The 576,716-nt window shown below is 43.7% G+C and overlaps 9 protein-coding genes across 12 annotated transcripts; 3 read left to right on the top strand and 6 right to left on the bottom strand.

Moving 5' to 3' along the window:
- Positions 1-2,082: 2,082 nt before the first annotated feature.
- LOC141466915 (gamma-aminobutyric acid receptor subunit rho-2) lies at positions 2,083-28,528 on the bottom strand. Its single transcript, XM_074151055.1, has 9 exons — positions 28,197-28,528; positions 21,431-21,537; positions 14,495-14,562; positions 12,054-12,277; positions 7,411-7,493; positions 5,751-5,891; positions 5,359-5,511; positions 4,838-5,034; positions 2,083-2,391 (listed from the first exon to the last, which is right to left on the bottom strand). The coding sequence occupies exons 1-9, from the start codon at positions 28,382-28,384 to the stop codon at positions 2,083-2,085; spliced, it is 1,470 nt and encodes a 489-aa protein (XP_074007156.1). The 5' UTR covers positions 28,385-28,528.
- Positions 28,529-29,008: 480 nt separating this feature from the next.
- UBE2J1 (ubiquitin conjugating enzyme E2 J1) lies at positions 29,009-60,317 on the bottom strand. The gene is made up of 8 exons (XM_074151056.1): positions 60,127-60,317; positions 48,585-48,658; positions 44,916-45,047; positions 44,210-44,294; positions 42,674-42,779; positions 40,583-40,712; positions 36,625-36,756; positions 29,009-31,526 (listed from the first exon to the last, which is right to left on the bottom strand). Exons 1-8 carry the CDS (start codon positions 60,155-60,157, stop codon positions 31,257-31,259), a joined length of 960 nt encoding a protein of 319 aa, XP_074007157.1. The 5' UTR covers positions 60,158-60,317; the 3' UTR covers positions 29,009-31,256.
- A 10,541-nt stretch (positions 60,318-70,858) lies between these two features.
- On the bottom strand, positions 70,859-92,576 carry RRAGD (Ras related GTP binding D). The gene is made up of 7 exons (XM_074150342.1): positions 92,285-92,576; positions 85,291-85,586; positions 84,715-84,914; positions 83,606-83,720; positions 77,560-77,702; positions 75,613-75,761; positions 70,859-73,623 (listed from the first exon to the last, which is right to left on the bottom strand). The coding sequence occupies exons 1-7, from the start codon at positions 92,430-92,432 to the stop codon at positions 73,472-73,474; spliced, it is 1,203 nt and encodes a 400-aa protein (XP_074006443.1). The 5' UTR covers positions 92,433-92,576; the 3' UTR covers positions 70,859-73,471.
- Positions 92,577-154,818: 62,242 nt separating this feature from the next.
- On the top strand, positions 154,819-191,505 carry ANKRD6 (ankyrin repeat domain 6). 4 transcript variants are annotated; one of them, XM_074150329.1, is made up of 15 exons: positions 154,819-154,938; positions 164,576-164,674; positions 172,717-172,815; positions 173,462-173,560; positions 177,774-177,872; positions 178,931-179,029; positions 180,753-180,851; positions 181,484-181,561; positions 182,364-182,468; positions 182,720-182,857; positions 183,222-183,398; positions 185,978-186,130; positions 186,742-186,855; positions 189,370-189,488; positions 190,923-191,505. In XM_074150329.1, exons 1-15 carry the CDS (start codon positions 154,819-154,821, stop codon positions 191,503-191,505), a joined length of 2,181 nt encoding a protein of 726 aa, XP_074006430.1. The 4 variants fall into 4 exon arrangements, with proteins under 4 accessions (XP_074006430.1, XP_074006431.1, XP_074006432.1 ...); XM_074150330.1 differs by having other exon boundaries at positions 189,370-189,481; positions 190,931-191,505; XM_074150331.1 differs by lacking the exon at positions 182,364-182,468.
- Positions 191,506-193,703: 2,198 nt separating this feature from the next.
- Positions 193,704-196,346, bottom strand: LYRM2 (LYR motif containing 2). Its single transcript, XM_074150333.1, has 3 exons — positions 196,227-196,346; positions 195,568-195,708; positions 193,704-194,256 (listed from the first exon to the last, which is right to left on the bottom strand). Exons 1-3 carry the CDS (start codon positions 196,344-196,346, stop codon positions 194,176-194,178), a joined length of 342 nt encoding a protein of 113 aa, XP_074006434.1. The 3' UTR covers positions 193,704-194,175.
- A 1,549-nt stretch (positions 196,347-197,895) lies between these two features.
- MDN1 (midasin AAA ATPase 1) lies at positions 197,896-295,559 on the bottom strand. The gene is made up of 102 exons (XM_074150300.1): positions 295,458-295,559; positions 289,457-289,683; positions 288,601-288,825; positions 286,943-287,050; positions 286,671-286,863; positions 284,029-284,241; positions 282,609-282,740; positions 281,018-281,121; positions 279,686-279,800; positions 277,795-277,988; positions 276,652-276,733; positions 275,844-275,939; positions 274,642-274,754; positions 273,951-274,099; positions 273,784-273,844; positions 273,027-273,238; positions 271,549-271,652; positions 270,374-270,518; positions 269,491-269,587; positions 267,607-267,720; positions 266,809-266,956; positions 266,530-266,640; positions 265,530-265,681; positions 264,881-265,059; positions 264,305-264,513; positions 263,110-263,256; positions 262,198-262,339; positions 261,934-262,068; positions 261,715-261,853; positions 260,594-260,732; positions 260,376-260,506; positions 259,655-259,799; positions 258,396-258,525; positions 257,602-257,832; positions 256,665-256,862; positions 255,068-255,276; positions 254,414-254,536; positions 253,229-253,426; positions 253,030-253,137; positions 251,731-251,919; positions 250,472-250,561; positions 250,098-250,358; positions 249,678-249,948; positions 248,829-248,979; positions 247,933-248,049; positions 246,531-246,739; positions 245,960-246,105; positions 244,884-245,086; positions 244,293-244,513; positions 243,168-243,281; positions 242,238-242,370; positions 241,468-241,577; positions 240,677-240,810; positions 239,826-239,986; positions 239,333-239,453; positions 238,023-238,233; positions 237,647-237,878; positions 236,386-236,512; positions 235,134-235,304; positions 234,773-234,987; positions 234,293-234,674; positions 233,901-234,010; positions 232,112-232,808; positions 230,942-231,103; positions 229,852-230,125; positions 229,416-229,651; positions 228,197-228,292; positions 227,873-227,967; positions 227,034-227,158; positions 225,739-225,885; positions 225,358-225,467; positions 224,842-224,915; positions 224,457-224,652; positions 222,778-222,937; positions 222,465-222,611; positions 220,954-221,080; positions 219,908-220,013; positions 218,707-218,822; positions 216,993-217,472; positions 216,203-216,429; positions 215,712-215,858; positions 215,312-215,484; positions 214,778-214,939; positions 214,508-214,645; positions 214,139-214,280; positions 213,270-213,439; positions 212,893-213,036; positions 212,050-212,185; positions 211,090-211,409; positions 210,723-210,884; positions 210,256-210,357; positions 209,897-210,098; positions 209,091-209,264; positions 207,431-207,588; positions 205,504-205,593; positions 204,459-204,574; positions 203,656-203,830; positions 202,938-203,011; positions 202,713-202,827; positions 201,678-201,741; positions 200,257-200,399; positions 197,896-198,891 (listed from the first exon to the last, which is right to left on the bottom strand). The coding sequence occupies exons 1-102, from the start codon at positions 295,557-295,559 to the stop codon at positions 198,703-198,705; spliced, it is 16,710 nt and encodes a 5,569-aa protein (XP_074006401.1). The 3' UTR covers positions 197,896-198,702.
- Positions 295,560-295,873: 314 nt separating this feature from the next.
- On the top strand, positions 295,874-314,586 carry CASP8AP2 (caspase 8 associated protein 2). Its single transcript, XM_074151041.1, has 10 exons — positions 295,874-296,331; positions 297,855-297,930; positions 299,059-299,139; positions 299,957-300,057; positions 301,250-301,324; positions 302,537-302,652; positions 304,332-306,874; positions 309,365-312,317; positions 313,098-313,197; positions 314,530-314,586. The coding sequence occupies exons 2-10, from the start codon at positions 297,882-297,884 to the stop codon at positions 314,584-314,586; spliced, it is 6,075 nt and encodes a 2,024-aa protein (XP_074007142.1). The 5' UTR covers positions 295,874-296,331; positions 297,855-297,881.
- Positions 314,587-322,763: 8,177 nt separating this feature from the next.
- Positions 322,764-330,201, top strand: GJA10 (gap junction protein alpha 10). The gene is made up of 2 exons (XM_074150354.1): positions 322,764-324,122; positions 330,163-330,201. The coding sequence occupies exons 1-2, from the start codon at positions 322,764-322,766 to the stop codon at positions 330,199-330,201; spliced, it is 1,398 nt and encodes a 465-aa protein (XP_074006455.1).
- A 9,162-nt stretch (positions 330,202-339,363) lies between these two features.
- On the bottom strand, positions 339,364-383,438 carry BACH2 (BTB domain and CNC homolog 2). Its single transcript, XM_074150900.1, has 4 exons — positions 383,196-383,438; positions 352,626-354,170; positions 344,373-344,579; positions 339,364-339,843 (listed from the first exon to the last, which is right to left on the bottom strand). Exons 1-4 carry the CDS (start codon positions 383,436-383,438, stop codon positions 339,364-339,366), a joined length of 2,475 nt encoding a protein of 824 aa, XP_074007001.1.
- Positions 383,439-576,716: the final 193,278 nt, after the last annotated feature.

Consider the following 576,716-nt stretch of genomic DNA (forward strand, 5'->3'; position numbering starts at 1 on the left):
ATTTTTTGCCTCTGTATTGTAGTGATCTCTACCTGTCGATGTGAGAAGCGTACAGGTTTCGGCTCCAGGAAGAGCTATGTGGGGTAAATGCACTGACCTGGTGGCTCAGGAGAGAAGTGCCAGGCTGGGATACAGACATCTGGGATATCTCCCTCTCAGATACTGCCCTTCCACAGCTCCCCTTCTCACCAGCGATTTCAGGGCTGCATTTTCATAGCTGTATGACTGCTCAGAACTCCTGTTAATGATGTCAGTTATTAACATGGCTGATGAAAGCAGAACGGAGTTGTTATCTTTAGTTCCTCTTATCAATTTTCTTTCCAGTAAATCAGTGTCACAGCAATATTTGAGGCACAAGAAAAACTCTGGGTATTGTTGACAGCCTGGAGTTGACACTTCTCTGTCATCTTCTACATGCCTTGAGACTTAAGACAAGAATTACTGCTATGGTAAGCAGAAAATTTTACACACCAACAAATAGGTACAGTTTTATTAGTATTTTTGTTTGCTTTTTCTTTATTCATGTGATTTATCTGAACCTTCATGGCCCAACCCCAGTCAGATGTGTAACTGAATCTTATCATTGAGTCAGCTTCTAACCTCAGTCCTGGGTCTTCACGCTTCAGGCTCTGCTCACCCTGCTGAGTTTCAGCTTGGTAACCAAAAGTTTTGTTGAATGTAATCTCCACCGAAGCCAAAAAGTCATGGTGTTCTCTAAAAATAAGGAGCACATAAACCCGGACACTATTGCCTTGCTGCTATCATGTTTCTACATTTGGGTTTTGCTGTCAGCATTTTTAGCAAAGGAAAGGGAGATATCACAGGATGAAAAATGAAATGCCAAGCACAGAAGCTCGTTACAATGCTCTCCAGCAGCTTCAAAGGACTTACACTGCCCTTGGAGCCAGAGGCCAGATGGGATCCCATTGAATCCCACAGTATTATTCTTGGCCATTCAATCTCTGACATGCCTGTGTTTCTGCAGAGGGAGGTTCTGGCAGACATCTGTCCCTCTTGATCCAAAAACACCTGAAGAGAAGAACAATGTCTGGATTGGGAGAGGCACATTGGGATATACAGTTTCTCTGTGGGCTGCACTTTCCTCACAAGGGTGAGGAAAATCCTCGAAAACCATCAGTGCTGTGCTCAATGTTGTTTTCTGCTTCTGGAGAGAAAAAGTGACAGTCCCAGAGATGCTGCCCATCCACCATGTGCTGACTGTACTTACTACACCCCATTCTTCCCCTCTCATTTTAGAGGGCAGGTGCTACGTATCACGTGTTGGGCTCAAGTTCTATGGAGAACACATGCCTAACACCCCTGTTTTCATTACTTATTTACCCTGGGAGCCATCTTCTGTGAGTCTGTGGGCTTCTTTGCTTTGCTTCATCATCACTCCTTACCTCTAATCTAGAAAAAAAAAAATACCACCAATTCAAATTTACCACTTGTACTCTGTAACCAACGCTGTTGATCCCGACCAGTCAGCTGTCCTACAGGTATCGATGAAGGTCCTGTCCAGAGAAAGCAGAATTTGGATCCTAAAAGGGGATTTTGTTCATAAACCAATGGAAAGAAACATGATGTTCATACACCAAAGAAAAAAATAAAAGGATTTGCTCGAAACCAGAGATTTTGAAAGGCCTCCTTCAGTTCCCTTACAGGAGATGCACTGTCCAGACCCCTCCTTGTTGTATTTGTCTAGTCCCTCAAGAATGCCTATGTGAGCGTTGTGTCTGGCTGTCCGTTGCACAGCAGGCACCACCAGCATGGCCGGCCCCAGATGAACATACAGCACCTTTGGGTGAATGGTGAGCACGTATTTTCAAGTATGAGAAACGACATGTTTCATAAAGCAAACAGCAGGTGGGATGTGAGTTGGCAACCAACCAGCACAGAAGGTTTCTCCATGATGCCTGTGCATGGAGTTGCCCGCTGGAGGATGTGTCCTCCCCTTTACCCTCCAAAGAAGCAATAAAATAATCAGTTTTCTGGCTTTGCATCCAGATTAGGTTGAAAAAGAACCAACAAAAGAGAGTTTTGTAAATGTCTTCTGCTTCAGTCACTGCTGTGCCAGCATGCCTAGCTAAAGACAGACCAATATATCAAATTAAAAAATATATAGGTGCCTGGAAATATTAATCTTGAGTATTTATCAATTGCATGAGTGTTCTGGATGATGCGCAAGCCCATGTGGCCCCTGAGGCCTCTCTTCCTTGATGAATTAGATTCATTGCTCATAGCTAAGTGCACAACCATCTTTTCTTGTTTTTCTTCCTCTGGGACCATCTGGTTTCGTGTATATCCTGCCAGGCTGTTGGCATCAGATTCACTGTAGTTTCCATCCAGCATCATAGTTTTTGAATGAGATATTCCACACGTACATGGAAACTAGGAACATAAACAAGAAACATAGCTGAACACTGGAAGAACAGAAATGATGCCTTTCTATTAGCAGACAGCTTTTAAACAGTTGAGCTTGAAATTTTAGTTGAGATACTATACGTTTCTCTTTGACCAAAAAAGTCACTTTTTTTTCTTGTATTCCAAAAGGAAAAGGTACAGTTTAGCTACACTGCTATATAAATAAAAACTAATCAAAAGGTTTCATTAGCTAGCTCTGTTCAGCCTTGCTGTCTTGAGATTCTTTATTTTGCAGTCTTTGTGTTTATAATTACTCAAGGACAAGAAGCAGTTTCATCTGTGGAAATGGCTTATTCAGTACAATATGGAAAAAAAAAGGGGCTAAGTTCTGGTTTCACAGATACAGATTTCCTTTGTAAATCTGATTTTAAACTGAGAGGATCAGTTAAAAGCCTAGTGTAAAATTCCAGCTCTGTTGACCTTGATGTCAAAACTTGCATTGACTTCAGCAGCACCAGCATGAATCCCAAAAGTCTAAGAAAACCAATGAATACAGGTAGGATTTTGAATAGTAAATACTGTCTTCTACTGTTTAAAATCTGCAGGTTTTCTGTCTCAGAATTACGGATTATATATTTGTATGTGATGAAAATGGACTCAAAAACCTCCTTTCTGCTAGGAGTTCGTGCTTCTGATTCCCCACAGACTTTTTTCCTTACCCAATATCACTTGGCCCCAAATTCCCTTCTTCACCAACTGTGATGTGTGCATTTTCCAAGGACTTGTTTTCAAGGATAAGTTCAGCTAAAATAATTATGCATACATACACAGTAGCATATATATCCTGAATATATGCATATATAAAATATATATATAAGAGGTGCATATACCTGAATATGTAATATTCGGGATGCCACTGGAAAACTCTGCACTCAAGACTTTTTCTTCAAATTATTTAACCAACAGATCACATTGTTTACTGAAAACCTGAAAATCAATTTAGGAATTGTTTTCTGTGTTCTAGTCATAACCAAATGATTCGGTATCAGCAGATTGTGTGCAGAAAAACATGACAAGTTTGTAGCCCATTGGCTCTACTTGATAGACCCATCACTCCAGGAATTTTTTGGAGCACTCCATGGATGCAGCTGAACATCAGTTGGGTTTTAAGGCGTATTTTATACTAAACAGGTGTACCTAAAAAAACAAGCCCACCACCGAAACAACATAGGGAAGAATTACATCAAGCTCTTTGTTATCAACTGACGATGGGTCTGGGAGATGGTGGGTGGGCGGGTGGAAAGGAAAGCAGTTAATGGCAATAAGCTAATTGCTGTAGAACCCAGCAGAGAAAGAAATTCTGCAGATTTACTCTTAGTTCCCAGATCAAAATACAGTTCCCTTGGCTTTGCGTACCTGTGACAACAGTCACCCCTATGGACAAGGGAGCCTAATGTGCTAGAAATCCACCTCCGCAGAGTCTTAAATTTCACCCGTCTTCACAGAGGCACACACATGCAGGAGTATGCTACGTAATTTCACCCTGCAGTGATTTTAATCTGTGTCTACACTAATAAATTAAACATGGCCAAAGAGCCTCCCTGGGCACGGGAACTCAGCTGACAATACCATTAGAGTGTCACAAATGTCTCTGGCTTGAATTTTGTCCAAGCCAACAAGCACCAAAAGTTCCCATGTACAGTTCAAGAATTAGCATGGGCCACGGACTGTTTGCCACAGGCTGTTCACAGAAACTACGCCAATTTTGAGGAAAAGAAGGTTTAGTCTTAGACAGTCTGTGTCCATCAGCCTCAGTCCTGGGCATATTTAATTTCTTAACGTAGACATAACATAGAGCTCTTTTCTAGGAAGCCTGACATTCTTACTCAGATTCTTTGGGTCTTTCACAGGGGACCAGCATTGGCTGGCAAGATCTACATTTACAGTGAGAAATGTCTCTTCTGCTTCTTCAAGAGCACGCACTTCACTATTACATCCATTGAATCCAGTTTTCAGAGTAAAGCTGACTGTAGAGGGGGGAAATGAATTTGCTCCGAATAACATCTTCAGCTTAAAACTATAGCAATTGTGGCAGCTGCAGTGAAGTATCAGATTTGACACCTTTCTCCCCACTATGATCTCCACACAGTCCCGGGTTGCAGACTTCCCCAGTTCAGGTCACACTCTCCTCTTCTCTGATGTTTCTACAAAGACCCATGAGACCAACTCCTGGTTTTCTGGTGTTAACAATTCATAGAATCATAGAATCATAGAATCGTCTAGGTTGGAAGAGACCCTTGGGATCATCGAGTCCAGCCTGAGGTGGAGCCGTCTAAACAGACTCAATTATACGTACCTGGATGTCAGTGTTTTCCCATTTATAGACACAAACCAGTCAATATAAAGACCAGATCAGATGTAAGGGAAAAAAAAAAAAGAGTAAATGGATGAACAAAACAAAAGTTTTCCTCACCCTTTCCCGCAGTTTCCTCTCTTTCCGCTCTTGCACTGTCGTCAGGTAATTCACTGCCGCGTATTCCAGCACCGAGAGGAAGACAAACACAAAACTGACCCACAGGTAAATGTCCACTGCTTTGATGTAAGAGACACGAGGCATGGAGGCGTTCACCCCAGTGATGATCGTGGACATGGTCAGCACGGTGGTTATCCCTGGAAAGAACCAAGAGAAATAGATATTATTGACTGATACAGTCCACAAGGCTTTTGCCTCAAGAAAAACAGAAATGCTCTACGTGATACTCTAAAAGATGTTAGATGTGAAATAAATTTGTGATAAGTATCTCTCCTGCCAATGCAGAACTGTTCCCCTGTCTGCACTTTTGTGCATGTTTTACATTATATTAATCATCGGATAAAACAAACATTTGCTTGCCCAGTAGCTTTAACCATCAAAATGAACCCTTTCCCTTTCCTGCCAAAACTTTCACGTTCAAAGATTTTCACGCAGTCGTGGCTTGTTGCAGCTCCTCTCACCCAAAGAGACCCTGGCAGGAACTGCTCGGCGGTCGATCCAGAAGGACACCCAGGACAACATCACCATGAGGGTGGCAGGAAAGTAGGTTTGGAGCAGGAAGAAGAAGATGTGTCGGCGTAAAGTGAAGTTTATGTAGAGGCGATTGTACCACCCTTTGGGAGAGGAGGAAAGCCAGAATCAGCGAGAACAGCCTGGATGGTAGGCACAGAGAGACAACATCTTTCTCTTGATTTTTTTATTTCTAAAGGGTAATGAAAAGAGAAACTCATCTTTCAAAACATGTACTGTCCAGAACGTGGAGACTACATTTCAGTGACATAAAACCCCAAGAGCTCTCTCACAAGTAGTTAATGCAGCAGTAGCTTTAGTGATAAATCAGAAAAGGCCATACCCGTGCTACTGTAGAAAGCCAGTCTTGATGTAGTGTGGAATTTTTGTATCAAAAACTGAGACAAAGAAATCTTTTCATCGGTTTTCAGAGATTCATTCCCATTTTTCCAGTACAGCATCAGATCTTCATCAGTGTAAGCATCTTAGGGAAAGAGGAAACATGATGTGACTTTATCTTGGAGGAGAAGCAAAAGTTAATACATCCACACAAAATTAACAAACACAAAGGCATCTTTGGCATGGAGTAATGCCACAAATAAGTTTGCTAACAACGCTGAGTTAAAAAAGATCTTGCCATATTCTATACCATGACAATAACAACAACAAAAATCAGACCATCCTCATTCAGGGAGATAAACATACTGATGAAATGACAGCTAGACCGGTCCTTTCCTGAGCATCACATATCAAAAATCATAGGCAAGTAATTGCTAACTGGTAAGAATAACTCAGGAAATAGTCATGGGTAAAATACACAGGTACCTCAAATGATAAAAGCAAAAGTGACAGGTATGATTTGAAGCAAAAGTCTAGAAATATTTGAGGAGGGTAAATGAAAAACTTTAGGAATTAGTTAGCGCAGTAGGTAGCTGGAACGGGGAATGAAAAAAAGGGTTATCATGATGGCCAGGGGGCTGGAGCATGTGCATAGGCTGAGAGGCTGGTGAAGCTGGGTTTGTTCAGCTGGAAGAAGAGTCATCTGTGGTGGGGTCTAGCTGCTGCCCTGCTGGGGGTCATACAGAAGATGGAGACAGGCTTTTCTCAGAGGTGCAGAGTGAAAGGACAAGAGGAAAGAGATGCAAGCTGCAGCAAGGGATTTTTTTTTTTTCCCAGCAGGTAAAAGGAAAGTTTTCAGGATGAGGGCTGGAAAACATTTCAACAGGTTGCACAGAAAAGTTGTGGAGCTATCATTACCTTGGAGATGTTCAAAACCCAACTGGACACAGCCCTGAGCAACCCACTCTAAAGGTCCCTGCTCTGAGAAGGGAGGAGTAGCTGACCCCAAGACCAACTTAAAACTCTCCTCTAAATTACCCTATAATTCTGTGATTCTGCTGTTTATAGAGGAAAATTTCAGTTAAATAGCTGGGAGGACCTCAAAACAATTAGATGTTAGTCTTGGCACACCCTGGGGAAAGTTTACAGAACAGCCGTGAAAATCTTACTCTTCAATCAATTTCTCTGCAGAATAACTCCTTCCCAAAGAAGCTGAGCCCAAGTCACAGTGTTTGCAGGACCAGAATTATATCATACCTAAACCCCTTTGGTGACGAAGTTTAGAGAAAATTAATGATGATTATACTCAACTTTTCACTGGGACACTTGAAAGCACCACCTCCCTGTCAGAAGCAATGAACAGAGAAAAACTTCTCCCCCAGATTTCTCATCAGCGAGCTGCTGAGGCCCAGTATATGTTGAACATTTCTGTTGGTGGGTTTTTTTGAAAGTGCCGTCTATTGAAATGCTTTCCTTGCAAATTCCCCTGTCTTGCAGCATGAGGGCTAGATATACAACACGGTAAGTCAATAGAAAGACTTCCTGTAACTCTGGTGAACTTTGTTTTCGGGCTCTAAAATAGACTGCAATCTGAAATGTGTCCCGCCTATGTGTGTGCAGCCAGGCGTGGAGCATGTCTAGCTAGAAGCACAGATACAACATACAGCTCTCCAGCTCCAGAGAACACGTCTGAGAGTCCAGGGGGAAGCGGCTGAAGTCCATGTTGCACATCGCTGTCACTGTGATCCTACAAGTCAAAAGATGAGAAAGTTTGGTTGCTATGAGGAGCCAAGAAGGGAGAATGTTAACACAGATAAATCATTCTGCAACTTTAAAGCCAGCAAATATGCAGAATGTTAGCATAAAATCCCCGGGAAAATGCCTACCGATTCTCCAAGTCCAAGTGAGATGGACACACAGACACTCCAAAGGAAGCTGTAACTTCCATACCTATCAGGGAATTAAAGTTCTGTTTTGGACATTACAGTAATACTAATGTCAGTATGGATACTTCCACCATGTTTTATATCCAACTATTTCTCTACAAGACAACAACATAAAATGACTCCACCATTTACACGTGAAGGTTGCCTTATGTCCAGTTTGTTTAAGGTTTCCTCATTTTCCCCATTGCTCATTTCCCTCCGTAGTCATCCCAACAACAACCCAAGCCTGAGGAACACAACCAACCTTCTTTCAAGCCACAAAATTCCTCCAGTATATACATTACTAAGGCAAAAGTAGTTCCTCACAGTCCTCAATCAAATTCTTTTCATCTGGGGAGCGTATTTCTGGGGCGGGGGTTGTAAAGCGGGTGCAGCTATTTCTCAACAAGTGAGATTTGCCTCTCTCGAGTCCGTGTCTGAGCTAAAGAGCTGCAGCAATCACCGCTCCCGGTTTTAAACGAGTCCAGTTGTTCTCATTACGTAAATAGTCTTCCAGTGGGTCACTGAACTTTTCTCCTGTGGACAGATTTGCCGTGGAGCTCCCGATTTAGTCGGGGCAAATCAGCTGTGAGTCATCATTTCAGAGGCCGACTTAGGCCGTCCGTGACCATTTTCTAGATTCGTTGCAGATGTTGATAAAGAACTTTTCTTCTGTTCAAGGGATTGGTTTCCAAATCCTGCTCTGACCTACACACTCATCGCCCCTGAAAAGCACATGCTGTTCATTTTGACTATAAAATTAGAGTAGAATTTTGCCGTATGAGCTAAACTTAAAGAAGCTTTCTGGGGATATGCTCCAGAAGGGGTATTGTAGCAGTGACCTCCCATAGTTGCACTCAGCATTTAAACATTGCATGACTCAGTCTTATTACAATTTGCTATTTTCTTTCCTTAAACTGTGGCACAACCTGTGGTCATTAACAGTTTGTTAGTCAGGGGCAGCACAGAAACTCAGCTGGTCAATAAGAAATTCCTCACCTAAAGCCCAGTTCAACCCCATGCAGATCTCTCAGGACATCAAGAGGACATTTCTAATGCCACTGGACACCCATGCTTGGGCAGCCAGATCACATTCTGAGTGTCCTAAACACCACTAGACCCCAATATCATGCAGATTCTTCTTCTCCTTGGATTTTATGAATCAAATTAGCCATTTAACTTTTGTGCAGTCAGCTGTGGTTACTCATACCATTCTCTCTTGTGGGGTAACATTAGAAAGTCACATCACCTCCTCGACAGCTCACAGAAAATTTTAAAAGCAAAAACTTTGCATGTGGGCAAATTAACAGACCTGAGTAGAGATAATGTTTTCCATTAAAAATACTTATTCCTTCATTTTGGCTATTGAGCGCTGCTAACTAGTGGTGTGATGCTGGCTTCAGCGCACAAGAACTGTGGGATGTGAGCAACGGAAACTGATATTCAGTTACAATCTGTTAGAGAAGGTTTGTGCCCTTCTCCTGCTCTTGTCCCCTTGGTGCTGACCCAAGCTTACAGCTGTGTGCCCAGGTGGCCAAGAAGGCCAATGGCATCCTGGCCTGTATCAGGAATAGTGTGGCGAGCGAGCGCTGGTGAGGCCCCACCTCAAGTGCTGTGTCCAGTTTTGGGTCCCTCACTACAAGAAAGACATTGAGATGCTAGAGCGTGTCCAGGGAGGCTGGTGAGGGGTCTAGAGAACAAGTCTTATAATGAGCGGCTGAGGGAGCTGGGGTTGTTCAGCCTGGAGAAAAGGAGGCTGAGGGGAGACCTTCTCACTCTCTACAACTCCCTGAAAGGAGGGTGTAGCGAGGTGGGGGTCGGTCTCTTCTCCCAAGTCACAGGTGATAGGACAAGAGGAAATGGCCTCAAGTTGCACTAGGGAAGGTTTAAATTGAATATTAGGAAAACTTTCTTCACTGAAAGGGTTATCAAGCATTGGAACAGGCTGCCCAGGGAAATGGTGGAATCACCATCCCCGAGGGACATGGTTTAGTCGTAGACTTGGCAGTACTAGGTTAACAGTTGGACTTGATGATCTTAAAGATCTCTTCCAACCAAAGAGATTCTATGATTCTAACCTCCTTCTTCATATTTCTTTCTCCTTCTTGTCTCTCCTGCTGCACGGCACCGTCATGCTCATCCAATTCTAATAAAATAGACAGTGTCTTTACGTGCTTAGTTAAAGTGTGAGTAATCAGACCTTTCATGCAATAAACGGATTTATTAAATGGGCTCAGAACAGGAAAAGTGTTTCTAAATGTTTGGTCAAGATGGGATTTTCATCATCAAGACCACACAAAACAAAGTGGCCATATGGTGCATAGTCTCTTTCTTACACACACACCCCTTTCTTTGTGATTTTAATAATTTGTCCAGGGTTTATAAAATAAATTTGGTAGAATTATACCTGGACTATGAAACCAGTAAACTTTAGAGCCCTCTGGTTTGGTGGGATATTGTCCTACTTGGGACAATATCCCACCAAACCAGAGGGCTCTAAAGTTTGTCATACTTGGGACAATATCACCCACTATGCTCATTCTTCAAAAAGAAATAGCCTCCTGAATCAAACTTTATAAAAAACTTTTCCTTGTTTCTGAAAATTATTTTACCATAGCTTAAGTGAATAAGTTCCAGAAAGATCCTAAACCAGAAATCCTTGTGTTTGTTACAAAAATTTCAAAGGTCACTGTGCACTGAGAGCATGTTTTCTGTCCTGGGGAAACGGTCTTTTGTCTGAGCTCTCAAGTTTTTCTCCTCTGGCGGTGTATTTTTCTCTGGACCTCTTTTCTCATTCTTCTGAAAGAAATGAAATCTGCTGGGATGCTGATAAAAGCGGCCTGGTTAGAAGGGGAAAATCACTGAGCAAAAGAAAACATCCACTGAAAAATACTGACAGAGAGAGGCCTGCCAGACAGGGAAGATGCAGCATCCTTGAGAAGCACAGCCACCCTCTTTGAAGTGCAGCCGGGTACACAGAAACCTGAGACATCCCAAGATACCATCAGTAAGCACAAAAACAAGGGACTGTAACAGCAACTTATTGTCCAAAAAGGTGGAAAATGGTCTGGAAAATACAAATTGGTCTGAAAGAACAAAAAACATTATCTATTGGCCATTTCAGGTGAAAAACAGAAATGAACAGCACCTATTGGCTGCTCGAAGTGGTGGTGTCCAATGCCCTTTTATGTCTCTGTGATATAAGGAGGAATTAATTTTTAGCCAAAATGGAACCTGAACTTCCCGAGTTACACTTTTCCATTTCTAAACAGGTTGAACTTGCTGCATGAACTTTCTGCCAGCTCTTGGACTCTCACTGGGGACACCCGGCTGACTCCAAACCCCAATGACACGGAGCATCTCTGAAGTGAGACTGTCTGTTGTCTCATCGGTTCCCCTCCAGGCCCGCTTTTGGGGTTGTCCTCCCACTGGTGGGATGATTTGGTTCACTTGATGAAGGTATCACTTGGTACCAGTATGGTACATCCATATAAGCCTATCTATCATAAGTATATCTTCTGTTATATTGTTGATGAGTTGCCTCACTAATGATAAATTTGTAGTAACCTGTAATAGTATATTCCCACTTTGCTATTGGCTGTTGCTGTATGATTTATTGATGCTAAGTTATTGATCACTGATAGCAATTTGTAATAGCATGATACATATATATTCACTTTATTAATCATAGGTATACTTGCTAGTGGTGATTTTGTGGTAGTTAACTTGCTAGTGGTGATTTTTGTGGTATTTTTGGAATCTGTAATAAGGTAGAGAAGTTTAGAGGATAAAGCCTCCATGTCCTTGTGTATTACAGAATCCTGCAAACCCACAGTCATGATCTCTGTACCCCTGCAGGCCGGATAACCCCTAAGGTCATGACAGACATGCCTCGGGGTTCTTCCAGCCAACAAACCTGTTGGAAAATCAGGGACTACAGGGGATATTTAATGGTGCCATTTCTGCTTCAATAAACTAAATGTAAACCTTTACATCAACATGAAAATGCAAAAAAAAAAAAAGTTTTTTCTAGACAAACAGGAAGCAAAATAGGATAATTATAGAGGTCACCATCTGGTATATCAGCAGCTTCCAGTTTAATCACACACTGACCCCGGGATGAACATTCCCGCTCGACTAAGCTCTCCTCTGACTGCAAAGAATTAGGGGAATGTTTCCCCCCAGGAGATTATCCTGTTACTGCCCACAGCATGGTTTCTCGCAGCTTCCTGCAAAGCATCTTGTACTGGACATGCTGGGAACAGGGCTCTACATCAGCGGTGGGAGTAGGAGGGTTGGCAGTAGCAGTCCTGGTGGTCACCAAAGCCACGATGGGAGTAAAATTGGCAGCTCTGGGGGGTGTCCAGGAGTATCACCGGTACCTCATGCTGTAGAGGACATGACCATCAGGGAACACTCGCAGCATGATGTTGTCGGTGGTGGTGTCGTGAATGAAGGACCTTTTGGAGTGCACAAAGAAGACGTCAGGGACCCAGATCTTCTTCACCAGCCTGCCGTCGAAGGTCATGCTCTTGTTGGTGGTACTGGGAAATGAGAGACGCTCATCCCTCCAGTAGTGTCTTAAGTACAGAGTCATAGTGAAATCCTTCATGAAAAAGGAAAAGACCCAGAGAGAGAGCTCTGTCAGTGTTGCTTTCTACATCTAGGAGACACCAAAAAGAAAACTCACTCCTACTAGGTAGATGAAACCCCTCCCCTCTCAACTCCTGTTTCTTCCCTGGACCAGTGCTCTTTGTGAATAGATTCTTCCTGATGAAATAATTTCAGCCAAAATAAAACATAAACCCCCAATCAATGTATCACAGTATTCAATAATGTTCGGTCCTAAAAAGGACATAAATATACCCCAAGAGAAGCACTGCCCTGCAGAAATGATTCTTCAATACTGGCAAAATTATCTTGAAGGACTATGTTATCAATAATGTGTTCAAGAAGGAAAAACTTAATGAGAATAATAATTCTAATAAGAATTATCTTAATGGTCAGGCTAAACACTAAGCAATTTATCCCCAAAATAACTAAATTGTTGCAAACAGCAACCAAGTGAGGGAACTGGTTTTCCTACTGTACAAGCGTATAAATAAAGCTCTTTTTTTAAGCTTGTTGAGGGGGCAGGAGCTTCAGTCACACAAAGGAAAACATCTGTTTGTCGATCCCAACCTGGCAGCTGCTGCTTTCAGAGCTGAATCTACTCTCTCATGCTGAGAGATCAAATACACTCCTTTTCTTCATATTCCCAATTAAGCCAGTGGTTACGGGAGCCGCAGCTGCCAAGCCTGGGCAGGCAGCAGGACAGGCTGGGATCTCTTCCCAAACACTCGGCAACTGCTTCCAAAAACCTCCACCAACTCCTCATTTTGCTTTGCCGATGATAAACCACCGGTTAACCCGACTCTCTCCATTTCAAAGGGCTGCCCTGGCAACAGCCTTACATTGCCAGTGGGTTTTTCATGCATTTGTTCTTCCACCCCAAATACAAACCAGCAACTGCTGTGGAAAGTACTTGTCCCGTGCTGGGAAAATAGAACTGCGGAGCCATCTACAGCAAAGGGAGAGAGAGCTGCCCTCAAATCTTTCTGATGGGCAAGACTTTCGTTGGAATCAGATGCTCCTGACAGAAGGCATTGCAAGTTATTTACTTGCACTAATTAGGCCTTTTTGCTGCTACGACATTATCTTGATATATCGGAGCCACAAGGCTCCTTGTGACAGCCATTTCCTGGGCTGAAAGCTCCCTCCCGCCCACTTCATCGCAGGCATCCCCCCAAACCCCCTCTTTTGATACCCAGGCAGGCAAGCTCCCTTCTTTTAATGAAGATGGAATTGCACCACAATAAAAGCTGATCAGCCTAAAGCTCTTCCTTTAAAGCCTTTATGTTGTGCCTAGGCAAGAGAAGGTGCCCAAAAAACAGGGAGAAAAAGGCAGAAGGACGAAGGAATCAAGAAGCTTCCCCTTCTCCTCTATGTTCCCCTTTCCACTTATCTTTCCAGTGTTCTTATTCCATTTCCAATAGTTAAAAAAAAAAACACAAACAAACAAAAAACCCACCAAAACCCAACAAAACCAAAACCAACAAATAAACCAACCCAAACAGGAAAATGCTTGTGAACACTGTTTTCTCTGGGAACACATTGAAATCTGTTGAGGGTTAACAGCAGCATGTATTTCTTCCTGTTTTTTAATTAATTAAAAAAAAAAAAAAAAGATAGTAAATCACAAGTGAACTTGGTGCAAATTTCCTGAACAGCATCACCAGTGACCGAAAGGCTATTCTCCCACACCAAATTCCACTTTGGCAGAGGCAGCTCAGGCTCCCCCTGGCAGCTCCCACTCACGGGCCCCAGTGAGGTTACTCCCAGTGATGAAGAAGCAGAAGCGGCTCCTTCTCATTTACGTTGCCAACTTAATTTTCTAATGTGCCTCCCAGAATCATGCATTTAAAACAAATGGACTCAACAGTTCCCTAAGGAAGAAAACTCTTGCAGTAGGTGCAGCTTATGTGAACTTCACCATATACCTTCAAATCTTCCTAAGCACCTGCTTGTATTTTTGGTTGTGATAGATCCTTCACAGCACTGATTATTCTCTGATTTAAGGTCCCTTTTTCCTTCATACTTTACCTGAAGATACAGAAATAAGCCTTTAATCACCTGGTTTTATCAAGTCTTTGGTTCTGAGAATCAGCCTCTTTGAATTTGCCAAATTACTTTCATCTGACCAATAACTTGAAAACCAGAGGTTTCCAGTGGGAAGGACTTTTTGTGACTAGGAATAATTGGGGCTTAAAAGAGGATTACGTACCATGTCAACCTCAGAGATACTGTCCAAGCTTTCAACCTGCACATCCACCCCAACAGGGATTGCAGGGCCTGTAGGAGAATGAGATTTAGATATGTAAATAACTGTTCTTTTATGTCATTTGCATTTAATTAGCACTATAAGGTAGCATGCAAAACATTTCTGAGCTTATGCTATACTTTTCTGTCCATGATTCTTCACGAGGGGGCTCGTGGAAGAGTCAGTGAATAACCATGTAAGGCCCCATTTGAAACACTGAATTATCTTCTGCAATGCTGACACCACACAGCTAATCCACAGCCTGGATGAAATATTTGCATGTCTTTAGAAGCTGAGCCATCCCATAGATTTTAGGCCTTTATGAACAAATTTCGCCCCAAGAACAGGAGACTGATAAGAAGAAACTGCAAGCAATGAAGTCTTCTTTGTGGATTTCTCATTTCTTATCAATAAGACAAGCTACATTAAACTCTCAACAGCCCATCACCATTTTCATTCATATGACTCATTGATGATGTTAATAGTTTTCCACAGCAGTTTTAAATTTAGCAACCAGAAAATTCGCAAAGAGTAAATAAGCAGAAGACATCCCATAATAAAGCCATAATCCCCTATAACTAGAAACCCTGTATCAGAATTTCACTGTAAACTGCTGCTCATTAATGATCATCCAGTGGATTCCTTCCCAGACCATTGTAACTCATCGAAGAGAGGCAAATCCATGGCAAAGCCACAGATATCTTTTCCTTGTCACCCTTGCCATTAGTCCTTTCTTTTGACTGGCTCCTTGCCCCAGGAGGAGGAGGAGACACTGCTGATGTCCAAGGCAGATGTGTCCTTCCTAACGTGCAATCCAGCATCCAGCAGACAATGACTAGCACATTGTCCTTCTGTCACCCCAGAAATCCATCATCTTCTGATTTGACCAGAGGAAATGGTGGCTTCATTAAGTGGAAATACTGTGGCAATGGCTTTGCAGTATTCTGCTCCCCTTCATCCTCATCAGTTGAGTAGTTGTGGAATATGACAAAATCTAACAAGCTAATTAGCTAATAGAGTGCAGTTTTTGAGGAGGTGGTTTCTTACTTCTGGTTCTTTCAGTTGACTTAATAAGTGATGCTGCACCTCACTACATACCCTGCCTGTCTTATATACAGTATTTAAATGCAGTCCTTTTCAATCTGAAATCACTCTATGAGTTTGCACCTTGGTTGCAGCCACACTTCCTTCTGCTCTCTATAATTATTTAGGACATTGAGTAAAGAAAAGTTAAGAACACCACCACGAGAAAGGATGTCTATATGACATCCTCCTCAGTGCTCTGCTTTTTTTAAACAAGGCAGCAGAAAGCACTGTATCTGTGGTGATAACAAGCATTTTGATGTGCAGTATAATCAACAGGGAAACAGCACAAGCCTGCTGATAGGCAGTGCCCTGCTGGTAGCCAATTAGCCTTTCTTTGCTCTGATACCTCATGAAGCCATATATGGTGGTCAAGAAGAGCCTGGGCAATGATTCAAATATTTATCTATTCCCTTAATGTCTTTAAATATCTAATAGGTCTCCAGGGCAGTCATGTTTGTGATGTTTAACTTGGGCCTCTGCTACAGCAAGGCTCAATGCTCAGAGTAAGCCACTTCAGAAAGGCTCCACGGTCCAACACAGCCCACGTCAGGACAGGCACAAGGCTGCCCTCGGCCCTTGCCAGAGAAAGCATTTATAATTAATATTATTTGTTGGCACACACAGCTGTTGACATTGCAGTCGTGCCCAGAGTGCTTCCGGACAGCCACGTCGCGGTGGGCACCGCGCTAACAGAGAAGACGCGCTCTCTGCCAGGAGGGCTTCCCAGCGCAACCGGGTTGTGCCAGCAGAGGAAGGCAGCGCTCGGCCGTGGTGCTCCCCACTGGGTCTCCCTGGTGCCCAGGGGCTGCGTGCCCAGCACATGCTGGGCAGCACCCCCCCCTCAGCTTCCCGACCGCGAGAGACACTCTCTGTGCACCAATGCTTAATTTAGCCTTGATACAGGAAATCAACACCCACCCGAAGTCTATTTACTGCTGCAATTTCCACGCTTGTCTGAACACTAATCACAGATTTAAAAAAACAACCAAACAAACAAAAAAACGACCCAAACCAAAACATGAAAACTTAAACTACAAACAGAAGATCACTGCCAAGTTAGTATTTGTCCCTCCTATTCCTTCCCTATCTGTTCTTGAAGATAAAAAGCTATGTCCGTATTCTTTTTTTCATGTTCCTGCATCAAACGCTCATTTGGGCTCCCAGCTATCCAGTAGTGCAAGGACAAAGTCTAAGGTTCAGTCTGGAGCTGCCATGAAGCTTTATTAAACGCAAAATAAGGGGTGTTCAGTGTAAAGCTGGGTGGTCTGGAAAGCCCTGGAGAGAAGAGGCCTGAGGCTGGGTTAGGTGTCTTGTACGTCAGTGAAACTGCTGTCACTTTTTTTTTTCTTTTCCGTAGTTAATCATAAATTAATCATAAAAGTTAATCAATAAATTTGAGGGATGATAAAACAGTCAGTATAATAGAGAGAGGGAGAAATAATTTGAACTCTGGACTCAAACATGAAGTTCTTCATACAGAAAGTATGAAGATGAGACTGTAAAACTTACTTATCAGTGGAAATATTTACCCTGCCTTTCTCGGGCAAAATCCTACTACAATCATCAGGAGCAATCACCGCTTTTCCCTTCTCCCGGCTCCTCACTCAGCACCCAGGGCCGAGGCAGTGAGAAAGCACATAAATGGGGATGAGGGAACGTTGAGACACCGAGCCCCTTTGGAGGAGGCTTGGACAAGAGGTTGGGCCGATCAGGGAAGAGCGGGCGAAGGGCCAGCGGGGCCAGCCCAAATGTTGCTGCCTGGGAGCAACAGCAGCTAGCGGCAGGAAATCAAACAAACACCAAGTCCTGCTTTAGGCAATGAGCATAACTGATAACAGTAATTGCATATTCACTTGGCACATCACTCTTTGAAACGTCTACTAAGACGCCATTTGGCAGAGGCACCTGATGCGAACACCGCCGTAAATGCGTGCAGTGTCTGAAGCAAAACAGAAGCCCTGTAAAGAAATGCCCTCAGAAACAAACTCTGGGTTTCCTTAAAGGTCACTTTGGCTACAGCACACGCGATTGAGCTAAACGGCTGTTGATCAGTCACAGAAAGTTGTCAAGAGGTCTTTGGTCTCACTAATCCTTGGAGCCAGTAGGGAACTGCTAGATTTTTAATCCTGTTCCTCTGGAAACTAAACTGTTCAGCCACTGGGACTGCAGACGCTTTGTCAAATTTCCCATCAAATGCCACTACAGAGGAACAAACAGAAAAAAAAAATCTCTCTTTATTGAGAGGGAGCAGAGGATGAGGAAGGTGTGAATGGGAAGGGAAAAGAGCAGTTGAGATGGTATCTGACACACTGAGCAGGTAGAGAGAGGACAAGTAACTGAGATTATAGCATAAAATGTAAATAAGCCCTCATCAACTAGCTTTTCCTTGTCATAAACAATATTGTTTTCAATACTCATTTTTTCTTCAGGGAGAGGAAATAGAGAAGGATGAACTTGGAGAATTACAAGCAGGAAAAGACCTGAATACTGTAACACTGGAGAAACCTCGAAGCTCAGGCTCCTCTCTGGGATGTTCACTGCCGGACGGGAAGCTAAACGGATCCCTGCGAAAGCTGTGGATTTGGCTGAGATGAGGAAGCAGTGTTGCCTTGCTCAAAGGCTGCAGGCCAGAAAAGCTTTTCAGCTCATCCTTCGGGGTCTCTCTGAAAAGCGTCAGCCAAATTCATGGAATTATTCAAATTAAACATGAGCTCAAGTATTTATAGATCAAGGTCTGGAGAGAAACTGTATAACCGTCAACTGAAGCATTTCTTCCAGAAACAGCCAACATGTCAACATCCATTATCTCCATCACTGTTCGCAGCAATATCTTGCAGAACACAAATCCTAATTCAGCAGGACTGGTACAACCAGAAAGCAAAACCTGGACCCTTATAAAACTTCATAAAAGTCACAGACTTCCGCTTCCAACACAGAAACGAACCCATCAATAAACTATTCCCCTTGCATCTCAGACACAGCACAGTGGCAGCTTCCAAGCCAAGCTCAAGACACTCACAGTCATTAGCAAATTTGACGATATAAAAATTGGAAATGGAAAATAGGAATTTTTCATTTTGGGGGAGATATTTATATTTGCGTGTTGAGAGAGAATTTAAGTGACCAGAAGCACAATCCGAGGCTGATGGGAGCACTCCTACTTTCTCTCTTATATCGGGCAGTGGCCATTAGCCCCACAATTTCTGTATGAGATTTACAAGTGATGTGACAGAGCACCCTCGCATCTTCTCACTGTAAAGGAACCACCTTCTGAAACTGCATCAGCAACACCTTATTTCTGTAAATTCCTGCATGTCAGTGTCCTTGCCTCAAATCGAAGTTGAATATTAAAAAGATACTCAGGGACCAGCCTGTCAAGGTGTTTGTGGCTTTATAGGTCTTTACTCCTTTGCCAAGTTCCCAACCCGGTGTCCTGAGAATCAGTGATAAGAGTGCGCCCTCTTTTCTCTTTCCTCTGCAGTGAGCTGCTCTGTTTTGTGACCTACTCCTCAGTGAAAGATATTACACACTCGACTTAGGCGCTGCATACAGAAAAGATGCTGTACAGGTTACCTTTAGAGAAGACTCACTTTGCTTCCGTGTTCAGTGGTTGTGCAAGTAGAACAGACGGACCCAACAAGTCTCCATTTCGGGTGGGTTCTGACACCGGGAAGACTTTGTGGCTTGTTTCACCTCACAAAATCTCCAGTTTAAACACTAAACTCTGTCCCAGGTTGTATGGGACGTCTGATCTGGGGCTAAACCCTCTAGGGAACCCAGGAGGTTTCCACAAGTCCCATCCAGGAATGACTTCAGAAGGTGCCCAACATTAAAGCCTGTCACATCCCAGTGTGTCTCCCAAAACCACCCACTGAGGAGCAGCCAGGAAAGCTGCAAAGGGTGAGTCAGTTCCCAGTCAGAAGCAGGTACTGAACACAAACATGGGTTTTATATATTTATGGGGAGGGCGTACTACTGTGAAAATGCCTGGAGTCAGTTCTCCAGCTCTGAGACTAAAGGTTTGCGACATCTCTTTCGTTTTTCTCTTTGGCAGTGGTTTCAGAGGCTCATTGTTTTTCTCTGAGACAGCCTCCCTGTCCCCTCATCTGTCTTTGAAGGAGTGAGGCGGATGAGATAAAAACATCTATATAGGAAACAAGCAGGTTTGAGACTTCTTTGCTGCCAAATGTTTTGTGCACACCCAGAGAGCCTTGCAAACGTCCAGGAGAGAGCCCATGTCTGCAAGCTACAGAGGAGTCTTCAGTGTTTCTGCATGTGTGTGTGTGTACATATATATATTTTATATATGTTTGGGATCTCTTAGGTGTGGGCAGCTTCCAGGTAGCCACCACCAGGATACACTCATCAGCTGCCCCATGCCTGCAAAGAGCTTCGTTCCTCGGCATCTCCCTGATGGCTGGTCACCGAGGGAGAACCGATTTTTATTCCAGCCCTTGATACTAACCCTAAATGAACTACCTATGCTTCATTCACCCCACCATTCATCCATCCATCCATCCCGACAAAACCACTGCCCGGAAAGGGCAGCGAGGACCAGCTGACATTAGGCTATTAGGCTATGAAGAAATATAATAAAAGTACAGCATTAGGTTGTTCCTCAGCAAAGAAGATACAGCTATTTTAAGTATCAACTAAAGCTGCTTATTCACAGGCTCCCTGTAAAATACGAGATGTCATAGAGGAAATGCTTAAAGTGGATGTTTAAGGAAGGCAGCAAAACAAACATTTACATAATCTTTAAATATTAATATTTGTAAATAATACCTGAACATCTGCTAGCTAGAACAAGGTCGCCGACATGGAGATAACTCCCTAAGGGTCAAAACAAACAGAGCCTATTTTCGCTTACGCAGGCTACTTTGAACATCAGCAAAGCAAAAATCTTTGTCATTACCACCGTACCCAACAGCCTGTCTCTAATGGGCTGAGAGCAGGGAAGACAGCCATGTTTATTGGGCTGTTAATAACACAACTTACACAACATTCGCTTGCTCACTTGCTCTTTACAAAGATACTTTTTCTTGGAAAAAAAACCCTTCACCTTTCTCTAATGATTTTCTTCCACTTCACCTCGCATAACCCCAGCCTGCTCTGGCCAGTGGCCACAGCTCTGTTGGGCTGGCAACCTGCTGGCTCTCCTCTGCGGACCAGCAAGAGTCACTGTGGCCGCAGTAGAGCAGCTGCAGACCCCATCCCCTTTCTAGCTTAAAGTTGTAGACTGGTCCACCAAAAACATTGAAGGTTAGGAAAAATTTCTTCGCTGAAAGGGTCGTCAAACACTGGAACAGGCTGCACCCATTTAGTGGTGACTGGTGTCTCGTGAGCTGGAGAAAGGCAGTCCTCCTTCCCACTACTGTAATGTCCACTCAGTGCCTGCAACTGCATGTGATGCACACGGTATCTCTTCTAGGGGCTACCAGCCTGGGGTCCTGCATGCTTTCAGATCTAAGCCTGTCTCTACACTTTGCTTTCCCCCTCTTGTTTGCTCCAGGAGAGCCACTGGAATGACCAAACTCCCCTCCTGACGTGATCGGGGCGAGCAGGGATGGTCTTCAGCACCAGAAAGGCCATCTTTTCTTCTCTGAGAGAAAAGGAATGATTCCAGCGCAGGCACCCACCTCGCAGTAAGGAGTGGAAATGGTCAGAGGAAAATTTATTTGCAGGCAGATTTATTATATGATAGTGGTTCCTTCACACTGGTGCAGCTGGCCAGAGGCTTCTTTTGTCTATTTTTTATAATTACATGGTTAATTAGATGAGCATGAAATCAAAAGTGAACTCTTTTATTCTCACCTCCGAAAGCTGGCCGCATGGTGAAGTCATGGTCATCAACCCTGAGAAGCTGCTCCGTCTTTCCTCTCCGAGTTTTGGTCACGTCATGATTCTTCTTGTAGATGTGACTGCAAAAGACAGCACAAGCGTTGGTCTGATGTTTCTGGGGGCCCAGTGGCACTCTGTGGCCAACTTCTGCCTGCCCCATTTCAGAGCCGCAGCTTTGCGGGCACAGCCCCACGGAGGGAAGCAGGGTTGCTGCCAGCACCACTTGGCTGGGTACCAAGGTGACATTATCATGAGAAAGCTCTTTCTGACAGGGGTCACACAATGTCATAAGCTGTTCTGAGACTATCTGCCCCACGAACATCAGCTGAGTACCAGCAGTTTGTGTGGACTCGCTTTGCCTTTTGACTTTTAACAATGACAAAAATCACCCGTTTCCCTCCACAGCAGCAGGAAAAGAAGGGGTTTATCTAAAGAAGTCAGCAAGATCTGCAGTCCTTCACTCTTCTGAATATTAGTCCCAACTTTTTACTTGAGAGATCATATCACAGTAGAACAAGGGTGACAACAAACCCCTAAGAAAAGCGTAAGAAAGTCGCTAAAATGGCATAAGTGGGTAACTAAACAGCAGACAGACAGACAGACACTGCATGGGCTTGGAACTTGTTGACACTGGAGGTGTTCAAGACCAGGCTGGATGGGGCTTTGAGCAACCTGGTCTAGTGGGAGGTGTCCCTGGCCACGGCGGGGGGGTTGGAACCAGATGATCTTTAAGATTCCTTCCAACTCTTACCATTCTGTGATGATAATACAAGCCTTTATGCTTCAGGGCACGTGCTACGTAGGAAAATTTGGATGCCCCCTCATCATCAACCATCAGGGAAAGGCCTAAGTACCAATGAATGTTCAATCAAACCTCTCTAATCAAAGAATGGGGTCGGAGGTGGGGAGGAGGGGAATCAAATTAAAAATCCAATAAAACTTTGGATTGCGCGCTGTACGAGGAAATAGTATGGAAAACCCTGACGGTATTACAATGCCATCTTGTCAATCGATGGCACAGCCTCACTGAAACGCCAGGCTCTGATCAATTAGCTTAAAAATCATCAAACAGCAAATAACACACAAGAGAGTTGCTAAGAACAAGTTTGTGGCTGCAGAGGCTTCAGAGGGCTGGTGGGGGACACCAACCTCGCCTTAGGGAAAAAACAGGTTTTCAGGAATTTCCTGAGCCAGCGGTTACATTCGATAGGCAGCATTTAATCACCAATTCATGCTGAATCCTCCAGGTACATGACAGATAATTCTGAATTTACAGAGGTCTGCCATTTAATTTTTAATCGATTTAATCCATTTCCAAAGATTTTTGCACAGAGCTGTTTTTAGTGACAGGCAGCCTACACAGCCTTTGAAGCGTGTAACTGGTTTTTGCCAATTTAATCCAAAAGCAAGACCAAGTTTGTTCATAAAAACCACATTCTTTATAACAGTGCTTGGCAACAGCTATCCTCGTATCTTCTGACGCTCTCCGGCGGGTTTCCCATGCCACCCCCACCACTCCTTGGCAGAGGAAATATCTCATTCTCTGCAGCAGAGGTGAATACAGCCTCCAGCGCCTCTGCAGAGCTGAGGGATGCCCTGAGCACTCCCGCCCATCGGGCGCCTTTACCGACAATCACCGGTATCTCGTAAATCCTCCCTGAGGTACTTATTCATAGATTCATAGATTCATAGATTGGTCCAGGCCGGAAGGGACCTCCAAAGGTCATCTAGTCCGACCTCCCCGCAGTCAGCAGGGACACCTCCTACTAGACCAGGTTGCCCAGGGCCTCGTCGAACTTCACCTTGAATATCTCAAGGGAAGGGGCCTCAACCACCTCCCTGGGCAACCTGTTCCAGTGTTCCACCACCCTCACGGTAAAGAATTTTTTCCTAATATCCAATCTAAATCTCCCCTTCTCCAGCTTAAAACCATTGCCCCTCGTCCTGTCGCTGCAGGCCTTTGTAAACAGACCCTCCCCAGCCTTCCTGTAGGCCCCCCTCAGGTACTGGAAGGCCGCTATGAGGTCTCCCCGGAGCCTCCTCTTCTCCAAGCTGAACAACCCCAGCTCCCTCAGCCTGTCCTCATAGCAGAGGTGCTCCAGCCCCCTGATCATTTTGGTGGCCCTCCTCTGGACCCGCTCCATCAGGTCCATGCCCTTTCTATATTGAGGGCTCCAGACCTGCACACAGTACTCCAGGTGAGGTCTCACCAGAGCAGCGTAAAGTGGCAGAATCACCTCTCTGGATCTGCTGGCAACACTTCTTTTGATGCAGCCCAGGATGTGATTGGCCTTTTGAGCTGCGAGAGCACATTGCCTGCTCATGTCCAGCTTCTCGTCCATCAGCACCCCCAAGTCCCTTTCCTCAGGGCTGCTTTCTAACACCTCATCCCCCAGTCTGTATTTATACTGAGGATTGTTTCTTCCCAGGTGCAGAATCCTGCACTTGCTTTTGTTGAACCTCATGAGGTTCAACTGGGCCCACCTCTCCAGCCTGTCCAGGTCCCTCTGAATGACATCCCGTCCCTCCGATGTATCGACAACACCACACAGCTTGGTGTCATCTGCAGACTTGCTGATGGTGCTTTCAATCCCTCTGTCTATGTCTTTGATAAAAATGTTAAACAGTACTGGTCCCAGGACGGACCCTTGAGGGACACCACTCACTTATGGCCTTTAGCGCTTCTGATCATAGATTTGTCGAGGTTTCTTTCAGCTTTATGTACTTTCTGCAACTCGCCACTATTCATTTATAAGCCACACATCTCTTTTTTTTGCCATATTTATATATAATACATATATAATTTTATTGCTGTTTATGCTTTGCTCACGTGAGATGATTTTGATAAAGTTGTCTTTTGTGACGACTTGTTCCTGTTCACAGAGGAGAGAAGGGGACAGGTTTCACATTAAGTTTCTGCAAAGGATTTTCCATTATTGCCCTAAATTTTTTTTATATTCTTCTCTCCATCCATTTTTAGTCAGAATTGTTCTGAATTGCATAAGATAGATCTTTTTTTATACTGCCAAATATATCAAAGAAAACTAAATTTTGATGGCGTGAGAAATCACGGATAACAGCTGAGCAGGACTCAAACCAGCAGTGGATACCTACGCAGGCAGTCAGACCTTTCCAGAGCAAGATAAAGAACTTATAAAATTGTTAAGAGTGTTCAAGCTGTAGGGAATAAGGCAGTGGGTAAGTGGTGAGCCTGAAAGGAAACGTGATTCCCAGCCGGAGCGCGGTGCAGCTGCCGACAGCCACAGTCCGGAAGGTTTCTGCACCTCCCTCTGGAGAATTCAGCGTTGACTTTGGTCATGAGAAGATGGTATCTCATAGTCATGGGACATTGGCTCCTATTATCCCATTTCCTATTGGGATTTGGAAAATATTTCTACAGTTTCAATGAAAATCTTACCGCACTTCAGTATATTCTCTGGGGAAAAAGCCCAGAACGCATTTGTTGAAGGTGTCATTTACTTTGTGTAGCAGCCACAGCAAGCTGGAGGAGATGCACACTGTGTAAACCGAGCACCAAGAAAGGTACAAAACCTGTTTTTCTAACCAGCAAAGTATATGACTGCTGCAAAGATGCCCAAGAAGATAAATGAAAAAGGTGCAATAACAGTTTCTGACTGTCCTAACAATTAACTCACCCCTAGATGAACATTCCAAACTTATTGTCTCTGCTACTCTATGAGTGTACCCCACATAGAAGCGTATCTTTAATATTAATGTTCACAGATAACATGGGATCAGATACGACGGAGAACTTTCTGATAGGCTGGGAATGCCAAGGTCCTCGATTTTGGGGAGGTCTCCTTCCATTGCCTGGTAGGGCCACCAATTCAAGGGCTTGACGAGTCCCAGTTGCCTCTCTGGAAACTTATTCCCTGGTGCGCAGGTAAGGCCGGGGCTGACATCCGCTGCCCAGCAGCCACCCAGGTGATTCCGACAAAAGGTTTCACTTCACAGTTCACTTATCACTTGATTTCTCCAAACAGAATGAAATGTATCATTTTTTAACCGACAATTCTGCTAGTTATGAGCCCTTGGTGTCCTGCCCCCTGGCTTGTACCTCAGCAAGAACGCTCACAACGTCAAGAGGTGTCACCAATGTCCTTCTCCTGGTTCTGCAATATAAGTGATGGAGACTGCATCCCTGGGAAATGTAAAAACCCTGCCATTAAAGCACCAATTCCCGAGGAGTACACACCAGCTTCCCCGGCAAAGCCCGGGCTCTCCAGCCTGCGCCAGCCCCCGGAGACGGCAACGCTGCGCAGGGGCAGCCACTTCTTGAAGTCACACCTCGACTTCTAGAAGAAGCGTGGCATTATCAGTGAGGTGGGGGGATGCAGGAGTAAGGGAGAGATAAGGAAGCTTAAGGAAGCATTATCCATTGAGCGAGCTGAGTGAGGTACCACTCATGGAAAAAATAACGTGTTACAGCTCAATATTAACGTAAAACAAGGGGTGTAATTAAGGATGCACAGGCAACCCTTAACCTGGAATTTCTTAATTTGGGTTCCGAACCCCACAGCCCTAACCTGGCTTTTTCCTTGTCCATGAAGGCACAGGCTCAGCTTCTCCGTGTAGCCGTGGCCGAGAGCTGCCCGGGCGCCCGCGGGACCAGCGGCCCCTCGCCCTCAGAGCCCCTGGAGAACCTCCCAGTGAAGACATTCCGCGCTCGCACAACCCAGGGTACCTTCTGAAAATCAGTAGAAAGACCCTTACATCCGGTTGATGTATCGCCTTAAAGGACACAAAATACCAAACTTTCCAAATGCAGATTCCCAAACACAGGAATAAATTTTCTTGTCTAATACATTTACTGTGAAATTTACTATATTTCTTGTAAGTCAGCAAAAGAAACACTAAACAGAAAATGTGATGAAATTATTAAAAAGGACACTGTCTTCATTTCTCTTGCATGGTTAGAAAACCAGTACAGGAACTGGTTTTAATTTTCTTTTACTAGAAGTGTCCACTATTAGATGCTGGTTTAGAGACAACTATATTTTTTCTACGTAACTGGAAATTTAAAATATCGATGCCACTGCTCCAGACACTCTTTTTTATTTTTTTTTCAATACTGCAGAATTCTCTGTTTTTAAAATGCCATTCACATTTGATAGTCTCCTAAACTTGATTTTCTACTCCTATACTTGATTTTTTTAAGTAAGTGCATTGTATAGCAAATGTGTGTGTGTGTATGTATATACATTTGTGTATATACATATATATATAAAAGGCAGATAGTTTCTCAGTTTCTACCTGGTTGGAAAACTGCTCATTAAAATCACTATTCCACAGGAAACCAAACAGTATCACTTATTCTTTGCAGTAAACTTCTTTATATAAATAATTTTAGCAGTGCTTTGACTTCCACTCTACCACAGCTTCACAGAAGTAACAGCGCTGTAGAAACTGCAAATTACTTTCACAATGTTTAAACGAAGTACGAAATATTCAACTTTTAACCCAGAGAACAGCACTACTTTGGGGCAAAATCATGTTTTAAAGAAGGATTTATACTATTTTGTTACTTCAAAGTAGATGATCTCCGCTACACGCGAACGGTTTTTGTAAGATAAAGCTACTGTTGAACACCCCGTATTTCCCAGAAAAAGACTTGGAAAAAACGTCAGTGTTAAGTGAAATAACGGAGATGCAGAGGCAAAACTTTAGTTGGCTTTAGGATTTCAGAATCAGGCCCTTGCTGTTGCAGCTTTATAACATTTCTGTCACTAAAAGCATATGCTACTGCATTTTCCAGTAAGTAAGATAAACCCGGGAGCGTATCAGGTGTTCTTTGCTTTCAATTCCTCCACAACATTTCTTTGTAAAACGCTCAAGTCACAGCACTCCCCATAAAAGTGTTGAGAGCTAAACCAAAAACCCAACAAAATAAATGAAAAGAGGAAGGTTTACAGCCCACAGCGAAGCCCTTTAATAAGATGGATTAACCCGATTTTATTTTTGAGCCCTTCAAACAATGAACAGTCTTGTAAGATATAATTGCCACGGGATGACATAACTACAAAACAGGATAACATACTTTGGACCGTCTGACAGGTTTGGAAGATTATCTTTTCCAACGTAAACCTCTGGTCAAATCTCAGCAACAGTAAATCTAATAAACTTTGCTAAGACCTTTAACTCTTTCTTGTGCCTTTACTTAACTTTAAAATGCACAGCCTTGTAAAGTTTCCACGGACTTCTTCAAAATACATTTTTAATTTTACAGTCCCCGAGTAACTTCCAGGGATTTTTATGTTATTAATTAATACCACGCATGCTAACCAACACCCCCGCCACCCCAAACTGTTAGAAAATAACGTGCCATTTCACGTCAATGTAAGTGGCACAGACACTTCAGCAAACGGGGTAACTAACCTGCTCTCGGAACTCTGCTGGAGCAACACGCAGGTTTGAGCATCTCTATTAATCGCAGCTTCTCTGAATTCTCCCTGTAATTCACACACAGGGCTAAAAAATATTTTTACGGAGCAGAAGTAGACAACCCATCTGCGAAACCTGCCTCGTTTAAGAGTTAATTATCGTTAAACCGGTCCATTTACAGTTAAAACCGAATACGGTGTCAGACACGATTCAAAAGACGTGCCGTTCGCACATATAATCCCCACAAAGACACTGCCAAGGCAGATGTTTATGTCTGAGTAGTAACGGATTTATAACACTCCAGGGAAAGAAACCTGCGTGTTTTAACGACCCTTACCTTGCCCTCTGCACCTCCAGCTGGCTCGTCCACCTCCTCCTCCGGTGCTTTCTGCCTTCCACCAGAAGAACTAAGCAAAAGATTAATAAAAGGAGTTTTGCAAAATCAGGCATCTTGCTGGAAGCAGGAGCAGGGAGCTCTGCGCTCCGGAAACCTCCCGCAGCACAAGTCCCCCCGGGTTTAAACATCGAATCCACTCTTAATTCCGGCAGCGGCGGCGCATGTTGGTCGGCGATGGGTGGTGGGGACGCTGCTCTCCCGAGGTGATGTTTCCCACAGGCTTCCAGGGGCTTCTCGCTCAAAGCTTCTCCCTCATCACCGCTTAACGATTGGCCATTACTCACCGAACGTTTCCACTGGGTCCTAAAGGATATTTACTAAAGCCAGCACATAAAAACCCGCAATTCTGCACGCCGGCTTTTTGCTCAATCCCCTAATCTCAGGACAGCGCTATCCTTCTGCCAGACGACGGAAAACCCGGCCGTCCCCTTTCATCAGGCTTTCCAGATTTTCTGTCCCTTCGCAGGGCAGCTTTTTCCACTGGAACGCGCCTGTGCCAGGTTTCAGGCCCCTAAAAATGTACATATTTCGATGGTTTTATAGTTATAGGTTTTATAGGTTTTATTTTCCAGTTCAGTCGGGCTCTTTATGCTGTTGAAGATAAAAGATGAGCTATTTCCTCTGAAAATGATGATTTTTATTTACTGTTAACCTTTAAAGGAAAATTAAAACACAGTCACGCCCCCAAAGCAGCTATACATGCAATAGACTTTTTACATAAATCAAGTCACCGTGAATATTTATTTTTTTTTCAAATAGCTATTTGCACAATGAGGCATTTTAACTTTTTTTTTTTTTTCTTTTTTAAATAGAAGTCTGAAATAAAAACGGAAAGCTACAAAGCAGCTATTTCTTTAAGCACAAGGAAGAGGCTGTTTTCAGAAACCGTTCAAAGCTTATTTTTCCCACAGCCCACTCAAAGGGCAACGGGGATCGCGTCTTTGCAAAAGACTTCACCGCTCTGAGAGCCAGCGTGTGGTACCGCGGGAGAGCGGCCGGGCTCTAGGCAAAAAAAAAAAAAAAGCACATGGGGAACAGAGCAGTCAAAAATCCAGCAAAGTCTTCTTTTGGGTCAGATCCCTCCCAGGACTCTCCTCTGCGGGCCCAGGTTGGTGCGATACCTTGAACAGAGCAGGTACTCAGGCAACACAGCAACTAGGAAACACCCTACTTTGATTTTTTTAGAGGCTACAGGATCTGGAAAGAGGTTTTGAGGGGTTTTGGCGAGGGGTTTTCTGGTTGTTGTGTTTTGATTTTTTAAAATTTCTAATGAAATAAACATACCAATTAGGTTAAAACACATCAATTAATCTATTGGCATCAAATTGTTCTGCAGCGGAATGTGGAAGAAGTAACTGCTGAACAAAATATAAACTTTTGTCTGAACTTAAGAAAGCTACTTTTTAATTTTTGTTCCATTCTACGAGATCATCAACATTCCAGAAGTGCTAAAAAAGAACTCAGTTTTTGTGTGTTGTGGTGTGTTTATTTTTAAAATTTCCACATTCCCCTTAGACACACAAGGGGCTTGCTTTATTTTAGAAGTTGTTATACCCGCTTCAACGTTTCAAAACATACATACGTTGTATATGTAACAAATTTTAGGAAAGCTGTAGGTAGCCTGAAAAATACTTGCTGAGAAATGAGATGAGAACCTCGCTTAAGTCAGAGCAATCACAAAATGCAATTTACCTAAATTTCATTTGTCTTTGAAATAAACGTACTAGAACACATTTAAATCTGAACAATAATACAAGAGGAAAATTATCCCACTGATTGCTTTCTTCTACTTCACTGCAACACTTAAACATTCACAGACAAAACTTCTCCAAACCCGAACAACTGTAGCTCTATTGCTTGTAAATGTGATTTCACAGCATTCATTAATATTACCAACTGCTTATTTTTTTAGTAAACTAATAATGCAGAAAGTCTCTGGGTCCAATATTTATTTTAGGTTTAAAAAAAAAAATCCTGAAATGACAAAAAAGCCCTGAAACAACAACACAAAAAAACCCCAACCAACCAAAAGGCCATGTGGTACTTGAAACATAATTGAAGACTGGCTTGAAGCTCTTTATTACTACCAAGTTTTTAATAAATATTTCTCTTAAGCATGTTCATATAGATGAGGGTTTAAGTATAATAAGGTTTAAATTTTCTTTAGTAAATAAAACCACATATGAAACATTCAGTTCAACACATTATGTATATTTCTGGTATAATTAAAAGACAATAGCTCTGGGTAAATAATTATATTACATATTTATAACTATTGCAAGAATAGACATGTTTTATATAACCTTCAACTTTAAAAAAACAAGATATACAATTGAGAGTATTAGAAGAGGATATTCAAATCTTGCAAAAGATTATCCAATCTTTCTTCCAAAAAAATAAAAATCAGAATAATGCAAGTAGTTTACTGGCCCCTTCTTTCCTCCCCTGCTCCTTTCCCCCTTTCACACACACAAAGCAGCATCGCAACCAACTCGTATGTGTTCTCCCTCTAGAAATGTGTCATGGTCAATAAAAGTGGTTACAGAACCGTATCCCCTCTAAATTAAGAGGTCACTGGACACAAACACACAGTTGTGTTTCCTTTTACAATTCCTTCTCCAATGTCAAATGTTACACTAACTTAGAGGGGGTGATTAATTGCATTTATGTTCCATTAAAAAAAAAAAAAAAAGTGAATCAACCACTTAATTTTCAAACTGTCTTTTTCTAGTTGATAAATTACTCCACTCCCACATGCCTTAACATCACTATTCCACTGCACTGTTTCTCCAAGTGTCTAGTGGGCATCAATTAACACTTGTTGTAGTTAAACGTCCAACTTCACTTTTCTGACAAGTAATGTATCTGCAGGTACATTAACATTCATAAGGATTTAAGCGTAAATACAAAAAGTAGCCTTTGTAAACAGGTCTCATGTCATACCCAACACAGAATGTTCAACGAAGCATTCGAGTCACCGCTGTTACGACAGAAACAAATTTATAACTCAAATATATACTCGTTAGCCAAACATATCCTACGGAATATAAGAGCTGCCAATGCGAAAGTCAGCAGGACGATGAGAACAGTCGAGCCGGTGTGGTTCATGTTGACCCTGGGCTGCTGTACCCGGTTGAAGTCAGCTGAAGAGGGCGGCCGCCGCTGACTCTGCTGCTGGGCACGGCGCTGCCGAGGGCTCACAGACGTGTTGGTGACCACCGGCGGAGGGTGCTCTTGACCGGCCGCTGCGCTGCTGTTCTGAGTTTCAGACTGAAAAAAGGAAACACAAAGAGTTGTGAGGCAAGACGGCGCATACGATTAGCAAGGAATAAAATCATTAGGACTAAAACGTACTCCGCAGCCAATTGTTAACACTTGAAAGCCTGATAATACATGTCACTAGTGGTTACTAGATCATTATAGCCATCAGGCCTTTTTACCCTGGAGAAGACAAGACTGAGGGGGGATATGATCAACGCCTATAAATACTTAAAGGGTGGGTGTCAAGAGGATGGGGCCAGTCTTTTTTCAGTGGTGCCCAGTGACAGGACAAGAGGAAATGGGCACAAACTTGAACATAAGAAGTTCCATCTAAACACGAGGAGGAACTTCTTTCCTTTGAGGGTGGCAGAGCCCTGGAACAGGCTGCCCAGAGAGGTGGTGGAGTCTCTGTCCCTGGAGACATTCCAAACCCACCTGGACACATTCCTGTGCAACCTGCTCTGGGTGACCTGCTTTGGCAGGGGGGTTGGACTAGATGATCTCCAGAGGTCCCTTCCAACCCCATATCATTCTGCGATTCTGTGATCATTTTTGTCCATGGGCTCTCTTGAGAAGTCTATTTCAAGTTGCAAATTAGCAGTTCTAAGGACAAGAAAAGTCTGAAGAAAGTCTGTCAAACAGTATTTGAATTCCAGATGTGTTCCAAATCAAGATGTTTCAAATATCTTTGTCTAGGATTTGCTTAACGCTTTTCAGTTCAAGAAATCTTCAGTAATCCTCCAGACAGTTAAGTCTCTTGAGGATTTGTGATGTCACCTACACTGAAGGGGAAAAAAAGTTGGGAAGGGCAACAAAGGAAGGACAGAACTCCAAAGAACTCCAGTTAAGCAACGCTGCCCCTGCTTCCTGTGGACAGCTGGGTCCAAAATTCAGCTCTCACCACCACCAATGGAAAAAACAAAACCAAACGCCTGAACACGAAACATCCAAGTGATTCCAGCACAAGTTATTGAGCATTGTACCTATGCAGGCACATACCCATTGCCCTCTACTGGTCAAACATTGGTCTACCATTATATGCAGTAAAAAAAAAATGTTAGCAACTGATGTTCAGCTGAGAAGACTATTCTAACGAAAATAATTTTTCAGTTTGTAAGATTGAAGCAATGGGTTCCGAGATTTCACTGGCCTAATTCTGCCTGCAATGCTAAATGACCAAACTGTCAACATTTCAATATTAAAGATAGTGACACAGCATAGTTGATGGAAATACACATTTTGACGAGGTTCAATTTTAAAGTGTTTTTAAAAAAAGTAGCTCTGGCAAAAAGTTATTTTCTTTAAGTCTTCTTTTTACTTCTCAGAACAATTTGCAGGTGTTCCCACTGCAACCTGCAGCTGTTTGTTCCAGAGTACATTCTCCCCGCTCCTCCTTTCTTCTAAAAGACTGATCATGGTTACAGCTGGTAAAACTATTCTGGACATTTTGTATTTGCTTCCAAGCTTTGGCCACATGTTCTGCTCTATGTGGGAGAGGAATCTCCAAACCTTCATGCCGTCAGTGATTTTAATAGCCCAGGGAAGAGACCTTTCTTTCCCACCTCCTCATCACTGCTATTTCCCACTGTTTACTATCAGCAAGGAATTAATGATGTAATTACTCACCACATTTGACAACTTGCCTGTTTACATGGGTTTCTTGCCTAAGCAAGCAAGCAGCTTGGGTAGCTTCAAATAAAAAAGTTTTTAAAAGATTTATTTTATCAGCAGAGACAGCCAAGAACACCACAAGCAGCTTGTCATGGTTTCCACTACACCGCAGAAGAAAGTCATTCTGCTTCATACTGAAGCCACTTGAAAGCTCCTCATGCCAAGCAAAATAAAGACTTGAGAAGCTGAGCCTTTAAAAATAAAGTTCCTAGATTCATCAACACTCCCATCTTTCAAAAGAGGAGAGGAAGAGAAGTGAATTCAGGAAGCAAAAACTGCAAATTCAGCAGCCAAAGTGCTGTTATTCTTAAAGTATTCTTAAAGCTTTTTAAAAAAGGAATTTAAAAAAAAAAAAATCTAGAAATATTCCTGATCCTTCATGCTTCCTAACTAAAGTAACTATCACTAGTTGTCACATACCTGGGCTTCTACCCAACGCTGCAAATTTTTAATTTAAAAATAAAACAAAAAGCCCCTGTTCTGAATGCGACAAGGTGCCATACACTGACATGAACAGAGCTGTAACTCAAGAGAAACCTCACCCACAACTTCAAGGCTTTAAATTACTTTTTTTGGAGGAAATTATCCAGCTGCATCAGGGCAGCAGAAGGCTGAGTGCTTCACCCAAACCCACTGCCTTGGGATTCCCAACACAATCAATGACCAAATATCAGCAGACGTGCAGAAGCAAGTTAGAAAAAAAAAAAAAGGAGTGTATCTTAAATAATATATATATATCTAGAGAAAGGTATTTTTGTTTGAAGACTTAACAATTAAGAATCCCAAAAATGGCAGATGGGCTGTATTATAAATAAATAAACAAAATAAAATAAAATCTTCTTGTCCTCACTTAACAGCAAGTTTTTTAATTCTTCTTAAGATTTTTAGACTAATGCAACACTTCACGTGACACAATTTCCATCCAATTTTAAGTCATTTTCTGCCAATCTATACTGTCAATGTTGGGGATTAGGGCTTAATAAACTAAAATTAGAAATATTTAATAGGAGCCACACTGTAGCCACCTTTAGCAGTGAATGAATGCACACTTTATGTGTCATGTTATTACTGAAGCTTCTGAACCTGTTGGGACTTGTAGAAAACTTTGCTCCAAGGACATCTGAGTTTGATAAATAAGGCTAGTTTAGTAAAACGTACATGTGTGTATATATATATATATAAGTATAACAAAATGCAAGTAAGGAATTCTACACTATGTTCAGTCTACTGCAGAACACTAGCATTCACTGCATCACTTATGTCTCCAGGCCACTATTCTATGGAACAGACAATTCTTGCTGGAAAGAACAAACTTGCCCATGAAGCAGACTGTAGACTGGTTTTTCCATAGTAAAACAGTCTACAGATTCCCTCTTCACCTACAGGCACTTTCCTTAGCACCTATTTACCTATGAAGACTGGTTACAACTTCCATGAGCAGAAGCAAGCTAACACTGCATTATTCCTGCGTGATTACTGCTATATTTTTTTTCCTCTGTACTGTATAGCAGCATATATGGCACCATGACTTCAGAATCAGGCACATTAGATCTACTGTACAGAAGGAATTATGCAAGCTAATACGAGGATTCAGCATTGGGTCTACCTCTGCCCTTTTTATTCTCAAAGGGCATAAAATTTCAAGTTCACAACAGCAGATTTTCTACAATAGCTTTTAATTAAATTAAACATGCGTTTGTAGAGTAAGTGGTAAACATTTTACCCAAGAAGAGAAAAAAAAATAGTTTTGTCGGGCATTGGAATAGGCTGCCCAGGGAGGTGGTTGAGTCACCATCCCTGGGTGTGTTTAAGAGACATTTAGATGTGGTGTTGGGGGATATGATATAGGGGAGAACTTTGTAGTGTAGGGTAGATGGTTGGACTCGATGATCCCAAGGGTCTCTTCCAACCTGGATGCTGCCTATGATGTTGCCCACATCCAATGCAACTTAGTAAGGTAGAATTACACAAGGAGAACTAACCCAAGAAACTGATTTTACACATGCAAGAAGCCCAGCTGAGTAGAAAGGGTCTGAGCTCTGCATGGATACTCTTTCACACCTGTTGGCAGTTCAAGGCCTGCGGTCCCTTACTTCGGGAATATTTCTATTAACTTTCGCATGAGTAAGAACACAAAAATAGCAAGCTCAGATTCTTTACAATAGTCTTTCCTGTTACCCACTTCTTTCTTTCCACTGCGTGGCTGTGTGCTTTCAATCCCCAACGGCTCCAGAAAATGCCTAACACTCAAAATGTGGCAGCTCAGAAACACAGGTATTGCTTCAAACTCTAACAACTGTGAGCATGATGGTCTGATCCCTTAAAACATTAATGCACTTTTCAGTTTATCACATATAAATATTTGTACATACATTTATATGTCTCATTTCACATGGGACTTTTCTGCTGAAAACTAACTTAATCATTATTCATTAAATGAGAATAATTTATTAAAACAAATTTCTTAGAAATGGGATTAATAAAAAAAAAAAAAAATCAGATTCTTTTTCTTCAAGGAAATGCTGGCAATGCCTTGGTATTTTGGCTAGTTCTACTTTATTAGCCAGGATTTGTAATAAGAATAAAATAAAATCGTTTATTAAATCCTGAGCAATCTGGAAAAACCCTTATTGTGGGGAACAAAGTATGCTATTAGCATGTTTATATTTCTACATAGCTTGAAAATATGTTGCAAACACGCAACAGATGGTCTGACGTTATTTGATGTGTTTTAGTTTTTTTAACCGATCTGCCGCCTCATCCTCTCTAAAAAAGACAGCTTAGCTGGGATTTGCCTGCAATTTATCAGTGAATTGAGATTGCATTTGCCACAGTCACACCAGCAGCTGCCCTGGCCCACCACCAGCCCTCGGGCACGTCTGAAACCATTACGTAAGGTCTACACTGAGAAGTATTAACACATAAGTGTCATACTTCACATGGTAAGAATATTTTATTCAGATTTACTTAAGAGGTTATAAAAAAAACACACCCCAGAAAGATACCCTTAATTAATATTTAAAAGTTGCAAATTATCACCGAAACATTTTTTGCCTCTAGCTAAGTTTTCTACTGCAAAAAACTATGACATATTACGCAGATGGTAAACTGTAGTGCTTCAGACACCATAATATTTTAACGAACTGTTAACCCACATGTTAAAAGAGCTACTGGGTACAAGAATTGCTAAAAGAACATTATTTATTCTTTTTAAGAGAAGGAAGCGAAAGCCAAGAGAACGCTGTTTCTAAAAGCGATTTCAGCACACTGTTTGCTAAAGTTTACACACATATTTTATATAAACATATGCAGAAGTTCTAGAAGAAAAGTATGAACTACAGATTTGTAATGAAGCCTCCAATCAGCTTAATAGTATTGATTTCATGTTCAGACTATGCTTGTACTGGCACTGATAAAGCTCAAAGACAGACCGTACCGTTGTGCCTGTTGGATCCTGAACTGCTCTGGCTGCACCGTCCTGCTGGGGCTCCTGTGAAGCGGCAGAGTAGTTCAATCCCGACACGTTTGAGGGTCCAGCATCAGACTTCCTGGATGAATTGACTTCTGCCTACAAGGAGCACAAATCGTACGCTTCAGAGACAAGATCAAAATTGCTACGGAGAGATTTGGCTTATTCTGGAACGTGTATTTTAATGTACGGAGAATATGAGGCTTACTGAAATGTAATAATCAAGTACGCCAACTGCATTTCGATTACACACCAACTGGTTTAAAAATTCTCATTCTTTAGAAATAAGAGTATAGATGTGCAAATATCAGTCTAAAAAACAATTTTAAGTTTGTTTGCACATAACAAGAGGTCTAACGTTCCAAAAAACCACACAGATATATAGAGTAAAAAAGAAAATTCTTTAGAAGATCCAGGGCAACATTATGCCAGAAATAACACCATTTTTTAAAACTTCTGTTTCTCGTGTCCTTAAGTGAGTGCTGACCACTGTTGTTACAAATGAACTTATATAGCCTGTTTCTCAGCAGGGCTAACGAGCCTCCGGTAAGTGCTAATTTAATGTGGCTATATTGGTCCTAGTCCCAAAGCTGCCTCACAGCCAGAGTGGGCGTATATGCATGGCACTACTCTGTGCCATGTATATATGCACATATATATGCACATATACCTCAGTTTCCACTGCACAAGCAGAGCAAAAGTAAAAATACAAGTCTTATAATACTGCTTTTGTATGCATTTATAAAATGTCTAATAAGCATCAATTCCCAGAATTCAGGTTTCATGCTTTTAGAAATTTTAGACAAGCCATCAGTAGTGACACATAGAAGATGATGAACAAATCTCTTGTTAAAACAGTACATATGCCTACAATAATCCCTTGGGAATGGAAAAGGACATAGCACCATAGTCCTGAAGTAAAACACTTCAAAATTTATACATATTTGAAAAAAAAAAAAAATTCATGACCAGATCAATTTTTTATCAGCAAGCAAGTCACCTCCCAAGTTATGTATTTATATCTCAATTTATTATATATTTATTATTTTTATTATAAAGATGAAAATTCCAAATCTAATACCTGTCTTCAAAGCAGACAGAAGCAGTGGTAGTAGTAACAAGAAATAAAGTGTATTAGAAAACAAGCTGATAACATCATAAGATAACAATATTCTTTTTCATGATGCAATTTTGTGTGAGGAAATTAAATTCCCTCTTTCTTGATGTATATTATCTCAAGAGAATCCAAAAAAAATATACAATTGAAACAACCTGAAGATGAATTTAAGATTTACAAACGCTTATGCTCTGACAACACTGCTTTCCTTTTGCACTTGACTATTATGAACTCTAATGTTAGACAGGACACGTTAGACTCAGATATAGAACAACAACAAAACACAGAATTACAAATAATTTAGGCTGGAATGGACCTCTAGATGTCACCTGGGCCAACTCCTTCCTCAAAGTAGAGTCGCATTCAGTGAAGTTTAGAGCATCTCCAAAGCTGGAGGCTCCACAGCCTCTTGGACAGTCTGCTCCAGCATTTGACAAACCACAGGGGAAATCTGCCTTTCCTGCATCCAGTTGCAAGTTCCTTCCCCGGAATCCATGACCACCACTTTTCATACTTCTGCTTTTATTGAGAAAAGCTCATTTCATCATTCCTGGTAATCTCTATAAAGCACATACTCTACAAAATGTGCATTTGACTTATTTTAGTTCATGAAAGGACTAAGTCTAGGATGCTAGAATGAAGTCAGACTAACATTCAAAAAAATAAAGCACTTGAAAGTTCCCAAAACTGAAATATTCTTTTTTTGTCACCTAGTCTCTCTTCTCTCCAGCCCCTACCTCTGCTTCAGAAAAGCTGGAGTGAACACAGAAGATCAACATATTTAAAAATAATAATAAGGACAACTGTAGAATTAATTTTACTGCAAAATATGCCTTGTGATGGCAACATGTAGATAAACCATATTGTTTTACAGTACTGCATATGCTATTAGTCATCTTTTATTTTTTTAAGTGGACTAGAATTTATTGTATTTATAGCACCTTAAAAAAACCAAAAGTAATTTTCTACTAAAACAGGAACAAAAAGTGGAGGTTCACAGACGCAGAAAAACTGCAATGTGAAAATGTGGTTTGGGATTTTTTTTCCTCCTGAATTTCATATTCCTTTTTCAACACTACACATGGATGTTTTTTTTAAAGTTACCATTTTGCTTAAGACTGGTATTAAATAATTTCTCATAATCCCAGGATCACCTAGAAAAAGATCAGAAATCTCTTCTTGAAAGATCAAGATAACGTAGAGATCGCTAGTATATTTGCTAGTAGAGAGGCTCTCTCAAATTACGCACTCAATCAGCAATCTGATGTTAAATCTTACTCCATAAATTGACATGGAATATATCCAAATGATTAAACACTGCTGTATTACATAAACTGTTAGTTTACTACAAACACATCAATCAAATGCCTCAGCCTAACATCAAACAAATAATAACAAAGCAAAGCAGAGACACATGAAGCTTAAAAAACCTAATCCCTAAAATTTGATTCGAGAAAGGGAGGGAAGTGTGCACCAGAGGACAGAACTGATTTACCTTGTAAAAAACCCACAATGGATTGTAAAAGACTGTAGAAACCTGAGGCTTTTGTTCATTTTGCCCTTGCTTAGTGTTTGTTCTTAGGAGGTGGGATTACGTGGAACGTACCAATATTCTTTAGAGATTGATGTCCCTAAGTCATTCCTTTTAAAACTGAAAAAAGTGTGAAACGTAAGTTAAGAGTTTTCTAAAAAAAAAAAAAACAAAAAAAAACACCACAAAAAAACCCACCCCTTATACTCCCTTATATATTGTATAAAAGCCAGGAGCAGGCAGTCCATTGCTTCTCTGAGTAGCTCAGCTTTAAACTCCATCCCTGTACCTTCTCATCTTTGTAAAATATTTTGAGATATTTTTGTCATAAGTGCTGTTACACACAGACCCAACTCTGTCAACATGTCTGGATGTGAGACCACGCAGGAATACACAGGTCCTGCAAAACTGACAGTAATGGTCCATAGGAAGCAATCTTTACTCTTATGGCACACACACACACACACAGAGTAGTGTTTAGGACAAGAAGGAGAACAATGGTGATAAAAGAGGACATCCCAGCATCCCTGACCTTAGCAAGGATGCATTCTGCACCAATGTCACACTGTCATATTTCACTGTAGCTCCCTGCCTCATGCACAGCAGTCTTCCTTAGTGGCCGATTTAAGAGTTTAGTGGAAAACCCAGTGAAAAACGACACTGTGCATGCAAGACATGCAATTTCCTATGGCACATGTTTGGCTAAACAAACCTTACTTTCACTGAAACACAAGCTAGAGAACACATTTTTGGGTAACAGCAACTTCCATACCAGAGTTCAACTTTCAGTATCTTCAGCTGCAGAGTAGTTCAAAAGAATTTGCAACCATTTTTCAGTAGGAATATGTTTTATTCCTTCCATAAGCCAAAAAGAGAAAAAAAAAATAATCACAAAGGAAAAAAAAAAATCAGGTTAGCTTTGCCCAAACTTTCCTAACACTTTAATGATAAGACTAATTCTGGAGAATTTAATCAAGTTATTTGTGACTGAAAACATAGAAGTAAAACCAACACAGATAGGCAGTTCTTACCACAGTGCTCACCACTGAAATTAAAGCTAATCAATTCGTGCTTGAGATGCACAATTTAATAACTGGCACATTGCAAAAGATCCACTCCTATTTTTCTCTTTCAGACTGTCCTAAAAAAAAACAGGTTTCCACGTAGTGATTGATGAGGATTTATGAAATGATGAATGTTTCTGCAATCCGCAAGTTTTGCCTCAATAGTTTTTTAATTCTATACAACAGAGATAAAAGTTTAAACGGTGACTTCACCTTGAAGCTAATTTGTCTGGCAAGTTCCTTAGCCTCCTTGTCCGCCTGGCTTGACACGCTTCCGGATGTTAGTGGTAAGAGGGCTGTCTTCATAGATGTGCCACACATTTCACAACAGAAGTCCTGTGACCTGGCCAGAAACGACACAGCTCAGAATAGCATGTTCTCATCATGTTCCCCTGTGCGCTTGTTTAAACAAACTATTTGCAAAACAATCTACAGAAAAACAAGTGGTCTCAAGACCAATAGCTCAGAAGTACTTCTTCTCACCTCAAATCACACTATCTTGAAAAAATATGTTGAGAATTATTTATACTACAAATACATGTTCTCTCATGACATTTAGGAATATATTAACAACTGACTTGCTTTACTAATTGTTATTTTACCATTTCAAAACTTACTTTAGATCTGCAGCAAATTTACAATTGCAAATTATAAAGATCTAACTATTATTACAAATATTAAATTGTACCCAGGAGCTTGCATCTCAAATCCAGGAATTTCAGCTTCTACGAGAGTGTTGCCTTTCCTCTCTAGCACACAGAATTTGTCTATAGGGCACACCGCAGGCAGCTTTCCAAGCCAGCGAGGAACCACACCACCTTGGTAGTACAGCATCAAGATCAACCCAGTAAGGAGGTGCGGGAAAGCTGCAGCTTCCGACTGGCTCAGAGTACAGGCAGAATAAGCTCACAGCTGCCTTTAAAATAAGGTACTAGTTACAACTCGGAATACCGTAACTTTGCTTAGAAGATAGGGATATGGTCTTTCAAATACCTTCTCCTCCCCAGATGGGGAAAGGAGAAAGACCCAAAAAAAACCTCCACAGGTATAAGAGTTCATTTAAGGATAATCACACAAGAGTTGAGGTTGGGAGGGACTTCTGGAGACCATTTAGTCCACTCTCCTTGCTCAAAGCAGGGTCAAACAGAGCACATTGCTCAGGTCTGTTTCTAGTCGCATTTTTAATACCTCCAAGGATAGCGACTCCACCACCTCTCTGGACAACCTGTGCTAGTACTTTGACCATCTTCACAGTAAAAAAGTGTTTTCTTGCATTCAGATTTAATTTTGTAGGTTCCAGTTTGTGCCCATTGCCTCTTGTCCTGCCAATGGATGCGACCGAGGAGAGCCTGGCTCTGCCTTCTTTACATCTTCCTTGCAGATATTTGTACACACGGATAAGATCCCCTGAGCCTTCTCTTCTCCAGGCTGAACACTCCCAGCTCTCTTAGCCTCTCCTGGTATGAAACACGTCCCAGCCCCTCCATCACCTTCATGGCACTGCATTGGATTTGCTCCAGTAAGTCTGTATCCTTTTTGTACCCTGATCTGGACACAGCCCCAGACTGGACCCAGTGTTCCAGATGTCTCACCAGTACAGAGGAATGATCATTTCCCTTGACCATTTGGCAATGCTCTTCTTGATGCAGCCCATAATACCATTAGCCTCCTTTGCTGCAAGGGCACATTGCTGCCTCATGATCAGCTGGGTGTCCACCAGGACCCCCAGGTCCTCCCTTTCCAAGCCCCTTTCCAGCTGGTCAGCTGGTGCTACTCCTCCCCAGGGGCAGGACTTTTGCTTTTCTCTTTGTTGAACAACAAAAGAAAAATCATTCAGAAGCTTTTGCTTCAGTTTTTTGTTGTTGTTGTTTCATTATTATTATTATTTACTTAAGGGAAATGACACATCATTGTTTTGGTTGTTTTCTCCAAACACTTACACTTACTATCAATTCCATCACGCTCATTTTCCCTCCCCGCTGCAATTACCACTGCATCACAATGTTAATCGTATCTCTAAGCCTGAATTTCAGCCAAACCTCTAATTTGACCACACAATGCTGGAAGGAACACAGCCCTCCCAAAGTATTTTATTTGACCGTAAGTTCTGAGTTTGCATAATGTTCAGGAAACAAAATATATATATATATATATATAAGGCATAGAACTTTTTTTATATTTGGAATAAATGCAAGAGAACAGACTGAAGTGACTTACTTTCTATTCAATGCTTTACCCTAAAAGAGAGTGTATGTGTATATATATGTATCTATATGTACCTACGGTAACAAACTTAGTGCTTACTTCTTTGCAAGAGCTCTTCTTTCTTCTGGTGTATAATCTAGAGATCCTATTGCTCCTTCACCTTTGGTTGGCATAAATCCAATAATGGCTAGTAAAGCTGTTCTTACTAAAACAGGAAAACAGAGATACAAACAAGGTTGCAGAAAGAACTGTTATTTCATCTCACTCCACACTCAGTACAGAAAAGTTGCAGTTCTGCTCACAAGACTTTATTTTTTTCCAAAGTAGTAGTCTGAATTCCATACAATAAGCACTCTTTTTTGGTACACATCAAGGCTTTCTTCATTTTTTTAAAATTTCACATTATAAATGAAAGGCAAGGCCTTATTCTACCATGAGCCAACACAGAGAAGAAAAGACAAGCTGTCACAAAAATGCTGCATAAATACAGAGTTCCAGACTTTAAAAATGGATTCTGAAGAAATAAAGGTAAGGCAGAATTAACATATAAGTGGGGAGGAAAAGAAAAGGAAGATTTGTAAGGCATTCTTCTTTTTGCGCGTGTTTTCTATTAGACACGAATTCTGCAATTTAGCACACATAAGCTCAGTGGTTTACGTTTAATGCAACAAACCACAGAATTCGTTCCTTTGTTGCTGGGGAAGGAGCTTACTTAAATGCTAATAACAACTCATAACGGAATTGTCATCTAAAACACCTCTTTTGACAATATTTATCCTTCAATTTTACACAGTCATGAAATTTAAGAATTCAAGACTCTTTGCTAGTAGATTTGGTAAATAAATATCATATGAAAATAAGTACCACAAAACAGAGATAGGATATTTACACCTCCTACTTAGAAGAAAGTATTTTTTACTCTTTAAAAAAACCTAAGAGACTTCACAAAACCTGAAGAGGTCTGCTAGAAAACTCCTAAGATCTTATCAACATATATTAAGAGTGAAACTGATATCCAAAGAAATACTTGATGTACTGTACTCAGCAAAACTAAAATTATATAATCACAGAAATATTGCCTTGGATTAATTGTGTTAACTCTCAATTTCTGTGATAATGTAACTTTAAAAAAAAAAAAAAGGTAGAAAACATTCAGTTATTCTGAACTTAGACCACACTGTCTTTCCTCTTGAGTGTTCAGAAGTACAGCATCAGAATTAAAAGCTGACTACATTCCTCTCTATCAATATTCAAGCTGGTTTTAGTGATTATACAAAAACAGGGGAAAGTAACAGGATTTAAAGTATTTTCATAAGAACAATTGAAAAAAAAAAAAACAAAACCAAATAATATTCTAAGTAGTCTGAGAATTCTTGATGCTTGTGCATCCAAATAAATAAGAGCTTACCATCATTTCTCAGTTTCTCAACCCTTTCACCCCACATTTATTTAATACCATTCCCAAATCCTCCCAGTTGCTCTTTCATGACTTTACATTTCTCAAATTCTCCCACATTTTTACTCCCTCAAAATCTAATTCCTTTTCCACTATAAACATTCTTTATGAGATTTTTTTTCAGTTTAAAGATCTAGTTGCTTGATGGGGGTAACATTTTCCAAATAATTGCTACTTACTACTCCATGAAGGCTGCCACGTTTCAGGATGATGCCCTGAGATGCTTAAACAAATTTTCTTCCCCACTTCAAACCTGCCGTTGGCCTTCAAAGGAAGAAGGAGGATATAATAAAACACGCTGAAGTAAACTACTGGATTTTGGTACAAGTTGTAAAAAAAAAAAAAAAACCACACCCAAAGAAATCTATATGCAAACAATACTTGATAATTATATTACTGCCAACCCCATAAAATTAGCATTTAGATTTCTCAACACAGAAGTCTGCCCTCTGCCTCTATTCATGCATGAAGAAACCCTTAATTGATACCTCGCTGATACCCAGTGTGACGTGGTGGCTTGCCTGTTGTTCCTGTAAATAACCACACAGGCAGAGTCTGAAAAGCTGTAGCTCTGTGAAAATATGCCCAAATGTGGGCTTCTGCCTCAAACCATAGGTCTTGCCTTCCTACGTGTGACCAGTGTCTCCAACAGAGACCAAGAGGGCCCATGGACAGAACAGAAGGTTAAACAACCACATCAGCAATATGGCTACTCCCAGACAAAACTTCCCTTTATTAGGAGCAAAGCTTTGTCAATTGGCAGCATTAACAGTACTATGCCACCTCTCTTACAAAAATAAAATTACCTTAAATGCCAAGAATGTCTCTCTGACACCTACAGTTAAATTGATCGCGTAAAATGGAAAAACGAGTAAACATGCTTACCGTCAGCAAAATAATGCTGGGTGGTTTCATGGGATATTCCGGTGGTAATACTATCCGCCCGTGATAAATCCCTCCGTCGAAATCTGAATCTGGAGGGCCTCTAACAGTAAAGTGCCATTCAAAAAGATTATCCTAAAATGTCCCCATCAAAGGGAGAGGAAAAATAAAAAACAAACAAAATGAGGGTGTCAAAGTAGTAAACAATTAAACACCATTCTCTTGAACAAGGACAGGGTAAAGAAACAGTACACAGCTGTCCCGGTTTGAAGTAAAACCGAACCAATTTTCTGTTCTGTAACTTTCCATCCTAGCTAGGCCTCCTCTAACTCTCTGAAATTAACGGCATATTGTGGAGAAAACTGCTCGTTCTCAGAATGATAAGCCCAATGTCTGTGCTCCATGCCAAGGGATGGTGTGCAGGGAGGCCCTTGCTCATACTTATTGCTGTAACAACCAAGGGCAGCCAATCTCGTTATTTCCCCCCTTAGGGGGTCGGAAACGGAAAAAACGTAGAGGGGTCACATCGGTGGGAAGGAGGGGACAGGAGAGGTGACCCAAACCTGACCAATTGGGGTATTCCATCCCATCTGCCCCATGCTCAGTATAAAAGCTGAGGGATCAAAGGGTCAGCCCCTTCCTGCGATGGCCGACGTCCAGAGAGGACTCTGTCTGTTCATCTGCCTTTGATCCCGATCCGTGTGTTCCTGACTCCAGAGCTGGAATCCAGTTCCCATTCGTCGCTGAGTCCAGTCTGGGACTTCCCCAGTGCCTGCCGGTGACGTGACTGTCATCCTGGGAGCTGGATACGGTTTTGTATATATTGTATCTATTTCATTATTTTCTTCTTTTATTTTAATATTAATTCTTCATTAAAGTAGTTTAGTTCATTCTAAACTTCTGAATCTCCTTATCTCTTTCTCCTCCTCTGTCCTCTTTCGGGGGGGTGGGGGGGGAGAAGGGGGAGGAAGGGCCATCTGTCAGTCTGGTTTTGGTAAATTCGGCCGAAACCACGACAACAGCAAAAGTTTTAACAAGTCAAAATGACATAGAGAGTAAGACAACCAACACAGTACGAAGACTCTGGTTAAAAGGATAAAATATTGTAGCTGTCTGGTAATTTTCTTACACAATGGTTTTGCTGCAACCCTCAAATTCATTATTCAAGCTCTCCATTCTAGTTGTATCAATTATGACAAGAGTTTTATTACCCGACAGATGGAAAACTGAGTCAAGTTAAGGGAACATTGGGTCTTTGCCCCAGTGATTAATCATTTCTTGAGAACAGAGGGGAGACTCACCCCAAGAAAAAAAAAAACAAATGAGTAACAGCCTTCCCAAAACCCCTCCCATGCCCAAGCCAACACAGCAACTTGACTCACACCCCAGAGAATTCCCATCCTTTTGCTTCTCCATAAATATATTGGGTTTGCATGGCAAGGTTTTGGTAGCAGGGGCTACAGGGGTGGCTTCTGTGAGAAGCTGCTAGAAGCTTCCCCCATATCCGATACAGCAAATGTCAGCCGGCTCCAAGATGGACCCACTCGCTGTCTAAGGCCAAGTCCATCAGCAATGGTGGTAGCGCCTCTGGGATAACATATTTAATAAGGGGAAAAAAACCAACCTGCACACAGCAGCCAGAAGGGAGGAGTGAGAATATGTGAGAGAAACAACTCTGCAGACACCAAGGTCAGTGAAGAAGGGGGATGAGGAGGTGCTCCAGGCACTGGAGCAAAGATTCCCCTGCAGCCTGTTGTGAAGACCACGGTGAGGCAGGCTGTCTGTCCCCTTGCAGCCCATGAAGGTCCACGGTGGAGCAGATACCACCTGCAGCCCATGGAGGACCCCACACCAGAGCAGGTGGATGCCTGAAGGAGGCTGTGACCCTGTGGTGGATCCATGCTGGAGCCATCTGTCCCTGAAGGACCGCACCCCCTGGAAGAGACCTACACTGGAGCAGCTCGTGAAGAACCGCAGTCTGTTGGAAGGACTCATGTTGGAGAAGTCTGTGGAAAATTGTCTCCCATGGGAGGGACCCCACGCTGGAGCAGGGGAAGAATGTGAGGAGACCTCCCCCTGAAGAGGAAGGAGTGACAGAGACAATGTGTGATGAACTGACTGCAACCCCCGTTTCCCATCCCCCTGCACCGCTGGTTGGGCAGGAGGCAGAGAATTCCGGAGTAAAGTTAAGCCTGGGAAGGAGAGAGGGGTGGGAGAGAGATGTTTTAAGATTTAGGTTTTACTTCTCATTATCCTACTCTGATTGTGATTGGTAATAAAATTAAACTAATTTCTGCAAGTCGAATCTGCTTTGCCCGTGATGGGTAACTGCTGAGTGATCTCCCTGTCTCTATCTCGACCCACGAGCCTTTCATTCTATTTTCTGTCTCCTGTCCAGCAGAGGAGGGCAGTCATAGAGTGGCTTCGGTGGGCACCTGGCATCCAGCCAGGGCCAACCCACCACGCTAAACAATTTTGAAATAGCTACTGTTCCTTAATGCACAACAGGTGCAATTTCAAATTTGGAATATTATTTTCATTGGACAGCTATAAATAACTTCTCTTTAAGTATTACTTCTGTGGGGTTCTGTGCTTGGCTTTGTGTACCAGATCTTGCGATGCCCACAGCTTCCTGGATATTTACAAACCAAACAGCTCCTACTGTTAGGACAGAAGTCCAAACGAGGTTTGCTGTCAGTGAGCAACACCTCTCAGCTAATGCTGAACATTGGTGTCGTGGGGTTGTGACTGTCCACCTAGTTACAATTTTTTCAAGGATGGAGGTAACTGTCAACATTTCCAGCATTTCCTTTCATCTGCCACTGTCCCAGCGAGCTGCTGTTCTAGCCCAGAAATAATACCTTCACATAAGTTACAAGTAATAGCACGAATTAAACTCTACATTTCACCACAAGAAGGTGAAACACAAGGTACAGACAAAAACTAGTCGATAATAAGGTGTATTTTATAGCACCTGGGAACATGCTATTTTCTCTAAACATGCTAAGCGTGCTCCGCGTTTCTGTGAACAGCTAAATCAAACCCCTGAACTGAATGACACAGAACACTGACTTTTGTATTATTCCACTGAAATCAGATGGGGTTTCTGTTTCAGCTTATAACCAGCAGAACTTCACTGTTCTCTCAGCCCAAAAACTTAACTGGGTGTGCAGAAGACTTCACAAAGCTACTATTTAAGTGGAATCTAAGCATTCTCTCTTAAATGGGTGCAATTCCAGATGCATTGTAAGTTTTTCACAGTTTTTTTAATGCAAAATAGTGGATTCTCATAGATCACCTAGGCTGAAGCGTTTTGTTGAGCAACTCAGCAACTGAGGCAGACGTCAGGTTTGGGTGTAAAAAGCTTAACTTAAACATAATGTACTTATGTAGTCTCAGGGAGGAAGAGGAGGAATAAACACATTGTAGCCGTGCAATAAAATTACTCAGGTGCAATGTAAAACCACTATTATGTACTTTCCCTCACAACCTGGAACTATGATACCATTGAAGTGGAATTCTGCTGTTGATTCCCAGCACAGGAAAAAAAGAACTGAATCAGTTCTAAAAGGTCTGCTAGTATCTAAATACATACATTTTAAATACATATGCATACAGAGAACTTTGAGTATATATTAGTAACACAGCCTTTGCAAACATAGAGAAACAAACCTCCAAAGGCTGTGCATGGTAATGATCTGTAGGATCCTTCAGCTCTGCAGCCTCTTTCATCAAACGTTTGACAGCTGAAAAAGCATAAGACATGAAAATGAAGAAAAAAAATTAATACACATTGCATACAAAAATACACAAACATTTCTTGAAGAGCTCCCTTCAGCTAACTGATCTGTCAGCACATCCCAGCTTCTTCACTGGAGTTAACAATCCAAGTCACAATATAAATTACTCATGTTGAACACATCTTAAATGAGTTATACAAGCACAAAGTTATGAAAAATACATTGCATGGTCAGAGTTTCTCAACACTAAACACTGGGACTAAATTAGTTTTACATTATTAATTGCACCAAAGACACGAGGAAAAACATGGGTGTCATTAACGGAGTTTCAGACTTTAAATACAAGGTGTACAAGACTAATAACCTCAATATTTTATTATTAAGGACATCACGTGCATCTTTGAACAACTGTTGAAAAGCTTTATCCTGACACCTCCCATGACTACTACACAACTACTCCCTTAATTATTCCAAAGGAGGTCACAACGCAATTTGAGAGAAACCAACGCAGCGGTAGTACGGGGAGATGAAGTTTTATACTAGATTTGAAAATGCATATGCCATAGGCAGAAAAATTTACCCAGGGCCTTTGTAATTTGAACCTTCTGCTAAGTGTGGACACGCAGGTATTTTTCTATCTTAAATTCAGGACAGTCATTAGTTACCCTCTCCAATCTTCTACTTCAGAACCACCAGCATCAGCTCTATTTTCTGCATCCCCTTTTTCCTTCCCCTTTAGTGAGTTCTGTTACATCACTTGTCCTGCCAGGTGCCCTCATGTGCATCATGCATTAACGCCTGACAAAGAACTCAACCTAACTGAAGAGCTGACTACACATAAGAATTACAGAAAGGAAACTCAAGGATGCCGCCTCATGAATAAGGTTAGGTAGAAAGGTCTCACTCCCTCCTACTTACTGGAAAAAGTGCAAATACCAGTTACCTCTTTAAGCAACTACATAGGAACAGGATTCCTTAACCCATCCTCCACACTCAGTTCAAACCATGGATGTCCCTCCCACTACGTAGTTACCTAACTACGAAAAACAAAGCCTGCCCAATTTTCCTTCTACTGTAAGCGTAAAGATATGGTCAAAGCGTGAATCGTAGTTCCTTGATTTACAAGGCCTGGCATCACCAGCTGTCTGAGTGTGCTACACAGCCCACAGTCTCCAGGGCTTTACTCACTTTCATGATGCTGTGAGGGAAGCTACTCTAACCTTCCCACAGAGGAACCTACTGTGAAAAGTTCTTTTCCTCCTTCGCACTTCTTGACAGCTATAAACAACAGCTCAAAGTTTGAGAATTTCACTTCTTACAATCCAAAAAGCAGACAGATTATGTGGAGATTTGCTGCTGCCAGTTGTCCCAATTCTGCTGCTGCCAGGGGGAGGCGTCAATTAAACACCCTGCAGAGCCCACAACGTCACATCACCGGCAGCAGCGCCCAGGCTCCACTGAAAAACACTTTGCCTCTTTCATCTGCATTAAGGTTTACGAGTTCATTAGCGAGGAATAGTAAGAAAACCAGCCTGGATCAGAAAGGTCTTCAGACCCAGCATTGCTTCACAGCCAACAGGCCTGGGCACTTGCCTTCAGAAGAAGAGTGGCACGTACCCAGATGAGCTCATTCAGGAGTGAACACCTCATGAAGCAAAAAGGTTACCATGAGAAAACTAAGAACGTATAGAAGGAAGCCTAACGAAGACAGAATAGTTGTGGACAAGGCAGACAACTCTGTTACTGAGATTTCCCAGACAAGGGACCAAGATAGAAAATAAATACAGTTCCCCCTCTATCAGCATCACATGCCGTTACCAATGTTAACTGAAGGAAAGCTATTAAAGCAAAAAAAAAAAAAAAAATTTAAGACTGTTCTACAGAAGTCTACCAACACTCAGTCTACCAGCCTAAAACTGGGCACAGGATCTTTGGCAGTGCCCATCAGCACTTCGGATTCGTCCCAAAAGAAATAACCTTTTGACCGCTTTAGCTCCAAGGCTGTTCCCTGGGTGCCGAGTGCCAGCAGCTGGGAGGCAGAAACAGGGAAACCAAGGGTTTGCGCTGAGAAGTAACCGAGACAGCAGCCACATGGGGACAACAAGCAGGTGGGCTCCTGTTTGGTAGAATTTAAAACTGAAGCAGTTTAAAGCATGTTTTTTTTAACATATTTATGTATTTATTTAACAGTGACGGTGACACTGCATGTATTTTTCCATAGCATTACCTTATTCTCAAGAAGACAGTCTACAGGTATTTTAAGAATCACAGAATGGTTAGAGTTGGAAGGGACCTTAAAGATCATCAAGTTCCAACCCCCTGCCATGGGCAGGGACACCTCCCACCAGACCAGGTTGCTCAAAGCCCCATCCAGCCTGGCCTTGAGCACTTCCAGGGATGGGGCAGCCACAGCTTCTCTGGGCAACCTGGGCCAGGGTCTCACCACCCTCACAGGAAAGAGTTTCTTTCTAATATCTAATCTGAATCTCCCCTTTTTCAATTTAAAACCATTACCCCTCATCCTATCACTACATTCCCTCATAAAGAGTCCTTCCTGTCTCTCCTGTAGCCCCCTTCAGGTACTGGAAGGCCATTATAAGGTCTTCCTGGAGCCTTCTCCAGGCTGAAGTGAGCATAAAATACGCTGAAAGAATATGAAATATTATTCCATGCTTGGAGCATGAAATACACCAAAATATACAATTTAGGTTTTGTATACCATAAAGATAATTTGCTGCTAAGAAATTTTTCAGTATTAAGCAACCTAGGATATCTTAAGAAAAAGAAGCACATGCATATGAAAACAGGCTGAGAGAGCTGGGGTTGTTCAGCCTGGAGAAAAGGCTCTGGGAAGACCTTATTGTGGTCTTCCAGTACTTTAAGGGGGCTTGTAAGAAAGATGGAGAAAGACTTTACCAAGGCTGTTAGTGACAGGACATAGGGCAATGGTTTTAAACTGAAAAAGGGCAGGTTTAGATTTGACATTAAAATGAATCTTTTAATAATGAGGGTGGTGAGACACTGGCACAGGTTCTCCAAGGGAAGTTATGGAGGCCTCATCCCTGGAGGTGTTCAAGGCCAGGCTGGATGGGTCTTTGAGCAACCTGGTCTGGTGGGAAGTGTCCCTGCCCATGGAAGGGGGTTGGAACTAGATGATCTTTGAAGGTCCCTCCCAACCAAAACCATTCTGTCGTTCTATTTCCACACTGCTGAAAAATGCCAACTGTCAGGCTCCGAGTAACAGCCTGGGATGTTAAAAGTTCATTCTGAGAACGTGTGATCCAGAGAAGAAAGCATTAAATGGTTTCTTCTTTAAGCATAGCTGCAGCATTCATGAACACAGTCCCTCCTCTGGCTACTGAAAACTGCAATGAAAGAAACAAACGTAATTCACAAAGTGCCTGCAACAAGTACAGGACGTTCTTATCCAGACTTCATTAAAAAGAGTTTTGATGCAAAATATGGTATTTCAACCCACTTAAAAATCACACTGAGTCATCTGAGCAAATGTTTGGCAATGGCAATTCTGAAAAAAGAGAACGGTTTGTGCCCATTCAAAATAAAGAATTGTAAACTGTCAATAAAGTCAAGAAGTATCACTAGTTCAGCCAAAAAAAAAAAAAATTCAAATCAAGACACTCAATTTGTCAAAGTCAGGTTTTAGAGACAAAATAAAAAAGGTATTTTTTAACGCAGCATGACTGTCAGCCTGAAAAATAATCATGCTTTCACTGGTACACTTGGCAACAATTTATTGTAATGTTCACTGACATTAAATACTGAGGAAATTAAGTTTCTGGGCTAGTTTCTATGCTCTAGAGAGCACAGGAGAGCTCCTGCCCTGGCAGGCAGAAGGCAGGCAGGGGGGGAAAGGAAAGAGCAGGTGCTACGGGGCCAGAGGCTCTGCCTGACAAGTTGCGACTCCCTCCAACACTCAAAAACCAGGACACCGTTACAAGTTTCCTGAAGATCTGCCACAACTTGTCTACAAAAGGCAACGGTACTCAGATACAGGAGCTCAAGAGGAGAAACAGGCCTGGCGAGGGGAACGGTAAAGTCGGGGTTGGTGACACTGTCACCAACCCCAAGTCAGGAAGCAGGAGGAGGGTGGTCTCAGTTCAGCAAGGCACAGCCCCTAGCGCTTCATCACATGAAGAGACAGCATCTCGTGCACACCAAGATGATTGCAGGATCACCAGTGAAATAAATACCTATTTAAGTGATATGGGTTGTGTGTGACTGTATCTTCCTCAAATGGATAGCAACCATTTCATTCCACCAATTTTCAGTTCTCTTGTTTGAAAAAGAAAGTACATAATAAACAAATAAATAAAGGAACCTGAACCAGCTGGCATAAAGCTAGAGATCTCCTCATCTTTCAAGTTGACTTATTTGATATGGAAAAAAAAGGAACAAAACAACCTGACAGCTTTTATTGCTTCAGCAAATGCTTTCTACTTTTTTTTTTTTTTAATGGCTGCTTGTTGTTTTGTTGTTTGGTTTTTTTTTCCTTCATTTTAAGGAAGATTTAGAGGTCTACTCAGGAGAAATACAGAAAAAGTAGTAATTTTTTCCCATGGTTCTGCTGACCGAGACAGCATAAATAAGGATGCAATTTACTTACCAAATCCAGGTTTTCCAATGAATTAGTAAAACTCTTATAAAAAGTTTCTCTGGAATGAAGGGGCTTATAACTACTCAGCCCACTTAAGCTATTAATAAAATATTAAGTAATCATCTTTATGTGTTTGCCTATTAATGATGCTACTATCTACATTTAGGAAAAATATTAGACAATAACATTAGAAAAATAGGAAAATTGAAACCATGCAATCAATTTGAGACAAGCATCAAGGCCCTTCAATTAGATGGTGTGTATGTTGGGGATGACATTTTGGGGAAGTTTTTTTTAAATCCAGCTGGCTTTGGTTTTTCCCCCCTCTGCTCAATACCCGACTACTGAGCCAAGAGTGCCTGAGCCATGGCTGGTATAACCACCGAGTGACTTCGGAGCTCACAGTGCCCCGTATCACCTGCCAAACCACCACCACCAGTCCCCTCAGCAGCCCAAAGCACCCAGGAACCCATTCACCCAAACTGCCTGTATTTACATTCAAAAGAAAATCCCGTTTACTAAAGGTCAGTTTAAATTTCACACAAGGGCAAAAATAACAGGAAACCACAGTCAGTCAGTAGCTCAGCTGCACAAAGACTGGAACACACCATAAAATTAAAAAAAAAAAAAGTCAGGATTAAATTTGTATGTAAAGTACATAGGTTTTCTCATAAGATGACAACACTCAATGAGCTTTGACAAAAAAAAAAATCCTTTTAAGTGATGTGGTCACTAAAGTATGCAAGAAAATGGAGAATTATCAAATACTCTTTGATATGCAGGATGGCACTTTCTTAATTAGTGTTGCACTCTCTAGAGAATAATTTATCAAATCTATGCATACAGAGACTTGAACAGGTTCACAGCGACCTGCACAGCATCACTAGCTGTGTGCCACCTACTCCACTGTGGATCTGATTTTCCTCGACAATTTAGAACCTATGAATGATATGCGATCATTGGTGAATTAAAAACAATAAAAGGGGGAAAAGGAGACCTTGAGACAAAAGTACCCGGAAATATAAATTACTATCCTTTTGAAGAATAGTCTAAACCAGTATCTGTTTTAGAAATAAACCCATACTACCATACTTCCAAGTGAGCTCCACATTACTAATGCTATTCTCCTATATCTCTGCATTTCTTGTCTTCATTCACTTTGCCCCCAACTTTCTTAACCCTTCTGAGTTCACATCTATCTTTAAATACATTTTTGATTTCCTGTATATATTTTTGTATGTCATTTCACACAAATGTGACTATATTTTCACAAAAATCTGCATAGCAGTTTATAGTAATTTATTTTGAATCAAGACCACATTTACAGTTCCATTAGGACCAAGATACCCAATCTTTCTTCATTTAAAGAAAAACAAACACCAAACAAACCACACATCCCAGTCACATCCATCCAAATTAAAATCCCTGGAAGACACACGAAACTTCCAGTTGGGCAAGTCCTTAAACCAGTGATGAAGAGAACATGCTACATAGCCTGTTTCTTTAAAGCTCTTTTCCAAAGCTTTCCCTACTGCTTCTGTCTCCAATGGGACAGCGGACTACACAAATCTTTGCTCTGACAACTCAGCAACAGAAGTGTGTAGAAACAGACATACTTGCAACAGACCGTGCAAAGATTTCCAGATTTTTCAGTCTTCTGGAACTAGAAAGCCAGCAGTAAAAGCAACTCCTAACGCTAACCATCCTCCCCATACTGCCAGCGACCACCTTATCAAACCTACACCCTCCAGTACTAAAAGAATGAGTAAAATTAAGAAGAGTTAAAACTTCAGTCTCAGGTGAACAGCATCACCATTTTAAAGTCATATCGACTGAAATCTACTTTAGTTTCAACATTATTTTAAACACCACAATCTGTGGAACACTATTTTTCCACACTAGAGAAGCGACACTTCTCCGTCTAAATAAAAGCAGAGACAACGAAGCTGCTCATCATTCACTGCTTCTCTGATGGTCTCCACTAGTCAAGTTCCCTTTTTATGCTGACCTCATGGAACAAGACAAACAAATTATTTTTACAAAAGGGAAATGTGCAATTGCAGAACACTAACAACTGTCTGGGGCAGCCATAAATTGCTTTTATTTTAAAAGGTTCCTTTGACTTCTGCTACAATAACAAATGGAAATACTACTTCCCAAGAGACAGGCCAGCTGCTCTACATCTTCAGGGTCTCAGATACTTCGTTTCCCAACACCCACAAGCCTCTCGAATAGCAGCTTTATGCCTCCACAGCCTCACGTACATACGTATATCCTTTAGCAAGACCCACAAGCCTCCTGCACTCATATAAAGTATTGAAAACAAACAAACAACAACATAAAAAGAGAGAGAATAGTTTTAATAGTCTATTCTCTCTTTCCTCTCACCCTTAGAAATGACAGACCTTCCCTCAGAGCAGCAGGAAGTACAGGGCTCTTTCTGTAGTTACAATTGTGTTTTCACACCTGTTCAGTCAACACAAAGGGAGATAAAACTTATCAAACCTGAGGTGCTTGTGAACACACTAAGATCAAACAACGTCTTCAGCTTTAATTTTTAACATCCACTCAACTTTTTATTTTTATTTCATACCCGGAAGATACTAAGCAGCACAGCACCTACTGGCTATTTTCCATTAACTGGTTTTTATTAACAAAGAACTGATGCATGGTTGTTGACAAGGAATACTTCTTACTTGTTAAAAGTATAGCGTGGAAAGAGGAGTGTAGTTTGTAGGAAAAGCAGTAAGTGTATTGAAGATGACAGCTAAGAGGATCACAATCTCGCCACGTTATGTTCCCTGTGTATCTAAGATCCAAAAGCACCATCCCTGGGCAGCAGAGGCAGGACACGCTCCACGCCTGCCTCCATCTGTGTGCTCTCCCTCCAGTGCCCTCACTAGCCAAATTCGAGATGAGGAGGCCCGCTGAAAACAAACAAGAAAACCCTCCCAAAACAAAATAAAAAAGCATTGTTGTTCGCGGACTCCGTGTGAGTGACTGTAAATAGCTGTTCGTAATTCTTCAAGTGTGCCTGTGTTAATACCCTCTCAGAAGACTGGTAACAACATCCTACGTGAAAGAGGGAGACTGTCACTACAAAAAACAGTGACTACGAGATTTGGTGTCTGATCCTGCAGCAGGCTATGGGTCACAGCTCTTGAGGAAAAAAAGTAAAGAGGTTATTCCAAGTAGCTGTCTTATAAATTTCAGAAAATGGGGATGTTCCTGAAGCATGAAGAGGATGAAGCCTGTGCTTTAGTCAGATGAGCTTTAATATTGATGGGAGAAGTTTATCAGCCATATGGTAGCAGGCTGATATACATTGACTAATCCATTTTGAAATCCTAAGACAGAAAATAGCTTGCCCTTTTACAAGTGCCAAAACAAGACATAAAAATATGAAGCAACAGCTTAAAAAGCTTTGCCTCATTGAGGCAATCCAAAGCAGCTTGAAGCGTGGAATGTGAAATTTCTTCCCTTCCAAAATTAATGGTTTTTGGGGAAAAAAAAAAAAAATAAATAAACACGCAAACATGTTCGTAGATGGTGTGAGGAGCCAGCTTCAGGTGAATGCCCCCACACCTCCTTGCCCTTATAGAGGGTGACAGGAGCCAGCAGCAGCTTAGCACAGCACCCTCACCAAGCCCAGACCTGCAGGACATGTACCTATGGAAAACCAAGAGCTGCCAGAGCACCAGCTGCGCTGCCTCTCATCAGCAGAGACACGGCGTGCAGGGGAACAATTTGTTCCATGCTGTGGAGAGTTACTGTCTTTTAGATATATTGTGATGAACCAACATTACCTGGAGAAACTGGGATAAGGAAGAAGGTGAATATATTGACTAGCAGCAATTAGCAGCAGGACAAAGCTCCGTAGCAATATTGCTCTTGATGTGGTCTACGTGAAAGCACACAAAGAAAGGCACTCTAGAGCCTGACTGATCCTCATTGATCAATCTGATCTAGCACACCTACTCACAAAAAGAGGGATCCGGGTAGCAATGTATCACCACAGAAGGGCTGCAGCTCCTCTACAGCAGAATTTGGCTTAAAAGGAAGATCAATAAAAGCACAGGTTTCTTTTAATGAAATCTAAACCATGTTTTCCTCTACGATATCTAAGTATCTAAAGGGTGGGTTGAAGGAGGAGGGAGCCAGACTCTTTTCAGTGGTTGCCAGTGACAGGACGAGGGGCAACGGGCACAAGCTGGAACATAAGAGGTTCCACTCAAATATGAGAAAAAACTTCTTCACAGTGAGGGTGACAGAGCCCTGGAACAGGCTGCCCAGGGAGCTTGTGGAGTCCCCTTCTCTGGAGATTTTCAAGACCCGCCTGGATGCAGCCCTGAGTAACGTGCTCTAACATGCTCTGGGCAATCCTGCTTCAGCAGGGGAGTTGGACTAGATGATCTTTATGGTCCTTTCCAACTCTAAAAATTCAGTGAAATTCAGTGAAATTCAGATATTTCTGATATAGCCTACGATAAGCATTAAAATAACTTATACTAAAACTGTAAGGAGTATTTGCTCTCTTTAAAACTACTGAGCAGACAGAAGTCACCATCTCTACCCAGAGTTTGCTCAAGTCCAAAAGCAGATTTCAACAGGAGAAGTCTCTTGTGCAGGTACAAACCGATTATTTTCTTCACTCTGTCTCCAGACAGCACATTCCAAATCCCTAAAGCTGACCAGGACCTTAAGGTTAGCAGCTGGATTTTTGCTCTATTCAAGTCAGAACAAGAAGAGCAACAGGCACGAGGACAGCTACTAGTTCTAAAGCCTTAGAGGGCTCAGTTACCAAAATAAACCCTTCAGTCCACAGATGACACAACTATTTGAAATAGGAATTTGTTTTTAACGTATTTCAGTGCATTTACATTAATTGAAACCACGTTAATATTAGAACACTCTACACTTCCATTTTAAGCCTTCAGTTGAGTGGCAAGTGTAAGATACCATCATTAAACTGCACGTGTAACTGTAACAACATAGGAATTTGTAAAACAATTTAATAACTGTTGGAGAAACAGTATTTCTTTTCAATCTGTTTTGGTATTTATTCAATACCTTTTTGCTCATCTTTTTTAATGAAAGATTTCATCATGCATATTAAGTTACTATAGAAATAAGTGTTTTAAATCATATTGTGAAGATTTAAAAAGGGATTTAAATAACTTATAGAATTTCAGCATCCATGTGGAAAGAAATAATTTAATACATTAATAAGCTATAGAGCATGTTTAATTTAGGGAAGAAATATCGACCCACTGTATCAATCATTCACCTTTGCCAAGTAAGGTTCATTTTGCTACGGAACAGCACAGGTACTGAAAATCAATTCCCGTGAAGATAATTTTCTCTTGAAAAGAAGGGGAACTAGTAACAACACAGGGGAAGGATGTTTCTAAATTAAACCACAAATATTTGCCCTCTCCACCCAGGTCCCAGAAGCACATCATACAGCACACCACTACTATTTCCAGTGACGTGGCAAACCATAACTAGCGAGCGCGTTCAAGTGGCCTTGTAAATTCACATATACAACATTGCCAGCGCATCTCCTTAAAAAAAAAAATAAACAAAAATCTTCTTTCCCGGTATTTTAAACTATAGCGAGCACATCATTTGCATTGTGATCTTTCTTATCTTTCAGTTATGCAACTTGGGTGTGAGGGCAAGGGACATAATTTAGCAATAGACACATCATCCAGGAGGCATGTTTTGTAAATAAGCTTGTCATTCACCTTTGAAAGGCACAAGTCATCAAAACGTTAAGTTTCTCCCCACCTCCCACGCTGGTTATAGGACAGTATGATGGAAGAATAAAGCCACTACTCATCATAATAACATGAAGCTGATAATACCTACTTCCCAAAACCGGATTTAGGGGAAAGCAGGGGCAGGACAGCGACCGACACACAAACTCAAGTAGCCCTTACAAGCTGTGGAAGAAGTTTAGCTTCAGCAGTGACGAGCCTCTGGCTGTGTCTGCAGCTCCCAGGAGGGGAAGCCTCCAGGGCGATGAGGTCCCTGAGGGACCCCACCTGTCCTCAGTTTCCCTTCCTAGGAAACAAAACCTTCCCTTCCAGCGCTGTTCCTCAAGACATCTCCCACACCTCTTGAGGCATCCCTCTCATTTCCAGGGTTCAAAAGAAAGCCTAGGAGTTACGAGGCATGAATTTTAACACAGAACCCCAGGAAAACCACACACACGTGCCTGTAAACACAGCATGTGCAGTGACACTTGTGTAGAACAAACTTACGCCACATGAACCAAGCTATCCTTGGCAATCTGTCCCCTCACTCGCACCTACTCGGAAAGGAGGCGATTCCCAGGGGAACAGGGCACGGCCACCAGACCAGAAGTTCAAAGGTAACGCTTCCACGAACCAGCAAAACCGCGTGGGCGCTGACACACACACACCCTCCCCAGGCACCCAGAGTGTTTTGAACCGAATTACAGCTCGGAGGGCGTTTTCAACACTGGGAAGCTGAAGGGACCCAGCCGGCCTCCGCCTGAACGCCGACACCTCCCCGCGGCCCAGCTCACCCGCGCCCGCGGGCACCGCCGCGGCCCAGGGCCCCCATCCCTCCCTCCTCCCCACCGCGGCCTGGCCCCGGCCGCCGCACCTGTCCCGCCGCCCCCCCGGCAGGCGGCTACCGGCCCCGGTAGCGGCCCCCGAGCCCTCCGCGAACGGCGGCAGCCCCGGGGCGGGCACACCGCGCCAGAGGCAGCGGCCCGGGCAGCCCGCAAGGCACGGCCGCGTACCCCGGCCCGGCCCCGCCGACCCCCGCCCGCCCGCGGCCTGCGGGAGAGGCCGGCGGCCGCCTCCCCGGGGCCTGCCGGGCCGCCTACCCGGGCTCTTCAGGTTGTAGCGGGCCTCCATGGCAGCGGGCACCGCTCGCTCCTTCCGCGGCGATTCCGGCAGCGGCGGCCGGGACAGGGGGCGGAGGAGGAGGAGGAGGAGGAAGGCCGGGCCCGGCCCGGCCCAGCCCAACCCGCCTCGCCTCGGGAAACTCCCCTGACGTGGCAGCGACGGCCCCGCCGTGACCGCGGAGGGAGGTACCTGCCGCGCCGTCTCCCCGCCCCGCGGCCTGGCCCCTCAGCGGGGCCCGCCCAGGCCGGGGCCCGGAGTAGGCAGCGGAGGCGGGGGCGGGCGGGTGAGCCGCCGGGGGTAGGGCAGGCCATGGCGAGGGGTGGAAATGCGTTAAAATTCACCATCCTTCTCTGCCGCAGCGGGGAAGAAGGAGACAGTTTCCAGCAGCCGTGGTGTGACGCTGGGGGCCCCGCGGCAGAGCCGGGCCGGGCCGCCATGCTGCAAGCACCAGGCCTCAGTTCTGCTCGGTGCCTGCGACAGTGAAAATGCCTCCCCATCTCCCCTTTGCATTGAACCGCAGAGGTCATGGGATGAGGTGCCCCAAGGCCTCACAGCACAAGGAGGTTGGTTTGAAAGCTGGGGAGATTAGAAAAGGGGCTTCCAGGAGCCTGCAGACCCACTGCCCAAAAGACTTAACCGTGCTGTCAGGCTTAGTAGCATCTTGTTTGGTGGTTTTCAGGGTCATGAGAGGCTGAAATAGTGTCACACACCAAGGACTATTATTACTTAAGGCAAGAATTAATCAGCAAGAGCTTGACTTGATGGGCAGATCCCCTCGTCCACCCCCCAGTGCCAGAGGAATTGTTTACATGTACGACTTCGGTTTCTCTGCCACCTAGTCACAGCTGCAGTACACTTGAGACAGCATTTTTAACAGTTTATAGCTACAGAAATACGTAACAAATTAAAATGGTCATGTTCTCAGCAGTCTCAGTTTCCCTTTAATTCACTACAAGATGTAAATAAACATGTCTGAGCTTTTACGCGCTTGTCTTCAACATCATGAGCTTGAAACTCTTGTCTCTAGCTCATGAATTATCCTTAATTTCATCTATGTTACTTTTATATTCTTGCTAATCATCTTTAAAAAAATATTTTTTTCATGTTTTGATAACTTAGTTTTCTTTTTCATTCTTTGAACAGCAATGGAAAACAGTGGTAAACAAAAACATCTGAGTAGGTTTATTTTTTTCACCTCCTCATGTTCTCAGAATTGCAAAACCAAGCGTTACTCTTCCCTTTCTCGTTGTGTTGCACAGTGATGTGGTAACGGCAATAAGTAAATAAAGCAACTTCACCTTAACAAGTAGCTGAATTTTCGGAGGGGCAAAGTGATCTTCCTTTTTACCGGACAAAGCACTACGAATAATGTAAAGCATAAATAACTTATATAGCAGAAGAGAAGGGATGGCGTCAGACCTTGGGGTTGCTTCTTACACCAAAAGCACCCCAGGGTACATTTAACAGCCAAAACCTCTTGGTGGCATCTCAGCGTTTCTGGCTGACAGCGGCTGATCTGATGGCTCGAGATGATGAGCTGCAGGTGCTGGGTGTCATGTTTACAAACTGTTTTGGTCCTTCTTAGCAGGTATGTCCCCTTTTTCCTCATTTGCTGGGGGCCATCTTGCTGTGCAAGTGGGAGAAGGTCTCTGGGACCATCTTGTGACTCAGTCTTGGCTTTACCCAAAGTGGGAGAGCACTATTTTGCATTTGGAAATCTGGATTTGCATGTAAAAAGTTCTGGGATCTATTCTGACAGAAGATAATTTTTAAAATGGTATTATAATGTGAATAATGGCATGAATCAAGCAGTGAATTATGAACCAGTTAAGAGTAATGTGGAGTTCAGCTTTCCCTTCTGGTCTCTGGCTTTTGACCCCGGCTGCATTTACAATCTCATTTTGTATAGTTCAAGGGGGAATTTCACTGAATTTCACTGAATTTTTAGAGTTGGAAGGGACCATAAAGACCATCCAGTCCAACTCCCCTGCCGAAGCAGGATTGCCCAGAGCATGTCAGAGCATGTTACTCAGGACTGCATCCAGGAGGGTCTTGAAAATCTCCAAAGAAGGGGACTCCACACCCTCCCTGGGCAGCCTGTTCCAGGGCTCTGTCACCCTCACTGTGAAGAAATTTTTTCTCATATTTGAGTGGAACCTCCTATGTTCCAGCTTGTGCCCGTTGCCGCTTGTCCTGTCACTGGGAACCACTGAAAAGAGTCTGGCTCCCTCCTCCTTCAACCCATCCTTTAGATACTTATAAGCATTGATAAGGTCTCCCCTCAGCCTTCTCTTCTCCAGGCTAAAGAGTCCCAGCTCTCTCAGCCTGCAGGAAGCACCTGCAGTTCACATGAAACTCAGGCTTTTAGCTAAAAAAAGAAATACACAGCCACTGTAACTTCATGACAGCCAAGCACTATTGAAAATAAGCTGAATAGACTTAAATCGTAAGTAACAGAAATTCCCTGATAGGACGTATACGTTCTCCCTGTTTAAGGAAGCTACATCGTGGCCTGGCTGGCTGCTGGGGTCGTCACCACATGGAGTTGTGCAGAGCTGGCAAGTACGAAACTGCCTTGATTTTCAGCCCTGTTATTAGTTAAAAGTCAGAGCTGCAGGAGGTAAATGCTGCCTGCTGAAACCCCTGATTCCTGGGAAGTAGTCAGCGTAGGGGTAGAAATCTGGGGATTAATTCCCAGCCCCGTGTGTCAGCAGCTGCTCGGGGCAGACGAGGAGCACAGTGTTGCCAGTCCCGAGCAGCAGCATCCCTCCTCTTCCCAACTCCCCATCAAAAATGCCCTTTGGATCAGTGTTTTCATCTGCCTTTTGTTTCCACTTTTGACCGGAGAAGCCATTTTGTGCTACAACTTGTGCTTTTTTAAAACCAAACGCCAAATATAGTAGCAAAATTGCAGTCAAATCCTGCATGCTGGCAGCGCTTGATGTAGCTTGTGTATCCTGTCATATGATCTAACTTGGGGAAAAAATAAACGTGGTCAGCTGAAGCAGATAGAAACTGAAAGTTTGCCTGGACGCTGCTGCAACAAAGATTTCGTTATTCGATACCACGTTGAATCCTTGCAGCAAGATTTTGTACAACTTCACCAAGTTGGTTGCAGGACAGCAAGAATCAGCAGTTTTGACAACTCAAAATATTAAAAATTGTGTGGCTTTAGTAAATGTTTTACATTGAAGTAAGGATTCCATTTGACCAAAAAAAAAAAAAAATCACTAATAATTTCTAATATATTTTTTTTTTAATTTCTAGTTTCCGAGAAGATGGTTTTGTCCATGTTTCTATGTACTTTGCAGTTGTGGTATACTGATTTTTCTGATTTTTTTTTCTTTTGGCTGGAAATGGAGACTCTCATACAGCCACTTAGCTTCAGAGCAAAGGAGCACACATAGGCTCTTGCAAAAAATATTAAAAAATTAATGACAATCGTAAGGTCTGGTAAAATGCATATTACAAAATTAATGACAATCATAATGTCTGATAAAATGCATAATTCTTCAATTGCAGCCATTTCTACCGTGAAAGAAAGGCCAAATCAGAGTAAACACAGGGGCAGAATTCCGCTGGACAACTGCAGATCATGGGTGTACATTTCTGAGCTGATTACCAGAGTCTCATTTTACGGCTAACGGAGCTTTTACAGCAGGATTCATCTTGCCTGGAATAAATGTTAGCTGTAGATCCAACAAATCATGCTTTAAAAGTTCCTGGATTTCTCCATTAGCTGCAAAGGGTGATTAGGCTGTCATCTGTGTTCTAGACCATCCTCGTTAGGTATTTTCATATGTCCGTAGAGCTGCATCTGATTTATAGAGCTCTCTGTAGCTGGTACAGATTTGTCATGTTTCCCCTCAGTTTAAAAGAATTACAAACATTTCAGTCGATAGAGCCTCTTTATTTTTAACAGTTAAAACTCACGATGAACTGACTTTAAAGGTCCAAGAGGGGAGCTCAGCAGGTAGGAACGGGAACGACAGAGTCCAGCGTGTGGAGTCGGGGGGATGGACACCAAGAGGCCTCCAGCAGGAGCCTCCAAAGAGGTAGTTCCTCACGAAACCTCCCCTTTCTCTTGGAGGCAGGACACCTGTGTGACACAGGGGTTTGGTTTCTGCACTTGGTCCTGAGGCGTCAGTGTATGTTCTTGCAGATCTCGGGGAATGAAGCTGGGTAACGTGACATTGAACTGTTATTTATTTCTCTGTGCAGGTGATGTAATTGGGTGAGGTAAGGTACGTTTCAACACTGTCTGCTATGCATTAAGTGATTACCTAAAGTCAGTTCAGTGTGGGGTTTGTGTGCTTTGTTGGCCGCCTCATAAACTCAGCTACAAATCATTCCTTCGGGAGAAGGTTTGAGATCACAAAGGCTTATGACAATACAATAGTTCTTTGTACAAAGCATTCACACCCTGCTTTCACCAATTCACAAAATGTAGAGCGGTTTTGCTTCATTTATAACGCTGCCCTTTCAATACAGACAATTAGCTGCAGAATTAAACTCTAAGGGAATTAAGGAATCTAATATTAATATGCCTATATTACCAGTGGGAACAGATATGACTCACTTGGAAGAGAAGTCATTATTGTGCTCTTTGGTGACTAATACAGTCTCAGCTTTTAAAATCCTTTATGTGAATTGAGACCTGGTAAATCTGGATTCAACAAGTGCACCTCCTCCTCCTCCTCCTCCTCCTCACCAACGAAAACAAGCGCGGCGTTGTGTAACCAATGCCCCTGTAGCAATGGCACAGATGCACGGTGCTTCTCAGGAAAGCGATTACTGTCTTTTCTTCAAGCTTAGTTCTAAAGCAACCCGTCTCACAAAATGGGCGGCTTTGCCAGCTGACTTTTAATTAGCCTTGTTTCAGAAATGGAAGAAAGAGAACGAGGGAAGAAGTTACCTAATGGCTTTAACTGCCCAAGCCAGCAAGTGCCTGATATGGACCATCAGCCCAGAGCTTGTGGAAGATCTTGCAGTAGCCCATGCTATGTGAAGCCAAAATAAAGGTACGTGGTTTTCACCTTTTTTTTTTGCCCCCCTGAAGAACGGGAAGAGTCAGGCCAGTCACTTGACTCACCCCCCTCTGGCATCATGGTTTTAGTAGTTCAGGTGGTTTTCTGGTTCAGAAGAACCGTGCAAAGGCACAAGCCAAAGCTGACGCTGCTGTCTGAGCGACAGCTGTTGGTGTCTCTGGACTGCCCTGATGTAGTGACTCTATCTTTAGCAACTACAGGTAATGGCAGAAATTTTCTCTGGTGCATGTTCTTTACCATCCAAACTGCAGAGAGAGCTAGGTAGTTGGAGAGTAGTTGTGAACTATTCCAATTAGAAATTATTTTGCTCCCATGCTATATTTGGGCTGAAAATGCCAGGCACAGCCTTTGACTCGCGCAGACGGTTCTTCATGATCCTCCCTCTTCAGGCCTTCGGCCCCCAGGTTTTCTTTTTGTCGCTTTTTCCCCCTATGTGAGTTGCTCCCCATGGCCCTTCACTTAAACTTACTCCCATAAGCTTCCTTCTGGGAAGGGAGACTCTGTCTTCACAATTACAAGGCAGCCAGAGGGAGAGCAGTCAGGGTTACGTCTGTTGGAGTGCCATCAAGCAGTGTTTCCACCCCATCCATTCCGAAAGCGTTACTCATGACTCTCATGTGAACTTGCGTGTACCTGCTTGCGTACAGCTGCTTGAATACAGCTCCTCCTGACTCAGCAATGGCAATAAAGGATTTATGAGCAGGTTCTTAATTTAAAGCTCCTCAAAATAGTGTTTTACAATCGGCGTAAGGATGATTAAAGCTTACCGTGTCATTAACCAAGATATATTGAGTTATCAGTCGTCTCTGCGAGCTCCCTGTAGGTATCTGGGACACCCAGGAGTTTCTCAGATGGTTAGTGGAAATCTAGGGCTTGATTCAATTGCACACCCGTGAGCATTTGATGCCGTATGAGGTATCCTGAGGTACAGCAGACAGCAAAATGGAGCAGAATGGTATGGTATGGGATACTGCAGCCTTTCTGAATGAAGCAGTAGCTGAAGGCCAGGTGGAGTGCTTAGAGCACCTCCAGTGATGTGAGGGACCAATGCGGGCAACTGGACTAAACCCCTAATGATGACAATCAAGAGAGCCCAAAGCGTGGCTCTGCTGACTTAACAGGTCTACCCTCTGGCAAGTTGCATCGCTCTCTGCCGACCGCATTAACCCGCTCTCCAGCACTAGCAAGTCACCTCCCTCTGCAGTTCCAGCTGCTTGGGCTCCAGAGCCCAGCCCCATCGCCTTGGTCGAGCACCCCCAGGGGATCGCTGCACCCCAAGAAAGGGCTGCACAGCAGAGCCAGGCAAGGTAAGGCGGCACCGGAGATGGAGGTAGGGTTGTTGAGATGAAGCCCAGAAGAAAAACACTGATGTGAAAAGGTATAAAATGCTGAAAGGCAGAAGTGGAGAGTCGGAAAAAGGCAGTTTGGTGACACTGGCCAGTGAAGACTCACCTGGTGTCTTGCAAGGGGAGGTGAGTGTGTTAATGCTCAGTCTAGTAGCTTGCTAGTCATAGCCACCTGTAATAAATCAATACATTATTACTTTACACTTCTAAATTGTGTGTATCTGCTTTCACGGGTTTTTTGCAGGTGGTGGAAGGTGTCTAGCAAAGTGACCCGCGAGGGGTGCAGACTGGCCCGGGATGAAAGCTGCAGAGGAATTTTGTTATTCTGAAAGAGGAGTAACAGAAGCTGAAAACAATTGTGCGGTCTGGTGTTGTCATAACTATTCAAATTAGAGATTTATAGGCTGGATTTTATGGAGAGTATTAACGGTAGCAATATAAAGAAGGGAGAGAAGAAGGGAACGAACTTCTCCCATCCTGAGGAATTTATAATCTGTCAAGAGAATGTTAAATTTAAAAACAATGCTCAAGTTTCTGCATAACAGGCTTTACGAAGAATTGCAGAATTTGGAATGACGACTGCTGCTTGATAGGTAAAAAACCGTGGAATTGAAATAACGAAATGAAATTGCTGAAGGAACAGGAGTGGAAACAGTGCTGAGCCAGGGGACCAGGACTGGTGGGAGGGAGCCGATTCGCCTGCCTCTGCTCCGGAGCTCGCGTTCAGCACTTAGGGTGTGAGACCAGACACGCGTGATGAATGGCATATTGGCAGTCAACAGAAGTTCCAGCAGCTGGGAAGGGAGTCCTGAAAGAGAAGCAATTTGTGGATCAGACCATTTGGCTCGCCAGAGGATGATTCAGTTGTTCAAAAGAGCACTGTGGGAAAGCAGAATATGGTTCCACCTCTCAGTGCGAGGTTTAGAGACAATGATGTTGGCCCCTGGGACCTTCTGATTTCGCTGAATCCTTTTGATTTGGCTCTGCTGGATTTCCCAGAAGGCACACCCCTGTTCTCTCCGTATGCTGCTTTGCAAAAGGAGTTGAAGCAGATTACATTTCCCACAGCTCAGATGGCTTTCGTTATCAAAATAGTCCCCCAAACCGATGTGGATGTGCATGAACAACAGGGGAAAATTCAATCAGTAGTTGATTTAACCTCAGAACAAGTAGGAATTCTATCACAGGTGTCAGGTCCCTTGAATGATACTACTGCAAAGTGGATGGTGGGACTTCTAGAAACCCCTGGAGAGCTGGTTAAAGATTTTAACTTTATTGCTAGGACATCCACCACTCCCTCCGGCCAGGCAGTTTTATCAGCAGCATTAGAGGAAATCCAGCTGCAGAAGAGAACTCACAGCACTGGGTGTGAAGGACTCCAAAAGCATTACTGGCTCCCAAACTGTTGGATGGTGGTTGTTTTATCTGGAGTAACAGAAAGCCGAGGAAGGACTACAGCAGTATTTATCAAGGAAGCGGGCACTAGGTACGAGACTCAGGTTTTGTGTGGGAAGGAGCAAGGCGGCAGCCGAATTAGGAGGACCAAGAACATAAAGTTGCAGTGATGAATGGATTGGTACGGGCTGAACGGCCACCTACCTGACATGTAAACACCTACATGCAAACATGAGTTCTTCTGGGTCAGAAACTCACAGTTCTGATGAGAAAGTGTATTAGGACTACAGCATTCCTTGATGCTAGCACTCTCGGGCAACTGGCATGCTCACAACTCATACCCCTTTGCATTGACAAGCTGAGGTTCCTCTTGGACATCGTCAGGCTGTTTGATCTCCCTGTGCTGAGCAGAGGCTCCAGAACATCGCTGCTCTTTTGCTTTAGAAATCCATTTCTGATTTCCAATGTGAATGTGTTCATAGAATTGTCTATGTTGGAAGGGACCTTTAAGATCATCTAGTCCAACCATCAACCTCACTGATAAAAAAAGCCATCACTAAACCATGTCACTAAGCTCTATGTCAACCCGTCTTTTGAATACCTCCAGGGATGGTGCCTCAACCACTTCCCTGGGCAGCCCATTCCAAGGCCTAATAACCCTTTCTGTGTAAACGTTTTCCCCAATATCCAATCTGAACCTCCCCTGGCGCAACTTGAGGCCATTTCCTCTTGTCCTGTCGCCTGTGACTTGGGAGAAGAGACCGACCTCCCCTGGCTACACCCTCCTTTCAGGGAGTTGTGGAGAGCGAGAAGGTCTCCCCTCATCCTCCTTTTCTCCAGGCTGAACACCCCCAGCTCATGCCTGGTTTATACTACTTGTACCTACCCTGTCCTTTCGTTCAGCAGAGTCCAGAGTGGCTTTTAGTTCCCACTGAGCGGGGATTAAAACCTATATAAAGGGTAAATCCTACTATAATAGCAAAAGCAGCTCTGATACTGTCCTGTAAATCACCGCCGGGGCACTCCCGCGTGGGCCTTTGAGGACCATATGGTGCAGCTGAGCTCGCCCAGACCACCTCACCGTGGGTCAACGTGCACATCTTGCTGGGATAAGCCCATTGTGTCTCTTGGCTTGCATGTTGTGGAAGAAGGCAGCTTGGAAACACACTATGAAACATTCTGGCCTACACACTAGGCCACTCTGTGTTATTTTTTTCTCTCTCACGTTTGCACTCATCTGTGAGGTGTTTAATCCCAACCCTTCTCAATTTAGGCAGTGTTTAGTTGTTGGTTTGTTGTTTTGTGGTTTTTTTTTTTTTTTAAAAAGGACATCCGTGGTTTTTTTCCTCTACCTTCTGGATCTCAGCAATTCTGAAATAAATAAACCTTCCTTCTTGTAGCAGCTCCTGGTATTACTAAGAAAAACATTCAGTAGAGTATCTCCTCCAACGAGGCTCCTGAAAATCTCTTACCTTATCAAAAATATGCCAGTTTAGTTCAAGAGGCATTGTGACAGACTGCTGCATTACACCCATTTTATTTTTTTTTCCCCCTGGATGTATTTATCTATATGAGTATTTTCTTCTAAAATATGTCCTGGAGATGATTAAGAAATGTTGAAAATCTGACTGCCAGCATAAACTGCAACTTGAACAACTATTTTATGATGTACATACATACCAAGATTACATAAATACATCGTATCTTTTTAAGGATGGTAGTAGCGTGTAATGGATTTAACACAATTTAGATATTTTTTGCACTGAATATTTTTTCAGTAGCTTTTTGCTCAAGACCTAGCCTGTAGCTCATAATGCTTATAAGCCAAAGAGGCTGGCAGGAACCAAGGAGACTGGGTACCTGACCTGTTTTACGACGAAACGTATACAGAGATAGCCAAACGAGAAAGGTGACGCAGAAGATGCCAGGGAGAAAACAAATGAAAAGGAACAGCTTGTTAAGAGTCTTTTTTTAAATGCAGCCATTTGAAGGCGCGTACGTGAGCTAATGTGCGAATATTAATACGGTGGGAAATCAAGCGGGATGTCAACCATATGCCACCATATCGGAGGAGCCCAGAAGAATTTCCCAACCAAACTTATTTCTCGTTTTCCACGCAGCTGACGTGGGTGAAGCTGATGTGTTTGTCTGTAACTGAGTAAATTCAGTTTCAGCTACCGATAAATATTTAGAATCTGAATAAGAAAATTTGGTGTTACTGACCCAATTTCCCCATCGAACAGGCCAGAGATTCAGCCTCAGCAACAAAAATCGCTATGGAATAACGTCATGCACATCATGAGGAAAAAAACCCAACAGTTCCATCACAAAACATGAGATCTCAAACGATCAATGTGAATTATGCTTTATCAGCGCCGTTTGCTCCTGTCGATTATAGTTCCATGCTAATGCACTGCACGTCTGTAACCACAGAATTTTAGAAAGACATTCCAGCGCTGTAACACTTCAAATAACCACGTTCCAGTGCGTGCTCACGGATGCATTTTAACTCTTCAAAGAATCCATTACGTACTCTGGGCTGCTGCCTATTGAATCACTTACAGAGATTTCCTCAACTACAAGTTGTTGGAACCAACGTTTTATACTTAGTCAGCTCCTGACTTCAAAGTGTCTACGGGATACTAAATTTTTTGGGGGCTTACTCTAAACCAGTGTTTTCAAGAGACATGGCTAGTTCAGTAATGGTCCCTACTACATCTAGGCAACTTCGATGATACATAAAAATGGAGACTCACAGATGAGGTATTTTGGAAATACTGCACCATTTGGGAAGTGATTACTTCTTGCACAATTTCCAACTTACAAAAGGGTATCTCAACTCTGCCTTGTCAGATCTGTCTCCTGTAGCACATGGGGAATTTAATCTCTTTAAAAGAAAAATGAGAATTTCAATAAAATTTAAAAGAAAGAGATTTAAAATAATATGTTCTTTAAAAAAAAAAAAACCCACCAGCCTTGCATGCCTCACTCGGTACTCAATCACTTCAGCTAGAACATGAAAACCTCACAAGGTACTAATTAGAAAATTACTCAAAAATATAAAACACGCAAGTCATCGCCTAACCTGAAAATACCAAAGTTAAATAGTAAAACTAAAGCATTTTTAACATTCTTTCAATTTTATAATTAAACACATTTGAAACGTAAGTAATCTGATAGAAATTGTGCTTACTCTGGTAATATCCAATTTTATAATTTTATAAGGTAGCTAAAGTCATCTTCACTAAATTATGCAACATAATTTATGCCAAATTCTGGAGGGGACTACAAAAGCCAACTTCATTGTCTTAAATCAGTTGATAGTCTCCAAATACAAGAGTCTGCATGACTACATAGAACTCAGGCCAAATATATGGAAACTACATTCTTTAGTTATGATTCATACCATAGCCAGTACAACGAGGTACTTTATTTTAAAAAAAAAGCCACAAACCTCCCTGAAACAACAGTGTCCGGCCCAGCGTAGTAAGGTGTTCTTTGTCCCCCAGAGCCACCTATGCCTGAAGGGAGTGAAGGGAGAAGGACAGAGATTGTGACCCAATGGTGGGTCTCAATAAAACAAAAGACAAACTTGTGGCCAAAAATTAGAGCAGCCCTTCAGTGAAAGTCCTGTGGACTGGAGAGCTGTCAAAAGGTGGTGTTAATGGTGGGTAACTCTGAAGACAGCTTGGCGTTGCTTTAATTGAGGGGTTGGTCTGAAGAGCTGCCCTCATCCAAGATGACAGGTGGTGACAGTACCGAAAGGAATCTGAACTTTCTGCGTTTTTCAAGTGTTCTGCTTTGATTACAGCTACTGTCGTTGTCCTTCACGCTGGCACCAGGACCGGTACTTTTGGTTATGCTCAATGTTTCTCACCTTCCTGAGCGCCTGGAACTGCATTACTTCCCAAGTGAGCCTTGATGGAGAAACGCGATGATGAAATGATGAACGTACAGAAACTCCGCATTTGCATTCAAACCACAACTGAACGGAGACCTCCCTACCACAGGTTAACCCCCTCCTTGTTCAACAGAACCCAGCAAACACTGGGGGCTCTCAACCCACCGACAGACATGCAGCATTACGCCTTGCCGTGGCTAAGAGAAAACTTTCCAACTCCATCTTCCCTGCTCTCTCCAGAGCTCTCTCAGCCAGGGGCAGATCAGTTACTGAGTGAGGTGTAGCTCCCCTTACCTGTTTCTGGGGTACAGAAAGCTGCCTCCCGTTCAGGTCAAGCTCTTCCCACTCCCAAGAGCTGCCGACACCACCCCTGGACCGCGCATGCCACGGTTTGCGGCGGGACTGGGAAAAAAAGGAGTTGATCTTCCGACTAGAAACTATAATTTTTGTTAATTAAATTAAACAAAAACAGTGAATACAGAACTCAGAAAGTAAGTTTTACTTCTTTTTAAGTTTGAGAGTGCTCTGCTGTCCTGGCTGATCCTTATAGCAAGTCTGCCCATGTTCAATATTAAAAGTAGTGATGTATGCCGATTACTGCAGTAGGTAGATTGTCCAGTCCTCATTTTAAGGGTCTCCTCTTGGTTTCAATCACAGACGTACTGCTGTCAGAGGGAATCGGAACCCAGCGCTCACATCCTCAGGACTTCCTATCCGTACATCAGGACGTCAGGGTGGAAGTACATGCAGATTCCTCGCTGTGCCAACTGCGGACGTGCAGGCTCTCAGAACAATCTTAGCAACGTAAATTCAACGTTTCAGATACAACACCCTCTCCTGAAGCCTTATAAAAATACCAGTGCAACATAGAGCCATTTTACAAAACAATTATCTTTATAGAAAGGTATTTTAGTGGCATACGCTGAGGTAAATAACAAAAACAGACCCAACGGAGGGCATGACCAGTGTTATGGAGAACTCCGGATGAAATTTGGCCAAAAGCCTGTTTTATAAAAGCTAATATTAACCTACCAGTTATGATCCCTGGTAAGGTGCTTATTGCTGCAATACTTCAAAATTAGTCTTCAGTTTACAAATTGAAAAATATACGAAATTAGATCTGTACGAATGTTAGGTATTAGCTGTCACAAATTTTAAAAGGCATTGTACCAAGTTTTCTTAATTGTTTACTAACCAATTTGATTGTAGCAGGTAAATAAACTACAGCATACATTTTACCTGACACCATGCATCAAAATCACCATAAAAACTAAGTTTATCAAAGTCCAACTCCACAAGGAAAACATGAAAAAGTGCAAATTATGTACCCAGTATTTCTGTCACAGCTGTTTTTTCTTAATATGGCATGAAAAAGGTTTACAGCATATATTAAGAAAATTCTTACAAGTGTTCACCTCAATGCTTATATATACAACATTTTGCTCAAAGTGCTCACTATATGAAAAAAAAACTGATTGGATAAAAATATTTAAACAGTGCTTTCTGAACGTTCAGGGAAAATTCATATAATACATCAGTCCCATTTGTTTTCCTCTTCACTCAGTGCAACGAGATGCAGAAGTCACATCCACTTCACAAAAACTCTGCTTGCCACAGCGCCAGAAAACCCCAGTTACAGTGGCATTCTTGGTGTCCCATTGGGAGTGGGTCTTTTATTTTTTTGCATGTGGCTTTGATGTTTTCGAGATCTTACTACTTTCATTCTGACTTCAAATACTTCTTGTATGGCTTTTCGAAAACAATGGAAATTGTAGTCTATTAATCCTACGGAGACAAAAATGTTTTCCGTATTAATAAAGACATTTATACAAATGAGGTAATGAAAAAATTGCTTGTATTCTACGTTTAGTGAAATACCACACTGTCTGTCTGGAGGTTATAAGAAGTGAATTTTCCAGGCATTTTTTTCTATGCTAAGCAAAAGCATGTTTGATAAATGCAAGTAATTCAGTGAGTTTGATAAATACAAATAATTCACATTCATACTATGTCTGATATTAAATATACTTATTAGTCTTAAGAGAAAACAAATAGAAGTACCATGGCAGATAATAAAGCCTTAACTTAAAAAAGAGCTTTGGAGAAGTGCTCAGCATACAACAAGAAAAAAATAGGATCTTTCATAAAATATGGTGTCATTTTGTAAATTTGCTTTACAGAATAACTGTGATAAAAATAAGCAGCATCTAGTAATCAAAGAATTTTCATTTTTTTGACAATGCATAAGCTTTGAAATGGATACTTGATAGAAATATTACCAAATAACAGCCAGATATATTTCATCTTGCATTGTAATTGAAAAATAACACACTAGACGTTCTGTTAGTTTACATACATACATACCTAACAGGCAGATAATATTACCAAGTGAGTGGACTGAATGTGATCCCACAGAAAAGCTGTAAAGCCATACTGGTAGTCAATCGGAAGACTTACTGGGTGCTACAATTGTGTAATACTGCAACATGATTTTAGAATTTTGGTACTGAGCTTATGACCTCATTCAAAGTTAATGCCATAAGCTTTCTTAACTGAAATACTGCAGCGTTTTCCACTTCAGTTTCCCTAACAGGAGATGATACATATTTTAAGTGGTTTAAATCCATCATGTTAACGTTGCGATATTTTTTTTCAGGAATTATTTTCCCTCTCCCTAGTGTTCAGACAAAATATTACGTGGAAGTCACCAGGCACCAAAAGCTAATCTGCATTATCATACCAACACTGTACAGTTAGAGAGTACAGGCTATAGCACTAAGTGTCCCAAACTGCGTAGACACAACAACCTGACACAGTTGTGGACAAACCTTAATGGATGTTTATTCAACACTGTCTTTTCTGAAACAGTGTTCTTAGTAGGTATGCCAAAGTAATACTTTTTATGCTTACAAGAAAAAAAAAGAAAAAAGGAAAAAAGTGACCACTTCTAACGTTCATAGATAATAAAAGCGTTTTGGGTATTAAAGAAAATTCAACCAGTTGAAATTGTATAAAATAAAAGCTAAACAGCCTGTCAAACAGCCCAGCAGACGTGGTATGAGCGCTGCACTCACAAACACACCAACACTGACTGGTGAATTATGTATCGCAAGATGGGGACACAAGCCCAGATGATGGCTCATTCTTCTGGTCCCAGAGCATTTCACTAAGACCAGTAACCCGGTGAACATCATGCCAGCAAGCACAGCAATCGTGATCTAAGGTTTCAGTACTGACCTTGACCAGGGTCAGAGAGATAACCAAGAAATTTTATGCGCTTTAACTGCAAAATATGAAAGCCACCTAGTTCCCAAACATGCAGCTTTTCAACAGCCCCCTTTTAGAGATGAGAAAAGCAAGAACGTATTTCTTTCTATCAGCTGGTTTCAATAATTTTCCCTTAGTTAAGGCACGCAAGCTGTTCCAAACGCGTATGCCGGTGCCAACAGGTACAAATTAGCGTTAGCCAAGATAAACTGACACATTCTACTGTTGCAGATGGAAGCTTTGCTTCCATCCATTTGTACTGGATGTAAACTTTCATATGCTTTCACATCAGAAAGTTGTCAAATACGTTTGTGATTTCATCTTATTTTAATGCCAGTACAAATACCTCATGCCTTTAAACATGTTATGTGAGCTCTATCAAGCTGTACTTACCTTTAATATTTGTTATACAGCTAGAGACTGTTATCAGCTAACGACAATCACAGGTACTCATTAACTCGCTAATACAGGGGAAAAGTAATGCAATAGTAGAAAAGGGAAAAATACCTTTTCTCTCGAAGCTTTCTTCTCTGACAAAACAAACAAGAGCAAGGAATTTTGTCACCTCTTTTAAATAAAGGACAGTCGTATTGTTCAATTTTATGATTGCCATTGATTCTTTGTCATAAGGAGTTCCAGTGCCATCATCTTTAAGCCTAAGGGGCAATAATCAAACAAACAAACAAACAAGAAAAGAGAAACCATCAGATGAGCAAACAAAAGTACTCCCACGTTGGTTCTTTCACCAGCTAATCTCAAACTTTATTAAACTTTCTTTATAACCTTTCAGGAGATTCTTCTTCAAACTACACACTACGTAAGCTACGAAGACATAGAGATTACATCATTTATCCACTGTGGCTAGTAATCAGATTGTCTGATTGCCAAGTACCTGAACTGGAGCCTTATTTTTTCCTCTGTTAGGTGCCAACCAATTACCACAAAGTTGTCTGTTTTCTTTTAATCAACGCACTATATGACTTTATCTGAAGTGTGTGAACCAGTAAGTCTGTACCGATAATTCCAAATCTAGTAAACTTGCTCGAGCAGTGGCAGCTGACTGATAGTTTAAGCCACCATGAGACTTTCCTCATGAGATACTGGCTTTTGCAACATCAAATCATGAAAAGAGATTTCTCCTTTGCAGATGATGTGCCATGATGATCACTGTATTAGTTTTATACCTTGTAATTTTACCCTTACTCCTGGATGCACACACACATCTTACCAAATGGGTAGTTATCACCAACATCCCAGAACAATTAGTATCAGTAATATATTAAGATAGCGAGTTCCACAGATGCTTCAGGAACAGAGCACAAGAAATGAACTGTAGTATCATGTCTTTATATCTAAAAACCATGGCAAGCAGATTTCTGGTGGTAAGTGTTAAATGGTAATACAAAGACGGTGATAGAGTGACATTTTGTGAATAGAGCGCCCCACAAGTGGTGTTGTACCAATAATAATTAAACGTGTAGTCTTTTGAACTACACAGCAGCGTCCTTCTCTGTACAAAAAAAAAAAAAAAGCCACAGAATTGGCATCCTTTATGGTATACCTCTGTAAAATCCAACTTCTTCTACAGTTACTGAAGTGGCCAACTCAAAAATCTGAAACATACAGTAGAATATGCAAACTTAAGAAATTTTAGAAAGGTATTCCACAATTTGTTGTTCTTTTGAAGTTCTAATGCTTCGTGCACATCTGCACTAGGATTCTCCCTCCTACCTTCTCCAAGAGAGCAACAAGTCTACCAACGGGTAAGAACACAAGGCTACCAAAGACTACCACACTTTAAGTGTGCTGCGGTTTAGCCTCCCAAGTCTGTGCATCTTAATGCACTAATTCTTAACGTGCCCCTGCCTTGCCCAGGAACAGCTGGGCATTACATTTGGCCAAGGGCCAAGCCATTTAAAACAAAACTTGCAAGGAGATGTACATGCTACCCCAGGAGATCTCCAGTTGCTAGTGTATAAGGAGGGGAAACTGGGAAAAAACCCACCAAAAGAGGAACCCAGAGAAAAGAGGATTAACAGAGAACTGAAGCAAGAGTGAAGCAGCTCTTTAAGGCCAGTAGAGGCCACTAACTACTAAACTAAATATGACACCACTTTTTTTTTTTTTTTTTTTTTCTTCAAATGGGAGGCATCCTTCAGTTGTATTCCTCCCCAGGGAACAAAAAATGTTAATGTTTCCTTTTATTTTAGGATGGTTACTTCCCACTCCTTCCTCCACGTAGAATTATTGTATAGAAAGAGGAAGGTGTTCACAAAAGAGGCTGGGCAGGGAACAGGGCTTGTTGCTGGCAGGGGATCTGCACCTCAGAGGCCTTCTCTCTCCTCCTGAGAAATTACACATTCTCATTATTATTTATATCCACATCATTCTAATGTTGAGGCCATTCAAATTCTAGGCACGCAGTTTTATGAGAAACGTTAACAACGTACTTACCCATATATACAAGAAATGTCAATCACGACATCTATCATATCGCAGCAGAGCTCATAAGTTTGCATATCCACTGGAGTACTGTCCGTTGCAATATAGATCTTACTGACTACATCAAATAAAAATGCTTTTTCAATCCCGGAATTCTATTTAAGAAAAAAAAAAAAAAAAAAAAAAAAAAAAAGGAAAGAAAAAGAAAATGGAAGCAAATTAATACTGAGCTTTTTTGTTCCCCTATTTGCCTGTTATACAAAAAGCTAGGCTGAAGAAGTGGAAGTTAAACTGCAATCAAGCTCATTTTAAAAGATCTGTACGCACAGCACTGTCGTGTTTGTAGCAAACCGTGATGCTCACAGACTTTCCAACAGTTTCTGCCTCTGGGCAGCCATAATGCGAAGTTACGCTCCCGAACCTCCCCTCTCTGCAAAACATCTGGAGAGATTACACTTATTTTCAGTGGAAAATGGGGGGCGGGGGGAAACGTCCTCCAAGATCAAACAAAAACAGACATAAAGAGAGAGCTGTAATTTGAAGTTATTCTAGCTGGACATGTAAGAAGGTAGAAACAAGGAAAAGAAAAAGCTTATGGACAAAGAAGGCAGTAGAGTTCAGGAACTAACTTGTCAAGGAATTGAGAAATTGCCTCATTGGGGTCTGTAGCTGCTTTCCCGTCTGGTTCCTTAGAACATCTTTTAGGATCACAGGAGAAAGACCAGTATTTTAATGGAGGTCTTTCAGTTTTCACGTAGCATTGATGGTTAAAGCCATGTTTATAATGCTAAGGCTTGCTAACGTGATGACAGCTATGTTCCTCTTGTCCTGCCAAGCTGATTAAGACTCTCTGCACACTGGAGACGTATCATATTCGCAGCTCTCAGGGGCCAGCCAGGAATGCTAGCTCATACTCTTTGTGTAGATAACTAAACTGCCATAAGCCTCTACTTCCTGGAAAAAAAAAAAAAAGAGGAAAAAAATGTGTACTGTTTAACTGAAAACAGTAGCTTTGCTTGCTGGTATCAAGGAATTACACCTGGGCAGCTGTCCCAGCATCGAACACAAAGGGCAATTTCCCAGCCTTGCTAAAGCACAGGCGATGAAATATGCTTCAGAATCCATCTATACAAAGAAGAGAAGCAACTTTCTCCCACCAAACCGAATTTTCTCCATATATGGGCTTCCCTTTTTAATATGGTTTGGGACTGCTGCCACAGCAGTTTTGTAACTACCAAAAAACATGCTGAAACCCCTAACAAGTTTTAGTAGCTTCAGCTTCCTTTTTAGTTACAGAACTTTTCCTTTTTCTTCTTCTTCTTTCCTAAGTCAACTATTTAGCACATAGTTAAGAGACTAAAGTAACCCTCCAACCTTCCAAATTTCCTGAAATAGGTAGAAAAATTTCAACCCTAGGTATGCTATTGAACAATGGCCAGCAATATTTTGGGCATTTTCTTCTTAAAGGGGCTTGGAACCAGATGATCTTTAAGGTCCCTTCCAACTCTAACCATTCTATGATTCTGTCGATTCTGCCACCGTTGCACGCACAACTAAGGCTGGAAACACCATTAATAATAATAAAGAGTATAGAGGTGAATTTCTTGCATTTCATTATGGAAAAGACTCTAAGAGTGGCACATTTCAGTAATTCATTAATAAAAGAAATATTTTAAAAAAGTATACCCTGTGGATACCATAGGTACATGGGCTGAAGTACAAGGAGAGTCTCAGAGAACTGGGTTTATTCAGCCTGAAGAAGAGAAGTCTCGTTGCTATCTACAAACACTTAATGCAAGGGCGCACAGAAGACACAGCCAAACTCTTCTCAGAGCCACAGGGTTGAAGGACAAGATGCAAAAGGCACAAGCAGGAATTCTGACTTCATACAAGAAAAAAAAAAATAATTTAGCATGAGAGTGGCAAAGCACTGGGAGCATGCTGACCTGAGAGGTTGCAGAGTATCCATCCCTGGATCTATACAAAGCTGGACTGGACCCAGCCATGAGCACCCTGCTCTAACCAGCCTAACCTCTAAAGGTCCCTTTCAGCCTACATGGCTCTATGAGCCTACGTTCTTTGAGAACTAAGAACAAAAATGTATGCATGTTTATTTTGGTTATTCTGGGCCCATGGGATAGTTCTGTAATTTTAATTTTTAAATAATAATTCTGACAGCACCTCACATACTTCAACAGGTGCTGCCAAATAACATTAATCACAAGATTCACCTGTAAATATCATGTAAGTATATAGCCATAATGAACTGCCAAAGTACATGTTTGAAAATAGAAGTCATTTTAGATAAAAGAAGTTGGACCTTGAGCCCTGTAGTGTCACTCAGGAGAAGTCGATTATACAATTTTTTATTATATAGAGAGAGACATAGCGATAATTTCAGCTGTACAGGTAAGATGTATCTTAAATTATTAAGATGCCAGTGACAATATAATAACATTTAACAATGAAAAGTGATTTTTTCCATCTCAGAACTCTGGCTGCTGCAGCCTGCCTGTACCTGCAGTGACAGTTTAAAAGGTTTTCATCTTGAGATGTTTGCCTTGTCAGCAGTTATGCCTGCTGGTAGGGGCAGAACTTGGTGTCTTAACTTAAAGCACGTTCGTTTTCAGTTGAAACTAATACATCGTGGTAGGACCTGCTGAGAAACTGGCACGTATTTGCTTCTGTCAAACCTTGTATGGTGACAGAAACCTCGGTGAAAGGGTAGGATGGTGTGCCAGGAGTAATAACCACTAAACTGTACCCACATGACTTCACAGATTTCCTTTGCCAGGGTTTTTAGTACAACTTTAAGTGAAAAAGGAAAGGATCTGCCAGAATGTTTGTGAGAAAATTCCTCAAGGAAAAAAGATACCAGTACAAACAATAATTACAAGTCATAAAAAAAAAAATCAGGAAACAGCAGATAAAAAATACTATTCAAAGAGACATTGTATCATTATCACTCAGTCAGGGAAAACGACAATAAAAAATCAACTGTTTCTGTTATTAGAGCAGGAGGGTTCCTCATTAGAGAAACAAAGGCCAACAGCTGCCTTATGCAATGGAATGAAATGCTGCCATTGATGTCACTGACAACAGGGCCAGAATAAGCGATAGTCATCTCTGACACAACCCTACAGTCTGGAAAGAAGATGCAACATGTGCTAGAAGCTCTATCAAGCACTCTGAATCAACATAAGAGTATTCCATGGCTAATCTGAACTAAGAGAGTCAGTGTGAAAAATCTTCCGCAATGAATATATGAGATTTTATTTTGGATAGGTAAAAATCTCAGGGTAGCTGAAAGTCAGATCACGTTTCTCAGCTATACTGGGTTTCATAAAATAGAAGGCAGTTTCTAGTCTTTAAATAGAATGGGATCAGTAAAAGAAGCAGTATTACTCCAATTCCTAGGTTAGGTAAATGGGCCTATCTTTTTCCTTCTTGGAAGTATGAAAAGTAAGCTAAAATTTGGTCCTAAGATAATAAAAAAACTTACCAGTCCCTTACAGTTAGAAATGAATTTTGGACAGTTATTTAAACAGGTCTTGCAGCAAACAGCAGATTTAGCGAATGAATTTTAAATACGACATTTGAGTTTACAGATTATGAAATTTAAATCGTTAAATAAACAAAACTGCACTTAATTTTATTTTTACCATGATAACTCATTGTTTGTTTTTAACATATACTTTTTAACATCCCTCAAAAAAACCCCCAACAGCTCTAAAATGAAAATTCCTTTGTCACACAATTACGATTGCTTAGTAAGGCCATGGTAATTAAAAAACAGATATCCTGATAGTGAGTTAGGTAACATTTACATGGGTTTTGAATGCCAAACCAACTGTTATTTTATGCTTCACAAGCAGTTACATTAAAGAACGTAGAAGCAGTATTATCACACTGATGGTTCCTCAAACATACAAGCTAACACAGTGGGGCACTATAAAGTTGGGCAAAAAGCGTGCTGTGAACTTAAGGAGCGATCACAGATCTATTTTTGTAACCATCAGCTTTTCATGTTGGAAGCCTTCATGGCATAAATGAAAGCAAATCCTTATGAATATTGCTGCAAAACCCAAACTAGAACACCAGTACACCCACACTTTGATATCCAGCACACTGACTTCCCAGGGTAAGGCATGACCAAAATCCGTGTCAAGATTTGTTGTCGCTAAGTTGCTAAAGTGAAGAGGCACCCGCTGACTAATTCTGTGCTGGAGAATGACGTTTAGTCTTCCTGTGGTTGCAAACAGAGTCATTCTGAGCCTTCTGTCTAGAAGATACTCATAAAAACAGACAGCAAGCAGGCTGAGGACATAGTGATGTAGCTACGCCTTGCTCTACGTCATTAACAAACTGGATTTTGCTCTACTTGGAGCTAAGAAACAGTTTGAGGCTGTTTCCCCTACTGAATAATGTAAATAGCATACATCTCTCACTTTTTTGGACTTCCCATTCATTTGAAAGACTTGGTCTTCCTTAAAAATTACATTCGATATTCTAGATATTACTGGAGCTGCCTTCTGGGTGTTCCAGACACACAAGCGACTACCATCAGTCATTCAGGAAGCAGCTCGTGCTCCAATCATCCCGTGGTTTGGCAGAAATTCTTCACCAACTCCAAACAGTGAGGAGACCTCAAACAGAGATGTGACTCACAACACAAGTGACTGGGGTGACTCTGGCACAAGGACTATCACTGAGACAGCTTTCTCTCTGAGACCACGTAGCATATTCAATATCCAATTGCTCCAGAGCTGTTGTCATCGCTCCTCCGTTACCTTCCTGTCCTAAGGGGATGATAACTGCTATATTTTGGTAGAAACAGCCATTTTGGTAGAAACAGATCTTTGTAACAAACCGTTCATTACAAAACAGCATCATTTGTTGTCTAATAGTAAGAGAATATTGTGGAATATTGGAAAAGTGGAAAGACCTTCCTCTAATCCTAGCTCTCCCTTTCAACAACACATCCAACTTTTCTCTCTCTCTCTCTCCATTTTCACACCCTACACTGAGAAACTGTGAAGTCTAATTTTATCTTACAGGCTGTTGAATGACACTAAGTAATTTCATTACTTCAAAAATCACAAAAAGGCACAACAGAATACCTTGCTTAGAAACTGAAGCTTGACAAATTAACGCTAGATGCAAGGGGCAAAATTAGGGTACTGTGAGAAAGGGTGCAGTTGCAGGAGCCACTATGACCTGACTTCACCACCACCAAAACAGGGAGTTCCTCCTTTTCACAACGTACTCACTGCATTCCCCTCTACTCACAGCCCCACGTTCCCACCTTTTATCTTGTGTCAAAACAAAAGCGTGTTGGGCTCCTCCATGACCTGCTTTTAACTAAATTAAACAGTCTAATTTTTTTTTTTCCACGTTAGTTGTGTCACAGTGACTCCTCCACAGTGAGGGAACAGGTGACTGTCAGAACCAGTACAAAGGAGAGGAAGGGACCACACATACAGGGACAGTGGAGCAAGCAATCACCTCCACAGTGATAACAACCCACTAGATACACAAAGCTTTCTAATTGGCCTTAGGAGTAACTATGCAAGATGGGAAAGTTGTGATGGACTCTACCTCTAAAAATTTCAAGACGAGAAGATCTTCTTAAGCGGGTTAAATTTTGATACAAAGTAGAATTAATTCTAGGAAGCACTATAGACAGCTCTACTTAAGAGGTCAGACTAGACGACGTTCCTTTAAGGATTTATTTACACAAATTTTAAGTACCACTTAAACAAATGCATGCAGCACAGACCTTTGCAATATTCCGATTAACATACGAGCAAAAAAGTGATGGCTCCTAGCACGCTTTATGTGATTCAGGGAATACTGTATCTCAGCAGCTCAACAACACCATTTAATAGACAGGGAGGTGAGGCCAAGCAATGCGTGTGGGCGCATTTCAACTAAGTTTTGGTCATTTCTCCGAAAGTTCCCATTGCTCATAATCTCTCAGAAGGCAGAGAGCAGACTATCTGAACATGCATGTTGGACATAGCTGGATCTACAGACAAAGTATATAACAAGTACTTACTGAAATAAAGATGTTAAGCAGGTTTTCCAGTGTTGGGAGCTGTGGAATCAGTTTCTGTACCACTTTGCTAAATGCTTCAAATATAGAATGATCATATATGCTTGTCAGATAAAAGCTGGAAAAAAACGTCACCACATTTTCCTTTTAGCCACATACTGTGAACATGATGTACCTTTCATAATACGAGTGAAATGAAATATTGTCAAACAGCAACTGCCTACACTTATGCAATTAACCCCTTGTGATCAGAAGTCACACATTAATGATTGAAGCATAGGCTTCATCTCCATACAAAAAACCTCTAAACACTCCAAACTGGACCTTGATGTAGAACTTCAGGATGCAACTCCCACCTTGGTATACTTACTAAAATATTTTTCAAATTGCAGGAGAGGAATAATACTAAGTATGTCTGTTGTAATCTACTTTTTGAAAACTACTGTGGACCTATTTATCAATGCAATGATGCACTCAAGCTGTTAAGAGCTCTAAAGAGCTGGCATGTTCATGGAGCGGGCGTCTCTTTTTAATATATTTGTACTTGGCTTTGGAGTGCTAAAAAAGACATGACAACTTGATGTCTTCTAGTTTCCAGTCTGTAGAAGTCCACTGTTTTTCAATATTTGCTACAATAACCCACTTTATCAGCAGACATAAGGCAAAGAGACAGCACCTGCCTTCCCAAGTGGCTCTAAGCAGGCTGCAGCAGCGAGGACTAGTGACTGGGAAGGGACTGTGAGGCAGAGAGGTTTCAAAGAAGGCAAAAGTGCTGTAGGTGGCATATATACTCTACTTGCAAGAGCTCTCCTGCTTGCTGCCACTGTCCAAACAACTTATTTCAATACAGCAGCTGCAGCAAAAAGTGGTAGGACTCAGGAGTATTTTTTTTCTGTTTTTAAGCACATCTCCTCTCCATCTTTCCCTCCAAGACAGCAGTCAGAAATAAAATACTTTCTCTGGCTCAGGTCAAACGCAAAGCCTCTGATTATCCTTTTCCTTCATATATCAAAAGCTTGTTGTCTGCTACTCAAGAGAACAGAAAATGGTAACTTGTCAAATAAGCTGCTCTCCTCTTTAGGATTCACTGCACAGCAAGCAGCTTTTCTCACCTGAGGTGAATCTTCTCCAATCCAGCATCTGCAAGGTCATCGTTTGCCCTCTGGTGAATATCTCTCTGTGTTTCAATCTTGTGATCATCAGATAAACCATCCACTTTATGGATAAAGATTTCAAAGTTGATATCCGGATTCACTTTATAGGCTCTGGTCACAGTAAGATGCAGCCGAGCTAATGCTTCCATATAATCATCCTAATGAAAGAAAAAGAAAAGCTACAGCTATAGGAAAGTTCTTAAAAATATATATAAAATTTTAGGTTACTTACTTCTAGATAATGCTAAAGTTCAAGAGCTTAATTTTTTTTTTATTTCTTATAAGTAGAAGCCTGAGACTACATCCAGCATGTGCACCAACTTCATGCACTTAGGAATCCGAGATGTTAAAGCAAATTAGTTAACTTTTGAATCTATGGCAGAGAGAGATTAAAAAATAACCAAAATAACCGTGTTTTAATGTGTGTTTGTGATGTAAGTAAAGTCATTTACTTGCTTTGAAAAAAACCTATACTTTCCAATCCACTTCTCTATTGATGAAGAAAAGAAAAAGGTAGCTTAAACGCCTTTTTACCTGAGAATCAATAACAAATATCAGTGCTCCAGTGCCTCTGAAAATCATCTCATAGTCAAAGGTAGGGTCAAAGAAGTCAATTTGCCCAGGAAAATCCCATATCTGAAAGTTGACAAAGGAGCTGTTGGAAACATCCTCTCTGCAGATCTTGTTTGTGCTCTCCAGGAAAAGGGTCTCATTCGGCGACATTTTGTGAAAGACAACTTTCTGAATGGAAGACTTCCCACTTCTTCTCAATCCCATGAGCAGGATTCTTGGCTTAACTTCAGTACTGAAGGGATCATTGAAATCCAAAACTGAATAAAATCACACAAGAAGAAAAGTAATAAACTATGTCAATATAATTAGTAACTGCCAGATAAAATGTGTTTGACATTTATTTTTGTGACATTTTTACTTGGATATATGCAAATGGTACCAATTTTTAATCTTAGGGAGCAGTGCTACAGGCATTTTAACTTGAATTATTTGCCCCGTAGGCTATACTATCATAAAACCTACTTCACATCTGAAGGACAGAGACTGCAAAAGGCTTGATCGCTCAGTCTACATGTAAAAAATGTGTTATCACATACAGACATCCTAAAATACCTAATTTTATTCTAATTAACACTAGGCCACATACGTTCTAACCCAACTTCAAAAGAATATCATCCAGTAACAAGTACCCTTGTCAACTGATAGCTACATCACGATGCTGGAAGAAAGGAGTAGGTTTGTCTTAGTTACATCTATTTAATCCTCCTAAGGCAACAAGAGGGCTTCCTTCCTCTTAAATAAATAAAATCACACATCCCAGGTGCTTTAGGAAGAGGACAACTCATCAGGCACACAATTCCTCTGTGGTGGGACTTACAACAAAGTACTGAGCTCGCGAGGAATCCTTTTCTAAGGCGGTTAGGATTTCACCCGCTATTGAATAATTTGTGTTACGATCTGTAAAAGTTTGTTATCCAATAAATAAGATTACAGCATACCCCCTGCCTATTTGCAAAACAAAGGCGTGGGAACACGGTTATTTCACTGTGTTACCTACCCCAACTTGAAACTGGTACCACTAAACGGGACATTTTCTAGTGCTGATGCATTTATATTAACATAAAAGTAGTTAGAGGAGTAAACTGTACTGTTATATCTGTAAACACACAAATGTGTAGCTATCCACACCTGGAAGCACATTGACTTAAGTTTCAAGATCTCTAATCAAAACAGCTACAACAGTCTCAATTGCTTCATTTAGTTGGCCTGTAACTTTGAAATGTCCAAGGTGAAGATGGTACTGCACGTAGATGTAAAAAGCTTTCGAACACCTCTGTGATATCCTGTCTGCAGCATCAAACACAAGCAGTGCAAAAAGAAAATGAGTTATCAATGCTAAATCCACAGAGTAAGGCTCACAGCACACAGCCGTCAGGTTTAAAATACTGGTCAGACAACAGGCTAAACGCACTACCTGTCAGGCAGACCTTCTCCCACTTGCTGCAGCACAGGCTACTCAACATTATTCAGAGCACAACATAATTCCCTTTCTTTGTCTTTTTCTGATGGGATAAATTTTGAATTGCAGGAAATTAGCACACGTTTGTTCATACGCATCTTTCCTGCATACTTTAAGTGATCAACTTTACTCCAAAAGTATGAAAATCCAAACCAAGAAACCTCAGCAACAACAACTCAAACCTGTCAATTTATTACATAGCTTTATGGACTGAAAAATTGAAAGCTTGAAGGAATCCTTCGCCTTGGAGCGTGTTTGGCACCCGGGGGTGGTGATCACATCTGTCCTCTTGAGCTCCTCAAGCCTCACTCACAACTTTCAGAAACACAAGAGCGGGATGTGCCTGCCAGGAGGGCGCAGAACCTTGTTCACGTCTGTTTGTACCTCCTGAGCTTCAGTTACCCAGAATTAGGGCTTCTCAACTGAAGGTCTCGCGGTGTTAGCATAAAACATCCCTTGGCACCATCTGCTGGCTTGCGAGTGGTTATGCCACTCACTCAGTGTGGGCCCATGTCACCACAGTGACTGACAGGCATTCGAAACTCATTCCTGGTGGGATCCTATCCATTTTAAATACATTTGAAAGGCCCTGACAGGTTAAGACCACTTACTGTGCTCTTGTGAATTATCACACACAAAACACTGCCGGGCTGGAGCAGTGCACAGATGAAAACTCCTTCAAGCAGAATAGAGACAGGTAACTCCATAAGAATCTCATCCTCCTAACGTAGCAATGGCCAACTTCTGCTGATCCACAGACAACAAATTTAGGAATTAATTAACTGCAGTCAACACGCTGCTTTACCTTTCCTGTCAACCCTCTTCCTGGGGCTGCAAGAAACATTTACTTAAAATACTTCACAGCTACAGACAGATAACAAACATCTGCTCTGGGATGATGTAACAATATTTTATTGGGTACAATCTTGTCAATAAAGCAAAGCAAAGGTACAGGGTTTAATGGTGTTTCCTCCACCCCATTCTCTTCTTTAACACACAAATTTTCCACAGCTGCCAAATGTATAGTCACAATTTCATTAATGTGCATATATCCATACATCATGCAATTAGCATTTTGGCCACCAAAAGTGAACATAATTTATTCAAAGCTTTACAAGAACTAGTTTCAATAAAATACTTTATAAAGGCATATAAAGAACAGTCTTCTGGTTGAGCCTTTATTGCATGTTTCAAAAAAATTTTTAAAAATCCCCCTTGCTCTGTACGCAACAGAACTTAGGAAGTCTAATTTGCTACGGATGTGTACTTTGTGTCCCCTTCCTCTCCCCGCCACAATAACATCAACTTCCCCCTGTATGTCTTGTGACATATCCTCCAAATAACAGATACGACATGCTGTGGCCGATCTGGAGCTCAACACGTGCCTGTTGGGTAGACCTGACACACGTGTACCCCGGTTTGCCGGCTGCTGCCACAGAGAACCCACATGTCTCCTCACCTGTCCCTCTGAGGACACTTTCACTTGGGTCTCTCTGCTCTTCTGAATGCCAGTTTTCATCAAACTTGTAGGAACTTAATCATCTTTGAGGCATCTTTCATTCTAATGTGGTTGAAGGTAGACAGCAGTTTCCAAAGTTCTGACTGGTGATGAGACAACCAGAAGACAGGCTACCTACCTCCCCTTTCTTTAAGAAATAGGCTAAAAACTTACACGTATCTAAAAAAATACTTTAAATAACTTGGGGTTTTACATTGTTGTTGTATTAAATTATTCCAGGCTGTTAGATTTTTATGGACTGTAATACTTACTAGAAGGAAATTGCTTTATATTAAAGTCATACTTAAAAAAAAAATAAAAATACAGTTGCAAGTGCAAACAGAGTTATCGATGAGAAGAATGAACACCAGCTCTTCTGCTAGTAAGACTGTTACTTCACTTTTGAAATCCTGCCAGCTCAAAGACAGGGAAATGTAAATGGGTATCATCCGAAGCTGACCCGATAGCAAGGCTGCTATAGCACTTTCCTCTGAGAGAGAGTTAAGAGATTACCTTATATGTAAAGGAATTGGATGATGCGCTGCCTGCCCACATTCCTTTGCAGAGTACATGACAACTCCTTCTTTAATTTGCCACAGAAATGCCAGTAGATGTATCACTGCAACTTCCCAGACTGGGTTACTGAGTGAGATCATAATATGCCTACGAGAAACACTAAACTTTTCCCTGTTCTGTAATGGGAAAGATAATTTTCCCTATTGTGAACACGGAAATTCAATTTTTGCAAAGAAAGAATGTTATAAAATGCCTATCAACAGTCCTTCACATTTCAACTTTTCCAAGCAGCCATAAAGAGCAGAAGTCACACTGGTTAGAGGCCACATCCTTTGAAACAGTCACAAATCAAACTTAAACCCAAAAGCATTTTCCCCACAGAGAAGCACTCAACCCCTTACAAAATTTCCTTAATTGCAGTTGCGTCTTTGCTCATGGAGCGCAATTTGTGCGCGTTGCAACACGTAGAAGAGCCCAGCTCTGAGGAGCTAAATGAGAACTGCACGTAGTAGTCCTGAGCTGTCTCACCAGGATGCACAGTAAGTACACAATGGATATCCTAACTTCTCCATCACGCTGTTAGAGACACCCATTGATAGCTAAAACAGTTTTTGAAGCCCATCCTGAATTCCACATCAATTGCAATTACTTGTCAAAGCAAGTGACTATCAGTGCTTCAGAGGCGTATGTGACGGGGATGCCACACTGAAAGGGGTATTTGTAGACCTCACCAGTTTTCAATGTTTCAAACATCACCAATGTTTGAAAACACTGGAATTCATCTGCTCAAGTGACACCAAGCAGAAAGAAATTACTTTGCTCATGTTACCATCTGTAAGGCAACAAGCCTCTGAGTCTAGTTTTAAACTAATAACAGCTAATATTTTTTTTTTCCCCACTAATGCAATTGTGTTATTTTAAAGTTCAAACCCTTTTTGTGTAAAGGAGAAATGGCAGTCCCAACCTTTCCACTCATGTACCTTCAAGCCCAGTGACCTCACAGCATTTCCAGCACTACGGTGACTGGGGTATTTGCAGCACTTTGGAGTGCTGTCAAGACAACACTTTACAAAACACATACAATGAACTTCTTCAATGCTAACAGATGGCCTTACACTAAAGAGTTAACAGAAAAAGCTTATATGCAATCAAGAAAGCTGTTGTGCTACTGTGGGTTCATAAACATTGCAGAAATGCCTGGTGGAAGGAAATTCTTGTGGCTAAAGAAAAGACTCAACCAGAAGACCTGGTTCCACTCTGCAATCGTATGTCTTAGAGCTACTTCCCTGGACACTCTGCCGACTGCTTCCTCGCTTTTAAATACTTTTTAATTGCATATATCAAAAATATGACTAGGCTTTATGTAAACTACGTGCTTTAAGGTCTTTGAATACGACCTTATGTGTAGAGTAAAAAGATTAAGAAAAGGAGGACAAGAGCCATGGTTTCAGCATTCAGGCTGGAGACAAGAAACTAGTACGGGGTGAGAGATGACCAATACAGAGTTTTGAAATCTCCCATACGCCTACAAGCAGAAATTACGCTTTTACTTTTAAGGTTGGCTTCTTCCTTCACTTTCAACAGCCATGCATTGAAGCTGTTCTCCTTATACTGCCCTTTCCATTCTTTTTTTGTGGAAGAGTGGAGGCTGTGACACTGGATTTTGGAGTACTTGCTGTACAGGTCCAGGAAGAGTGAGAACAAAAACTGGGAAGAGCAAAGCCCCTTGCCCTGCAGCCCAGTGTTAAGTGCCCAAAACACAGACCCAGATCCCAAGTCCCTCCCTGACAGATGCCCTATGCCTCTTTCTGCAGAGACTTCAGAGTGAAACAGAAAGCCAGGGGATCTGGACTGTTAAAATGGACTTTTGTTTTAATCCTGTGTAAAAAAGGTCCCTGCATGGACTGTCTTCTCCTGCTATTCAGGACACAAAGGTTTGTCTCTGTTAAGTACAATATTCTGGTGTCACTATGAAGAAGCAATTGAAATTAGCAGTCTAACAAAGCTCCAACTGAAAAATATCCAAATAAATTCCTCTGAGGACAGAAAGTGGACTACTTCTCTACAGGAAATGCTGCTGGTTTAGCGCTAAAGAAATATGCTAATATACATTCTCTTTGCATCGAAATAAAGGCAATTCTTTAGCAGCTTCAACTAAGACTTTAATTAGTCTCAGCTACAGCTCTTACAAACTGGCATTCCCACAGCCTTTAACCATGAAGGCTTATACTCAAAGCACTGACCTTCTCCCCCTCCCCAAAATTGCTTTAGCGATACCTCCCACGGCAGCCTGTTGGCCTGAGCCTTTAAGGAGAAGGGCTCTGCACGCTAATAATCAAAGCAGCCTTAAAACATGTGGCCTTTTATTACGCTCTTATTAAAAAAAAAAAAACAAAAAAAACACCAATTCTTTTTTCGCCCTGAGATACCGAGAGTTTTCCAAGCTCCTTTGTGAAATATGTCTCAGAAGAATGAATTCAGGCTCTGAATGAAAGCAACAGGCTCTGAGCTGGCATCGCCTCTTTTTACTGAATGAGGCTGCTTTTTTTCCCCCCGGTAAAGCCTGTCCCTCCGAGCATCAACCATCCACGGCGAGACGGACCCGCAGCCAGTAACGCGGGTCCTCGTAGGCACAGACAGACGGACAACAGACATTTAGCGGGGACTGCCACCGTGGGGACTGACACCCACAGCTGCAGAGCAGCCCTGGACAGGGAGCTGCGTGTTGCCGCTGCCTTTTATAGCCTGACACCCAACCTCCCCCCCTTCCCCGTCCTCGACACACTCACTCCAGTCACATTACCAGGCTGCGGCCACTAATAACTAATAACTCTCACCCCAGACATGGAAAATACGGAAAGGAGGTTACCCCCCCTTCCCACCACCACCACGCTGAACTCCCTTCGCCTCCTCTCTCCCTCCCAACCCTCCCTCGCTACCTGTCAGCCCTTGCCACCGGTGCTCCCCCTTCTCTCTCAGAGAGCGCCCAACCAGCACCCACACTGTCACTGTCCCCCCCCCCCCGGTCACCCCCGCAGCATCCCCGCCTCCCACCCACCCACCCCCGTCCCCGGCGAGGCCTGTCTGTCGTGTCGTCTCCCCCGCACCGCTATCCCCGGCTCCCTTCGTGCCCTGCCCCATTCCCCGGGGAGCCTTGCCTCCTCCCTGACCCACATCCGCAGGCAGCCATGCCCGACACCCCCCCGCACCACCACCACCGCCGCCGCCGCCTTCTTCCCCCGGGCAGCCAAACCTCACCTCCCCGGCGGCGGCCCCGTCCCGCCCGCCTCTGTCCCTGCCTCCCCTCGGCCCCTGCCCCGCCTCACCCACGGCTCCCCGCACACGGGGCCGGCCCTGCCCCGCACCTCGCACCCCCGCCCCGCCTCGCCCGCACTCGTCGCCCCGCAGCCCCCCCTCCGAAGCCGGCGCCTGCCCGCACCCACCCCCCGGCCCTCCGGCAGCAGCCCCACGGCGGCACTCACACGCCTCGTCGCCGCCGCTCTCCGCGTCCCCGTCCGAGAAGGACTCGGCCCCGTCGGCGTAGCCCGCCAAGCCCACCATCTCCTCCTCCTCTTCCTCCTCCTCGTCCCCCTCCTCCTCCTCCGGCAGCTTCCTCGGCACCTGGCTCATTCCGGCGGGGCTCCAAAGGGCCCTCTCTGCTTCCCGGCGGCCTCGGGCCGCGCCTGGCCGCGGGGGCGGGGGGGGGCCCAGGTGCCGCCCTGCCGCCGCCGCCGCCGCTCCCCTCCCCCGCACGGCGCTCGGCGGAGCGCGCGGCGCAGCCTGCCGGCGGGGCACGCACCGAGCGGGGAGGGGGGGGGAGGCGGCGGCGGCGTGACCCGCGTCACCTGACGCGGCCGGTCAGGGGCCGACGGGGCCTCCGTCGCTCGCCCGGGCCCGGCCCCCGCCGCTGGCAAGGGCTCACCGGCGGGCTGCGGGGCCTGCCGAGCGCCGCCGCCGTCTCCCAGCCCGGGCCCTGCGGTCCCGCGGGCCTAGAGAGACCCGTGTGGCGCCGGCGCTCACGCCGCCTCTGGGGCAGCCGGGGTGGGCGAGCGGAGTGGCGGCGGAGGCGGTATCTGGAGGACTGTGTGCCGTTCTGTCCCCCTCCCAGTTCAAGAAGGACAGGGAGGTACTGGAGAGAGTCCAGCGGAGGCTACAAAGATGGTCAAGGGACTGGAGCACCTCTGCTGTGAGGAAAGGCTGAGGGACCGGGGGCTGTTCAGCCTGGAGAAGAGAAGACTGAGAGGGGATCTCATCGATGCTTATCAATGTCTAAAGGGCAGGTGGCAAGAGGAGATGGGGTCAGGCTCTTCTCAGTGGTGCCCAGTGATAGGACAACGGGCACAAGCTGGAACACGGGAAATTCCATCTCAATGTGAGGAAGAACTTTCCTTTGAGTGTGACGGAGCCCTGGAAGAGGCTGCCCAGAGAGTGGGAGGCTGTGGAGTCTCCTTCTCAAGATACTCAAAACCCACCTGGTTGTGTTCCTGTCCAGCCTGCTGTAGGAGACCCTGCTTTGGCAGGGGGGTTGGACTTACATGATCTCCAAAGGTCCCTTCCAACCCCTACCATTCTGTGATTCCATGTGCCAGTCTGCAGCACCACAATTAACCGCTGGCGTGTTTATTACAGGGAAGCCTCCCAGAAGGCCTTAAAGTCAGTCAAATCCTGCAGCTTCACCCTCCCTGGAGCCCAAAACCGGGCTCTTGGGGACCTCCCGCATCACCCCCACGCACACCTCAGCCTTCAGCATGTGGGAGACCATGGGACTCCCGTGTCTGCCCCATGCCGCTCAGCTGGTGGATCCATCACTGGGCACGGATGGTGCCAGTGGTGCTGCCGTAGTGATGAAAGCCATAGTAGTGAAAGGTCCTTGGAAAAGGATGGGATTTGGAAGCCTCTGACAGACTGAGGTGCACTCATCTGCCTGCCATTGCTTCCTCCAGACCTGCACAGTGAAGAAAGACCTTCTGCGCCTCAGCCAGGCATCTTTCCAGGAGTTCCCAATGCTGCTCTTGTTGTCCTCTACCAGTCTAAGCACCGGAGCATGTGTGTTAGACCCTGGCTGTCCTCCCACGCTGCCCACTGTGGTGACTGGCAGCTGAGTTCTCGATTCTCCAGCAGCACATTTTCCTCTGTTTCTGTTTCTCTCATATTGCTGCTTCCTGTCCCGTTGTCCCTCCTTGCACTCAGTGTGATGGTTGGGCTTAATGTTTGGAGTCTGGACATGTTTCCTGCAGCTGATTATTTTCCCACCTTTCTGCTTCATGGCAGCCTTCTCATCGCCGGGCCTTCCAGCCTGCACTAACCCACTTCAGATAATGGAGGCACACTTTCATCCAGGGGAGGAAGAAATCCCCCTCTCATGTTCCACATCATGACAAATCTACCAATACATGAATTTATTGAAATGCCTTTTTTTATTCTCAGTTTATCAACCTGCGTGGAAGTTTTGCTTGAACAGATTAACAATGTACTAAAAGATTGTGGGAAACATTTCAAAATTAAATCCCTCACAAGGAATTAGGACTTAAGTTTGGAGAAGGAACTTTCACCGGTCATGTTTGCAGCATTGTGTCTTGGGACAGCCCTGGGAGGCATTAATCTGCTGAAAACTCCTGGTGAAAAGAGGAGGAGAGTTTCCATTTGTCTCCCTCACCGGCTGACCACATCTGTGCAGAAAGGGCCACGAGGTGTCAAGGCCAGCTATGGGAAGTGGGTCTTGCCCAGAAATCTGACTGCGTTAGGTATCTTTTATACAAAGAGCTGTGAAACACCACCAGTTGGAGAGAGAGAATGATTTGGAGATACTAAAATACTAAATCAGGGTGTAGAAGCTCAAGAATGACAGGACTGGTTACAATGCAGCTCTTACCACTGATGTCAGCAACCTCCTGCTTGACCACAGCTTCAGGTTCAAAGGCACGTAGACTCCAGGCCCATCACCAGGTAGGTTTTTAGAGTAGGGCTGAAGCATTTCTGCCAAACCCTTGGCAATATAATCTGTCACGGACTCTATGTAAGCTCCAGGACTCATTCCTCCTCTGTCCCTTTGCCACCAAGTTGTTCTCTGACCCCTCAGCGCCTGGCCTTTTTCTTTCCCTCTTTTTCTTTTGTTAGGTCATTTAACTTTGAAGCCTGTTACACATAATGACACAGCGCCCAGTCTTCGGTGACAGGACTTGTAGTAAGGGCAGGTAGACGAGGGGCTAAGTCTTTGAATATATGACATGTACAATATTAGATGTGACTGAACTCTGTCCATGGGGAGCTGCAGTTCATTGACGTGATGTACTTTCTGTTTCAGGGTCCTTCATGAATTTCTCTTCCCAACAGAAAAAAAAAAAAAATACTCAGAATAATACAAAATTGGCTGGCTGGATTAAAAAAGGTAAATGATAATTAAGCATAAGGAATGGTGCCGCTGGCATCCACACAATCAAAGGGGCCCGGCTGCATCTAGGTTTGCAGGATCGTGACAGTGTCTCATCCTGCTTCTCTTAAAGGGGGAAAACTCCCACTAAAGAAATTGGTGGCAGATCAGTGCCAAGAAAGCCTTTTTCTGCAAATATGTTAACATCTTGTTTCTCCATCATAATGATCAAACATAGCCAAAGTAGTCCTGCAAACATTTACGTATATGGAACTTATTTAACATATAGCTTAGCTGGTACTCACACGAATACTTCCATTCCTACATCAGAATTTTACACAGTAACAAGTAAAATAAAATTCCCATGAAGGAGGCCTATCCTGAACATGGGAAAGAGCAAACAAAATTGTAGTGTGAGGAATCACGACATGTTTTTATGCATTTTATGTATTTATGCATTTTAGCAATTACATTCTAACTTCAGTAATGACACCAGACTTCAGACTAGTGCCATAGTTTTGGCAAAGGTACAAAGCTTTGCCGAGATCAGAGGGCCACTGGAACACAATCTTTCCTGCCGAGCACCTAGGGTTTTGATGTGAACCGATGGTGTGACTGCTGCCACAGCATGATGAATACCATAGTAATTAGGTAGTGAAAAATGCTTAAATAGAATCATCTGCAAAAATATTCAAAAGAACATATTCGTCACGTAACTAGATGGTGCCTGTGATACTTTGATGTTTAGTTCATTGATGGCATCATCCTGAGAATGCCCGAAAGCCAGAGGAACGGCCTTTGAAAGCGATATGCCTGCGGGATCAGGCATTGGATGAGGAACAGCTGCTTCCTTTTTGTTTTCTTCTTCTTCTTCAGATCCCACTGTTATGGTTTAAGAAACCCACAACAATTTGTTGTCGTTTAGACAATTACTTTCTCACCCGATGACCACTCCCCACTCGGGAAGGGGAATTGGGATAAACAAGGAGACCTGAGGGTTGGAATAGAAGCAGATTTAATAGAATAAGGCTACATAATTAACATTAATAACACTAAAGAACCAGTGTTGATCCTGATACCAACATAAAATATAAAAGGATTGTTCTCAGCTAATTATATGAATAGGAAGCTGTGCACTCCCAGCAGGGGACAGCAAATGTGGGACACTGTGAGCGTAATGGCTTCGGGAGGAAGGAACGGGCTCAGGGGTCTCCAAGTTCTCTAGACTGCCACCATCAAGGGAGAGAGAACTTTGCAGCAAAGTTTCTAATTTCTATTGAATGTGGCGTTCATGATATGAAACGATCTTGTTGGCCAGCTTGGGTCAAGTGCCCGGGTCTCGCTCCTCCTCATCCCCTCACCTGGCAAGGCTCAAAAACACTGAAACCTTGAATCCCACGTAGCCTAGGTGGCTATAAAGTAAATATTTTCACGAATTCAGACACCAGGGTCTTGTAAAAGTGCAGTTTTCCCAAGCATTAGAAGAGAAGTCGGTCCTGTGTCGCTCAAACCGGGACAGCAGCTTTTACCATTTTACTCACCCAAACCCCTTTCTCCTGTGCTGGTGTCTGCAGATGGTCCCGTCTAACTTGCCGCCCCACCAGTTTGGGAATGACTGATGTACAGCCGTAATTGCCCACGCATACCCATGGCTTGGGTGAACCGCAGGTCCCCAGGACGTTGTACCAGCCGGAGGGGTAGGTGAGGAAGGCGAGAAGGCACGGTGAGCGCTCCAGGCAGCCTTCCCTGACCTCCAGCCCTGACAGCGCTACTGTTTTGACAAAGGAAAGGTGTCCTGTCATCAGAACGTGGGCTCTGCTTCCCCTGAGACGGGGGAGGAGGACACAGTGAAGTCCTTCTTCAGGTTACCGTTGAGGGGCAGGTTATCATTAGCTTCCTTGCCTCCAAGGGACAGGTGCCACAGGTGCTGCTGCTTCATGCGGATGAGAGAGGTACTTCCAGATTGACACGGTTTACACTTGTAACGTTTACCCTCCAGGAAAACTATAGGGGGAAAAAAAAAAAGTATCTGTGAAATACGCAGAGATCAAACTTTGTTCTGTCGAAGTCAAAAGACTGTCTCGGTGAACGCGAGGAGCTTCAGCTGGCTCCCTGCTGGAGGGAAGGGCACCTTGGCCTCCCCGAAATCGGTTTTCCTCCTACGCAAATTATTACGAGCGTCTGCAATTAAGCTGCGAAGCAGCTGCCAAGGTTCAGGAGAGCACCCAGCTCTGCAAGGGCCAAGGCTGGGGGATCGAGACCTGGCTCCCCGCCCGCCGTTGGCTCCGGTGCCGGGCAGGGGTGGGGGTCCGTGGCCCCACGCCTCCGCTCGAGACTTTCCCCGTTTCCTCGGGTGTGGAACGGCAGCGGGAGGAGGCGGGTCGGGTCGTCGGGGGCTCTGCCCGCCCGCCGCGGCCGCTGGGTGTCGCCCTCGCAGCGGGCACGGCGGCGGCGGCGCCACCTCCGGGGCAGCCCGGCCCGGTGGCGGAGGCGCCGTTGGAGGCGGCGGGGGCTGTGGAGCGTCTGCCGCGGGGTTTAGGGGGGAAGCGCAGGTAAGCAGGGCGCCGCCGGCACCCCGTGGGGCTCCTCCGGGCACCGACCCCCGCCCCGCCGCTGGGATTGCGTGGGGCTGTGGTGAGGGGCGGGCGGGGGCCGGGGGGGTGATCGCGGAGGTGGCAGCGCTGGGTAGGGGCCGCGCAAAATCAGTGCTCGGTGCCCGAGTAATTAAAGTATTTCCTCATTAGGGTCCCGGAATAGGGACACCCCCCCCGGACCCTCCTTCCCCTCCTTCCCGCACCCGCGAACTCCCCGCGCTGCCGCATAGATACGGGAGCTTGTATCCGCGTAAGGGTTTAATTGCAGGTTTTGGGGAGGGGGGTATAAACGAGGAGCCTTTAACGTCCTTGTTCCAACTTTTAAGGCCGCGTCCTGATGAGAAATGGAAATCTGGCTCCAGGTCATCCTTCCTGTTGTTGACATCACCTGAAAACTCCGCGGAAAAGATTTCCACTAGTTTTCTGCAAACAGCAGCTGCCCCTGAGGACCCAACACCTCGTGAGTATACGCTCTCCTGATGTTAGAAATCCATGGCTACGGCGTGTAATTGTTCTGCAGGCTTCATTTTATTGCAAGCATTAGTAAAGGGCTTATCATGCCCGGGGGTGTTGTGTGTGTTACAGCATAGGCTGTAGGCAGCACTCTGTTTTTTTTAAAAGGCATAACCAATACCTTTGTATTTTTATAGTTATGTGCGAAGTGATTCTTTGGTTATGTTTGGTATTTCTTCCATACGTCTAATCAGGAGGTTGTCTGCCTTACATTCACAGGGAAAAAACAGAGTGGTAGGAGGTGTCTTACTGGCAGGGGGATATTCCCTCCTTTAGTTGTTTAAACGAACTTCAAAATCAGGGTCAGGTTGGATGGGGCTCTGAGCAACCTGATCTAGTTGAAGATGTCCCTGCTTATTGCAGGGGGGTTGGACTAGATGACCTTTAAAGGTCCCTTCCAACCCAAACTATTCCATGATTCTATGTCCTACCAGTGTTAAAGGAACAATCCACTGGGCAGATCAGTAAATCTGTCTCTGTTCAAAGATGGGAAAATGTAGTAGACTAAATCCTTCATTAGTTAGGCAGGATCCTCTGGTAGGACTGTTTGAGTGCATGGCTTATTCCGAGAAGAATGTTGTTTACTCAACTTGCTTGCTTTCAACGTGAGGTGTCCGGGTGTGCAGGTAGTTTTTTAACAACTTATTTTGGCAGGCTCAAGTTCCAAGTATTATGTAATCTTCATTCTTTAGATACTTGGGAAACAAAGTGTTTCTGGAGATTATGATTACATGTAAGATCCTCAGTTACGTTGCAGACCGCAAGGCATAGCCTAATGACACTAATTCAGAACTTAACTAGTACTTTCTGTTCAGAAATTACTATTATATCCACTGCATGTACCAAAACTACAGTTGGCTGGGTACATAAAGTATTAGGCACCTGCCTTTAGATTTCAGTGAGTGCATAAGGTCTGTAGAAATCTATTTAGGTGCCTGGTATGTGGATGGTGTATGCCTGTTTGTGTCAGTGAGGACTCATTAGTCTGGGAGAGTGGTTGGGGATGCTGTAACAGTAGTAATCTTATTGCTTCTCTCCTTGTTGTTTGTTTGAAAAGGAAATGTAATAAAAGTAAGAAGTGGTTTTGTGATAGTACTTAGTTGGGAAAGTTTTCACTTTCCCTTGCTTCTTGATATTTACCCAGACAGCGCTTTCAATCTCATGTAGGAGACTGGCTTTGAACACTAGAAATGAAATGATCAGTAAATGATGGGTAAAAATAGAAGTGATCAACCTCCTGATCATCCAGGTGCTTTTCTTCAAGCTTTTTTGCAGAGTTGTTTTCTTTTTCGGGGAACAGAAACCGTGGGAAGCAGGGTCCACAAACGGGGCTCCAATGTTTGCCAATATAATGTAGTTGCAGCACCAGGCTGAGCATCATGCGCTGTCACAGGTGGCACGTTCTGGAGTTTGCACTGTCATGCTCTTGGACTTGATTAGATCTTAATAAATCAGGTGCTTGCAGGGCATGGTAATGAGCGACTGAGCCTTGAGCTGTATTTCTCCATTTACCTTCTGCTTCACCTCTGCTTGACTTTGCCAGTGAGTCATTTTGTGAGGTAAGAAAAAAACCTTACTGCCCCTCTTTAGATCTCTATAATAGGACTAACAACATTTATCTGTTTGGATGGGTGGCGTAACAATGAATGTTTGTAAAACGCTTTTAGGTTCTTAAATTAATTTTACCATCTGACAAGTATGTTTTATTTATTTATTCTCATTAGTTTCAGATTTGCAATTCTTCTTTTTCCCTCAAGAATTAGGACTTTGGATGAACTTCCAGAGAACTCATAGTCCTGTCTTTTCTTAGACATACATCAGTGCAACATGTCACTAGCGGAAGTATTTTATTTAAAACCACAAATGAAGTACCATATTTCAGTGGCAAGATTGGCCTAGGGAGATACGTGTCAAAGACATAAATTAATTGTAATTGCTTCGGGCAAGTAAAAAAATGAAAAAAGTCATTTTAGCTCCTTTTCATGGGCAGGGACACCTCCCACTAGACCAGGTTGCTCAAAGCCCCATCCAGCCTGGCCTTAAACACTGGAAGGGATGGGGCATCCACAGCTTCTCTGGGCAACCTGTTCCGGTGTCTCACTACCCTCGGAGAAAATAATTTCTTCCTAATATCTAGTCTAAATTTCCCCTCTTTCAGTTTAAAACTGTTACCCCTTGTCCTATTGCTACACTCCCTGATAAAGAATCCCTCCCCATCTCTCCTGTAGCCTGTTTAGGTACTGGAAGGGGCTCTAAGGGCTCCCCGGAGCCTTCTCTTCTCCAGGCTGAACGACCTCTGCTCCCTGCAACTACCTGAAAGGAGGTTGTAGCGTGGTGAGGGCCAGTTTCTTCTCCCAAGTGACAGGTGATAGGACAGGAGGAGACCGCCTCAAGTTGTACCAGGGGAGGTTTAGATTGGATATCGGGAAAAATTTCTTCACGGAAAGGGTTACCAAGCATTGGAAGAGGCTGCCCAGGGAAGTGGTGGAATCACCATCCCTGGAGGTATTTAAAAGATATGTAGATGTGGTGCTGAGAGACATGATTTAGTGGTGGACTTGGCAGTGATAGGTTAATGGTTGGGCTTGATGATCTTAAAGGTCTTTTCCAACCTAAATGGTTCTATGATTCTATCTTAGGTATTAGTGAAACCAGACAAAAGAAGTATTTGCTGAAGTTGTTGTTTTTACAGCTTTGGTGCTCAAAGGCTTAATATTTCTAAGGATTGGCAGAGGCAAAAATTATTAATAGTGAAAAACCTTTGTCAGCACATTATAGAGCATTAGATTCTGATTACCTTCACGGTTTACCTTCCAGAAGTATAACACTTTAGGGGAAAAAAAAATATTTTTTCAGCCATCAGTTAAATGAGAAATACATATTTTTTAAAGCAACTATGATTTTAGCATCTTGCTGAGAACTTTAATCTCGATATTTGGCTGAAATTGAACCAAAGGCTTTTTTCATCCTGACACTTCAAGCAGAAAAATACCTTAATTTCTGACTATTCAAGTTCAAACAAATAATTATGTGTGGGCCAGTTGCCATAGGCCTTAGAGTAATGAAAGAACTTCTTAAATATTCCTGTTCAAGTTCAAATGTATTTATTACAGGAGTTAAAATTTTATGTATTATACAGAGATAAGTGGTGGGAATTAAAATAAGGATGAACTTCAAATCTAGGGTTTTTTTCTACATATTGTTGGATAGATAATAATGTGTTTCTTGGCACACGTGATTACTTAGGAAGAATACAAGAAGAGATGATTTTTGTTTCAAATTGCAGTCCGTAAGATTTAATTGATTCTAAAGCTTTTTTTTTTTTTTGGTCTGTTTGCTTCCAGCTCTGGTAGTTCCACGGGACGGCTTCTGTTTCTGACTCTGGGTTCTTGCACTTAAATTATTTGTGTGTTTTGTATGTTTTGAGCCGGATTGATGAAAAAGAGCTATTTAAATGATGGCATTATTGTTGTCATCTCTGCTTACCCAACCGTGAATTCTATTATGAGTATAGCTTGTTAATATTTCCATTTAGACATTGATTCTTTAGCTGGTATTAAAATTAAAAATCAAGTTCTCCAGATAATTTTCATGTTAGCAATAGTGTCAGCGGGGAAGCCTCCCCTGCGTATTGCTGCGGCCTTTTACTGAATTATGTGTAAAGGCTTCTTTCTAAAGTACTTCTTCTCCTCTTGTCTGTATCATGCTGCCTTGTGAAGGCAGGTGTTCAAAAGTTAGGCAGAACTGGAATAAAGATGTGTGAACACCTGTGTTATTTGTTGCGTAGCTTTCAAATGCACGTGTGTCAGGATGTTCTCCGTGTATTGCTTCCCTGGAGGATGGGGTACATGACACAGTGATGCTCTGTATCCAAGGAGGTGCCAGGCTGGCCATACAAGCATTTTTCTTGTTTTCTGGAAGTCTAACACAAGCCTTTGAGGTCCAGTTGCAGGTGTGCAGGTCCTGACAGCGGAGCAGGGAAGGATATTGTTGGTAGGCAGTAGTTCGATACCAGGGTGAAAAATGCTATCAAAAAACAAGTGATGGAATGAATAAATGTCAATTTAGGACTGTATTTGAGAAGTGAGTGGTAAATGAGGCATTAAGGCTGCACGGGACTTTGCGGTCAAACGAAATCTAGCGCATTACTCCCAATAGTTAATCTTGAGTGTTGAAAGAGGACAGTGTCCTATGGAAACAGACCTGCTGTGGCCAATGAATACGCTTTGGGTGGCATAACTAATACGGCACAACAACTCAAATTCTTGTGTTACCCAGTTGTGGAGTGGTTCTCTTGGTAGCCTCAGTGATGCACTTCTGATGCAATATTGAGTCCATAGCTAGCTCACGATATGGCACAAGGCTGTAGATTGCTGCGGTGGTCTTGTGCCATGTTACTTTGTTCCTGTAGGTCTTTGTGAGTGATCCTGCCCTTTGTGGCATGGAATTCAAGGTCCTTGCAATCAACATGAAGACTCTGTCTTACAGCCAGCACTCATGTCTTCCTGTCTGCTACACTCTGCCTTCTGCTGGTCCTCCAAACCCTAGGTGCATCTAGCTTTCCATGGGGGAAGGTGGCTGTTATTGGGGATGGGATTTGGGCGCATCTGTGGGAAGTGGTGGATGGAAGCATCTGGTGTGGATGCCAGGCAGAGGGTACTGGGGCTATGGGGTAGCTGGGTGTGAAGTGCTGAGTGTGAGCACACTAGTGGGTCTGTTCTAATCCTGAAGAAAAATTTATTTGGCCCTATGCCAAAAAAAGCCTAACTTCTTTTATCTTATGTTGTGATCAGAAGCATATTTGGAGTTGTCATGGTTTGGGCCGAGTTGGCCAATGACAAGACGACAGATGCTCTCCCCCACCTCTCACTCCAAGGAGAGGAAGAAGAGAGATAAAGAGAGTTATGAGTTCAGGGGGAAAAACTACCTTTAAGCCCCACGTTGGGCTCCAGTAAATCTGTTGTGGTTTGGGCCGAGTACTCTTCCAATTGTGAAATCTTACCTCCTTCAAATCCTGGTTTAAAGCAAGCTTCTTAGAACACTCTGTCCCTTACTTTCCCTTTCTCTCTCACAACTTGCTTTTTTCCCCACCTAAACACCGTTTGTCTTTGTGAAGCGAGCCACTGAAGATAAAGTTTTTGAGTGCATGACCTGGCGTGGTGTTGGATGAAAGCATTTTCATCTGCAGTATGGAACATGCGTTTGGATTTGATGGGAATTTATTTTGTAAGGGTTTACATCGTTGTGTCCGCATTACAGTGGGATCGTTTTCTTTTTCCAGTTTGAGATGCTGATTGCTTTTAGCCAGTCAAGAATACTTTTTCTGTTTTTATCAGCATCTGCAATGTGACATCTTGGCAAGACCTGTTGTTAGTCTGCGTGGGCTACAGTTGCAGAAACTGCAGCTGGTTCAGTCCTGAGCAGGATGTGATCTCTTCACCATATCACTGCTGTCTCAAATAACTGCACTAATATTGGCAAGGCATACCCATTGCTTAAGTCAGTTCATTAGTATATTGTAAAGCTTACATATGAGTAATTTTTCTTCATTTTCTTTCTGACCGCTTTTGTGATTAGACTGCGTCTGGCTGAAGTCTTTTGAGAGGATTTAAGGATGGGAGGCTGGGGCTGGTCTTTCTTCTGGCTGTGGAATTATCTGCCTGCCATCTGCAGTCTTTCATTGACATTATTGTTCTGGTTTAAATCCAGATTTTGAAAGTACAGAGCTTTCTTATCATTTTGTGTTTTCCAGACTGTACAGCAGCTTCTGAATTCATGCAAGTATGGTTTTTTTCATAGCTTTTCACAGCTTCTGTATAAAATCAGACGGTTCTCTTTTATGTGCCCCTTTTTTTTTTTTTCTCCAAGTATAGGTGGTGTTAGTCTCAAATCTTTAATCTTCCTCTTTTGTTATACTGTGATCTAAGTTCAGCATTTAACTAGCCCCCAAGAACTATTATTTGCAGGCGTGGAAGAACAAGAAGTTCGAATAGATTTCTGTTGGCAGAGTCTGATGTTATAAATGTTACGCTTTAACTCGTATCATGTTGTCATTTTTGTGTGCTGTCATATGGTGCCCTCCAGGTAAATATGAGCCTTTGCCCAAAAAGCTTAGTAGCATGGAAAAAGCTCAGAGGCAAGATGTAGTTGGAAATCGTTTTTCCTCCTGCCCCTGCGTTACGCTGCCTGCAATATTCACTTCTTTCATGGGTTTAGGTTCTCTTAGACACGCTGATACCCAGTCTCTGGACTCATCAGGGTTGTGTCAGATGCCTCCCCAGAAAAGAGATTGTGGAGGATAAGATGTTCCAGCCCTTGAACAGATACGAATTCGCACAGGAGATAGTAGCCCAGTTTTAATGTGTAGTGATTTCTTCCAGAGGTGTGCTAGTTTCCTCCAGGAATGGTTTTCGGTATGCTTGAATGCCCTGCATTAGTGCAGCTGTGGTTTAACTCTATCGGTATGAGTGGGAGACTCCAGTGTGGGGTAACCAGAAGCGTGAATTTGAAGTACAGTGTTTTGTTAATGAATAATCAGCTACCAAGTTGGATCCTCCTGTTCCACCATAACATCAGTTTGGAGAAGACCGGGTTTAAGATTGGGGATTGGACACAAGATACTGTGGCCTGAGGAATAACTTTACTTCAGCGAAGCTGTGGTAACAGGCTATGTGCAAACTCACCGCAAAGTAGCTTAATTTAAACATCTTTCTTGTGTCCAAACAATCAGCATTTAACTCTAACATTACAGCCACATCCCAGCTTGCATCATAAAAATTTAATCTTCAGTATTCTCTTTGGGATTTAATTTTGGTCAAGGAGTGCACTGGGTGAATTTGTTTGACAGGTCTCAAATAAAAACTGTTGAGAGTAACTCGCTTCTGCTTTCTTCCTGCTTGTCAGACCAGGTTGACTGTCTCTACATTTAGGCCTCCTTTGCTTATTCAGTATCCAGTATCCAGTAGAAAGTATCCAGTGCTTTCTCAATGAGAATTTTACACTTTGTTTATCTGGAAGCAAGGTGGCACCCAACGTTAAAAGTGAACAGCAGAATTAAAAGATTGGTATGAATACTTGCACCAAGTAGCATTCAGCTGAAGCTGAAGTTGTAGGTATAAGCTCTGGTCCTTGGCAGAGTTTCTTAATTTAAAAAAACCCTAATTTAAAAAATTATTCTCCAATTCATTGTGTGCCCACAGAAGTAACTTAAGTCGAAAAAAACAAACCCCAACTTTTTTCTGCCTGCTCTCAGTTTCCCCTTATCCCTGCCCACCAACACATGTGCTTGAGATGTTTAAATTTAAACTTCTGGCTTCCACACTCCATTACTCTTTCGGAGAATCTAGCCTTTCATGTCTATAACCATGCAGACATCCAAATGAGGATGTTGCTGCTTCAGTTATTAGAATCCTGTCAGGTTTTTCTTCTTCTTTTTGTTTTTAATCCTCAAAGTGGAATACCCAGCACGGAAGCTAGGAGCACATTCTATGCAAAATCTAGCATCCAGAATTTGGATGCGCATATTTCCAGCTTTTAAGAGTAATTATTTTTTAAATACTATATTAATATGAATTTGCTTATATATCATATGTAGGTTTGTACCTCCAGCAAGTGTCTGAATATAATGACATGGGATGAGCTGGTTTTGGTAGCTCACATGCAAACCAAGAAAACAGATAGTGGTGCATTCAGTAGAACCGAGCAGAGCAGTTAAAAAAAAAAATAACAAACCCAAACCATCATTTTAAAGGTTTATTTGTTCTCCTTCTCATAACTTAAAATGAAGAATCTCTCCCTGTCTAAGCTGAAGCAAGTGTTGAGCAAATCATTAGGCTGCGGTGCAGAGCCCGTATTATCTGGGACCTGGTCTCTGTGTTTCCCAGAGATGCAACAGAAGGTGTCCGTGAAATGGAGATCTTGCTCTGTCTTTCAGTCCTCTGGAGCCCTCGTGAAACATGTGGTTACTCTGCCTTGGTGGAAAAAACACTAAATGCACTTTTAAAGTAAGCTAAGCCAGGGAGGGTTAGCAGAGTAGAGTGAAACTATGATGCAATTTCTCAACACACAATTAAAAATGTGGGCTACAGTGTTTTACATTAAGATGATGGATTTTCCTGTCGCTGTAGGGAGCTGTATACTATTATCCTCCCCAAAATACTAAGATTTTGAAATGCATTAACCATACAGGCAGTTTCTCAGTCTGATTGTTATTAATAAATTCACATTTTACATGTTAATATAGCAGGCAAGTGTCTGTTGCATGTCTGTGCTATTTACTTGTAAAAAAACCCAAACAAACCCTCACTTGATTAGTTCTCACGCTTCAGATTTTGACTATGAGTGTTTTCTCTTCTGCCAACAGAGGAGTTTCTGTATGGTGGCTTGTGTATCTTAAACTTACTAGTTGTCCAAATATACATGGTCTTTCAAGTCAAAAAGGATATGGTAAAAGTGTCTGTAATGCAAGAGTTAGCAGATTTTACCAAGTATCATTAAAAAATCTCTTATGCTCTGTATTTGGGATTTTCAGGCCTAATTAAAGATCAAGAATAAAATTATACTAAAATAATTACTCTTCTTTTAACAAAATTCGCCTGGTTTGTACTTGAGCAATATTGCCCACAGGTAATTATCAACAACTTGCATGTAGTGAAAATATAATTAGTTTACTGTATTAAATCTCAGAAGGTTTAACTTGAAAAACAAAACCTTCAACTAGTCTTTGCATTATGAGATAAAGATGGATGCTTATTATCCTGGGCTTTTTAAAAATGAAATTTTATGCCATATTTTGTAACAGTAATGCTGGATCAAAACCTGATTTCCCTGCTTGTGTGACTGATCTCATTTAATTCAGTGAATCTGTTTACATGAATAAGACTCGAAGAATTTGGCTTTGGATGAAGAACATCCTCCAAGAGGGAGTTGTAGTAGGCTTACACTTAGTATCTAAAAATAAAAAAAAAAAAAAAAAACAACATTTGTGTTTCCTTGTCTATTTGTATAATGATTTGCAGTGAAGTTTCATACTGCGTGGAATTAAATCTGTAGTCAAGATGGTAAGATATTGGACAATTTTTATAATTCAGCCTGCAGGTCTGTGCTGTTGAAACAATAGGCTGAGCGTTTCAAGGTGCGGATAGCCTGACTAAAATAACGTGTCTTGCCAAAGCAGTTGCAATGTATTCTCAGTGGAGAATGTTCAGCTGAGAGATAGTCAGCTCTGTGTGGTATGTTACAATCGCGGGAGCAGTAAACAAGATAAAGAAAATCTCAGCTTGCTTTCTGTTTACAAAGCTGGCCTTGTGGAGGAATGGGAAAACAAGAATGCAAATATGTAATATGCTTGTCTTACATTTTTTTCCTCTCCGTTCTGCTTCCCTATATTGAGCCAAAGATAATGGGCAGACTCACTGTATGAGAAAGAAAATGGCACCAGAGTAAGTCCTCCTTTTCCTTAGTTTTCTCTCTGTGTTTTATACGTTATTAAGAGCTCTTGGTTGTGTGGCAGCATGGCTCCAGTGATAAGGTATGATTCAGTCCCATAGTGCCGACAGAGCAAAACTCTGCTGTAACTCTTCCTTAATCACGTTGCAGTAGCCCCAAGTCGAAGGATGGATCGGCATAGATTAGGAGTGAAGTTTGATCTTGTCTGCATTTGCCCATATTAGGCCACTGTTGTGGTTTTAAGGTAATGAAGATGTCCTTCACCTTTTCTCTGGTGCTGTTTCATTTTCCCAAGCAAAATTCCTCTTTGTTTTGTGCCACTTCCAAAAGTTTCTCTTATGTTGTTCCTCACCTTTGTCTTCTCCCCTCTTTTGTCCTAGATGTAATCTCTCATCTGTGATCTGTGAATCCTCTGGTTGTCTTTGATCTCTTCCTCCTCCCTTACAAATCTCCTGTTTTGGTAGTTGTTTTCCCGATGTTAATTAATGAGTGCTGACTCACCACTTTGAACCCAGTCAAACCATGAATAGAGCAAAAAGTAGTATAACAAACCTTTAAAAAAGAATTTGTGAGACAGCGAAAAAGGATCCCTGTCCCTCTTCCAGGTGCTCTTCACCAGGTTGGTTGTTGTAACGTGTCTTCTGAGGCATTTTAAAAGCTTTATGTTCAGGATTTTCTTCCTCATCTGCTCTTCTAGGCTTTACTTGTCTTAGTTTGCAATCTCTTTTTTTTCTGCTTTCGCTTCAACCTTAGTAATGTTTGGGTCTTGGGGCGTATTTTTGCATTTCTGACTTCTTTTGACTCTGTCTGCTCCAACATCAGCAGCTCATGGACTTTTCTAGTTGTTCTCCCGGCTTTCTTAGGCTTCCAGTCCTTGGCAGTGCAGTGGGGGTTTTTGGTAACATTGGTCTACTGCATTCCTTGGTAGGAGTGATGGGTGAAGGAATATCGGTTTCTACCTTACTGGACAGGAACTGCTGCCTCCTTGAGATTTTGGGGTTTTTTTTCTGTATATTGAAAAATTGGAAATGGGATCTGTCTGGAAAGAGTGTCCTGGAACATAGGAGGCACAAGGGTCCTGAGCTTCATGAGCATTGGGAAACAGAAGACCAGGAGGAAAATCCTACCTACTTCTGGGAACATGGTCCAGGAACATGATGCCTCTGTAACATGGACCTGCCCTTTTCTATTATTCCATTGTTGGGTTGGGTTTTTTTTGCTTCATATTTCCATTCAGGACCTGGGTAGCCTTTGTGGACAGATAATGTGGATATTCTCCATGTGGTAACGTTATCTTGCACAAGCTCATTGCTTGTGAAGTATGAAGGAGACTCAGATAAGCTGAAATTTCAAAATATTTATTAACTATAAAGCAGGTACGCTGAACTGCCTGATCCTTTTCAGTACTCAAAATAAGGCCAAAACATCTTTTTTTGGTTGTAGACAAACTAGAACCATAAGGAGACTGAAATGTGTGCAGCAAATAGCATTATCCTCAACGGTTCCTACCAGTGCCTGACCAAGGAGGTGCTTGCACTAACGGATCCTGATGTTACAAAGGGGCAATAGCCTGGCCTGTGTAGTAAGGCTTTTCCAGATCTTTCTTCCTTCCAAGCTGTGGGAAGTCTCCACAAGCGTTAAGAGGCTGAGTCTCTTTAAACCCAGCTTCATCTCCCAGTGAGATGGCTTCCAGTGCAGGGTTGCTCCTTTGGGTTCCTGCGGAGCCGGTGAGCTCACGGGAAGAGGCAGGGGAACAGGGAGTGATAAGGGAGAGTTGGGGGCATTTGTGTTCCCTTTGCACTTTCAGCTCCTTGTACCTGACACAAGTACAAATATTTCTGGGTGGTGAACCTGTGACTTCTTGTCCATTAGGACAGAGTCTTCACCGTGAGCTGAGATTCTGTCCTGCTAGAGGAGCAGCCTTCAAGGACAGCAGTCTTTGTAGCAAAGGCTCTCTTTAATCGCCTAAAATTATGTTAGTGGTGTTCCTCTTTGTCTGTATGAAGAGCCTGCTGGTACAGGAGATTTTTATTTTACCGGACTGGGTATCGCGTTTCGATGCAGCAGATGGCATGTGTCTGACCAGCGTCCTTTGGTAAGAGAGTAAATGGGGCAAGAATACACCTTAACCCATCGATATTTTCTGAGGTCTTTTGTAACATCAAAGCACCCTTGTGCAATGTTCATTAGAGTCACCTGATGCAAGATCCGAGGTTTTGTGATACCTACTTCCTTCTGTTGTTCCTGGGCTTGTACAGCTGGCAAGATTCTCCAGAGATAGGTGGAAGAGCAATGTGATACTCAAGGTGAGTTGTGTTTAATCGAGCTGCAGCCTGTACTGAGAGAGGTTATGGATGAATAACTTCAGGTACTTGGCCTGAAAGTACTTTGTTTCGACACATAGCTTTTTAAAATTGATTAATTGAGATCCTAGTTTGCACTGTAAGTAGAATAGGACAGGAACATTCGATTTTGTTCATTTTGAGCTTGGTGTGGAGGCATTCCTCGTGCTCGGATGAAGGTAGCAGACTGTTGCTCTGCATGGCCTTACCCTGCCAGAACAAATGAGAAGGGGTGTTTGGAAGGGGTGTTTGGGGAACTAGGCTAGTTGATGGGTGGGAACAAAAGAGCCCTGGGGTGAGGAACCGTAAGTTAGACTTTTGATTGATTCCCTGACTGAAATTCCCACCACTGGACTACTACATGGTGTGGGGAAGAGTCTTCTGCAGAACTTCCAGACGATTTTGCAAGTATTAAAGAAAGCATAGAGGGTGCTCATGACCCACTGAGAGCTCCTTCAGCTCCATGTCTGCCGTGGGATCAGGCAGGGGGATCAGGATTTCCAAAGTATTGTCTGTCATGACCTGTTTGGAGATTACTCACAAACCTCACCTATGGGGATACTGCTGTGAAGGGCAGTTTGACCATCCATCAGCCAGAAAAGATCAAAAAAAAAGAGCTTTACTGCTAAGCATCAGCTGTTGTACAGCATTACAGTTTCATAGGGGGATTAACAGTACTTTCTGTAGATACTGTTTCTTACAATAGTCTTCCTTCTGGAAGAACTTGGAGCATGTCTGTATCTGCGTGGCATCTCACTCTTCCTGTCCCTGACCACTTGTTGGGAATGGGGAGTGTATTAAGCACCAAAGTCTTGTTTCTCTTTGGACTCAAGTCCCCAGTTCAGGCCCCCAAGACCAAAACTTGTTGAACTTGTCGACCTTTTCCCATTTTTTAATTACTTTAGACATCTGCCTTCCGCCAATACTCTGTAATTAACTAGGGGTACAGTTAAGCTGTTCCTTTCTGTTGCTCGAAGCATCCAATGGGAAAGGCTTCAGAAAACCATCAGACTGGTGTAGGACATAAAGCACAGGTATGTTCCCTCTGTAATTTGCAAGTCTCATCCATGTACTTTGTCAGACTTTTTGAAAGGATGTGTTTCTCCTGGTTCTTGACAACCACCCCGATGGGTGATTTGCTGCACCAAAGCAGGTTATTCCCTGACTTAAAAAAATAAGAGTGAACTGATTTTTCAGGTAGTAAGTTTATCTCTCTGTATAGGACAATTCCCAGGGTAGTATTCGGTCTTTGCAGTTTTAGCGATAAATACTGTTTCAGTTTTAATTCTTCTTCTTTGCATTAACTGTATTATTATCTTTAGGAACTGTATTATCTTTAGGAACCTTTAGGAATTACAAATCCAAATGTAACCCTATTGTACTTATCATGGTCATGGCACTCACTTTTAGGTCCTTTAGGCTGATACATCAAAAACCTCACTGACAAAATGAGTGTGTAAGAGGAGCAGAATCACGGAGACTAGTGCCCCTGTTCTTTACTACCTGTATTTATTTTACATCTTGTAAAGTACCAACAAGAATGTTGTGCAAGACAGATCTGAGCATCACAGCATTGCATCCTTGGATATGAACAGATGATGAAGGAAATGAACTTTGATGTGCCTACTAGAATTATTGACTTAGTTCTGTGTTTGCTGCAGCGAAATTGCCTGACTTCAGGTTGGGTCAAATATCCTCAGATGTGCGTGGGGGAGAACATTCATGCTGTACTGTTTCTCCTTCAATAGTTAAACAGCTCAGGGTGAATTGAGGGGGTGGAGCGGTTCAGGCTACCTGTGTGGAACACTCCGGTCTGGTCCTTGTTAATCTTTGCTTTGCTATGAGAGATGCTTGAATGCAACTTTACAAATTTCTGATTTCTATACATAGCTACTCAGTTTATTCGTCTTGATATATTTAACTGAAAATCTTAAATCTGTATTGTGTTAAGTCACTGGATAAATTTTAGATGGATCACAGGATCACGGAGTGTTGGGGTTAGAAGTGATCTCTGGAGGTCATCTGGTCCAACCTTCTGCTCAGGCAGGGCCACCTACAGCTGGTTGCCTGGGTTACTTAGTTTCTTTGTGCTTTGTATTGGTGTTATTTATCTAATGTCTGAGTGTTCTGTATCTTAAAAGGAATTCACGCACCTGTACCTTAAGGTTTTGTGGTGCTTAAGAGGGATATTTTAACCTCTTTTTGGTTGAAAAATTATTGCAAGTTTTGCAATAAACAGTGGCCCATTGGGCAAGATCCCATGTCACTTTGGCACACAAATGGCTTGATTTAACAGGCTGCTTCATGAACATGACTGAGAAGGATGGAGCTGGAGCAGGGCAGGGGTGAGATTTGTCTCGAGAAGTAATTCTACAGGCAATGTATGTTTCTTGTGGTTTAGGATGTAATACTTGGTATCTGAAATATTTGAATGTGAAGGAGCTGGAAAGGACTGAGACCTTGGTGATCCCATGCAGAAGGTGTAACAGGAGCAGACGTGGCATGAGATGGTCACTGCAGCCGAAAACCTTTTGCAGATAATTCTTCAAACCTCTGTCAGCAACGTTATTCACCTGATGCTGGGACTGTCTTCACAAATAAGTGTGTTTTACATAAACTAAACTTATTCCTGGACTCTTGGGCTGTAACGTCTGAGTCAGCAAATGTGTCCTACTAATATATTCAGCCCAGTATGTTTTGATGAAGCAAAGATCTTGTACCAAACCCCTGCCGCTGTCATTATTGTGCAGTCTGTCCCAGCACACGCCTTTTCTCAAGCATAACCCCCTTTCTCCCCCTAAAATCTGCAATTGTAAAGATTCTACTGGCATGTCAGCACATGTCTTCAAAGAACCCGAGAGGCATTTTTAATGAGAATAGCTTTAGAATTCCTGGCTTGATTTATGAAGAAAAGAAAAAAAAAAATAAAATCACAGAGACAGTATCCTCTTACCTATTAAAATATTTGCCTTCTACGTAATGGTGTTATCAGCTTAACTTTTGCAGATGCAAATTGAATAACCAAATTTTTACCTATTTTCCACTTAGAAGTATAGACTCTTTCTCTGCTTAAATGCCATGCAATTCCAGAGAGAGAGAAGTGGAATGGTAAAGGACCAGAGCTCGCTCTTCTAAATCATGGAAGAAATAAACATTCAGGACTTCAGCATTGGATGTTTCCTGAAAAATTTTCCTGTAACTTGTCGGTGAGAAATAAAGCTGAAAATATTTTTCGCTGTACTGTTCTAAGGAGGTTTTTGTAACTTGTACAAAATGAGATGAATGAGGCAAAAGGTCTTTGCTTTTAGTTCCAGCTGTGTTAATGCATGCATTTCGATTTTTTTTTTTTGTTTGTTTTTGAGCAAGGCTTTACGTCGCAGCCACAGAAATAAGGCAAGTACAATCATTCTGCATTATTTATATTCATACGTTCATAATCATAATTCATAATCATGTGTAGAAAACCACTCCAACCCCTGCTGAGGACACCGATTACAACAGGTGCCCCAAGCCCTATCTCCATCTACGTTGCCTTTCAGAAAGTGCCAAACCTGTTCTCGTTTATGCTGAACCCAGCCAGCAGACATCATTTCTCACTGTTCGGTAACACCTCCCTCTCCTTCTCCCCCTCCAAAAAAAAAAGCTTGACTCCCAACATTCCTCTCATGTCTTACAAATATTTGTGTAAGTCCTTGGCAAGAAGCTTGCTCTGTTCCTCACCACTAGCCAGTCCGCTCCTGCTGCCTTGTGTGCCTGTTTCTTCCAGCACTTATTCCCATAGTTCAAGCGCTGGAGGAGGTGCATCCTGTGGTTTTAAACACCCTGAATACAAGTCCTGTGGATCGTTAGCATAGGCAAGTAGTATGAGAGAACGCAGAGGCATGGGATGCTGCTGGATGTTTGGTTTTCTGTGGCTTTTTAAATATGAGAAACTATAAGAAAAGAATGCTGTGGTGTAAACCTTAAAGATGTCATCACGTATGTGTTACTCTGTGGGCGACGTGCCTCGTGTGGTGCACGGGACCAGCAGTGACCGGGCAGGGCTCGGGAGAGGTAAGAGTGTGCTTTTGTGTGGGAGCTGTGACCTGGAACCCAAGAGCAGGCTTACACCATCGGGAGCAACGGTTGACTAATTCTGCCAGTTCCTGCCCTCTCTATGATTTGCTTTTCAGCTTTAGTGTTATATTAACTCCTTCGGGGCAAACATGTTCCTTAGGTTTCTTGTTGCACTCCAAAACCGGCACATACTTCAAAACCAGGATCATTTTCTGTACGTCCTTTTCTTTTGCTGTGTTCTGTTGCATGAATTTACACTGCACATAAATCTGGAAAAAACTGTTTTTCAGGTTTTTTCTTTCCTCATTTTAATCCCTATCACTGTAGTACTATACCCAGGGGTTAGATCTCTGGGAAATTTCTTTGTGCTTTACTAACGATGGTGAATTCACATCAGTTTAAATCCAGGGAAAGAAATAATAACGAGATTTTGTCCCTCCTATGATCCTGAACAGAACTGCTTCTGGAAGTGCAGAGGAGGTATTTTTTGAGAGGAGACTGGCACTCTCTTGCAAAGGTTGCACAAATGCCAGGTCCAGTATTTGGTTAAGAACTTTCTTGCTTCTGTTGGTTCTGCAGACTTTGTTTCAGTCTCTTAATTGGGTTTTGTAAGCTTTGAATCAGAGTAGGCAAGAGCAATATTCTTCTTGTGGTAATGATGGTAAAACCTCCTGAAACTTCAGAAGCAAATTCCTGTGTATCCTCATCCTAGCGGGTCCGTTAGTAAATCATCATCTAGTCTAGCAAGGAGGAAACTTTTCCCAGTAGAATTTTTCCTAAGCAGATGACAATACAGATCTGTAGGTCTCAGTCGCCAAATCTGGTTAATATAAAATATCAAATGCCTTATAAGAGAACACCTACAAGCCTGTTGATGTAAAATTGCAAATATTGTTCTCTTGTGTAAATAATTTGTCAGTTATTACTGGAGGTACCAAAGTGGAAAAACTAGAAAGAAAACTGTACTCACCAAGGGGATGGTCCTGCTCTGCTTAATGGTTCTGGCAGAAATTGTGTTTCGTAGAAGAGGAGCAGGATCGATTTCAGATTCTTCATTTCTTTACCCCTTTTGGCTTCCTGCTGAACTACCCTCTTTTTTTTTTCTTTTTTTTTTTTTTTTTTTTTTTTTTTTTCCAGTAGCCTGAAACACATTCCAGAAATGTCTGTGTGAGGGAGTAAGAGTGCCAAGGCTGCTGATGAATAAGAGACTTTGTGATGAATCTTGTAAAATTGGACCTTTTCATTCAGACAATAGCTCTCCATTACTGGGGCTTTTGTTGCCTTCTTTTGAATTGGAGGGGAGAGGAGGAGACGTTAAGTGTTATCCTGCCACACTTCCCTCTAGCCTACCTGAATTACCAGAGGGATGAATTGCTTTGACTGGGGGCAGGGTGGGGAAAAATGCAGAGGAAGTTAATTCACTCTGTTAAATCTGAAGATGCAGCAACGGTATTACTTCACTTCTAAAACTACCCGGTTTGGGGAAATTTAAATTTACATTGATTGATTGTTTTTTGAACTACATTGACCTGGGCTGAGAGATGATAATGAAAACTTTCAGTTTTAAAATTACTATTTTTTAAATAGACATTCAGATCTTGTTGACTCCCAGTCCCTTGGAATAAATCTCTCTCGAAATTGAGTGGTTTATTTAAGTTCTAAACTATTTCACAAGTGTTGTTAGAATATGTCAACTTGGAGCTTCCTACAGGGTGAATTTGGATTGTGTGTATATTTTATCCAGACTATGTCGGATATACATAATACAATTTTTCCCTGCTGAACATACCACATTTCTTACAGTTTTTCTGGTAATAACAGCTGGAGAACAACTGTGGCAGTGTCTAATTCAACTAGGTGACATCTAGTGTGTGGTCAGGGCTGCAGCAGCTGTGTCCCAGGCATATACTTCGGTAACAGTATCCATCACACCTCAGATGATAGTATCTGCTTATTAATAGGTAATAATTGATATGTAAACATACAGGCATGAGCTGTCACTTGGAGAAGGGGCACTTGATGCAGTGGAAGAATGGTATGAAGGAACTGCCTGGAGTTTGCCAGGTTTAGGAGTCCTTGCTTGGGAAAGCATGCAATTAGCAGAATTGAGTCTCATAAACTTGTCTTTAAACCATAGTTCTTCATTAGGTATGACAGGGTGTCATGCAAACGTCTTCAGAATGAACGCATTCACCTCGAGAGAGAGGTGCCTTGTAACAGTTCAGTACTTTTGCCCCTTCAGTTATTGCAGGAGCTCGTATTGTGTCCATGGAGCGATGTTTCCTTCTCTCCAAGTTGAAGCGGGCGGCTCCATTGCAGCAAACGCTGCAGCATCCTCTCAGCGTTGCCGCTGGTCTCTAGCTTCCAGGGAGCTGCCCTGTCTCCACCGATTGCATCCAGCTTTTTGTGTTGGCTGCTGGCGCGTTGGCTTGGCAGTCGCTCCTGTCTGGGAGAGCTTTTTAGAAGACTCCTAATGCTCTACTCTGCACTGGTGAGGCCACAACTGGAATACTGTGTCCAGTTCTGGGCTCCCCAGTTCAAGAGAGACAGGGAACTACTGGAGAGAGTCCAGCGTAGGGCAACTAAGATGATTAAGGGATTGGAGCATCTCCCTTACGAGGAAAGGCTCAAAGAGCTGGGGCTCTTTAGCCTGGAGAAGAGAAGGCTGAGGGGAGACCTTATCTATGTTTACAAGTGCCTAAAGGGTGGGTTGAAGGATGATAGAGCTGGACTCTTTTCAGTGGTACCAGCAACAGGACGAGGGGCAACGGGCACAAGCTGGAACATGGGAAGTTCCATTCAAATATGAGGAGAAACTTCTTTAGGGTGAGGGTGACAGAGCCCTGGAACAGGCTGCCCAGGGAGGTCGTGGAGTCCCCTTCTCTGGAGATCTTCAAGACCCGCCTGGATGCAGTCCTGAGTGATGTGCTCTGGGCAATCCTGCTTCAGCAGGGGAGTTGGACTAGATGAGCTCTAGAGGTCCCTTCCAACTCTGACAATTCCGTGATTCCATGATTCCGTATTTTGTATAAAAATTTTCTGGAGAAAATGTCTAACTCGGGAATTAGGCTGCTACTTTCCAGGCTGTGTCCAAGTTCTGTGTTTGACTTCTTTGTAACGTAGGAGGGGTTTGGCTGGGAAGGCTGTGCTGCCCGGCCATGCTGCTTGTCCTTCTGAACAGTTGGAGCAGCCGGCATCCCTTCAGGTCTCAGGGGAGACCTCGTAGCGCAGTGCCAATCATTTAAATCTTCCCAGTGCTTGGGGGAACCTGCCCTGGCAGGGGGCTTGTTGGGGAGCGTAGCAAGGTCTGTAGCTGCATGGGACCTCCTTCCTTTTTCCTCCTTCCCCCCAGCAAGACAGAAACTAGAAATGGGTGCAAAAGGATTCAAATGCAAGGCAGCCTCTTCTACCCGCCCCCCCCCATCCTTGAGACAAGACCAGGCTGGATGGGACTTTGAGCAACCTGCTCTAGTGGAGGTGTCCCTGCCCATGACAGGGGGTCGGAACTCAATGATCTTTAAGGTCCCTTCCAACTCAAACCATTCTATGATTTTATGAGGGTAGCACCCTGGTAGCCCGTGCCACCAGCTGCACCTGATGCAGAGGTCCACTGACACCCTCTTCCCTTCTCCCTGCAGACCAAAAGTGTCAGATATGCTCTCTGCCCTTCCTGATGGTTTTGTTGTGACAGGGCATCCCAGGAATGTAGTCTCTTTGAAGAGCCCTCCTCCTGTCCTGTGCACGTTTACTGGGTGGTGCGGGTCTGCCAGGCTCACACCATGGATGAGTGAGTAGCAGATAACGGTGATAAGCTCCTGATTTCTACCCTGATGGTTTGCTGTGTGAAACCTTGCAGACTGTTATGGGGGGGAGAAGACAAGCATGTTCCTCTTTTCGGAATGGCTTTTCATGACTAGTTTTGTCCTCTGCCCTGCAAAAGCTGATATTACAGGGATAAAACATTTTTGAAGGGAATGAATAACCTGTCATAATCCAGCATTGCTTCTTTTGCTCACTTGAGAGAATTCATGACTACGTCTGTTTTTCTATCTGGGGAGCGCAGCATTGGCCTCTTAGGAGGCAGATAGCGGATCGTTGCCGAAAACAGACCTGTAGACACGTGCAGGTGTGCTGAGATACCCTTTTCTCTTCTGCCAGGAGATGACAATCTCCCCCTCCCAGCAAAGGGTCTCCTTCAGTTTTAATCAAATAACTAATGTTACTGTAAAAGTGAATCTCTGTTCTTAAGGAAAGATGGAGGAGCTGGTATCTTCGGTTCTCTTCAGACCTTGCCCTGTTTTGTTATGGGATCATGGAAAGTAAAGCTTCAAGTCAGAAAATACTGAATATTGTGAAAATTGTGGTGTACACCTGCCCAAGAAAAGTTAAAGCTGTGTGTTGCCCTTCCTGCAGAATAGTACGGAGGGGAGGAATTTTCTGCCCATTTTTTTCTACCCAACTTAAAGGTTAGGGGTTTGTTTTTGTTTTGGTTTCTTTTTTCTTTGTTTTGTTTTGTTTTTTTTTGTTTGTTTTGGTTTTTTTCTTTAAGGATTGGGCTGCTGCCTGGTGTCATTACTGCAGATCTGTAGGACTGATGTCCAGGCCTGAACACGTTTTTCAGGCTTTTCTGCTCTCTCATCGCTGCCCTCCTCTCCCTAACCCCAGCTTGCCACTTCCTCATCCATTTAATGAAGACAGAGGGCTCTTTATTGTATGATACTCAAAATGTAATACGATAGTGTTGCGGAAGAGCTGGTGGAGCAGTCATGACAAGGTGTTTGGCATTTTCTGTTTCAGGGAGATCTGTAGCTGTAAGAATGGCTTCTGTCTTGCTCAGTCCCCCCTCTGCCCCCGGGAAGGGAAGGCGGGTTGGGGATGCCTTGTTGTGTGGCACCCTCTGTGCAGCCACAAGCCTTCCCAGGGGCTGCGAGTGGATGTGGATGGTGGTGTGAGGTAGGTCTCTCTTAACCTCCCGAGAAGGAATGATGTGAATGTGGAGGTGGGTCTCACAACACGTGGAAACCTCTCAGCTGGAAAACCAAATGGATGTGAAATCCTGTGCAGAATCTCCCAAAAGATCCAATTTCAGACCACATTTTTTCATGAGGGGAGTACGGGCAGATCTGTTGTCATAAAAAAGCATTGGGGTTGTGTCATCTCTGTCCCCTCAGGAAGGAAGAAGCTAAGGTTTTACTACAGAACGTGCTTTTAGATTGCTGGTCACGTCATCTGATGTAGGTGTTCCTGCTGCTTCTCTTTCACCTGTTTTACTCCAAGTGAGCCTGCACTGATCAGTGTTGTCTTTTCTGGTGGGCAGACAAATAAGGCAGGACTGATCAAATTGTTGTTTCCTAAATGCTTCTTGGAAGACATATTCATCATTTCCTGGACAAGTTCAATAACCGGAACGTGTTTTCTTCATTTTTGAAAATGTGGCTCATGAAACACGTGTTGTTCTTGGGAAGTAAAGTGCATTCTAATGCACATTAAAAGCCTGTGACAAAGAGAACACACATAGCCTACAGGGAAAAGTAGCTTAATTCTCCTGTCTTTAAAGATTAGTTTCATTTTGGAGCTCCTCTCCCAACAATATGATTAAAATAAGACACTGGCAGTGGTTGTCTTGGACAGTTGAGCCATTAAGGCACTCAGGATTTGGAAAGCTTTTTCAAAATGAGTTAACATCAGTAGCAGCCTGCCACTCTCTCAGAGAAATACATTTGTGGGGTTTTTTTCTTCTATCAAATTGTATATAGATATTTTAAAAAGGTTTATTGCAAATATTCCCTTGCTGAAGGAGAATTCAGCCATATGAATGTAATTGTATTCCCATATGAAACCATCCTTTGGGCCATTATTATCTTGTGTTTCTTCTGGCAAGTAGATTACATGCAACAAAAGCCTTGGAACTGAAGTCTTGCTACAGTCATTGTACAAATTAATTTATTTTAAAAGTGACAGTGTTTTTTTCCCTATTCTACCAGTATATATGCTTCTTAATATTCCCCAGCTTCATTCATATCACAGATTAGTTGAGTTTGGAAGGGACCTCTGGAGATCTGTGGAAGCTGCACACTTTGGACATTAGAACAGTGCTTTAAATAACCTGACAAGAACTAAATCCTCGTACACTGCAGCATAAATGTCATGAGCTATTTAAACAAAGATACCTCTTGAAAACAAACTGCTGAATATCCATATTTAGTCGGTGGGTCGGAAAGGCATTACTCTCTTCCACAGCTTTTGCTCCAGCATCCTGCGTAGTGCTTTATCCTGCATAGTCACTCTGCTGGGCAGCGGAAGGCGTGTGAGGAAGGAAGGTCACTGCCTGCAATGAAACCCCTCGTCCAGCTCCGCGTTAACAGGCTCCTTTTTTTTCTGGCCCGTGTAATACCTGCCAGCTACCCCTCCTGGTGTCTTTGCACAAGGATCTTAGCAGCAGGTTTGGCCCCAGTTTGTGCTGCAGCTGAATTAGATCAACCCAAACCTCTATGTAACATTTTTTTCTCCTGCTTTCCTTGGGAGTAAACCTGTTCCTTAGGGCTGTGTCTGTTTCTATGTATGTGCTCGGTCAAAGTATTTACTGCTAGTCAAAGTTGCTAGTTAGTTCACAATTTATTAAAAGTAAAGCAGACAAGCTAACACTGAACATACTGTCTAAAGCTCTCCTAATGTTCTGCTTCCCACCACACACAGGACCTGACCTCTTTCCTCTTACCAGTGGTTTTGTATACAAGGAGCCTAACTTGTCTTTATAATCTCACTTGTCAATAAAAACAGCTGATATGAAATACGAAAGCCCATCTTGCTTGGTAAAGAAAAATACTCTGTTACCCTATTATAGAGAAGATAACCAGAGAAGAAGTACCCCTCCTATGAAGACATGCTGAGAGAGTTGGGGTTGTTCAGCCTGGAGAAGAGAAGGCTCCAGGGAGACCTTATAGCAGCCTTCCAGTACCTAAAGGGGGCTACAGGAGAGATGGGGAGGGACTCTTGGTCAGGGAGTGGAGTGATAGGATGAGGAGTAATAGTTTTAAACTGAAAGAGGGGAGATTTAGATTAGATATCAGGAAGACATTCTTTCTCGTGAGGGTGGTGAGACACTGGAACAGGTTGCCCAAAGAAGCTGTGGATGCCCCATCCCTGGAGGTGTTCAAGACCAAACTGGATGGGGCTTTGAGCAACCTGGTCTAGTGGGAGGTGTCCCTGCCCATGGCAGGGCATTGGAACCAGATGATCTTTAAGGTCCCTTCCAACTCTAACCATTCTGTGATTCTATGAACTCGTCTGCCTAACAGAAATGAGTAGGTCAACTCTGAAACTCAAGTAGATGTTGAGATGTTAACTGGCTGTTAATGAATTTTCTCATGTCCTGGCCATGTCCCCTAGATGGTTTGGGAACTGCCCCATACTTTAAAGGACAGCATCAGACCTGAGATGCTGTGTGGTCCCAGGCAGTGCAGGTGCTTTTGTGGATGCAGTGGGAGCTGTGCTCCGGTTTTAGGACTCCTCTTATCCACACCGTTGGGGAACAGCAGCTTCTGGTGCTGGATCCTGAGCAGCTACAGCTATGAGTTACTTCCAGCCTTGACTCTTGCTTCTTGTTTGGAAGTGGTGGTACCATCTTCTCTAAGGAGAGATTGTGTCTTGGGAAGATTCCTTATGGAGGTTGCATTGGCTCCGTAACTCCTTCTCTACCTAGAGTGGCACAATTTCTTGTGACTGCTGTGCTCTGCTTTTATCACAGTAGTCCTTCCTACACCAGAAAATACCCAAATGAGGCCTTTGACCCTTTTCTGGCTTCTTCAAGGTCAATGAATTGCTCCTTTGCAAGTAGTAGTAAATACAAGTTTGAAGCACTGGTTTTGTATTGGTTAAATTTTATATTCCTTCTTCAATGTTTCAATTAAAAATTAATTGCGTAACAGGGCATATGATAAGGTCAAGCAATATAAATTCATTGTGTTTGATGGGAGGATAAAAACAAAATGAGAGGTTTCTGGGGGTCTTACAATACCATTTCATTAGCAGTGAGCAAAATAATGGACTGAGATTTGCGAGGCTCAGCAGGGTCCTGGGATGATCAAAGTATCCGCAGATCCCAGGTAAACATCCAGACCTGCGAACGGTTAGATCATCTGTATTACATAGCCATTTCTTTGCCAGTGCAAAAAAAAAAAATAACCTCTCAAATGGGGACAAAATGTCATGGACACTTCCATGTGTATGATCATATCTGCAGTAAGTATATAGTTGAAGTGGTGGGTTTGCTGGCTGGAGATTTGTGGCTGGTTTCAGCCTCTGGAGGCTGGGCTGTTGGCACTGCTGAGTATCTCTTTGGACAGATAAACTGAATGTTACCTTTTTTTTTTAAAATTTGAGGCAGTCAGTCATCTTCTTAATAATAATGATAATGTATTTTTGTAAAGTATCTGATGTCATTTTCTAAAATCAAAGCACTGGGGCCTAAATAGCTGAGCTTCATTAAGGAGATGAAGTGAACGAAGGGAGGCATCTGGCAGAAGAACGGAGGACAGTGTAAAAATAGAGGCGTATGTTGGTTTGAGTAGTATTACTCATTTCTGATATTGCGTTGCCTATGAACCTCTGCTCCATTCTAAGCGGAAAACTGAGCCAACGAATCCAATTTTCAGGACATTCACACAGTGTTCCTTTCTTCCTGAAAATAAGCAGCTGAAGCTTGGGGAAATTGGAGGTGCCTTTTGGCCGGCAGAAATCTTTGCCACAAGGACAATTTGATAATGTATCCTTAATAAAACTTCAAAAAGCAAATTGGCAGCTTTTGTACTGCCCTTAGTTTATGAAATTATTTTTTCAATATGCTATTTTCCTAGAACACGTGTCCTGATTCATGGTGATCGCTCAATGTGAGGATCCTGGAGAATATAACTGGAGTTTTCTCATGTAAAGATGGTCAAAATTTCTCTCCAAAATGCAGCAGCTGTTTAGCTCCGTAGAAGATGGCGATACCTGTGCTGGTTTGGAGTTGACACAGGAGAGGTCCTAGGCACACACCGAACTGTTTCTCTTCACTCCCCTGCAGAAGCTCAGCTTTTCCTGCACATTTTTAAAGTAATTTGTTTAGCAAAAATGGGACGATGTGGAAGTTACTTCTCACAGAGAGAAAATTCACTGATGAGGTTTATCATAATGTAATACTGTCGAGTGGTCACATGCAAAGTGATTTAAATGAAAAATATGCCTGTCGGTGTGTCATGGTTTCGGCTGAATTTACCGAAACCAGACTGACAGATGGCCCTTCCCCCTCAAAAAAAGAGAGAGAGAGGAGAGAAAGAGATAAGGAGATTCAGAAGTTTAGAATGAACTAAACTACTTTAATGAAGAATTAATATTAAAATAAAAATAAAGAAGAAAATAATGAAATAAATACAATATATACAAAACTGTATCAAGCTCCCAGGATGACAGTCACGTCACCGGCAGGCACTGGGGAAGTCCCAGACTGGACTCAGCGACGAATGGGAACTGGATTCCAGCTCTGGAGTCAGGAACACATGGCTCGGGATCAAAGGCAGATGAACAGACAAAGTCCTCTCTGGACGTCGGCCATCGCAGGAAGGGGCTGACCCTTTGATCCCTCAGCCTTTATACTGAGCATGGGGCAGATGGGATGGAATACCCCAGTTGGTCAGGTTTGGGTCACCTCTCCTGTCCCCTCCTTCCCACCGATGTGACCCCTCTACGTTTTTTCCGTTTCCGACCCCCTAAGGGGGGAAATAACGAGATTGGCTGCCCTTGGTTGTTACGGCAATAAGTATAAGCAAGGGCCTCCCTGCACACCACCCCTTGGCATGGAGCACAAACATTGGGCTTATCATTCTGAGAACGAGCAGTTTTCTCCACAATATGCCGTTAATTTCAGAGAGTTAGAGGAGGCCTAGCTAGGATGGAAAGTTACAGAACAGAAAATTGGTTCGGTTTTACTTCAAACCGGGACACGGTGTTCATACTTCACTTCGTGCCTTGTTGAGGTGGAGAGACCTAGGGGAACATTAGTAACTTGGGTAAGAAGCCGAACATTTCTGTATCAAACTATGCTAGATGAATTAAATGTGGGTTACTTACAACAGCATCACTTTATTGTTTTGCATTAGTTCAAGTTGGTTTTAAATCCCAGTCTAAGTGACACTGGCATTATCTCATTCACGCAAATGAGGCTCTGCATTTTTTTCCCTTTGCCTATAAAAATCCACAGTTCTCTAGCCACTGCTAACGTATCCCAGCCTGAGAGGTGTTTTTTGTCCTTCAGCATGATATATTTGCATTTAGTTTTTGATTCACTGTATCTAACGGGCGCTTTCCTCCAGTACTGCTGCTTAATCAGTTTGTTCCTATTTTTGCATTTGTAGAGTTGATTATTCCTATCTAAATGTGGAACTTTGTGCTTTATTGATTTATCAGTCATGACTGATAAAAGTTTTATCTGAAATGGCTAAGAAGCATTGTTTGTATTTTAAATGAAGACAGTAGGCTGCATTTAGGGAAGGGTGATGAATGAAGGATGACAGATTCCAGTGGAACAGTGGAAGGAGAGAAATACAAGATGCGGGATACAGGTTCAGGACAGCTGGGTGAACACACTGACGTCACGGTGCTTTGAGCTGAGGAGAGAGCTGTAAATTTGTATAGGTCTTAGAGATTAGCTCTTGAGAAGTAAGTGTCAGTGCAGGTGAAACTGATGATTGGGGAGGTTAGGCTCTGCAAAGTGCTCACCAGATCTAGGAATCACACCACTTTATTTGCTTAGAGCTCATCTGTCAAGGAGAGAAGGAAGGAAAAAAACTTGTATTTGTTTATTTTAGTGATGCATCCAGGGAGCCTGAAAAGCTCTACTGTTTCTCCTGACTGCTTTGCTTTTCACCATAGCAGTGTTTCAAACACTGAAGTCTTCTCTGACTGCCTTGGAGGTCTCCGTGGAGGACCAGCGTGGTTAGGATGGGAGTTTACCCAGCTTGAGGCTGCAACTGGGATGATGCAGGAGGTACTTTGGCAATGGTACCAAAGTGATGTGTCTTTCTGAGCATTATCCAAAACCAAACAAAATAACAGGAAGGATTTTTCCTTTCCTTTGGCACTTCTGCAGTGATGCTTATTACTCTGACATGGCCTTTCCAGTCATTCATGAGACATGTCAAGAGAGTGCCAAAAGCAAGACCCAAATTTCTAATATAAGTAATAAACAGGAGCTTTCCCTTTCCTCATCTAAATATGTATTTTAATATTACAGAGATACAGAGTAGCTTTTCTGCAGCAGGTCATTTTTAAGAGCCTTCCACACGATTTTTATGTCAAAACACTTCACTGACTACAGTAATACTGTTACAGAGATAACTGATAGTACAGAGGGAGGTTCAGAAGCCCAGGCAAGAAAGGAAAGACACATTTTTCTCTTGGGCTTTGAAACAAGTTGGAAAGTTGATGGGGCAGGGAGATGCACGGAGGCTCTTCCAGACAACACGAGCAGCACGGAGAAGAGTTTTGCACCTGCAGTGCTGATGTGATTTTGGATGGGCAAAGAAGAGATCTGCGGCACTTGAGCCAAGAGACAGGAATGTCCAGTAAGGAAGAGAATGGGAGCAGGATCCCAGCACCAGGGACACGAAGGCTGAGCTGCACCGTGGAGCCGGGCAGGCTTGTCTTTTACATGCCCCGTCTCCGTCCTGCGTGGGTGCTGCTGGTCACGCAGGGAGCAGCGCCAAAACGAAACCTGGCCTCTTCTGAGTTGCTTACAGATGAGGAATCAAGTGCGTTGGCCCATCGTGTTGTTTAGTCTCTTTAAATTCGTTAATGCATAATAATGTGAGAATTTAGCAAGAAATCCCATTTCTTCTCACTTCCCTCTGCGTTGTGGCTGCTGTTGGCATTGTTTCCTTTCTTCTTTTCCCTCCTCTTCTAATACTCACCAGATGTCTGGGATAATGGAGTTTTTCACTTCTACAGCAAGTGCAGCACCTGCCATGTGAAATCATTCTCTCTCGAGTGAAAGCTTTAACTGACACTTCTCCCAGACAGAGATTAAGGCCTTGCTATTGCTGTCTGGGCTGGACGTTTGATTAATGCAGGGTCCCTTTATTGTCACCCTGCCTTTCTGCTCTTCCTCATTAGGAATCAGTGACTCTTCCCCGATTCATTCATGACACGGGGAAAAGAATGCCTAATGATACACAGAGATAAAGAAAAATATACAGCACGCATTCAGCTAGTAAAATGAGCTATTTTCCCAGGAGAGGAGATTGAGCAGGGGGTGCATTTGCCTCCTGCAGGTGCTCGTAGAAGCCTCTGACATACGGCAGTGCAAGGTATATGCACACGTGCGTGTGTGTACACACTCACACACACGTAGAACTGAGCACAGTTCCCGTTCCTATATAATTTTGTTTTGTGTTTGCACTTCGGTGAAGTGATGTCGTGGTTTGGAAATGGTTTTGTTCTTGCGAGCTACCGAGTGTTTCCGTTAGCCCTGTGTCAGCAGGGAGAATATTTATGTGCTGAGGTTTGTCCAGGGAGGAACTGCACGGAGGGGTGTGTGAGTGTGTTTTGGGCAGAGCGCAGTGCCCTGGGGATGTAATCCTTCCCGTAATGAATTGCACAATTTACTGAGTTAGGAATAGGTGTGTTGATAGTTTGCTGTAACCCTTTTAGCACGTATACCCAGGGTTTTCTCCGCTGTTTGACGATGTAGTCCTTCCAGGCACAGATGGCGTGAAAATGTGCAGCGGTTCACCTGGGGTTAGGGTTTGATGAGTGTAGTTCTGCTCTCCTTTCTCAGCTGAGCTGCTGGTGGCCACGCCAGGGCTGGCGTTTGGGGCTTGTTCGCAGTTCCCTTCAGTCAGGATGGGAGCACAAGCCCGAGAGGTGCGATGCAAAGTCCAAGCCAAGAAGCTCTCTCAGTCACTTGCTGATCCCGTGCAGGGGCAGCGTGGATGGATTTGCTGATGCAAAGAGAGGTGGGAGTAGCTCAGAGGAGAGACATCTCAGGTCCGGCTGTTGCTGTTCCTGGGCATGTTTAGTTTGGAGAAGAGGAGGCTGAGGGGGGACCTCATTGAAAGATGAGGTCCTCTACATCTTTCCATCTACATCAGAAAGACCTCTACAACTACCTGAAAGGAGGATGTAGAGAGGTGGGTGTTGGCCTCTTCTACCAAGGGAATAATGACAGGACCAGAGGAAATGGTCTGAAGTTGCGGCAGGGGAGGATTAGATTAGATATTAGGAAGAATGACTTTACTGAGAGAGTGGTCAGGCCCTGGAACAGCCTGCCCAGGGAGGTGGTGGAGTCACCATCCCTGAAGGTATTTAAGGAATGTGTAGACGTGGCACTTCAGGGCATGCTCTAGTGCCCGAGATTGTTGGGTTGTGTCTGTTTGTGTCTGGGGTTTTTTTTTGTTGTTTGTTTGTTTTTTGTTTTTGTTTTTTTTTTGTCGTTGGACTTGATCTCAAAGGTCCCCTTCCAACCATGAAGATTCTGTGATTCTGTGAAGGGGATTTGATGGGGAGCAGAAGCTTCCTTCTGCGATGGGGAGATGGTTATGTGCTGTGTTGGTGGTGAGACCAGTGTAGCCAGGGCTTGCCTTACCCCAGGGCAGAGGGGGCAGAGCTGCTGGGGCTTGGGGCTGCAGGGTTTGGAACTGGGTAGAACTTGGTCATAGGGTTACGTGCCAAAGGTACAGGGAGCAGGGTTAGCAGGTCCAGCGTGGTAGGTGGTGTGACAGAACAGAAGAGGGGAAAACTCACCTTAGGATCATAAAATTGTCTAGGTTGAAAAGGACCTTTAAGATCATAGAGTCCAACCATCAACCTGACGCTGACAAAACCCTCACTAAACCGTGTCACTAAGCACCACGTCTACCCGTCTTTTGAATAGTTTCAGGGATGACAATTCCACCACTTCCCTGGGCAGCCTGTTCCAAAGTTTGATAACCCTTTCGGTGTAGAAATTTTTCCTAATACCCAATTTAAACCTCCGTAGAGGCTTATAAACCATAATGTAGAGTGTAGAAAGGAATGTGAATAAAAACATATAAATATATATATCCTTCTTTCAGAGCAAATTCAATTTTAGGAAAGAGTTGAATGTTACACTGAGGTGCCAGTGAATTGGGAAAAACTTCCTAGCTCTAGGCAGCAGAAAGGAGGGAGCTGTCAGCAAAGGAATAAGGCTGGCAGGAAAGGGACAGAGTTTTCCTTCCGTAAGCACTAAATAAATGTCCATGGGCAGAAAAGAAAACTAGTTGAGAGAAATGTACACGAAAGTATTCTTAGGAAACATAGAAATACAGGTTTACATGTACCTCATGTACCTGTATAGATGTCAGGGACTTAACTATTGAGACTCCTATGTAATGTGGTTGGGAGACTGCTGCTATTTAATTTATTATTTTGAATGTAAGCAAAGCACTCTGCTCGCTGCTGGTCTGTATTTCCTTCCTGCTCAACCTTGATGGTCTTGCGCTTTTATGAATCGAGTCTCTGACAGAAGTAAGGATCAAAAAAAGATCAGTTCAGGTGAAATGAAGAACATGAATGGGGGCAAATGTATTTAAAGAACAGGTGCTGTGAGTGCTTTCTTAATAAAAAGTGCTTGTCTGTCCACTGCCTTGGCAGTGTACTGCCTCCAAAATGTACTGGATTCACCCCAGATCATAAGGTGACAGTGGCCTTAAGTGCCTTCCTTTATCTTTCAGTTGGTTTTACTTCTGTTTTTAATGTTCTAGTGTAGTAAAGTTTATATCATCCCAGCACCTCCCTGCGAAATTTATTCTACTGCTGTATGAACTGAGCTGGTTAATAAATCCACTTCAATATTAATTTTTTTTTAATGCATTAAGTTCTGTGGGTACCTGAAACTGGCAGCTCTCTTTAGCAGTGGTGCTATGGATCAAGAAACCAAAAGTCAGGCCTCAAAGAGGGTATTTCCAGAAGCACCTCTTCACTTTGTTCATGGAGGTACGTCTCCAGCACAGGATGAGCTTCCTTCTTGCAGCTCCGGCAAATGAGCTGTGACACGCACATCATTACTGATGCTGCTGCAAGTGATCAGCCAGAGGTTATTTTCCTGGATGAAATACATTTAAATAGCAGTGAAGGAGAGGACTGTGATTTATTTTGATTGTTTTTCCCCATGATATTTGCATACTGCAGTATGTAATATAAGCAGCTATATATAATGATTTTTTTTTTTCTCCGTATGACAACGTAAATCAAGAGGGAGATTAAAAAAAATTGCTTTTAGTGACATTGTCTTTTCCTTTGAAGAATGCAGGAGGAGCATTTGTGTTAAATATAACAATACATTTTTGTGTTGGATAATGTATTTGGGAAGCAAATATCATCACCTGAATATAATAAACGTTTAGAATCAGCCGCCTTTGTTTTCGTTCTCATTCCCAGCTCAGTGTTAAAGAAATAGTTATCAAACTATTCATCAGAGGTTTTGATAAATATTAAATGTTTATATGTTTTTAAATGTTTGATAAACATTTTTCTGTAGTTGTCAGAGTGATTAAGATGTAATAGCTTGTTTGAGACAGGCTTGAGAAAAAAGCAGTTAATAACATATTGCTATTACAGAACAGCTGTATCTTTTTTCTCCTTACCAAAGAGGTTATAAATTAGGGTGTTCTACTGTGCAAACTCACTCCACTCCTTTTTCTTTACATTCGGTTCCATTTAGATTGACAAGCACGTAAAAATAAATATGACAAAGATAGGTATAGTCACTCAAAATTCTGCATTAAGAGTGCACGAGTGTGAATCGGGGGCACAGAGGTCCCCAGAGGAGAAAGAGGACATAAGCTTCGTCTGTGGTCTGTGTGTAACAGCCTCAAATGATACCAGTTTAGAAAAAAGCGCGAGAGCCTTGGGAGGCACTTCGGCGGCAATTGAGGAACTTGACTTGCTCGCCCGTGCACACACACGTGCCTGCGTGCACGCCTGCTTGTTTTTCAGATGATTGTGCCAGGGCGATAACGGTTCTTGTTTGGCACAACGCTTCGGTGTGCTGAGACTGCGATGCTTGCTTCGTCCCAGCATCTGGTGAGATTAAGTGTTAGCGCTGCTGTTTAATTAACAGTTTGCGGATGCGAATGAATATTTGGGGTTGTTTTTGTTTCCTTTGGTTTGTAGCCAGCAAAGCTGTCGGGATGAACAAAGCCTTCCGGAGTGCCTACTATATAGATTAATTTACAGCTGCCAGTTTATATTAGTTGCTCTATTTATTCTGCTTGGGTGCTTTTTTGAGGAAAGGAGTATTTCTTAGTCAATTGTCTTGCGAAGAGAAAGGAATTCAAGAAATGTGAAGCAAACAAATTCCCGCTAATTAGGCGAGCTTTTGGCAGCTGAGTTGTTTGCTCCCTTTCCTTATGATTTTATGTTACATGAAAGGACTGAAGTTTGAAAACAGAATTTAAGTTGGGGTCTGAACTTTTGTCTTTGTGCTCCTGCACTCTGTCTTGGTGATGCTGGGGCTTGGTGAATATAACGAAATTTCTTGTCTGCCTTCTTAAAAGCCTGGCCCTACTGAAGGCTTTGACGAGCAGAGCAGTGTATGTCTCTTGCCTCTGCAGCTCCTAAGATGCCATAGGTTTATCAGGAGCCTCTTAACACTCCTTATTTTTGTGATGCTTCCCTATAATTCTCCTTCTCTCTGTCACTGTTTGTGTTGAGTCCTGGCTCCATGTGCTGACTGCCTGACGCAGCCAGGGACCGCTGCCTCTTGCCACTGGGGATGTCCAAACTCACGTGCAACTCTGCTGATTTTGGGGGTCTGCACCCCCTGAGGGGTGACCCTGTGCATTAGGTGGTTATCAGTGAGGCCGTGACAGCAATATCTGAGGGTTTATCCAAGAGGCTTATGGATATGTCTGGATAAGGATAATACAGACTGGCTGATGTCTTTGCCCGTCTTCTGAAATAATTGCTTTGGAGGACTCAAGTAGCTCAGAAGGGGATTAGCTGGTTTACTTATGGCAGGATCAGGCACACCGGGAGATGCGCCCTTCTTCCCTGCCCCCAGTGGAGCCAGAGCTCTTTGTTCCCCAAATTAGTGAGAACGGGATCAAAGTGGGCTAAATATAATCTTCTCTGATCCTGCACAGAGGGTGCCTTCTCCCACTCCCCTCTCCTGTTTGCAGAGTGGGGAATAAGGCATCGTGGGCCTGTTTGGAAACCAAGTGGAAGGCAGTAAGACATGAAACATCCCAGGTGTTAAAAAGAGACCTTGCTCCATAGGAGGTGATTAGTAGAGGACGTGATACCTCCACTGTGGTCTCTGCTTTCTTCTGCCTTCGTTGGACTTTGGCTTTGGAGTTTGCAGGTGTCCAACTGTGGTGATGGTGCAGGTGTTTGCCATGCAATGTGCGGCTTCATTTGACAAGTACTTTCTGCTCCTGTTTTCAGTCTTTATTCTTTTGAAGGTCTTTTAATTTATTTGGAAATATCCATTTAATGAATGTTGTTCCTTTAACTGCTTCATATCAGATGTTAGAAGTATGGGTGTGCTCCATGTAATAAAAATTTTATTTGTTGAGTGTGTCAAAAGTTACTCCGTAGGTCTTACGTGAAAGGTTTCAAACCTTATCAGTTAGTCCTGTGTTTCTAAGACCGTGCGACAAGATGGAGCTGGCACTGGGTTTCTTCAAAGTGTACTGTGACATACAGTGGGGTACCTACAGTTAAAAACAAAAAAATCAACTCTCCCAAACGCACCAAAACCCAAAACAAATAGTCTGTGAACTATCAGAGAGAAAAAAGCCATTTATGCTTTTTTTATTCCTGGGGCTAAGTGCCAAAACTCCAGTCCAGCCACTACTAGAGAGTAAGTCTTATGAAGACTCACTTACTGGATAATAAGTCTTGTGAGGAGAGGCTGAGGGAGCTGGGGGTGTTCAGCCTGGAGAAAAGGAGGCTGAGGGGAGACCTTCTCACTGTCTACAACTACCTGAACGGAGGGTGTAGAGAGGTGGGGGTCGGTCTCTTCTCCCAAGTAACAAGCCATAGGACAAGAGGAAACGGCCTCAAGTTGCGCCAGAGGAGGTTCAGATTGGATATTAGGAAAAACGTTTACACAGAAAGGGTTATTAAGCCTTGGAATGGGCTGCCCAGGGAAGTGGTTGAGGCACCATCCCTGGAGGTATTCAAAAGATGTGTTGATGTAGTGCTTAGTGACATGGTTTAGTGATGTTTTTTATCAGAGTTAGGTTCTATGATTCTACTACATGACCATGCAGCAATCGGAAAACCTTAAGAGCTGAGTAGATGGGAGAGAATTAAAGTGCTTCCCAGTTCTTGGCTTCTTTAATCCATGTAGTTTTTTTCTGTGCTCTATTTTTGGTATGCATCTAAAGTCATTGCCCTTATTTTGATTGTTATCAGTAAATTGAAAAATTTTACAAAGAACTGCAGAGCTACTTAATTTCCCCCTTTCATTCTGCGAAAACATGTATTTATCACTATCTGTTACACCATCTAAGTCAATAGCGGCTTGATCATTGTCAGTATGCGAAGGGGAAAGTGCCCTGAGGTGCACATGAACAGAGTCCGGGAATCAGTCAATATCTCCTTTAAGCTTCCTTAAACATGTTTTTAAGAGTAAAACCTTTGACAAATTTTGTGGTTGGAGACCTTTGTGTCAAATGGTGGTATAGGTTTCCTTGTTTTCTTTCATGTGTACAAATGACTTAACGAAAATAGTGACTGTTGACTATACCAGAGAAATACATGTTCAGAGCGTACACAATTAATAAGACCTTGTAATCAGTGTGTATAAAAACTCACAAAAGGACTTGGAATTACATATATTTTTTTTCTTTCAAGTGTTTTCTTTTCAGCTCCTGACTATTTTTTTTTTCTTTCATGCTTCTGGTGGTTTTTATTGGAGCTGAGGACAATATTGTTTTAAAAAGCAAACCTTTTTACTCACTATCTTCACCATCACATGTATTCTTTTTAGCGAGATCTGATGGGCTCACCTCAAAATAGTGTGCTCCCCAGTTACTCTCAAGAGAACAAATAAAGCAGAAAATCCTTGGGATATTTTTGGGTTTGTTTTGCAGATATCCCAGTTGTAGCTGTCCACTTTTGTTACCTGGTTTTGAACTTTCTTTCCTTTTTATTCCCGGCACAGACAGGAAGCAGGCAGTGCACGGAGCAGGTTTGGACTCACACGGACGTGGCAGTACAGCGGGAACCACCACCGAGGCCGAGTCCCCTGTTTGGGTGTCAATGTCCAAAACAGAAACGGGACTAATCTAAGTGCCCTCACATGCATATATGAAAAGTAGGCATTTTAGTTTATATTTGGTGAAGAAAAATAGTTCCTGTATTTGCTCATATATTTCAAATGTCATGATTTAGAATGAATGTGAGAGAGAAAAGCAGGTTGTTTTGTGAAGTCTTTCAGGTGTTACTGAAACATCAGGCTATTCAAATTTGGACCCTTGATGCTTAAGCCAGCCTGTCTCTCTTGGACTCCTTGGAAAGAGAGGTATTTCCTCCAGAGGGACATTCAAAATCTCCAAATAAATTACCTAGTCTGAATTGCCTTCTGTCTCCATAAGCGTGTTCTGCAGTCAGCGAAGAGGATTGGGCTGGGATACCTGTGGATATGCTTCCCCTGTCCCGCGGGGTAATCGTTTGGGTTCCAGTATGGTGCTGAGGGAGACGGTGGACATCAAATTCTTCAGTTGCAGAACATAGTCTAGGAAGGAGATTTGACAACTTGTTCATTTGTTTGAATTAATTCCTATACATGGTGCTCCTAAAACTCCCCATATTTTAGAGGAAGCTGAATAAGTGACATTTCGAATGCTAGCCATTCTGTTGTTATCTAAAGAGCTCTTCTGTTTTCACGTGGAGGGCACCTCATTCCCACGGTCATACTGCTCCACAGCCTTTTGTTCATCTTTGCCTCTCCTTTTGCCCCTTTTGGATGGAGGGGCATAAATCTCTTTGAAATATCTAGCTAAAATGTCAAGGTACTTAATGAAGCAGTGACGCAGCTAGTTACATTCATCATGAAGAATTTAAACGGAGAAGAATAGACTAAACCAGCAAGTTCATAAATATAAAGGTATGTTTTCCTTCAAGAACTGTAACAGTTCTCTGGTGTCTGTGCATTGCAGACCGTTACAGTATTTGGTTTTAATGCGTGCCTCACAGTGACTGTGCAGTTCTCTGAATTAACGTTCCTTTGGCAGCCGTAACTTTGAATTGACTAACTTTTATGTGCTTAAACTTGCCCTCTTGTATTTCTCCCTTTACTCATTTGATTTCCTTCTGAAAAGTAGTAAAGAAACTAGCAAAAGGAAGGGAAGGAAAACAGAATGGAGAAATGCCTTAATTCAGTTGAACACACATTTGAATGGAGAAGAACTCCCCTTTTTAAAATTAATCTTTTGGAGTTGTATCGCAGGCTGGCAATCCTGTTCACTTCAAAGAACATGCGTGGATTTTAAACAGCAGACATTACACCCAACAGAAAGAATTCCTCAGTGTGCTGTGTTATAGATGGAGAAGATCCACAGGTTAAATGTTCTGAGATACAACAAAGTTCGTATATTCTGAGATCCAAAAAATATCCTAAAGATTTAAATCCGTTTGCAAATAAGAACAATAGCAAGCCTACAGCTCCCTGGGTATCAAGAGCTGGAGTGAAATCCAAACCCCATCAAAGTTAACAGCAAATTCCCTGTGACTTAATAGGGTCAAGAATCATGCTTATTTTCTGCTTAAGGTTTTGCATGTGTAAGATTAGATATACTCAAAGTGGCACAAGGAATGCCTTTGCTGCTTAAAAATGCTGAATGGCAGATAAATGAACAGTGGTTAAAAGGTGCTGGGAGTCCCGTAGCCCTGAGATGAGAGCTCAGGGCTATAATTACAGTTCAGAAGACAGTCTACAAACAGTTTCTATCTCTTTCTGTAAGAAGATGGAAGCCTTGACGTAGCCAAGTGCTTTCTTTAATGGGTGGCCAGTTGGTTGTTATGTATGGGGTTCACACCATCTAAGTAGAGGTGTGTGAAAATTAGAGGTGAGCTCCCTTTGTGCTCAGAGGAGAGGCCAGAAAGAGTCTGGGACACTTATCCTGTGACTGCATTACAGCCATTTCTCTTTCTCCATTGACTGTAGAAGGAAATTAAACTAAAGTCTAACCCAAATCTCTTGTGAGCTTTAAGTAAGGTGAGGTGTATCCAGCATGGCGACTATTGCAAGGCTTTGAGAGGGACACGTACGCTCACTCATTAACCTCCAGTTAAGTGAAAGAATTTGAGGGAATGACTAATACATTGCCTGTAAATAGTGTAAAATAGGAATATAATGAGTGGGAGGAACAGGGAACTGCAAGGAATTGGCCACGGTCTCCAGGGTTGTGTCTTTTCCCTTCCCCCTTGCTCCTGGGTGGATCAATAGAAAGGGAGAGCAGTTGCCTAATGGCTTTTTTTGCTCATCACTGTGTGATGTTAGTTTGACACATGCAATTTACTTGGAAAAGCTTAAGTAGCCTTAATAACAGAAAGTCCCAGCAGAGCTGACACTAATGGTCTCCCCCGTTGTCAGTCTCAACAAAGAGATTAAGAACTGAATGAACAAAGGGACCAAATCACCATCTCCCCCCTCTGGCTGTTGCTGCATGAAAGCAGGTATGAGCCGTGGCAGTGGCTCTTTGGCCAACTCTGGTGGGAGAGGGAATTTTTCCTGTACTCTGTTTAGCACCATTACCGAGGGCTGCCACAATGTCGGCCAATCCAACGTTTTTACATAAAGAGTCAAGCCCAGTCATCTTGAAAGAAATTAAATATATTGTGCCCCGATGCTCTTCCAACACTAACCATCTGATACACCGTGTTAAACCCAGCCCAGCAAGGTCTAGTGTTTTTTCTATCAAATTTTGCAAAGGCAAATCATCTTTCCTTGGCCAGAGCATTCAGTGAGGTGTAACAGCGCAGCTCTGTGGGGTGCACACCAAGAGACGGATGTGTCCCCAAGCGCTCTGGATTGAACTTGCAAAAATGTCTCAAAAGAAAATAGAGCATCTGTTTCTGCTTTCATGCGGAGCTTGGAGAGACTTAGTTAATGATATAAGCACTGTTGATGGGTGGCTAAACACTTCCCTTCTCAGTGCTATTCTCTGAATACATTATAAAGTACAGTGCCAGCTCTATTTTGCCTCTCTTCTATAGGGTGCATTTGTACCATCAATCCGACCTTCAGTTAAAAAAAAAAATCGCTATGTGCTATATATATTTTATTCTATTTTGTCTGGCCACTGTGTGGGAAGCTTTAATTGCAATTCACTTCTCGGTAAGATTGTTTGGCCTTTCTTTGGGAGTGCTGCACATTTTCTGTTTCTTATAATTTTCTATAAATTTCTATAATTTCCTGTTTCATTAGCAAGTGAACCAAGTGTGTTTCAAAAGGGGTTTAGGTGTGTTTACCCACATGGGATTTGATCTATGATGATGATTGATTGTGAAAAGTAGACCTTCCACTTTATTCAGTCTCCATTCTGAGGAGAAGCAGATCACTTTTCTGTGAACAGCTGATTTTTCTAAGATACTGTTGATAAGTCTTTTGTTAAATATAAACCGAACATGCATCCCCTGGATTTTGAAGATTAAAAACTAAGAGTTACGGCATCAGTGTCAACGTTGTCTAGCCTTATCAGTCTCTACTTTATAACTCATATTTTCCAACATCACTTACAATACTTTGCCAAGTCCACCAGGTGAGTGGTGGAGTTAAACATATTGATATTTCAAAGGTAGTGAAACGATGCTTTGCATTTTATTAACTGAATGTAAGTGTATGGACATATTTAATTGATAGTTCTACAGAGGAACAATCCTGCTTTTATACAATATCATAACTGATATTTATGCTGCTAAAATATATCTAAGATGCATAAAAAGTAATGGGTTTGGCTAAAAATGGATTTGTACAGCTCGGTTTGTATGTTTTTCTATGTGCATGCAGCATACAAATGAACTCTGTGTACATCCGATGCATGCGATATTTAGTCTCCAGTGAAATGTTTGACACTTTTAGCAGCAGCTCAAAGATGAGGATAGCTCTATTAGTGTTTTCGTCACGCTTTTTAAAATTCAAATTCTTGCCCTACTGTGGTAAATAAAGTTTTGTTGTTGATCTCCAGTGATTAGAATTTGCTCCCTTAAATACCACAGTTACAGTGTTGTTTTTGATACATGCACTAATCAATTAAAAAACACAAAAAAAAAGAAAAGTGTTATTAAACTTCTTTAAAGAAGAGTTGTATGGCTGATATCAAAGACAGGAGAATGTAAATCTTCTTTTCTCTCCTAAAGAAAATTAGAAATACCTCCTCCTAAATGGACTGCCGTGCATTTTTCAAATTTGGGAAATACCTATGTGCTTCTTGAGTCACGCACATGAAGTGAATCTGACAGTTTACAAGGATGTAGTAATGTATTCTAACTATTTACTGAAGTATGGCCTGGATTGTTTTCAGAAGGCAAATGCAATGGTCATGAGACTGAAACAATTTAATGTTACGCTTCCAGGAAACATTCCACTGTATCTTTTGTCTTGTCTGGCTGACTATTGCCTTGTCTAACTTTCCAAGGAAGAAAAAATCATGTAAATATAAGCAGAACTTTGGTGAAGCAGAAAAGCAATCTGGTCACTCTATAAAGGAGGGATTTTTTTATTTCTTTCCAGGGAAAGAATACTGTGGACTTGCTAGATATTCTTCTCTGAACTTAAGCTTACACAATTCAATTTTAATATCTGGAAATCTGTAGGTAATCACTGATTTAAAAGCTTCTTACCAATTCTTAGAGATAGTCTAGTCTTTAAAGCCGTGAACACGGGAAAAATACGAAGAGTCAGAACCGTAGATCTAATAGTCTGCCAAATGGTTCCTGCTTCTTTTTGCTCTCATTATGTTGGATAAATCTTTATTGAGTGAAACATTCAGGTTTCCCAGAAGGCCTTAGCAGGGCAGGAACTTAAAACCTGAAATTTCTTAACAGCTTGTGAGCAAGAATATGCATATATCAAAATATATAATTTATACAATTGACGCTTTGGGGGTATGTTTGCTTCTTTACTGCGTACCAAGCATCATTCCAGCATTCATTTAAGGATATTTAAGGGTATGTATTTTCTTCTGATGTGTCCTATATTTTATTGTTGGAATAATCATAGAATCATAGAATTGTCTAGGTTGAAAGGGACCTTTAGTCCAACCATCAACCTAACTGATAAAAACCATCGCTAAACCATGTCACTAAGCTGTCTTTTGTCAACCTGTCTTTTGAATACCTCCAGGGATGGTGCCTCAGCCACTTCCCTGGGCAGCCCATTCCAAGGCTTAATAACCCTTTCTGTGTAAAAATTTTTCCTAATATCCAATCTGAACCTCCCCTGGTGCAACTGAGGCCGTTTCCTCTTGTCCTATGGCTTGTTACTTGGGAGAAGAGACCGACCCCCACCTCTCTACACGCTCCTTTCAGGTAGTTGTAGACAGCGAGAAGGTCTCCCCTCAGCCTCCTTTTCTCCAGGCTGAACACCCCCACCTCCCTCAGCCTCTCCAGACCCCTCACCAGCTTTGTTGCCCTTCTCTGGACACGCTCCAGGACCTCAACGTCTTTTTTGTGGGAAGGGGCCCAAAACTGGACACAGCACTCGAGGTGGGGCCTCACCAGTGCCCAGTACAGGGGGTTGATCACCTCCCGAGTCCTACTCACCACACTGTTCCTGATACAGGCCAGGATGCTGTTGGCTTTCTTGGCCACCTGGGCACACTGCTGGCTCATGTTCAGCCCACAGTTGACCAGCACCCCCAGGTCCTCTTCCCCCAGGCAGCTCTCCAGCCACTCTGCCCCAAGCCCGTAGTGCTGCATGGGGTTGTTGTGACCCAAGTGCAGGACCCGGCACTTGGCCTTGTTGAACCTAATATATGAGAATCCTCTCCGAGATGTCTGTGAGGTTCCCCTGGGCTGGTTTTGTGCTGATGCAGAGCTCAGGGCCAGGCTGGTTTCCCATGGTTCTGGTCCACTGGCAGCCGTGCGGTCCCTGCGGCTTTAATGGCGGTCCCTCTGCACAGCCCCACTGAGGTATATTGTTGTGAAGGCACTTGAAGACAAGACTGAATCTGTTAATACTCAGGATTCTTTTATTTCACGCCAGTTACAATTTTCCAAGATTGAATGGCAGCCTGATTCAGACTGGTTTTTTTCGCAGGGAAAATAAATGTTTTCATAATAATTATGAAAAATAATAGAGATTGCTCTGATGGTACCAGAAACAGTTTTTTCAACGCACAGCTAAGACTCTGGGCCTAAGTAAAAATATTTTATATTGTTACTTTAAAATATATCCTCCTTTACAAATTTTTGTGCATTTTTTGTTTGTTTTTCAAACTGCTTTCCATGGGCAGTAGGTAGAGAATTGGTGTTTTGCCCTCTGGGAACACACAGTTCCCAACCATGTTTCCACTAATGCATCCAAATTCCATGCATTTACACCAGGAGTTTCCAGCAACCACTTGTAGGAGCATTATAAACTAGTTGTACATTTCAAAAGTACTTTACAATGTGCAAATCAAGTGATAAAAGAGGAAAATATCTTGTTTGATGCGCTAAATTGAACTGAGGCTCCATAAAAAGGGCTGATCGGAATCTCTGCAATGGAGGGGAGACTGTGAGGAGCTCAGGGACTCTGACACAAAGGAAGGAAGGAATTGTATTAGTGAGCAGACTGAGTGCAGATGACTGACGGGACACAGGCTTTGAGATGGAGGCATGAAAAGATGGAAGCAGAACAGATAGAAGAGGCAGAACATCCCAGAGAGACAGCAAATGAGATCCTTTCCTGTTAAGGTTTTTTTTAAGTTTTAAATTATTTTTTTTAATCTTTGCTTTTATTCTTAATACCTTAGTTTGTAATCTGAGAGAAAACAAGGATATATCTCTGCCTCTTCAGATGTTTTATAAAATCCATGCTGAAAACTGCCTCATATATAAAGATCAAACTATTTATTCAAATGTAAAGGAAGTACCTTACAGTAAGAAAATTAATCTTACCATCATTGTCCAAAATTCTGTCACGGTGGAAGATGAAGTATGAATAAAAAGCAACTCAACCCATGAGCTGCCAATTGAAATGCGTAAGTGTGGAAGAGAGAGGCTGAATCTGATTTCTTCTCTGGGGAATTCTGTTTTCTGGCAGCCTGCAAGGATGGAAACCAGCAAGCAGTTATAAAATAAATTTCTGACGACAAATTGCTCAAACTGTTTGTCTTCAGAAAGTTTAAAGTGGATTTTGAAAGAAGTCTGTTAAAGAAAACCAAGGTTTTCTCCCAGTGCCGTTTTCTTTTTGCAGTGTAAATGCTACAGTATTATTCTACCATCCCTCAGCCATCCCGTTTGCACTAATAACCAGGGCAGGGCTGGTTTGCTCACACTTCCAGTTTGGGATTCTTAACAGCTCAGGATTACAGTTTTGCTAGACACTGAGGAAGCTGGGAAACATTGACCTGGTCAAACGGAAGGCTGCCTGAATTTTGAAGTCCCCGCTTTTCACGTGATGACTGGTGTGGGAAGTGCTCCTGCTAGAACCCCGGCGTGTGAGTAGCGTCTGTCCTTCAGCCATCTCTTCTGTGCGCAAACATCTGGAAGGTGGAGAATTACTCACGTTGCCACCCATCTCATGTCAAATGTTAAAGAACAAGTGCAGTATGGCAGCTTTTCACTTTTTCAGTTAGGAAAAGTAAAAAATAATTAAAAAAATGACACAGCATGCAAAGCTACCTGGCCATTTGTGCCTTTTCAGTCCCATTGCAGCGTCTCAAGATCATGTAGGTGGTGAAGCAAACCTGGGGCTGCCAGGTGATTCCATTTCTGTGATTCTAACTTCAGACTACATCTTCCCGCACATCATCTTGACCATAGCTATTAATAGTCTACCCGTAGTTTAGGTACGGTTTATTTATTTGGTTCTTTATATTTCAATTGATATTTCTAATTAAAATGAAACAGGTGTATTTGCAAGACAATGACATTGTCACTGACAACATGGTCAGCAAAACACTACCAAAAGGTCAAGTCGCAGACCAAATTGGGAGTTAGTTTTCCAATGCCTTTTTGTATTATCAGGTTGTTTGTACATAAACACATCTGCTGATGTGAATGCATTAGGAAAAAGGACTGGAAAAGCAGCTGAATGATGCAGAGAGGTTAATTAGTAGGAAAGAGGGACGATGAGGTCTTCCAACAGCATTTTCTAATTGAAGTCACTGAACTGGCATTTCGGCAATGATTTCTGCTTCAGAGATCAAGAGGGATTATTTATTCTTAGCAGTTTTCTGCTGTGCAGCTCTGAAAAGTTCAAGCAGGCCAAGTGACTTCCATCATTTGTGGACACCATTGGACAAGCGGTGACGTTGCGGTGAGACCGGAGGGTTCATTTCTAGCCTGCGGAGCCGGGCGCTCCCAAGCAGGCTCTTGGGTCTCCTCTCTGACCATAAGGGGAGGAGATGACCGAGGAGATGACAGCTGCTCCAGTTCTGTTTAACAAAAAGGTTCATTTACAAGGTCACCCTACACAGGTATTAACTTTTTAAAGGATGCTTGTGAGTTTACTGAAGCACACGCTCGGCATTGGGGTTATATGCTCTTTTGCAGCCTTTCTCTCACCTGTATGTGAGAAAGGTGAAATGTGGCTAGTACACAAGTCCATCTCCCAGCACCAGCCTGAAGCAGATACCTACTGAAGCATGGAAGCAATGGGCAAGCGTGGAGTAATGCTTTGCTAGAATTTTGTAGCCATTGGACAAGGGGTAATGGTTTTAAACTCAAAGAGGGGAGATTTAGATTAGATATTAGGAAGAAATTCTTTCCTGTGAGGGTGGTGAGGCACTGGAACAGGTTGCCCAGAGAAGCTGCGGCTGCCTCATCCCTGGAGGTGTTCAAGACCAGGCTGGATGGGGCTTTGAGCAACCTGGTCTAGTGGTAGGTGTCCCTGCCCATGGCAGGAGGGTAGAACTGGACAATCTTTGAAGTCCCTTCCAACCCAAACCATTCCATGATTTTATAATACTCCCCCCTTTTGCTAGCAGTTTTCATGTGAAATATTTCTTGTCTTTGCTGGGAGTAAGTGGTGGGGCAGGGAAGCTTGTCATTGTTAAACTGTGTTTCTGTACCGTGTTGGTGGGCTTCAGAAAGAGAAGGAAGTCACCTTTCTCCCCGGTGCAGTCATTGCCATTTAGAAGCCATAATTGAGCACATCGTTTACTTTTATAGCTTGCGCCTGTTTTACCAGTAGCCCAGTCTCTGGCAGATCCTTTGCCTCTACCACAGGGATTTTGGGAGGAGAGTGAAAGTCCATTTCCTCCTTGTTAGAGTGGCAGCTGCTCGCTCTGCCTCTGCTCCTTGGGGAAGCTTCTGCAGCTCGCCTCTCTACAGATGTACAGAGCTGCCATTTTACCTTCCAAAAGGAAACCACCATGACCCCTCAGCCCTTCCACCCCTGCGTGCCTTGAGGGTTGAATTTATGACCTGGGAATAGTAGCGACCTGCTTGTTTTGGCAGTGTAAGTCTCCTCATCCACTCAGGAACATTGATAACGTGGTAGTCTGGCTGGAGTTTCGAGGGGATACGCTGGCTTCAGAAAGGATGTAGTGACAGTTGCGGCAACAAATAGACCTGGAAAAGCAGCAGGAGTAGGAGTATTTGTGTAAAGAGAACAGGAGAGGGATCATGGGCCAAGAATGGAAACCTTAGTGAATGTGCCTATGAAGTTCCCATAGCCAGAGAAAAATCTACTCGCTCGTGTCCACATAGGTGCCGTGGCTGAAACGGGATACTTGGGCTGAGGTGATGGTGAGGTGTGATGGGGAAGGTCCTAGAGAGAGAAGCAGAACAAGCCCTGTTCCTGATTTTATTGATTTGTCGTGTGATTTCTGGGAAGATACAAAAGTCTCTGTCTTATTTTCCTTGTTCATGTAATTGTGCAGCTCTCACCGCTTTGCGTTTTCAGAGACAAGTTGGTGGGAACCAAACTGGAGAGTCACGGTTCGAACTTGTTTTGTTTATCGCAGGAAGTGGCTGTGAAAACCTCGGGAGGAAATGTCTGGGTTTGCCCAGGTGTATTCAGGCAGCCGAACGCTGCAGGAAGCACCGGTGTTAAATTTCTGTACTCCTCGGTCTGCTTTGACACTCCATTTCTGATGTGTTTCCCCTCACACAGGAGCAGTGCACCATACCGCGGTGCGGAGACTCGGCACCGGAAAGACTTCAGACTGAAGCTGGCATCCCTGTTGTCCTCAGCCAGAGGTTGCCCCTGCAAGACACAGCTGTGAAACGTTCATCAGAAAAAAACTGAACAGAAGATCCTTAAGAGTGAGTAAAAAGCAAATCAGACTTTTAAAATTTTTTTCGGTCTAAAATGTATAAAAATAACGCCATGCAGAAATGCATTTGGAAATGCATTAAAGTTCCTGGGTAAATAGGGATTGGGATGAGCTCGGAGTTTTACCTGTGGTGCTGGGTTATGGTATTTATGTTACACTGCTGTGTCCTTTGGAGAATGTAGTTCCTCTCCTGCTCTGCTGTCTGTGTGCACCCCTGTTGAACTGCATTTCTAAGGGCTGGTGGCTTAAGGATAGTGAAGAAAAGTGTTGTGTCCTATTGAAATGGGTTTTTCCTAAGGAAGAGGCTGGCTCCTAGGAAGGAGAACTGCTTTGTCAGGGAAAAGATCACCTGGAGGGACCAGCTCCTGGGGCTGATGTGAAGGCTGCATGGGAAAATACCTGGACAGCTGTATCAGGAAAGGAGATGTCCTGTGTTGTGGGCCATGTTCACCCGCTCGAGCAGGGGAGCTGCACAGGAACAGGTATTTAAAAGACGGGTTGACATAGTGCTTAATGACATGGTTTAGTGATGTTTTTTTATCAGAGTTAGGTTGATGGTTGGACTAGATGATCTTAAAGGTCCCTTCCAACCTAGACAATTCTATGATTCTGGATGGGGCTTTGAGCAACCTGCTCTAGTAGGAGGTGTCCCGCCCATGGCAGGGGGGATGGAACTAGATGATATTTAAGGTCCCTTCCAACTCTAACCATTCTATGATTCTATGATTCTATTGTGTAGAGCATGTTGCAGTAGTGCATTGTGCACCTGCTGGAATAAGGTTTGGGGTAATGATTGGGTTTTTCAAGAGAAAGTCAGGGACTGTCCCCCTAGAAAGCACCATCCTCTGCACAAGGGGCTTTCCATGCACTAAGCGGTTTTATCGTTTCTTGGAAATAAGGCAGTCTCGGTGCCGGAGGATGAGCCGGGTTTGTGGGATCATCGCCAGAAGCAGCTTAGGGCTTAGAAAATAAAACCTGAGAGCATGGCATGATTTCTGAAGTCCATGCAGAAGACAAGTCGTCACTGAGATTTGCTGATGCTTTCTGCACCAGTTGTTTTTTTGCATTTCTTTTCTAATCTGAGTGTTTTAGTTCTAAATAACTCACAGTGATTTACCATTGACAGGAGGTGTCATGGTGAAGTCAGGCAGATAAAAGTCCTCTAGAAAATTGCAGAAAGCTGAGTGTTTCTCGCAGATACTGTGGATAGGATTCATTTATTCTAACTTTGGATGTTTATAGTGCATTATCCGAGATGACGCTTAATGAGGTAAGTAATTTTAGAGTGTGATTCATCTGGCAGTTTGAAATGTACTTTAGGATGAGGTGGATCGTGTCCTTTGTCGACCATAAAGGGAGCTTAGCTGAGTTAAGGCAGTGGTGGGTGTCTGCGCTGCTCAGTGAACCTTTTCCTTTACATTTGGTGTCACAGTGCTGTCCAGGGAGCCCCTGAGTTTTGGAGAGGCCTGAAAATTTGCATTCAGTCATCTGTGGTCAGAGCAGACAGAGCAGAGGTGGCGCCGAACACTTCCTCACAATCGGTTTGTTTTTTCTTTTGCTTTCATGAATCTGAGATTTGGCTGCAGTCACCAATGACTGTCTTGAGAGGAACATCATGTAATATAATGGAAGTGGTAATTTTTGAACTGTTACAGTGAATTGTAGCTCTGTGGTAAAACTTGCGTGTAAACTCATGTCTTAAAAGTGTAGTCCATGCCATACAACCTCTAAAATAAGGATTTATGAAAATACAGCTCTGTTTTTTGGATGGGCGACGGGAATCCTGATGATTCTGGCTTTTAATCCTTTTGTGAAGATGTTTCAAATTTTGCTGAAGCTGGAGCAAACCTGATTGTTTCTAACATTTATTTGGAAAAACCTTCCTGTGTAGAAGAGGTGAGGGAAGGAGCGAACGTATGAGGGCAATCCAAACGGGCAGCGCACAGGGCTGAGCACGGACTGGCCATGTGGGTGGTGGGCATGGTCTGGATATTGGGTTTGGAGCTCTGTGTATGTGAAAAGAAGCAGAAGACAACAAAGAAGCTAACAAGGAGACAGTAGACAAGAATGCCAGCAGAGCTGAGAAGAAGCATGAGTGTGCTCCAGGGGGGGTGTACTGCGGGAGCGTACTTGCACTAGGGATGCTGTTCCATGGCTTGAGTCCCATTGGTGAAAATGTAGCTTTCCTAATCTCCTTCCAAAAGAAACCATTTAGATTGCAAGTGTAATGAATTAATCGGTTTGCTGTGCAAACTGTTCTGTGAGCAGCGCATACCCTGTTGTTTTGCGGACTTCCCTGCGAATGAAGAAGTAACTTCCTCTTCTTGTGGTGTAAACCTTTGCCCAATGAGCACATGAGCAATTTTAAACACGTGGTTCATTTCAGTGGCTTCAGGTGACTATAGCTTAATAAATTTTCCAGCGAAGAGCCACAAAGGGACTGGAGCATCACTCTTAGGAACAAAGGCTGAGAGAGCTGGGACTGTTCAGCCTGAATAAGAGAAGGCTCGGGTGGATCTCATCAATGTACAGAGATACCTGAAGGGAGGGTGTAAACAGGGAAGAGCCAGGCTCTTTCCAGTGGTGCCCAGTGGCAAGACCAGAAGCAGTGGGCACAAACTGAAACACAGGAGGTTCCCTCTGACCATCAGGATGCACCTTTTCATTATGAGGGTGACCGAGCACTGGCAGAGGTTGCCCGGTGAGGTTGTGGAGTCTCCATCCTTAGAGGTACTCAAAAGTCATCCGGGCATGGTCCTGGGCAACCACCTCTAGGCGTCCCTGCTTGAGCAAGGGGGTTGGACCAGATGACCTGCAGAGATCCCTGCCAACCTCAGCCAGTGTGTGATTCTGTGAGTTAGGTAGAACTGGCTGTTTGTCCCTCACAAGCTGTTGCCAGTCTTTTCAGGAATTCTCACAAGGTTGTACGGGGCTACTGGCAAGGATACCAAACATCTGCTCAATAGCAGGCCCCCAGAAAACACTGAAAATGCGGATACTTAGGGAATATTACCTGAGTGACACTTCTGGGTGTTGGGTCAGATGGTGAAGTCAGTTAAAACTACCTTTGGTAGATCGTATATGCAGTCAGGGCACCTGATTCATAAATTTGTAATGGCCATATTTACACTAATTATCAGTGAAGCAGCACAGATATGTTAGATCTATTACATTTATTGCAACAGGAATAGCACAGTACTCACTGCCATCAGCGTTTTACACGAAGAATTAATTGTGCAGTTAAGCTGTTGTTTGTGTCGTGGTATTTTTCAAAGATACTGGTAATTATGCAGTTTTGTGGACCCATTCAAGAGAGTGCCCAACCATTCAAAGCAGTACCGGCAGCCTTCTCCAGTGCAGCCCCTTCAGGTGTAGCAACTGGATGAGAAATCAAGACATCTGCAGAAAGCTTCTGAACTGATTTATGATCCTCTTTAAGGAAAATATATTTAGTCCATAGTGTTTGATTTTTTGCAACTCGCAAATAGATTTATGAAGCAAGTAGTATTTGCATATCCTTCGCCATTTGTTCTGTATATATTGTCCTTGATGGGTGTTGTACATGAAGAGGCCAAACCCTGAAGATATTCACTGTTCATTTTCCTGCCTGCTAACGCGAACATTAAAATCAGGGACACTGTATATGTTGATAGGCAGGATGACATCTACATGAAGAGAAAATCAATCAAGAGGGAAGAGGCAAAAAAACTTCAGTGTGTTTTATCAAAAGCAGAAAACAATGAAGGAAGTTCTCTGCCCCCCAGATGGTGAGGCCCCATCTGGAGCACTGTGCCCAGTTGTGGGCTCCCCAGTTTAAGAAGGACAGGGAACTGCTGGAGAGGGTACAGCAGAGGGCTACAAAGATGATTAGGGGCCTGGAGCATCTCTCTTAGGAGGAAAGGCTGAGGGACTTGTGTCTTTTTAGTCTGGAGATGAGAAGACTGAGGGGGGATCTGATCAACGCCTATAAATACTTAAAGGGAGGGTGTCAAGAGGATGGGGCCAGTCTTTTTTCAGTGGTTCCCAGTGACAGGAGAAGAGGTAACAGGCACGAACTTGGACATAAGAAGTTCCATCTAAACATGAGGAGGAACTTCTTTCCTTTGAGGGTGGCAGAGCCCTGGAACAGGCTGCCCAGAAAGGTGGTGGAGTCTCTGTCCCTGGAGTCATTCAAAACCTGCCTGAACATGTTCCTGTGCAACCTGCTCTGGGTGGACCTGCTTTGGCAGGGGGGTTGGACTAGATGATCTCCAAAGGTCCCTTCCAACCCCATATCATTCTGTGATTCTGTGATCTTTCAGGTAGAGAGGTGGAGCAGTGAGGTCAGAAAGCCTTTCCTGGCAGCAGAGGATGTACCCTTGAGGGTAATAATGGAGGGAAGAGCAGCAGAGGAGGAAAGAGAGTTTTTTATCGAAAGGATTTTGGCACCTTCTGCTCCCAGTGAGGTTCTGCAGTCAACTTGGGTGGGATCTCTGCGGCGTTTTAATTGATTGTCAAGTGGCTCCTGCGCAGAAGATGATGGTGAGGGACAGTTCTCCCATCCGAGAAGCCCCACTGTGTGTGAGCGTAGCGCAAAACCCCGCTCTCCCACCAGCGCAGCCGCCTGCCTGCTTCGTTCCCAAGCTTGGGCTCCGGCACTTCTGTTAAACAGCAGTGAGCTGGAAAGACCTCCTAACTGGTTTTATGCAAATGGGAGCCAGACATCTCATGCATGTGTGTTTGCACACAGGCACGGTCCCCTGTCCAACAATAGATACTGTTTTGTTATGGAAATAGTGCTCAACTGATGAGGGCTTGCCGAGGGTTGAGCTGGCATGTACTGAGTGGTTTTGACATGTGTGTGCACACGCAGGTGTTGAAAGAGAGGGTAGGGAGAGCCATAAAGTTGTGAAACTTCAATGAGGTAAGCCAAATTAAAAAATTAAAACCATGTTATATGGAAATCAGTAAGTAGTGGATAAGGGGGGTCAGGGCTACATGGCAAAGAGGTAAGTAGGAAGGGGGAAAAAAACCCCAACAGTTGTTTTCATACAAGATTAGTGATGTCTAACTGATGACTTGAAACTGCCTTTTTGATCTTCATCGCTGTTCTCCGTGTGTCCGTCCCTCTCTCCAAAGCGTTCTGCTGTGTAGGTGTGACTTTGGAGGTTGGTTTTGGTGGGAAGCACGGCATCGCCCGATGGCTGCCGGGCAGCGGAGGCTTTACGTTCGGTGAAGCCGATGGTGGAGGTTGGGGGACAGAAGCAGTGGGGACGCAGCGGTCGCTCTCTCCCCACGTTCGCCGCCTGTGGGGTTGGCTGCAGGCGGCCACCAGCTGCGGTGGAGCGGTGACATCAGTCAGTCCCATCTGGTTGTGGTGGGATGCGTGATGAGCAGCTGTCATGCAGATGCTCCCTGGGAAGCTGGTAAATAGTCATTGTTGGAGTAATTAATAGCAACAAGTTGTGGGGGAAAAGGGGGGAAGCCCAGAAAATCGTTTCAGATGTCCCAGACCATGCTGATGCTTGGGATGATGAATCACACAACTGTCCATATGAAAATTGAATAATTTTACTTGATACGATAAAATACACAATGAAAACAATGCGGGGGGGGGGGGGGGAGGGGGAACAAAACAGAGACCAAAATATAAGCTGCCAGGCTTTTATGGAGATGTCCAGTTGGTTGGTATAACATCTAACTCCACAAATACTATTGGTGATGTTGTAAAGAAAAGTATGAATCAAAAGCATATTGTTCTTGATTTGGTGGGGCTTTGCTGTTCTCCAGATACAGCTGCTACTGGTCTGGTTTTCGTAATGATACCTTTGGCTGGTTTTTAACTGTCTTTTGGGGCAGGAACGGGTGAAAGGCAGAGTCCTCCCCTTAGCAAAATACATACATTTTTCCTGAGCAGTTTATACTGGATCCATGGATGGAACAGGAGAAAAATCACTTAAAGGAAAACAGTGCCGCAGGTCTTGGAAAAACCTTAAAGTCAGTTGAAAGAAGTAGTAGATGTATCTGCATTCTGCAATAAATGATAAAAAAGAGTTCCAGGAAACTCACTCTTTCTAGTGCAATAATCCACTCTGCTGAAAAATGCTGTTATTCTAAAGAGAGTAACAAAATATTTGTGTTTATGTCATATTTTAAATATGACAAACTCCTTTGCAAAGAGACTGGACAAGACAAAGAGCATTTTATAGATTTTAATATACTGTTATGTACTAATAAGCAAAGAAACCCATTTTGCCTTGAGAGCTGAGCAAAGAAGTGGGCAGTATTTAGACATAGGAAGTTGTCTTAGAATGACTTTTTTATTATTATAAAAGTAGTTATGATGCACCCACTCATAGCAAAATGGTCTGACTCCATATCTTAACACTGGGCTATTCTAAAATAATTTACGATAATTATATTCCATTATTTATGTGGCATAAAATGAAGCTACCAGGTGATAAGAGTTTTTCTTGGACTACTCAGCACTGTTTCTGGTGATAAACTAGAAGGAGAATTTGGATTCCCTTGCAAAAAAGTGGAGTCCCTTTTTCTTTTTCTTTTTTTTTTTTTCCTTTTTTCCCTTTCATCTTGTACCTTAGTACACACAGAAACTTTTTCTTAACTATGTAAGCTTTCTTTTATTCAGATACTAATTTAACTTGGTGATTGTACTGAGAGTGACCTGTGCTCTGCCGTTGCATCTTTTCCATTTAGCGCAGGGGACTTTACAAAGTTGATTATCTCATAGCTCTTAAATCTGTCATTGTTTTCAGCTTTTTTTCTCCTCCCTCAGAGAGGAAGCTGGTTTTTTAAATCCTTTCTGTGGATTTAGGAGAGGCTATCGCCTAGCCTTTCAGTGTCTGTGATGTTTGATGTGTCCTGGAACTTCAAAAATCATCGTTCCCGTACTTATTTGTTACTGATGTGTAGGCGACACGGCTGCTGAAGCCGCCTGGCAGCGGTTTGGAGGGGAGGGAGCTGGGGAGGAGGAAGGTGCATGGAGTGTTTTTTGCGCGCTCTGCCAGTTGCGCGGGAGAGAAGCCAGAGCTGCGAGCTCTACGTGCTGTGCCCTTCCCGGCCAAACATCTCCTCGAGCATCCGTAGGGCGACGTGACTCATCGAGCCGCCAGGCATCATCCGTGGGGATGCAGCTGGACCTCAGCACCCGGGGACGGTGCCTCGCTGCTGCCGGTCGGGAGCACTAATCCACCGTCGACCTGTCCTTTTCCACGCTCCGCCGATGGGGTGAGCAGGTTATCCTCAGGGGGTGAGCAGGTTATCCTTGGAAAAGATTGCCCCCGCGGGGAGGCTATTGAACCTGTGGGCGTCACACCTGGCTGGCTTCCCCGGAGAGGCTTGGGAAGTAGGTGTCGCTCTCCCAGCCTGCCCCAGGTAGGTAACCTGATCTTAAACAAAGAAACACAGAGATGGCTGTTTCTAATTTTAAAATACATTAAAGCAAAATCCTTTTTTGTTGTTGTTTTGAAGGCAGGAGGTTTGAATATTCCCGTGCTCTGCGCTTCCCCCGAGCTCCCAGATTTAGGGGTGATAAAGAGGGATTTAATTCTGGGCAGCAGGTGCTGGCAGCAGGGATGCGATGCAGCGCCTGTAATTGTGTTGTTGGGTTCATTTTGCGGCCATCTGGGTGTGAAAGGGGCAGTTGAGCTTTTAATTGTAGTCCTTGGGCATCTGGTACCTTCCTCCTCCTGCTGCGGGTGCAGACGTGTTCAAGGAAAGATGCTCTGTGTGTCAGAGGCAGGGAGAGAGTTAAAGCCCATCACCCGTCACCTTTTCCTACCAGCTCAGGAGAAAAGGAAAGTTGGTCTTTCAGTTGTCTGGGCTTCCTGTTCTAATCGGACGCGCTTTTCTGAGCTGCAAATCATCCCAGCTGAGGAGACGTGAAGCAGTCGGTGTGGGGAATGTGACCTGTTGTGCGAGCACTTGTCCGCAAAACAGCCAGGAGCAGGAGCTGGGCTTGTGATGTGACCGCCCTCCGGGAAAGGCGACCGACGGCTGCCGGAGACTTGGACGGTGGTGGGAGACGTCCGTAAAAGACCTGAGAGCTGAGCCAGCTCCTTGCTGTGCTTTCATACGCGGTCCAACCGGCGGAGGAGGCAAGAAGGAAAAATGACGTGGTAACAGCGGGGCCGTGGCAGTCCATCACTCGGGCATGGCAGGCTGAGAAGGCTCATGATCTCCAGGGGGAACGTAACACAGTAATGGGAAGGCAACAAGGGAGAAAAATCATACTAGGGAGCGTGATTTCCAGCGTTTACCTCGCGTAGGTATGTACCTGTTAACCAGGCTTTTCCCTGGCAGCCCTAAACTTTGCACTGTTGGGAGTCAGTTGAGGTATTGGTGTATGTTTCTAGCGCTGTGGCTAAAATGTAATGAGCATCTACAGTTTCTGCAGGTTTGCTCCGAAAGCTTAATGTGTCAGGAAAATGTTTCCATTGAGATTTTTGCAGTGAATATGGAAATTTCTCAGTGTCAGTGATGTTACTGCTTTTTTTTTAATTTAAAGAGGTAACAAAACTAAGCAGGGTCTGGCTGCACGTGTTTTAAGGTGCACAGAGCTGGCTGTCTGTCAATTGTGTGTGACTCCATCCAGCGTTTGGGCAGCCAGGTAGGTGTAAGGATGGGGACAAACAAGTGATGGAACAGTTCACCTGGAAACCACCGCTGCACAGGCAAGGGCTGGCACAGAAACAAACCGCCCCACTGCCCCAAAAGCCGATGGAGAAAGATCCCTGTTGTAAGGCTTGCCCTGGAAGTGCTCCTGAATTATGAAGATGCTGCTTTGGGATGTGATGGGAGGGTCAGAGAGGTGTTGGGAGCGGGGTGGCTGGGCTCGGGGGGTTCAGCTTGCTTCGATAACATGTGTCCCTGGAAAGCAAAGGTGAGATCTAAACTTGGGTTGCTTTTCACAGATGAAATTATTAAGTGTAGGGCATCTGTGTTTCTTGGCTTTTGTATGTGGTTTGTACTATGCTGGGCACATCCCTGTGCCAGAGGGGCGGGCTGTGACATGTACCAGGCTGGTAAAGGAAATGAGGGGGTTTTTCTTCTTAATTCTGTCTTTTTTGTTTTGCCAGGGAGTCCAAACTGTGCCCATCACGTTGAGGGTGTGGGTAAGACTGATCCAGTGGCACTGGGTGCAGCACCGCTTCTCTGATGCCTATTCTTGTGCTGCTTTTGAGACCCAGAAAGTTTTTGTCTTGTTTCTCTGAATAAATGTGCAGCTGTTTCTATGTTGCTCCAATCATGTTCACACCTAGAAAGCAAGAGGATGGTAAAGAAGAGCTAACCTGAATCTTTTACTTGGAGATAGTATTGCCTAATGCTTATACTTAGAAATCAAGAGTCAATTATCTGGAGTTAATTCCTGGCTTTGACATAACTTTTCTATTGACCTTGAAGAAATCAGGAACTTCCCTGTGCTTTAAATGGCCCTTTTCTAAAATGCGTGTAATGTTTTTGAGCATAATACTCACCTCAAAGGGTGTTATAAGAATTAATGCTCATAAAGCATTTTAAGCTTCATTAATGCAAATTACCTTAGGAGTGTAAATTCAATTCTGCAAGTATCTTCTACTACTACAAGTTAACCAACATGGTTTTAATATATGTGTGCTTGTGATCAAAAATGTTTAGTGTAGATCCTGCAGGGTCCGAGGACTTTGGATACCACTTTGGTGACACGGAGGATCACGATACCCTATTAACCCTTCAATTAAACAGGGCTGCAGCACCTTTTTGTTGCCGAGGTGTACTGCTGGATATGACCTTATAACGCTGGAGTGGTGTTTATTAAAAGGTCTCGCCCCCAGTATTTAGAAGATGGGGAGTTCATGTGCTACAACCACCCATGCATTTTCTCCTTGTTGCTGGGAGTGTCCTCCTGGTATGAGGGTGGAAATTAAATCTTTCCGCTGTTCTGGAGACGATCTGCCTGCTGAAGCTGTTAGCAAAAATGTCAGTACTCTGAGTGGTGGGATTATGATGGGGAGGGGTTTGTAAAAACAAATCAATTTAGGGGGCATCTAAGCCATTAAACAGTAATAGCTTTTAGTGATTGCTGTTTTGAGATGGATTCAAAGGGATATAACGTAAGGGTGAAAGCTGTTGTATTCCACTATCAATCTCCAAGATCATCTAGTTGCTGTACCAATTACCCTCAGACTATGCAAAGCCTGTAATACTGGTAGCTGATAAGGAGCAGTGCAGAGAGAGAAAGAACATTCATCTGTGTACACACTGTCTATCTTGAAGATGTTTTTCCCATGCTGGAACAATTAAATACTGAGGTGTGAAAAGCAGCGGTAAAGCTCAAATGCTCCCAGGTTCTGGGATCCTACAGCTCAAAGTCATCTGTGGATACATTTTCTGAAATTATGTCAGAAATCACTTTTCAGCTCCCGTGGTTCACTGGATGGGTCAGTGGAGCCCAGGAGGAAGAAGATGCTCACAAGTTTGCATGACGAGCGCTAAATCTGAATTGTTTCTGGGGTCGGTGTGGTGCGATGCCAGCGCCGCGGAGGGAACATCGTTTCTCACTGACAGCAAAGATGAGTGTTTCCCAGTTGCAGGTTGCAGTCCCTCCCAAAGGTGTCCTTGGGATGGTTCGGGGGAGGCTGTGAAGCATTTTATACTCGTGAGGGAACAGTCAGCTGCCTTTAATTGCTGACTGCACTCAGTCCTTCCAGGACACAGGTTTGTGTATTTATATCCGCAGCCAGTAACTATAACCTATTCTTGTTCCCTTGGCCAACACAGGCTGAGCTACTATTAGCAGTGGAGGTAGTTAACCTGTCCTTGGCCAGTAAAAATCTGGGAGACCTGGGGGAAAGGAGAGAATGACAGGGGGCCACAAAAATATAGGTTAGGCCAAGAAAAAGGAGTTATGCTTTCAGAAAGTTTAAAGGGTTTTGTCCCAAACTAGGGGAATGAGGGCATGCTGAAAATGTGCTACTGTCTACGTCCCTCTGCATTGCAACGGAAGTGCAATGTCTTCAAGGAGGCTCGGAGGGGTTTTTGTGACCCCCCTCCAAAGCGATGTGAAGACAAACGCTCGGGGAGGAGCCGCTGCAGTGCTTCCGTCTCTGAAACCTTGCTGACAGCAGTGATGTTTTCTGATCCACAGGTCCGGAGGATGGCATAGCAATAACGTCACCGTCCAGGGAGCTGGGGTCCTTCCTCGCCTGCCTGCATGCTGCTTGAACTCATCCCGAGCCTTTGTTTTTGGACCGAAGAAACCTGAAAACCTTTCTCTCCTAATTCATGAGCCAGCAGGATGTGGTCGCCGTGCTTTCAGAACGCCTGCTCGTAGCCGCCTACAAAGGCCAAGTGGAGAATGTGGTGCAGCTTATCAACAGGGGTGCCAAGGTAGCCGTTACCAAGGTAACAAGAGAAAAACGCTTTGCGAAATCCTTGGGAACTAACATAACTCCCAGACCATTGTCTGTGAAAATGCCCTCGTAGCTTTACCATTCTGAATGTGACTGAGGTTAGCGTTTAGATTTCCTTCAGGTTTAGGCTTAATGGCTCATGTGAATTTACAATACGGTGCATGTCTGGTATTTGTACGCTTCCCAGTGGACGCAGGGGTGGTGAACACCGAGTCCTTAGAAACGCAGTGTGTCGGCGGAGGGGCAGTGACATTTTTCAAAGCGTGCATTGACTTTTGAGCACCGGGCGAACTGATGAATGGAGCGATTCATCCCTGTCGAGGGAAGGTGGTTCAGAGCGCCCGTCTTCCTGGGTGAGGGGATGGGGGAAAGCCACCTGGTCTGGCAGGGTAAAGCTACGCAGAAAGCGTTCCTTGCCGCTGAAGTTTCTTGGCACAGCAGCCTCGCTTTTACCAAACAACTTCATCGATTCGTGCTGTGTAGTCTCTAGTGTGTTCCAAACTTGGGGGTTGCAAACTGTGTTCTCCATACCTTTGAGACAAGGTCAGCACTGAAAGATTTATGCTTAGATATTAAGAGTTCGCTCTAATATTCACCTATTTCCGATAGCTGATACTCACCTATTTGTAACTCTCAACGTGTTATAAATAATACTAGCATATAAAAGGTGAGATAGAAGTGGCAGTTGCAGAGAAGGCTTGATCAGCAAAAACCTTTAAAAAGAATTAGGTAAGTTAGATCTATCAGGCTGTAACATAAAATTTGGGACGTCCTGTTTTTAGGAACTATTGTTCTCCATTGTGTCTAGTTTTATTTGTATTTCCATATTGGTTTTGAACATTATGGATGTATGCGGGCTAATATTTACAGATAGAAAGCAAACGTGAGTACGTTTGATAAGTAATCTCTCTTTTTATCTGTCAGCAATGGTTGTTTTCAGTCCCTTTGCAGTGTTTGAGTTGTAGATAGTATTTATTTTGAAAGCTGGAGTGATCCAAGGACAACCAATGTTTGTAAGTTTTGTTTGCCAAAACTAAGTGGCCTCTTGTTAGCAGATACAAAGCACAGCTGTAATAAACATGAATGGTCCCATGAAAATGCCTGTTTGGCTCTGTTGTCCAAGGAGCTCTGTAGCTGATGAGCAGCTATTAAAGGTAGTCGGTAATAGATTAGGAAATATTGACTTACTGATGTCCGAATGGTAGCTCGGGGTTTTGTGGTGATTGTTTTCTTAATATCATGAGCTTTGAGACTGCTGAAGGACCTACCTGAAAAGACACAAACGATTGAAAGGATGCCATTCTTCGTATAAATTTGTGCACTAATGTAATTTCAAATCCAGCTTTCACACTGTTTGAACATAAAATGTGGTGTCCTTTGTAATGGGTGCCAGAATAATCGTGCCACTGATGTAACTGTTGCATGGAATTAGTTGCCACAATCCACAATTCAAATACAAAATTGACACTTTCTCATTGTTAAGGTTGCTTATTATGCAGTTACAATAAGAAGGAAATTGTGTAGATCATACTTTCAAACACAAAATCAGGTTGATTTGATAAAATGCAGATTTGCTGGAGCTGACAAGTTTTTCTTTGCTGTACGATATAGGTGGCTACCTGCTTCTTGCACTTGCTTTGTTGTTCAACCCTTGCGCGGAAAATCAAAGCAAAGCTCTTTTGGTGGCAGAACTGTCCCCAGGTGCAGAGTGTGGGTGTTTCTGTTGGAAAGCCGTGCTCGCTGGTGGGCTGTGAGGCCATGCTGACCTGGTACTACGGGATTGTAGCTGTTCTTTCCTAGAGGTTGTGTGTCATCCCCATGGAGCTCAGGGAGGAGGGGGATGACAAAAGCTGTCCTTCTTGTCATTCTGGATGCATCCTGGCACACCAGCAGACAGCACAGATGAGGTAGTTTGGTAACTTGGTGACAAACCCTGCTCAGAAGAGATGAAGTAAGATCAGCAAGATTGTGGAGAAGTTCTCAGAGGAGAGGAGAAGTTCTCAGAGGAGCGACCGAGGCTACATGCGTGGAGTATTTTGGAAGTGCTCATGCACTCATTCCGATAGAGGTGAGCTCAATGTGAACTGAGAGGTGTGAGACCAAGCTGCTGCCCTCATCAGAGCCCATCAGTTCAGGCTCAGTAATGTCTACGCAGCGTCCAGTTTGCATCTGGCTCTCACCCAGCCAGGGAGCTGCACAGGGAAAGCATGCGCATATTTGCCTATGAAAGGCTGTATAAACATACCCTGGAAGAGCTTGGCTTGCTAATCTGGTGACACGCAAAGGCTGGAAGGAGAAGGAACCGTCTAAAGTCAAGGTCAAGGTTGTCACAGCAGCAAGCACATACAAATTAGCCTCAAGTATATTTAAACTGGAAATTCGTAGGGATGTTTTTTAGCCATCGGAGAGCCAGGTTCTTGTGCGGAAGAGGCGCAAAGTGAGAACTACTTTCAGGGTAGGGGTGGTTAATTTTAGGTTGGAAATTAGATGGCATGCTTGTTGTAGCGGAGAATTATTGATCAGGCTTTCAGATAAATTGAAACCCAGAGCCCTCTCCCCTCCCCAAGATAAAACTCATTGCAAATGAAGCATAAAAATAAATTTATTCACGTGCATGCCTTAGTTCTCTTATACCTGTATGTCTTCTGCTGTTATTCAAAGTCTTCGGTTTGTTCTGTCAACTTAATTTTGAATTCTAGGGATTTGCTCCAAAGGAAAAAATAAAGGTGGGACGGGAGGTAGTACTTCTCAGCCAAAATTCCTGCTGAATTCTATCAGAGTTTTATTGGAAGAAGACATGCAGAGACAAAGCTCTTTGGAAGGAGGGAACAAGTTCACACGCCACTTTAGGCTTAAAATTGATTTCTGATACGCACCTCTAAGCATAGACTGATTCTTGTGGAAAAACACCATGCAGGGCCACAGCTTGAACTGACCAGGATCTAGAGCTAAATGCTAAAGAGTTCTTTATTCAAACCGGATTAATTGAGCATGGCTTAAGAAAAATGAGGCATATTTTCTGTAACAAACCAAGTACTATTAAATGCTGGATAGCTGGCATGCTTGCCCAGTTCTATTTTTATCATATATAGGGAAGGTCACATGCTGTGGTTAATCGCTGCTTCAGAAAACAACAATTCAGCTGCAAAATAGTATTTCATTTTTGTCACCTCTAACGACATGATTTCAGAAGAAGAATAGTATGAAAGAATCAAAATTCAATGGGGAATCGGTGTCTCCAGGTGCTCACTTCAGCACATACATCAAACGCTTGTGCTGGTGGTGGGGGTCTCTGCCACCAACCATGTGGGGTGGTGGCCAGGAGATGTTCTGAATTTCAGTGCACGAGGCTTCACGGCTCTGCTTTGAGCATTCTGTCAATCAGGGTGCTCTGTTGCTGCTCTGCCTGGTAGGATGAAGAGACGATTTCCATTTTTGTGCCTTTTTGTCTGACGTTCTTCCCAGGTGTGAAATCTGTAGCTGTTTTCTTTATGAAAAGGGCAAAAAATACCCAGAATAACTGATCATGCGTATTGGCTGATCCAACAAGCAGGTGCCTTTATGAAGTATTTTGGTGAATATGCTGCAAAAGCTGGAAAATTAAGAACTGAGCCTGGTATAATTAAGTCTTTCACGCAAGAAAGCTGGTCCCTTCTTTCAGTCCTTTTGTGGTAGAACTTTCTTTCAGTGAAGTTACTGACAGCTGCATCTTCAACATTTAAGCTCTGGGGCTTTTGCTGAGCTGCTCTCTGCCTTGCTGTCCTCCCAGGATTCTGTTTTCCTTTTTCTGTGTTGTTTTTCTTTTGACTTTCTGAGTTGGGCCAAGTTAGGGAAAGGGCTGAGACCCACTAGGAGTGGCCTGGGAGGAATGGTGGTGGTGACAGATCAGGTCAGCTCTTCTCATGATCTTGATCCCAAAACGGTGCCTGGAGGATGGAGAGAATTGGGATTTCACCTCCCGGGCATCAACTTCTGGTGTATCCCAAGGATGCCTGACTGAAACAAGGGTACTTCTTGGGGAACGGCAGCCTTTAACATGAGCTTGCTCCATGCCTAGAGATGAGGTTTTCAGGTCTGAACCTCTGCATTTCAGCTCCCCCCAAAAAAGTGTTACTGGATGTTGGGTTTCACTGGGGCATCGCAGCACGGGGTGTAGCATTCAATAGCAAGAAAAAGCTGTGTTATTAGCAAGCACGTACAGAGGAGTGTGCCCCACTTGTCTGTTAAATGTGAAAAAGATTTCCAGAGGAAGTCATAAAGGTAGTACAGCCAGTTTGGATGTAATTTGTATAGCTCCATGGGGTTTATGAATATTTTTTCAAAGGGAAGCAGAATATAGCTTTTTCGCAGAGCGTAGCATTGAGATCATAGGTATAAAATCGATTTCTGCGGAGATAGAATGATCATTTTGAAAAAGACATAGAAATGCAAAAGGTAGTGCTTCTGTTGTGATTCAGTAATTCTGTTTGTTTGTTTGATTTGATTTTTTGAACTAGTCCTATTAGGAACCTGCCATATGGCAACACTTCTGTAAGGCTGGGGTACTTGTAATCTTGTCGCCAGGATTTCAACTTCAGAGCACGTTGAGTTCTTTAAAACTATCTTCTTTTCTTTTTTTTCCCCTTCCTTTTTAAGTTCAGACAGAAACAAAAACAAAATACATATATTTTGGTGCTTTCACATTTTTGTGCTCCTTCAGTTTGAAAAACTACTTGTGACTGTTTTAAACAATAAAGCAAAATAAATGAAAGGGGACTAGCAAACATTTAGGGACTTGCTTGAATGCCTGTTGAGGTCAATGAGAGACTTTCTGCTGACTTGAGCGAGCAGGTTATTCATGGAGAACAGTCTTAACAAATCATCAGTGTGAACAATGTGACAACATTTGGTTTTTTGTTTTCAAGCTTTCTAATAAAACACGTGCATAGGCCTGTTTTTGTGTAAGCGCAAAAGGGATGAATAAAAACCAGGCCTTGTGCAGCAGAAGAGCAGGGTGAGGTAGAGCACTGAATGTACTTCCATAAAAGTATCTACAAATACATAAAAGAATGAAAGATCATGCGGCTCGTGGCGCTGAGGCCCCCCGTATGGATTTGGTTGCGGAATGCATACACTGGCAGCTGCTCTGAGAAAATTCTGCTTTTAAACTGCGTGTATCGACAGCTGCCTATCGATGTCTGGAAGTCAGAATACAGATTAAACACAAACAAAAACCCTACCCTTGCATTTTACTGCTGAAATTCATGTGGCTGTTTACGATGCTCGGCTGCAGCCTGATACACCCCACAGCTCCGGCAGCATCACGGCTCTTGGAAGTTGCAGCCTTAGTGCCCATTTATTTTGTCAATAAGCTCATGACAGGGGAGGATTTGTATGATTTGCTGCCTGCTGAAACAATTATTTACATTTGAATAGAAGTCCAAATTGCGTATTTTTTTATATGGATGACCGCTTTATTGGTTCATTAATCCCAAGTTGTTGCAGTCTCTCATTTTTATTTCTATAATAGCCCCCAAACCATTACAGTTCATCTTTGGAAATGCTCACAATGCTCACAAGCTTCTAAGTCGTTAATCTGCTTGTTAAGGAGTCTCTGGTTTTAGTGTTGTCTCCTTGCAGTGAGCATCTGTAGGAGACACTCTTGTTCTTATACGTTTCCTCTCCCACTAGGACCCATGTGTGTATTCAGATAAGCCCCCTCTTTGGTGCTGCAGTGGTGAGTGCGAAGTGTCTGTGGAGGAGACACGCAGAGCAAAATTCGTCTGCCTTCCTCCCTCTTCCTTCTAGATATTTTAGGTAGGATGCAATGTTGTGAGAGAAAAATGTTATTAAAAAAAAAAAAAAAAAATTCCTATTAGTCCATCAGCAGTCGGTGTGAAAGGCTGTTGGTTTGACTTGCAGACATGAAGGAGAAGATCAGAAGCAGGCAGGAACAGCTCTGGCTATCGCTGCCGGTGTTTCCCACCATGGCACAGACCTGTTGAAAGTTTCTCACCAAAGATTGCCATGCTCTAAGTTTGTCATCACAGCATGAAGGGCACCCAGATGGCCTTGTCTCTCTCTCATAGTTTGCTATTGGTGTGTGCGTACATATGTACATAAATACCTGTGTATATATGTATATGTTTGCGTGGGGAGGGGGGTGGGAGTGTTTTTCCAGTGTTTGCATTGCCCATACTGGAAGACTGTCCAGCTGTACCGCCCATCTCTGCTCTCATTTTGATGTTACTGGGAAGAAAAAGAAAATCTGGCATTGCCAGTTCTTGCAGGGTTATGATTAATCTTGAGATGATCAGCGCTCTTCCAAAAGCCTGAGCCTCTAATCAGTGTAATGTGCTGGAATTGATCCTTCTTCCCACTCTCCCATCCTGAGTAGGGTCATAGTTTTCCTATTCTCTCTCTATAGCCAGTGGGAAGAGCTCAAGGACTGCGTTTATGCAGTAGCTCTGCTCTCTGAAGGTCTCTCTCTAGGGGTCTCCATAGGTGGGATGCCTCTGAAGCTATGTCCCTGGATAGAGGTTCTCAAAACACTAAACCCTCTGGCATAAGAAGCTGAAATATAATTTTTAATCCTCTAGTCTTCCATTTCAACAACTTTTTATTTTTTTAAACCAAAACCTGAGTTTTGAAAACCTGGCTGAAGGTTTTGAACGCTTGGGGATGATGATAGGGGGAAATGCGCAGTTAACTCTGAATGACAGAAGTGGCCAGGGAATGTTGCCTTGCATAGGCTCCTGTCCCTGGTGGCACTGAGGACACGATGGTACTTGGTGTCACTTGCCACCCCGTTCCAGCCCCTCCAGCCTTCTCTGCCAGCCTCTACTCTTTCTGTCCTTCCCATGCCTGGTGGCTTTGGTCTCTGCTGGCTGATCTGACACCTCGCTCCTATCTCCTACTGTGGAAAACCCAGCTCTCCCCGGCCTCGCAGTACCCTCTCCTCCAGCACCCATCTCCTGTGGTGGCCACGAGCGCGGGGAGGCTGCCCAGTTATTGAGAATAAGAGATGGGTTGGTCCTAGTGACAGCAGAACTTGATGCTCCCTGGGGCAAGGGCAGCCTCCTCTGGATAACCCCATTCCCCGGGGGTGGCTTTATTTTAATGTGCCTTAAGGCACTGAATGGGTGGGTGAAGGTTGTGTCATCTGGATCTTCTGTGGTTTTGTAGCCTTTCCTCGTGCTTGTGCCCTGCCTCCAGGCACGCTCTGTGTCATGATTGCCTAGGAAGGTGTGTTGGGTGAGGAAAACACGTCCCTCCTATCGAAATAAACTCATACTCTGCTTTCACAGTTTATTTTTAACACAGTACCTTTGGCTGAACCCCGTCGTGTTTTGAGTGATTAGAGATGGTTATCTTATCAGAAAGTTTCCCTGCTGGGGTATATTCGGGTGGTTGATGCTGTTTTCCTTTTAAAGTACGTGAGGTGGTTTCGAGTTGGGTTTGTTTGGGGATTTTTTCTGCTTCGCGCGCAGATTGCAATAAATTGTTTTCATGATGTATTAGTGACCTGCTGGGAATTGAGATGCCTGGATTAGGTGATTTACTTATTGCCATTAAGTAATGTAGAAAGTCAGAAACCATAAAACTGAACATGCTGGAGCCCGTATTCATAATCCAAACACATTGTTCATAGCCGGGAATGATTTGTCAATCTGGTTCCCTTTTTTTTTTTTATTTTTTTATTTTTTTTTCCTCCTTTCCCCAACTCCATGTTGCCTGGAGACTTTTATACCTCCTGCTCTTGAGTTACCCGGATCAGCCACGTAGCCCTGGCTCTCCTCCAGGCTGATGGAGAAGGAAGTGTGCTTGGTGTAGCTCGGTGCCCTTCGCCGTAGGGACCGGTAGCCAGGTTGGGTGTGAAGCGCCCAGGCAGCAGGCTGGATGGTGACCAGGGACAGTGGTGACAGCTGAAAGCAAGCCCTTCCCACGCCTTTAGCAGGGCGGGAATGGAAGTTTCCCATGTGGGAACAAGCTGCTGCCGCTAACAGGAGACAACATTCGGGTTTTGAGGCACCCGCATGTCAGAGTGGGTGAGGACTTTTCCCTTAGGCCTGGTCCTTCAGATTGATAATGTAGGACAATTAATCACCTTCTAACACTTTTGAAGCATGGTACAACAAGTCAGTAATGACATGGACATTTTGACCCCAGCCATTCTCTGGATTTTGACACTGGTTTTCCTTTTTGCCCTGAAGAGGCTGAATTCCTGAGGCTGTACCAGCTCCGTGGGTATGGGATTTGCTGTGTGAAAACAATCCTGTCTTGAGCTTGTTTTTTTTTATTTCCTTGAAGTAGCTTTCCTTCTGGAGAAGTTGCTTAAAATCTCAGAGGGCTGATGCTTCTTACCTTCTGCTTACTTCAGGGCACTAGGAGTCAGACAGCTCTTGAGGGGTTTGCTCCTTCTGTAGGTGCCATATTAGGGCCATTTATCTTCCTTTCAGGGTAAATCACGGGGTGGAAAAATAGACAATAGCAGTGGTAATGAAGAAATAGATATATAGATATATAGATATATACACGTGCACACTTCCTAGAGGTAATTCTTGATTTTTCTCTTCTTAGTTTTCTTTTCAGGTTGTATGGCTTAAATGTTTAGGGAATCACTTGTAGCTCTCCTCTGTTGTCCAGACTGCCTCTTACCATATCTTCCCTCTTTGAGACTCTTCATATCTATTCTTATGCCTCTTTTAGGAGAAGGAGCCTATTCCTCTTTTCCTGAAATGTTGCATTTTAAATTCTGTCAAAGAATGCTCAAACGGGGCTCAGTTACAAGTAACTATTGTTTTCCTCTTGTCATTTCACTTAGATCTTTGGAATTTGTTGAGGAGATGCTTTTTTCTTTTTAATTTATTTTACTCTCAAATTTCAATCTTTTGGGATTTTTTTCCTCCTAAAAAACCATACATCATGTATACGTCTCGCTAATTAAAGCTTTTCTGTCTTTCTGTTTATTAGGGAACCGTCCTTGATTCCATTAGAGATTGAATTTCTCATGACTATTTTATACTCTTACTTTCATGTGGGTTAGAGCTTGGTAATGTTTAAAAATAATTGTTGCCTAAAATAATTATTGTCTAAAAAACCCTGACATCTTTGGCAAAATGAGGTTGGTTGTTGTACACGTGAAGTCACTGGGAGTGACTACAGGTCTTTCATTGCTTTTAAGGGGAGTGTCTGTTGTACACAGCAGTCCAGTAATTCTCATTTCTATCACAAAGATGGTACCCATTACAATATCTGAATTAGCCCATTATTGCAACGTTGTCCTACAGAGTGAAGGTGAAAGCGGTTGACAGTTCTGTACTCCAGAGGGACAGAAACCAAAGGCTCATGAATTCTCTTTAGGCATGGACACAAAGCAAATCCAAATTTGTAAGGAAGTATCCTTACGGAAATATAATAGCCCTTTTGTAAAGTATCATTGGGATAAACTGAAAAGCTGCAGGAGGGGGAGGAGGAGTTTTCAGCATAAGCAAAACTAAAGTAAAGCCTTTGGTGCATTAATGTCTGTCCGTTGCTGCTATTGCAGATTTCAGAGAGCAAGGTATGAACAGAAAAGCAGATAAAATTCTGGTCAACTACCACGCATAAAAATTCATCTTAAGGTATTATTATTTTCTTCTCACCCGTAGCATGGCCGGACCCCCCTGCATCTCGCTGCCCACAAGGGTCATCTCCACGTTGTCCAGGTTTTGCTGAAGGCAGGTTGTGACCTGGATATTCAGGATGATGTAAGTAGATACAACCTTCTTGCTTGGGGTGGAGGGGAAAAGGTAATTTGCAAATAACAGTAGACTTTCACTTCTTTGAAGTAAGATTAAATGAAAGCAAAATCTGTCTCTCTATTTTCTAATTTGGAGATGTAACCTCTAATTTGGAGATTCAAAAGTGCATGGGAGACAATGTAAAATGTGTTGGTTTTCAACGAATAGCTTGGTCCTCTTGCTCCAGGTGCAGAGCTTTATAAGGGCTCTGGTTGCGCCAGGCGGGTGTGAGTAGCAGTGAGAGTTGTTGTCTGCCGCTCGGTGTGGAAATTAAATAAGAGCTTGTTGTGTTCCATGGGAACCCCCTGGAGGACGTCAGGTAGGGGACACAAGCTGTTGTGATGTTTGCCTGAGGTGGGAGATGCTTTTTGTGTTAGACTCGGCGTATTGAGCATTGAGCAGTTGCCTGGAGCGCTGTGTGGCATCACAGGGAAGTCCCCATCTTGGCAGCCACGCGTGGTGTGGGGGGTGGTGGCATCTGTGAACCTGTGGTGTGATGAAGCATCAGCACAACCAAACCAGCTTTGAATTTAGACAATGGTAGTTTGTTGTTTTCCTTCAGTAAAATATGTAAGTTACTGGAATTTCTCGAGTTTCCATAAGAATAATTCTAATCTTGGACCAGGCTTTAAGGCACATTGGAGTGACCGGTAACATGGTTTTAATTACTTCACTCTGATGAACAAAGGTGTAGGCTGAAATGTGCAACAGCAGTTGAATAACCATGACTTCTACAGATTTGTTGCTAACTTCTGATAGCGTGCTGGAACAGGTTTGAGGAAGGGTTGCTTTTGCTCCCCCTGTAATAAATACAGGTAAGATTCTTCAAAGGACCTAGAGGTCCAAAGATGGTTAGTAGAGGCACCTCTATGACTATTAAAAGGACACTGGAAATGTCTGGGTGCTTTTTGAAAATCCCCGTAGGCATTTGTTTGCATCTAGAGAGTCTTAAATATCTATAGAAATTGGAAAACTGGTTTCCTTCTGCGTGTGAGTAGCTGCTTCCCTGTGAGACGTGAGCAGTCTGTCTGACAAGCTTAGCGCTGGGGTACCGGTGCAGCCAGCTTTCTACTGGAAAACTTGTTTTTCTAGGAAGAAGCTTTGCTTCCTGCGCCCTTTATTCTTTCACTGTGCCTATCTGTGAAACAGAACAGATTTGCAAGTGTAATGGTAGGATCAGTTTATTCAGATGTATCCTGAGTGTGTTTTTTGACTTCTCCCAGCAAAAATGATTCATCAGGTATTTAAGACAAAATTGCAGGTCCTTTACAAGTACAGTCAGTTTTCCTGAGAAAAGCAAGTTGCTGCTCTAAGAATGCAAAAACTTCCACTGATTTGCTCAAGTTGGGTTTCTGTGAAAACTGTTTTTTGAGTAAGTCTGGGGTTTTTTTTAATTCTCTAGGAATAACATCTAGGCTGTTTATATGTAAACACGATAGCCATAATAGAAATCCAGTAAATCAGTGTTTAGCATCATTTCAGTTTAGCAAAGAGTCTTGCGCTGTAGAAATATTCAGCTCGTAGAAGACCTATTTCACTTGCCTTGCAAGCTTCTCGGGGGCTCTGTTCATGATAACTGGATACCGCTTCTAAACGTGGTGACAAATCTGTACAGAATAGACGCATGCGTGATTCACAGGTGCCGTTTCTTTAAAACTTATTTTGACTTTAGCTCTGTATTTAGTGCTAGTAATTTGGTTGGGGTTGAGGAGAACCTCAGGAGTTGCTGAGTCTTAGAGGGTGTGTTTGGATTTGTCTCAGAGGAAGAGGAAGGCTAAAATTCCAAGTGAAGATTTTTGCTTGTGAAAGGTACTAACTGCAATATTTCTGCTTTCCTTTTACATAGGTCTTCAAAGAAGGTTCTCTATTTATGGTTTCTCCTTGTATAATTCATTTTTACACTTTATTTATGTCCCACAGGATATGTTCATACTCTTTTTTAGTTGCAACCTATTGATTATGCCTTCTGTCACTTTTACTGTGTGCTTATTTGGCAGTGAAGGCATCTTAGTTTCAAGTGTTGATTAACATCTATGCGTTTCATTGCTGTTTTTCAGGAATATAGATTTAGGTTCAGAGATGAAATTGCTCATGAGAGTGGGGGGAATATTTTATTTAATTGAAAAGTAAATTACTTAGTTGATTGTTGTCTGTGGCATTGCTGTGATAGCACAGAAAAATCGCCAGGTTCTAAAAAGATGACCTATATTTTATTTTTCTAAATGACTAGAGAAACCTAAACATGTTTTATTTTGGAGTTGACTGTCTTTAGCTAATGAACGAATGCAAAACTAACTTTTCATCTGCCACATGATAAGCAGAAACTTAAAAGTTGCTAAATGTTGTGGAGACATTAAAACGCTCACTTCATGTTCTACAGATACATTCTTTAAAACCCGGTAAGAGCCGTAAGAATTAGTTGAAGAATGACCTCCAGTGGCCTGGAGTGGGATTATTATGAATTTCAACCGGTGGAGTCCAGCTCTGTAGAGTACGCCACCCCGGGAGCTAACTCCTTCCTTCTCCCTGCCAATACTGAGAACTCTTACTGGGATCCCAATGCCATCTCTGAATGGTCAATGAGTATCCATACAGCACGCACCTCAGAAATAGTCAAGGAGAAAGTTGTCCCGGTGAAGGAGATCAAGGACGAAAAAGATAAGAGAAACCAGAAGAGAAAGGCTAGGAAGGAACCTAGAAGATCAGAAAGAGAGAAGGAGGTTAGAAACCTTGTGCATCCAACCCTGCCTTGAGCTTGACATCTCCCGTGGCTGCATGCTGCCAAACCTTGGCCTGGTGGGCTGGCGTGACCCAGCTCTTTGCGCTGCATGGCTGCATGGCGGGCTTCGCCCTGGCTGCTCTTTGATCGTCTTTGATCGTCTCCTGTCCTGTGTGCGTGCTCTGAAAATCTAACCGGGAAAACAAGTTGATTTAAAAGGCTCCAGGCCCCGAAACTTCTCTTCTGGAAGCTCCAGTTTAAGAAGCAGAAAATTAATTTCAAATGGAACAGTAACCCAGGGTTCATAATAATTTCTGGCTGAATGTAAATATGCAAAGTGGCTTATTCCTGTACTCCCATCTCAGTCTCATTTAAGCTGTAATTTGCTTCCCTCATGTTTATTTTTTCAGTCTTTGCTCGTTCCTGCTGGTCATGCATCATCATTTAAGAAATTATTCTTGCTGTGTATCATGATGACTGCCTTTCTTTAGCAAAGGGGAAGGAAAGCAGCACGTTGACACTGAGAAACGCTAAGGCACAGTGTTTGTGTTTGTGCAGGAAAACAAAATATGGTGGTTATGGTATTTTTTTAAATCAGAGAAAGGAAAAAGTAACATGTATTACAAACTAGGGTAAATCAAACCTTGGTAAATTTGGGTAGTAGAGTCTATAATAGAGACTCCGATATCCCAGGAGAGCTGGCAGAAGTACTAATATCTACGTGAAACCATTTTGTAAGTTGCTTGTGTTGTTTCCTCTCCCTTGGGGTGAACTTCAGATGTAAAATAGATGCCTACCCGGTTCCTATGTGTCTGGTCCCGGTGGTTGCATCCACTGCTTTAAGCTAGTCAGCAAATGAAGAAACTTGAGGAGGTGTTTGCAAACACCAGGACACTGAGCAAGCGCCACCAGCCCAGCCAACACAGAAGTGCTAAAGGAAAGACATAATGCCAAAAATCCGTGGAGAAGGTCAATATTTATGTATCTGCCTTTCTTCAGGACACTCAGCCTGTAGCCCTCTCCTGAAAGGAGGTGTTTAAGGTCTCTGTAAAGAGCATGGTCTCACCCTTTGGAAAGGTACCTGCTGGTGCTGGGCCTTGCTGTGCAATAGCACCAGTGACCACCTCCTTCACGGGCCTCGTTTCAAAGGGTGGCGGGTCTACCTGCAACTTGTGTGGAGCTTCTTCCAGCAAGTATGAGAGAGAAGAGGGGAAACGGCTGTGTTAGGGGCTGTGGCAGTGCTGGGTGTGTGCTACGCAATGACCTCCTTGGTGTCACCATGACTGCAGCGCCACATGGCATGGTGCAAGCCGAGATCTTCACTGAAAGGGTTGCCAAGCATTGGAACAGGCTGCCCAGGGAACGGGTTGAGTCGCTAACCTTGGAGGTGTTCAAAAGACGCGTAGATGTACTGTTGAGGAACATGGTTTAGTGGTGGACTTGGTGGTGCTAGGTTAACGGCTGGACTTGATGATCTGAAGGGTTTCTTCCAACCAAAATGATTCTGTGATTCTGTCTGGGGCATTTAAGTGGAAACAACCAAGTTTGAGTTGTTTTCAGGGCTAGGCAGCAGCTGAGGAAGAGGATTTAAGACACACCGTTGTAGGCTTAAATGCCTTACTTTTACCAAGCCTCACATAAGCACCTAAGTGTCTTTTTGGCTTTGGGCCCACGTCTCTATTTAGGCAGACTCTGTTGTTTCTTTCAAGGTCACATTTGCGTGACACAGCACTGGAGTTATCTCTCTTCATTGCTACTGATCTGTGGTCTGTTCCTAAGGCATAAATCACTTACAAATAGGATCATAAATTGTACCCGACATAATAGTCTGGGCAGTTAATACGCATTCACCGGTGTAATTGCACTCTGAGCCTCTGGAGCAGCCCCCTAATGCCTTGGTAAAGGCAGAACTCTGATGAGTGCTTTCAGAGACAGTTATTTTAGCAATTAATAAAAAGACACATGAGTCAGTGATTACACCGTCTGAAAATTCATGCTGTGAAAAAAATATAACTCACCTGTTTTCTGTGACTCCATAAGAGGCAAGATGGGGGTTTGCTCCTCTGCTGATGCGGAGAGAAGACCAGTTAGAAATGCAGTGGTGTGGGCAGTGTTATTTATAGGTGGGTTATGCCATCTGTGGCTGGGTCGCTCAGGGAGTCACACGCAGAGGCCATCGGAACCTGGTGGTTCAGCTTCCACAGCACCTTAAGCAGTTTAAGGTTAATGTGTGTGCTGAACTGAGGTCCGAGGGAATGGTCAACCAGGTCCTGCCCTGCTGCCTGAGGGGCCTGAGGGTGGTAGGGACCTTCACAAGGACATTGATACCTGCCACCTCTTCACTGGGAGGTGCCTCAGTCCAGGTGAGAGAGGGTTTGAGATATCCTTTGACACTCCTTGTTATATGGATGAAGTATTTATTTACCTGGTCAGAGTGCTGGTTGGACTTTACTCTTAGATGCTTGGCTCTCCTTGTGCTTGCGTAGGGAAGATGTCAGCACCAAAGCCCATACTTTGGACAGGAGGCACCTGAGCCTGCCATCTGCAGGACTTGTGTCCCTTCACCTACCTGGGCTTCCATTTGAGGGACCACAATATAGTATGGGACAAAGCCTAGGCATGGCTGAAGCTGTCCCTGTGCCACTCCTGGAAGTGTATGCCCCATCCCTGGAAGTGTTCAAGGCCAGGCTGGATGGGGCTTTGAGCAACCTGCTCTAGTGGGAGGTGTCCCTGCCCATGGCAGGGGGGTTGGAACTAGATGATCTTTAAGGTCCTTTCCAACTCTAGCCATTCTATGATTCACTCTGCAGCCCCACTGAGTGGCCTCTCAGCACACGGGCTGGGCTCCCCAAGAGAGACCTGCTCCTGCAGCAGTGAGGTGTGCTTCCCGCTTTCCAAACACGTGTGGGTTTTTAATTTAACTGAGAAGCCATTAGAAGTAGCTGTCATATCGACAATCCCCAGAAGGCTGAATGGCTTTTGACCTCACTGCAATTACTGTGATGGGGTTGGGCTAATGACAAGAACAACCTTGATTCAAACTGGCCCAATGAGAAGATCCTTAGTTGCAAACTAAACCAAATACAACCCATTCCTGCCCCCAATTTGGTCTTTTCTACGATCAGTTTTCTGGACTGTAAAGAAGTAGGAACCAACCATTCGTTGTTCAAGCTCCATGCACTGCAATGGCAGATGTCATCTTTTTTAGTCTTTATTATAATATCTTCTGTAGTTCTGCTGGTGCAGCAATGCCAGTTGGCAGGGATGGGTTGACTGATTACTTTCCGCTTCATGGTAGTTAGATAAAGTGACCTTTGCACTGTCCACATAACCCATGGCTGCAGTAGCAGGAGCTGTGCCAGTCACCAGCACCATGGCTTATCACAAAAGGGTGTTAAGTTTTTCCCCAGCTTGTCAGCGAGCAGATTTCTCTGCAGTAATAGTTACTGGAAACTATCACTGGACACTTGCACTCATGGGATGGTATAATTTGGACATTTTCCATAACATTTTGGTTATTTTTAAATTTGGAACAAATACGCAAGTTCAGAGAACTTGCAGTGCTGTCTTGTTTTCCAACGCTTTGTGTTTTTCTGAAAGTCCCAGTTCCTGGAACCGTTACTGTCTTTGTTCAAAATCTCTTAAAATACATTTCCAGTGTTAGTAGGGGCAAGAACAAAAGTAAGAGTATGGGACCTCTAGAGGCAAAACACAGATAGCAAATTTTAAAAAAAGCCTTCAGCACAATTTTTTAAAACCAGCTTCATGATTATAAGCCAATTTAATGATTTACTGGTGGTGGGAATTGGCACTACAGGGGTTACTGAAAGGTTCTGGTTGGCAATTTTTCCCTTATGGATTAATAACCATTTTGGTGTCATTAGTGCAAAAGAACCCCACCGAGAGCAATTTTTAAGTCAGCTGCTAATTGCCTTTGAGAACAAATTATTCAAATTGTGCAGTTATCTAAAGACTTGTAGACTGTAGGACAGAAATTCCTCTAGTTTTAGTATTTAATATAATGTGGTATTATCTGATACAGATTTTTAGCAGAGAAATTTTGTATCTATTTAAGACTAGCTTCCTGCAAGCTTTTTTTTTCCTCAGGATACACTGCATATCTCTGCCCTCCATGTGTTTTTGGTGACCGTTATCTAGATAAGCAGAAGTGGATTGGATTCCCACTCTGTTTATTCATCCCCCAAAAAGGCTATGTGCAGCTTTGAAGTGAGTCTTTGTGCCTGGAATCAGGCTGTGCTTCAGCGTTGCAGGTTCAAAGCAACTTCAAAGGAAAGCCAAGACCGGTTGTTGCGGCAGCAGCGGAGCTACTGCAGCTCCTTTTCCCATCGGTCGGTGTCTTACATCCCTACGCACCGCTGCGTAAATCCTCCTATTCCCCCTCTTTTATCACAGTCTCACCAACGGGCACGTGAAAACATAAATGGGCAGGGCCAGTAGTTTGCATCTCCCAGGTCTTCAGGTTCTGGAAGGTTTGTAGGAAACGCATCTTGGGCTTTCTAGCTCAGCAAACGAGTTCAACAGTTGTTGGAGAGGAGATAAATGGGCAGTCAGACATGATGACCACATCAGCGTTGTTTCTTTTGGAAACTTGGCCATAAAGGAAATAAACCGATGTAAGAAACTTGCTTGTTGCTGTTACGTGGCAGGTCAATGAGAAATGAAAGTCGTTTGGACCTCAAGATCACTCAGTTGCTTGACTGAAACAAGTTGATGGTCTTGCAGTTGTGGTCCTCATCATAAGATTGCCTCCACTCTTAGCGCTAATTGGTAAATTCATCAGAGGTGCTGAAGAGGCTGATCTCATCTCATGCTGCTTATCCTAAGCAGGGCTGATGGAGCAATCAGAGCCAAAACAGAAGAGCTTCATCCAGTTAGCGTAAATACTGGAGGATCATTATGATGAATTACGACAGCCTGTAATTCCCTTTAGTTCCCTACAGATACCGTTGATTGTTAGACACGTAGCGCCAAACGTGTTAGATTCCCTGCCTTCTAGTACTACCAGATTTTTAGAACGCTTCAGCGCTGAATATGGGATTGTGATGACTTGCAGACCTCTGTACATGGTTTGTAGCTCTCTGATACTTTCAATAACTTAATTAATCTTGGAAACGTTAACGATAGTCATTTATGGGGACTGTTTTCAAAGGCAGCTTGGGTTTAACAGTGCGCATGTTGAAGATGCAGCCCCTGCGTGTGTGGTACGCTCTTGCATTGGGTCAAAATGAGGTGGGAATGGTACCGATTACGGATTTGCTTCTTTTTGCAGGGCGATCAGACAGCATTGCACCGGGCTGCTGTGGTAGGGAACACCGATGTTATAGCAACCCTGATTCAAGAGGGGTGTGCTTTGGACAGACAAGACAAGGTAATGGGCAAAAGCAAAGTCCTGCGGGATGGCAGCCTTGCCAGCCAGTAATATTAAGGTCTCAGAGAGAAAGTTATGGTACATACTCCTGAGTAAGTATCTGATGCTTTGAAAGTAATTGGAACAGTTATGTTTAAAAAAAAGTTGTACCATCTCTGTAATATAAATTACTGATTTAGTTACTTTTTTATATCAGGTTGATAGTTTTTGATTTAAGAGTCTGGTCTCAGCTCATTAAGGGAGGAATCAAGGAACATACAACCATGTTATGCCCTACGCAAAACACTGCATGGAACTGAGATCCCAGGCTGGAAATTTAGGTTGGGAGTAAATATAACTAATTCCAAGATCCAAACAAAAGTTTCAGTGCTCTGCTTGTTAGGAAATGTGGGAGGAAGTAGAAGATAGAAAGAGGTTGAAGATAGACAGAGTAGTTAGAAAAAAGTAGATAATGCATTAGTAGAAGTTATTTCATGTTTTAGTCTGGTGTGTATCTGCCTCTGATAAAAATTAAGTAGAAAATTAGCTAATGGGAAAGGAAAATGGTTTATTTTTTAAGTGAGCAGCTGCTGCGTTCTGAATGTAATATTACTGTGTGTGTGGATACAGTGCACTAACCTTCTCCTCTTGTGTGTGTGCTCTTCAGGATGGGAACACCGCTCTTCATGAAGCTTGTTGGCATGGATTCAGTCAGTCTGCCAAAGTGCTCGTTAAAGCAGGAGCCAACGTTCTTGCCAAGAACAAGGTGAGACCCATGCAGGAGGAGCTTTCAGTTCTGGTCTAAGGTGGCTGGTTCTTAGCACTGGGGATTTCTGGCCATGGCATTTCTCAGCAGGTCAGGGACCAGCTCCTGGTGGGATTTTTTTTTCTTCTTTTTTTTTTTTTTGCTTTTTCTATGCCTGGATGGTTCCTCCACAGGCATTAGAAAATTCATATTTTGACAGCTGACACAGGAGGAACTCAATAGCACGTTGAATGATACATTAATTATGGCTGACGAACACTGCAATTCCTGTGGAAATCTCCACGGTGCTCTAATTTATGCCGAGTGGATTCATTGTGGTCGGTGTGATTTAAAATGAAAAAAAATTGTTCTAATAGGAAAATGGCTTTCAAAATCAAGTATTTTTTTTTTTTCAGAAATGAAATAGCCAAGTGAATGTAAGTCACAGAGGGGAAAAAATAGTGTATCTTTTGTTAGAAAGTTCTTCCTAACACCTGAGTGTAGGCTCTTACCAAAATCTTGTAATGAACCCGGATTATCTTCCTTCTTGTATTCGTAATACCTTGAGAGCAGTTTAGAGGAAAAAATAACAAAGTGAGGGGGTTTAGTTCCACTCTAATTGTAATGTCTGTGGGAGGCTTGTCTCTATTTCACTAATTCAGAAGTTAATGAAGTGGGCCAGGAAGTGGCAGTAGCAGTCTGTGGAGTGACCGCTGTGCCGATGGGTCGGTTAGATGGTGCGGTTGGCACCATGTCCTTCTCAGCATTTTGGAGTAAATGTATCTCTAAAGTGACAACTAGGGGCTAGCAAAGAAAAGGAAGAAGGGAGACAGGTGGCCAAAGTCCAAGATTTTGAGTAAAAAGGCACGTTGCCTGGGCGTAGTGTTTCTGTGTGTGCGTGTCTATATATGCAGTATATATCCATGTTTGTACAATTGCGGTCACTTTGTGGTCTGTAATTACATCATCTTTGATATTATTTTATGTGTATTCCTTCTTTTACATTGCTCCAACTTCCACTTTTTATTTTCTGTGATTATTATTGCTGTAATGTTCACCTAGATTTGTATCGAAGGTACTTTAGATAACTTCCTGTGCTTGACTTTGTAGTCTTGGGAACCATTGGGCTCCTATTCCTGGATACGCTTCTCTACGTATATAGGTGTACTTCTGTACAAAGGTGTGGACTTAAGATGCAAGTCTGGTTATCCTGCGTGCTTGGAAGCCTCAGGGTATTAGAAGACTTAGCTTACAATCCAGCGTATGTCAACTGGAGACAACCTCTCTTGGAAAGCATGTGCACAGAATAGCTGAGCAGGGTTGATGGCTGAAATACGACTGACAGACTTTAATAGTGAGGGAGCAGCTCCTGCGCTGGACTTTGATCTCTTACCCACACCATCCTCTCCCTTTGCATTTCACGGTGTTGAGTGTTTTTTAACGGACAGGATCTTTTCTCAGGAGCCGCTGAAAAATGCAGGAATTGTGCATTCTTGCACACGTGCACGTGCTTTTGCCTCCTTTGATTTGAAGGAAAATGAAGAGCTTAAGTCTACTTAATCCCCAAAATGGTTTCTGCGGTCTCTCAACTTTTTATGTTACTGATGACAAGGTATAAGCTTTCTGGTAGCCGGGGCTGAGTGCCCTGTGCAGGAGCACCCTACGGGCTGTTGACTTACCCCTGGGCATCGTGCAGTTTCGGCTGGGTGGGACATATAGGGGCTGCTAGATTTGCCAAACCCTGCTCAGCAGCAGAAGACGGGAGGGATTTGACTCTGTATTTTCTGTAACTCCTGGTCAATATCTCCTGGGACTGGTTGGGAAACGTTCGTGTGGATGGACTTCTCACAGCACATCATATAAGAGAGCAATACAATTGAAGAAGGCTTCTATATTAAGTGAAATGCAGAGGACAGGCCACTTGGGATTTTAAAGGCAAGTCAGGCAGGCATTTGAGGAATGGGACAACACGTGGGTAAACCACATGGGTAGCTGTATTCCTCCTGTGCAGCAAACACCCTGGAGATGCAGTTTATTTTCAGTCAAGTTGGCTTAATAAAAACTCTGCTGCTGTGGTAGATCATCCCATGAGATCAGTTGTAGCCGCCTTCTGTACGTTTTAGTGAAGATTCAGTAGACCAGTGAAGACCCCCACATTGGTACAACTCGGACCCACTGTACCTCTCACAGAAGCTGGTGAGAGATTTGTTACCCTGTGGGACATGAGCCTGATAAGCCTGCTCTGTGAGCCCTGACCCCATGTCCCGGTTTGAAGTAAAACTGAACCAATTTTCTGTTCTGTAACTTTCCGTCCTAGCTAGGCCTCCTCTAACTCTCTGAAATTAACGGCATATCGTGGAGAAAACTGCTCGTTCTCAGAATGATAAGCCCAATGTTTGTGCTCCATGCCAAGGGATGGTGTGCAGGGAGGCCCTTGCTTATACTTATTGCTATGACAATCAGGGTCGGCCCATTTCATTATTTGCCCCCTTAGAGGGTCAGAAATGGAAAAAACGTAGAGGGGTCACATCGGTGGGGAGGAGTGGACAGGAGAGGTGACCCAAACCTGACCAACTGGGGTATTCCATCCCATCTGCCCCATGCTCAGTATAAAGGCTGAGGGATCAAAGGGTCAGCCCCCTTCCTGCGATGGCCGACGTCCAGAGAGGACTCTGTCTGTTCATCTGCCTTTGATCCCGATCCATGTGTTCCTGACTCCAGAGCTGGAATCCAGTTCCCATTCGTCGCTGAGTCCAGTCTGGGACTTCCCCAGTGCCTGCCGGTGACGTGACTGTCATACTGGGAGCTCGATACGGTTTTGTATATATTGTATCTATTTCATTATTTTCATCTTTATTTTTATTTTAATATTAATTCTTCATTAAAGTAGTTTAGTTCATTCTAAACTTCTGAATCTCCTTATCTCTTTCTCCTCCTCTCTCCTCTTTTGGGGGGAGAAGTGGGGGGAAGGGCCATCTGTCAGTCTGGTTTTGGTAAATTCGGCCAAAACCACGACACCCCAGGAACCGGCATCATGACTTCTCCCACCACTGAGGTCCATCACAGGACCTCTCTGCCTTCCCACCAGGAGCGACCTTCCAAACAGCAAGTGATAAAGACATTGCAGAGGCTTTTCAGAGATAAACCCAGCAGGGAAAAAATTGACACTTATGTGCAATTTAGCTGAGAAAGAAAACGTTCATGTCTGCCACAGTTTAGAGACTACATTCAGGCCTGAAATAGTCTGTAACGTGGATCTGAAGACCTAAGACCACATCCTAGAGTTGGCCTTCTGTAATTCAAACCCTGCAGCTTTGATCTATGTCTTGAAAGCACGAGGGACAAATTTAAGGGCACAACCAAGGTGAACAGGCAGCCTAGTGTAAGCATGGGAAACCTTTTTAGCTGAGATGGTTTCATTTCTAGCTCCCAGGAGCTGAAAACCCCAAACATTTTCAGGCCAAGAAAACCCAAATGCTGTCAGAAAAACTTGTCAGACCAATGTTAGAAACACAAGCAAACTCTTTTTTTGATTTCTGACCATAAAAACTTCTTTCAGAAATCTTAGCATGTGATTCTCTGGGCTTTGGGTGGCTTTTTTTTTTCCCCCTTCTCATCTTGGCCCGCGTGCTTTCTGAACATTGAAGCTTCCCAATGGCCTCAAATCTGCATCCTGCCCCGAGAGAGCACCTACAGACTCAGCCATACCTGGAGCTGGTTTATGGTACGATGGTAAAGAAGCAGAAATCGTTGTGACCCTTGTCTGCCAAACACCCTGCAGCGGTCGCAGCTGGGTTTGCTGGGGATCAGAGATGGTTTGCTGGGGATCAGAGATGCCATGCTGGGGCAGCGTGTTTCTTTGTGTGTGTGTGCACGGGGAAAACCCAAACCACAAGAGTTATACTTCTTTAAATGAAATACTTGTTAGTGCTCTTTGATATTAATGAGCCAGAGAGTTTCTAGAGTCTTTGCTTCCTGCAAACAGATTTGACCAATGCAGATATTGTTAGACTGTCCAATTTCTGCCTTTACTATATCCCAGATAAGTCATTTCCAGGATGAAGAAGGTATTTCAGTCTTCGGGTTCATTTAGTTCATATCTTTGGGAAATCAACAGCGACAGTTTCCCGCCCCTGGGTGGATCTTCTTGGGGGAAGACCTGTGAGGTTTTATTTTTTAATGCTTATGTCCAATTTCTAAATACGGCTTTTATATTTTCCTGTATTTCTCTAAGGCAGGTAACACACCTCTTCACCTGGCTTGCCAGAATAGCCATTCCCAGAGTACTCGTGTTTTGCTACTTGGAGGATCTCGAGCAGACCTTAAAAATAATGTGAGTTTTGAAAAAAAAATGTTCTTTTTTGTTTGCCTTTGTTTTAGCTATATTACTTTAACTTGTAGAAATACTCAGGAATGCTTTAAGCTGTGATTTTATTATAAATGCTATTGATAAATACACTAACAAACCATTGTATACATCGTGTACATCGTGCTTTTGATAGGACTGAGCGATGCACTACTTGTACCCGACTCTTGAGTGGGGATGGAAGGAGCCAAAGGGGGTTTTGCTGTTGCACAGACCGAGGCAGCTCCTCCTTTGCTGCTTTTTGTGGTCCTCATGGCCTGACCCATACGCTGTCATGCAATTCTCCAAAAGGGCTCCTTTCCCCAAAAAGATGGAAATCTTAAAGGGGTTTTGTGCCAGAGCAGGGAAAGCTTTCAGACCTGTCCTCACTGAGACAGCTAATACACACTGTGTGTCAGTCTGTCAAATGAGGTAGATTCAAGGTGACTTTGATTTCAGACAGCTTTCCTCCTATTTTATAGTGATTCTGGCATGACAAAGGGGAAAAAAAATCTACAAAAGGAAGCCAGATATTTTTTTCCTGCTCGATAACAAGGTGGGCAGAGGCACACAGAAATGGAAACCCGTGGGGCGCTGCTCCCCGCTCCCAGTCCCAGCTACACATGTGCCACCCCTCGTGGGGACGCTGCTCTGGCCCCCACTCCTCGTGTTTTCTTCATTGTGCGCAAGACCCTGTTGAGTTTCCAAGTCACATTGGTTTGTGGTTCAGAAGAGCAGATTTAATGTAAAAATGTAAATTGGGGTTTGTAGTGTGGTAAACCAGCGTTTTTATAATTCCAGTATTTCCCATCAGTGGTTAAAGAATTCGTACCCCCACCTTGCCTAACCTCAGCTCTTGCTGAACCTTCCCACCCATGATAGTAGATATTTTACACTGCAGAGAAGACAGCATTGCTGCTCGGTGAAGCTGTATGAGATTTGCTGCTCTTTTTTGGTTTAATAGGATTATTTCATCCCTGAACACCATGACGAGTGCAAGCTTTCTTACTGTGATTACATGCTCAGAGCTTTGTTTCTGTTTGCAGGCAGGAGATACCTGTCTGCATGTGGCTGCTCGTTATAATCACTTGCCCATCGTTAGGGTGCTGCTCAGTGCTTTCTGTTCTGTCCATGAAAAGAACCAGGTCAGTGCATGAACCTCATTGCGACTCTGCACCCTTTGCATACGGCTTCTTGTTGGGAAGGGGGGTTCCTACCCAAGGAATCCGGCTTCACTCTGTGTTTCACTGTACCACCAAGTGCCTGAGCTTTTAAGAATAGCCTTAAAGTAATGGCATATCAGTGGTTTATTATTTTGTCACCGCATTTGCGTCATTTCTTTAAAGCATTGCCTATTTGTGAGGTTCTGCAGTTGGTGTAGAAAGGGGGTTTGGGACAGGGGTGGTGGTGTAAGGGTAGGGGTTGGCACTTCTGGGTCCTTACCAGTTCCGTGCAGATGGGACTGGGCAGGAGACTCGGTCATTTTCTGGGGGCCCATTTTCTCCTCTGTAACTAGGTTTTAATGATCCTGTGGCCGTTACAGAGACATTGTAAAGCAGAACTCACTAATGTTCAGGTGCCACAAAAGTGCGGAATCCTCTGGAATACTTTGCTGCATTTTGCAGTAGGGGGATTTAAAAGGACATAAAAGTAAAGAAAAAGCATGCTTTAAATTCAAAGTAACAATCAATCTAACCTAGGATTAATCATTGATAGTTGTTTTATAAAGAAGTAATTGATTGCTGTGCCCATAGCATTGCCTAATTGGGTGGTAGAAGGGAATGGATTTAGTACATTAAAATGTGTTAATTCTGCTAAATAAACAGATTATGTGGTGCTTAACCACATCGTCTCATGTTCCTGGGAAATTTTCCATGTGTGGTTGAGGATCATAAAGATGTTTTCTGATCTGCACGTTTAATGTTGTTTCTTAGATAGGAGATATTACAGCAAACAAAATGGGTTTCAGCGTGTTAAATTTACTATGTAATTTTATTTGAAAATGAGTTTTTTTAACTTGCAAAACGAGCTACTGAATATTAAGATTAACTGGTGTGAACCTGGCGTGCAGAGACACCCCCTTCCTTCATTCCCCAGCGCTACCCGAAGTTGTTCCGTATTTGCACGTACAGTGATTTTATTCCTGAACGTGCCTCATCCAAGTCAGCAACAAGCAGTAGATTTCAACTGGTCTCGGGGAGATCTCATTCGCTGAAGGCAAAATGGAAGGCAAAGGGGACAAGAGGGCATTATATGCACGTGTCCCATCTCCTTTGAGCAGCTGCCGGCTCCGTTACCGGTGCCCGGCTCTGATCACGGCTGTTTTCACCTCGCTGCACCGGGACAAGGGCAGGGCAATATGTTAGTGCTGGACACGGGTCGCCTCCCGGCTTTGCTCCAAAACCTGCTTTGCTTGAGGAATCTCATGAAGAGAACACCAACCGGCTCGCTGCCGGTACTTACCTGATTAGTTTTGAGTAACATGATACATGACCACCTGCGCACCAGATAATCCACCCTGGAAGAAAAAAAAAAAGGGGGGGGGGGGGGGGCACGGGAAAGGAGAAGGTTGTGGTGGGAAAACCGGTTCTGCCCTCAGATGTTGTATCCGTTTGCTGGCGGTGGAGCTGGGCTGTCTCCAAGCTGTGTCGTGTGTCACTGGGTTCAGTTAGCTCCTTGCCCCCTCCTGTCCCCTTCCTCCTCCTGTCCCCTTTCTTATTGAGCAGGCCTTATTTAAGCTTAGTTGCCGTATCAGTAGGTGTAGGTCTTCTGACCTCTGAGCATCTTTTAGGATCCTAGGTGTGATTTCTGCAGGATGGGACCCAAGGGTGTGTGTAACATGGCTGCTTTCTGCTTCGTAACTCGCAGGCAGGAGACACTGCACTCCATGTCGCTGCTGCTCTGAATCACAGGAAGGTGGTTAAGCTGTTGCTGGAGGCAGGGGCTGATGCATCCGTTGTCAACAACGTAAGTAGGACGTGGAGTTTCTTTGGTATTTTGTATTAGAATCATAGAACGATAGAATGGTTTGGGTTGGAAGGGACCTTAAAGATCATTGAGCTCCAACCCCCCTGCCACGGGCAGGGACACCTCCACTAGAGCAGGTTCCTCAAAGCCCCATCCAGCCTGGCCTTGAACACCTCCAGGGATGGGGCATCCACAGCTTCTCTGGGCAACCTGTTCCAGTGCCTCACAACCATCAGAGTAGAGAATTTCTTCCTAATATTAATCTAAATCTCCCCTCTTTCAGTTTAAAACCATTACCCCTTGTCCTTTCACTCCACTCCCTGATCAAGAGTCCCTCCCCATCTCTCCTGTAGCCTCCTTTAGGTACTGGAAGGCTGCTGTAAGGTCTCTCCAGAGCCTTCTCTTCTCCAGGCTGAACAACCCCAACTCTGTCTTAATGCAGACTCCCTTCAACACTCTCTCTAGCATTGGTAGAAAATATTGGGTGTTAGAGTTGAATTAAATCTGGGTAAATGAAAGTAGTTAGTCATTTTGCTCTTGTGCACAGAGCATGTTCTAACCTCAGGTGTAGAAATCTCACATTTCCAACAGCCCGTGTTTTGAAGGAAGTGCTGTTTTCTTTTTCCTCTCAGGCGGGTCAGACCCCTCTAGAGGTTGCCAGACAGCACAATAACCCCGAGGTTGCTCTCCTCCTCACTAAAGCATCACAGGTACGTTACAAATCTCTCCCCAACACACACATACGAGTGGAGCTGAGGCCACTTAACCTAGAGGGGCCACATCTCCTGGTCCTTAACCTTCTGCTCTGAAAGGTGGCTGCGTTTCTGCTGGCACTGTGTGCTGGCCTCAGGTCTACTGACGTGGAGCCTTTCAGCCCCCAGGCCCAGCAAGGTGTGCAGATTAAGCCTCAGCATTAAGGGCTGACAGAGTTTCTGGCTGTCCTTACTGGCCGAGGATGGAGCAGCCGGAGGCACTTGTTGTCTGCGGTGGCTCTGTACCCAAAAGCTCCCTCTGCTGCCTGCCTCAGACTTCTCCCATCCCCTAGGCGGTTGCTCACACTGGAAGATGCTTTGAAATGGGGACAAAATGTCCTGTTTATACTTTGCTGCTGTGTGTGAAATGCTACAACGCTCTTGGGGCCGGAAGGCTCATGGGAGGTCTCTGCGTTCTGGTAGTAGACCAGGTGTGATCCCTGCCCTGCTCCTCCTTGTCACCTCGGCGAGAGAAGGGCTGGGCTTGGCTTGGCAACCAGCCCAGGGGCACAAGGGGACAGAGGAGGAGGCTCTCACCCCTCCAAGGGACAGCAAAGTGTCCTGATGGACTTAGCCGTGAAAACACACCACCACTGAGCTGTGGGCACCCCTATGGTTTGGCCCGTCAGCATCCATCTGGCAGAGCACTTCCTTTTATATATTGCCTTCCAGGAGAGGTGAAAAAGCTTTGCTCTATCGCTTGGCTTCTGTGGCAGGAAAGAGCGTGACATCACTGAGTGACAGTGTGGTCTGCTTTCAGGTCTCACGCTTCAACCGTGGAAGAAGCCTGAGGAAGAAGAGAGAGAGGCTGAAGGAGGAAAGGCGGGCACAGTCGGTACCACGGGATGAAGTGGTACAGAGCAAGGTACGGCCTGGCATTACCAGTTGCCTCTGCTCCAAGGAGGGAGCGTAAGTAAAACCCAGCAGGACTAAATATATTTGGAGCCATCACTTGGGCATGACCACGGCAGCTGCCTGAGGCAGCCTCTCGTGCTTTGCCGCTAAAGAGTTGCCCACTCGCGTGTGCAGAGCAGCTTAAAACCGGGAAACTGAAGAAAAGGCACCTTTTCCCTGTCTCTGCCCCTGCTCTGAACTCCCTGTCTTTGCTTCGAGCAGGGCAGCGTCTCAGCTGCTGACGACACCCCGAGCAGCGACCAGCCACCCCAGAGGAAGAGCGAGCTGAAGGATGAACCCCGGTCAACCTCGCCAGACCCCAAAGGGAAGAAGAGCAAAAAGAAAAAGCCAAAGGAAAAGGTATCGGGAGTTTTAAAACAGCAGAGAGAGAAGGGATAGTCGTTGAGCAGCAGTACGGGTGTCCCTGTGGCGTGTCGGGGAGCCGGGGCAGCAGCCCCACCGCGCTCGGGGGGCAGAGGTGGTCTTCAGACAAAACCGATTTCTGGTGGGGAAATTCCGCTGTTGAGGGTCACGTGAACCAGATTTGTGCGGAAATCTGGTTATTGTGCTGGCAGACACCAAGGTTGTGGCCAGCCACTGCAGCTGGTTTGGTGTTTTAGTCAGGTTTTTGCTGTAATTATCACCATAGATTTGTCTAGTTCTTAACAGGGGCTCATAAATAGAGGGAAAACGTTGCGTGTGTGTGTGTGTGTGTGTTCTGCAGGTTTCGGCTCTCTCTGACCCCATCTCCCCGGCTGATCAGCAGACGCTGCCTCGGCCCCAGCAGAACGTGCCCAAGCGCAGAAGCAAACATCACTGCTCCTCTCCGCCCCCGCCCCACGAGGTCCGCGCCTACCAGCTCTACACGCTCTACCGAGGCAGGGATGGGAAGGTGATGCAGGTGAGGCGGCCGTGGCCACCCTTTGGGCTTCAGCTGCGTTTTGGTTTGAAGTCTGGGCAACGAGAAGCCGTTGTTGTGCGTGCTGAAGTTGCCATACTTCACCAGTTTTGATCTACAGGCTCTTTCCTTCTTTGAAATGAGGCGTGAACAGTGATTGGAAATCCCACTGGAACTTCGGTGATACGCTTTGAAATGTTGGGATTTCCAGCAGGAAATGCAAAGAGCTTTGCCAATGAAAATAAATGAAAGCAGCGTGTGTGCATGGAAGCTTGCCGCCCAAGCCAAGAGCTTGAGTACTCTCGATAACATTTTGTTTCGATTCTGTTCGTTGCAACGTGTCTTTGGGGATTCTAGGGTTACCGGAGGCAGGAGTGGTACAGAAACTGGTTTACAAATGAACCGGGGATACCGCTCATGTACATTTATTCCAGTTTAGAGACTGATAATTTACTCCACTCAATTTATTTTATGCTACAGGTATTTACTATATTATAAAACAGCATGGAAAACAGCCAGCAAATCACCCTGTAGACATTGTAAACTTCTGCGCCGTTGCTTTCTTAATACTGCCCTCCTGTACCTCCGGGAGGTAAATCCTTTCATTTCCTCAGCTTCTCACATCCATCCACCGGCTCTCCTCAGTCCTTGTTGGAGTTAGTTAAGAAATTCAGCAGATTCTGAAGATCACTCTTGATTCTGAAGATCACTCAGACTTCAGAGGTTTTACCGGGCATGTTTTCCAACATCTCGCTGTGTAACGCTTGGGAAATTTCCAAATAGGGGCATTATGGGACTATCCAAAGAGCAGACGTCAGGAGGGATGGAGGGAGGACATTTCAGATGTTAAAAGGGGCATCTCCCTGCCCCCAGGATCTGATGGTAGGAGGATGGGCCAGTAGGAAGGATTTGGGGAGCAGGAAGGAAGGCGCAAAGAGCGGAGAGGATTTGTATACAAATCTTATCTATTCACAAAGATCAGCTTAATGCCGCTAGACTGCCTTATAGCATTTCTTGAAACGCGTGACACTCCTCTCTCCCCTTCCTTTTTCACTTGCCTGTCTTCTTTGATGCCCTCAGGCCCTGAATAGCAAACAGAATTTTTTAAGTCTGTTAATTTCTGAAGCTTTCCCTCGCGCTCCGCAAACCACCCCCCTTCCCCTGCCAAGGGAAGAACCCCCAGTTTGTGAAGCAGGACTGTGGGACCACAGGAGAGAGGGAGGCCCCTCTCAGACAGATTCAGAGCTGCCGCTCTGGGCTCCTGACTCACCCCCAGAGGAGCCATTTTCTGCCTGGGGACTGCAGAGGAAGCCGAGGAGGATTAGCTGTCCTCGTTTAAGGGGGCCTTTTGTGACCATGTCCCTGAGATTTAAATGTGGTGATCCTGTGCAGCAGTGTGCCCAGGTGGCCAAGAAGGCCAACGCGATCCTGGCTTGTATCAGGAACAGCGTGGCCAGCAGGAGTAGGGAAGTGATGGTGCCTCTGTACTCGGCGCTGGTGAGACCTCGGCTTGAGTGCTGTGTTCAGTTCTGGGCCCCTCACTACAAGGACACTGAAGTGCTGGAGCGTGTCCAGAGGAGAGCCATCAAGCTGGTGAGGGGTCTAGAGAACAAGTCATACGAGGAGAGGCTGAGGGAACTGGGCATGTTTAGTTTGGAGAAGAGGAGGCTGTGGGGGGACCTCATTGCCCTCTACAGCTACCTGAAAGGAGGGTGTAGAGAGGTGGGTGTTGGCCTCTTCTCCCAAGGGAATAATGACAGGACCAGAGGAAATGGTCTGAAGTTGTGGCAAGGGAGGTTTAGATTAGATATTAGGAAGAATTACTTTACTGAGAGGGTGGTCAGGCCCTGGAACAGCCTGCCCAGGGAGGTGGTGGAGTCACCATCCCTGGAGGTATTTAAGAAACGTGTAGACGTGGCACTTCGGGGCATGCTCTAGTGCCCGAGATTGTTGGGGTCTTTTGTGTGTGTATGATTGGACTCCATGATCTCAGAGGTCCTTTCCAACCATGAAGATTCTGTGATTCTGCGCAGAGGAGCCCCGGGATGGTTCCATGCAGGTCAGAGGAAGGCTGCACAGCAGGCAAGGGTCAGCCGAATGCCAGCAGGGTGAAGGACACAGGAGCAGGGAGCCCTCGCCACACAGTACACGGCAAAAACAAGCACATATTGGCATTAGGTTAAAAAACAAGTGCACACAAAAACACACACGGCCCCAAAATCAGATTTTTCGTACCATTCGGAATTACAGCATTGAGACGGGGTAGAGGGCTGTACTGTGGTAACCCCTCCTACAGCACACAGTACCACGGCGCGCACAGTCGGAGCTCATCGCTGCTTGTAGCCCCAGCACAACCCCACCGCTGTGTGTTAGGATGCGTCCCTGTAAATCGGATCAATCCTTTTTCAGTCCGTGCTTTTCCAACCGCTGGCCTGTTTGCTGAGCTACGGGTAAGATGTTATGGGGAGGGTGAGACGCGTGGTACAGAAGAGCCCGAGACTGACTGGAGGAGGCTGTGGTCGTGTTCCAAGTGCACTAAGAGGACAGCGGGATGTAGCAAGTAAATGTGTTGCTCCTTTCAGGCGCCGATAAACGGATGTCGTTGTGAGCCCCTGATAAATAAACTGGAGAATCAGCTGGAGGCAACGGTGGAAGAGATAAAAGCTGAGTTTGGGACAGTACAAGATAAGATGAACGCTAAGCTGGGCCAGATGGAAAGCAAAACTCAACACCAAGTAAGAATATGACCCGGGCGGGGGTCTGCCTGCCCACACGACTGTTAGAAACATATCCTAAGCGTAATGAGTATTTTCATTGTCGGGGTTAGTTTATTGCTTCTCGTGTTGTTAAAGCAAACCTGATAGCTAATACTCAAGACCAGGGAACTGTGACATTCCACAGGGATCTAATGTTGCAAACTAAGGTCTTGAGAAAAACACGTTTGATGTGTTAAGGGGCTTCAGGTTCTTTTTTAGACAATAAATCTAATGCTTGAGGGCCTAAGAGGGAAACTTAAAGGCAGAAGGCAGTCCTACAGCTGATCGGTTCGTCATTGTAAAAATCCCTCTTGCTGAATTCTGTTTGCACTGAGATTCAAGATCCTCTAAATTATTTTTTATTTTTAAGGCAATTGTCATTCACCGATAATTTTGTGCTTGAACCTTTTTGCAAGCTACCTTTAATTGTATTTGGCAGCCCTTCTAGAAAGGAAGGCTGAAAGACAGACTGTGCTGTGACTTACAAGGTTCACAGATGGGACGAGGGGAGGGGTGTGTGTGTGTGTGTGTGTGTGTGATTTTGAACATGATCATCTCAGCTAAATCGTGGTTGGTTTTGTTTTCCCCAGCTCCGTGTTTTAGACAAGCTGATGGCCGAGCGGCTGTCCGCGGAGAGAACGGAGTGCCTTCACCGCCTGCAGCAGCACACCGAGCTGGAGAAAAACGAGGGGGAGAAACGGCAGGTAGGGCTTCAAACAGCTTCTCCCCGTTAGCTCAGATGAGTCCGCTCAAGAGTTTTTCCTTCCAGCAAGCAGAGAGAATATTGGGAGACTTACCTCATCTCTTGAAACAGGCAAAAAAGCTTCAAAGACCGAATTATTCCTATCCACCACCTTAATCTCTACACCAAATTTAAAAAGCTTTTGTGTTAGAAATGGGGAATGCGAAATCCAGTCCCATTGGCATCATTTAATTTCCTGGGTCGGAAGTGTGGGATCTGTAACAAAATACCCTTTTTCTAACATAGTGTTTTGCAAAAATTTCATACCCTTAAATTTTAAACAGTGGTGCCTTCAGCTTTTTGTTTCGTGAAAGGACACCTGCAGGAGCATCTGCAAACAGTAACGAAGGCTGAGATCTGCACCATTCCTTTTACTTGCCGTTCCTTTTACTGGCCACACTTCTTCTGGGCTGCATCAAGAGAAGTGTGGCCAGCAGGTCGCGGGAGGTGATTCTACCCCTCTACTCTGCACTCGTGAGACCCCACCTGGAATACCGTGTCCAGCTTTGGAGTCCTCTACACAGGAAGGACATGGACCTGTTGGAATGGGTCCAGCAGAGGGTCACGAAGATGATCAGAGGGCTGGAGCACCTCCCCTATGAAGACAGGCTGAGAGAGCTGGGGTTGTTCAGCCTGGAGAAGAGAAGGCTCCGGGGAGACCTCATAGCAGCCTTCCAATATCTGAAGGGAGCCTACAGGAGAGCTGGAGAGGGACTCTTTGTCAGGAGATGTAGTGACAGGACAAGGGGTGATGGTTTTAAATTGGAAGAGGGGAGATTTAGATTAGATATTAGGAGGAAAATCTTTCCTGTGAGGGTGGTGAGGCACTGGAACAGGTTGCCCAGAGAAGTTGTGGATGCCCCATCCCTGGAAGTGTTTAAGGCCAGGCTGGATGGGGCTTTGAGCAACCTGGTCTGGTGGAGGTGTCCCTGCCCATGGCAGGGGGTTGGAACTTGATGATCTTTAAGGTCCCTTCCAATTCTAACCATTCTATGATTCTACTTCTCATCCCTTTGGTTACGTGCCCTGGGAATCCCTCCCTTCTCCTCTGCCTGATCCCTTTTTTCCCCTCCGTGTATTAAAAGGCTGCAGTTCTTGCCCCTGACTTTGGCAGCGGTGCACCAGCTCCAGGCTGGGTGTTCCTGCCAACAGGGCAAGTTCTTTATGTCCGCTCGTCTAACCAGTGTTACAAGAGTAACTGTTGCCACAGAGATCCAGCTCTTGCCCTTCTAGCTGCTGCAAAAACTCACCAATTAACACGTGCCAAGGAGTTTGTGTTTCTCCGCTCACACAGGTAAATTTAAAATGCGATTAATTTTCTCATTATTGGTATTCTTCTAAGAATTGAGAAATACGCTTTGTGCTAGTAAAAGGTCTTTTTGTAAGACTGTTCCAAATCCATGTTAAAAGACTGGCAGCTGTGACAACCCCAGCATAAACTATTGATTAAGATACTCTGGTCTAACATCTGCAAATTACTCTTCTCCAAAGAAATGAGACTGGAGTGATACATCAGGTGAATTGAAATCACCATTAGGTGGTATCAGCTGTTACTGTTCTGTTGGGTCTAATTGAAACTACTGGAAAACTGAATTGGGCTTTACTAAAGGCATGGACTAAACGTTCAGGGACAGGACAAGAGGAGATGGGCACAAACTTGAACATAAGAAGTTCCACCTAAACATGAGGAGGAACTTCTTCCCTTTGAGGGTGGCAGAGCCCTGGAACAGGCTGCCCAGAGAGGTGGTGGAGCCTCCGTCTCTGGAGACATTCCAAACCCACCTGGACACGTTCCTGTGCAACCTGCTCTGGGTGGACCTGCTTTGGCAGGGGGTTGGACTAGATGATCTCCAGAGGTCCCTTCCAACCCCATATCATTCTGTGACCTAAATTCATGATGTCATATGAACAAGAGGGTAGAAGAGCTGCTCATATTTGAAATGGTTACTGGCAAACGCCTCCACAGCTGATACTTACTGAGCACCTTTGTAATCTGAAAGCTGTTAGTAATTTGTCATTTAGTTTTGGACTCATCTTTATCACCGAAGTAAGAGAGGAGCAGAGGTCGGTAATGGTATAAAGCCGTGTCCCAGAAGTGCCTAATTTGAATTTCGCTCTTGAAAAATGGCAGCTTTGACCACATGTCAAAGCTCCCTGCACTTAGAAAGTACCATTGACTGGATGATTAAACAAGTCAGCCTTGACCAGAGGAGTGAGAGCTGCGTTTGAAGCAGCGCATTCAAATCTAAGAGGTGGCAGCTTGGACCAAAGAGGGTGCCTTTCGTTAGCTAATGCATAATTCCTCATCTTTTCTCATTTGCAGCCCTTTCAATATTCCCAGTGGCAGCACGTACAGGGGGTCCGAGCCCACAGATACCAGGCTTGCTTCTCTTTGCCCCTGCAACACATCCTCAGTAGCCCAGGAACCATAGTATCTAATTAGAAGATCCTCTAATTTACAGTCTCTTTGTCATAGATTTCCTTGGTCGATGAGCTGAAGACGTGGTGCCTGTTGAAGATTCAGAATCTGGAGCTCAAGCTTTCTGGTGATTCTAGGTCATCGAGACCCAAATCAACTTTGTCCACTTGTGAGTCTCTCACCGAGACCCTGGACACGGAGAACAACCCCCACAGTGCCAAGGACTGTAAAGCCGCCCAGCCCCTGCTGCAGCCGGAGGGCTCCCACCAGCATTCCTACATCACGCTCCCAAACAGCCTCTTGGAAGACGGGGGAAGGAGCAGAGTCCAGGTGCCAGAACAGAGCTTTGGGCAACATTTTTGCATTCAGCAAGACGGTGCATCAGGTACAACCTTGTCAGGTATTTGGATGTCATATTAATTCAAAAGGGGAGCTAATTAACCGAGGGATACTTGTATTAATGCCACAGATGTTAATTCTGGCTATGTGCTTTTCCCCATCCATACGCATAATATTTTTGGGATTAGAATATACTTCAAGGAATACTTTAAGACACAGTTGGGTGGAATTTCCAGTGGCTCCTCCTAATGCTTCCATGTCCCTGTGTCTTTGAAGCCAAGTCCTTTGATGCTCGAAATAACTCTGTTTTCTGAAATTTCTCCAGCTTCCCAGTCAGAATTGCTCCTAGAATTGTGTGTCAGGAAGGTGTGCGGATTATCCAAAATCTACTGAAGAAAGCCTATTGTGTTTCGTGCTTTTCAGATGTACGGAACCTATAATAGCAGGGTGCAAGCATGTGAACCTCAAATACTCGTTTCCCTTGTTAATACTCAAACTGCGAGGATCTAGTATAAACCTCTCACTTTTTCCTCTCTCTTTGAACCAAAGCCAAAGTTTAATTATTAGTCCATTTGACAAGAACAAAACCAGCTGAGAACATTCAAGCCCATTCAGCAATCATGGCCCCCCCAAAGATATAAAGACATGGGTTCAAGCCGCCTCTCTGTGCTTGGCCGGGGAAGCTTGCAAGGAAAAAGGAAACAGGCAGAATTCCCGGCTTTCCACAGCCAAGGAGAGCGCTATGAAAGCCCTGGGATTCTGTAAAATACATTGTATATGCCCCCCCAAAATACTATGCAAAGTGAACAGACATGGACATGGATACCCCATCAGACTAGGAAGTCAGAAGACCACACAGGAGATCTTGTGGCAGCTTGGGTGTGAGCTCTACTGCTCTGAACGCTTCAGAAGCACCAAAACGTGTTACCTTTGCAAAATCAGTGGGGTTCTATTCTTGTAGAAGCAGGGGGTTCACTGGTATCAGCAGATGTAAACTCCTTTGGGGATCCAGCCTGATCTTTGTTGCACGTCCTTCTGGCAAAGTCCTTTGTTGTCAGCGTAGTCCCTCTCTGCCTGAGCCAGCTTGTCTCTTTTAATGAACCTTTATTATAATGATCACCTGACTCTGAAGATGCGATAAACTAATCCAAGCCTCTGCAGTGCAGACACACCATGTACCTGGGAAACCACAACATTCGTAGAGCAACGAGGACTTCTGAATGCTAAAACAAATGCCCGGGGCTTTTCTAAATATGTACGTCTGTGTTTTATTCTGTAGGTACCGAGCAACAGTTAATGGTTGGCGGGCCAGGTTCTTCTTCTGCCCTTGCTCAAGATGTCAGGCCAAAGGACAAAGCGGTTGGCGCCGGCACGTTGCACAGGTTCCCGCAGGAGCTGCCCTCCTCCGAGCTTCTGGGCTCCAAGTTAAGACACGTGAAGGTTCAAGCTGCTCTGCAGCCCTTGACCGAACCTGCGAGGACCGAGCCGCAGAGCGGCTACTTCATCGACAGAGGAACTCAGACAAAGAAGTCCAGCAAGAGCGGGCAGTCAAGGCACAAAGTTCCGCACCAGGCCGGGGCACATCAGAGCCAGGAGCAGCAGGTGGGGGGACAGCCGGGGGGACAGCCGCCCGCCTCCCAACTCAGAGACACCTCCCAGGCCCTGGAGATAACACAGTATTTCTTTGAGGCCGTTTCCACGCAGATGGAGAAGTGGTACGAACGGAAGATAGAGGAAGCCCGGTGCCAAGCTAACCAGAAAGCCCAGCAAGACAAAGCTGCGCTCAAGGAGCACATCAAAAGCTTAGAGGAGGAGCTCAGCAAATTAAGGACTAAGGTGCAGAAAGAGAGCTAGCATCTGCCGAGCAGGTAAAGACAAGCAACGGGACTCGTTTGGGAGCCTGCTGTACAGGAATCTGGAATATTGTTAAGACATAATACATTTGTAGTGCCTGTCGTATCCAAACAAAACGCTCTTTTTCAGGAGTAGAGGTAACTTTGGGAGCTCCAGAACTGAGGAGAATCCATACGCGGACTGTACTGATGACAACGAGATGCTGCAGATCAGATCCTTTCTTTGTTATTTCCAGGAGTCCGTTCAATACTGCACTCTCAATTTCCAGGTGCTGCTTGAGAACAAACTGCATTAGACACCAAATCTGCTTTCTGAGAAGGGAATGTCCTCATTTCCCCGTAGGTCACGTGTGGCTGGAGGGTTCCACTGCATGCTGCGTGTAAACACGTGGCCGTATCAATGCTGATGAGGTCCTTTGAGAGGATGTTTTTTGAAAGAAATTCCTTAGTGATGAAGGGCTACTGATACTATTTTAGATATTCCCCGTGGCCTCTCTTTAGTCAGTGGAGAACCTGCTCAAATCCCAAGCCCAGGCGGGTGGCAGATGGGGACTTCCTTCCGGGAGAGGCCAGGCTCCCGCTGAGCGTGATGCGAGGTGAGTCCATCCCGTTAGGTATGGAGGCTGCAGTTGCCACTTTGCTTTTCTTTCGGTTTCACATTAATTTAGCATTTATTTTTATAGTCTTTTTTTTTTTTTTTTAAATGGTGCCCGGGTTGCACAGCTCCGTGTGGTCACAGGGCTGTTGGGGCCACACTCGAGTAACTTGACTGAGGAGTTCTGTTTAGGGCATGGGTGGCAAATATTTTACCATAACCACGCTCTAATTGTTAGATATAATTTCTATATAAATCTCTTTTCCTTCAAGCAGCAAATGGCTGAATTCTCTACTACTGAAGCTTGAAAAAGTCCTTTATCTAAAGTGAAAGCTTGGTTCCCTGTACTCAACTGTTTCTTTTCCTGCAGAGTCAGGATTTTCTCCCAGACACCTTGACCGTCTCCCTTTATTCCTCTGAATGATCCCTCGCTCTGTTTTCTCCCTCTTTTCTGCTAAAAAGAGAGGCCGGGCCATGGCGAGTCTGTAGGTCTCAGGCCTGGTTTCACCATCAGTCCCACAGAATAGAACTCAGCAACATTTAACAGATTTTATGGGTACGTTTTGTTATAAAATTAAAACTTACAACCACCAGTGTTGTCCAGGCTCAAGGACTCCAAACAGACTCGCGGCACGGTAACTCCTTGCATCTGCAGCCCTCCAGGGTTCCCTCCGTTCGCCTCCGAGAAGGCTCCATCAGATTCTGGTAGAAAAGTAACTTAACAGATCACGATACAACTCTCCCAAACCAATTCAAATACAGGATAGTACCGTTATGCCGAGGAGAAAGAGATAGTATTTTTTTTTTTTCTGTACTGAGCAGCCCTCAAAATCAATTCGAAATACTTTACAGTATTGAAGACACCATTAACTAATTAGCAATTAAGCTTTCGTCTTTTTAGCAGATGTATAAAGCAAAGAAAATTGTATTATATAACAATATTTTTAAAGTTCCTACGAATGCACTATCAAGATGAGAAAAGCATTATCTGCAGTTACGGAAATACTAGTTTTACTGCTCTGATTTCTGCAATCTGCAAAAATTTAGACATTTTCCCATGTTTACAGTTTTGTTTAAGCTACTGTAGGAGTGCAGGAGCATGCTATTTAAGTTTTGTATCATCTTGACATCAAGTTGAATGTTTTGCCAAGCGATTAAAGCGCGTGTTGCTCAGACGCCTGCGGTGTAACGTTCTCTGGCCGGAGGAAAAGGACGCGATCCTCCTCGCCTGACTCCGAAGGGGGAGCAGAAAATTGGGACTTCAGCTTCTCAGCTTTTGTGTTTGTGGCTATAAAAATGTAGAAACTGGGTCTACCCTCCGTCCCCAGGGAGGCTGCGGGGACCGGGTGACCTTCGTTAGCTGATGCACCCACTGTTTGGGGAGTTACCGGCACGGGGCTGAGCACACACAGGCTGCTGGGGAACAGCAAGGCTGCGGCTTCAAAACTCTGCTTCACACAGGAACCGCGCTGCCAAGGCAACTGTTTGTTAGGGTGTGAGAAACACACAACAATTTGTTGTCATTTAGACAATTATTCTATCACCCGATGAGCCCTCCCCATCCGGGAAGGGGATCCGGGGAAAAACAAGGAAACGCTAGGGTTGAAATATAAATCATGTTTTATGATGTTTATTTGTTTAAGGCCCGTTTATTTATCCCAAATGCTTTTTTTTAACCCCAAATATTGGTAAAAATTCCCAGCACAGTAGAGAAAGAGCTGTTACCACTATGAACGTTGCCACTTAAGAGGTGCCACAATGGAAAACAGACAAAATAACGTCTTGAATCTGCTGTTGTCATTTTTGGTGCTTTCTGCTTTTCCCCCAGCACACGCTACATCATCCACTCAGTTCTTCAAACTCCTTTCTGTCTGAGTGATTTCCACACGGGAGGGTAACCAAACTGAGAAGAGGAAGGGGGGAAAAAAAAAAACCAAACAAACCCCCCCACTGTAGTAGATTCCACCTTCAAACATTACCAGGTTGTCAGCAAAGGCCACTATTACAACCCCATTCTAGGAAAAAAGTGCTGGTTTTGGTTCGCTGTAGACAGTCCAGCTGTCAACACAGTCAAGATCAGGATTTTGCCAGCTTGAGTGTTCTCTGAAGTTCCTGAAGTTGCATGTTGCCTTGAGTGATCATCATCCTGATTGCATCCTGTAAAACAAAACGCAATTATCTCCTGACCCGGACAGCTGTGCGCAGCACGGGTTTTACACAACCACACCGGTTCTAACACATTAAAATACATACAATCCTTATCAGCACTGTTATGATCTATTTCTTCGTGTGAAGTAACGCTGTAGTCACCGAGATGGTTAAAACCAGGCGAATAAACGAATTAATTTTCTCCAATGCCTTAATGATGTGTGCGTGGCAGTTACACCTGTGCTTTAAAACCTCAAGTTTTGAACTGGATTCAAGCTCCTCAGAAGGTTTTCTTCACGCCTCTGTGTCTGCGCCGTTGCAAGTCGCTAGCGACGCCGGCACACGGGCACGACGAAGACAGAGCATTCACACAACAAGTGAGTGTTTCCCTCAACGTTAATTTAATCACCTAATTACACAGAATCACAGAATCTTAGTGGTTGGAAGGGACCTTTGAGATCATCGAGTCCAACCACATTAAACACAAAAACACACAAACAAACAAAAAAACACAACACAAAACCAAACAAACAACAACACCCCCCCCCCCAAAAAAAAAAAAAAAAAGCAGCATCCATCAACTAAACCCCACACCCACAACCTCACACACAACACTCCACCACAAACCAACAATCCCGGGCACTAGAGCATGCCCTGAAGAGCCACGTCTACACGTTTCTTAAATACCTCCAGGGATGGTGACTCCACCACCTCCCTGGGCAGGCTGTTCCAGTGCCTGACCACTCTCTCAGTAGAGTAATTCTTCCTAATATCTAATCTAAACCTCCCCTGCCGCAGCTTCAATTACTGTAAGGCTTCGTCTGTGTGATTCACCCGCCACCGATTTCCTTGAGGAGTGGCGAGAAAAGGCAACAAATTAGGAAGGAAAGGAGAGGGGACGCAGGAGAAGTGTAAAGGTTTCTGCGTTTCACGTCCACAACCATCCGATTTGACTTTGGATGAGTATTGTTGAATATAGCTGAAATTAAAAGGTGAAAAAACAGAAGCTATAGTAAAGCCCGAGTGTTAATAAGTTTATATTAGTTATCTAATATTATTCGATACAATTTTTTTTTTGGATTCGTGATTTAAAGTAAGCAGGATTTGGTTGGGTTTTAGCTTTTCAAGTTCAGATTATTACCTGGAAATCGGAGAAGACATTTACCGCTGCCAACAGAGGGGATAACACTTGGAGATGCTCAATTAGTTCTTCGCACAAAGGCTCCTTACGAGAAGTCAGTGACAGGAGCCTTCCCACCCGCCCAGACACGGCACCGAGGACACGGGCCCGGCGGAGCTCATTCCCGAGGGAATCCTCACCTCCTCTGTGGCGCCTTTATTCCTCCTGAACTCCTCCCTGGCCCACTCCCGTAGATACCGGCGGTCTGCCTCGGCCGGCACCTCCCGAACGGCCCGCAGGATCTTCCTGTACAGCTGCAGGACCTGCTGCCGCCTCAGGAACTGGGGGGGAGAGCGGGGGGGGGTCCGGCCGCCGTCCCGGCACCGCCGCACCCCCCCCCACCCGCTCCCTCCGCTTTGAGGGAGGGTTTAAACCAAGTTCCCCCCTCGCCTTTCACGGAAGGCGCAGCGCTGCCCCGGGCCCCAGCCCGAGCGAAGGGCACAGAACGGCTCGGCTTGGAAGGGACCCTTAACATCACCCAGTTCCAACCCCCCGCCGTGGGGGCTCACGCACACAGGAACACGCCAACCCTGGAAGGCGCCGTGGAGGCCGGGGCTCGCTGTACGCACAAACCCAGCATTACAAGGGCGAGCTCTCCCGGCCCCCCCGGAGGACGGACCACCCCTCCCGCCCGCCCGCCGCGGCCCACAGCTTCCCCCGCCTCGGATCTGCCATTTGCCAGCCCGGCCGGGGCTTCTCCGGGGGGCTCCTGTCAGCGCGGGGCCGGCCTGGCCACCCCGCCGCGGGACACGGCCCCCTCCGCCTCAGGCGGCGAGCGAGAAGCGGCCTAAGCTCGTACCTGCTTCAGGCTGAGGGCGCCGGGCGGGAGGCGGCTGGCGGCCATGACGCCCGGCTCCGCCTCTCCCGCCGCCGCCGCCGCCCGGCCCTCCCCGGGCGGGCGGGGCCTGGCGGCCGCCATTTCCCGGCGCGCCGGAGGCGGGCCTGCTGCAGCCGGCGGAAACTGCTGTCCCGACAGCCGTACAGGGCGGGGGGAAGACCCCCTCCTCACGCAGGGAGGCTGGTCATGGCCGGGCTGCGAGAAAAGGTGGCAGCTCACGGCCCAGAGCTGCCGGGGAGCTGCGCCCGGTGCCAGGCCCGAGCGTGGCCATGGCGGGAGCTGTGGGTTCCTGGCGGGCTGTGGGCAGCCAGAGGTACCTCAGTCAGGGGCACCACAGTTCTGCAGGCGTAACTCAGGTTCCCCTTGTTTTCATTCTTACAAAACTGCAAATAAGGCTCCACCGCCACAAAACGAGCACTCGAGTAATAAACCCATACCTTAGGATTGCAGGGCAGGGCTGGGGGAAGGCCTGCGCTGAGAAGGTCGATGCAGCTGTAAAACTAACATCTGTAGGATCACATTAAAGCAGTGCAGTAAGATCTAGAAGGCATCCGAGCAATTCCAGGACACTAAACCACCTTTGGCATCTTCTTGAGTCCCTCTGGCTGTGCCCAGACAGGTAATTGTCACCAACAACTTCTTTAGTACCAATGTGTCAATGAAAGGAGACACGGAGCTGGCTTGCAGAGAAAAAACAAGTTAACCGATGCCTTTCCTTTCTGTGTTACTTACTCAGTGTCTGCTCATACCAAACACAGTGTTAATTTTTTGTTAATTATAGAGAAAAAAAACTTGTTTAAACATTTGTGCAGCAAGCGTTGCTGATAAAATTGTGTCTCAGGCTGTAGTAACATCCCTGCAACAAACTAGAGCTTGCATTTGAAGTATATCCTTACAATCTTAAGTTTTAGTTTCTAAAATACTTAGTCTCTAAGTTTCCTACTACAAATACTCAATACATTCTGGAGAATTACTTAATGATTTAAACCCACCTACTTCCACAGTTCAGTTTCCCGAAGCACGTGTTTGTACTCACGTATAATAAACATTCTAAAGAACCCTAAGGACATCAGATAGTACCTGCCAGATAAATTCTGATGGGACAGCGTTCCCCTGCTGAGTTTTCAGCTCTGAAATTTGCTCATCATGCATGAGCTGTGGCAAAGCTACGCAAATACAAGAAACAACCTTGCCGGGCCATTTCACACCCCTGGGTCTTGCCACTGCTGCATCTCGGAACAGCTACAGCAATACGTCCAGGAAGGTTTTTCTATCTAGAAGCCAAAAAAACCAATCATTTTCTGATCCACTGCACCACATTTAGAACGAGACACCTTCAATTTTTGTACGCAAAGAAAAAACTTCAAAGAGAGTTCAGACCAAGGGCATTTAAACAAAGTTTCCCTTTAGATTTTTCACTGAGAGAAGTCAAAAGCCTGGACCCCAAATCAAAACACCGTGGCGGCGTTATCCTCATAAAAAGAAGATCAGTGTTGAAGTTGCATAAACCGCAATGCATTTTCATATGAAAATTCATACTTGTGCACTGCTAGAGAATGCACAGCATTTCCATCTGGCAAATTTGCTTAATTTATTCAAGCTCTGATCAACTGAAAGAACAGACATCATTAGTACAAACAGCGGTACCTCCTTTTATTAGTACAGACAATAGAAGATGCATAGCTTTTGCAATGAAAAATCATGTCCACGCTCTAAGACATCGGGGTTAACGAAAGGTCCTCGCTGTCTGCCTTGGACAGAGGGGCAAACGTCACAGTGTAAACTGATAGCACAGGGAACGATCGTATGGCGTTATTCATAAAGCTCCCTGCTGATATCGTCAGACAAAAATCGGCAATAATTAAAACAGTATGTGTTTCACTGCAGAATAGTTTCAAGTATTCACTTATTTTTTTTGGTTGTTTAAAACCATCTACTTCCCCTGCTCCCCCAACTCCTTCCCCAAAGAGGCACCCGGCCCCACGGGTGAAGCTGAAGGATGCCTTTTTGCAGGAGACACCTGAAAAATTCTTCTAATGCAAAAATGCCTTCCCAGAAGCAAGACCGATTTTTCTTATTGCAACAGACAGCGGTACGAATAATTTTACCTCTGTGAACATTACAAATACTTTTTTTTTTTTTTTTTTTAAAGTAATAAGTTATTGGAAGAGAAGTTGAAGAAAGTTTTCGCTATTTGTGGGAACAGGCGATGAAAGGAGACAGTCTCACCATTGCATAGTTCTCCTCTGAGAAGAAGGTGAGGAGAATGCACCTAAACCATGTTGTTCGTAGGCAGCCTGACCCCCGAGGGGCAGCTCCTGCAGGTTAATCCAGGTTAGAGAGAGGCCCGGGGAACTCTCCTCCCATTAAACGCCGTTTTCGTGTATTTCAGCGCTTTAGCAGCAATCAAGGTAATCAACCTTAAAGTCTACAAAGTCTACAGAGCGTCCGAGGCGGTCACCAGTTCAAACCACTGCCTGAGCGCGTCGCTGAGGGTTTCTGGAAGCGCGTTCACATCTCTAAGGATCATGTAGAAGGGGAATGGGAATTCTTCCATGTAAGATCGGATTTCAGGCAATTCTCCAGGTCCTTTGAATATAGGTACTTTAATGTCCAAAATGGAATCCTGTAAAAAAAGAATTGACAGGATTACTAAACCAAATGCATCTTTTATGGGCCTTTGATATTATTTCTCCTATTTTTCAAACACTTATAATCCCTCCTCTGTTAAATTAAAAGTTAACAGAGTTTTAAGATTAAAAGCTGTAAGTGTTCAAGGGTAAATCAAATCAAAAGTTGAACACAAAGCAGTTAAATGCTTTTGCCCGTTTAGATAAAAGTGCTCTGATCAATAAATTAAGGCTAGAAGAGACTAAGCTTAAGCTTCTGCAATACCAAGTTCTATAAATAAATCCCGTCTTTCCTTAGTATTTTATGATTTGAGCTTACTGTTATCACTTTAGTTTTATTTATACATTTGATGCCTTCCCGGCACACTGTCATCTGTGAGCTCTTTAGGGCTAAGAGTCCAACCTGCATTCATGCAGTGATCTAATAAAGCAAGATTCTTCAGCAAATTATAAAATAGTATTTCATCAAATACTACAAAGTTAAAAATCAGATTAAACTCCAGCTGTGCTTCTTGTAAAGTAACTTTTTAGTTGCTCAGTGTAGCAGCTCAGAAAATTAATAAAGCTTATAAAAAACGCATTTCACTGCAAAGAATTTTTACTTGACATTATAGCTGGGTTTCATCAGAACCTTGTAACGGTTTGTCAGGAAGAAAAATGTTAATTTTTCAACAATAAATATAGCAGATGAGTTTTATATGGAAAAATATAGATACAGGAAGAAAACATGAACTACAAAATTAGAGTCTTCACCTAATTCAAAGTAAGGCTTAAGTTTGCTCACTTACAGCACTACAGAGTCTCCCTCAAAAGCTCACAGATATTTCAGATTCCCAGCCAAGGAAATTAACAGTTTTCTTTCCCAGCTACCAAACACACTACCCAGCTTCCCCAATTCAGGCACTAAATAACTCTCATATACTCTTTTCTGTCTAAGGTTTAATCTCATACTGGCTCCAGCTGCCACGTCAAATGGAGACTGCTGTCAGAAACGATCAAATTTAATCAAAATTAAGAACAAAGCACGTCTCAAACTTTGAATTTGTCAGCCTGCCAGCAACTTCTCTGGTGGCCAAAATCTACAGCCATTACATTTGAAGACTGGAGCTCAGTTTACTTAGACTTTCTGTATGTGGCACAGAAGCCGATTTTTATTGGTTTTTTTAAATACAAAAGAGGCTAAGCATCACAGGAGGGAGAAATCACAGATCTGAGAGACATCAAGAAAAACTGAAATTGGTCTAAATGTCTTTGACTTCTCAAAAGGTAAGATAGCTGTAAAGCACTACAAAAGACAGGAAAAAGATTTTATGTTTCTCATTCACTGCGTGTGAATGCTTCTCCCTTATTCACTTACTTACCCGGGAATTAGGATTGTCCAACACTACAAAAATAACAAAGATATTGGCATTCTGAGCTGCTTGAACTGCTGCTGTCACTCGCTCCTTGCCTTCCAAGAAAAGGCCTCTTCCATCAGATACAATCAAAAGCAGCTGCGCTGTTTCTGAGCACAAAGAACATTTTAAATTCCGGTAAATTAGAGCAATCCACGTAAAAGGCAAACAGACTATTTTGTTGTTAGTCCTGCGGGTATAATGGGAAAACCCTCAGAGTATTCCTAAGGAAATTAGGCCTTTAGCAAATAGAATTCTGTGACTTAACATTAAGCTGCAGTTACGAAGTGGGTCAAGACAGACAAGTTTTTCCCAGTGTGATACCACTGAGAATACACAGGACAGATGCTGGGGTCCTCAGCACCTTTTCTGGAGACGTGTTACTTGACCCGCGTTGCCCCTAGAGTTGGATATATATATAAAGGGACGTTTTAACTAAGTTATGTATCTATCACCTTTTAATTTTGAGGGAAACAACAGCAATTACAGTCAGGAATGCAAGAACCTCTCTCTTGTGTCCGTCCCCCCTGCAGCATAACGGCCAGGGGGGGATGCAGAAACGCTTCCTCCTTTTCTGCAGACGGGCCCCAAACACGACAGGGCTTGGTCTTTTTACAAAAAGGGGTGACACATTCTACTGCCTTTTCTCTTGCGGATTCTGGGGAGCCGACTGCTGCTTCCCGAATGCTGCTGCATCCCAGCCTGGTTCAACAGGACTGGATGCTGCTCCCCCTCAGAATATTCCCACAGCCCGGCCACCCTGCTGCTAAACAGCTGTGGATTATAAATCCCAGATTGTCCCTTTCTTGGAGTACTTTAACAACAAGAACTTCTAAAAAATATAGGTGCCACCATGACCAGCTTCTAACTAGCACAAAGCATCCTTTTAGGTCAGCCGTGAGGTAAGAAGTTTTCCAGCTTTTCTGGGAAATTCAAGCAGCTGATGACCCAAACTGGCACCATAGCGAGAGGCAGGCAGGAGGCAAATGCTTCTCCTCCTCAGAACAGCCTGCTTCTGGGTACCCAGGGAAACCAAGCTCTCAAGCGAGAGCAGAAGCGCGTAGGAGTCACGGTCGCCAGGAAGCTGGACAGTGCTCTAAAGCAGGCAGTGTCTAGGACTTAAACAATCTGGCAACACAACGTAAAAGGAGGCAAGTCAAGTCTTAAAACAAAAGCCTTAAACAAAATTTCCATGAGTTATTGACAAATATGAACGAGGTGTCTTTTGGGTTTGGAGCTAAATTTCAACCAAACATTCCTTCTGACACCCCAAAACCCAAAGCCCTAATCGCAGATGACGTCTCAGTGCTGGGAGTCTTTCTGGCAGGACCGTAGTGAGGATTCTGCTGCCACGGCAACAAGCGCAGGAACCAAAAAAATCAACTCACCCGGATTAATATTTTGCGACAACTGTTGTGCTGCAGCAAACATATTGGCTGATGATTCCAGAAACTGCAGAGGAAACAAATAAGAACATTAAATTATCTCATCATAAAACAATAAACTTAAAAAAATGATAACATTTTTAAAGAACACATTTCTGTGTTTAAAACGCCAAGATAGTTTAGTCTGACCACCTACAGATACAGTCCTCGGCATTTTCCGATATTAACTCCTGCTTCAAATTTAGTAAGTATTCTTAAACTGCAGAATCTTCAGACAAGCCTTCAATCTGGATTCAAAATTTTTTTCAATGCTAACAAAGCCATCAAAACCTCAGGTAATTGTTCAAGTGATTAATGCCATCATTAAAAATATACATCCTGTTTCTAGGTTGAACTTCTTTGGCTTCAACTTGCAAGAGAAGTACCTAGTTACATATTCCCCATTAAAATTAAGGACATCGACTGTCAAGTCCTCCCAATTTTGGCGTTTGTAAGATTACCGTTGAGCTATTTGGGTCTCCTCCTTTTCCATTTAATATTAACAGAAGATCTTATTAGAGTGTGAAGACTACAAAATCCTTTCTAAAAGCAGAGAGCTTTGCAGCCATCAGGAAGTAAAACTACAGAAACTTATTTTCTTCTGAAATCAGTCAAGTCTGACAAACATAGAATCATGAAGCTCTTCCTACTACTACTACAGTGGAAGCCATGGCATGAAAACCTCCTGAACTCCAACTAACTTTGACGTTCTTTGGCGTTGGGGTACCCAGTAGCTTGTACCCAAAATACTGTTTAACACCCAGTGCAGAGATAGGTGAATGCTTAAAAGTGGCATCCATCAGAACTAAAAGTGAGAAAACACTCTTACTATTACAAAATTGTCACCATTCTCCCTCTTTTTATCTAACCACCTACCACACTCTCAAATATAACCAACCAGTAAACGGTACAAAGTGATCAGGAAACCACGAAGCTGCTGGTGTCTTGTCTTGGGGGGAAGATTGCCTCCAGGGCAAGAGGTTGGCAATTCTTGTGTACCTGGGCTATTTTTGTTTTCTTCTGCTGAAATTTGCAGAGACGCAATATCCGTGTCCCTGACTGGTCACTGAACTGTTCGTGGAACGGGTGCAGCAGCTGAACCGTCTCTCCAAAACTGTAGAAAAGAAAAAAAAAAAATTACCATATTAAAAAAAAAAAATTACCAGTATACTTACATTCTGCTCTGCAGTCTTGAAGAAAACTCAAGATTTCATATAAACTCACCTACACACAGCGATTTGTCCCACTTCTAGAAGAGTCAGTGCATTTCCAATAACTGCCAGGGATTCATAGGCAAGCTATTGAAGAAAAAAAAAAAAAAGTTACATCAAAAAGAGGATATTCCGCGTTTTACTCACGGCTCACTATGAAATATGAAGAAATTATTTTTCATCGTCTAGTAAAATAAGCGGAGAGACTTCCTATCTTTTTTTCCTGTTACAGTTACGCAAGACGGTCATCGCAATAAAGATACACTAGTTCTACTTGAGGGCTTCAGCTGATTGATTTAGAGATACACCGCGAGCAGGCTAATGAAATAAACACTGAAGGAACTTTTTAGAAGGAAAACACCCATTTTTAATAAATAAAACCCCTAACAAGTGAGCTATGATGAACTAGTATTTAATCCTCCAATGAACTGCATAGCAAAGCAAATTTTGGCCTTTTATAGGCTACCAAAAAGCAATTTTCCAGTGGATATGTACATCCCTAACATGTTTAACATCTCCTTTCAGCTAACTTTCACTCATCTTTTAGTAACAAATCTCTTAGACATGAAGCGAGAAGAATTCAAGCGCGTGGACCAGAAAAATAACTGCTCCAGAATCACCAGAGTCAGACTTTCCAAAGGCCACCAGTTCTGCCTGAAACAAGTCACCAACTGACACATTCATCATCCAGGGGTAGTTTCTTCAGACTCCTTCCAAAGTTTTTATTTTACCTGTTTGGAGTGATTGTCTATCATGCTAGAGGAATCGTCAATGGCCAAGCAGATCTGGTACTGTCGTTTGCTGGGCTTGGTCCTTCGCAACCAGATCTTATCTTTTCGGAACTGACTGGCAATATACGGAATCACTTTGCGCATGTTCAGTCTCTTCCCCGTTCTGTAGTCTCCTCTGAAAGTTAAGAAAAAAAGACATAATGACAGGGAATTATCAGAAAATATCTCATTCTGGAAATCCCGGCCTATGCAGCAAAATAACAAAATTTTGTAAAATATAATAAAACCAAAATTAGTAGCTCTAATATTCATATTTAGGTATAGATTTTAAAAAGTTCAAATTTTTAATGCAACGTGGACATTCAGTGTTTTTTAAAGAAGTTCTTAAATCTAGGTGCTTAAAATGGAAAGACGACCTTGAATTTAGACTCTTCCAGTTTGCAACAAGTCTAGATCTCTTAAAGAAAATAAAAATCACAACACTAACACCAACGTAGAACATTTTGACATTTAACTTAAGCTCTGACTCAACAGCACTTCATGGGTTTAAGTCAGTTTGATCACCTGTTGCACAGAAGAAAAAATAAGAGGCAATATCCTCAGGATGGGTACCTTCTACTACATCACCTTTGCTTTTCATAAAATAACCCAGTGCTCCCATATGAAAGTGAAATTAATGCATTTGCAAACACGAATAATTGCTATAGAGCAAGAACAACACAGAGCAGCAGTTGTAGAGAGGTTAAAGCCCTCCAAAACCAGGAGTTTAAAGAAACCAGAAGCCTCAGAAAGACTCAACTTACTTCAGTTTGGCTGCCTGAGTGGGTTCCAGGATGAGTCGTAGCTGTTCACAAAGCTGCTGTGAGAGGGGAGCTGTCAGCACTAAATACCTCTGCCACAGCTGCGCTGCTTCCTTCTCCTAAAACATCATACACCACAGAAAGAAATAAAGGCGAATTATGAAAAAAACCAACAAGTTGGGAAGCACTGCCTGAAAAAAGAAACCAAACCTCAGCGTACCAAGGGGGAGGCAGTAGGTAACATCAGCTGGAACTGTAAGGGTGTCTGGTGAGAACTCCGTAAAGATGACCATTTGCATTTAACAATAAATGTTCCTTGCTGCTACAACGCTGCACAAGGACCATTCCACACACAAAGCAACTTTGGCACTGCTGTTGATACAGGAAAATCTTGTAACAGCCACCCTCTGATAGTTGGTATTACAGCAAGGCAAGCCGTAAAGTCTGCTGGTTTTCTCTATCAGCCATCACAAACAGTATTACTTCTATTAATTAAAATCCAGCAAAATCCAGCCTCTACACACTGGCAATTTCATTCAGGAATTACTTCTAAATATGGTTTACAATTCACGACTAGGACAGTCAGAGCAAGGATCATATTCTGGTTGTGCTGTTGGTGAGCTCAAACTCCACCACCGCGACTGAAGGAGACGGCTTCTGTCCATCATAATTTTGTGAAAGTGGTGTCCAGCACTGAACTGCAGGTGACAACTCAAAATGGAAGGAGCTTGGCAGGACTGAGAAAAATTTTCTAACTAAAGTTTCTAACTACACAAGTTTTAGAAGTCGTTATCGGCAGAGTAACTTTCTGCAAACAGCACACATCACGTTCAAAACAAAATTGGAAACATCATCCTGCTTTAAGAGTAATTTTTTTTTTTTCCAGAATAAGTCAGACATAACAACGAAAATAACATCTAAATCATGCTATTTTGAATATTTAGATTCCAGCCTACTTGGCTCCCTCAATGCTTCAGCAGTAAAACAAGATGAAATAACGCGATGAAGGATTCTTATGAGAGTTTTACATTAAAACGAGGTCACAAACCTCATCCGGAGTTCCAGACTGCTGTGTCTGCCAAGCTTCCAGTTGCCTTTCAAGTTCCTTTCTTAGCTCTTCAGGATCTCTAACGATGTGCTAGAAGTGTAGTTATGAGATTTATTAGACAGAAAAGTAAGTTCATACATCTAGTGATCCCCAAACTATAGCAAACTATAAAAAAGTAAGAATGCATTGTTCTTATAGACACAAAAATACCCAAAAAACCGTAAATGAAGATTCTAAAGCTCCATTTTTTAAACAGTTTCCATGTACAGGAAGGATAAATACCTCCCCACAAATACCTGCATCTGTAACACAATCAACATAGAAACAAAGCTCGGAGCATCTGTGATACAGACACCGAAAATAATCAAATACAGAACTTCAAGGTAATTCAATGAAATGATCTTGAGAAGCAGCAGATTTAATAACAGTATAATGGAGATCAAACTACTGAATACTACCCAACTAGTACCTTCCAAAATATAACATGCTTCATTTAATTTTAGGGTTTTTTTTTTAAAAGTTTCATTCAAACCACTTAAGGAACTGAATGACAATCTTCCTCTTTACCTGCCAGCAAATACTATTTGATAAACCATTCTTGTTAATGAAGACCCAAGCTTCATTACACTTTTTTTTTTTTTTTTTACTTTCATTGTGCTTTCATTGGCAGTTTCTGACTTGTAAAACCAAGTAAAACCAACTTGTAAAAACATAGCAAACAGTAGTATAGGGTCTGCATAACCTGCACGTTTACGGATTAAGGAAAGTAAGCCTATGAATGCAAATTAAATGGTATCAATAACTGCTCATTCCTCAAGCAGCAGCCCCTTTGGTCAACTGCTGCAGGTTTAAGGGACGAAGAAGAACACGGAGGGGGCTTCTTCCCTCTTCCTTTTACTGAAAGGTGAGAACTTGCACTTTTCCCCAGCATCGTTTTCCTCTGTAACTGGTGCTGCGAGCTCCCCCTCCTGTTTCAGGTTTTGCAAGTCAATTGAAAAAAAAAAAAAACCACCACAACAAAAAAAGGCAGCTAACTATTCTGACAACAGGAGAGAACTCTTGCATTGAGCAGCCTTTTTCCAAAAACCTGCAACATTCGGCATTAAGATGGACATACCAGTTATAGCTGGCCCACCGTCCTTTCCCTGCTCTGCACAGAAAAGGTAAAATATCACCCTCCAAGTATATACTCAGGACACAATATTATAGCATGAAAGGTCAATACTTCAAAAAAATAGACACTGAAAATATTCTTACTTCATTAACTGGTTATCCACCATCAGCTGCTTTTATGCCATAGCTCTTTATGAGAAAATAAAACTAACCCTTTGCACTGGGAAACTATGAGTGGTACATGAAGCTCTAGGACTTTCTAGGCTATGATAATATGTTTTGAATTGAGACACTCATAAAACACCCACAAAGGTTCTACAGTACTCGCCATCAGCTTTTTTTGAGGAAGTACTATATTGTAACGAATCAACTGAAGTGAATTCTTTGTCCCCAATGGTGTTTCAAAGTCACTGAAGCCTAGCACTCTCATTACTCTGAACCCTTTTTTTATCTTCAGGCCACACAGCCTTGTCCATCGCTTTCCACTCCACCCAAGCATTTGATCAGCAGATTCATCTGAGAAAAAGTCCCTGACAGTCAGAAAAACAAAAGGAGGTGGGTTTTGTTTAGAAGAGTGAGGATGGGGCCTTCCCACAAAAGCATGGGGAGGACTTGTCATTTTAAAGTCATCGTTCAGCTGTGTATACACCAGTTGGGTACGCGGTTTACTTTCATTCTGCTATTAAAGACCAGCGAGTCGTCTGAATGAAAGTAATTCTAAACTTTTGCATTCACAGAGCTTCGCTACCACACGTCAAATAAAAATGACTGTTTCTACAACAGAAGCTGCAAGACGACGCACTGGGTACCACACCTGGGGAGTGTCCACCAGAAACTGATGGGCTGTATGTATGGTCGAGTCCTTGCTTCTCTCTGGCTTCTCTTCAGCCACCGGTGGGGGCTTTTCTGTTGTAGGGTCACTGACATCCTCCAAGTCAAAAGGCTGGATCTCCGGCTCAGCTTCACCCGGCCCTACAATCACAAAACTAATGAATAACTTTGTAGATCACACATAACTCAAGAACTAATATTGTATCTCGACTCTTTCACAGTTTTACATGCTTTGTAGTACAACCCAGGCTTTTTTTTTTAAACGCACAAATTTTAAGACAACCCATTCTAGGAATAGGATGAATACAAGACCTTGCAACTCACTGGAAAAAATAAACATGCATTTCCTCATGCAAACTGTTTTTCTCTCTTATAACCTTCCTGCCAAATGAACAAAATATTAGCAAATGGATCTTTAACATCTGAAAATTCCATTGGGGAAGTACATTTTTTGAGCTTCAGAGCCTCCCTGACAGTGACAGGAGGCATAAAGCAATTTGAGAACATTCAGAAAATCATCATTAAAAAAAAATAATGGCAATCTTTTCTTATCTCATATTTAACTCTCTAGTTTTTGTAATGGAACTGTTTCTGGTAAATCAGAAATCAATTTACAAATAAAGGAATGGACTGAAGATTTTCTTTTATTAATGTTTCAACTATACTACACTGTTTAACAACTCATTTTTTAAGAATTATTCTAAGAAAAAATAAAGTATGACATTGTAGGAGATGTTTCAAGGATCCTAGTTTTTCAGAACATACTGCTAGACAATCATGTGGAAAACCTAACAGAGTGATTACCTGCGTGCCTGTACTGTAAAGCTAATGAGTCTGGCAAGAGATTTAAGTGAAGAGATTAAACCTGAAGGGAGTGGGAGGCAAGAAAGTGAGACCAGGCTGGTAAAACTCGTCTCCCCTCTCCAGCCAGTTTTTGTGTTGTTTGATAAGAAAACTATTCAAAATTCCAAGCTGCAGTGCCATTTACTTAGATTCATCAAAATTGAATACATTTGTTGCAATCGGTAAGAGATACTTATTTCTATCTAGCTTATTTTGCTTGTGAGGGCTGTGTGGCTTACACATCAGACCTGTCTTCTCCTCTACCGACCATCCGATTTTCTATTAGGCAGCTCAGTTTTGTTTCATTGCATTCCCAGTTAAGGAAGAAAGCAATGAGGCAGCGACGCTTCGGTGCTACCTCACCGCACGTTGTTCAAGGCAAGCTCCTCAACTTCTTGATGTTTTGGCAGAAGTTACACACAAGAAAAGCTGAGTTATGTGGTGCTGATGCCGGTGACGCTGGAATGCACTGAAACACGCCAATTAATTAAGTGAATTGGCATTGTGTCTAACCAGCAGGAAAGTATTTACTTTTTATTTCTTCAAAGAAGTTGATAAAGATTAGAGACCATTAACTTGAAAGAACGCAGGAAACCCCTCTGCCACTCAACTGATTCAGCAAAGGCTAACGCTGGTTTCTAGGCAGGAATAAGAATCCTGCTGCAGCAAACTCAATTAAGAGCAGATGTTTTACTCTTATAAAAGGTATACATATCCATTACTTCCAAATATAAATACCTACATATAGGTTTACAGATGCACATCAGCATAAGTTTATAACGTGTTTTAAGTTAATGTACCAGGAGTCTTAGTGGCAGTAGAATTCTTTTTTTCTGGCTTCAGCTCCTCTGTGTCGACTGCTGTGAGATCCTCATTGTCCTGCATTTCTGTTTCCATAGTGGCATCTTCAGAATCTCTCTCTTCCTTTTCTTCAAGGGGCATAATAGATTTCTCTTGCTCCTTGCTAGCTACATCTGTATAAAGACAACAACTCTTACTAAGGGGAAAGAGGAAGGAAAGTCATGAAGTTGCAAAAAAAAAAAAATGCTACATTCTGAGGCCACTGCAGATCAGTTTTAGTGAACTGCAGAAGAGCTGTTCTCTCAAACCTCAGTTTTGTCTTTCACTGTGCTGTGCCATGAGCTATTGCCCTGAAAACCTGATGGATAAAATACAGTTACTTTAATAGAAGCAATTTATTTAATTAAATTTAGATTAGAGAAATATTTTTAAAGAAAATCTATTCGATTGATACCGAATAAAGAACCTATTGTGCGATCCTAAATATTTTGCATGTGTGGTAGCAGTTTGGGCATCAAAGTAATTGAAGAGAGAATTGGAGAGAATAGATTTTAAATATGTTTATTAAACTAAAATCCATTTTCCTAAGTCAATTCAGCATTTTCAAAAAATGTTACCATTAGTTTGAACCTGACTGCCAAAGAGAGCATTTATTGTAGTGAAATGGTGCTACATCTTAAACCAAAGGAAGAATTGTTAAATATAACTTGGAAAAAAACGTGCTGGGAAAGACTACAGTAAATAGGGGTGCTTCAGGATTTGATTCTGCAACTGCAACTCTTTACACCCAGAAATATCACCGTACCATATGTTTGTGCATCGTAATATTCGGAGCCCTGCTTAATATGTTCAAATGCCTCAGCCTCCTCCACGTTTGATTTCGGCTGAGTTGTATCCTGCTTTGCGTCACTGCTGGATTCTATGGTTCTCAGTCGCTTGTGGATGTGCTCGTTGTGATCTCCCATTGAGCGCTCATTGTCCGCCTGACCGGGTTTCCTCTTGAAACTCTGAAAGAGAACAGATTAACACTGTGAACTTCAAGTGAGGTGCAACCAAACACCGATTAGAACAGGAGTTTTAACAAGGAGAAACCAAGTCCTGCCTATTTGCTGGTTAATATTAAGACATTCAAATAAAATAAAACAATTAAAAGAAGAGATGAACCTGGGTATTTTTTCTGCTTTGCTTCTGAGAAGCCATCCGGGCCATGCGCGTGGATTCATGGCCTTCTGCTTGATTTGCACTTGAAGCTCCGCTTCCGTATTCCTGAGAGACCAAACAAATTGCAACGGTAACTGAAAGGGGATTTAGCAACTGTTGTAGACAAATTTGAGCAGCTGAACTGCAGTGCTGTGCTACCTTCTGTTGTGAATGACAAACAGCTCACAACTGCAAGTATTATTCTTGTGGAGAGCAGACGGGACAGGTCTGCAGCTCCACAATTAGCCTAAACTTACCACACAGTTTTGGCTGCTATGAAGGTATCTACATGGTCTTCAATTTTTTTCAGTTAATTTATAATTGGTGTTCTAAACCTTGAATCTTAGACACAATTCTTAAAAATACGGCAGCAATTCCTTGATTGTAACAAGTTCAGCATTTTAAACTGGGACACTTCCCATGTCATTCACCTCTTTGGACTGGTCTCTTTCTGAAGCCTCTCCAGCCAGCTCAACAGCACTGTCACTCTGCAGGTTTTCTTGCCCCGTCTGCCCTTGTGTTTCATGCTCCATTCTTTCCTCGGGCTCAGGGATCTGTTCATCCGTCTCTGAATTATCTTTATCCTCTTCTTCCTGAAATAACATCTGTTTATCTTAACATTCTAAAAAACATTGGGAAAGAGAAGGCTAAGGAGATATCAGGAATACAGATGACAGAAATACACCGGTTTAAGTAAGATTTGTTTCAGAGCATCATAGAACCCATCGATTTCTTAAGTCTTGTATAATAAGGTAATTAAAAATAAAAAAATAAAACAGGGCTTATATTACTCTCTACCTGAGGTTGAAGGCCTTGGTCAGCAGTGGGGATTCCCTTATCTTCAGCAGGTTCATTTTTTTCCTCATCAGGTGGTTTTGATTCTTCCTCCTCTTCTTGTGCTGCATCCTCAGTATTCTCTGCATTTTCTTCTTGATCATCGGCATCTTTGTTCCCTTCATCTTCCTTCTCCTCTTTATCTTCAGAAATGCCTTCTTCAGCTGGTTCTGCATCTTGATTGTCTCTTTCTGTCTCACCAGTATCTTCCTCCTCCTGTTCTTCTGTCTTCTCTGCCTCATTTAAATCAATGGGTTTCTCATCTACTTCAAAAGCATTTTCTTCTTCTGGATTAAAAAAAAAAATCAGAAAGGTATACAAAACTTTCAGTGAAGTCCAGAGCCAGGAAACATTACAGATATTTGGAATAAAACTACCCAGCCTGAAAAAAAAAAAAAAATCTTAAGGAAAATACTGATAATTCTATACACAAAATCTATGATTTTCTATAGCAGGTAATTTCTTTAAGTCACAATTGGTTTGTAGCTAACAATGCAGCAGGATGAATTCCTATTAACCTATTAACTTCTTTTAACTCAGTATTCTTGAGGGTCAGTTGACTAAGTACAAATGCTTGTAAGTATCATAGAAAAAACAGAAACCACAAAAAGCAACTAGAAAATGAAATAAGGAGCTTCTAGCATAAATTGGGGTGTATCGCTTGGATAACAAGAGAAAGCCTTCTCCACAGAGGGCATGAAAGGGAGGTAAAGAACTCGACATTGCAGCATTTTCCTTATCTGGCCTGCATTTGGTATCTTGGCATTTTGATACACAGAAGTGAATTTGCAGCTTCTTGTTATACAGAATTCTACAACCCCCTCTCTTCTTTCTATAGAGAAAAAGAGCCCCTTTATCTGACCGTTCCTCCCTATTTCCATTTGGCTTTCATCTGGGAATCTGTAGAGAGATTTTCAGCTGTACCTTCACCCTCTTCCTCCTCATCACTCTTCCCATCATTCTCCAGGTTCAAATTATCAGGAAGGTCCAAAGGTTCAACTTCAGGCTGCTTTTCTTGCTGGCCATGATAAGGATCTACTTCGTTCTCATCATAGTCACGCTGTCAGCAAAAGAATGGGGGGGGAAATAACAGGTAAGTAGTAAGTGGGAGGAAAGGCAAAGATGAGAAATAAGATACTACTGAATTCTCTAGGACACAGAAATACTGGATACACTATTACATTCTGATCAGTTAAAGACAGATTTCCAGTGGTACACAGCCTTATGTATAAATAGCAGAAAAAAAGATTAATTTTGGCAAATGCATTTATGTAAGTTGTTACTTCTTCAAAACAGCACATTTTGTGTTCAGAATCCCATTTTCCTAGCTGAGGTTCTGAAGAGAATCTGCATTCTTGCAGATGGTAAAGGCACTCTCGCATACTGTGCAGAATCTTCAAGCATAGTGTAATACAGATTCTGGGGATGAGTGCCACTGACTTAAAGTGTTTCTGTTGCTAAACGCAGCAGAACAAGATCTTTCAAACTTTGTCCATCAAAATATCAATTTAGTGTAAAGTCTGTTTTGGTAGCCATTACAAGTTCAGTTTAGTGCAAACAAAAATTCTTTCTGGACTATGGATCAAAAAATACACATATAATATCATGGATACAATATGGTTTATTTTTAACTCTGAAATGAAACAGCTTTTTTCAGTGCACTTCACTATTAAACAAAGAGCATTTCAAATTCTCAGAAATGCATGATGTGAGCAACAGAATATCGTTCAACAGCAAGATATTCTACGTAGACTAAATCATTGTTACCTCATCAATTTGTTCATGGATTTTCTCTTTGTTTCCACTGTCGTCTTCTTGTTGCTCTTCTTCCTCATTCCTGGGAGGCTGTTTTTTATTATCCTTGTTTCCTGTGCCCAAATTGTCATCTTTTGCAACGAGCTCTGAATCCTCCTATTAACCAACAAATTCAAAACAAAATCAATTATGGTACCTGCTTCTCAAAGTCTGAGTGACAAGACATCATCTCCTACACAAAAAACGACAGCACTAAGTAACTTGCCATATATTCAAATTGTCCTTTTCCAAGACCAAGAGCTGTGCAAGGGAGTTCATGGTCTAGATCCCATCAAATTAACAGAGTTTAATTCCTTTGATATATTTCTTCCCACCCCTTTTCTCTTTACCTCATCCATTCCTGGTCCAGTTTCTTCTGTTTTACTACTGGCATCTTCATCATCATCTTCATCTTCATCCCCCCAGAGCCTCTCATCCAGTTTATCATCAGCTTCAGCGTTATCAAGATTTCCCATCTGCTTATCCAGGTCCTCCTCTTCATCTGAGTCTTCATCGTTTTCTGTGCACAGTTCAGGATGTGTTTCAGTACAGAAGAGATAAAGCCAACCTTTTTGTTAACTTCAGAAACAAACAAGCAGTCATACCTGCACCTTAATTTCATCACCCTAATTGAGAAGGTTAATTGAGAGATGCCAAAAAGACACACGTGCACCAACACCCGGGAGAGCAGGGTCCTAATTATGTGCTCCAGAGTGTTCTCTTGGACATATGGGCACAGAGAATTCTCTCCCTCAGACTAACAGTCACACGTGCAAAACTTGGATGATTTAAATTCTCTCTTCCTTACCCTTCCCCCTCCTCCATTTTCAAAATGGTTTGGCATTACTGGGAGGAGAAAGGTCCAATCCACTTTATCTGTTCATTAGCTTGGGAATTTCCTTTCTTGTGCAGATGAATTTATTCTCAGCACTTTGTCAGAGATTTGAAAGTAGATTAACATTGCTGTAATTTGTAAGCCACGTTAGCTTCAGCTCACAACAGGAAGGAAGAATCAGCTCCCTTCATTCCAAAACCACCACAGTGACAGAAGAGAGATGGTGTTTTCTTCGTACACTTCTTTGCATTCATATTAATACTTCTTAGTATTCATATACAAATGGCACTACTGTGTTGTTAACACTGACTTTTCAGTATATGCTTCATTATATAAACTAATCTATGATATTTTTGTAAGTTTTCCACAGCGGAAGGACCAAACCTTTTTTCTCCTTTTCTCCATCATGCATTTTTCCTTCAAAGTCCTCTGACATTTCAATTGCATTGTCTTCTCCTTCAATGTCTGGTTTAGAATCTGGATCTTCTTTCTCCTTCTCTTCACCCTTTTGAAAACTGTCTTCTATCTGCATTATTGGTAAAGCCAAAAATTACAGTGGGTCTTGCCTATATATTAAAGCTTACTTAAAAGTACCAAACAACATTTTATCTTTGCATGTAAGCTTATAAAGCCAAGCTAAATAGGAGACTGAAAGTAACTTCATGTTTCTTTTACCGGAGACATCCATAACGTGGATTTCAAGGGCTTTTTCAGTTTTACCTGAATTAAACAAGAACAACCCAAAACACTTGCCTGATCTTCACTTTCTATTTTGTCGCTCACATCCTTCTTGCCTTCCCCATCTCCGATACCACCGTCCTCATAATCGTGAAACTGTGTTGCTCCCTCTCCAGCTTCCTCTTCAAGCAATTCTTTTGGCAGGCAAAACCCCTATAAAGACAAACAGGAACTCAAAACTTTCTGTAGTAGTAAGTGCATCTTTCAGCTTAGTTTCTACTTAAGACTTTTGTATACATTAAATATATGCTTACCATATATCCACTCTTATCTCTAATAACTTACCTTTTGGGCAAGCTCTGTAAAAATGCTAGTTAAAACAGAAAGCAGTTTTCCAGTACTCCTGTGAGATGCCAGTGAAACAGTGAGGTAGAACAGGATCAGGTCTGAATACTTGCAGAGCATGGGCTTTAGGCGCACCAGCAAATAGCAGGACTGGTTGAAGAACTGCTGTTAAAACCAAAGAACAGCTGTCAAACACGATCATGTACACGCTGAGATGCACCTCAGAGAGGGTGACGATAGAGACTGAAAACAGATGCTCAAACCAGAAATATCACTAGGCAAGTTTAAATACAATTTCTAAACTTTCTGGAGTTTTTTCTAGGTTTTCAGAAAAACTAAAACCGTTCTTCTTACTAAAAGGAACACCTGGCTTTTGCACTACAGAAGAGTACCTGTAGTTGACCATTTCTCTCACATGCTTCTAGTTCTAAGCTATCAGACAATAAGAAACAATGGACATTTAACCATCAAAGTTCACAATTCCAAGTCTTTTGAGACCCCCAAGCCAAAAACTCTAGAGAAGAACAATTTTACCTTGTGTTTATCTGAAGTGTAATCTTCCCCATAAGATTTCAGGTTCTCCAGGAGTTCCGAAACCGCTAAAATTGCTTTCTGAACATTCAAAGAATCCAAATCAGCAGACAGATCTTCATCCAAAAGCTTAGTTATATGTCCTGCTTTAATTGCGTCAAATGAGGCTTCATCCTCTGTTTGAAATACATGAAAAAATGTGGAAATCAAGTCAGACGTTCTAAAAACGTTACATCGAACAACCTAGAAATATCCATCCTATCTGTTTAAATAGACATCATCTATTAAAATGGCCATTTCTTTGTGTATTGGTACCTCCGTTAGACACAGTTTAAGGAATATTTAAGTTTAAACTCTCCTGTTCCCCCTTAAGTAAACTTTTTGGTAAGTTTAACAAACTTACCATTTTCCTCTGAAGACTTTTCTTCTTCTTTTCCATCCTTCTGTTTTCTCTCCACCAGACACTGGATGGCATACAGAACAACATGAATCACAGTCTCCACTTTTGCTGAGAAGTGCTCCACAAACTCTTCATCTGACTTTTCATTTCCTTTTGAACCATAACACAGACAGAAAAGCACATTAAATTACAGGTTACTCTGTTTCCCCTTACGCAAGGGGCATGATAAGCCCTACGCGTTTTTTACTATATAGTTCTACTAAAATCTCCTTGCTAATCCTGACCTGCAACTATGGTATAAGATCTGTCATCAGCAACTAAGGGGGGAAAAAAGGTTACTGCACAAATTAAGTCTGGACTAAATTTTGCAAGTTTGAATTTCATAATTTCTGAATATCTGAACAAACATGGAGCCATCTTCTGCAATAATCGAAGTAATGGATTCTCATATCTTTATCTAAATTACAAAATGGGCAGAGAAGAATCGTCCTTACCACTGCAATTTGACATGGAAGCAAGAAGCTGTGTTCTCCAGGCTGTGAAATCCACAGATGTATTATTAACTTCTTCTTCTATATACTTTAGGCTCCTCACTAGGGCCATCTGATTTACAGCTTCCTTGTCTTCCCCATTTGGAAGAAACAGGGACTCTATGCCTTGTAACTGAGCTGAGATTTCCAGCAAACAATTCATTGATGATATGCAAACTTCGAAGTCTCTCCTGCAACAAGAAACACCATAATACTGAAAGAAGAACAAACAGTTCAACTTAATCTTAAACCTTTTAATGGGGCACAGAGGGGGGGGGAAGGCAACTGATCTCCATCTTGAACTTATTAAATAATAATTCTGACACCAAACAGACGTGCCACTTATACTCACGCTGTTTGAAGCACAGAGAAAATGAGAGGATTATTATTATTAAATAGGGTATAGATTTCTTTTAAAATAAAAATTTCTTCATTAAATTGACATCTGAAATTCACCCCATTACTAAGGAGCTACGGAGATGAAATCCCAGGAGAGGAAAGACAAACTAAGAAGCTGAGATGGACTGAGATGGATTTTTTTTCTGACTTGTCAGGGCAGTGGAAGACGACGCATTCATTTGTTTTTTAAACAGGCCACTGCATTCTACAAGAAAAATGAACAGAAACAAGCTTCAAGAGCACCTGAGCCCACTTTTCAAGACATGCCTAGCCAAACATTTTCAAGATGATCTTAACCACGCCTGATATGAACATAAAACATACAGATTCCATTTCACACACATACAGAACTCACCAGGAATAAAACAAGGTCTCACGTGACCGTTCTCTTATCTTGTCCACTTCTGCTTTCGTTGCCTTCACGTTTGCCAGCATCGCCATCAGTCGTGTAGCGAGCTGCAGCCACAACTCATCCTTCTTTCGCATCCTGCACCCAGGAGGCAGTTGCTCGATTGCTACTGGAGTCAGGTATTTTAGCTCTGAGGGGATTAGGTCAGGTATTCCCGTAAAAACATTTCCCATTTCAGTTCCTGAACTCTGAAAAGTACTTGTTTTGGCATCTGGCCTTTCGTTGTCACTGCACTTTGTTGACTCTTCTTTTGGGCAGCATTGTATAAACCAAGAGAGCTCCTCCAGAGCCATCACGCACTGCATGGAGAGTTGCTGCAGTCTGTCGGTCCAGCGCCGAATACTGTCTTGAGGAGGAAATGCTACATTATATTCTCTGTCAGCGGTCAGCCTAGAGTCTATCTCTCGTACACAGCTCAGGAGGTTCCTGGTTAAGAAAGAAGGAAAAGTTACAATCACTGAGTTTTATGCTGTACTTCCCTTTGAAAAGCTCAACCTTTAGACTAAGTTCAGAAAAGCTCTAGATAATGGGAACTTGGTCGAAGTAAAACTTTTTCTGGAAAAACTAAAATGACAGTTGTCTTTTTTTAAAAAAAGTTTTACTTAATTATTGAATTTTTCTCTACACTGCATGTGTTTGAGTTGTCCTGAAAACAGGGCTTTGTGAGATTTCTCAGTATCTACACCAAGCTTTCAAACAACCCTTAGAAGTCCTGGCCCAACACTCAAATATTATTCATTTTCCTCTATTATAAAAGCAAATTAGATTCTAACACACCTTCATGCTCTGAAGTGCTGCATAATAGTCAGCTTATAACAAATGATTAACCTGATTCGCAATGAAACTCAGAGCAATGCAGGTAAGCGTCTTAGAAGTTTTACCATTCCTCCAACTGTATTTGTTTTGGGCTTTTGTTTGTTTTGTTGGGAGTTTGTTTGTTTGTTTTTGCAGGTTTCCTAGTGTTAACATAAATTTTGCACCACTGATCTCCAGTCTAGATTTCCTTTTCTGTACAGAGGAAATAGCTCCTGACCCAACTTCAACAAGTGCTATGGATTACAATAGTGATGAGCACAAATACGCAACAGTGGAGTTTCCAGTGAAACCGATGAGTCAAGCAATGGAGTGAAAAATCACACCAAGTGAGTGAGCCTTCCCGTATACTTCTCCTTTTACAGTTTTGACACAAGATCTAGTATCTCTCACCTTTCTAGAATTTCTCTTTGTAAGCTGTTGAAGTTTCTTCATATTGGCTCAAAGTGCCAGATTATTTATTTGTTCCAAATCAAACCAATGACTTGAAAAGAGCCAAAATTCACTTAGGCCAACACCACGTGAGAGACTTAATCTATGGATTTAACTTTTCAGTTAACTGGAGTAATTATTTCACGGTCTTCATGTATGCTTGTTTTTCCCAAATTATTTTGAATCAAAAATATTGGCTGCAATGACAGGATAAACAATACCTAACCTCTTGCTTTTTTCTTTACCCGCTCTTAATTTTTTTTTTTATATCTAGGCTTAATTGAGGGGAAGCGAGAAATGGTGAAGTAGGTAGAAGAAAATTAAATTCCCCCCCTTTATTTTCCATTTTTCTTGAACTGAATTGCTTACTGTCAAACTCCTTGACAACATTTAAATGCTGGAAAATGCAAAATACCTCAGTAAGATCCACTGCTCTGTCAATGCCGTAAGAGATCGTCTCTGCCTGACAAGCATCTGCATGAGGTGTGCGGCAAATCCTTTGCATCGTTCAATGCTACCCAGTCCAATATCCTAAAGAAGACAGATACAGAAAAAGTGGGAGGGAACAGTTAGATGAATAAGCAGAAAAGAACATCCTTTGAGCCTCCGTTTCATTGCACTGGGCAGGCTGAAAGGTTATGGTTTAAGCAAACAGTCTTAAAACGCAGACAAAAATTACAGTTATTACAGCTTGCTCATCTTCATTTTTCTGCATCTTTTATATATTCTGCATACAAATTTGATTTTCAAGTAGCTTCTGCAACAACAGTCATATTAAATTGCACTCCACTGCAGCAATTCTTATCAGGAATTTAGTTCCAATAATAAAGCTTCCTTACATAAATGATGATTAAAATCTAAAGAGATACCAGCCTAGCTTTTTACATTCATGACCACTGCTAAAGCCACTTCCACAACTCGTTTTACCAGATTTACTGACAATTACTTTCACTCCTTTCATTAGAAAGGATCCCATTTTAAAGCTTAAAATAAACATTCACAACACTGAGCAAAACTGATCTCAGCCGTGTTCCGTTATTTATGCCACTGCCAGCTGTGACACTTGACAAGATCATGTTGTAAAACAAGGGGTGAAGCACAGTGCAAAAGTGCATGGAGAATCTGGAAGAGATCCCTTTTTCCTGGAATTCTGGAAAAGCGGTACTGATTTGGCAGAACTCATTTGTTCCTTCTACTGATTTTTAGACCAATTTTTAAGCAAAGAAATATATCAGCACTTTCTGTGTAAGGCATTATAAAGCTCAACTGTTTTTTGCATGAGCAAGAGCTAATCCTGGTTTTGTTTTCCTGACAAGCTTTCATTCAGCATTTCAGGAATTTCCTTCATGCACAAAAATTAGCAATTTGGGACCTGTTGGGATGAAAGATATTGCACACTTCACAAATTATTAACTTAGTTCACTAAACTGGTACCATTCAGTCATAAGACAACAGGTTTTAAAATGCTGCATTTAATGACTGGCCCCAAAATATCGTACTTTGTATCATGTTAGAAAAGATAGCATGATCTCATATCAATACTAGAAAATTTCAGTCCAAGCTGGTAAAATGAAGTGAGCAGAAGAAGGACTTCCATTTTTACTTCGTTGTTTTACCTTGGCAGGTGCTAACAATGCTGTCTGAAGTCTAGAGTGACGTGCAAGCGACCGATAGAAGTACTTCTGGCATCCATCCCAGGCAGAAGAAATCTCTGTCAGCAACCTGACAAGAGCACAAAAAAAGTCTGGTATTAGAAAGGTATATAATTTCAGTACCTCAGCACACTGGAACCGCCAAGTCAGCACTTCAACCTAAGAAATTTGCTTACAGTTCGTTATTTTGCAAATGCATTGATCCTGTAAATCTTCATTTTCTCCACAAGTATTTTGGTCTAAAGAAAACATTTAATTTTTAAAATAAACTCTAAGGAAACCCTGAGCAATAGCAGCAAAATCTGTAGCTTTGAATATTATTTAACACTTAAATAGCGATTTACTTCTTTTCTTCCCCCCACGCAGCTAAATCCAGCTTGATAGGGAAGCCTTTATTTTGACCTTGATGAAAGATATGATAAACTAAACCCTTACATCTGAGGAGGACAATAACGAGCGTGACTCAATGGCAAAAATCACTTCCTGCCAGAAAAACAACAGAGAAAAATCTGAAAGAACATCTTTCCTCTAGGGTAAGATTTTCCAGAAATGCCCACTTTGAAGTTTATTTATTTTTTCCTGAAATATTCCATTACTCAATGAAAACAGAACAATTAAGTAATCCCTGTAAATTACAACTCATCCTTAATCAAATCATTACAGTCTACATTCTAATATGATGCCAGCAAAGCATCCCAAAGAAAGCTGGATGGCAGAGGGCTAACTGAAATCTAATTCACAGAAACCATGAAACTGAGGGTAGAGTTGTCAGAAGTGCAAATCAAAAAAACCCCAACACCTTAACAACAAAATCCTCGCTCAGTTGTGTGTGCCAGGATGCTTTATACAGGATTTTCAAACTGAGAAGTAATAGGAGGAAGGGAAGGCAGTATGTAAAACCTTAAATGAATAACAGTCCAAGAATGCCAGTTTAAATCCACATGCAATAAATTATATATATTATAGCTGCAATGCATACAATCTATGGGTTATAAATACTGAGTACATACGTGGCATCCAGTTCATGTGTACAATTTACTACACCTAAGGCACTACGCAAATCCAGTGGACGTAGGTAGAGTATTTCATGACAGTCTTTTGAGCGGGACCAAGACAGACCTTTCCGGTAAGACAAACCTGGAATGACATTTGAAGACACATTCTTTTAACGCCCTCAATCTTTTATATGAAAAATGTCACTCATACAGTTGGTATTAAGATATAAAATCTTCTGATGTAGTTTTTTTTCCCTGATGCTGTCTGATTTTGACAAGTCTTTGAACATGCTGCAAGTTTTATAATGTAAGAAAAAATCGTAGTTTAGCTGTCTTCAGCTGAACCCAGCTCAAGAACCCAGCCGAAATAAGACATAGACCTGTGTGTATAAAGGAGGTTGGTGAGAGAAAGAACAAAAAGCCTTGAACCCGTAAAGCAGGCTACAGGCTGAGAAAGTTACAGGTAGGTACTTTTAGAATTCAGTCTTAAGGCTGTTATTTTGCCATTTTTAAAACTGGATTAAACATGCTCATTTCTCTCAAGCCAATTAAAACACTCCTTTCAAAGTATCCTGAAGGTAAGCTAAGCCTGTAAGAAATATTCATTAGCTGTTCGGGTTATGTTGCCATTTTTTCCAAACGAAATGGAGAACAAGTCTTAAGAGCAACACTTTTCACTGTTCCACCGCCCTTTAAGAAAGCTGAGCGAGGGATCATCACCTCATTTTTAAGACATGAAAGAGATGATGAATGAGGAAGGTAAAGGTGTCTCCTCGAATCAAAGACAGAGCCCGGTAAAAATGCAAAACCCATGTGTTAATTAAATCATCACAATACGTCATTCCTCCAGCACAAACTTCATAGGGCAGCAATGGCAGAGAGTCCTTTGGCACCACTGGGTGCAAAAAATGCAAAACACAGGAAAAGTTTATGTGCTGGAAACCCCATGCTTCAGATTCACCTGTGTTTGCAGTCACCTAAATAAAAAAAAAGGACCTTAATGTTCTGGGAACTGTTTACTCAATACACACATCAACTCATTTTTAAGTAGCATAAACAACAAGCACTCAAAACTACAACTGAAGCCGCCTCCCACCTCTAAGAAAGCATTTAGGATGAGTTTGTTTTCATTTACTTTCCAAGTGTTGCGACACCGAGTAATTTGTTATCAAATATTGTATTTCAGTTCTGGATGAGAATGGATACAAGATAATGAGCTTCCCTCTTATTCCTACAAGCTGGGCAGTGACTTCTGACTGGAGACAAAGCAGATTTCTGCTTCAGAAAAGCTACTGTGGTGCATCTAATGGAACGCAAGAGGAACAGAAGGTATTTGAAAGGGCTAACACACCAGGCCTCATAGTAAACAGACAAAGGGAAAGACAGAGTTAAATGCTTCTGCGTATTAGTGGCTCAACAACTTCAAGAACATAGTATTATGGTGAGTTTTGATGTATTGGCAAAAATAGTAAAGTGCTTAAGAACTTTGTACTTTTAAACCAAGCACATTTCTAGTCAAAGCTCACCTGTTTTAGCAAGGCTTTTAAAGAGATCTGACAACGCCCGTTGCTTTTGCATCTGAATATGCTTTGCCTCTGATTTTTGCTTCTCCTTATCTGCTGTCTGATCAAATGTTAAGTTTTGCAGTTCAACTACAGAATCAATGATACCACCTGTACAGAAGACAACAGGGAAAGAAGAGATGTGAAAATTTAACATATGTAAAGCAGCGATAGGAAGATTGTCTGGGAAGGGAACTATATATCTACACTTTTCCCAGTTTGTTTTATTTATGTTGCAGAGGTCAATTATGGTGTGGAAACCACAAGAATACTTAACCTGTGAACTGGTCAAGATTTTCCACCAGACTCAAGAACGAATTATTTTCTGTAACTGTTATACACATTTTCTTCATTTTTTTAGTAAGCTTAGGCAGACGATACTGAAGAGATTCTGTATGAAATGCAATGCCATCCTGACATTCTTCTGGGAGTGCCCTCTGCGAAAAGAAATGAAAGAAACAGTCCAATTATACACACATACTCAAAACTGTCTTATTTGACCACTAAGAGTAAATTGCTGCAAAAACAAGGGCTAAATTCTGCATTCATCTGAAACCCCAAAACATGGCCATGTGATCCTTTGAACAATTTAGAACCAACGCTTGAGGAAAATCACAATATGTATGTGTCAGGCTACATTAGTTTTGAAAACAGCCAAACAAATGGAAGATGCTATGATCCTGCTCTCTTGGGTGTTTGTCATTAGCTCTTTCAGAGAGATTACCACTGATTCAGGGCAGCTATCTCGGCCTTCCAAGCTCACAGGCACATTAACCTAAATCACTAATGCCCTCAGGGCGTTACGTAAAAACATCATCACTTTATTTCCACTAGATACAAATTTAATTGCACTGCTAAAGAACAGCAAAACCAGTACGCAAATAGAAATTACTAAATAACAGAAGTAAACCCTCAGCTTGTCCAAAGCTAATCCCTATGGGTTGTTCAATTTAAGTTTGCAGGCATCTTGTTTAAGGAATGAAGACAACGTGAAACCACAACAAGCAAACCCAACAACCCTGTTGCTTATCAGTAACAGGCTTGCAAAGAAACAAGCCACCAACCAACAAACCAAACCCACAACCAAACCCATTAGATTTGCATCAGATTTCTGCCTCATCACTCTGCCTCCTGACTGTCACAGGACAAGAGCAAGATCAGCCACCCTCCTCCCTCCTGGCTTGAAGAAACTGAACAAAGCCTTGGAAGCTGAGAGTTACTGAGCCTTTCCCACTCATCCCCAAATTCCGATAAGTTACCGTTTTCTCCTTGCATCTTATTAATAAAAACTAAGGGATGTGAATAGGAATCCATGTCAGGAAGAAAATTAGTTGACTTCCTTTCTGAGCTGGACAACTTGGAGACACACTGAACTGTGGCACCGTGGAGTAGGATTTACCATGTACCAGCTAGTCCAAGGCAAATGTTCACAGTATACAAGCTGTCAGCCAACAGCAAACGTGACAATGTAGTGCCTTCCATATCAGAATTCAACCTCAAAGTAATTTTATATTTAATCACTGATACATACACACAAACCCTACAGCCACACAACCATTTGCCTGGGTCCTTGTTGTTTAGGAAAAAAAAAAAAAAAAAAAGGGTAATAATAATTTCAACTTCCAGTCCATATTACTGCACCAGTAGGAAAGTAACAAATAGTTGCAGACAATATGCAGGGAACTTGGAGATGAAATGTGTAACTGCTATCACCCCTATATTGGAGCACAGATATTGTGCCAAATCAATACAGAACGTGCTTGTCTTTCCATGCTGCTTTCCCACCTATCCACAGTGTTTCATAACACTGAACACAAGTAAGACCAAAAAGTTGATGATATATTCAACACATTTGACACTTATGTAAGATTTTTCTGCATAAATCAGTGAAAAGCAACATATAGAAGAGAAGACAGAAAATATCCTTCCCACACTTAGAATAAAGAATACAGTCACCTTGGCAACATCTGTTCTAGCAGACAGAATTTTTCTTAATGTGTTGTTTAGCCTCTGAACTTTGGTCTCTTTGTTCTCAGATTCTTCCTGCTTCTCCAAGCAGTCCAGCTGCTCCTCCTTACCGATCTCCACCAAGGCGGGCCGACAGGGTTCATCCAGAACAACTTCAAACTTCTTCATGAATTTAAAGAGAGTCCTAATTACCAAAGGAAAGCAAAATTGTTACTGGGTTTTATAAACCTGCCAGTTTCTCAGCTGCTGGAAATAAACAACCCCACTGTGTTAGGAGCAGAAGAAACATTCTTGCATTTAAATGTAACATCATAGAGAAATCATCTAGAAGGAAGGTTTCAAATAGGAAGTTTAATTCCAAGCTCTGAGTTACCTGCGTATTTTTTCAACTGATTGTTTTATAGCCCAGAAGCTGACGTCATTCCACTTCGAAATTTTCACAAATTCCTATTAGGAAAATAAATAATCAATGGGATGACATATTATTGCAATGAAGTATTTGTATATAAAAGATGATCTTTAAAGCTACGATGATCTGGCGGGCTTAAAATGCAAGACATTTTAGTAAGTGAGTAAATTATTGCATAGGCATCTTATTCTATTAATATATGTGTTTACATTAAAACTGCTGCATGGCCAAATGCTGTGAAATCCAAAGGGGCTTCAGGCTTCACTACTGGGTGGAAACCTCCATGGCTAAATGGTACTGACCAAACATTGAAGATTTCAACCAACCCCCATCTCAAAATTAAATTATTCCTGAGGAAAAAGTGAAGTATAGTAGGCATTTCAGTGGCCAACAGAGCTATTATATACAAATTCAAATAATATCTGCTCCAACGTTCCTTTGATTCGAGCAGCATATTGCGTGAGCAAAGTTTCCTTTTACCTTCAGTTCCTTTTCTATAGGTTGACGAAGTTCAGTGATTCTGGCCTCAACACACTCTGAAAACTGTTTATAATAATTGTATAGATTCCACAGGATGCTGCAGAGAACCTCTAGAAAGGACAGACAACAACAGGCTTCTTTTAAAACAGGATATTCTTCAGTATCAAGAGGAGAAATACATCCCCCTTTTTTTTTATTCTGCAATCATGAAGCTTAGCAACACCAAAAGACGGGGTAAACTAACTAACAGTATTCCATGAAAATGGGAAAAACAGCAGCATGGAACATGTATGAGCTTAGTGATCTGTTTGGAAAGGCTTGAATACCTGATGGTCAGATTGTTGTAAAGAAGATTCAACACGTGTAGCACTAACAACTTACCCTTTTCTGCTACTTGAGGCATCAGCAAGACATGGCAGTGGAAAACCAGCAGTGCTTGAAGCCGTGCCTGAAACTCTCCCAGCGTGGATCCTTCAATGAAAGCCTGTAGCGTGCTGACCAGTGTTTTCAGATCCATTCGCTCAGTTTCTGAACATTGCACAGGAAGAAGGAAATGAGGAAAAAACCCAAAACAACCCACCACCTTGTACATGAAAATTGTCTACTCTTTGCAAACATCCAACTAAATATGAGGTCACTATTAGGAAGGGTTAAAAACAGAACAGGAAAGGGGCATGGTAGGGAAGGCTTCTAATTTAATAATAAGTAAAAGCAACAACCACACTGGAAGAAAGGAGAGGGGGCAAGAGAGGCAGCAGTAAGATAGCGACTGAGAAGGCCAGCTACACGACCGATTTCAGTGCGCATCAAGTATTTAAAGAATAGTTCATATTCTCTAGGAATGAATGGCTTCTTTGGTCACAATGAGCCATATTATAAATTAGTCACTGCCAGTTCCTTAACTCCTCAAAATCATCAAGACATAAATAGATATCAGAAGAATCTGGTAGAGAATACAGTGTCTTTAGAGCACTACCTATGGAAGAAGACATGCTGCCGCACTTGGAGATGTAACATAACCCAAGGATCTGAAGCTCATCAAGTAAGTGCATTAATTAGTCATGGGCTTGTAAAAATCCTACCTCATGCCAGAGGATGCTACTTTCATTTTTACAATTTCGTTACATTTTGGGGAGGCAAGGGACTGACAGGTATATTCTTCCCCCTATTTCATGTAACGTGAACACCTGCAGACAGATTTGCTAAGAACAGTATGTACCAAAACATACTTACTGTAAGAATTCTTTAGGCTTTATATATACAGAATGGTAAAAGCAGTTCAGCTGGGATATGAATTATGCTTTGTGCAATTAAAAAAAAATGAGGTGCCTTTTCCAGCTGCAGATGGATGTCTCCTACCCTCCAAATCTGTTTGAAATGTTTATATGTGCACAACATACCACAGTTCTTTCTTTTAGGTGCTTTTTACAGACATCTTTTTTTAACACTACCTACAACATCAGCCCTATGAGAGACAGAGGTGGTTCCAGAAATAAATATCAAGCAAAGTTTACTCTATATGAAAGACCCTGGACAGCCACGGAATTTATTGTAGGGCAGAGGGTACAAGAACAACACATGAAAGCGCACTGTCAAATTGGCATTTAGGACCTTAATTATGCATCCTTCGTAATTGCTGGAACTGCACCACACATTCATATAAGGAGAGCACTTACCATCTGTGTTTGCTTCTGTCTGCTCTTGAACGTACTTCTCAATCATCTGATAGATTGAGAACCAGTGCTTTGTGGACTTCTCTACATGCTGCTTCATAATATTGTCCAAACTTACTGACCAGCAACTGGAAACAATAAGGAGAGAGAAGAAAAAAAAATAAAGCAAAAATATCGTGGGTAGTTTGGGCTCCAAGACAAAAAAAACCAACTTAATTTTCTCTTTCTACCAAAGGAAAATTTTACAGGATGGAATAATTTGCCCATATGCTTGATACACACAAGCAGCTCTTGAGGATCACTTCTTTGCCACTATTATTAAAAATGAAGGAAGAAATGAAGGAACAAGGGACTGTCAAACAAAACCAGTCAGAGCCAGCCTCAAAAGTTTCTTTTCACAAAACCTGAGGTAAGACTTGTGGAATTCCTGATCATGGCCTACAGTGGATATAAAAGTTTTACATGGTCTTAACAGGAGACTAGACAATAATTTTTAAAGCCAATTTAATGGGGGTTGTTAAATAGGCAAAACACTGCAGGGTCAGTAAGCCCTAGGATGAAAACAGGAGAACACCGGGAAAATATTAGGATGAAGTACTGTAGTTATCTGTTCTGCTTCAGCTCCTCCTGAGGCATAGACATAGGCTCACCATGGGCGGGACATGCTCATTCTAAGCCAGTGCAGCTGTTAGTTTGGGGGTTTTCCCCCACATTGTTATTAGGACAGACATACACAGAAGCATGTTCCATGATTAAGGCAATCCTGCATTGGAATGTGTCTCCATACGGAGACGGAAGCTTACAGTATCTAAGAAAAAGCAGTAGGGAAGGACAGCTCTTACTTCAACTCCAATCTACGCCACTGAATAATCAGTTGTGTGACCAAATCAAGATGTTTCCGCAAGGACAGAGCTCGACTAGCATTCTCCTCCCAGTCCTGGAAAAAAAAAGTTCCCCTTTATACAAAGCCAGAAATTAAGTCTTTACATGGCAAGGGTCATGCAACAGTCTGGATATATTCCTACACCTTAAATTTATGGCATGAAGCAAGTTCACGTCTCCAAATCCTGGCAAGCGGACAGCTTTCAGTTGTTTTTATGATGGTATCAATATAAATAAGGAAGCATACAAGAGAAAATAAAAGTTTCCATTAGCTCTTTTCTTACCTGTGCCTTTGCAAGGAGAATTTCCAAGCCATTCAGGAACTTTGAGAGAGGACTAGAGAGTGGAAAACTCCGTATTCTGTCCATCACAACTAATAGCTGCAGAACAAAAAACAAGCATTCAACCTATAGTAACCGATCTTCAACAGAAACAGTCACAGTTAAGCTAATTTGTAATAGTATAACCCTCCTCTGCAAGAGGTAAGTTTATACTTAAACGAGGAAGCAGTTCAAAACAAAATAAAACAAAAAATAATCTTAAGGCCAGTGCACTCGGGGAAAGGAGCACAAATGATCTAATGCAAAGAATCAGAATTATCTATGTTGGAAGGGACCTTTAAGATCATCTAGTCCAACCATCAACCTAACTCTGATAAAAAACCATCACTAAACCATGTCACTAAGCACTATGTCAACCCGTCTTTTAAATACCTCCAGGGATGGTGCCTCAACCCCTTCCCTGGGCAGCCCATTCCAAGGCTTAATAACCCTTTCTGTGTAAAAATTTTTTCCTGATGTCCAATCTGAACTTCCCCTGGCGCAACTTGAGGCCATTTCCTCTTGTCCTGTCACCTGTGACTTGGGAGAAGAGACCAACCCCCCTCTCTACACCCTCCTTCCTTTCAGGTAGTTGTGGAGAGCGAGAAGGTCTCCCCTCAGCCTCCTTTTCTCCAGGCTGAACACCCCCAGCTCACTCAGCCTCTCCTCATAAGACTTATTCTCCAGACCCCTCACCAGCTTTGTTGCCCTCCTCTGGACACGCTCCAGCACCTCAATGTCTTTTTTTGTGGTCCAATTGATTCTGAGTTTCTGCATTACTCTAAGAAATATAACCTGAGGGTCCCACAGACCTCGTAAGTGAGACCAAAGATATCCATTCTAAAGCACTATGGAAGAAAGCAATTCGGAAAAAACCAGGAGCCTGAACAGCAAAAGACCTCAAAATTATCTTTGAAGTATGGCAGGTTGAAGATTGCTTAAAGCTGTTAAGATCAGAGTAGGCAGTGAATACCAATTAACATAACTAAAGTAAAACAGCTAACAATACTTAATACCTCTTAAGAAACAGGTATGACTTCAAAACATCTGCCTAAGTAATACAGACAACATCTAGGCAAGTGTATGCGTGCATATGTCTCTGTACATCTATACACATATTTACACACAAACGCGATTCTAAAACGCTCCTGTTTTCTCCAAACATTTGTTGAGGTGTCTTTACCTGCACAAGTACTGGATGCTCCGGCCATTCCTGCAGCAGCCCATTTACTTCTTTAGCAAAATTATCGAGTACAGGTTGGCACTGTCGGACTTGCTGAATATTAGGATGCTGGTAGAAGTCATACGGGCCATCTTGCTGCAGCACAAGATCTGAAGTTAATTCCTCAAAAAAGGTGTTGTGAAGAAGAGTGCTGACTAGAAGTTGGCTTCCCAACAGACTATCATTCATTTCGGCACCTAGGAAGCAAAAAAAGGAAGACATCACAGCTATTAATTCTTTTTTCAGTTGAACAGAAAAAGTCATTTTCTTTTTTTTCCCTCCCGTGTACCCCAAGCCTTAGCATGTTATATATTACAAGGATATAAGACTATGACACACATAAGCAATGAGATATGAGTATGGAAGAAACATACTGAAATATTGCTAGCAATCTTACCAATTAAAGGATAGAATTGTGACACCAGACATGCACCAGTCTGATAGCAGGAAATAAATGTACTGAAATAATGTTTGGCTTGATGAGAAGGCAGACTCTTTTGATACCACAGGGATCGAGCAAAATTTAAGCACAACTGCTGATGAACCATCATTACTGTTTGCATAGAGCTCTTGGACAAAAGGGCTCTATCAACTTCCAGCTGGTCTTCTGATGTATCTTCAGTTTCCATTTTTTCTTCTAGGCTTGGCTCAGCTGTGATATCTTCAAAATCCTGCAAATTACGTGATAATCAAAGGTCAATTATAATTTCTCCCTTTAATGACCCCTTTCCCTACCTCCCTTTTTGCACTTTTTGGCATTGCAACAATACGCTGGTGATTTAAAACTGGCGCTATATAGACACAGTGCCTACGTCACAGCTCAGACGTTCGTCTGAAACAGAACACAGGTGAATAGGACAATTTAGGGCACAACCACAGCAGCCCAGAGGGCAGTACGGTGAGCCCTGAGCTCCTTCCAACTAAACCTCGTTCAGAAAAGCAGCAGCAGTCGTATCTGCTGGTAAACCACCTCAACACTGTTTGGTGGCTTGAAGATCTGAACTATTACAGCCCAACAACACATCGACACGCATAATTGTCTCGTGCATTTCTGTACTGCACGACAATGCTTGGTGAAGCCACACTTGAAAAATCGTTCACTAATGCAGGCCAGTTAAATTTGAAAAAAATCTCACAGCTTTATTTAAGCAAGGAGATTAGATTTCTTCAGAGGTAATTAAACTTCAGCAGACCTTACTTGCTAAATGAACCAAACTCCAGAATTTTACAAGTAAGTAATGATATCATCATTCGGTAACTTGGAATTATTCAGCTGAACCACAGTACAGTTCAAGTCCAGAAATTAATTCCAAAAACCTTCTAAAACCAGAAAAGAAAATAAACTAAACCCACAGTACTTAATACCCTTCTATCAAAATATACTTTTGGCTGAAGGAAAAACTGCTTCATTCCTCATCTCTTTTTACTTATAGCACATCTTTTCAGGAGCTACTTCAGACATAACTTTTGTCAATTACAACTGCTACCTTTTCGTGAAGGGGAAACCTCCTCCTAAATTCTTCTTCTTCCTCCTCTTCCTCACTCCGGCCTTTCCCATGACTTTTACTCCTGTATCTGTATAGACTGCGTTCCATTGCCTCCTGCTCTTGGGCACGGCGTTCCTGTTCATCCCATTCATTTATAATTGCCTAAGGAAACACAGAGCAGCCTGCTTTCACAGAAGTTAACGTTTAAAATCACCTTGTATTTCATCAAAGGGGCAGAATGTATCTTTTTTGGCTCTCTCCTCCTCTACAGTCTAAAACGGTATAAATCAAAGACATCTAACTTGAAGGAAAATTTCTAAATTGCCCTCTCAACAAACCAATGAGGAAAAAGCACAGAAAACAGTATAGAACACAGCGCTTGGCCAAGTTCTAGTCTCCTTTCTTAACCATTTTATAAAGAAATAGTTTGGTTTGGGTTTTTTTTTTTTGGTGTGTTTTTGCATTTTGTTGTGGGGTTGTTTTTTTTAATAAATAAAATCTTTGGTAACCATCACAGGCTATGATTTTATGCCTTGATAAATTCAAACAAGTTAGTCCAATATTTTAGATTTCATTAAAATTATCTTTTATCAATTCAATGGGGGAAAAAAAAAGTTTAAGAACATTATACTGACAATTATCAAGGTAGAATCATAGAATGTCTTGAGTCGGAAGGGACCTCCAAATATTATCTAGTTTCAACCCCCCAGCCATGGGCAGGGACACCTCCCACTAGAGCAGGTTGCTCAAAGCCCCATCCAGCCTGGCCCTCAACACTCCCAGGGATGGGGCATCCACAGCTTCTCTGGGCAACCTGTTCCAGTGCCTCACCACCCTCATTGTAAAAAATATCTTGTTTATGTCCAACCTCTTCAGTTTAAAACTGCTGCGCCTTGTCCTATCACTACAAGGCGCGGTAAAAAGTCTCTTTCCATCCTTCATATAAGCCCCCTTTAAATACTGAAAAGCCACTATAAGGTCTACCTGGAGTCTTCTCTTCTCCAGGCTGAACAACCCCAACTCTCTCAGCCTTTCTTCACAGAAAGGATGTTCTAGCCCTCTGATAATTTTTGTGGCCCTCCTCTAGACCTGCTTTAACAGATCCATGTCTTGTACTGGGGACAAGGTAGTTTGGTGCAAGAATCCTGGCCACTGACATTCAGCTCCTACCTGACACAGATGTCTAAAAAGCTGCAGAGATTTCTTGTCCATCTCTCCTTTGGATAGTACATGGCAACGAAGATGCAACAAAGCATTCATTAAGAGCTGCTCTAGAGTTGGGCAAGGCTGCTCTACCCCCTCAGATTCTCCTTCAGGGTGCTTCAGAGAAAACTTTTTGAGGCCATGAAGGACCTCAACTGAATTCACCGAGCATAGAATTTCTGCACGAGCCAAGTAAGTGGGGAAGGCACGGCCAACAGAAGGAAATGTCAACAAAGAAGTGAGGAGGTTGGCCAGATCAGCTGGACGCACAAAACTTTTGAGCACTGCATAAACTTCAGAAGCCACTAATCGCATGCCGTGTTGCAGCTGTAGGATGGCAGCCTGCAGTGGAATGATGGCATCAGGGAATACAGCATACTCCTCGGCCAGGTGTTTTCTAAACTGATGGTGTGATTGTTGCCAAGATGCTTCTTCATTTAACAGGTTTTGTATTGCCTGGAGTGATTTAGGTCTTTCCCCACGCAGGAACTGCAGAAGGCGGGCTAAGAGATCTTGGACTGAAGAAACCCGTGCTATGCTGTTGATGTACTGGTGAGCCTCCTGGTATAAGCAATCGTAGGGTGGAGCTGGAGGCCTGAAGGCCTTTTTTCTGGAAAGGTTGCTTAACTGCTCCTTCAACCTTTGCATTCTTTCATGCAACAGTCTGTTGAGAAATAACAATGACCAGTTTAGACATATAAACATGCTTATATTTATCTAATGTAAGTTAGATATATAAAAAGATTCATCAAAAATATTCTGCTAGCTTGTGTGAAGCAGCAAGTAAGGAAAAAACAAGAAGCAACACCCATATAACATGCATATGTACTTTTCTCTCCCCCCCTCCACTTCAACAAACTTAAATTACTTTTTTGCTTGTTAACTGATAGCTCTGTAAGCATTAAGGAAAAAGTAGTATTACTGGAAGCAATTGGTAAAACTCAGCTATCCAGAAATTGCTTTCAATGACTATTGTTCTCTTTAAGCAATAGCACAGAGCTATCAGATCCTCTACGTGTCTAATAATTTAAATGAAAACTTCCATTAATAGTGGAAAATCATGAATAATACAGTTTTTATCTCCACGTACAAGGAACACCTGGAAACTGGCACAAAGGAGAAATCTCTGTTCACTTAAAGTCTCCTCCTCAAGTTCCTCAGATAATAAAAAACAAACCCAACAACCAAACAATGGCTACAAATTCTGAATGTCAACAGCATACTCTATGTGGCAAGATATTTAATTCATCCACAGCACCATTGGCAAAGGCTGTTGCTAAAATACACATCTGGAGATTTCTACCTAGTACAAATTGACCCAAGTATTCTGCAAAATACCACTGGCATCTATCACGGCCTTGAAGAGCTGTAGCGATAGATACACATTCCATCTCGTTTCAATTTGTTAATAACATTGTCATATTTTAATGAAACTACCATAACTGAGATGTATGGCTTAATTTTCACTTCTGGGCATATCTTCAATTTCATCACAATATGAAGGCCGCTGCTTTAATTGTTGTAGTTTCAACAGTACAAAGCGTGTACAGATAATTCACCAGTCACTGCAACTAAGCAGAGCAGCTTCTGTATTTTTCTTTACCACCTCAAGATGCAAATTGATACATTTAAATCAGCAACCCGTTTCTACAGAAGAACACAAAAATCGTTAAGTGTAGAGAAAAGCTTTGGAGCCTGGACATCCAAAGATGAAGTTTCCAGTCTGAAAGAGAAGAGTTAAGGTCTGAGATGTTACCTGAGATGGGGATGGATATAGCTGCTGACTGCTTTGTCTTCAATACTTTTTCCCGTATGCAGCTGGGATGACAAATCATTTGTTTTCCATTCGCACTCCAGCTGGTGCAACTAAAATGGAAAGAATAAACCATTCTCTGAGGTTCTGGTGTTGTGATGATGTTATTTTGATTGTGGTGTGGGGAATTTTTTTTTTTTTTTTTTGATGTAAGTAAAGTTTGTGAAGATTGTGGGATGAATATGTACTTAAATATGTGATTCACAGAGGACAGTAAAAATAGTTATAACTATATAGTTTAAAAGTCACGACTATAGATATGCCCAAGAACACCCAAGCCAAACTCCTTTGCATTGATTCTATAAGTTAGAGGTAAAAGCCAAATCCACACTCACCTCTTCTTTTGTATATTTGAGCTTGTATTCTCTTTTAACAGCTGGATCAAACCTGGTCTGCGGAAGCCACACCTGGATCTGCACCAAACCAATATTCACCCAGAGGCTTCCTCGCCAAGCTGTCTCTGGTAACTCCTTAAGCCCTTCCCCAAAGAACTGCTGCAAGCAAGTGAGCAGGAGAAACAGGAATTCTTTAGGAAGTAACTCTTGATCAGTAATGCTTCTAAGTATCTTGAGAAGGTACTCGTATGCAACGGGATCCTTGAGGTAGAGCTTCTCACAGCACTCCAAAAATTTCTCCTGAAGATCCACTGGAACCAGATCTACCAGGGCAGAGAGCTGTCTGCCTAGAATTATTCCTTGTAGCCTAGCATCTGTGTTCCTGGAGGCAAAGGAATGAAAAATGTTTACACACAGTAAGCAAACTTGCGTAATGTGCCTGATTTAAACAACGTGTATGTGGAAGAGTGGTCTTAATACCTAAAATCTGCTATTGAAGAGACAGCCAGGTTGGTCCACAGTGCTGTGCTGACTTCGTGGAGCTGCTGTGCTCTCTCCATCCATTCTCCCAGTGTCACATGGGATGATGACAGAACAGGAAGCCCACTCACATCCCACTGGCTTGTCTTGCTGCTGCTAGTTAGAATTTCAAAGAAGCACTTTGAGAAAACGGCTCGAGTCAAAATACCTGGGCCCTAAATTAAGAGATTAAGAGTTAGATTGTTCAGACGCAACTTGCACTGACTATGCTAGAACTTACAGTATTGCTTTAGGAAGCAGTTAAATTATTTAATAAAAGCATATTCAGCCAAGTTGTTTGATTAGGTCAGAAGAGACAAACCTTCATAGAACAGTTAATACGGGATTTAGAAAAGTTCTTTTCTTCTGTTGCAGGTAGTGGCCTCCACGTCAACCAGTAGTCTGGGTCTGTGCTGAAAGTACTGCTCCAAAAAGATGCTAAAGCAGCATTAACTAGTTGAGATGACAGAGTAGCCATTTCTTCAGAGGATATCTAAGAAGAAAGAAAGACCTAGAGCTGAAAATAATTTACTGGGAGCAATAGAGAATCAAGAACACACACACACAAAAAAATAATGAGAAGAGTATGACACTGTTTTTCAGTATGGATAGTACAAGATATTCTTCAACATCCTTTTCAGCATAAAACTACTTTGAATACATAGATACAACCAGGCTGGCACCTACCATTCATTCAATTTCCTGTTTTCCATTAGGTCACAGATCATAGAATGGTTTGGGTTGGGAGGGACCTTAAAGATCATCTAGTTCCAACCCCCCTAGCGTGGGCAGGGACACCTTTCCCCCAGACCAAGTTACTCAAAGCCCCATCCAACCTTTAACACTTCAGGGATGGGGCATCCACAACTTCCCTGGGCAACCTGTTCCAGTGTCACAGTCCAGATATGATTTGCCTTTAGTGAAGCCATGCTGGCTGTCATCAAGCATCTCATTATTTTCCATGTGCCTTCGTACAGTTTCCAGGATGCTCTGCTCCATGATCTTGCCAGGCACATAGGTGAGACCAACGAGCCTGTACTCCCCCAGGTCTTCCTATTTTCCCTTTTTAAAAATGAGGGTTCTGTTTCCCCTTTTCCAGTCAGTGTAAACTTCACTAGACTGCCCCTACTTCTCAAATGCGATGGATAGTGGCTTAGCAGCTTTGTCTGCCAGCTCCCTCATGACCCACAAATGCATCTCATCAGGTTGCAGAGATTTGTGGACCTTCAGGTTCCTCAGATGGTCTTGAACAGAATCTCCTCCCAGTCGGCGATACCTCACTCTCCCAGTACCTGCCCATCCACAGATGGATGAACGGAACAATGGTACCAAACTAGATCATATAGGACTATGTTATTTAAGACTTTGCTGTATTTTATTTATGTTTTAATGTTGTGTTTTAATTATGTTTTTTGCAGGCTCACATTGAGTAACCTTTCTTATTAAAAGAAGGAACAATTATTGTCAGGCACAGGTAGAAAGATTGCACATTAAAAATCTTACAGAGATATGTCTATTTTGAAGAGTCTGTTGAAAAATCATGCAAGACTAATTAAACTAAAACTTATTCTTACTTTATTAAGATGTAATAAGTGCCACAGTCCAGATAGCTGGTGAGAAGTAGCTGGTGTCAACTTCAGGGAAAAAGCTATAAGCTGAACTAGATCTGAACATATGCTAAATTCTTGACTGCAATTCTCCCTGTAGCAGGCAAAAGAAATACAATATAAGTAATGCTTAAGCAGGGCACGTGAAAAATATCTTTTAGATAGTAAAACAAATTGAGAACAGCAGGTGAAGTCTCAATAACAAAGACTTCCTGAAAGGTTAAAACGACGGCATTTTAAGTGTTGCAGAAGAACAAGCACTGAAATAATACTCAAAACATTTGCATCCTTCAAAATTGGCAAAATATAAATGCATCAAATGAGGAAGAAGTGTAATCTTCTGTTGCTGTAATCTACATGTTCAGCAAAACATTTGGAGACAAACCGTCTTCCAGCTTCATAGTTCCTGTGGAAATCAGAACTTTGCTGAATTCAAGAGTCAATCAGTGACTCCAGGAGTCTCATTGCAGAAAAATTATCAATAAATGAAGAGCTCTCTTTTAAGGAACAGTAAAACAGTCAATAAATACACTTGGCCCCTTAAAATACTAACACTTCTTAAATTAGTAACAGTAATTTAAACTACGAGCATACGTGTGTAGTTTACACAAAAGGAAGCAAGCATGCTTGTGTACTTTCTGCATCAGCAGGTGTAATTCAGTCTTTCTGCAGTAGCCCCCAGCAACATGGCGGTAAGACATCTTCATGTTAATTCCTAATATGAAGGACTCTTCTATTGCATTAAAAGGCAAATGCTACGTATTTCCAAAAGGAAAATACTATGTACCATTTGCTACATAAAAGGTTTTAGTTTTTCTCCACCTCTAATCCATTCCATCATTAATAAAGCAATTTCCGGAGTCTAACGTTTTTACTCCAAGGGGCTTGGACGTCAGCATTCCTGTATTTGCATCAGTAAGTTAAGTTAGAAAAGAAGAAAACCACTTCCTCATCATAACACTAAACTACTCCATTTGCTGATAACTTTTTATAGCTGCCCAAGCGCAATTCTGCATGCAGATGAGTGCATACGTGTTTTTATACATAACTATACACAAATGTGTGCGCCACATATATATGCATATGAACACAGCCATATATATTAATATATATGTTTACACACACAGATTTACGCACAAATGTAAAGTACTGAAGTCACAGCTTTTATCTAGGGATTCTGAATCTCATAAAAGGAATATAGGATTTCTTTCTCCAGCCTTCTTCTTACCTTCTTGCACAAGCCTTGGCCATGTAATCTGCCGTCACTTTGTACTGCCAAAGCACGCCTATGTATTCCATTGCGGGCCACAGCTGAACCCGACTGCAGAGCTGGTTTAACAAGGCAGGGTCTAACTGGCTGGAGATGGTATCTTCAGCAAACCTTTCTTCCGAATGACTATATATAACTCCTTCTGCTCTCAGTTGTGAATGCACAGCTTTCACAAAAATCTTTAGTTGACCTGTTTGACAGAGCGCAAGAGGCACATAAATGCATGTACTGTATTTCTTGCCAGGGAACATTCCACATCCTTTCCATTTGTATACAGAAAAAACATGGTGATGGCAGAAATCATCCTGTTAGGCTCTTCAAAAGTGTTACCCACCCAGACTAACATCTTCTAAATGATTAGCTCTGATTATCAGGCCATCAGCTTGCAGCAACGCTTTCTTCATCTTCCATCCGGTGGCAGCAATTTTCAGACAGCACATTTTTTCCTGCCATCTACTTTCTCCAAAGACCAATCTTAGTTCCAAGCTGTTAAGTGGTTTGCTGAGAACTTTCAATTGAACAAAACATTCCATGCCCAGCTTATCCTGGAAACACAAAAAGGACATTTGAACAAGTAGCAATTTGCTTCAGCAGTGCTAATAACACAGCAAACAATATCTGCGACTGCAGTCAGAACTAAGGTTTCAAATTCATGTGCATACGACTGAAGTACAGGTATATATAAACCAACCAGCAACAACAACTTAACAATAATTCTTTTGTGGCCTTAGGCAATACAGCAAGAAGACAGAAACTGAAGTAGTTTGCCATAATTCCTCCTTGTCAAGTTTTTTTTTTTTTTCCCCATCATGAAAAAATGACACAGACTATGCAGGCAAACAATACCTCAACACAGTGACTTATCTAAACTAAGAGAAATAAGTACATAAATTAATAAAAAACTCCAGAAGCTACTGTCACTTAAAAGCAATTGGCATTTCACACCTGCAGTTTAAATATATTTGGATGCCAAGAAAAACCTCCCAAAATTCTCAGTAAGCACTGAATGTTCTGTTAAGTCCCACAAAGTAACTACAGGCACTTTTAAATAGCTGGGCATCTTTGAGAGATAAGGCCATAAAAACCTAGGTCTAATTACTAATCACCAACTCAAGAAACCTACGTGTCTACTCTTGGCCTGCTTTTAAAAAGGGACTTATGTTCTTTAGAAAATTTTACTGTAAGATTTTTTTTACTGAATGGCACCAATTGGTGAAATAAGTTAAGAAAAGTAAGTAGTAAGTCAGAAGGCAGCCCCATCCTATGCTGTATAAAAGGAAGTACATGTTCTATTCTATAAACACCTATGTTCACTAAATAAGCAAGTGGGACATCAATATCCAAAAGTCTCCAGAACAGAGCAAGCAGTAGTATCTTTATGTTTGCCCACCACTCAATATTAAATAACTGTTATCTACACAAAGTGTAATGAACAATTATGATATCTGGATAACTGATATATTTCACAAAAAAAAGATGTACATTAGTATATACCAAAATTGCCTTTTTAATCAATCTAACAATTCAAAAAGGAATGTTTTTTTATTGGCCTAGGAAGCAAGAGCTACAAATCTTTATGATTATTTTAAAGCAAATATGAACATTGCTGGAAATACAACTCTCTTGCAAACAGAGTACCAATACCTTAAAAGGAAGAGGTCTTCCTAGAGACTTCTGTAGTATCTTCATATTGGCAGAAATACCAGCAGGATTGGCCAAACAGCTCTGAATCTGCTGTGAAACAGATTGAATTTCCTTGGAAACCCTTGGAGATTTAAAAAAAAAGAAAAGAAAAAAAGAGCACACACAGTTAAGTCAGAAGTTGAGAAAAAAGGCAAAAAGGACACATGAGAAAAGGACGCTTCCCTTAAACTTTCCACTGAAGGGACAACTTAACTTCAAAATACAGAAAATGGGTAAAAAAAAAAAAAATCTCAATAATGGTTTGTGAAAAAGAAGCCCAATGCTAAGAAATCTGAATTTTTAAAATGAAACAGCTATGTAATGCATTGCATTTGCATCACTAATAGAACACAACTTGGACACTAACAGCAAACAATGTTAACTAGCTATATAATACTAACAAAAGGGTAATTTATACAACCATTTAACAGAATCACAAATCAACGCCACTCACTTGTGCTGATCTGATCCGATAAGCATCTGAGGAATTCTGTCAATTAGATGCTTCATAACCCAGTGCCAGTGGAGAGACAGAAGTGACAACCCTGGCGAATCCACTGTCACAGTGTCAGAGACCACCCAGAACCGGTCACGCCACAGCAAGCAGTATAAAATCTAACAAGAAGCCAAAAAGGTGACAGTTTTCCCATTGCTGAGCCCTGCACGTTACAGAACACTTTGTACTTCAAGCAAGAGAAAATGCAAAAACATTGTCACTTCCATTAATTTCAGAATCATGCAACACTTTATACTTAGTGGCACGCAACTAGCACTCAACTATTTGTTTTCTAAAAATTCCGCAGGGCTCTGCTGTGGAACTACACAAGTCAAAAACAAGTAATCCCTGCACCAAGTCTACAAAGTCATTGCCCCATTTCAGCAAAATGATCTTCTTGGACTGAAAAGGGAGAGGGAGAAGTGAACCACCCCTGTGACACGCATGTCAGAAGTTCAGGTATCATTATCTGAGACAGATGTGGATACTCCCTTTATCATTAGTGGAGAGAAACAGGCACTTCTATGGCACAATGGCCATCTAGGTCCCAGGTGTGCACATTTAGGTAAAGTAATTCCCACCCTGAGTATCTGCAGGCTGAGGCATTCTACACTAAGAAATGAGAAGACAGAAAACAAATACAGCCACTGAAATAAACATGGTGTTTGCCTGGTGTCAGACCTATTCTGAATACCAATAAAACTACTGCAGTTCATTTCACAGATCCTGAAACTAAAAACAGTGTTCTGCACACTGTCTAGTTTCACATAACTTCCATGAATTAAATATACTATGAAAAATCCACTCACATCATGCATGTCATCGTCACTTAAGGCCACCTGAGTAGACTTCACCCAGTGAAAAGCAAATGCATCCCAAAGTTCAAAGAAAGGAACAAGGTTGACCACGACTGCATGAGGAAGGCAGTTGTAACTTCCTGGATCTGAGTTTGGGGAAGAGGAAAAGAAAGGGAGAGATTGTACATTCCAGCCACATAATATAACAAGTATGGATAGATTTCCGATCACTGCATCCTCTCCATGATTTGTGAAAAAAAGCCTGAAAAGATCTAAGAATCAAAGTAACAAAAAATATTCCTTCACTATTTGCACAATTCTCTAAGCGTTTAACATAAAAAATAATCCAGAAAGAAAGAAACATTGATCAATTGCAATATCCTAACTTCATCACTACATTTTTCCCCTTTGTTTTACGGATAAACATCCTTATTACATAAAACAATAGAAAGATGATTAGAACAAAAGCACAACTGAAGAATTTGGCTATTCTTACTAAATAAAGACAAAACACAATTCCAATTTCTCTCCACCGTCTTTCTAAAGTTTAGTAATTAAGAAAGAAGTGACATGCACTCACTACCTAGTAAAGGATGGACAAAAATGCTGTAGCATAAGGTATATCTAATTTAAGAATAATATATTATATCACTTCAGTCCTCATCTGACCACTTTATATTCACACAATCTTCTTTTGCACATTCAGGACACACCACGTTTGAAGTACACATTTTGTAACACTACAAATTAACCGTATTTCAAATTGATCATAGAACTGAAAGGAACAGTGCAAATCAACCCACCTTTGCGGAAATCTAGAGACATTCTCAAGACACTGTTTCTTGGCTTCTTGTTGGTAATCAAATTCTTCTCAGTGTAGTTTCTTTTTTCTCGGTCAAGAAATAATACTGCCCTGAAGTAAAAATGAAGTTGTTAGAAATCCAGTACCATGTTTAAGCCTCTGCCTTATGAGAAAGGTGAACTACAAAGTGACATTTGGTACTTCACTGTATTATGAAAGGAGAAGCAAGTGCAGCATAACTAATTGCTTGAATATGGCTTCTGCAGAATAAGCTTCACAAAGAGCTGATTCCTGACTTCAGCAATCACCAGGAAGGGAAAAGCATTGAGCTGCTCAGCAGATGCAACACCACCACCTGTGGGATCGGTGAGCAGCTGCTTCCTTATACTGTAACTGCAAATCCATGTACATTTTGCTGTTATTAGGAAAAGCTGTCCAAATCCCAAAGCAAGGCAACTGTAAGTTTTATGTCAGATTTCACACTGCTGCTTCTGCCTCTTTTATGCTTTAGCCCACAGTTCTGCTTTGTCCCTGAAGTACTCCAGCCTATACGGAACGCTGGGAGCCCTGCTCCCTACATTAAGTGATTTGTTTTAGCCTGCATCTCCAGAAAAGCAAAGAATTTAAATACCTGTACAAAGCCTCTGCGTAATATTTTAGATCACATCTATCAAACTTGACATCAAGACATACGTGGCAGATACCACAAGTGTTTATGCAGCCCTGATTACAGTCATTGGGCAATCTTCACAAGCTTTTTTTGTAACCCACCGATTTGCTACAGACTTCAAAAGGATCAGAAGCTGATCTGTGTGTTCCATTTCTGTATCAAAGTTCATCGAATTTCTAATGATGTCCAAAAACTGCATATTCCATCTGGGGTCCAGAGGCATCACGTGTTCATCTGGGAAGGCACACAAGACAAGACAGTGGTGGAATCATTCAGTGAAAGACTTTCCTTGATCGCCCTGCCTATGCGAGAACACGAGGAAAAGAACGAAGGAAACCTAAGAGGAAGGCAGAGTCTTAAAGCTCTCCCATTTGAGTTATCCAAACAGAAAAGCATCTAGTTGACTGCAGGTTCTGTAAAACAGAGCAGCGAAAGTAAATTAACCAGTGGTCAGAGTACCCAAAAAGACAGCCTGGAAACGCCAAGTCCAACTCCCTTTTCCCCTCACAGCCCAGGGGAGATGCGTAGGACCACCCATGAAGGGTGCAGCACCACTGTATGTAGCTTTCATGCAGCCAACAAGCTTGGAAAGGAAACCGCAGGCCTGAGCTCCCTGTAAAACACCAAGGGAAAATTATAGGCCTCTACACAGGCTTCAGACGGGCCGACACAATAAATGCTGGGAAGAAACCAGACTGACATCCAGTCAGAAAGGCAGTAGATATATGTATCACTCTTAAGAACACCCCCTAACTCTGAGCTGTAGGAATACACCTGAGTCACAGATACACAGTCAGGATTCATAATCATAGCACTCATACCTAATTTGCATAGGATGAATCATTTAATTGCCATATTTGCAGTTCCAGACAGCAAGAATAGCTTTGTTATTTCTTTCACAACAAAAGCAACATACAGTTTGAATTTAGCCTTAGTTTTGTTACACACATTTCCTAAGAACGGTTGCAGTGTCTTCAGAGAACAAATAGAGGAAGCACCAATATCTTAAAGCAATTTTTTTTCAGAAATACCTGTCATAGTTGGCTGTAGCAACTTGATCATGTTACTGATTCCAGATGAGAGGGGACTGGCATAGAAACTACCAAGGGCTACAGCACCTGCTTCCAGCTGAATCCGCACTGGATCTGTAGGTGAAGGGAAGAAAGCATAGGTGTAAAAGACAATTAGTACAAATAAATCAAAGTAACTTCAACTGAGCCAGCACAAGCAGCCTGCATGCACTCTGGACACGCTAGTTGCTCCTACTTTGTATTAACTCCAAGAGGTCTTAAAAGCAATGAGGATATCATGGCCAAAGAGACAAATCCAGTAAAGGGTTCTAGTTAAATCGGTGATACTTCATGTATGCTATCAAAAATATGGTTTGTGAAAATCCCTGGGTTAATACCTTTAAACATTCCTCTCGGTACATCTTTTTTTGACTTTTTCCCAATTAAAAAAAAAATAATAAAAATCACATAAGAGCATACCTGTCATTAAAGTAACTTTCTAGATATTTGCTAGTTTATAGACACACCTGCCTGGAAAGACAGTAAGATCAAGGGGGAGCAATCCCATTCATGTAGGGACAATACAGTCTGAAATTTCACACCATACAAGGAAGCTAAGTGTGTGAATTCCTTGGACTAATGCCTAAATTCTCCACAAGTTTAATGTGATTAATGTAATTAAGCACTGAATACTTCATCTCAGCTGCTATTCTGAATGTTCAGGCAACATGGCTTCAGGAAATCTCAGTTCTGCGGTTTCCTTCTAACCATTTGTATTTGAACATCAAATAAATACAAGGTATTTTACTGCTTTTACTATCACTAGGTTTTTTTTCGATAGAGAAGAGGAAGGCATATTTGCTCACATAGACCAAGAGGTATCCAAAAGTAACTGTAATTCAGAAGCAGTACAATTACACCCATGCTTGAATAATAAAAGGCAATGTTTAGCCTAAGGTCTCCTGTTGTCCCTAATATGCCTAGCCTGTTTCTGTCTCTCCCTGGAGCCTCAACGCCCTTGATTTAGTGTGGATAGTTGAGAACTTTCATATTGGATCATCTGGATATTTTCACAGAAGACTTACAATTTGTGAAAATATAATAAGCCAGCCCTTATGCAAAAGAAAAAGTTAAATAATTACATACCAAGCACCTGTGGCAGATTTTTGGCTAAGGAGTCAAGCCATTTAACTCTCAACGTCCAATCCTGATTGGTTGCCTTTTCTATGAACAATTTCACCGAAGCTTGGAGAACTTCCATTTTATCCATCCAGTTTGCATCTATCTCAACAGCACCAAATTTGAGACCCTCAGGATTAGTGGACTGCATAATTTTCTGAAGATCTTGCAGAGTCAGTGGTAGTGTCCTGAAACACAAAGAGGTGAAGAATTTTTGGGGATCTTATTACTCTGTAAACCCAGTTTTTCCGTTCACATTTTCCACTAAATGCCTAATCCTAATTCAACTCAAAACAGGTCAAATGTACTTATTGAAGACTGAAGAGAGAAGAGAGTGAAGTATTTTGGACTGAAGAATAAACCAGTAAATAATTAAACCTGTATTTGTAATGGTTGTAAAGGTAACAGGAGCCTCAGTTACCGTGTGTGACTGCCACAGTCTCTACCCACATAATTTGCTCAAGACAGTTTTGCAGGGAACAATGACATGCCACCTGTATTTCACACATATCTTGTTTCTTAACTCATATATTAGACAAAAAAGTGTTTCTTGCCTACCTGCAGTTTTTAAGGTTTAGTCTATTCAGACAATGCATTAGGACCTGTGCATCACTCCGGACTGTCGAAAGAAGTGAGTCTTCAGCTGCAAACAGACCTGTAGGTAGGGAGTCTGGCCACAGTCCCATTGCTAGCAAGGAGTCACCCCAAGTTTCAGGGGAAGCCAGAGATGAAGCGTGCTTCGTAACCAGTTCTAACACAAGCTACAACAGACAACCAAAAAGCAGTTCAGAATCATATTCAAACATGTATTCAAGCACAATAGCTGAGGGAATTCTTTAATTATGTGTATTTATTACGAAATCATTATAAATCAAACGTTCTACATACACTATATAACCTACACTATAAAAGTACCAACGCATTTCCAAGTGAAATAACATGCTGTACAGTTTGAAATACGAGATGCAGATGACAGCGTGCACAGTGTTTGAGGCTACAGATCAATCAGTATTAATATCCCAAGGTCTTCAGCTGAAGCTGTTAAAAACAAGCAAGCCTCAGAGTCCAACTGGGATATTCTCTGGCTCCCTTAGACTGCAAAAGAGTAAGCCACTATCTACTAAATGTCCAAACAACCATATTTATCCCTCAGGGAATATCTCAAAAAGCACACTCCAGATTGATGGTCTTTATGCAGCTCTCACTCATCTGACCTCTGTCTCCAGTAGCATGCCACCACGCTGAGAAAATATGTCATGAAAGGACAGGTGACACCTGAAATCCACCATACTTTGTTATTCAATACCCAAAACCCCAACTTCTAGAGCTTCAAATGATCTGCTAGATTAAGTTACAAGCAGAACTGTACTGCTTACACTGGAGACAAATAAGCCCCAGAATCAAAAAGAGATAGAAAATGTCCCAATGCCACTTAATCCCTCCTCTTCATCACCTGACACATGGCTGAGAGGTTTAAAATTGTTTGGTTCATCTCTCCAAGAGCACCATCTTCATCAACACCTTGCTCAGGCACTTAGGATACAAGAGGATCTCAAACACTAGCTTCATGAAGTGATATTTTCCATGTGTCTCGATAAGGTAATAAAAACAACCTTCAAATACAGGACTTTTACCTTTTGGTTAATCTGCAGTTGTTGCGAGCGCCCGTAAACTTCCCAACAGGCTCTGTAGAAAGACTTTGCTAATCCAAAGCCTCTTTGTATCTGCTGCACAATTAACACAGCAGCCTGAAGCAAAGGTGACAAAGACGACACAGAACCTGAAAGATACACAGCATTTAGGGTGATGTGAATGTTTAGAAACTGTCCGCCCTTTAATCCTCTGAGGACAAACACCACTTTAGACCCTGAGGAATGAATCCTACTGAGTCCTGAAAATTCAATGGGTTCCTCCCAAGATTAGTAAGAAAATCTGACAAGACGATAAGTAACAGTTCACCAGCTCAAAATAAGACGTCAAACAGCTGAGATGAATGAAACTCAGTGTCATCTTGCTCCAAAGAATAATTTGAATAGGTCTTGTGCAAACCCGTGTGCAAAACAATGCAAACCAACCTGATTATACTTTTATGCCTTTACTTATACCGGAACATAACACAATAAATAACCAAGCTTTAATATTAAAGAGTTAATCCAAATCTATGTAATGAGCCCAAGGTGTTAACAAATACTAAACAGACTTTACCTGCTATTGCCGCCTTGGTCTCTGAATGCACAGCCATGAGTGCGTCACAGACGCTATCTCCCACTAAACCCAAACCATGCAGGAGTAACTTCAAATCCAGATTGTCCAACATGTTTCCATCGTTCTCCCCAGGAATGTAAATTTCAATCCCACGATTCCGCATGGCTCTGGATATTTCCCCATGAACAGGATCCATGGAAAGGAAAAGCCTGTTGGGTATTAGAATAGAATAGTTCAGTTGTAAGGCACCTACAAAGACCATCTAGTCCAACTGCCTTACATTCTAAAGATGTAACTTAGGGCTTTAAACTAGCACTCTGGAATCACCAAATCTGCTCTTCCATAAACCAAATCCATCCTCATAAAAACAGGGACACTGATATCCAGAAAGACAGAGACATTTACTGAATTTAAATGACAAATCTGTATGAATAATTATACTTTGAAATTAGCCACAGATATACTGCATGATTTTTAACTCGGTTATATCTGAGCTATGTCTATTTTATCATTTGCCTACTTACAAAAAAGTTAAACTAAGCCTCTGAGCTATAAAGAGAATTTTTAAAATCTTAGCAATGGCGTCAGATAAATTTGTGCTATTTAAAAACCAAAGTATCCAACACCCAAGTAGTACATACTGTCAACAGATATTTTTTAAAAGCAAGGAGAAGAAAAAACAAACCACCACTTCTGAGACACAATTCAGCAAAAAAAAGGTTTCTGAAAAGGCAAAGATCTTGCTTCCCATGCAGAGGAACCAGAGTATATCAGTCTGATATTCATTAATTTACAAAAGGTAGGAATTATACAGAATACTCTGTATGTTCTCTTCCCAACTCTCTCAGAGACTACTTCAGCTCTGAGAGAACACAGACTGTCTGGAGTTTGTGGGTTGTTTTTGGGTTTGTTTGGGTTTTTTTGTTTGTGAGGTTGTTTTTAACTTCTGTCACTGCAGGAAACTCAGATTTATGGATGGGATGGAAAAAGCTGGGAAAAAAATTACGTCCATATGCCATAGCTTTCATTACCAACATATCTGAATACTTCACCATCTTCAACACATGTATCCTCAACTCCATTACAGTGAGACAGGGAAGTGCTAAAATCCTAAATTAGAAATGGAGAATCAAGGCAGAGGTATACTGTTATGAATTTTCCAGTGTAATAGTCTGTGCTGCAACAGCGATATAAAGCCAAGCCTCTTAAGCTCTCCATCATATGCTCATCACAGCATAGTCTTCTTCCTTGCCAGACAGACAGTGTCACTACAGTACATGGCAAACTGAACAGCACTGAAAATACCAAAAGTCTGGTTCACTGCTGACATTATTTTTTCTAAACCTGCTATTTGGTATGAAAAAAAAAAAAGGGCAAAAAAAAGCACAGAAAAGCAAAGCACCTGAAGTTTGGATGAGGAGCTATTGTAGGAATTGTGCCATCTATCACACCTCTCTCACTCATGGTAAGAACGCCTCCTGGTTCAAGTAAAGCATTCAAGCGGTCCAACACAGAAGGGCTATATGCAAAAGAAATGTATATGGTTATAAAAAGGTAGCAATTTGACCCCTTTCTGATCTGAAATCAACTAGTCTTAAACAAAAATCCAAACAGCTCAATTAAGTTAAAAGGTAAAAGGAAAACTATCAACTGCTAAGCTGCCTAAGAAGGAAGACACTCTTCCAGAAAATTTAAATTACTGCTCCCATGTATTTTTATCAAATGCAAAATGTTCAGTTGTGAACCAAAGAGTAAGAGGCAAAGTAAATTAGAATCACAGAATCATAGAATTGTCTAGGTTGGAAGGGACCTTTAAGATCATCTAGTCCAACCATCAACCTAACCCTGACAAAAACCATCACTAAACCATGTCTCTAAGCACTATGTCAACCCGTCTTTTGAATACCTCCAGGGATGGTGCCTCAACCACTTCCCTGGGCAGCCCATTCCAAGGCTTAATAACCCTTGCAGTGTAAAAATTTTTCCTAATATTCATCCTAAACCTCCCCTAGTGCAACTTGAGGCCATTTCCTCTTGTCCTGTCGCCCGTGACTTGGGAGAAGAGACCAACTCCCCCTCTCTACACCTTTCTTTCAGGGAGTTGTGGAGAGCGAGAAGGTCTCCCCTCAGCCTCCTTTTCTCCAGGCTGAACACCCCCAGCTCCCTCAGCCTCTCCTCATAAGACTTATTCTCCAGACCCCTCACCAGCTTCCTTGCCCTTCTCTGGACACGCTGCAGCACCAAATTAGGAAGGTCAAGGGATTTACTCAGTGAAACAAGGCCACTAAAATCTCTTACTTGCAGAAGTTAACGTTGTCCATCAACAGCCAGTCCCCAGACTGCAGAGCCTGAACCAACATCCCATCCACCCACTCAAAAGTGCCACGGTCCGTAGCCTGGGCCTGCTGCAGCTTGAAACACCGGAACTCTTCTACCAGGTGAGCAAACTCTGAAAGGAAGCATATCTTACATCAAGACTTGGGTTACTGAGGTAGTATCCTGTTCCATTCAAGAAAAATAGTAGTTATTTTGTTAATAAACATATATACTTCCTACTTTTTAGAGGAATGTAACAGCAGAGGCTCCAACTCTTCAAGTAGCCTCCCATGGGCAAAATCCATGAGGACACACAGGGTTTGCAAGCACAGAGAAATATAAACTAGACTGACACTTTTTTCCCATGAACAGACACATTTCTGCTCCCCTTGTTCACCCGTTTGATGAATTTCGATGGATATTAATACCATATTTAAAAAAATAAAAAAGAAAAATTAAAGAACAACCCATACTGCTGAACTAAAGTTCAGATGATTAATGCTTCAGAGAACAAATAGAAGAATAGAATATCTGAATTTCCTTTCTTCGAAACACAAGAGCCGTATTGTATCATATGATGATTAGTTCTGTAGAGGACACATCAGTACTGATCAATATCAGGTGTAACTACACAAAAAAACCTGAAGAACCACCACTGTAACTTTTTCAGAAGCCAACTGTTAAATAAGTAGTATGAAGCAACAGTATTGACTACAAAAACAACCCTATAAAACACCCCCAATGTTTTCTCAAGCTTTCACCAGAGATCTATAGATTTCTTTTCTTCAGAGGAGTAAGTGTCTTACTGCAAATCGCCCCCTCCATACATACCTGCCTTCGAGTAAGAATTTATTTTGTTGTTTAGTCGCTGGGTAAGTACAAGTATTCCCTCCAGTTTGCTCACTAATTCAGCTGTAACACTTCTGCCTCCTTCACCCAGAGATTTGGGTTTGCAATTCAGGACAAAACTGCTCCAAGCACGCAGCACAAGTTCAGCATCATCTGCACAAATTTCTGTCAGGAGAAGGCTGTCTCTTACTAGTGTGCTCACAGCATTCTCCACTTTTTCCAACAGGCGCTGCCATGGCCTGTTGATATCAACCTGCAAACACACACCATTAGGGAGTTAGTTCATCCAGAAGAACGTAGTGCCTAAGGCTCCACTTGGTGCTTAAACACTAAGATCGCAGTGGGCTGGCCACTGTTAGGTAGGAAGCAGAAATATTGCCATATTACCAAAACAGTATTTACCTGTTCAAATCCACCCAGGAGTTCGGTTGTGTCCATCGCGCTGTTCATTGCCATGATTTTCAGTCGATGGCCGGTCAGATGGGCCAGCAGCTCAACAAGACTGGTTTTGCCAACAGCTGCCGGCCCCACCAGGATGACCATCCAACTCATGTGCACACACTTCATTATAGACTCAAGGGACTGCAGGGAATGATGCAGAAGCGAGAGGCTTCTGCCAGGGCGAGGAATGTAGTTGCCACGAGAAAGAACTGAATAACCGATCTGGGAGGGATGAGAGAGACGTGGGTGAGTAATCCAAGAGGCAAATGGGAGTTCCAGCTGTGCAAGTTGTTTCCTTCTCCCTCCATTCACAAAACTTCTTGTCAACTGCTTACCTGAACGTTATATGGAGTGATGTGAAACTCCCTGGTTCCTGTATACACACCAGCCTCCCGCCCAAAAATGTCTCTAAATACGGATATAACCTAAAACAGTTGAAAGAGCAAAAAAAACTTATCAATCTTAAATTTTCCACTGTTCTAAAGATTTACTTTTAAAGTAGTGTTCCCTCTCAGCTTCACAGCCGTGTGACAGCAACTAACAGTTTAACCACAAGCGCCATTTCATCCAAAGTGCAGCAAATGATTAAAGTGAGTGTGAGCTGCCCAGAGCAACCCCTTCATTAATCACACTTTCCTGCGACTCGAAATACTGTAAGTAATGTTTCTCTTCAACAAAATACTAGGAAAGAAGTCACTCCATAAATAAGCTCTTTGATAACACACAAAAACATAGTAATACTACAGGAAGGGGAAAGTAAAGCCATGAGAAAAATATCCAGTCACATTCAATAAGTAACTTCAGTTCTACAATCTAATTGACTTTTAGTTTAATAGGGGATTGGAACTCAATGATCTTTAAGGTCCCTTCCAACTCTAACCATTCTTTGATTCTATAATTTAAACGTTGTGAAGGAAAACAAAAGCAAAGGATTTCTAGGCAAGAGAGCAATAAGTAGGTGGCAAAGGTGGAATAACAACTGCAGTGAGTGTTTCATTAAAGGAATCTTAAGCAGCAAGTTTAACAGAATGAGGCGAACAATTTGACAGGCAGCTTAAAGCAGTGACAGATAAATAAAAGTCAATAAAAGAAATCAAGCCAGAACAATTTAAAAATGCTCTCGGGGAAGAGCAGAATTATGGGACATTATTTTTACTTACTGTACTGACACAAACGCTATTTAACCATAACATTAAGAATCTCTCCATATCTCAGTGCTATTTCTCTTCTCTGCTCCCTATTTTCTCTTTCCTCACAAATATGCATGAAACCCAGGCCACTTGTATGAGAACGTTATTATTTAGTAATGACACAAGAATATGTTGTGTTTTGCTCTGTTTAAGTCCTTTGTTACTCTACTTGCCTTCGTTTACACCAGCTTTCTGCTTTCATGCTAGCAGGTAATTAAACTGATATTTTAAAGGATAAGGGGAAGAGCTACATAAATTAAACCACAAAATCCCAAAGCAAGCTATTTTTCTTTTCTTAGAGGTAATGTCTATGAATCAATTGCAAAGCATCTCCAAATTTACACCTGGATTTCTAGAAATACTTGTTGACAATCTGAAGAGCAAGGAAGGAGAACACAGCTCACCTTTTCTTTGTCTTCCCTGGTTCTCATTCTTTCCCCATAAACCAAAAATACATGCTGGCCTGGATCATAACATCCCGGTGACTGGTCAACAAGCATAAGCTGGCACCAGCGGAAAAGATCACGTAAATTGAACTCCCAGGGACCTCCTTTCTGCCCCCACTTTTTTTCAGCCATTACTTCTTTGTCAATCTGGAAAAAGTAGAAATTAAAAATAAAATAAAATAAGTCTTTTATTCCACCCATGTGCTGGTCTTCCGATATTTTTATAAAACTCAACCGAACAGATCTGCCTTTGGCATTTCTTCCAAGACAGAGGACAATAGGAAGAGCAAGTTGTATTCACTTTTCTGAAGATGTAAGGAACTAAAGCTTGATTTAGTTTGCCCCTCCTCTAGTAATTCTCTCACACTCAGCTCAAATCTCCTTGAGTATTCAGATAGTCGCTGCTACAGATGATTTTACATGAGGCTAAAGAATACTACTTTATCTTAATATTACTACACTTTTTTTTTTTGTTTCATGAAATGAAAATTAAACACAATTTCAGAAGCATGACCACAAAAAGAATTCTGAGAATTTTATATCCTGCACTTTGTGCAAAATGGCAGCATTTAAGCCATAAAATAGCTGGTAAGTTGATGACTTGTAATTAATGCTTGTTGAAAACCTTTTATATTAGCATAATTTTAGATCTGAGCATCTCTGAATCCTTTGCCATAGATAAATCCTATCAGGAAAGATTTTCCTTTTATTGGTGTCTCAGTGTTACAGAATAATGCCACATATCCTTAAAAGCTAGTATTGCCACATATCCTTAAAAGCTTCTGCTTCTGTAAAGGTCAGATGCCGCTTTTACTAACAACATCCCATAATAAAGAGCAGATTAAAAATTCACACTAGAAATACACATTTCAGTTCTTGTTAAGATATAACTCACTTTTTTTCTACTTCAAGAATAATCCCTGTGTGTGGAAAACATTAATTTTCTTAACTGACTTTACCAAACTACGAAATCGTAATTGTTTCCACCTTTTGTAGAACAAAGCCTTTTTTATATAAATTTTTTTATCTTCTGGGAAAAATTATGCCTCTTCAGTTATTAACAAAATATCTGATTCTAGTGGTAAAAGAATTCAGGTGGTTTTTAGTGGCATTCTTTATTCTGCATATATTTCCAGTCCTCTTTTTCACCCATATACTTTTCAAAAAAATGCTTGGATATATAACATTAGACTATTTTTTTAAATCTTACTGCCTTCTGCCTCCTTCTACACAAAATAATTTAAAATACATATTTACCGTGTTATTGAAAGCAACCATTTTAGCAATAATACTTCTATCAATAGCAGGAAACAGCGTATTCCCAATAAACTCCATATCTTCTGCTGACAGTGGATCAACATATACCTGTAGAATAAAGAGCGTGCTGAGTGTTGATATAGTCAGAAAACTACAAGACAGGATAACGACAAAGTTTAAACCAAACGAATGAGCTTGCCTGTGTAAATCTATTAAGAAAGGACTTGGGCAGGCCCTTTCTTCCACCTCCTTGTCTGTATGGATTCTGGCATCCAAAAATCTTAGTCTTCTTGTGCTGCACATGAAAATTCATTCCCAATTCTGGAACGTAAATCTCCGCTCTGTGGTCAAAGCATGCATTTAGCCCCTCTAATACAGACTGAGAGGCCAGATTCAACTGAGGAAAAAAGAAAAAAGGATGCAATATTAATACTCCACAAAACACTTTAGGATAATCTCTAGTTTAACGGGCTGGGATAAACAGAAGGTAAAATTCAATTTCCTTGCAGTTCCAGAACCGTTGTATGGTATTATCTCCATCTAGATTGGAGCAACAAAACTATAACTAAGTTCACCTTATGTGCCCTTGATATTTGTGCCGTGTTTTCACCACGATAACAAAACAATTCTCCATCGTAAAATCTACACGTTCAAGATGTTTCTTCTGAACTTATGTTCATACATTTGTGACATCCCGAGTGCTTTGTCTGCTTGTTTGTTTTTTAAATGAAGGCAATCTGGGTTATTTAAGTATCATGGTTGTTTAGAGTAATATTCTTCAAAACAGGAAAAAGGCATACAAACAGCTAAAGAATTTAAGATTTTGCACTCTGCAATAAGTAGAACACAGATTGTCAGGAAGAGACCATATGCTCAAAGCACATGAACAAACCTGTGGTGGCAGGATAGTTCATACGGGCAAAATGGAACTCTTCTTCATCTCAATTAAATCAGTACTCAACACAGTGTATTAGTCCCAGCAAAAGGCCTTCTACTTCAGTGAAACTATATCCATACAAGACCATATGTACCACAACTTCTGTTGACACTCTTCCCCAAAACTTTCAAATGTAAATCAAATCTATCCTCAGTTTTCAGTAGTAATTTAGGCTGGGATTCAATCCTTGTTCTCTTGTCTAAAAGAGGTCTAGTCAAAGCTGGTCTTTTACACTTCCTCTATGGAAGGCCAAAGGGCAGAGGGACTTAGTAGAGGGAGACTAATTTTCTCGAGTGGAACAATCACTTTCAATGAAGCACTAGATGCACATAACTAAAATCAAGCAAAATTTTTTTTCGTCACCAACCCTCAGAGGTACTTATCCTACATGCCAAATCATCTCCTTTGCTCTTCCAGAACATTCCATGCCCCAAACTTGAAATTTACCTCATCTAATACAATCCAGTGTCCAGACTTTAATGCTGCTAGTAGTGGTCCATCACGCCAGGCAAATTCTCCTCCCTTCCCACCTTCAACAGGCAAGTCGGTCCCAAACAAGTCTGTCACATCCTTTGGGAGTAGAGAATGGGAAAGATAAAAAAAATGAATTACAAAACTCCACAAAAGTTTATGAACAACCTTTGTTGAACTTTACATCACATTTCTTCCCTCCCCTTTAAATAGAGCTAAAATGTAGGTACTAAATTTCAGTAATTGCAAGATGCTAAAAGCTTTTCCATGATAGGACTCCAGTGACCAGCTACTGTATTTAACAACAACAAAAAAATTAAATTGGAACAAATAAGCCAAAAAGCTTTAAAGCTGTTTTCAAGAAGCTTTGCAGAAGCCAAGAAAAATACAGTAGACAAAGATAAGCATGTCTTCACTTGGAAAGAACAGAAAAATCTGGGAATTGGCATTCACTCACAGAAACTCACTGCTCTTTCTGCTTCCCCCTTTCCCATTTAGTTTTGAGATCAAGAAGGAAAAAATTATATTTCAGACTCGGTCCCAAAGCCAAAAAGAACTACACGTTTAAAGTGAAACAAAACCTCCTCCCTGCAATAAACACTAAGTTACAAAGATAATACTTTATTCTACCGTTTGCTCAGATAGGTTGATTCGAACAAGACAGTTTCCCGACGCTTTTGCCAGGGCAGCAACTAGACTGGTCTTGCCCACACCTGGTGACCCCTCCAACAAAATAGGTTTGTTAAGCTGCAGGGCTCTTAACAGTCTTTGTGCATTCACTGCTGTGGTCCCAGCATTTAGAGCATAATCTGTAATGCTGTTTCTCTGGAGAACTGGGCCTAAAACAAAGGAAAGATAAACCAGAAAACAATTAAATCAGAATGTTTATGCTGGACCTGCTGACAGGGTGCTTCTGAACGAGATCAATCCCTTAATTGCTGATCTTGTTACAGCAAGCAATGTAGATCACGCTCGTACCCCATTCTCAGAGATGAGGCACATATGCTTTCTGTTTGACCCACAGCTGTGTCTCAGCCCATCATCGCATATTTATTTGGAATTCTGCAAAAAGCATATGAATATACAATATATTTTGCCATGAAACTTCGACTCTTCCTGGCTCATGGCCTAAACTAGAGATCTATCACTGAAAAATCGTAACTCTTTCCCTGTGCTTCAGACACGTGCATCTAAAATTCAAAAGCAGCTTTTGAAAATTTGGCACTGAAGGACATGATTCAGTCGTGTTATGGAACAACATATTAATCTGTTCCATACGCTGCTAGTTCTGTGAAGAAAGAGTGTTTTAATTCAAGTGTGCTGCTAGGCACATCTTTTCTTTATGGTTACCATGACATACAGTGAGGAGAGAGTACAGAGCTTGTCTGCCAAGTTCCAGGCAGTATAGCTCACTGGAACATCACTCTCCAAATTCTGTAATACAGCATTGCTCAGGTATACAAAAGGTTAATCACCAATTTATCTTACACCTCTTGATACCCATTTACTATGAAAGAGATCCTTCCTTTTGTGACCCAATTAGCAGAGGGAAACTAAGCAATTTACAAAAAAGCACTACCTTGTACAGTTTTATGCATCACTAACACAACCCATGAATATCAAAATGTTCAAAGATGTATGATTAATATAGCACTAGGAACACATAGTTCCATGTACTAAAAACTAACCAGCTAAATGAGAAAGCTCATAGTCTTCACTTTTTAGTCCTGTCACTGTATTTTAAGGGTAGAAAGCAATATTTGTATAGTTCCATTTGCATTAATTTGCCACTTGAGGAACTGAAATGCAGGGACTAAATAATTTTTCAAAAATTGCAGCAAATCTTTGAGAGGCTCCAGCAAAACACGGCATTAGTGTCTGTAGCTTTAGTGACTGGAACTTAGCAGACCTGACCGTACAAAGTGATGGAAAGCTACAACTCGAAATTCAAGAAGCTTTGTTACACCAAAAAAGCCTACTAAAATTACGCCATAAACCAGTAATTTTAAAAATTCAAAGAAAGTAACTAACAGATGTGTCATCTTAATAAATGTGATCAAGTCACAATCAACACACTTGGAGGCAAAAAAGGCACTTTTCTAAGGCTTGAGAACTATAAGTTGTTCTGTAATGGTTCAGGTATCCTACTTAGATTTAGTGAGTAACAGAACTACTGAGAATAAAAACCACAGAATAAATGTCCACACACTCCCACAAAGTCTCTTGCCTCTCGGAATAAAAAAGGGGTGGATTCCCATAAAGTAGTCCATCCACACGAACTCTTTCTCCTTTGTTCTGTCATAAATCTTTAGTTCATTCTTCTGATAATCAGTCAGCTCCAGGAATTGACTCATTTTCTCACATAAGAATGTTAGGCATTTTTCACGAGCTACTGAAGCCGTATCAGCTGAGCAGGACGTTGTACCTGTAATTAGAAAAGTTAAGTGTGCTTTACAAACATAACTAGACATGTTCATCTTGTGACTAAGAAACTCAATTCCTTCACAGATGCCATTTTTGTGCAGTATTCTGTTCAGGTTTATATTTCATGTTAGTGCTTTTGCTTGCCAGTGCTTTCAGTACAATTTACCATGGACAAGTTGTTCCGTGAGCAACAGAGTTAGGGACATCTTCTTTCCAAAATCCTTTCTTCTACCATCACTATCATCCTGATTCCTTGCCATAGTCCCTCCTGGCCTTTTTTCCTTGCATTTCTTGTTGCTTTTCACTTTTTCCCTACTCTCCTAACCCCTATTTATCAGCTGAGCCAGTGGCCAAACACATTCTGATCTATGCACGTGACACAGGCCAGCATGCAAAGATGCTGACGCATGGGGTAAGAGAGAGAGAATAATATGTGGTCATGTAATTCATTAACATACCAGCTCAGAAGACTCAATAAAAAAACACAGGCTTTTTAAATTTGTTTGCTAGCCTTTGTAATATTCCTACTACCTCCAATTCACTTAAGCTTGTGGTATTATTCAAACCCTTGCTACTGAGACCACAAAAAAGGCATACAGGATATTGTTAAACAGAAGCGAAAACTTCTCCCAGAAGAGTTCTATGCTGCCCAAAGCATTTTGTTGGCATTCTACTCAAACACACTAATACAAATATATGCCTTCACATTTTCTGCCACCAGATGAGCACTGAAGACTTACCTGATCCTATTCCATCAATGTACACCAAACATGCAGCATGGATAAAAGACATCATTGGAGAAATATAAAGAAGGCTACATTCCTTGGCAGAATTTGACTCATCCTCTACCATGACATTCATAAAATTAACCCATGACAAGACGTCTCGCACGCTGAGAATACACTGGCGACCGAACTCTTGATTAGTCAGCCATTCAACAAAGTCCATCATGAGCTCTGCTACGTCTGCCCCTGAAAAGAAGAGTCAAAAACCAATGTAGTCATCAAATGATTTTATTGATCACATCTACCACATTGTTGTACAATAAGCATCACTCAAGTAGGTACAGCTGTAATGCAGGAGCAACGCGGATGGGTACTCTAGATCCTAACAGGCAGGATAACTGAAGAGCAAGTCCATGCCTGTGCTGCTGTTACACATTTTTTTAAATTCGAGTTACAAGTCAGAAACAAGTGATTAATAGTAACGGTGAAGCTGCTGCCAGAAAATGAAGTGCCAGTTCTTTCAACACCTTGCACTGAAACTAAGATTAGGCACTGAAGGGCTGGGGATAATTAAACTACTCGGATGGTGGAGTAAATACAGCCTTGATCTTACTTCTGGGTAGCCATATAACATACACAATGAAGGAAGAACAAAAGTCAAAAATATTTCAAAAGTGTCCTCAGAGATGTACTTACAAGAAAAAAGGGAGACACAGTGGTGTAAATTCTGAGGAAAGTTTAGCAGCCTCCGAAGTATTTTTTTTTTTTTTTAACAATGTTTGAATTCCAACACACAGGGAAATACCCACCTTGATTGTTTATTCCACCCAGAGACATTCCTGGATGAAGATTGTGTTTCACAATCTGTATCAAATCATCACGGCCATTGCTTTGCGGACACCAGATTTCTGTAAATCTGTTGCGCAACGCAGGAGAAAGCTGCAAACAAGCAGAACGACAGAGCAATTCCATTTACAGTGCATCATGTTACTTAAGGTTGGAGTTAGCTGGTAGCCCTGTAAGCCACAGTATTTACGAACAATAAAGTGAACAAGCAAGATCTCTCCTTCTACTTTTGACAAAGCCACTTGGTAACAAAAGAATGTGAGAGAACATTGAGAGAATGTGGACTTTAAGATTCCTAGTGGTGGCATCAGTGCTGGAAACACCTGATAAATGAGGAAGTTCAAAAGAATATGGGAAGAAACTGAGCTGGTTTGCAAGCACCAAGGATCCATTTCATTCCAGGACATCATGTATCAAACAACAGATAAGTAATTTCGCTCTGCTTACAGAAGCAAACTACCATGTGGAAATTTGCATTCAATTGCAACTTGTTTCTGCAATTGCTCTCTTCCTCTGGCTGAATTAGTCAAGCAAAAACCATTAGCACAAATGCAATGCAGAAATAAACGCCCTGTAAACACATGGCTTTACAATGAATTGTTCTGTACTGCAGAAACCACTTTAAAGGGAATACCCATCTTTTTTGGGGTAAAAGCGATTATAGCTCTATTTTTTTAGTCCTAGCTCCCAACGCTGCTTAAAAGTTTTGGGTTTTTTAACCTGTCTTAAGTTACTTAAAGCCAAAGTTCAGAAACAGATCTTTTTTTTTTTTCATTTAACAAGAAAGGTCTTTTGGGATGTTCGTATTCATCAAGAACAAGAAGACAACTTTTAACTGTCGCTTTCTGAACAGTATTAGGGAGAATAATCTATTATGCACCTTCACACTACTCCAGACTCATGTTAGAGCTGGATTTACTTGCTTCATGAGCCACATTTCCTGTACTTCAAGTATTCTAGCCTGCCTAGAATATTTAGAGGCCTGAAGTTTTCTTGGATATTCTGCTGAGTATCGACTTATACTGTTGAAATGACAGCACACAGAAGTGATGGAAACCAAATACAACCTACTCTTCCTTTAGAGCAATGAGGCAGATGCCTACTAGGAAGCACTGGATGCCAGAACTGGCATGATGCATTTTTGCCTTGCACCTCAAACCACTAACCAGTTAATATGACCAGAAGATGGACGCTGCACTTCTAGTTACTTTAACATATTTACCTCTTTTTTCCCAAAGTCTCCTCCTGGGTTCATGGTAGCAAGGATACGAAATTTCTTTCCTGCAACTAATAGTTCTACCTCGTTCTCCTCATCATCTTGACCACCTTTTTCAGCGAGTACCAATGTCTTTTCAGCTTCAAGAACACTAGAGAGGTTAAAAAAAAAATGTTTATTTTAGATTTCATTTCACACTTCAAAAGGTCACTTAAAAATGAAAATTACATGAGTTAGCCTGATTAAACCTTCACTGCCACCAACTAAAGCATTAAAACCCCATATAATTAGTGTGCCAACAAATGTCAAGCAAACATCTACATATCTGCTTTTTAATCAAAGTACCTTTTATTTTTCCTGTTAAGACTTCAAGACCTAGGCAAGACAAGGCAGTTTCATCTTGTCTTACCTTACTGTCTTTCCCCCTAGCTGTCATTAAAATTCCAAACAGCAAAAATTATGTAAGTATTACTGTGATTAAAACTAGCACCTCTGTCAGATAGATGACAATTAGAAAAACAAAGCAACTGACACAGAAGTTGAAATATGAACAAGGCCAGAGTTTTCTGGGTCATTCTTCCTTTCAACAAGAACTATACGATTAAGACAGCAGCTCACACAGGCCAGGAAACAAATGTGCCTAAAAGAACCTAGATTTACCCTGCTCACCTTTGTATAATGAATGAACACACTGAGGATGCTTAATACTAACACATTTAAGACATACCTGTTAAGTCGCTCTAGCACAGAATCATCAGCTAAAGAAATCTCATCAAGGAGAAAAAAGCCCTCCTCTTTAATTGCTAGAACAAGAGGTCCATCACACCACTCAAAGAGCCTAGAACTCTCAGATTCCTCCTAAGAAACAGGAAAGGAAGTGAAGAGTCATTAAGAACTACTACTTTTTGGCCATGCTATCCAAACTACCATCGATGCAAGACAAACCTGGTCTTTCGACCTCTGTCTCACTGGTCGCAGTCCTCCCAGGAAGTCCGAAGTCTCCATATGCAAGTGACAATTCACTGAGTATAGCTTCTGATTTGTTAATGCTGCAAAGATCTGACAAATGGTAGTTTTACCACACCTGCAACAAAATTTAATTGAAAGGTAAGAATAAAAAAGTAAGAAGAAAATCAGCTCACTTTGGGCAGAATTCACTTTCATTGAAGAGCTATGAGGCAAAGGCCCAGCATGGAAATTTCCTCCTGCTCCTTTCCTTGAAAGAAATGTATGCAAAACAAAGCCATTTTTGGCACAACAACTGTTGCTGACTTGCACAAGATGTCTTTAAATAAATTTAAATCAATACCTGCATTGATGGATTTCTGCAGGTTCAAAGTCAAATTTATTTCAGCCTGCCCCTACAGGTACTCAACTAACCTATCTTTTCACCAAACTGGAGATGCTACGTGTCTAGACCAAGCCTAAGTCTGAGGGAATAAATCGCCGGGTACCTAGAGTTCTCATTTATTACCTAAATAATTTTACTTTTTTTTTTGTTGTTGTTGTTTTTGCATTTTTCTTCCCTTCTCCCCCACAAAAATGCACTCTTCTAATATATAACCAGCACAGAAGCAGACAGCACCTACTTATACAAACTGCTTTACAGCATATGAGGCAAGGACTGGCGGGGGGGGGGAGGGGAGTAATAGTAGTAGCAAGACTATATTCAAATTCTTTAAACACGTAAAGCGAATGTGCTCTCAGACAGAAAAATGTCACAATTCCCCAAAAGCAGCATCTCCAGTGAGGCACAGTGAAGTTCTACAGGGCACCTTGTGAAAGGTGGAGACAGGAGTCAGCTCATTTCAATTTGACTACTTTCTATATTATTTCTACGTAGTTATACATAATGCAGATAATCCCATTAAAGACTTGTTCTGAAAGTGATGCAAGCGCTTCCCCCCTCAAAAGGGAACTATGAAAAGCAGCAGCTGGAAGTCTGCCATGACAGAGGCTTAAATATCCCAGATCAAAGCAGCACTGAAGCCCACACAATAATTTTGTGTCTGACTCAGTGGCTGGTGCAGCACTACAAAGAACTGCATCATAAAAAGCAAGGTTACCCAGTGTCTCCCACCAGCAGTACTGGTTCACCAAACTCCAGGGCTCTTCCCACCAAAACAGCAAGCCTCCTCATTCCTTGAGTCCAGACAATATGGTTAAAATCTCTGTCCATCACTGATGTCCGCGTGGAGGATTTAGCTGCACAACACAAGGCAACCTATCAGCTTCAGTCACATCTAGAGAACTACTAGAGAGCATGGTCCTTCTAGGAAACTCACCCAGCAGCTTTTTGACACTTTCCCCTGAGAAGAGAGACTCAGGATATATCTTCTTCTTGAAGTGTTTTTCAAGGACACTCTGAATAACATCCACCTCCTCCTGTTTCCTGACTCTGCCTGCCAGAAGCATAAAACCTATAAAACAGAGGAGGAGAGAAAGCAATTACTACCTGGTTAATCAGCAACAAAAATTTATACTTAAGAACTAGGGTTAGGAAAGCAATTCTACAGACACTTTAAAAACCTGGAGGTAGCAGGGCTCACCATCATTTGCTAAGTGCTGAAGCCAGTCATACTCCTTCTCCAGCTGTTCTGCCAATCTGTACCTTTCAGCCCAACGAAACAGATCCCGCAGGGTAATGAACCCATGCTTCCCAGCAAACACCGTCGAACCTCTGCGGTAAGACTGTCATAAGACCAAAACGTGAGCCATTTTTTCATGAACCCATCCAAATACTTAAAGGAAAGCTAATCAGTGTAAGTTAATAAGCTTCCTGGTGTGACGCTTCTTCAGACAAACTGTATTTTTAAAAAAAAGTTGAGTAAAGTCACAACTCCCAAACTCAAATTACCTTTATGCAGGTACTTGGTAACGTACCAGGAACAAAATAATACAGATAATAATAAATAAAAATACTCAGGAGAAAATAGGTACCTGGAATAAAACAAAATCCAAGCAAAAGATTAGATTCTCCACCAAAATGTATGTTTGCACTTCAAAGCGTGCTCTGGTTTCTGCTGCTACAATTGCTTTGAAATATAAGATAGTTTTAGCTATATATGAAATATTAAATGTCTGTTAAACACAGGAGTGTCAGAAGACATCCAAAATTATGCTTAAAAATAATACCAAACTTAGCATGACCCAAAAAAGCTACAAATCCAATATTGTGTTTTGGATCCAGAGCAAGACATTATTCTACACACCAAATTCCAAGGCCTTTGGCTATTAATTTTTTGCTGCTACCTTTCTCTCAAATCTGACATCACCTTCCCCATTCTCTATCTAAACCACCAACCAAACTAACTACTTCGGTGCGTTCTTTTCCACCAATTATGGTTTGGGTTGTTAAATATCTGCCCATTAGCAACACCTCCCCCCACAAAGGAATTTCTATTACTCTGTGCTGAAATATCTTTGTGTATCTTGTACAAAAAGAAGAAAGACTCTCATACTTGCAGGTCTAACATGACTTTGACAAGTTTGCTGCAGTAAGAGGGTGGCAAACTGCATCGCTTGTGCAGGATGGTTTCCAGTTCAGCACTTGGCAGTTCATCAAAATGCAGCTCCACGAAACGATTCCTGAAGGCTCTGGACAAAACCTAAAATACAAGAACATACTCTTACTTCAGCTTTTTTCTTTGATAGTCCTCATGTTATATATCTTACCCTACACATCCAAAGGAAATATGGATAGTGTCGTAGCGTACAAATTAGCACATACACATAAACATGCGTAAGAGCCTGGATGAGGTCAAGAGCTTTAAAATATGTTGTGTTTTAACTGCAGTAGGCAGCTAAGCACCAAACAGCACTCGCTCACACCCCTTACAATGGAATGGAAGGGTAAAAGCAAGAAACTTGTGGATTGAGATAAAGACAGTTTAATAGCCAAACAAAAACTGCACGCACAAAAGAAGCAGAATTAGGAATTCATCCACTACTTCCCATCAGCAGGTAGGTGTTCAGCCATTTCCAGGTTTCATCATGCACAACGGTTATTTGGGGAAACCGACATTGAATATCCCCCCTTCCTCCCTTTCCCTCCAGTTTTTATTGCTGAACACAATGTCATATGGTATGGGACACCCCTTTGGTCAGCTGGGGTCAACTGTCCCAGCTGTGTCCCCTCTCAGCTTCCTGTGCAGCCCCAGCCTACCTGGGGTAGTGCAAGAAGCAGAAAAGGTTTTGACACTGTTCAAGCTCAGCAATAACTAGGACATCCCTGTATTATCAACACTGTTTTGGTCACAAAACCTAAACACAGAACCATACCAGTCACTATGAAGAAAAATAACTATTCCAGCCAAAACCAGCACAAAATGGACACCAATAACCTAAGTCAAATCTCTTCTCCAGTCTTCTTGAGCAAGAAATGCTGAGTCAAATATACATGAACTCCAGTTCAGTAAAGCCCTTAAATCTCAACTACTCAAAATGAATTAGAAATTTGGTAGCTGCAAAATAAGCAACTAACCTAAACAGAACTCGTCTGTACTGAAAGTTAGTCCACAACCACCTCACCTCCACCTCTTGGGAATTTAACGTTAATTCTGTGCTACACACCAGAACGTTTTCACATCACACTTATGTACAAGAGTGATTCATTCCCTGGAGTCGCAGCTGCTCAAAGGAAGAGATCATACAGACCTTTCTGCCACCATAGAGTCCTGGAGGATTCTGTGTAGCAAACAGCATAAAGCGAGGGTGAGCTTTAACAACTTCTTGGGTCTCAGTAATGAACAGCTCCCTGTTATCATCCAGCAAACGGTTCAGAGCCTCCAGAACATCAGTGGGAGCCAAATTGAGTTCATCTAGAACAATCCAGTAACCCTTTCTCATTGCATCTATGAGAATGCCTTGGAGGGGACAGAAAAAGTTCTAGTTAAAAATCTAACAAACTAAATCTAACAGAAGCATACTTTTAGATACTTTTAGCCACCAGTTTTCCCTCAGTATAAATGTTAGTCCAGAGACGGAAGCAACAGTATTGTTTAAGTTGTTGAATTCTTTTCTTTATGTCCAACAGGACAAGTATCATGTGACAAACATGAACTTTTACGAATTCACTGAAATTACGTAAGTGATTATCATTAATATGCAACTAACAATTTTATGACAGGTCATCTGTCTGTTGTAGTAAAACAGAGAAGTTAAGCAGGAAAAAAAAAAAAAAAGCAGTGAAGTGAGGCAGGAATTTGGAGTAAAAGCAATATACCCACTCACCTTCCTTAAATACTAATTTCCCAGAGGCGTCCGATGTGTAACAGCCAATGTACTCCTGGATGTCAGTATGCTCATGATTGTTAATCCTTACACAATGATTCCCAGTAGCAGCAGCCAACCAGCGAATTAAACTGGTTTTACCAACAGAGGTCTCTCCTTGAATCAGTACTGGATGAGTCCTGCAAGGGATAACCAGAACAGTGGTTTAGAAGCACAAATCATATCTTCCTCATATACAAGATATCAACCTTATTTGAAATATTCACAGATCCACATTACCAAAGCATGTTACTAAAATATCACTATGTAGCTCACTTGGAGTATCCAAGATCATACACTAAAAGGGGAGCACAAGTAACTTTACCCCCAAGTGCTAACTGCCACCCATTATTTCACATGGCAGTGTGAAATAACCAGGTTATTCTAACTGCAAATTTCTAGATTATCATTTAAACAAAACTAGGTATGGCTTAGGGAGACAAGAAATACATGTATAAATTCAAGTCACTGCATAATGAAAAGTTAACTGTAAATAGAAGGAAAATGGACATTACTCATGCCAAACAAGAAAGGCTAGACAGGCACCACTGGAGGCCCATATAAACATATTCAACTTAGTTTTTTAATGGAAAAGTTGAAACAGACTTACCCTGCAGACACAACTCTAGCAATGTCTTTCAGATTAAGCTTAACTGAAGGGGTTAGCACGTAAGTCTCATCTACAGTAGGTTCTTTATCCCCAGCTGAAATCCAGTAACCTTCTATAAGTATGAAACTCCCTCCTTGGGGTTTTGGTATTTGCTAAGCAGACATGACAGAAATAACAGATTATACTAATGAGTTTCACTTTGCTAATGAAGACAACTACTGTTACAGCACTGCAATATATTCTGTAAGAAGTCATTTTAAATTAATCCCTGAGCGCTCCTGCAGTAAGCACTGTCCCCTTGTCACAAAATGCAAATTACAGGAAAAGCCTGACCAGATTATTTCAAGGTCATGTAGCAGGAATCTTTGCCAGCGTCATGAAGATAAAAATGTCTCAAGAGTCCCAGCACTGAATTTTGTAGTACACTTCCAAGCAGGAAATTGGCTTTTATCTTTTTATATACATATGTATTTTCTAATATGAAGAGTTTTATTCTGAAACAAATGCCTATCTCTTAAAAATGGCTTCCCCATCCCACCTGCCCAGTCCCCCATGAAAACTCATGCTGGGTTCCCAGCACTACTGAGATTCTTCCTTTCTCACTACAGACAAAGCACAGATGTTTGCTTTGTATCCATATGTTCTGCTTTCAGGCTAAAAATAAAAAGCCTGTGAAAGCTCCTCAGAAGTCTGTGAAAGCTTTACAGTTGGAGTCACTGTATTAAGCTGCCCATGCTCCACAATGCTCTAATTATTTGAACGTCCATATTTTTTTTCAAATAAACAAATAAACTAGCTAACATGGGTATGTCAAGCAGAAGTAAAAAAATATGAAGGAACAGTATTAATTTTTTTTTTTTTTTTTTTTTTAGTTCTTATCTTTGTAAGATGAAAAGCAGGATTGTGAGAAGGAAATGTAGAGCAAAGAGGCAGAGAAGGCAATTAAAAATAAATTCTACCCTGAGTACTAAACAGCTCTATGTAAGCTTAAGTTACCTACCTGCTTGAGAAGGCTTTTGATGTTGCCAGAGACTATATGCTGGCAAATTAGCTTCTGAACTACTGGGTGAGAACCTCTGTCAAGCTGCGTCAGGAAACTCAAACAGAAGCCCTAAGAAGAATTATTTTCAGTGACAAAATGAAAAATCATTAGGAAAAAAAAAAAACAGAGATCAAAGAATCATTTCTGTTCAATACTGCATTTAGAAGGAGGATTATCCTTTACCCAAACAGTCTTTGTAGTGAACATACTGAAACAAACCCCAATATAGGTAATCACCTCATACAGTGAGCGCTGTATGCTGCTACATGGATTAGATGCTGCAAATCTCAATGCCCTGCAAAGCGTACGGAGACTGTAGTGAGGTCTGTGGCCAGTTCCATCCACCAGCTTTGCTTCTGCTTCCTTTCTTACAGATAAATAAAAGCTGCAAAAATAAGGAGCGAAACCAGTTCCAGTTACATAGTGCTGTTACTGATCAGACCATTGCTCTAAGGAATTAAACCCAAAGTAGGAACACTTAAGCTTATCTCCAACTGTCACTTTTTCTAATAGCTCCAGGTTAGGAAAGCCATGCCAAACTCTGCCATCTGTATAGTCAGCAAAGGAAAGCAACGGAGTATTTAAAACCACATTTTTGAGAGTGCTTGACATACAGAGAATGACTATAAACTCAAAGTATTCTAAACATGTAACAGTTCTTCAGGTTAATACAATGAGATAGTACACCTTAAACTGGGTAGAAGGTAACTTGATGAACACACAAGATTTTAATTAGTATGATCTACAGAAACAAACCATTTTATTCTCTCACATGGGAAAGAGGACTGTAACAAGGCTTTTTAACTGGTGCCACCAAAAAAAGCAATTCTGAATAAGAAAAAGTAAGTCTCCTCCCTACAAGTACAGAAACCTTAAGAATGAAGAGGATGGATGTCTACCCTCTGCCATTTCCTAAGGCTCTGCAAACTGCTGCGTGGGGAGCACTATCGTGTCTTCTAAAACAGTCTAACCACAGACTACAGTTACATACTTCCTTTTTGTGACAAGGACTTAAAGAGATTACAACCAACTTACTTCACAATTCCTTGTACTGTATTTTTGTTCACATTCAAGCCTCTCAGATAATCCATGATAAGAACTTGCAAGTCTCCTTCATTTCTCAATTCTTCTACATAAAGTTCAGTAAACCTATAAGAACCAAATCAATCCGTAACACTTAGACATAAAATCACATTATATATGATTATCATGGTACATAACATTTAAAATTTTTTTTATGCAGCAGAATACCAACTTGTCAAACTACCTATAGACAGACTCAAGAACCAAAGTCATTAAAAAAAAGTATTAGTAATACCTTATATTTAATTCCTCTAAATCATTTTAACCTAGTAGACTGAAAATTAACTATGGGACACTATTTTTTAAAATCAAAATTTTAAACAATTTGCAAGAGATACCCAAACACTACAGCCCAAACACTGGTGCACTGACACAGCAGGAGCAATTTTCAAAGTGGACTCTCTAATGATCTCCAATTTTAAGAAGTGGACACTTATGAGCTATCACCCATTCTACTTTTGTTATGACTAGCATATCCAGCTTGTTTCTACTTTTACAAAAATGCAGCTCAACAATGATAAGACTTGACAATAAGTGAAGGGAAATTAGCAGCAAAACATGTACTCAGTGAAGTCCTGAGTATCTTTAATTACATCAACAGAGTGTTTCACATTTAGTACGCTACACTGGCAGCTCTAGTTATTGAGCATATTTTCTAATCGTTAGTCCAGTATATTTGCATCAGGTGTTGAATATGAGTCTGCAGCCCTTCTATACCACACATTACAACTGCAAATAATAGCTCAGGACACACCACAGCAAACCCAATACAGCTGAGCAATGCCATTTACTGTGAGGGTGGTGAGGCACTGGAACAGGTTGCCCAGGGAAGTTGTGGATGCCCCATCCCTGGAGGTGTTTAAGGCCAGGCTGGATGGGGCTTTGAGCAACCTGCTCTAGTGGAGGTGTCCCTGCCCATGGCAGGGGGGTTGGAACTCGATGATCTTTAAGGTCCCTTCCAACTCTAACCATTCTATGATTCATTAACTTCAGAGGGATGGATATTTTTGACAAATGCAAATTTAAGTTCATTTAAACTTAGCAAGCTGAAGTCTCCTCACTTTCTTTTCTTTCACTACTACGCCAGGAAAGCTAATAGCAATAAAACCTTATTTTGCCACGAGTAACTGCAAATGACTGATTACGTACAATAAGTGCATCTCTACAGTTCCGCACAATTTCTATAAACCTGATAAGGGATGACTCGCATGACTTCTGGCATTCAGGAGGGAAACTGCATTAAATACAAGCAGATCTTTGCTTCTTTGCAGGAACAGGTATTATGGAAGAACAGATCTGCCAAAACTCCAATTTTGTGGCCACAGCTTAAATGTTTGAAGATCACACATCAAGTACGTCAAACATCATACATCTGTACCACCCATGCAAACCACCTTCCTTCTGAGGAAACAAGCTGGATATACAGCTTTTTGCAAGGATCATCAACACTTCTGAGTCATCAAGAGAAAGGCTGCTAAACAGACACAAAGCACTTGTTCTTTATTATACCCACCAGGAACATAAACTGCTGCAGTAGCATTCCCAGGCACTGACAGCTTAATTGTAAAGAATAATCTTTCCCCTGTCCCCCGTGACAACACTCTACACTACTGCTATTTGTTCAGGCTCAGCAAGTTTACGGAAGTATATTCCTGATGTTATTTCATGAAAAACCTTCACCATGATGTGGAAATCACCTCACACGGATTTAATTTGAGTTCAGATTTATATCCTCAGGCTTCAAATAAGGCATTCTTCACTGGGTCAACTCGTGAAGCTAGGTAAACTCTGAAGAAAAAAAAAAAAGTATTCTGTCGCAGAATCATTATTTCCTACCTGTTTCTTATTCCTGGAGGAAGATTTCTTTTTCCAACATCTGTAGCTGGATTCATGCACGCAAACAAGCGAAAATCAGGGTGACGGACAAGAGGCTCTAAAGGAAAACAAAGAGACATAAGATTAATGCTAAACCTAGGATACTTATTATGTTAAATAAGGTATATTTCCTCTAAGGCAGTTTCTCTTTCCCTCTACTACATTTTCTTAAAATGCCAGGGTGAAAAGTTTTCAGAGAATAATCCCACATTATTGTATCAGAAGTATGTCGGCATCTTTAAAACAGCCACTGGCAAGTGAAACCCTGACTTTAATTTGTGTATAGCAGGATGTTTTAACAACACAAAATATTTCAAAAATTATATAAGCCCTAAACTTGGAACTCCTTTTGTCTCTTTCAGAACAATGGGCAGTGCTTCCCTCAGCCAGGAAGAAAACCCAGCGTAGGAAGCTCATACAACGTTTGTTTCTACCTGTAGCTCCAGAAAACAAGATTCAGCAATTGCATTTTTAACCTCTAGATGTGTACTGGGTCTGGCTGGGTTGGAGTTAACTTTCTTCACAGCAGCCTCTGTGGTGCTGTTGAAAACACACCAATGTTTTGCCTATTGCTGAATTGTGCTGGCACAGCATCAAGGCTTTCTCTTTCCTCACTCTGCCCTCCCTCCCCCAGTGACTTAGCTGGGGGTGAGCAAAAATTGAGGGGACACTGTTGGGACAGCTGACCCAAACTGGCCAAAGCGATATTCCCTACTATATAACATCATGCTCAGCAATAAGAACGGGGGTAAAGGACGGTGATTTTTGTCTTGAGCCATTATAGGATAAGAAATTCAACTAACTGGATAGCAAGATATAGCATAAGCAAGCACAGAAATAGTACCTGTGTCTCCTCTGTCTAGTAATACCAGCGACCCAGATGATCCTTCCAGTAAACCACTCAGGCACTCTAAAGTCTCTGCTGCAGCCAAGTTAATCTCATCCAATAAAATCCACTCTCCTTTTTTTACTGCTTGTGCCAGGGTACCCTAAAAATGAGATCAATTTGTTAATCACGTCAACAGCTGTGGTATAACAATCAAAGCATCTGTATGCTGGAAATACTTGTTTTGCTGTCTATGGGTTGCTTAGATAAATGGCAATTCCAGACCTTTTACAGCAAAAGCAGTTTTACTGCTCTCCTCAATAACAGCAATTCTTCTGTGACTTGCAAAATAAAGCCAGTTATCACCATTATCAGCTACCATTTAAACTGGCTGAGATAAAACAGAATTAAGCTCTCTTATTTGTGCAATGCTGCCTGTCAGTGATATCCATCTCTGTGGTGCATAAACTTTGCTGACACCACCATGAGAATAAAGGCAGTTAATCTAAAGAAATCCAAACAAACACAGAAGCAGTATTACTCAATTACTTGGGGAACCAGAACTTATTAATTAAAACTATACTTAAGTCAAAGGTTCTCCAACTACTTACATAGTCGTTTTTTTAGAAAGAGGGCTGGTCAACATTTTACACACTTTACATAAAATTTGAGATAATATACTCAGACTAGCAGGGTGACAAGAAATAAACATGCACAAACCATACATCATAGTTTCCCCTAATCACACTTCATGTCATTAGAATATTATACCATGGGTTTGAAACATTAAAAAAAAATAAATCACTTCTAGATAAACAGCATAGATTCTTAATATTAAATCCTTCACAGGAATCCTCAGGCAGGAGCATGGCCTACTGGAGATTGGTCAAGATGTGTTTTCTAATGTTATACACCTGAAAGATGTTACGACATATTGCTGGTATTCTTTAATATACCAGTCCTAATTCCTATTATACAGCACTGAATTAACGTGGTATCACAAAACATTCTTCCACCCCCCAACTAAACACCACCTCCTTGCAGCAGCACACTTTGCTTCAGAATTATGATGGAACAAGCTTAACTTCACAGTAAGATTCTCGCCAGGAAGTTACTTATATAATACTGTTTGCAAAGTCTTTTAAATGTTCCTCCTTATACTTCCTAGCATCAAAATGCAAATCTCTAAATACCTCAACAAATGCAAAGAGAAGAGCATTTTCTGTCATTTTCATCTGTTGATGAGCATGATTCAGTTTCAGACCAAACGCCTCCCACTTTTCCTTCAGTGGCGAGCCTATAAGCAAAACAAATTTAAGTTTGTACCATCAGAACAATAGCACAAAAATGTTTAGCAACAGTATTTTAATCAAGCTGTTTCAAGCATAGAGATACAAGCATAAGCTCGGCTGAACAATGAATACATTCAAGTTCTACAGATGACATCTCATGAATTAAAAAAAAATATTAGACTTTGCTGATTTGTTGTTGTTTTGTTGTTTGTTTGTTTTTTTTTTTAATTTAGCTGAACACTATTGACATATAGGTACAGATAATTTGCTATTCATTCCAGCATGTCCTAGCTTAGGAACAAATACTCATGCTGCACTTGGTTGCAGTATGACTGTTAGCACTCTTCAATCCCCAGAGACAGAAAGAAAAATAAATCCACATTTACAAACCTTATGACAGAACAGATTAACAATGCACAATTCAGTATTAGTAAAAGCACTGTTGCTTACCAGTTACAACATTATTGACTATTGCACTTATTTCAGTTATTTGTTTAAAGTCGCAGCCTGAGGTATATGTAGCATCACGACTTGCTAGCTTCGCAAGTTGCAGATTTCAGCTTGTCTTTATTTTAGGATTGTCAATAATTACTACAAATGGTCTCTAAAACCTCCTTTTTTAAAATTTGTGGGCATTTATTTTAATATCTGCATATTCAGAAGAAGAGGGGTTCAGTAGGTCTAGCACCAGAAGCCACTCCACACAAGGCAAAGCATCAATACTGCCTCTGTCCCAAATAGGTTATGAAGTATAAAACAGAAAAAACATTTATTTGGAGGCAAAACTGCAATGAATCGAAGTCAAGAACTAGGGAAGTCAGCATCACTGAGTGAAACCAAAGTCACCAGTAAGCTCTTAAAGTCATTACTACCCTAAGAGAGCTATTACTTTGGGTTTGGGGGTTTTGTTGTTGTGTTTTGCTTGTGTTTTGCTTTGTTTTTAAAATAGGATAGATTTGTGACATCTAATGAGGTTCCAGGACTGAAAAGAAAGTCTGAGTGCATTCATATGGAAGACTGCCACACAAAAAACTAGGACTGCTCACCAACACAGCAAACAAGTAAGTGCTGGGTGGAGATCAGATGCCAAGGGCACCCTAAGTCAGACAAGTAAACCTTCACTGTCAGACACAGCTAACAACAGTGATGAATTAGAAAGAAAAAAACCTATTCTAACTATTTTGAACGTCATCTTGTAGACAGAAACTGCATTTTTCAAAACCAGAAGAAAGTGATAGAGGCATGGAAAAAACCATCCAAAACCAAACAAAAACAACACACCACAAAACCCAAAATCAACAAACAAAAAATTCACCACTATTTATCTACTCTCTGCAATGTTTCACCACTATTGATGTGTGATCACTCTGAATTCTCACCAGATGCATTTTCTTTTGCTTCCTTATTAATAGCAGATTTATGAATATGCTGCATTAGTTTCAGCAGATCGTGCCAACGTTTCTGCCTGTAGCAGGTCTGAATGTGTCCCAAAAATGTCTGGTTTTTCTTTCTGGAAAACGTCTGAGAGAAGAGCTCTTCAAAAGACTCTCGCAGAGGTAGCCAGATCAGCTTGTTATCTACAGGCTTGTAACTGAAGAGAAGCAAAAGAGTAATTACTTATTTGTGACACAGGAACTAGCATCTCTGAACTAACAAAACCCATTACTGAAACAACAATATTGTGCATGAAGGAACCCTGGCTTCCATAGTTCTTTACTCAACTAATGAGTGAAGTAAAATTGCACATATTTAAATGCACCTTATGAGATAATTTTATAAAGACAGGGCCACCCTGATAAATAAAATACCTTCACTATTACCGACCAGTGCGTCTAGTGAATATTATATCGTATTTATATTGAACAGCTTAGCCATTTTCAAAGAGACACTGGGTTGTGTTTTTAAATGACTTCATGACACACAAATGTGCACAGAATTCACTGAAACTGCCTGTTCTTCAGCAAGGACAATATGGCTTCTGCACGCAAACATATTTCTTAAGACATTTATGCTATTATGAAAGATAGGTGTCTAAAAACAATTCTTTGAGGACCCAACTATACTTGTGTTAGAAGCTTGTTCTGATACTGCCAATTCGTTATCCGAGAACAGGCTGAAGAGTAGTCAATAACTCACCCCCCTAATAGATCTGCCGTGTCACTTTGCTGGTTCATGTTGATAACCCTCAAATGGTGTCCTTGAAACAGAAATAGAAAGCACCATCAACTTATGGGTTTTGTTTGTTTGTTTGTTGTTTTTCAAATCATCTTCATGTAAGTTACAGTCTTCACACTTCCATTTACCTGTAATATGAGCAAGGTACTGGACAGTTGAGGTTTTGCCAGTTCCTGTTTCACCAACCAAAAGCACAGGTTCTCCTTTGTCAACACAGACTGCAAGCTGTTCAATCAATACTGCAGATGGCCGTGTGGCAGCAAAGGTTTGTTTTGATCTGAAAAAGCAAAGGAAGCAACTCAAACCCAAGATTTATCAAGGAGCTCATTTCAATTTTACCTTCTTTTTTTTGGAGGAGCGGTTGAATTTAGGATCTTTTTTTCTAATTAAAAATATAAGTTTGGAAAACTTCATCCCAAGATAACCTTATAAGATATTTATTTTTCAAGATACAACCTAGACATTCAGGCTTTTCAAAGAACTTCCTGGCCAGTGCGGTTAGTGCCACATACTACAAAAATCTCTCTTTACAAAGATAGATTCATCAAAAACTTATTATAACAGCTGTGGATCCACACTGCTTTGAAGAAACTCTAGTTCAACAGAAGCTGAAAAGCTCCGTGCTTTGGCTGCCAGAGTATGCCAGAGACAGCCTTAAAGATACACAAGGAAAAGCTCAGGTCACAAGAGAAAACTCATCACATTCCTTTCTTTAGAGTGAGAATATCCAATTAGCATTTTTTTAATCCCATGACTTTCAATCTATTCTATTCCACCACAAAATATTTTGATTCACATGGAAACTACAAAATATTCTACCTTTGTACAGTGAGAGCCTGGGTTTGTTTCTTCATGAGATGCACTCTTCCGACACAGACTTCTTGTTCCCGTATTAGAATTTCTGGTTTATAGAGTTCACAAAAGAACTCTACCTGTGAAGAAAGCATCAACATATCCAATACCAATGTTGCCTACAACATCGCAGTAAGAACACCCATGGTATGTTACCAGTATTACTTTGCAGCAAGCTAATTTTTCATTATAAGATTTTATATTTTGCAGGTTTTACATACTCGTCACTGAAACACCTCAAAAGTGTTACTGTCTGTACAAACCTCTTTCCACTTAATAATCTGGTAATAGGTCTATGCCATTACATTTCTACCTCATCTACTTCCATGGTAGTTCAACTACATATACTTGAACCTGGAAACAGTTATCTTAACTAATAATAATAATAATTAAAAAAAAAAAAATCTCCCTCCCTCCAAAAAAAATTGGTGAATACTTCTGTGTAAGCAAAGATATTTTGCCATTGGTAGAGCATAATACACTCCTGTATTGAAATAATGCAAAAGAAGGACGACAAACAGAAAAATCCATAGGACTTTCAGGGATCCATCCGTTCATCCAGCTGGCAAGTTTTTCCATCTTGAAGTAACAAAGGTGGGAATTTTCTTTGCAATCAAACTACTATAGTCAGAAATAGCTGACAAAGTAATGATTTAGTTTAACTCAGCCACTTATATCACACGCCATTAATACAGAGAGTTACTAGCCTCTAGGGAGGTACTTGATTTTGGAATCGATGATTACAGAACAAGTAGTAAGGAAGATTATGTTCCTCTCTGATCTCTTCATTTAAGTGATTAAAATTCACTGTAACCACCAAAGAAAAATGATATTATTTACTATTCTGTGCATCTAGCAGTATCATATGCTTAGACAGCTGTGCTGTTTCAGCTGTATGATCATTCTTTTGCATGATAAGGCCATTTGCAATCTGCTCTGAAACAGGTTCACTGGAACTTTCAGACAAAAAAATGCAGCTGAAAATAAAACAGGAGAAAAATGTAGATCCCAGGATAGTACAGAGAGAAAAAAAAACACCAGTGTTTGGGAGAAAGAGGTTGGCATAATTTTTAAGAAAAACAGCAGAACGCATTCAAATTAATCACTAGAAAGACTGCAAGTTATAGAATGTTACCAATAAACATGATATTAATTATAGCTCAACATACCTTTTTCTTGGAAATGTTTAGTTTACTTCCAATAACTTGCGCCATTTTCTGTCTGCTCCCTTGGTTGGACAGCATAGCTGTGAAACAGTCCAACGCCTGTCAAGGAGAAAATAAACCAGCTTCTTCAACACAAATTTTGCGTGATATGAGCTGAGAAGTACCACCTTACATGACCCTGACTCCAATCCAGCCATGGTAAATGAAATTATTTCACTGTTCACAGATCGAGTCAAACAATGGAGTCCAAAGGGTGTAATAAGAACTTATAAACTCTTGTAGTGTAGTGTAGTGGGTTTCTACTCAAAGTAAAATCCTTTCAATGTCCAGTTACAGAAGCTATTTTAGATGAGCGGACCAAAACAGAGAAGGAAATAACGTTGTAAGATCTCACATCATAAAACTACCTCTGACTGATGCACACTTGAAAAATTCCAACCCTGGAATGTGAAATGATGCATAGGAAAGTAGGAAAGAAGTCTCATATTACAAGAAAAAGGAAAGATCTTAAAACTTTTACTCTCAGTCATACGCAGTCCTAGCTCATACCAGTTAGAATTTCATTGCAGCATGCTGCTTGTGTGACAGCAGTAAATCTGGATTGGCTTCCAGCACATTACTGCAAACAATTTTCCTAGTAGTAAGGAAAGTCTCCGATCGACGGATCACAAATATTCCAACTACAGTACAATTGCTTCAGATAAAGCTAAATGTAAATTTCCATCTCACATTTCCAAATAAGAGTATTTTAAGATTTGTGAGACAATACTAGAATTTGGGTAAGTAAGTTCCGGATCAAGTCTTACCGCACCTCCTGAAAAATATTCACTGCTGTGGTTGAAGAATTGCTGTCGAAGTTGTAAGCAATCCTGCTGCACCAATTCAGCAAGTCTCTAAAAAAAAAAAAAACAAACCAAAAGATTTGGTAAAAATCAAGGCAAAAGACACAGCACCTTCTGTAATGTTCAGCTTAAGTGATTATTTCGTCTTCTGGCAATTGCGCATTTAGTTGTGTAAGTTGTACACAGATAACACTTATAAATAGGATACTAAATCTAAAGAACAGCTGAGCACATGAAGATCAACAGTGTTGCTTTCAGATACATTGCTTAGAAATATATAATACATGCTCCATTAAACCATAAAGTAATTATGAAACTGAAAAAATGAAAAGCAGTTTTTCATGCAGAAAGGTAAAAAAACACCTATTTTTCCAAGATACTGATTCCTTATCAACAACAAAATCTTCCAAAAGGCAAGAAAACGAAACATCCGATTCTAGAAAAACAACTGCTGTTTTAAAATTAGTGGCATTCCTTCATTCTTCACAAAAATATTAGGTACTACCCATACCTAGTATTAACTAATTCACAAACCACTACTAGTTACAGAAATTCCATGAGTAAAACTGACATTTGGTATAAGTGAACATCAAGCTGCATTTCATCATAAAAATTCTGAAATTAACAGTACACTACAGATCTGGTTATTTTCACTCATCTGCTAATGTTCATCTGTTAAAATTATCTAGATAAGCAAATATATACAATTGCTTAAAGCATTATCTACTGGCTATTGTGAGAACATTATACAGTACATTTCAGTCAACAGTTCTTAACTAGAACTGATACTTTGTGTTAAAATTAATTGAGAAGTAATCCATATAGCTTGATACCAACTCAGTAACGCATATGGCAAAACCTACGCTTTTTCCTCAAAAAAAATAATATTTATTACAGCAATTAGGAAGTCTTAAATAATTCAGATTGAGATTTTTTAAAAGCTACATTAATCATTATTTTGTAATGAAAAATGGATTTTCCCAGTTTTTATGAAATTCCAGTTTAATTAGCATTATTTTTAAAAAAGTAAGAAAAACAACAAAGATAAACACTTCTAATTGTGCAGCTAGCTAACTAAATTTCCTTCTAACAAACATGTAAGAAAAGACAACCTTAGAGATAGTTCTCGTCCTTCCAGATTTGGTTTCTTATTTTCGCATCTTGACTCTGATGAATCTTCTGGTATGTGCCTGGAGCCAGAAGCACTGTTTTCTGATGCCTGATACTTATCTCCTGCAAGGTGAATGTAAACGTCTAGCAAGTGATCAGCTACAAGAGCAAGGTTGGGGTATCTCCTTTGAAGAACCTGAAAAAAAAAAAGAAAAAAAACCTTATAGATACTCAAGCTAGCAAGCTGCACAAAACCACTCACTTGGAATCCCTCATCGGAAGAAAATAAAAGTTCATTGTGACTTGTACAATATCGATTTGGATGCCAAAAGTGAATTTTACCAAGTCAATTCTACTCCAGTTCATTTGATGCATTTGCTTAAATACAAGGAAGAATAAAAAGTACATTCAACCCTACCTATACTCAAATCATGATCATACAGCTTAACAACTGATAACAAAAGTTCTTACCTCCTGTCCTTCTTTTAATGACTGAATTTTTTTTTGAGTATTCAGTTGTCTATTCCCTCTGGTGACAAAGACACACTAAGAGGATAACTTTTCTTCTGTAATTTCCTTTCAGTTCAGTTCCCTCCACTAAAGCTTGCCAACCAAAATTATTGCTTCCCAAAATTAGCTTTTCACAGATACGGGCCAAGAATACTGGTCCTACCCTGCCAAACTGACTTTTAAGATTAACCAGAAGAACATGAGTCTATTTTCAAGGCAACTAAGTGGGTGTTTTCTACCACTGTCTCTTCCTCTACTACTACAGAATCTTACACAGGTTTTGATTTTTATATTTTTATGACTTGAGCTACAAAGCTACAAAAAAGAACAGAAAGAACCTAGTGGTAAGTGACACATTTAGCAGTGAAGCTTCCCTTTTTCTTGATGTTTTAACAGCCAGGCTTTACTTGAATATCGGTCCTTTCTGGAGGTCATCTTTGACATCAGTTTGGCCACACAGCCTTCTTCACTGCTACAACAGTGAGTTTCCTAGAATTCCTGCCCAGTGGATCTATTTATAGTAGAAGCAGCTACAACACACAAGTGTGTGTATCTCCAGCAAACTATCAGTGGACGCCTCCCCCAGCATCTACTTGCTTCTCCTCCAACAACATCTGCAACTATGAAGAGCTGTTCTTGTTCCATTCCTAACAATTAGCTGAACAAATAACAAAATGGAAAAACACAGATATATTTAAGGTCACCCTTAACTGCTGGCTGCTGAACGAGTTCCAAGGAGTGAATGAATCTTACCGAAAAAATTATCTTCCTCATTCTAGAAAACTCAGAACTTTTCTCTTCAACTCTTCTGCTCAAAACTATTCAGCCCCTTTTCCCTTAGGCAAGGCTCTTTTAAAAATCAGTTCCTATTCTGAGCTCTGCATCACAAGGAGAATCTCTAGAGAATTCTATTATCATTTTAGCCCTGGGCTCCTTTTAAGTTTTTGAAGGACTACATAAAACAAACATTCCCTAGAGATGCTAACAAAAATAGATAGTTATTTGTATTTGATAACTGACCAACTACTTTTAACCGCAAACCTTAGACCTCAGAATTAGAGTAAGCCAAATTTTCCTTTTTTTTTCCTTTTTCTGTTTTTATATATCTGTGGGCTACAAAATGGCAAAGTAATTGGATTCTTAGACCCATTCAAAGCAGAACTTGCGCTTGCCATGGCAAGTTCCAGCAATCTTTGTCCAATTCACTTCAAATTTCCCTGACAAGCTTCCCATTTACTTCAAAATCGGCAGGATAAGTCTGAAACGATAAGGGTGTATTGTGGAACTTAGAGATAAAAATACGGATCAATTTTATTACTGAAAAACATTTATTACCCTTAATTGAAACAATTATTCACATGCCACAATAGAGCAACACAATACCTCCTTAAGTTCTCCTTTGCTCATGTTATCCAGATGTATTTTGGTCCAATATTTGTCCAAAAGAGCAGCGTGGCTGCTTTGCTGCCTGTACCAACCTCCACCACAACTGAATATCCTAAATCAAAACAACATGAAGAAACACAGCATATTGCGTCTTGCTGAAAAATTCAACATTTTCAGTGCATTCCTGTGCATCAAAGAACATGTTACATACTGCTGCTACAGCATAATGTGCGTGCATAGATCACCCACTGTTTGTCACTGTACTGTCACATACCCTACCTTGCCTATCTCTGCTTTTCAAATTATCTGTTCTTTTATCACAGTGTTTATCCCCTGTATTGGAAAAATCTCCTTAGGGACACTTGCAGAAAGACGACTGACAATAAGCCTACCAGAAAAAACATACAGAATCCTTTGTAAAGAGAGGAGCCTGACAGAAACGGCCTGGGAAATACCTTCCACAGATCCTAAAGGATCTGTGCTCTATTGCAGAGATGCAGGAAAAGCATCTCCAGTCCCTGTTCCCAATCTTTTTTCCTCATTCTTCAGGCTCACAGTCCTTTCCATCATATATATTGTTCCGTTTTTTGGGGTGTTTTTGGATTTTTTTTTTAGTGCACAAATAACTATGCAGCCACGTGTTATACCCACTGTGGGAATAGCCTTGCACGTGCAAAGCATTCGATATTGGGCTTGTGGTTTGGTTTTTGTTTTCTGGTGGTTTTTTGTTCGTTTTTAAAAGTAATATTCCACAGCTGGTAACTGCAACTGACTTACAGAATCTCCTTCAACTAGCCCAATGGAAACTATAATTTGCTGCTATACAAACTGTGGATGCAATACACAGAAGAAAATCTTATGAAATGAGGCCACCAAAAGAGAGTTGAATCCAAAAGACTCAATTCCAGAAAAAAAAGACCAGATAAATAAAATAAAAAAAAAAGAATAAATTTATGGAAGGAAGACAAAAGCAAGAAAATTTGTTAATCTTTGAAGTCAAGATACCTTGTGAATATCAATCATAAATCTGCTTCACACGGTAATTGCTGAGAGAGGCATTTTGTTTTGGTGAGGAGTTCGTTTTGTAGGGTTCTCCCTGGTAGGTTTCATCCCTTCAGCCTTGTTGGAAGTGACCTTTCTGTACAAAGACTGGTTTCACCCAGTAGTAATATAAGGCTGCTCTGAAGTGAAAATATTCCTTCCACAACTTCTATTGCTTGTTAATTGGAAATTGCTAAAATACTCCTGCCCAAGTACCTTGCATTTCCTCTCTTAGAATTAAAAATAAGGTATCCATGCTCTTAACCTCATTCAACCTTACAAGCCTACCTCCTGGTTGCAAAAAACTGGAATCCCGAAGCTACTTTTAAACAGTCACCACGACCAGGAATCAGCAACTCTTTTTTTTCCAGAAGAGGAAGCAGCATAGAGATCTGGAAGAGTAAAGACAATTTATAAAACCTTTTTTTTTTGTGAAACCGTAACAGACAGCATACCCATCCACACTCATTTCACGCTTGAAATGCTAGAGCACTTCCGCTGAGCGCCACTACATTGCCAGCAACTGCCATTCCCACGGATTGCACTTCCATGTGATGCTAACAGGAACTGCAGTCCCCTGTAATTTTAATCAGCAGTGGAAGTCACAGGTGTAATGTTTAGCTATCTTCTTTCTTCAGTATCCAGATTTAATGATACAAGAATGGAAATGACAGTCTTTACACTGCAAATCAAAACTATTTATTTTCAATTTCCAAATGAATTATTAGACACTTTCGGATCAAAAGCCTTATTTTCTTTATCTGCCTGAACAAAGATGACCTGCCTCTCAAATATACCAAACATCAACATTTTTTGGTGTATACCCGCCTACCCCCAGGAGAATTTGGTATCTCTTTAAAGAATCTATCCTTCCACGCAGAAGGGCAATAATAATGGTAGAAAGAAAAAAGGGAGGTAGGACCACAATTATCCCTCAGCACAGAGGGAGGCAAGGATGGAGACTTTGATATGGAGAAAGGAGGCAGGATGCCTGCAGGGAGGACCTGAAGAAAGGGAGAGATGAATGCAGGATACTACTCAGGGCATGCTTATGATGAGTGCAATGAGCTGAGTCCACAGAAGCAAAATCAGTGCATGACCCTCTGGCAGTGAAAAACTGTCTAGTATACACAAGCAGTATTTCTTGGCTTTCTTATAAATTCCCTGTATTTCAGAAGTCTAGAACTCAATAAGCAAGCTGTCAGGATATTTAGCCACACAAAGGATGCTTTTCAGATCAGATATGAATGAAAACAACTATCTGCAGAACGTCCAGCACGCCTAAACAGCAAAACATCTCTACGACATTGTTCTTGCGGAAGACATGCTTTCAGCAGCCAGAACTTCAAAGGGAAGGATGACAGTCTAACTAGTTGTTCTGGAGCTGAAAACAGGCAATCTGTTAAAATCTACAGTGCTTAATGTAACAAGACATTTTTAATATCCAAGCCAGAGGTAAGAAATGTGTAAGAAAAAAAGAATAAAACCAAAAAGACACACACCACCACACTTAAAAAAAAAAAATCTTATTAACAGCACCACTCTAATACAGTGACGATATTCTGTAGTGTTTGGGGCCACATTTTTTTTCAAATATTAAAACGTGATTTAAAAGACACATAGCTCATTATCAATGTAAATTCAAATCTGCAGTGAAATTTGGCATCAGTGGCAGTGTCACAACTACTCTAAGACAATGACAAAAACTAACGTAGTATGTTAATATGTGAATGAAGACAAACAGGTTAATTCCTTCTAACCCCTTTTAAAGGGGCAGTATTTTCAGCACGCTGCTGCAGAACTCATGGTAGTTAGACTCCAAAAATCGCTAGTATGGGCCCTAATACCAGTATGTTACAGCAAACATGAACCTACATACCACATCCAGAGGAGCATAATCAATATCCTCCAGAAGTATCCAATGACCTTTGGTAACAGCTTGCGTCAAGGTTCCAGGTTGCCAGACAAACTCCCCTGGTACATCTGTACAACGATACATACCAAGCAGCGTCTACGATGGAAACAATCAGTAAATTAGGGAACTGTTCAATACATCCCTTAAAATCTCAGACTATAAACTTAACAAATGACCAAAGTTGGTATACAGGTAACACTTACTCAGCTTCCACATTACTAAACAATTCATCTGGTAATCCGTGCCCAGTGTTACACTTTTTTTAATGAAGAAAGAAAAAGGTACACCCCTCCACATCTGTGATAATCTAACTGAAACACAGTAATTAAAATAAACCAGGTAATTGGATGTGAATTTACAGACCTGTGCCACCATAATTAACAAACAATCAACAGTAGAACATAGAAAACTGTCTAGGGTTGCACTGAACTTTATATTACATTTTTGAAGAGCCTGTGACTAAGCTAGCAAGAGGAATTATAAAGAAAGTTATTCAAAGATACAAACCCAGACAAGTGTTGCTTCTTCATAAAGTTGTAACTTCCACGTTTAAGCATTCCTTAAATAATTAAGTTAATGTTTTTATTACTACATATTTTGTACCTTGAACTTTATCACTTTTTCTTAATATGGTGGTCTTACTCATGTATATGAAAAGATACTGTTGGGGGGAACAGTTGTGAGATGGCGAAATCAGCTGTTCTATGCAAGTAAAGAACAGCACATGGCGCTTGCATGTGCTAACAAAAAGCTTCAGATAGCACTTCTGGTAGATACTAACCATCTTTGAAAACTAAATATAGATTGAGCCAAACAAGATAAATCAATTCAAGCTCAGAAGTTACATATGCAAAACCAGAAGAATGTGAAATTATCTTCACCTGTGGTTTTATCTCTACACGTAGAGCTAGATCACTATTATGTAAATGCAAGTGTCTTCAACGTCACAGGATCTTACTTCATCTCACCTTTACCACAGGACACTGGGATCAGATTAAACTAACATTAGCTCACTTAAAATGAAATAAAAATGTCCATACAACCTTTGTCACCAGCTTACGTAATTTTAGAATATTTTTTTTCCATTACAAATAAAAAAATTTAATTAAAAAAAAAAAACAACAGGGTTCCTCCACATAGAAAAACCCTGACAAAACACAAGTTGAATGAAACAGATACAGCAAAATTATGCACAGAATTTAAAAACTGCTGAAGCTTAACTGTGATTTTTCTGCACATTTATTTATTCTCATTAATAGTAAGACCAATACTACAAAGTTGGTGGTTGTGGAAAGTTAAACATTATCTTATTAGAACATTAAATCCATGATTTAAGTAAAAATTATGTCTGATCATCCAACAATAAAACAACTTCATCAGTTACCTTACTATCAGTTTGATCTCCAAGCTGGACTTTCAAAATATGAGGAGGCTTCGCTCTTCCTGTAACAGCTGCTAAATATTCGATTAAAGAAGTTTTGCCACATCCTATTGGTCCTTCTAATAAAACAGGGCGCTGATACGCTACAGCAATAGCAAGGTTTTGAAGATTTGTGAAGGCAGATTCAACCAAAACAAAGTGGCTGGTTTTATTTTCCTGTTCAAACATAAAATCTAAGTTATTACACTGGAATTGTTACTTTTTTTTCACAGGTTGTACAACACAGAACAATTAGGAAAGTGAGTCTGACAACTAGAAAATTTTGGCCTGCAGATCTGTCAACACATATCAAATAAAATAAAGGATTCTAAAGCTGTATTTAATGACAGATATTAAAATAGATTTCATCAAAAACCTATTATAGGTGAAACACTTTATTAAGTGTATGTACAATTTGTTCCCAAAGGGAGTTCACACTAAGTAAAGGCATAGTAACTATTCAATCATAACACATGCCAATCAAATACAATTTGCAATATAAGTGAAATTAAGTCATCAGAATGGTTCCAAATCACAGAACAAATCAAACAGCAGATAGATTCAGATGAAGCAAGTACAAATATTAACTGTTGTATTTACTTCTTTCTGCACAGGCCAAAGTATAAGATCATCAAATTCAGTGCATGAAAAAAAGAGAGGTAAATTCAGTAACATTTTTGTTTTATTCAAAATGCAATGAATGCAGTTTATTGAATGGTAATTAATCTATGTCAAGTATTTTTACTATCCTACAGTCACTTATGTATCAGTATATTGCACAAAAATTAGTGCTTTCCTGCCAAAGGATGCAGGGAAAAGAAATCAGAGTACATACAACACTAAAAGAAGTGTCTTTTATTTAAGTTTGATCTTCTTTTCAGATATAGTTTCATGTACTTCTCTGGTAACAATGCTAGTTTTTAAAAGAATACCTGCTTTCCCTCACAGTTTTATCCTACCTCTTCATCAGACCTCCTCAGCTACAACTGGAACCTCCCCTGCGTAACTGAAACTACACTGTGTACCACATCAGTGAAATACCTGTAGCTATTAAAAAAATGAAAGCATGCCTTTTGGGAAGTTGTCTCCTCCCTATGCTTTCAGCAACCCAGTTTATAGCACAGCCTAGCTTCACCACAATGACAGCAGCAATGACACTGGTGTGGGAGTACGAATCTCCTTGAACACAGCTACAGCTTCCCTTGCTGCAGTGAATTTCAAACCAGACCCTCAAACCTATTTTAAAAAAGCCAGAATACTGCAAATTCAAGTACAGGAGTTGGGGGAAGAGGAAGAATATGGGAGGAAATTGCTCTTTCCTTACTTCTGCTACTCAAGAAATTCTGGACATAAAAATGAATGAGGTCTACCATTCTCCTTTATTTACAGAATCACAGAATGATATGGGGTTGGAAGGGACCTCTGGAGATCATCTAGTCCAAACCCCCTGCCAAAGCAGGGTCACCCAGAGCAGGTTGCACAAGAACGTGTCCAGGCGGGTTTGGAATGTCTCCAGAGACCGAGACTCCATCACCTCCCTGGGCAGCCTGTTCCAGGGCTCTGCCACCCTCAAAATGAAGAATTTCCTCCTCGTGTTTAGATGGAACTTCTTATGTTCAAGTTTGTGCCCATTTCCTCTAGTCCTGTCACTGGGAACCACTGAAAAAAAGACTGGCCCCATCCTCCTGACACCCACCCTTTAAGTATTTATAGTCCTTGATCAGATCTCCCCATCAGTCTTCTCTTCTCCAGACTAAAAAGACCCAAGTCCCACAGCCTTTCCTCCTAAGAGAGATGTTCTAGGCCCCTAATTATCTTTGTAGCCCACTGATTTGTAGATCAGTGTGGCAAAATTAAACAGAAATACTCGGCTAAGAGCTAAAACTGTATCTAAATGAGAAAAACAGTCAAGAATACTGGCTGCAGCTACAAAGAACCTGAACAGTTCAAGATGACCAGCATCTCAAGAGAAAAAGGTTATTGTTTGCTCAAAAATGTTTATGCCCCTCGATGAACTTCCTAAAACTATAAGGCACCATATTCTGCATTACACTTCACTCAAGTGGAGAAAGTAAGTTCTTGCTCACCTCCTCCCACTTTTTTCTGCCTTCTAGAACAGTAAGCAGCAGCCTTGTGTCTTTTTGTTTTAAGAGACGAACTAAGAATATGTTTGGAGAAAGGCTGTTTATAAGATGTCTGTATAGCACAAAACACTATTTCATGCAGGCAAAAGCAACTGGGCCAGATCCTGGCTTTACTCAGCTATGGAATATCACCCTAACTTGGACTGGAGATACTATGTAAGGCTGAATATTCTTTTGTAGTATGTTCGTAAGAACCACTACATGAAGATAAAATTTAACAGTGCTATTACACCTTCACTGCTTCATTCCACCACGGTTTCTTTGCAGTGTCTCTATTATGCCACACTAGTTTACAGCACACATCAAGAAAGCTAAAGATACACACGTTACCCGTAGTGTACCATTTAAGCAGGAAATAAAGTCAGCTGTGATTTGTGACCACAGATGTGACCACATCTAGGGATTCTTAAAATAAATTAAAAAATAAATTAAAAAAGCACAGATTAACCCTGGGTTACATACCTGCTCTTCAGAAACCAGCTGTAGTCTAGGCAGCACAATACCACATACAGCTACTACATTTGCAGAGAGGTCACCCGATACAATATGTCCTTGTGTATACTGCAGTTCTTTCTCCTTTTGCCAAAATGAGGAGTCCGGATTGGCCAAAACAAGGGCTTGTTCCACATTCTGCAGCTGAGATTCTTCTAGCAGCCTGTGAAATCCATGTTTATTAACTCAACTGAAAGCCATCAACAAAAACAAAGAGTGTTCAAGATTTTAAAAGTTCTTACTTTAGCCTGAAATGTATCAGCTCCTCAGGACTAAATATCTTCTTCAGGAAAGATAATTTATGCTCATCATTCATGCATGTAACAAGAGCAAGACAGTTTGAAGTAAACCTAAAAATTATATTTAGAAGAAAATATGTTAAAACATAGTCTTAAGAAATTTAGTTTGACAACTGTCAAATATAAATCAAAATATCAAGTTCAGAAAAACATGCAGAAAACTTCCTTCATAGAAATTATTTTAGTGCTATGCTTAACATTCTTTAAGATTAGAGAAATCTCTCAGAACTGAGAAAAGCACTTCTATCATGGCATATTTTATCATTTATACGCCAACTAGCTAACCTTTCTCTGAAGGACTGAATATAGTTCTATAATTTACTATATATGAATATAGTAAAGGAGAGCGCTTTCCCAAATAAATGAAGGTAAACATATAAGACAATGAAAATCAGGTTTTCCTTGCCTGATTTTTTCTTCTCCTCCTACCATTTCCCTTTCAAAACTGCTTTCTATCTCATATTATCTCTAAAATAACCCTAACAAAGAATTTAAGACTCGGTGCCAAAAGAAGCCAACAACTCCCAAGTCTTGACTTAATTACTACATAAAGCTGTCTCGCAACAAAAGGACATTTAATACAAACCATAAAACACTTTAACTGAAAAGTTATACCACTGTTCTTACCGTACAAGAACAAAGCTTTCAATGAGCTTGGGCGGTGAGGAAGAGTTGCCAGAAAAAGATTGGTTCAGGACAAAATTTAAAAGTCACATTATTCACTTACTTAATATTATTAGCTGAACACCAGATAAACAAATTCCAGTCAATCAATTAGAAATTCTATTTCTTTTTTCTAAGACTATCTATGTCTACGTCATCCTGAACAGTTTCATAAATGGCTGGTAGATTTGACAACACTCTTGTTCCTGCCCATCCTAAATTATACACCTCATTTTAAAATTACATGCTACTAGCATAATTCTGAATTTATGGTTTAAAAAAATATTAAAGACCTCTTCTTAAATAAATAAAAGGCACTATCGATACTACGATGCACATAAACAAGGTAGATCACACGACTACGTTGAAGCCCTGCAAGAAGACACCTAACATAAAACATCTGACCCAAAACTACACATAAAGTCTGCAACAAGGCCAGTTAGGAAGCGTAGCTCAAATACACCAAGCTTTACAGGGACTGAGATATCTATATACAAGCAATAGAAAAAAAACAACTCGTTAATAGTGTATCAATGCAGAATAGCATATCATTGTAATGTAAATTGGAGTGAAACTAGATTAATCTCTACGTTTTTCTCTAGGATAACATGCTAGAATGTATGCAATACACCAACAGGCTTACAGAAGAGGTGAAGTGATAAATTCACCATCTCCCATGAATCCAACTTGGGTAAACTAAAGTTATTTGAAAAGATTCTCCAGACCACAGCTTTAAGCATGACTAAGAGGTAGCCTAAGTTTCTCTCGGTGATAGATCACTACAGCTTTCAAAAGATCAGGTAAGAAGGACAAGTATAAACACCATCAGTACAGATTTTTATGGTATTATTTTTCTACTTGCATGTGAACATTGCTAACTACAATTCAAGATACAGATACCTCATTTCAATGGAGAAGATCTGGGGGGTTTAACTTACCAACGGACTAAAGTGTCATGACTCCTCAGAAGCGGAATACACACACTCCAGTCCCATAATTCCCGGAAAACTGATTGCTCCTTTTGTAAAAATCTATAGGCTGCCTCCATGAGGTCCCGCAGCTTCATTCGTCTGCGCCCATACCGGACTGTGTTTGCGTCTGAGCTCTCCAGGAAAAGCCTCTGAAAAACTGGCCACGTATTCTTAAAATATCTTAAAGCAAATCTTTAGAATAAAGAGAGAAAGAAAGAGATGGAACACAGACACGTAAGCCAGAGGAAAGGAAAACAGCCACTAATAAAAACATCAGGGCAGAGGTCCCGAGACAGTAATTGATGATATACTGAGAATTAAGGCCTATATTTAACTTTGTCCTCACTTGGGTGGGAAAAACAACCACTTCAGCAATCAGCTGACAACAAACGCTTTACCTTATTAGAAATCATTACTTAATTATCAAGGGGAAACATTAATGCCTTTGGTGAAATCTCTTTGATTGCTCATTTACTGAAAAAATAATGCTGATCCCTATTTATTTAACTTTATATTCTACTGGCCTACAAGTCTAATCTTAATTGCAGAGATTTTGGTTGTGAGCAATTTTCATGCCAGCTGTTTTGCTTTTCTTTGGATCATTAAGATGATAATCACGTTACATCTTACAACACAATTTAAATAAGACTGTGTTTAAGACTCTAAATCTAAATGTGTCCTAAATAATTCTTTCAATTCAAACCACTTTTGTTGTTGTGGGAGACAATCCAAACTGTACCACCACCTCTCATCACCAGTGAAGACTGATGAGCAGACACTCAAAATGTTCAAATATTGCACAAAAAGACATTCTATTACTCACGGCAAAACATCAGGGTGGTCAGCAACCAGCTTGCTCATTGCTACACACAACCTTTCATGCCGATCATGGTTGATTTGGCCACCAGCTTTAATGGCTTCTGCATTTCTTTCCAACAAATCCAACAAGATTGGCCGAACTTGACGCCCAATCAATAGAGTACATTCTTTATCCAGTAATAATTGTGCTAAAGTGTCGAGGATGCATTGCCGATCCTGCTGAGTCCAGATCTAGAGGAATGGAAAGTAAGAACGGGTTAAACGGGAAATGATTTGGACTTTTAACTTCAGAACTATTCACACAGGATTCACAGTGAATTTTACAGCAACAAATCTTTCAAAAAACAGGAGAGAGTCCAAAATTCCCAGTGGAAGTACTTACTTGCCACAACTCTCCATATTTAAAAGAAAACGGGAAACAGGATGAGTGACATGCAGAATGATATACTAAATAGGAGTTACAAAAAAGTCCCCAAATCCTAAACTACATTTTACAGTTGAAAGACAAAGCAAATTATTTTTAATATACTTTTAAAAGAAAATTGGGAAAATGTTATAACTACTAATACATCTTTGTTAATAGAATTCCCACTGATCTCAACAGCTTGGTCTCATGAGAGCCACAAAACATTTAAGAACTCAAGTTCTTAAAAAGAGTTTGAGTTGCATCACGTTCACTATGTCTTTTCAAAAAAGGAGCATTCCATCAATCATGATCGTAGCTTTGTTTCCGTACTTCTGATAGCAATTACAGTGAGCAATGAATGCTCTGGCCAAGAAGCAGCATGTATCTGCAGTTTAGAAGTTGAGATTTATTTTTTTTTTCTTACTTTTATATAAAAATGGTCCTTTAGTGCAAAATAAAATATTAAGCTTTTGAATAGATGGAAAATATATTCACATCTTCTAGGAAAAAAAATGACGACCCACGCAACCCCCCTCCCAAGCACACACACCCTTACATCCCTCCCAATCTTCCCAACTTTGTTACTGAAAAACAACAACCCATTTCTGCATCTTGAGCTCAAAGACCAGAGAAATTTAAGCATATATTATTATCCAAGTGCCTCTCCACTTCCATGAAGTTTAGCATACACTGCAATATAAGTAATTTTGATTTGTGAAAAATCAGGGTTATGAATTTGCACTGTAGTGATTTTGCTCTTAACTTTGATGCTCCACTCTCCCCTCCCTCATGCCATCAAGACAGTTTTATCTTTCTTTGCAAACAGTCGTAAATACAGCTAGGCAAGGCAGCTTTCCAAACAAAACAAGCACTTACTAAACTCCTACAAAAAACATCCTGTGATTTCAGTAATCTTTCATTTTTAGCAACATGTGCAGCCAATTTCTGCTTCTCCTAGACCTTTTGTTACTGGGGTAAAACCTGCTTCTGGGCCTGCAGATGGGATGGTTTTGTTGTTACAAACAGACTGCAAAGGTCCTACCAGTTGTTTTTGACCTCCTAAGGTTACACCACTGTCAACATACTTCTAGATTACATACTTGTTCAAGTTCCTTGGGTTTCCTTTTGAATTTGAAAAGACATTCATTCCTTAACAGCACCTAAGAAATCAGGAAATCTGCAGCATATACACTACAAACATCAAAACCATCACATTAATTGCAAGCAGTTTCTTACGTGCGTTTATTTTTACGAAACATGATATAAGTTTATCCTCCTCTCATTTATCAGAGCAGTACCAAAAATAAAAAACTCAAAAATTTAAAAACAGAGCTGAAGGTCTGCATTCATCACAGAGCGAGCAAGACGCTATTCAATACAAGGGATCAGATTTGGAGTGGCAAAATGATTGACAAGCTGTTCAAAGGCAGCACGGCTCAAAAGAATTGGAGACAAATTCCAGTTTAAAAAAAAAAAAAAAGAAAGTACCTTCAGTTTCCAAATCAATTACATCTTTGGCTACCCAAACAAGGCACAACAGGGTGCTTAATTTCTTAACCAGAGCTTTCAATATCAAGTAAAAGGAACAATTAACAGTAAAATAGTAAATAAACAATGTGGTTGACTCAGTAAAATTCAGTAGTTACATGACTACTGTACAACAAATCCACTCCATCGGCAATTTCGTGAGAGCAAGCAGGTTTTTAATCATTGTGTGTAGTACCCTTAGGACATATAAAAATGTTCAAAAATCACAGTGGCAACATTCTCATTCTACAAAGAGACCGTCTGTTTGATTACAGAGCTTTTCAGAGTCTAAATTAAGAACTGCATGGAAAAGAAGAATACTGTCAGAGGGGTTTTTTAACTAAAGGTGGTTTTGTGAAATACCCAACTTTCTCAATCAGTAGTAAAGGGCAGCTGATCTGAAAGTGTTTAATTCTAGTGTTCAAATCTGGGATAGTAAATTTGTGCCTGCGGTTCCAAACAGCTGCTTTATAAAGCATCACAAAAGACTGTTCCTCCAAATATAAAACAAATACACACATTGTGTATTATTAATGAAAGAGACATTAAATAGAAGCACAGCTAGGATTGAGACCTGGAGTCAGACATGATCCCAGTTGCTTCTCTAGCAGCATCTTGCACACCTCCTTCCCAACCTGCACAGTACACTTACTTGATGCTCACAAGGTACAGAAATCTTTATTAAGAACTGGCTTAATCCAAAATCCAAGATTATTAAGAGAAAGGATCACAGAACAATCTGGGCCCACGTGAAAGCCACATTTCTGATTGTGGCTCGCAGGGGTTTCCACGGATTGTTAGACCATGCATAGATTTAATTATGGGATAGTTCTAAAGGGTGGGAGGGCATAAGAGCCATACATGGGAAATCCTTCTTCTCCTCCAACACAGTAACACATGTTCTTGGCTCCATTCCCTCACACATTAGCTCTGTTGTTGCGTGACTGTGCAGCAATCAGTTTAGCAAGATGATCCAATTTAATCCTTCTTCCACAGTCTTCCACTGGGTGGGAAAGCTGAACAGATTTTCCACATCAGCACACTCATTAGGTTCAGGATAAGAGAAGAAGCAGAAAGGTGTGGCTTGGCCTTGGGAACAGGCAAAAAGAAAACAGAGCAGGACCGCTCTTTTTGGCAGCTGTCCAGTTCAGTAAGATAAAGCAAAACATGAGCCTGCATTCTTCTTACAACGCACATACCTCAAGAAAAAAAATAAATGTAAAGAGGCAGGAGGATATGCAGTCTCACAAAGAGAATAAGATAACTTCAACTACCTGCAGAACAATCTAGAACTTCCTACATCTCCTCCAGCACATGGTAGTTGATAGAGTTGGACAGACCACTCCTTCAAGGACAGCTAGAATGCTCTCTTTGACTTTGTATCAGTGTATTTATTAATGTACTGTCTCCCAAGAAAATCACAGCTCTTCAAAAACTAGAAGCAGAAGGAGATGAGAATACACTCCAGGATGGAAGCAAAACTGCAACATACCTTCCCTTATTTATAATGCTACATGACGTGAAGACTAATTAATCTTTCAAATAAAACGCTGAAATCATATTTTTGGAAAAAAAAACAGTCTGCCTTAGTTACCAGGGCATCAGGACATTTTTCTGACAGCCGATGAGAAGCTCGATGAATTTGGGACAGCTAGGTCACCCCTTTTTCCCTACATTTATTAACAAAAAAAGAAAGGAATAAAGACACTTCTCAACATCAAACATTAAGACTATAAATAAGAGCTTGGAGTTATTATTATAACAATTTCACTCCTACATAGAAAAATGAAAGGCAAAATGAAGGATGTCATGCTAAAACAGCAACAGAGTAGAACAGGAGATCCAGAATGGTGTCCTCAAGATCTCCAGTCCACTTAAGATGGTTCCATAGACTAAATAGAGGAAATATCCAAAAAGGACATTTATTCATTTATTTATATCTTTCCATATATCCACATGGGTGGATGCGAAGGGCAGAAACAAGTATTTTTATACTAAGGTTCCTTTCCAACTACCATTTTAGCCTTCACATTGATTAACTTCTCTACTGAAATTACACTATCACAGGGAGCCGAAATACCCGCATTTGCACAAAATCTGCATTTGGAATTCTACGCAGGAAGACATTGTTTGCTTAAATTATCCAAAAAAACAGAAAGGCAATAAACAAAGACTTGTTTAGAGAGCTTTTCATCCCATTTTCCTCATTGAGAACACAGACATTTGCAGTACCTTGGCAAAGTTAATGGTATAGAAATACTTTACAGAAAAGGTTCTATGACATACTGACGCACAGGGAACAAGATCTTCCATCACTACATAAACAGTGCCTTACTATGAATCTCAAGAGACTGTTCCTTACTTAGTTGTGGGCAAATTCCATTCCGTTATGGAACACTGAAGAAATAAGTCACCAGAAAGAGAGCGAAGCTGCAGAGCAAAGAGAGCTCTAGATTTCCAGAACACATGCTTCCTAAGTTACAAACAAAGCAACTCATAGGAAATCAGGTATGATAACTGGAGCCAGTGGTTGTTTAGCGGCAAGATAAGCCTAGCATACTGTAGCTTCCAAGATCTACCTAGATCTTCCTAGATCTGCAGCTTTCAAGCTTGGAAATAGCAATTCAGTTTTCAAAAAAAAGTGTCATTATTCATTAATGTGCTGTTCCAGACTCTCTGTACATAATCACTCTAATCATTTCCACAAAGCAAGACTTTTAAGCCCCAAGTTTATCTCAAAACAGTCGCCAGAAGGGAAAGGGCACAGTCTCTTTCCCAGTCTCTGATCTTGGTGACTCACTTGGGGTTCACCGCTCCATCTGTCTGCTACATCATACACCCGCATCATCCCCACCTCTCTCTCTCAGCTGTTTCTTTCTCTTGAATAGTAGCTCTTCACCACTGCTTCTCACCAATTAGCAACAACTCTCCAACACAAGAATATATGTTCATTTCAATTATATTTTGACCCTATGATTTATAGTGACAGAAGAAAAAAACATCTGTCTACCGAGAGAACCTTGAGTACGAGTATGAAAGCCTTCCCCAACCATAACCGAGAGACAGTTAATTCAGACTGAAAACCAATATTCTGAAAAAAATATGATTTAGACTTTTAATCTTCAAGCAACTGGGACATTTCCTAGACACTCAAACAGAAATATGGATTTTAAGCCCCGAAGTGTGTACACAACACAGAGCTTTTGAAACCCCTATAATGAAAAGTATTAAAAATATAACATCTGATGTGCTGATATCCTGTTATTAGCAGGTATACAGGTTATTAACAGGTAACAGATAACATGTCTTCAAATATTTCAGACACAGGAACGAGCTAGACCTCAACTCTCCTAGAAGGCAGGTGTGCTTTTCACAGTTAAGGCTGCCAAAGCATGAAACTGGTGAAAACAGGAACATGTTTCCAGCATCACTGTGATAAAAAAAAAAAAAAAAAAAAAAAAAGGCAGCAAATCCCAGAAAATCCAGCCCTCTGTCTTTTTACCCCACATGCTGTCTTAAGGCAATTAAAGAAGACATTCAAATAGCATCAGGGTAAGATGCTGAAGTTAAGGTACTAGACAACAGTCGCGGTGCTTGCTAACAACATGCCATCTCTCGCTATCACGCTTTCAGAGCCACCTTAAGGGACATGGAAAATACTCAAAGGGCAAAAATGCCCCCTCGGGAAGCGCAACAGGAGGGGTACCAGGGGACCGGAGAGGACCCACCTCACAGGGCTCCCCTCGCACGACCCCCAAAGGGGCGGGGAGGGGAAGAAACCCCACCAAGCGCACACAGAAGGCGAGGGTGACAGAGGGAGCGGGGAGCTGCCCCCGTCGGGCGGGAGGAGGCCGAGGGGGCGGGCGGGGTGGCCGGACGGCGCGGCCAGCGGACAAAGCTACCGGCAGCAGATGGCGGCGCGGGGAGCCGGGCGGGGGGGGGAAAAGGCAGCACCGTGCGTCCCCTTCCCTCCACGGGACCCGGAGGGAGACAGGGAGGGAGAGAGGACGGACGGGCAGGCGCCCGGAGGCCGCCGCCGAGACCCGCGACTTCCCCGCCCCCCCCCGCTCACCTGCTTCGCCAGGAACCGGCTCAGCTCCGCGCTGCTCTTCTCGTTCCTGCGCGCCACCAGCTGCAGCGGCTCCGCCAGGCGGAACCGCAGATCGGCCGCCATCCTCCTCCTCCGGAGCGCGGGCTGCGCCTGAGGAGAGCGGCGGGGCCGCGCGCCCGACAGCCGGCAGCACGGACCGCGCGGCACGTGGGGCGCGGGACGGAGGCGCCGCGCGGCGCCAGCTTCCGCTTCGTCGGCGCCGTCACCCGCCCGCGACGTCGCAACGGGAAGCGCGGTCTGGGTCGTCCCCCCGCCCTCCCCATCACGTGACGACACCCCCGATGCTAAACTACATTTCCCAGCGTGCCCGGCGCGCCGCGGAGCACGGCCGCCAGGGCATAGGGCGACTCCCGGTGCATGCCGGGAGGCGTAGTCTCACAGGGCCCCCCCTCAGTGGGGGATGGCTGCGCTAGGAAGCAGCGCTCATTTCTCCCCGCTGTCTCCCGGCGCTGGAAGCTCTGCTCTGCGGGGGCTGTCTTTGCTTCGCCCTCTTCCCTACTCAGGTAACTGCTATTGCCGCGGCGGGACTCGCAGTGGTCAAGGGCCACTAGCCGCCCTGCTGGCCCTGAGTGAAAACATCTGGGTCACGGCCTTAAATCAGCGCCCTGACCGAGGGCGAGCGCGGGCGGTGAGCGAGCCGAACAGGTGATTCGGGCTCAGCAGGAAGGAGGCCGGCCGCAGCCAGTTCCTGACCGAGCCCGTGTAGCACACCGATGATGTTCCCAGCCGGGTTCGACAACAGGCGCCGGGATTAACCCGCAGGCTTTACAGAGGAGCCGCCGGAGCCTCCTTCGCGCCCGCCCCACCGCGGCTCTCCGCGCTCAGCTCCCACCAGGTGAGCCAGCGGGCCGCTCCGGCGGCCTCCCTTCTCCCTTTCCCAGCCGCTACAGCCTTCACAGAAGGGCCAGGCCGGGCTGACCGCGGCACCGGGCAGCCGGCGGCGAGAGGAGCCCTGCTCGCCCCGGCCGGCGGGCTTGAGGCGGGGGCCGGGCCGGGCCGGGGGCGCGCGGCCGGGAAGGGGCGGGGCGGAGGGGCGGGGCGGAGGCGGAAGGGGGCGCGGCGAGGCCGCCTCGCGCTCCCGGCTTTGGCGCCAAGCGCTTCAGGCCGCGGGGCGGGCTTCGCCGACGTCGCGGCCGGGGACGCGCCGTGCGTCTGCGGCCATTGGCTGGCCGCCGCCGGGAGCCCCGCCTCCCCCTTCGGCGCCCCGGCCTGCGGGACCAAGTGGCGGTGGCGGCGGCGACCTGCGGGGTGTCGCGGGCCGGGGGCGGCGGGCCGCGGTTGGCCGGTGGGTGAGGCCGCGGGTCGCGCCGGAGCTGCCGAGTGGGGCCTTCCTCCTCCCATCCCCTCCCCTCCTCTCCTCCTCCTCCGTCGGCCCGGCGCGGGGGCTCGGCGCCGCCTGGCCCCGCGCGGTGCCGCTCCCCTCCCCCCACCGCCCCTGCGCGGGTCCCGCCGCCCGGTCCCGCCCGGCCTTGTCCACCCTGGGCTCCCCCGGCCCGCTGGTGCCGGCTGCCGCCGGTGGGGCTCAGCTGGGGTGCCACTCCCGAGCCGCCATCGACGTCTCTCCCGCCCTGACCTCTGAGAGGTGCTGGGCGCTTCCGCCGTGAGAGGAATTGGGGCGGGCGGGAGGGTGAGGCCTGGGGAGCCGGTGAGGGCCGCTGCCTCTGAACTGGCAGGCTGGGTCGGTGCCTCTGCTCGCCCTGGCACCGGGCTGCCTCCTGTGCGGCTGTTCTCCAGGCAGCCGGTGCCTGGGCGTTGCGGGCTGCTGCCCTCGCTTCAGAGGCGCTTGTGTGTCAGTGCCACAAGCCTGTGTGCCGGTAAAGTCGTTCTGTAATAGCTGTTGTATCGGCCAGCGTGCGTCCTGGGGCTGAGCATCGCCATACACCTTGGCTGGCAACATGTTTCTTGCCTGCTGCCCCGCGTTAACTGTTTTGGCTGGTGGCATCAGAGAGAGGAAACTTACTCTTAAATGGTCAGCAGAGAAGAAATCAGAATTATCAAATCAGATTATTTTAACTGGTTAAGATACGCATTCGGATAACCTGTTCATAGAATGCAGTGTTTCAGACCAAAATTTCTTCATAGGATCTTTTATTTGATACACACAAATAAAAGATACAGCTGAAGGTCATCTTCAGAATGCTTATTTAACAGGGCATAATTTCTTACTTTTCTTGATAGAGCTCTACATTTGTTATCTTAGTGTAAGAGTTTTCTCATTCTAGCTTTGGATTTTCTTGAAGAGCAAGGGCCACAGGTAGCTCAGGTGTAATTGAGTTATTTCAAGATGCTTCTCTTTTATGATGCTGTTCTGAAATTGTCAGTTAATCTGTTGTCTTTCCTCTGGTATTTTACTTACAGATGGGGAAGCCGTAGGGAGTTTGTATCATGGCAACAGATGAGGATGGACTGGGACTGTTTGATATCCGCTACAGTGGTAAGATGTGTCAGATTTCTTTCTGCTTTGCAGTGAAATAACACAAGCAGTCTTAAGAAAATAAATAGGTCCAAAACCAACTTGGAAAACAAAATGGAAACAGTTTAAGTTGGGACAAATACTGCTAGGCTTCAACTGTAATTAAATGGCTGTGGCACATTATTGGTGTAAGCTGTATCCTGTTAGTAAGTTTGGATTTTAAACCATGCTATGTACTTTGGATTTCTAATATGTTTTGAGGTGATGGCTGGAACTGGCCTCTCCCCAGCGTGTAATTTAACCTTCACTGTATCCTAATTTGGACATGTTAGGAGATTTGTTCCTTTGTTTGCTATTTGTAAGAGCAAATGCGATATCATCTGGTATAGTATCAGCAATCAAGGTACTCTAACATTATTTCCAGCTCCACAGTTGATTGATCTAACGTATGAGATTCTCAGCCTCAGAAGGACTGTGGATATTGATATTTTTCTTTATTATAAAAATATTTGTTGCAGAACCGGAGAGATTCACATAGAGGAGATGGGAGTGGTAAGAGGCATTGGAAAAAGACACGAAGAGAGACTGAGGTTTTAGATTAAAATACTTTTACAGAACCAGTTAGTATGTGAATAGATGGCAATACTGAAGTGAACTCTTTGAATTATGCTACAGACTGTTACAATACTTAATGTTTGGTGAGAAATAATTCTTCTAACAGTAGTGGTTTATATCGTACTAATTTTTTTATTTTTGTTTCTGAGTTGTATAACTTTTGTATTCGATGTGTTTTAGGAAACAGTTTCAAATTCAGATCAAGTTGTCTTAGTTCATAATTTTAAATTTTATTTGTACTTAAAGCCATATAATTTGCTTCATGCATAGTTCTTGTAATATTTAGGGATTGATCTTACAAGACTGTCTTTGCTCCCTTGTGACTAACGATCTTTTCTCCACAGTAGCAGTAACTTGCTGGGTAAAATTCCCCTGTGTTTTACTAGACTGTGCTACTACTTTTACTCCTCTCTACTGGTCTAGGATCATAGCTACGGTTATTTTATGGGAAAGTTAGAGGTTGGAGTTTACTAAATGTTTACTTTGGCTTCTTTTTTTTTTTTTTTTTTTTTTTTTTTTTTTTTTTTTTTTTAGCTGAAGCTTCCCCCTTCAAGGAAGGTGATGAGAGCTCAGTGGATATTTACGATGGCTTGGACAATGGTTTGACAGTTCCTGGTAGGTTGACTGGATCTTGCCGCTTGGCTTGGAGCGTTATAGAGTCTCCATCCTTCTTAGGCTGCTCTCAATTGTAAAACAACCGTTAGCTTTAAGTTTACGTTTAGCTGGTGTAACATGCTTCAGTGAGCTACTTGTTTAAGTTCAAGACATATTTATCTAACACCCTGTATAAATGCATTAGTGAATCCTTAAATCTGTTAGCTGAATGATTATCTGATAGTTTTCATCTATTCAACACAAGCAGCATGGTGTTCAACCCCATACCAACTCTAGAGTAACTCCGTTTGATTCTGATCAACTGATCTGTGTTTGTGAATGTGTAGGTCATTGGCACCTGAGTGTTCTTTTTCTCAATATTTTTTTTTTCAAGTGCAAGTGTTTCCAAGGTGAAGTCTGGACAAAAGCTGAATGAATTGTAGAATGCACGTATTTATTCTAACCTGCTGTCTATTGGCTCGGGTCACTATTAAGGTGTAGCCCTTCTTGCTTTGTAAATTAGGTAGATTTACTGTGAGTTAGCTCTCCTTCGACTTAAAACAACTTACTAGCCAGAAAATGGGCCCATCTTTGTTGTTACGTGTCCTGGATATCTCTTAATTTTTCTAACACAGTGTTTTCACTTGAATTTTAATTTTCATCGTTACCTTTTTATGTCAATGTAAATTGAATCAAGTATTTCCAATAAAACTAGCATAAACGTTGAAATTCAGAACAGGAATTTCTCCAATTGAGGTCATGTGTTTTCCTCAGTGACACAATGCAACCTGGCTAGAAAAATACCTTTTTCTTGATGTAATTAATTTTCTTGCTGCAGACAATTCTGCTCCAAATTCTACGCCATCTGGAAACAGCTTAAATTTATTTGATGAGATATTAATTGAAGAGGGGACTGCAAAAGAGGCATCCTACAATGAGGTGTGTATTGATGTGACAAATGGCGGTTTTGGGGTTTTTTTTCCATCCAATTTTTCTTGTGTAAAGTGCAAATAATGTTGCCAGTATGCTCACAGCATTGGAAAAATAGGGATACTGTTATTAAATAAAGAAGTTAAAACAAGAGCATGGTAACGAACTGTTATGTCAAGAAGTTTAGTAGAATAAGCATGTCTCCCTCTCTCTGACATGGTCTGTCCTCATTTAATGTCCATTGCATGTGGTTCCTGTATCAGCTACATTATGGGGAGGATGCATTGTAATTTCCTTGTGGTTAAATATCTGTTCAGATGTCTGATACAAAGCTAATCTTGACATTTTTTTCCCAACAAATTTTACCAGACTAAAGCAGATAATGGCACGTAGACCGTGGATTAATCTTAAATTTTGTCCTTGAGACTGAAGAGAGCCGTGCAGTAGATAGCATTCCACTGATTTGCTAGAAGCAGCTTACTCACGTAGCATCATCTGTCCTGGTCCATAAGGCATGTCTTAACTACAAACTTGAGATTTGGTGTAAAAGGGACAGACATCTACACATATAATGCACTATAGAAGAAGCAGGAGCAAACCTCCAGGAGTCTACTGAGTGATGAAAATATCACTTTGAAAGCAGTTGACTGTCAAGTATGACAATAGAGAAGTTGCCCGTTCTTCTGTGAATGTGTTATTGCCATCTACTTTTAAAAAAGGGCTCATGACAAAAGTATTTTAATTAAATTTGTGATCTCGACAGGCACATGTCCTTTGCAGTCTACTTTTGCAGTCCAGGTTTGTTTGTAGTAACTTTTTGGTGTGTTTTTTCTTATCTGCTTTGTATTCTAGAAAATCTGAGAAACAAGTCTCCATCTGTAGGGCTCTGAGAACTCCTGCCCCTTGATAATCGTGTCTTTATTACACAGTAACATGGCTTCCTGTTACTCTCTAGGCTATTACTGTTGGGCAAGCACAGAGATTTCCTCTTATCTGAGTGTTTGTGATGTTTTAGAGATTTGAATGCCCGTTGGAGCATATTGAAGCTTTTTGTTTTAATATGGCATTAATATGTTACTTTTGGGAAAAAACAGAACTTTGTAATGTAAATTACCATGTTAATTAGCTATAAATCTAGAAGAGTAACTTTTCTATGTGATTAAGTCCACTTCTGTGCTGTGAATTCTTCTCTCTTTTACAGTTACAGGCAGAATATGGAAAATGTCAGCAGCAAATTAAAGAGTTGATGAAGAAATTTAAGGAAATACAGGCACAGGTACTGTAGTTCAAAGGGCAACACTGTCAAGGTTTATGTAAAGCAAACTGAACATTGCTTTGGGAGAGACATATGCTTTCCAGAATTAATCCATTGCATGGATGGTTTGTAAAGCACCTCTGTAGGTGCTAGGAGCTTGTTCTGCCTCAGACAGTTGCTAGGACAGCCTGCTGACAAAATCAGCAGGTAAATTCACTTGTTTCACAGTGCTGCGTGCAGTTAGACCTTAGTTGCTCAAAAGCTATCTTCTGTCTCCTTAATTAGAAAATAAGCATGTCAAATGAAGAGTTGTCAGAAGGGTATCCAGTTCTCTTGTTTTTTTTTTTAAAAATAGGTCTTTAATACATTAGGGAGAGGGTTGCAAAGGTGCCTGAGCTGTCATTAGAACTGGAAAAGGGTGTCTGCATTGCTTTGAGTGTAGTCTATTTTGATAGAAAGAGCTGGGCTGCTCTTCAACTTAAACTGGTATCCCCCATGCTGTGCCATTCTGTGTAGTTAGGTTATCTTGGGCAATTCTGCAACATGCTCGACTGTGTATTACAGATAAGTCCCAAAGGTTCTATGCTTTGAAATGGTAAGCACCTTCTGCCCCGGTGACACTTCTCTATTGTTTTCTATAAAACTTGTCTGCCTTTGAGCAGGCTTTGCTGAGGATGACTATTAATAGAAGTGGCTATACCTAGGACTGACAGATAAGGTTCTAGAACATAGTATTAGAAATGTTAGAACGATAGAAGACCCGAAGTTGGTTTTGATACCTTGAAAAAAATACAGTTACCCTCTTTTTCTGAAAGCACTTAAAAGCTATATCTCTGATTTGACACAGTGACCAGGAAAGCAATAAAATGAGTAAAAGAATGAAGCAGAGGGTTGGATTATATTTTTTTTTTTCACTCTGTGGTTATTTGGTTTATGGCATATTTCAGTTTTAATAAATTGTATGCTTAAAACATCTTAAATAATTACCAGGAACACAAACAGGAGCATAAATGTGAGTGATGTTAAAAAAAAAAAAGCTCCTTTGGATGTCAATAATTTTGACTTCTCCGAAACACTTTCTGTATGTTGTACTGTCAGTTTGCATATGATGGGATTCTTTGAAATGGTTGTCTTGCACTTTTTTTCATTACATCTTTGGATACCCAAGCTAATTCTCGTTTTTTCTTTCTCTCCCCCTCTCTATTGCTCTCATTTTGTATATATTTAAAATAGAATGTTATTCTACAGAATGAAAACCAAGCTCTCAAAAAGAATATTTCAGCACTTATCAAAACAGCAAGAGTGGAAATTAACCGTAAGGATGAAGAAATCAGTAATCTCCATCAAAGGTACAAATAGACAGTGGAACTGAAAGCATGCTTTTTGCATCTTATGCAGTTCAGCTTCAGAACTACTCTTATTTTATGGTCTCGGACATGAATTCCACGGACCTTTTTGGACAACAAATGAAAATAAATAAAAAGACTATATAGTGTTTTCATGGCAAGATATGAAAGCCCTGTCTTCAGTGGTGGGGGACAGCAGCTAGAGAATTCTTGGTGACTTTCATGTACCACCAGTCTTACTGCAAGGAGTTGAAAATATCAAAGTGTGGGTGGGAGAGTCGCTGAGTTTAAGGTGCCTGAACCACTTGAGACCAGGGCAGGTCACCTGCTTGTCACTTGTGTGACGTCAGCCACATCATTGGTTTGTTTGTGTGTGTTTCAGTTTGATCATAGGATATTTTCTTGCACCAAAAGGTGTGTTGAAGAGTTTACAAACTCTCTTGCAATACCTTCCGATGGTGATGAAAATTTATGTACAAGCATTGTTTTAGGTCAATGTTCAGTTCACATCACAATGTCACATTTTTGGAGTAGAGCCAGTTGCATGAGCTGATCATTACATATTTAAATTTACTGCATCGGCCCATAGGAAGTGTTCAGTTTTACAAAGCAAAACCAACTGCATTTTGTATTGGAGATAAATGTGGAATTATTTTACCCTTGAACTGGTTCCTTACAGCTGGACACTGAATCAGCATAGAATTTCAGGCCAAAACCAAACATCGGTGTGTAGCAGCCCCTTCATCCTCGACTCCCTGAAAAGGAGCTGTACATTTGGTGGTTTGCTGTTATCATTTGTTGATGTGACTTAGACTTCTGTTTACTTCTGCATCAGACACAATCATTCTTTTGAGATGGCAGAGCATATTTAAGGAGGTTGCTTTTACCCATGTAATTTATTTGACCATTGCTTTTAACCATGTCATTTTTAATGCAATGTTTTATTGAATATAGCAGCAAAGTGTCTGGGTTTTTTGTTTTTTTTTTTCTGGTGAAGTAACTTTTGAGTTCTGTCAACAATGAGTAAGAGTTCAGGCCATACAGGCTACCTGTACCCTTTTTAATTTTTTTTTTTTTTCTTTTATTATGATGACCTTGCAGCAGTAGCATGTGGCCTTGATGAGGCTTGATTATTGTAATTTACTACTTGTTTTCTGCAGCTTGCAGCAAGTTCCAAATGTGGTGGCTTATTTGCTTATTGCGTAGAGTAAGCACAGTCACATTATACCTATTCTTTTCGTTCCCAGTTTACCAAATAGTGAACTATTGAATTGCTCTTTTTTAATTATTATTTTTTAAAAATCACTAGTGCTGTAAAGAACAACTTTTTTTTTTTTTTTTTTTGTAGGGGAAGGCTCTCTTTATTGTTGGACAATGAAATACTGATTTGAGTTACTGAAATCGTTAATTAGACCCAGTGCAGCATTTTTCCACAGATCGTGCTTTTTCTTTAGAAAATGAGTTTCATTTGGAAAATACGTATACAAATTTTATTCTTTTAATGTATGCTAATGGAAATTATTTAACTTCTGGTTTTATCTTGTGTTTTTTTCAACTTGAAGCTGAAAGACAGCATGAAACATTTTTAGAGAGATATGGGTCAATTGCAATTTGGGTTTAGTCATGTTTAAATAAATTTCAAAACTGACATTACTTTTTTCTTCTTTTCATTTTGTAAACAGGCTATCGGAATTTCCCAATCATCGAAATAACTTCACCAGAACATACCTTCCAGGATCAACTAATGGAAGGTGCTCTGAGATGTGTAAAACAAAAGATTCCAAATTCAGACCTTCTGATGTAGGTGATAGTGTAAAGATGGAGCATAGGACGAAGAATGACTGCTCAAAAGATCCATACCACAGTTACTCCTCTCATAATACGGACAATGGGAAGTCTAGCTGTGAAAAAAGAAACACTCCATATTTACTGAAATACCCTCCTGAAGAGCTCTGCAACGATGGTACTCATACGTGTCTACCCAACTATGACCATAGTTCCAACAAGGATAACAGAAAGGAAAGAAAAGAAATGAAAAGTAATGAACAGTATAGTAGGGGAAATGTCAACAAATACAAGAGGGAAGTACATCAGAGCACCGGAAACAATGGTAACTGTAACAGTGGTGACAGTGAAGAGGGGAATTCAGATCCTCAGCAAAAGCTGAAAACCCTTTCAGAGAAGGCTGGTAAAAATGAGTCGCAACAAAAAAGTCAGAGCGTAAAACTCAAATGCAGTCCAAGTGCAGAAAGAAGAGCAGAAAGGGGTGTTTCTTCCTGGGAGAAACAACCTACTGGTAAAGACAGGTTTCAAATAAGAGGTGAATTGTATGCTGATGAGAGATCACAAAATTTATTTAAAAAAGACATTAAAACACATGATAAAGATGAAAAAAACGCTGGCCAAAAAAGTAAACCAAATGAAAAGCTACAAGAGCAACCAAGGAGGTCTGGCAGAGGGAGTAGTCCACACTCAAAGAATGAACATTCAAAGAGTCTTCATGAATCACGTAAATGTCGTGTGGAAGAGTCTAGAAAAGGAAGAGACAATGACTGCAAAAGAGATAGGGGAACAAATGATCACGCTTCTCGAGAGGGAAGGACTTCACCCTCCAATTCCAACAGCAGAGAACATAAATATGCACGCTTGAAAGAAAACAGTAGTAGATATGAATGGGAAACAGCACATTCCAAATCGGAAAGACACAGAACTGAAGAAAAAAGGAAAAGAGAAAGAGAGAATCAGGATGAAAATAGACATTTTAGAAATGAAAGAAAAATTGCAAAAGAGTTTTCTCACCAATCTGGAAAAGAATCCAAGAAAGGTACAGATGTTACAAAAAGTGAGAGGAACAAGTCCTATAAACTAGAAGAAACACACAGAGTAGCAGATAGCTTAAAAGACCACAAAATGCCCAAAACTAAAGATGATCACACTGGGACAAAAAGCAAAGACTTAAAACTCAGCTTTATGGAAAAGCTAAATTTAACGCTTTCTCCTGCTAAGAAACAGTGTCTCTCTCCAACAGATGGACTTAAAACACCCTCCGAAAAGGTTGCCGATGAGGGAAGCACGGAGCTCACGCTGCAGGCAGAGCTGTTAGATTCTGCCCAGCCTGTTCAGTGTGGTCCCTCAGAGCAAGGTCATTCAACAGGACCGGTTCTGGACAGTGCAGCTCAAAGCGATGCAGAACCAGCACTGCCTTTTTCTGTCAATTCTGAAAACGAAGCCTTCAAAGTAGCAGCAGCAGGAGCAGATCCGGCACAGTCTGAAGAATTGTCGGCAGTGGTAACTGATGAACTGAGCTCAGAAACCTTACCAGAAGCAGAAGTGGGTCAGGTACAGCCCCAAGACTTGCCAGTGGCAGGAGAGGTACTGGTTCCTGGTGAGACGCAGGCTGAAACGTTGTCAGAAACAGCAGAGGCTTGTGATCTGGTTGAATCAGAAGACTCAGCAACAGCAGCTGCAGTGACAGATCTGAATCACCCTGAATCCTTGCCCCTGGAGGTGGCAGGGAGCGTGGCGGAGTGTGAAAACGTGTCTGTGGCAGTGGGTGTGACACAAGATGATAGTGTACCAGCACCAGAAGTGGCACAATCTGAACCTGCCAGTGAAAGCATGGGAGCCCTTCCAGAGTCAGCAGCAGAGAAGAAAGAGGAAGATAAAATATGGCCAGCTGCTGACTTAGAAAGCTCAGCAGACCAATGTGGCTCTCAAAACCTCGTCTTAGATGACTTGGAAGCCAAAAGTTCTGGTGACCTGGAGTCCTGTGTTGTCACAGATGATATTAGCGAAGCAAAACCAGACTCTTTAATGGAAGTAGTGAAGGGTGACGATCACTTGGCTGCAGAAAACGTTGAGTGTCCCGCTGAGGAAAAGGGTATCTGCGAAATTAATACAAATACATCTCAGTCACTTGACAGAACGATGTTAACTGATAAGGATGAGCCATTAGTTGACCAGAATGCTTGTGATCTGGAGCCAGACCTAACTGAAGTCAGTACTGCAGCATCTTCTCTTAGTGGTGAGATGTGTCCTAGGACTAAAGAGAGAGAAACTAACCCAGTTCCTGTAGATGATGACAGCTCAATACTGAGCATTGATCTCAATCACTTGAGGTATATTCCGAAGGCCATCAGCCCACTGAACAGTCCAATGCGCCCTTTGGCTAAAGCACTAAAGATGGAAAGTCCCTGCAAAGGTCTTGTGAAGAGTTATAATAAAGGTATTTGTATATGTATATTCTAATTTTTTTCTACATAAAGGCTTAGGAGATCCATTCATGGAAAGCAGAAATTACTTATTTTAACTGCTTTCTCAAAACTATAAATTGTTTCCTCTTAAGCTGTGTAAGTCTCAATGATCCTTTTGTTTCTGGTGGAACCATTTAACAGTGCAGCCAAGATTGTAGCCAATGGAACATTAGTGCTAGAAAAATTGGAGTTTGTCACTACTGACAGATGAGTGGTTGAACTAGGAGTTATGTACTAACTTCTGTGAAAAAATCCATACAGCCTTCTTAATTGCAGTTACGTCTGAGTAGATCTCATTAGGTTTTTCTCTGAAATTGTAAAGGCTGAAAACTACTCAGGATCATATTCTTTCAAGTATTTATTTGTGAGAAAGCTGGAGAGAGTACTTGAGACAATTTCTAGGAATGTCAGCTAAGAGAAGGCTGTCCTCTCGGAGTTAATTTCAGTGTGAATTTATATAATTTCCAATTGTGAGTCAGTCGGTGGGGAAAAAATTAGAACATTAGGATTTGTCATTAATGAAGTAAGAACTAACTCCTAATGATGACAGCACTCACAGGAAGACAAAATAGGTGACCCAAAGTTTAAATCTTTTCCTTGTGTGAATTTAACTCTTCCTGTAGTGTCCTGCTTCAACTAGTAAAAAGTTTTCTTGGAAGTTTAGATTTCATACTAGAAGAGGAATGGTAGAGTGGCATTTAAATACTTTTTGTCATGTTTTGGAGTACAATCCTTATGCCTTTTTGAAAATCTTAGTGTGGTGTGCTCCAGAATTCTCTCTTGTGCTTGAAACAGCTACTCTCTTAAGTGTGAATTCCTTTAGCAGTTTATATTTCATTCCTACAGTAGTTTATATTCTTTGAAATATCTGGGGGGACGCCAGAGTTTTGGGATCAGAGTAGATGAACATCAACTGAAAGTATTTTTCTAATTTTGTAGTGTTTTCCTGAGTTACTTATTAGAGGAATCCATCCTGTCCAGAACTTGTTACTAAATTTCAAAGCAGTAATTTTCAGCTCTGAAGTGAGATACTTAATTGTCTTTGTGATCCAACTAACGATATGGATGTCAAATATTCTGCATCTGGTAAATTGATGGGAGGCTATGGTTTCTCTTGGCCTTGAAATTCAGTACTCAACTTTCTACTCTTCTATAGGACAGGGGTACATATATTAATACTATATTTTAACCACTTTTGTTGTATGTATTGGTTTATCAAAATATTGAAGTGGTTAGTTTGAGAAGTTATTGATCCTTGCAAAACTGAAATGGAGGCAGCAATTAAATATGGTTTTGCTCCCATAGAATCTGTATAAAGTAAACATTTTCAATTGATGCATTAAAGTGTTAATCACAAGATCATTTTTAATGGAAATCAATTTAAATATGATCTTTTACGAAATCAAACGTTTGTTAGAGGTCATTAAGCGGTCTAATCTATGTGCAATTGAACATTAGAGTGTTTTATTAACTAGGGTGCCCGGCAAGCCTAAAATTAACTGTAAATCTCATTAATCAATACATACGCACTTCAATGGAATTTTTGTACAATGGAAACAAGCTTGCCTTTTCATCTTTTGTAACATGCTGCTTTGTAGCTAAACGTAATTGCTTATTTTTCTTAACAAAATAGCAATTGGTTTGAATTTCAAATAATGATTAAATACATATTTAATGATATGTCTAAAATATAAAACATTTAATGACCTTATTTGTGGGGCAGAGTAAGGCATACTCCACTTGGCAGAACTTTACCCTTTCCTCTCACATATCTCATTCCTCCTTCCTGTCATTCAGGATCCTGAACTGGAGGCTTTATCCAAGATTTCTACAAAAAGGGTTTTGTGCTGGTAATCTTAAATGCATCAAAAAATCAAAACCTGAAATAGAAGTTTTATCACGTGTGCGGTGCCTAGTACTCTTTCTTTGATTGTTTGTTTAGTAAGTCAGTTTATTGAGAGACTCAACCTTTTTATCAGCCCTGGAAAAGATAGTTGAATGCAAACATTAATAGGTCGTTTGTTCCTCCCATTTTGTTTTCGTTGTGAAACTGTTAAAAGCAAAGCCACCCATTGTATGTAAAAGTTAGTCCATAATGATGTTAAAGTGTAACTAACTTTAGCTTGTGCAGTGTTCGGAAAACTTACTAAAGTAGATGGAAAGAAGTTTAAATCTGGTGGAAACTGCTAGATTTTTATGTTTTCAATGGAGGTATTTGTGAGATCAGTCACATGATTTTAGTGAAATGCTGAGGTCTGATTTGCCCTTTGAAGCTCAGAAAAATCCTTTAAGCTAGAAGCTGCTGAAGCAAATGACCCACACTTCTTGAGTTATCATTGGCAGTTTCAAACAAAGAGTTCCGAACAGTCACTTTCCAGAAGAGAACCTTCCAGGTTTTTCTGAAAATGTCTGTGTATAATGGCATTCTTTATGGTAATTACCAAACTGTTTTCTTTTTACAGATCTAATTCCTGAAAGTACGGTTGTCGTCTGTCCTTCAAAGAATTTGTCAAAGGAGGTAAACAAAGAAAATCAAAAACCAGTTAGTATGTCTGATGAACACTTAGAGATGGAGTCCCAGCTGAGTATCTCTTCAGATGAACTAGAAGAAGGAGAAATCATAAGTAGCGATGAAGATGAAGAAAAATCTAAACCAGAAAGAGGCTCTGAAAATACAAAGAAGTCAGGACCAAAAGCTTCTCCTGAGACACGAAATTTGACCAGCAGTCCGCAGAATCAAAAGAGCAAAACTGTATGTTGCACTGAAGATAATGGAAAATTTGTTTCTGTGAAAGTAAGTACAAGGAAGAATAGAGAGAGGCATAAAAATCAGACTTTCAGATCTTCGAAAGACATGAAGAAAAATAAAACTGTGAGCATTGCTTGTCTTGAAAAAATAGTTCATGTTGTTGTGGAACCTTCAAACGTACAAGAAATCATGCAGATGCTAAGAGCTATACGAAAACAGATGAGGAAAAATTATATGAAGTTCAAGGTACACTTCCCAGTTCAGCATTTTCACAGAATTATAGAATCTGGTATCATAAATTTTACATCACTGATAAAATACTTGAACTTTTCCAAGATGTCTACGATAGGTGAGACATTAAAATTGAATATCTGTGATATTATAGAGTCCAAACTTAAGCAAGTTAAGAAGAATGCAATAGTGGACCGTCTTTTTGAACAACAAGTATCAGATATGAAAAAACAGTTATGGAAATTTGTAGATGAGCAGCTTGATTACTTATTTGAAAAGATAAGGAGAATTATAATAAAACTGTGTGATGTGGGAAATCAGAGTGAGGAAGGGAAGTTTGAGAGAGCAGGAAAGCAAAAGCACAAGATCAGTCATAAAAATGATGTGCAAAGATCTAGAAAAAAGTCTCTGAAAGCCAGGCCTCAAAAGCCTGAGGGATATATCCTTTCGAAGCAAATTGTGGATTATCAACGACCTAAGTGTCCCCATGAGAAAAATAAAACAGATGCACCAAAAGCTGCCTTTACAAAATGTCTTAACTCCATTGATAACACGAGGAATTCCCAAACCAAAGTGCACCTTTCTAAAGAGAATAATTTGCAAGGCGCTCTCACCCCATTGAAGGGTGTGAAACATGAAAAGGAAGGATTCCAGCTATCCAGAGATGCCAACAAATCTGATCTTAGTTACGAGCTTCTCACAGAACAGCAAGCGTCCAGTCTGACGTTTAATCTTGTAAGTGATGCTCAAATGGGTGAAATTTTCAAAAGCTTGTTGCAAGGTTCTGATCTCTTGGAAAAAAATGGTGGTAATATCGACAGAAATGAGTGGGAATTCAGAACTCCAGAAAAACAGTATTTAGACAGTCACAAAGGCAGACGTAACGCTGTGGGATTGGTGCAAGAGATGGCTCCAAAGGAGCCTTGTGTGGAATCTCGACCAGTAGAGGATATTAACTGGCCTGTTGTTTCACCTGTAAGAGCTCCCTCTTTAGCATCTAGGCTTCAGATGTCCGTTGATCCAGATGTACTAGATGAAAGCTGTATGTTTGAGGTTCCTACGAATGCAGCTTCGTGCAAAGACGATGAATGCAGTTTACAAAAGAATAAATCATTTGTTTCTTCTATTCTTCTTGAAGATTTGGCTGTTTCCTTAACTATTCCATCACCTTTGAAATCAGATGCTCACCTCAGCTTCCTAAAACCTGAGAATAATTCTAGCTCAACTCCCGAGGGTGTTCTCAGTGCGCATTACAGTGAAGATGCGCTTCTCGAAGAGGAGGATGCCACTGAACAGGACATTCATTTGGCTTTAGAATCTGATAACTCAAGCAGCAAGTCAAGTTGTTCTTCATCGTGGACAAGTCGGCCTGTTGCTCCCGGTTTTCAGTGTCGCCCCAGCCTACCAATGCAAGCGGTAATCATGGAGAAATCCAATGATCATTTTATTGTAAAGATTAGGCGTGCGGTGCCTTGTACCTCACCAGCATCTGATCAGGTGGCTTCAGTGAAGGAGGCGCAGGTGTCCTCAGCTAAGATGGAAAAAGAAGAAATGGGAAGTGGGGAAAAAGAAAGGGGTGGTCAGAGTGCCACAGCAGCCATTGTGCAAGCAACTGTCAAACCAGATGTGGTTAAGAAGGATCAGTTGCCCCATGTTGGCACTGGACAAGAACAAAATCCTGCCTTACCTCAGCCTCTAAAGGAGTCACATAATAGTATTGGAAAGGAAGAAACTCCTGGGTTCCTTGGACCCTGTAGAAAATCTTCAAGCGCAGAGAGCCATGATGCTGAAAGCCCAGACGAAGGCTCTGAGCAATCTCAGGCGCACAAATTGAAAGAATCTGAAAACATAAATGAAATGGGTGTTAGATCTCAAGCTTCTCTTCCTGCTGGATGCACTATAGAGTCATACATAGACTTAACAGATGATATTGTTAGTGAAACTTCATGTCGTGCAGTGGAATCCCCTGCAGATAACGGGACTCGGGGAACTTCTACAGGAAACTCAGAAATCAGTGATAAAAAGGAAGAACTGGAAGAGTGCTCTGATGCATTTATAGACTTAACAGAAGAGTTTTCCAATGAGACTGTAGCAGGTGAATCTAATCTTGAAACAAAATCCACTTCAAATACTGATGTAGAATGCCAGATAAGTATAGATGATAAAATTAGTAAAAAAAGGAAAAAAGAGACTGTCAAAGAGAATTCCAACTCAAAAAGGCAACGAAAGGAAACTGAATCAGCAGGTGAAGGGAGCGATGCAAGTGATGTGAAGTCTGAAGAGGTAAATTCAGCACCCAAACAATGCTCTAGTAAGAAGAATGAGTTGCAGCAGAACAAAGAGTCTTCTCCTTTGGCTTCATCTGCATCGTCACCTAGTCTGTATGCCAAAAACATCATTAAAAAGAAGGGAGAAGTAGTGGTTTCCTGGACGAGGTAATTTCTGATTTGATCTTGATTGGTTTAGGTTTTTTTTAAAGTATGTGATATACTGAGAAGTGGGAAGAAAATGGTATTTAGCTGGTGGCTGAAGTTATTCAGGAGCTCTAAATCCTCTGTAAATAGTGGAGTGGGAGCCTCCTTCCATCTATGCAGGATGGCTTTATGACATTGGTGTCTTCTCTTCAAGTACAACTGAAAGGTGCAAAAGTCTATTTTATCCTTTTTCTATAACAGTTCCAGGGGAAAACCAATTTAGGAGATGAACTGATGTCATGTAATCCTGTTAGCAACCTTTGGAAGAGAACCATTTTTAGTCATTTCTTAGGGAGGTTAAATCAGATTTAAAGAAGGTGACTTCTGTATGTCATAACTAATTCCATCACTTACCCAGATCTCCCAAAACAAGAGTACTTTTTGCTTTGGTTTTTAAAGCTTATATGCTAAGGTAAGAAGACTTACTATATTGCACTGTCTGTAATTTTTGTTTCCCCTGCCCATCTTATTGATAACTTTGGGTTTGGGCTAACTCTGTTGTAATAATCCTGCCCTTCCTAATAAGGTAACGTCGTCTCCACTACCACTTGCTTGTACTGACTCTGTTACTCTCTGCTGGTACAGGGGAGGATCCTCCATAACTTCGTTGCTGTTGTTTGAACTCATGTTACGTAGTTTGCAAATACTCAGAATTTTATATATGCCTGTACGTATTTTTTTGTTTGTGTGCATGTACACGTATATATGTATTAATATTTTAAAAATGCATTTTTGCTATAGAAATGACGACCGAGAAATTTTACTGGAATGTCAGAGAAAAGGACCATCAAGCAAAACTTTTGTTTCCTTAGCCACTAGGCTGAACAAAAGCCCCAATCAAGTAGGTGATATCATTCTTACATTTGATAACTGTGTTGCTACATCTATGATTGCAGTTGAGCAAAAAACTTCAGAGATCTCTGGCTAATTTGAAGTTGGTTTTTATTCATGTCTTTTGTTGGGACGTTCTTGAAAAAAGAATCTTGGATTCTCCGTGTTGTTACCTTTTAAAAATATACATTATAGGAATATTGTGGTCCAGGGATTCTTCAGTACCTATTTGATTGGTACTTTGAAACTGCTGTGTCTATTCATAAGCCAGGGACAACAGGATTGTTTCCATTCTTAATTAGCACTTAAAGAAAGGCAATTTGGAGAGGCCCAAAGCCTTTGCACGCATTTAATAAATTAGAAAAGGATTGAAATTAGAGCTGGAAAAAAACCAACCCCAAGGTTTTGCAGAAAGGACATTTTTCATGACAATTTTCCTTTTTTCTTTCGCTTCTTAATTAAGAAACTTCAAAAGACACAGATGTCAAATTGATGTAGAATATTTCCAGAGGTTTGCATGTAACTTTGTATTTGTCTTGAATTGCTATCATAAGTCTCTATCCTGAAAACCTAAAAAGGGAGAAACACCCATTTGACTAAGTTGGGAAATCCTGCGTGCTCAGGATTTGGCTTTTAGGATGTTGTGTTGTATGGTGTTGGGGTGGATGGTTGGATAAAACAGTGTTATCTGTGCATTTATGCCACTCTTCCCAGTTAGTCATTTGGAGGATGGTATATAAGCTATAGCAATATTCATATAGACGTGAGAAATACTAACTCAACAAGTGAATGAAGTCGCTATGTATACTGTGAATGTGCTCAACAAAAAGATGCTCAGCTCTCATCTGCAGACCTGTTTCATAAAATCCCTAGTAGGCAGATTACTCCATAAATACCTGAAGCAACGGTTGTACAGGAGGGTAGAAAATAATCAACAACCTGTGCTTTTTGTGGCGTGCAAAATAAGCTTTTGCCTTTACATTTGAATCTTACTCACAGTTATACCTGGCAAAATTCAAGTCTAATTAACTTTGAAGCCTTCATATTTTTTCCCTCCTTGTTGTAAGGAAGCCTGTGTTAAACCAGTAGTTGGCTCTAGCTCTCTGTGATGAACCTGCAGGCTATTTCGGATGTCAAAGTTACAGGAAGACTTCCTTCATCCAATTAACTTGTTAATGGTGCTCCTAAAATTCTCCTGTTCAAACTTATTGGAAACAAATAATAAAAAAAAAAACAAAATAGTGGTCTCTTTAAAAAACTTTATGCTGTCAGATCAGTCTGTATTATTCGGTATGGAAATCCGGGGCCTTAATGATATGTCTTTTTTTTTGTCCTCCATTAGGTTGCAGAAAGATTCAAGCAGTTAATGAAGCTGTTCAAGAAATCCAAGTGCAAGTAAACTTACCACCAAGTTGCTTTGTGGTTACACAGGGTTTAGCTGTTACCAGCAACAAGGGACTACAACCACTGCCTTCACGCGATGGGATTAGTGGGAGGTATCCAAGTCAGAATACTAAGTTTGGTAAATCTGATGCACTGTTAGTTATTTTTTTGCCTGTCCATGTTTCCTCTGAAGTGCTTTATCAAAATAACACAGAGGTGACGTTACAAACAGGCTGGGAAATAATGGGCACGTACAAATGGAGCAGTGTCATTTCCAAGGAGGTGACATCTCCTGTTGGTTATACGTGTTCTATAAGCGCACACAACGGCATGCAGCCAAGTGAAGATGGTGGCTCTTGCTTAACCTGTCGGAAGTACTGCGTGTAGTGATGTCAAACTATGGTTTTAAAAAGTGAGAGTGCTTTGGAATCCAGGTTGATAATCCTGCAAAATGGCAGGTGTGTCATCTTGGTTACCTTGAAACATATAGTAAGAAGTTAGACCTTTTAAAATAAGGCAGAGCAATGATAGCAATGATTCCAAAAGCTGCTTCTCTAGTAATTGCATTCTGATGGTGAGGAATAGGTGGTTCTTGCTGCTTTGTCAGTTGCTCAGAGTGGGTTTCAAGGAGAGAATCTGGCACTGAGTGTGGGGTTTGTCTTCAACTTTAAGCACATTATCTAAGCCATTTCTTAATGACTCCAGCGTTCAACAGAAGTGAATGAATTTCTGTATGAGGGTATCCCTCTGTTGTCATTGACAATGGAGAAAATCTAAGTCGATTGTCTAGTCTAGACCCCTAGCTTTCTGATTCTTGAAGTCAAATGAGTCCCAACCTCTCTGAGAGTGAAGCCAGTCATTAATACAGTGACCAATTTTTCAGGTTCTTTTAAATTGTGAAATGTCATAATGGGTGTTTATTTGCAAAGAACTGTCTTGTAGTTAAAAATATTTTGCAGTTCTGATGATATTTAAGAAGACTTAGTATTGAATTTTGATTAGGTGGGGGGAGGTGGTCCATGAAAAATGTATTGGAATTTTTTCAAAATTTTTTTTTTCTGTGGAAAAGGCCAATCTGTTTTTCTACTCCAAATTATATCTGGGAAAGGTACTTAATTTAGGTCTTCAACATAATGAACATTCTGGTTTGTTTAAAAAAAAAAAATTGACAAGTTATTTTCTTTTTTAAATTAATTTAGAAACAGACCTTTACAGTTTCATAAAATGTGACTTTATACTTACTAACCAGGAGAAAAACTTTTCTGTAAAAACAAGCAGTTTCAAAAGCTTGTCTACTTGACATGTTTTGACAGCAATTGTATCTATCTTTACAAATTGTTTAGTAGATTAGAAATTCATTAGATTCTATTTTAAAAAATTCTTATAACTGCTTCCAGTTTTACTAGTACATACTAAAAGTGTGTATGTATATATATGTATACACACACACATATATATCATTGCTTTATCCCAAATTTCTAAAAGGCTTTTTTTTCTTCCCCGTAAGAAGCATTTCTGGAAGCTGCACAGGTTTTTGTATTATGAATTCATTGATGTTTGCGATTTTATTCTTAACTGAGGATCAGAATTGCTGTAGCCTTTATTCAGTCAGAACATCCACTGAGCTTAGTTAGACTTCATTTTAGAGCCCTGCCTAAGTCCATTGCCTTTCAACTTGGGTTAGATTGGCTTTTTTTTTCAGAATCCAATGACCGCTTCTTCACTTTCAGCATGATGGGGTTTTTGCTCCCTCTCCATCTAGTGGGACAGACCTCTCATTCTAATAAACCATCAGATAATTTGTCAGTGATGTTGCCACTGACACCTTTGGAGTATTGTAAACGTGACCTATGGAGCGGATCATGATGCTGCCAAACGCTGCATTGTCCTTGTTTTAGGCAGTGCTCTGGAAACTGCTGCAAGGAATGACTTGAGTAGATGATGGTGTCAGTTCTGGCAGTCTTCCCTCTTGAGTGCTTGCTTCTAAAAAACGTTTGCTTTTGATGATAAAGTGTCATCTTCCGTGCTATGCCGGCAGCGCCTAGTGACTGGTGGATTGGTATATCTACCCCTGCTTGTTTTTAGCAAACATTTGTGACAATTGTTTACTTACTGGAGATTTAAATCTCACTGAATCTGTTCTAAGAAAAGTCAGTTTGCAGAGTAGCGTTCGTGTTTGTGGAAAAAATCAGACTCTACTAAGAGTATTCTTTTAACCATATCCTTACAGATCAAAATGTGCACAGTACTGAAGGCACTGAGGGAAGTAGCTTCTCTCCACTTAAAGTGCTTCCTCTCTGTCTCAAAAGAGCAGACAGTATTTTATTACAAAGTTGTTTATTCCTTCTCTGTGTTTATTTACTTTCTTATCTGTACAGGTAATGGGGAGGGGGGGTCACGGCTTGATTGTTTTGGTTCTAACTTGGATTCCTTTTTTGTAAATTATGAGACTTTTTTAATGTTCTGTCTATTGTAAGTATGTGTACAGGTTCCTACGTGTTCATGTAAAATATCTGATGTGTGTATATATATAAATATATGTATAAAAATAGAGAGAGCTTTGTTTAGCCAAAGATGATTTTTTTAACTATATAAAACTCCAGGTTTATTTTGTATAAACTAAATAGTTTGCTTACTGTAAGAGTAATGCAAAAAATAAAACTGTAAAATTCACACACATATGTTCTTGTTGAACGAAGGTTGGCTTGGAGTGGTTTTGTACCATTTTTTGTAATTTATTTCTCCAACCAGAATTTTGATACATATATGAAAAATGTACTGTATGTAAACCTCCAGTCTTATTTGTGAAACCTCAGGTAAATGAAAACATTTTTTTAGAACTGTTGGATGGTGGCTTGACAGCTACGAATGCTGTGAAGCAGCATTAAAGTTGACTTCTGTTAGTTTGTATAAATGAGTAGGGATGTTGATGTTCTGGCCAATAAACATGGAAGTGATCAGCTGCTGTTCTGATGCAATTACTGCTCCGAATACATATTGCTGATTTCTTAGCAGACGTGACTGAACCAGAAGTTGGACAGGTTCACAAACTGCAGAAAACCTTTAAACCACTTACGAATTATAACCTACAACTTTTTCCTCTTTTTTTCTAGAAACGGTGTGTTAGTGTTGAATGGAGTATTACAAAGGAGAGAGAGACCATTTTTGTATCTAAGGCTTTTCACTGGAAGAGTGTAGCTGGCAGCCCTTGCAGAGTCTTACTTCAGTTTGCTTTTGAAGAATAGGTCTGCTTCTGTGCAACACTTATGTTTTTACAGGATTCAGTTTAAAAGCTCTTAATGAACGTGAGTATTGGAAAATTTTCCAAAGCGGAAATTCAGAGAGCAGTGTTTATGGAGATGTGGATGATAGTGAAACCATAGGGCATGGGGTATTGAATTTCGAGGGATTTTCTCTGAGGTCTGTTGCCATCTAACTGTCTACATACAATAGTTGACTGCACTAAAGGCATTTCTCTTAGGCGTCAATCCAGCAACCCATAGCCATTGCCATGAAGTCTTTCCTCTAATTGTCTTCACCCTAAAACAAGCTGCAGAATAATCTTTAGCAATTTGTCTTCATGAAGGGAGGCAGCAGTAATAAAGCATGCCAAGAAACAGGTATAAGGATTTCTTAGAAGAGTCTATGAAATCAATCAAGAGGTGTTTCAGAAGCAAAATTGGCTTTGATAGGAAAGATGGATATTGTTTCAGTGGTGGCTGGCACGTCCTCTCCTGTCAGAGTTTGGAAAGTGCTTTGCTGTGCCACCAAAAGCAAGCCCATCTTGAGTTACAGGAGATAATATGGGCAGTAAAATAAGTAGAGAAATACTTTATCAGAGAGGAAGTTGCACAGTTCATAGAATCATAGAATGGTTTGGGTTAGAAGGGACCTTAAAGATAATTGAGTTCCTACCCCTCTGCCATGGGCAGGGACACCTACCACTAGACCAGGTTCCTCAAAGCCGTACCTAGCCTGGCCTTGAACACCTCCAGGGATGAGGCATCCACAGCTTCCCTGGGCAACCTGTTCCAGTGCCTCACCACCCTCACAAAAGAATTTCTTCCCGATAGCTAATCTAAATCTCCCAAATCTCCCCTCTAAATCTGTCACACATACTTTGTAGGGTGGAAGAAAAGGGCCAGAAATTCCAGAGTAAGAGAGAGAGGGGGGGAAAAAAAGATACTTGGGATTTTCATAGAATTTGGACCTGGGCAGGACTAGGCAGCAGAAGCTCTTTGTATCAGAGCCTCAGCTCTGGTGGCCCCGATTTCTCACAAAATCCCATTTTGGCGGCTCACTTTCTTTTTTTAGATCTTGTCTCTCCCAGATACCAATTTTGAATGGGTTTGGGGGTGGCTCTTTCACCCAGCTGAAGACTGGTTATCATGCAGAAAGCCTGTGTTTCTAACTGAAGACTTGAGTCTCGGTTCCTGTGGCCTCCATTTTCAAAGACTCAGTCTAACGCATCCTAAATTAACTCACCAAGCAACAGAGTATGAAATCGGACATGACCGATCGATCCTCGGGCATTGATTCAAAGCAAAACTAATGGAACGTAAAGAAAACGTAAGAATCTATTATGCTGTAAAGGCTGCCTATTTAGGCATTTTATGAAATAAAATTTCATTTGGGAGTTGGTTGGAGGTGTAATGTTTGAAGAACCAACTAAAATAAGGCATCGGGTCGTTGCAAATTATTGCCGTACAGATCGAGCCTTGAGGGAACGGCTTTGTTAGATGCCACTGACTAAAATAATTGCATGATAATTTTGGCTAGAGGCACCATCCTATCATCTGCTGATTTGTAAACTGTGCACAAATAGTTTAGACTGAGTGATCTTGGCATCCAGCTACAAAGAATCGTGAAGTCCACTCAGCGTGCCACGTCTATGCTTTGGAGAGAAAGAAAAGATGTCCTAGCACTGTCAAAGGAAGGTTTCTGAGCTGTAGCAACCAGCAGCAGTACGTGCTCCTTCTGCAATGCTCTAGGAAAGACTAACCAAGGGCTTTCTTCTAAGGTAAGCGGCAGAAAAATAATTCTTCCTAGGGTACTATGGAGCAGGCAGATCCCTGTGGGACTGGAAGCAACACGAATTAAACCCAGGGGTATTTGCCTCTTAGCATTTAACTTTTTTTTTTTTTTTACAAGAAATTTAAGATTTAACTCTGCTTTTTCAAATCACAGCTGATGAAAATCTGGCATAAATTTAATATAGGAGTGATTTGAATAGTGGCAAGTAATCAAATGAACTTTAAAATAAGGAAGTAACAAAAACCAGAAATAAAGAAACTGCCTCCAAGAGAAATGGTGGATTTCCATCTGGTTCTAACTGATTGCAGGTATGAATTTTTATTGTTTGAAATAACCATATGCAAATATTTGGACAGATACAGAGGTAGTCAGATGGTATGACGCAAAATGGCTCAGGTATGTACAATCTATACTAAAAATGGTATATTGCTAGTATACTAGAATTTCTAGTACACTAGTAGACTGGAAATAATGAGATCATTGATATTTGAGATTACACACTTACAGTAAACTGAAATACTCTGTTACACAGAACTCAAATAAGACCAGGGAAGAGAAAGATGGAAAAATTGGAAGCATGCTGCTATGACAAGGTTGTAAAGTAGTTTTTGGCTGATTTCTTAGAAACTCTGGCTTTCGTGGCTGTAGACAAATTTCTTTCCTTTATACATAGCGTTCACCATGTCAATATTCATACTGTGGTTCTACCAGTGCAGATTTGAGGTAAAGCATCTTGGTATAGTAAGCTCATTTAGAGAACGCAATTAGACCACTCCTATAATTAGCCTTCCCTGTTGGCCATTTTAATGGAAAGATGTGGATAGTTGTTTAAATACTGGTAGAAACAGCTTAAGAAACAAGCACATCTATATAGCCAGAGTGGTATGTTTACGCTCCTCCTCTTGTCCTCTCTTCTTCCAAGTGGGTACGTTAACTTTCTGCTCCAAAATGGGCGATGATCGTTCCTAGTGCTAGAGGAATGCCGTCTTTCCATCTTTGGGATTAAAACATGTCTCCTTTCCCTTTTATTCCTGTGTTTACAATTTAGCATCTCACTTAGGTGGTTTTGGGGTTTTTTTGTGGAGTCTATCATTTCAGTGAGGGACCAGCCATTCGCAAGGCAGCAAATATACCCAGAGCTCCCTTTGCTTAACTGTTGCGTTGCCATCGTCCAGTCACCTTCCAGGGGAAGTGGTACCAAGCAATCAGCATGTGTCACCCACTCGTACTTGGCCTCTCGAGTACTCTGGGTTTGGGAGCTTGCTCTGTCTAAATCTCTGTTTCTCAATTTACTGAAGGTGAGCTCTTCTGTATCAGCACTTCCAAGCTCAGAAAAACAGGTTCGGTATTTTTAGCTTGAGCTGTAATATTTTCTAGGAAACTTTTCAACGTATGAAATCTTTACACCCACCCAATCTGTGAAGTTACAACAATTTGATAAGATACCTGCTCTGAAAAAAAAAAAAAAATCCATATGAAATCAGAAGGAAGATCTGGCATTACTCTTTAAAGATGGGAAAAAGAGACTACAATAATTCTTGCTGGCTTTTTTTCATGTATCTTATTTCAATGATATGCACGGGAGGGAAGGAGTAGGGAAAGAAGATATTCCAGGTGCATCACAGCACCTGAGAAATTGCTTGACTGGCTCGGTTTCCTCAACGAGTTCCCCATGCAAAAAGGGAAGCTCATTGTGTAGCTTCAAATTTGCAGAGAAAAAACAAATCCTAGAAATTTAAAAATAAGGTCTGTAGGATGCCTACGCAGAGAATGACGACACTGTTAGTTACAATTGAGAATCTTTCCTCACAGCGTGGATAAACACAGCCTCCAAGCAGAATTGTGCCACCTGGGATCATATCATAAACCATAACCAGGGTATATTGATAATGGTGATATCACCCAACTGTTCTATCAATTAAAATTGTGTAAGATTTTGGATACTGCAACCAGCCACTCTTAAAAAAGCTTAGAAATGGCACTTTACTAAAGGTGGTGGTTTACTGGAATTTGGCAAGTTTTGAAAGTACAGTAGCATAAAAAAAAAAAACAAGTGTGAACCCCAAGGTGGATACGATCCCATGTTAGCAGAAAAAAATCCAGGGACAAAACACCGAATGTACGGTGCATTTATACATAAACAGACAAATACCTTACATTTCAATTCCCCGCATCAGCTGAAACTCCTGGATAGTTTGCAGAGAAGTGACTTGGAAATCGAGCATCTGGCAGCAGAACGTGGATCAATTTGCAGGTGAACCGAAGATCTTCTGGGACAGAGGTAGTTAAAAAGATCTTCTCACACTCACAGCTAAAAACCTCCACATCACTTCATTAGGTAGTCCCTGTTTATTTATCTCATGTGTTGAAATGTATAATTAAGACAAAGTCTTGGTGATTCAGTAAGTCTTTGAAATGCATAAAATTAAAGTTATTAATCCTAGAAGCACTCTTAATTTATTAACGTTATCCTAGAACTGAAACTATTTATACTCATACAGCTGTGTGTAAATTAGCTTTGCATTTGTAGTTTTAGGAATCCAAGGGAGAAACTTGTGGCTTGTTACCCCGGGAGACGAGAAAATATTGGATGGATGACACTAATAACGCTACTACCTTGGGGTACAAAATGAAACATTTTCCTGTCACAGTTACAGGATACTTCTCAAAACTTTATCAAACAAATGAAAGCCGTGAGCATTAGATATTATTCTAGTTGCTTTTCACCCAAAACTATGGCAAAGCCACAGACAGTGGAACGGAGTGGGTGTAGAATTAAACTATAGTTGGCAAAGGATTTGCAAAGTGGAAAAAAAGTGTCGTCTTTCCTAGTTTGGGAAGAAAATAGTGTAAAACTGTAGGCAGTTAAGAAGTACTGTGACTTACGGCTGAAATCAATCTCTCTTAAGCTTAAAATAATCTCACATTTGCATCTTTCACCAGTAATCATAAAGTCTGCCTTCATTTAAAGACCCATTAAGTAGCAAATAATGAAGAGCTCTCTTGCTATCAGAAGAAAGTATATGAAAGATCATTACTTTTAAAAAGCCCCAAACCTAAAAAAGACCATTTCCAAAAGAAATCTAGTGTTGTAGTAAAATAACTTTTTTTTATTATTTATTTTATTTTTTTTTTTATTTCAGATATGAACTTCTGACCATGGGGGACTGGAACCTCTTGGGCAGCATCCTTGAAGAAGTGCACATCCACTCCACCATAGTTGGCAAAATCTGGCTCACAATCCTGTTCATATTCCGGATGCTGGTGCTGGGAGTGGCTGCTGAAGATGTCTGGGACGATGAGCAGTCCGAGTTCATCTGCAACACGGAGCAACCTGGCTGCAGCAATATCTGTTATGACAAGGCCTTCCCTATCTCTTTGATCAGATACTGGGTACTGCAGATCATCTTTGTCTCTTCTCCATCGCTAGTTTACATGGGCCATGCGCTCTACAGGTTAAGGGCTCTCGAGAAAGAGCGACAGAAGAGGAAAGCTCACCTGCGGGCTCAGCTAGAAGACCTGGAGCCCATGCCCGAGGAACACAGGAGGGTGGAGAGGGAACTGCGTAAGCTGGAGGAACAGAAGAAAGTGCATAAGGCACCCCTGAGAGGGTCCCTGCTGCGCACTTATGTCCTACATATCCTGACCCGGTCAGTGGTGGAAGTAGGCTTTATGATAGGTCAGTATCTTTTATACGGGTTTCACATGTCCCCCCTTTACAAATGCACTCGGGCCCCTTGCCCTAACACGGTGGATTGTTTTGTGTCCCGACCCACAGAGAAGACCATCTTTATGGTCTTCATGAACAGCATCGCTGCAGTCTCCCTCTTCCTCAACATCCTAGAAATTGCCCACCTGGGCCTCAAGAAGATCCAGAAGAGCCTCTACGGCCGGCCCCGGCGGCCGGTGGCCCCTGCCGAGGAGGAGGCCAGCCTCTACAACTCCAAGAAGAGCTCCGTGGTGCCGCCGGCCTGCCTGCCCAGCGACGTCTCGCCGCCGCGCCCCGCCACGGCCCCGCCGCCTCCGCTTCCCCACGGCCCCGCACCCTCGGGGCCGCCGGTCCGTCAGCACCGCGGAGAGCTCCGCGGAGCCCCGCCGCCCCGCCAGCGGCACAGCGCGGCTCAGCACCACGGACAGCATCCGCCGCCGCCCTCCTCCAGCAGCGAGGAGGCGCCGCGGGCGGCGGCGGCGGCGGGAGGCGGGGGGACAGCGGGGGCGGCGGCCGCATCCCGCCGGCCTCCCCGCAAGCACAGCCGGGTGAGCATCTGCCGTGACCTGGAGGAGGAGCGCGGCGACTCCCCGGACAGCGGGCACTGCCCGGGCACCCGCAAGTCCAGCTTCCTCTCCCGCGTCCTCACCGGCAGCCGGGCGGGCAGCGACAGCGAGAGCGCCGACTCCCGCGGAGGCTCCGGCCCCGGCTCCGTCTCCGTCTCTGGTTCGGAGGGGAAGCGCCGGGAGGAGAGCAGCCCGCCCAGCAGCCCGCCGCCGGCCGCCGCCATGGGACGCCGCGTCTCGATGGCAAGTAGCGCCCCGGTGTAGCCGGCGGGAGGGGGGCGGCGGGGCCTCCCGGGCGAGACAGGCACACTAGCTCCCTGTGTGGCCCCAGGGAGGAAGGGGCGAGACAGGGGGCAGGGAGGCTTGGGCAGGACTTCTGACACAGCCCTTAACGCCTCACATCCTCTGGATCAAGCTGACCTCCCACATGCTTGGTCCCCTTCTACAGTGAAAGCTGAAGCATCACTAGGGAATTATTGAGGCCCGAGGATGTCACCGAATCTCAGCTTCTTTATACTCCTTACATCATCACAATTGACTCTATGAGGACTGTCCCAGGGAAAACTTGTTCAGCTCCAGCCCACTTGATACTGTAAGACAGAGAAGTCTCAAGTGCATTGAGTTTAATGGCTCAGCTTCTCTCAGCTTCAGGGGTTTTCTCCCAGAGGCAACCACCAAGTCAAATGATTGCTCAGTGAACGAGTCAAAAGATCTACGTATAAACCACCAAATAATTGCAATGCCAGAACTAACAACTACAGAGTTTCACTTTCAGTAGCTGTTCCTGTTCCTTGGCTACATGCTTTAAGCTTGCTTGCAGTCAGTGTTGATAAGAGATACAGAGCTTGCATTCAAGAACCAACGAGGGTTTTTAAATGTAATTTGAATTCATAGAATCATAGAATCGTCTAGGCTGGAAGAGACCCTTGGGATCATCGAGTCCAACCATCTACCCTACACTACAAAGTTCTCCCCTATACCATATCCCCCAACACCACATCTAAACGTCTCCTAAACACATCCAGGGATGGTGACTCAACCACCTCCCTGGGCAGCCTATTCCAATGCCCGACCACTCTTTCTGTGAAAATTCTGATTTGGGCCAATTCTGATTGCCCCAAATCACAGGAGTTGTCCTGTGAGAGCAAAAAAAGCTCCTTTACAAATGCTTGCAGGAGCGAGCCCTTAAATACCTGTCTAGAGGGCACAGATTACTTCACACAATGCTCAAAGTTATAGATTGTGTTCAATATTTTCTTACTCTTCCTAAAAATAAGTACTTTTCCTAAATACTAAATGAATGAAAACAAACAAACAAAAAACTTCAAATCTTATGTGGTAAGAAACAGAAGGCACTCTTACACATTGCTCATCAAAAAACTGTTTGTGGAGTCCAGTTTTCATGTAGTTTCTACAATATACAGTCAGCATAAGCCACGTTCAATTGTCACTTAGATGCAATTTAACCACTTTCCACTTTGATGTTCCAGTGCATCGGCCTAGAGTCCAATCTGTCAATCTGCTGGGTTTTGACAGTCAGATGAGAAGGCTCTTTGAAAAACGAAATGCTAAAAGTTGTTCAAGCAAGACAGAATTTCAGTAGCACCCTGTTGAGAACTCGCAGAAGTTGCCTGGCAGCTTTTACTGTTTAATGGCAATGATGCTATCTTCCAGGAGAGATCTTGCAGAGAAATATAGTCAGTTTGCAAAGCAATGTCATTACTCCTGAAAGTAACACGCTTCTGGCATGCTGTCTTTGGGGATCATTATGTGTGGGACTGATACTACCATTTTAAAATATGATTCATGTAGGAATGCTACCTGTTGCTTCCTGCTCACAGTACATGATATTTTAAAGTAAAGGTGCTTCTATATTTGGCATGAGGATTCCTCATCTTTTCAGACTTCAGTTCAAACCAGACCATATATATATATATATGTATATAAAAGAAGAAATGCCCTTCCTATGGGTAGGCTTTGTACAGACCAACCATGTTTGGCCATAATGGAAGCCAACAAGGCTATTTAAAACTTCTTCATCCCGAATTGGTGGGGGTGAAGAGCCATTTCTTCATTTCACGTCCAACTGTGGCATAAAACCTTGAAAAAACATTTATGCTCCAACTGTTCAGTTTTACACCCAACCCACTCACTCTTCGTACTCTATTCAGCTTCTTGGTCATTGCATTGTCCGAAGTTATCCGTTATTCAGATTGGGAAGCAAAAATGAGAGACACAAATCTTGAAAAACTTACTAGGGTAAAGGCTGCTTGAGAGACCAAGCCAGTGGGAAAAAATATCTTTTCCTTCAGCCAATGCTGGTCAGACTTCAGATCTATTAGGTTCTGAGGGCAAACCACCAAAACTGCACCTTCATCATAGCGCACATGGCAAAGTGTAGAAGGAGGACACAGTCACCGCGTGACATATAAGAGTAATTTCCAAATGATTTCAGTCCACCTAAACACAGTGACAAGAGCATCACCGACTATATGGATGAGCTGCTCTCAACTCGATGGACACCTGGCATAAGTAATTTTACGAAACTCTACATTGACAGGGGAATTCAGCATCTGTATACAGCTGAGAACAGGCCACCTGCAAGCCTCTAAAACCTTGGTACTGAGGAACGCGGTCAGCTTGCTTTGAAGTGGTAGCGAACAATTTGTTCACTGATAACTGTCTCCAAGCTAATAGTTTCCAAGGTTCACTTAGAGGACACATCTTAGAGAAAAATATAGGTTAGAGATATCGTGGATACACGCATAGTTCTGCCCTAAATTTTGCATCTCTCGTCACATTTTAGCTTTTATTTAGGGGGAGATGATACAGCTATGAAGCAAAGGGGCAACTTCTGCTTGGTCTTCCTTTAGGCAAATGGGCCTTAAATGGCTGCTTTTCACATGTAACTCAGTGAAAAGAGCTGCACTGAATTTAGTGTAACAACTACAGTCAGAAATGACAACTGGGAAGTTAGAAACATACAAAGGTGTGTAGGAATTATGCTGCTGCCAATAGGCTTCTGCACATGAATGACATGATGAGGAAAAAAACCCCACATAATTCACACCAGTCAGGCCCTTGAATGGTGCATGCTACATTTTAAAGTCTGATAAAAAGAATAGGCTGATGCAGTCAAAGGTCAGTATGTAACTACTACAGATACAGCCTGTGGTCTCTTGAAAATAGGCAGAGCCAGGAATTACAGCCCGTAATCGGCATCTGTCTCTCAGAGCACTGCGATAAGCAGTGGGGTGTCACTGCCTCATGTGCGCAAGGATGTGTGAAGCCATTGGGACCATCGAATAACTCTATTTTTCTCTCTGGGGGGATGAAAAGAAGAGCTCTGAGGACTCCAACTAAACAATTAGAAAGGGAGAGATCTTTACTTCCAAAGTCACCCTTTTCTAGAATCAAGCAGTCTTCCACCTCAGCCATTTTCTACAAACCTGATTTGCAGAACATCAGAAAGCTGAGCTGAGCACAGCCACAGCCTGACACTGCATCTTCTGAGTGTCACAGGGTCATCACAACTCAACAGCTGAACACAAACATTTCTACAAAAGCTGGAGGCTGTGTGTTATTTCATCGCTAGCTGCATTTGAAGTCTTTTGTTAGCTGTGTCTTCTTCTTGTCCTTCTAAAGCCAAGGACTCCAGCTGCATGCTGCCTGAGCATGTCCAGCATCAGTTCTTTTTCCTATATATTAGCTATATAAAGTTAAAATAGTTACATAAAGAATCCCAAGGTGCGCACTAAAACCTGAGTTTTAATTTGATTGACTGGGGTTGGGAATATTTACACTAGATTAGATTGGCAACTCTTCTCACGAAGGCACCATCTTTCAGATGACTTGGAACTACGTTATCACATTTAGGCACCCCAAGCCTAAACCTGTATTGAGAGACCTACCGTGCTAGTCCTCTTGCTAGAGAACCCAAGGCTATACCAAGAAGATGGAAAGCCTTGACATTATCTAGTGGTGGTGTTTCTTCATTGAGCCAAGATAAGTTCCTGGAATCATAAAATAGAATTGGAGGTGATTAGAAGATTTATAATATTCTTAACAATATTTTAGCTGAACCGCTCTCCCAGGAAACCAAAATTACTAGATCGAGATTGTCAGAAAGAGCTAGGCATTTAGGCACTCAATTTTTGTTTTTTCAAGAAGTGCTGAGTTTTCCTCACCCTCACGTCCATTCCTTATTCTTTAGCCCATCCTTTCCTCCAGAGAGCCCTGTGCTTTCAGAGCGTCATTTCTTTAAGTCTATATTTTTGGCTACAAAGTAATCAATTTCACTGAATTTCACTGAATTTTTAGAGTTGGAAGGGACCATAAAGATCATCCAGTCCAACTCCCCTGCCGAAGCAGGATTGCCCAGAGCACATCACTCAGGACTGCATCCAGGCGGGTCTTGAAGATCTCCAGAGAAGGGGACTCCACAAGCTCCCTGGGCAGCCTGTTCCAGGGCTCTGTCACCCTCATTGTGAAGAAGTTTTTTCTCATATTTGAGTGGAACCTCCTATGTTCTAGCTTTTGCCTGTTGCCCCTCGTCCTCTCACTGGGAACCACTGAAAAGAGTCTGGCTCCCTCCTCCTTCAACCCACCCTTCAGATACTTATAAGCATTGATAAGGTCTCCCCTCAGCCTTCTCTTCTCCAGGCTAAAGAGCCCCAGCTCTCTCAGCCTTTCTTCATAAGGGAGATGCTCCAATCCTTGAATCATCCTCGTTGCCCTTCGCCGGACTCTTTCCAGTAGTTCCCTATCCCTCTTGAATTGGGGAGCCCAGAACTGGATGCAGTATTCCAGTTGTGGCCTCACCAGTGCAGAGTAGAGGGGGAGAATGACCTCCCTCAACCTACTGGCCACACTCTTCCCTATGCAGCCCAGGATTCCATTGGCCTTCCTGGCCACAAGAGCACACTGCTTGCTCATTGTCATTTTGCTGTCTACCAAGCAGCAATGTATCTTTAAAAGCAAGGCCCCCTCCTCATGGTGAAGGAGGGGGATCAAGCTGATAATGAAGCAGCTGGTAAAGCTGATACTCCCAGCTCACAGAATTGGACTGAGGTAGGGCCGCTGATTTTATTCATTTGCAGAAAAGAAAGTCTCTGGGGCTGAAAGCCTGGCTTTGCCAAAGTTGGGGAAATTTTACGATTCACTGGGTCCGGTTTTCCTCACTGCATTGCTTTTTCATTCCTCTGTGCTGTTCAATTCTTTTTCTACTTCTCAATTCTCCATTCAGCTTTGAGCCTTTTTACCCAGTGGGAAAACACTTCGTAGTGAGCAGGATATGAAAGAGAGAGCTGCTATTCAGCCTGAATGCTCGCCGTCTTCGCCAGAACAAGGCATGTTTACTCAGCCTTTCAACAACACTTGAGGAATAAATATCCACTCATATAACTAGCTGCTCACCCGCTCTCGCTCCTGGGGCTGGGAACAGTTTGGTAAGAGGAAATGTACATTGAAATAACAAAACCAGTAACTGTGGAGGAGTTGTTTAGACAGCTGAGCTCCACCAGGAAAATCTACAGGTGGGGTAAGGGGCTGGTAAAACCCAGTGTTCCTCTAGGATGTTTGAGCGAATATTCCCATTCACACCCGCTGGTAACTACTGCTGGTTTTGTACAGTTTTTCTATGAAAACACCTCTTCTAAACAAAAAATAAACTTAAATTCCACACTAGTTGTATTTTATTCTGCCCTGGAACGCTCAGGAGAAGCTCGCGGTGCTGACAACCAGTGTACCAATTACCCTGCAAAAGATACTTGGTTACCCAAAGGTAACCATTCACCAATTGTACAAACACAGGTAAACTTTGGGGCTCAGCAGCAGTTGACAACTAACCAACCTCTCTGAGGATTTAAGCAGCAGCAAACAGATAAGCTCGATTTTAGAGGGTGGTACTCACCTAATTGAGTCCATCTTTGTATGGTTAAAACCATATCAAAAGCAATCAAAATAATCAAAATAACCAAAAGCAATCAAAAATATAGAAACCTTCTGAACGCGTAAAGCAAGGTCTCTGAGATGGGTCCACTGATTTCAAGCAAGTTACTTCAGGGATTCATGTGTTTCTTCTGGTTTAAAAGCAAGGTGTTCCCCCTCTCCCCACCCTTTCCCTAGCACTGAACAAAGCCCTACAAGTTAATTATGTTGTCAGCTAAACACCAGATTCCCACCTATGTATGCGTCGGAACTGGGGTTAATTATTATGATAACATTTCTTTTTCTCCTTTAAGCCAATTCAGCTTCATCCTTTCTTTCTCTTGTTGTCTTTCAGAGCATGCTCCTAGAACTATCATCTATCATGAAAAAGTAATGACATTCCGAGGAGAAGAAATAAAGTAAGGGACTGACTGAGCACAAACCACCTTCCGCAGAGAGATAAAAAGCAGGTTATCTGTTGCTACGCTCCCCTCTCCCACTGCTATAATGCTAAATTCATAACACAGTTTAAGAAAGCAAACACTTGTTTTATTCCTCCATTTTACACCAATCCTGACAGTACCTTGCTCTGATCGCTGGTGTTAACGAGCGGCTCGCTCCACGACTGGAGATTTTCCTCATGCAGACTGAGCTGGATGCGGTCAGCGTGCGCTGCCACTGCAGAAGCAGCCTTGTGTCTTTGGGAGAACATTTTGGGATGTACAACTTGTGCGTTCCCGTAGTGTTCATATCAGAAACCAGCCTGATCCACAGCCCTTCAAGGTAGCGGAAGGCCCAAGACACCTACAAGAAAGGGTTAGTTTGATTTGAAAATCGCCTGGAAGGCTACGTGGCCTCTATCCGCCCCAGGCTTCAGCAGCCAATGAATAAAAGATGGAAGAAAGAAACACACGAGGAATCTGAAGGGACAGGGAATTTAACAGAGAGAAAAACCCAGCTGAAGAATCTGCTGCTGCTCGTCCGCCTGTGCTAATTCAGTTCTCCAGCTCTGATAGAGACTTTCCATGCTAATGTAGCCTCCTTGTAGCTAATACTTTCAGCTTCAAATTTGAAACTAAGTAAAATCGGGTGATTTATTTGAAGTGCAAAATATCTGTACTTTTCTTCAGTTTGCTGTTCAAGAAGATCTGCAAGGTATCACCTCAGGGTCACGAAAATCTTATTCCCTCATTAGTTCAAATAGAGGAACTGAAGGACAAGCAGAGCCAAAAAGAGCTCATTTTCAATTTGTGAGGAGAGACTTGCTCTGGAGGGCTGGATTTCTGGGTTCTACGCGGCCCAAGAAAGCAGTCCTTCCACTTGTGTATCTGCAAAATAAAGCACCTTGCTCTGACTGTCCCTGGGCCTGTTTCTGGCCGCATGCTTTTAGCTGCTTTTATTTGTCAAGCTTATCATAGCTCGCATTTGCTGTCACTTCAACGGCAAGTGATGCTCGGAACAGGCTTGTTCGCTACGCCGGTTTCCCCAAGCATAAAAATCCTCTACAACTTGACAACTCTAAAGCAAGGCTAACAGAAAGCAGGACAGCAGGGGAAAAAAAAAAGTCAAGCTTAAGGATTACTTGAGATTACAGTGGTTTTGCTCCAGTGCACATGATTTACGTTCATATTCTGCCTCGCTACAAACTCGTTGACAGTTTGCCTGTGCATTTATTTAGTATTTTAAAGCAAAAAAAAAGGAAATATTTAAGATGGTGGCCATTAAGTGCCAGCAACAACTGATCAGGGATGCAGAAACAGCTTTGCTAAAGTACATTCTCTACTGCCAGGGTATGTGTAGATGCGGTGGATGCTACATCTGACAGATTTGAGGGGGTGGGAAGCTTTCTTCATGTATGCTCAATGGGAAGATTCATAAACCTGGGAAACTCTGGAAAGCAACATTTGTTTTTCTTCCATGAGAATTTTAAGATTGAAAAATCGCAGGCAGCTGTCACTGCTGCAGATGGAGGAGGACGCAGTTTGTATTCCAAAGGATGGTAGCCTGGGCACACGACCTAGGGTCTCCTGTCTGGTGATAAAAAGCCCGAGGACCTCCCTCTAGCAGCTTGCCCTCCTCCCCGATCCCCACAGCAGCATCCCAGCAAGTGTGTGGATTCCACTTCCCCCTTCCCGGGTCTCCTCCTGCCAAGCTGTTGAGCAGGCTCTCGGGTTGCATCCAACCCAAGGAGAGAGGGGGCTGCCACCTGCTTGGGAGTCCCAGAGACCAAATGCCCCCTGCTAGACCCCACACCCTGCTTGTGGGAATAGCATCCAAGGCTGTTACCATTTCTTCTTTCCTTTCTGGATCTTTTGCAGTTTAAGTGATGCTAATGGTCCATAGCACAAGTTCCTGCTTCAGAAAGGAACAATACCATATTTGGGTTACACATGGAGGTTTTCAGCTATTTTTCTTTCTTTCTACAGAAACCTCTTTCGATTTCTCTCAGGTTTTCTGTAAAGGGGAAACAACCCCCAACCTCTCCCCTTGTCTCCCAACACGTACACTCACACTTTAGAAGACCAAAACAAAGACTTAGCAGAATTGCCTGAAGTCAAGCACTAGGGGAACGGGTATAGACACGGCTTATTTGATCTTCCAAAACAACCTACTTCATTTTTGCAATGAAAATACCCTTGGCTGTTCCTGCAGGAGATCAAAGATAACTGGATCCTTGGATCAAAGACGACTAGTGAATCAGCAATGGGACCATGCGAGTGGAGGTCTCTCCATCAGTCCACAGATTCACCGGTCAGGATCAACCCCATCCAACCTACCCTCCCGAATCTCAATTACAACCCGCACGTTAACTGGGCACTGCAACATCCATTTCAGAGTCAAGATGAGTCGATTTACAATACATAATGATATGTCTTTATTTCATCAACAGAAATGGTGTCTAGACAAAATTCAGTTAACACTAGCAATTCAAATGAATGAAAAGGGTCGGGTGGTTTTTTTTTTTCATTTTTGTTTTTTGCACAATACTGTATTTACAATGAGTAAATGACATTTTAAATTCATTAGTTCATAGCAATGCTTTCTTCCAAAAAGGTAAAAATTCTTAGTAACAGAGAGTAAGCATCAACAGCCACCTCATTTATTTATACAATAAAAATCACAAGAAACCACAGTCACCTAGAAAAAAAATAAAGACAAGCTTAAGAACTAGTACAATAAAATGATGCATTGAATTAAGTTACATTAATCGCATAGAATTTGTGTAAAAAGTATGTAGAAAAAACACCTGATGTAACCTGTTACAGTCATTGACCAGTTATGAGAGGTACAGAGGGTTATACAGGTAGATATGTGTGAAAACTGTCCATACTGTTTGACCTGGGGAGGAAGAGAAGAGGGGTTGCACCCCCTTGCATACACTGATAAAACCCTGTTTTGAATATGGCCTCTGAAGTTTGTAAGGCATATATAAGAGGTGCACTTGTAACCCAACTGGTTCTGGAACAAACTCTCGGGGCATCCCCACCCTTGAAATCAAAGGTGATGCTTGTGAACTGCGAGTAAACAACCACCCAGCGAATATCACCAAAGTGTTTAGTAGCATTCCTGCCGGTCTGAGGGATCCAGATAGCTCCAGGCAGAGCAAACGCGGTAGTGAGAATGGGACTGAAACCACGCACGTTTCTCTCGGGGACATCACAAATCCTGGGCAAAGGGTCCCAGCTACAACCCCCGGCGCGGGGCCGGGGTGGGGTGGGGGGCTGCTCCCTCCTCTGCCCCCCGGCCCGGAGGGTGGGGGGATCCTCCGGTTGCAGGGATGAGCCCGGCCAGCGACTGTGGTCCCCGCTCGGCTCCCTCCGAAACGGAAGGGTCGTTCGGGTTCGTAGCCTGGGACCGTCTCTGCTTCTAAGCAATCAATGAAATCAAACACTGCCAGTTGCCATTTCTATTTTAGGACGCTAGTTTCTTTCTGCATGCCCTTAATTAGCCAAAAGGGACAACAGTGGCACTGCATGAACCACGCAGTGACTTTCACCTACGGAAAGGGCTCTGCCCACAGCCACTAAAATTCGTACAAGAACAGGAGTCACCTAACCGGCTTTTTAGCAGTCGTTTGGTTGGGTAATGACCTTATAAAAAGGTATTTTTAGCACTCCTTCCTGCCAAAAAGCGATTTTATTTGCAAAAATGGCGACGTTATCCGTGTAACACCTTAAAATGCATATCAATATTTGACTTCGATATAAATAATACCTATCTTGGTGGAGTGTAGGAAAATACTGTACACTCAGTCTTTGCAAGTAATGCCATTAAAATTTTGAGAGTAAAGGGAATAATTATTCTACAGACCACCACCAACAGATCTTTTAAATATACACACCGTATTTGAACATATGCATATACACATATATTGTATTCTACAGCATCAGATCTGATGCTTGAGTCATGGAATACTCCAAGGAGCATTATAAATATACATATATGTATTATAAACAGGAAAATACACAAACACACGCTCTGGCTAGAATTATAGATGTATGTATACATACATACACGTATTATATATATGGGTATAAAATTAACTCGGACTGTGTTGGCAGAGACAAAACTGAAACGAAGTCAAAATCTGTTGAGAAAATTTCTAGCAGGAAAGAGAGCATAAGTTCTTTATGTTAATGGTTTTAGTTGCACCTCACTTCCGATAAAAATAAACCGCTCCACACTTAGCAGATCCCCTCCTTATGCAAGGCCATCACTCCACTGCTCGTACCGAGCTAAACCTTCTCTAGGCAGCCCTAAAATAGAGACTTTTAAAACGCTGCAACCATGGGCTACAACATTCACCCGGAGGCATCTCCCAACGCATCTCAGATCAGGAAAAAAAAAAAAAAAAAGCCCCCAAAAAGATGAAAGCAGCGCTCCCCGTTGCGATGGTAGAGGAGGTGAAGAGGAGCAAACCGGGAGCTTGCGTAAACCTGGCAAATGTTCACTTTGCCTCCCGGCACAATTCGCTGCAGGTCCTCTCTTCTGCAAACCCACCCCTCTCCTTCTCTCAGCCCCCACAGCAGCGAATTACAAGTGAGGACGTGGTGCCGAGTCTAGAATTGCAATGCTTCACCGAGCTTTCTCCTACTGGATCCGATTTCATTTTATTACAGGATTATAGTGATTCCAGCATGCAGATTTTTTTTTTTATTTATTTATTAGGCAATCGTAACGTTACATATTAAAAAAATCTAACTATATATCTAGGCATTTTAACTTCTATTTAAGCGCTCTTTAGAATACAGACTCGATGAAGTGTTGGACTCCAGATTAACGACCACACTATCAGCATTAATAATTTCTCTGGCAGCAGTTAATCCATTTTAGCGAAGTTACGTATCTAGTTCCCACTCTCCTTTTTAAAGAGAAGTAGCAGTTAGCATACTAATCACTGTGGCTTGCCTTTGCAGCACATTTTACTTCCTTGGGAAAAAAAAAATAAAAAAAAAAATACAAGGATTAGATCCAAAAATATAGTGCATCTTAAAAGCAGCATATACCCTTAGAAAGACATTTAATAAATTACTTGTACAATATATAAAATAATAGTTTTATACTGCAGCATCAAACTCTGACGCCTGAGTCATCACATGTTAGGAAGTCTGTGATATAAATACTGGGATCTCCTGATAACACAGCCAACATTTTTGCTTTTGTTTTGTTTGTTTTCTGTTTTGTTTTCTCTCTCTTTTCTTTTTATTATTTTTTTTCCTTTTTTTTTTTTTTTTTAAACTACCTTTTTGTTCCAGAATCAGCTTGCAATGAGCTTTAATTGTGTTCAAGGCACCCCCAGAGAACGCAGAGAAACAAACACATTATATAGTGTAGTACTCGCCTGACAAAGCATAACAAGCCTAAATGAAATGAGGTTTCCTGGCGATACAAGTATAGCAACGGGGAAGGAAAAGGGAGGACTAGGAACCGACTGGACAAAGCTCCAAGGACCCGCGCGCCCAGGAGAGCGATGCATGGCCCAGCAGGGAGATGGGGGTCTCACCACGCCATCCCCAAGCAGCGCCCGACAGGATCGATGCTGCACGTATCACCTTTGACAGAAGCAAAGAGATTCTTACTTAAGATTGTGGTGACCACTGACCAAACTCTTAAGAAAGTCATAAATACTGCAGTCAGTTGTTTGTTTGTTTGTTTGTTTTCAATTTCCAATGGTATTCTTGTGGTCAGTTGTTTTGACCTCATGAGACAAGACCGGTTGGGTATGTCAACTGGTGTCCAGCTCTGAAACTAATTCTCCCGATGTCTTCCTTTAACGTTAGCCCAGTAACCGCTCTGAGAGCCGCGCGGTTCGGAACAGCAAAAAAAAAAAAAACAAACCTCACAACAAAATAGAAACAAAAAACAACCACCACCACCAAAAAAAAAAAAAAAACCCCACTGAAAAACCATGATACATGTAAATATAGGAAGCAATGACACAAAACCAGCCACTTCTAATGGGAAAGAATGAAATCAAACATCCAGAAGAGCTCGCGGGGGAGGGGAAGTGAGAGAGACGAGTGAAAGGTTGAGGAAGAGACACTTATTTGAGCAGTGGTTTTAAATATCAGTTCCCAAGGTAGAGGAAATCAAGAGACCCAGCACCAGTATGAAGCCAGGTCAAACCTACGAGCTGCAGCGCAATGGGTTGTGTGGGTGGGTTTTTTTAAACCGTTGGAATGAGGTCAAGAGTACCAGTTGCACATGAGTTGTTAGTAGAGTAACTCTTCATGTCAGGAAGCAAGTTAAAACTTGGTTTTATACTCGTAAAACATTCTATCTATTCATATATATAGGAGGTCACTTAAAAATAAAAAAAGGCAACAGAAAAACATCTTTAAAATACTGTGTCAGTTGACCCTTCCCTCCCGACCGCCCCCAGCCCTCCCTCCCACTCCCTCCCCCCCCCCAAAGTAGCTATGTCTCTATAATGTGATTCACATTTAGTTTTAAATTCTAGCTTTCACCATGGTCTCATAGAAACAAAACTTCTCTGTGAAGCACAGAACTGCTTTGCAACGTCAACGAATTCAAAGGAAAACCCAATCCTGTCCCCTCCCTTCCCACCCCCCCCCCCGCCAAAGAGCTTCTCAGTCAGTTACCTGCAAAAGATGGCTGCGAGGGGGGGTCAGATATTTTTAGGTTAAGCTCTTTTAAAAAGAAAGGACAACTCCTCCCCCTTTTCAACCGTGTGAACTAGGAGTTTATGGCATTTGTATATTTTCCAACATTTAAAGGTAAGGATTTTGTACAGTAATGATTAATACTTAAACATAAATATTCTCCTACATTATATACTAGTTTTTCTTTGTACATGCGGGGAAAAAAAGTATTTTCAACAAACATGGCACATGCTATATGCGTTTCCTCCTCAGTAGCTTGGCTACCATAGTTTGGGCGAAGAGGATAAAAGCAAGACTTTGTGGCGAGTGGGCGACGGTCCGTGAGCACAGTCTGGAGATGGAAGAAGTGGAGAGAGGGAGCTGATTCCTCCTCCAGGGTCAAGATGCTGATCTACTGAGTGCCTCAAAAAACCACCAGCGCACACCTCTAGTGTAAACGTTAGCGCAGAAGACCACATTATCACTCAGTGCTTCTGAGAAGCTGCTTCCCCACATTTTTTTTCTTTCCTTTTTTTTTTTTTTTTTTTAAATAGGTGTGAACAGCTGGTCTTTTTTTTTTTTTTTTTCTTTTCAGCGAGAACAAACAATATCAGCCAGTAAAGCACATGACAGTTGTCGTCGATAAAGCCACGCAACCTGGCACAGGTAGGGCAAAGAACCACAAAATAAAAACTCAGTACACTTAGAATAATAATAATTAATAATAATAATAATAATAATTAAAAAAAGCATTAGGAGGATGTTTTTCTGTCTACACTGTACATACAGATGTTATGCTCGGAAAGCTGCTGTCTCACACAGTCATAACATGAGTCAACATTGCTTTAAGATACAAATCCAATACAGTTACAACTAAGCCAATTCACTGAGTCGTCTCCTTTTGAGACAGCGCCCTTTGAGCTGCGGTTTGTGCTGAGGGCAGCGCTGCAGGACGAGAGAGAGGATCCTGGAACACAAGAATTTGACGGGTTAAGCGACCGAATCGGGCTGTTGGCCGACGCGTGTTAACGCTCTTAGAGGATACAGTGCTAACTTGGACTTCTGTAAGGAAACCAAAGCCAACAACAACTAGGGGTCGGGTCCTGCAGCGCCGCCTAGGCAGGCAGGGTCACGGGCTTCACCAGACCCACCCTCTGCAGCTCGGGTCTGGTGAGGAGAACAGGTTAAGGGCTGAGGACAGCTGAGGTGAGGCTCTGGGGACTAGCCGGAGCAGCAGTTGCTTCCATGAGTAAAGGACACAGAGCGGGGCTGGAGGAAAAAAAAAGCCCCCCCCCTCCCCACAAGTGTATTGATGTGATCTCCGTTTGCTTTACTTCGTGGAACGTACGATGATCCAGTTGTCAAATACTTTTTTCTCTAAAGAGTGAAATATGCTTTCCCCTATAAGAATCCAAAAGCATCATTAACAGCACTTAAAACTTGGTTTGTGAAACAGAAAGAAGTCTGAATACAAAAATAATTCAAGCAGATTCTCTTTACAAATTGTATAGTGAATTCAGTATTTGGCAAGACCGTTTTTACTAGATAATGAGCTCCTGAGTGTTTGTCTATTAGCTAAAACTTTTCTATTTTCTTTAAGCCATAAAGCAAAGAAAACCATATACTCAAGTTATACTGAAGTCACGACTTCATTTATGAAAAGAGGTTTGACCAGAAACTCAGTGCAAGTGGCAAAGTTGACCATTACTGTACAGTATCTGCAAAGAAAATAAAATAACTCCACATTGCTCAAGTGGCACGAAATGGCTGTGCCAAAAAAAATTGTCTATAATAAAATCTCAAATAAGTTTCCAACATTAAAATTTTATAAATAAGTACAAATCGAATGATATTGCTGAACTGCGAACCGAGAAAAAAAAAAATTATCGTGTAACAAGTTACCAAACTAGTTCTAGCATCGAAGACAAAAAGGAATGTTGGAACTTGTTTATACAATAGAAATGAAAGCTTCCAGTTTGTAGGATGAGAAAAATTGAGGCATGCAGGGACTTTTGCATATGGATATATATATTTTATATATATTATATATAATATGTACAGTTTAGCTATAAAACTTTGATGTGTAAAGAAGCTGTCTTCAATGAAAAATTGAACATTCAGAGGAAATTCCTGAGTTAGGGTTTTGTGACATGGGCCACTGAGAAAAAAGCTGCGGTTGGGTCCTCAGAGGTGTTCTGTCCATCCCTGTTAAGATTGAAATCAACATACAAAAACAGACAGTGTTGCCACTGCTTCGTTCCCTGCCTGAGCAAGGGATAGCACCATTGTGAAGAGAACTCCTGCTTGTAGAGAGGAGGGAATACTTAAAAACAGTATTGCTGCTAAGACCACTGTAGTGTGCACCAAATAACGTTCTTCTAGACAACAAATGAACATTGCCACTGGCTGACTGAAGAACACCTGACCAGGTGTAACGTTAAGGTTACAAGTCACTAGGTGTAATCTTTCCTAGGTTGTTCATCTGTTGTACATTTATCAGTCATTTCCTGACAGAAGTCTACCGTGACCGTTTGGCTGCTCTGCTCTGGTGGAAGCTCTCTCTCGGGGTAAGTACCTGTCTCGGCTCCATCCAACCCCCCGCCGGCCGAACAATTTTCCGAGATGTTGTTGGGCAGCCAGGGCGCTCCCAGTTGCACCGAGCCTTGCTCCGAGCAGCACTGCATGCTTTCCCCGACGCACTGGGAGGTCACCAGGCTCTGCTCCACGCCAGCTGGGGAGGGGCTGATGGTGGTGGCTGGCTGTAGATCCATGGGTCTGAGAACGGGGCAGTATCGGTGGAGAGCTTGGATCTGTTCCGGGCTCTGCATGTCTCTACACACTTCTTGGGAAAGACAGGAGAAGTTGTCTAACAATTCTCCCATGCTTGCTTTCAGCTGGTTCCTTTCTGAGAGCAATTTCTCTTTCTCACACACCTGAAAAAGAAGGAAGGCGTCTTAGGGTGGGGAAGGGCCAATTGACGGCCCCACGCTCTGGGCAGGGACGCAGCAGTACCCGAGAACAACACCAACACGTCACAGTTGTTCTTATACGAGCAGAGGAAAAGCCACGAAGACATCAGGTATTTGACCACCATGACGTCTGTGCGGATTGCAGTTTGGGAAACATCTGGAGAAAAAACATTTGAGTTGGAAGAGCACAGAGACACAAGTTATTGCCCAAGAGACTCTTAGTTGCCTTTTTAGACCAAGGCTGCTTGACGGATGACACAAAAAAAAATCCGAAAGAAACATTTTGATGGAGAAAAACCATTACCCATCTAAACAGCAAGAAAACAGAGTTTAGTTCCTGAAGTGAGGATATGCTGCAGAAGTTCAGTTCACCCTCTACCTGCTGGGCTGGGTGCACCCACTTTGACCCGTGTGCCAGCTGAACCCTCGTGACCACTGAGAGGTGTGTTATCCACAGGAGAGAATCTGAGTGTGTGCTCTGTGGCCTTCACCGTGGCTCATTTTCCTATGTCCTGCTGCTTAATGGTTTGGGTTTGACCTAATCAAGAAACTTTTATGAAGACGTACGTGAAAACTGTGAAAGTTGGTGGGCTTCCTAACACTCAGCACAAGCAGCTCAGTGTCTTTTCCCCTTTGTTCTGCTCAGGCTCTGCCTGCTGGGCTCCCAAATTTTCTCCCCTGCCAACACCTACCTCAAGTGCTTTCAGAGTGTCACTGTGTCAGCGGGCTGTTCGAGGAGGGGGGCTGGGTGAGGGACAGGACAGTACCGGTGAGGAGGAAGAGCGGGAGAGTTTGGTGGGACTTATTTTTTCGTACAGGATTGAAAAACTGGGAAAAAGAGCTCAGGTTGTTCTGCATCCAACGAAGCACCGGTAGGGCCCCCAGTCCTAGCCAGCGCAGGGTGGTGCGCGATGTGCTGTGGTGGGAGTCATCTCCAGCTTAGACCTCATGCGGCTGGCAAGCCCCCTGAGGGGTGAACGCTGCTCTCACCATGCTCAAGAGGCAGTTTTGGGGGATAAGGCACAGAGTCAGACCCAGCCTGGGGTTATACCTTTAAAAACCGGTGGTTTTTTCCTCAGTGCAGACTGGCTGGGATGGTCCTGCTGCATCGCTTTTCTATCCCAGGAAGGTGGGCACCCAGCTCGTGGGAGCAGATGAGATTTTGTAGAGTACCAGAGTTATTTTCAGAGAGGAGCTGGCCTCAAAAGCAGCACAGCCGTGTACCTCACCTAGTAACACTGCTAAACCCATGCTGCCTCGGCATCTGAAGTGTGAAAACTCCACAACTCAGATAATCCAACTAGGGGTGGTTGTTGACAGCTGATAGTATCGCCCTGGGTCTGAAGCCCACACTGGAAGCATACAGCTGTGCGAATGAGAAAGAGAGCAGTGCACATGAAAAGAACCAACTGCTAAAATATTGATAAATCTATCAAGAAAGCATAAAAATAATAAAAAAATAAACAGATGCTCAAGTACATCTTGAGATAATGAATTATGGAAGAGAATATGCTGTGAGTTGCAGGGAAAAAAGGGAATGTGAGTGGGTTGACGGATGGCTGAGGGAAAGCAGGCAAAAAAAAAAATTACCTATCAAACTCAGAGAATACGACCATTTCTCTCACTGTCTGCTGTGAAACCATCTGTGTCAAGAAGATGGGTGACTTCCAGGAAGTAGGTACGGGGGTAAAGGGGTCTTTCATAAAAAAGACCCAGCCGAGTGAAAAACCCTTAAACCCTAGTACCATTACTGTTCCAGGAGACTGGAAATTACTGGTCACAAAGTGGACAGAAGATGACAAAGGAATTTCCAGTGATCATGTATCGGGTGAAGTCAACTGGAGTTTCACTGCTGGTTCTCCTAAGATAAAAAGTAAGATCTTGAAGCAGACTACTGGCTTGGACAGCATTTGTTGGGTTTGAGGGTAGGAGCGCTTGAGAGGCAAAGTTAAAGTTGCATGAGTTTAATTATGCTGTTAGTCCAGCCCTTAAGAGTGCTGCCCCTGGTGACCTCCTCTGGAGACCGAGAGACATGTGCGCCTCCCCATCCTTGGCTCAGCGTAGAGGGATGGGCACGTGCAGCCAAGAGTGGACCTGCTTCTCCTGACAACCTGGACGAGGAGATGCTTTTTCACCCTGCAGAACCTCTGACTCACCCCGCACGTACTGTGGATTACGGTGCAGTAAGCACGTTGCTCACTATTTTGTTTATTTTTCATGTTTTGTTTGGTTTGCATCAGTGGCGCGCTGCTCTGAACAATGTTTTGATTTTCTTTTTTTTTTTTTTCCCTTTCCTTTTCGCCCCCAGGGCTTCAGCAGCACTGCATCCGAAGGCTTCGCGAGCCTTGATGATTTAAGCCTCCCAACCAGCTTGTGGGGTCAGCGTCACCTCCCGGTTACAGACGGGAAGCAGACAGGCACAGGCAGCAAGTGAGGAACCCAAAGTCACGCGGGTTTGTGAGACGACGGTAACTCAGCTGCTTCCAACGGATCCCTGCCTCCTTCACGCTACGTTTGCCACAGCTCGGGCAGAGAATGAAGCACAGCGAAGCCTACACTAAAGGCCGCTTTCAACGCGCCACCTGTTACGACAAGAACAAGAAGTACCCCGCTCCCCAGACCCACCGAGTTCAACCTACAACTGAGCATGTTCTAAATGCCCACATGGACATTGCAATCAAAGCCTCCAAGTAGCCTTTAATTTTAATGGAAGCTGGGTACACAGAGATCTTAGTGAGGAAAACAACTTCAGCTCCTTTTGTTTTATCTATGTGAACAAATTAATTCGTCACTCAAACCCTTGGATATTCAAAGGCTGGGTTTAATGCTGGACTCCTAAATCTACGCTGCATAATGAAATTAAAAGTGTCCAGTCCTGCACGCTGCACACCCACACCTCTTGCAACAGCTGAACTGGGACTACTACATTATTTTTGACATCTCAGAAAGCTTTTAGGACTTTTAAACAGATGAGGAGGTGCTAACCCATTTTGAAGTTCCAGAGTTGCACTTCTCCCACTGAGTGACACCCTGCAGACATATCTTCCTCCATGACCCTTGTCTCAAGCCTTTTTTTCGGTTGTGTACCAGCTTACTTTCCCAACGGGCAAGGGATGGCAGAGGAAGAGGAGCAGGGCCCTCAGACCACAGGGGTCCTGTCACAAAGGAGGGAAGTTTTTTCAGATAAGGTGCCTATAGCTAAGATGTCTACATCTGACGGAGTTCTCCCGGTGATCTGGTTCAGCGATGGAGAGGAACAGGCACTTCTGGGCTGTACGTCACCTCCTCTGCTGCAGGATGAGACAAGTAAGACTCGACAGGTATCTGTTTCTCTTCACTGACTACAAAGGAAACCAGGACAACTAGCTCCACTGCAGGTGTCTATAGTGTAGACATCTGTGTTAAGCCACCCAAACTACACCCGAGGTGTCCGTACCCTGACTGAAAGAGAGAGGAATTTCCTCACCAGCCGTTTAGCCTCGCTCCAGTCACCTCACCCCTTTGGATTAAAATGTGGCAGCACTGGCCACCGACACTTTGGCACGCAGGAAACTCGTCCCCAGACGTGTTCTGGCCACTGAGCAGGGCACGCTTTGCTCTCCTCTCTGCAGCAGACTACTGCTGTAGACACACGTCAAGGAGGGTTGGGGCAAACCAACAGTTGCCACCTGAACCTGGTGCACCAGCGGAGGGGGAACAGGCCTTTTGTGTTAGGTGGTCCTTGAATCATCCCATGATGATTTCAGTCCACAGCACACCAGGAGCGTTAGACGGAAGAAGACAGCAGGAGCAAGGAGGAACATACCCTCACTGACCTACACCAAGGGTTGACCACTTGTTTGCATATTTACGTTCTTGGCTTTTCACTTCCCTTGCCACTTCTGCTATTTGCTCAGTGAATGAAAGAGCTGAAGAAAAGGCATAGTGAGCTGAAATGTCTTGAAAACGCTGAGCTGCCTTCTAGCACACCAAAGAGAAAGAAAATCTCTGTGTAGAGATGAAGCTGGCCCTGTCACACCACTGTGTCACACCTGTTTGGACCAGACAACCTCTGAAGGTCTCTTCATACCTAACTCTTTTGAGGACTCCACAAATCCCTGACTAACAGATTGTTATGGTAGTTAGCCATGGAAAGGGGGCTCGGATTAGGAAATGCCTTTGTGGATTGTGTAAGTACTGGGGGTAAGTTAAACTACAAGAAGGGAGCTGAGGTACAGGCTTCCCTCCTCTTCTAACTCACTCAACAATCTGCTCTTGAGAGATTAAAATAAAGAGACATCTAGGCCTCATTCCACTGGAATTTCGTGGTTTCCATATATATTATATGCACACACATACTAAGATTTTTGTATATTAAATTTTCACGCTGGTGGCTTTGCTTACTTCCGTATAAACTGACCGAACCCACTAAACTCTGGACAGGAACGGCTGTTGGTGCCCCGCAAGCTGTGACAGGAGGGTGAGAGGGGCCGTGGCGAGAGCACAGAACTCACCAACTTGCGGATTTCACATTCTAGGTTCTGAATACAGTCCAGTTTCCTCTTGCGGCAGCGCTGAGCTGCAATTCGGTTCTTGCTGCGCCGGCGGACGTCATGGATGAACTCGAGCTGCTCTGAGGTTAGCTTGTGCATCTTTATCATCATCTGGAAATCATTCCTTGGAAGATCTGTGATTTGATCAACAGGAAAAGGAAGTTTCACCTAAAACAAACAAATACAAGACAAGAGCAGAGAGTCATATTTTGCTTGCTGAATGCAAGCGGAACAAGAGCGAGCGGAAGGACCATCAGCTACGCTGCCGCCCCCTACATAAACAACACATCAAGTTCTACACTGAGCAAGTTTTTAACACTCCCTCGTGGAACATTGTGGAGGTCCAGCTGGTAAGAATCAGATGATAATTGTACTGAAATCAGCAATATAGGTGAATCCCAAGTAAAAATGTCATCTTTCTAAAAAGCTCTAATAACAGGTCTTGCGTTAAAAGAAGGCTCCATCCACTAAGAGGCACGGCCTTTTGGAAACAGGGAGGTACCTCGCTGCTATTAATTTCAAACTAATTTCAAGGAACGGGCTATTACCGCAGCAGGAAACCTGCCTCTGCACAGTCTGCAGGACTGAAAGTTTGATTAGGTGTGAGGTTAAAAACGCAACCTGACACCTCAAGTGGATGAAAAATACCATATCGCAATTAGGAAAGGTTGCGTAATCAGCATTTCAACTGAGCAGTACACCATATAAGAAGGAAGGGTCAGAAGGAGTGTGATGCAACATATCCTGCCCTGCTAAAATATACGCATTTTGAAATAAAACTGTATTTGCTGACATTCTAATATTTTTGTAGATTGAAATGCGTTTCTTGAAGAAGTTGTATTTCTTGGAAAAAACCCCAAACACTCTAAAACCCAGAGTTACTTGCAGTAAAACACTTTTCCTTCGGGCCACGATCTGCCATCTCATTTTGACTGTAGGCCATGTGACAGTAGCTCTGACTACAGGAATTCCAACCGTCTCTCCAGCTCCTACCCATTATCCATTAAAGCAAAGCAAAACACAAAGCTCCTGACAGCTTGGAGCAACGAACACACGGTCTCAGAACCTGGAGAACGGTGGATGTGCTCAAAGACTTCTCGTAGCTTTTTTTCCCCAAACCTATCAGCTTGCTCAAAGTGAGCACCTCTCCTTGCATACTTTGCTTCACTTGTAGTTTGAGACCAATAACACGTCTATCGAAAAAATAAAGTTCCTCGGTGGACTGCTGTGTTTGGTGGTCAAATAAGAATCAGTTGACAAAGCTGAAGGAGATGACAGCTGAAAACTCGATTGACCCCCTTCCTTTTTTTGAGTCATACCCACACTGCCCAAAAGATGGCAGTAAATATTTACATTTCTGTCCCCATTTGATAACAACCCAACCTCTCCACCGAGGAGACTATTCTGCATGCAGGCTACTGAACAAGATATGACTTAAGTTGCTCCAGCCAAGCAAAAGATACGGGTTGAAAGGGTTCCTTTGGTTTTTAAAACATGGTTATCATTTTCAACGGTGCACTTTAATTATTTGGAGAAAATAACAGCACCGATGAGAAATGTTATTTTCATCGGCGAGCCGAGTTTGTTTATGCAGAACAGTTTGCTGAGGACACGTATGTACACAAACACACAGTGGTGGCCTGTGGCACTGACAGTCACGAACCCTGGCCAGGCACCCGGACCTGCCGGTAACCAGCTCCTCGCCTTCTTTATGAGCTTTGTTTTCTTGTGCTCTTCTATCACTGATCTGTGCATCTCCAAAGCCACGTGAAATCCAGTGCAAACACCCGCTGCATCCTTTCAGATGGTTTCACGCCCTGAACGTTGCCCCTCTGCCCCAAGTGTCCGGGCACTGCTTCATAACACACTACTTGACAGGTCAATTTAAACCAGCAAGAAACACCAAACGCTGCCCCAATCCACTGCCCCCCCCCCCCCCCCGAAATTCCTCCTTGTACACACAAAGGCTGACCTTAGGCACGGTGATGTGGACTACCTTGTTTACTGACTGCTAACTAGTGACATGAAACCCGTTTGATTTCCCCTCCCTAGCCTTTGGACGGTCAACAATAAACTCGGTGTCACCCGCTTTTCTCTCAAGCTTCAACCAGGGTCTGAAAATGAAAACAGCCTCTGCTTTCCTCTGAAAGGCACGACAGTTCCACTGCAAAAACAGCCCTTTCACGTTCCCAGCTTCTCCTTATTTTCTTAAGTCCAAAGCGGAAAGTGATGTTAACTTTATTTCTCCCTCCCTCTCCCTTTCAAAACACATTTACTTGCAAGGAGGAGATGTGCTTGCAGCTGGAACGGGAATGGAAGGGAGGCAACTTAAATCTGTCAGGTAGAAGTCGCTGAAGGGAAACGGGAAAATAAATAGAAACAGATTCATAAAAAAAAATAGTAACAGATTGAAAATAGAACCATCTACACAGCAGGCCAGAGACTGCTATCAGTAAACCCAGCATAATCCTGCTCTTGTCACAGGCAGTACCGGGCAGGATTAAAAACGTGAAAGGGAGAGTGGAAGTGAGTCAGACTATTTTCCTTCACCATTCACAGCATTTTTATTGCCTGTCTCCCTCCCTCTCAGCAATTAGCTGTCAACTGAAAAAAAAACCAAAAAAAAAAAAAACCCCAAACAAACCAACCCCCCGAGCCTTTGGCATGGACACGGTGAGTAACTGTGGCAGGGTATCGCTGCGGCGAGAGGCTGATGGTGTTTTACATCGGCGCAGGGCAAGGCTCTCGGCTGTGTTATTTATCACAACCGAGCAGTAAGTCAATTTGTAAGAGCCGACGAATGTACCGTGGCTGGGATTCATTTGACCCACCTAGAGCCGTCTGAAATGAGGGGCTGGGGGTAGCTAGTGCCCAGGTCCCTGCTGGTGGCATCGAGGACAGAGAGGTCTTCGGATGGCAACGCATCCCGCATGGCTTCTCCTTCCTCCTGGCTGCAGAAGGAGAGGAGATGAGACGTAGGAAGGATGCTGCGTCTCACAGTATCTAAGGTGGGTGAGAGAAACCTTTCCTGAGGTGCCCGAAAAAAGGACGGTCAATCTTTTCTAAGATGTGTGAGAAAAAACACAGCAAGTATGTTTTCCCATAAACTTTTCTTTTTTAATAACTATGAATTTTATACAGGAAATGACTCTGTACTCCTTGGTTTGGACTATTTCAAATTAGAAATGTAAGAAATGTAAGTAACTCTTCCCAGGAGTCACTCCAGCCAAAGTTAACCTCACGGAACTCCAAAATCCTCTCTATCAGCACGATTACTCCTGCCCTGCATTTTCACACCAACAGCAGAGGCTCTGTTTCCACCACACAACAAATAAACCAGCACTTTCCACCACCGCTGAAGCCTCTGTTGCCCCTGGCTCTGGCTGAGGCACCCCTGAGAGGACAGCCAACCCACCCTGGTGAAAAAGAAAACTTCTTTATGATTTTGCGGCATTTTCCCCCCTGTATCAGCGTTAGGATGCCAGTGTAAATGTCAATGCTTTGAGTGGCTAAGTAACGGCAGCGATCTAGACAGACAGGGACAGCCATTGACTCAGCACATGAAAGGCACATATATAACCAATTAATTCCTTCAAGCTTCACTCGTTAGTGCCAGCTTGGATCATATGCCAGTTACCGCCGTGCCGCTCACACACTGTACTAGTTACTGCTGCTGCTGCTCTCCCTCCTCTCTTTTTCTTTGGAATAAAGAAAGGACCAAGGCCCCGTATTCACTCACATTAAAATATACATGTCAAGTGTTGGGAATTTCCTCATCTCATGAGTAACATTAGCTTTTTTACTCTTTCTTTATATCTAAATTTCAACATCATCTTCCTTGAGCTGCCAAGTTCCCAAGCCTGGGTTACCGTCACAGTAACTAAAAGGATTCATATATTATCCCTAAGAAAAAGTACTCATTATGTATTGGGCATGGGAGGCTTGGGGAGACCTTATCACCATGTTCTAATATTTAAAGGGTGGCTACAAAGAAGACGGAGACTCTCTTTTTACAAGGAGTCACGTGGAAAAGGCAAGGGCTCATGGCTACAAGTTACTCCTGGGGAGATTCCGATCGGACACAAGGCGAAAATTTTTCACAATGGCCATTGGAATCATCTCCTTGGGGAAGTGCTGGATTCCCCATCACTGGATACTTTTTTCTTGTTTGTCCTTCTTTCTATGTAACACTCTTCACTGAGTAGAAACGTTAAGCAGTGAGGAAGACTCAGCTCAGGTAACTCAGCACAGCTCCGGCAGATTCCTGGTACGGCAATTTTGGTTTATCCCCTTTTCCCGGGGCTCTGGCTTTGCTAAGCGTCAGCAGACGAACAGAGAAAGGGTGCCTGCCTGTCACTTAACATGGAGGGGTTTGGACTCTCACTGGGGGTTGTTTGCCGACAATATCCTCAACGGTTCAACTGCATTAGCTCTGCCTTTATGAAAATTTCCTTTGAAAAGTGAGTCACTAACCCAGGCGGGAAATTCTTTTGAAACATAGATGAAAGACACATTGAGTGCAATTCTCTAGATAGTAATAGTTCTTGGAAAACTCCACCTCTTACCTCCTTCTACTCTTGTTTATTCTTTTTGCTAAGAAAACTCACTCATCAAATTAGACTGAGCTGAGATTTCTTTTTAACTAGTTCAGCAGTACAATATTTTTTACAAGTTCTCTAGCAGAAAAAAAACCCATAGACACTTGCTGAAGAAAATGAGTATCAAGAAAAGTAGGTAGTGCTGAAGTTTCTGTTCCTAAGTAGGTTAACAGATTGACAGACTACTTCCTTCTCAACAATTCATTATTTCAGAGCTTATTGTTTTGTTGTTGCTATTTTAAGCAGGATTGTCAGAACCTGCCTGCAAGCACCGAGCAAAAATCTTCTCTCTAGTATTATATCCCAATAATTGTTTTTTAACAACCTGTGGGGGCCTGCGGGAGCTGGGTGAAAAGAGCAACACCAACTGTTAAATGTTTCTGCAAAGTCCCAGCAGATCAAATAATGGTCCTTGCTCCTGCGACGCCGTAACAGAGGGACACCCCACGTTGCACTTGTTGCTTCCATCGTGAGGCCTTAAGAAAGGGCGGTCTCAGAAGATTCCGGGTGGTTCCCTTAACAGGAAGGAAAACGAAAGGCAAAGACGTCCTGGTGAGAATTTACCAGCATTGCTACGGGAACCGCCACCTCCGCTGACACTGGTGACTGCCGTCGGTACCCCTGGATGGGACAGGGAGGCCGACCACAAAGCGGGGTCACCTTCACCCACAGGGCACTCGCGCCGAGCCCTAGCACCCAACAAGCTGGCCACGGGCTCCCCAAGGGCAGCCATCTGCAGGACAACAGAGTGCCCTAAAAAAGCAGAGAGAAGAAACCTTTCACCTACTTCTCACAAGATCGATAACACTGGCAAACGATGTTTTGCGACATTTAATTATCACACCGACAGCACTCGGGGGACCCAAATCAAGACCAACGAGGTCCAAATTCCAGGGGAACTGAGCAGCCCTGTGAGATAACCAAGGGTCAGAGTCCATCAGGCTTATTCCCATCAGGCCATCCCACCCAAACAAAGCCCCCCCCCCCAAGCAGGAGAGCCTGCACGGGGGGGTGAGCGCATGGATGTGTCTCCCCCAGCTATCTTATCGGGTGCTTTTTGAAGAGAAGCCCAGCAAACACCGTGTCATCTGATATGAGAGAGGGCAAGGACCCAACTGGGAAGTCGTCAGGACAGCAAGGGCAAACTGACGATTTCGGGAATGGATGGAGATTCCCAAGCGGCTTAAGGGGAGGCGAAGGGCAGAAAGCAGCCCATTTCAGACCACTGCGAGTCTCTCCTGCGGTTTTAATGGCAGCCAAACTGCTAAAAGTAGGTAGAACAACATACACAAGAACTTCCTGCTGCCACTAGATATTTTCTGCTGCCTGGTTTAACACATCCTTCACTGAGGCTCCCACAGCAGCAGATCTTGCAGGATACACACCCCACGTTGCTGTATAAATACAACCTTGTTTAAGGAGGCTGCAAGGTCCTTTCTCGTATCGGTAACAATCTTTACCGTTCATTTTTCAGACAAAATCTCTGCCGAAGCACCGCTGTGATCTGTTTACCTTCTGCTTGCTCAGGATAGTGCAGTGCAACCTCACGGAGCATTAATTTCCTTACCACATTTTTAAAGCCTAGCAGTCCTCATCAAAATGCCCTGGGGAAAATAAAAAAATAAAAAAAAAAAAAAGGGAAAAAAAAAGCGCCTTCACAGCAGTCCCAGGGAGAAAACTGGCTCAGCACAGCGCTGAAAATCTTCCCAGGAGGAAACCAGTAGCAAAACCTGGAGGGGAGCAAACCCTTCCCAGCTCTGCCCCAGAGCCAGACACATCTGGCTGCCACCAGCACGTCGAGACAACCTCCTGTAGCCCACTGGCTTGCTCCTCTCGTGAATGTCCTCTCCTTTCCTGCAGGCATTCGCACACTTTTTTTCGGGAAACCACCACCAACCCCCTATAGTCTTCTCATTTGACTCTTCCGGCCTCATTCCTCCTGCAGCATCTCCACTCAATTAGCCAATTATGACAGCTAATTAGTCATCAAACCTCAAAAGGCTAACCTCCCGCCCTCTTCGCTGCCTCACGCTGTGCATTAGCCCTTGCTGAGCAAGCAGCACACGCGGGTGGAGGAGCCGATGCTCCCACTCCCTGCTCCCTTCCGTCCCTCATAAAAGCAGGACTTCACCGAGTAACCTCTGTTTTGCCAAGCAGAGTGGTTCTGGGCATCTCAATTGAGGTCCCACGCACAGTGTCCCAGGCAGTATTCCAAGGAGACTACTCTCCCTTTTGCACTGGCCCCAGCTCAGGACAACGGGGACAAACAAGAACCATCCTCTCAAAAACACACGTAGAGCATGACAGGGATTAGGACACCACAGGCTCCCCAGGCTCTTCCTTAGAGCTAAGCAGAAAATCACCCAACTAAAGGAATCGTCCACTTTTGTCTGGAAGGTATCTTCCAGAGCCTGGGATGGAGGTGGAATAAGGATTGAGGGATAAAATAAAGTTCACTCTTTTCATCCCTAGCCTACAACTAAGCCCAATTTTTTCTGTCCTGGGTGCTCACAGCACGTGAACCCCCCAAACTTGCACTCGCTGCTCCCCACGCTGAAGCACGAGCTCTCAGAGGAGCATTTCAGCGTTACTAGAGCAGCCAGATATGCGATTCCACCCAGATGCTCTCCAAGTCATGCAGTTTCCTAATCAAACTCTATGAAAACATAATTTTTTCCCCCAGTTTCTGGGCTCCACAACGCTTCTCCATGGTTTAGGTCTTCCCTCAAACTAGTGACATCACACAGTTTATTTGATCACAGTTAGCCAGTTATCGCCACAGCATCTCCAGCCAGCCCATCTCTAGTTTTAAAGTGGGTCCTCTTTCTCCTCCCTCTCATGGGAGAGCTGCATATGACAATTCACAGCTTGCTCTCCAGTCCCTAACCGTCCCCTGGCCATTCTCTTAACAGTCCTGGAAATTAAGGGGTAACTTCTCTTTGAGACCATTTATGCCACAGCTGCTGTAACTCCCCACCAAACAAACTGGGACTTCAGTTGTCACTTAAAGAAGGCACAGCCCATTGCCTGCACGTGTGAGAGACCCACAGAAGGAAGATGACCCGAGCACCATTCCCGCAGCTAAGGGTGGCCAGCTATGTGACTGCTCAAGTCATTTCACACCTCTTTCTCCTCCCGCTCTGTCTGCCTCCCCTGCTCCGGCTGTTAGCGATACGCAGCGAGGGCTCAGGGTGCAGGCTGCCCGACCCTCGGTGCCAGCAAAGGCATCTGCTCAAACACACCAGCAGCAGGAACAAGCGGAGCCGGAACCACCTCGGCAACCTAAGGCTGAGGAACGGTTGCTTTGTGCGGTGAGCGAGGGAGGGAAGGAGGCCAGGACACTGCTAGCAGGCTCCTACAAGCACAGCGACCTGCTTTCATCGCTCAGCGGTTCGCTATTGCCCCATACCCAAATTCTGATAAGCACCAAACACCTCGGAGGTCAAGCAGACCTGTTTACGTGAATTCAACCACGCACACTCAGCTGACGAGGGAATAAACAGGAGTTACTCTTTGCCTCTATAAACAAAGAAAGTGCCAAGTCATTCGAGAGAATCAGGGAGCGATTAATTGGGTCACAGTGACTGCGATATATGTACTTATCTTAAATCCCTACCTCATGCCCTCTGTCTTGCACAGGACATGATTCACTGTCTGCTTCTGAGAATGACCCAGACTCATCGCTGGAGTTTGTTCCATAGGATGGCTCACATTTAATCTGGGCTCGGACTGGGTTGTACAATCCATCCCCCACCATGCCGGGCTCCTGGTGCTCGGGCGCCAGGAATCGGGGGCCTTGGGAGCAAGGGGAAGAGGAGAGCTCGCAAAGACGAAGGCTGCAGGGAGAGCCGCCGCTGCCGTCCTCCGCGTAGGAGTAGGAAGAGCACGAGCTGGAGGTCCTGGTTCTGGTTTCCAAAGGAGGAGAGCGAGGGCAAACTTTAATTGGCACCGGACAGCTGGTGTTCGGCCGCATCCTTCCCGGCAAGTGATCAGCTGTCAGTCCGCTGTGCGAATAGGTCTGAGAGCTGGGGAGAGACTGGCTACCGCCAGCCCACAGACCCTTTGGCACAGTCTCAGTGAGGTCTTTGTCCAAGCTGCTCACACCAGAATATGAATGCACCGAAGTGTTTACTTGGTCACAAGCGTTTGAAGAGAATATAACACTCCTCCTGTCCAGTTCCCCTTCTTGCTTACAGAGAGTTTCAAAGCCGGGCCCCCTGAGCGGTGATCCCACTGTGAAGTTGGAAGCATCCTTCTGCATGGCATGGGACTGTCCATAGTTCCCTGTGAAAGGGATGTAATCAGTTTTGTGGTCACCCTGAGTTGTCCCTTTTTCAAAAGGGCATGCTGGACTCCTGCCAAAGTGCTGTTGGGAAGTGCTGGGGAAGCCAACCAAATCTATGCTTTTTGTTCTGTTGAAGAAAGACCGCAAGCAAGAAGGAGAGGACCCACTTTTTGGCCTGTCGACGCAAGTGGGGCTTGGCTGCTTCCTGTCCATTTCAACATCCCCTTCTTTATCCCTGATGTCAGGTTCATCTCCAGACAGGCAAAGTGTGATGCTTTCTTCATCGTTCTCTTCATTCTGAGGCTCGCTTTTTATCTGCCCCATAGCAAGTCCTGATTTGAGGCCATTTCCAGAGCTCTCTTCGCTGAATGTGCTTGCAAAACCTGAGGTACTGATGTGTGATGTGTTGTAGACATTCTTGGTACAAGCAAGCTGGTATTTCTTGTATCTAGGGTACCGTGTTACTGCATCTTTGTCCAAATTGTCCTTGCTATCTCTCAGCATGTCAGAGTCAGGCAGCATCCCCTCGCCTTTGTCTGCTCCAGCAACAGTGGTTTCAAAACTGAAGGGCTCTTGGTGCATCCTCTCTCTTGGGCAAGATATTTTTGACGTCTCCGATTCCATCGTCTCCTCCTCATCTCCATCCGAGTTCTCCTCATCGTGCATGCGCTGACAGGTGGTATCTTTTTTGCACAGGAACAGGCCATCTTCGTTGTTCAGCAGTTGCGTCTGGAGGAAGCTGAAGCAGGAGTCCTCCAGGTTGTGCATGCGCAGGAATTCGGCGCAGTGGATGACCTCCTGGATGTTTTCCCTGCTGAGTAACAGCTTCGCAGTGTAGGCAAACTGTAACAATGGACCAAATCCCCTGACGGTGACCTGCAAAAAACAAAGAGAGAGAAATCGCCAGCGTTACCATCAGCTCTTGCTATCAACCCAAGCCCTTCAGCATGTAGTTAGATCACCCAACAGATCTAGCGTCCAGAAAGAAATACTGCTCAGTACCAGTTATTGGTCTATCGGGTCAGCAATGATGCTACAACCCAGTAACTAGCACTGCTCCTTTTATTTTGCTCCTGTATGTCACTGTACAGGTTAAGCTGAGCGTTATTTTTCCCAAATATCTTGAAACCTACAAAGTAAGCCTCTGCTGTAAGAGAAGACTGAAAAACCAGACTGGTGTGGGTGCTGCTAATTCTTGGATGGATCTTATTCTAACGGGGATGCAGCCCACCACCCTGAAAGTACCAATTCAAATTCGATTCTTCTGCCCCAGTGGAAGCTCTGGTGAACAGTGGTTTCAAGCTTAAGATACTCCTTAAATAACAAAAGTGTTTTGGGAAGGAAACATTTAATATTACAGAAAAATTCAACAGAAAATATCTTTCTGCCTCTTTCAAGAGCAAACCGGTTCCTTTTTTTTTTTTTCCTTCTCAGATTTTTGCAAGCCATCGCTGAATAAATAATAGGTAGGTAATGGCTGCGCGGGTCTTTTCTCTATCCTGTGGAGATCATTCTCCTCGTATTGCTCCTGATTTTAGTGAGTCTAAGGTACAGCTAACAGAAAAGAAATCCATATTCGTATGTCCCCTTCTCGTAAAATGGCCTAAAGATCAGAAGAGGAACCTAGAAAGTAGAAGAACCAGGTCCCTTTCCCAGGCTGTGGGGATTCAAACTCATACTTCCCAGCTCCTCAGATGTGTTATCCTATCCAGTAGATACGGGATACCCTGAAGGTGAGCTGCTTTTCCCCGTCCTTCCAATTGAATTAACTCCACTTCAACACGAAGCTGCTCAAGAGGTCGGTGAGACATCAGGCCATGAATTTGTGACGGTCTTATTCATGATAAGCATAAACGTGAGTGCATAATTTGGTTCATCCCAATGGAAAGCCTGTAAATTCCCTACACTGCCTCAGGACCAGTGGTAGAGCTCCCAGATTTTTATGGAAAATCCTGACTTCCAGAAACAAGCTTTGTTATTCATAGATCTGCACTTGTAATGCTGGATTATGAAGATACCACAACCAGTGCAGACTTTGATGGAGAGAAAAATATTTTGAAACACCTCTAAAATTACTCCCAATAGCTTTTCTGCACACAATATTACTGCTGTATCTGCTATTTTAAGAAACAGTGCGTTTTCATGCACATACTTACACACTTGCACATTCCTGCTTTACAATACGCCTCTGGTACGGAATTGCCTGGATTTACAGCTGGCTATTAAACCCATCTCTGCTTTATCGGTGTTACACTTTCTGCCTATTTGTTAGATTATCAGCTCACTAAAGGCCTATCTGCATTTTATCTATGCGGCATGATTAACAAAATTGCTCCAGAAATTAATGAGCTACTCGCAGGCTGGTGTTTCTCTTTGATAAGATCTTCAGTGTGGGGGCGTACATGTTCCTACACATCTTGTGAGCTCCACAGCGGCGTAGGTCTGTAGGAGCACCCATAAATACCGTCTGGGGTTTTTGGGTCCCTTTTTGATGAGGAGGGACTCCGGAGCACAAACCCAGCTCTCCTGGCAGTTGTGTCACTTGGCCACTAGGTGGAATGACTGGAAAACAAATTAAAATCATTTTCTGTGCAGGGTTTCACCCGCCCATCGGCGGGCTGACTCACACCAGCCCACAGCAAGGCTGTCTCCCGCGCTGACTCAGGTTTTCGCTCCCAATAAACCCCTGTGATAACAGACAGCAGCAAGACAGCTGTTACAGCTGTTCTGCGCTGGACGCATTGGGAGCAGAGCCCGAGACTGCGCTGTGGGCTCCCCACGATGCCCGGCAGATGCCTCAAGTGAAGGATGATGAAAACGCTGGCCAAACGTGCACCTTGACTTCGTTACAAGACCTCACCCGGTGACACAACTTTCCTCGCTCTCACAATCTTCAGACGCAGAGGGTGAAAGTTTATTCTCAAGCACCCAGCACTTGTCATTGCCCTCGGGGAGGAATCTCTCAAGTGCGAACGCTTGAAACTGCACAAACAATAACTCTGGTAACAAATGGATGCAAAGCCTGCTGCCAAGTGTGAGAGGTAGCGCAATCTCTGCCGCCTGAAGCTGTCTAAATACTCATTGGGCTCCCACGGCGGGTCCCCTGTCTCAGCCCCACCAGCTTTGGGGCCTGCCCGCATCTGATGCTTTCATAGAATCATAGAATCATCTAGGTTGGAAAAGACCCTTGGGATCATCGAGTCCAACCATCTACCCTACTCTACAAAGTTCTTCCCTACACCATATCCCCCAACACCACACCTAAGCGACTCTTTCTGGCAGGACGGATGGAGTCAAGGTGCTGGAGCGTGGCTACAAGCACCACACACCGGGAAAGAAAAGGCTTCGAAGCCGCGTGTGTTACCATCATGCACACATTTCTGTGGGAAGAGGTAAGAACAGCCTTTCTGAAATGATTTGACCTGACTGATGCATCCCAGTGAAAACACTTAGTGAAACCAAGTTGATCTGTGTTTGTAGAAGGAAACAGATCTTTTCTCTGATATAACAGTCTCCATTTACATGTGAGAGAGACCATTGCTGGATGGGTAAAACACGTGCCAGCAACAATCTCAGCTTATTTTTTTCCCCTACTGTAAATAAGATGCCATATGTCCAAGATTTGTTTGCTTTTAGACCTTATTTTCCATATAAAATAATGTTTAAGTAGGCAGGTCAATTTGTGAGAATCTCTGCTGGCCACCTTGTCCTTTGTCAAGTCACTGCTTCCTTGCCCTCCAATCGTTTGCCTTATTCCAATCTCTACCCATTTCTGTTCTTTAAGTGGAATTGACTGGCTATAAGAAAACCAGGCAGAGAAAAGGTAAAACGTACATCCAGAACAACCATGCCCACACAGACAAGAAGACTGACACAGAGATCTCAGCTTCTTGGAGGCTTGCTTTCAAGGAGCTTCAAGGAGGCTTCAAGGAGGCTTATCTTTCAAGGCAGGCCAGAAGAGGACTTCTCTTGTGTACTTGAAACATGCCAAACAGCTCGCCAAGTCTAAGGATGAATCATTTTATTTTGTCTTGCTCCTGTCCCCAGCTGGTCTTGTCTGCATTAAAACCCTTCTGCACAGTTAGTACACAGAGGACACGGGTACTGCAGCCCTACCTAAGTCATCTGGCACATCTTCTTGCCCTACAGCAATCCGAGAGATCGAGTACTGGAGGTCCACGTGCAGCTCCTGCCTCTGTCATGCTGCTACAGGTACCCCACGCTCAGCACGTGGTATGGAGGTCTACCTCAATTCACACTGTGGCAATAACAAGCCCGACCACTGCTAAGGTGAAAGAATGTTCTCCAGCCCTTTATCTGCCTCTTGCCTTCCAGACTGAGCGAGCCGAGCCAGGGAGTGTGTTTCGTACATCCATGCCCTCAAGAGTTTATGATACTGAGAAACGGGCTGGAAATAATGCAGTGGTATAATCACCGTCAAGAGAGTTGTTAATCAGCATTAGCCGTATTGAATTTTCTGGCAAAACTCAGACAGCAGCCCTGCAGAAAATAACCATGTGAAATCTATTTTACTTTAGTCCGACACTGCTTTTCTCCTTATGGAGTCCTGCGGAGCGCGATGCTCTGGTTAGTTTTAATTGATTTAAGTGACCAGACTTCCACTACTTCCTTTGGAAGATCATTGCCAGACTCTACTTAAAACCTCCCTGTGAGGAAATATTCCTTCCCTTATTTTCCTCCATCACCTCTCATTATATTCCCTCAACGCATTCCGGGTAATGCTTCTTCCTTCTGGAGAAAAAGTTGTATCATTGTTATACTCTCTGCCTTCCCTTCTTCTTTGGTTGGTATTATATCATTAATGAAAAAGTGGCTAATTAAAGGAAAACACCATTGATCACTGTCAGATGGGAGAACAAGAAGTTGAGACAAAGTCAGCAATGAGAAAAGCCAGCAAAGAAGGCAGCAAATACAGTGTTTTTAGCACAGCATTTTTCTAGTACTGAGCACACACTATTCTAAAATTTGGAGGAGGGTTAGCTCACTTCCACCTTAGGAACATGGCGTTTTCGTAAAGGACTTTTAGGGCAGAAATTTCTATTTCAAACATAGTTGTAGGCACACCCGCGGGCGCCACGGGAGGTAGAGCACCGCGGGTGAACTCCCTCCGGCTCCGTGTGGGTCTCCTCCATGACGGCTCATCCAGCGTGCCACGGAGGCCTCCACGGAGTTGTTCCGAACACACGGGACCTGGCCTCAGAGCACACGCGGAGGTTCTGACATTTCTGTGGATGGGCTGGACTCGCTGTGTGCTGCAGAGTTCATCAGTGCATGCTCATTAGCTGGCTGCCCAGACTTCCAGATGTCTCAAAATCCCAGACAAATAGACAAAATCCTCCAACTCCGCACAGACGGTATTTCTTCTGGGGGGGGGGGAAAAAAGGTTATTTCCAAGGGAAACATGGATGTCTGGTAACCCTGCTCCGAATGGCATCCGTATGAAAAGCTGCATCTGGAGTGGGGAAGGTCAACCCCTGCAAAATGCCAGCAAATCTGAGTTCAATTTAAAGAGGGGAAAAGTGATTAAGGGCAAGGAAAGATCACTGTAAACATGAAGGAATGTAAAACTTGGCAAGGCAATATCTAAAATGGAGCAAGAGAATGTTTACAGTAATCTGATGCATACTAACATCAAGAACAGAGAAGAATTGTCTAGTTTGCTATGGGGGTGCTATTGCCGATTGCAGCGAGAAGAAACTGAAGAAATGAAAAACGTAGGGATTTTTTCCTGCCTCTTACCCTAACAGCGAATACAGTGCCATCTTGGAAGGCTTTCCAGGGAAGAGGATGGATACCTTATGTCCGAGTACCGCAAAGCAAAACTAACAAAGCACAACCTTGTTCTGGCGAGGTGGGCTTTGATAATTTGGGAGGCTTTTCCAGCCCTAATTTCCGTGTTAAAGAGGGAACAGAGCCAACGACCTTCTAGAAAACAGCATCCAAGTTCAACAGCAAACGTACACGCAGTTGGTTCCTTTTCGAATAAAGAGTACCTGGGGCATAGTCAAAGAACTTTGGTTCTTTGGTGGTGGCATCGGAGGGCAGAACCCCCTCCTCCCCTCTGGGGATATGACGGTAGATCTGCAGAACATTAGTTGCTAAATCCCACCGAATTGGGGGTAAATTAGACGGTCAGAGCTTCAGACCCACTGAGAAGGCAGAAGCCCTGACACAAGGGCACAGGCCTAGATTATTATCTTTATGCGTTTGAGCAGTCTTGTTGAAATCAATAGGAGCACTGATGGGTTTTCTGTGAAGCACGCAAGCTGCTTGTAGGATTATGGATTACATTTTTATTATTTTGATTTTCAGGTTAAATTCATCACTAGGCACCTAAAAACAGTTAGAAAACCCTCATCTCCCATCTCCAAACATCGATTTAATTATTAAGCCATTTTGTGGGGAAGGAAGAAAGGAAAATTGAATCAAACCTCACATGCTGAATATCAAATCCTAAACTAAACATTACTTTAAAACAATTTTATAGAAAAATAGGAGAAACGTGACCGTTTCTTGCAGAACCCCGAATCAATCCATTACTCGCGTACTGTTTTGTTGCAGGCCTGCTGTGGTGCCCATTTTGTTAACGTTTTAGTGTTGCTATCGCAGTCCAAAGGCACGTGCGGAAACCTTTTAAAACCATCTCAGCCCTGAAGTTTGCCTAAGAAGCCCAAGGATGTAGCAAACAAACTACTAACTTCTCACTCGGCCAGCGTGTTCCTAACACTACAACTTATATAATCAAACACATGCTAGAAATAGGAGATAAGATTAGTGACAGTTAACTGCTGCTATTTTTTTTTTTTTCCACAGCCTGAAGAAGGTCTCTGGGATTAAATATTAACTCTAATCTTATTTGCTAAAATTAGCCCACACTGTATTCTTTTTCTTTTACAGCCAATTGCAAGTATAGCGCAGAAGTTATTTTCAGAGTGTAATCTGATAACCAAAATCAGTCACCAAAGCTGTTATTCCATTAAGAGTTAAGAGACTTCCTGGTTATTTACTTAGTTATTTTTACTTGGGATAGTGGGGCCTGGCAGATCCTTGTTTTTCCCAGCTTGAGCTTATTTGGTTTCGGTAAACTCTCCGAAAAATTTTACTATATTGCCAGGTTCGAACAGGTCAGTCGCGTGTACAAAATCAATGGCACTAGACGTTCCCGTTTCTCCCTCTATATGCAAAAAATAAGCCTGCACACAGTCAGTTTTGACACCGCGATCATTTTACACAGGGTGGGAACAGGCAGGAGGCAGGAAAAAGTCCGACGAAGAGACGATGAACAGCCGAGTACTTTCACAAGCCAATGCCATGCCAGTACTTTACTGCATTTTCCCCCCCTCTTTAATTTAACAGCGTTTAAATGTTCTCTCACCAGCAGCTCATGGATGTATTTCCCCTATCTGCTCATAAAGCCACGGAGCTGCTAAAATGAGTAATCACCCTTTAAAATTCAACTTGGGTAAGAAGCATAAGACGCAGGTATTTGTATTATCTGGGCTTTTAAACAAGAGAGGAACGTACAAGTTGCTGATGGAGAAGACTTTCGAGGAGTGGCCTTTGTTTTCACTCTAAACCCACTTTTCTTTAATTAAGCAGTTATCCTGCTGGCCCCGGTTTTACACTCTGCCATTTCTGGCAGCGCAAACGTATTTGGGCAGAAGAGTGACCTGAAGTCCAAGTGACAGTCTGGCACCTCCCACATCGCATCACATCACATTGCATCACATCACGTCGCAGGGGTGGAAGGCCACCACACAACCACTGCTAAAGACACCCCTGGGCACCAACGCACGTAGGGGAAGGGAGAACCTGGACGTACAGCTCCTTTCTTTGAGAGGTTGATTCCCCTAATTTTTTTTTAATTTTTTTTTTTCTTTTTAGCAAGAAGTCTCACTGAAAAAGCTTCCACCTGCAAGGCTACACCAACGCCAGTCTAAAAAGCATCCCGATACCTTTCCAGTGCATCCTCCACAACAGCCTCTTGAGGTATCAGGCTGAGAGCTTCAAGGACTTGCTTAACTCCCTTTAATGGTACTTCTACAAAAGATGCCACATTGGAGGTGCTCGTCTGACTTCCAATTTTGTGCTTTCGGAATGAAAAAAAAGCACAGGTGCCCCCCCTCAGCCCTCCCCTTTGAAGCCCCAGCTTGCAGCCGGACGATGAATTTACACTGGAAGCCCTGAGTGCCTACGTGAGAGTAGTTACAAATGAAATGAGGAAACCAGATGACTTCTCATTTTCTTCTCTCCAGCTTAACGAACACGTCTGGGGGCAGCACTTCAAAGGGCCTCTTCCCTCCTTGTCTGAAAGGGGAGGGAGAGACCAATATCCCTCCGTGCCTGCAGAGCATCACGATGCTCCCGGGCGGCAGGTGGTGAGATGGGGGAGGAAGGAGAGGTCGCTCACGCTAGAACCACCTGGAGGACGGGGAGCAATAATTGCAAACCGTCTCCATCACCCCCTGAGAAGTGCGTCAGCGCTGACGGCGGGGCAAGCGGCTCGGAACTGATTGCCAAGCACAAAGATGGCGTAAACAGCCAGCGGATCGATGCCCGATTTATTGGTTATGTCAGCGTTCGACCACACACGACTTAGGGATGGAGCGCAAGAGTTAAGCCACCCAAAGACCGAATCAAATTCTCCACGGTAACAGCCCCAACATCGAAGAGTTCTCAAAAACCCTGGCCCCTAAGCCTGGGGCCAGTAATGTCAGATGAACCAAGTGGGGAGACAGAATCAGAAGACGTATAAGAAATAAAAAAATATAAATTCAGAGTAATAAAAGTAAAAATAAAGCGATCGCTGATCCAACTACCATGCTTGTTTTAATCCACGGCCTCAAGTTTTATTTCCTCTCAGCGTTACTGAAGGCCAACTGAAATTCTTTTGACCTTTCAAAAGTGAGATTGGTTTCAAATCAGAATGAAGAATTTACTTTTGGAAATCCTGACAGTATCCCTGGGTGCTTTCAGCATCCTTCCCATCCCGGCAAATTTTAAGGGGAAATTAATTTGTTGAATTCGCCACAACTGTCAGAAAATACACTGTTTCTTGAGAAGGAAGGTAGAAATCACCAGGCATATGTCTCAATACTTTGCTGCTGACACATTTCAGTGCAAGAAACAGAAGGCATCTTTTCCAAACCTAGAGGAATACACTTGCAAAACTGCAGGGACACCTCCCACCAGACCAGGTTGCTCAAAGCCCCGTCCAACCTGGCCTTGAACACCTCCAGGGACGGGGCATCCACAGCTTCTCTGGGCAACCTGTTCCAATATCTCACCACCCTCACAGTAAAGAACTTCTTCTTAATATCTAGTCAAACACTAGTTTATTAAACCATTAAGAGAATACTGTCTGTAATACTATGCATCGAACTGGAGGAACGGACAAATTGGACAGCTGAAGTGCCACCGTTTGGAGAAAACACCTTAATGAACTTCAGCAGGAGACGAATTTTTCCTAATTGCGTGGTTTGGGGTATGTCGTCGATGTTAGAGGCTGCCTAGGGCGTAATTGGAGAACACAGAAAATTAAAAAATACAGCCAAGAGAGAACCTTCAGGCAAGCATAGGTGAAAAAGCGCCGAGGAAAACTTTCAGGCTGCTAAGGTCAGGCTCCGGGTGGAGGTGTTAGAAAGAAAATTAGAGGCAACGACGTTTCAAATAACCTTTTCTCCAAAGGAACAACTCAGCTACGACATGACTGAAGCAACAAAGAACACATAAAAACCAGTGGCACTAATTAGCAGTTTAAACACTCAGGCATGAACTGGAAGATAAAGCAAAGGGAAATACGGCTGTGATATCTGGCAGTTTGCAATACATTTGTTTTTCCAACGCAACTTGCACCTGAAGAAACCTGGAACGCAGTAACGAAGGATGACATCGGAGGGTGGCTCAGCAGAAATGCTGCCTTCACTCCTTGGCTGCCCGCGCAAGCCGTGCTGAAACCATCGGGGAAGAAATCGGCAGAAACGAACAGATTTTAACCCAAGAGCATCATCAGAATTAAAGTGCAACCGTAATTTAAAATTAAAATCAATCCCGTATTTTTGCAAAAGGAAAACACTGACCCCCAGATTAAAAAAGAAAAAAAAAAAAAGGAGAGAAAGTGTTAAGTCGTGAGGGGGGGGAAGGAGTGGGAAAGCTTTCACAGAATATAAATTGTGAGAGAAGAGTCTGTGAAAGATCTGTTTAGGTGCATATCATGAGCCAAAATGGGGAGAAAAAGGGAAAAGAAAAAGCAGTTTAAGAACTTCTAGAATGCAAAGAAAAACTCCAGAAGCCTCCAAGTTACATCAGGAAATATCAAAACAGGCAGAAAATGAGGATGTGTGTAGAAATTTGCTAATTCACAAGGTGCTTAGAGGAGCAGTTCAGTTTCCAAAGCTGCAATTAATACACAAGCAAACACAACAATGCAGAAAAATTACAAAGACCCGTAAATTACACCAATACTCCTCTTTCCTAAGCATGGCAGAATTTATTTATATGAATAAACTACGTAATAGAGTGTATTAAATACACAGTGCATTAAATACACTGTAATTACTTTATAAAAACAAGGAATACTGCACAGCGAGGCATCTCCCTACAAGCCCTACTATTATAGTTTGAGTAGCGTAGGAGAGGGAGAAACAGGCTCTGCTAGATACGATCTAGGAAAACACAAGGCTGGACTCTGAGGAAGAGAACGGAATCAGGAGACAAAGGAGCTGGAGAAGAAGCAGGCTCAGGAGATGGGGCCAGACAACATCCCATGCAGCTCACGGATGCTCTGCCATGGTTTCCACAGGGCTGATGATGCCAGGGCTTCCAGTGCTGCCCGTGACCACGGGTTGGCACAGCACGGCATGTAAAATCACCGGCATCCTTATGCCGGGGGAGCAGAGAGCACAGCCCAGCAAATACCAAAACATTTCCAGTCCAGAGACGGTTTTGCTGGGCTGTGGAAGGAACCGCACGTCCAAGGCTTTACTACTGCGCTTCAGGAGGTAACCAGGCAATTACAATTATTAACTGGTAGGCTTGAAACCCTGTATAAATAACCCGGCTTCCTGCAGGCATCACATTTTTGAAACAAAACCTGCCAAATGTTGCATTTCTTCCAGTTTTCCTTCCCCTCCTCCGCCGCTTTGCCTTTTAATTTCCGGTATTCGGACACGCAATTTTTCTGCATTCACCTCGTTTTTGTTCTTGCACGGCTACTAACAGATCTGAGGATTACGGCGGCTTTTGTTCCACTGCTTGGCGTTCACGTTTCATCGATGACGTCTGCCCAGCTCAGCAGAGCAGGTCTGCAAGGAGAACCAGCCATTGCTGAGCTGGCAAAGTCGGTCCCCTCCCGTCCTCCACGAGGAGCGGTTCACTCCTCCCGCGGTGGCCCAAAAGGTCAGCGGGGCTCCATAAATCCCACCAGGAAAAAAATCGGAGGCGTTTGCCTTCTTGCTGAGATTTCACGTCTGCTACGAGCAAAGGTAAATGGCTCTTCTAGTTCCTAAAGGAGGATGGGCTCAGCAGGAGCATCCCACGGGGAAGGATGGGAAGGATGGGCGACAGCATCCCAAGAGCAGCCACAACCCTGCCACCAGCTCCGGGCCGTCCCCAAGGAATTGACTTCCCCCTTTCCGCTTCATACGCAGGATTTTTAAGATCTACCCAGAAAGTGAGGGGTAGTCCTCGGAGCCCTAGAAATACTCTCCAGGTAGAAAAACAACGGCGTTTCCAGCTTGATGTGTGACTTCCCTGTCCTGGGAGGGTGGAAGTCGGGACTTTACAGCTATTTGTGCCTGCGTGTGTGTTTACATATGCTCACACGCGCCCACGCACGGTAGCGTGAGAAAGAGACAAGAGAACGTGAACGCGTGTGAAAGGGAGTGAATTAGCCCCATCTGCTCCGAAAAGATCGTTTTCTCCTTGGATTTCTATTACCGTCGTATCATTGCCACACTAGAGTGCTCCTAAAAGGCTACAGCTCTGGCAGCCGGCACCATTACAGCTGCTCAGATTATTAACAGTATAAATAAACTCTCAGAGACACTACTAAGAAAATATTAACTACAATTATCAGTGTCTGATAAAATAATGAACAGTGAAGTGTTATTCTGCTGCCTCAGTCACCAGAGCGCATTTATGTGTGCCATGAGTAATGAAAAACAGTTTATTTGCATACTGAATCATCCTGGAATTGGTTCTTGCTATTTTATTTTATTTCTTTTTTTCTAAAGATCAAGCAGCACAGGCTGAAGCTGTGTGTTTGCAGAATTCAGCGTACCCCACCTCCTTTCCCACCGTGTATAATCCCATTAATTCCAAGTGAACAGAAAGCCGTGCCCGTCGCCATGCACACGTCTGTTGGAGGAGGGAGAGGGAGCAACTCTAAAACCTCCTGATGGACTTTTATTCTTGAGCCTTGAAGCTTTTTCTCCCTAGACGAGGAGCAAGGGCCCACACCATGTCAATGCCCGTGTTTGCTGCGTGGATCCTCCAAAGGATCCTGTTTTGGCTTTCGTGAGCGCCTTTTTTTTTCCTCACATTCTCTAGCGATACTCCGGAGCCCTGTCCTTTCCTGAGAGCAGTGGGAAACTTGGGCTTGGTTTCTAATTAATAGACGTTATTACTTCCCTGCAAGCACTGGGAAAAAAAGCTCTTAATCGCTTGGAGAGCAGCAGACAGGAGCAGCAGCCTCTTGTCCCATGTCCCCAGGCTGGGCTCCAGCCCCCCGACACGAGCAACACCGTCCTTGGCAGTCATCTTGTCTTCTTCGCTGTTCATTAGTGTGGGGCTCATTAAAATGAGGAGAAATAAGCTACCTGGGCCTGAAACCACTCACTGCAGGGCAGGCATCCAGGCCAGGCTGCCTGTTCTCATGGCCCCGATGCAGGACGGTACCCCCAGGTACCAAGGAAAATTAGAAAGATGACAGATAGGGACAGCAGCAACTAAATACAACCAGAAAGAAAGGCAAAAATGCAAGGCTGAGAGAGAGAAAAGGGAAGAAGGGATTTTCTAAAATAGCTTCCCTTAATCCGGGCCAGAAAAATCCTGTGTTTTTTACCCCACTGCCCTTTTTCTGTGCCCTTTTCCATCATGGCTCCAGCATCCCATGCTCCCTTGCCTGGTCTCTTTTCCCTGTCTACAAGCCTTTTGTTCCAACCCCTCCTTCTATGCTCCGCCGTATTGCCAACTCCGAGCAGGCGGCCACGGCGGGACCATCCTCCGATGTGCACACCTCGGGGCCCTCATTGCCCGCATCGGTACGACGGTGAGAGAGGAAGAAAAGCGGGGCACAGGGGCAGGAGGAAACGCCGTCCTCCAGCATCCCTCCCTGCCAGCTGCGGGGAGAAGGACAACTCGGAGGAGGCGATCTTCTCCCTCCACTTCATCCCTCCCCGGGATGAATCTCCGCTCCTGGGAGGGGAAGAGTCCAGCCTCAGCCTTCCTCGCTATTTTCCCTCCAGCATCCTCCCTCTCCTCGTTCTCAGCAGTTCTGGCCACCAAAGCAGGTTAGACTTGGCTTGCCCTGAATAAGTCACCTACATTAATTTTTTCCTCTTTAATTAAAGAGTTCTTCTGTGAAACAATTTACGAGAACTTCTTTGCTAAGGGAAAGAAAACAACGTACTGTTCCGCATGTGTTTTACAAAGACAAACATGCTCTCTCCAAATGAATTTTGTTCCCCCAAAAGCCCCTATGGAAGGCAAAACAGAGAATGGTAAAGGATTCGCTGAAGAAGAACTGAAATTCATTTTAAATCAGTGTACCATGTAAAAATGCTGTCTTACAAATAGGATTATTTAATTTAAACCTTAGATCTGTCAAGTTCCATTACTTCAAATGGAGCCTGTCGTTTTTTGACTTCATTATAAATCAGGATTATATTACAATTTATGTTAGGTAAAGTCACCGCTTCGATGGCAGACGGCGAAAACAAAATTACACAGCAGTCAGTAAATAGAGCAAAGTCATTGCACTGTTCTTGAAAGGCAAAAAGTCATCTTGCTAAATGAGGGTCCGAGCTGTCCTGTACCAAGACTGTTCCTAATAAATAAAAGACCTCTGGGAAAAGTGCTGAGCATACGCTGGATCTATTTTCAGCTTGCCTCAGCAGCTGCTGCCCCTGGGATCGCATCTTTGCTCATACCCTACACCATATGTAATCACTCCAGTGCTGCAACCAGTAAGATAATGAAAGAGCATGGCATAAATCTATACTTGAGCGGAATGCTAAATGAGAAAAATAATACAAAAAAGGGGGAAATAAACCACATTTTCAAGTCATTAGGAAGAAAGACTTTGACATATGAAGTGTTGCAACCATTAATAGCACTTATCATATAGAGTGGAGACAAAGAGACAAATTAATCAAACTGACAGAACTGGGACATTTTATGCTAATGCAGGCTCCTGGGTTTTCGTTTGTATTCCTCTGTGTCTGGAAAACTGATACCATTACAGGGCAGGAAATTGCATGAATAACATGCAACAGATCATAAAAATTCACACACCAAGTGCAGAAACACTGCCAAAAGCACTGTAAAAACAAGGCTAGAGACCTCAACAGAGGAACTACCAACAGCTAATGAATGCAAATAAGTACAGGAATATTTCCCACCCGTGCATAACAATGAGACGTCGGCTGTGACTCCGCAGTCTCCCAATAGCGGAGGTAAAATCAAGCCCGGAGAGCCAACACGCAGATAGCTGGGGGGAACTGCTGGCCAAGCCGGGGTCTGAGTCTGTTGGCAGTATTGCAGCCAGCAGTTTGAAGCCCCCGGGGAACTGGCACGGCCAAGCGTTGCCTCTGCCTAAACGCATCGCTATCTTAGATTTCATTTAACCTCTCAGGTAAGAAGACAGAGGGGGAGGAGGACGAAAGAGGAAATAAAACAGAGGCGCAAACCAGCACATAATTCCACAAAACAAAAATCCCCTTGCCCCCCCCCCCCCCCCCCCCGTGGAAATCTAGGGCATGCAGTCAAAACCTTCACAGATAAGAGACATTTAAAACCCAATTCGTTTGGGAAATACAGAAGGCGCTGGCTGTGCAAAGCCACAGCCGCGCTGTAAGGGGCAGGAAATGGCAAGAACTACAGGAATGCTGGGCAGGGCACGGTGAAATGCAGGGTCCGGCCAAGGTTACTTCGTTTGCCGTAAAGGCTTCTCAGGGACCTTTAAATAACCCCGGCAAAACAGAGCACTGCCGAAGCGTAGAGAGAGCTCATCGGCCGCACAAACACCGAACGGAAAATACGTTCCCTCGACGGGCAGCCACGGAATTTCTCATCGCTCCCCCTTGTTTAAAAAAGCGACGCTTCCCTCTTGTGCGGTAGCGACCGTACAAACCTAAGGCGAGGACTAACTCGGGGTGGGGTGGGTTAAAAGAAGTAAAGCTGACACCTTTTGGAGCTGCGTCATTTCCAGCACCGCTCTCACCTTCCCCAGAATAGCACGATATGCAGCTGACGGGGTTGAGCAAGAGCATTTATGCGCCAATACTACATGCATAAAGAGGGTGAGGAACTGCCAGCCCGCCCAGGGGGGGCAGCTTTCCTGAAGAGCGAGTAGAGTTCAAGTCCTTCCAGCCTTTGGTGCTGGAGGACCCCGTGTTCAGAGGCATCCAAGGACAGAAGCTGTTTTACCCCAGCAGAGATGGGCACGGGGAGCACAAAATACAGAGCCCAGCTCTCCATCCGCTCTCCACAAGACCGCTAAGGGAGGTTTTACGCAGTTTCAGCCATGGGAACAGGGTTTATCTCCAAACCTCAAAATCTTTTTCTGTTCCTTCCATCACTACCAGAGTCTCAACAGGGTGCTTGGCATGGTACCAAAAAATGGTGCGCGCACAAAAAAGCTGTTTCCAACGATGGTGTAACCTTTGTTCCAAGGGGAGAAATTAGAAACAGGCATTCATTAACTCCTGTAAATATACATCCATCTGACAGACGGACAAGGGTTACAAGCTGCAAATGGAATGACTTTCTCCCTTCCCTTAAATTAAAAAAAAAAAAGCAAAAAAAAAAAAAGCACAGACAATTAGTTACAAAAAGGTCTCATGAAAACCTTGGCTCTAAGAAATTTTAATATCAGAAGGGAAATAGTTTGGTCAAATAGTTATAACGATGTTGATTTCTTCCCCTCTTTACAATAGCAAAACCACCTTTGAAGTCTCCCAAGAACACATGCGACACCTGACCCTTTCTTTTCCTCTACATGCAACCAGAGCAATTTGGGAAAAGAAAAACCTAGTTAGAGTAAAACATCCATTCCTGAAAGAGAATATTTATAGAGGACTTTACTACTACCTTACTATTCAACCAAGAGGTAGAAAGCACAGCGACAAGAAATGACTACGAATTCTCCTACTGCTTTAGTAATGCAATTCCTCTTTAGAAAACCAGTTCCAGAACTGGACTGTAACCTCACCAAATAATTCAGAGTAAAACCGTATCTGAGAACTCAGCCAACAGGAGCAGATGATGCGAAGAGTCTGGGGCCCTGAGGCTGGGATTGATTTGAAACCCTCCTAGCTTGCCGTGAAGAGCAGCTTACGGTGTGCAGCGCTGGTCTGCTCTACAGTTCTCCCAGAGCTGCTTGGAGAAGGTCCAGCACAGCAGCCCTCCCAGTGGCTCCCACTGGGGTCACCTCGGCTGTGCACCACCAGCTGAAGACAGAGGCCAGAACATCATCAAACATTTGTCTTTAACAATTTATCTGCCTGTGCCCTCTCAACCGAGGTTTCCAAAAGGAAAGTTCATGCATAATAGGGAAATAAATCACTTAAGAGAAGGATTAGGCTCATCTTTGAAAGGGAAGCAGAACTAAACCAAGCTTAGGTGGTGTTCTCAGTCCTCCAACTGCAAGATACATTGAACACAGGGAAAGAAGAAAAGGACTGTTGATTTAAAGGTTTCTGCCACTACTGAAAACTACTCTTTCTGCTTTCTGAATGCTATGACGACTCTGCAAATGTGAACAAGTTTCTTCGTAGAATGTCTCAATGCCTATATATGTCTCAGACACCTCTTCATTCTTCACTTCCTTGGAAAATGGTATCGATATTATTTGTCCTCAATGGCCACTGCTTACATAAACTAAGCAAAAATGACAAGGATAGATAGCTCTTACAAAGGACAGGCAACTTTCTATTTTCTATGCCTTGCATTTGACAAATTAATTCGGACATTTAAAACACAGCCTCTGTTTGATGTGTCCAGTCTCCTGAAAACTAACAAGTTCAAGGAATAGACAGAAACTGCTTGATTTGGCTTTATGTCCAGACAAAAACGTCATATGCAGAAAGCCATCCATGGAAGAACATGGAAACCTGCAGTCAGATAAAAATAAGGTGAAAAAATAGTTCAATTCAACAGGCAGATGGAATGGCTGGAGAGACCCATCCACCTCAAGCCCAGCTTCCCCTTACGGAAGCAGAAATGAGCACTAGTCCTCTGCGGGAAGCAGAAGGGAAGTTGTCAGGATTTGTCTTTCCCCAGCTTTTTCCTGTCTTGAAAGCTTTCTGGCTCCAACCCCATCCTTTGAAAGAAACAGGAAATAACTTGAGCTTATTCTGTTTTTACTTGACCGAGAATCCCCTGACAGGGAAATTTTCTCTGAAGGCTGCCTGTGTATCTGGGGAGAGAGGTGGCTGGGCATGTTGCACTACTGCTGTGTGGTCAGAGATGGAAAGATATTTTGCTTTCAGAGTTGTTTAAGACTTGTTCCTTACTAGCTGCAGGCCCTTGAAACAGAGGACCGCAGGTCTGAATTTCAAAGGGAAGAAAAAAACGCAACACATTTCCATTTCTCACAAGCAAAAGCTTTACACTGCCAATAATGTAGCCTTAGCCTCCTAGCTGACAGTCTGACGAAAATCCCAGACCACTTCACCAGAAGTACTTTTTCCTGAAACTGAGAATTGTACTGGCAAAGTTTGCATAGACATTTTTTTTTTTTCTTTAAATCTAATCTTTTTACCTTGAAACACTACCACAGACTGCATCCCCACCCATTCTGGGAACATAAAGAGGTATTTGCACAGACTAGGGAATTCATAGAATCATAGAGTCATCCAGGTTGGAAAAGACCCTTGGGATCATCGAGTCCAACCATCTACCCTACACTACAAAGTTCTCCCCTATATCATATCCCCCAACACCACATCTAAACGGCTCTTAAACACATCCAGGGATGGTGACTCAACCACCTCCCTGGGCAGCCTATTCCAATGCCCGACCACTCTTTCTGTGAAAAATTCTTTCCTAATGTTCAGTCTAAACCTACCCTGCTGGAGCTTGAAGCCATTCCCTCTCGTTCTGTCATTAGTCACCTGTGCAAAGAGACCAGGACCAACCTCTCTACAGTGTCCTTTCAAGTAGTTGTAGAGAGTGATGAGGTCTCCCCTCAGCCTCCTCTTCCTCATACTAAACAGTCCCAGCTCCGAAAGTCAGTCCTATCACAACTCAAAGCGAGCAAACTTCAAGTACTACAAAGCGTTTGATGGACTGGACGCCCACACCCCTTTAAACTATTGGCATTGCTCAGGTCCATTTCTGGGTCAGTCCATTTATTTGGATGCTCTTCTTTCTATTTCACCACCCCAACAAACCCACCTCAGCACTGGCTTCGGGAAGGACATCTGACACCGCAGGAGAAGAAAACACCGAGAATACAACGCCACCGCTGAATCCATCCTGGGTCACACCTGTCAAACCTCCCTGCACTCCTTACAGTAAGTCTGTACCCTTCCATTTCTCTAAAGTGTTGTTCTGAAATGATGAGGAGCTGCTGCAGTGAATGACACGGACCAGGTACCTCAGCAAACCCACACGCATACTCCACTAAATATGGTTGCTCGATTTTGGGGGTCCTGAATACCCACAGCTCCCATCCGCCAAGACTGATTAGCTCTCAGTAGAAGAGATCAAGTCTTGCAAGGTACCTGACTATTGCTTGGGATAAATGGGATGCTGAAAAGTAGGAAAGTTTTAAAATCTTGCTCTAAGTATCAAGATTTAAAAAAAAAAAAAAAGAAATTTGAGAATTTAATTTTGAACTGGAGTCTGCAACAGCTCTGTCACTTTGGCAAAAATTCCTACATAAGCATCCTCAACGTGCCCCAGTCTCCTGGTGAGGGACTGGAAGTCTTTGTAGCAATCCACATGCTTTTTCTGATCTGCTCCATGCCTTCAAGTCTACTTTCCTCTTAGATGTGTAGTCTCAGCAGCTCTTATCGATGGCAGCACACAGGACCTCAGGGGTGATGCAGGCAGAGGACACAGAGCAGAACCCATCACCCAGGACCAACTGGCCAGGTAAGGCAGCGAGGGGCTCCATCCTACCCCAACCATCATAAAAAATGCCACAAGTAGTCCGAAAATCCTCTCAACACTTCCTGCATGCTTAAAAGATACAGAGGGAAGAAAATGAGACTGAAACTCCAGCTGAGGAAGCTGGAAGCTCTGGATTCAGATAGAGGGGCTGCTCTGGGACCAGCAGCTGTGGGTCAGTGTTCACCTCCCAGTGAGGTAATGTGAAGCTGAGCGTTTCGAGAGAGGCAAACACAGCTGAGTGGTTCACACAAGGTGATTTAATCGTCACTGACCTGAGGCACAGACCTGCGCTGTAATTCCTACCCGATACATCAGCTTCCACCCCAGTGTTCGCAGAGAGGTGATGAGAGTATTTTATTTGTGCACAAGAGACATCAAAAAATCTGCTGCTGAAGGTTTTATGTTACCATTATTTAACTTCAGAGCTGATACCTCTCAATTCCAGCTGTTTGGTGACACCTTGTTTATATACTGGTTTTACTGAAAGTGCTAATACTGCTATTTTCTGCCGTTCTCAGCCCAGCTATGGGTATTTTAACTGCAGACCCCTGGCTAGCAGCAGTCCCTGGGTCACAGCAAGAAACTCCCAGTGCCATTTCGATTACAAATTAACCTTCTTTTCTCCACAAAGTCTTCTAAAGCCTCCATTACTGGCTCTTAAGTGACCCAAAAGATGTATCGTGCAAACTTTAAGCCAAAAAAATTTATCCAAAACAATAATCCAGATAATCAAAAATAATCCAAACGAAACCATTTCTGAACAATCCAAAAATACAAACCAAAAATTTAGAAAAGAAAAGATTTCAACTATTTCTGTGTGTGGGAAATAGTTACACTTAACTGCACACTCTCATGCCACCTGCAAGTCGGATTAAGCAAAGTGAAGGACAGAAAGGTTTATTAGCAAATCTGATCTATGTTATGTTAGGATCTTAAATTTCACTCAACTACATCTGTACCGAGCACAAAATTTTGTGAAGGAATGTCTAAAGCTCATCCCTCCCCAAATCCATTTGCCTTACAGTAATAAAACAATGTGGAGTCATACACATCACTGAGGAGTTTCTTGCTAAAAACACATGCCAAATTTTTCGGTTGATTTTAATCTGGCTTCAAAACAACTGCCAGTGGCTCTCATGATTATCTTTTCCCAGTAAATTAAAACACACTTCTTAGAGATATGCCTGATACTTTCTTTTCATTTAAGTCTTTAAACAACTACCCAAGCCTCCTCTCAAGCTCCTTCAGAGAAATTAAATCTAATTTTTAAAAGAAACCAATCCTGGGCTAGACAGATCTGTAGTTTGACCAAGAACAGCTGCTCCTATTTATTTATTTATTGAAGTAAATAAGGTGGCCAAGGACACAGCTTTTAGCAGTGTGAGACTGTGCTAACTAGGTGTTCGCTGGCGGTCTCCCATCAGTGAGACAGATGAAAATTCAGTGCTGCACAAAAGTCCTGGAATAAACCAGCCATTTCTCTCTTCAAAGCTTGTGTTGTGCATGTAACAGAAAGTGTGTCTACTTGTTCCTCTAAAAATCCAACAGCCTGCCCGTAAAATTCACAAAGAGCATCTCATTCCCAAATCCTACTATGATTCAGCTCACCTAAAACCTTGTTTCACTTCCAAATTGAACCGTGCTTTCTAGTCTTAATGTTTGCTGACTGCTGCAATGCATCATTTGAATACATGCCATATTCCACCCCATAACATGCTCAATTTCACTGGGAGCTGAGAGAAACAGCCAATCTGATATTACTCACCGGGGAATCCTTGTCAGAGAGCGCTGTACGGAAATAAAACCTTATCCTCTTTGGGTGTTGGGAACGCTAATGAAGCAAAGCTTGGTACTGGGATCAGAAAGTACCTTACAGGTTGTGGTCTCTGATGTGGTCAAACTGAGGGGTGGCTTATCTGGGCCCTATCTGTCTGTTTATTCAAATGGCAAATGCTCAGCCTCTATTTCTGGACTCTTAGAAAAGCAGACACTTAGCCTTCTGGCAGTAAAAAAATGCAAAGATTTTTTAGAGGGAGAGAAAGCAAAGGGATAAGAGAATCAAAGGTGGAGGGGTGAGATGAGGAGGAGATCTTTCAGACTACGGGGCCAGAGTGATCACAGTGTTGAGGAACAACGCACAGCCATGGCTCAGCCACCTGAAGTTCATTCATGCCCAGATATGTATTTAAATACAGCAAAAAACCCACCCCAAATTTAAAAAAAACCAAGCAAAATACACCTCCTGTTATAGATGCTTATTGCTTCTGCTCACGCCCTTAGCATAGTCTACCTCTAGGACTTAACTCTTCAGGACATCTTTTACATTTTAGATGATGTTTGTCATGTTTGAGTGAGAAAGTTTCCACGCTGCAAACTGCCTTCGCAATAGCGAGTGCAGTCCCAGGCAATCAGCCCCATGTAGTGCTGGCGGCAGGCAGGAGCCTAGCAAAGGCGACGGGATACGAGTCCACTTATGGCGGTGGTGAATTTCGTTCTGCACATGCATCTCCATATCCCCTTCGACAGTGCATTTTTATATGCTTACTGGAATAAACTGAGCAACCTGGTCTAGTGGGAGGTGTCCCTGCCCATGGCAGGGGGGTTGGAACTCGATGATCTTTAAGGTCCCTTCCAACTCTAACCATTCTGTGATTCTATGATTCTATGAAATCGAGTATCGTGTCCAGTTTTGGGCACCTCAATACAAGAGAGAGATCGAGGTGCTGGAGCGAGTGCAGAGGAGGGCAACGAAGCTGGTGAAGGGCCTGGAAAACAAATCATATGAAGAGCGGTTGAAGGAGCTGGGACTGTTTAGTATGAGGAAGAGGAGGCTGAGGGGAGACCTCATCACTCTCTACAACTACTTGAAAGGACACTGTAGAGAGGTTGGTCCTGGTCTCTTCGCACAGGTGACTAATGACAGAACAAGTGGGAATGGCTTCAAGCTCCAGCAGGGTAGGTTTAGACTGAACATTAGGAAAGAATTTTTCACAGAAAGAGTGGTCGGGCATTGGAATAGGCTGCCCAGGGAGGTGGTTGAGTCACCATCCCTGGATGTGTTTAAGAGATGTTTAGATGTGGTGTTGGGGGATATGATATAGGGGAGAACTTTGTAGTGTAGGGTAGATGGTTGGACTCGATGATCCCAAGGGTCTCTTCCAACCTGGACGATTCTATGATTCTCTGAAATAAATAAATAGTACAACCACCGCCGCAGGGAGGGTAAAGGAGTTATTGCAAGACTCTTCCCTCTTAACATGCACGTATGCACGCCTTTTGCTTTTGCTTTTTTAAGCCTACCTCTCCCCGCAACACAACAGAGGTGCATTTCACTTTTTTCCCACCTGAAAATATCAAAGAATTATCAATAGCGAGACAGCCCTCATCAGAAGATAATGGAAGCTACACCACGCGGAATGAAAAGTATGTGGCTAGTTTCTTCATCGTATCCCAGGCATGAAAAATCCGGCAGCGCCGGAAGCTTTTGCAGGGAGACACGGATGGAATTTCGTATCACATCTCCATGGTCTCATTGCTGTTTTATCGCTCACCTGCTGGAAACAAAATATGCCCTTTGTACTGTGCTACGTTAGCCACGCACAGAAAACAACGTGCATTTCTGTCTCATGGTTTCTCCTGAACTAGTATCGTGTCACGTTAAGACCTCAAAAAGTACCCGAATGCTCGGTTTTACTCTCACTACAGACTCACAGCCTCCAGCCGTCCTTCCGTGCGGTCCGTGTCGGCACTGTCAATCAGCATGAAAAATAGCACATTCCCTAGGAGGAATTTAGGAAACCAAAGACCCAACTTCCACCCATAGGGACTCAGTGAAGCGGCATTGCTGAGGGGAGGCTGAAGCGTAAATGAGCTTGAAGTCTGACTTTACTCGAAGCCTGACGGATACAACCTATTGCCTCTACAAAAAGCTCTGCGGATGAAGGAGGGGGGTGGCTTTTGGGAAGGCTTTCAGGTGACTGCCGCCTCCTGAGCCAAAGTAGAATTAATTCTGTGAGGAACATCAATGGCCGATACAGTCACGTAAAAACAAAACTACACTAATGCTTCCCTTTCTCTGAGAACTAACCTTAGCTACTCCTAATAACATCTCTGGGGTGCCAAAGGGTCTTTCGTTGTTCCCTACCGTGTAATAAACCCCCCCTCCAGCTGGGAAACAAACTTCCCAGCAGACATTTTCTCCTTGCCCTCTTGCTCCTCTTTCCCACATCTATCCCCTCTTCCACCCCAAGCGCCTGTGCAGAGCACTCCCAGCTCAGTCACCGCATTCCTTAAAGACAAAATATTCATACATATACTCACTTTCTTTCACTACACAGAAAGGAAAGAGATGAAGAGAACACCGTTTCATTCTAGAGAGATAAAAAGGAATAGCAATCGCCTTCAGCCAGCAGGGTATGTAATAGCTGACCTCCTGCATCCTGCCTTTGATTTTCTCCTCATCGCAATCATCTTTCGTTGGCTAATTCCCAGCATTTTTCCCTCACGCTGGCGGGTTGGCATGGATGGTTACCAGCTGCCAGTGTTTCTCCTCTCTGTCAGCTAGGAGCTGTACTAACGTTAGATGCCTGGCTCAGTCCCACCCAGGGTGCCGCATGCCTTCGCTTTCCAACACACTCGGCTTCTGCCAGCCTTGAACCCGAACCCAGCTCCTGGCCTGCCTTTCTCCTCGCAAAGATTAACCAGGTGATGGAGTTAACCCACTTCAACCCAAGAATCACATGGGGTTGGAAGGGACCTCTGGAGATCATCTAGTCCAAACCCCCTGCCAAAGCAGGTCCACCTAGAGTAGGTTGCACAGGAATGTGTCCAGGCGGGTTTGGAATGTCTCCAGAGAAGGAGACTCCACCACCTCTCTGGGCAGCCTCTTTCAGGGCTCTGCCACCCTCACAGGAAAGAAGTTCCTCCTCATGTTTAGATGGAACTTCTTACATTCAGGTTTGTGCCCATTTCCTCTTGTCCTGTCACTGGGCACCACTGAAAAAAGACTGGCCCCATCCTCCTGACACCCACCCTTTAAGTATTTATAGGCGTTGATCAGATCCCCCCCTCAGTCTTCTTTTCTCCAGACTAAAAAGACCCAAGTCCCTCAGCCTTTCCTCATAAGAGAGATGCTCCAGGCCCCTCATCATCTTTGTAGCCCTCTGCTGTACCCTCTACAGCAGTTCCCTGTCCTTCTTGAACTGGGGAGCCCAGAACTGGACCCAGTGCTCCAGATGGGGCCTCACCAGGGCAGAGCAGAGGGGCAGGATGACCTCTCTTGACCTGCTGGCCACACTCTTCCTGATGCACCCCAGGATGGCATTGGCCTTCCTGGCCACAAGGGCACATTGTTGGCTCATGGTCATCCTATTGTCCACCAGGACTCCTAGGTCTTTCTCCTCAGAGGTGCTCTCCAGCAGGTCAGCCCCCAACCTGTACTGGTGCTCCCTAGGTGCAAGAAGCAGATGACGGATTTTGTAGGACTTAGACCTCGTGGGGAAAGGGCAGGTTTTGCAGCAGCCGTCGGGGAGCGGTCAAGCAGTAAAAGCACAGAGAAATTCAGCCCGTGGTGCATGCTAACATCTACTTTGAACATCATTCTCTTAACAGCAAAGGAAAGAGCTGTGCGGATAAACAAACAAGAAAGCTCCCTTCCCATGGGCAGGTGGGTGTTCAGCCATCTCCAGGAGAGCAGGGCTCCATCACGCCTAATGGCTACTTGAGAAGACAAAATGCCATCACTCTGAATGTCCCCCCCGTTCCTTCTTCTTCCCCCAACTTTATATACTGAGCATGATGTCACATGGTATGGAATAGCCCTTTGGTCAGTTGGGGTCAGCTGCCCTGGCCGTGTCTCCTCCCAGCTTCTTGTGCACCCCCAGTCTACTCGCTGGCGGGGTGGTGTGAGGAGCAGAAAAGGCCTCAAGAGCTTAGCAACAACCAAAACCACCAGAGTGCTATCCACACTGTTTCTCACCACAAATCCAAAACACCGCACTACACCGGCTGCTAGAAAAAAGTTAACTCCATCCCACCTGAAACCAGGACACATCCCATCGTCCTAAAAGAGATGCTCCTTCCCTTTGCCCCTTGGAAGATTTGTAAGGCGCACAGAACTCCACTTAATCCTTTTGGAAGGCAACGTTTCCAGCAGATTATTTATTCCACTAAAAAACTCACCAGTAACCACTCTTTGAAACAGATTCAAGAAATTTGAGCATTACAGGTAAAATTAGCCAAGCTAATTGAGAAGCAAGTTGGTTTTATAACAGAAAGGATCGTATCAGACCACTGCTAGAGAAAGCTTGACCTACTGCTTCGGAAGAACTGTGTTTAACTTCACCAGAGAGAACGGCATTTGGTGCTCTCATGGCTGGAATGACCAGGTGAAGGTTTTTTTCAAATGTGCACCCCAAAGTCAAAAATAACACCAGCAAGGTCGGGAATTTCATTTCTACCCTGCAGGAATCTAATGTAACTGAGGGGGGTTTTATTTGTTGTTGCTGTTTCTGTCTTTTCACCATTTAAGTCCAACCTCTGCTTTCGGAAAACCAGGTGAATAAGGTGTTTTCACGGACGATGCTCCTCTGTCCGGCGCCCACCTTTCAGCTTACCCACAGAGACTCGCCGCGCACTTCTATGAGCCAAGCCAGGCAGGTAATAATAGCGAATAAAAAGCCTATTCGCCGAAGCACTGGCTCCTTCTCAAGTAAAGCAGAGTACCACTACAGCATGAATGACTCAATCATCTACTTGAGAGCTATTACTTGCAGCGATGAAGCAATGTTAATTGGATAATGGCCTGCTGCCAGCTAATATTGGCATGACCTACAATACCCCTGGCTGACAGCCGTGTCTCTCTCTCTATCACACCTTTTTTTTGTAATCTGGATGGGAAGTGGAAACCATTAAAAAAGCCTCATAAGTGCCATTTAACTTCTTATCATGAATTAAAAGCTTAATTAAGTGCCTTGTTAAAGGAAGGAAGACCAGTTTTCGTGATTAAATAAAACAAAACAACAGTTAGGGGTATGACTAACTTTACAGCTTTAAACTCAGTTCTTGGAAAATATTAATTCTGGGTTGCATTTAACAGCAGCTGCTGGAGGAAAACGGCACAATTGCTGAAAAATACCCTGGGTGAAAAGCAGGCAAGATTCTAGTTGTTTACCAAAACCTGCGAATGAAGAGAAAAGCGCAGAAGTTAAGAGCTAATGGGGCCCTCTATGATCAGCTGCAAGCATCTGAAATACTCCATTCCTCTAACCCTGCTCTGAGGGCTCGTAGTTCACATACCACGGCTACATCTGAGCCCTCGTTATTAGCCCTTGCTGTTTTTTCCAAGCGCTTATCTACACATTAAAAATATGTTGCTTTAACAAAAGGTGGTGTATGAAATCAAATTACCGAGGCCAGCACAAAAGGGTTTATGGAAGCTCTTCAATCAGTGCAGAATTAGCTCCATACTGACTTGGTTTAAGTTGATTAGGGAAAGGTTTGAACTGAGGCACATTAAGTCACGCTTGAACTGACCCGAAATGTCTAACACAAAGTTCTGCGGCGGTTTAAAACATTGTAAGTTCAACTGGTCCCAATTCTGTGCGTGCACAATGTCTCCCTACTGAAATGACTGGCGTATCATAAAGACTGCTCTCACTTGTAATTGGATAGGAACAAGAAATAATACAAAAAACATCTGTTCGCTGTTTAGCTAGACAACAGTTAACAATGTCTGGATGCCAGATTAACAAAAAGACCCCAACATGCTATGAAATAAAAAGAAAAAATAAAAAAATCTGCAATTTAGACCTCAGAGGCAGATTTACTGCTTTGAATAATCAAAAATAAGTTCTTTTGTTTTGATGTTAAGCTCCCTCATGCCAACATTACATGAGTGTAAAAGCTTTATATATAAAGCTTTATTCAGCTCCAACATCAAACCTTTCAGAAATAATAATAATAATGCCCTTTCTCCGCAATTGTGTACTTTAGTAGTTATCAAACCACGCCAGAATTCAAAACGCAATGCTTATATGGTTAACTTAAAAATAGCTTTGCTAATTTACGAGTCACCTCTGGAAAAGTTTTGAACTGTGAAGACTTATATTTAAAAATTATTTTCAATCCCTGTTTTTCTATAACAACTATATGCCAACATAAATTGTCCCTAAGCCTGAAAAAAAGTATTGGCTCAAGACACTAACTTTCAACTTTTGCTTTAAATTTTTCCTCTAGATTCAATGGAGTTATCAGCAATTAATCTGCACGTGGGAATGATCTGTACAAGGAGACACTGGTAAATGTAGGCATCTTTTTTCATAGGCCAAGAGAGCTCTTTTCCAGGATGAGAAAGTTAAAGCCCTGGTGCTCTGCAACTAATCGAAACATGGGGCAAAATAACAGTGGTCGTCTTAGGTGAAGCGTGACAATTTCAGTACTGGGAAAACCCTTAAGAACTAGATTCACTGCTTCTACGAAACCATGGACTTCACTGGAGCTTTAACAGCACCCAGTGCAACCCTAAATCACTACAACTTTTTATCTTTCATGGAGATATATTCTAAGATGTAAAACCCCAATACTTCATTTATCCAAAGGGGATTCACTTAAATAGAAATTGTTTATGGTTGGCCTGGAAGAATTTTTTTAATGTAGTATCTCATATAAAAGACATAGAAAGGCAAACTTTTGTGTTTTAAATCTTTAGTGTTCATATGAACATCGGACTGGGGCATGGAGTGCAGACACATCACGATCCCTCTGCTACCCTGTGGCTCAGCACCTCACTGCTGCTGTGATTAGAAATCTGCTCATTTCCAACCTACTTTTACTAAAAAGCCAGTGGAAACCAATCAAAGTTTGTGTCAACACTCTCTTTGAGTATTAAAGAGAGACTCCTCCTCTCAGCTGTTTCATCTCCTCTGCCTACATGGAGCTGCAGCATGTTGCAGTTGTCACGACAGCAGAATGAACCTGGCATGGTCTTGTCTTGTCCTCCTTTAGGCCACGTTCTTTCTTCTGAACATCTCAGTCACTCTTGCATATGTTTATTTGAATTTCAATTATTTTTCTTTATCTAACTGGACCTGAATCATACATGGAGGTCTCACCGAGGCTTTGTAGAAGAGTGCTGATACTCTCCTCTCTCTTCCTACCTGTGTACCCCTGGGCATTTCTTGTCATCTCTCTGCTCCCACCCTTGCTTCGTGGTGTGAAAGCTATGCGACACTGTCTGAGACTCGATTCTTCCACTGGAAATTATTAGTGGACACTGTAGAATCATAGTGTGCATCCTAGCACGTCCTCTGCGATATCTCTAAACTCCTATGCAAAATGTCTGGGTTGAAATTTCTTCATGAGTAATATTCAGTGTCAAGACTCATGAGGTCACAGCCGGTGACCTACTTCTTCTAATGCTCTCCAACTTGTGCCGTGACAACATCACAACGCCGCTGAAGTCTCTGGAGAGCTAAACTAGAGGGGGAAAAACAGCATGTGACACTTTGGGACCAGTCATCATTTAAAAACACACCATGCTGCTTCATGGGCGTTAAGCAAATGATGGTGAAAAACCCTCTCTATGCCAGAGCACCTTCCCACTGAGCCACTGCAGCCCCATGCCCATGGGACATGGCCACCCCTCGTGCCACCAGTCCCAGCTGGAGACGCCGGGCAGGCGGTCCTGAGGCGGTGGATGATAGCAGCCCTGGCCAGCAGGCACACACCTCCCCTCCGTGGGCAGCAAAGCCACTGGTGTGCCCGACAGTAGCTGTGCTGTCACAGCCTGTGAGGAAATTACAGTGGGGGTGGAAGCCAGCCAGTGAGATTTCGTGGTAAAATAAAGTAAACTTTCCAGTGAGGTAGGTATTTTCTACGTCCCTTGGCTTCCTGCTGTGGGAGCCATGCTGCATAAGAAAAACCCTGCTTTTTGACAGACCGTGTTCATGGTTTCTCGGTGGAAAACACATGGCCCAAAGCAGTTAAATCCCAAACTCATTGTGAGGGGAGGCGAAAGGAAGCAAGGCTTGAATGAGGTACAGGAGAGGGGAAGAGGTGGATGAGGGTACGAGTTGCCAGAGAAGAGTGGACAGCAATGAAACTCCCAACAACGTGACAGCTCGCATGACTTTTCAACAATAACCTGCCATCCAGCAGCCACATCACCCCTTTCAAATTTCCTGTCTGGAAGAGCAGAAGAATATCAGGGTCCTGATAACCCCCCGAACGAAGCTACGGTAATTAAGCGTTTGGGTACGACTCCCTCGGAGGTGGTGAGAAAGGCAAGCTGAAGCATCTTAACGCTTTGCTGCCATACCTGTTAGGAGTTATCACCGGTGAGGAAGGTTGGCGTGAACATGTCCATCCTTCACTGATGCAAAACCCACCCAAACACAAAAACCACATCCAGACCTGCAACGGGGCAGGCACCAACACCTGCGCCACGCTCCCCTTGGCCACCTTAGTGGACCGTGGAGGTGTTCCTCACCATGGGAGATAGGGGGGGCTCATGTTTAAGGCGGGGGGCACGGTGACATACTGTACCTCTTCCGGCAGGCTGACCACCAGGTCATTTTCCGTCTGCCCTACCAAGGCCTGCAAGAAGTACTCGCTGCAGGCAGCCAGCACAGCCCGGTGGGCGCGGAACTCCTTCCCCTCCACGATCAGCGTCACGTCACAGAGAATGTCCTGCTTCCGCTGGTCATTTAAGCAGAGGAGAATATTGGTACAGTGCACCGTTGACTCATACACATACATGGGGGAGTCAGTCTTCTCATCCACAGACATGCCGTTCACACCCTGCAGGGGAGAAGGGAGGAAGAAAACACAAACGAGGTGGTGAGAACGCGGTGCGGCAGGATGATGCCCCATTTCTGGGTAGCTTGTGGCCTTGCCCAAGCAGCCCATTAACTCTTAAATTCAAGTAAGTTGCTTGGGAAAGGTATGGGGAAGGGTGTTGGTTGCCACCGGCTTTCACTCTGCCGCGCTTCGATTACCTAACACCCCCTCCCCCCAGCTTCCCCCTCAAAACCAAAATAGAGATTAGAAGGACTGCAAAGTGCTTTCCTTCAACCACCTACTATGCATCTACAATTTTCGATTTAGTAGAGGCGATACTGTGGAGACGTGGGAAATTTTAGAAGATTTGAGCAAAAAATGCAAGAGTGACTGTCGGGTCTTCTAATAGTGAAAAAAGGGCTTTGTGCTTGCTTCTGTTATTTTCAGATTAAGGGAAAAAACCCTCAAAACCCCAGCCTATTCTTCAGCAGATGGGCAGCACTGTGTGTCTACACTGAAGACCTTGGCTCAAGTGAGAGGTAAGGTGGAACTGCACCCGACGAAGACAAACCCCTAACTACAGCAACCTCATGCCTCAATCACAATTAAGAGTGATTTTAAGCCTTACGGGGGAGAGAAAGATGTTTAGTGGCTTCAGAAGAACTTTCTGCAACTGGCATAACCTTTGAATACGGGAATTGGACTTGCAGTGGTGGTGGTGGCAGGTCAACTTCCTCCAACACCCAGCACTGCATGAACCCCTTGCACTTGGACACACTGAAGTAATTCTTCTTTTACGCAAAACTTTCTGCCCAGCACCAGACTGAATCCTCTTTGCATTATTTTCACATTTCAATTTCTCTGAGTGCAAAACTGTAAAAGCCCGTGCTGCTGCGTCTGAACACACTACGTACCCAAAACCGAACCAAACACACTTGTTCTAACATTTACGCGGGAAAAAAAGATTATTTGTATGTACTCTATCTGCTGCTGAAAGGGAAGTCGTGCAAACACACAAACGTCAAGTATTTTAAGGAATTATGTTTCCAAACAGCAACCACCTTCTGAGAGATTAAGATTCAGACACATTCAGGGCTAAGGACGACAGACTGGGGTATTTTGGTATAATACTGCTGCACTGCAAGGATCTGACCACTGTAGTGTGGTGGGTTGACCCTGGTTGGACACCAGGTGCCCACCAAAGCTGCTCTATCACTGCCCTCCTCAGCTGGGCAGGGGAGAGAAAATACGACGAAAGGCTCGTGGGTGGAGATAAGGACAGGGAGATCGTTCAGCAACTACGGTCACGGGCAAAACAGACTCGACTTGGGGAAAATTAATTTAATTTATTACCAATCAAATCAGAGTAAGATAATAAGAAATAATAACAAAATCTTATAAACACCTTCTCCCCATCCCTCCCCTATTTCCCAAGCTTAACTTTACTCCTGATTTTCTCTACTCCTCCCCCCTGAGCAGCGCACGGGAACGGGGAATGGGGGTTGCAGTCGGTTCATCACACGTTGTCTCTGTTGCTCCTTCCTCCTCAGGGGGAGGTCTCCTTACTCTTCCCCTGCTCCAGCGTGGGGTCCCTCCCATGGGAGACAGTCCTCCATGGACTTCTCCAATGTGAGTCCTTCCCACAGGCTGCAGTTCTTCAGGAACAGACTGCTCCAGTGTGGGCTTCCCATGGGGTCACAGCCTCCTTCAGGCATCCACCTGCTCTGGCATGGTGTCCTCCATAGGCTGCAGGTGGTACCTGCTCCACTGTTAACCTCCATGAACTGCACGAGGACAAACCTGCCTCACCATGGTCTTCACCACAGGCTGCAATGGAATCTCTGCTCCGACACCTGGAGTACCTCCCGCCCCTCCTTCTTCACTGACCCTGGTGTCTGCAGAGTTGTTGCTCTCACATATTCTCACTCCTCTCTCCGTTGCACACTTGGGTTTTTTGTCCCCCTTCCTAAATATGTTATCCCAGAGGCACTTCCACTGTTGCCAATTGGCTTGGCCTTGGCCAGTGGTGGGTCCATCTTGGAGCCAGCTGGCATTGGCTCTATAGGACACGGGGGAAGCTTCTAGCAGCTTCTCACAGAAGCCACCCCTGTAGCCCCCTGCTACCAAAACCTTGCCATGCAAACCCAATACGTGTAGAAAGTGGAAGCAAAATTCCTCCTCTGCTACTTTTTAACATGGATCTTTGGAGCGTTTTCCTCTGCTGCTACAATATGCAGGTACACATGTACACCCAACATGACTTCAGATTGTTTCTCCTGCCACGCGTTCAAAGCAGGGTACTATTTTCCTACAGCATCATTCACAAGATACTAATAATCTAGACAAAAATGGACTTAAGAGGACCTGCTTGCTACTTGTACAAGTACATACTTTTAAGTATTTACTAGACTTCTCAAAAATAACTCCATCTTCCCACCTTTATAGGAGTATTTTTAAGCTAGTGGCTATGATGACTCTTTCTACAAAATAGGTGTTTTTTCCAACATTACAAAAGTACAATATTACTGGAATTCTTAATGGGATGCTTACTGCTTACACCTTCTCTTTTACTGGTATTTTCAGTATTTGCTGCTGACTCAAGCTATGCTTCTGAGTACCCAGCTGAAATGCCTACATGAACAGAAAAAACCCAGCCAACCAACCAACCCAGCACCCATCAGCCCTTCACTGACTTCATCTCTAGAGAGAAGAAACAAACCTGCTTATTGATCTTCACGTAGGTAAGGGGGAGAGACACTGTGGGTTTTTTCATGCTAGCAGATGGATTTCTTAATCATGAGAAAATTCATTCTTTTTTTTTCTCATAAATTGAGACTAACGAGAAGAATTGACAGCAATCATTCTATTAGCACTACGGTAAGGTAAAAGAGAAAATGATACTTAGCTCATCCCACTCATATCTTTCTGTGTAACTGAACTCTGATGCTAACGATAGCGTTATAATGATGTTCTAAGTGGTCACTCTTGCGTGCTATGAAATGCAAGAGTTTACAAGAACAATCTAGTGGGAAAACCTGAGAGTTGCAAATGACAATGCAAAGAGGAAAGTGTTCATTTTTTTTTTCTTTTTTTCCAGACATGTCTTATGCCTGTAATGTCTCAGATGATGAATAAATGTACAAGAAACCTGAAACCTGGCAGGTAATGAACAGAACATCAATTATATTTTCAGTGCTTTTTTTTTAAAAAAACAAAAAACACGATTTGCCTGAAATTGCAATCCTTTTTTACAGTAATAGTGCAATTTGTGTGAATCAAACCCTGAATTACTTGGTCACTAATTAGTAATTTCCCACTTTTTTAACTACAGCTCTCATCAAGTGTATTTTTTTAAAAAATTCATTGCATGCCCTGTGAAGTGCTGAAAATACCACGGTGTATTTCCCCGCTGGCGAGCGAGCCTGCCTTCGATGCTAGGAAACCTGACCGATGTGGTACTGAGGTGCTGGGGCTGTAAATAGCACCCTCAGCTCCAGCAGATCCCCAGCTCCCGAAAAAGGACCTCCACCCAGCCGCCTATAGGGCCACGCTGTCCCAAGGCTACCGTCGTGACTCCAGCGGCTTCCCGAAAGCGGATCTGAGCCGTGCCCCTTCCCGCAGCTGCTGAGAGCCCGCATGGATGCCCTGGCCGGCCGCAATCTCAGCCCAGCACAGACTTCCCCTCGGCCGCTCCAGGAAGCACCCTGAGCCCTGCATTGCGCACAGGGAAGACGGGGCTGGGCTATGGCTCGGGACCACCTATTTATCAGCTTTTAATGTTTCAACACAAGTGATTTACGGGCTTCCCTTTTCCACGATCTGCCATCGACTGAATGACCTCCAGGCACGAGGTGTTTCCTCTCCAAGAGGGCTTTATCCTGCAGGACAGGAGCGAGATGGTGAAACCCCACACTGGGAAGTATATTGTTCATTTTCATGGGAAAAGGGTTTAGAGTGCAAAGATTAAAGGTCACTGTAGGGCTTTGGCATGTAGTAGCAAGAAAATTAGCAGAATTCAACTTTTTTTTTTTTTCCTCTCCTCGGCAGAGAAGCAGGGATCGAGTGTTAACTCTGAACTCTGAGGCAAGCCATGCTGGAAGTCTTTTATACAGTGTTAATTCAAACCACATCATTTTTTTTTTCTGAATTCAGTACTATGCTGAGTTTGCAGAAGCTTCTTCATGGAAATCATTGTTACACACTTGGTATTTCTTCAAACTGAAGAGAGAATGTCTTAGCAAGTCTTTCCCTGGCTCACAAGAACATGCTGTGCAGTTGTTTGCATATAGGTCACCACACTGCCAGAAAAAGCCTCTTTGAAACAAAAGTTTCCAGAAACTGGCACGAACTATTTACTGTGGGCAAGGAAAGCACCACTGAAACCTCGCCCAAAAAAAAAAAAGTTGCTGGTAAAGGCCAGCAACTGCAGTGAAGGGAACTGGAACGTTGCTTACACGGTCCTTCCACAGCAACGGGTGGGAGATCCCACCGAGGCCTTCTGCATGGGCAGCATGGAGGAGGCACGCGAAACCTCAGGAGACCAAAAAAGTTGCTCATGGAAGATCAGAATCACTTCAGTTTGCAGCACATTGTCTCCATCGGCTGGTGCTCGCCCAAAACTCTCCAGGAACTCATGAACAAACCGCCTAAGCTGCTACCAAAAATGCATTACCTATCACGAAAAAACCAGCTCCTGCCTCACAAGACTAGGGGGCAGGCAACGTGGTGGCTGTTTTTAAAGGGAAACATTAAGGGAGAGAAAAATCTTATCATGGCAGACCAGAAAGTCCTGCATCAGAACTGGGTTAATTACGTGAAAAGGTAGAACTCGATCGTGGCAGAGCCACAGAGCACTTAACCAGGCACATTACCATCGTGACAAAGCAGCATGGCTTCTGCGAGGGGAAGTCATGTCTCTGATGGGCTCTATTAGAGTTCCTGAAGTGTGTCAAATTAGCAGTGAGGAACACTGGTACGTGTAATTAGTGTTGACTTTCAGAAATCCTTTGACAAAACCTTTACAAAAGGCTGCTAGAGGAGCTCAGTTGTCATAAGGTGAGAAGTTGCATCAGACTGGAAATCACTTAGGCTAAAATATATTCAACAGAGAAGGGATGCAGGGGCAATTTTCAGCAGGTTAACAGTGAAATTCCTCCAGAAATGGAACAGCAGCAGTAATGGCTCACACCCACCTATGCTCACAGCATGCAACACACCTAAGCTCATCTGATCTCTGAAGGTAAAGCAGGGTTGGCCACAGATAGGATGGAAGACTGCCCGGGCATACCAGGGTCCTAACAGCAGCCTCCCACTCCTGCAGCGAGGTCATCAAGAAGATGGAGCCAGACAACGGAAGCAATTAGAAGCAACAGAGGTTTAGACTGGACATAAGGAGAAACCGAGGAACAGGTTGCCTGGAGAGGTTGTGTCATCTCCACCCTTGGAGGTTTTTCAAGACCAGACTAGCAGATAGCACTGATAGCAGATAGCTATATAGCTCAGATATAGCACTGAGCAACCTGCTCTGATCTCAGAGCTGACCTGCTTTGCGCAAGAGGTTGTGGTAGGAACCTCCTGAGGTCCCTTCCAACATGAATTATCTGATGAGCCTACATCGGTTAAGTGACCTATAAGTCCAAAGATCATGTCAGGGAGACTGAAATTGATACAATCAGTTCAAATGTCAAAGGTAATAAGGATTGTTGGGAATTTCAGAAAGGCTTAACATACAAAAGAATTAGACACTAACAAGTTGACGCACTAAATCCTGGGCCCTCTACTACACAAAAGTAGCAATTAGAGGAAAAAACGTAATTTTATAGAATGGTTGAAGTTGGAGGGGAACTCTGGATATCAACTTAGTCCAACCTCCAACCTAATTAGTCCAACCTCCTTGCTCAAAGCAGGATGAGCTACAGATGTCTGCTTGGGACCGTGTCCAGTTGGGTTTTTAGTATCTTCAAGGATGGAGACCCCCACAACATCTCTGGGCAAGTTTGACCATCTCTGCTGCAGGCTGACCACCATCACAGTAAAACAGGAACTCATTGACCTGGAATCTCAATTCCAGTTTGGAGTCTCTCATGGAAAAGACAGACTGGAGATTGACAGACTGATATCACCTAGAGACAGATTTTAGAGAGAGAGAAGTATTTTAATAGGAGATATATTTTCTAGTAACTTCTGGTGTAGTACACTGTTGTGCAGTGTCTGCATCTGATTACTGACCTTCAAACAGGGAGAAAAGAAATCCTCAGGAGAACAATGAAAAAGATTATTGGCAACGAAAGTGAAAAAGCTCTCCTCAACATGTACGATCAATTCAATTATTACTATATAAATAATACAAAATAAAAAGGCCAAAGCGGCACCGCTATTTATTGTTTCTAGTGTTGCAAATAGGAGAGGACACCCAAGAAAAAGAAGGAAGACAAACACAGAATTTGTAAAAGGAAGAGCTGTGATTCCTGACCACAGAAATGAACTGGAATTGTACTCCATACTCATAGGAAGATGCTTGTTTTGTTTTTTTCCTGAGAGATTTCGCAGTCACTGCAATAAACCGTATGCACAACTAACCACTGCTGCATGTTACTGGGCAAAGAACTCACCCGAGTTGTAAAAGGATTAGTCACTCCTAATAAAAATATCCAGGGCCACATTTCTCAAGGTACAAGTTTACACGGGGTGAATATTTACACGCTGCAGCACACCAGCCAACAACAAAGTGCCTGTGCAGAGGAATGTGCCTGTATTATCCTTTCCTGACCTACTAACCACTGTCTCAGAAACGAATTATTTGATGGATGTCAACAAACACGAAAACACCAAATCTATCACCTCCACACGTGCCTCCTAGACCCCTCGACCCCTCTGCCCCCAGCCCCAGGAGACAGCGATGGCCATGCTGCCCTGTGCTCACCTCAAATGGGCACCGAAGTCGCATGGAACCTGGCTGTTGAGCACAAGCAGTAGAAAACACCCATCCGACGACACATATGGTGGATGTCGCTGACACCAGTGGCTCCCACTCCCACTGGCTCCAGTGGAGTGGTGGGTTTGGGGACGAGAGAAACCCTTAGACGTTAAGCCTGACCCATCAAAGGTGCGTAGACTGCAGTGGAAATGTCTTCGTAGCCTGTCCATGGCAAATCACCAGCGAGGAAGAGGATGGGGAAAGAAAGGGGCCTAAAGGCACCACCTCATCCCAGGAAGCAAAAGCTTGCTTGTATCCTGGGAGGTGTGAGCAGGACACCAGATCTATAGCCGCACACAGAGGACTCCTAACAACTTCACAGCACAGGTTTATGGCTATCTCCTCATTACGCCTGTAATGCTACATTTTAGTACGGAAGCCAACAGGCAACACCGTGCGATTTCTCATGTAGGAATCGCAGTACCTGACTCGATGTAAAAAAACCCACAGGTTTTCACAGAATCACAGAATTGTCTACGTTGGAAGGGACCTTTTAGATCATCTTGTCCAACCATCAACCTAACTCTGATAAAAACCCAGCACTAACCCATGTCTCTAAGCGCTATGTCAACCCGTCTTTTAAAAACCTCCAGGGATGGTGCCTCAACCACTTCCCTGGGCAGCCCATTCCAAGGCTTAATAACCCTTTCCGCGAAAAAATTTTTCCTAATATCCAATCTGAACCTCCCCCGGTGCAACTTCAGGCCATTTCCTCTTGTCCTGTTGCCTGTGACTTGGGAGAAAAGACCAACATTTTGCTTGGAAGTGTAAGCTGGGGCTCGCATTATATCCTGCTGCACAAGGTGACTCCTGGCTTTCTCCTGATTGTGTTAAGAGAGGATCAATACTGAACTGAGGTTATTTTTAGTTCTAGTTCACATTCTTCCAATCAGCTCCAATAACAGTAAAAAAAAAAAAAAAAGACGCTTAGGAATAACTGGAAGTGGTCAGCTTGAACCCATCTAAGGCTCTCTGGTCAGAGGTAGCTGGAGAATCTGCACCACAGACTGGCATGTAAACATCTGACAGTACTTCTGTTCAACAGGATGCAGAGAGTGTGAAAAAACACTCTTTTGTTCTGAGGTTTTCTATTATTTTTTTTCCCCCTAACAATTTAGCAAAAGGTACTAGGAAAAAAATGGTGGGAGAATGATGATAAAATAATGAAAAAGTTGAGAGGAACTTGTACTTCTGACAAATGGCAGCAAAAGCACATCAGACTTGACAGTTTTTAGGGATAAACATGCACTGTTTTTAAGTGGCAAGTGGGAGGAAAATAATTTTCCAGGTTTCCTTCCCCATCTCCTGATGTTTTTTTTCTATGAAAAGATCCATTCTGTGTAATCAACACTTTGGTTTTAAAGAAATTTATCAATAAGTGACACTTCAGAGCTCCTAAAATGACCATCCTTATAATTGGTTATTATGATCTCTCAATTATAGCTATAACAACAAAGGATATGATTATATTGTCACTGCTTTCCTTTAAAAAGAAACTATTGAAAGGCCTAATGATTAATTCACCATTTTTGAGAGCTCACTGTAATGACAGAAGACTATATACAAAGGTCTCTTCAGTGAGCCCATTATTCAATTAATAAATGCTGAATACTGAGCAGTCATAGTCATATGAAACTCCCAAGAATTGTGTGAATTTTTAACCAATTAATTATCAATTACAACATCATAAAACACCAGCACAAAAATAGAAATAATGAAATTTAATTATACATTATTCTTCTTAGTTGCTGCAAATACTATACAAGACTGATTTTGATTAATAATTCATACAGCAATAAAGTATCAGGAAAGATAATTATACTGTGCCACAATTCTCACACTGATTTCTGTAATTACAGATTACAACACTGTTAGCAATTTAAAAAGGTTAGGGAGCAGTAGTAATTTGCTATGTCATCCTCAGCAATATTAATGTGTTCTTCTCTGAGCACCCCAGATAATTGAAAATAGACTAGCGGGCCACCAGGCTACACGGGCTTGCCTCCTGCCAAACATACTGTGGGTGCCAGGGCCATTAGCAGGAACGTCTTCAGAAACGAGCTTTTCACATTGTTCAAGTAACTTCTGCTGTAAAGCAGATGACACACGGCCACGTAGAAAAGACGCTGCAGAGCATTCTTGGCCGGCAGCTGTAGATGTGTGCTGCTGCTCTGATAACCATGGCTGGTGCTTCTGACCCTACAACCTCAAAGGAAAACCTTTGTTTGACCATAAGTGGGAAAGGGGATAGTTAAGACAAACTCAACAGAGGACTTAACCACAAAATCACAGAATCATATGGGGTTGGAAGGGACCTCTGGAGATCATCTAGTCCAACTCGCCTGCCAAAGCAGGTCCACCTAGAGCAGGTTGCACAGGAACATATCCAGGCGGGCTTGGAATGTCTCCAGAGAAGGAGACTCCACCACCTCCCTGGGCAGCCTATTCCACGGCTCTGCCACCCTCGAAGGAAAAAAGTTTAGGTGGAACTTCTTATGTTCAAGTTTGTGCCCATTTCCTCTTGTCCTGTCACTGGGCACCACTGAAAAAAGACCGGCTCCATCCTCTTGACACCCTCCCTTTAAGTATTTATGAGCATTGATCAGATCCCCCCTCAGTCTTCTTTTCTCCAGACTAAAAAGACCCAAGTCCCTCAGCCTTTCCTCATAAGAGAGATGCTCCAGGCCCCTCATCATCTTTGTAGCCCTAACCACGGCCCCACCAGAGAAGCAGGTCTGGCTGGGCAGGCAGCAGGGCCCTACGGACATTTAGTAACTCTCCTAAAGGCAAGAATTGACATTGCTGAGGAGGCCACATGGCTCCAACACATCAAGCGTTCACAGCCCAGGGAGCACCCTCTGACTCGCTGAAGAGCTGCACACGGTTCAAGGGCCACAAGCTGGTCCCTGATGAGCTCCACCACGGGCAGTGAGCAGGAACATCAGTTTTTTGTTTGCTGTTGTGTTTGTTTTTGTTTTTTTTTTAAATTAGTATCAGGATGCCCATAGCCTACATGCTGAATGTTTATTTAAACCCAGGTGTCTACTCTAAAGAAATTGTTCTTCAGGTTGTTCAGAGCCTGGTACCATACAGAGGCAGGGATTCCCAGTGGAGGCTGCTTTGAAGAGTCCTATCAGATTTATGTTCCACATACAGATGACACCTATTTCTTGACTTCAGAGGGTTGTGTTGTTATTGTTTTTTGAGAGAGTAACCCAGCTGAACAAGGTAAAGATAGCTTGCAGTCTTCAGGGATTTCAGTTAACATGCAAATAATGTTTATGCATGGTACTTGCATTGACATATACATTCTATATAGGCTGACTAGCAACATATACATGCGCATCTTTTTACGACTCAGGAAAAAGTATATAATTATACTACTAAGGATCCTATGGTCAGTAAGACAGGATTAGTTTAACATGCATTTTCAATGTCCTTTAAATATAAAGAGTGGTGCTTTTAGGAGAGAGGCATAGTAGATCGGGTGGGGAAGACATAGACCAGGTAGGAAAAGAGAAGGATCAATAGAAGAACTGTCCTCTATCCTCATTTCTCAAAAGCTACTCAACTGAGTACATGGAAACGTGCATGGAAAGTGAAAACACAGAAGAACTCTTCCCTGATAAAGTCTCTTCACATAGCTTTCACATTGCTCTTTACAGTAGCTGGCTATGGTGAAGGGGACCGGAACCAAGTCTGCTACTCAAAATAACTTATTCAAAGCAGAATGGGGAATGCCCAACACTGAAACAGTGCCAGGAAACCACCAAGCAAAACAAACAACATACTATGTTTTTCTGAAGTGGTCAATGGCTTCAGGACCTTGGGGAACAGATACAACCTTTTGGGTTACTCTTGGGTAAACTGGATTGCCAGATTAAATAATCAGAGAGAAGGAAAAATGAACTAGTGGTGATTTGTTTTTATCTTGCCCTCCATCTTGGTGAGATCTCTGAAAAGGTCACTCCACACAAATGGGAGGCTGGAGATTCTGGCAAGGACCCACCAGATTTCGGTCTTTCCTTCCTTGCTTTAAGTGAGTATTTTGGAGCTTTGGTTGAGGAGTGATACAGTGATACGGTTTTCCTCCTTTTCCTAAACTTTTAAATAATTTACATGTACCTGTAATTTTCACTATGATGCCATCTGAGATGATGAAATTGCTGGAGCATAAATAAACGTTTGGTCATGTATCCAGGCCACTTGCTTGTATAACAATACATTGGGATAATAAAGAATGTGTTTCTCTATTTGAAATCTCTTTTGCTAATATGAGTATGAAAACAAAGGCCAGGCTGATATTGATCAATGCCACTAACGTTTGGAAGCTACACGTTATGAGCAATGGTGCTGTTCTGCTCCTCTTAGCAGTCTTTTCACGTGAAACATTATGCCAACAAGTTATCTGAGTAAAAGCTATTAATTTCCCTTATGCTTTATTCTCAAGGAAGCCCAGCCTTTAAAAACTCCCACAGAGTTCAATGCTGAGCTCTGTACTTGAAATTTTTGGTTGCTATCAATATTTACAGTTGAATGAGTTTCTAAAATGAACATTTTTCGTAAAATTTCTCCAGAAGAAAACAGAAAACCTCTCTCAGAAACACGTTTCCTGGGCACTTTTCTCCTCGCTTCCCAAGCTGTACGAATTACTGCTTTTCCAGCCTCTCTGCGGACCTGGCAGAAGAGGTTCTGTCTGCACAGGAGGGTATGGCCAAAACCACCTCTCACATCTTACTCTACTCAAATCGTAGAGGTTGCAAAAACTACCAAAGCTCATTTTCTCCTGTCATACTACATAGTTGCTACGGGAAAAATCTGCTCTCATTTTTTTCTTCCCCTAAAATGCAAGCGCTTCATCTTTGCTGCAAGTTAGCAGGTGTTCAGAATATCCTTCATGTTTCCTTGGGACACAAACTGCCATGTCCTTTGGAACACGTCGGATGTGATTAATGTGTGAAGAGCAGGAACGCGCGCAGTAGGTCACTGGGTTAAATTTGGGACAGAATTTCATAGGGTATAACTTCACACCTTCTGCTCTTGGGAAAGAATATAGGTTTTGCCTTCTCCTTGGAGACTGGGCCACTATCTGCTATCTTTGATAGGTTTTCCATAACCGAATGGATATCAACAATAATATTCTCCTTTGATGGGTGTTTGTACTGAAGGAAAAAGGTTTCCCTATGGTTAAATCATAGATTTTTACTAAAAATAAATTAATACATAAATAAACTCCAGAGACTACTGCATTAGGATCCACAGATTTACAGGTCTGAACCTTGGAAGGCCTATCAATATATGCAAAAAGGAATTTTCACATGTTTTTATAACCATCACATGATCAGAAGATCACTGAAATGACCATTTAGATACTCTCAGAGCAAGTGCCAAGGGGAAACCTGGATTATGCCAAGGCATTCTGACAGTGGTTTTGATCCTGCAAGGATCTGAGAATTGCCGTTTTGTTATTGAAAGGTTTCAGCAGTTCTAAGTCTTCCCACCATCCTCAGGGTCTGGCACATGCCTAGGTTCCTATTTAGAGTCCCTTTATCCACGGACTGGCCCTTTTTCTGGAACTAAACTGCCTTTCCTGTTGTAGACAACAAATCATCCTGCAGAAAAAGGCGCAGGGAAAGCAACTACTGCTGCTGCCAGCACCTACCAGGCTCCAGCCGAGGTAAGGAGAGGATGTGGGACATAAATGGGCATTTTAACTAAGTGAACTCCAGCCTGAGGAGCCCAGAGAGAAGGAAAAGATTTGATGCATTTGGGTCCTGGTTCTGGGGGTAAATACAGCTAACGTAGCACCTACATCTATAGTTTCTTAGAGGGCTGCAAAGACAGCAGAAGGCAAAGGCCAGTTTTCCTTCTCCTGTAAGATCCAGAGGAGCTTATGAAAGCTTCTTTGCCATGGTAAAGAACGAGGGATTAAAGCTGCAAAGGCTGCTATAAGGAGAACCTGGATTTTATCTTTGTTTGAGGATCCTGATATAATTTGCTGAGCTTTTCACACAGCTTTTTGAAGTTTGTTTGGTTTCTTTGCCTCCTCGCTCCCCCAAACTACAATGTACTCAACACACTTAAAGCTGCAAAGACCATCAAATCAAACCAAAGAGGAGATTAACACACAAAGCCCAAAACTAAGCCACACTTTGTCCCAGGGAAACAGAGCGGGTTGATCATTCCTGTTTGAATTAGCACACTCCGTCATGGGAGTTTTAATCTCGGGGCATTCCTCCTACGGTTCACAAACCTGAAAGGCAGGTAGGACCACCTCATCTGGCCTCCTAAAGGCAACATCAACAGTTGCCTTTATCACACAGACTTGCAACCCTGATAGAGTAAAGAAAACCAGCCGTTGGTTTGACAAGCTCTCTCTTTAACTGTTACTGAAATTATCTATACCTTTAGCCTCCAAGTTCCCTCTCGACAGATCCCGAAATAGCTGTTCTGCTATTTTACCCTGGACTGACGTCAAGCTAAACCAGCCTTTAGTTCCCCGGGACATCCCTTTTATCTTTTTGAAATATCGGAAATACAGTTGGCAGCCCTCCAATTTTATGGAATTTCCCCTGTTTCCCAGGATTTATTATAAATTAGCAGCCACTTAACGGAGCTTTTCAGCTACCTCCTTTAAGATTCCTGGATGTAAAAGTTACTAGGATGTGAAAATGTTTAATTTCAACCACTCCTGCCTCTCTCAGATCCTCCTTTGCTACAAGCAGCAAACTTTCTCTTCTTTCCACATCACCCCACAGAATGGACGCAACTTCTCCCACCGTTTCAAATACAAAAACCATCTAGGGAACATTTCTGCCTTTTCTATTTTCCCTTTTTTGATATTCAATTAATTAATGTTTTATCACGACTTCTATGTCTTCATTTAACCAGAACGGCTTCTCATTAGAGTAACATTTTTTGTTATTGATGGCAGTGTAAAATCATAATTTTGAGCAGCTGGCAGAATATTCTTCAACAATTCCCAGAGCGTTCAAGGTTTTTTACTTAAAATGTAATGTTATGCCAACACAACAGGTTCTAACTTTGGAAAGCATCTTTTTCAGCTCTGAATACAGTGCATGCATAAATTTATAATCTCCTGGTAGGTGGTGTACTCTGCTTGCACAAGGTCACCCTACGGGAATTGAGGCCCTGTGATTCACCTTATTTAAGGCTGTCCACAAATAATAGCATTTGACAAACTGCTTCCCTTCTCGCTTCGTCTTCTCATGCAACAAGTTGTAAACCTTTATTTTCCGGTCCGTTTTTTAAGAAAACCACTCCCATTAAAATCCTGTTGGGATTTCTGCTCGTGTGTTCCTCTCTCCAATGCCTCTCCCATAATGCTAAGAACCTGGATAATAAAAAGTCAAACAATGTGACTCTTGCACAACCCTAATGGTTTAGACTGACATATACTGAAAGTACCGCAAGGCAGGTTTATGCGGTATTCACTGGTGGCACTCTCTCCCTCTATGGTCACTTCACAGCACCCGTTTGATTGTTTTTCTTCAACTATTGGTAGAGAAAGAGGCCACCAAAACCAGCCAGTCCCCAGAGTCTCTGCAGACCACAGGTTGGAGACCCACAGCACCCCAAGCCATTATCCCCCCCCTCAGCAGCGTGACGACCTGCAACCCACCATGACAGTCTCCTTCCCTCTCCTTTCACAAGGAGACAGATGATCCAGGACACCTGACTGTACCATATCTGAGGGCAACACAAAACAAATCACTAAGGACCTTGTCCCCATGGTGGCAATCATCATTGCCACATGACTTTCAGGACCACGGCAGGTTTGCTCGGGGCTGTGTTCCAGGCAGCTGTGACCTACGGAAGCTTTGCCTGGCTGATGAAATGTACCCCATACCTACAGCCTGGACAATCGTGAAGAGCTAACGGTATTTGATGTACAAGCAAATGCTTCCTTTCTGAGAAGAAAAAAAGTCTGTGTGCTTTTTCTGATGTGAATTGAGAAGCTATATTCTCCATAGATCTTGGAGACATGCAATTAAAGACTGTCAAATTTGCATGCACACAGGATCCAATTGAAGGCTGAGCAGGCGATGTTATAACATTTCTCGCTTGACTTGACAACCTTATATTCTTTTAACAGCTTCCATGCATAATTTCCTTACCTTAAACAAGCTAAAGGTGTCATTGTGTAACCTGGCCCTCAAATCCAGGCAGGTCAGCAGGAGGGCAGGAACCACCAGATTTCTGCTTCCCAAGTTGGGCTGGATGACCATCACTGAGCTGCAAAATCACAACTGAGCAGTCCGCAATGCTGCACCACGTAAGGATGGAGCGAGCAGAGTGCAGCTCTGCAGATCCCCCTGCTTTGTCAGAAACCAGATTTCTGAGGCAGCATTAAGCAGAAGCCATCTGCTGCCCTGAGCTTTCTTTTCCAAAGTTTCTGGGCTGGTCAGGTGGATTTCCATGGGAATAGCAACAGCAATGACTACACCTGTGGCTCCAAACCCACTCTCCGCCTGAGATCTCATGTCTTTGCTCCACAGCATGGGGGCACCAGAGCTTTAGAAGAGCTCAAAAAAAAGAAAGTTGAACATTGGAAAAGCAGCACATAATTTCAAGCTTTATCTTCCTATTTAGTTCCCCCTCAGCTGAAACACTTTGGAGGTGGTTTTCCAACTACAGGCTGAGAGAACATCACAGCAAGAAAATTGTGACTCTATGCACCTGAAGCCTGGCGAACCTACTGTGGTTCAGAACAAGGCTTTGTAGAGGGAAATGACAAGACACTCATGTAGAGTGAGGAGCACTGGGAGGTCTACATCCAACAGGACCAAGCTAGCACATTCCAGCACTTCTTTGGCAAGGTATCGAGTGCCTTTAATCAGCCCTTTAATGAGATTTGAGATCCTCTGCACCAAGCGGGATCAAGCCATAAAAGCATGAAGACAAGGAGATTAAACTGAAGATTAATAATTATACAGTATAAACTATCTCGGATAAAATAAAACTCTTTCACTCCATTGGAGACTGACATGGTTATGTATAAAGTGGGGAATCTATAAAGCTCATTGATTAGTATTTCAAATGAAACTAATCTAAAAGCATTACTAATTATTAACTAAAATATGTAATAGAAATAGCGCACTAGGAAACAATCAATACTTCCCAGTGCTTGCAAAGCCCTACAGCAATTTTTGTGCTAAAAAGGGGACCAGCCTAGATAGCAAACCTTACTGCTTGCCAGGGAGTTTGTCTCTCTGTATATATGTAAAAGAGAACAGTCCACAATGTAAAAACAAGCACACTTTTTCCTTACTTCTTTCCCTTCAACTTCTGCTTACCCTAACTGTACCTAACCTATAGAATCATAGAATTGTCTAGGCTGGAAGGGACCTTTAAGATCATCTAGTCCAACCATCAACCTAAATCTGATAAAAAAAAAACAAAAGAAAACCATGCAAACCACACCACCCCACCATCCCCCCATCACTAAACCATGTCACTAAGCACTATGCCAACCCGTCTTCTGAATACCTCCAGGGATGGCGCCTCAACCACTTCCCTGGGCAGCCCATTCCACGGCTTAATAACCCTTTCAGTGTAAAATTTTTTCCTAATATCCAATCTGAACCTCCCCTGGCGCAACTTGAGGCCTATATTGCGGGCTGCAATAAAAAACAAATAAAATAATAATAAAAAAAAAAAATCACATTTTTTCTAATGAAATCAACGTACTGTGTTTCTTGCACTGTCAGAAGAATGCAAATATTGTTATGCAGGACCAAATCCAGCCTTTTTAGACAAACTTGACCACAGAGTGACATAGCTTCATGGAAGGAAGAGACAATTTTCCACTATCAGACTAAGTAAAGATTTTGCCATTAGCACAATTCAAGTATTGTGGAAATAAGATCAGTTAATTTCTATTTATCGGAAGAAAGATCACGTAAGTATATCTGCAGATTCCTGCCATTACTTCAAGAATTTAAGTCCTAGAGAGACACAGTTTGGTTATACTCCCAAAGGAATGTTAAAATGCTTTAAAAAATGCTTGTCGCTTGATGAAATACAGGACAGTCACTACTTTGTTATTAATGACACAATGCTTTTCCATCACGGCATACTACGCTCCAATATAGTGTCTTAAAAACAAACGTGTATGTGCATGCGCATATAGTTAGACACGTGTATAGATATACATGTGTGTATATATATGTGCACACATACGCATGATGCTTAGTTAATATCTCTTAGAAAATATGTATTATTGTCATTGCATGTTTCTGGAATAGCTCATGTTACCTGGCAGGAGCTTTCCAAATATTAAAAAATGACACGATCTCTATTTAAAGGGTCCCTGGGCCAGTCCTATCGATAGAGCTACCCAGACATATCAAGAAGGAAACACTCCTTTAACTCTGTACAAATTAGGTGGCTCAGTATTATTGGTAGCCATCATTCTACGCACTTCTCACCTGAAGTACATGCACACACATATATTCTTCTCTGCTGCACGTGGCAAGAATTATTCCAGAAGGAGCATAAGTAAGAGGAGAAATTAAAATCCTGAAAAGGATGTGCAAATGTTTTTAGTAATAAAAAAGGAGGAAAGAGATGCGTGAAAAGAGCTCTGAAATGGGACTAGTCCAGAGGCAATGGTGAAAAGTTGAAGGGATGGGGAAGAGCCAGGAGCAACATCCACAAGGATGCTAAAAATTGCGTTACTATGGATGAGTGGGAGGGTCCAAGATAAAAGATGGGAAAAGACCAGGCTTACCTCGGAGAGAGAGGCTGAAGGCTTACAGATCAAGAGTTATACAGAAGGAAAGGCAGGGAAGGCAGAAGGAGGGATGGCTGGAGAAGTTTGAAGGGAGAAGGGTCTGTAGTAAGGGGGCAGGAGCCCAGTCCTGCCTTCGCTGCCTCCAGGGCGGACGGAAGGGCAGAGGTGAGAAGGGGAGATAATGGAATCGTGGGAAAGAACAGCTATTTTCCAGTGTTTTCAGTGAGCAAAAAGAAACTGAAGAAGCTGGAGACAAAGCCATTGCACACTACAGCGAGTATGTAAGGGTGTTGGGAGGGAGCAGAAAAGAGCGGGCAGGCGGCAGAGAGAGGTTGCACTGCCCAGAACAGAGAGGGTAACCATTGCCAAGGAGTTTGAAAGAGCAGTGGCAACGGAGGTGACACCAAGAAAAATATTGCTGGAAATTGTCCGTTCCCCCACTGGGAGGTGGGACGACGCTTTTTCAACGGGAGGCGATGGGAGGAAAAGTCGCAGACACTCAGAGAGGCAAACAGGGAGAAGCATCAGAGCGGAGAAGAGATGAGAGGGGAGAGGTAATCGCTGGTGAGAGGCTGGGGAGTGGGTGAGGACACGGTGCCAAGAGACGATAATCCAGCTGATTAGAGAATTAGGCACAAGAGATGTCAAGCGAATGGCAGGGAGCAGAAGAGGCTATGGAGGTGGCAAGAAGAGCCTGAGCTTAAAATAAAACTGTCAAGAAGTCCGAATGCACCATCTGTATGGGTCCCCTCTGCCTGCCCCCTCTCTCCATCGCACCCTCGGAGACCCACTACCTCACAGCAGGGACCAAAGTAAAACCCAGCCACCCTCAGGCTGATCCTGCAGGAGCAACAGAATAGGAAAGAGGAGAAATAAAAGCTGGCTGACAATAGCTGCCCGTGGATAAAAAGGAGGCTTTTAGCACAGCTGTGCGGCTATATTTGATTTACGTGGGCTTCTTCATGCAAAACAGACGCACAGCAGCACAAATGGCTTTCTAAAGAAAGCATCGTGGACCGAAACTCCTGCATGTTAGAAAGAGAGAAAGGAAAGGCTGATGGCCTGGGCTACGCCAGGATGCGTACGGAGCCGGGGATCCCGACTCGGGCAGCAGCACAAAGGCGTTTGCATCGTGGCATCCCCGTACAAGGCAGCTCAACGCCCAGCGCCCTGAGGCGGTTTAGTATTTTGAGTTTGAGCTTGACATCCCCTTATAATGGAAAGGCTTGCCTCCTTAGGAAAATGACTACCAAATACTGTAAAAATCCTGTTCTTTGTGACAAAGAAGTCCATTTCCAAATTAAGAAACAAAACACAGTAGCCCTGATTGCACACCACACATTTTTGTAAACGCTCTTTTCTAGTAGCAAGTAATTAATCTTGTGTTAGAGCCCGAAAAGTCCCTACTAGTTTTTGAACTTGCAGACAGCTGGAAAATGCCTACTTAGGCTAGTGAGCACATCTTTGAGTAATTCCTACTTGCTAATTACTCTTCCAGAAGCTGCCAACAGCTATTCTAACATTTTGCTAACTAGGGAGGGATATCACACCGCATTATCATATATCATGTGAATTAACAACAGGATGCTGGTGAAGCAATGGGATAAAAATCAGGTAGTTGAGAAAGAAATGAAAGCTAATCGACTTGCACCAAAATAAAAAAAAATAATCTGCGGTACGTAAACAGCGTTTCAGAAACAAAGGGCATGGCTGGGGGAACAAAAAAAAAAACAAAAAAAAAAACCAAAAGTGAAAGCAGGATTTGCAGAAGTCGTCAGAGTAGATTCCTTCTCTTGGCGAGAGATGAGATGAGACTGAAGCTGGGGACCCTTTGCAAATGCGGCTTGCTAGTACTCCACTAACCCACTGCAACCAGAGCAACAGTCACCTCCGCAACGCAACGGACGCCATTCAAACTGGCAAGCCCTTGCACGTAAAAAGCACGACGCTTTCCTTTGCTCGGCGAGGTTTCCGCAATATTCACCGCAGTGGCCTGGAGGGAATCCCAGTGCGCAGAAAGCTGGCCGGTGCTCCCGCGCAGCAGAGCAGGCCCCCCCGCGGCTGAAGGGGCACCCAAGGGCATCCCAAGAGGGTGCTGTTGGAGGAACCCACTCCACAACAGTGTGCCCAGGTGGCCAAAAAGGCCAACGGCATCCTGGCCTGTATCAGGAACAGCGTGGTGAGTAGGACTCGGGAAGTGACTGTCCCCCTGTACTGGGCACTGGTGAGGTCCCACCTCAAGTGCTGTGTCCAGTTTTGGGCCCCTTCCCACAAAAATAGACACTGAGGTGCTGGAGCGTGTCCAGAGAAGGGCAATGGAGCTGGTGAGGGGTCTGGAGAATAAGTCTTACGAGGAGAGGCTGAGGGAGCTGGGGGTGTTCAGCCTGGAGAAAAGGAGGCTGAGGGGAGACCTTCTCGCTCTCCACAACTCCCTGAAAGGAGGGTGCAGAGAGGGGGAGTTGGTCTCTTCTCCCAAGTCACAGGCGATGGCACAAGAGGAAACGGCCTCAAGTTGCACCAGGGGAGGTTTAGGATGAATATTAGGAAAAATTTTTACACACAAAGGGTTATCAAGCCCTGGAATGGGCTGCCCAAGGAAGTGGTTGAGGCACCATCCCTGGAGGTATTCAAAAGACGTGTTGACATAGTGTTTAGAGACATGGCTTAGTGATGGGTTTTTTTTGGTTTTGTCAGAGTTAGGTTGATGGTTGGACTAGATGATCTTAGTGGTCCCTTCCAACCTAGACAATTCTATGGCTCTGTGCATCCCGTGCAGCCCTTGGGCCTGTGTGGGAGGTGGGGGGAGGCAGCCTGGAGGGAAGGCAAAGAGGTACCTTTACATACGTGCGTGTACATTAACCGCAGGCAGCTAACGCAGGATTTGCAGTAGGAACGTCCGCTCTGAAAATGGCAAAAGCAAGTCATTATCAGGGCGAATGTCCTTATGCAGCCTCTCAGGGGAGGCTCTGGCCACCTTCGATCAAATGTCTTTTTTCTTGGAATGCTGTTAAGCTGTGGTCATCAATCCTATTTAAGAGAAGGGGGAAAAAGGCTTCGTATCACCGCTTTCCCTCCTCACTCGATGCGACATAAAATACCGGCACATTAGCACAGGCGAAATAAACGGAGCCTGGCTGATAATGGCCACACTCACCTATTTATTAAGCAGCCCGGGGAAGGAGGAGGCACCAGGCGCAGAAGACGACTTTGCATCTTGTTCATCAAATGCCCGCAGCAGCAGCTTCCCGCTACGGAAAGGTTTCCTTGAAATCCCTCCACAAACCCCCTGCAACCAAAGCCTCTAAAGGGCTTGCAGGGAGACAAGGCAGCACCCCCATTTACCATGGGGGCCATGGGGATACAGGCAAATAATCTGATTTAGGAGCTTGTGCTGCCGCTGCCAGGGCTGTAGGTAAGGGAGAGATGATTACCGTAACTTATTGGCTACTTGTCCAGATTGGTAAAATCAGTTAAAGGACAAGGTGATTTTCCCGATTGTTACGGCCCAGGCAGGAGCTGGAATTTGGAATGTTGGTTGTTCAAAGGCTTCACTGCTGGGCACTGCTACAGGGTTTAGCATCGCTGCCTTCATTATCTCCCTGTGGCTTGATCTTGCCTGTGCCGTGTATACATGAGCACACACAGACTGAGGCTCACAATGAACTCTGGTAATATCGGCAAGCCGACTCGGAGTCAGGAAAAACATGCTTCAGCAAGAGGTCACGTCTATAAATATGGCAAAACTAATTAACCCAAGAAGGGTTCCCCTTCCTCTTAAAATTAGCAGTGTATACAGTCGGATATCTCAATGTAAACACATCGCTCCGAGTTCCAGCAGCTTTGCTCTCAAAGCGCTGTTGCGCTGCTACGGAAGCAAAAGTATGAATCCTCTATGAAGTCTCTACAATAACAGATACTAAATCTGACATGTGAAAAGTTTTATTGCAGTGCTTTTAAAAGAGTGAAATGAGAGAGAACAAGCGTGAAGCCTAAAACCACCAACACACCAAAGGTTACAAGAGAAATGTTAAACAAGCATCCCAGAGAGAAATGGAGAAAATATCTGAGGCCCCTCCTGCGATCAAGGCAGTGGGCAAGCTCCAACGAAGAGTCCAGGAGAGAAAAAGGGTAGATAGTTGTAAGAGAGGACAAGGGAGCTGATGGCATCCTGGGTTAGAGAACAGGAAGGCTTTCCAGAAAATCTGCTCTGGGTAGTTTAAGTAACCATCTGTAAAATACAGGGCAAGAAAGAGCCCCCAGGACCGGCCAGACCTGGGGACTATGTGAGTCACATCTCACAAACTGGAAGAGCTCAGAAAAATCATTGCTAGGGCACGCTGTTGTTTTCTGGTTTTAAGTAAGTATTTCTTTAATCCTTAAAGGTATTCTTAAACCTGACCTAGTTGCCTAGTTTTTCATAGACAAAAGCAGAGTACTGCATTCGCTCAAGTATGGCTGTCCCTCAAACTGGTGAACGGGACATCTCCTGCAGTGCCCAGTGGTGCTCCACAACCCAGCAGTAGCACAAGGATAATGAGACGCACACACCTTCGTATTTAACGAAGGAGCCTGTACGAAAGAGGTGTCTTCCAGTGACCACTGCTAGACTGGAGAGCCCTTTAGCACGCAGTAAGAGGGTGGAAGGAGAGGCTGAATGAATCATGAGCGAGCAAAAAAAAAAGTTGTGGCACACCCCCACACTTTTCCATTTCAGCTCTGTAAAGTTCAGCTGTGTCCAGGGGATGCTACTGGAACCACTGTGCAGAGAGAGAGAAGCAAGCGAGTCTGAATCAATCGGATTCTGTCTAAGAATAGAGCAAAATCCCGCCGCACAACAGAGGATGGAGAAGTTGTCATCATTTACACAGGAATGACAAAGAAAGATGAGTCCGGCAACCTTATCCCGAGGATAGGAATAATCCGGCAAGCTTCATCCAGCGCAGTCGCTGGGAGAAAAGGTCAGGAAAAACACAGCCAGATTTCTGAGCAGAAAATCCGCTCTCCTCCCAAACCCTTTTCCTGTCCTTGCGTACAAACGCACTGCCAGCATCTGCAGAGGGAGCCTGCCCTGGCGCCCCACAGAAGATGAGGGGGGGGGACACAACAAGTGCCACGGGTCAATCTCTGCAGCAAAGGAGCAACTACCGCTTAACCATCGCAGAACAACAGCCTCAAGTGCTCGCGTGACAACGAAGCATCAGTGAAAGCCAAACGGGAGATGAACAGAAACATGCTCTCGCATCCAGAGCCATCTGTCCCTCTCCGCTCGTTCTTGTTGTTTTACACATTGACCTACTGTTCCAAATCCCAGATTTTCAGAAATAGCACTGGCTGAAGGTATTACCAGGAAAAACCATCAGCGTCAGCTAGCCAGTGTTAACTGAGGAATTCTTTCCAGGAGGCTGAGGCAGTGATGACAGAAGCTGGAAAACCAAAATCCCCGAGTGGGGGAAGCGCGGGCCACTTGGATACACAGGCAAGATGTGGCAAGACCAATATCTGACAGCACAAGCGATGTTCTCTTCTGCCGAAAGCAGATGAGAAGTTTAACAAAGACCATTCCCGTTTTCTGGTAGAAACAGTGGTTTTCAAAGGACAACCAACCATCCTTTCCCTGCTCTCTAGACTGGCCTCAGAGTAAAGGAGACCGGAAAACCCAGGAGACTCCTAAAATCTATTACAATACCAAATAAACAGCTAGTATTCTCCTGTGAACTGAAAATCCCTTCAACTATTCCCAAACAATTACTGCCTCCCCATCCTCTACAAAGATAGATTTCCTCTCCAAAGTAATTTTTAATATCGTAAGTAGGCCTGGTAATGGCAACGCCGTTAACTTAATATCCTCAGAGACCTTTACCATCTCTCTCCCTGCTGAGGTTTTCCACAAAGCACCCATCCTAGGTTTTCAGTCTTTTGAGCCCTTAATTTCCTATTAGATTGGCATGTCTTCATCAGCCTGACTAGTTTTATTGTGTGCTTTAATCAGTGGTAAGAGAATAACCCCCTCGCAAGGCTTTCGGGGAGGGGGATTTCCTCCCAGCACTGCCAAAGGAGCCACGACTTGCCTCGTGTCCTCCCCCACCTCGGCGCTCCCTCTCCCTTTGAAATGGGGAAAAAAGGAAAACTAGGAAACGCCACAGATGGTCTGAAATCCTCTTCCTGCGAAAACCATCGCTACGGCAGCTAGCTTAGGCAATACTTCAACTATTTCCGCATGTGCCAACAGCGGTATCCATGACTAGAGAAGATGAGGAGACTGCTTGTGAAACTCCCCCATAGGCACACTGTTTGCAACAGCCTAGTCCTCTTGTTGAAGGCTCTCTTCTTTTCCCTACTCTAAATCCAATGAGAAAACTAATCTTCTGCAGATTTAAAGCTGACAGGTGGTACATGCATAATTAAAGATGACCTAACAGAGAATGCTCTCATTTCTGGCATATTATCAGACACTTAAGCAAAGCAATTATCAGTAGGCAATCTTTTCTGTCAACAGAGATTGGATGAAACATTTTGCCAGTCAGGAAGATATTGTAACGATGATACATATGTATTTGCAAATACTCCAGCAATATAACATAGATTTAAATCTCTCTAATCTCACATAAATGTCTTCATCACCTGTGGAGGACTACAACCTCCTCTCACATTTCCATGTTCCCCAGTTCTACTTCCACAGTACATACTACACAGCCTCCACCTTGTTCCTACTCATGTCAACTTCTTCCTTCAACCCACTCCCTACAAATCCTGCTGTTCCTCCCCACCCAGTCTTACTGTCCTCTCTAGCTCCCGCACCCCTTATACCTGCACTAGCTGGTAGATGGTTGATCTGTGCTCCAGGAAACCTTGTCCTCCTGCCTTTTTTTTTCTCCCCAAAAGCAAACAAAACCTCAGAAAACTTGTCCTCCCTCTTTCTTACTCGAAATCAAATAAAAACCCAACTCCTCCAACAAAACTCAACCAAGCCTCCTCTCTTCTTCACCTGCAGGTAGCAGCCAACTTTGGCAAGTCAGGTGTTGGGTGCTACACTGCCCTCTTATTCTCCTCGTTAAAGCTCTTGTGACATCAACACCCGTGGGAGGGGATAATGGACCTCATATGTCATGACGGACTGCGCGTGTTGTGAACAAATGTGTCCTACTCGCTCATCGTGGACCATGAGGTGAACACCTTTCCCCTGGGTGGAAGAAGGGTGAAGGTGGAAGAGGTGAGTGGCCTTGCTCTCCCCACCTTCTAGAGGGGGCAAGCGCAAGCAAAGATCGGTTGGGAGTTTTATGTGGAATCAACCCAAAAGTCTATGCTAGAACTGGGAACATCTTTCCCGCTTTTTGGTTGAAGGAGCAGATGGCACTGCCTCCCGAAATAGCAATGTCACCCATGCCGTTTGAGAGAGGCAGAAACTTTTTAACCTAAACTCTTAAAATGCTTCCTTCAAGCAGCGTTTTGCAATGAATCCAGAAAGCGTTCTCTGCCTTTTTTTCTTTCCTCCTAAGAAGGAATTTTTAAAAAAGGATCTTCTGGGGAAGAAAAACAAGGAGAACAAAAAATAATAAGGAAAAGGGAAACCTAAAAAGGTGAGTGGTTTTCTTAATTTGGGGGAAACTAGGATTGTGAGAAGTATTATAAACTGCAATTACATACACACATGGGACTGCACTTTACCTTATGAAAGAGCTGCTCTTAGGGTATAAAATTGCTTTAATATTGCACTAAGACAAGTGTTTAAAAAAAAAAAGCTTATGATAATGGATTTTCAAAGCAAAAGTAAAGCTGCTTTTCCCTCAGAATAGGGCTTTAGAGAAGGGAAACTTCACAATGCCAGTGGTGTGCGTTTTTCTGCATTTCACAAGATCTCTCATTATTTAAATTCCGATGTATTTATGTCATACATGGATAAACGATCTTATTGTTCAGAACATGTCTTTATATGAACATCTCTGCTGTTAGAACTAGCGTTATTTTGCCTTTTTTTTTTTTTTTTTCTCCTCGCCTTACCAAGTCAGAACAAAAGTCTCTTTTACTGCAGTTTTGGGAACTTCATGCAAATGGCAGTTTTTACACATCAATCGTCAGTTTAATAACACTAATGATAAGAGGGGAATTAACGGTAATGGGCTGACTTTTTTGGCAAGCAAATCAGAGTTTATAGAGAAGTTTCTGCAATGTCAAACTTCATATCCCTGTGTTATCAAAAGCCCTAGCAGTGAGAATTAAGGTTAAACCATTGACTCGTTAGCAAGCTGGGCTTACTGAACCACAACTTCCCTGCACGAAGATTGATTATTTAGAAATCCATTTTACAAGATAGGAAGAGATAGCGATAGTCTTTTGGGACAGCAGGGAGCCATTTACACAACAAAATACATTTGCCAGGGGACACAGATCTGACAGAGCAGGCTCAATAGCTTTCTCAGTTAAAGCAGTACTAGTTAGCCTCTCGGTCCTCCCTAAGGCATAGAGTTTGGCCATTCCTTCTCCTGCTCTACCCTCCTTTTGCAACCCCGGTACTTCCCAGCATCTAAAGTCCCGTTGTACATCCATCGCTCCTGTGAGTAACCCTGGTGACTTCACAGGTGCTGGTTATAGGCGTTGGAGCCGCAGGACCAGCGTGGGAAGAGGAAAATGGCCTCGTATGGATAGCTAGGGCAGCGAGAACAAATGGGTCTTCTGTGGATTGATGGATGACTACAAAGAGCCACATTTTGAAAACGTGGCTTGATCATGACCGCAGGAATGACACTGAATATAAGAAAAAGCATTTGCTTTCCCAACATGTAAAAAAAAAGGGAAAAAAAAGATACATCAAAATGCCAGCTTTTGACACAAAATACCACAGTAGAAGTGAGCGACAGCAGCTGTTTAGTAACACTACAAACGGGTGCTTAGGCAGGCATAGTATTTTCCCATGGCGATGATGGTCTAAGGACAAACTTTACATCTCTTACATCTTAACTCCCCTTTTCATCCAGACAGACAGACACCATCCTACACCCTGGGCAACGCCAGCCCAGTTCTAGTGCGGGAAGTATGATACAAATGATGCTTTATTTCCTCCCACTCACCTTTGGCTATGACCAGGACCCGCTAATAAATTGCTCTACTATTGAATCCCATCCCACGTAGGGCATCTTCTTTTCCACGGATGTCTCGCTGCTTTTTGACACTGCCTGTAGGTTTGATGCTATGGTTTCCAGTTATAGGCTACGAGGACCGAATCCCACATCCTGAGGAGGATGGGCCACTTCCATGGAAGCATTTGAGCCCCAACCTTCCCAGTCATGTACCCTTTGGTTTGGCCATATTTCCTGGTTAATGCCAAACCAAATGGTATTTCCAGGTAAAGAAGCCTACACTAAGGACTGCTAATTTAACTGTGCTGCACGTCCATCCTCCTGCCATGTGTGGGCTTTGTCGAGAAGCAAGTTTTGGAGAGGAGAAACGAAGCCCGCTCCCTTACCATTACTTACAGCATGCACTTTCAGGGATGCTTTCCATGAGCAGACAAGTGGAAAAAATACGTTTTTAAGCATACAAAGTCTGCTCGAGTTTTACAAGAAGCCCCAAGGCAGGCAGGGCTTATTATGCACCACAGGAATGAAACGTAGCATCTTCAGGGAGAAGCTGTTTTATCACCGAGCAGCAGTTTGGGAGAACTGTGGGAGCTGGGATGTCTCACCCCCAAGCAATCTAGGAAACAACAGGAGCTTGTAGGTGTTGTCTGCGTGTAAGGTCAGAGACAGAGAAGCAGTTAAGCCCCATCTCCGAGGTACTGCCCCTGTGAGGGTGGATGTAGTAGGTCATTACAGAGCAAAAAAAAAGGTGAGAAATAACTACTTCAACTCAACACCATTGCTATGCCTGGGGGAAGCAAAGTGGCGTTAGTAGTGGGTTTGGATGGGCAACAACAGTGTGAGGGACACATACATACACAGGGTGTGCCAGCGTATGCGTGCTGAAAGCGATGAAGTCCTTGGATTTTTTTCCTGCACTGTCACCATGACATCATGCTCCCAGCCACCCGCATCACAGACCTTGCCATGCTGTCCGAGTGCCTCTAAATGAGACCATAAAGTTTGTGTCCCGTGATCTGCTGCTGCTGCTCACCACAATCCAGCCCCGGACACTGCTAGCGAGAACGGTAACAACCTCCCTCTCCCCACAAACCTATGCTAGAATTACCCCATAACCAAAATCCAGCCCCAAAAGCAAGTCCTCAGCCAAATGAAGTGATGCATAAAGATCACTGCTTGAGCTGGGAACACACGACTAAATTATTCCCAAGTCTGAAGGAGTCCCAATTCCTACTGCAAAAATGGGAGCTGCGCGTGCTCAACCTTTTGCTTCAGGCTGGTATCTGCTCCGAACAGCGCCTCAAAAAATACTATTGCTTCATCAATACATTTGTAATTCAACCAAAAAAAAAATTTTTAAAAGCATCTGAAGAGCTTTGCATGGTAAACATCAGAAAAACACCGCTTTCCAACCCTGCAGCCAGTTGTTCTATAATATCTTCTGCTTTGTGCTGACAACCTTTTTTCCCTCCAATCATTCAGACACAATGCCTTCAGGTCTGTCTAAGTAATGTAATTTACTGGAGTGGAATTCCCTTGATACCTTCTGCAGCACTCAGTGACAGTATCATTTATACTCTACACTGTCATGCCATGACACTGATACATTGGCTTTCATCCCTCATTCAGCGCAGAGGGTGCAATTTCACCTTCCATTGTGCCCTCTTGCAGACTGCGCGTACAAATTCCCTCCATTCATTCCTAATTACAAACCTCTGCTGAAATGCTCTCATTAGATTTATATTTCTCACTCCAAAGTGTCAATCTTATTTGAAAATTCCAATTTTCCGGGAGATTCATCCATTAGCGGCAACCTCCAAAGCATTCCTTAAGCGAGAGCATTAAAAGTGTAGCTGGCAGAGCAGAGACGCACTTAAAAATAACACCATTACAGCAAATCTCCATTGCTAATGGTTTTGCATTATTCGAGCAACGCAATAAGGTCCCCGCGACCGGCCGGCTCAGTTCCTCCGGCAAGCGACAGGAGAAAGCCAGCAGTCAACTGCTGTGCCCGGCTCCGCTCCCATCCTGGGGCTGCACCGCATCCCTCAGCATCCGGCTGCGTGGGAGGGGACCAGCGGGATCCGATTGGGATCCGCTGCCGCCGTCTCACAGGACCTCCCCTACGTCCCGGGGAGCAGCGACAGCCAAGGAGGTGGCTGTTTAAAGGACTCTAGAAACTGAGAGCCACAGGAATGAGTTTATGACAACCGTAAAAATGCCTGAGTGCAGCTCGCTTTGCTGTGGGGAAGTTAAAAAAATCCAAGCTGGGGGTTTTCCCAAGGTAGCAGATCTCCTGCTGTGCAACCCAACAGGTCAGTAGAGCTCCTCGGCTGAAAATGTCAACCGCATCGCTTCGGTCACTTACACTAATCCTAATTTAGTGGCCGCGCGCAGGACTGCGCCCTTCGGGCTGCGTGCAGAAAACACAACCCCGCGGAGCAGCTTTGCAAGTGGTTAAAAGAATCAGAAAGAGATCCTTCTACCTCTGCAAGAGAAAGGTAAACACCTTAAAAACCTCATCACCATACAAGGGAAAAAAATGAAGAGCCCGGCAGCGGGTACTGATAGTTGCACAACGCGTCCTCTGTGTGTGTGTGCCATCTCTAAAAATAGCCCGTGTGGCGATGCCCCTGGAAAAGACCGGGGTGTCTCATCCAGCTGGAAAGCGCGGCAGCGGTGAGCGCCATCGCCGCATGACGCACTCCCTCCTGCCGTTATCTTCAAAGCCATCGGGGTTTTGAACTCATCTGCATGGGGCGCAGCAGTAGAAAGAAGAAGGGGAGGGGGTTGGGGAAAGGAGAGGGGTGTGTGTGTGTGTGTGTGTAGAAAAACCCCACCTCTACATCTGTACCGAAAAGGGAAAATTCCACAGAAAAAAAAGACAACAAACGTTTACGCCGCTTGTCAGCATCTGGTCACCTGCAGGACTGAGCCGTGCGGGAGATTAGAACAGATGTAATGCAATTCCCTGCAGCATCCACCACCGTGGAAACTAATTATTGCTGAAGTTTTGCCCGTTCCCACCTGAAATATTTAAAGCCTTGATTACCGCATTAGCTCTCTCGCCTTTGTATTCTTGCAGTTTGTATCGAGGCAGGAGCCGGTCCAAGGGGCGCGCACAGATGTAAAAGCAGAAACGGGCGCTTCAGCAAAAAAACAAAGCAAAAGTACGGCAGCAACGACGGGCACCGAGCTCTCCTAAGAAGAGGGGGAGGATTACACCAAGCTAATTTAAAAGGATTTCATATTGCATGGCAAAAGACTCACCGCCGACAGCATGGCTATTCCATGGAACAAGCACGTGTGCCTTTAAGTGCCCCCAGCACCCCACATCCTCCGCACCGCGCCGCGTTATTACTCAGAGCGAAAACCTATTGTCTCCCTCCGGCAGCCCCATTCTCAAGACCAAACACCTCCGCCACCCTGCCAAGCCTGGAAAACCTGGAAAAAGGTCACGAAGCGACAAAAAGCGGTGAAGCTCGAGCCGCCAGGCAGCAGAAAGCAAGTTTTTCAGCCTCCACCTCTGGTCCTGCAGCTCTTGGGATAGAGGCTCTCTCTACTCATCCATCGCGAGAATGACATCAAACCGAGAGGCTTGACATGCACAGGCACACTCATTCTCTGGAAATGCCACGGCTACTTAATGAGTGAAGATGGGACAGCACCAAACCTTACACCACGAAGTTACGAATTTCCCTGCGTACGCTGACAGCATCTCTCTTCAATATTTTCTCTTGGCCATCAGCTGACGTATCAATTAATGTGCTCAGGACAGATTTAGTAGCTCAAGACATTGCAACTAATTCAGCGGATTCCTAACCCGTGCGACTACCTGGAAAAGCTACCGAGACTGAGTATTTTCAATACTGTCGCCCTAAAAACCAAACCAAAAGGATTTTACATGCCAAAAGCTAGCCCTGAGAGCCCTGAGAATTTGTTTCTTGATGCTCAGCAGATTTGTATAGTTTTCCTTTTTTTTTTTTTTTTTTTTCCTTCCCCTTTTCTTTTTCTTTGCCAGAAGATGAAGTTCAGGATCAACAGTTCAAGTTACACCCCTGAAGTTTTGGAGGGCTGATTTTAAAGATCTTTCAGTCCTCTCCAAAGCTGCTTTTTCCAGAGAGCAGAACAATTCTGCTTCCAAAATTCTTTCATCACCACCTCTAACTTATGAACTAAGCCTAACTCCCTTTTTTTTTTTTTTTTTTTTTTTTCTTTAAATAAGAAGTTGATGAATTAACCCAGCTAGACCACACCGCAAGTAAACTCTGCCTCTCCTTCCAACACAGACCGATTTACAAGCATTTAAGCCTGGGACTCACCAGACAGAGCCGAAGCTGCAGGCAAGCCAGTCATCAGAGCTAAGAGAAGGATTATGCTTGCTCTACAAATTCTGAAGCATTTGAATCTTATTTTTAGTTGTACACAAAGGGCAATAAATGGAAAATCTTATTGTAACCACCGCTTTTTCATGGCCACCCACACTTCCAACACCTACAGCAAAAGTATATAAATGCAAAAACCCCAGAACTCATGGCTCATCTGAACAAGGGATGCAAACTAGCTAATTGCTGTTACTTTTTTTCCAGTTTGTATTTTGAGTGCCATTATATTCTGTTAAACATCAAGGACAGCTATTCGCATGCAGTGCGTACCTACTGCCTGGGATCCTGCTGGATTTTCATACATTTAATTAATTGTTTTCTCTCGGTTACCTGGCAGAGTCCTTCTCCAAGTTAGCTGATCACTGACTGATTCTGAAATGATGAAATGGAAGAGGTGCCTTTCCCTGACTCTCAGTTTCTGGCCCCTCTGCCCAAACTCCTGAGGTACAGGGAGTTAATGCTTCACTTACCTGTGAGAAATTATGCCGAATACTCTACCCAGAAACTCGCAATTAAAAAAAAAAAAAAAAAAAAAATCCCTGTACACTCATAATCGTAGAAGAACTTCAAACAAATTGCTGTCAAGGATGATTTCATTGTGTTTAAATCCACTTTACTTCAAGTCGCTTTGCAAATTACTCTTTAATTTTATAGCTAAAACTCCCGTGTCTACTACGATGCCAGTTTACCCTCCTGTCTGTCCTATGCCTGGTTCTTTCCATTTACCGAAAGCAACGGAAGCACGAACCTAATTATCATCTGAAAACCTGCCGAAAGCTAACCCAATTAGCTGAGTAAAAAAGAAATAAAGAAAAAAAGGCCTGTCGTAAGTAAGACCAGACTCAACAAGAGTATAGGCGATGCCGCGTCTGGGGAGGGGGAAAGGAGAGGGAATGTCATGAATTACCCCGCTGTCTCTGAAAACGCAAGTTATTACAGCCAGAAGAGCATCCACTACAACACTTTTACTTCTCGACTCTTCGCAAATCGTAACAGGAAACACGTCCCGTGAGCCGGCGATCGATATTTAACAAAATAATCTAAGACAAAGGGCCGGCTCCGCAAAAAAAAAAGTATACCTTTACCTGCACTCGCTCATTAATCTCCCGCTAGACCCAGGGGCCCATCGCCTTCCCGCAGCCCCCGGCAGGCGGAGGGCAGAGCCGGCCGCTCTCAAAGCCCGCCGGGGAAACCAGGTGTGCGTTTTTCCGGGGAGGACTGAGGTCGCCGGACCCGCCTGCCGCGCGCTGCAGAAGCGCGGGTATATCTAAGTATTATGAAAATAAATGGGTCATACACCAGTGAGCCAACAACCACACCACCCCCAAGGCGGGCGCTGAATGACTGTGCAGGGCTCTGCCAGAGGGAGAGGAGAGGTTGAACCAGCAGTGAAAACAAAACCGATGCGGTGAGATGGATTTTTACTTTTCGCCGGTTTTGGGTTTAGAGAGAAAGTTGATCTCGCCGTCACCATCTCTCGGTCTTTTCTGTTTAAAAATAAATATGAAGCCCTGCGCGGGCAGGTAAAGCCGTCCCGTGGAGATGGGCCAGCATCTCACCCCCCCCCCCCCCACTCCGCCCCCGGCAAGGGGAAGTGCCGCCGTCCCCGTCGGCGGAGGGAGGGCTGTGACTCAGTCCCTCGGGCTGACACACGCAGGCACCCGGGCTGTCACCTGCCGCTGCGAAAAATAAAAAGTCCTCGCCGCAACAGGGCGGCCACGTGGGAAACGCCGGGTAAACAGATCAATGACACCGGGCGCCCACGCGGTGAACAAACCAGCCTGTGGTCAAATGGCAGCAAAGGGGAGAGCCGGCAGAATAAAACGTGGTTGCATTCGGCACGCTGTACGGCAACAAACGCCACCCTCCTCCTCCATCATACCGGCTGAACGCAAGCAGGATGCTCCTCCCGGCCATACGGCCCGCGGTCACCGCGTGTCCCCCGATGGGGATGCCCCCGGCACGGGGCTCTGGGTCAGAAACACGGAGAGAGGGGATGTCGGCTCAGCGCCCACACACGGGTGAACACACAGCCGCACACGGGTGAACACACAGCCGCTCCGCATGAAGCTACGCCAGCACCTCTCAGACCATGCTGAATATATTTGTCCAGATCTGTATTTTAATTTTTTTCAAAAAAAATATATATAACTATTTTTTCTATGTAAATACAGGCTGGGTGGAGAATGGATTGAGAGCAGCCCTGAGGAGAAGGATTTGGGGTTGTTGGTTGGTGGATGAGAAGCTCAACATGAGCCCGCAACATGCGCTGGCAGCCCAGAAATCCAACCTGCACCAAAAGCAGCATGGCCAGAAGGTCAAAGGAGGTGATTCTGCCCCTCTACTCTGTTCTCGTGAGACCCCACCTGGAGTACTGTGTCCGGTTCTGGGGCCCCCAACATAATGAAGGACACAGACCTCTTGAAGCAGGTCCAGAGAGGGCCACAAAGATGATCAGAGGGCTGGAGCACCTCTCCTTTGAGGACAGGATGAGAGAGTTGGGGTTGTTCAGCCTGGAGAAGTCTCCAAGGAGACATTATAGCCCCTTCCAGTACCTAAAGGGGGCTACAGGAGAGATGGGGAGGGACTCTTGATCAGGGAGTGGGGCGATAGGATGAGGAGTAATGGTTTTAAACTGAAAGAGAAGAGATTTAGATTAGATACTAGAAAGAAACTCTTTCCTGTGAGGGTGGTGAGACACTGGAACAGGTTGCCCAGAGAAGCTGTGGATGCCCCATCCCTGGAGGTGTTCAAGACCAGGCTGGATGGGGCTTTGAGCAACCTGCTCTAATGGGAGGTGTCCCTGCCCATGGCAGGGGGTTGGAACTTGATGATCTTTAAGGTCACTTCCAACCCAAACCATTCTATGATTTTTCTATATATATATACACACATATGTGTCTATAAATAGAAAAAAATATATTTAATCAACAGATGCATTTGCAGCGAACACTTATCAAAAGCTGTCCCCAGGCACCCAGCTGCCCCAGCCTGCCTGAGGCATAGAGGCACTGATGGTGCCGAGGAGCACCTCATCACACCGAGGGACTGACGGCAGCAGCGGTCAACAGGTTTATGTATTCTCAGCAGGAATAACCAGATTAATTAGTGGCAAAGAAGATTTCCCCTAGATCGTAGGAAAATGCTTTTTGGCAGTTGCGAGAGTGACGCCCAGGCCAGGATGCCACAGGAGGTTGCGAAGCTCCCCAGGATGGGAGATGCTCCACGCGATGGTGCATGAGGTGCAGAGCTCTGACACGCACCTCATGTACTATAAAATATAGTACTATAAAATAGGTAAGAAAATGCCTTCTCCACATTAAAAACAGCAGTCCAGCAGGAAAATGTGCCAGAAAAATAATGTAATCCAGACATGGCCACATCTTGCATCAAAATCCAGTAGGATAAAACCACCCATGTCCTCAGGTACGGCAACGGCACTTGGGAAGTGGGTTTGGTACCGAGAGTTAGGAGTGTTTGGTAAGTCAATGTTCAAAGGGATGCGACTTCACCTTCAGAAATCTGATTTCCTTCTTAATTCAGTCAAGTTACCTGACCTTTCGGTGCAGATTTTAAAAAAGAGACATTCTTCCCAGGCTGTGGGGGTAGGCGGGTGACAGACATTTAATCACCAAAATCTGCATCTTAAAATTTTACATTATTTACATCTGCCTACAGATGGTCGTAGGACAGACTTCAAGAAATCTTTCAAAAAATTTTTTGAAATATTCTGAGGAACTCACACATAGCAAATATGAAATTTGTGTGCAGAGGTTTCTGAGTTTCAGGTTGCCTTTTTTTTTTTTTTTATTTTCCTGAACGAAGCCCTTAAAGGCCCTCGCTGAATCCTCAACACTGCGTAAGCGGTACAAATTAGAACAATTTATTAGACACGGAATGCCATCGATTGGGATGTTATTTTTGCCGCTTTTAAGGGAAAACACACAGGAGTAAAACAAAAGCGAGAAACGTGGAGCAGAGTGTGGAAATTGCTAGGAATGGCTGCCCGTCTCCGCCGGGATGCCAGCAAGCCCTGCCCCGGCATCTGCTCCAAGGCACCGCCACCTCCCCAGCCCCGGAGCAAAGCCCTGCCCTCAGCGACCATTTGGGATAACGAACTGTGAGCTGCTCAGTGAAGAGCACAGCTTCTCCCTAATTCCTGTGCTCCCGCATTATAGTACACGCGCTTTAACCTGCCCAGCATTAATTCCCAGGGGACCTGGAGAAATTTATTTTGTTTTTTATCTAGGCACAGGTATCTTAATGGGGTTTTGCAACCTGCTCCGTCAGAACAAGGAAGATCCTTTCTGCTTTCTGTCAATACGTATTATTTTTATGGAGCTGACATCAATCAGCATCCTAGTAGTATTATGAAAACTAAATAATAAATGGAAGGGGGGAAGGTATACTTGTTTATGAAATACACTGCACCCTGGGAAAAGCAAGAAGAATACGGTTGTTACGGCTGGGTCAATCCTGTGCAACTGCTCTTTCCAACAGGGCTAATTAACAAGGGAAAGTTCGCTCCTTCCTACGGGAATTGCTGTAACAAGGTAATTGTTACAAGCAGAGTTTGTTATCAAAAAAAAAAAAAAAAAAAAAAAAAGCCAGACAGCGGGGGAAACACTGAGAAATGAAGTAAGCAGCCAGCAGCTTGCCCTCGCGTCCACCTCTGCCGGCACAGGTCTGCACACACAACGGGTGCAACCCCGGCCAACAACCTGCAAGGCGGCACACGCGTTTTCTAGGAGTTGGAGCACACGTCCTATTTCAGAAGTTTGGCATATCTCGAGTACACAGCCGTAGTTAAAAAAAGGAAGGAGAAAAAAGGAAAAAGTAAGGACAGCGTGCATTTGATAGAATCATAGAATCTTTTTGCTCGGAAGAGATCTTTAAGAACCCCATGTCCAATCTTTAACTTAGCACTGCCAAGTCCACCACTAAACCATGTCCCTAAGTGCCACATATACACATCTTTTAAATACCTCCAGGGATGGTGAGTTAACCACTTCCCTGGGCAGCCTGTTCCAAAGCTTGATAACCCTTTCAGTGGAGAAATTTTTCCTAATATCCATCCTAAACGTCCCGTGGCGCAACTTGAAGCCGTTTCCTCTTGTCCTATCGCTTGTTACTTGGGAGAAGAGACCAACACACACCTCGCTACAACCTCCTTTCAGGTAGTTGTGGAGAGCGATCGGGTCCCCCCTCAGCCTCCTTTTCTCCAGGCTGAACAATCCCAGTTCCATCAGCTGCTCCTCATAAGACTTGTGCTCCAGACCCCTCACCAGCTTCCTTGTGCTCTGGACACACTCCAGCACTTCAGTGACTTTTTTGTGGTAAAGGGCCCCAAACTGAACACACTTATTCGAGGCGGGGCCTCACCAGAACGGAGTACAAGGAGATAATCACTTCCCTAGTCCTCCTGGCCACACTATTTCTGATACAAGCCAGGATACTACTGGCCGCCTTGGCCACCTGGGCACACTGCGGACTCATATTCAGCCAGTTATTGACCAACACCCCCAGGTCCTCTTCCCCCAGGCAGCTCCAGCCACTCTGCCCAAAGCCTGTAGCGCTGCATGGGGTTATTGTGACCCAAGTGCAGGACCCGGCACTTGGCCTTGTTGAACCTCATCCCATTGACCTCGGCCCATCAATCCAGCCTGCCCAGATCCATCTGTAGAGCCTTCCCACCCTCAAGCAGACCAACACTCCCTCCCAACTTGGTGTCATCTGCAAACTTCCTGGGGGTGCACTTGATCCCCTGATGATGACTCCTATGTCCTTATACTAGTTTTCAAGTTTATTTGGCCCTCAGACTAGATTTTACTGTTAGAAATTATGACTTCTGATTACTTGCAGCAGAAGAATCAGCAAGACAAGACTTATTATGTACTTTTTGGAATGAGAGAGAGGTTTTTTTCCATTTATGTCCATTCAGTTTCTGGCTGCTTTTTCAAGATCCCTAAGAAGGATGACATTTTTGAAGTTATTTCCTCTGAAAGGGTTTTCAATAGTGAATTTGCAAGATGCCTAATGATAAGATTTTCAAACACCATGAGAAAAGCCTGCAAAAAACCGTGAAAAAGGCTTCCAAACCTCATGGGAATGGTGTTAAGTAGGACTAATGAACAAGGAGCCGTTTCTGCCTGTCTAGCTGTTACAACTCCTATTTTCAAGTTTTCCTCCCTTAAGACAAGCACTAGAAACAAGTTTCAAGCCAGATCCAAAGTTCTGTAGTCAGAAGATTCCCACTATCGGGGGTTTGATTAATAACTGTGCCATATATTGCCAAGCCCACAAGGAAATGGCAACGCTCTCCCTTTTTCGGAAAACAAAATCAAACCAACACCTTGTAAGGCCTCTTTGACAGCAAATTCTGTTACTACTCAGCCTTTCTCCATTGCCTATTAATTCACTGTTATTTTAGCTGATATTCATCACACCAGAAAGGTTTTTCTCATCTCTGTAAAAACTGAATTTCCACGTGCATTAAAAAACTCTTATCCTTCTTTTGCAATAGACTATTCTCGTTTTAAATAATACTTTTAGTGTCACATAAGCAAATAAAGGAACTCAAATAAAGGCATGTTTCTAATACAAACTCTTTAGTTCCAAAATACTCCTTTTTTTTTTTGGAAGTAGTATTATTTTTTGAAAGTAGCATCGCTTCTCTGAGGGAAGCGTTCTGGAACCCCAAAGGAGGAGGACGTAGGTTTTATGATGGGTAAAACAAAGGGATGCCTGCAGTCCTGCTGAACAAAGGACGGCCTCCGAACTCCTGCGAAGCACGCACAGCTTCAGCACAGCACACCGAGGTAAACGTACACACGCTTACTCAGTTGTGGAGAAAAACAAAGCGTAGTTAGGGGGATGGTGTGAAGAGAGCTATTTTAAGTACTTCTCGCTATGGTTTACTATGGCAGCAGAACACTTAGAAAAGCCTTCAAAATGACAATCACTGTTTAGGTTAAAAAAGCAAGTAACTACTTCAGTAACAATTTATTCACCACCTAATGTTTGCTGTTGAATTACAGCTTTTACAGTATTTTTTCTGAGGTATGATGTTTACTGCCTCCACCTTGCTTCCCCAAGACCCCTTTTTTTTTCCCTTCTTTAAATAGAAAGGAATTTGAATCATGACTTACATGTAACTTTTCTAGGTTCTGTGCTGGCTAAAATGTTCTCACGACGCAGGGAACAGGATCAATGGAGGAATTAAGAGGCTGCAGCAATCCATTAAGAAGTGGCCCTCCAAAGTTTTGTACGGCAATGTTCTGGCAACTCAGTCGATAGCAACCTAAAATAAGATAAAGGCAGGCATTAAAAAATTCAAGCACTGAATCCTCACAAAACCCCTCTTTTCCCCCCCTCTACCCTGCCTTTTAATTCTACAAACAGTTTTGGGGCCTTTTTTTTTAAACACAGAAGGTCTTTATGTCAAACATGACAATTACATTATGCTCATTACATACCTCCTCTTACCTTTATGCTGTAGACACCTTAAAACAAAGACTATGTTTTTCTTGTATTCATATAGCACCTAGACATACGAGGCCCCTGAGAAGAATTACAGAACAGATAAACTAACACTTCTGTGATTATTCTACCAGATCATACCGCAGGTATGTGCATACTTATGCACAGAAATTTTTTACGAGGAGGGTGGTGAGACACTGGCCCAGGTTGCCCAGAGAAGTTGTGGATGCCCCATCCCTGGAAATCTTCAAGGTCAGGTTGGACGGAGCTTTGAGCAACCTGATCTAGTGAAAGATGTCCCTGCCCATGGCAAGGGGGGGGTTGGACTAGATGAGCTTTAAAGGTCCCTTCCAATCCAAACAATTCTATGGTTGTATGAAACTGCGCATCACACCAGAAAGGTGTTGCAACAAAACTAGCAAAATGATCTAACACACTTTATATAAAAATTAATACTGGCTTTTGTCAAAGCTTTGATTTGATTTTATCAAGTCAGGAACATCAAGTTTGTCCCTTTGTTTCTACTTTATTCTGGGGAGCTTCAGAGAAGAAACAGCATCAGCATAGTGTGGTATCTCCCAGTTAATGCAATGTGTGTCATCCTCCTCTATTCACCCTAAAACAAAGCTACCCATCACGCCAGTCTGTGTCAAAAGAAAATTGGGAGGGAATAAAAAGCTCATGTGCCCACAGCAAATTCATTGTGCTGTCACCGCCGTGCAAGGGGCTCGGGGCTCAGCCCCCAGAGGGGAGGCACTCTGGGATGGGGAGGGCTGCTGAGAGCGGAGCTGGGGCCAGTGGGCTGGAAGAGGGGGGGCAAACCCCCCCAGCACCCAAGTCCTGGCATCCCTCCACAGCCCAGATCCCACCCAACGCAGTCCCAGCTGACTCCAAAAGGGCTTCCCCCTTCTATCAAGGAAGCAGTCACACTCTGAAGCGGTTGGGGAGGATGGTGGGAAGGAAACACTTATGGAAGGAGAAGTAATTAGTTTTCAGTTACAGGCATTTTCAAGTTGATATTTTCAAGTTGCCCAGTGCCGCACACTTCACTGTTTTCCTGGGAAAAAGAAAATTTGAATGCTTAACTCCTATTTACCTGAATAAAGGTGGCGATTGGGAGTGGAAAGGAAGATGATTTCCTTCTGAACAGAAGGGGACAGCAGCAGTACAAGCAGCGGCACGTATCTACCACTGCAAGGGCTGCGTCTGCAGAATTACTGCAAACCAAAGCTAGATAAAGGGGGAGGAGAAGGGAAGGAAAATAAAACCCAAAAGTTTAGATTTTTTTAAAAACTACTATTATTTTTCTGAACCTTGCAAAATGAACTCTTCAGTAAAAACTTCGGGTTTCTCAAAAAAATGTCTACTGACTCCAAAAAAAAAGTTAAAAAATAACACAAAGCAGTACAAATGGAAGAGGTGTGGCGGTTGTTTTTTGTAAGTATGTGGTTCCTGGTAAAAAAAGTTGAATGCTTTCTGAGCACTGATGCTACAGTATTTTACACCAAACCTTAGAGAGACCTGGATCACTTATGAAAAGTAGGTTATTTCTTCTGGATGGCACCCTCCTAGATGATTTACCAACAGCTGCTCAAAATACTGCTACCTGTAAGGATTACCCTATGTGGGTACTTGAAAAGGCTCAGGAGGCTATGCTCGGAACACAATGCTTGTGCCTCTTCAGTTTATCTCATTTTCTCCAACTGGGCGTAACACTCATTGACAGACTGTAAGAGGACCAACTATTTGTGGTCACAAATATACATTATCTAAATTGCCTATAAAACTAAAAATACGAACTCCAAATCTGTTCAGTCATAAATCACTGGCAGAACAAAAATAACTGTTGCTTACTCAATGGCCAAAGGAATAAAATCAGGCAAAGCTCTGTGTTTTCAAGGACAAGTCAGTTTTCTGAGCTAAAACTGCACTTGCCACAGCATATTAGAAGGAAAGGAGAATAAAGAGAAGTGGGGAACAGGGAAACAAAGTGGGGGGAGAAAGACTTTCACTGCCGTGCTTTTCTGAGAAGGTGTGATTGATGTTCACTGCTGTAGAAAGCATGAGGCCGCATCCCAAACATTTCATTCCCTTCTGCAAATGTCTCACTCCCTATCTCGCCCCATGTTCCCTAGATATTCTTGCCCTACGCGGGACGATCCGGCCAGCATCAGGTTTTACGCATGATCTAAAACATGAAAGCAGGAATCTCTCTGCCCAGGGGTCAGCTTAGGGTAGATTGAAACCTAACCCCCTGCCTACACTCAACACGAAGGCTTCTTCGTGCTTTCCATTCGGTTAAAGAATTTTCTCTCTGAAACAGTCAAATTATTAAAAGCAAAACTGTTGTTACAGCTGTAAATTAGAAGGAAAACATGAAAACTGAGCTTGTATGAAATGAAGAGCCAACGGTACATCTCCTGAAGAGGACTTCCAGCATTTTAATGTGCTGACCGGCCAGGTTTACAGCATGGGAAGAGCTGGGTCCTAGGCAGGGAAGATGCAGTCTCCTCTCCAAGGGTTGCTCACATCAAGGTCTCAGCTCTCAGCACAGACCTCCGCATGTGGGCTATCACTTAGAGCATCACGAGGTGCCATGAAATCACCGTTCAACATCAACTTGAAGACCCAGTTCCTGAAGTCATGGGGCGTGCAAGGAAACTTTATTTTAAAAAGAAACATCTGCCTTCACAGCTGCATAGAAAGCTAGAAAGATAACAATACCTCAAACTAGACATTATAAGCCTTTTTTTTTTTTTTTAAACTTACAGTGTTTAACAACCTCTTGTACATTTTTGAACCAGGCTACCTTTTTTCCTTTTTCTGAGGGCTTCCAGGACTACTTGGCAACTCAAATTAGCACTGAAGAATGCAAATGCAAAGGAAGATGCACCAGACACCACAACTGGCACAAGAAGGAAGCATGAAGCTAAAAAAGTATTTGCTTCAAGAAAACACCTTCCAGCCTGGATTTCTCTTAGATGGAGGGTGCGTTTCAAAGAGAGGTTTTGTTGTTAATGTAAAATAATGACAGCTTTGATGCTTAAGAGGAGGAAAACTGCTAAGTTCTTCAGTTTTCAATGAACAAACCAAGAAAGACGATTTGAGAAGAGCGCAATCAATGTACCTGGGTATCACTCTGGTTAGCATGAAGGATGCTTCAAGCACAGCAAATTGTGTAATCACGCTCAAGAAAACCAGAGAAGCTGGGTGGGCAATGAAGGAGGAGAGCGACAAAAACACGGTCGGGTTAGCGAACACACCGATGTTCACAAGGGGCGTGTAAATTAGGGCTGAGTAAAACAAACCCGCATGACAAGACAAGTCGGTGAGCTCACAGACAGGGACAGAAGGAAAAAAAAAAAATATTTAAGGAAGGCTGCACACCAGTGAGCAGGAAGAAGCCAGCACAGATGTACAAACAGAGCTGGTGCTTTCTGAAGTGACGGCTCACTTGGTGGAGTGCAACGCTTCTGACACAAACACGTGGTGGCAGAAATTAGTCCCAGTGAAGTCGAGGATCCCAGGCTGTTACATGCAAAACCATCACAGATTAGCAAACGTGTTTTCTTTACGTTTCGTGTGTTTTCAAGTGAAGCTGAAGAGTATTTCTTTCCGGTTGAAACAGCTTCATTGGAACGTTTGTAGCTTGCAACTGCTTGAAGGATTGCCTGAGGCTGAGAAGGCATTTGCAATGCTCCTAACATCTAGTGCAGGATCTCTCCCTGAAATCTGTAAATTAAACCCAAGATGATATCGACAGCTATGTCAGAAAAGACGCACGGCCTGGCTTCATTATCAGTGCATTTAATTTCCTCCTAATAATCTTCTTGGTTCTTCCAATGAGAAGGAACATGCTAACATGCTCATCCATCAGTCCTGCTTGTGCTCATGTGCACCGTTTGGCCATGGGCAGCCAAAACCAGGAGTCTGAAGGGCACAGGAGCTTCTTCCCCGGTGCCCAGAGGTGGGATGCAGAAGACCACCACAACCAAGGAAGGTGCAGACCAGAAGCAGGGAGGTGCCCACCTGGGACCATGAGGACGGGCTCTGCGGTGCCTCCCTATCTGGGCGAGCTGTGTCAATGAGTCAGTGGAGATGAGATTGAGCTGTTTGTTCAGATAATGGCAAAACCACGTGAGGAATCAGCCTGGCTAGAAACCATGACTGAAGTCATCAGGAGAAGCAGCAAGACAACCCCAAGTGACTGAGTGAAGTGGAAGGCAGCTCCTGCTGCCCTGTGCGGGCCAGGGAAGCGCTCCAGGCTCTGCAAACTGGATATTCCCCAGCTACTCTTAACAGCACCAACTGGGCTTAAACGGAAAACCCTCAGAGGAAGGAGCTGGGGGATGTGCGTGGGGGGAATTTTCCACCCCCTCTTGTCCCCTGGTTGCATTTAACTCTGTGACACATCAACCAGGCTGGGCTAGGAGAGGCGGGAGATTAGTTCAAGAGCATCACCACAGGAACTTGTAAATCTTTTTATGTAAAATCTGAATGACCTTATCATTGGAATATACTCGACTTAAAATGAAGTCACCGTTGAAGACATTTTATCTTGGTGGTATGACTCATGAAAGAATGGCTAGGTATAAAAGGGAAGTTAATATATGCTGTGAGAAAGACCCCCCACAACATTATCAAATGACACAAGATGAATATTTATGCACCACGCAGTAAAACCAATACACGGCAAAAAAAAAGAAAAGCCTAACACTTTGAGTCAGATCTGATAAAATTCAGATATCTGGCTTCTTTCGCCTTAAGGACTGGAGATTTTGGTTGATACACATGCCAACAGGGGAAAATAAGATGGTTCAGTGACAAGGATGAAATTGCCATCCCTGCGCCTGGCACCTTAGAAGATGATACCAGACCAGTCAGCCCTGGGTCTCTCAGGTAAGGATGCTTCCCAGGCCAGGACAAAATGACACGGCTCACTGGGTTTATGCTCCGGGATTTCTGCCCCAAAATGCGTGAACCATGAGACCACACGCCTGCCCTGCCGAAAGGATGTTCCTCTGTTGAACCATTATCACAGTCAGACTTTTACTGCTGATTTCTTTTAAAAAATGCAAATCGAAAAAACAGTTAACATACAGAATGAAAGAACGGGCCACAGTCAACCACAAAAACTCCCCATAAGGTTCAGCATGTGGGAAACAGATAAGTAAATGCTGCGAAAGATGAACAATATTTAAGTATTAACACAAATGTTTTTTTTGGGAAGGTTTATCTGGCATCTCCACCGGTTTTGCTCCAAGCTCTAATACAAAAATAACTATGTCTAACTGCGACTGGGAGAGATGGCAGCAGCTCAACATTGCTCCCTTTTTTTTCTCTGTACTCAGAAAAAAAAAAAAACAAACCCACTCTCTTACATCAGACAAACTAATTTTCAGGTGATTTCAGATCAGGGGTCTGAAGGCAGCGATGCATCTGCCAGTTTAGAAAGTTCAGTGAGTGGTCTCATTTTCATCAGCCTGTGAAATGAGGACAAACGTGTCCAACACGAGGGCAGGAGAAACACAGACTTTCTCCGAGCTGTACAGCTGGTCCCCCACGCTCTAGCATGAAGCGAAGGAATTATCCTTTAGAGCATATAAATGCTGAATGCAACAGCTGCACGTCAAATGATGAAGAGGGTGGCCATGCCCATGGAGGTACACGTCCACCACAACCCTGTACAAGCTGTTGTGGGGCTGAGAGTGGACCAAGGCTGCATCTCATGTGAAGGAGCTGCCTCAGCTTCTCCGTCTTCCCCCTCACACCAAGCAGGGGAAAGTCAAAAGACCTGAAAATGTTTTGTGGGTTTTCTTCACTGGTCGTAACAAACAGAAAAAAAGAGAAAGGCAGAATCGTGATGGGAAAGAGCTTCAAAAATACATTCCCTGTTGGGTGAACTCAAGTCTGTTTAACAAGAAAAGCCAGAAAGGCCACGCACAGTAATGCTGAGAAAAAGGAAATGGTACTTCACTTTAGCCAGAGTCATAAATCTTACCAGCGAGCCTCTAACGGCAAAACGGCGAGCAGGGGAATTTTTATACACAGATAATCAGTTGCGAGCTGATATCGGGTTTACTGTGCTGTGTACTCCTCCTGTGCAGCGCCTTCTCAACCTGCAAAACACGGCGTGAAGCTCTTGCTGCCTTGCTTCTCCAGGAGGTGCGGGGCTGAAACTCCCAGAAACTCTGATTAAAAAAACAAAAAGGGTAAAGTGGAGAGGGATATTTCTGCTCCACAAAAATCTTTCTGAGGCAAACTCAGGAAGATTTTTTCAGCGGGGAAAAATGCACTGTGCTTATAAAACCGCCCCCTCTGCTAAAGGGGAGATGGATCAACAGGACATCTTGTCCCACCATTAGCATCCTCGTCTTCCGGAGTACAGACGCCACTCACAGGTCCTGCAGAGCAGGCAGTTGGGTCAGGGAACAGGTAGACCCACCGAAGCAGAAAAAGAAAACGTGATCGAGGAAACTCATCAGCCAGAAGCAGCTGCCGGAGCTGCCTCGCAAGGACTAAAGTCAACAGGGTGTTTCCACCACCTCTGCTGGGAACAAGGCTGCCCATCTGCCAGTGCTTGTTCCTCGACATCTTGCTGTGTTTCAGAGCATGGCCAGGGATTTCCGCTAGCGACAGACGTGAGCAAAGGCTCCACCGCATCAAATAGTCAGACCGCAATTCCAGTCAAAGAAAAGCCACTTTTCAGTTTCTAGATGAGAGGGTATCCAAGGGACACATGCCAGCAGCCCGCCGGGTGCGCAGGGTGCTGGTGAACACCCCTGGCACTTCTGACGCTACCTCAGAAGAGACCAATTTGGTCTAGAGGAGGAGGAGGTGTGGAAGCCTTCATCCCCAAAAGATGCCCGCGTTAGAGAATAGCCCGGAGAGAAGACCTCGGTGAGGAAGGAGAGCCCACCCTGTTTGCACCAGGAGCTCCGAGGCCACGGCCCCCACAGGCTGCCTTGGTGCTCATTACCTTCTGCCCGTCTTCTATTCTCTTTTTCATCCCCAATCCAGTGCAAAAGGGCAGATACGATGGCGCTCCTCTGCCAGTTTGGAAGAGCCGGAGGCAGGTTAAGGCTACGGGGCAGACCAGCTCCACCATCCCCACAAGCCTTGTCTGACGGGGTTAAGCAGCAGCTCCCTTGTCCAAGGCTCAGCTCTCTCGCTACCTTATGTTAAACCGATAGACCAATCCGTTATTTACTGCGCTAAACTACAATTATAGGTTTGGTTGTTTGTTTTTTTTTTTCATCATTCAGCCTAATGGTATGCAGCTGCCACAGAAATCTTTGAACACACCACTGGCTCTCTTTGAGCTCGTTAACCAGATACGGAACTGTAGCCAAAAGACATGAAAGGATAGGTCCAAATTTCAAACTCTCAGCCGAGCAAAGAATTTCACTCAAAGGAGCGTATGAAACGGGGGCGGAGGGGAGAAGGTTGACAACACAAACGAAGGTTTTGTTTACTACGGATCTAAGCAGGTGAAACACTCGCTGTCGCTCGGCTTAAGAATCAAGGCACATCAGCCCGAGAGCGGTGCTGATGGGTATTACAGCTGCCACATCAATCTGTGTGCCTGCCAATATTCCTGTCGTTTTTTCCTGGACTGGAACTGAGGGAGAACCTACCAACAAATCTAACTTTACGCTGAAGAAACCTCCTTGTGATACCCAAGAGCTCCAAGATCACAGCCCCTTCACCCGAGCTGCTTCTGCTCGGCGCGTTTCTTTGGATAACACTGTATTATTATTTTTTGTAATTCAAGACAGCTCCCTGTATTTGCTTTTATTTCCAGCGTAATGTTTACTATTCCAATCAGAACGTTCTGTAATCTCATCTAAATGTTTTATTATTAATTGCTGCACCCCGCACCCCGCCCTTAATAATTATCCTCGGGAGAGGTAAACATTTCAACACAAGTTACTTTAGTTAAAGCCATGAATATGCATTATTTATTTATTTAGGTAAACAGTAATTAAGAAAAATCACCCAGACTGTCTTCTGTTTGAAACGAGCACTACTCCACCAGCCTCGCCATGGGAATTGCGAGTCCCTTAAAACACATATATCACTTTGTCCTCCTCCACCGTGATTTACATTGCTGGGCCTCAGACAATGCTACAGCTGCCGGGAAAGCGGTCCCAACGTTGTCCATGCAACGACTCCAAAGCATCCAGACACACTCTCAAGGACGAGCAGCAGGTACCCACATGCCAGCAGCAACATCTTGGGTGCAAGATGAGGACCAGAACGCTGCTATCTATCACCCAATAAGCTGACTTCTAAGGTTTTTTTGCGGCAAGACCACCTCTGCTAACATCAAAACACTCCCTTCTGCTCTCTCTCCGTGCACAGAAGGCTACGTCCTTACAAACTGAGGGGCTGCCACCACCGTGGGCTCTCCACGCTAAGCAGGGGAGCAGCCAGCCCCAAATCAATGAGTGTTTGGAGCCGGAGCAGTCATACAGCCCCGTGTGCCGAATATATACACCCTATGTATCGGGTAATTAGCAGCTGAGTGACTCCACTCAGCTCCCCTGGATTTCTTCCTCATTATTACACAACCTCAAATACTTCAACATCCCGTCCTGCCTAATACTTCCACCAACTTCTGCCACGCGCCGTGACGGAATCAGGCAGCACCACGGGTGATGAAGCCACTTACAGGGAACTCAACTTTTGTAACCCCCAAAATTAAGACACGTCAGACCGTCCTGACCCGCTCGATCACCCAGCCTAAGGACGGCACCGGCGCTACGAGAGAGGAACCAAAATGTCTCCCAAAGACAAAGGGATTTTCGCAGATCTCGAATTGTGAAGTAAATAGATAAAACTGCGGTCTGGGCTTTGTTTCAGTTTTCAGAGCTGATTTCCGGCCACCGTTCAGAGAAATGCTTTGCATTTCCATTTCTGACTCACCCGTTTTAAGAAGCGCGCTCGCTGGAATTACTAAGCACGGGATCCGATCAAAACATTTCGCTTTCTGAATCAAAAGCGCTTTTCGGTTTTATTGAGGCGAACTTACCTAGGAGATTTAACGCGGTGACTGACACCACCGGTGGTGCGCGGGTCAGCTCCGGGCCCGCCACGCGATGGGTCAGAGGACCCTTCTCCCACCGGGTGTCCAACATCCCACCCAGGCACGGGGGATGCCTCCCAAATCCCGCACGACCGCCGGCTGACGCCCGTCTCTCTCGTCCCCATCACAAAAACCATACAGCCTCCCAGAGCCACCGTTAAACGCTGGGTATGAATGAAAAGCATTCCTGAAAAGAATCTGTTACGAAACCGAAAATCGGAGACGGTCGCAGCGCTGTGCCTAAGTTGAGTCATCAGTTCCCTTTACAGCCTAATAATTGACACTGCCTTGATCAGAATGACTGATCCGAATGTGTTGCTTTGTGTTTGTGTGTTTTTTGTTGTTGTTGTTGTTTTTATTAAAAAAAAAAAAAAAAAAAAAAGAGATTTCCTATGTAAACAAGCCGCCTGTCATCTCGCAGGAGTGTTTGTATTTGCCGGATCACGGGAAACATCTGTCAAAAACAGATTTCACTCTCCTCAGTCAACTCGGTACAGCCTGAATCAGGCTGTACTACAAAGAAACCAAAAACAGGTCTTGTTACGGAAAAAATAGGCTGCCAACTCTCAGCGGAGGCACTGATTTTATTGCCTTTTCTTGCAATTAAATACTGCAAAGATTATTAGAAGAGTTCCCCTCCTTCCCCTGAGGAATCTCTCCCCAAAAGGAAACTCTGGGAATTTAAGAGCTGCTTTCCTCCCCTCTTCCTGTGCTTTTCCAAAATGGAAAAGCTTCTAGGAAAACCTTCTAGGAAAAGAGAGAGAAGTGAGGAATCAAGGTTTAGAGAAACTTCAGAGCATGCTGATTTCCCACCTTTCCACACCGGTACTGGGATAACGGAGTGATTCCCCTCCTGATGCCTCCAACAAACAAACACTCCCACGCGTCTGCATCCCTCAGGTCACACCTTCCCCCCCCCCCCGAACGATTCAGTAATTATTTTCACATCTTCTAAAGAGGGAAAGATCAAGTGAGGCTGCAACTGCCTCTAGTGGTGTTTTCTGAAGAAAAGGTGGCACAAAGCAGGTTGGTTGCTACTACCAGGATAGGGGTGATGCTAGACAGCCGTACCATGAGTCTTCTGCCAGGGAATCTGCCCTGGAATAGCAAAATCATTAGGGGGAAAAAAACCCAACGAAACTAATGGGAGAAACAGGTGCAAGACTTTAACAGAAAGATTAGGCTACTCCATTAGCATGACAATGGAGAGGAGATGACGGGCAGGAGCACCAAGCTCACCAGGTACCACCCAGGTGCCAGGGCTGGGACCGAACACAGCCACCAAGAATTTATAGATCAAGGGGACAGCATTTGAAACATTTAACAGCCAATACATGGTCTTATCAGAAGTACGTCTCTAGATGGGTGAGAAATTAATACCCATGTCTACATTAGCCTCAATAGACCGAAACCACCAGCACTGTGGAGCTGATGTGATGCCCTATTTTTGTGTTTTGCCTGGCAGTCGCTCCAGCCCGGCGCTGCAGACGGAGCGCCCACCAGCAGCTGGAGAACATCAAGCAGCGCTGCTGGAGGCACAGCTTGTGTCAGTAACTCATGGATTACACAGCATGCTGCTAGTTCTTAAAAACAAGGCATGGAGATAGGAGGAGAACCTCGATATACCTCGGAGAAGATGGAGGACCCATCTAAACACTGAGAGTAATACAACGGTAGATCTTAAAACAAGAAGACAGACAAAATCCAAAGCTGTGGAGGAGAAGAAATGATGAAAGAAAAAGCATAAAAAGGGAAAAGAAAATGATTTACTGGCTGAAGATGACATTTGATTTTTCTTCCCTAACTGTGGTAGATAGTTGGACGTGAAACTAATACTGACAACAACCTGCAAAATATTGCACTGTCTCCTTCAAATGGGGCAGAAGTGGATTGAAATGAAAGTCTTGCTTTTCAATGACAAGGCTTCATGTAAGCAATTTACACAGCTCTTCTGAAGTAAGAAATGACTACAGAGCTATGCTTATGAAACAAATCTGTGACAACACTAAACAAGATATAATCTCAACCGTGATTTAGAAATCATGTCCAGAAGCATATAGCCTTAGCTCTGCTCAGCACAGAGTCCAACGAGTATCATCAACCTTGTAACGTTTTGGGGGAATCTTGTATTTTTCTGAACAACACTTTTACCTACTTCAGCTATTTTAGAGAGAACTGGACAGCCACACTCCCAAAATGTGAGGAGACATGCTATTTTGGCCAGATTTGAGAAGAGAATGCACTTAGTTAGCACCGGGTTTATCTGCCTGACCACGGATAACACATGCTTTCAACCACGACTTTTATAAACTCTTTGGAAGTTTTAGTATTCCAAGGTACAAGGGTGGCGATACAAAGACAGGGGAAGCAGAGAAAAACTGAACGGGAATTAAAAGCACTTTACGCTCTCAGGCCTGCAAGCGAAAGAATCGTATTTGGCTTCACGAGAGCATTGCCAATACTAACAAACCATTTGCTGCCCGGTGCTGCATACCAGCAGGTCATGTACAAATCTACATTAGTGTTTCGACGCAAGCGAAACGGGTAAAATTTGAAGTGCCACCTGCATTTGCCTTTTAGTTCATTTTGCAGCAACTCCTGAATGTCATGATGGAAAAAAGAAAGGCATGGGAAAGAAAGCAAAACCGGGTTCATCGCCTCATAAAGAAAGTTAACTAAAACAGCAAAGATTGTATTTTAAATGTTTATCTAGTTCTAAGAGCTCAAATCAAACAGAAAACTTAAGCACTACCTCAATTTCTTCGCTGGTTTTGCGCCACCTGAAAACAAAAGTTTAATATCAGTATTGTCACCATCCCAGTTAACCACCACCCAAAGCAGTGGTAAGAACCAGCAAGCGTTAGGCCGGAATCAAAGCCAACTCCAGAACTAGAAAAAAAGAATGATTTTCTCAGCAAGGTCCCTTCTCTGCTCTTAAGCTGTGGCCATGCCAGCTTCAGGGATGTCCGGCACGATCCACGCTCACCGCTCGTTCCTGGAAGAAAAATGTTCTCTGCACCCAGTAATTACAGCTTAACTTTGCCACGTGAAAGCCAACTCTCATGGCTTTTGGAGGGTTTTTTGTTGTTTTGTTTTTAACTCATACCACAAAACCTGCCTGTTCTGCCTTGACTATCTTGTTTTATTATTCTCCGTAGTCCTGGCATTTGTTTAAAATGATGTAAACAATAGGCAGTCGCATAGAGAATGATTAATGCAGTCGCATAGAGAATGATTAATACAGCACGTGCCGTACCAAGCAACGTTATATATTTTATTGCTTATGAAGTCAGTGTACCAGAACCAGCCAAATCTGCTAGTTTGTTCTGAAAGTATATTTTTCCTTTGCTGCTTACAGCAGGGTAATTAATACTTGGAAGAAATAATGGTGAAAAAATAAGCATGGTGGTAGCTAAGCACTCCTAATGATATAAGCTGATGTCTGGATCAAAGGCTGTGGTTTGGGATGTATCTCTAGGAAGAAAGAATAACAAATTTTGTGCCTCAGCGTGTGAAAAGGACACTTGCCACACTGTCTGTTCAGCCATCATCCCAAATTACTCATTACCTGTGCCGGTGTCCTTGTCCCACTGAAAAAGTCTGTACTTTTGCCTGAAGCTCTGCAAGCAAAAAATTAAATGTAATGCTTCCCCATTTGTTGAGAGTGGCTGATGAAAAACTCGTTAGTGAATACTCGGGCAAAAAGGCTCTCTCTCCACAATTACAGCCCACAGTTATAAAAGCCAATGCACGATGGCCAGTGAATGTTTCTTTGTAGAAACTGGCTTAACACAGCTTCCTACTTGGTAAATAGTGAGAGGAAATTCTGAATAAATATTTGTTTTCCCGTATTTATTTCTACATTGGGTGAGGCAAGACTAAAGGATGTTTAGGCACTGAACCTATTTCAGGTTTTGTTCTCTGTGCATGATTTGGCCAGCAACGTTATAGGGCTTTTAATCTCATATACCTCATGGATCCCATTGTCACCACCATCATAATGAAACCAGACACAGCTTACTTCCCGTTCCCCTGGCCTGACACCGGCAGGGCACCCTGAAATGAGAGTGTCGCTCATGTAAAACCGACTGAAGAAGGCAACCCATCATTTCATCTGCTTGGCTTCACCTCCCCACGCCCAGTGGTGCCACCTCGATGTCCTCGGTGTCCTGCCAACACGCAGGTCAAGCAGCAGCATCTCCCAAACCGTAAGGATCTCTGTGACATCCAACTCAGCTTGTCCACGGGAAAGGCAGAAAGAAAACAGCCCCTGGGTGTTTCTACAATTCCTGTTGCTCTCGGCGCAATTAGATTTTATTGAACCGTAATCCTAGATGAGCATATTGGATCTTACAGCTAAAGTCAATTACACTGAATTAAACAGCCATCCTGATTTGCAGGAGGAAAATCACTTCTTCGGTATAAAGCTAAATCAGCTCAATAACTCGTTACTTGTAGCTTGGGCATGGGGTTGAAACAGCAATGGACAACTAAGCCATCATCATATTTTCAGGGACCAGTCATTTAGAGCTGCAAGCAGACTGAATTCCCAGTTTTACCAGTTGGGAAGAGGGACAAGCATTGCAGGCAGAGAGGGGACACCCAGTGTCAGCAGCACCACATCTCAAGTCATCTGTGTCTTCTCATGGCAGGGGACTCTGAGCTAAACAGCCTTGGACAGGACAAGACATCGCTTTTCCCATAACTGGAAGTCCTCATGCTCAGAGGTTTGGATTAGACGCAGCAGTCAACCTGGAGCTGCACTGCATCTCTCCAAGTGAGTAGCAAGCTCGTTATTCATCTAAAATGGCAGTAACTGAACCAAAATCAAGAGGGCTGCTCCCAGTTCCACCAAGGTTTATGGAGGTCTCTAAGTCACAGCCCCTCCAGCGCATCTCCTCAGTGCCCAGCACTTCCCACACCTGCCTTCTGCCTTCTCACACTCTCTCCATGGGTGTTCACTCCTGGCCATGGTCAGAGGCTGGGCTGGAGGACTTCTGGTTGGACCCTCATTCAGCACCTGGGCTCAGAATTTAGGCTGTTGTGTGCTACTGTCAACCCAGGTCCAAATGAGAAGCTAGAACCAGACCAAACCAAAGCGTCTCACGAATGAGGAGAGAGGGAAAACCGGGGGCACTGAAACAGTGGTGGAAAATAAACAGGAAAGGAACTTGATGAGAGAGTTACTGAAGAAAAGCCAACCTGCCTACGACAAAGGCTGGGAGTAAGGAACAAATAGAGGGAGGACCTGGGAAGAAAGAGTACACCTTGTGCCCCTTCTGTATCCTACCAGACATGAGTCATGACGGAGAAGAAACTTCTCATGGAAGGGCCAGGATAAAGAATATCAGTGGCAGAAAGAGGTCCAGGTGAGTACGGATCTCAAGGTAAGGCTGGGGAAGCATTTCTGTGGCCATGGGAGGATGAGGAGGACTGAAATACACCAGGGATGGGAGGACTACAGAGGTCCCAAAGAGGAGGATCTCTAATTAACCCTGGCAGCTCAGAGAAACTTGAGGGTGAGGTCAAAGGAAGGTTTGTGAAAGCAAGACCCAAAAAAAAGGGAAGGCAGTAAGAAGGTGGGAGGACAGGAAACAGCAAGAGCTGTTGTAGCAGAATCAAACAGAAAACAAAATGTGGCTCTGGTCTGAATATGAACCTGTCTGTACTTTCAAGATCTCATCAGTGGCTGGAGAAGAGCATTACTGATGTTTGGAGAAGAGAAAGAGTGTATGGGGCTCCACACCCTCTTCCCAGAAAAAAGTAATTACTGTAAGGGGTGAGAAAAGTTTAACTACCAACCCACAGGAGATAAAAGGACACATCAAAAGGCATGTGACTTTTCATTTCTGATTCCTTAGTCAGAATTAGCATCAGCACTGGGTGAGAATCATATAAAAATCTCTTAAATGAGTATTCGCCTATTGGAGGCTGACTGGAGGAGCAGAGAGGCTGAAGGCCAATGATGGTGACAGGCTATCTGGACATCCTCAGCAGGTAGAGCAATGCTGTGCCAGCACACACCTTGCCAGGAGGTTGGAAAGGTCGTGGCCTGCTCCCTCGTACCACCTTCCTCAACTGCTAGGGTCACCTTTGTAACCCTCTGACCAGGACCAAGCGCTCTTTGGTTTCTTTCTTACACACAACTGTATTTAAATCTCAAGATATCTCCATGTAACTTGGGAGATGACAGAAGCTGTGCTTCTGATCCCGTTGGGTTTGTGTGGGTCGCGCATGTCGAGTAGATGGGAATGACTCAGAGCCATAAGCTGACAGACTGAGGAGAAAGGTGAGAGACACGGAATACTCCAAATGCCTGCTGCTGCACTGGGGCAGCCAAACTCCACGAGAAAGAGGCCTGAAAGACTCAAAAAGAAAAATACAACCCTTTTCTAGATCTGGAAATAATTTCTTCTACTCTTGAACACTGAAAGGCAAGCAGCATGGGTGACTATCCCCTGCGAGGAAGAGCGTTCCTCTTGCTCTAGTCCCCAGGTGGCTCTCCCCGTCTCAACATCCACGTCTTTCAGCAGCATCACTAGGCTTCACCCTCATGATGGACGGGAAGAGGATGATCTCCACTGCACAAATGAGGAAGTCAGTCATGGGGCAGATGAAGGAGGTTGCCTGAGAACGCACAGGAAACCTATGACTGAGGCAGGGAACTGAACCCAGACCATGAGTTCCAGTTGGGTGCCCAGTCCAAGCTGGGTGGCTGACAGATCATCTCTTCTACTGGGGCTTTGAAATTTAAGTTTGGTGGGTTTTTTAATGAATGGTTTGGTTTTTGGTTGTTTTTTTTTTCATTTGTCTAGCCACTACGTTTCATTTCACTCACACTTCTGCTTTGTGGAAGCTTTTTATTCTGCTTCTTTTTTGTTTTGGCTTAAAAACCCAACAAAACTGAACATTAAACACAATTTAACCTTCATTATTTGGTCTTCTCCCCTATCATCAGTCTTTCTCTAGCACTCAGTGTCTTTTGTTTCTGCACCCTGAACTCACAACTTTGGCTTCATCAAAACACATCCGTGATATTTAGAAGGAGATGCCTTGTTCACAGCTTCAAAGAATTACAGCAGCTGCTTATGCAAACAGCAGCGCTGTGAGGCAGCAGAGCAGATCTGGTGGGAAAACCAGAGAAAGGAGATGCACAAAAAAAAAAAAAAAGGTGAGTTCCAAAGTAAATGCTCTGATGCTGCTACGCATCACGTCAAAACGAGCAACCGGCTGAAGAACAGCTACCAGTAAGCCACCGCATCAGACCGCCTAGAACGTCTTACTGGCTCGGCTAATGAATCACTGGGCAAACGTGAGCAACGTGCTCACAGCCAGGGTAGTCTTCGTGGCGGGAAAGAACAGCGTCTCTTCCGTTATCATCACGATCTGTGATTTAATTGATACTTGAAAAACGTCTTAAGATCTTCCAGTGAAAGGCACAGAATATATACTTCTAAGACAAAATTCTGTGGTATTATACTATTTGCAAGGAGGCGCAACAAGTCAAACCGTTACTTCATGAAATAATTCACACTGGCTGAATCCCTTACAGAAAGTCTCAAGAACTTGAGAGGGAAAAAAATAGCTAATTTCCACCTGTGTAATAACTAACACAGTGAGAAAGAAAAAGACTTCAGACTTCTGTGGGAAAACGCTGCAAAACCACAAACTTTCAAAAGTGCCCAATATGCTATTTCCAGCTTATCTGGATGCAGTCCAAACTATCCACAGCTAACCAAGGTGCATCAGAAGATTGTTGACGTTCCTCTTTCACCAGAGGCTTTCTTGTGCCCACTGTGCATCCAAGGCTGTCAAGCCCTACAAAATAACATCAGACTTTCACGCTTAAAGCAGCTGAGCAGCTGCAAAAATAACCCTCTAAAAATATTGAATACTTAGTCCCACTCGGCAGCTGGAAAAACAATTACTGATTGAAAAATTCAGTGTTTGATATTATTTAATCGTTGCGGAAAGACTATTTGTGAATCATAATGAACATTTATTTAACTATTTAAAAGCACGCATCTACTGTTTGAGGCTTCAAGGAGAGCCAATATGTGGCCTTCTGGCACCATTAAACAGACTAATAGAGTTAAATTGAAAGGACATGAGGCAGAAAGCCACGCTGGAATAGTGAATCCTTCAAGGCACTGGTATAACCGAGATTATCTCAGTGGTGTGTGCCTCGCGACACCAGGTCTGAACCCGCTCTACCAAATGAGTAGCAACTGCCTCAGGGTAAATTAAAAACATGCACAGCTCCAGCTCCTGGTGTCACAGTGACTCAAACACCATGACACAAACTGGATGAAAATCCAGCACTAACAGCAACGGAGCAAAAAGTTCCGCTTTTTGAAACAGCCACAAGGCTTATGGGCAACTCTACGGCTGGGCCAACCTGGGACTTACAGACATGGTTTAGTGGTGGACCTGGCAGTGATAGGTTAACGGTTGGACTTGATGATCTTAAAGGTCTTTTCCAACCTGAATGATTCTATGATTCTATGAAAGCAATGGTGGCTTGATTCGGGACAAGTTCCAGAAGCAAACAGACCGTTTCCGGGCAGCATCCTGAAAACACGGGTTTTGTCTTGGTTCTAAATTTGTAATGAGAAAACTGTCTCAGAACTTAAGACTCTTCTAAGTCCTAATTTCCTCCAAGCAATTCCCTCACTCATTCTCTGCCCATTTGCCATAGTTAAGGAATCCCATCACTGACAGCAACCGGGTCCTTTTTTCATCTCATTCACATCCACCCATGCAGAATAGGGCTGAGCACCCCATGGGTCTGGTAGGTGCAGAGCAAGGATGACATGGCAATCAGTGCACCTGGCAGAAAATGGCTGGCAGAGCTGAGCCAAAGATCTTTGTCCTGCACAGCCTCACCTGGAGAGTGACCCAGGTGTGTCAGTCCATCACACAGAACAAAGATCCACAAAAAAGAAATCTGTTCAAAAAGACTGACTCAACTGCTTTAACATTAGGTTTGAAGGACTTGGTGATAGGGTTAGCATATATATTTTTTTTAAAACTAGTTTATGTACAGCAAATGTAACCTGTAGGGAGTATTTTGCGAAGCGCTAAGGAGTGTGAGCAGCCTGTATAATATGCTTAACTAAGTGATTTGAGCCCTAAGTCACTAACTTGCTCTCTGAAGCCACTGTTATTATCAGAGGCCATTTCAAGGGAAATGCACTTAAGTCATAAATACTTCTCATATCGTGCTTCTCATAACCTGCATCGGCAGCAGCAGAAAAATGAAGACATTATAAAAAGAAATAAAAGTTATAAAATTTCAGGTCACAAACATCCCCGAATGGATTATGCTTTCAACAGGAACTGTATAAATGGCATGATGAGGTTTTCTTGGTGTCTATCTCAAAGTTTGCTAGGATGATGTTATTCGTTTTAAGGGCAAACACGTTCTCAACGCCATACTCACTGCAATTGGCTTGTAACTTGAAATGGGCTCTTTTTCATCGAGACGCGCTCACCACAGAGATAGATGCAGCTGACCAAATTCACCACCATTCACAGCCTACTGGTGTTCCCTAGCCATATCCACAGCATGTCTGAAGAGACAAACTAGTACTCTTTTCGCATCAGGTAGAACAGCTATTCATGGACTTTTTCAAACTGAATTAGGAGATCACAGTTTATGAAAATCTCCACAAAGCATTCACCCCAGCAGGGCTGTACCAGCATAGCTAAAATGCTGAAGTGCAAAAATGCAGACAGGGATGATCACTCAAAAAACCACGTATGCCACAGGGTGAATGACAAAATAGATCAATACGTATTTTGCCAAATTTCTTTCTAGGCTTCTGTGTAGCTGCCTGTTCTCAGAAGTGTCCAGGGATTGTGCTGGGGAGTTTTAGAGCAAGTCAGCAAAGAGCTTTTAAAGGGCTTTATCTCTATGCTTCAGTCATGGGAGTGCTCATGTTCCTACATGCATTGCTACTGTCTACCAGCTGTTAGGGTAAAACTATGAAATTACAAGGCACAATAAAAACACATTAAAAATGCCCCCAAAATGAAGAAACCATTTAATGAGGCTTTTGCAAAAATTACTTACTTACAACACAGTCCTGGAAGCGATTTCCAAGCAAGCCAACTGCTGCTCTAGACAGCTTACTGGATGGTGTGGCTCAGCACTTTCATACAAGCAGCACCTACAGTTGTATCTACAAAAGGCAATAAAACCAAAATTCTTTGTGAGCAAAGACGCAAATAAAGTCACCTTTCTTCTCAAAACCATCACCAGCTTAAAACTAGGCTCTAGTAGGACTCGATCAAGTTCTCGTGCCAAGCTTCACGTGAGCCGCCCGCTTGCAGGAACCAGCTCCAAGGCGCAGTCCAAGCCTTCCCAGGCTGCTGAAGCCCAGAGCGACTGCGCTTGGGAAAAAAGCCCCGCGCCGAGCGTATCAAAGCGGCGAACAAATGCACGCAGCTGTTTTTCTCATCTAGTTCTACTTAAAACACTCGCAGGAAACGCAAGACCGAAATGCCGGCGCTGGCGCCAAAAAATGTAGGTGATTTCAGCAAGGCCAGGGATTCCAGGCACCGACTTCTTTTTTCTCTCCCTTGAGTGGGTGTTCGCTTCGAAGCGGTAGACATGTTAGCAATTCAGCGACTGAGCGAATTAATGTTCAACTTCACAGTCATTGTTAGGTTGGGAGGTTATTACTGCTTGTTCTGCTGAAGTGACAGGTTAAAATAGGTTTGTACCTGAAAAGTTGTTTTCTACGATACATATTCCCCGGCTTTTCGTGCCAAATAATTTTCTTCCATCATGTCAACTCCTACTGTATGAAGCATCGCTGCCAGCTCCACCACAGCAGCTGGGATAGGCAAGGAGAAACATCAAGGGGACGGGCGAGGAAGAGAGAGAGCGCTCACCCCCCATCATTTCTCCTTGGGATGCCATCCTTTTATCTTTTTTTTTTTTTTTTTGCCCTCCAGGCATTTTATGTTTTTTTATGCGAGACTTCTCAACAAAGGAGCACGCTCGCATTTGTGGGACACATTCCGCTTTTAAAGCAAGCAAGCAAAGGCAAAACCCAAGAGTAAAGAGAGGGTTCTACTTCATCTAGCCACGAGCCTGCGGAACCTGCTTGCTATCAGGCACTACTTCGTGTACAGGATGGAGAGTTGTGTTTTCCCAAGTTTGCAGGTGATTATTATTAATGAAAAATCCAAATTTTCAAGGCCAAGTTGACTGGTATGGAGGAGAAAAGAAATACCACCCCATATCTACTTTTTGCAGACTCAGATCCATTTTGTACTAGTAAATGAGATTTTATCCTTCCCTCCTTTGCCTTTATTTTTTTTTTAGGGTAGCTCACAAGCTGCTGACAACTCACACTGTACTAAGAACTGTTCACACCGCACAAAGTGTTTACCACTCACAACTGATGCTAAAAATTAATTTACAGCACCGCTACAGCAAGCTTTGACAAATTGTCATGTGTTGACACAGTCATAAGTTGTTGGTTAAAAAAAGCAACACTTCCCTCTTCTGCCACCTCATGTTTGAGACCAGGGATGGGCACATTATGCAAAGTTTGAGGGTTTGTAAGCTTCACAAATGTTTGGTCTTCACAAAACAAGCTCGGTTGTGAAAGTTTTTTCCCTTACAGCTAGGCATGTGTTTATTGCCAAAAAAGACTCTAGTAAGAAAAAAAAATAAAAAATAATCCTTTCCCATCTACCAAGATCTGTGTGTTGTGCAAAACTAGGAGAAAAGGCTGTAAAATAAATAACCTTGCACGATACTTGTCCTAGATAAGATCAGACCAGTGACAAATACCCTGTATCAACCACTCAGAGCTGCAGACACCACCCTCCCACTGTAGAAAGGAAGGAAAAAAAATATAGCTGCAAGTAAGAGTTTTAATTGTTCTCAGCTGTCACACAATGTTATCTTAAGCAAACGCATTTATTTCTCGATTCTTCTGTATAGCTCTATATGGAAAAAAAAGAAAAAAAAAAGCGGCGTCATTCATCAGACAAGGTCCAAATTGATTTCCGTGTACTCAAGATAGTAAGTGTTAGTCAGCACTTGTGCCCATGAGTGGCAGCTCTTAAATTTTAACTCCTCCTCATCTTCCTCAGGGCAGGATAAATAATCTGTCTAGTTTACACCCTGGGATGGCGTAACAGACACAAAGGTGGTCTCGGCTCAAACGAGCAGTGTTCAGGTGGCGATGCCAACTTAAAACGTTAGCCCCACCATAGCCTAAATCAAGGTAAAGAAAAAAGGCCAAGGATCATAGAATCATAGAATGGTTCAAGTTGGAAGGGACCTTAAAGATCATCTAGTTCCAACCCCCCGCCACAGTGGAGATGATGCCAAGGATGGAGAGAACCAAACCAGCAGGATACACCAAATCATCCATTTGGTCAAGGTGCCACCAACTTCAAGTTATCTTGTTTTTTCTTCTCTTCTGAGGTTTAAATTCCTCAGCACTTCTGCAGAGGCATCCATGTAAGTTAGGGACTGCCATCCAGCAACCAGACCAAGCGGTCAGTTGGTTTTACCTCCAGGGCTGTTGATGGTCAGGACAGGAAGACTGCCAATGCAGGAGAGAAAGGGAGCCAGGCTGGGCCTGACCCCAGGCAGAAATGGAAAAGCTAGTGATAGTCCAGGGCAGCAAAGCACAGTACTGCAAAATGAGCACTCTCAGAGCCCACCAAACGGGCTTCATGAGGAGCAGTTAAAAGCCACCAGTGACCTGGACTTCCAGTACTCCGATACTTCTCCCTAAGCTCCACCACCTCTCAGACCATACACCGCCCAAGAATGCAGAGGGAAGTCATTCAGGAAATTACCTTGGCAATACAAGGCATTAATTTTCTTTTCTTTTTTTTTTTTTTTTTAAATTCTCCTAACGCTCGTACAAAGAAGAGATGCTTCCAGTGGTTCCTAAGTCCTGAAGAGAGGGAACATCGTAAATTTACAGAATCGATTCACCTGCCCCACGCCTGCATCGGTGCAAGAGCGATCCACGTAACTTCTCTACAAAACTCAAACCACGTGACATCAACCTCAAAGAGCTCTTGCAAAACTTTAAGGGGGGTGTGTGTGAAATCTCACACGGACTCTTCACTTGCTCACACCTCACACACCCTGTACAGAATTTCTTCATCATCTGAGATGTTATTCTGACAAACGCCATGTATTGCCCTCTGCTAGATCTAATGGAAGCAAAGGACATTTCCGCCATTACCGTCAGGATGGACATTACCTTGTGCTGCTGACTGGAATGATACCATCCGCGCTTAATTAGCTTCGTTTGCTGTACATTTAGAAAAGCACTCGAGTGGCAACTCCTACCGCCCTCCCCCAAAGTAACCAAAATTTATAAATATTTTCGGTGCATCACATGAAATGCATTATTTCACTGGATTCACTCCAAGAGTCAATGAGGTTGAAATAAAGATGATTCAACTATTAATTCAAAAACTTCAGCTGTGTAACTACCCAGAAGGTAACACTAATTTTCCTCCACCTTGGAGGAAAACTAATAAAATCTTGAGTTTTACTGTAAGTTATCTCAACTGCCCAAACATAATCTCTCCTGGGCATTTTTACTTCTTTGCTGTACAGAAGGAAACACAAGGAACTTAAACTCCGTGAGTTCTTACTTCGGGGTGGAAAAAGCCCGAGATATTCCCACTAATCCAATGACGAATACTATTAGGAAAAAAGCAGGATTTATGGTTTTCTGGTTGGGTTTGTCGGGGTTTTTTTGAGAAAAAGTATCTGTTTACTTGTGACAAGTTTCTTCCTGATGGATCCAACTTGTGAGTGTGAAGAAACCACCCACAAGAAGAAGAGCCTTTCTTGCCAAGTCCCTTGCGTGAGCTCGTGCCTGCTTTAACCAGCGCGGGAATGAAGGTTCAGCACGGGGGAAACGCAGACCGAGGATCTCCTCCCTGCATCCCACCTCTCCGCTCTGCCCTTCAGGTTTTGGCACGGGCAGGACGGCAGAGTCTTGGCCGATCCCACAGCTGCACTGCCTCCCGTTGCATTCCCTTCTATTGCAGGGCATTAGAAGAAAGCCATAAAGTTGACATTGGCCTCAGCAAGCCCTCCCTGAGATTTCAAAAGCAAAAGGCAATAAAATGATGTTATCCTGCCCCCCTGATGATGCACACATGCAACCAAAGGGGTAAATATATATATTGAATATATACACTGAATATGCACAGGGGAGTCACTGCCTGCATGGGATGCAGACTGTGTGAAACAAACTCCCCTGGCTAGAAATATTAAAAAAAAAAAAAAAAAAAATAAAGGAGGGTTGGCAGCTTTCTTATTCCCTGGGCACCACACTGCCAGCCAGCGAGGACAGGACGCTAACGCAAATGCTGCAGAGCTGCTGGGGTTTAAGAGAACCTCTCCTCTCCCAAGGCAAGTGGCACCAGTGACTAATGACACCGTGGGCAATTTTCCTGTCTCTGCTCTACGCCCGTCTTCACGTCGCTGAAAAGGTCACGGCGTCATATCTCTTACACTGAGGTCTGCCGCCCACCAGCAAACAGGGAAGGAGCTTATCTGGACAGTTTGGCAGGACCTCCTGTGAGCATTTGGGGGTGGGGGGAAACCTTACAGCTTTCTACTTGGGGCAGGAAAAGGGGGGGATTCTTCAAAAATGGTTCCAGTTCTTAAACCTTAAGGAGGGACTGAGATGCTTCAACTACCTTGAACTGAAAGGATCTCAACCTGCACCAGCCCTGCTTAGCAAAGCCCCGGCCCTAAAGAACCTGTTCCCTTCCCGACTTTCCCTCCCCGGTGCAGGAGAGGGAGGAACGGGAAGCGGTATCTCTGTAAGCGTGAAACCGTGGGAAAAGGCATCAGATCTCCGCCCGTGCCTCTCTGGAACACATCTTGTGCTTCCAGCCCTTTCAAGCAGAAGAAACTTGGTGGCTCTATGAAGAGCTTAATCACTTGAAAGCCAGCATCCGTGTTCCCCCTTGGCCCTCCATCGAAAAGGAAGTGCAAGGACCCCCCCCCAGGAGGCAGATTGGGAACTGCCTGCCCCCTGCACACAAGCAGACTCACACACATCCACATGGGCATCCCTCTCCTTTGCTTTACCTTTTTTTCTAACTGTATACACTAATATATTTTTCATTACTTTCTTAGCATTGCATCTATTGTATGGTGCGTAACGATCGATGCCAGCATTACCCATAGCATTAGCACAGAAGCATGTAATTCACTGAAATAAGACTTTCTTCTTCCCCAACTTTTCATAGCCAGTTTTTAAATCCATCTGATTTCTCGCTTGACTTGTGTCTACTCGGATAAAACCTTTACCAAAGCTTGAAGCATTTTGTTTCTAACAAATATATTCCCAGTCTCCCAAATCAAATCTCTACTTCTGGATGAGACGACACCATCCAACTTTTACTGTAATGCAATGCTTCCAAACAAAGGTACTTAAAAATTCATGTAAACGGCAATGCACAGCTGAAGGGCTCTACAGGCTTATTTATCACATGGCAAAAATCACTCTTTGTACAGCATTTGTGTAAACGACCGTAGGATTCTTTGGATGTTTTTGAGCCACCTCAGGCCAGAAAGGTAACCGGGTAAAGAAGAAAATCATGTCAAGTTTATGAGAACTTCAGCAAAAATGTTACAACAGGACCATGTTGGTTAGTACAGTCTGAAATCCTCCCGTCTACTCCATGTGGCATCACCTTGTGCGTGCAACCCGGTTACAAGTCAGGAGAAAGAACCAGCTCCAGAGTTTTTTGGAGACTGCTTTCACCTACAGCACTGCTGCTGGAAACCTTCCTTGACCTTTTGATCCACAGCGATTTCCACAGGAGAAATCCCTGGAGGAAAGGTACCAGTCAAAGTAGTTAACTACTAGTGTACGATCCATCCTTTACACCTGCTGATTAAGACAACTCAATGAAAAGATGAACATACTCCCCACGCCCTCTGAGGCAATTTTTCTTTATGGGGTGTTCAAGGAGCCAACATCCCCTTGATCAACTCTTTGGTACTTTCCCCAAAATTACAAAAGCATCCCAGTTTCAGGAGTTGCTGGGCCGCCGTGAGGATGTGCTCAAAGCGCTGTCTGTTCAGCAACGTGGACGCCGACATTGGCCATAAAAATGCTGAAGAAGCACACAGGTATACGCAAAAATTTCATTCAGCACAAAGCAAAGCGAGATCAGGACACAGGGATCCCAAATAAATCCAGTTCCTGTCTTCCCAGTGACTTCCCTCCCCACTGGAAAGAGTTTGGCTTGGATTTTAGTCAAGTCTGGTTTACGAGTGCTCAACTTTGGCTGTCAAAAAAAAAACCCCAACCCTGCTGGAATGCCTTACTCATTACGCAGCCTTGCAAAAATTATTAGCTACGTTACAAGGCATTTCCCTTTGGGGACCAGAAGGGGTGAAGAAAGGGGACGGAGAGTGACAGTTTGTGGTTTCCAATGCAGCAGCAAAAAAAATAAGTAAGTAAGAGGAATACAGGATATAACGTGTTTACATTTGTCAAAACAAGTTTCCTGGAGACATGGAGGGTTCATGCTGCTGAGCTGTCACTTCTGCTAGAAACTGCTGCCTCATGCTATGGGGAGGTCAGTCACTGACCTACTTTCTGATAGAACTGAATTAATTTGCTACTTCTGTACACAAACCTTTTTTTTTTTTTTTTTTTTTTTTTTTTAAAAGGAATACTCAACAAACACATAAAAAGCTGCCTTTTGTCCAACTTGGAGCTTCAGCTGACGCTGTGCAAGGCTATTACATACCCTGGCACGGGGCCCGCTGCGCTTGGTCTGCTTATTCTTTCGGAAAAATCCATACAGAATTCTTTAAATGAGTTGACGCTGCAAACAACGTCTTTCCTTTTTGAACTCTTACATGACGCTAATACCAGCGATATAACCCGCTACAGACAATAACGGAGGCTAGCACTCAAATGTGCTGTGCTTTGTCTAGGCTGCTCCTGAAATAGATACCTATCACAACAGAATTAGCTCCCCAAACAGACAGACGCGTGGCAAAATATATTTATAGGATTAAAACATGGAGTTATTAATAGAAAACAAGAGGAGTAGGTGAAACTTATAAACTAAACGCCTATTGATCCCACCAACCCCTGCACAGAGCCAGATAACAAACACCTGTGCCCACCAGATGATGGTGGGATGAAAGGAGCGCTTAAACTAAAGCATTATAGTCAGAAAGCGGCAGAAGTAGTAGCAAAAGAGGTGCCACCTACTTGCTCTCTTTGCTTAATGGTTACGTGCACGTAGCTCTAATGTCACTACACAAACCCTTTCTTTAAAATAAAACCATGGTTGAGAGCTTCACAGATCTTTCAAATCCTTGGACCTCAAGAAATCAGCCCTTGAAATCATCCTTAGCAATGCCACCAGTGAAAACTTCATGGCTTGGGTGGACTCATCTTTCCAGGTCTCTCATGGGTGGCAGCATTGCTGTTGGGAAAGAGAACCGATGCGTGAGAGCAGGGCCATTATGCATTAAGGCTCTGGACTACCATTTGGAAGGTAAGAACCCACCGACTGAGAGCATCACACCTCTTCAGCAACTTGGTCTCGTCCATCCAGCTCACCTGCAAAGCGAAGATAAGGATCTTCTCCAAGTGCTTGGCTTGCTTAGTACCACAACAGTGTGGGTGAGGCTTGCACTTTCCTTCCCATTTCCCCAGGGTCCAATCCAACAACAGCGGGAGGTACTACTAACTACCGTAACACAAGACAACCACCAGTACCACAGATTTATGATCATCCGAGCTCGTGGACTTGATGAGGCTCAAGTTGCCAAAGATAACTATGCCAAATTTTTGTCAACTTTTTAAGCTTTCATCTGTGCGTATTTACAAGCCCTGAATCTGAAGTTCAAATAAATCCAATAATTCACTCAAACCCACTAGGATTTGAAAACATTAGGGAAGTGTCAAGATGTCATCCAGCTTGTTCTGCAGAAAAGAGTGCTTTATAGTTTCAGAAAGAAATAGACAAGGGAGCTATTTAACGAGACGGTGGCATATTGAAACATGGATAGATAAGTAATTAATAGCTACCTTCTCTAAGTGAAAACTTTTCTGAGTGAAAAATCACTTTCTATGAAAAACTACAAGTCAGTTGCTGCCATTTTGGGTGGATGAGAACTGTCATACGTGTTAGCATCTCCATTATCATGAAGGATTTTACTCCTTTAAGCAACTCAAAGACCTTCACATAAAACAGCATGTGGGAAGCGAGGAACTAACAGAAGGAAACACCAAAGAAATGCTGACATTCGTAACTAGAATTCTAATGAAAAACGTTATTGGGAATCCATGAAAACAGGAGAGAACTTCTGGCACGAGAAGCTGAAGCTGAGGCAACAGGGTCATTTTAGTCCCTTAGGAGGCAGAGTAATTGCACGGATACACAGATACTGTCATTAGGACACAGAACATCGGCCAAATAACCTCCTTATGTTGGTAGCCCAAAACATTTTCCTATTAAAAAGGTCCAGTATTTGACTAGTAGATCACCTAATTCAGAACCCTCTGAACCCTCTGTGCGGGTTTCTTTACCAAATTTCTATACAGCTTCAAGTGGAATATATGGCACCTTAAAGCAAACAAAACAGGAGAGAGGAAAAATAGTCATGCTCCAAGAAACAGGAAGTATAAACCCATTAATTAAGCATTTAATTCTTTTTATTCCTCATGTCTGTCTTCACAGTTTAAAGTCTCTCTCGGCAATCAACCAGTTTTGGGATTCACTGCTGTCATGCCAATCCTGGCGGTACTTCAGCTAAAAAGGCACTGTCAAACATAATGAAGTTTTCCTTCAGCTGGTACCCACACTGGTGCCACGCACAACACACGCGCTGCCTGGGCAGGGGAGGTGGGGGATAGGGCTTTACCCGCCCCAGTTCCCGAGGACTGCAAAACGGTCCTGTGTGGCAAAGGCACAGCCGAATCACACTGATGGCTGAGACCACATCCCATAAAAAAACCCTTGCACCCCCGTACAAAATGTACAAATATCCCCAGATTCGAGAATTTCCAATTGTTTTCTTGTATTTTCTTTCCAGCTTCCCTATTTTCTTTTCCAACCCGCACACACCTCAGACTAAGGCATACTATAAACATGGAAAAATTTCCCAGCACTTCACTGTTACAGCTCAACCTCCCCCCGGCATCCAGGGATGCCATTCCCAGGGATGCTGGGCACAAAGCACAGGGAAGGACAGGGCAATGGAATGCCCGAATGGAAAAGAGAAAGCACGTCCCTCTAATTAGTATTTATCTTTCTAACAGTTTGTTTTCACATGGGTCCTACTGCAATTGGTGCTGGCAGAGACCAAATAATAGGAGAGGGCCTTATAAGGCTCTGCAATATATAATGACAGTCACTGACACAACGAGCTGTGAATTCATATCTGCCGACTCCGGTGAAGAATCATAGAATCTTTAGAGTTGGAAGGGACCTTAAAGATCATCCAGTTCCAACCCCCTGCCATGGGCAGGGACACCTCCCACTAGACCAGGTTGGTCAAAGCCCCATCCAGCCTGGCCTTGAGCACCTCCAGGGATGGGGCATCCACAGCTTCTCTGGACAACCTGTTCCAGTGCCTCACCACCCTCACAGGAAAGGATTTCTTCCTAATATCTAATCTAAATCTCCCCTCTTTCAATTTAAAACCATTACCCCTTGTCCTATCACTACATCCCCTGATAAAGAGAAGAAAGAAGGCAGTACTGATGTCCTGACTGTAATGTGTGTATTTACATTGCACATTTGCCCGCCTCACCTGAATTATCCCTGCTTTATCCATCCCTAGTAAGCTCTGGCCCGGCAGCCGATGCTCCCAAGTGGCTCACAGCAGCGGCCACTGGAAACCAGTAAATCAGGCTGCTGGCTCCCTGGGTAGGGGCTGTCACCCTGCGTTCACCCAACACATACCGCAGTGGGACCCCAACCTACTCGGCCTCTGGGCATCCCTGCAACATAAATCAAGATAACCCAAATGCCGAAAGAAGGGCAAACATGCAGCCCTGGAACAACAGCACGCTTTACACCAAACACCTTGTGACCCAGAGCTTGAAATAGAAATTTATGTGACAAAAATTTCACCATGTGAAAGCCTGCATCAAGAAACCAGCAAGCTGCACCGTTTGGCATCTTGGTTTCCAACGCTTGTGAAGTCCAAACAGCTCAAACACAAATCTGTAATATCGCTCTCTGAGTAAAAGCTATTTTAAACTAATTTTGGCAGCTGCTGAGAGTTGTAACCAGGATGCCAGCTGTATGGTTTCTTGCCTCCTCCTCCCGGCTCCAACTGGCCAGCAGCGGCGAGGGGACACCCGCCTGCTCTGCTCGGGAAGCTCTGACGCCTCCACCTTCCTTCAGACCGAGCCTGCCGGGTTCCTGCAGGGAGGAGAGCCCACCTTCACCTCTCCCAAGGACAGACGAAGGATATCACCAATAAAAACCAAAATCTTCAAAGTTTCAGAAGTTCCCTTTCCGTAAAACAAGCCTTAGACAGAGAATACCCGATAATGAGCTGCAAAGCTCTTTTTTATAGGCACTCACTTGAGATGACCCACATAACTCAGCCACTTTGCCACTTAACGTTTCCAAACTTAGGGCGGTTTAGAAGCTTTTACAACCGTGCACGATCATGCCGCTTTTTTTTTTTGCTTTATGTATAAAAGCACCTAGTACACTTTTTTTATTTTTCAGCAAAACTGAGTATCTCCACACAAATATGTGGACTGTGACAGCCATTTACAAATGCCTGAATATCTAACGTTTGCTGATCCCGGTCACTTCTGCGCTCCTCTTTACCTTTGCCACCAGCCTACCCTGAAACACCTGATAATGTTTCAGCTTCCTAAACACCAGCCAACCCAGAACTGCGGCTGGACCAAAACTTGCCATCCGGCAGAGATTCCTTTTCCTGGGTCTCCAGGCAGCACAAAGGTCCCTTCCCGGCTTCCTACCTGGAAACGCAGGATGGGAGGGTGAGATTAAGGCTCATGACCACACAGCACAGGCTGCAATGCATTAAACTAAATATAACAAAATAGAAATTAAAATAGGGAAAGGTCTGCAATAAGTAAATTTCGTTTTTCCAGTGCACACTGCAAGAATATAGGTAACCACAGAGGAGCTTAGAGCACTACATCTGTGTTGGATGGAGGGAGGGAGAGAGGTGAAATCAGGAAATTTGGGGAGCAAAACCCAGAATATCTGACATGGGAATGGCACTGCAGGAAGAGGGGAGGGAATTTTTTTGCCCAACCACAGCAAGGACCTGCAGGGACAGGAATGCAGAGGGGAGGTGATGGGGGTGGGAAGGGATGCTGTTTGGATGGCATCGCTGGCAGAGCCTGAGGTCAGCCGGAGGAGGTCATGTCATTCCTGCAGAAAATGCTGCTGGAATTATCCTACGGGGCAAGAATGACCATCCTCACAGAAAGAGTGCAACCCAAGCCACCCAGGACTCGGGCTATGGGAAAACAAATCCCGGGAAGCAAGGCTGTTCCCAACAAACTGGACACAGACAGAGCACAGCTGCTGAAGCACACAACCGGAGTGACATAATGTTAGAACATATTTTTATGCTTACAAAGACATCAACAAACCGAAGCCTGAAGCTGTATTTTGGGCACGCTAGCTCAAACTATCTTTAGACAGGAAAAAGTGTGTGCGTACAGATGTTCCAGCGGGCAGGGAGAGCAGAGAGCTGGAAAAAGCGCGCACTCGCTCACTTCCGAGCCTTATTAAAAAAATGCCTGTTGTAAATAAGGGTGGAAATAAATACACCAAAGCAACGCCGAATCAAAATTTAAAAAAATAAAAAAGCAGGCAAAAAGCCACTAGCTGGTCAGGGACTGGAGAGGTTTAACGGCTGCATCCCTCCCCCAGCTTTGCTTCTCCTGATGGGTGTTTTCAGGTGTTACCCCCCTCCCCGTGCTCCCCCCCGCTACGTTTTACTCCTCCTGCCAGCTCTTTCATCCAGCTTTCTAACTATCTCACTTTCCCAGATGCTCTTCTTGGAAGCATGATTGAAGCTATAAATTCACGTCTACACATCTGTAACAAAAATAGTTTTTCTAAAAGCTATTCTTCTTCCCTACCGATGGTGACACAAATGAGAGAGAGTCGCTGGCAATTCAGGGGTCTCGCTGCAGCTTTAAACACCAACCAAGACAGAGAGCAATGCTCTGCCTCACAAGGAAAACAGCAATAATGGAACTTATATATATATATATATATATGAAGCTGTTATTCTTGAAATCATTTCTATTTGTGAAGAACTGAAAAACACAAGAAATAGCCTCAAAACTCTTGTTCGGTGGAACAACTATTATTTTTTAAAGTAAAACGTAATTATTGCCTCCCTCCAAGAAAAAACCTCGGAGTCCATCAGTGCGAGGACCGATCTAATTTACCATGATCACCGCTCAGCTTGCAGTAGCAGAAAGATGAGGGCAGCAACCACATGAAGTACAATGTAGACCTCCCTTGAAAAAACACCCTTTATAAATAGGACATAGAAGATTAGGATGCTTCCATGGTAGCTTATGACTGAGCCTTGCTTTTAGCCAAGAAAATGTAATGCGGTGTGGCAAAGAGCTGAGTTAAAGCTCAGGCACAGCAGGCCCTGCAGCTGGGGGTGCTTTCAGCCACAAGGATGGACACCCCCTTCCACAGCCCATGGACCAGAGCTCCAGGCACGGCAAGGACAGGGTCCCTGCATACGTCATGCACACGTCCAGATGTGGTCTTCCTTGCCCATCCTGGAGGTAAGAAAACCCTTGGTGAAATGACCAAAGGAAGCAATGCTGGGAAGGACTCTAGAGGTAGCCTGAGTGTACTAATGGTACAAAAGACCCTGCTCATCTCACAACCTCCAAATCTTTCTCAGTCCCAAGCCAACGGCAAAGTAGAAACGCCAAAGCTTGTGCTTTGGGCATGATGCAGAAGCGACTGTTTCTGCAAGCAGTGCCTGTACGAAGAAACTGTGATTTGTGTGGAGGTGCATCTCCTTTGGGCTCGACACCATTTGGGTCTTTATGGCAAACAAATTAACCATAGGCAACCATTGGGTCAATACTGGCACAGAAAATTCCAGGCATGAAGATATGGGAGAAAGAGCCCAGCTTTGGGTGATGGAGACAGGCCACCAGCCTGCTGGCGGCGGGGTGAGGGGGGGAACCAGATAAAGGGAAACAGGAGCAAAGACAGATAGCAAAGAGACTGGCTTCTCTCCTCTACGTGCACCAGCCAAACAAAACTCTGCTTGCAATGGGCATGTGGTGCCACTGCTACCACAGCGTGACAGCAGCACCCAACGCATATGAGGATACCCGTAATTCTAATGCTGCAGTAGTATTTGCCATGGTTTTTGTTAAAGTTTTGGTATTTAGATTATTGAAATTCACACACACACGGTGCTTAGAGAGAGGGGGGGAGGGGAACAAACAGAATCTGAATTAAAAGTTCAGCTTCTTTCAACTAAATTTGTTAGTAGGTTCATCATCATTTTCTGACAGAATAATCTTTCCATGGTGAATTATTTCCACTGGAAAAAATAGGAGACCAACAAATTGCTGGATATAATTTGTGCCTTAAATAATAAAGCAATTAATGACATTTTAGCGGGAACACATTCTTCTTTCCAGAAATAAAATCCCTATTTCATCTCATCTAAATTGCTTGGTCAGCTTCAAATGAGTGCAATATAAATCTCCTTCCCATACTGCTTCTGTTATCTCTGATAAAGGGAAGAGACAGAAGGTAATCCTGTGTTCTGTATTCACTGACACATCATTTTCATGCTACACTACACTGTAATTTATTTCTAATGGGATAAACCCCTTCTAGTCTTCTTGCATTGTTCAGCCACACACAGGCATCCCCAACCGGTACCCAGATTGAGGGACTGGCAGGTTCGACATCCAGGGACCACGCTCGGTGGAATGGGGATGCCTGCTGCACATCTCAGCTGTGAAAATAAACAGCCAGACTGTATAATTAAGGTATGCTTTTATTCCTGCCTCCTGGAAAGCAAGGCAGTCAAAGAGTATGACACTTTTTGGTACTTCTTGTAATTGCCAGCTAAACTTTTTAACTTTGCATCTAATCAGTTCGAGACAACCCAAACAGACACGCAGAGCCAGAAGAGATTAAAGGACATGGAAGCCAACTGAAACTGCGAAGTCCTTACAGTCTTAGCCATAACAAAGATATTGCTTCATATGAAGGAAAATATCTTTAAAGCTCTTCCTGCTGTCCTGATCAAGAGGAAGACAAGAAATAAGTAAACTAACTTATGAAAATCAAGCTGGGGCTCTGAAGCACTGCATGTATTATTTTTGCTTACAAACAACATTTTCACAGGATTTAAGAAAAGAAGAAGATAAATCCCATTGCTTTAGGTTTATAAAAGCCTTCTTCAAATTAAAAAAAAGTCTGGACTTTAGGCCAAACTGTGGATGTCAATTATTCTTGATGTAATCCTGAAAGATGGCGAGGTGCAAACAGAAATCTGCCTACGATGTTCCCACAGAAATTAATGTATTTTTAGGAAACATCCAGATTTATTTATAAAACACTTTTCTCTGTCAAAATGTGCAAGACTACCACAGAATACCTAATCTGCTGCCAGCTAATGAATAATATCAAGCACCACAACGTAAAGATGTAAGAATTTCAGTACTACTACACCTTTCACCCTCACCTCTCTACTTCAGCTGGTCGCTACACTCACATGCTGAGTGCACCTCACGAAGTAATCTAATTTATTAGGTAATTACCTGTCTACTGCTTATCTAGCTACCCATCGAGTGTTGATCACATCGCTCCAGCGGTTTGCAACAGGATTAATCTCATCTGATTCGGATGCAAGGTAGAGGTTTGCGGCCGAGACAGTCGTCTCTCCAGATTTCCTTCACCATTGATGCAAAGTGACAGTCCCTTCCAGGGCGCACGTCACACCATTTCTGGTACCCACCTTCAAGGAGGTGGACGGACCCCTTTGCTGCCTACAGGAGGGACCAAGAGCTCCTCTGTGACCATCTGCACCCGGGCAAACCCCTGCTCTAAGGGGGCTGGCAGCCAGAGGGCTGGCGAGAGATTGGTCTCCTGGGCCAAGGTCACTCACAGCAGCGTTTCAGCATCTTTGCCATCTCCAGCTGGACTGGGGTCCCCTGTGTGCCCCGAGCCCCCAGGCAGGACGATGACAGCACCAAGGGGTCTGCAGAGAAAGGGCAGAAATCTAACGCCAGGCACCGGCAACGGGGTTGCGGCTGCTTTATATTGCTGCTCGCTGCAGATTACCAACCTGCCCCGTTAGCTCTGGTTTACCAACAGTTCACGCTTCAAAAATTTGACAAAATACCCCAAAGGCTAACTCCCGCTGAGCTCCATCCCTGCTGCCACGACCAGTTTGTACTATGACTTTGTTCTACGGATGTATCTACAACCACTTACACAAAGGGCCCGAATGACTGGATTCAGCCTCGCCGGGCAGGCAGCGCCAGGTCACGGGGGAAGAGAAGCGGTCTCAAGGAGGCTGGCTACCAGTTTAATGGGGTTTCCAGCTGGGATCCTGCAAGCGAAGCTCCCTGCAGAAACGGCCGAGCAGCCTCGCCAGATGCTCCGGTGGCTCCGTGGAGTGCCGGCTGGGGAAGCCCTCGGGCATCTGGAGCTGCCCCCTGGGCAAGCCCCCGGCTCTCACAACTGGTCTCTGCTGCATCCTGACTTACCTACCCAGTTCGGTGCCAAACCGTATTCTGATGTCTACCGATTTCAAAACTTCAAATATAGCAGGTCCTGTGTTCTTTTAGGCTCTTCTCATCCAAAATTCCCTCTTAAATGCAATCCAGATGAGCTCCTTGGCGTGGATAGCACACGCAGCGGCTGCCCTCGCTGTCTGCAGCCCCATTTAGCAGAGAAGTTTTCCAAAGGGAGCAGGATCATTTTAGATAGACTGCCTTTCGGTGTGGCTGGAAAGGGGCTCCTTGATTATCTTCCCAAGCTCAGACCCTGGTCTGAGCATCTCCGGAGAAGGAGGGCAGCATCACTCGCAGCACCACCAATGCGAGAAGACGCTCTGTCTTTACTTCGCTGCTTGTTGACGCTTATGGGTTCTCACAGGGAAAACGCATGACTTAGCTCTCAGCTGGCAAAGAGATGAGTGTCCTTTGTCATCTGGTGGCTCTAGACACAAAGGATGGTGTCACGTGAAGTGTGCGGGTCTGTCCCCACCGACAGCTATAGCTCACCCTGCTGCAGGCGGGCTCTCCCTGGCGTGGAAGAGGACAGGCAGAAAGCAAACCCTCCAAAGGGATGCTCGGTCACAGGCTTCTCGTCACCAGGAGCCACAGTTATCCTTCAAGGCTACCAAGAAAGACCACTGGAGGGAGAACCAAAAGGGCAAAACCCAGCTAGCTGGGAAGATTTTGGTAAATGGTAATAAATGCCCTTGAGGAATGTGCAAGTAAAACAGCGAGATTAAATCCTGGAGGAAAATCTTGGGATTCTGTGGCAGAAAGGTTGGGTTTGGGCGCTAGAACTGTCTCCCCAGGCACGGGGCTGAGATCTTCTCACCTCAACCTTTTAAAGCTGGGCTGGATGAGAAATAACAGGAGGCTGGCAGGAAGAGCGCGAGCAGATGATCAAGTAAGCCTTTTCTGCCTTAAATTTCTAACTCTCTGAAAAATCAGCTTTTCATTCAACAGGCTGATGACACTGCCACCAGGAATAGAAATGATGGCTGTACATATCCAAGTCCAGATGTCAAAAGAGGAGCAGCAGGGATGGGGCAGCGCAACTGGCCCAGCCAGAGGAGCGTGAATTGCTTCAACCCTGACACAGGAGAAGCCAAAAAGCAGGGAGAATGCACAGGGTCTGAGAGCTCTTCTATGAAAGCAGAGTTTGCATAAAGGAACCAGAGCTACAAAGAACATAGGACTGAAGTGCTATTTGTACAAATGAAGAAAGGATTAAAAAAAAAAAAAAAAAAGAGCGTGGGATGTTATTTTTGTCCCCACGTTCTACAAAGCGGTCTAAAACTCAATAACCTAATGGTGTTTTCACTGTAGTAACCGCCATCACCTAAAACACCAAATGAAAAAAATGAAAAACTGTATTAGGTCAAAGATGCAAGCAGTCACAAATGGTATGGGCTAGTGTTCACCTCTGAAGACAATCTGTAGCTACAGCTACATCATCTTAGGTCACTTTTAAATAAAGCTACAAGCAACTTCTTTACTCCCACCACAGTGTGTGAAACACGTGCTTTTTTTCCTATTTCCACAGCAGCTTCCTTCACCTACTAGCCCCTGCGGACGGCTGTGAAACCAGAAAAAGAAGTGTACTGTCCACTGTTCCTAATTAAAATCCCATAGTCTTGTGGTCAGAGAGCTCTGGAGAACCGGCGGGGTCGCGTGATTTTCTTGAGGTCAGACAGAAAAAGCACGTTAGACCAGAGATGACGGATCTTTTGGCTCCTGCGTGCAATGCAGCCGGGGCCAGAAGAGCAGTCATCGGGAAGCTCCGGTTCCTCTCAGTAACCTAATCTTAAATAGTCTAAAATTCGCAAAGGAGAAAACACCACGTAAGTTGTCTTCCCCCCCAAGTGAACCAGGAGTAACTTTTTCCCCTAAAGCCTTCTTGTGCCCACAGATGTTGCTCTGGAAGCCACGCGGCTCTGCAATCTGTGCCGATCTTTATCCGCCCTCCGCAGTTTTTCTGTATCGTTGAGTGCCAGTAAGCGTTCACACTCCGACTAATATCTGCTCTGACCATTTGCGTGTTCCTCCAGCTGCTCAAGAGCCCATCTGCTCGGACAGGCTTGCTGGCTTCACTCTCAACGCACAACCCAAGTGCTTCCATCATTTACCCCGGAGAACTTGGGGGACACAGCGGTGACAAAGTGACAGATCTTTGCATTCGTGACAAATTCACTCCGTCTGTTACCCAGTATTTTCCCCAGGTATTTACTTCTGGAGGCTCGAGGCGTCTGTGCCTTTGGTGAGTTTCCAACACTCACATCCACATGTTAAAATGGAAATAACATCCGAGTGGAAGACTCCTAGTTTGGTCTTTACATTTGTATTTTCAATGACTAATTTTGTTTAAGTTGGTAAACGCAGCTGCTGCCTTGCCAGTTGGTGACATTTCCTTTTGGACTTCCCCGCTGGTTGGTGTGTTCCTGCCAAGACATGTAAATTGACTCATTCCTTGTATCCCCTTGCCTTTTTTATATAATGCTCCAGTTGGGATGTGCTGAGGGTCTCCTGAGATTTGTTTTCCTAAGGAATTACTAGCCCTGCGATGCTCGACAGTCTTTACCCACATGTTGTCTGAATCATCAACTTAAGCACCCCATGCTCAGGATGCTGGATCTAACTGATGTAACACTTCACTATATTGTATCTAGATGTACTTTTTCTCATGGTGACTTGGTCACGTCAACATCAAGTCAACAGCAATTGTAAAGAGGTGACAGAATGGAAGTCTCTTTTACACCAGCGTTATCCATGATGAACCATTACTCAGCTCTCCACTTACTTCAATAGTTGAAGCTTGTCAAGACTTCTCAATTATCATACATACATTCTTGAAAAGAATAGATGAATCTCCTGAAGAGGGTAATTAAAACACGCTCCTCCCACCCCAAGAACATCAAACAAACAACTGCATTAGATTGGTGGGTTATCTACCTCAAGCCAGGGGGAGGAGATGCTACCCAAAAATCTGCCCATTCCTTTAGCTCCTGGATTGAAATGGCTGAGCTGAAGCTATAAAAAAGAAATAAAAATTAGAATCTCTGTTTTGGTTGGGTTTATTTTCATTTTTCATGACTGTACCACTGAAGGGAACGGAACTTCTCTTCAACTGCTGCAATCGCTTCTATCACCTTTCTAGGATGCTTTAACTGGAATGCAATTTCTCCATCAGTCAGATTATTATTTTTTCATATTCCCATATATCTTGAAGAACTCAACAGCTATTCATTCATTCACTTTGCAGCAACGGTCTTTACCTGCAGCTTCTCCAAATTTTGGGTTTATTTAGGTTTTCACATCCGCCTTTGTGCTGTGAGACAGCATCTCTAATTTGGCATTTTCAGTTCCTTTGGCAAAGTCATAGTGGTCCTCCCATCAGCATTCAAATGTCCATTGTTGGCTTCAATATTTCCATCCTTGGAAAGCCCACTATTTGGGCTTGCTTAGCTGAAAACCAGTTACATTTTTATCAACCTATGCCTTGCTCACTTGGTAGTAAAACCAAAAGAAAACATCTCTCTTACTAATTCTCCTGGGGAGGTTTTCTCTTTTTGGTCCTGTCACAAAAAATAACAATCACTTCTACTGCACGTGGAGATCTGCTGGAGTGTTTGCCTCCAACACACTCAGATCACGGCAGTTCCACCAACTGCTCTGGGGACATCTTTACACTGTGCCCACGCATCACCAAGAGCCTGAAGAGCAGGCAGAGCTCTGCCAGGCCCCGCGTTATTGCTTTGGAGACAGAAGATGATGCTTGGCCACCCATTCCTCCATTCTGTCACTGTCCTTAACCCCGAGAAGGAAGTCTCCCCGTTAGTAAGCAGATGTCAGGCTGAGGAATTTGGTCCAAATCTGCTGACAGCTCTTATCTCATCACAGTAGTTGTCTGTTGGTAACACTGCGTAATTGTCATTTCATGTACTGTGTTTGAAATCTAGTTCAGAGCAATCGACCGCTAATTGGTTCCCAGTCTATAAGCTATTTTTCTGCCTTGGAAGTCATAATTAATGCTACTCCCTCTGAGTTATAATCATCTTGCTTCATGAATATATTATAGCTTTGTTTTCATTCTTAGATTGCTCTTCATCAATTCCTGGTCACAGACATTTTGCTTACTCAAAGGATTTTACTTAATGTATTCGTCCATCTCTTTCACCTGCACCTCTTTTGTTGTTGCAGCCTTTCTTCCAGTGCTCCAGAAACCTACTTTCAGTGGTTGGGGTTTTTTTTTTTTTTTTTTCCCAAAACTTTCCCTGAAGAACTTCTCAGAGGCTTGCCTGGCACATGGTTTTCACCAAAGCAGGTCATATCATTTCACTCGAGACAGAATCTCTTACTTCCCTGGCAGGTGCTTTGCTGGAACAGCTACCTCACCATCTTCTTCTAATATGCCTCTTTTCCAAGGACAGATTTTTGCCTGTAGTTGAACCCCACACAGAGTGTGTCATATTACTGCTTTTCCTCTCAACCGTGTCGTTTGGCCAGCTTGGTTTGGGTCAGGAGACTCTACAACCTCGCCCTCGGTGTGTTCAGTCGCAACCTGGTTTTGGTCGTTGGGTTAGGTGGTTCCCATGCACTGTCAACCGCTAAGGGAACACAGCAGTTTTCCTGTCACCTACGTTCTGCTCGATAAGGACGCTGCAAGATGAAAAAGACTGCAGAGTACTCACATTTTACAGCAACAGCAGCCATTTCAATACCTGGCTTAAAAAAGAAACCACATCTTATATCTCAGAAGCAGCTGTGTTCTGGCTCCAGAGCTGCAGTGAATTGTTGATGCCTTCTTCAGCGTGACATTTTGTGTTGCCTCCCTCCCTCATCCCCAGCACACTAATACATTACTAGTTGTCACTGCCAGAATCTTATGCAGGTTCACGTTAGGACTCCCTAAATACAGTGAAACACAGAAACTTAACACCTACTAGAGCTGGGAGAAAAAATTCAGGAAATGTTTTTTTGGCTACCGAACTAGCTCATATTCTTCTATACTTATGGTGCTATTTGGTTCAGCAGATGGAGAATGAAAAGGAAGGTCCCTTTTGCCAGCAATTTGTACTACCTCACGTGAGAGATGTTATCTACACTTGAGCCCCACGTGACAAAATCATTCCAGACCCTGACAGTGGGTAAATCATGGGGGAAGAGCAGACTTTGCACTTCGATGGCCAAGCCACAGACCTGAAATATTAACATTCAAAAGTCAGGGTTCAAGAGAGCACCAAAACGGGCCAGCAGTGTTGAAAAGAGCAGTAGCTCAACGCTGCAAAAAGCCCAGTCCCTCTGGGAGATACACTCCACAGAAGGAGATGTCGTGGTGGGACAGGGGGAAATTTAACCCAAATGGCCAGTACCTGGGACTTGCTAACTTACTTATTCAGAGTAAAATTGTGGGGGGTACCTATCAACCAAACAAGCGATATAGGAGCCAGACCAAATCGGGACGGTATGAGCTGCTCTGTAAATCTGCAGGATGGTCAATGGATTAGGTCAGGGCACTATCTGCACTGGTGGTGTCACCCTTGGCACCAGCCAGGTTAGTGAACGGGGCAGGGGATGAAGTAGGGAGAGGGGAGAAGAAAAAAACAGTTCAGGGTTAAAAGAGAGTCTTCTGGTTAAAAAAAAAAAAAAAAAAAGAGACAAAAAAATGCTATTATCCAAGATATTTGGGAAATCAAGGTCAGCCTTTTAATCTTGCCAAATCAAGACACAAAACACAAACACGGAAGACAAAGAAGAGATATTCCAAAGAACATAAAAACCAGAGACAACGATATTCGCAGATAAGCAGCTCTCAAGTAGTATAAATACAGAGTGAGCAAGTGTAACCAATGTAGAGCTTGCCTTACAGAAGCCAAACCATCTGCATTTCACCTCTTGTTGTTAACACACCGTAACAAACGAACAGCCATGTAAAGGCTAAAGCAAACAACAAGGGACCCGGGTTGTATTAAAAACCTTCTTGTATAACCCAGAGCAACTTCTCTGTGCCTCAGCTTCCACGGATGTAAAAGCTGTGTACACTGCAATAGGTGTCTGTAAGATCGGTTTAATTAAAATTTGGTGGTTAAAGTACTCTTCAGTGTAAAACTCTGAGAAAAGTTAAGTAATTCTGCCTTTTGTGGTTATCTGATACATCATTTCCCCACAGAAAACAGCTTTGTTCCAAAGTACAAAGAAGCATAAAAAGTGCCCTGTGTTTCTGAAACTGAAAGAGACTCTTGAACCCACTTGTTCAAATCCAGACTTTAAGATGCCATAAGCAATCTCCCCCTAGGCTTTCTGAAACGCGGACCATCACGCTTTGGAGTTACTCTCCGCGTAGGAAGAGCCATCAGCAAGTGGCTACAGGACACAGCCGGTACCTGTCTGCACCAACTCCCCACCAAGTCTCCAGGAGAGAACGTCCCCTGTACTTTTTCTAGCGAAGAGCAGGTGTCTGAGTAAATACAGGTGTCACAAAAATCTGTAGCTTTTAGGTCTCGGATGAAGAAAAGAAGAAGTTGAAGGAAGACTGAAATGACTATTTCAGATGTGCAAGAGAACAGCTAAGCTTCTGTTGCCCCACGTAATTACAATACTGCTTCATTTGCTTTGATTATGAATTTCAATTTTGTGATACCTATCTTTCTTTGCTTGGCCTCATAATGGCTAGACAACGAATCTGTGCATGATTAGCCCTCTTTGACGGAGCACGTTTTAATATTATCTGCTGCCGCAATGCTCCATCAAGATCGGGTTTGTTGTCAGCTTTTGATTTTACTGCTCATGAAAAAGCAGTAAGTGCAGACGAGGAAAGGCAAGACCTGAAGCACCAAACCCAACGCGAAGCATCAACCCAACCTGAAGCAGGGCCCCAATCCCTGTTCCCAAAAACATGCACTTGAGATACTTGGGAAGCCTGGAGAGCACACAGGGTCACCTCTTCCTTAGTTTAACTCCTCCACTTCTGTAACTCTCTTGCCTTCCATTTCAGAGCCTGCTGAGCAGACGGAAGAAGAAATAATTGGGGGGACGAATGCCAAGGGAAGACTTCCTTGCAGAACATTTTTGTTTCGTTCTTCATTAGCGGGCGGGCAACAGCCGTACATACCGACATGGGTGAGCACATGGGGGTTTCATGGAAGACAGAGTGCCAACATTCATTCCCAGGAGGCTCGTTCTCACTTACGTGACACCCACGTTCACACTGCAATCACAGCCTCTCCAGCTACAATCTTGTTGGAGCCTCTGCTTGCAGGACGCTGGTCTATATCCTAAATATATCCTAAAAACATCCTACATCCCAACCCCATCTCCCGTTATCCCAAGCCCTCTGACAGCAGACTCAAACTTGGGATCCTTCATGGTAACGGAGAGCTTGACCAACAGCTTTACCACTGATATCATCTGCCAAGGAAGTGCTTTTCATTACATGTTTTAAAAATAGTATTTGTCTGATATATTAGCCGGATTACTTATTCCTTACCAACGTCAGAAAACAACAGCACTAAAGAAAACCAGCAAAACAGGAGCTTTTGATGTTTGTAACGCGCTTACAGGGCCCAAATCTAAGAGACAGCATCGTTGCATCAAGAAATGTCACATCAAGGTTTCCAGTAGCTTCAACATTTCCCATTTCATTAAATAAAAAAAGGGGGTAGAGAAAGGAGGACACCGTGTTTCTGCTCCACTTATTTGACGAATGCAAGAAACTGCGTACAGAAGAGATCATCTGACACAGCCTCTTGCTGAAACGCACACACAAAGCGAGACCAACCCGGGCAACTAGAATTCGCTTCCATGGTTTGGGCAAATGGTTTAAAAAAAAAAACAAAAACCAACCCAAAAGTTTCCGGATACCTTGGCTGAATGCTTCCAAAAAAATGAGTACCTGCACGCAAGTATACCTGCCGGTAAACAGCAGGTTTCAGAATTCAGCGCCTATCTATCTACGCCAGCCTTTCAACAGATTAACTCCGTGTGACAACTTAGCTACGAGTCTCAGCCTGGAAGCACTTCCCTCCCCGCCCCCCCCCCTCCACCCAAATCAGAGTCAGAAATGCTCCGAAGGAGATTAGGGAGATGATTTTGCAAAGCACAAAGCACTGACCTAAATGTCTTCCTGTGTAAGTAGGTGGAGATTCTAAATTTGACCGAAATGGCAACGTTCCGGTCCAGCCCTTTCTTTGCGTTTTTCAAGATCTGTGTAAGCTTTTAAAGCCTCTCATTTCGTTCAAAGCAGATTTTGCCATCTCTTAGAAATGTTTGATGTTCTTAGCCTATTTTGGTATAAACAAACACACAAATTGCACACACGCATATTCTGCTAAGCCTTACGAGGAGAGTCTGAGGGAGCTGGGGGTGTTCAGCCTGGAGAAAAGGAGGCTGAGGGGAGACCTTCTCGCTCTCCACAACTCCCTGAAAGGAGGGTGTAGCCAGGGGAGGTCGGTCTCTTCTCCCAAGTCACAGGCGATAGGACAAGAGGAAATGGCCTCAAGTTGCGCCAGGGGAGGTTCAGATTGGACATCAGGAAAAATTTTTACACGGAAAGGGTTATTAAGCCTTGGAATGGGCTGCCCAGGGCAGTGGTTGAGGCACCATCCCTGGAGGTATTCAAAAGACGGGTTGACATAGTGCTTAGTGACATGGTTTAGTGATGGTTTTTATCAGGGTTAGGTTGATGGTTGGACTAGAAGATCTTAAAGGTCCCTTCCAACCTAGACAATTCTATGATTCTATCTAGAGAAATGAAAGGATTTGTGCTTCACCTGCCTAGCTCTGAAACAGCAACAGTTGCATGTGATGCTCTGCCTTGGGGCCAGCATCTTGGTAGTGGGGCTCCAGCGTGCAGGAGGATGGCTGCTTCGTTAAACAAGGTGCTCTGTAAGCTTTTATACCAGGCAAGGAGATCCCAAAATATAGGCCAGTCACATTTCTTATTTTCAGCCACACAATGCTGCTAAATCAACGGGATTTGCGTGGATTAACGAAGGACAAAATTAGCCTATTTTAGTCATGGTAAAATGACATTAAGATTATAACCCCATCTCACACTCCCAAGACTAATTACTTCCCAACTCGAAGTATCAGAAGGCTCCTTCTGCCTAACAGAATCGTGTCAGATGAAAATAAAATAGTTCTCTTTTTTTTTTTTTTTTAATTTTCTCTCTTTTAGACATGATGTATTTTCGAACTGAAAGAATGAATCACTCCATTGTCTGGAAAGAGTGAAAAAGGAGAACAGGCTGCTCTGCCGCTTGGTTAGAAAAACCAGACTCGGAGGCTGTTGCCAGCTCACTGAATTGAACTATAACATCACAGCTGGCCATGACGCAATTCCTGTCGGAAGACGGATCCCCCTTACACACCACTGAGGTTGCTGTTCCACCCCCAGCTGCTCCTGAGACTCTCACACGTGAATAAAACGGCGCCCGTATGGGAACGTTCAGATAAAATGTCACCGAGGTTTTGAAATGATACCCAGAAAATGCACTGTGGTATTAGTTCTGCTAAACATTATAAAAGCTTGAATTTTAGTTTTTATTAGCCTCTGCTAGGCTGAATTTCCCAGAATGAAGAAACTGGTGTCTCAAAATCATCTAAAACTGTTTTTGTTGCCCTCACACTAAGGCTCTACATCCCCGCAGCTGAGAAACTTACAAAATAGCTAATCTGAGAGCAACTCGGTGGTTTTAAAGGGACCCAAATATAATATGGGCTGGAGGATACCCAGGACGATGCAAAGAAACACGCTTCACCCATGTCGGGAACACAACAGCTTTGGCATCGCATAAGGAATCAGCAGCCACCAAATGACCCGCGGCAGCTGCCCATCTGTACACTGACTGCTCCTGGTGCACGGCCACCACAAGCCAACTCAGCCCAGCTCAGCCTACAGCTAATGCAGGTTACTCCATTTTTAGCCGCTGACAAACAAAGGGGTCATTTAGAATCATATAATAGTTTGGGTTGGAAGGGACCTTAAAGATCATCTAGTTCCAGCCTGCCCATGGGCAGGGACACCTCCCACTAGACCAGGTTGCTCAAAGTCCCATCCAACCTGGCCTTGAACACCTCCAAGGATGGGGCATCCACAACTTCTCTGGGCAACCTGTCCCAGTGCCTCACCTTGGTCATAGTAAAAAATTTCTTCCTGATATCTAATCTAAATCTCCCCTCTTCCAGTGTGAAGCCATCGCTCCACGTCCTGTCACTACGTGCCCTTGTACAAAGTCCCTCTCCTCACAGCTTTCTTTTAGGCCCCCTTCATTTGCTTTTAACGCAGTGTAGATTACAAAATTAAAGGTAACAAGTCATTAACACAGAGACCACTTGAACACTCGTTCGTCCAAGTATTTGGCCTCAGAGCTATACCTGCAGCAAAGCCTGGGGGCAGCTCAGGTCTGGGTGGGAGTTGTGGTCCAGGTCCCAAGGTGGGCAACTGGGAGAGCATCCCGAGCCGAACCCCTGGCTGCCGTACATCAAGACCGATGATTTTCATAGCTTTTTCCTCCAGAAGGCAGATTATTCCAGCCACTTTGTTTCAAGCTGCTCCATTCTGACACTCTGCATCCTCAGCGAATGCAGGGATGGTTTACAGCCTCCATCCAAGGCGCTGCATCTCAGCAGGGTTCCATGCCTGCACTACAGCTGAAGTACTTTGGGACTGCTCAGAGTGAAACGCATAAAATGCTAATGTATTACTAGACTCCTACAATATTTTTAAATAGCATCTCCGGTTTATGGAACTATTTTACAAGCAAGTCAGTGTTCCATGACACCAAAGATTTTTATTTTATCTTTTAAAGTTTAAATATCACAGAAAAGTGGGTGTTGATAGGATCTGCCAGCAGCACAAACAAAATGTACGGATCCAGACTAGAAATGAAACCATCTCTCCACAATGGGGAAATTAAGGCAAAACAACAGAAAACACCCCACAACATACAGCAGCTTAAAAAGTATCGAACAAGCAAGCCCAACAAAGATTTCAAAGCACATTTGGGCATGCCCTTCTTCAGGCAACACGTCAAAACCACTACTTCTCCTCCCCTTCTCCTTGACAGACGGTCTGACTGGGCCCGGAGCCACACCACCAAGCTGTGATCCTGGCAAAACCCACAAGGTAAATGAGGTTGGGCGCAGAGTGCGACTGGATGGGAGGCACGGGAATGCTGAAGGGTGAGATGCCGGCGATTTAGCAAACGGCACAAAGTGCTCAGAAACAACGTTCCAGCAACGCAACGCCAAGAGGGCGCCGGAGGTAGATGCTACACGGCCAGGGCTGCATCCACCTCCAGTTGAGGCTCTCCTGCGTTCAAAAGGTGAAACGTTTCAGATTTCCTGAAAAATCTCAAATCTGTTCATTTTTCCTCAAGCTACTAAAGAACCAAAAAAACCAACAAACCCTCAATTATTCAGCTAACGTTGAGTGAATTTTGTTTTGTTCTGTGGTGCTAGCATAGCATGAAGGTGCAAGGAAGTGCCGCCATGCTCTTTTGCAAGACAGGATCTACTTCATCCGTAGCAAAACACCTATGTGCTTGCTGTGTAAGAGCGGCTGATTCCCTCAGAGCTAAAAAACACCAAGGAGACGCCAAGTCATGTTATTTGGGCATTCCCTTTTGTTTTAGCATTGTGTAACGGAACCACCCGTGCAAGACCCGATCAATAATCGAAGCCAGCCACAGCCAGATGATGAACCTCTCTCTGCTTCTGCAGGTTTAAATGTCAAATTGCCGATGCCATTCGAATCCCGGTTCGCTTTTAACTTCAGATCAAAGCTAACGTAGCCGGGAAGACAATGCTTTCCGCCCCTCCGCCTTTCCCCCCCTCCCTCCTCGCTGCTCTGAAATCATCTGTCTCCAAGCCAGAAGTCTAAATGGAGCGTAGGGCGAGTTCACAACGGAGAAGGTTGATGGGAGTCTACTGCCAATTCCGCTCCGCAGTCACAGCTTGCTCCCACAGCTCCATTAGCTGCCTGCAATCAAGGGCGGCGGGCTCAGTCCTGCTTGCCGTCCAGGTTTAATAGGTTCAGCTAGCTAATGAGCAATGGCTAGATTGCCATTCCAAGACTTCACATCATTCACAAAGCAATTAAGTGTACACTTCTCGGTCTCCTCCAGGAGCCCGAGAGGAGTGCCTCCTTCTACTGAGAGGATAAATGCGAGCCGCAATTTTCGACACTGAATAGCGTGACACAGTGGGAAACCCTCAGAATATTCACCTTCTCTAAGTATCAAGCCGAATGCATCGCTCCTTTTCCACAAGGCTCCAAAAGGCTCCCTTACCTGTACGCTGCTGGATTATAGATCGCTCTTCCCAGATGAAACCAAGAGCCGTAAGCCGCTGGGAAGCATCTCGGTGAGCTCCTGACAAAGCAGGCTAAGGAGCTGTCGTGTTAATGAAATTTGAAAGCCACTGCAAAGGCAGGGGGAATTTTTACATGTATACTTTTTACACGTTCCCAGCAGAGGAATGCAAGGCACCTTGCAAACAAAGAGACACTTACCCCCAGACTCACAAAGCTCAGAAGCTAAGCGACTTGAGCACTCGAGCATCCCTCACAAAACCAGGACCACGTCCCTAGAGGATGAGGCCACCTCCAAAGGCAGTGCTGGGAGAAAATCATAGAATCACAGAATCACAGAATGGTTAGAGTTGGAAGGGACCTTAAAGATCATGCAGTTCCAACCCCACTGCCATGGGCAGGGACACCTCCACTAGACCAGGTTGCTCAAAGCCCCATCCAGCCTGGCCTTGAACACTTCCAGGGATGCATTTTCTTTTCCATTTGCACATGCCCCCACACGCCCCCCCCCATGCTCTTGCACTCCTTTACTGCCGTTAACAACCATTGCTGGTTACCACTGCTGCTCCAATGCCCCTTCCAAATGTTTGGTGTCTTTTCAAGCTCTTGCTTCCAAGGCAAAGATCCCACTGTTGCTGGGAGGGGGCTTCTCCGGTGGTACAAAGTATCCTCAGCCTTAAGTGGTTGATTCACAGTGGGACCAAAGCTGGATCCTCAATGTGCTCTGAAAGGACAACTCCTTTCATGTGCCAGCTGCCTGTTCCAGGCTGTGCTGCTGATCCCGAGGGAGAAAGGAGTCCTGCTGGCAAGGATCTGTCCTTTCTCTCCGTGAAGGGACTGAAAAGACCTGCTGCTCCTACCTTAAACCAAACATTAAGAGCCATGATCACAGAGCTAGTGAGTAGATGGCAGCCATATCTACAGAACAAGGAAAGAAAGATGCTTGTTTGTTGTATGTTCTCCCATGCCACACACAGCACTCACATATGAGACTTACAAAAGCCTGGATATTTACTGGTTCTAACATATATAACACATATATGTTTATAACATATATAACTAAAAAGAAAAGAACAAGAAAAAAAATTCCCGGACACTCAAGATCCCTTCACAACCTATTCCTCTAAAACCAGGAATCGAGTAAATCTTAGGCAAAGGGATCTTTTGAAATTTTTAAGAATCAGACTACCCAGTCACTAAACCCACATTGATTCAGTCTCTCTGAGTGAAGACACACAGAAGTATCCACTACCTAAACTGGAGATAAGTTTAAGAAGAAAAAACAACAAAACCCTTCACTCATTTACCAAAAAAATCATCACTAAACTTCAAAAAAAGACTTGCACAATAACACAGACTGGTCGTTTTACTTTAAATGCAAAACCTTGGTATGGAAAGGAAGCACAGCTGAAGGGTTATAGAAGTTTTTTCTTCTATTATTCTCCATTTCCTTCGCGCATGCCAGTCAAAACTATAAAATACTTGTGGGAGAAACGCAGAAGGCACGGTTTCACATTCCAGAAGATCTATTTCCATGTGCTGCGTAGAAGCCAGGCGACCACCCAGGAAAGCGGGGCAAACACCATGCGGCCCACCAGTGCTGCGGTCACACACTAGCCGCCCTCCTCCATCAACGCTTTGCCCTGCGTCTGCTGTAAGAGGTAACCACTAAGCTTTACGAGCGGCTGAGCCTGCGGCAGGATCACCTCTACGCCTGCTCTGGAACAACGCTAACCAGCAGCCCTGCATTTTCTCCTCTTGAGAAGCTGTGCCAAGTTCAGATGCAGTGCTAAAATAGTTTGAATACGCCATCCACAAGAAAAAAAAAAAAAGGGAAAAGAAAAAGCAGACAATCTTAATACAGGAGCTCGTAATATTAACGGCTCTTCTCAAACCATTCCATCCCCTGTCCCTTTGCCTTCCATCACTTTTGCCCCAGTTTTACTGAGGAAAGAAGAGCAAAGGTGGGTCATCTCTAGACTTGGGGAAGGGTATGACCAGCTATTTCCTCTCCTTAGAGTCCATGATTATGTTATTTTCTTTTCATATGTTGATCACAGAAAGATTTGGTAACCGTTTCAGAGTCGCTAAAAAGGAATCAGCCCCTCAGAGGCCAAGCTGGTTGAGAAACTTTGCTGGCTGGAGCAACAGAAGTAGGCATGACTTGCCTTTAACAAAGCAGAAGGCATTTGCTTTTAGTTAACTGGGTAAAGGGCAGTAAAACTCAGCCAAGTATTTATTTATTGGACTGGAGTGCCTGCAGCGAGAGGAGGGCGAGATGTGCATAAGGTTTCTGTAATCCCAACCTTGGAAGGGAGGTAAGCGAACTTTGGTTTCACGGTTGGAATAAGACAGCACAGAAAGCCTGTGGTACGTGATGTAGAAACGCTGATTTATAAAAGGGATGTTCTGGGAGAGAGACGTGGGGGCAAAACCAAAAAAAAAAGGTCTTTAGAGCTCTCCCAAGGTGATACCTTCCCCACATCTGTTGGCCATTACTTTCTGCCAGTTCAAGATGGTCGAGAGCATGAGGAGGTAACAAACCGCTAGCGAGATATTTGCTTTGTGGGAACGATGCTTTCATTTCAGCAGCGAGGAACGCCGATTGCACCCTGGATGTCGCTGAAGCGGACCCCTCCGATCTCTCCAGCGGGAACACCAATTAAATTTAACAACAGTAACAAGTATTAACAGAGCCTTACCTAGTCTGGACCCAAACTGACACTCAGCAGTGGTACTGCTGGACCATACTTCAGCACATGCTAACGTGGTCCCACCAACTGTGACCGAAAGGCTTATCTGGCTCTCAGTTGTGTCCCCCCCGTTTGGTGCAAGGGTAACACGAGAGGGGTGGGCAGCGAGAGACCCCAACTCTGAATTCACATCAACTCTGGCAAACATGACTGACTTTCAGACCACAGCAGGGTAAAACCACGGAGAGGTCTTCCACCAGGGATGGTGCCACCTGGGGATGCTGCAGAGGCTCTCTGGATGCGCGGCAGGGAGCAAGAAACAAGAATAAAGAGGAAAAAGCAGACGACCTTGCAGTGCTTAGCTGGAGCTGTCAGGCAACAGTTAATGCTGAGGAATCTTGCAATTCTGTTTATATTCTTTCACCACAAGCAGGTGTTGGGAAGCCCAGGATGGGAGGGGCATGCAGATAAATAAAGAAAGAGGAACCACTTTTTTTCTTTTTTTTTTTTTTTTTTTTTTTTTTTTTTTGACGTGAGTGATCTTTTCAGATGAATCTTTTTTACCGACAGCCTCTTTTCCTGGAATCAGCACGGACGCCCAAGCGTCACTCCCGGGCCCCGCGACAAACAGACAGTGTACCTCAAACGTGTAGGTTATGTTTGTGGTGGAGGGCCATATGGTTTTGATGGGAGTTCTGGGGGAATAAAGTAATTTTTAAAAGAGACATTATGAAAACCTCCAGGCTTTTTCAAATGTAGATTTGTTTTGATGGGTTTTTTTGTTATTTTCATACTATCGTAGTCATGTGCTGTTGTGTTTACCATCTGAAAAGTAAGGAATAAAGGATGGGTCTCCATTGGCATCCACCTCCTTCCTCCCCTTGGTCACCTTGCGTATGACCGCGCATACCATTTTTACACCGATGGATTTGGTACAGAGAAAAGCTCTGACCTTCAGATTTCCCCCCGAGCCGCTGCTGCTCCTCGCCCAGCGCCGCAGCCACCTCGCTCTCCCCTTTCTCCTGCAGCTCTTTGTTGCTGAATGTCGGGGCCATCGGTGCCACCGGCTGACATGATTAGTGTGGCTGACATGACACCGCCGCTCTAAAGGAAGCAGGCAAAGGGGGCAACGGGAAAAAAAAAAAAACCAAACCAAACCAAACCAACAAAAAACCCCATCCAAACCCAAACCTGCAGCCATTTTAGGCAGAAGGAATCAAAAGCTCAAATAAGACATTAGCAACCTCACCCTTCCCAATTAAAGAGAAGGTCCTTTTTTACAGCAACGGACGAACGCGGCATTTCAATGAGCTCCCGTGCTCGTAAAATCAGTGTACTTCTGCCTGCCCCAACACATATCCTGGAGGTGTGCTCCGGTTCTCTGAGATCAAAGGCAAAGATTAGGGAGGGGGTGGAAAAAACTAAATGGTCAAAAAAAAAAAACAAACAAAAACCAACAAAACCAAACAGCATCAGCCTGACCTGTGATTCAGCAGATTCGAACGCTCAGAAGTACAACAGCCTGTGCTCTACTGAGAGACAGCGGCAGTCCATTACACGTATTGATTTGCAGCACTTTGTCAGCACTAATGATGTTACCTCATTAAAAGAGATAAATGCCCTACTGTTCTACCAAAAGCATCTGCTCCTTCCTCCTCCTCTCCTGTTCTCCAGCAGGGCCCTCAGCAGCCGCACAGAGAAATCAAATCAAAACCCAACGCTAAACTCGCTTAGAGCCGCTTGCTAAGGTTGATTTCTTGTTATACTTTCCTCTATTTATTTTAATTATTTTATTTTTTTTTTTAATCGTGGCTAATTTGTGTTTCCTATCAGGTATCTCTCTCTTGACACTGAACGGGCACATCAAAGGAAAACAAAAGTGGGTGAACCACCACAGCCCTCCCGCTGGCAAAGGACTTCTCAGGAAATAAACTAATGCCTGCCACCTCATTCATTGACTGTTGGGTTAAACAATACGGGCTGCAACTTTGATCACAAGGGGTGAAGCTGTAGGTAAGGCGGTGACAATAACTCCTGTCCGTTAATGCCCAACAACCTGTTGCCACACACAACGCGCCGCTTTCGTTCCGACAGATTCCTCGTTACATGCAAAGGTAGCAGTTTACCGTAATGAATGTTTTATGCATAATTCCTTTGTGTATAGGGTCTCCAAAGTACACATTATTAAAGTCTATTAAATTCTCTATTTAGCAGAATTACCAATGTGCCTTTGGGGAAATTATTACAATGAAGCCGTACCGGTATTTAAATTCCAGTTGTTTAACAATCTTTTCCTAATCACCAATCCAGGTATCTACATTAAAGCGCAGTCAGACTTCTTCCAGCGTGGCATATAAACCCGTCTATGAGCTGCTTATGGAAATTCATTTTAAAAAAAACAAACGCTATTTCAACATGGCATGTTTCTCATAATTAGCATCGGCTACTGCTTTAAAATAATAGGAACTCCTTCCTGATCATCTTCACCAAACAGAGCACCCCACAGTTAAACTTTTCTGGTAACAGAAACAATTAACTATTTGCAGCCATACAATTTATATCAGTGTCTGCAAGATACCAGCCCATTTAAGGAAAATTTGGCCAACGAGGTCCCATTCTTTACAAAAGGCTTTTTTATGAGAAAGGACATGTCCTTGTGCGGGGCCGCAGGGTTTCATGGATAGAGTGGCCCAAAAGCTGCTCAAATTTGATGTACGTCCCAGCTACTGAACTCTCCGAAGTGTGTGTAAAGCAACAACAGAGCAGCTACTAATTGTTGTGCCCCTCAGACCATTTCCCCTTGAAATACGGCACACCACAGCCACAGCTAGTTGCCCTCTAAATGTGCCAGTTTTCATGGCAATGAGTCTTAAACTTAATTCCCAAGTTGTAAACCTGTGCCCCGTGCCTGCTGTGATAAGCACAGCTTATCTTAGCGATGGGAGGAGTCTCACGTTTCTCAGGGGAGAGGAAGAAAACTTAGCAATCGTACTAGAAATCACAGGATTCAGCTTCCTGGGGTGGGGTGGATCAGACCCAGATGCCAACCTTTCTGATTTCTTCCGTGACCTTCAATAAATCACCGTGCTCCTGCCTCCATTTCTCATCAGTACAAGGATGATATTTCATCCTCTTTTAGATGCCCAGACGTGCTCAGGTTCTATCTATGGGGCAGTCAGGCTCTCCAGCAAAGCCAACCGAGCAAGCACCTAAACAGATGTCTGGTCCTGGCCACTACATCACACCGACGGTTTTACAACTCCAACACCAGTTCAATTCTCAGTCAGCTTCAACGACAAAAACAACACGAATGTATTGAAAAAATGCTGACAAAAATCTTACGAAACCAGTGGGCAGAGAAACGGAATGTAAGCAACGAAGAGGAGTTGCTCAACAGGGCTTCACACCAAATGAACATGAAGAATCTAGGCCATCATACAACTGCGTGTTTTGATATGCCAGAATTCAAAGTTTATGTCCAAGTACAGACCAAAGGAGGACTTAACTCAACACTGGAAGTTGGTAGGTATAGTGAAGGCTCCTCTGACAAGTATGAATCAAACACTGTCCACACTTTTTGGCTTTAAGGCAAATTCAATGCCTTCTGGCAGGCCTACACAATGAAGCTGTTTCCACCATAACCAAAGGTCCTTCAGAGAACAATCCTTGGGGAAAAAAGCACAGCAAGTGGTTGGACCTATTTTAGCCATACACTAATTCCCTATGAATCAACAGACAAAAGCACATCCTCTCTCCAGTTACAAACCCCGAGCCAAATCACCTTCCCCATTTTACAAACACAACGTCGTTGACTTTGCTCAAGTTACACGTGCACCAGAGCAGATCATGTCCTTGTGTGCAACAGGTGGCCAAATCTCCCATAAATAAGAAACAATCTCTTCATCTGAACTGAAGTGGGATGAGGAACATCCCTTTCACCTTTAACATGGAGACATACTTCTAGGAGACAGAAGGGAAAACACCACTAATTTCATTTCTTCAGTTTGCCTCTCCATTAGGAGAGACTCTTGCACGCTTAGAAAGGACATGTTTTTCAGGCTTTTGAGGTTACCTTATCCCACCGCAGACCAGAAGTCCAAGAATATCCGATCTTGTCTTAGAAAAGTTTCCAGGATCTACTTCACTACCCATTAAGGAAGTACCTGTTCCATCCAGTTTGATGGGGTGGTAGATCAAGGGTGCAGCTCTACTGCAACCTGAAGCCGTCAGTCCCTTTTTTCCTGTCACTTGCTCCTTTGCCTCAAGCCTAGTTCCACAAGTACGAGGTGAGATGGTTCTGCTAAGTTACCCAAAATCCAACCACGTCTTTAGTTTAGTTAGATGTTGGCTGGATTTACCCCACCAAACAGCTCATGGCATGCCTTCATAAGCACCAAAGCAGGTAACAAGAGGGAAGCAGGGGGGATGTCCTGGCCAAGGACACAGTGGGGAGAGAGAAAGAGGATGAAGAGCCGTAGCTGAGACTGGCTTAGGCTGCTATGGAATCTTTAGTGCCGGACTCCTACCAGAAGACATGGCAGGAACACAAGACACAGTGTGCAGTGTGGCATTTAACACTAGCATTGCAATACATGTGTCTAACGCTCCCGCGTCCCCGTGTTTATCACACCAGATGAGACCTCACAAAAGCACCTGGCAACACGATGTCACTCTTTTTCCAAGATACTGGGTGTAATGTGGTGTGGCCCTTCGTTTGTGTTGAGGCATGTGGACAAGCAGCTACCTCAGCCAAGCTGTCACTTTGTCTCTCCTGCCACCTACTGTATTGAAAATCAAAATATGTGTCACCAATGTGTGCCTCTCCACTTCTGTTTGGACACACCAACCTTTAGTTCTTCTAGAAGCACCACTGCGTGCATGTGGGAACTCCCCACTGCCACAACTCCTCCAGCGATGCCATCCAGTGTTTCTTGATGAAGACTAAATGCAGCACTTTGAGCTCTACTTAACTCACCGATACTTCAGGGTCAAAATTAGCATTAATTTTATCCTAAGCAATAGGACAAGAGGAAACGGCCGCGAGTCGCGCCAGGGGAAGTTTAGATTGGATATTAGGAAAAATTTCTTCACCAAAAGGGTTGTCAACCACTGGAACAGGCTGCCCGGGGAAGCAGTGGAGTCACCATCCCTGGAGGTTTTTAAAAGACGGGTAGATGTGGTGCTGAGGGACATGGTTTAGTGGTGGACTTGGCAGTGCTAAGTTAACAGCTGGACTCGATGATCTCAATGGTCTCTTCCAACCCAAACGATTCTATGATTAAATACTAAAAATTCTCCAGAGTTTAGGGCATGACCTCTTCTCCCCCTTTGCCCCAAGGAGAATTAATCTCAAAAGATTTATTTTAAGTGGTGAACAGGTCACGATGTCCTGTAAACCTCTGTCCCTTTATTTGCTGTTATTTCCGATGACAACACTCACAAGGGGCAAAACCCAGCAGAAAAATAGCTTCCCACTGCGTGTGTGACTGTCAGCCCGTGGGCAGGGGTGAAACTCCTGCTGCACTTGAGCTGCGTAACCAAATGAGCGTCACCCAAGAACAGACCCGCCAGATGCAAGAGTCTGCTTCAGACCGTGGTTTACCCTTGTCCTTTTAACCTCTCGCTCTCAAAACAGTGGAGCTGAGCGAGTCTGGCTGTGCCACGCGTACCCTCGGCAGCGCAGTGCTACCCACCTGAGATGTCTCCTCCCATGGACCAGCACACGGTCCCGCTGCCTCCAACATCACTGACTGCAGAAGGGACTTTCACCGACGCTCGTGCCCAAGTGGCACCTCCAAGGAGAAGACAATTATTTTGTCATAATGACCTGGGTTCTGCCATCCATCCAGACACCGTTAATCACAGTGAATGGTACCAAGGAGGGCCGCAAGAAGTTTGAGTTGGTCCGAGCCCACCGCAGCCGCTTCAAACCCATTCATGGTACTACATGGAAGCCAATAAGCAATCAACTTGAAAACAAGCAGACAGATATCCCGTGTTAATTGATTATGCCATCCTCCCAGAAGGCATGACAACTTTATTTTTTGGTATTTCATTATTAATTTCGAGAAAGCATTCAAATAGATAACAACAAGCTGAAGGGGCTAAAAGAAACCTCATTATTTTCTAGTAAGCAGCTACCTTGTGGATGCCGGGTTATTTTCTCATATATGGCATTCCCTTTTACCTAATCAACAGTTTGGGGCTCCATGACAGCAGATATCTTTGATAAAAGGAGTATTCTGATGAAGGAGAAAGACATTCAACATTGCATGACCGAGTAAGCTATGAAATGTATTTATTTCTGCTGTGACCATAGTAATCAAGAGGTATTAAATGTAGAACAGAGCATCAGTTAAAGGCATTTTAAATCTGATTTTTCACTGGCTGCAGTAAGGAAATCGTTGACAAGCAGGACTCTTTAGGGTCTTTATAGGCTGCAATTAGAGAAGTGGATCAGGAGATAAATTGTTCTACTCCTGCAAAAGCAAGTCTTACTTTTGCAAGTAATACTGGGCCTTTCATCTTAGCACTTATAATTTAATCAACTGAGAAAAAAAACATTAATATAATTCCACTCACTCACAGATAAACATCTCTGAAAAATGAGGACCTCTCTTTTCCTTAAACAAATCTGACAAGGTGATAACTAAAAATATTTGTGTAACACACAGAGTTCAGTAGGGACACAGGAAAACAACTGGCATGAGTAACCGAGTGTCTAATCCCAGCTATTTAGCCACCAAAATGCCTCAAGAGCTGTGATACATCCACTTAAAGCCAAATACGGCCCACAAATATCTATTAAACATGAATGAATTTATGAGGGAGCAACAGTATGTTCTCATTAACTGCGCAAAGGCTGCAAGCAGGTAAAAAAAGATCTTTTTTACAGTGTGTGATCAGAAGCGGCTTTTGGCGACGCCAATTTAATTTATAACAGAATCAAGGCAAAAAACTAAAGGATCACATTAGCAGTTAGTAACACTACAGGAACGATCGGCTAAAAGCTAATGGAGCGTACAGAGCCTTAAAACAGCTATTTTTAACACAAACTTGAAAAACCTGCTACTGCAAGGGCAGTGTCAGAGGGTGCTCGCACATCCTGACTAGAAACTCTCAGACAACTTTCAAGGATCCCTAAGGATGCTCCAAGGGAATTAAAGAAGCCGACTTTATACACCCCGTGCCGTCTGCATTGATGTCCCACTAAAGCAAGAGGCAAAGTTTCATCTCCAAAAGGACTTCTACTCCTGCTGCGCGGAAGGGAAGGGAAGGGAAGGGAAGGGAAGGGAAGGGAAGGGAAGGGAAGGGAAGGGAAGGGAAGGGAAGGGAAGGGAAGGGAAGGGAAGGGAAGGGAAGGGAAGGGAAGGGAAGGGAAGGGAAGGGAAGGGAAGGGAAGGGAAGGGAAGGGAAGGGAAGGGAAGGGAAGGGAAGGGAAGGGAAGGGAAGGGAAGGGAAGGGAAGGGAAGGGAAGGGAAGGGAAGGGAAGGGAAGGGAAGGGAAGGGAAGGGAAGGGAAGGGAAGGGAAGGGAAGGGAAGGGAAGGGAAGGGAAGGGAAGGGAAGGGGATTTAAGCTTGTTTGGTCTGTGGCTGATGGAGACTTTCTAGCAGAAATGGGAGTCAGTCGATGAGCCGCTCCCAGAGTTTCCCCGTGCTGTGAGAGGAGCCGAGTGGATGCGAGATTTTCGGAGCAGATTCTCCAAACAAGCTGTGAAGAGAAGCCGCTATCCAGAAGGCTCGACAGGAGGAAAAAGGAAGCAGGGAAATCACAGTTAATGGGATTTGGCCGCAACCAGAAAACGGCTAGGTTTCCGAATACATTACAAACAGCCCTGCGCTTCTCCGCAGCACCACTTCGTTGCTGGATGAGAAGAATTTACATAGATTTAATGCCTTAAAAAGCTCCACGGAAATTTAGATTAATCTGTTTAGAACAAATCTCACCGCTCCCCTGGGATGCCCAGTAGATGCATACACGAAGAAGAGGAAATTGCCACCACTACACCATAACTTCTATGATTTTCTGTAAGGGGGAAGCTGTCAGGCTAGAGATTTATTTCTTTTGAGGTTATTTCAAAAGTCCCACACATGAACGTTTGCGAAATGGGGAGGTCACCACCCCACTCATCTTAGATGTCACCGCAGAGAATTATCAAGTTTGCCCAAGTTTTCTGTAGAAGGCAACTGCTCTCCGATCCTGTCAAGCAGGATAAATTGAGCTCCAAAGCAGAGGGTTACCTCGCTCCCAGAGCATCTCTCCTTGGCACAACTTCAGATCGAGGAAGGTTGTACAATTAGGGCACAGAATAAGGTCTTTGGAAGGAAACACAGCGCTCTCGTGCCTGGAGGAAAGCAAGCAACCCCCTGGCTACAGGTTGCATCGCTTTGGAAAGAGCAACCTCAGCAGGAGGCCCTCAGTGCATCCCTCACCGAGGCGGCAGAGCGAAGGGGGCAGTGAGGACCTCCCGCTCATCCTCCAACCTAGGTAGAGAGAAAGTCGGTTGTTTAAGGTGGCAATGAAAGAAAAATTACCATAGATGATGCCCTCTACCTGTGCAAACCGAAGCCAAGCACGGGACGTGACACAACACGTAGGAACTCCAAACTCATCCTTCCCCAGATCCCAAGGGAGGCAGCGCCACGGTACGTGCGAGAAGGGAAGATGCCAGCAGCAGAGAAATTTCTGGTCTAATCCTGAGATAGAGGAAGAGGCAATAGGAGCAGAAGAATGGAAGCGATAGAAGCGAGATAAAAGAATTACGGGGCTGATAGCATCTTACAGACAGCACACTTTTAGAAGAAGGGGGGAAGTCGAGCGGCCGTAAAAGAGAGGGAAGGAAGAGTAAGGCTGATGTTCCCGATAGTCGGGTCATGAACAGTTCCTGAAACCTGTCAGGCTGGTTGTCCAATGTAAAGATGCAAAAAGCAACGCACGTGGCGTCTTCGGAGCAGAAAAGGAGATATTGGGGAGTGGGGCACTCTGCGGGGGAATTAAAAAAACTACAAGTCTTCTAAGTGCCATAAATAGAGATGAAGCTATTGAGCTCTCAATTGATAATGAATGTAAATAGTTAACAGAGGAGTTCTGAAGAATTGTCCACCAAGACAAAAATCTTAAAAACTTTGGCTCCTCACAAACATCTTTTCTTTTGGAAATCCCACAGCCACTGCTGGGAGATTAGCTTTATAAAGTGAGAATTTAACTGGAATTGCAGCTCTGGGTAACTATGGGAAATGTTGCTCACAGCAACAGAAAATGTAGGATAATTAGGTATTTTGGGGAAGAGGGGAAAGAAAGTTACAGTAACCATGCAAACACAATAAATAACAATGCTGTCCTGCTCTGGGACCTTCCCGAAGATCTCAGAGCAATCTATAGCCATTCCTTGCTAAAAGCTGCCGTGCTACGGCCACAACTTATTGCACGATCTAGGTCCCAAAGCTGGTGGTACTTCTCATCCTTATAACTTTTATCCTTGTGCTGATCGTCACCCAGGACATCAGCCATAAACTGGCAGGGCAGGGACCCCGTTGGGGGTTTGTGCAATGGGGGACCCCAGCCAGGACTCGGGGTGCTGCCAAGTGCTCCTTCAACATAATTAACGAGGCGTCCCAATCAAGAGAACAGAGAAGACAAAAGGTTTTCACCAAGTGAGAAAAACTCTTAAGAGGGAGAAGCGAATGCTCTCCCCACGCCGAACGTGCTCGGTGGCACAGCAAGCGGGCTGGGAAAGCCAGCCCTCTTTCAGACAAAAGTGTTAAAAAAGAAGCGGGAGGAGGAGGAAAAAAAAAAAAAAAAAAAGGGAAGACAAGGTCAAGCAGAGGGAGGCAGGCTCCAGACAAACCCCCCCCTCCCCAGAGGAAAGCACCTCCGCAGACACCGCTGTGGAGCCTGCAGAAGATGCTGCTCAGTGGGGGAAAGGGTCAAGTTAAAATACAAACCCACGTTCACACGCTCCCGCGAGTTCCTGAAGCGCAGCTGAGAATTCAATGAAATGCCTTGCACTGGACTTGTTTGATTGCACGCTTTTCCACCGATTTCCAGTTCCTGCTCCTACTCTGATTTTTAATCATCACGGGGACAAAATGCTAATACTCAGATACTGCCTTGCTAAGAAATCTGGAGTAACTGGAAGTTATATTAACAATATTTAAATACCGTACATGTCTATTTAAAGGTCTGAACGCATCTCGTTAGAACGCTGCATAAATTAACCCAACCCAATTCCCTGGGATGCATCGAGATCTAAAAAGCCCCAAGTTTGACGTTCTCTCTTTACCACCCACTTAAAAAAAACCAAAAACCAACGCGCTGGGGTTAGCCTAGGTTGCAAACGGTAACAAAATCAACATTCAGCTGAATCAATGCAATTTACTCCCTTGATGTAACGAGGATCGTGCCACAACCAGTTCAAAACCAAAACAAGAAGGGGTTCTCCCCCACCCCCTCTATGCACATGCATCCCTCCCCCCCCCCAATTTTCACTGTTAATGATGCCCCAGCGCAGCCGGGGATCCCGCATCGCTCCCTCCATCCCTCCCCACCGCCTGGAACCATCCCTGGAGGGAGCGATGCCGCCGTCGGGCTCCCCTCTCCCTGCCGCCCCGCTCGCGCTGGCGGCCAGACAAAGCAAACTCCGGTTGCATCACGGAGCAAACTCATTTTCCAGCAACCTCCCAGCCCGGAGTTTACCGCTACTGGAATCCCGTGCTGTCAACAACGCCGCCTTTGTCGCGCGCGGCTTGCTCCTTGGTCGCTTTCTTGTTTTGGGGTTGGTTTTTTTGTTGGTTTTATTTTTTATTTTTTTTTTTTTTTGTAATTTTTTATTTATTAGCAGTATTATTTATTTCAAGGAGAAATTTTTTGGTTTGTTTTAAAACGAGTAATCTGTTTTCCAGTGATTTCTACCTCCCCCCCCAACCCTCTCCCCGCGCTGGCTCCACCCTGTACTGTAAACGAGACATTACCTTATACAAGAATGAATCTGCTGCATTCCTCCGTCTCGCTGCCTCGCAGCACATTTCCTACGCTCGCAGCAGCGCACGATCTCCCACCCCTTCCCCCCCCTCTACCCCCACACACATCCCCCCGCTGCTTCCAACCTTTTTTTTTTTTTTTATCCTTTTTCCTCTTTTTTTTTTTTTTTTTTTTTCCTTTTCACTGCCTCGCTGTGTTTTTGTGTAAATGATCTCACATGACTCAACAAATCCATCTGCCTGGAGCGGGCCAAGTTTGGAGCCTTCCCAGGAGGGAGGAGAAGAATTGCTTTGTGGAAAGGACCTGGAGCTTTGCCCTTTCTCTGGCTCAAATTACCCGCCTGTCAGGCCTGACGGATTTGGCTAAAAATAAAAGGAAGCGGGCCGTGAAAAGGAGATGAATGAGCTCAGCAGTTCCTTAGATAACACGGGTCTGGTGTCGCCCAAAGATCCCAGGAGCAGGAACTTCGGATGCTGGGCATGTAAGCGCGGTGCTGCAGCCTGGGTGAGCGCGGCTGCTCGGGGAGCAAAAAAATAATAAAAAATGGCAAAAAGAAGGCAAAAAAAGGGCAAACCCAACCATACACTGTTGGAAATAAACGGATTAAAGACACGCAGAAGGGGAAAACCGCCTGCCGTAGGTTTAGAGCTTGTAAAAAGGGAGATTTACGGTGTTTCCAGTGGGGAGAGGGGGCGTGGGGGGACGCACGTGATGTCAGCCTCCCGCCCTGCCCGGGGAGCCTCAGCATCCTCCCTGCAAATGCCCGCCCAGCGCCCGCAGCGGGTATTAAGCACTTAGTTTGGCAATGTAATGACACACTGCAACAATCTGTAACGCGAGGCAGTCAGCAAAGCCCTGGCTCGCAAAGCTCTTTCTCCTAACCATTAACCATATGTTTGGCTCCGCCGCCGCCCGAGCGAGCGGGTGTTCCAGCGCACCATCTGGTTTCTATCCACACAAGCAACTGCAAAGCACAGAGTATTTCCCTCCGGAGCCGCGTCTTCCTCCCCGGCTCCCCCCTCCCCACCCGGCCCCCCACTCCTCCGCTCCCCCTCTTCCTCCTTCGCCTCCTTTCAAGCGGCGGTTTTGCCTCCCCCACCGCGACGCTCGAAGCACTGGGGACCGCGGCCATCCCCACCAAGGATGCGGCAGAAGAGCAGGGATGCTGCGTGGTGCCACCCCCGCCTTGAGCTCACACCCCTGCACACATACACATCCCTCAGCACTGATGCTTAGGGTACCGCATTAAAAATTAGGCATGTTCTTGACCGGTCCAGGAGCCTCTGCCGTGCCCATCGCGTCTCACTCACGCACACACGGGGAGTGTTCAATACGGATCACACCAACTCCATCCCACCAACATCCTCCCACTGCAGGAGGACCTCAAGAATGAATCCAACAGCAGGAGGACAACTAGTGGTGTTATCTCCTGTCCTGCCCCCCCCCCAAACAGGGCTTTCTACGCACATCAGATGTTGGTCCCTCCATCCCCCCAAATTAAGAAAATTCTTGGGGACAAAAAAAAAGGAGAAAAAGAGAAAAAGGAAGAGGAATGGAGTGAGAGAGAGCTGGAGAAAAAAGAATGAAAATATTTACTTTTCCTGTGATAACTAAACAAGCTCTTTCTGAAACTACAAAAAAAGCTTTCAAGTGTTATATTTTAGAAGACCTTGTACCATATGTTTGCTTTATGATTTCATGAATTCTAACTACTATTTATGTTTTTAAAGCACTTCCATCCTTCTGTTTATTTCTGAAGTCACCTATGGGAGATCAGCAGTAATTTTCCTCCCAGGTTGGCCAATTTAAGATTAATCATGACCTAATGCAAGTATTCAGGGATGCGAGCAATAGGATATTCAGCAAATCCCACACTTGCTCCTTTAAAATAAGTTTATACTCTGCAATGAGTCACATATACAGTGTTTATCCAAGTTACCAGTGCGACAAGAAAAAAAAGCCCATTACATTTGCAAATACATACAAATCGCAGCTGTAAGCACCCAACTGCTTGCACCAGGACTCATTTCTATGCCTGGATATTGATTTTTTAATAATGTGTCATTATACCAGTGTTGATACAGCAACTATCTTCCCGGAGCATGGAATTTAATACTAAAAAGAAGCTGGCTCTAGGAAATATCAAACCCACACCCATTCACACGCTGTTTCGACGTCCTTCTTGCTCGTGACTACAGGAGTGCGAAGCCACAACTGTGTTTTTCCCACCTAGCACCTAACAAAAGAAAAAGCAAAGGACTCGCCAGTCACAAACGGCTCAGCCCAAGGCAACTAGCTCTGCCGATCATCTTTCTTGATAAAACACTGCGGAACCCCTCCAGTCGGTGCTACGTGGAAACCAAGGGGCTACGCTGAAAAAAGATGCACGTTTTTTTCAAACCTCCTCATACGTGTGAGAAATCAGCGCACGAAAAAGCGCGCTGTAGGCCCTTATCCTGGAATCAAACACACGTGGGGAAAACCCGTACGCTTGTGAAGAGCCGGATGACTTCACCGGGATTGCCTAAGAAGTCTGAGGGTAGGATCTGGCCTCAATTACCAATGTGGAGTGCAATTAGCACTCTAAACTCCCCCACTTCATCTTCCACTCCCCCTCGGTGAGGGAAATAATTAAAATGATTAAAAACGTAAGAGATGTGTTTTAGCTAGAAACTTACATTTCCTACAAAATAGGATCTAAATATGTTGAAGTCCATTCTTTTAAGATAAGACTGTGGCAACCATACTAGTAGCATGCTTAAGCATCACACATTAGGTTTCCTACAACCACGCAACAAGAAATCGTCTTCATTCACACACTGAAAACAACCAGCAGTAGCCCTCTAAAGCAGTAAAGGTCTAGGTCTGGGTCTTTTAGCAGATAATGATCTGCTCTGATCCAGAAATCTTTTAAAAGGGGGAATTCAAGGGAAATATTCATAGATTCAGAGTTGGGCAGTCTGAAGGGACAGCTAATCATTTGACCTTCTTCCATAAAACAAGGCATGGAGCTTCCCCGCCTACATCGATGCAGCTGTAAAAGGTTGAATTAGAGAATCTCTTAGGGTAAAAAATAACAAAAAACCACATTTGAAAAAAAAAAGAAAAGAACAGCCTCAAATTCAACAGCCTGACATAAGGAAGGAATACTGCAGCCCCGGCAACGTTGTCCTTTCAGCAATCACCGGAGCTGTGGCAACACTCACACCCTCTCGCCTGGTCTCAATTAATTTAGCAGCCACTGGGTCTTGTTATACCTTGTCACCTTCCTCTGCTCCCCCGTCCCTGACAAAGGGCCACTGTCAGCCTGAAACCTGGCCGGTTTTTAAAGCATAATGAAAAGCAGTGTCACATTATTACCTGAATCCACCGAGTCCTCCTGCCAGCAATGTTGTCTCCGCAATCACATTTTTCTGTTTTTAAAAACTTCTCTCTTGCCTCATCGCTCTGTGTGAAAAACAAGACAAAAGAGAAAATTGATTAACTGCACACAATTATGCATTATTTGCATTCCAGCACTTGGCTTTCCCAGCAGATATTTAGGTCTTTTGTTTTCTGCCATGTGTCATAAAGATACTAAACAAGAAAAAGTCCATTCCCCAAAATTGCTCATTGACCAAGTAGAAGCGACAGAGAGCATTTTGGAGAGGTGGCCGAGGTACCACAGCCCATCACTTGTAGAGCTGTGCAGGAGACCGCAGCTCTCCTGAGCCCAAATCCTCTGCCCTCTCCCTGGGACATCCTGCCTGGCAGCGCCGGGACCAACGCCAAGCAGACACTCAGTGGCACCAAAAGCAGAAATATGGGGGAAGAGGGAGCTGCTTAAGTTTCTTTCAGTTTCACCAGTAAATCCAAGCCGCTAATAACGGCAGCAGCAATGTAAAAATAATACTTGCAAAATTACATCGACAGTAAATTACTTAATGGTGCAGTTTCCCTGAACTTTGCACCTACAACATTATTTAAGTAGTGATGCCACTTGAAATTCTCAAAAGGGTCTTTCCGTTGTCTGTGTTTACTCCTCACTTCACATATTAGTAGCTTTGAGCTTCAGTGTAAAATTCTCCTCTCGATACACCAAAATCTACACTTCATATAAGAAATTTCCACACTTAAATAAGAAAGAAAAAAGCCCGTATGGTAGAAACCCCACTGAAGACACAACCTCAAAAAAACCCCACCAGCCTCTCTGGATGGCCAGAAGAAACATCATAAGTAAAGAAAAAAATGCAACTGGATTGTCAATACTGGAAATGCCATTAACATCAGTATTTCATTGCTTTCTCTGAAAGCAAACAAAACAAACCCCTGCACTTCAGGAGAAGCAACTCAAATCATCTGTACGTGGATCCCTTGCCCACCTCCAGAAGGGCATATGAATTAAACACAGCCACACAGCACGGGGTGGGGGGGACAGCTGCGATACCCTTCCTGCAATTTACTCTGTCCATCGTTGACACGGATGTCTGCCAGAAAGTTCTGGTGCAAGGTTTCAGTCCCAGTGGTCTGACTGACCCATTCCTGAAAAAGCGGCTGGAAAGACTCAATAAATCCTGGCCACCTCTGGAACAGAGTTTAAACATGGGACTAGCCAGGTGCCACACGAAGCAAAAAGCATGACCTAGTCCAGGGCTGAGGAGGAGAGAGGTGGCCCTTGCCTCTGGCATCTGCTCCCAACCAGGCAGGGCCACCTCCCAAGGAAGGACAGGGAACAAACCTGTCCCTGGAAGAGGACAGGTCTAGATTAGATATGAGTAAGAACTTTTTCACTATCAGGGTGGTGAGACCCTGGCCCAGGTTGCCCAGGGAAGCTGTGGATGCCCCATCCCTGGAGGTGTTCAAGGCCAGGCTGGATGGGGCTCTGAGCAACCTGGTCTAGTGGGAGGTGTCCCTGCCCATGGCAGGAGGTTGTAACTCCATGATCTTTAAGGTCCCTTCCAACCCAAACTACTCTATGATTCTATGATTATGGCGAGTTCCTAACCAACCCGAAACCCTGCCTTCTCTCAAGCAAAACCAATGAACACTCGCAGCAAAAGGGAATGGCGTTTCCAGTACACGAAATACCGCGTCAGATGGGGACATCTCAGTGGCAAGGCTGTAAGACCCTCAAGATCCTTCGTCCTCTTGTTTTTAACTCTCTTCCTGCACACAACTGGCAACGCTTCCCAAACCATTTGTCAAACTCTTGAGCCCGACACTGATGAACAGAAAAAGTTCGTGAGGAAACTACAAACTTCTTCAGTAGGATTTGAGTAGCGTGCCATAAATAAAAGCCCGGGGCTGAACATGGAACAGGAGGGAAAAGCCAAGACGCTGAATAGGGTGTTCACCCAGGGCTTGCAGCTACAGCTCGACGCTCGGCGCTGGGCAGGGGACTTGCAGAAAAGAGAAGGGTGCGATCACATCATCAAAAATGCCCATGCCTTCACAAGAATTAAAATCAGGGCTGCACGAATCCATTTTATATCTCACCGAGTCGCACTCCGACCCTAGTTACAGTATCGTAACGCATTTCTTTATGAAAATAAAATTAACAGCAAATAGCTGAAACTGCCCTAGATATTATGCTCCCTTGGATATTAATAGCGTATAACAGAGCATCGGTCTACAGTCAACCAAATGCACAACACGGGAAGACAGACCTTAAAGGTAAATAATTCAGGGCTTGAATTCTTTAAAGGTAAATAATTTAGGGCTCTAATGAACTCGCTGACTGTAAATAGGGAGTTCCACTGCTAGGAACCCTCCAAACTGCCCTACATCCAATCCTCGGGAGCGCGGAACAGAGAACTGTCAGCAAAAACACATCTCAAACATTGCTGGCTCTGGCAGCAAGGACCCTGTCTAACACAAACCGAGGCTCGGATAGGAAAAGGCAGCTTCACAGACCGGTTCCAGTGCTCTGTACTGTGCCCATGAGCTGCTGAAAAGGAGGTGTAACTTCAGAAACATCACTTGGGCAAGTGGTGAGGTGGTCTATGAAGCAAGGTAGTTGACCCACGAACCCAGGGAAGCATGAGAAAAACCCTTCAAGGATAGCCAACGCAGCGGTTTGGTCCCAAGGTGCTAAAAACACGTGTGACTATGGATGAGGCTGCAAGCTCTTTGCTGAATAATGCAGCCCATAGATGAAAAGGAACCAGACCAACCCCCCGACTCCTCCTCACCTCACAATCTCTCTTCCCCGTCCTCTTACAAAATGGGCTAATGCTCAAGTGCTTTTACCAGCACCTGAGAATTCCTGGGAATCCATCAAGGAGCATCTCAGCCAGGCAAAATCCACCAACAAACTATGGTATCAATCTTTATAAATTCCTTAATTACCAGCAAGTCTCAGCCTTCCCAGCCTGCATCCTCGAGTTCCAAGGAGTCATTCCCGAGCAGCAACTATTCCCTGACCCAGCAAGGAAATCAATTAAATGGAGATAGAGCCAATTGTCGATCATACAATGCTGATGCTGCTAAAAAAGCTCCCAGGATTTTTATGCTGTCTCACACGTACATAAAGTAGTATGTAAAAAACACCGTGGAGTTGCCTCACACCCTCTTACGAGACCTACACGAAACCAGACCGTACCGTGGAAGAAAACCCCGCCTTTGGCCGCCAGACAGGGGCACGTCAGCAGCAGTAGCCGAGGCTCTGCAAGGCTGCTGACGAGCCTGGAAACACGGCATGGGAACATGCCTGCGGATCAGCAGTGGAAAACACAACTGCTGTTCTCGCCCCGTGCCCAGCGGAGATGAGATCTCATCGCCAGCAGAGATCTGGGTCACCATCAGGAAGAGCCGAAGTCATCCCAGCACCATCTTCTAGGGTAACGCTCCCGCAAACGGGGGGAAATAAATCTGCGGGGAGGTTGCGTCCCACAAGGTGCTGGGTGTAAACCAAAAGCAACCACCGGCCGTTCCTTTGCTCCCTGGCGATACCATCCGATCGAAAAAAACCAAACAAACAACAAAAAACCTCTGTGGTATCTCACGATGTCTTGCGTGCAAACTGCTTTGCAGAAAGAGTTTGGTGTAAGCGCAAGGTTCAGATGGCAGCGTCTCACGAGCTGGCAAAGGCATCTCGATTGCCACAGCCTGGCTCCGAAACACCAGGCTAAAGAGAACTTCTTCCCCTAACCCGTACTTCAAAAATCAGAACCCAAACGCGGGGAAGGAGAAAGCGAAGAAAGTCAATGAACTGTCAATTTTAAACCCGTGATGTTTGTGAAAAATAAACGCGCCGGGTCTCCACGCAATCAAGCAGCCGACACCTATCCCGGGGCAGGAGCGAAAACCAAACCAGCTTTCCAATCTCTGCTAACCAAAACTTTTGCCAACTTCCCAACTCTATGCCAACTCTATGAACTCTATGATTCCCGTACGCCGTTTCCTTGTTTACATCTCACGGCACTGGAGTTCAGCTCTTGGGAGAAAACGCGAATGGTGAACCTAGAAAGCGAAACGTGATTATTATTCTGACAGAATAAGAGAGCACGCCGTTTGCAGGAATCCGTAGCCACACGCATCCCGCTCCCGTTCCTCACTCCAACACCCACTCCCGAAATCCTGCAACAACCGGATCAGCCCATGTGCACATGCTTGCGCTCTTGCGGAAACAATAGTCTCTTTCAGCCCCGTACAATCTTCTGAAGAACCAGGCGAAAACGTCATGGGAAAAGTTAGGAAATATCTGCAGAAAACAGCCTGCAAGATGAAAGGCAGAACGAGCCTTTTAACTTGGCCGAAGCACGTAACATGGAGGAGAAACGCGTGGCTTTGTTACCTAACCCCTCTTCCAGAGGGATTTTTCTTCCCCCCCTCCCCCCCCAGGTTGGAAAAGGGGGTTCAAACAACTTTAGAAAAATAAAACACGCCGGTGGTGGAAGGGCTCCCTTACAAACAGAGCCCTGCGGGCAAAATCCAGCTTGGGGAGCCTGGCGGCAGACCTGGGAGCCGATACCCGCTCCCCGTTCCACGTTGGGATCCTGGCAGGCAGGATGAGTCCTCCCGCGCCCCCTCCTCCCTTCGATCCCCTCCCAAACACCGCTCTGCTGCTGCGGAGGGCACAGCACTGTTTTTTAATTAATCCAGCACACGCTTTGAGCTGCCTCAGGGTTAAGCTAAATATTTCCTGTCTTTAATCAGCGTGGCAGAAGTACCTATATGGAAAAATACTCTGCCACTAAGGCTAGGGAATTGAGGACAGAAAAGAAGCTGCAACAGAGCCACCCTTGACCTCTCGAAATTTTGCCTCCAGAGGGCTCAAACATGAGAAACCAAATTTTTCATCAGCAGGGAAACGAGTCAGGGGGACTGGCTCTCAGTAACGTTATGGTTGGGAAGATCAAATAAAAATCTTTATGGAGTTGTACCATCCATCTTCTATTCCAAACTATCGGTCTCCAAAAAACCTATCACCAAAAAAAGATCTCCCCACTATCAGGACAGCACTAAGCACTTGGAGAGATTTAAAACAAATACAGTTCTACAAATTCTTGTTTCTCCTCTTGGAAGGGGCTACAGAACTCCCGCAGGATGCACACATTCCCGTATCAAAGCAGATTTTTCTCTGCGTGCACTCACGCCGCCTATTATTTTTTTTAATCGCCTGGATGCACCTTCCCACAGGATTGCTTATGTTAAGGGAAATACGGACATTTGCTTTGCAAAAAATACCAACTCCTGTTCTGCAGAAACACAGCGAAGGTCAATAGCAGCAATCGTGGCTTTGACTCAGCCTTTGCCTGAGGCTGAGCAGACCACAAAACCACTGGCAACTCACCTCTCACGGGCGCTTGCCCTCAACTCACGCACACTCTCTGCAGGAATTTACTGAGCAGTTCATCTAAACCCCACAGTAAGTATTTTTTTTCCAAGCTGCGGGAGCGAGTCGAAGCATTAATTTGACGTGTCTGCTTGCACAGGCACCGCATGGGAACGTGAGAGCCGATGGCAGAAGAATACAAGTTGCTTTTTCACTTCACAGCTCCGAGAGTCAAAAAGGGTGTGTAGGACCCTGATATATACCAGATGCTTTTAAAGTAAGGTGGAAAAAAAAAAACCAACAACAAAACTGGTGTGGATGCATTTGTCCATCGTGAAAGCTTCCCGATGGCTACCGACTGGCCGTGCTCTGCCTGCCAAAGATTACAAGCCTCATGGAACGGGGGGTATTCACAGCTTTCACACACGTACGTGTAATCCCGCTCTCAATCCTGCTCACTTTTCCAGAAAATAAATTCGACGAGCCCATCAGTATGATGGGAGAAAACCTCAAAACAGAACTCGTTTTTGTTACGTGTATTCTCGTACCTCTTTAAGAAAAAATGTATTCCTTCGAAGACAAAAAGTTTGGGATGGAGCATGTCTGTGGTTTCACCAAGTTCCGCATTCAACCCAAGAAATGAGAACAAAATTTTTCAGTTGTTTGTAGCAAATCTTGCATCAGTTTCATTCAGAATTTTTTTCTCAGAATTTGTTTGTATTTAAAATAAATAAATAAATAAAATGCTTTCAGCTCAGCTCCCAGGGGCCTCAGCCACTACCCTTCCTGCCCAAGGCACTCCACAAACGCACAGAGACTTCAACATCTCTGTCTTGAAAAGCCAAATTTCATCTTGTAGTTAAAAACTAGAGGTTGTTTGCTTTTCTTCTTCTTAAAAAAAAAGTCATCATTAAAAAAAAAAATTAAAAAAAAGGCACAAAAAGCAAGCAGCCCAGATGAAAGATGTCATTTATATTGACCTCTTGGGCGAGTTCATCGCAGAGAAAAGTTGTCTTTCCATGGCCTTCAAAATATTGCTGTCCTTGACTGCGTAGCATGGGGGTATGTGAAGGGAAGACTCCTCCATCAGCCAACGCTTCCCCGGATGAGAAGCCCAGGCACTGCTGGAGGCACCCTCGTCCCATGAGAGCACACATTCACAAGAACTTTCAGATAGTTTGGTGATATAAATCACTTAAGATGGAAAGAGACTTGGATAAACTTCTCATTGGTGACTCTACAGATCCTATTTCCACAGCCCACGCTGGTTCAAAGACCACCACAGGACGTGCATGAAAGAAAAAGGAGTATCTCAGGCCAGGGGCAACTAAACGCATACACAGGTGAAGCAAGCTGAGGGCTGGGATCTCGCAAGCCTCCCATGTCCAACCCAAAGCAACTTCTTCACTGAACACTGACTCAGTTCTTTTTCTACATAATGTCTGCAGTTGTAAAAGGAAGTTTTGATCAGAGGGCTGGAGCACCTCTCCTGTGAGGACAGGCTGAGAGTCGGGCTTGTTCAGCCTGGAGAAGAGAAGGCCCCAGGGAGACCTTAGAGACCCTTCCAGTACCTAAAGGGGGGTTACAAGAAAGACAGGGAGGGACTTTTTACAAGGGCATGCAGTGATACAACGAAGAGTAATGGCTTCAAACTGGAAGAGGACAGGTCTAGATTAGATACGAGTAAGAAATTGTTCACTATCAAGGTGGCCAGGCACTAGAACAGGTTGCCCAGAGAAGCTGTGGATGCCCCATCCCTGGAGGTGTTGAAGACTAGGCTGGATGGGGCTTTGAGGAACCTGGTCTGGTGGGAGGTGTCCCTGCCCATGGCAGGGGGTTGGAACAAGATGATCTTTAAGGTCCCTTCCAACTCTAACCATTCTACGATTCTTGTGAGGTGACAGGGTATTTTGTTCGCGGTCCTGTTGAATGTATTTATGCCTGTTGTTTTGTTTTGACATTTACTTGTGCACATACTCTGCCCCCTTCTTTAGCCTAGCTCTGTCTGAGGAGCAGAACTGCCAAATCTTTGGCTCTCAGAGCAAAGTGCTGGTTATGCCAGCCTCAAGCTCTGCCCTGAAATCACTCATTCCCACACAGGACCGTGGAGATAATCCTTTGCCTGGTAAATATCCCACATTCTTCCTTATTGCTCCAGGAGGATACGAATGATGAACTGTATTTTTTCTGAACGCTACCTTCTGCCGTCATTGAGCACTTCAGTTACTGGTTCCAGCTGCACCTCCCTGCCCTTCGAGGGATCGGTTGCTGGGTCTGATTTCCAAGTCCTCAGCTCTTCGAGGGGAAAAGGTCGGATGCTATTAGCCCTATGCGAAAACACGCGTTTAGCCCATAACCATGGGCTCCCGAAACACAGCTGTTAAGCGCAAATCTCAGTTTGTGAAATTTTCCTTTCTGTTGCCTCATTATCTTTACTACATCCCAGCAGAAGCCAGCAGAGTCCCCGCGGGCGGAGGGAGGAAGTCTTTATGCTTCCAGCTGCATCTAATGCTGGCTAGTCAACCAGATGCAAAATGCTGCATCAACCTGATGTTTCACTTCAAAGCCTCAATTTTTTTTTTTTTTTTTTCTCTTACTGCTTGGGACTAGGTGCTTGTGGTTTGAGTTACCGCTGGGGAAATGGAAACTCACAGCCAACACTTCAGATTACTTCCCAACGCCGCCGGGCTGCCCTCAAAAGAAAAACAACCAGAAGATGCCAGACACAAAATGGCTTAGATCAGATAGCTAGAAAATACTCTGTAATAAACAAAAAGTTAAGTGCAATTAATTGAAATGAAGGGTGAAGCTCTCAGTAAGTCACCACTTTAATCTTAAGAGTAGGACAGGGTCCTTAAGAAGTAGCTCTGGCCAAGAGGTCCCGACCACTAAATTTAATACTGCAGGTGCTGACTTCATGCCGCTGTTGTCTTCCAGCCAGACCATTCCAGTTAAGCAGCCTTTAATATTTTCAGCCGAACCCAGAGACTGAAACTCCATTTTTTAAGTATAGCCACGCACAGAAAAAAAACATAACTCAACTTGCCAATGAAGAACAAAAATACCAGCTCAATGAGCATACAGGCTTAGAAATATAACTCTAATCCCTCACTTGCTAAGAAATCTCTTTCAAAGAAATGTTTATGTTAAAATTTAAAGTTCTGTTCAACATTAATCTTACGGAATTTTACAACAGAACGTACCAATTTTAAAAGGATTGTACAGTTTTAATGAATTCCTAGAACCCATAGACAGAAATTAAATGGGGGGGGGACCTACAGAGTTGGCTAGACATATTTCAATATTTGTTACCATAGAAACAAGCCAGCAGATTTAGGTTTTGGAGTTATCCTTGCTATAAAATATTAAACTTCTTACAGTTTTTGCATATGTATATTATGGCAAGAACACTGTCAATCCTGATAAAGCCCAAAGCATCTTAATTATTTAACAGGATTTTAACTTTTTTTTTTTTTTAACAGAGTATCTTTTAGGGTTTTTTTCCCCTTAATAGACTGTATTTTAAAATCTTCCAATACTTCCAGAATACCAAAAAGACACTTCTGGCTGACAGAATAATATACAGGAGATGCACGGGAGATAAAGACTTATTTTTCCACGATGCTGTGGAGAAGAGGTAGAGAAAAGGAACACAAACATATTCTGATACAGAAGATTTAACAGTAATGATAAAAATTGTAACAATTAGCAACTGTGATAATTTTACCAGCTAAAAGTACATTAAATGTTATATTTCATTTGAAAGAGAGTTCATACTTCAAATTTGGTGATTTTGTTTACAACCCTAGCAATGGAGAAATGCTGAAGTACAGAATTCAAGTGATTGAGATAACATCTCAACACTTCAACGCTATCAAATACTTCTGGCAGATGCCTGAGAAACGAAAACAAACGCATTGTCCCTTCATGTTTCAGAAGAGCATCGACGGTTGTGTTCAATCCACAGCCCGCCCAGCATGCCAAAGGATCAGCGAGCCAAGCAAAGAGGAAGGATGGATGTTTACTCTGGCCATGCTCCTCCAAAAAAGGAGAATCATAAAATCACAGAACGGTTCAGGTTAGAAGGAACCTTTAAGATCATCTTGTTCCAACCCCCTGCCATGGGCAGGGACACCTCCCACCAGACCAGGTTCCTCAAAGCCCCATCCAGCCTAGTCTTCAACACCTCCAGGGATGGGGCAGCCACAGCTTCTCTGGGCGACCTGTTCCAGTGCCTCACCACCCTCACAGCGAAGAATTTCTTCCTCAGATCTAATCTAAATCTCCCCTCTTTCAGTTTGAACAACTCAAATGGTGGAGAAGACCAGCAGCCATCCAGAGGAGTCCCGAGCATCATTGACCATCGGGATGCCAGCTCAGCTGGGAGCAGTTGGGAAGATGAAGACTCGGGCAAGCCCAAGTTCACCGCCCTTGGGACTGGATGCGTGCAAGTGGCTTTGACCCTGATTTCACAGCCAAAACCAGCTGCATGTCACAGCCCTCACTTTTTGTTTGGATTCAAGAAAAACTGTTTACTGGACACTCAACATGAGGCTTCCACATGACAAAAAAAAAAAAATGAAAAACTTGAGAGTAAAAGCCATAAACCACACAGTTGTTTCAATCCTATACTCCAGCACTGAAGGGAACCAGGACAGGAAAAACAGCAACAGAAGCAAAGCAAACCAGAATAAAGAAAAAACCCGAGCTAGACTGAAACACCCTCTTTTTCCAAGAATTAAACAATGTTTTTTATGAAGTGTAAAGACAAGCAGCGGGACTACCATCTCCTAACGCTTCTGAGGTCAGTCCTCCAACACAGGTTCTCAAATAGCCAATTAAATGTATGCAGTCCTCATTAAGCTGTTACACTCACATGTATACCATCATCTTAAAAAAGCCCAATAGCTCAAGCCTCTTAAAAAAAAAAAAAAAATGGAAAAACTTATTCTTGAAGGCTTGCAAGACAACCCTTTAACTAATGGAAAATCTTCAACATTTTAAAAAAGGAAAATGGTAAGACGGCTTAATTTTAAATGAGTAAGAATTTAAATGTCACTTCCTGCATGTGACATCGATTTGAAGAACCTTGCATTTTTGTTTTCTTTGGTGTGGTTAACGGTGGAATCTTTGTAGGGTACATTTCTATGGCATTTACTGTTGCATGTTTATGTTCGGCAGCTGCTTTGCATAATTCAGAACACAAGAAAAGCAGATAGTGATTTTTTTACTCCATAAAGAAAGAGAGGAATCTGAAGAGTAGCATGCTACTAGGGCTTTCAAAGAAAGAAAGACTGGAGAAAAACTATCCCAACACTCAAGGGAAAAACACACAATTTCCTTTCACTGACAGCCGCAGCGAGGTACAATGAATTTATTTTATCTGAGCAGTTACGTATACACGTTAAAGGCAGAGCAACGCTATGTACTGCAGAGAATTTACCCACAGGAGTCCACAAAGGGCACCACTATCACCCTGCCGTGGAGAGGAGGGAAGTTATTCAGATGTCTGAATAAATCCCGGAGCGATAAGAGATGCAGGCAGCACGTGCTGTCAGAGACACGGCATGGCATACACATCGCATTCAAATGCAGAGCTATAAACCCCTTCCACGCACCCTCCCGTAGGCTCTCTGGGCCAGGTTTGTCCCTTAGGGAGCTGGACACGGGGCTCTGGGTCCCTTATTCCCAACTGCTGCTGCAGGTCTCAACGCCCCAGCACGAACCCTCATCGTTGGTGCCAAGCGTTTGTAAAAGCCAGGGGCTGGCTCGAAGGATCGCCTAAGAAAGAACGGCATAGCTCTTACAAAGTTTTCCGCAGAATTTGTATATACAAGTAAAATAAAGCAGACAGGAGTCCACGTACGCGCTGCAGGTGTTTCTTGGAACAAAAGAGCTATCATTCCATCAGGCCACTCAACTCATAGACACCTCCTCTTCCATCCTTTGTCACCTATCCATCCCCCCTGAGAAACACCGTGATGGCTTTTTAATTTGACACATTTTGACAAATTTTAGATGTGGTGTTGGGGGATATGGTGTAGGAGAGAACTTTGTAGAGCAGGGTTGATGGTTGGACTCCATGATCCCAAGGGTCTTTTCCAACCTGAATGATTCTATGATTCTAAACACCTCTACAATGTAAGTGACAGTCTGTGGCACCACTGAGGATGGCTTGAGGTGCCCTCCAGGGGCAACCCAGGGCCAGCAGATGCCCAGCAGCTGGCCACCCCATGCCTGGGCTCTGAACAGGGGCACCCCAGCACCGAGTGACAAAAAGAAAGAGGAGACAGCAAACCCCTTGCAGCAGCGCTGCTGAGCTCCGGTTCTGGACAACATGCTCCATTTGGTCTGCTTAAAATGTATGTTTTAGAAAATAAACCGGGAAGATAAAACAGGAGATTGTGTTTCTCTATAACACAAGAAGAAAATAAATTTCAACCAAATTAAAAGTCAACACGTAAAAGAAACTATTCTCCATACAACATGGAATTTATCCAACAGTAATTTATTCCCCCTTACACCAGGGAAGCCAAGAGCCCAGTTGGATTCAAAAGGGGACTGGTCACAAGTTTCCCATCTCACCAAGACTTTGGAAAAAAACATAAATATCTCATGCTTCAGTCTTGACCCAATAATTAAAGGGTAAGGCCACTATAGGCTGTCAGGACGTTATATTTGCCATTTGAGGTGGGGCAGGAATACTGCTCTTTCCACTGGAGCACCTTGTTGCTGGTCACCAAACTATAGAGGGGAAATTGGGGTATACGGACGTGGATCTGAACTGGCACAGAAATGCATAAAACTCCATTATTGGGAGATTAACACGCGAGAGAGCTGATGAATGGGAAGGATTAAATATAGAACCAAAAAAATAAGCGAAATGATTAATTGCTAGGAAAGAGAAGTGATGATTTATGGAAGAGAAAAAAAAAAAAAAAATCAGAGAGATTTAGGAAACTGATGGGAATAACCAGGGAGGGAGCGAGCTGCCTCCTGGAGCATAGGAGGCACACGCGCCCCCAGTTTCGGCTGCCCCTCTCTCCTCCTCCCCAGCCCTGGCGTGTGCGGAGCAGGCACGGCCGAAACAGGCGGCGTTGAGAGGTTACTGGCTGAAAATAACCGACTTTAAAAACAACAAGCAGCAGTCGGTTGTAAATAATATCCTATAATCTGAAACAAAAGGCACTGGGCTCTTCACTCAATCAAACGCTTCCATGCGGTCTCGCAGTGGGCTGGTAGCCCCGTCGCGCTCATGTCCTCGTATTCCAGTGCTTTCTAGAAATTTCTAAAAATAAGTGGATGCTTGTTTTACGCTGTTTTCATTTATTTTAAGAAGGCATAAGTAGGAATGGAAATGGGAGGCATTTTTAGCATATTTATTTTTAATTTTTGGGTTATAACATCTCGACAGTAACCCACGCTTTTGGTCCTACACTTTGCTTTGCAACCCCTAAGATAATCAAACTCTTTTGTAGTCAACAAGCAATCAACAGGCACCCCAAAGCAGGATGAACCTGAGCAATAATCCAGCACCTTAAAGTCTATTATGATCAGCTGTTTGCTTGGTGCCTTCAATCCATTTGCTTTTGTGGGAAATAATACAGAGGGGAAAAAACCCCAGATATGCTGTGAAACCGTAAAAGCACTTCACGTTTTAGCATAACACCTGCTTGATTTATTTTTTTTTTTAACTTGATGCCATTTTTACACCACTTACAAAAATACTTTTTTCAGTTAAAAAAAAAAAAAAAAAGACACAACCGATTACACCCTCTTTGGGTTACACTCATGAATGAGCGACTGGCTGCATTAGAAACAAGCACCTGGATCAATTCATGGGCATCCAGCGAAGCCCGTTGGTTTCCTTTCCATATTTACAAAAGACACCATCAAATCCCAGCCTGTGAGTGGCCTTGACATCAAATACAAAATCTCAGGGGTGGAAGCAATGATGTGCAGGAGACAAAGGGGCTGCCCACCACCGTGGCTGCCGATGGCCGGAGGAGCCAGAGGCTCCGGCTCACAGCATCCTCACGCGGGAAAAAGACTACTCCCTCCCCTGGAGAGGTTATTAAGACACCAAGGCAAATACTTCTCATACTTTTCCAAAGGTCCATTATGAAATACTGTACCGAAGACTCATTAAGAAACAATTTTGTGCTATCTTTGGGAGATCTTGCATTTCCTCACACGAGTCTTTATGTGGGCTCATCCCCTTGACAGCCAAATACTTTCTGCAAGGGGTAAACAGCAAGACCTGGATTTGCACAGCCAGCCAGCCAGGAAAGAAGTTGCCCGAGACTGTGCGGAGGCATCAGCACCCGTCTGTTTCAGCACAGTCACCTTACTCAAAAAAACCACTCAACACTTCAGTGGGGACCCTTCCCACCACCCTTGGTTTCACCTGGTCCAGCTCCACAGGTCCTAGGCAGAAGTTTCCCATTCTTTGCTACCTAGAGGAAAGGACAAGCTCAGAAGAGCTGTCCCTGTCACTAATATACTCAGGGTGGGGATGCTTCAGGCTCTTTAAGAGGGCTGAGATGAAACTCGCCACCATCTACACAGCTTTCCGTGCCTGTCACTCCCATCATCTCGCAACTTCTAAATTTTGCACTGTCCCCTCTTCCCCTCCGACCCCCAGAAGGAGTTTTCTTTCGGACACTCGGCACTGTGTTTCAGAGGGACTCCAGCGGCAATTCCCATTCCACTGAAAGAAGATCCCCAAAAACTTCACAGACAGAGTTTAGGGGATACATTAATATATTTTTCTTGCTAGGGTCCAGTTTTACACATTAGACTTTTGAGGGAGCACCTTTTCATTCAACACAAGCGTGCAGAGGATTTCCCCCCTCCTATACAGAGATCGAGGGGAATAGCACAGGTCATCTGCCACGATGAAATTCTGCATGAAGAGCAGTAATAATTTTTTTTTAAGCATCAACACGTGAACCTCAAGTTTCAAGAGGCGCATCATTCTCAGTTTAATCTTGTAGGCTATAACACACTGCATTTTCCACTCAGTGCCATACAGTCTCCCTGTTAACTAAACAAACTCCCGTATTTGATTTAATGGGAATCTGTTGTTCTAAACAAAATATATAAGGCAAGAACATTTACTTATGCTGCCAAATATTTAAATGAAATTGAGAAGAAAAATCAGAACAGACGTAACACATTTCACAAAAGGGCAACTATAACAATAATTAAGTTGAAGTGGCCAAGAGATGAAGCAACAGAAAATTGGAAGCAATTAACATATAATATTCAAGAAGTATTAAATCCATAGTGAAGACTCAACGCCGCATTCTCACATAAAGACGTGGTGATGAAAAGCAGATAATTTGCATAATCAGCAACAAGGTTTTTCAACAAGGTATTTCAAACGTAGCCATCAAAACAGAGGAGACGGGTAATGCCACACGGAGAAGAGCAGCGCTGGAAGCATGGAGAGGGAGGAACCGGGTACAAGTGCCTGTGCATCACCCGCACCACCAGAAGGGGAGGTAACAGCCACACGCAGCCCTTCAGCTCTGCCCAGGTGGCAACAGCATCCGCTTGCTGACAGCCCCACGGGTACTTATGGCTTTGCTAAGTACCTTCGCCCTACAGAAACACCCCTCAGTTAAAACCAGGAGAACCACAACCCACACCACCAGCACCCCGTCAGTGCCCACTCTCACCACACCAGGGAGCAAATTTCACCCTCTAGGTTTGTCTTGACCCAAGTAGGCACCAACACTGGCCTCTCTTCTGGCACCTCCTGAGGTTACCCTTCCTGCTGGCTTCCTTGAAAACGGGACACCACGGTCCAGCTCCCCTCCATCCCGACCACCACCCTCCTTCTCAGGCTCCCAGTAGGCTGAGGCACATGCTCAGCCAGAATTCAGACCTAACTCCAGGTCCTCAAGTTTACTTCCAGGGCTTACAGGAGTAACTCAAGACACCTGGATGGATGTTATGTGGGCTCTAGAAACCGACTTCTACTTCATCGAGTACCAGAAAGGTGTGTAGCCAGCCAAAACATCACCCGGGAGGGATGCAGGGACGTGCACGCACGCACGGGCGCCCGGACCCGAGCTCGCCCGGCACGTGCGGGTCCCAGGCGCAGTTCCTTTCTCATAAGCTGATTAAAGCCAGCAGGTTCGTGCTTGTATTTACCGAAACGCTGTGGGTATTCTGCCTCCGCCCGTCCCACCAGCGGGCTGCAGGCGTCCCAGAAGGGCCAGCCGGCCCCAGGCAGCAATGGTCTCTCCCCGTGGCCGTCGGTGGCCTTCCCTCCACCCCCGGGGCACCCACGCAGGGGCTCTCCTGACCCCGTCCTCACCGTCCAACGCTCCTCCCTCTCCAGGAGCACCCCGGTCACGCCACCCCGCTTAGTGCTTCTCCCCTCCAAAGCCAGCCCGAAGGAGGTAAGTAATCCTCTCTAAGCCCCGGGAAGGCAGGTGGCTTCCATTTTCCACGTGCAGAAAACGGAAGGAGGGGGGAAGAAGCTCAGCCTGTTTCTTTCAGTAGACCCCCGAAGATCGAGCGCGGCACTGGTAAGCATTTTAACCTCAGCTCTCGGGCAACGCAGGGTAACCCACCAAATAAACCCAGCAAGCAGGCGCTGAATGTTTGTGCTATATTTGTTTACGTGACACAAAACATTGACTCTGGGCGATTTCTCTGCTCTGTAAGCTCGTGGCCGCGTCCTCTCCTCTAATCTTCAAGCTAATTTCAGCCAAAGAATTGACTGGAGGCAACAGCAGCAATCCCTGCAGCCTCCTGAGCTTCCTTCAGAAATTTTGCATGGGCTATACAGGAGCCACACTTCCCATTCTCCCAGCCTAATTGCTATGCAAGAAAGGCAGGAGGACAAACAAAAGCTGGAGAATGCCATCTGCAGAAACCGCGAGGTAAGCCAGCTGCAAACCTCTCTCCGGCACGGGAACTCGCCAGCCCGCTGCCAGCATCACCACCGGACATCCCACGGATTACCTGCCCCTCCGGGCTTCTCACACCCGTGGTTATTACGTAAAGTCATACGGTCCGACACGTGTATTCCTCGAAGTGATGGGCTCCCTGGACCCCATCCAGAGGATCAAGGAGAGCTTTGAGAGAACGCCGCTGTTCGGTCGCTTGTATCCTGTTCGGAACACTTAACGGGGATGACCCTACTCTAGGAGGTCCGAGACCTCAGTGGAATTAACTAATTAACGCAGTGGAACTCCACACCCACATTACATGTTCCAGGAGAACAATCTCCAGTACCAACGCTGGTAGGAATTATCCAGATGGAATATAAAAGTTGCTTTAAAAAGACATAATCCTTTTAAAACCACTTCATAACGTCAAGATTTTAAAGTGACTGAAATAAATGCTATCTGCTAACAACAACATTTAAAGTGGGTGGCAATCCTGGTTCCAGCATACTTAAGCTTTGCATCAGAACAAAACTATCATAAATTGGTTAAAAACCACAGCGATATGCAGTTGACACCCACATATGTTATACTGGTGCCCAAGAACAAATGATATGTGTATAATATATCTCAGTATGCTCCATGTATTATCGCTGTTAAGAATAATGCAAAGTACTTAAAATGTAAAAAAAAAAACTAATCTAATGCAGTAGAAAAAAAAAAAGATGTAAGCCTCTCTTACACACATACATATTCCCCTACATTCCCTATAAAATCAGTATTGTTTACTAAAACATTCTTTGTATAGATAGTAAAAGATCAACAAGAGATCATCAAATAAGAGAATATAAATAAAAGCATATTTATAACTATGACGTCCTCCAGTCCTTTTTCCCTGTATTCTTATTGTAATACATATGCTGAAAGAAGCAAAATAAACATTGTTTATAAATACGATACATGGATACGCAAATACCACCTAAAACACAAAATACTAAGCTGCCAGATGTGGCCTCTGAACAGTGATTCTTTTGGATATTTCAAGTAACTGCAGTAACAGGAAACCAAGGAACAAAATCACCTTGGTCAGGAGCAACTGTACTCAAAAGCAGTAAATATTGCTGGTGTGAAAGAACGGTACATCATAAAAACCTCCCCTCTGTTTTTTTTGCAAAGACCGAAGTGCTGTGTGACTCCTCACAACACCCTCATTCCGACTGACAAACGCATCTGCTTCCCAATCCCAAGTTCGCTTTATCTCAGTCCGCAGAGCTGCACAGATGCTTCTCCCACGAAAAATGAAATCCAGCCCACTGCTGACACTTACGCCACTAATCCCCAAAAGCAAGAACTGTGGACCCTTTGCAGTTTAATAAATAAATAAATAAATAAACGCTTTCCTGCTAAAACCCAAATACCGGTTCTGACAAAGTCCCACGTGAAATCATCCGCCTTGCTTGAGGAAGAAAAGCTCTGGAGGCTTTACCCAGCACGTACAACGCGATGTGGCCGAGCAGCCCCTCTCCTGCTGGTGCAGGGAATGTGCCAGGGGAAGGGGTCTCTGCTCTCACCTGCGGGCCAGGGGTTGGCAGGGCATCGGTTCCTTCCTTCGGGACCGGTGGACGGACCCTGGGCAAAAGTCACAAGTAAACTAACAGCTCTTACCCCCCCTTCCTTCTTTGTTTTTCTTCTGTAAAACACACTCCAGCAGGTGATGCTGCCACTAAATTTCTCAGCGTTTTAACTACCTGCAAACACCTTAGCAAAATAAACGAAGGCGAAGTGGCATTTCAAATGGTGGTTTCCCTGGGATTCTTTCTGCCACAGAGGGGAAATTTCACCAGGAAAAAACCCTCACTATCAGTGCTTGGAACGAAACACTTGGACTAAACCTTGGAAATAAACTTGGATGGGAAAACCCAAATCTTTCAGTTTATGAAGGGAATTGATTATTAGCTTGCATATTCCCAAATTCTCCTCTGGTTAAACAGGACATTCAGGACAGAGCATAGACAAAAAACCAGATACCTACTGGGGCAAAAAAAAAAATAAAAAAGCAAAGGCAAGAAAAAGAATCTTTCAAGAAGACTGTATTAAATGCACACCAAAGCCCTTTTATCAAAGCCTAACACTTATTTTTCCTGCATTTATATTCCCACATCTAGCAGGTAATTTCCCTAACACCCTCGAAAAGGCAAACAGGGATTCTAGGCGTTATTAATGATCACAGACTACATCTCCTAACTGCAATCGTTCTAGGCTGAGCTTCTCGTAGTAAACATTGCATTCCACAGACTGATGAGCCAGCTTTCAGATAAACATGCTTGCTTAAATATCAAGTATTAACACCCTATGGCAATCCGAGTCCATGCACAGTGACTCAGTGCAATTATTCCCAGTGTAACAATAAGTGGGCAGTCATGCGGATTTGTAACTTATTGGTTTAAGCATGAAATTAAACAAGCAAGAAAAATTAATGAAAACTATTCAGTTTTAGACCAGACTGGGTACAAAATATGAGTAAGTATTATAAACATGACATAATCTCATTTAAAGAGACTGCATAACACATAGGTTTTACAAATATTTACAGACATTAATCTTGTTAAGTTGATTTCCAGAGTTTTATTCAGTAACAGGATTGATTGGCTGGAGAAACACAGGCTCTGACAAAAAAAAAAATAAAAAAAAAAAAAAAAAGAAACAGCTGAAAGCTCTATTTTTGTCAGAATGATGGATTCTTTTCTTAAGTAAGTTGTTTTGTTTTCTTTATTTCCAAGGCTATAAACATTATTAGCACTTCTCCAACTGGCAAGAGAGGCTGAGAAGTTTTGTCTTCACCATTCTGGATCGCTTTTTGTTTCCTCACTCAGTCCAACAGTCGGGGAAGAGGGAACGACTTTGATTTCCCATCCCTGCACCATCACCTTTTTTTTTGCCCGGGACTGGATGTTGCCTCTGAAGCATCCCGTGTCCGTCTGCTCCACGGGCTCACGCTCGCTCTGGTAAGAGATGGGTCGCGGTTCCCGACAAGCAGAACTATTGCAACCCACTACACGAATTTACACACCTGACACAACCAACATTTAACATCCGGTTCCCTCTTGTCTATTTGCTTCCCGCCATCGCTGACTCCCCCCCCCGCCAAGCCTCCGTACGGATTTCATGTGGCCACAGCTATTTCTGTTCGCACCGAGAGGTCACTCCGTACGCTGGTAGCCGAAGGGATACCGCTTTCTTCTCTCTGACTTCAGGCAGCTTTTAGGAAACACAGATTTCCTGCCCCCTTTCCAACTAAAGGCAAAGGTCAGGGAGTCTAACAATGAAGCCCAGAGCTGCAGCTCAATATTTTAGCGCTGGAAGATTTACCCACAAAAGCAAGGAGGACAATTGCTATATAAAATTCCACGCACGGTGCCCAAAACACGGGCTTGTAGCCCAAGCAAGGATTTGTGCCGGCTAAAACAATGCTGTTATGTATAGGTTTTCCCAGAAAGATGCTATGTGACTAAGCAAAGGTCCAGTACATTAAAATGGGGACATGTGGCTTTTTGTAAGAAATGAAAAGTACAATATATGCAATATGAACAAAATAGGGTACCTTCCTTGCTGGACTCAACTGCTAATGGTCACATTCACGCTTTACTTCCATGGCATGACCTGCCCCGAACTCTCTGCTGTCCCCCTTGACCTATCAAAAGCATTATACTAAAGGGGTGAATTTTTTTTACATCAACACTGCCAGGGCAATTATCCTCCTCTTTTCACTAATAGGGCTACATCTGATGTACCACTCTACCCCTGTGGTATTCCTCATATTCAGGATCCAAGAGGAAACGTATCAGAACAGCTTTGCCCTAAGCTTTTCAGAGCAGTGTAATATTGTCCAGAGCACCAAGACCTCATTACATATTTATGAGCAGCCGATTGTCAAACAACGCCCTTCCCAGGCAAAGAAAATAATCACCAAGAAACCACATTGAAAATTGTTCTGTTTTTTGGGTCAGAGCTTCAAATCATTCATGTATGAGACAGCTAAGACCATGTCAGCTTTTGTGCTTACGTTCACTCTAGTTCTTTTACCACATTTGGAGGAGATGGGGCCCTAAATCTGCACAGGTCAACGTGGTGCATCCATGACCCTGTTAAATCAATGGCAAGCCCCTTACCTATTTCACTGGTCTGTCCGCTGCTCGTAATACGTTGCATTTAGTTTTGCTAATTTTCACTTCTGTAGAAGCTCAGTGCTCCCCACAGAGTGGTACTTTCTATTTACACGCTTTTTTTTTTTACAGGACTCCCAAACGTATCACTAGGAGGAAATACTGGCAACGTTTAATAGTAGCTATATGAGAGCAGTTCACACTGCACACAAGAAAATGCCTTCTCAGATCACACTCACGGTTCACCCCACCATCAGCTTCAGGCGGCAGAGCTACAGAAGCTTCAGGGCAAGGCTCAAGAAAACCAACACTGGTCAATTATAGGAAAACCTACCCCATCTTTCTCTTCTGTTCCCATCACCCTGCTGGAAAACACGCTCTTAGAAGGATGCTTATGCCCCAAAGCACCAGACTGCCAGCGAGAGCCTCACTCCTTCGGGTTACTCGCCGGGGTGCAGAAACGGCTCGTGCAAACCTCTACGGCTTCTTCCACAAAAATGAAGCTGAGCCACTTTCTCTGCCCCAGAAGTTCAGGCACGTCTCATTCTGCAGGCTCTGTGAGGAGCATCCAGCCACTCATCCAGCACGTGACAGAACCCACCCTCTCGGGTGCTCACCACAGCACCTCCCAGACTAGTCAAGCGTGGGGTGGAACGAGGACGCACGCGGAATAGAAATCCAGCTGCTTTTCCTGAATGGCTCCCGTGAAATTAAACCCCTCCATCTACTCGCCGACTTCCTCCATTTAAGCACGATTAGTTAAATGGCACGCATCACTACAGAACACAGGTGTGTTGTACCCAGGGGTTAGAGAAAGACAAAAAAATATTTACTACGTAGAGAGACTGGCTGTGTGTGAGGAAAACAGACGGTACAGACTGAACTTGCTCGGGCATCAACAGCCAAGAAAGAAGAGTTAGGAATGAATGGGGAAACTTTGACGATTGCCTCTTCAGCTGGGCAGAAGCAAGAAGAAAAGCCTCCGGGTGGTTGATCAGATGACTTTGCTTTTGACTACTCTCCAAGTAAGAAGAGAGGCAGGAAAGGAAGCATAAGCCCCACTGCCAAAAGAGCAAAAGCATGCTCTTCTCATGCTCTAGTCCCTGGAGAGCTGCTGCCTAACCTGCAGCACACCATTATCTTTCATTAGTCCTTCATCTCCTCCTCCCTTGCCCTACAGAGACCCCAGCTCATGCTCCAGCCCTCTGTCCCCACTTTTCTTGTCCAGCTCCTCCACATCTTGAAGTGGCAGACGACACAACACAAACGGTTGTCTAGCGGTTGCAAAGCACCTAGGACTCCTTCAGTGGGACCTGGCCAACTCCGACTCCCTTCTCCAGCCCAGGTGAGCCACCGCAGAGCGGTGGGATGCGTTCCCACTACCCCTGAGCCACCGGAGGGCCCGCCAAACTCAGTCTCCGCTCCAGCACGGCGTTCCTCTGCCCAAGGGAAATCATTTCCCCTACACTGATTCACAGCTGGTTAAATACTCCCTCCCGCCTCCTTGGTGAGCACTCAGACATCCACATACACAAGCACATGGTCTGCAGCTGCGGGGAGAAACCCCTGGGGGAGGCAGAGCTATTGATGTCCCATATACGGCTTGCCACCAGTTGAGAAAGCTCCCATCTGAAAGGATAAATTGCTTATCTTCAGTATCAGATGTTCTTTGCGCTGTCCTAGATGAAGGATCAGTCCCGTGTCCTAAGCCAAATCCCTCCCTATCCATAAAATTCACACAGATCCATAAAGGAAAAAAAAAAACCACTGACTGCAACAGACCTTGCAGCTTGGTCCATAGAGCCCTTTGCTGCCTCCCACATGTAAGTGCCAGGAGCTATGTGTTGTTATGCTGGGTGTCTCCTCTCCCGAGGACAGCGAAAGGTGGCTGAAGAGCGCTTCCTCCTATGGCCTTTGTTTTGGCCTGGGCCAGGTCTACCCAGCTGTCACGGCAGCCAGGACCACCGGAGACTGCAGGTACGGTAGCGAGACTCCTACGGTACCCAAATTAACCTGTTCTCAGTTGGTCCCAGCAATATCGGTGCAACACTGCTCCCCATTCATCCTAACTGGATCATGTTTCCAAGGTGAGGGTGATGGCTTCATGCATTGCAGGAACTGTTTTGTGCCGAAGCGGAGAACAAAAGAAGCGAGGGTAGGAATGGGACAGAAATGCTAACCTACTTGACCGGTGGAGTCCAAGGACAGCCAACTGGCCCACATCCTCACAGCCAAGAAGAGACCCGCTGGTTGAGGGTGGGTTCTCGCACCTCAGGAGACTACTAATGAGAATGCCAACGAGAGAAAAATGAAATAAAAAGCTAGGTCACTGAGACTACTAAATGCCAAGAGGCATGAGAAACATATGCAAAAAGGCTCATTAATCATAAAATACCCTCCTTGCTCTCTCCTGCTCCTTGCATTGGGGATCCAAGATAAACATTGGAGTTTTAATCTCTTTTCAAGAAATTGTACCAAACGACATGAATTCTTCATTTATCCGTGTTTGGGTTTCTAGGCAATAAGACTTTAGCACAACTCTCTTCCACGCCAGGTATGAGCTTTAAAATGGAAGTCAGACCTCCTTGACATCTGATGGTGGCAGGTCTGAGACACTGCGTGTGACCAAATAAGTCTACTCTGAAGACACTCTGAGATTCCCCCCCAGATTGCATGAGAAGCAGCAGATTCTTTTTGTTGGTGGTGGTTGGGTGTTTTTAATGTAAATGCATTACCCCTTCTCCAGAAAACGCTCCCAGGGTATCATGGTGCCCTGAGATTAAGCAGACATCTCACTTGAACGTAAAACCAAGGTTCTTCCTCAAGAGAACCGAGGAGAATCCACGGCCAGGGTCCTCCCAGAGAAGACCAGCAACAGGCTCCCAGGAGAAAGCAGAGGCCAGGAGCTCAGGACTGACCTCAGGATTTTCAGTGTTCCTACCAGTAAGAACAACTGTCATGCTAGCACAATACAAGCCTGAAAGTCTTGCGATGTAAAAATAAGGTCCCTACAATTAAATGCTAAAGTAAGCTATCGTGAATAATCCAAAAGGGAGGACCTAACTAGGTTAGATTTTTGGACAACTCTCAAAGCGGGCAGTTCCTTACATAAGGTCTAATTTTAAGGTACGACTGTCATACAAGGACGTAACAACAGTTTTCTCTCTCGCTTTTGCCCTTAATGGAGACTCCACATAGAAGACCATTCCCCCCCAGGGAGCAAACAGCATTGCTGCAGACTAAGAAGAGGAAACGGCACTGAAGGGTGCAGCCCCCACGGTGTGTACCTGTGGCAATGCCAGCGCAACACATTTCCATCTTCCCCTCTCTGCTTGATCCTATTTCTCCTCCAACACAATTTGCTGACCCCTTACTTTTTCCACTTAAAATTTCTGTAGGCTTGCTTGTGAGAAACGCAGTGAAATGGCTGAGTTTGAAAAACCTTTAAAAAAATTTGTCTTCTCCCCCCAAACTGAACGTTTTATTGATATGGGTGTTACTGATAGCTATTCGGGTGCAAGTGGATGCATAGTAAATGGTTGTAAAGAGGAGAGAGTGAAACAGGAGCCTTGAGATGGAAAACTTCAGTCCGCTGGAGAAGCCCCACGTGAACCCACACCTTCAGCTGAAGTTATCAGCTATAGATGACTGCAGAGCCATGAGATTTTGGCTTAGCCCAAGACGAATACAGCTGCCCTACCTACGGCTTTACAGCGGCAGATACTGACGGTGACACACTCTAACACAAGGCATGTTAAAGTGCCACCAAAAGAGCAAGGTGTGTGATGCTCTTGCCTCTGGCTGCTGACCGTAGTAAGCCATGGACCAGCATCGTCTGAACAAAGAAACACAGAGAAAAGAGGTGGAAGGGCCTTTCTTTCCCTGCTGGAAACCTACTGGAACAATAACCACCTCAAGAAAGGTACCACAGAAACTTTGCGGGCTCACTGCTGATGTCTGCACTGTCTCGCTTCTGGTTCCCGGTGCCCTATCCGTGTGTCTTTTGGACCAGGCAAAGGGGATACTCCTGTTTCAGTGACTAGTTCAGTTATCGATACAGGCACGTCCTCTGTGCATCATAAGCCTCCTCTGTGTCTGCCGAGCACAACTGGGAGGGGAGGGAGTAAAGGGAGGAAGATATTCTGCATTTATGTTTCCGTTAATTCAGCAAGAGAAATAGATCAAACGTTCATTTATTCTGTGTTCCAGGACACTTCTCCTAAACACTATATATAGTTTCTCAGATACCAGCGTCTCCCTCACCTACATATTCACACTAATCCATATAAAACTATGAGTCATTACACAAAGTTCCATCCAGAAGAGTAAGCCATTCATCCTTCGGGGGAGGAGGAGGAGAGGGGAAATTAAGAGCTGTTTCCAATTTAATTGGCAGACTTTACATTTTTGTTCTGCTTCCACTGGAAAGTGTGGTGCTGATTTTTCTGCCACAGCTCGCAACCACGGTGAGATCTTGATCTGCTTCACTTATGTCTACCAATAGGGCCTCTAAAAAAAACCTAAATAAATTAGAAATGTATTTTAATTAGAATTCGAGTCCTGTGTGAATTAAACGCTTGGTGTTGTTTGGGGGATTTAAATATTTTCAAAATTCCTGCAACTGTTAGGTCCCTTTTTCGCCAAATGGATGGTAAAATGGCAGGGTTTAAATGGCACACTGTAACTCTCACGCCAACTGCTCAAACCTCCATGTCACATCTTGAGAGCGCGATACTTTCTGAACTAATTTTGAAAAAGGCAGAGAAGTAACATGGATTCACTTACGATGCTCCCCAGCATACCCTCCCCTTTTGCCTTCATACAATAAAGTACACGTATGCCCCACCCTGTCTTTTTACTGTATCTTCTAGTCAAAAACATGGTTTCCTGTATGCAAGCTGATCTTTTTTGGGGTAGAGTTAATTCTGAAGTAAGGTTGCATAGCAAGCAGCAACTTGGAAGAGATACATGTTTTAATCCCTACATCACCTACTCCGCCACGGGAGTTTTAATTATATGTTTCCCTTTCCAGTGTGACAGAGGACAGGGCTTTGATTGTCTTCCCATTTTTTAATCTTTGTGTAATTTCTGATCTTTTTTTCAGCTGCTTCTTGGCTTTGCACCACCTTTTCTCTCATTTTCTAATCCAACGATTCCAGCCTGGCAGCTGCACACAACAGTTACAGCTATTTCAACTCATTTCGTTCCTTTTTGCAAACGGCTCCTAAAACAGGGTGGACAGTCTTTGTTTCCTGAGCAATTTGGGGGCCATTCACGGAATCACAGAATTGTTGGAGTTGGAAAGGACCTTCTAGAGATCATCTAGTCCAACTCCCCTGCTAAAGCAGGGCTGCCTATAGCACATTACTCAGGACTGCATCCAGGCGGGGCTTGAAGATCTCCAGAGAAGGGGACTCCACGACCTCCCTGGGCAGCCTGTTCCAGGGCTCTGTCACCCTCACCGGAAAGAAGTTCTTCCTCATATTTGAATGGAACTTCCTAAGTTTCAGCTTGTGCCTGTTGCCCCTCATCCTGTCCCATGGACTACGTGACCCAAGAGACACAAAGGCTCTGCTGGTGCAGAGAGTGGCCATCACCTTGCTGGTGTTGAGATGGTGGACATCCACAGGAGCTGCCGAGTCCCCAAGACCACCAGCAAAGCAGCCCCGAGCAGCAGATCCTCTGGAGAAGGACTGGCACCTTCTACTCGTGCTGCTCCCAGAGCTCCTGCGGCGCTCAAGGAGGGATGCCCAGGAGACCTGATCTACACAAGGATTTTGGCAAGCACACTGCAGGGTTACAAAGACCATCCACCTCAGGTCCAAAGCAAATAACACGCAAGAAGCAACCGCTAGGCAGTCTTTCTGCAGGAGATGAACTTGAGCCAAAGTGCTACGAGACTTTCAACACCGTTTCCTAAATTAAGTCAATTTAATTCTGTACGACTTTGCTAACGATTCACGTTACCTCGCTACATCTTTGTGAGGCATTAGGTTTCCCTGCAGTTACTACTTTTCAAGCCACGTATCAAGCCTTAACACTTCTGCAAAGGTTGTGTATCAACATTTTCAGAAGTGTCAAACACACGCTCTAGAACTACTGTTGGGTCCTTTAGCTGCAGTCGCAATTAACAACGAGATAGGAGGTGGCACAAACATCAGAAAGACTGCTCTACTCCTCTGCTTGGTATCTAATAGCTACGTTTGACAGCTCAACTCGCTCAAGCTCCCCTGGAGCAGAGCATTTGGAGCTCATGTCAACCACGAGCTGATGCCAGATATTCCAGGTACCTCCATGGGGAAAACACTCTTTTCATCAGTCAGAAGGGGAGCAGGTAAACTCTGTTCTGCTCCATAGAGGAACAGGACGTGAACTGAAAAAAAAAAAAAAAAGGTAATCAGTAGGCACTAAAGCTGCACAATCTGCTAAGAAAGAAGGGTGTTATATTAATCAGATGTACGTATAAGTTGGCTCCCTTCCATTCCCACCTCCTCCCCAAGCCAGCACGCACAATTTTTTCTTCACTGTTAGCATGACAGCAGTGTAGCATCTCATCTGAAACGTGAGGGAATATGAGCACACAGGCAATACGCTCAACAAATACCCAAGGCATTACCCAGCACCCGAACAGTTAAGGAATCAAGTAAAGATTTCAAAATTACAAGGAAACGAATCTCTACTTGCAAACGTTAACACCAAGGTTCCCGGGGTACGGCTGCAGAAGAATGGCATCTCATAGAATCGTCTAGGTAGGAAGGGACCTTTAAGATCATCTAGTCCAACCATCAACCTAACTCTCATAAAAAAACAAAAGAAAACCATGCAAAAAAACCCCTCACATTACTAAACTATGTCTCTAAGCACTATGTCAACCCATCTTTTGAATACCTCCAGGGATGGTGCCTCAACCACTTCCCTGGGCAGCCCGTTCCAATGCTTAATAACCCTTTCTGTGTAAAAATTTTTCCTAATATCCAATCTCATCTAAAGAGAGAAAGTCTCCCGGCAAATTCCAGTTATTTAAGCTTTCTTTTTAGAATCACAGAATCATAGAATGGTTCAGGTTGGAAGGGACCTTAAAGATCATTGAGTTCCAACCCCCCTGCCATGGGCAGGGACACCTCCCACTAGACCAGGTTGCTCAAAGCCCCATCCAGCCTGGCCTTGAACACCTCCAGGGATGGGGCAGCCACAGCTTCTCTGGGCAACCTGTTCCAGTGTCTCACCACCCTCACAGGAAAGAATTTCTTTCTGGTATCCAAGATTTTTAACCCAAGATTTTTATTTCGTTTTAAGGCTCACCAACAGTTTGTATTAGATATTTAAACCTTAAAGGCTACGAAATCGTTTCATCTCAAAAAAAAAAAAAAAAAAAAATCTTTGAAAGGCAAAAACGCATACTTGTAGCTGACGAGTAACAATCGGGGAAAACTTTTTCTTTTAAAATAAAGTTATGCTTCTTGCCTTCTAAAAGTTGTGGAAACTTCTAAAAGTAGACGACAAAAAAAAAAAAAAAAAAAAGAAAAAAGAAGAAATGCAACACTAGATAATTTTAAACACTTCGCATACCTAAAAAGGGCATATTGAACCACGACCTCAGTCACAAGCCTCCAACAGCAAATCAGTAAGAGCAAAGACGAAGCACCGCAGGCGCGACCCGGCTGCCGGCGCGGCAGCGGGTTGGAGCGCACAGCAAGGCAACCCGGAGGAAGTGGGTGTCGTACCTCGACCCAGAGCATCTCCTTCTCCGCCCCCCACCCTCCCCTGACCCCCCGCAGCAGCCTGGGAGGAAGCAGAGGCGCTCCCACATACTTTCCAGCCACCCTCCTTGTGCCAGCCGCAAAGTACGCACGCAGCCATCGGCACGCGTGTGAAAATACAAACGTGGGGTGCCAGCGCCGAGACTTTCTGCAATGATTAACCTACTTTGCAGGCAGCCAGACTTTCTTTTCTTTTTTTCTTTTTTCTTTTTTTTTTTTTTTAAATTAAAAAAAAAAAGACACAAACCAGAAAAGCAGCCCAAGGAGCAAGAGAGACCCCTCCATCCCATTCGTGCCCTTTCCCTTTCTCTCCCCCCGCCACCCTGTGCACACCTAACCCACACCTACGCAGGGCTGGAAAAAGCCTGTAAGCAGGGCATTACTGCGTCCTGGGTACTGGGAGCTGCGGTTTTGAGATTAAACATCCAGCAAACAAAGTTTTCACCCTCTTGACCAGAATTTTCCATAAGCGATTGAACACGGGTTAGGAAAGAGAAATGTCTTAAATTTCCTCTCGTGCTCACATGCAACGGCATGGTTGAGATGACTTCTCTGCGATAAGCTAAAATTAGGGCAAAAAGGGCACACGCCAAGTGCCTGCGAGAAGGTGCCCAGCCGCGGGGACCACGCTGATGGGGACACCGGGAGCCGATGCCCAGGCAGCAGGACCTTGCCCGAGGACAATCCTCGCAGGCGCCAGAAGGGCATCCTGCCTCCACTGGCTTCAAATACGTTCTATCGGTATCTTTTTATCAGTTGTCAGCCCTTTAAAAAAAAACAAAACAAAAATGAAGACACACCCCCCCAAAAAATCCCCAGCAGCCACAGAAAAAGAAGTTTTATCCCTGTAAATCCCAAATATGAAGGCATCTGAAGGGTACCAGTGGGGCTCGGGGAAAGAAGAGGTGTGGGATCTCCGCCATCAGGAAAGCAACCCGCTTTCCGAGGGTCCTCTGGGAACTCTTGGGGCACTTTGCATACTCTGCAGCAACGATCTTCCTCTCCTTGAGCCGTTTCAGCCTCGCCAATACGCCAGGGGGGGGGGCATGGGTGGGGAAGGAGATAAAAATAAAAAACAAACACTGAAAAGCTATTTGTAAACTGTTTCACCCCGGCGGATCACGTCAGCTCAGGGGTTTCTTCAACCGCCTGAGCAGTGCACCTGCAGAGCGAGCCGGGGCGGGGGGAGACACCCCCCCCCCCTCTATAAATACCCGGGAGAACCCTCGCCCGGCTGTACCTCCTCGGGCACCTCTCTGTGCAGAGGGATGATCCCGGTGTGCCCATCTTCACAGGAATGTCCTAAACGTTAGAGTCAGGAAACAAATGGAACATGGGCAAGGAAAAAACAAAAAAAAAAAAAAAAAAAAAGAAAAAAAAAAAAGGAGAAAAAAAAATTATTTCCTCAGATAAAAATGCCCTGAATAAGATTTCAGCTTTGCAACAGTCAACATTGCCCTTATCTGGGTTTCAACAACTACAAGGTCTCGGGTGCCTGGTCATCTCTCCTTCACCCCACAGAAAGCAGCTGTGCCAGCTGTTGGACCAAGTACAGCCATAAATCCTGCAGCCTCCTCTGCCCCGTCCGGGTGACCGGAAACCCAAAGCACCGAACACAGCGACAAAGTGAACCCCGAAAACACTGCGGCACCCCCCTGTGAAAGGCAGGTGCCCATCTCCTCCAGCATCAGCTCAGCACCCAAGGTCTGTCGCCCGGCGTTGACCACGTTATGAAGCGAAAGGCTGGAAAGCAAAGGCATACCTCGCAGTTTTGGTTTACTCCTAATCCAACGAAAGGGCACCAATTCTCACCTCGGGGCGGATTACTTCAAACAAACAAAAAAAAATTCGAAACAAACCAAACCCAAGCCAACCTCGGGCGGTGAATCAGCCATTGCTCGAGTCACACGCGCATGGAGGGCACCAAACCACACCGACATCTGCACCGCCAACCTCAGCCCTTGCTCCTCTCTCCCCCTCCCAAAACTAGCAAGCTTCTTCCTGACGCTCTGAAAGTTTAAATCGGAAACCTAAAAGCAGTGCTGGTGTGGGCACCGACATCCAACGCAGGGTGGGGGAGAGGGCTTGGCAGCTGCCAACCGGGTGGCCATCAGCAGGTCCCTCTCCCTGGAGCCATGGTCACCTGTACCACCGACCACACAGGGCTGCAGTGGGCAACAGAGCCACCTCTGTTGGTCCAACACCTCCTAGGAAGGTAAAAGTTTTGATTTTGGAAAACAAGGGAGCGACTTAGAATCATAGAATGGTTCGGGTTGGAAGGGACCTTAAAGATCATCCAGTTCCAAACCCCTGCCATGGGCAGGGACACCTCCCACTAGAGCAGGTTGCTCAAAGCCCCATCCAGCCTGGCCTTGAAATCTTTGTAACATGCTAGCCTTGCAGAGAGAGTTTCTCGGGCTATTCTGGTAGAGCTTTTGGGTCCCTCCATATGCAATCTTAAGTTTAATTTTTTTGGTTGAAATCAGGCAGGGGAACAACACTCGTACAGGTTGACTCCCAGATGCCTCTCAACCAAAAGGAGGTGAAAGCTCCACTGACACTTGAACCAACTGAGAAGCAGACATATCCAAGAAGTTTTCAAATTCCGATCCAGCATCGCTCCTGAAAAGCAAAGCTCAACAGCTGAAACTAAGACCCAACCAGAAACAAGTAATTTTTGAGATATGGCAGTTGCAATGAGTCTACAGAGGCGAGTGCATTAATCAACACTGCTGATGTTGGAAAATCTGCAGGTCATCAGGATGGGCACATCTCAAAGGCTGGTTCAAATAACCAGCCCCAGTATGGTTAAGCTCTGGACAAACAGCCAAACTAGTCAAACTCGCTGGTGTGGCAAGTCAGACTGCAAGGAAAAACCTTTCAGGAGCCACAACTCTTCACACTGACACATGGCTACCAGGACATTTTGGGTATTTACATGGACTGGAACTGGATACTAGGAATAGGGGAATGGCTCTTCCCCTACCTTTTCCCCAAGAACCAAATCTTTTTTTTTTTTTTTATTATTCTGACAATAGCAGAGCACAACAGACTTCTGCTCTGACCCCATCACGCTGTGCCAGGAGGTGGCCACGGGCTGCCTAGAGACCTTACAACCAAAAGCTACTCCTTCCCACCCATCCACTTTCGCACTGCCAGTTTACAGAACTGTGGCACCAGGGGACACCCTAAAACCATCGGCACGACGGGATAATTACACACGGGGAGGATAACTGCGCTGCAAGAAGTGTGGTGAAGTTGCGGGTGAGGATGACGGGTACCTGCGGAAGGAACAAGGAAAGCACGGGACCAAGTGAACCGCTCTTGGTATCCCTGTTTACCACCCCCTCCTCATCCTCCCCGCAGCACTCGAGTCTCTCCTGCACTTTGAATTCCCCTGCTGCTGAGCGCGGTAGTCAGCCCTTTCATGTTATTTTAGAGCAGACTGTAAAGACTTTAGTCCTATAAAGTTCTCCCGTGACATTACTGACCTTGTTACACTTTACGCTACTCCAGCTTCCATAAGAAATAAAAAAAGTAGTTAAAAAAATTCTCAAGTGATTCAAACAAGTACTGTGCTCCTCTTCAGGAACAGCTGGCATCACCTTGAGATCAAAATATCTAGCTACACCAAGGCTTTACAGCTTCAAGTTCTATACAGATAACACTTCAACAGCACAATCATTTTATTTTTTTTCCCCCACCAAAAAGAATCATGAGAAGCACCAGAAGTATTTGCAGCAGGCAGCTAACACCAACCCCAGCTTTCCTCGCAAGCTATTTTCACTAAATTAGTCTTGATAGCATCACAATTTGTTGAAGCAGGAAACAATATAAATTAACAAAGTCGCAGCAGTCTGGGGAAGGAGGGAGGGAACTCGGGAGGCAATATTTATCCCTTGAAAGTAGGAGTTGTGAAGAAAAACAAGCGGCATTACACTGATTAAGTAATACAGGGCTGGGTGTAGGACAGAACTTGTGCTTTACATTTGCAACCTCGTGTTTTGCTGTAGTAACTGGGGGATAGACAAAACAACTGGGCTGGAGCGGCAGCACACAGCGTGCCAGACCCGACACGCTCTCATCTTGGGGAATGGTACAAATTTTGAAGAGAAAGTTTGGAGACCGTTGGAATGGTGTTCACAGCTCTTCAAGTTTGGAATTTGGTGGTTAGTGCATGAAGCATTACTCACTTTCTGAACAAAGTGGAAAGTTAACGCAAATTGGCAGATGACTAACTGTCCAAGAAACAGATTACTGAATGAATCACTGACTCTACTTTTAGCCTAATAATAAGACAAACAAAGAGGAACAAGAAGGGGGGAAAAAAAAAAAAAAACACAAACAAAAAACTTCCTTGCCGAGTGCTTATATTTGTGCTGGCTCTGAACTTCCAGCTACAACAAATTAGGCAACAACTTGAGGGCTAATGGGATCCTGGGCTGCATAGGGAAGAGTGTGGCCAGTAGGTCAAAAGAGGTCATTCTCCCCCTCTGCTCTGCACTGGTGAGGCCACAACCGGAATACTGTGTCCAGTTCTGGGCTCCCCAGTTCAAGAGAGACAGGGAACTACTGGAGAGAGTCCAGTGTAGGGCAACTAAGATGATTAAGGGATTGGAGCATCTCCCTTATGAGGAAAGGCTGAGAGAGCTGGGGCTCTTTAGCCTGGAGAAGAGAAGGCTGAGGGGAGACCTTATCTATGTTTAAAAGTACCTAAAGGATGTGTTGAAGGATGGTGGAGCTGGACTCTTTTCAGTGGTTTCCAGCGACAGGACAAGGGGCAATGGGCACAAGCTGAAACATAGGAAGTTCCATTTAAATATGAGGAGAAACTTCTTTAGGGTGAGGGTGACAGAGCCCTGGAACAGGCTGCCCAGGGAGGTCGTGGAGTCCCCTTCTCTGGAGATTTTCAAGACCCGCCTGGATGCAGTCCTGAGTGATGTGCTCTGGGCAATCCTGCTTCAGCAGGGGAGTTGGACTAGATGATCTCTAGAGGTCCCTTCCAACTCTGACAATTCCGTGATTCATCATTTACTGTGAGCTTTACATTAGGGTTAGCTCACTGACATGCCTCACGATGACTTCGCACCACCAATTAATTTAGATTTCTGTAAAAAGAATTCACATTCAGTAAGAGTTACAGGAATAAATGAAGTTAAATCACCGAGTAGAGTCAGAAGTATTTGGCAGGTTACAGGTTCAACACACAGAAGGCACAGCAGATACCTGAAGCTGACCTGAAGCAGAATATGGGTGTCCCAGCTCAAGGGCAAGACCGCACCAAAAGTCTGTGGACACCTTGATTTTTGCTAGTCAAGTTGTGGACAAAAGTGTGCCCCAATATGCATGGCCAGCATTCAGCTTTGCATAAAGTCATCGCATCAGTACTGCTCAGGAGGACAGGAGAGTGGTGGCAGCAGCACCACCCCCCCCACCACCCCCCCCGAAAACACCAACAACCAGCTCCAGCAGCCACATAGGGCTCGAGGGTGCTGGGTTTCCCACTTGGCAAAGGTCCTGCGCCCCACGGCTCCCCTCCATCTCCCCTGCTTTAGCTCTGTTGCTCTTTGGACGCGTGGTCTTACCCATCAAATTCCAAAGCAGCACGTGTCCAGCAAGGGCACAGTCAAGCAGGACCTCCTGCTTCGACCCAGCAGCATAAGGGGTTACCAGCTCCTAACTTCACTCTCTCATTATGAAGGATGAGGTTTGACTCCCTCCTTTACCTGAACGAATTCAAGCCTCTCTGATCATCTGCTGAACCCATTACTCAACATCTCTAAGTGCACACACTTGCCACCATCCCCAGAGTGATAAAAGGTCACAAAGAAGAAGACCCGAGGGTCTAGGATTGCAGCCACCTGGTTCAAAACACAGTCACCAGGTCTGCTCATCCCCTCAGCTGTAACTTCAGTTTAAAATCTAAACTCACAAGAGCTTATCACAGCTGGGAGATGGGTGACACAACCAGGTCACATCAGGCCAGGAGCAACCACAATCAGGTGGGAATAACAACAGTTACTTGAATATTTGCAAAAGATAGTACTTTTGCGTTCTGTTAACACAGAAGACTTACTTGCTTGATTGAGTTCTGTTTTCCTCTAACGTTTCTTTTCGATTGTCTGTTGCAAACACAAGCCAAAATTAAACGGCCCAAACCTCTCCTGCCCTGGCAGCAGGCTCTGACTGCCAAGCTACAGGTGAGGCTGGCCACGGGCTGCCAATGCCTTTCTCCAGTGCCACCACATTGCAAAAGCAAGACAAGAGTGACCTTCAGGAGATGGAGCATGACGCTGCGATGGGCACCGCGCTCTGGGGGCCAGGTGTCCCATGCTCAGCTCTAGGTACTTTGACACATTTTGGTTTAATTTGATCCCTTAGCCAGGTCCTTGCCAAACCCCGCAGTAAACTCCCCCAGCAGAAAATTACCCCTACACAAACAATGAATAATCTTCTGCCAATTTAGCTCTCAGGGCTGGCCCACTGTGAGATGAGACAGGTGCCAGGGCAAGCTCAAGGAAAGGAGAGGAGATGATGCAGAACAGAACTAGTGTCTCAAAATTCAGTAGCGACAGTGTCCGTTGTCCTTCATGGGTCCAGGCCTCTAGCGATTTTTTTGGACACAAGTCCCTTTTCCGAGTCAGCAGAGCTCAGAACAGGGATGAGATTCAGACACGTTACTCATTCGTCATGACCCAACCCTCACGACACTTCTGATGGCAAGATTTTCTAAAGAAGAGCTGAAATCGGAGCACACTGAACCTATGTCCTCTTGAACTCTCAATAACCACCGACACCGTATTTTGCAGCCCTTTCCGATTATTCTTCTGTGAACTTTAGTAAGAACTGTCTGTAAATAAACCCCTGGAAGTTGGAAGTTGGCCTTTTCTGCTATACCGATCTGAAAATAGTAAAATCTCTCTTATTGTTGCCATGTAACAAACAACTGGATTTTCACGTTTCAAAGTTACATCTCCACAGGCTTCTGCGCCTCTATTTTTAGTGTGCCTCTCCCGGTAAGAAGCTACAAGACAAAGATTCTCCATCACAGCCGGGTTATACAAGAAACTAACAAACACCTCCAAGGTATTTCAGCACAATCCAAATTAACTACAGAAATATATTTAGATATATGGTGGTAAAAGACGCCTGCTGACACAGGGGGAGCTGGGACAGGTCTAGATTTACTGAGGATCTGCCCCAGAACGGATTTTGTAAAAAGCACGCTCTGTTTTTAAAATAGAATAAGAAACAAAGAACCATCACATCCTTATAAGGAGTCGCTTACTAGTATACATATTGCAACAACTGAGAAAAGTAAACACAGAGGTTTCGTAAATGTTAGAGTTAAAATTCCAACAGGGAAGAAAAGACTAGCTCTGTCTCATTTATAGTCTTTAAATCTTATAACAACACAGGCAACTTGAAAGCAGGCAGCGACGCTGTATTAATGCAACACAAGGCGACACTGATTGGACTACCATTAAAAGCAGGACACTTTGCATAAAAGAATTAAAATCTGGTACGCTGTAACAGCATGGATGGCACGCTGGGCTTCTGTGAAAACAAAACCACCTTGTGTTCTACAAGGTGGGGTTTCAAACAAGGCGCAGGATGCGCCAGGGGTTGCTCTGTGGCACCGAACACGGGGCAGAGCCTTTGCAGAAAGATCTCAGCCTCGTAGGTAGTAAACAGCTAAAAGGCTGCCAGCACATTTACTAACTATTACTTAAAAAAAAAAAAAAAAAAAAAAAAAAAAAGAGAGAGAGAGAAGAATTTAATAGATCACTTTCTGATTTGGCCTTTTTTTCAGTATCACTTTCAGTACTGGAAGACGTGCGTTTCCTCCTAGGTAATGACAGACACATCCTGCAGTTGCCGTTTATTCTGCAACTCCTCTTATTTCCCGTTCACTTTTCTCTCCGGATCCTCTCGCCCCAGCTCCACCAGCAGCACAGGTCACTTGGCAATCTTACTGTCCTCTCTTTACCGGAGTGGAAGAGAGGTGGGGAACAGCAGCTCTGCAAGGCGAGGTGGGGCGCCAAGCCTTCCCCACTCGACCATATAAATGGGTTATGTTTTCCAGATGCGCATCTCTTGACATCGAGGCCGAGCGTCGGCAACACTGGCTGCGGTGAAACTCAAAACGCCGAGGAGATGGGAAGATTTTAGCACCACAAGCAGTGGTAGTACCATTAGGGGTTTTTTTTGTTTTTTGTTTTTTGGTTTTTTTTTTTTTTTTGGAGGGTACAAGATCTTTCGCTGTTGCACAGCAAATCACTAAAGCTTCCGTAAGTTAAACAAACAAACAAACAAACAATAAAAAAGCTCAAAGTAATATTTTCCAACCTTTCACTAAGAGTAGGGGCCAAAACCACACATTTTAAAGGTCTTCCACAGTTTTATTATTAGAAGTAGAAGCCCTACTGATACTGATGAGTCATTTGTATTGGCGGAAACCAAGAACACCCATTTTCTTCGTGTGTTACAAAGCTCTCTCAGTGTGGTTTTCTATTCATTGCTGGTCGAAGCAGTTGACTAAAAACAAAACAAGTGACAAGAACTCACCTTATTGTTATTAAAGACTGTTTTGTGTCACCTGATTTTGTTTATCACACTTTTAGAGATTGCTTATTTTTCGCCAGCTTCAACAAAAACAAGAAAAAAAGTACACAAAAGAGGACTACGAATCTAAATTCTGTGACAGTAAATCCAGAAAAATTCACTCTGCTTCTGCAAAGGCTTTTGTGATTGACTAAGAAAGGAAAAAGAAAGGAGGGAAGAAAAAAAAAAAACAGAACAAAACCCACAACAAGAAGATCAGTTAAAAATCATCAGTCAGCAGGAGCTATGGTTTTAGGATCCTTATGAGTAATCAGAATAGAGTCTGTAAATAAAGAAGCAGTTGTACAAGAGCGTAAGTTTTCATCTTCATGCAAATGAAGGAATCCTTTCACGCTAACGGCCAGTGTTATCGCCATGCAGGAGATAAAGAGTCCAGAGTAAGAAATAGCAAAATTCCGGAAATTAAAGATAGCTAAACCCAGGTTTTTAAAGTTTAATCAGAATTCCTTGCTGGCTTTAAAGAAGATTTCCGCCATAAAAGAAGGTGGGGGGTAGGAGACCGTACAGCTTGCAATTGGAAAGGGAAAATACAATTCATACCACATCCAAACGGGGGAACAATGCTCAGGGGGATTTTTTTATTTTTTTTTTTTTAATTTTTTTTGGTAAGGTCCCATTGACAAAAAAAAGAAACAAAATAAACCCCAGAGGTTTAGTCCTGCTGAACATCCATAGCATCTCGATGCGCTTTGAGCCCAACCTCTGCCGCGGCGCAGTGAGTTTCTACTTCACGCCAGGCACCTCGCAGAAGAGCAGCCTGGCAAAACGACAGCCTATTCTGTATTTACCGGGGAAGAAAACCACAAGCAAAGCAAGTGACCGGAGAACTGAAAATAACCTTTGAACAACGGCTGGGTGCTGACGGGTCTCTTCTGCCTGCGCCTCCTATTGTGGGTAGTTTATAGCCAGGGTAGCTCCAAGCTGCACCAGACACGTGAGTCAGCAAGAGCAGCCCGTAGGAAACTGCTGACATCTTCAATTGCTCTCACATCCACCGAACACACCTACCCACGAAATTAAAAAAAAAAAAAAAAAAAAAATAGCCCGCATGCAAATCGGGGTGAAAGGAACACCTCCACACCTACAGTTCCTGTTTTCCTAGTTCAGGTTTAAATTTTAAAGCGATCACTAATTAAAAAAAAACAAAAAAAAACAAAAAAAAAACAACCAACCAAAAAAAAAACCAAACCCAAACAACAAACCTCAGTGGATGTCAGCTATAATAAGCAGCTACGATTAAGTCTCAAGGGTCATTTTGTTTATTTAAACAGACGTAAGTGCTTTGCCTCTTTTCAAAAAAACAAAATTGCTGCTCCCCAGCCCAGAAGCCCTGCACGGTGAGAAGCAGTAAACAGTTCCTGTTTTCCTTAGCGGGGAGACTCCTTTTGAACCCATGCACCAAACCCCATCTACCCATCACAGCCCGGCAGAGCGTCTGCAAAGCTGAGGACAAAAAAATAAGTTTCCAGCTTCCATTTCAACTCCTACTAGGAGTAGAGTGGAAATTCCCAGGTTTTTTCATTCCTAACAGCTTTTCAAGCATCTGTTCCGATGGCGGAATAGCCATCAGTCAAGCTGTATGCCAGTTACAGGTCTTGGGAATAAATCTGGGAAGATCGGATCCTTTTAGTTCACCTTTCACACTAAAAAGAAGAAAATGTTGTACCTCGGGTCCTGGTGCTTCTGGCCCCTGCAGCCACCACCACCTTCTCCTCCTCCTCCTCTTCTCCCTCTGAGACACTGTACACCACGCAGGTATAAAGAGCAAAGGGGGAGCAGAGGCAGAGGAGATCGGGGAGGGACGAGGGGCTATGGACGGAGGGGCTATGGATGCCTGGCAGAGCCCCCTCACCCCCGCAGGAGCCGCCGTTCAGCCCCCATCAGGAGCACGTTCTGGGGAACCCATCTCAAGCCAAAGGCGGACACGTCCCTTGTCTGAGAGGCCAGCACAGCCCAGCTGGCGTTCTCCAGGTTGTCGCTGTGGCTCTTTCTGCACGAAGATCAATACCATCAAGCAGACAAGCCTTCCGAGCCCGATTTTTGACGGATCGAAGTTCTGCCGTACATGCAAACTTTTAGCACAAAGGTTTTTCCCAACTTATTCCCTTGTTCCTTTTTATTTACCTGTTCTGAACGTGTGGCTGCTCTTTGATCAATACCATTAGTTCCAGCAGCTCCGGGTGCTTCGAGTCCATCACTGGCCACAAAGGCATTTGTATGCATTCCACCGCTCGCCTGCTTTAAAATTATAATTCATGGTCCAAGAGTGGCACAGTTAAGGAGTGCTCTTCTCAATCCACTACAAAGATGTTTCTCCCTAACTAAAAAGCAAAACTAACACATTGCAACTCAGCTGGCTATATTCATACATTTCCCATCTTCTTGATGCAAGCTTCAAATGAATGCGTAATATTCAGGCAGCTGCCAAGGTTAATGTCTTTCAGTTGAATTTAAAGGCATGATGACCGTTTTGTTGTAAAAAGCTGAATAAGCATTTTGAGCACTATTCTGGAAAAGCTGAGGCAGTTACCGGGGGGTAGAAATCTACTGCCCATTCAGCTACTACAACAAAATCATTTAGGCACCTCCTCAAGTATCTGTAAAGAACCACAGTATCGGAAAGAATCTCTTCCACATTCTCTTAAAGCATTTGTAGTCCGGAGGAACGCTGAAAGCAGCAGGACTAACCCGGACTTACAGAAAGCTTTAAGTTTAAATCCAAATTTTCTTCAGCACGTTAACGGAATGACTGGTCTGTTTCCCCTGACACAGTTCAATACACAAACAGTTAACATAGGACCATCGCACCCAAACTGAGCCGAGGTGGAAATCCAGACCCAGAGGTGAAAAACGGAAGCCTGCACGCCTTCAAACGCCAAGGCAGATCTGCTGAACACTACAGGTACGTTCATGCAACTTGTAAACCGAGAAGCCACTCAGAGAGCATTCCTTCGAGTAAAAAAGGCACGTACGTTTTGATTTGAATACATAAACGGTGTTCGTACTACCTCGATTCAAATCACAAGAGACTCTGTTCACGTCACGCAATAAATGCTATTCAGTTTACACCAACAGTTTATTGCATCAAAATGCCATTACTACCGAAATGATTACTTCGTATATATTATTGTTACACACCTCCTTTTTCAGCTTAGTGCCATAAATATCCCTTGGCTACACTCCAAGAGGTCTCCTCTTTATCTGTGCCTATGTGAAGTCCTAACTAAAAAGAATTATCAGAGGCACACAATGAGAAAACATCTCTTTTTATTCTTCGTGGACTAAAAAAAAAAAAAAAAAAGGGATGGCCGATTACTTTTTTTTTCACGGCTAGTGATAATTTTAAAGAAAACCTTAAGGAAAATAACTAATTGGCAGCCACGCTGAAGCCTCATTAAGAAAAATAGCTATTGCACTTCAGAACAGAAAATCGAGCAATGGAAGTTTTAAAATAGGCAAAGGCAAGCAACTTCTGCCACATACTCCACGCCACACATCGTCTATACAGGGTTTTCAGCTGTCGTTAATTACGCACACATAGAAAGAGATACGCGAGATTGCTACACAGTATGGGGATTTTATTAAACATTAATTTCCATGAGTGTCTGAGGGCCCTCTACAATGTCAAAGACTTACCAGAATCTCCTCCTATTAGGAGCACCATGTCAATGCCTATTTATTGGGATTTGGACTGTTATTCTCAGCTGGCAACTTGGGTGCTCTCTCTAACTTTCCCTCGTGCCCAGCACCGAAGAGCAAACAGCCAATGTCTTCTTGCTGCAAAGCCAACGGCAGAAAGCAAAGGGGGAAGGTGAGGAGGGTGTCCCACCTACGCCACCGACACATCCTGCCCCTGTGCATGACATTAATACCAACACATGTCCGAGATGTGCCTCCAGGTCAGAAAAGGACGAGGAATACCTGTCCTAGCACCGCTTCCCAGCACGAGATACCTGGGCATAAACAATTGCTGAAGTTGGGATCTGCCAACGTGGGCATCAGTCGGGCATCTTTCCCATCCAACCCTCACAACTGCAAAAGTTTTCCAAAAAAAAATTTAGTTGTTGAAGCCCAAATTCCACAGCAGAGTTGCCCAGGAATGGCACACTCTGCTTCTGCAGTGCATTTCTGCAAAAAACCTCTAAATATCTCAACGACCACCCTTATCTGCGTGATCACCAGGGACCTTTCTTGACCACTTGACAGCTTGGCGTACATCTGTCTGAACGGCTCGTCCAGCATTACGGAGCAAACTAGGAGGAAAACCAGACCTATGATCCTGATTTTTCAATCCCTCCACTTTTCTAATTAGTCACGGCTTCCTTCCATTTCTTACGGAGCAGCTTCAGAGCAGCCTTTGAAGCCGGAGGGTCAAATGTGAAAAAACGACGCTGAAAGCACAGGTTGAATACACCGCAGGGAAGTACAACGCCGATCCATTTTTCCGGCACAAGTGCCCAGATCCCAGTGGCTGGGGGCAGGCGGGTGGATCCAAAAAGCAACGCAGGCTTTTAAAAATCGAACAAGCCCGCAGCTGAAGTGGAATTTTATTTCTACCTGCCAGATGTAAAAGACTCCTACAACACCGGTTCCAGGCTGTTGCTGCAACAGCCCCCGTAGACAACAGCTTAACGCACAACCTTATCGTTTTATTCTATCCATCTCGGCAAACACAATTATCTCAAATTTCAGTATTTACATACCTGAAGAAGTCAATTTACCCAAGCACCACCACCCTCTTCAAACTGCAGGGCATTCCACCATCTACAGCAGAACCTCAGACAATTCCCAGCTTGAAAAAAAGAAAAACAAAAACAAAAAAAACCAAAACAAAACAAAACAAAAAAATAACCCGCCTTGTTTCTAGCCGGAGCCCCAGAATCCCAAATTAAAATATGCACAAGTTCAGCGACAAGTTCCGAAGTCTCCGAAAACGGGCTTTCATCATGAAAACACGGGCAACGGCTTCAACAAACAGCCACGCCGTCATCTCCCAGTCTTTCCCACATCCCAAAGAGCGGTTCTAACAAGGTGTCATCCCCGCCTCACGTTTATTGTTAAAAAAGAGCGGGGAGGAAAAAAAAGCGGTTTACTCCGGGGGTTGACGGGGAGGGTGGTGGGGGGAAAGGGGGGGGGTGCTGCTGCGGGAAGAAGGGCACCAGGACCTGAGGCTAACCGAAGGGTTCGAAAGCAAGGCACCCGCCGCGGGACCGAAATAGCCTGCCCGGCGAAAGGAGAAGGCGCGATGTCACCCTCCCGTCGCCTTTCATGACAAGCCAGCGCGCCTTCGCGCTGCCCTGCCCTGCCCTGCCCGCACGGCTGCCTCCCCGCAAACTGCTCCCGCAGTTCCCATCTCTCTTCCCCCCCACCCCCTCCACCACCAAACCCGCAAAAAACACGGGGGGGGCACACACCGAAGGGAGGGAGGGAGGGCGCGGTGCCCGCTGGCCCCCAGCGGCTTGCAGGTGGCCGCGGCGGTGGCCCAAGAGGAGGGAAGGCGGCGGGACGGCCCTTCTCGCGGGGATGGATGGATGGAGGGATGGATGGAGGGATGGATGGAAAGAGGGGGCTGCCCCGGGGCTCCGGCCCGCCCTGCCCGGCGGTGCGCGGAGCGGTGCGCTGGAGGTGGCGGGGGCGGGGGGGGTAAGCGCGCAGAGACGCGCAGCCGGGGGCTCCCGCCGCGCACTCCCCGTTACGCAACGCAACGCAACCGCGCGTGTTTCCCACTTGAAGGAATCGGCAACGAACGCTCCCGCAAAGCTCCCGCGGCCGCTCCGGGGGCGGCGGCGGCGGCGCAGCACACTCCCCCCCCCCCCCCCCCGCGCCTGACCCCGCGCAACAGCTGCGCGGGGAGGAGGAAGAGGAGAAAAAAAACACGCTCCCCCTTCCTTCCCCCCCCAACACCTCCCGTCCAGCCTCCCCCCAAACTTCGCCGCACACCCCCCCCCCCCAACCCTTCCCCTTCCCTGCGCCCGGCGGGGCTGCCCAGCCGCGGGAACAGGCGCACTCACCTCGCCTCCGCGCAACTTTCGGGGGTCGCCCCTCTCGCTGCAGCCTGGAGGGGGGGGTGGGGGGGGGGGGAGGCCGTGGGGCGGGGTGGAGAGAACCCGGGGGAGGGTGGGGGTGGTGGTAGGGGGGAGGCTGTAACGGCTGAGGTTTGGGGAGGGGAGGGGGGGGATTTGCTCTTGTTGCTGCTGCTGTTGTTGTTGTTTCGGAAATTCTTATTAATATTTCCCTGCGGTCAGAAACCTGCACCCTCCCCCCCCCAAAAGGAAAAAGAAACCCCCGACCCAGACGCTCATCACATGGCGATTGCTTTGAACCAGCTGCTTCCAGAGCCAAAGTCTTGCGGAGAAAAATAAAGGGGGAAGGGAAGGAGGGAGAGGAGGGAGGGAAAGAGGGAGGGGGCTGGCAGGGGGGCCGGAGGAGGAGAGAAAGCCGCAGCGGAGGGAGGGTGGGAGGGGAGGGCGGAGGGGGGGGGGAGCGAGCGGCACCGCGGCGGCTGTGTGGCTGCCGGAGCGGCACCCGGGGCCGGCGGAGGCGGGCGGAGGGAAGGCGGCGTCGCGCTGCTGCCGGCGGCCGCTGCTGGCCCGGCTCTGCCGCCCGCTCGCCGCCTCGCGCGCCCCGGCCCCGCGCCGCCCCCGCCCCTTCAATCGCTACATTGTTGACATTCGCAGGCTGACATCATCCTCCCCGCCCCGGCTTCCATTCACAACAACGCTTTACGCCAACGGCGCGGCGCAGCGCCCCCTTCCTTCGCCCGCCCCGACCCCCTTACGCACAGCGAGCGGCGTAGGGCCGCTCCGCGAATAGCGGGCGCCGCTGGAGTCCCCGCCCGCCCCCGCCCCTCTGCCCGGCGCATGCGCAGAGCGGGCTGGCTCCCTCCCTCCCTCCCCCCGTGTGTGTGTGTGTGTGTGTGTGTGTGTGTGTGTGCGCGCGCGTGCCACCGCGGGCGCCGGACCCCGCGCGGGGGGCTCGCGCCGGCGGCCGCGGGGGGTTGTGGGAGCCGTAGTCCGCCGTGAGGGGCCGGTGGGGCCGCCATGGCGGCGAGGGGCGGCGGCGGCCCGGGTAGGCCCACCGGCGCGGCCCGTCCCGTCCCCTCCGCCATGGCGAGGGGTGTCGTCCACCTCCCCCGGTGGCACGGCTTGGGGGAGGCGGCGGGGCTCGCCAGCCCCACCAGACCCGGCCATGCGGAAGGCGAGGGAGGGCGCGTCGCCCAGGGGCCGAGTGCGATGGCGGAGGGCAAAGAATACCCACCCGGTCCCCCCTTCGCTGCTGGCGGAGCCTCGGTGTTGGTCCTGGAGGTGTTTTAGGCGCTCCGCCCCCAGAGAAACCTCATCCTACTTTATATTGCCGACCGCAAAGTGCCCAGCAGCCATGAGTCAGCCCTGCCCCACATCGCAGGAATAGATAAGTGCTCCCAGACTAAAAACAAAAACAAAACCCCATCGAGTGGTCCCAGGGCGAGAGGGTTGGTCGTTCTTTGCCTTGTCTCAGCGGCGGGTGCAAAGTGGCTGTTGTCAAGCCCATTCCCACCCGGCGGCTTGGCGCCATGCTGGCTTTCACCCAGTGGAAAGCTGTGATTCCTGCAAATTACCCCGGCGCCCGGCAGCCAGTGCTTCTGAGCGAGACCCCAAATGCCACGAGACATGAAATGCAATTGGGAGAACCGGTAAATGAATAAGCTGCATTCTACAAGGCCGGGTTATTCAGCTGGGCTAGCGCAGAGAATCATAAAACATGAAAGACGGCTGATAAAAAGGAAAGTTGGAAAATAAATGATTCACAATAGGGGCCATGAGTGAGATTATCTCTGGAGACATCTCTAATTAAAGGGCGTTGGATAACTAGAGGGTTACATTTTCCTGGGTCAGTGGTCTTGAAAGAGAAATTGCAGTTGCAGTAACGTCAATAAAGAATGATGGTGACCTACTGCTAACAAAAGCACGTTCGGTAATTAACATGTGCATGTTTGTTATTTTTTCTGTGTTTGTGTCAGTTTTTATTGTACATTTTCATCCTTTGTTTCCCCCTTTCACTACAGACAGATGATATATAGTATTTTCCATTTTCTTTTAGAGAGGAGCGATTTCTGTGAAGTTATTTCACTGATGTTTTTCTCTTGAAATCGCAGCAGCTGCGTCGGGGTACCTTGTGTTTTCCAAGTCTACTCACACTATAGAAAACTGTGCAAATACTGTGTGCCAACACAAAATCAACTCTTTGTGTGTAACGACAAATACATTGTCACTTTTCAAAAGCATGGTTCTCCCCTGGCTTGCATTTTGCACGGTTGTCCACTTGTGTAAAGTGAGCAGCGTTTTAGTTTAGCGGCGTTTTACCCCTACTTCTCCTAGCTACGTGTCGCTGTGGGATAGCACCCCGCTGGAGAATTCGACCGGTAAACTTCACTTTCCTTTCCCAAGGAACGTTCAGATAAAGCCTTGCTCACCAGTGCCGGTTAGATTCTGGTTCTGCGGACATATGTAGCGTTCAGCACGTGAAAAGTCCCCGCAGTGTGTAAGGGGGACTTGCCGTGTGTTTAAACGCTAGCAGGACTAAGTCTCTTTGTTGCCTTGTTTTTTCCTAGAGACACGAAAATAATTTTGTATTGGTGTGAGAAGTAAAAATACTGTATTGAGGAGGACTGGGAGGTAAAAATAAGCCATGCAGCATTTGTAATGCTTTAGTTAGCGCGCCATGTGCCCATGATGCCACTGCGTTCAAAGTGGCATCATGTTCTGTTGTTTACGACACACTACAGGAGATGTGGCCCCGGGTAGTCACAGCTGGCCAAACAGAAAGCTCAACAAGGCCCTCTGCATCAGCCTCTTGCCCGTAGCACGCATCTCTGAAAGGCACAATAATTGCCATTTATCTCACCAGCCGACATTTAAAAATGTACGTTCCTATTTGGCTTAAAGGGAGCGGTGACATGGTGATACGGTTTAGTGGTGGGGTTTTTTTTAATCAGAGTTAGGCTGATGGTTGGACTAGATGATCATAAAGGTCCCTTCCAGCCTAGATAATTCTATGATTCTAAGCGTAAGGTGGAAAATGTCCATTTTAGATTTTATAATTCTCTGCGATAAAATTTTCAGTGACTTCAGCGTGAACCAGATCGTGCTTGTGCGGGACAGAGATTGGCACGGACTGAATGAAGTTAAAGCCAAGTAGGGATCGGGCACGTTGGCTTTTTGAAACCACACCGAGCACCTCTATGCAGCTTTTGGTACCCAAATACCGTTGATAATTTTGTAAGCAGGGTGGTCAACTCATAATGGAAGACAGCGTTGAGATTTCTGTATTTCATTCAGGTTCTATTATGGTCCGTTATATCTCTGTGTAACACTAGAAAAGTAAACAGAGTTGATTTTCAAGGACAAAAGGAATGTTACACCGACCGAATGAAACCTACTGTTTAAAAATGCTGGGTTTATGTCATGGATATTACATTTTAATGCATTGGCTTCACAATTAATTCCCAAACTGCTTATATTCCAGCAACAAATCTAGTCTGATCCCGTTCCCGTTGCAATCAACCATCTTCACGCCTCGATTTTCATACATGTAACTATTTCTGGGCCATTTTTCTTGAAGTGGAGCCAAACACATACTCCAGAACAAATACGAATTATTTGAGGAGATGTCACGTATGGTCGGTCTCTCAAAACGACCCGCAGTTTGTCAAGCGACGACAACAAAATAAGGTAAAAAATCAATGTGAAGAGGCACGATTCAGACATTATCCCCTGAATACGCGAGGGATGACTCGCCGTGAACGCTGCAGCGCTCTCCTCCAGAAAAGGCTGCATCCACACATCCAACAACTGGTTGTATCTCAATTCTGTGGACAAATTTCCAGTTTACTCACTACCTTTACTCATGTCTTAATTAGGTGGTTTCCCCACACCTCTGTGACTTCACCCCTTTAGAGAGGGACCGCCTGGTTGAGCTTATGGCACTTGACCTACTTTTCAGTGTTTTCTTTATGGATAACACAAAACTTTCCAGAACGCTTGAATTATGAATATCTATTTCAACCATATTTCATATGTAAATTTAAAAGATTTTAAATGGAATCCAATATTGTAAAACATGTCCCAACATCCCTTTCTGAGATCTCATTTGCATATCAATCTCCTGACTTGAATAGTCTTAATAGTGCCACTTGTTGGAGAGCTCTGTGTATTGCAAGGTATTTCAATCACGTATTTATAAAAACAAATTGCTTTTTCCTGGTGATAGGTAATTCCCAATCTAAAGGGCTTGGGGAAGAGGTGAAAGTGCTGCACAGAACAACTTTTGTTGCAGTCTTGGCTTCTGAAGCAAGCATGAGTGAGCAACGCGTTAGCGGGTCTTATGCAACTTCATCTTTACAATGGCAATGAAGGAGTGAAAAAGGAAAAATCAGGACAAATTTTGTGGTTTTTAATTGAGGAAATTGTCCTTTCCTTCCGAAGTACCTTTCACCCTGCAGCATCTGGGTGAAAAAAGATCAGCTTTCCTGGATAAGCCCTGGTCCTGTGCAGAGACCTAAGTCGTTATTAATAATTATGCACATATTCTCCTGGGCTGCGCAGGTAGAATTCACGAAATTGCATCATTTTCTTTGCCGTGATTAAGAAATTCACAGTTGATTACTGATTATGCTACAGGCACCGTATGGCTTTTCGCAACAGGATTCTCCCACGCCCCGGGTACGTCGCGTTTCCAGGAGCACTGACAGGACGAAGAGCATGCCCCGACTCGGTGGCTGCGACGGCTTACGGAGAAGACGTCACGGCGCGGGGTATCAAAGACCCACAGTGTAATTGTCTCTGCAGCGTGGCTGGACATGGCATCAAAAGCTCCACAAAGGACCATGTGCCATTCACAGAGCGTCAGATCCCCGGCATGATATTTTGAGGCGCTGGTGAGGTATAATATTTGAAGTAGATTGAAGTATTTAACAAAGCGTTGTTACTGGGTTTAAAACGATAGTGTCAGGAAAAAAACGGCAGGCACTGACCTTTAAAAAAATAGATGCAGATAACATAATAGAAAGGGAATTTAAGGAGCTCTTGGCTTCGTATGTCAAGAAATTGAGGGTCGGGAATCATTAAGGTTTACACGTCATGTCCAAAACGTGTTCTGTGGTCACTAAGTCAAACAGTAGGGTCCTCTCCGGGGGTTATATCTTTTTCGAAAAAAGAGAAGTAAACTGTTGAGATCTCCTGCTTGCTGGGCTTGCCAGACTTTGGTTTGACATACAGTAATTCGGGAAAAGTAATTTTATTCTTTCCACTGTTCCTACAGGAGGTTGGAATTCGTCAGCCCCAGAGGAAACACAGTCCTAACAGCCTTCTGGTGTCTTGAAGTTCAGTGCTGTGACAGGCAGTCCAAGTACAGCCCACAGCAGGTCCTGGGGATAGCCAGCCAGGTTAAGGCTTTGTCCTTGCCCATTTTGTCTTTAAATCAGTGCCGCTTTCTGAGATCTTCATTAGCTCTAGTACTGCTTTCAAATTTTATTTTTTTTTACTTAGTATGCTCATTATTATTTACAATTAGTCAGTAACATTTTAGAATTTGCTTTTAAACTTGTGTTTTAAAATATAATACATAACTGCATTGTAATTTTTTTTTTTTCTTAGTGTTCCAAAGGTCAAATCTGGCAAATTCCCTGATTCTGCAGGTCTGTATGATCCCAGAGTGTGCTTCCAAAAGCAAGGACATCCATAATGACATATTTAAACCTCCGTTCATATTCCCCTATCAGTAAGAATCAGCGCAGGCGAATCAGCTCCAAAAGTCCAATTTGAGGGCAATTGTGGACAAAGCTCAACCTTGTTTTAGCTCAGCTTGCTCAAAAGCCTTGTAATCCATTCTTTTTTTTCCCAACAACCTCTGTCTTTACAGCTACCCAGAAGAGTGAAAATGTCTGCAGCAAACCGTTGAGAGCACGGACAAAGCGTCTGCCTTGGCAAGGTTGTCCTGCAAATGAAGGGATGCAGAAGAGGATTGGAAAAAAGCCCCTCTCTCTTGAGCACTGCTGAGGGAGGGAGAACGTCTGGGACTGGAGGACAAGGAGGGCACATGGAGGTTAATCCAGGTGTGATGGAGCAGCGTTTGTGCTCTAGACAGTAAATATCAGTCATGAGACTTTTCCCGTGCAAGAGCACAGGGATATTTCTGAGCAGTCTAGGTTGCAGTTCCGACATGCCGCAGGACACCAGTAATCGGGCAAGATTTAATTCGAAGTCATGATTTGGGGAAGGAACAGAAGATGAGTAAGGAAAGAGAAACCTATTCACTAGGGAGAATTTACTATTTCTAAGGATTCTTCTGCTCCACATAGTCTTTAACATCAGTGAGAGTTTGTGCGCATGCACCAGTGGCTGACTAAATCTGAATCCATTAATTAGAGTAAAAAGCCTTGAGGTAATTATTGTTCACAAACAAAGGTCTTGAGTTGGTAACATCTCTGACTTTCTAGCACCCGTGATTCTGCTTTCAGTGGATACCTGCAACAGAGGCTTGGTGCAAATAAACGTCTTTCCTTCCAGGCTGAACGGTGCAGCCGCAGCCCAGGACATCTTGCTGTCATCGCAAGCAAGTCGCGAGGGGTTTCTTCAGAACTGGCAGTGGTGGTGGGGTGTCCAACTGGATGCCCAGCTGCCACTCATGCTTCTGGTGACTTTTCTCTTGGTCCTGAGCGCCGGGCTGCTCTCATGGTGGCTGTGCCCTCTCTTTGCCTCTGCAGGAGGAGACGTACTTTGCAGAGCGTGCTGCTGCTTCAGCCTGAGGAGGGATTTCTGGTCATGAGTCATGCAGGATGTAGCAGATGGCGGGAGACACGAAGCCATGAAGACAATGCAATGCTGGTTGGATTGGGAGAAAAGAGTGGGGCACTGGAGGTGGGCAGTGGAGACGGAGAGGAGGAGGAAGCAGAGTTCAAAGCCACCAGCTTCGTCAGAGCCTGGTGGTGGTAGGTGCTGCTGCGTTATGGGACATGGCCAAGGTGCCCATCAGCGTGCCTTCAGAGGGAGGGGTGGGACGTGATGCACAGCAACATGTGGGAATGTAAAATTTTAGAAACGGGTCTGAGCGTTGTGTAGTTTAATAGTAATGTGTTCTTCATGTAGCTGAAATGTGTCTGGAGCACGAGAAGGTTTGTGGAGGCCAGGGATGCCTTCTGGCTGAAGAGAAGCCTGAGAAGGACTGGCAGGAGGGCAGGTGGGGAACATGGAGGATGCAGATGTACTGGCACTCAGCAGGCACACACAGTGGCCATAGTGGTGCGGTGGCTCCCACTGCCTCTGACGGCCTTGGAGTAGATGTTGGAGTTGTTATTCCAGGCTAAATCCCTGATGCTGTGCAGTTCTGAGGGGGGGTTGGAGTGCTTCAGTACTGTACTGAAGGCTTTGGCTTTTGCAGGGGCAATTTATTTTGCTTTTAGCTGTAATATTAACCAAAGAACTATGGACCCCAAGAAATCTGTGGATTTTCACTCAAATAACTAACAACTGTTTGATTAATTTACTTCTTACATCAATTGCTTTCCCTTTTTTAAAAAGGCTGGCGGATTGTTCTCGCACTTTAAGCAAGGGCCGGGACAGAAAAACACATTTCCGTAAGGGTGAAGATGACTCTTTCCATGCAGAAGGATTCATAAGCTGCATTCATATATTTTTTGATTAATAGATAGTGTTGCTGAAGTGTTATCTCTTAAGGCAGAGGCCAAGTCTCTGTTATTTTTCTGTCTCAGAGGTGAAAGCAGAGTGCATTGGCTTGCAGTGTGTGTGTGTGATTTTTTTTTTCTTTTTTTTTTTTTTTTTGTAGCCACAGCAAATAATTGTGCCCCCTGATTACTGGAGTGATTTAAAACTGCTCTTTGCTATGTTAACTTGAAGTTGTGAACTACAAAGGTCTGCTGTGAAAAGCGTATGAATAGAAAAGGGACTCTGCTGGAACTCGCTATTATGTTTGAAGTTGGTGGAAACTAGAGATTGAAAAGACCCACTAGTTCGCTGAATGAATTCATTGCACGTGCAAGATAGAAACCCCTTGCGCAGTGATACCCTTCCTACATTTCTCAGGAAAAAGAAAACACCTTGAGGTGTTTCTGGAGAAAATGCTTTGACACAATGCAATCTATTAGGATGTCTACATTTTGACCTGGTCTGCCATCTAGGTAATTTTTGCATCAAATTTGCAGTGTCAGTTGCAGAATGACTAAAAAATTAAAGCTTCATGTAGAACAAAGATGATTTATTATGTATTTCTCTTTCTTACGCATAAAGGAAATGTTATTCCACTGCTGTTGCAGTTCTGGTGTTCTTTGAAGAATTGTCAGTTTACATGTAAATGTTGTGGAAATATATATATGAAATGCAGGGTAGATAATGTGGTGGTTTTTTTCCTTTTAAATAGAAGTCCAATAAAACATTTTTTAACAACTGGCAACCTGCGGTGTCTGAAATTCAGATAACGATACGAGTAAAAGCTTGAAAGCGGTCAGTAAGGAAACACAAAATTGGTGATATTTGATGGTTATCCCAAGTGGAAAGAAAAGAATAAACAAAGGCTGCAAAGAGTGACAAGAAAATTCCATGAGAAGAAATTTCAATGGTCTAATAATTGAACTTAATTTAATTTAACTAGACGCGTAGGCCAAGAAACCTTTTTTTTTTTTTCTTTCTTAATGGACTTTCATGGGAAGTTGATAGAGTTCCTCAAAGGAATAGACTTGCTAGCTGCAATTTATGTATGGTACAGCCTACTTTTGTCTTTAGCTTATGAAATTTGGTCTAGTTTGTCATGACTACTTTCTTTGTTAAAAGGTAAAATGCACATTGGGCAAATGTTCTATGGCAATTTGCATAAAAAGTGATGACAAAGAGCAATTAATTCCTCATTATTATGCAGTGAAATGCTACTTTGCTCCTAAGTGACTGTAGAGGAGGGCTTTTTCTCTGTGTGTAAATCTGTTGCGGCATTGTTCTAAAAATAGTTCTTAAGAGCCCTCTGCACTCTTTATAAATCAGGGTCTTTGACACTCCGTTCGATTCTCCACAGAGAGATTTTTCTCACACATGCTGAACACTACAAGTATCGCCCAAAATATTCATCACAATAATAAGCATCAGAATTTCGTTAAATAAAGCAAGATAGAGGAATTTAATATTTTGTCAAATTAGATCTCTATCCTTTTTATCTGGAGATCAGTATTCAAAGTACACTCAGATCACACACAAATAGAAACATATTCCTACCACACACAGCTAGTCTGTACAGAACAAAGCGTCGAGATATCGTTTTCTATGAAGGCTTGATTCTGAGTACAGATTTCATTACTGGCTCACCATAGGATAATGAAATTCCTTCAGGGCAAAGATGAGGTACATCAAAGAGGCAGCGTGGAGAGGCAGACTTTGTTAGTGCATGCTCTGTCACCTGCATTACTGGTCTTTGCCTGCCTTTAATTTGTAAGGAAATGCTAGTAATTCAGACTCTTTTATTGGACCAACTTATATTTATATATATACATGCATACATGTATGTGCGTACGCACACGCACACAGAAGTGTATATATTTCAAAATACAAAACCTTCTGGAAGTTGCGTGGCTTCTTTGCAGCTGAAATGGAACACAGAAAATAATTAATTTCTTGCTAGCAAAAATGACCCTAAAAGCACCTTTGCATTTAGTAAATAAATGCTGACTGCAGTGCTGTGCAGATAAATAACCCTTATTGCAACTTGGCCTTTTTCTTTCTGTAGCAGTTCAGAGTGACTTCGGTGCTTATGGAAATGAGAGGCCAGTGTTCGGTAAGCCCAGGGGCTGCTGGAGACATGAATCACCCAAGCTTTCCCACAAAGCTTTGCCAATGCGGGAACAAAAGGGCTGCCCTACAGAAAGGCATCACGGGTCTATCTAGTCCAGCATCCCGCCCCTGGCAGCGGCCAGTAACTGATGCTTCAGAGCAAATCAAAACCACAGCAAGCCCTCGCTAATTATGAGATGCTATGCATAGAGGAAAAAAAGAAAAGGTTGATCCTGACTCACAAGAGAGCAGTTTATGCCCCGAAGCGTGAGGTCTGATTTCCCTTGTATCCGTTTGCTTAACTCACACAGTTACAAATACTATTTATGCTTAAAAGAGTTTCTAATCCTCTCTTGGATCCTCATCAACAATCTGCCTCAATAACCTGAGCTACCAGGAAGTTCTTGGGGCTGAGCACACACTGCGTGGAAGCTTTGTGCTTTGCTAGTTTAGGGAAAGTTTTCCAGCCTTGGCCTAACACCCACTGCCCTGAGGATCAGACCTAATTGTCTAGATGGAAAATACCCAAAGCTACCGCTCCCTTCCCCTTCGGTCCTCCCTAACTGAAGCACTTAATTCTTTCCCACCCCCCCACTTGAAAAACTACTGCTTTGGGTAGATTTCTTTCGCTGGCACAGGGTGGTGGTTCCCGCTTTCTGTCCTTCTAGGAGGTTGGGACAGGTTCCTCTGTGTGTCTCACCTCAGTTGGAGAGAGGTCTGCCCGCGGGCAGGGGACGCTGCCTGGCCACGCAGCCTCCCGCTGCTGCAAAGGAGAGGGCAGAGGAGAAGCTCATGGAAGGCAGCAGTGATGCCAGCTCCTTTCTGCTCTTCCAGCATTTCCTCCTGAAGTACTCTGTGGAAACACGCAATGCCTGTGAGACTCCCTCTCCTTCCCAGCCTATTCCAGATTTTCTGTTCTCCTGGGCAAGAATGCAAGCAATGTTTTCAAATCATCCTTTGATGGCCTTGAATGACCTTGAGCGTGATTGCCGAGTGGTCTTGGCTCCATTACAGCAGAGCAATAATCCTCTCTGTGCTCTCCCCATTGACTGTGGGTTTCTTCTGTGTACATCTCAAAATGGTTACTTAAATCCAGCACACAGAGCATGACAGAAAGACCAGAAGGTAAAGGAGATCCAAAAAAAGCTTAACTACTTCCCATGAGGCATTAAATGCTGAAGCCTAAAGGTGTGACCCTGAGCTCCTAAACAGAGAGGTGCCCAAACTCTGTAGGTTTTCATCCCAAAGCTGGCCTTTGTGACCTGAGGCTGTCATTGCTGCTCAGGCGCAGACAAGACTCAATTTTGATGGTGGCAAGCAGGCTGGAGCCTAAGGGTGTGCTTCCAAGACAGCTCCAAACAGCCCTCGTGGGCTCTGCTGCCATCTCATCCTTACCTCTGGCTGTGCTTTCCCACCTCTCCCCCACCGCTTGCCCCTCGGGCAGACACTGGTGTTTGTTTGACCTTGTAGTAAGCTGGTTGGGGAGCTAAAGTGGCTGCACATTTCTTTGCAGGATTAGTTTTCTGCCAGCTTAACTTCCTGAACCAGCTGACCAGGAGATCAGACAAGACCAGGGCTGGTGCAAAGGGAGGAGTGGCAACGGGAGGCTGGGGACAGGACAGAGCTCCCTGGACTTGTCTGGACCTCCAGCCTCAAGAGTCCACCAACGAGGCACCTCTGTCCCATCCTGGCACTCTGCAAGAAGATGCTCTGCCCGCTCAGTGGTCCCCAGCATCAAGGCTCACCAGCATCTGCTGTGGGATGGAGCCACTCTGCGTTTTAGCGAGGGGCAGTGCTGTAAGTCCAGGGAAGAGTGGTGGGGAAGGAGGAGCGGGAGGACCGGGGGGTCGGGCAGTGGGCTCAGAGTGCGAAGAAGAAGTGATGGGTCTGGTGGCTCATCGCAGGCTGAGAAGCTGGGAAGCATTCAAGCCCCGTGAGCCCCTTTGGTGCGAGGCAGAGGCACTGGGTGAGTCGGGAGCACTACAAGGGCTGGGCGTGCGCAGCCCGTACGAGCAGCGAGGAGGGACACCTGCGTGTTTTGCTGGATAAAGCCCATTTCCCTTCATGCTTTCACCATACCCAATGTCACCCATGCCTCTGTTTCCATCATCTTCCCCAGGATCTCATCAGCTGCCGCTCCAGCTGTGTCAAACAACAGAACAAACCCCAAATCAGAGCCCATGTTTAGCAATGGTCTCCACACAGGAGATACAACCTGCCAAACACGGAGGTCTGAAGCTGCCCGCCGTGTGTCAGTCCGTTTGTCTAACGTGGCTCATGCTGGTCTATTTGCTTAAGCATCATTACCTGCGTCCTGGGAGAGGTGGGAGGGATGTCTTCTGCAAGCTCTACTGAATTTTCCTGAAACCACCAAGCGAAGAGAATGCCATTTCATGTCGAGATGCCGTTATTTCACCTACGCGCGCGTCGTGTTGTGTTCTTCAGACTACGTTTTCCATGCCTGGGGTGTATACGTGTGATCTACTGAAATCGCTCGCCGTCTTCCATAATTTATGCTGCCCTTCAGTCTTAGCAGCGTGCGTAAACCTCAGCGACGCCTTGTCACTCCTCTCTAAATCATTGTGAAAAATCATCCGAGGAACAGCCCCGGACCTGGGGCATTCTGCCTTTCGCCTGCTCCACTTTTCCAGACCAGGCTCTGAGGTGGCAGGATGACACAGCAGAAGGAAAATCACAGCCAGCAAGGTGTGAAATAACATCCCCGATAGCAGGAAATCGGAATGGATAATGTGTTAGTACGAACCTTGGCATGGCTGCTCAACCTAGCAGTGTCATCCTGGGAGTGGCGGAGTCAAGGAAAACCCAGCTTTCCTGAAGGCAAATGTTCCCCTTTTTCTCCAGGCAGCCTCTTCATAAAACCTCACGATGAGCAAATAGATGTAATGGGAATGGGAGGACATGAGGGTTAACCTTTAAGTCACCAGGGGTTTAGCATTTGCCGTTGTCACACAGGACTGTACTGAGGTTATTTGTTTCCTATCACATAATCCATTTATAATACAATGTACTAACCCACGATTTGTCATTTCACCCGTCGCTGTGCTATGAGGAGCTTTGTCAGAAGCATTTTTCAAAACCCGCTGACCCTTCCCACTTCTTTAATTCACTGGGACTTTTTGCAGGTTTGAGGGGAGGGAGCTGCAGCCCACCCGGCCTGACCCTGCACCCCCAAATTAACCTCGTCCGTGGTTGCACACAGTGGTCATCCTCAGCCCTGGGGTCGGCATTACCTGCCTTCATTTCTGACTCATCTCTTGGAACAGGGAAATTCTTTAGTCTCGGGAAACACCCTTGTTTTTCAAAGTCGCGGTGCAGGCTCTTGCCAGCCACTGTTCTGAAGTTTAGCTGCTTCTGAACACTCCTAGATTCTTTTAACTTCATCAACTTGGTCTTCTCAACTTGCTCCAGTACTTCTTCTTCAGAAATGTTTATCTTCATACTATCACACTCATCATTTCCATAAATTTCCAAATCCCCCACTACAGTGGAGACAAATGCAAATAATAAATTCAGCTTCTTGAAAATGTCTTAATCCTTGTTAATTGCATCCTTAATTCCTTAGTGACCCGGAGGGCCTACAGAGACACACATGCAGCTCTATTTATGTTTAGTCTATTTGAATAATTATGTATTGTTTATCTTAATATCTTTGGCTATTTGCTCTCTCTCCTCCCTCAGAATTACTATCTATTTACGGTTTACTTTTGACTTGTGCTGAGCTGGTTTGGGCAGAATTTCTAACATGTCTGTGTGAAAGCTCCCCTGGTTTTGTCCTGGAGGCAACATCTCTGAAGTTCATAGCACCATGCACTTCTTCCAGTACAGCAACCCCTGCCTTGAAACAGCCTTTAAGGCTCTGGAATTTCTTATAAAGGTTTTGCTTGCTTTGGTTCAGTGGGATAATGCAGTGCGATGTGATAATTCAGTGAAGCATTTGATTTTTTAAATATTATTATCATTAACAACGATATTAGTCAGGAGAACAACCTGAATTTAAGGTTGTCAAATACTTTCTTCCTGTCAGCTGCTCATAAACTGCCCCATTTTAACCACTGCAGATGATTTTTTCTATGCTCCGTGTCAAGCTCATCTATTAAAAATGTGGTTTTGTAAGAAGAGGAGTGGGGATTTGTGGAAGGGAGAGGGACTGGGAGGTGAGGGAGGAGGCGAGAGTGGGGCTGAATGAGGAGCTGGTGGGAAATACTGAGACCGCCTGACCCAAGGACCACAGCTGAAATAAAGCACCTGGACCTCTCTCAGCTGCCCGCGTGGGTGACTTACAGCGTGCCCTCTTGGAGCTTGTTATTTGTACAAACGAGGCTCAGGAAAAGACCGCAAACTTAATTTTTATGTCTGATGTGAACTAGCATTGAGCCAAACCCGTAAAGATGCACGGCCAGTTCACTGCCTTACCCAGCCTCTGATTCCAAGCAATTTTCATTTTAACTCCTCAGTGGGAAGGTCATGAGAGAAAAAAAATCCCTTTTGACTAGGTTATCTTTGCCTTCTTTTTATGGCTTTGGTACAAAATGGATTAATTAAAAAGGAGAGAAAAATAATCTCTTCTTTTCTCTCGTCATGAGAACTACATGTGCTGTGTAGAGAGAGAAAAGAAGTGAGTGCTGTAAGTGATGGATTATTTTATGTACTTCATGTGAAAATTTGGCCAGCTCATTTCAAAGCAAACTATGCCTACAGTACTTTAAAGGGAAGTAGGAGGAAATAATAATAATTATATCTGAATTGGCTTAGGGCTAAATTCTGTAAATGAATATGGGTGTGACTGGGCAAAATGTTGTCTTGATGTTAATCCAAATGAAAAATGAACCTATCAAACCCAGATTCAGTTGCAAAAATTGTTATGTGTGTTATTGTATATTCATGCAAGGATATTTGCGTTTTTTATTTTCTTAACTGAGTATGCAAATTAGCCTACTCCTTATTAGCCTTGGCAGGAGCATATTCATATGAAAAATTATGACAACTTAATTTCAGTCTTGAAGATCCAAAATGGCCAATGTAAATGTTAGCAGAGAAAAGGAAAAATAATAAATTAGCGAGCTGGGTGTTTGTGGGTTTTGTTCTAAAGTAGATGAGAAAGTGGGTGAGGACCAAGGAAGGGAAAGACCAGTAAGTTTATCTTTATCTATGGAGTTAGTGATATCTTTAGGGCAGATGGGATTATGTTATTGATTAAGGCCAATAGCCAGGATTATAAAGAGTAATAAATAAGAAAGTTATTAAAGGGAGCTTATCATAGGAAAACTTTGATAAGTGGGGCATTATAGACAAATCAAGGAAGGACCAAAGGATAAATGGAGTCCAGTAGTGGAAAATAGAGGTCCGCTGCAGCTCTTAACTGCAGCAGTTAGGGTGTTACGGAGAAGCAATTTTTTTCAGTATCCAGAAACATATGGGTTAAAAATTCTTTCTCAACTGACAAGGGCTCAGCTAAACAGATCAAAAAGAGAAGGGAAACCAAAACACAAGCTCAGAAGTTGCCTTTGCCTTGTACCGGGAGTCAGAAAATGTCAAAAGATGTATCTTATCTTAAAAGGCTAAATGAAAAGTTAGAGTTTCTCAGTACATGAAGAAAGAAAAGCTTTATTGAAATAGTTTCTTTGTCGCATCCTATAAAAATATTATGAGGACAGCGTGTATAAAAGAGTAAGAAAAACAGAGGTTACTGGAAATTCGTGTAAAGGCGAGTTTCTCTGTTTTATAGCATAATGAGAGAAAGGCATCACTCCCAATACTAGAGTTTCTAATTATCTGGGAATTTTTTTTTTTTTGTTATGGTTTCTATACTTTTCTGCTAAAAACGTAAGGCACTTCCTGAAAACAGCATGTTAGAGACCTTACCAGACTAGCTGGATAACCCATCCATCTTCCCTCACTCTGATTAATAAGCGAGAATAGTCATATTCTCCAGAAATACATTCTTTGAAGTCAAGGACTGGGGTTTCCTCCAAGGGATTTTGACCTACCATCCACGAGCAGTGACGTACCAGCAGCCACTCCTTCAGTGGCACCGTGCAAAGGGCCCTCCCCTGCCACGGGATGCAGTTGTGGCTGCAGAGCTGCCTGGATGCTCATCCCCACTAGGACTGCTACCGCCGATTCTGGACCAGTTTTCTGTCAAGCCAGACCTTGAAAAAGGTTGGAGAAAATAAGTTTGCTCTGATATGAGGTGGTCCTCAAAGAATCCTCCTGCCAGCTGCGAAAAGCTGAGGGTTCAGTAGTTCCAGCAGTTCGTCTTTCTTTCCCATTGCCTGAGCTGATTCCTTCTGGGTGCCAGGTCTGGATGAACGTGGTTGGAGTTGGCCTGTCCATCATTTCTGTAAATCCTGGAGATTTTCGTACTCCACTCCTTGCCCGGCTGGAAGTACATGAGTAGGGCTGAGGGACCTGAATGAAACTGTTTTCAGTGCTTTTTGAGGGTCAAACACTGAAATATTTTCCATTGAGGCACAAGGTGCAGGTGCAGGCTAGAACATCAGCACAAGAGGTTACCCTCAGTTGATTTGAAACCTAATGAAACTTTGCCTGTGCAGTAAACTTAAGCAAAGTAAGTGGGAACTGTTTTATCCTAAATATCTCAGTTGAGTCTATACCTTATTTCAAGAAGGTTCTGGATGATACTGCTGAGGCAAAATTTGCTGAAGAACTACGGTATCCACCCTGAAAGTTGTGGTGAGATAAAAACCACTCAAAGTAAAGGTCCACTTCTGAGCTCAGGTGGGTTTTTGAGCCTGTTCAGGGCTGCACTAACCCTGACGAGGAGAAGGGTCTTCGTCTTTGTGCATGGTGCAGCCTCTGCAGCAGTGTTGCACGATCAGAGCTGGGTGGACAAGAAGACTAACGGTGTTTCTTAGAAAAGGCTCAAGGTTGCTACTAGAAGAACATGCAGAATTCGTAAGCTGCAACAGCCTAAATTCAGGTGGAATGCAAACACAGTAAGGATTTTGGGTAGCTAGGACATGGGCATCCTCAGGAATGCCAGCTCAGATATAGAATAAACCCTTTTCATGACCTATGACCAGGTTGAAAATGTCTCAGTTCAGTTAAACAGGGAGAAAATCTGCCTTCAATTAGATAAATTCTGCTTTCAAGTTCTTCATGGCTTTTTGCTTTGCTTACTCACTGGTACCAGTGCAAATTGGTCATAAGTCACTTATGAAATGAGAATGATTTGTACCAGCCACGCACCAGAGAAATGACTTTGCAGCCCACTGGAGACCCTGTCCCATTGACTTCACTAGGTGTTATGTGACTGTAATTGAGACTGTTGCTGGCCCCAGATACCCTGATGGACACCATCCATCGCCTGCTATGCTTTGTTAGTTTTTGCAGCGAGACTAGAGGGTGGGATAAGCATCTATAAATCCGTATCCAAAATATTGTGTTTCTCCTCTTTGTCTAACTTAAGCGCCACAAGCTCTCCTTCTCTCCTTCTTCCCAGCCAAGAAAATACTGCTACAGTGCACAAATGAAACCAGGTATTGCTGCTATTTTTGTGCTACAGATATGTACTCCGGGAATAATTGCTACATGTCCTTCTCCCAGCTGAAAACCAAGTAAAAGCAAACCTTAACCGTTATGCTGGTAAATAACTAGCTATGATTTCTGTTAACAAAGCTTTTTTTCACGCACGGTGGAGAAGCAGCAGACTGGGAGTGTTGTTAGCAATATATTGTCTTCTTGCTATTGTTAGAGTGGCACATCATCACCTCATTTTATTTCTTCCATCTGTTTCATGCCGGGTTTACTATAATGCTACTTTGAGAATACTGTGATCGTTTGTTTGTATTGATATCAGAAATAAATATAAAATGTTTTTGAAGGCACCATAAGGATGGAGAGTTTGATGGGATTACGGTAAAAGCAAGCAAGCTGTGAACAGAGACACAGGCTGCTGCAGGATACAGGATCTGTGGAAGAAATGAGTTAGAGGTTATTAAGGCAGAAGGAGAAGAAAGATGTTCTTGTGACTAAGGCACTGGACTGATACTAAAGAGGTCTGGCTTTTGTTCCTGGATGCGTTATTGGATTCCTTTGCGACCTGTGACAAGTCACTTAATCTCTCGTTGCCTCAGTTCTTCCCCAGTAAAATGGAAGTAAATAAAATTTCTTTACCTTACTGATCTACTTCAGAGATAAATCCATTCACTAGTTATGAAATGCTCAGCTGTTAAAGTGATGAGCACAGGGGAAAATGAGTAAATCAATGAATTCTAACTCACTGCTTGTGATGAGTTTAGCAAGTCATTTCTCTGGCCAGTGAGCCTGGTATGAAGACAAGCACTGGCTTTCTCAGTCAGAAATTTGCCAATGACCAGTGTTTTGTGTGAAGTTGTAAAAAGGTCTGAGACACTTTTAATGATATAATGTCAGTAAAGGGAAAAAAAAAAAAAAAGATGAAACTCCCTTTTTACTTATTACATCAAGGAGGAAAAGGCCCAAGAGAGGGAATGATAGATGTCCTAACTGCATAAAATGAAAGCTCGAATAGAGGAAATGTACAACTTTTCTATCACTGGGAGACTTTTAAAGATTAAAACATACATGAGCTTGACTTTTCACTGCCAGGTACTTTGCACAGTCAATTACATCCACGAACAGTGAGAATAAAGTGCTTCATGTATAGCTGGTTGCATTTTATATTCCCCTTGCACTTGTATAAATGACCACACAAGGCACTAGGCATGGAGAATCCATTTCCCATAGATTTCCAGCATATCACAACCTGAGGATGTTGCTTTATTCTTCAGTACCATGTTTGTCACTAAAGCTACAAAGATATGATGTAAATGCTATCAGTGAATCACACCCAGAAAGCTTCCTAATCCTAGATAACTACTACATGACGCTGTATGTGTTTGGAACTGATAAGGAAATCTTTCAAATTTCCTATTATCTTTGATTAGATACGGGTTTCGGTTTTGATTTAGTGTTAGGCACCTACTGTGAGGAACAAAGGAGGTGTCACAGATAACGGAGAGATAATTGTTTTAAAAAGTGAAATCCCTAAGAGAATAAAAAGCAGGTTGTTGAATTTCTTCTCGTTTTATTGATTATTCTTTCACTACGATTATCCATCTGCGGAAACATATGCTTTCAAAGGAGTTAATCTTATCTGTGAGATGACTAACATGCATCTAAATTTTCCGCTGTTACATACCAGTGACATGTCTTTAAACCAGACCCTTCTCCCCGATGTGTCAAATACCAGTGATACTGACTGGTTTTCCTTTAGGATGCAGACAAGTAGTTTTCTTTGAATCACTGTGCTCTTCCTTCATGGCTCACATGTGGTTGAAAATTATTTGCAGGCAGATGCTGACAATTTCCTGAAGAAACTTCATGGTTCATTACCTCCCTTTATGATAGCAGCAAAATAAATTGCTGTAGAGTCAGTTAATGTGATAGAAAACGTTCAAATTTCCAATAATAATAACAATAAAATCTCAATCCTGCTCTGTAAACTCTTCCAAAATACTTTTCGAATCACCTCCCCTTCTGCATTCGCACGCAGATCCTGAGTCTTACTTTGTGCTAAGTAGAACAAAGGTGGCCTCTGCCCTGCGAATGCTGCTGGTTTGCGATGCTGCTTAAAGAGATTCTTCAGGAAAAAAAAGCAATGTGCATAGTTTAGTGTTAGGGCTGGATGGGCAGAGGAGAAACAAGGACTGGGGATTGTTGCTTCTGCTGGGGGTTGCTTGCCGGGTCCTTAACATGAGTTAGAATTACAGCCTACAACGGAATATTGGTTAAATGCATGCTCACATCTCTCCCTAGAGAGGGATGGACATCTATCATATAATAAGCATATAGCTAGGGTGTATATTCTGGTGATCATAACATGAGTACAAGCGGTACAGTGAGCAAGAAAGAGCAGACAATTGGACATTACCAAATTCCGGTGTCTTTGCCGTGCTTGATATTAGGACTATCTGGAAATAGCTGTGCTGGTTTACATTTTGCTGAATGGCCTCCTGGCCAGGTTTCCAAAGAGGCTTTAACTGAGCTGACTCGCATGTTCCGAGGGAAATAACAACAGGGGTGCTTTGGGGCTCGCTCCTGCCAGTCAGGAGGGGGATTTTCTCCAGAGCTAAGCTTGGATTCTGGACCGTATTGGCACAGCCCTTGAGTATTATCACAGCTCATGGCTCTCAAAAGGGCAAAACGCAAGAGGGTGAACAAAAATAGGAAGCTGCAATTGTGGGGGTGAGGTGGGGTGTTAGTAAAGTGGATTCTCTTGGTCAGCGTGGGAGATGCTGCATGAAAAAAAAGGTGAAGGTGGCGTAGCCAAATGTGACCTGAACCAAGACAGGAAAATGCTTTTGAAAAATCGGTGCTAAAGAGCTTGCATGGGAGTCAAATAGATGATATCCCTCTATTTTGAATGGTAGAGCGACAGGTTCTGTAGGTAACCGTGGCTGCACCCAGGGCGGGTGGGTGGTTATGACCTCCGTAATGTACGTGTCAATAAAGCACGCAGGTAGCAAATCATAATCTCATAGCAAGCAAATAACTCTAAAGAGGAGATTTGCATCCTAAAAGCGTGCCCTAAGCCAGAAGATAAGTCTTCCAAAGCCTGTATTTACCACATGTAGCACATGTTTAACCCTGGGTGATGTGATTTCACTTACAGTTGAAGCTAATACCGCAGCTCAAACTCCGGGGGTACGCAGAGCTGAGCAGTGTTTCAAAGTGTGTACCCCTGGACAGACTAACCATTTCGGGTGGAAGAAAGAAATAGGGTTTATAGGGATTGGGCGAAAGCAGAGCTTGTATCCTGTTTCTTATTTTTCCATTAAGCCTAATCAGTAAGTAAAGGAATAGACTTGACATGCAGACCTCTAAGTTCATCGCTGAGATGAAAGAAGGCACTCAGCATGAAGGCACAAAGGCACAAGAAAGACAGACAGAGAGGTAAAAGAGGAAGCAAAAGGCAAAACTTCAGTAGAAAAATCCAAAGCACCAGAATGGCTGATTTCAGCTTCAGAGAGTCGCCCTGAGCATACATTAAACCGGGTTCAGCTGCTCTATGTACCATCAAATATTTCATATTAATAATTAACAAGTCACTGGCTGTCAGAGCAAGATTCAAATGGATGGAAGGGGAGTTTGGGTCACCTTCCCTAGGACTGAGAGTCTTAATGAAGGGATAGCTTTACTGCACTGCTGAGGAATGATGACATACTAGGCAGAAGGATTAAGGGATATACATCTTGAAGGCTCTCTCCATACTCACTCCCCCGTAGGAGAGTATTTCATTCCCTCTTTTTATTCTTCTCCTTGATACACTGCCAATGTGTACACATAAAGGGCTTGATCTTGCCTGCCAATGTGTGATGTACCCCAATGTACGTCTCTGGAAAATGAGCTTGCATATATGCAAACTCAACAGCAAAGGTGCTGTGTATCAGGGACATGACTGCATTCAATGACTGTTATAAATCAGAGTGCTTGGTGTGTCTTTGCTGGACACATTCTCATTTATCAAGGTGATTTTTAAACCTGTGCCTAATTCCCATGCGTGAGAGATGGGAATTCACTGAAAACTCTTGTAATGCCTTGTTCTGGCTTTAGATTTTCTCCCCAACACTCCTGTTCACCTTCAAACCTACTTGAACATGAACATAAATGATAGACCACAAGGCACGGGGTTTATTGCCTTCACATGGATCGCTGATGGGCTCATGCCATTACATGAAGAGCTCAAAATGGGAGCCAAACCCCAAGTTTTCCTTGTTACTCCGTTGAAGTGGAGAACTGAAATGGTAGGAGTTCAGAGAGACACCAGAAGACCTTCACAGCCTTGGCTGCAGGACCACTAGTGACTGCAGCTAAAGAATAGCCCTGTGGGAAGTGGCGAGCGGGATTTAAGAGAGAAACTGAGGAAACAACAGTCTCTTCAAGATCAATTGGAAATGTTTATGAAGTCGGGCTGCCATTTGCACCTCTGGCTAGGGATGAAAAACGAGCATAAAAGCCATGTAGAATTACCTTTATTCCAGTCCTACAGAAGGACAGACAGACACACTGACAAACTCCGAAAGCCCAGAAGAAAAAGTGGCACATTTCAAAGAGCTAATTACAATTTCTTTCCCTTGGAGATTAATCCACTGACTGTAATTAAGCTCCCTCTATTTTTGAGATCTTGGCAAGATCTAAGAAAAGCGCGAGCGAGCGAGAGAGTGCCCTTGCTAGCCAAGCAGATTTTTTACTAAGCTCTATCAGCCCTAATTAATGGACCTTTGTGTAAAACCAACAAGAAATCAGATTTCCAATAGAGCTGAATCAAATGGCTTTGGCTACCTCTGCACACACAGTGTGTGAGGAGCCAGGCCACAGCCAGGATTTACACATTCAGAGGATGAAAAGGAGGCGTAGGGGGGGGAGGCAGGATGAACAACTCCCCCCACACCAACTCCTTCTTCTCCTCTGCTGCTGCTGCTTTGTTCTGTTTGTAATCTTACCAGATGGCTAAAGAAGCCTAGGGAAGAGATTGCCTGAAACAGGCAGGTGATGAGGCCGGCAGCAGGGACTCCGGCAGCGATTGAAGGAACTGATACAGCTCTCTAACCCTTGCTGCTAGCAAAGTGCTTTGCTATTCTTCTCTTGCTCATGGCTACATCGCATTTTGTGCCTTTCTGATGGCCAAGAGGGATGCTAGAAGCCAGATCCTCGGCTGGCAGAAGTGAGGATAGCGTCACTAACATCCCTAGAACGTGGCTGATCTATGCTAGCTGTGGCTTTAACCCCTAATTTCGGCACACCCCAGCTCTGCTCTTCTCCTCACAGCTTCTCCTAGGAGTATGCAGGCATACTCGTCTCAGAGCAGGGAGGACCTAGCCCTTTCCCACAGCTGTACCTGGCAGACAACATGTTTTTCTTTCCACCTACACCAGGGTAACGCTACGGGCAAACAGTGGTGCAACAGAGACCGAACTGGGTCACGGAGAGCATTCAGAGGTTCCCCAGAAATCTCTAGAGAGAATATTGACTATGCCAACACCACCCTCAAGAGCAGACTTGACTATTTTCCATCCTGTAAGTGCAGACCCTGCCTGGGTTGAAGGTGTGCTTTCTGCAGCAGCTGCAGGGACCACACTTGCCTCAGCTTGCTCCGTGGGCTAGGATGCTCCCAGGTGCATTCAAACGAGCCAAGGGCAAGCTATTTGCGAGGCAGCTGTGTGGACTGAAAGTGGGTGGGATGTGGGGCAAAACACGCTCACAGCCACTCCGGGGCTGGTTTTCAAAGCCACCAGGTCTGTTCATGTTCAGTGATCCTTTGTAATCCAGATCAAAAACATGGCATTGCCAGAAAAGGTGGAAGCAGCTCGTTCTCCATTTCCATGGCAGCTCCCAGCAATCTGATGTGAAGAATTAGCCCTATAAGGAAAACCAAAACCTGTCGGGTATTTAATTCCACGCAATATATAATCTGACCCTGCTCTCATAAAAGTCAGTAGTGAAAATCCTGTTGACTTGAATGTCAGCAGAACTGGGCCCTATTACTGCACCGATGCACAATGGTTTCCAGTTATTGTGCAAAGACCCAACTTTGTCAGTTCTCTAATATTATTTTGGTTTGTGGATCGTAACGACGTAAATTAAAGTACATTTAAAGTTCTCGTATTCACCCACAATGAACTAAACAACAATAGAAAGCTCGTCTTTGTAGTTGAAAAAATAAACTGAAAGCCACAGAACAAAAGCTGAAATACCATAAAAATAAGGTAGGGATATTTTTCATAGCTAAGCTTATACGCAGTATAAATATCTTTTGTCTGATTTTTTTTTTTCCTGGAGAATTAACCATTGAATAAAAAAAAAAGAAAGAAAAATTATTCTACTGTTTCTTTTCTTAATCCTTATTATAATTATCTTTTAATCCTTTTAAAAACTTTTTTTTGGAATAGTATCAATTCTTGCTCTATATCATTGTCAAACACTGCTAAGACTTTTTGTATACCTTTTAAAAGCAGAAGCACTTCTACTAGAAAAGTAGGAGTGTTTATTTGAACCAATAACTCTTGAAAAAAGATAAAGTTTGAACAGACATCTCATACAGGAGGTTTTTCTCTGGGAGTTTAAGAGCTTTCTTCTACAAATGCGGTGATCGGGATGGGTAGATCATTACCTGCTCTTTTGACCTCTACCACACGTCCTATTTGAGTCTTACCTGTGGTCTCCTTGAAGTGGGAGCTACCAGATCTTCTACAGAAGGAAGTTAAAGGTCTTAAGGAAAAGCTGATCATCTTCGAAGAGGCCAGAAATACGAAAGCTTTTCTGACAAGTCTCCTCAATCTGGCCAGTATTATGGCAAATCTTTCAAGCTTTGGCAGGGCAGTTAAGTTGCCCTGGGAACATAAGAAACAAAGCAAGAGGCTGGCAACTTGTCATCACCAGAAGCAGAAGAACAGGAATGTTATCGTCACATCTGGAGGTATCGAATCACCACCAGGTGCTGAATCAGACATCTGAATGAAGAACCTGCAAGAATCAACTGGAAGAGAGGACACACAGGTGGTGGAGTAGGAAACCAAGAAATGCTGTCTCTGGTGGGGCAAACCTCAGAAAAGCCCATAAGGGCCTCCCAGCTGGTCCCAGTCAAGACATACGATGTGGACAGTCGCTTCTGCAATACCAGCCCAGTGGGACTGGTGGTGCATATGGCTTTTGGAGGCACAGGTGGGTCCCACATCAGTTTTCTGCTTTCCAGAAGTGAAGCGCATCATCACAGTAATAAAGGACACTCACGTGGGGCATCCCAGACAGATGTATTTGGTGGGGATCTACACTGGTGACATTAGTTTCGCCTAAGGCACTGTCCGTTAAGGATGTTGCCACTTTTTCGGCCATTACAGATCATGATGAGGCTCTCTGAAAGGTTATAGCCTCCACTTTCAAGTGGTGAATTAAAGAGGCGTTGGTGTTGCTGAGCACTTCTTAAAGTGCATCTGATCTTACATCCTCTTAATCTTTCTATATGATGTGCACTAAAACTGCATTATCATGTGCCCCTTTCTCTCGGGACGTACCGGCTAGACTCCTCTGGCCAGTAGCAACATTTCCTGAGTTTCCAGAAATGATGAATGATTTCTTAATGCAGAAGTACCTTAGCTTCACTGCAGTCACAAAAGCAGATTAAATTAGTATTGACCTCCACGCTGCAGTAGCCGCGCGGGTATCAGTAGGACGCATGACAACTCCGCATACCCTTTCTCATTCTGCTTGACGAAGATGAGATCATCACTGACCTAAAAATTGGCAGCTGCCCCTGCAGCAGTGGAAGCAGCCTGGTTTCGCTGACCTTGTAAAGAACGTAGCAACATCCATCACGTACATTTGGAACTTCACAAGGGAGAGTTTTCCAAAAGCTCCAACCTTTTCCTGACGTAACTGATTTGCAGTGTGGGAAGCATTACCTCAAGCTGAGCATTGTTTCATGCCATCCTGCTGGTGTCCCTCAGCCTGGGTTCTACACTCACACGGGGAAGTTGTGCTGCCGGAAAGATTTCCAGGCTGAAAGAAAGGAAGGACAGCAAAGCTAGCAACTGTAAATAATGCACAGTGATGGGAGAGCTCGAGGAGTCACTCACATATCTTGGGATTAAATGGCTAAAGGCAATAAGAAGGTATTTTTTGTCATATTAGGAATAAAAAATTCGTAGGTCAGGTAAGGGTCTGCTGCTACTTGCAAATGGTAGATGCATAAATAGGATCTTGAAAAGGCAGACTTTTTCAAAGAGATTTTTGTGCTGTAGGCGGGGTGGAGAGGGAGGACGTGCCCAGCTCAGATGAAGTTATAGCCAGAAGTGGAAACCTCTCATGTACAGAAAAAAGTGTATGAAGCAGCATCTGCTAAAGATCAAAATTTTCAAATCAGCCTGTTCAGATTGTGCCTAGCCAAGAGGCTGAAAGCCGTAAGTCAGGGTGCTCAGAGCCTGAAAAAAATGAGATACTTAGACAAGGAGTGAGCGGCGTGATTCAGGGAAGTATGAGACCTTGATGAAGATCTCGGTCAAAATAATAGAACAATGAATTGAGGGCTCTACAAACAATAATCTAAGCTCTAGTTACATCTGAAATTATAGCAGATGTTAGTCAGTATGGTTTCAGGGATGGCATGTCTCATCACACAAACCTGTTGCCCTCTTCTGAGGGCATTACTGGCCCGCAGATCTGCATCAATATATACGCTTATACTTCTCAAAGCCATTTGACTTAATACCGCATTATCTTTTGATTGAAAAACTTGCACAGAATGAGGAACACTTTCTTGGAAAGCCGTACTGAACAGAAGGACACAGGGGTCATTGCAAATAATTACCCAACCACAAGCACTTAACGCAATGCTGTGGGAAAAATTGGCCAGTGCAACCCATAGATGTATAATAAGGGAATATGAAGTAAAAGAAGGAAAGTGATTTTGAATTAATGACTGCTATTACGATACTTTGTCCACTTCTCATTTTCGTGCTTCAAGAAGGATTTGAAATACTGCAGAGAATTCAAAGGAGAGCTACAAAAATGACCCAGGGGCTGGAAGGCAAAGCCCAAAGATAAGGCTTATGCAGGCTGAGAGGTGACTTGATCTGTGTTTAGAGATATTTACACGGATAAATGAGATCCAGGGCAATGTTTTAATGTCATATATAAAAGCATAACAAGATCCAGTATCTGTAAGCTGAAGTTAAATGAATTCAACCTTGAAATAAGATGAAATAAAACCAGTTTCCTAGCAGTGGTGGTAAATGAATATTGAAATAGCTTACCATAACGGTGGTGGGCTTGACATTGCTTCATGTCTTTAGGAGGAGATCAGTTGCCTTTCTGAGTGATGTGTCTTCAAGCCATTACTATCAGAAAGTCTGTGGTGATACAACATTTCTGGCTTTGGAAAGGAGGAGGATGAGCCCCACACCTGAGACTGACCACGAGAGCAGAGGCAAGGACAAGTTATGGCAGTGTCATGTCAAATATGCGTATGTTTAGCCCCAACTTTTGCCCCAGTCTCCATTGACCAGTGTGTTGTGGACAGTGCTGGCTCAGCTAATGGGGTTCCTCAGGGCTATCTCTGAACAGCTCTGCTTTCTTCTATTATTTCTGTGTTTCAATGATGTTTGTATTTCATATATAATGAAAAAATACCTTTTCTAAATTAAAATAACTGTTAGACAGCTTGTTATACAAATGACCTGTGTTTTCATAGACGACATTGTCTAGTGCTGAGATGGCCAGACTGTTGATACCAAGTTTTAAAAAAGAAAAGAGAAATATCAAAAGCTCGGATTAATACATACAAACAACGTGGTATAATTATTTACAAAAGATTGACAGGTGTTAAGAATAACAATCTTTTTGCTCAGCCACCAAGTTCAGAATCGATCATCTCTTTGGACAATTGATGTAAAACGCTCTTTCTTCCCCTGTTCAAGGAGTGTGTGTGTGTTTTGAGTCTAGGTGTGCATATAGATTAGGTCAGGAGAGGACCTAATGGTCCTAGCAAACGTAGCGGCTCTCAGATATAGCCACAATTGGATCTGCTCTGTTTGTCAGCAGTACTCATATATACACAAATGCACAAAGACACCTTACTCTGAGAGATTTTTCTACCAGGATCATAAATTTATATTAGGGTACTTTTATTATAGTCTGCTTTTCTTGGCTTGAAAATATCAGTATATAATTTAATCCTCCCCTCTTGCTGCCTCTTTTCTGTTCCTCCCCTGAAGAAGAGGAGCTTGCAGTAAGTAGTGGCCAGAAGATGCCCTGAGGAAAGCACGGTCCCCCATAAATGGGAAATGAAACAGAAAGCTGCAATCATGAAAGAAGGGGCTCTGAACGTTTTTAATAACATTCTTCAAAAGGTGTCTTGTGAATGCTCACCACAATTTAATCCTCGAGCATTTGAGTGCTCCTGAAACATTGCATCTTCTAAAGGGGAAAAAAAAATCTTTCCTCTCTCGCGTTTCTAAACCCTGTGATTTTTTTTAGCAGTATGTTTTCTCGCAAAGCCAGCACATGAGAAAGGGAAAGCGGTCCCCACCCCTTGCAAAAGCGGGTACACTTGGGGCTTGGTGTGGTTTGCACCGACACCGTCCCACGCTGCTTGCGGCTGTTATTAGTGTTCCCTTCTTAAAGTCAGTCCGAGCAACCCGTGGGCACTGACTGCTCTTGTCCAAAGGGCTGACCGGGAGACTGGTACAAGGCAAATGTTGCAGGTTTGGCTGTTTTACAATTTGCTGGTTAAGCTGCATAGCCACATTTTGCCTCCAGATACGACCAGACTTGCTGAGTAAAGGCTCGCTGTCTAAAAAATTACCTTCTGACCCTGGACTTGCTGCTCTCCCATGGACAGCACATGCTGGATTTGAGGTCAGGGAGGCCAGTGGACTACAGTGCCTTTCCCAGCCCTGAGGTGGCCAAGGATCTGCAGAGGGAAATGACCTGGGAGCTGGACTCTGGACTCTGGACTCCTCTGGACTCCCAGCTCCACAACACTGCAGGAAAGAAAAACCCTGCAGGAAAGGCACACGTTGAAATATTCAAGTGAAGAAAGACACTCTGCAGTGCAGGAAGCAAGCATGTACTGGTCAAGGAATTAGATTACTCAAGGTGGTGACTCACCCAGTAACTATTCAGTGTTTGTGGTTAAAAGAGGAGCCTTTGCCAGAGAATGACTAAAATCCATTGGCACAGGCTCTAAAGGAATCATGACTGGGCCTAAATGACTGTGTACGCAAGTGAATTATTTTTCCGCCCCTTTCCACTGAAGCAAGGCGGAGGATAAAAAAAAAATACACCATCCCTGTTTACGTAGGTTATTACAGTGCCGGAGTCGCCTCAGGGGGCCTTTCCCGCAGCCGCTGTCGCTGGGGCCAGGTTCAGGCTTACATTTCCCTGTTCAGGCTGGGCTGTGATTTTTTTGTGCTCGTTTTAAAGGCTTGAGTTGGCAGTGTACAGCTAGCTCCGGGGCACTCATTCCTGCTCCGCTGAATGGTATATAGGAGGAGAAAGAACAAATTCCAGGATCTTGCAGTTTTGCCACAGAAATGAAAAACAGAACGAGTGGCTTTCGCAGGCTGCACCGGGGTAATGTGGGACTAATCTCAGCTCGATGGCTGCAAGCTGCTGAGCCTGGCAGCGGCTTGTCGCCCCGCATCTGGCAGGATCAAACCAAAGCCATCTCAAGTAACTCAGAGAAAGTACCACTAATGTCTGCAAAAAGCAGGAAGGACACGGCGTGATCAAGGCAGAGATGAGGCGCCTATTTTTCTTCCCACCGGTCTCCAAAATTGTTTTCCTGTTACCATTTTCTTTGTTTAATTCTGAGATCCCCAGTGCCCTGTTTTTTTTCCTCCCTACAGCCTAGCAAACCGTATTTACCGTCTTTGTCAAAGGTCAGTGAAATATTTCAGTGGCACGGGCTGTCAGCAAACATGCTTAGAAGAACTTGAGAGTATTTGGTTGCTTTTGTCAGTTTTTTTGTGGCTGTAAGGGAACTATGCAATAAGGCAATAGCCTGGCATGCACAGATGTGTGTTTCCCTCCAGTAAAGGTTAAAGCACAGCCCTGGCATAATTCAGAAAAGCCTTCCCACACCTGCTTTTCATTTCCTTTTGCTATTTCTGGTAATGAAAATTGGAAGTGTTGCGATAGATTTGGGGTGTAGAAGGCCTTCTACACATTTTCTTTTTTCTTAAAGGCAAGCCTGGGATTAAATAAATGTTTAAGACTCTAAAAGATGAAACCAGAGAATTTGTGGAAGGAGGGAAGAAAGGAGAAAAAGCTTGCTCAGGGTTATTATTTTTTATTACCGATCCAGCTGGGAAGCTCAAGTTGCCTTTCGTCCTTTTTGAACCTCCACTGTTTTTGCACCAGAAAATCCGCTACTTGCTGGAGCTGCCCCTTTTTTTAGGGTTTAACATGGAAACAACAGAACTGCAGTCTGTTTTACAACAAGCCATTGAGCTTCCTGTAGAAACAAATTCCTTTCCAGCATTTTCTTCCCCTGCTCGCCAGTCAGCCTTTTGTTCTCTTGTCTTTTCAAAGCTTGGCTGTGATGCCTGAAGGAAAGGGGCTAGCCTAGACAAATGCACTTTTTCCTGTCTACCCCCTCACCACCACCCCCTGACTGCTACTGAGGCACCCCCAGTAGATGTTGGCAGCAATTAGGGTGCTCTAAGTCCTCAGGGAGATCCTTGTTCACGTCTCCCCCTCCGCTGTCGTCACTTGGCTTCAGCAGAATCTTTGGGTGTGTTCTGTTTTTCTGGGTGGGATTTCTCAAACACCATCTCACCCCCTCCCACCCCCGCACCCTGAGGAAGAGCAGCCCCAAATTCCCACCGGCCCTGGCAAAAAAAACCTGCTGCCTTGATGGCTTTTGTAAACAGCGCAGACGAAACCCTCGGAGCAACACTGCGTGTAAGTTCGTATCTCACCTGAGCATTTCCCCAGGACACGCAAAGCCCAGGCTTCACTCTTGCACTGCCTCATTTGGAGAAACCGCTTGGAATGCTTGCATCCCATGGCATCCCACCTCCCGCTACGGGGTATGGGCCATAACAACTGGAATGTCCTTAATGGGGGAGGTTAAGATTCATCCACAGTGGTCGTAGTTTGACAGCGAGGGCAGCCTGTGAACGTGGTGGGTGTCCTGGACTCATGATCTGCTCCCTCCAGCTGTGTGGGGCTGCCAGCACAGCTGCTCTCCCCAGCCGGTGCTCTCTTTGTGGGCTAATGGGTGTACAAAGCTGGGACAGGGCAGGAGAGCTCTTTGCCTCCTGTGAGAAATGCCTGGGCAAGTTTTGGCAGCCAGCTCCAGGCGAGAATCCCAGGACGTAGCTGCCTTCGAGGGGCTTTGCCTGGTCACTGTCAGGCTCTCCATCCCCTGCACTGCAGCCTGTGGGGAACGCGGGTCTCTGCCCTGGGGCCACCTTTCCTACTGATGGGAAGCGCCAAGTCACGCAGCACTGAGTCAGGAAGAAATTTCGCCCCGGGTGCGCCAACACCCTCAGGCATGTTTGCAGATCTCATCCTGTGACTCCAGCCTCCTGTTTTCCTCACGGTGCTTTTGCACCTCCCGAGTTTTTTTGGTCAAATGATCGTGATGTGATGTCTGTGTCCGTAAGTGCCATTTTGAATACACGTGGACGTGCAGGTTTGAGTGTTTTGTTTTGAGATATGGGCAAGATGATCTCCAGAGGTCCCTGCCTACCTCAACACCTCCGTGTGATTCGGGGTGTGGGATTTTATATATGGAGAGACATTCCTGCCCTTCCCGCTCTCTCCACCTTTAAATCCCTTTTGGTGCCTCTCCATGCTTTTGCACTCCATTAAGGTTATTAGCTTATTAGCAGACACTTAGGAAGAGCATAGTTTGGTCTACCCACTCTGAAAGCTTCTCATCTAAATGGGAACTTTATAGGCAGGTCTCAAACCCCACAAGTCAGTTTAGTGTTTTCCAGACGCTGCACGTTCTCTTTTAGCATTCATAAAGCAGACTGACTCCATCACTTTGTCTCAGGGCTCGGGAAAGGAATCTCTCCGCTTGCTAATATCCTTATTTTAACGTGTAGGACAGAATCCCAATTGCTGTATACAAAGAGTGAAACTGAAGATGACGGGCCTTGAAAAAATGAGCAGGATCTGGTCCTGAGTTACGTGCAGCACTGCGCTTAGCTGCAGGGAAAGCAGGAAGGATGCGGAAAAGCGATCTCCACTGAGGCATTCCTTTACTACGGGTTTTGTATCTCATCTTTATTCTCTGTCAGAGTTTCCTCCACCTTCTTTAAACCACAGTGGATTGTGTGGGCTCCTTTGAAAGAAACATGCAATTGTGAATGGGTATATGTGATGCATAAAGAAATGTAATAGCTGAAGCTTTTGACTTTGGGAGTATCAAATTGTCCCGATTGACCCATAGTCTCTTTTTTTTTTTTTTTTGATAATATGTGCAGAAAGTGCTCTAACGTCCCCCATCACTGTAAGGATTCAGACTTAAAACAACAACCCCATCCTTTCTGCCTTTGGCACTATTTGCTGATTAACCATCTGCTGTCGTCAAAGTCCCGGTGAAGACACGTGTGCTCCACAGTGCTGACTGAGCGGGCGGCGTTTGGCAATACCAAAGCATGGAAATACCCAAAACAGCGTCTGTACAAAGACTGGAGCCCCAGGCAGATTTTTCCCAGAAAGCCAAGGCGAGTGCCCAGAACTCCAGGTGCTACAAAGGTGATGGGCATGGCCACTTTTTGCCTTGGCTGTGCTTGCCAGACAAAACGCTTTCCTCACAGGGTACCCCGTGTGATTAGTCTCACTTTGGTTCAAACTTCCTTGAGTATTCACAGAATCACAGAATCACATGGGGTTGGAAGGGACCTTTGGCATCTAGTCCAACCCCCCTGCCAAAGCAGGTCCATCTAGAGCAGGTTGCACAGGAACATATCCAGGCGGGTTTGGAATATCTCCAGAGAAGGAGACTCCACCACCTCTCTGGGTAGCCCGTTCGAGTGCTCTGCCACCCTCAAAGTAAAGGAGTTCCTCCTCATGTTTAGATGGAATTTCTTACGTTCAAGTGTGTGCCCATTTCCTCTTGTCCTGTCACTGGGCACCACTGAAAAAAGACTGGCCCCATCCTCCTGACACCCACCCTTTAAGTATTTATAGGCGTTGATCAGATCCCCCCTAAGTCTTCTCTTCTCCAGACTAAAAGGACCCAAGTCTCTCAGCCTTTCCTCATAAGAGAGATGCTCCAGGCCCCTCATCATCTTTGTAGCCCTAATACCCCATTCCTGGGGTATCACATCAGCTTCTGTGTTTGGCGTTTCAAATAAATAGCATTCGCAGGAAATAATTGCTGTGAATATAAATGATGTGCTAGCTATCTGCCCTGAATTTTTAGGAGGAAAGATTACTGAACAATCAGGAACGGCACTCAGTCAAGAACACTCATTTGTGGCAATGAAGAAGTAAAAGTGCTGCATTTGAAAGAGGGCTGACCTCCTGCAGCAGAGTGTTACTGCTCCTTTGCTTCAGGTGCTTGTTGGTTTTCATTTGCCATGGCGCTCTTAACTCATTATTTTCTACGAGAAAATAGCTGCCATTTGACCTAGTGATGCTAGCCTAGGCAGAATAATAACAACAACATCACATCCAGCGCACCATGATAATATACAATGTAAAGAATCTCTCTCTATCAAGAGGCCCTAAAAAAGAACATCTAGTCACTCATTTTTCTGATTCTGTACCACACACTCAGCTTTGAAAGGTGAATCTGTGGGTGAGACATGGATGTTTCACTTGGACACCTGCGTTGGCCTGTAAATAAGGAGATGAAGAGGTCCGTGCCCCTCTGGCAGGGTGCAAGAGGGCACCAGCACCTCCTGACTCTGGGTGGGCAATGACTTTTTTGGGTCCCAAATCCATAACAAGATGGCCCACAGCTGGGTAGGGCTCCGTTTCATGCACCCCCTCTGGTGTCAGTGGTCTTTCCTGCTGCAGGATTAAGCAGGGTTCAGGGCAGCCTGCTTAAATACCCACATTTCAAGACCAAAAGCCCTAAACCACTTTACCTGCGTGAGGCTCACCAAGGATGCAGCCTGCTTTGGATTGAACTGTGCCAGCAAGGTAATGATGTGCAGAAAAATAATGTAACAAATTGGGACAGGAAGGGGACACTTTCCCCACACCTGATATTTCTGGGACAACTCTAGGAAAAAGAGCATCACCTTGTTCTTGGAAATCTGTCTCAGGTGCAGCATTTAACCCCTCTACTGAAAGTGTATCTGATGCCCCTTTTTCACTCTCTGGTTAGCTCTTAACAAAATATCTGTTGCACTTGGATCTCTACCTAATTAATAGAGATCTTCTCCCAAAACCAAGAAAACAGAAAGCAAAAGAAACCAACAACGTGACCCCTGTAAGTAGAGAGCAGCAAAAAAATCTCCGTGAAGCTGTTAGCTAGAGACAGAGCTCCAGAACACATGATGGGATGAACAAACGCATGGTGAAAACTTCACATGCTCCCTGAAGCTATAGAAACAGGCTCACAAATTTTAAACAATCTGCCAGTGTCCCCAGAGCTCCTATTTGGGACCAGTGCTTTATTTTGCAATCTGCTTAAAAGAACCCCATGTTTTGAGGCATGGCTGGCTGACAGTAGGGAAGCCAAGCAGCAGAGACAGCCCCTACATTACTATACACAATAGTTATTGCCATTAGGGGATAAAGGGATGCAGCAATTGCCCTTAATTTAGAAACAAATAGCAGAGGGATGACTAGCAGCTGGGGGAGTCTGCCTGCACGTGCACTAACAGAGAATCTATAGCATGGGAGCAAGAGGATGCGTTTTCAAGACGACATGGTAAGAACCCACTTTGAAGTTCCCAGGCTGAGTAAAATCAATATCTAAATGCTTCAGTGAAACGTGTTTGATGTTGTCTACATGTAGAAACCCAATAGAGGCCACTTATTATTGAATAGTACTAGACTGAGCAAAGTAGGTCATATTACAGCTTTGTTTGGGAAGCGGCATTGTACCTGCCAGAACAGCATCCTCAGCGCCTCCTGCCTGGCGCTGGAGAATAGGTAGGATACGCGCCCAAAGCACCTGCAAGAATGAGTACACAGACAAACAGATCTCATCGGTGAGTTGTTTTCTGAAATAATCGTTGGTCAAATTGCCAGATTCTGTCAAGTGGCTACTTGAACACATCTCACATGCCAGGCATTTGCAAAGGTTATTTATAGAGCGACCGACTGCGGTGGTGCTGAAGGTCTGTCAGCATTTCCATTACAGGCTCCTATAACTTGGCAGGACGATACCCACTCCAGGCTACAGCCTGATGTGGAGGGTGGGATCCTGTTTTAAAACAAACCATACTTCTCCTTACCTTTGGGTTCCTTTCCCTAAATGCATTAAAATTTGTTGGTATCCATTAGACTTTTGCGTTCCTGTTGCTTTAAAAGAAAGTATAAATCTTCTTGATTTTTTTAAACAGTTTTGGTTTGTTTTTTTCTTCATGGCGAAAGATCAAGCTATATTTTCCTGTAGGGAAAACAGAGCTGTCTAGAGAATTGGAAATGGCAAGTGGCTGCCCCTGTGCATTATTAACACCGTCGCTGGCTGATGGCTGTATGTGACACGGGGATGTTGTGTTGCTGGGGAATGCGTGTGACACGCTCCTCTAGCCACGCGGAGGGCTGTCAGGTGTTCCTCACAAGACACAGAGAGCTGCTCCGCTGTTGCGCTTGACACCCTCTGTCACCCTCACATGCTTGGGGGCACAGTTCTTCCAGTCCACGTGGATGTCCCCCAAACTGTGGCTGGGCGTGACCCCTGGTGGCGGGGACACCTCTCTTTCTGGGGTCAAGGAAAGAGCTTGCCATTGCTTCTCTGGTTGCTCAAGGTCCCTTGGAGAGCCTGGGAAGAAGACGACCCAGCTCGCCTGGTCGCTTTGGTAACTCCACCCACGTGCTGCCCGAGTTGTGGGTGACCCCAGCAGCGGGGCGAGCGCTGCTCTCGCAGCTGGATGGAAACATCCGTCGCCCACGCGTTTGGCAGCCGCCCTGCCTGTGTGTTTGTACACCAGCCACGGCTGGAGCCACCTTCTTTACAAACAGGAGGTGGGCTGGTGGGGTAGGGGGTGCCTGACACCCCCTGCCTCAAATGGACCTGTTGGAATGGGTCCAGTGGAGGGCCACGAAGATGATCAGAGGGCTGGAGCACCTCTGCTATGAGGAGAGGCTGAGAGAACTGGGGTTGTTCAGCCTGGAGAAGAGAAGGCTCCAGGGAGACCTTATAGCAGCCTTCCAGTACCTAAAGGGGGCTACAGGAGAGATGGGGAGGGACTCTTGATCAGGGAGTGGGGCGATAGGATGAGGAGTAATGGTTTTAAACTGAAAGAGGGTGGATTTAGACTAGATATTAGGAAGAAATTCTTTCCTGTGGGGGTGGTGAGGCACTGGAACAGGTTGCCCAGGGAAGTTGTGGATGTCCCATCCCTGGAGGTGTTCAAGACCAGGCTGGATGGGGCTTTGAGCAACCTGGTCTAGTGGGAGGTGTCCCTGCCCATGGCAGGGGGTTGGAACTTGATGATCATTAAGATCCCTTCCAACCTGAACCATTCTATGATTCTGTGACACCCAGGGTGCTGCCTCCCTCTGATGCTTCCTGCTGCCCGCGGGCACCAAAGGAGGTGTTTTGCCAGTGTGGCCTTCCTCGCTCTCATCGTCCAACTCAAGAGGGACTGCAGTGCCTGGCAGCCCCAGCTTCTCGCCCGCTCTCATACAGAGTCTGGACGAGCATTGATTTTTCCGCTTTTCTCAGACTGCACTCATCCGTCATTTTATATTACTGGAGATACCATTAGCAATAAAATAAAGGATGTAAGGTACAGAACCCATTAGAGTGCTTACTTCATGTGTATGAGAGAGTGAGTGAAACAATTAAAAGCACATCAGCTTATAAACATGCTGATACAGTTATTAGCACAGTGAATAACATTCAGAGCATGATACCAAGGGATAGAGATGAAATCTCCCCTTTCTTTTCTCCTTCCCTTCCCGGGGAGCAGAGGGAGGGATCTGATATTTCATAACCGCTGAGAATGTATGTAGCTGTAGATATTGTACATGAGCGAGATGAAAAGAAGATTAAATAATAAAATCAAGGAACATTACACAACAACCAGTCCGCAGTTGGCTTCTACGTGAGTGAATTTCAGACCCACAATCGTAAAACTAGAGTGACAGCGAGGTTAAATGTAAAATGAAGAGGTAGCAGTTCAGTCCTGGAACTAGTTTATAGTAAGCTGGGAAAAGCTTCTGCAAAGAAAAGAACCAGTTTGATTATTCCCATTCACAGAATGATTTAACCAAAATCCTTCCGAGAGCTTGATATACCCTGTGAGGATGATAAGAATAAGAATAAAATGTGTATAAATATTAGATGATAAGCAAGCACTCACCTACCTTCCTGAACACTGCAGTGTCATTTGCAAGGAAAAACGTCTGCTGTGTGTGTGTTTTGCAGATTTTGTTTTTATTATCTACTATTTTCTCTCAGCAACCTTGGTGACATGCCTGGCATCAGAGCCCCAGGTAACTTCAGTCCAATCAGCAGGAGTGAGTAAACCTCTTTGGTGGCATCAGGTCTCTCCCTCCAGGTTTTAGACCCACTTACTCCAAAGGGCTGTGTGTTTGGTGCCTCTCTGTGTTAGTGGTCCCCATTGCAGACCGCCTTCTGGCACTTCCAGATAGTGTCCCAGACAGTTGCCCAGGAGGTTGGGCCAGGTTAGGACCAAGACATTTTGGACACTTGAGAACTTGGTGCTTAAGAACTTGCATGGAACAGAAAGTTATCGAAGAGTTGCACTGCTATTTGGGATGGGAGTTTTTATGAATGGTCTTTTTGATGAGGTCAACATTGAAAGAGCATGGCCTTTCTGTATTTTTATGTTTCTCTTCCTTTTTTCACCCTGTGACACTGGGTAGAAAAGAGCTCCTACGTGATAATGTACTGGGCGATGATGCACTGCAGTGGGATGAGTGAGTCAAGCATGACAGGGGTGTGGAGGTGACAGGGTTAGCCCGGCTGACAGCACCACATGGTGGGCGAACCAGTCTGCAGCTGCTGATGCACCCTTGCCCTTGCACACTTTCCCTGCCCTGGGGCAGGATCTCCTTGGTCAGAGTCTACGTGGTCCTTGCTCCTCTTGGTCGCTGTTGCTGCATGCTTGTGGCTAAGAGCTCAGAAGAGCCGGTGAGCCAGCCGAACTCAGCGAAGCATAACCCAACGGTGTCCACAAAGTGCTCCCTGGGGCAACCACCCTCCTTCTTTCTAGAAAATGGTACATATGAATAAGGACCTTAACTCTGCAGAAAGTTGGTTGCTAAAAGTCGGGGTGTTTGTCCACACCCACCCTTCCACTAGTTTAATTTTATCAGTGCACATCTCTCTGAATTGATTTAGGATGTGGTTATACTCATTTATCTTGCTCTATGTGTAGAAGCTTTAGTTAAGTCCCATAAAGGATACACAGGTACAAAAATCCTCCCCAGGTTCAGTGAGCAGATGTATTCACACTGACCAAAACCTGCTTAAGATCTCAGCTATAAGCTAAATGAAAACAACAGTGTGTTTACAGCAGGCTTGATAACTCCCTCTGGAGCAAAACTGTGGTGCATGAGTTCAGTCATGTTTGTGCTCGACAAGGACACGGATGGCAGAAGTTGAAGTTGAAATAAAAGAGAACAAAAAAGGCTCTCAAATAAAGCCAGTAGTTTGGTAAAAGGGGATCACTGCGTGGGTGAAGGGGAGGGGGAGAAGAAAAGAAAATTATTTTCTCATTTTGACCCATGTACTGTTTTAATCTTGCTTTGAACAACAAGCGCTGCAATCCTCCAGCCTGTGATTCAACACCAAGTTTAGAGAGGAGGTAGAAAAGACAAGATGGATCCTGCAAGCCTGAGCAGGTTTAGAGAAGATGTAGAGTGTCAGGACATTTCCATGGCCCCAGGGCAGGCGGCGGGGGCTGCAGCCGATTTACCTGTGTTGTGAAGGCTCTCGCCTCCCCTGGTGAGCAGGAGGCAAGTGTGCACGGGGAGGGCGAAGCACAGCTCTGGTACACACATACCTCGGTTCCTGTCGTGGGATCAGGAAGGAAATGCTGACTAACAGAAGAGCTCTCGACTGGGTTGTTGTGTTTTTTTGGTTTTTTTTGTCACCGATCCCCTAGCATTAAAGAGCAGTGACTTTGCATGGACTGACTCATTTCAAATGTCCCAAGTACGGAAAAATAACTGCGAGATCCCAAATCTGTCACAAAGCTCGTTTTGATTCAGGTATTTGCCTACCCAAATGTTTAACTGGATCACATGGGAACAGCTGCGTGCCCCTTCTGGATGCCTCGGTTCTCAGGGAAACTGCCAAATGCGATTAGAGTTTCCCTTTCTTGTGTGAAGCAGCAGTGCCCAAACTTTTCAGGTCACTAGGCCACGTGGCTTATCGTAGCGGCAGGCAAAACTGTGCCGTGGGATGCCTCGGGTCGAGTAGAGCCCTGGCGAGATCCTGCAGGTGCTGAGCACGCTCTGCACATCCCACTCCGAGACCGTGTGTCCCACGGGAAGGGGTTTCAAGAGCCAGCGGCACTTGCCCAGAGCAGCTCATACAGCTGGACCTGGACTGGCAGCTTCCCCGGGTGAGAAACAGGGTGAATCAGATAATTTGGGGTGGCAAGAACTTGCCTTGTCTCCCTGGGATGTTGGGACCCCCTCCCGCTCCCCTGCCGTGTGATACATCCCCTGCAGCGACCCCCGCAGCCATGCCAGGGCTGTGCACCCATGGGTAGAGGGGGGTGTGTGTGTGTCAGGAGTTGGCTGCTGTTGTTGCCACCGGATTTGGCCCGCTCCTTTGGGTGACAAGGCCATGGGATGCACGATGAGGCTGTGGCCAGGCATCCGGGCACTGCTGATGGATGGGCTGTGCAGTGAGCAGCCCACAGGTCCTGCCAAAATGAACGGTCAGGCGCAGATCCTCAGAGGGGATTTTTGTGGTGCCTAACTCCCAAGGGCTGGAAGACCTTTTTTAACTGAAAAGATCCTTTATTTATGCAATTTTCTTCTTCTTCAGAACAAATAAGAGTTGGAAATAGGAGACTGCCAAAGAGAAAACCTTGTGAGTGGGAAAAGACAGAATAAGAAACAATGAGAAGAAAAGTACGAGAATAAGCCAAAGCCACTCAGCTCTTTGCTTGGCCATGACGATTTCCTGACCTGTTTATTGCAGTAAGTGCCTATTAATGGGCTGACTCGAGCTCTCAGATGTGTGAGCTCCTACCCCAATAGTTATGTCGCGGTAAAAACAAAGCGCAAACAACAACAACCCCAAACCCTCCACAACCAGTTCTTGGCATTGAAAGTGTTAGCAAGCGCTAATGTAGTAATTAAATGTACCCAATGCTTTCTGACTTCACAGATGACAGTCTGTGGTTTGCCTGCCCACCCAAAATGCGTGGGAGGGCAAACCCAAGTCTTAGAGCTCTAGCTGCGCCGAGTGTCTCATCACTTTCCTTATCAAGATTTTCACAGTCACTGGGAAAGGGTTGCACCCACCAGCAGGAGACATTCCAGCGCGGGAGATGAGATGACTTTCCTACAATTCAAGTTGCACAGGATTCCTGCATAATCGTACTCCCGTATCTCATCTCTTTCTGCTGTGCACCTTTTCCCTCCTGTGATATTTTGCATCGCTTCTTTGTCTGAATGTAAGGGAAAGTCACAGGAGAAAGCAGGAGTTTAAAGCAAAAAGAAAACATTACAGCTCCACAAAGGCTTTAGAGATGTGGAAAAGGTGGTTCTAGGGTGACCCTGAGTACCTGCTCTTTCAGGAAGCCTTTGACAAAGTCCTTGACAAAAAGTTAATAATGTAAATAATGGCCACAGGACGAAGGGAGAAGTTTTTGGTGGCTGAGAAGCACAGGGCAGGAGTAGGCTGGCAGTTCTCAGTGTGGATAAGTGCTAACAAGGGGAAGCTCTAAACAGCTTATCTAGAGCAAGTGTTTGAAATATGTCAGTCTGGAAAGGAGGGGAAACCACTGCGGCCACAAAGCCGTACACAACCCGTCATTGGTTCATGACTCAAGAGAGGGCTGTGAAGAGCAGCAAAGAGACCTAACAAGATGGGTCTCTCCTAACAAGATGGGCAAGATGGCAGGAGGGAAACAGTGCTGTTGACAACGGTGGTGTAACACTTTTGGAGGCTTGGGTCTGCTGGGGTGCTTGCTTGGCGGCTGTATGGAGAAGTGAACTTCCCTTCTTTATGCCCTTTAGTTTTTAGGGGTCAGGTGATTTAAATTTCTGGCTTTGGATCTGTAGGCATACACTTTTGCCAATGTCCAGGTATCTGCATTTTGAAACAAATGCCCCATCGCGAACCTTTTCCTATCTCCTCCCTGGAAGTCCTCTATCAGCCCGGTGCTCCTGACAGATGCCATCTCTTCCTCTTTTCCCCTCTCCTTCCTCCTCCTCTTGCTGCTGCTGCTGTCCAGGACTCTCACTCTCTCTCTGACACCCATTGCTCTGCTTGTCAGTCTGACCTTGGAGCTGATCCAGCTACCTGGTCCATCAGAAAGTGTCCTTTGCTTCTCAAGTTGGTTTTCCTCTGCTTTCTGTGAGGTGCTTCAGCACAGTGTGAAATCCAAGAAGCACCAGTGCTGCAGGACAGGAATCAGTGCAACTGCATGACTGGGATGTAGAGGTGTTGGGAGGATGAAGCAGGGCATCACCTCCTGGCAGCTGTGACCCTGTTTGACTGCAGCTTAGTCATGGTGCCCCACCAGAGCTCAACCACCTCCATGGCCTGTCACTGGGAGAAGTCTGGGTTGGGTGCTCCAGTCACCGAGGGCTGTACAGGTCTAGCCCAAACTGGGATTTTCCAAAAGAACCGGAAGCATCTGTGGGTATCTTTGTAAACAGCAACATCAAGGCACCACACAATATACCACAGCTATTAGGAAAAATAGCAAGATGCTTTGGACAATTAAAAAATGAGTGAGAGGATACCATTTACATCTACCAAGGCATTATAAGGTAATTTATCATGCAAGGTGTGCTCACTTTAGTGGTAGGCCAGTCTTTCTAGAGAGGATACAGAAACCTGGTGATAAAACAACTGAAGTGATGGGAGACTTGTTGATGGAAAGTGTCGTGATTTCGGCCGAATTTACCAAAACCGGACCAACAGACGGCCCTTCCCCCCCACCTTCTCCCCCCCCCCCAAAAGAGGAGAGAGGCGGAGAAAGAGATAAGGAGATTCAGAAGTTTAGAATGAACTAAACTACTTTAATGAAGAACTCATCAAAAAGTCTGGGCTTGCTGAGTTAGGAGGTGAATAAAAGGGGACAGAGAGGAGCATCCTATGGCACACAGGCAATGCATATAGAATAGTCTGAGTTAAAAATGAAGTGAAACTGAAAGGTAACGATTTCCAGTAAATGGCAAACACTTTTTCAACCGTCCATCAAGTTCATTGCCACAAGATATGAAGGAAGTAGAGGCACTATTAGGCATTTACATCAATAAAAGAATATTTATTGTTCTTCTGTGTAGGATAACTGGAAAATCTAAGGAGGTAAATACTCACATCACAGGTGATAAGCCGCTTTCTTTTCCTGGTGCAGGTAAATTGGAAACTGTTTTGGAGATCACACTATTCCGCAACTAATTCATAGGATCCTGGCACCTTTCTCAGAAACATCTAGAATTGGCCAGTCTCAGGCAGGACACAAAATGCTTTAACCTTCTATGGAAATCCTCCTATTCCTAGCACAATAAAGAAATCCCATGTGAACACAAGTGCAGTGGATGTTGGGGCCTCATTTTTCTGTCACTAAGAACCAGGAATGTTTGAAGGAATGGGTAATGGTGTGACCCCATATGCCCATCTCTGTCTCCAAAAATGGCTATTATGGGGTGCAGTGACAGCCTCTGGGCAGCCATATAAAGGCATTCAGGGCAGAGTGCAAGACCCATCCCCTCTTCTCAGCTTTTACCCAAGAAATATTCAGCAAATCACGTAACCCAGAATTACAACAGATTCTCTCAAATGGCCAGTGTGTTGAGAGGATTTTCTGGCACATCACACCATAAAGGCTAAGAGAAGAACAGCACCCACCCATGACCAGCACGAGCCAGGAAACTGATATTAAGAAGCCCGTTTCATGTTAAATTAACAGCTTTAATGGCTTTTTGATCTGCCGTTCTGTATGAATTTATAGTAAAGAACTGACTTGTTTTGGATCCATAAATAATCATAAACAAATGTTGGACCAGATAATCTTGCTCCTCCACACAGAGGAGGATTTTGCAAACCTTTCAGAAACATCATGTCTTGTTGCATTTGGGCAGAGAAATTAAAGTTGCCTTAAGGCAGCTTTAACTTGTGTGACCGACACTTACAAAGCGAATCACAGTAGGTTTTACTGACCTTGGCAAAATCAGAGGTCATATTTTCACAGATATAAGCCCTTTTAGACGTATTCCCCGGAGGTATTCACTGCAGAAAGGTTTCTTTCTGTACCTCTACAGAATGTAATGCGTGTCCTCACCTTCATTCTTCTCTCTTCAAAGTATTACTGAGGCTATCGAGAAGGAAATTAAGTTCCTTTTAGAACATTTCAGTACAATTATTCAGGGCAGGATTCTCTGCCATGCTCTTGGGTATTTTTATATTTATGAGTTCTCTTTAAGGCTTTAATGGGGCAGCAGCTGGAGTAAGATGAGCCAAATAGGACTCTTAAAGAGGGACTTGGTACACTAGGGGCAGATTCTTATTCTCATTAGCCTTATAATTTTTAATTCTCTAAGCAGTGGCAGTGATTGCAATGTGACTAGTATTTGAGTGAGGTACAACGTAGGGTGAATTCAGTTTTCAGAGTCTGACCCTTCTTTATTCTACTAGAAAAGCTCAAACCAAATGGCAGTCATCTCCTGCTAAAGAACAGCTGATGGACGAGGGAGGTTATCGGATCAGTATATCTTCATCTGGTCTTTAAAGCAAGCATCGCTGCTAACATTTCAGGTAAAATAAGGAGGAAGACACAACATGGAAAAATGAATAAGGTACAGAGGGTTTGCAAAAGCCTAGGACCATGTATTTTGCTTCCCTTCCTGTGTTCTGTGAGTTGCCACTTTTAGTTCAAAGTAACAGACACGCAATGCCAAGGTGGGATGGAGTGGTACCGTAACTGTGTGTGGGCTCTTATAAATTTATGGTAAATCTGAAGCAGCTGATGGAGATTAGCTCCCAGTGAAAAACACTGAATTACCTCACATTTAGCACAGCCTGAGATCAGTTCCTATGGCTCAAATGATGCAGTATGAGAGGGCTTTGACCACCCAAACCGAAGCCCCAACCAGCTCAGTACTCAGTCTCTAACAGAGACTGACAGTGGATAGGAAAATGGTTTTGGGGTGACGGTGACACACGTATATTCCCAGCTTCTGACAATCTCTAACCTAGAAACTTCCAGAGCTGGAGGTGGCATCTTTGTGCATAATAGCTCAGGGTGGTCTTTTCCTATGACTTTGTCCCATTGCTTTTTGGAACCCGTGCAAAGTTCTGGGATTTACAGCATCCTGTGGCAATTTATTCCCCAGTATAACCTTTGTTTTGTGAAAAAGTGCCACCTTTGTTTTGAAACTACTACCTGGTAGGTTCAAAATTTGATGCTGTGTACCTCCTGTCAGAATCAGAATCAGAATCAGAATCGTAGTGGTTGGAAGGGACCTCAGAGATCATCGAGTCCAACCAACAGTAAAAAAACAAACAAACAAACAAACAAACAAAAAAAACCCACCACAAACAAAACCACCACCCACCACCTGAACACACAACAACAACAACCAAACCAAAAACCATCACCCACCCACACAGCACCCCACCACAAACCAGTAATCTTGGACACTAGAGCATGCCCTGAAGAACCATGTCTACACATTTCTTAAATACCTCCAGGGATGGTGACTCCACCACCTCCCTGGGCAGCCCATTCCAATGCCTGATAACCCTTTCAGTAAAGAAATGTTTCCTAATATCCAACCTGAACTTCCCCTGGCGCAACTTGAAGCCATTACCCCTTGTCCTATCATCTGTGACTTGGGAGAAGAGACTGACCCCCGTCTCTCTACAGCCTCCTTTCAGGTACTTGTACAGAACAATAAGGTCTCCCCTCAGTCTCCTCTTCCCCAGACTGAACAACCCCAGCTCCCTCAGCCTCTCCTTGTAAGACTTGTGCTCCAGACCCCTCACCAGCTTCGTTGCCCTTCTCTGGACCCGCTCCAGCACCTCAATGTCCCTCTTGTGGTAGGGGGCCCAAAACTGGACACAGTACTCGAGGTGGGGTCTCACCAGTGCCGAGTACAGGGGGACGATCACCTCTCGGTCCCTACTTGCCACACTGTTCTTGATACAGGCCAGGATGCTGTTGGCCTTCTTAGCCACCTGGGCACACTGCCGGCTCATGTTCAGCCGACAGTCGACCAACACCCCCAGGTCCTTTTCTGCCAGGCAGCTCTCCAGCCACTCTGCCCCCAGCCTATAGCGCTGCCTGGGGTTGTTGTGACCGAAGTGCAGGACCTGGCACTTGGCCTTGTTAAACCTCATCCCGTTGGTCTCGGCCCATCGATCCAGCCTGTCGAGATCTCTCTGCAGAGCCTCTCTACCCTCCAGCAGATCAACACTGCCACCCAGCTTGGTGTTGTCTGCGAACTTACTGAGGGTGCACTCGATCCCCTCGTCCAGATCATTGATAAAGATGTTGAAGAGAATTGGCCCCAGTCATATAGGAAGAGTGAATAATCATGCCCTATCCAACTCCTCCATGCCATTCCAGGTTTCTTAGATGCCTATCATCTCCCTGCTCAGAATCTCCCTCTAGGTGAAAGAGCCCTAGGCTGTTTGCTTACTTCTTGAATATTTTTTTCCGTACTTTTAGTCACTTGTGCTGCATGTCTGTCCTTTTTGTAATTGTATCACATCTTTTTAAAGATGGATGGAAGGACTGGAACTCCACAGAGGGTTCAAGATATGGGAATAACAAGGATTTTTGGTCTCTGTTCCTTTTAATAGTTCCTGAGATGCCATTTGCTATTTTGGTGCTGCTAAACCCTGAGCTAACATGTTCATAGAAAAGGCTGCTGTAACGCCATAATTACTTTTCTGCAGGATAACAGGTAGCTCGAAACCCACCACTGTGTCTCTGAAATTAAGGTTGCTTTTCCTTGTAAGAATAGATGTTGTGTTCATAGACACCAAATTTCATCTGACATCTTACTGGCCGGTTGCTTTGGATTGCACCAGATTGTGGTTCTGCACAGTCATCGTTCATTTTTACAGGTTCAGTGGCTTAGTACTGTCAATAAACCTCACCAGCTGACTCTCTGGTGCCTTTTCTGGGTGGTCGGTGAATATGTTTAACGGCACATCAGCAGAACAGACCTCCACAGGGCCTCAAAGTTTATTCCTCCTCTTTGTTTCCTTTAACTTTAATCCACGTGAGAAGTTTCCCCCTAGTTTAGCATCTTTAAGAGCCCTTGCTAAAGGATATTGTAAAACTTTGTTGAAAAGCCACTCCTACTTTATCAACCAAATGAGCTACACCTACATGCTCGTTACCTTCTTTAGAAAACTCCAGTTGATTTGTGAGATGTGGCTTCCCTGCACAACAACCATTATGACTCTTCTCCATTGTATCATATTTTCCCATGTATTTACTTGTTCTATGCTTCTTTAAATGTTTCTATTGATTTGCCTGGTACAGCTGTCGGTCTTACTGATAGGGCAGCTCCATGCTTGCCCTATCTTTGCTTCATGAAGCCACAGGCCAACCAGCAGCGCCCAAAACATCAGGAAGAGAAGCCTGAAAGGTAGAGTCTTCCTGAACTGTCCAAGGGATGCAAAGATTGCTACGCAGACATTTTCAGGCCTCCTTCCTGGAACGGCCATCTGCTAGCAGATATGTGAGCATCAGTTGCTATGGTAGCACACAAAATACTACGTCCAAACCCTGGAAACACAGAGTATAGGTCTAGAACTGGGCTGTAGACCAAGAATCTCTGCAAGATCTGGAGGATGAGAGTTTTATCCCCTTCCTGGCCTATGCAAAGAAATCTTTCTACAATTACGGTTGTGTACTCTCAGGGCTGACATGGGTTCAATGGCAGATATATCGTCATCCTGGTCGGGGGATGACAATACGTAGAGCTTCTTGTAAAACAAGACTTACCTTTGTTTTGCAGATCTCCCAGTGGAGAGGCCTATATGGAGCAGGAATGGGCTGCAGAGAGATGTTTGGGTGACCGTTTCCCAGTAAACTTATGCAACATCCATTGTGCTTGTGCAGCCTGTTGCAAAAAATGGATGCCATCCCCAGAATGTCAGCTGAATATTGATTTTCCAAACGGGGAGAAAAAAAGGAATGAAATAAAAGGCCATTGTAGCCGGTACTGCATATAAATAGCTGGGAGGTTAATTTATGTTATTTATGGAAATCTGGAATACTGGGAATGCTCTAATGCTTATCCCAGCTAGACTATTAGTGCTGTTCATGTTCTTATATGCATGCATCACCATGTTATCTAAATGTCTCTAAGCCCTCTTTAAAAGCAGTCAGGCAAGGCTTTAAACAGACAAGAAAGGGGACTGTGAAATAAAAGTATTGTTTTCTGCAACTATTTATAAACCTAAAAGGATGCATATAATACAAGTGTATGTAAGAAATGCTTTTATTTACCAAACAGTAGAGAAAAGCTGCAATAAAAGAAGAAAAAAAGATTCTTCCTCCCTCAAAGGAACAACAGGGTGATTTTTTTTCAAAAAAATATATATGGTTCTTTCCTTTTTTTTTGCTGCTGGAGGGGTAGAGGTATGACTAACAGAACCTCTCTGAACCAAAGAAAACACTTCAGACCTATTTATGCTCAACATGAATTTACCTTGTACAAAACACACACTCTTCACTCTTTTGGCTATGCAAATAACATAAATTAAGAAAAGAAAAAAAGGAAATGCAATATGTATCTCATCTCTTAGAAGGACGACAGCCACACCGCTTCTGCGAGGGGCACTGTGATGCGCTCTCAAGCCTTCTCTTTTAATGGCTTGTGGAAGAGGTGTGACAAGGAGATCCAGCGGTGAAATGACTGTGCTACATCAG

Source organism: Numenius arquata, chromosome 7, assembly GCF_964106895.1.
Source record: "Numenius arquata chromosome 7, bNumArq3.hap1.1, whole genome shotgun sequence".
NCBI classification, from domain to species: Eukaryota; Metazoa; Chordata; class Aves; order Charadriiformes; family Scolopacidae; genus Numenius; species Numenius arquata.

Excerpts from the sequence above, each read along its gene's own strand:
- GJA10 (XM_074150354.1), top strand. The coding sequence starts at position 322,764 with ATGGGGGACTGGAACCTCTTGGGCAGCATCCTTGAAGAAGTGCACATC. Across the intron at positions 324,123-330,162 it reads TGGGACGCCGCGTCTCGATG|AGCATGCTCCTAGAACTATC; the intron begins GCAAGTAGCGCC and ends GTTGTCTTTCAG.
- LYRM2 (XM_074150333.1), bottom strand. The coding sequence starts at position 196,346 with ATGGCGGCCGCCAGGCCCCGCCCGCCCGGGGAGGGCCGGGCGGCGGCG. Across the intron at positions 195,709-196,226 it reads GCGCCCTCAGCCTGAAGCAG|TTCCTGAGGCGGCAGCAGGT; the intron begins GTACGAGCTTAG and ends TCTCCCCCCCAG. Across the intron at positions 194,257-195,567 it reads ATAAAGGCGCCACAGAGGAG|GATGCAATCAGGATGATGAT; the intron begins GTGAGGATTCCC and ends TTTGTTTTACAG.
- UBE2J1 (XM_074151056.1), bottom strand. The coding sequence starts at position 60,157 with ATGGAGGCCCGCTACAACCTGAAGAGCCCGG. Across the intron at positions 44,295-44,915 it reads CCAGCATTATTTTGCTGACG|GCCAACGGCAGGTTTGAAGT; the intron begins GTAAGCATGTTT and ends CTTCCTTTGAAG. Across the intron at positions 40,713-42,673 it reads AGAAGAGCTCTTGCAAAGAA|GTCACAGGACTTCTGTTGTG; the intron begins GTAAGCACTAAG and ends GTTTCTGGCCAG.
- ANKRD6 (XM_074150329.1), top strand. The coding sequence starts at position 154,819 with ATGAGCCAGCAGGATGTGGTCGCCGTGCTTTCAGAACGCCTGCTCGTA. Across the intron at positions 182,858-183,221 it reads AGAAAAAGCCAAAGGAAAAG|GTTTCGGCTCTCTCTGACCC; the intron begins GTATCGGGAGTT and ends TGTGTTCTGCAG. Across the intron at positions 186,856-189,369 it reads ACGAGGGGGAGAAACGGCAG|ATTTCCTTGGTCGATGAGCT; the intron begins GTAGGGCTTCAA and ends TCTTTGTCATAG.
- BACH2 (XM_074150900.1), bottom strand. The coding sequence starts at position 383,438 with ATGTCTGTGGATGAGAAGACTGACTCCCCCATGTATGTGTATGAGTCA. Across the intron at positions 354,171-383,195 it reads TGGTCAGCCTGCCGGAAGAG|GTCACCGTCAGGGGATTTGG; the intron begins GTACAGTATGTC and ends TGTTTTTTGCAG. Across the intron at positions 339,844-344,372 it reads AATGTGAAATCCGCAAGTTG|GTGTGTGAGAAAGAGAAATT; the intron begins GTGAGTTCTGTG and ends CTTCTTTTTCAG.
- RRAGD (XM_074150342.1), bottom strand. The coding sequence starts at position 92,432 with ATGAGCCAGGTGCCGAGGAAGCTGCCGGAGGAGGAGGAGGGGGACGAG. Across the intron at positions 77,703-83,605 it reads TGCTTAACATCTTTATTTCA|AATTCCGGGATTGAAAAAGC; the intron begins GTAAGTACTTGT and ends TTTCTTAAATAG. Across the intron at positions 73,624-75,612 it reads AGAAAGCTTCGAGAGAAAAG|GATTAATAGACTACAATTTC; the intron begins GTATTTTTCCCT and ends TTGTCTCCGTAG.
- CASP8AP2 (XM_074151041.1), top strand. The coding sequence starts at position 297,882 with ATGGCAACAGATGAGGATGGACTGGGACTGTTTGATATCCGCTACAGT. Across the intron at positions 300,058-301,249 it reads AAGAGGCATCCTACAATGAG|TTACAGGCAGAATATGGAAA; the intron begins GTGTGTATTGAT and ends TCTCTTTTACAG. Across the intron at positions 302,653-304,331 it reads ATCAGTAATCTCCATCAAAG|GCTATCGGAATTTCCCAATC; the intron begins GTACAAATAGAC and ends TTTTGTAAACAG.
- MDN1 (XM_074150300.1), bottom strand. The coding sequence starts at position 295,559 with ATGGCGGCCGATCTGCGGTTCCGCCTGGCGGAGCCGCTGCAGCTGGTG. Across the intron at positions 234,988-235,133 it reads GTATTAACTGTTCTATGAAG|GGCCCAGGTATTTTGACTCG; the intron begins GTTTGTCTCTTC and ends CTCTTAATTTAG. Across the intron at positions 234,011-234,292 it reads TCAAATATACAAAAGAAGAG|TTGCACCAGCTGGAGTGCGA; the intron begins GTGAGTGTGGAT and ends TTTCCATTTTAG.
- LOC141466915 (XM_074151055.1), bottom strand. The coding sequence starts at position 28,384 with ATGTTTAAACCCGGGGGGACTTGTGCTGCGGGAGGTTTCCGGAGCGCA. Across the intron at positions 5,512-5,750 it reads GGCTTTCTACAGTAGCACGG|GGTGGTACAATCGCCTCTAC; the intron begins GTATGGCCTTTT and ends CCTCTCCCAAAG. Across the intron at positions 2,392-4,837 it reads AGAGGAAACTGCGGGAAAGG|TTTCCATGTACGTGTGGAAT; the intron begins GTGAGGAAAACT and ends TTATGTTCCTAG.